This window comes from Natator depressus, chromosome 8 (assembly GCF_965152275.1).
Source record: "Natator depressus isolate rNatDep1 chromosome 8, rNatDep2.hap1, whole genome shotgun sequence".
Classification (NCBI taxonomy): domain Eukaryota; kingdom Metazoa; phylum Chordata; order Testudines; family Cheloniidae; genus Natator; species Natator depressus.
In genome coordinates this window covers 87,755,876-88,282,114 of record NC_134241.1, presented here as the reverse complement: position 1 = coordinate 88,282,114, position 526,239 = coordinate 87,755,876, and the positions used below count along the sequence as shown (strand labels likewise).

Genomic DNA, 526,239 nt, shown 5'->3' with positions numbered 1-526,239 from the left:
CCAGAATTTCATTATGGAAATATTGAATTCATTGATGTGAAATTTTCCAAACCTGCCTGGTTTCACAAGATGTAAGGCTTCTGAGCTCCAAAAAAGGCCAGGAATAAAACTGTGAATATTTCTGTATGAAATTTTATAAAATATTCTGTCATTTTCACTTACCACCTAGATGCTATGCAAGATGCTTGTGAAACTAGGTTCCTGAGCAACTTTTATAAAGCTCGTTTTTGGATATTGGTTTTTTTTTTTTTTTTTTTTTTTTGCATAGGAAATAGCATTTACCTTATTTTGGTGCTGTCATAAATATAAAGGGAAGGGTAACCACCTTTCTGGATACAGTGCTATAAAATCCCTCCTGACCAGAGGCAACATCCTGTTACCTGTAAAGGGTTAAGAAGCTCAGCTAACCTGGCTGGCACCTGACACAAAGGACCAATAAGGGAAAAAAATACTTTCAAATCTTGGGCAGGAAAAGGCTTTTGTTTGTGCTCTTTGTTTACGTGTTTGTTCTCTCTTGGGACTGAGAGAGGACGGACAGAAATCCATCTTCTCCAACCCATCCTAATCCAAGTCTCCAATATTGCAACCAGTATAGGTAAGCCAGGCAAGGCAGATTAGTTTATCTTTTGTTTTATGTGAATTTTCCCTGCGTTAAGAGGGAGGTTTATTCCTGTTTTCTGTAACTTTAAGGTTTTGCCCAGAGGGGGATCCTCCGTGTTTTGAATCTGAATACTCTGTAAAGTATTTTCCATCCTGATTTTACAGAGGTGATTCTTTTACCTTTTCTTTAATTAAAATTCTTGTTTTAAGAACCTGATTGATTTTTCTTTGTTCTTAAGATCCAAGGGTTTGGGTCTGTGTTCACCTGTACAAATTGGTAAGGATTATTATCAAGCCTTCCCCAGGAAAGGGAGTGTAGCGCTTGGGGGGATATTTTGGGGGAAGACATCTCCAAGTGGTCTCTTTCCCTGTTCTGTGTTTTAAAACGCTTGGTGGTGGCAGCATACTGTTTAAGGACAAGGCAAAGTTTGTACCTTGGAAGTTTTTAACTGAAGCTGGTAAGAATAAGCTTGGGGGGGTCTTTCATGCGGGTCCCCACATCTGTACCCTAGAGTTCAGACTGGGGAAGGAACCTTGACAGGTGCATATTGTTGAGCCTCAATCTTATTCCTGTAGAGGATTATATGGTTAATAGATTCGATAATACCTTTTCCTTTTAAACTCATGAGTAAATTTTACTTTTGACTTAGTTACAGCACCAGCTAAAAGGAACTTTATGTGGCCAGCAATGTTCCTTCTGTGCCACTGAACCATTCATGCGCATTTTCACTATAGTCTGAGTAAAGCATACATCAAGAAGGAAAATGTGAGGGAAAAACCAACTAGTCCATTGAAGACTGTTCTGTCTGGAGTTACTAATGCTGCTTATCCTCACTCATTCAATTATCTGCCTGTGCTCTCTCTTATATTCTCCAGTAGCTAATTCCAGGCAGGTAAGTGCATGATCTAGAGGCTTTTTGACTGGAATCAAGAAGCCTGGCTAATACACCAGTAATTTTTTTTTTTTTTTACATCATATAAAACTACATCATATTTGTTCTATATTCCTCTTCTTCCCCTCTCCCCCAATATTCCTCTCCTGTTTCCTTTTTAACTCAGGACCTCTTCTTCTGTTCAGAATGGACCACTATAGGGAGCACACATGGCCTATGAAGTATTGAGCACATTTGTACAAAACAGGAAAGTCTTGAATTACCGTATTCTGTTGCTGTAGCTTGGAAATCTATATGTGGCATGTGACTCATACGTTGGCCTCCAAGCAGAAAGGGAAGCATTAGGGGAAAGCCCTTCAGAAACTGGCCAAGTGCATAATTAGAAACAAGCAGTGGGAATTGGGATTTTAGATTCCTTTTCTGTATGGATCCAGATGTGGGTGTGGATCTGAATAGTTAGTGACCTCTTCTGCCATCTAACCCCATCAGTTTCCATGGAGTTAGAACAAAGATAAATCTGACCATGGTATCATCCGAACTTGCGTTGACATCATGACTTAAACAAAGCAGGCTATATCTTTCCAGCCCTAAATAGGGATGCCAGAGGATGGGAGGCAGATAGACAGATGGCCAAGGATCTGCAAAAGCAACACTACGCAACAGTTAAGCAAGGGTGTCAGGATGTGCTGCTCTTTCTAGTATTGAGCACAACAGTGATGACGCAGACTGACAGGTGTCTGGCAATGTGACTATAATGGACTGATGCAGAAAACTGAAAATGGAAAAGTATTCATAAGAGTCAGGGTGAAGGAATATAGAGGTAGCAAAAGGGACAGTGTGGACCAGGAAGTGCCGAGATCGCTTACAAGTGCAATGGAACAGGCAGAGAGAGAGTCTATTCCCCCAAAGGAATATTAGTAATCATCGTTTTAACATGCTTCCCCCCCCCCCCCAGAGAAAACCAAAGTTAGAACTAAACTGTTTACTCCCTGAAGCGTCTCCCAGCCCTGCCTGCTGCCTCCTGGGCAATTTAAAAGGGCTTGGGGGGGCCCCCCCAGCCGCCGCTACCACCGGCAGCACAGCAAGGCTAAGGCAGTTTCCTGCCCGCCCTTGCTCTGCGCCACTGCCGGAAGCAGCCGGCACATCCCTGCGGCCCTGGGAGGGGGTGTGTCTCTGTGTGCTGCCCCCGCCCCAAGCGCTGACTCTGCAGCTCTCATTGGCCAGGAACTGCGGCCCGTGGGAGCTGCAGGGGCGGTGCCTACAGGCAGCGGTGCGCAGAAACCCCCGACGCCCCTGTCTAGGAGACGCTGCCAGAGGGGCGTGCGGGTCACTTTCAGGAGCCACCCGAGGTAAGTGCCACACCCTCTCCCACACCCCAACCCCCTGCTCCAGCCCAAAGCCTGCCCCCCACACCCCCTCCCAGAGCCTGCCTCACTTCCTGCACCCCAGCCCAGAGCCCGCACCCAAACTCCCTCCCAGAGCCTTAGGCAGGTGTGGGGGGGGCAGGGCTTGGACCCGTTCTGGGCACCACCAAAAATTATACAAACCTGCCGCCCCGAGAACTAGGGGTCACCAAATAAAATTAATAGGCAGCAGGTTTAAAACAAACAAAAGGAATATTTTTTCCACACAATGCACAGGCAGTCTGTGAAACTTCTTGCTAGAGGATATTGTGAAGGCCAAGACTATTACAGGGTTCAAGAAAGAACTAGATAAGTTCATGGAGGATAGGTCAATCAATGGTTATTAGTCAGGATGGGCAGTGATGGTGTTCCTAGCCTCTGTTTGCCGGAAGCTGGGATGAGTGACAGAGGATGGATCTCTTGATAATTACCTGTTCTTTTCATTCCCTCTGGAGCACCTGGCATTGGCCACTGTCGGAAGACAGGATACTGGGCTAGATGGACCTTTGGTCTGACCCAGTGTGGCCGTTCTTATGTAGCCTATTGTAAAAGTAGGCAAATATCTAGATGAGTTGATGTACCCCCTGGAAGACCTCTGTGTATCCCCAAGCGTATGTGTGTACCTGTGGTTGAGAGCCACTGCTCTAAGGTTAGTCATTTAAAATAAAAGTAGCCCAAATGTATCTTAAATTGTAATGTGAGTAGTAAAAACCTTAGGGACAAAAATGTCAGTTTTTTGGATAATAGGTTTGCCTTTAAAACTGTGAAATACAAAGGTTCACATGGTAGATTGGTTTTCTGTATCTTGGAGGCACCGTAAATACAATCTGTGATGTAAATGTTACTATAGTAACTGGTATTTTTATTTAAAAGGCCAGTAAAAAGACACATGAAACCCATATAACTTGTTGATGTGTAAATTAAACTGCAAAGCCCACCAGAAAAGGACTTTTTTGCTCTACATTGTAGTCATGCTGCAGCTTCCTCGCATGCATGTATTATCCATACTGGCGTATCCAGCCCTTTCTTCCACCCCTGTTATCCATTTTTTTGAGTTGTACATCTCTAAGAAACGGTGCTTGTAGAGTGGGGGTGCTGGGAACCATTGAACCAAGCTGTAAACCCTGTATAGGATGGACACCGCTTCAAGCCAGGGGGTGCAGCAGCACCACTAGTTCCAGCACCTATGTTTCTGCAAAATGGTGAAATGGCCAGTGTTAAGGTCATGGTGACAGTGCTAGTCATCTGGGGCCAGGTTGTGCCCTGGTCCTATGCACCCGTGTGGGGGTGCAGAAAGGAACCAGGGTTCCTCCCACAGCTTGTGTCAGGGTTGCCCAGATCACTGCTCTGGGCATGTGGCGGAATGGGGAGGAGGGAGTGTAGGTGCTGTACTAGAGATGCTCTCCAACCATAGCTAGCTCGCCACATGGAGCAGGAGGGAATATATTGTACCGCATAAAGAAATGTCCTAAATTCCTCCCTTGCCTTCTATTGACCCAGCACAACAGGGGAGAACTGGCAGGCATTGCATCTCCTGAAGCACCAAGCATTCTGCTGCTTCCCCGCCCCCCGTGGTAGTGCAATATCATACCACCCCTTACTCAGTACAGTGTCTTAAACAGCACAGTCTAGCCCTCCATCTGTACGCATCTCTGCCCTGGAACTCTTGATCCTCTCAGCTTTCCGAAGGGAGGGCGGGCATTTCTATTCTGGCATCATGTGTGCATTGCATGCTTCTTTTTCTGTCATAACTTATGCAACTCTGCACATGTTTCAATGAGAACCTCCATCATGAGTTAAATAATACATTTGTGCTCAGGCCCTGCTATGTTGAAAACTTTTTCCAAGGATCTGTGAGTGTCAAGTGTTTGCCCAATAGACTGAGAAGAGCAGGTAAGTGCAAAATTTTTACTTTCCTTGTTGCTTCACTCTTGTATACCATTGTTACTTCTGTTGTGGAAGGTGCTGCTTCTCTAATTAGAAAATCAGTGAGCTGTCAGCATGTGACCAGGGAATTTTGGCTGAGAGGGAAGGAGACGTGGGAGGCAAACCATACAATACAACCAGGCTTTGTGTAGTGTATTTCCTGTAGTGTAAGTGACTGGAAGTGTCACAGGGTGAGCTGGGCTTTTAAGGGACCTGGGGGCAGGGCTCAGCCTCCCTTGTTGCCTACCTCCCCAAGTGATGGGAATGACACTAGAGTCAGATGGTGGGAGTATGTGACGGAGAACCAGGCCTGCTGTGAAATAGGAAAAGTAGCTTGAGTTCCTGAGTGAGGGATCAAAGAGAGTCTTTTTAGCACTCCGGTGGCAGGTCTGGGGAATGCATCCTGCCGGAAGCAGGAACCAGCTGGGAATGCTGGAGTTTGAGAGAAAAGGGTTATGGGTAAGAAACTCCAGTGAGGAGGACTGTGAGCCTGGAGGGTGGGCTCTATGGAAGAGGATGTCCTGATAAAGGACTGGAATGCTTTTGAGCCAAGAGGCCCATTTATAAACTGAATATTGATATTGAAGCTCATTTATAAACTGAAAAGGCAGACTGATCCCCAGGGAAGAGGGCTGGAAGGCTTTCAGTATTGTATGGTAATAAACCAGGCCCAAAAAGGGAATGGTATTAAGAACACCTGTAGTGTGAAGTGTCTTAACTCAGGAAGGAGAAACTGAAGCCATGGTAGAGTCTGAAACCATACTGGGTAAGGACACTCCCTGTACAGGTTAGTTGTAGAGAGCTAGAAATATTAGAAAAAGGAAGGAAAATGTAAGAGTTAGAGGCAAGAAATAAAAAAGATGTTTTTCCTCCAAGATGTGAAATCGGCTCAAAGATAACTGAAGATATTACATATAGCAAGGCTGGCCCAGGTGGCAGGAGCTACAGAGGAAAAAGCTCTTGGATCAGTAATGGCAAGAGTTTGTTATGGGGCAGAGAGACTCTGAGGGTCTGCACCCACTGGGAGGGAGAACAAGAGGCAACATGCACTGCAGAATGCTATGTTCTTGAAGGAGACTATGAGAAGTAAACAGATGAGTTACACACAGTCCTGTGTACAACTCAATGCTTGTGTTCTGATCTAGTGCAAAGAAAAATAAGTTTGACTCCACAGAAGTATAACTGAAGGATAATAAAGTGTGGATTGACTGTAATCCCTATTTCATGTCATGACCAGGACGTGTATTAAAGATTGCAAGGGCAAAATACCTAGTACCATTCACTTCCTTCAAGCTGAGTATAATCATACTATGCTAATGCCTACAGTCTGAGATCAGTGCCCCCATAGTGACAGGCACTGTGCACATGCACTGTAGGAGAAAATTCCTGCCCTGAAGAGATTGCAATCTAAACAGACAAGACAGAGGGAGGGAACATGATGCTTATATTATAGGCAAATAATTGAGATGCAGAAACTAATTATGACTTCCCCCAAGGTCACAGCAGGATGTCTGTGACAGAGCTAGGAACTCAGATATCCAGTCTCAATCTAGTGCTTTGCCCAAAAGACCATTTTCCCTCCGCATAATATAGTACACTATACATGCAATAATCCACAAAATTGTCTATTACATATACATTTATAAAGAAGCAAAAGATGTATATTCCGAGTTACCTTGTTTACAATAACTTTTCCAGACATTTAAAAATGTAATATGTTGACTAAAATTGCGACACTGACCTGTAAGTAATACCTTCTTCTTTTAATGATAAGATGTAACATCCGCTAGCAGGAGTGGGATGCATGCATCCAGAAGAGGCTATATGCTTAAATAAGAAATCCCAGGAGGCTGTCCGGTTTCTGCCTTTTTCGTTTCGTTAAACATATAATTACACATACGTTATAGATTAGTAAATAAGTATATTTTAGAAACTTGAAACTAGTTTACATGAGTACAACTGAAACTTGGTGGATTAGAAAACTAAACAACCTAGAGGCTTGATGCTGGCTATTGGCTTCAATTACTAAATTGTGAAGAAAGCCTGATGCAAAACTGGGAAATTACAGTAGTACATGAGTCAAACATATTACACTTGTATCATGAATAGTTATCTAATTCTATATTATCCTCTGAGATTCCTTATGGGTCTTGTATCATCACTTCATTACTTCATCACTTCATTACATCCTCTATACATATTTTCTTGCCTCAGAAGCTTTAAGGTGATATGGCAAGAGCAGCTTCTATTACAATGTGCATTTGTGTATGTATTTGTATCTGTCCTATTTATTTTTTCTCTGCACGTTGAAAATCTCATGTTTGGCTGCACGCAGTTCTATCTAGTGAACATCCCAAATATATAGCTGCATATAAATATCTTGGGGAGAATATTTCTTATATTACAGAGGCAGTTAGGTTTTTTTTTTTTTTTTTCCCCGAGTGGAGGTGGGGTTTTTTTTCATCAAGCTTTTAACAACACTCTGCTAGATATCTTTCTAACTGCACCCTCTGAGTTAGTGACTGTATTCAATGTGGAATAATAAGTCAACCTTGGGAAACTGGTATCATGCAGCCGTGTGTGAGGATACATATGCAGTTTCTTAAAACTAGTGAAAAGCCAGATAAGATGAAGGTTGGGGAAGGCAAAGGTTCTAGCAAAAGCTCTGTCCAACATTTCCTCACTGTTTCCTTATGCTCCCCCCGACTATCTGTATCCACCTGTTGTCTCTTGTATTGTACTTCATGTGTTTGGAGCAGGAACTGTTTGTATGGTGCCTGGAACAATGGGCTCCTAGTTCATGCCTGGGGCTCCTGGCACTACAATTATTATTAATTATTTGTATAAAGAGGCAGAGTGGAGATTGAGTAGATTTACCTCATTCAAGAAAATTCCTTGCTCAGTGCTAGAAGCAAGTGACTTTCAGTAATTCTTTACTCTTGACATGACAGTGAATGTACTTATTTTTTTTAAATGCTAGCTACAGCAGTAGCCTGCAGGGAAAGGCTAGGATGACTGTGTATTGAACCTGCAGGTTGCAATGGGATATATGCAGTTCCTTTTTACACCTCAGTTATACAAGGAACAGCATGTGTAACTTTACCCCACATTCTGCCAAAGAGAGGCTGTGATAAATAGTGATCTGGACCCCAAAATGTGGGGTTTTTTGTTTGTTTGCTTTTTGTAGGATTCCTGAGATGGAGGGCTGGAACATCAGGGGAAAAAAAAGAGTTTTATGTTTCATCACTGCCATATGACAGGGACATGAGCGATCGGGCTTAGTGGTCAGAGCAGGAGTCAGAGACCAGCTGCCAGAGCTGACGTCAAAGGTCAGGAATTGGAGTGGAAGGTCAGAGCCTGGCATGAGGTAAAGCAGGAACAGGGCTGCGAATAAGTTGGCCAGCACAGGAGCTATTGTAGCTATGAGCAAACATTTTGAGCTGCAGCTGCTGGGCTTAAGAGCCTGTTTGCTGACATTTCCAACCAATCAGGTGGTATAGCCAATTAGGTAGCCTCATAGGCCAGTTGTGCTCATTAGGTTACCTACAGAGTGGATCTACTGCAAGCCCTGATTCCTGACACAAGACCTGTGATTGGTCTAACTGCTAAACAATGGACCAACCATCACAGGGGCATTATCTTAGCTGGCCAGGCTGCCCAACTGGGAAAAAACAGAGTAGAAGGAAGACTTCACAGGTAGGCCTTGTAACAAAAAAGCATTGAGCGATATGATGATTGGGCTCAGGCACACACTGGGCAGGGGGAGGGGGCTTGGAGAAAAGGGAATTTTCCTGTGTGTGGCAGGGTGGGAGCAGAGAGGGGTGCATACTCTCTGGAAGGCAGAGACAGGACTAGGTCCCAAGAACTCCAGCGCTTGCTAAAAGAATAGAAGTGGGGCCTGTTCTGTTCCTGTAACTTGAGGAAAACCCATTTAACTTAGGCTATGTCTACACTTTGAGCTAGCACAAGTATGTCTGTTTGAACTGGGAATCACACACAGTGCTCTAACAAGGGTAGCCTCCCTGAGACAGCATGGGAAGTGGTGAGCAGCTACTTGCCCCATGGACATACCCATGGAGTCCAGGCAGGTTTGTACTCAAGGGGCAGTTAGCCTGTGCTGCCATTCACCACTGCCCAGTGGTGCTAGAACAATTTTTACAGTGGGGGTGCCGAGAGACATTGAACCAAACTGTACACCCTGTATAGGATGGAAACCACTTCAAGCCAGGGGGTGCGGCAGCCCCCAGCACCTCTAGTTCCAGCACCTATGCCACTGCTTTTACCTGAAATTGCGCCAGCTAGTAAGCTTAGGGAGGACTAATGACCCACCAGAGTTTGGCAGAAAGCAGCACGTTTATTATATTGATAGCTAAGCTCAAAAGAAGGGGGAGGGGAGTCACACTTGCATACTCCTGCTCCCAGGACAGGCCCAACACTGGAGATGTCAGGATCCTTCAAGGTAAGTGTCCCACAACGCAGCGATGGATGGTGTGATGAAGGTAAGTCTTCCCGAGGCACAATGGAATGCAACGTGGCGAACCACTGGCCAGGTGTCCAGGCGAAGGGCCTTCAGGGGAGGTACAAGCGTGTGAGTGCACTGCTGAGCACATGGCCCCTTCCCCTTTTAAGGACCTGCTCCTCATGACCTGCAACTAGAGATGACTTGGCCGCCTCTGGTTGGTCACACTCCACGTGGGCCAGTGTCCATGCATTGGGCATGTGATTGCTGCCTAATTAGAGTCCCAGACACCTTGTCTACCTGGGAGCTCTTCAGCTGTTCAACCAGCCCATTCATCTCACAAGCGTTCCAGGAAGGAGGAGGAGGGGGAAAGCCACTTCACAGGTATTCAGAGAGGGAGAGGAGACAAAAAGGGGGGGAAAGCGTAACAGGCCTTTTGAGCATACAGGTTATACATAGCACAGATCACTGCTGTTCCTACAACTGCTCACGCAACCAGGGCTACACTGCTATTTTTAGCATGCTGACTCAATGAAAGCTAGCACAAGTAAATCTACGCCAGGTGGGAATCACAGCCCTAGCTCCCAGTATAGCTGTAGCCTGAGTCTGTAGTGAAGCACAAGGTTAGATGAGCCTAAATGTGTGTGTGTTGGTGGTGGTTCATTTGAAATTTTAATTTTTTTTCCTAATGCTTTGTTCCATTTGCTAAATAAACCTACTTGCTTTAAGAAGGTTCTTTATACCTGTGTATAGCTCTGGTCACCAGCTCCCACAGGGAAGAATTGCTTGTGTTCCATTGGATCTCCACGGTAATAACCAGTTGGCACAGAGGGGGTGTTGTATCCAGATCCCAGTCTGAGTGGGAGAATTGTGAAATTCCACTCCAAAGCAGGTCGGGCAGGAGGCCTAGCATCTGATCAGATGCACTCAGAGAGACCAGAATAGAGACAAAGGTGCAAATAGCCCCCATAACCGTGACAAGGTCAGAAGTCATCAGCAGACAGCAGAGGAACTGCCTGGATTTTTTTTTCCCCCCTGGAAAATGGGTAGTAGACCTATCCTAGTATAAATAGGTTATGCTGACACTCTTAATGAGCCAGAAACTGTTGCCTACATGCAGCCTATTCTTTTTCAGTCTTGGAAAAAATGGGGCAATGTAAATTTCAGACCCCAAAATAAGATTAATAGAAATCTCAGTCAGTCCAAGAAATAGAACAACAGCATCCTGATCCTCATTGGGGCCCATAGATGCTATTGGAATACAAAGGTGTATATACAACTATGATGGTCATAACTATTGGATATGGGGAAGTGCACGAGATGTGGCCTACTAGGTCCCTGTCTCCTTGCCTCTCCACACCAGATGTGTGTGCATGCACACTCATGAGATTTGGGACCATGAATCTACTCGCCATGTCCCTTTCATAACCTTGACTTGCTTAGATTTCCCACCTCCACACTGAGCAGCACTAAATTGTTCTGGAGCTCTGTGCCATGCTGTGCAGAGGGGTCCTTAGTTTTCTTGTGCGGGCTCTCTACTTCCCCACACTCCAACCCAGCACAACTCCCCCCCCCGCAACTTCCCCACAACTCCAACACAGCAGGAATAGCATCATCAGGCAATGCTTTCTGCACCCTTTGTAGTTTGAGTGTTAATCCGTAATCCAGTCTAAAAGTCACAAGACACATGGATAGCAAATGTGGTGAGGCATGGATCTGAGAGAAAAAGGGCTGCCACTACAATATTGCCAACTCTTTTTTTGTGGTTTTGTTTTGTATTTTTGTTTCCTTTAAAGTCTCAGCTCCTGAGGCTCATCAACAGAAGTGGGTCCAATAAAAGAGATTACCTCACTCACCTTGTCTCTCTAATACCCTGGGACCAACACAGCTACACCAATATTGCATATCCCCTCAGGAGACATACATGTATAAGGTAGGGAAAAAAACACCTACCTATCTGGCTCAAAGGCTGAGGAAATATGGATTCATTTAGTAGTGGACAGAGGGGCTAGAGGTTCCTAAAGCTACACAATGGGATCGCCTTTCTAGAAGCACTCATTCGGCACCCACAACCCCAGCTGGAGTCTATGGGAGCTGTAGGTGCTCAGCACCTTTGAAAATGAGGCCCCTGATTTTGTTGTTTCATAGGTAATAGTTTTAGTTACCCAGATCTGATTTTGATCATGGTGTATATGTGAACTATAGGCCAGGGCAGCTTTCTTAAATTTTATTTTAAGAGTTTTGAATCCTTGAGCAGTAAAAATGAAGTAATCAATCACTAGCAGGCCCAATCCTGCTATCACTAAAGTAAAAGGTAAAACTTCCATTGACTTCAACAGGAACAGGACTGGACCAGCTCCTTGTAGAATTTGGAGAACTTATTTCAAAGCCTGTGTTGTTGAAATGTTTTTTCTCTTGGTACTGGCGTAATAAGTTTGAGAGTGAGTCAGGGTTTGAAGGTCCCTACTTTGCTGCTAGCATCTCTGTCGTTAGTAAACTGTGATTCATTCCTGTATACCTCCAGGGTGAATCACTGTCAATGAGGGGTAGACAGCTAATGATGAATGATTCTGTCCTAGAAGGTAAACAAATGTGCACTTGGATACCAGCAATTGTTTCTTAAGTTGAAAGTGATATTTTTCATTCTTCTTTAACAAAATGACTCAGATATCCTTCAGTATAGGTGCGGGGGAGAATCCTGCTCTCAGTTATGAGGCTGTAAATCTGGATTAGCTCAGCTGAAGTCAATGGAGTTACACTGGTGTCATTCTGGAGTAAGCAAGGGAAATAGCATTAAGCTATTAAACATTTGCCGCAAACAAAAACATTGTGGGTAAGGCATATGACATATTGGCTGTAAGAACCTGGCATGGTACAGTGAGCCAGTTAGAATGAGATGTTCTGCTAACAAACCAAATAACATGATTGGATTTTCTCATACAGTTTTCTACTCTTCATGCGTTCAATCTTGTAGTCTTTACTTGTTCCTTATTTAGGCACTACTTCCATTGAATCCAATGGAAGTGTTGTCTGAGCAGCAACAATAGTTTTAGGCTGAAAAAGTTATAGTATAATCATTGTATATAGTACACAACTTTCCATCTGAGGGTTTCAGAATGCTTTAAAATATTAGAAAGTAAAGCCACACAACACCCGTGTAGGTAACTAATTACCATCATTTTACAGTTGGTAAAACTGAGGCACAAAAGACCAAAATGGTGCCTATAATTAAAGATCTGGCAACTAGGGCCAGTATTTCCCAAGAAGTCCAGGAGAGTTAAGTGCCCAAGTTTCATTGACTGTCAGTGACAGTTGGGCACCTAACTCTCTTGGCCTCCTTGGAAAATCGCCACTCAAAACCCATATTTAAGCATTGAAGCAAGTGCTTGACTTGAAACCAGAGGTGCTGAGTGACCCCAATTTCCACTGCCTCCAAAAGAATTACTCTCATTGGTGTAAGCAAGAGGAGAATCAGCTCCATTGCATGACTCTGGTCAAACAGTGACTTCAGTGGGACTGCTCGTTTGCATAAAAGTTTGCAGGATCAGGGCCCCTGTGAGCTTAGAAAACTTTCCTGGGAAGCAACACAAGAACTTTGGGTGTTTTGGTTTAAAGTTGAGTTCACATTTGTTTAGGGCTACGTTCTTACCTATTTTGCCCAGTTGGAGCTCCCATTCGCTCTTTACTAATGGGACACATTGATACTCAAGGCTGAGACGTTTTCTCAGGGAGACTCTCAGCCCATGCCCACCTCCCCAGCAACAGTCAGTAAGGAAGATGGGGATCCTTGTACCCAATATTTTAGCCTCTCTTTTCCCCAGGATAAAGAGAGGAGGAAAATAGGAAAAGATCTTAAGAGGAGCTGTGGAAGAAACTATGGTTGATTCTTCTGTTCCTTTCCTTCATAGTTCTGTGGATGCTTGGGAGGAAGCTAGGTTTCTTCTCCTGTTTAAGGGGATCCTCCACTTCTCCCTTAGCTCCTATGTGAATAGGGATAAAAGAATCCTCTACCTGAGCTAGAAGTGCATCCAAGCCCGAACTCTATTCCTGTTTCTAACCGGAGGCCTACCCTACACCTGTGCCTGGATCTGAATACCACCACCTCAGCACCTCTCTGTTCAGAAGGCTCAAGGGCTGCTCCCAGTTTCCAACCTCCAGTGTCCGATGGCAGTGGACAATGACAGTGTCCAAGTGGGTTGAAAATTAAGGCAAACAAGTTTTCTGATTAATACTGTACATGTTTGTAGAATAGCATCTAAATATATTTCTCAACACTTTCAATGAGGTGTCAAAAACTCTAAGAATACCACTTCGCTAACGTAGCAGATCGGATGCTACAGCACAGATAACCTTTGACAATCAGGTTTACATTTTTCATTAGATCATTCTAAACTTTCCTCCTAAACCAAGTGATTAGCTTGTCCATATGTGTGGCTGTCTTTGGCCAGAATTTAATGGATTTTTTGAGCAAGGTGACAAGGAGCTTTAAGCCTGCTGCAGGCTAGGCTGTTGAGATGAATATCAAGTATATGAATTATAGAAAAGATTGGATTTCTTATAGGGAAGAAAAAACAAATTCCATTTTGTTGACGCTTTGTTATCTTAGCTCTGTACGTCCCATCAAGATTTACTTGTATAATCTACACACTAAATAGAATAAAATTCCTAGTCAAAAGCCACCACAGTGCATTTAATTTCACAGATATATCTGATAGATCCACTGTCCAAATTTGCAGATGATACAAAATTACTTGAGATAGTTAAGTCTAAAGCTAACTCTGAAAAGTTGCAAAGGGATGTCACAAAACTGGGTGGCTGGGCAACAAAAGGGCAGATGAAATTCAATGTTTAGTGCAAAGTAATCCACATCTGGAAAACACAATCCTAACTATGCATGCAAAATGTTAGGGTCTAAATTAGCTGTTACCACTCACGAAAGAGATCTTGGAGTCATCGTGGATAGTTCTCTGAAAACATTTGCTCAATGTTCAGCAGCAGTCAAAAAAGCTAATAGAATGTTAGAAACCATTAAGAAAGGCATAGAGAAGAAGACTGAAAAATATCATGCCACTGTATAAATCCCTGGTTCACCTATATCTTGAATATTGTGTGCAATTCAGGTTGCTCTATCTTAAAAAAAATACTAGAATTAGAAAAGGTACAGGGAACGATGATAAAAATTATTAAGGGGATAGCACAGCTTTCATATGAGGAGAGAGTAAAACAACTGGGATTGGTCAGCTGAGAAAAGAGACAACTAAGGGGGGTTATGATAGAGGCCTTTAAAATCATGAATAGTATGGAGAAAGTGAATAGGGAAGTGGTTATTTACCCCCTTACATAACACAAAAACTAGGATGGAAAAACCTGATGAAATCAATCGGCAACTGGTTTTAAACAAACAAAAGGAAGTACTTCTTCACACCGCTTACAGTGAACCTGTGGAACTCATTGTCAGGGGATGTTGCGAAGGCCAAACATATAACTAGGTTCAAAAAAGAATTAGATAAGTTCAAGGGGGAATAGGTCCACCAATGACTATTAGCCAGATGATCAGGGATGCAACCCCATGCTCTGGGTGTATCTAAGTCTCCAAGGTCCAGAAGCTGGGACTGGACGACCGAGGATGGCTCACTCAAAACTGTCCTGTTCTGTTCATTCCTTCTGAAACATCTGACACTGACCACTGTCAGAAGACAGGATACTGGGCTAAATGGACCATTGGTCTGATACAATATGTTCTTATCCAGTATATTTAAAAAAAAATCTTGCTCAGTTCTACTTTCTTCTGGTTAAAATAGGTGTATTTAGTTTGACTTTGCTCCAAAACAATCTTAGTCTGTGTTTGCATTTTCCCACAGTTGCAACTTGAGGCCATTTTATAATACCAAATAAAGACATGGGACTATGCACAGCCTCGAGGAATAATGGAAGATGAATCCCTCAAGAAAGGGCATGCATTTTTGGGCAGAACATGCCTAAACTCCTCCTGCGCTTTTTCTAATCTGCACTGGGGATTGCTGACAGCAACTCTGAGGGTTCATGAACATTTAAATAAATTAGTTCAACCCAATTATTTGTCATTACCTTCAACTCCAGAAATTATCTATCACAAACTGGGTGTCTGATCTTGCTCCCATTGTTAATGTGAAACCTTGATTAGCTGTACAGAATTAGGTGCCACAGACCGGGTACAAAAAACTTTTACAGCATCAAAACTATCTACTGAATTGAAATAGCCCACAGTAGGAAGTGCCCTTCTTTGAATTTATCATATAGTGAAAATGGATGTTCCAGGGGGATCCATTAGATGGCTTTAAAATCCCACCCAACATGAAGCAAAGTCATGCAGATGAACATTTCAGAACTAAACAGATTTTTTTTTTTTTAAATAGAATGTCTCATCCCCAGGTTGGAAGCCACTCATGCAATACAGGTAAACTTTAGAAAAAAATAATCTTCGAAGCAGTTTTTCACTGCACACTTGTGCAAAAGAAATATGTAGCTATTAAGTGATACAATAAATTAAATGCAGTTGTAAAACGGAACTAATGAGATTTGGAATTACACCTGCTACTGCAATAATAAGTTCAGACTGAAATCCCCTAGTATTGATGGTATCCAGTATCATATGCACAACATAATGATTTGAGATGAAGTACAGGTCTCTTCATGTGGAATTGCATTACCTGGCTTTCCTATGTACCCAACAACTTGAGCAGCGAGGGGGCGTAGAGATCATGCCTGGTGTATTTGTTGCACAAGGACTAGTAACAGCACAAGGCAGGATTTCCATTAGCAGAGCAGTTCAGGTCAGGGGTTCTCTTCATTGCTCCTTTCAGCAGGTGCCAATTTCTGTCTGGTCATGCTGCCTGTTTGCACCTGTTGCTGAGGGCAACATAAATCTGCACTGATTTGGGAGGCTAGAATTCCCCCTCAGTCTTAACCTCTCAAGGCCCTGGTTCGCAATGCACCTCAGAATGTTAGTTGGGCATATTTCCTCAAGTATTCTTGTGTGCCATGGAGTTAATCTAGCTGGGTGCTCAAATTGCACTCAAGGCTATTTGCAATCAGTTTTGTGGCAGTGGACAATGACTTAAATGGAATTATTCATGGTGAAAAATACTATTCAACATAAGTAAGGATGGTACAATCTGACACTGCATTTCTGCAACAAATATTACTACAGCATACCATAAACATAGTGTTTCGCTGAATATATAACTATATTCATACTGCTCTTCCTGAGGAGATCAGAGAGCACAACCAGTCTCTAACTTCTGCTGTTTAATTTTGTGCAGAGCTTAGATACAATGATAGACAGCCACGCTCTTCGATCTCCAAAGGGATTGGTGTAAAGTATGGGATTGTTTTTATGTCATCATTAAAAATATTATCAAGGTTAAATAGAATAAAGTGCTCTGTGACTTTGTTCTGTTAGTGAACCTTTGCTTAGAGCCAGATATTTCTTGTTCTTAATCCCTTGTAAAGTGTAAGCGCAGGCCATTGAAGTCTTCTCAATTGCCTTGCAATAACACTTGGAATCTGGTATTTCATAGTGAACATTCTTTGATGTGTCACGGTTTGAAAGGCTGCTTGAGGCTTTTTCTATTTTATCTAATCTTTCGAGAGAGAGAGTCCAAGACTGAACATGGAGGCTGAGGAAGATCTGGTAAAGATAAGACTCTCAGAAAATTTTTTTTATCTCAGTGTTACGTGGGGAATGATGCCATAGCTTTTCATATAAAAGTTTCAGACCTTCTTTTTTTATAATTTGCTTCCACTCTGTTTTTGGAAATATTATTACATTGTTTCATTCCCCCTGCCCTGTCCTTTTGTGAAAAGCTCTGGATTGTATTTTTACAACAATCTTAAATTCTTTGCTGTGCAACTGATGATCTATTAGTTAGACGTGGAGACTGGGAGCTAGGGGGACTTTCCCCAATAAGTTATGTTAAGGGAGGGGAATAAGTCTTAAAAATTTCTTTGACGTTTGACATATGATCAAGATAAAAATATTTAAGGGCATAACAGTACAGTGTATGATGGATGGCAAGATAAAGGTTTCAAAGAAAAGGTAATGGGAGATGGATGGAGTTTCATGTTTATAGAAAATACAATTCAAGTTATTTGGTTAAAATAATAACGTAAGGGGGGACTATAACAATAAAAACATATTAAATACTAGAATTCAAGAATACTTTTAAAATCTTTATTAAGTGAAGGTTGGTGACTATTTTAATGAGTAAAGAGTCCGATAACACTACTCTGTGTACATGGATCATGAACTATGGAAAGTCAATAAACAAATTAAAATCAGCCAGTGGGTTTGTTTATTTATACGACTGAAGTGGGCTTGTCCACGAGACACTGTGATATTATGTTCAAGCCCACTTACTCAGAAAAGATACACAAAGAAGAGGCTGTAAAATAGCTTGCATTAGGTGGACAAAATGTGCTTTCCCCTGGCACGCTGCTTTTTCTTTTCAACAAGATTACTTTTAAAAATAAAAGCAAAAATAATTAAGTAAACATTTTTCCACAGCTCACCTCTCAGATTTGCTTCTCTCTTTTTACTGCTTCTCCTAACAGTTGTTACGTTATGTTTATGCAGCGAAAAAGTACAAGAACAAGCAACATCAAACGTTAAAGCCTTATTACTTTGCTGTCCCAGGAATAATACATGTTGCTCTTCTAACAGTGATGAATCTTTTATTTAATTCTGGTGCTTTGATATTATTTTATTCATTACTTTTGATTTGTATTAAGGTAGTACCTACGATATGCTTAGTAGCTGCTTTGCATACACATAGACACAGTTCCTGGTCCAAAGAGCTCGCAATCCAAGAAGACAAGCAATAGGTAAACGAGATGAATAAATATACAATTTAAAAGGCTAACATATAACCCACTATTCCCAACCATACCTCTTACCCAAGAAATTAGCCAGATAAGAATGACTATATGTATTATGGGAGAAATGGATCTTGAGGAGGAATTTGAAGGAAAGGGTGGTTTTTTTGTAATATGATAGAGGTGACAGGAAGAAGGACTGAAGACAGATGTGAAAAGTGGACAACTGGGAGGTAAAGGCTGGTATCATTGACAGGAGGTGACATGATAACAGACAAGAGTGGATAAATAGAGGTGGCAGAGTTGTGAAAGACATATGGTGAGGACAAGAAGCATAAATATGATGTGGTGAAAAGGTGGGGTAGTGACTGGATTCAGAGAGAGAGGTGAGATGGAAAGAGTGATTGGCAAGGAAGGAACTTTAGCAGTAGTTGAGCAGATTCCAGATATTTTTCCATGGAAGTTGTGGAAAAGGTTTAATGTAATGGAAAAAATACATGTATAAGCACAAAGATCTCAAGTACAATTTCCATACAAGGCAGTGGCTTTAGTATTTGTCTCAATGAAAATTGCATTGTGTGATATCTGCCTACTGTAGTGTTTTTTTTTTTTTTTTTTTAATTTGCCTTCTGTGGGGTTTCTTTCACCTTCCTCTGAGACATCTGGTGCTGACCACTGTGGAAAATGAATACTGGACTAGATAGCCGTTGGGCCTGATCCAGTATGGCAATTCATATGTATGTTCTGATGATATATGGGTTACTAGAATAAATACCTATTTATAAAGGATAGGATACTATATGTAAAGACTACATCTTATGGGTAGAAAATAAGAGTTATGTTTGGGTTGTTTTGTATCTTCATTTACATATCAGAGCTGGGGTTACTAATTGAAGGTGACTTCTAAATATAGCTATATGGCATGTAATTTTGGTAAAGTACAGTGCTTCTACAGTGTATCATCATTCATTTTAGAACCAGGAACTATATATTGTATAATCTATAGTTTTTCTTCCCCTTTTACATTTCAGCAAAAGGTGTGGGCATTACAAATTAGAGCATTTGTAAAACTTACTATAACCCTTCAAGTTAAATCCATAGTTAAATTCAGTTCTGGGTACTGAATTTTCTCTTTGCTACCAGTGGGGTTTCACCAATTTGAAGCAGAGTTTTAACTAAAAAAGAAAAACAAATATATGGATCGTTTCCACAAATGTCTGAAATATTATAGCAAATGTTATTAGTTAAGAGGCATAAAAGGAGAGATGAAAAAAGTCACTCAGCACCCAGACAGCTCATGTAAATGAGTGTTCAAGAAATTCATGGGGAAAAAGTTATCTACATTTTTCAACCTAATGGCTCATTGGCTGAGTTACAGGCTAAGCATTACTCTTATTTTTAAAACATTATCTTGGTTTTTCTGTGGTCCAGAGATTAGTTCTAATGGGAAATCTGCTACAAGGATGTTCTGAAGGAACATCGAACCTGTTCTAGGCCCCAGATTGTACCTTCCTTAAGAGAAAGTAAATCCCAAACAACTTCTCTGAATGGTGAATTTAGAGCTATATTTAAAAAAAAAAAAAAAAAAAAAAAAACTTTGGGCCAGATTGTGATACTCTCCATCCCGCTGACTAGTCCCAAGAGTCTAACTGCAGTGAAGGGGTCTGCTTATAGAGTAAGATGGTACCCGATTCCTGTTGGATATCAGAGCCTGGCCCTTTTTGAATGTCTTTGAGTCTAAAAGTTACAGTGGCCCTTCAGTGAGGGGCATGCAAAAGTCATGAATTTAAATGTTCCATTTGCACATGAAAATGAAGATTTGGGTGAGCAAACCAGTAACAAATGTTGTACTTTATTAACTATGTACCCAATCTGGACATGAAAACAGGGGCACTTGAATGTGTCCTACTTGCAGGGTCACAGGCACAAATACTCCTGCAGACTACTTACACCCCAAAATATACCTTCTTCAATGAAAATAAGAAAATTCTGCCCAAATAGGTATTCAATAATAGCCCAAAACAGTAGGGGTGGAACCCTGGCTGCTTTAAAGAAACATGGCAAAACTTCCAGGATTTCATCCTACATTTTATGCTAGAGAGCATAATAATCATCTGAAATACGAATGTTAACTAATCAAATTTTTTTCCTTTTGTTGCACCTTCATGTAATCAGTGATCAATGCCTGTTACATACTTTCTACAAGTTGGGAATAACTTTTAACATTTTCATCACTTTTTTTAAAATAAGGTCATTTAGTGCCAAATTCTGATACCCCTACTCAGACTGAATAGTACCTAGCTCAATGAGTAGTCCTATTGGAGTGGATAGGTTATTTGTGGAATAAGATGCTATTTAACATGAGTAAAGGGATCTGAAGTATCTGAATGGCCCCTAAAAAGCGAATAATCTTTGTCCTTCTACTCACACAATAATAGGGATATTTACATTGTTATAATAATTTTAATTTTATTACTACTTTATCATTTTGTGAAAATATAAAGATCATCCAGGAAACACAAAGTAGTTTTAAATAGTAGGCAAACATTCCTCTTTTTAGTTCATTTCATCTTTTACATTAGTAATTGGATATTTGTGTATGCTGCCTGGTTAAAACCATTAACCAAAAACTTAAACAGAACATTAGTTTAATTCTTTACAAACGTTACTATGGAGTCAGACAGCACTGATTGTTCCCAGCAAATTCTCAATTTAGGTAAAACAGACCCACTTTGCGTAAGGAAAAAGATAAGTATTGTCAATACATGGTTAACACAGGGAAATACTGCAAATAAATAAATAAATCTATGAATGCTTACTCTTTTTTTTTTTTTTTTTTTTTTTAATGAATTCATTTTGGCCAAACTCATGTTGTGTGGCTTTTCTTGTCCCTCTTCCTTCCTGCCCAGTCAACCAGTCCGGCATTAATACCATGAATGTTTGAAGAAAGTGAATTTCAAAGATGAATACACAAACATTTGTGGAAGCTTCCCTGTGGAAGCATTTATGTGCTCATCTGACTGAGGAACAGGATCAATAGCATATGTCTTAACTGACCAGGCATTCTTAAGCAACTGCTTACATTTTAAATGTCAGTATTGATCACTCTGAGTACCTTTCCCACACCTGAAGAAGAGCTCGGTGTAGCTCAAAAGCTTCTCTCTTTCATCAACAGAAGTTGGTCCAATAAAAAATATTACCTCACCCACCTTGTCTCTCTAATGTCTTGGGACCATACTACACCTCAACAACTCTGAAAGTGTCTATTATTGGCAGTCAACTGTTTGTGATCAATCCTTAAGGAAAGAAATACAATATAAAAACAGAAACCCCCAAACCAAAAATATTACCTTCACTTCATTTATTTGAATTTAAATGTGATTTCTTCACAGATATTAAGTGGATTCTAACCTCAGCTAGATAAACTAAAACCCACAAGTCAGTGGCTCATAGATATTGGCGTTGGCTAGATGAAGTCAGAAAAAAAAATCAAAGCCTTTTGCTTTTGCAGTTTTGACATGAAACCTTTAAACTTGTCACTTTGAAGCAACTTTTAATTGTTTAAATGAAACTGAACATTAGTTTGAAATGAACAAAAAAAAAAGAGCAAAGCTCAAACTGAAAAGCTTAATTTTGGGTCAAACCAAATGTTTCATTTGATCCCAAACATTTTTTTCCCCTTCTATTTCTTCCCCCAGCATTGCCAGCAAGCTGAGAGATCAGTTATTTGCACAGCTCGAGCAAAGGCCTCTAGCCGCTCCCCCAATACCAATAAATAACACCAGTCTGTTAGCTCAGTGGCTGAGGTCTGGTGAAGATGGAGTTTGGGTTGGAAGGTGACATGCCAGTCCCAGGGAGCGGGATTTTGCTGTATTTAAAGGAGGCATTTAGCATCTCCCTTCTAAAACAAACGCGCCCTCATTCCCCCTTGAACAGAGCTGGCAAGGCCCTGACAGCTGCCCAGGGGGCGCTCGGAAGTGGGGTGGCACAGGGTTAAGGATGAGGTGCTTGTCTTCTGTCAGCCGGGCGGCGCACAGCCGAGGGGCCAGCCTGCCCGCGGCGGGGCTGGAGCCGTCAGGGGCAGGGCTGGGTGTGGCCCGAGCGCGGGCAGCCCGGGGACGCGGCTGGGTCTGAGCCTGAGGCGCACGGAGGCAGGGTTCGAAGGGGAGGCCGCAGCCCGCCCAGACGCCACGGGCAAGGGGACGCTGGCTGGGAGCAGCGTGCGCGCGGGGTCCCCGCAGCGGGCCGGGGCTCGGGGGGGGGTTCACGTCCCGGGTCACAGCCGAGCCGCAGCGGCTGAGCGCCACGTGATGCTCGCTCCAGCGCCTGGCCAGCGGCCGCTTCCGACAGCCCCGGCAGTGGGAGCTGCGGCGGCCGCTGCCCAGGTGGGGAGAAGAGAGCAGCCGCCGCCTGGCCCCGCGGGCAGCCTCCCTGCTCCTCCTCCGGGCGGCTGGACCCACGCCCCGCTGCGGAGCGTGCACTGAAGGCGCTTTGCCAGCTCGCTCCGCCCGGCAGCAGGCGGGGGGCTGGACGAGGCGTCCCAGGGAGAGATGGTCCCCGCAGGGTGACACGCGTGGAGAGTCCGGGCGGAGGAAGGGGCCGCCACAGCGGGGTGAGGCGCCCGCCCCCCCCAAAGTCCTGAGCTCGCCGCGAGCCCGGCTGAGTGCACTCGGAAAGGTACGTGCTGGCCCCCGCACCGGGACCGGGCTTGCTGCCCGCCCTGCAACGCGTTCAGCTCCTGGCGGCGGCCGCTGGGGGAGGGGGAGAGCGCGAGTCCCCCAAGGCAGCCGTGTCGTGGGGAGCCCCTTCGTTTGACGTAGGGTCTGCAGGGTGCTTCCCAGCCTGGGACGCTTCCCCTCCGCTGGACGGGAGCCAGGCGGGGGGGAAGCCCCCGCCGACGTATTCATGAAAACAAGCTTGCTGCCAGGATTTAGGACCCACTTAACTCCTCCATATTACAACAGAACAAATCCCCCTGCGAGTCCCGCTTTCTGAGATGGGTGACTTTTGTCCAGCTGTTGGACAGGCGTCGGGCACGAACTATGCAGGTGATAGACCGCTTCATGACAGACGGGACTCGTGAGAAGTGCAGCGAAGGGTCTGCCTTCTAGTTAACTCTGCATCTCTCTCCGAGAAGTCGGCAGCACTGTCTCTGTGGGGAAAGGGGGTCCGGGAGTTGGACACAGCCCTTTCAGCCAGGTGGTAGCGTGCCCAGCCTGCGACTGAAGCCAGCGTTGGGCTTGCTTAAAAATTCTAAGAACTATGATTACAAAAGAGTTGGAAAGTAATATTGTGTACTCTTTAGCCTGAAAATACCCTGGAAATAAAGCCAAGTTTGAACCCTGAGTTTACAATAGATACAGTATAATTTATGGGTAATACAGGTAAGGGTGGCTCTTGTTTATGGACAGGGTAGCTTCTATGTCTCTTTTTGGCACTACTGGAATATGTGTATATTCGTAGGAGTTGGAGCTAGGGATGCTGCTGCACCCCCGGCTTGAAGAGATTTCCGTTATATACAGTGTTTACAGTTTGGTTTAATTGCTCTCAGCATCCCCACTATAAAAATTGTTCCAGCACCCTGGTGTATAGTCTTAAAAACAATAATGATATATCATCAGTAGTATGTGATGGCTGTCCCCCAAATGGCCTTCAGCCCCAGTTTTCTTAGCAGCCAATTAATGAAATGATGTAAGAGGAAAACTGAACTGTGTTTTTATTTCTTTCACCAAATGTGAATGCGGCTTGCCTTGTTTTATCTTAATAGCAATGAAAAGTGCAGCTTGGTTTTTGTGGAACAAAGACATTCTGCATTGCATCTTCTTGACCAGCTTGCTATAGACTTTCTTTCATACTTTCTTAAAAGTTGGAGTGTGTAAAATGTTAACAAAACAGTCAGAGTCCACTTTGCTATTGAGTTTAATTCCACAAGGAACCAGACGTTTGCCAAGTAAGTGATGTGTTGAGTTCTCCTGGAATTAGTTCCAGCAACAGACGTTAGCCAAAGAGATACATTTGAAGTCTGAAGTTGGCGCATATATATATATATATATACACATATTAGTGACAAAGGTCCTCCTCTACCTTGGTAGGTCTTGCACTTTTTGGTGGATTTGCTTGCCTTGGAGCTTCATGGCAGCCCTTAGTGTGGCCGTTTTCGTGAACCCACAGTCCAGGTCAACTCCTCCTGTGTCTGACTAGGAGTTGAGAAGTTTGGGGGGCATCTGGGCCCACCCTTTACTCCCGGGTTCCAGCCCAGGGCCCTGTGGAATGCAGCTGTCTAGAATGCCTCCTGGAACAGCTGTGCAACAGCTACAACTCCCTGGGCTACTTCCCCACGGCCTCCTCCCAACACCTTCTTTATCCTCACCAAAGGACCTTCCTCCTGGTGTCTGATAATGCTTGTACTCCTCAGTCCTCCAACAGTATGCATTCTCACTCTCAGCTCCTAGTGCCTCTTGCTCCCAGCTGCTCACACACACACCACAAACTGAAGTGAGCTCCTTTTTAAACCCAGGTGCCCTGATTAGCCTGCCTTAATTGATTCTAGCAGCTTCTTGATTGGCTGCAGGTGTTCTAATCAGCCTGTCTGTCTTAATTGTCTCCAGAAGGTTCCTGATTGTTCTGGAACCTTCCTTGTTACCTTACCCAGGGAAAAGGGACCTACTTAATCTGGGGCTAATATAGCTGCCTTCTATTACTCTCCTGTAGCCATCTGGCCTGACCCTGTCATAATATATATAATATATAGGCTTAAAATACAAATCTATGAATAGATCCTATGATCTGATTTATTTTATTTTCTATTTACAATCTATTAGCCTATATTTTTGATTTTTTTTCTGAGTAACAATCTAAGGCAAAAGTAATGTGTTGCTAATATTGTAAAAACGACAGCCAATAAAATGACAGTTTTGAAATAATTTCAAAAGGGTATAAGTAGGACTTTGGAAATGAAAGTGAATAGGTCTGCATATTTACTTTTTTGTTTGCAGTGTTGTAGCTGTGTTGGTCCCAAGATACGAGAGAGACAAGGTGGGGGAAGTAATTAATATATTTTATTGAACCAGCTTCGGTTGGTGGAAGATAAAGATACAAGTTTTTCGAGCTTCACAGAGCTCTTCTTCAGGTCTTGAAAAAGTGACCAGAGTGTCACCAGCTAAATACAAGATGGAACAGATTGTTAAACATAAAGGGATAACACATGTTGGAGGAAACCACTTAAAATGAAGTGCGCAATTAACACCTCTGCAGTCATAGGAAAAAGGAGGATTAGTATGTTACAAATTGTTGTAATGAGCCATAGAATCAGTGCCTCTACTGAGACCTCGATTTTTAGTATCTAGCAGAGTTACGAATTTAAGTTCCTGTGTTGGTCTTTTGAAGGCATTGTGCTGATTTCCTTTGAGGACGAGGACTAATAGGTCAGATATGGAGTGATTTGCACTGTGAAAAGTGTCCACTGACGGGTGATAGGGTGTTTTGACTTTTGTCATGTTTCTGTGTGAGTTCATTCAAGAGCATAGTGATTTGTCTGGTTTCTCCTATATACTCTTGCTGTTGCAGTATTTGATACACTGGATTAGGTGGTACACCTGTTGTGGGACCCAGAGATTTTGCAAGGTGTTTGTGTGTGTGTGTGTGTGTGTGTGCGTGTGTGTGGGGAGGGGGGTAGTATTGATCATTGTAGCAGAAGAGATGTGTCCGCAGGGTTTGCATCTGTTGTTCTGGCAAGGTCTGGTGTCCCTATGAGTTCATGTGCCCTAGTATGTGGGGAGCATGCTTCTGATGATGAGCTTGGTGAGGTTGGGGGGTTGTTTGCAGGCCAGAAGAGGAGGTTTGGAAAAAAATTCAGGATAAGGCCCCCATCAAATATGGATTGCAATTGTTCGATCAGACCCCGTATGGGTTCCAGTGTGGGGTGGTAGGTGACAAGTAGGGGACTGTGATTAGTGGAGGGGTTCTTTTTCTGAATTTCTCTCAGGGCACTTGGATGGCCTGTTCCATGATGTTTTTTTGGTTTTTTTTGGTTCCTTAGTGTAATATGGCTAACTCTTCACTGCATCATGTGGGGCTTGCACATTACAAAAAAAAGGGTCAGAATCTGTACAGAAAGACCTTTCTTCTGTAAAAAATAGACTGTGATTATTTATAAACAAAAATACAAGAATATTTCTTTAGAAATACTGTAGCTTGGTCAGAAGTTACGCTGCTGGGAGTTACTATAAATGTGCCCAGGTTTTTTACATTTGTCAAAAATGCCTAAAGTTGTACATCTAAATGATTAATTTAGGCATCTCCATAAAGGTGACTTGATTTTTCAGTAGTGAATATCCACATCTCCCAGAAAGTCAATGGGAGTTATGCTCGCTCAGCATCTTAGAACAATCAGGCCATCTTTACTATGGTGCCCAAATTCATATTTAGACCCTTAATTGTAGGCACCCAAATTAGAAAATGTTTGTTCTTTATTATAGAGCTGTGCTGCTCCTCACCTGCTTTTTAGAGGTAACTGACTGCTAGGCCTGGTGTACACTAGGGGAGGGGATCGATCTAAGTTACGCAACTTCAGCTACGTGAATAATGTAGCTGAAGTTGACGTACTTAGCTCTACTTACCGTGGTGTCTTCACTACGGTAGGTTGACTGCTGACGCTCCCCCATTGATTCCGCCTATGCTTCTCGTTTCGGTGGAGTACCGGAGTCGACGGGAGAATGCTAGGCGGTCGATTTATCACGTCTTCACTAGACACGATAAATCGACCTCCGCTGGATCGATCGGTCCGGAGGTAAGCGTAGACATGCCCTTAGTTTGGGTTATAGGGAAGAGGAATGGAGGTAGTGCAGCTCTTTTAAGATATACACATTCAGTGCTGTTTGCTTATGTTAATCAGCCATTGAAGACATTTCTTAAAGAAGTTGTAACCTAAAAGTGGCCTGTCAAATCAATTACAGGAATTGGCCAGAGAGAGCACTTTACCTGATCCATGGACCTCTTTCTCCCGTAGTATTGATGGGAAAAGTAGGAAAGGACCCATATGTAGTTTAGAGATATACAATTAAAAATATCTGTAAGTATTCCAGTGAGAACTACAACTTATCCCTGTGGATTTTTTTTTAAACCTGTTTCTGCATTAGATAGTACGTCAGTCTTCCATGAAGACAGTTAGCATCTGTGGCTAGCATCTGTGGCAGAAGGCCACAGACTCTTTTCCCCCACCCGGTTCCTGTTTAATGTCCACGTCACCAGAAAACAAGTCTCAATGAACATGCAGTAGACCGTTCATTAATCTGTGAATCACTGACACTATAGGAGCCATTAGGGTCCATAATGACAAATCAGTACTTACCATGAAATTTAATCCACTAATTACTGGCAAACAAGTTATAAATAGCATTTATAATGAAAACACTGAAAAACCCTTAACTACCACGTGCAGCTATACAGGAAAGCTTCAAATGTCAAATACTTACAGCAGCTCTGCATAGAGGGAATAAAGTGAACGCATTCAATAGTGCAGAATTGAGTGCTGAAGGAAACATTTTGTGCCTACAAAGAACAACAGTTACAGTTTTTTCTAGTAGTACTTTAAAATAGCCAATATTTGGGAAACCTCGGTCACTTCAGTGAATTTGCATCATGAGCCTATGTAAACTATAGATTATAGAGAATATATTTAAGGCAGAGTAGGAAGTGCAAAAATTCTTTTATCAAATTTTGGCCTGGATTCCAAGGAGTGGAATGTTAAATGAGTTATGTGACAGCACTTTAGATGTTTAGGAAATGAGCCGGTGGTCTCAGTCTAGTTCCTAATAAATAGGTGGCCTCAGAGAACCCACTACCATGTTTAAGACTAGTCGGAGCTCTTGTTGGCAGTCTTGGAAGAGAGGCTAATTAAAGGGCTACCTAGCCTTCATGTTCATTCAATAGTTTCTTGAGGTTCAGAAATGAGGCACTTTGGTGAGGTGATGTGGGGATACTTGCTCTGTTGCTGACTATATAGTACCTAGTGTATGGAGAAATGAAGGACCTTGGTCTTTATGATTAAAATGTTGGCATAATCCATAAGAAAAACTTTCACTAAAAATCAGTTTCACCACTATTTTCCAAAGTATTTCATTTACTTAGAACGTTCTATACAAAAATGAACAAATCTAATAAAAATCCAGTGGTCTGATTTTCAGAGGTGCTGGCTGAGGACCCGCAGGTCTTGCTGAAGTCAACGGGAGCTGCATATACTCGGTGCCTTTGAAAATCAAGCCTGCTGCCTGTATGCATAAGCATTATTTCTAGGATGTTCTGTGTGGGGGTTTTTTTTGTTTTTTTGTTTTTGTCTATTTAATATTTAAAAACAGCTGTGGTAGAGTTTTTTTATTTTTGAAGGCGGGGCTGTGTGTGTGCTCACAATATTATGTTCCCATTTCCCATTTATTAGCAGCTGTTAGATTTTTTTTTTTTTTTTTGTAAGCAAATGAAAGAAAACTGAGAAAATTGAAACATGATCTTCAGGTAATTACGTTTCTGTGGGATCCACTCTCTGAGATTCTTGGGTCTTCTGAGCCCAGCTTGGTCAATCTTAATCCAGTTTAAATAAACCACTAGCAAAATAAAGCCCGGATCCTGAAGCTCTAACTCACATGTTTGGGTGAATCCCTGGCCCCGCTGAAGTCAGTGGGAGTTTTACCATTGACTTCAGCAGGGCCAGGATGTCACCCTTTGTCTTTGGATAGGTAAAAGTTGCAAAATAGGCCTTAAACTCCTAACCAGTCTGTCAAATTAACAATAACAGCTTAAGTAACTCAACACTATTTGTCACTTAATATTCTGACTGGCTGGACCTTTTTGATATCGCACCCCTTATTTTTAAATTGCATGTTTAATGTATAAAGAAAGTACATGTTTGCGTTACCAAGGCAGCTGGGGGACGGGAGAGAGAGAATCTAGAAGAAAAGTTAAAAGTTTTCAACTCACTTCATCTGCGAATTACCAAAGGCCCTGTAGGCAGGAGGGTGTAAACCACCAGCTGTTTCCAACTGCATTTCTGCTATAAAACTGATGGGTCTGGGTCTGGAATCCTTTCCCCTTCTAGTCATCCCAATGCATTGTGCAATAAAGGCCACCTTTGTAATTGCCTGTCTTAAGTTTCATCAGCCTCCCTCTTTCCATTCTCTTGTTTGTCATACTTGTCTCTAATCAAGGCAGGGGCTTTCACTTATGATTTGTTTTCACAGTGTGTAGGATGGTGGAGCCCTGACCCTATAGTGCTAGATGCTATTGCAATTAAAAAAAAATACCACTATTCGTGCATTGGGGTAGAATAGCTCGACACCTGCCCGGGATGTTAAGCTACAGGGATAGGCTACAGGAGACTTGTCTCCTTCCATTGCCATCACAACCAGCGCAGAAAGATAGCCAGCCTTCTTGTATTATCTCTTCCTGCACTGCATATGTGTACATACACTTACCTTAAGTGCTGTTATTGCATCTTGATAGATGGTGCTTGGATGGTAGCCCCTGGGTGATGTTAGGTTTGTAAACATTTTCTAAGCCCAGAACCTGATCTTAGAAAAGTTGATTATTCTGCCCATTTCTCTACTCTGGCAAGCCACAGAACATTGCACTTTATAAAGCCTGAGTACCAACTAATTTATTTGAACAGAGGCCAAGGCTGGAAAATTTCAGCTTGAAAAGTGACTGAAAAACAGGTGGCTAGAATAGAAATGCTTAAACCACCTTTGTGATAGTAGTCAGTAGTGTTCCTGCAGTATCTGGTGCAGCTTTGTCTCTTGGAGATCGTGACTTGTAGATTTGTCATTGCCATAGTGGTTTGACTTCCCCCTGCTCCTTCCCACCAACTAATTGTAGTTAGAATTATGTAAGAGACAATAAAAGATCCAGCTTCAAGTGTGTGGCATTAAAAATTACTCTTCATTTCCAAGTAAGGAAGTAACAAACCTGCTTATTTCAGAGTGCTTATATTTTGCTCCCTATTTTCTGTAACTGTTATTAGAATATTTGCATTTTCCCTTAACTCTTTTTAGTCGTCTTCGTTTTTTTAAAAAAAGTCATTGTTCACACTGGGGGGTGGGGGGAGTCACTAAACTCGGGGCCCAATCTAACACAACAGGAGCAGCAGCTGCTATCTTACCCTAAGCGTGCCCCTCTGTGGAATCCCACAGGGCTCAGTTCTGTCATCCTTTTTTGCTCAGCTCTTATACCAGAGCTCTGGAGAGGTTCAGTGAATCTGCAGATGACCCGTAGCTCTGTGTTTGCTTTACAAATGTGCACAGTACTGTTTCCTGGTTTCTGAATGTTATTGGAACTAGGATAAAAAGCAGCTGCCCAAACTAAATCCAAGTTAGATGGATGTGATGGTAGTAGGAAAAAGCAAGCACTTCAAGGATCTGACAGGAGCTGTGACTTCATTTTCTATCCAGGACATCTTAGCGGTGGTCATATTAGTACCTGGTCTCAAAGTTCTGTTTGATTAATCACTATGTCTGGTTACCCAGAATGGAAACAGTGACCAGAGATTCCTTTGTCATCTTCCTCTAACCAGACAAGTATGACTTTTTTTCTTGGTTATGGATCTAGTTGTGGGGATCACCGTCAACCTGCTTAGTGTTCTCCTTAGGTTGTACTGTGAAAGCAACATGGAAGCTGCATCTGATACATCAGCCTGTGGTCTATGTACTAAGAGGGACAAATGAGAGCACATATTTCACTGATGCTCCATGCTCTACTTTGAAGTAGCACCATGAGAATCTAATGCAAACCAGAGTAGTGGCACTGATTTTTAAGCCCTTTAATGGGATAGGGCCCAGATATCTGTGTGTGTCAGCCTCTTCTCTGTGGCAGCTATTGATGGGAACTCTGTGACTGACAGTCCTCAAGAGGAAACTCTAGGGACTTGGGTCAGGACCTGTTCTCTTGGCTGTGGAATTTCCTACCAGGAGATCAAGATGTGCCAGAGTCAAGATGAGATACTTTTATAGCACAATTGTGATAATATCTATAAGATATGGATAGTAACAATAATTATGTACTTCAGTGCAATATAAGTCTGATTTCCTGATACAACAAACACAGTATGTTTTCTGTGCTTCAGGGGCTGTTTTCTCACGCTGAGAAACAGCTGGCCTACTAACCACAAATTCCTGGTGCATGGTGAAAGAGGAACCCCTCCTTTCCCTTTTGTGATCCAGTTTCCACAGAAATATATAATTGTATATGTTAGTAGTAGTTATTATATCATGTAAAATATAACCCCCCCCATTTCTATCTGTTAGTAATATACTAGCTACAGCTCTTCCTCCAGACATGTCCAGAATTACCATAGAGTCTATGGTAATTCTGGACATGTCTGGAGGAAGAGCTGTAGCTGGTATATTACTTCAAGATTTCATGTCCACCTATTAGAGGATGGACTAGTGGAGGGAAAAGTACTGATAGATAAGTATTCTGTGTTAATATGACCCTACCTTAACTCTGCAGAACTATAGGGGAAATCCCACATCAGTCCCCAGAGTAAGCCCAGCTCAGCTGTTTATGGTTTGACAGATTAGAACAACACTACTAACCAGAAGGGAAAATCATTATCCTAAGTAGAGGCAGTGAAACACTAAATCTAAGAGATCTTGGGCTCTCTTCTTTGATCATTGGGATACAGCCCAAAATGTACCCTGGCCCTAGTAGGAAGAGTACTGGCACCAAAGCCTTAATGAAGGGAGATTATCCTGCTGAAGGGTTCTGAACCTACTGGACTGGAGTCTACTTCTTTTGGGAATTTGATATCAGTGAATCAATTGGACTAAACTTTTCTCAAGGTCAGTACATGATCAGATCTGGATGGCTGACAAAGCCAGTGACTCATTTGTATTTATAATTTAGGATTTTGAACTGAACACTTGTTGAAGATTGATTGTTGATTATACAGGATGTGTGTGTGTTTGTTGTCTCTTAAGTTTGTAACAGGAAGCCACGCAGTAGTGGGGGCTGCAGATAGTTTTATCGAGAAGCTCCACAGTGAGACCAAAGAAGACAGAAGCTAGCATTAGCAATAATACTGTTTTCTTTATTATAATAAAGTTCTTTTGTTCCACAGTGGATTTGATTTAAATCACTAGTCACAAAGACTCGATTTAATCATGGATTTCTACATAAAAGTGCATTCTTGTTGTTTGTTATAACCTTAATACATACTCTTCACAACTCAGAGATAGATGTAGTTTTCATTTTTAGAAGGTACACGCTATACATTTTTAAAGTGGTTTTTTTTTAAACTTTTCATATTTAGTTTTACAGCTATATCAGAAAATGAATGATTGTTTCGTTATTTCACTTACCAAAGGTAATTGAAGCAGATAGTTCACCTCCCAATGACTTCATAAATATCTCCAATTCAACAGGTTAATCATTAATATTTGGAGGATTTTCTTGCCATGTTGTATTAGGAGGAGAACATCACCAGACAGACATTTTAAATTGTTTTATTTAACTAAAACAACAACATTAAGTATTCTGGATTTTTTTCTTCAACAGCAAACATATAATATTTTAACAAAACAAGTATATGAATTTTTGAATTTTGAATTTAGTTAAACATTCAAGTTTTTTAAAACCTCCCCCTCCCTCCTGGAGCGTGCTAATGCTGCCAAACAACTGTTTGGCGGCAGCTGGGTGGGAAGCTCTGGGAGGTAGGCAGAGGAGTGGGGACGCGGCACGCTCGGGGGGGAGGAGGAGGTGGGGCGGGGGTTATGGGGAGCTTGGCTGCCGATGGGTGCAGATCATCCACTAATTTTTCCCCGTGGGTGCCCCAGCCCCAGAGCACCCATGGAGTCGGCGCCTATGCAGTCAAGTTGTGTGAGTCTTAAACTGAAAACCCAAGACACCTGTTGAACAATCCATATCTATGCAAATGTAGATACCTCGATCATAATTATAAATGTGTTTTGTAATTGGGTTTGAGTAGAATTTATGAGACTGCATGGTAAAAATCCCAAACTACATCTTATATAGGTACTAATCCATTATGTTTTAATTGGAGTATTTAGCTAAGTTCCACTGTTCAGATTACTACTTTGTGGGTGAAAATGGATTGCAGAAATCATGGTGCTCAAATGTGTGCTGTATTTTGGAAATTATTATCTCATAGTCATTTTAACTGTGGATTCACAATACCTTGAAGAGGAAGAACAGGAAATAAGCCCCACGTGAGTCAGAAAATGCATGAGGACTGAAGAGCGCTTCCTAATTGTAATGGTTAGAGATTGGCTGTTTGAAATTTAATCAGTACTCTAAGCAGTGTTACTTTTCTATTATGATGCTATCTGATCTGTCTTCCTTCCTGTAAAGGAGCAAACATTGATTTAAATAAAGTGCACAATATTTTTTAATTTAAGAATTACACAGACTCCTGGTGTTTTCAGGCAATATATTTTCATAAGTTCAGAAGTTTCAAAGAATACTCATTTAGAAGATGCCAAGATCCATGTAGAATAATAGACATGTACCTCTGAAATGGAAATGATCTCTTCTGTCCGTTCTTAATTTATTAAATTTTGGTTGTTTTTTAGATCCACTGTTCAGAACAAGATGTATTTGCATAAACTTTTGACTGTGTTTCTGCACTTGGGTAAGTTGCCTGAGACAATGATACTGAAACTGTTTGTTTAAAATAAAAATAAAAATTCTGTAGCCATTGATTTGACAAAGTAAAAGCTTGATCCTGCAAGATGCTGAATGCCCCCATTTCTCATGAAAATGTTGGATGCACAGTACCTTACAGACTGGACAATAACTTTCTGATGATAAAAAACCTGCAACTGTAATACAGTAAGTTAATGTAGTTAGTCAAGACAAGCTAGAACAGCTAGCATAACTAGCATTCATACAGGTTAGAATTTTATGGACAATACCAACAACTGAGGGTAAAATCCTGACTACTCTGAAATCGTAACAAAACTTATATTCACTTCAGTGAAGCCAGGATTTTACACAAAGTGTTTATTTTATTAGGTATGTTTTTGCGCTAAACCAGTCCCCCTGCTTCATATACAAAATTGTTGTAATGAGTGCTCAATTCATGGTAAATATAATAGTTCAAATATGAGTACTTCAGTTTTCCTTTCTAAAATAGAAGAAATAAACAGAGTAGATTAAATCAGACGTGCATAAATTTTGTCAGACACATTAATGTTGGTATATGCTGTAGAACAGACTTCACTTGATTTTTGTTTTATCTGTAATTTTTATTTATTTGGCAGAAGTTCCTCTAAATTTCCAAAGATGTTGATGAAAGGTAAAGCAGATATTTTAATCCAATGCACTAAGTTTCAAAATTGTATCTTTCAGATCTTTGCAGCAATTGGGGGTTTTCTTAGAATTTCTTCATGTCTTTATTCATTCAATATCAAATGGGTCACTACATTGTTGAGACTTAATTAATATAACCTAAAAATTCTCTGCATTTACAGAAGTATCTTTTAACAGAGCAACTGGAGTGCTCAGGGGACTTGCACTGGGAGACAGCCGTTTGTCTTTAGTCACTGTTATGTAGGTTTGTATGAGCAACAGCTTTCACTGTTGCTACTTGTGCTGTACCTGTTCTGTAAATAAATTCCTATATCAGTGGCAAGTGAATACTTTTAATGCAGCCTACTAATTTATAACAAAATATTATGTGTTTATTAAGGGATATAAAATATATAATCTCATGCTAAATAATATTATTACAATTTTATTGTAGCTTATTCATTTCATTTACATTTCATGAAAAAAATATTGTAATAATGGCAGGCACACTGATCTTATGGGATTTGGTTAGTTTGTCATGCGAGATCCTGCCGTGTGATTTGGCCTTCAAAATTAAGCTATGCATGTATAAAACAAACTGAAATCCCCTTTCAGTGCCAGCTGTAAAATGGGTAGCATATTAGCTATATGTCCTGTCCCCTAGGAGTCGTGTCCCTCATTTTGTTTTCACATCATGGATTAATATTCTGTTCAGTCAACTGAGTCTTCTACATGGAGCCAGGAAACCTAATGAAGCTGATGTTTAACAAGGCACAGACCCTGCCTTGTTAAACAAGAGAAAATACCATTGAGGGTTTTGCTGATGAGAAAATGTGTATATCCAAAGAAATTGAATGTCTCAGACACTGAGGTAATAACATGAGTTTACTTTTAATCATCTTAGAAACCTATTTTTCACTTTGCATTGGTTTACTATTCAGTTTATGTAAATATTTTAGCAAGCAGATTGTGCCTGTGAAGGCAAAAGACACAAATTCTCTCTCTTGTTACTGTGGGATCCATTTGCAAAACATTCAGTAAGAATGAATTTGTATGTAATAAACTGTTTAAAATATTCATATATTTTTCTAGGCATTACACTAAAACCAGGACACATACAAATCAATTACATGCATTTCAATAAGTAAAGCTATTTTAATTCAAAGAGGCCTATTTATCATTATCAGAAGTATTATTAGCCCACTTCAAGCTCTGATTTATGAACAGTAGCCATGTAGTGTAACAAGTGTGCTCTTACATTGTATAGGGTTTTATTTTCAAGGCATCTAAGTTTGATAGAAAATATCACCTTTTACTAGATCTCATTTTGTAGAAAATTCTTCTTTTGGGCTTATCTACCTAACTGGCCATGTATTAGTGTAAAACACATTAATTAATTAGTAGGGGTGCCAACTTTCTAATCACACAAAACTGAACACCCCTGCCCTGCCCCTTCCCTGAGGCCCCACCCCTGCCCCACCCCTTCTCTAAGGCCCTGCCCCCTGCTCACTCCACCCCGCCCCCTCCGTCACTCGCTTTTCATAGAATCATAGAATATCAGGGTTGGAAGGGACTTCAGGAGATCATCTAGTCCAACCCCCTGCTCAAAGCAGGACTGATCCCCAATTAAATCATCCCAGTCAGAGCTTTGTCAAGCCTGACCTTAAAAACTTCTAAGGAAGGAGATTCCACCACCTCCCTAGGTAACGCATTCCAGTGTTTCACCACCCTCCTAGTGAAAAAAGTTTTTCCTAATATCCAACCTAAATCTCCCCCACTGCAACTTGAGACCATTACTCCTTGTTCTGTCATCTGCTACCACTGAGAACAGTCTAGATGCATCCTCTTTGGAACCCCCTTTCAAGTAGTTGAAGGCAGCTATCAAATCCCCCCTCATTCTTCTCTTCCGTATACTAAACATCCCCAGTTCCCTCAGCCTCTCCTCAAAACTCATGTGTTCCAGTTCCCCAGTCATTTTTGTTGCCCTCCACTGGACTCTTTCCAATTTTTCCACATCCTTCTTGTAGTGTGGGGCCCAAAACTGGACACAGTACTCCAGATGAGGCCTCACCAGTGTCGAATAGAGGGGAACGATCACGTCCCTCGATCTGCTGGCAATGCCCCTACTTATACATCCCAAAATGCCATTGGCCTTCTCATATCCAGCTTCTCGTCCACTGTAACCCCTAGGTCCTTTTCTGCAGAACTGCTGCCTAGCCATTCGGTCCCTAGTCTGTAGCGGTGCATTGGATTCTTCCGTCCTAAGTGCAGGACCCCATCCTCACTCACTTTCACCGGGCTGGAGCAGAGAGTTGGGGTGAGGGCTCTGGCTGAGGATGCGGGCTCTGGGTGGGGCCAGAAATGAGGGGTTCAGGGTGCGGGAGGGGCCTCTGGTCTGGGACAGGGGGTTGGGGTGTGAGAAGGGGTGAGGGCTCTGGTTGGGGATAAGGGGTGTGAGATGCAGGAGGAGCTCCGGGCTGGGGCAGGGAGTTGGGGTTCAGGAGGGGATCCGGGGTGCGGGCTCAGGGAGGGAGTTTGGGTTCAGGAGGGGGAGCAGGGTTGGGGCCAAGGGGTTCGGAGTGTGGGAGGGTGTGTGAGGTGCAGGCTCCGGAAGGGAGGTTGGGTGTGGGAGGGGGCTGAGGACTGGGCCAACGGTTTGGGGTGCAGGCTCTGGGAGTGAGTTAGGGTGTCGGAGGGGGCTCAGGGCTGGGGCCGAGGAGTGCAGGATGGGGCTCAGGGCTGGGGCATGGAGTTTGGGTATGGGAGGGGATGCAGGCTCTGGCTGGGGGTGTGGGCTCTGGGGTGGGGCTGGGGATGAGGGGGTTTGGGATTCAGAAGGGGGTTGGGGTGCAGGGGGGTGGTCTGGGGTGCAGACTCGGGGAGGGAGTTTGGGTGCAGGAGTGGGGATTAGGGCTGGGACCGAGGGGTTCGGAGTGCAGGAGGGGGTGGGAGGTTGGGTGCAGGAGGGGGCTGAGGGCTGGGGCAGTTAGGGTGACCAGCTGTCCCGATTTCATAGGGATAGTCCCGATATTTGGGGCTTTTTCTTATATAGGTGCTTATTACCCCCGACCTCCTGTCCCGATTTTCCACACTCGCTATCTGGTCACCCTAGGGGCAGTGGGTTGGGGTGTGGGCTCTGGGAGGAAGTTAGAGTGCAGGAGGGGGTTCCAACCTGGGGCAGGGGGTTGGAGTGCGGGAGGGGGCTTGGATTGCAGGCTCCAGCCGGGCAGCGCTTACTTCAGGTGGCTTCTGTAAGCGGCTGGCATGTCCAGCTCCTAGGCGGAGGGGCCAGGGGGCTCTGTGCACTGCCCGTGCCCACAGGTGCTGCCCCCACAGCTCCCATTGGCTCCCAATGGGAGCTGCAGAGCTGATGCTCGGGGTGGAGGCAGCACACGGAGTCCCCGTGGCTACCCATGTGTCTAGGAGCTGGACATGCCACCACTTCCAGGAGCCGCTCAGAGCCAGGGCAGGCAGGGAGCCTGCTTTAGCCCCGCTGAGCTGCTGACCGGACTTTTAGTGGCCTGGTCAGTAATGCTGACCGGAGCCACTAGGGTCCCTTTTTGACCGGGTGTTCTGGTCGAAAACCAGATGCCTGGCAACCCTCTTAATTGGGGATTTAACAATTGTAAATAGTATCTTTCTGGTGTAACAACGCAAACAAAAGTATTGTAGAAGCATTTAAAAACTACTGCAATGTACTCTGTAACAATGAACAAAACCTATCAGATGCCTCTGATTGGGTGGGGAGGGAAGAAAAGACGAAGAAAAAATATGTTAAATGACTTGGCTCCATTGAACTCAATGGCAAAACTCCCAATGACTTCAGTGGGACCAAGATTTCACATATTATGAATAGAGCTTTTTATATTGTTGCTGTAAACAATAGGATTGGTTTTGCATGTCTTTAGAAAATGTTACTGTCAAGGCTGAATCCTCACTCTGGCACCTCGAGTGCAGGAAGTGGGGGCCCCGCAAGGATTTTAAAAATTAATACTAGCCGTTCCAGGCTTGTATTACACTCCCAAGGTTACAGTTTCTCTCTGACCTTGGCTTGGTAAACGCTGCCACCACCCAAATGCAAAAAAACCCTCTTTGAACCCAGGAAGGAGCACTTGGGAATTCCTCCCTGTGGGGTACCCTCAAGCCCTTTCACCCCCCTCTCCGGGGAAGAGCTGAGAAAGGAACCGAAGGAAATTAGCTGTGGCTACCAGCTAATCAAACAACAGGCACAAACCTCTTAGGACACCAAAAATCCAATCCTGTTCTTAAAAGAGGTAATTTTATTAAAAACAAAAAGGAAAAAAATACATTTGGAACTTAGGCTTTTTGCTAGATCTTAAAAGAAACAATTACAAAAATTAAGCACCCAAAATAGCTTTCTTGGGGGTTCAGCTTAAAGGTTACAAGCAAACAAAAGCATCTGGGGCTAGCACGGAGGAGATCCACAAGCCCTTAAAAATAAACAGAAATAAACCTGATTGCGTCCAGCTAAACATTCTGATCTACTTGCACATTTGGAGTTTCAGATAAGTAGTTCTAGGTATGAACTGATGATTTATGATCATACCTGGCTTAAAACTGTTTACAGCATTGCTGCTCTGTCCCTGCAGCCCAGAGAGACAAAGGGAAAGCTTTTTTTCCATTTTAAAAAGTTCTAACCTTCCCATTGGCTCTTTTGGTCAGGTGCCCACTCTCTTTTCTTTACCTGGGGACTTTTTTAACCCTTTACAGGTAAAGCAAGCCGCCACCAAGAGGGACTTTATAGCTAACTGGCTGGCTGGGTGTCCATAAAAGGGAGCCCCCCACCACTTTCTTTATCACAGTTACAAATAACATTTTTTATGCAATTTCTGTACTCACATAATACCCATTAGTGAGGAGGACAAAATATATCTTCATATATTATTATTTAACATCAAGCTTTTGAATATCCCGAAGTTGGGTGTATCCAGGTTGTAAAAATATAGAATATAGTTGCAAAATGTGTACCTGGGTTTGGATTTTAAGACCCAAGAGTTTCTGTATGCCCAGATCTGGGGCCAAATTCTCTGCTAAATTGGTGCAGCTCCTTTGACTTCAATCCCTGTTTAATATGTTTGATTCTAATTAATTTACACCAATTTAAGCCAGGAGAGCACTTTTCCCCCTCGAGTTCTTGTATTGGACTATCTTGGGTTTTTTAAAAAATGCAGTTATTTTGGAAAAAAGAGCAGGGTGACTTCAGTCAAGTATGAGGCATATGGATGAGTTCTGGAAGCCTAACTGAATAAAATAGTCTATACCAATTCAGAAGAGATTGGCACTTGGAGATTCTTGTCCAATATTTTTAATCACACTTGTTTCTTTAGAACGGCAGCTGCTCTGTTTTCATTGTTCCAAGTAGCGTAACTCATTGCCTTCATTATTTCTTTGTATTTCCAGATTTTATTCGAATGGCAGTTGCTCACTGTATGGTACATCAGATTCCAGCATCGAGCTTTATGTTGCCTTGCCCGTCACCGAATGAGACTTCTGTCATTCCTTTGACTGCTGGTGTTGTAGCGAGCAGTCCTGGGTTGCACGGAGAGCATGGAACTGCTGAAACCAACTCTCTGGTGCTGGTGGCTGAAGAGAGTTTCCTCTGTTGCCTTTGGAGTGAAACACACGCAAATTGTTCTTCGTACACAGCAGGCATGGAAACAAAGAAATTTACTTCCTCAGAAATAAGTAGCTTAACTCCTCAGCAAACAGGTAGGTTTGTAGTGTAATTATTTAAAGTGACTCAGTAATGGACATCACGTTTTCGTTGTTTTTCAAATATTTTCCTAATACTAGTATTTGTTTCCATTTGTGCCTGGATTATGCGGGGTACTGTACAAACATAAATGAAGGCAAAATTCCTGTCCTGGAGAGCTTGCCATGTAGAAAGGCAGACTAAAGGTAAGGGAAAGGGGTACAACATGCAAATAAGGAGGTAGAAGTGGTGAATCGCCATATCTTGATGATATAAATCCATTTTGTTAGCTATATAGGTAACTATCCTCGGTTGCGCCCTCCCCCTTACCTTTACCACTTATTAGTCAGCTAACTCCTTGTGAGCATCATGGTAGAATTAGGTCAGAGGAATGTTGGAAATTGTAAATAAGGATGTAGACATTTTTGATGGATTTTTAGCTTGAGAGAGCAAATCTTGTCCCCACCTCCATGTCCATGTTATCATCCACAGTGACTTTATCTTGCATCCTGTAATTTGAAATGTAGTTGGTTATTCCTCCTGCCCCTGGCACACAATGTACATGGTGGAGAAAAGGATCTTTGTGTGAAATCCTGGTCCTGTTGAAGGCAATGCCAAAAGTCCCATTGTCTTAAGTATGGTCAGGATTTTACCCTGTATTTCTAGCACTGCCTCATATGTCAGGTGGTCTTTTCAAGAAGTAATCCGAATAATTGTATTGTTTTATAATGCTGCATAGAGGTTGTGGTCATGAACTGTCGCAAAAAGATTAAAGAATATCAGAAACTTAACACACCCCATTCGCCTCCTACCCCCTCCACTAAAAATTGTCCCTAGTTACAAGTAAGAAAGTTTATTATTTAAACAAATTTGTGTGATTATAATTTACATTGATTTTTATGTCCAGGACTGTACATTCTCTATAGTAAGAGACTACCAGATCACTAAAACCCAGACTTGTAAAGGTATTTAGATGTTGCTGCATTAGGTGTTGGAGTTAGGAGCCTAAATATTTTTCCAAAGGGATTCAGGCACTTGGGAACCAACAGTCAATGGGATTTTGCCTGCTAAGTGACTAAAAACCCTTTAGAAAAAGAGATTTAGGCTCCTAAATCAGTTGGGTATTGCAATGCTGAATACAGCAACACACAAATATCTTTTTTAAAAATCTGGGACTAATGCCCCAATCTTGCAAACAGCGGTGATGTACTTACTCACATGAATAGCCCCAAACTCCAAAGGGCTGGTCACGTGAGCAATATAACACACATTCTTAAATGTTTGCCTGGTTGCAGCCCAAATGCAGATGAGAGAGTACGAGATTTTATTTCTTTGAAATTTCCTGTTCCTTTCAGTGCAGCATATGTGCTGATGCATAAGACTTACTGGTAAATTTTATTTTATTTCTTTAAATGTCTTTGGTTTCAATGTGATTCAGAAAATGTTTACCTTTTTAAATTTAGATTTAAGTTGGAACATTCAGTGTTGGACTAAAGGAGACCTGGAACTGTTTGTTTGTATCCTGAAATTGTCTAACAAGAAGTCTTACTTGAATGGAGAAGTTAAGATTAATCTTTCATATGTTCTGTAAGTAAAATATATCTGAAGCTTCCCATTTATGAGGATATCCTAAAACACCAGTAAAGGTCCTATGAGTGAGTTGTCTTACAGTAGTATTTGTGATCTGAAACACAGTGATAGCATTAGTCAGTACAAATGGATAAAATACTATATGCCCATTTGTTCTTATTTTTAGACCACATTTTGATAGGACTGTATGGAATTATCAGTCAGGAATATGTTCAGGGCTTGAATGGTTAACACAGGGTATTTCCTATCCTTTCTGTCCTTTTCTCATATTTATTAAACTGCTTATTTTATTTTAACTAGGTCAAAGGCTTCCTCAATCAATATGCAACCCATAATTTTTTAAGGTTGAATGCTTGATCTTAGTTCTGCCTGCTTGTGCTTTTGCCTCTTATCATATTCTCTCCTCAAGAAATTTATTCTTCTTTGTCATTTTAATACCATACCTAATATAAAAACTAGAATTTTTGATGCATCTTATAGAGTTAACCACTCTGTAGCGCTCTTACATACACAAAAGAAGTCACCACTGTTCCAAACATGCTTTTGAAGGGTAAAATATGTTCATCACCTAGAGCTTTAGTGTCTCTTTTTAATATGTTTAAACTAAATTTAATAAATCAGTGATTTAAAAGTGAATGTTAGATTACACTTCAAGAGCATGCTGATCTCTATAGGCTACTGCTGGATTGAGTGGCATACATCCCTTATGCACTTTTAAGTTTCTGCATTCCCTTTTCATGTAATATTTTCAGACAGCTAATACTCATGTAAGGAACGATGCTGGAAGGCCACCTGCTTCTGCTTCAGTTCTGCATAATACCTTGAGGTAGGGGAGTCTCCACTAACAATGATAGAAGAAGGATGGTCTTGTGGCTAATAGACTTGGACTCAGATCTTCTGAGTCCAGTTCCTTTCTCTACCACAGACTTCCTATGTGATGTTGGGCAAATCCTTTAATCTCTCTGTGCTTCAGTTCCCCATCTGTAAGATGGGGATAATAGTACTTCCTTCCCGCCCCTTGTTGTTGTATCTGTTTAGATTGTAAGTTCTTTGGTGTAGAGACTGTCTCTTATTACATCCTAGTGGGACACGACTCTTAATTGGGTCTCATATGGATCCTGTATTATAAATAATAAATAATAGATCAAACGGGATTTATAGACAATGGTCCCTGTTTAAAAAGTCAGCGCTGACCCACAGATACCAGTTACCACAGTTATTACTGTTCTGAACATAGGAAATAAATGGGATAACTGGTAGCAAATGTGGACTTCTAAATGGCAAACATTATAAGATAACCTAAAGCCAAAGTCTTAACAGGCTTCCATTTCTAGCATTCTCTATGCTTTCTGTGTCTGAAGTACCATTACATCTAAAAATAGTTCCCACTTTCATTCTTTTCCAACCAGGGCTCATCACTAAATAGAAAAATCTTAGCTGACCGGGATAGTTGAGTAGATTAGTCATGCCTACCCCCCAGGTTCAAATCCCAGCTGAGCTAAAAAGGCTTACCAAGGCAGATATGTTCAGAACTATACAATTCACTCTGTGCATTTTTCAAATAAGAGCTTAAAACAGGTTTCAGAGTAACAGCCGTGTTAGTCTGTATTCGCAAAAAGAAAAGGAGTACTTGTGGCACCTTAGAGACTAACCAATTTATTTGAGCATAAGCTTTCGTGAGCTACAGCTCACTTCATCGGATGCATTCAGTGTTCTTGATTCTGGACAGTGTTCTTGATTCTGCTGAGACTTCCTTCTTGGATTGCATTTACCCCGCAGTGCGGAGTGGGCTTTTCTTCACACGCAGAAGACAAAAGGCCAGCGCCCCTTCTAAGCAAAAACTCTTGTGTAACTTTGTAAAACATCAAAGACATGCGAGACAGGCTCCCCTGTTACACCGCTCGCTTAGTCATCCCCTTGAGTCCATCCCACCTGATTCGAGCCACTGGGACTGTAGCTCACGAAAGCTTATGCTCAAATAAATTGGTGAGTCTCTAAGGTGCCACAAGTACTCCTTTTCTTTTAGCTTAAAAACAGAGACCCTGGATGACTAAAGACCTCATGACACTCCCATCCCCTTTTTAAGAATAGAAGGTTTTCTCTGGTGTTCATGACTAAAATTTGGTCTCCTGCTGTAGCCATGTTGCATACTGTGTGCTGTTAGGCTCTCTTACCACCCACAGATGGGTGCGTTTCGGTGGTGGTGTATTCTAATAGTTTGTGAAGTATTTTGAGATCAGCCAGTAGTAGTATTCTACAGATAGACCATCTTATATCTTTGAGAAGAAATGTCCTATTTCTGTCAGTAATCGAGAGTTTTCTGCTAGCTGTGCCTCTCTGAAAAAATTCATCAGTGAAATGGACGCACAGGCACACCACCCTGAAAGAGGAGAGAAATAAACACCTCTTACACCTTGTTAGTGAAAGTGATGAGTCGTATAAGAGGTAGAAAATGAGGTGAGAAGAGCTGCAAAGACATCAAGCCACAGTGGGAGCAGGGGGACACATACTGGAGCACCCCAGAAAAACCAAGAGAGGTTCAGAAGGCTTCAAGTGCTTGATGAACTGATTTTTTTGGGGAGGCCAGCGGAATCTGCAGAAGAAACTCTCAAAGGGGCCAAGAAGACCTGACAGTCTGTGGGTTATCCTGTAGAGCTTTGAGAGAGGCTCGAAAGATGAGACTTCTGTTTTCTGTTTGTTCCCCTCTTAGTTTTGCAGAGTACAAAAGCATTTTGCATCCTTTTGCAGATCCATCCTGTAGTCCAGGAAAACATGGATTTTCTGATTTTGCAAGGATCTAAAGCAGAAATGGGCAAACTACAGCCCGCGGGACACATCGGCCCGTGGGACCGTCCTGCCTGGCCCCTGAGCGCCTGGCGAGGGAGGCTCGCCCCCGGCCCCTCCCCCACTGTCCCCCCTCCCCCATAGCTATGCTGCCATGTGGGTAGTGCGGCTTGCATCCGCCCACCTCCCAGGCTTTCCAACAAGCCTGTCCTGCCGCTCTGAGTGGCATGGTAAGGGGGCAGGGGTAGGGGAGGCAGGAGGTCCTTGGGTGCAGTCCTGGGGGGGGGGGAGAGGGGGCGGTCGGATGGGGCAGAGGTTCGGGAAGGGGGGTGGTCAGGAGACAGGGAGCAGGGGAGGTTGGATAGGGGGTGGGGTCCTGGGGGGGCAGTTAGGGATGGGGGTCCCGGGAGGGGGTGGTCAGGGGACAAGAAGTGTGTGTGTGGGGGTGGATGAGTCAGGGGGTAGGGGTGTGGATAGGGGTTGGGGCAGTTAGGGGACAAGGAGCAGGGGGGGTTAGATGGGTCAGGAGTTCTGAGTGGGGCAGTTAGAGGGCAGGAAGTGGGAGGAGGCAGATAAGGGGCGGGGGCCAGGCTGTTTGGGGAGGCACAGACTTCCTACCCGGCCGTCCATACCATTTTGCACCCCGATGTGCCCCTTGGGCCAAAAAGTTTGCCCACCCCTGATCGGAAGTTTTATTCCAATTTCTAGATGAAGCTCTTCCCTGCCCGGGAAATTTAGCAGTGTATTAACAACTGCCTTGAGCTGCACCATTACCCAAGGTTGAGGTCTCTGTAGGCTCTGCTCTCTTCAGTATCATTTTCTCTGGCACTTCAAAAAATTACTGTAATTGTTACCTTGAAAGAAACTTGTCAGCTTTCTACTCCAGATTCCCTAAATTGATTTACACATCTCCTCCAAATTATCGACTTACTGCTAATGCGGTCATTCTCCTCTCCAAAGACTATCTGTAGTATTTTTGTTATTGTTTTTACCATTATAGAGCAAACTTATTTAACATTCCTCATGTGGTGGTAGTATTTTTTTTCTCCCAGGAGTGAAGGTCAATTATAGTTTTCTTTAGCAAGGCCTGATGTTCCGAAGGAATAGCTGACTTGTTTATTTCATATTTTGGTAAGGGTAGCTTCCCCTGTTGACTCACTGATGCCTTTCACATGCAGGCCAGCATAGTTTGAAAACAGTCCCAGCTTTAAAAGTATGCTTTCATGGCATTTGTTTCTCTCTGGGAGGCCTCAATTCATGAACAAGTGCCAATATTCTCATATTTAGGCCATACACGCAATGAGAATAATGGCCTTGTTTTGTTATAGGCTCCTCAATGGTTCACATATGGTCTTTGACAGCTCAAGTGTTTCAGCATTTAAAAAAAGGATTTTTGATTCACCCACCCCCAAGTATGATAGGCTTGGTCTGACGTCGTCATGAACAGAAAGTGCTTCATGTTGTCCATTACAGAGCAGGTCTGAAGAATAGAGATCAGTCAAACAGGACTCTGAAAATATACTGCAGAAAAGATACTAGTATCGGGAGGGCTGCCAAGACGGAGATGAAGTCATTGTCAGAGAGCCATCTTACCTTTTATGGCATAACTTCCTTGGAAGGAGAGACCTATTTCATCCTGTAGCTTTCATAAAATCTTAAAAATGGAGGGCTGGAAGTGACCTTGAGAGGTCCTGTAGTCCAGCTACCCTGTGCTGAGACACGACCAAGAAAATCTAGACCAGGGGTGGCCAACCTGAGCCTGAGAAGGAACCAGAATTTACCAATGTACATTGCCACAGTAATACATCAGCAGCCCCCCATCAGCTCCCCCCCGCCTGCTCCCAGTGCCTCCCAACCACTGGCAGCCCCCTCGATCAGTGCCTCCCTGCACCTCCCGATCAGCTGTTCCGTGGCATGCAGGAAGCTCTGGGAGGGAGGCGAAGGAGGGAGGGCAAGGCAGGCTTAGGGGAGGAGTGGGGGAGGGCCTGTGGCAGAGCCAGGGGTTGAGCAGTGAGCACCCCCGGCACATTGGAAATTTGGCACCTGTAGCTTCAGCCCTGGAGTCCATGCCTATACACGGAGCCGCATATTAACTTCTGAAGAGCCGCATGTGGCTCTGGAGCCACAGATTGGCCACTCCTGACCTAGACTATCCCAGACAGGTGTTTGTCTAATTTGTTCTTGAAAACATCCAATCATAGGGATTCCACAGCCTCCCTTGGAAGCCTATTCTAGATTTTAACTATTTGTATAGTTAGAAATAGGGTGACCAGATATCCCAATTTTATAGGGACAGTCCCAATATTTGGGGCTTTTTCTTATATAGAGGCCTATTTACACCCCCCCCCCCATCCCGATTTTTCACACTTGCTTTCTGGTCACCCTAGTTAGAAAGGTTTTCCTTAATATCTAACCTAAGTCTCCCTTGCTGTGGATTGAGCCAGTTACTTCTTATGGATATGGGGAAATAATTTATCAACATCTGCTTTACATATTTGAAGAGTGTTATCAGGTTCCCCCTTAGTCATCTTTTGCCAAGACTAAACATGCTCAGTTTTTTAAAATTTTTCCTCAGAGGTCAGTTTTTCTAAACCTTTTATTATTTTTGTTGCTCTTCTCTGAACTTTCTGCAGTTGTTCACATCTTTCCTGAAGAGTGGCACCCAGAACTGGGCAAGGTGCTCCAGTTGAGGCCTCACTAGAGCTAAGTAGAAAGGGACAGTTATCTCCAGTGGTGAGCTGGAGCTGGTTTGCACCGGTTCGTGCGAACCGGTTGTTAAATTTTGAAGCTGGTTTAGAACTGGTTGTTAAAGGGGTTTGGCAAACTCCGGCCCTCGGGCCACATGCAGCCCACGGGACCGTCCTGTCCGTCCTGCCTGAGCTCTCGGCTGGGGAGGCTCCCCTGAGAATTTCTACTCACCCGGTGGCCCTGCGGTCCTTCGGCGGCACATCATTCACTCGCTTTGGGTCTTCGGTAGCACTTCGGTGGCGGGCCCTTCAGTGCTGCTGAAGACCCAGGGCGACTGAAGGAACCGGTTCTTCAGCTTCTAGCAGCTCATCACTGGTTATCTCCCATGTCTTACATATGACACTCCTTTCATTACGTCCCAGAATATTAGTCTTTTTTGCTACTGTATCACATTGTTGACTCATTCAATTTATGATCCACTGTAACTCCCAGATCCTCTTCTGCAGTGCTACCACCTTGCCAGTTATTCCCCATTTTGTAGTTGTGCTTTTGACTTTTCCTTCCTACGTGACGTACTTTGCACTTGTCTTTATCAAATTTAATCTTGTTGAATTCAGATCAATTCTCCAATTTGTCAAGGTTGTTTTGAATTCTAATCCTGTCTTCCAAAGTGCTGGCAATCTCTCCCGGTGCAGTGTCATCCACATATTTTGTAAGGCATTTTACTCTCTCCTGCACCATTATGCAAGTCATTCAGATTGTAAAGGGCTGAACCTTGCTTAGTCTCCCTCCAGGCTGCTCTTCTTCATCAGCAAGTAGGCAACACAGCACTTGGGTTGCTACTCTGCTGTTGGCTCCAGGCCATAGCTGTTCCTTGAACACTCTGAACATAAGAACGGCCATACTGGGTCAGACCAAAGGTCCATCTAGCCCAGTATTCTGTCTTCCGACAGTGACTAATATCAGGTGCTTCAGAGGGAATGAACAGAACAGGTAATCATCAAGTGATCCATCCTCTGTCACCCATTCCCAGCTTCTGGTTCTGAGATTGCACCAGCTAGTTTCTTTAATATCCTATGAAGAATTTCTTCAGGCTCTGCTGACTTGAATACATCTAATTTCTCTAAATGTTTTTTAATCTGTTCTTTTCCCTATTCTGGCTTGTGTTTTTCCTTTTTTAGTGGAGATTATAGCAAAATAGACATTAAACGCCTCTGCCTTCTTGATGCCATCTCTGGTTAGCTCTCCTTCCCTGCTAAGTAGTGGGTCTGTACTTTCCTTTCTCTTTCTCTTGCTCCTAATGTATTTATAGAACCTCTTCTTATTGCCTTTCCCCTGCTAGGTGGAACTCATTTTGTACCTTACACTTTCTGTTTTTGTCTGTACATGCTTGTGCTATTTTTTTTGTACTTGTCCTTATGAATTTGTCCATGTTTCCATTCTTTGTAGGATTATCTTTTGATTTTCAGGTAATTAAAGCACTCCGATAGAGCCATATAGCCTCTTACTATTCTTCCTATCTTTTCTTCACATCAGGATATAGTTTGCTATTGTGCCTTTAATATTGTCTCCTCAAGACACTGCCAGATCTCCTGAGCTCCTTTTCCCCTTGGATTTTCTTCCCATGGGATCTTACCTACTAGGTCTTTGTGAAAGTCTGCTTTTTTGAAGTTCGTTGTTCTTATTCTACTGCTCTGACTCTTTCCTTTTCCTTAGAATTCTGAAATAATCATTTCAAGGTCACTTTCACCCAAACTGCCATTAACTTTCAGATTCACAACCAATTTCTCTCTCTTGTTCAGCATCAGGTCTAAAATGGCTGCCCCCTTGGAAAACTAATACATAAAACTCAGTATGTTCACTTAGTTCTTGGAATGTACTGGAGAACAATTTTTTGTTTCAGAAGGTGGAGGAAATGTCCAATAGATATCTGAGTAATTAAAGTGTCCCCATTACAACCACATCTTGTGTTTTGGATATTTCTGTTCTAACAGTGCCTCATCCACCTTCCTCTCCTGATTTGGTGTTCTATAGTAGACCTTTAGCATGACATCACCCCTCGGGTTTTTTCCCCCTTTATTTTCAGCCAGGGACTTTCAACTGGTCTGCCTCTCACCTCCTTCTGAACAATATATATACTTGATGTATAAGGCAACAGCATATCCTTTTTTCCTAGCCTGTCTTTCCGGAGCATGACTAGGATATTTGTATAGAGATGTCAAATAAGTCAGAATTTAGCTTATGGCTAATACTGCCAGTTCTTCCTGTTTATTCCCATACTTATCGCATTTGTGTAGAGACATCACTCCTTCACCCTTGCTCCTAGGGCCCTGAATTCACGGCTGATATGCTCGAGGTCCTAGAAAGACATTTGTGGTGAACTGTATAACCCACCTATGCCTTTGTTATTCGTCACCAATGTGGCAATCCAATATTCGTGCCAATAAATAATAGTACTAGACAGTCATGCATTCTGTCTACAATTGAATGTATGCAGTGGTCCACTTCTAAAGTTTCTTTCATTTTAAAAGATACTTTCAGTTTCAGAGATATTTCCTAACTTAAAATAGGAATACTGCTGGAACTGCTGATATTGCTGAAAATGGAAGAAACCTTGGGGTGATTTCCTCTGTGTTACACTACTGTAAATTGCAGTTATTGAGGTTACATGAATGTAACATACAAGGGAGTGGAGAATTAGGTGTTTTAAGTGCAACTTGTGTGTGTGTGTATGTATGTATGTAAATGTATGTATTGAGGGTCTGTGTAGTAATGTGTACATTAGATATACTGACTGCCCTCTCAAGTTTATAAAATGGGTCATCTTGATGCCATTTCTTGAAAGGCAACTTTTACATATGCTTTAGGAAGTGTGATATAATGCCTGTCTGAATCAGGTACTAGTAAGAATTGAATGAGTTTTGACCTAAATTACAGTATGGCAGCATACATCTCCATTTGTATGCTGCACAAGACTTCACATCAACAGTAATATGTTGTACAGCTGCTATATTTCAATATGCCCTAAATATTACATATGTTTCCTTTAAAAAAAATTCTGAAAGCATAAATGTATTCTTCCATCACTGGAAAAATTGATCCAACTATTTTTGTTAAATAAACATCTTTATTTCTTGTTAGCAGTTCAAGTGCTATCCATTTAAAATTTTGCAAGGTTTTATTAAACCATATATTTTTTCAAAGATTTTTGTAATAAGACTATTTTCATTTGTATGCTAATCTCTAAAGGAAAGTATTCCAGCATGTGAAAAATTCATGAAAACAAATTTGGAGAGTTCAGCCAGAAGTAGTCTCTTGGGCTGTACTTCAGTTTAGAAAGAAACAAAACAGAATACTAAAGAGGGAGTTACTAAATACTTTCCACGAGCCAGTCCAAAGCAATAGTACTAGTGATGCTTGGGATTAAATGAGATTTGCTTTGCTAAGAAAAAGTCAAATTATCTAAGAAATAAACATGGTATGTCTTCAAAGTAAACAAAGCTTCATCATCTTGGAAGTAATCACTTAAAGTTAGATTTTTAGAGTACATTCTTTGTGCTGTGTATATACAATATTTATCAGTTACAATCATGTGTAGTTGATAAGTAATTTAGAAACATATCCTAAACCTGGACCAAATTCTGCAGCTTGTTGCGCACACAAAAATTCTGGTTTGGGCTGAATAACTTCAGGATATTGTATTATTATAACACTTAATGATACATTTTGGAAGGGATATAAAAACTCATGTTTCATGTTTAATCAGCATCTGACTATTAGGGATTGGGATGAGACCTTCATGAGTGACAGATTATCCTACATCTGCCAAATGAAGGGTTTCTTAAACCTTCCTCTGATGCAGCTGATTCTGGAAACTGTCAGAGACAAGATACTGGAGTAGATGGTCTGATCCAGTCTGGCAATTCTGATGTTGGATCAGGCCTCAGAAATATCTTTCATTCGGCTCCTTCTCTGCCCCCAAAGGTACAGCTGAAGAAAAAGCACACAGACTGATCTGTCTCTTGTACTTTGCTGTTTTCAGTACTGTTTCTACTGTTTAATCCAAAGAGGTCAATCTAATAGAATATGCAGAAGATTGTCCAGGACGTGATGCTTTTTAAATATTGATCTATTTTTTTTAATATAGATCAGAGTTGTCATTGGAAGACATGTCTACAGATTCTCTAAAAGGCAATTTCATGGTTACTCCCTGCGACTGCAATGGGTCTGACAAGTACGAATGTCATATATCTTCACTGAAACTCAACTACACTTATATTACATGGTTAAACATCATAAATGGGGTAACACTTCTTCAGTCACCTTTAATGTCAGTCAGACCCATAAATATTGGTAAGTTTTCAATTTATTGTACACCTTTTTTATAGAAAGCAGTAACAGGAAGTCCTCATTTTGGGACTAGTCAGTTTTTGCAAGGACTGCAGCTGCAGCTGTGTTAATTCTTCAGGGTAACTTCTGCAGGCTGATGTGTATCCCCTCCCAGTCTTCCTAGTCTTTGCCCTTCTTCAGTGCAAATCTAGGTGGAAGGAGGAACAATGTCTTGAGGTACCTGAGCATTCACTTTGAATGCAGGGAGGTAGATCAGTGTGTGGAGAACAATGGTCTGGTTCATAATTATTACCTAATTTTTTATAGAAAAATATATTTTTTGTTGTTTGCTTTAAAAATAAACCTGCAAATTCTCATCATCAGCATTTGCATGTACTCTCTTGCTCTCATTTTGACACTTCCATCATTAAAGATACAACTTGCGCATTTTTTAAAAGTGGAAGATTTATTTCTGCTATTTCACCAGCCCATCAGCTCAGTGAAATCAGATGACAGATACATTTGATGTTACTTTGTTGCCATCCAATCTGCATAATTAATGGTTGATAAATATACAGCTATTTGCTGAATAGTTGGGACTTTTTTAGCTATAATGAAAAACTGTTTGTATTTTCTTATTAATATTACTTTTTGGAAAGCAGAATTAAAAACCTTTTGGATGAAAACTTCCTCTTAGCTGCAAATGAAATTAGTATTTTTGGAGATGAGGTGATTATACTGATATTTCATTTTAATTTTGTCACAGGATCGATTTAAGTTTCACAGCTGCATCTGCCAGTATTAAAAGTGACCACAGATATAATTCATGCAATATGTTCTTAGCAATAAGTAAGGTCAGAAGGTCATTTTTGAAATGTATAATTTTTAATAATAATATGTTCTCCCATTAGTGATCTTGATAAAAGGAATAATGAGTTTTAAAATAAAAAGATGAATATTAGCTAGGCGAGTTGTTTGCTTTGCACACACAAGCCATAGCAACAGAATACATGGCAACAAAATAAGAAAACATTGTCTACCCATGCAACCACTTAGATTAAAATATGGTAATGTTCAGTCTTTTTAAAAGGGTGCTTCTGTACTACCATAAAAAAATTCTGTGATCAAAATTGCAGAATAAAGTTTTTAAAAGCAATGGACCACATCCTGAATCCTTTACTCTTGCCTGTCTCCCCTGAAGCTGGTCAAAGTGTGGACTGAATTAGAGCTGCCACAGACAGACTGAGAGATTTGGCCCTAACTATTTAGTTTACACTGACTCAAATATTGATACATTTGGGCTAGGTACTGATACTCTCACCAAAGCTGAGTAGTTCCTTACTCCTTGAATACTCCTATTGATTTCAGTGAGACCACTTGTAGCATAAGCAGGTTAGAAAATGACCCCCTTGTATTTAAGGACCCAAGTCTGTAGTCTGATGCATGTAGGTAGACTCCTGTATTTGACCAGAGCTCCATTAAAGTCAAAGAGGCTCCATGTGGGCTCAGGGGGTCTGCGCATGCAGATCAAATTGCAGGATGCAGTATTGCCTTTAAGATGGCCCTCTGAAGCACTGACTACAAAACTCAGAAGTTCCTCATTTTCAGGTTACAGACACCTGCTTGGCTGTTTACTCTAAACTGAAAAATACCATTTGTGGTGGGTTCCCCCTGATGTGCCACCTGAAACTGGGGTACCACTGAGCACGCCTGACCAACCAGCCTGTGTTCCCTTTACATTGTACTGCTGTGCAGCCTGCCAAGCCCTCCCCCAGGTGTCAAACTGCACTTGATTAGCACACATACAGGTAGGGACACACCCAGCTGCAGAAACACCCAGACACTGAAATCAGCTCTGCATGGGAAAGCTTAGCTAAGGAACTGCCCAATGTTCAAGTGTACCCCCACCCCCCCTGAGGGTTAACCCAAAATTATACTGTCTTGCGCTGCACAGAGATCTATACAGCGTAAGCTCATGAAATTCGCCCTCTCAATGTGAAGAGGAATATACACAGCTTTCTGCCCCAAGTATGCTTTCCATACACTGGTTTTAGACAAAACAAAAATAAATTTATTAACTACAAAAGAGAGATTTTAAGTTATAATAAGGGATAGCAAACAGATCAGAGCAGATTACCTAGCAAATAAAACAAACACGCAATCTGAGCTCAATATACTAAAGAAATTGGATATAAGTAGCAAATTCTCACCCTAAATGTTGTTTTAGGCAAATTGCAGAGATTCTTGAAAGCAAGCTGCTCTTGCTTGCAGCTTAAAACTCTAGATATTCCTTTCACAGGCTAGATAACCCTCTAGCCTGGGTTCAGCCCATCTCCCCTAGTTCATTCTTTTGTTTCTCAGGTGTTTCCAGCAGTCTTCTTTCTTGGGTGGAGAGTCAGTGAAGAACGAACCACGATTATGTCACTCTCCTGCCTTAAACAGCTTTTGTATATGGCTGGACCCCTTTGTTTCCCCGTTTGTTCCCCTGCCCGGTCAGTGGAAAAACACTGGTATTCCAAAATGGAGTTCAGTAGCAGGTGACTTGGTCATATGTCTCTGTAGGGCCATAACAGCCATAACTTGGAGGCTGTTAGTAGCGTCCTTTGGAAGGCTTCCCGGTGAGAAATTAGCATCTTCAAAGACCTATTGTTTTCCCTAATGGCCATTCCCAGCCAGTCATCGAGACTGATTGCATTCTCTCTAGTGGGCGTTCTCCAGGGGTAAACACATTTGTAATAGATGCATAGACTCCTAACTTCAGATACTAAAATGATACATGCATACAAGAAGGATAATCTTATTCAGTAAATTATAACCTTTCCAATGATATCTCACATGCCTTATCTTGCACAAAATACATCACAATTATGCCATACTCATATCATAATAATATTAACACAAAGAATATGGGGTGTAATGCTACACCATTTATTAAAGGTGTTTATCCTGAGTGAGAGAACCTCAATGTTTTCTTAACAAATGTGCCCGAAAAGACAGGCCAACCACAGTCGTCAGTGAACAGCGATAAATAAATTTACTCAGTACCTGGTAAAAGTAGAATCCAAGCTTCTTGATTTTTACCCAGCATGATTATTTATTATTCCTAAGTAGTTGTCCATTTCCTCCCTCTGAAATGTCCTCTTTATCTCAGTTAGAGTCCTGCAAAACCCTAATTTTCCTTCACCTCATTTCAGGTCTCCTACAAGGCCAAAATCCTAATAATAGTAAAATGGATGGGGCTACTTTACGAGCCAGCTCCCATTCAGCAAAACATTTGTGTGTGTCTGAGTGCTTTGTGGAATTGGGACCCTGGATAGCAAGAAGCTGATTCTGGTTTAAGGCAACTACTAGGCCAGGAGTGGCAGAACTTACTGACCCTCCGAGCCACATATGACAATCTTCAGAAATTCGAGAGCTGGGGCACGTCGTCTGGGGCTCATGGCTTCAGCCCTGATCCCCGAGACCCCCTCTCCCGGCTTCCAGAGGTGATGTGGAGGGAGTCATATGGGGTCATCTCTCCCCTAGATTTTTGCCAGGGTTTGCTGGCTCTGCTCGGTCACATGGTGCTGCGGGGTCCCCTCCCTCCATGGCAGCTGCTGGAGCTGGCAAGTTGGAAGCTGTGGTTGTGGGGTGAGGTGGCGGCAAACAGCTGGGAGCTGCAGGAACAGCCACTGTTTTTGCTGCTGCCTCTCGCCACAGAGCGAAAGCAGCGGCCCCTCCCTGCAGCTCCCAGCTGTTTTGCTGCTGCCTCTCCACTGGAGTGAACACCTGGGAGCTGCAGAGAGGGGCCACTGAGGGTAAGGGGGTGTGTGACTCAAGCTGTTGGAGGCCAAACCTTTAAATTGTGCCTCCCTTCCCCCCCCCCCAGCAGGCTCCAGTCATCTCTGCAACAACATGACCCAATAGTTAACTATGTTTGCTAAAATACTGCTTGCTATTCAGTTTTAAGAATAATTTAGGCTTCTGTTATTTGCTGTAAGTATATTTATATCAGAGTAGAGCATCTTCTAAAACATAAAGCTTAAGGACAAGACTTAAGAGAGAGGTCACTGATTGAATGGTGGTGAATACAAACATCGCGGCCAGCAAACCTTGACAGTAACTATAACAGATAAAGTAGAAGCTTGGTTTTAATATTTTTACAGTAAAGCCTGAACCTCCATTGAACCTGCGACTAGAAATGACAGACGAAGGACAGTTAAAGATCTGTTGGTTCAACCCAGTAATAACACCGTATCCGCTTCAGTATGAAGTGAAGTTTTCTGGGAATGCTACTCAAAATGCCTGGCAGGTGAGTGTACTTGTTCTATTATTATTATTTTATTTTTATTGAAGATGAAGTCATTCTAATGTTGTATTTAAGGAGAGTCTGCTGCAACTGTCTGTCTAGATTCTACAATGGCCATGATCTAATCACAACTTGAGGGAAGAATCCATCTCAGGGGCAGCTGTTAGTGCTCATTTCGCCAAACCTGCTTGGGTCAACAGCAGGCTTTGAATTCAGGATCTACAGCACTGAAATTGTTAGCCTCTGCTGAATGAGCAAAAGGACTAAGTTGCTTAGCTGGAAGCAGTATGTGTGTGTGTGTGTGTGTGTGTGTGTGTAGTATCTAGTTCTATTAATGAATCACTTTTCCCACTGCCACCATCTATTTAACAGCGCACAGCAAAATATTGTAGTTGTTTTCTGCAGGCGTATGTAACTTCTAACCTGCTTGATTTAGATGTGATAAAGTGGAATGCTTTTGAGCAGTCCTACTAACCCTCAAAATAAACAGCTTCTTTCCTTTGATTTCTCTCATTTTTCTGAAGTGGTGCAAAATGATAATGTTAATGGCTTCTGATATAATTTAACAGGTGGTTGAGATTGTCACAGAAACCTCCCTCATCATAGGCAATGTACTGGTTGGTTCTTCATATTTAGTTCAAGTACGGTGCAAGAGTCTTCATGGTCCAGGATTCTGGAGTGATTGGAGCACACCTTATAATTTAAATGCAGAAGGTATGTCCTCTACAATAATTTAAATAGCCATTGTTAGGACTGGAATAGATACTTCTGGCCTATTTTGTTTTGTGGAAATAAATGTGTGCATATATTATTTGATATGTATTACACATGGATAAAGTGTATATACTCTTTCTACTACAAAATCCTACAGCACATGTAGGCAACAAAGGTGCATAGTAAATGCTATAAATAGTGCACCAAAATTTGGCTACACCTAAAGGTTCCATTGTCATTATGCCAACCCAAAACAGTATTCAGAGGAGCCTCCCATTCTTCAGTGAGGAGCCTTTACTAAGTTTAAGTAATGCAATTTAAACTCACTTTTTTAGCAGATGGTATAAGTAAATCGGTTTCAGAACTGGCACAAACTTGCATGTAGAATTCAAAATTTCAAAAGTTTATTACACACACCAATTAGGCGAATAACTTGAGTTATGAAAGCACAGATTCCTGACATGTTGCATGGTAATGGCTCCTCTGAGGCCAATGAGATGGGTTGGGTCAAAGGGGGTTCCACTGAAAGAATATACCTTAATGCCTCTTATATTCTATTGTTAAAGTCTACCGTGAGAGAGAGAATTTATTTGGCAACTCATTATCCATTCATCTTGATTGCTCATTTATATTGACAGTGTTGCCAACTCCGAATGGTCAAAAATCATGAGTCAGCCTCACCAAAAATCATGAGATTGGCTTTAAAATCTTGAGATTATGTAAAAATAATAGATTTGGTGTTCTTTTTATTTGCCTCTGCTTTTTGAGCCTTTAGGATGCACTGAGGTTACATTTTGAAGCTTTCTCTGGAGCCAGAAGGGCCAGAAACTTTACTTATTCTTTAAGAATGAAGGCTGAAATCATCACATGTCCACTTGACTCCAGGAGCTGGGGTTTAAGGAAAACAATAATTATCATGAGACTTATGACAAAATCATGAGAATTAGCAACACTGTATTGTAAATTGTCCTGTATGGTCAGTCTGGGGATGCAGACAATTTTCTTGCATTGTGTTTCCCCTGTTCTTCCCCAGACGGGAGACCGGTGGCGGGGGGGCGGGGGGGGGGGGGAGAAAGGGGGTCTGAAACCCAGAAAATAAGCACTTGAATCAGATGGTTGTAGACAATGTTATTGTGTATACAAAACATGTCAAGTAAGGTCTTTTATGAAAGCTTGTAATGTCCTGAACTTGATAGTTATTAGGAGATTTATATACAGGTTCTGGTTCTGAATGCATGCATGTATATATGTGTCGCAAATTGTAATTGTAACTATATTAACTACAGCATCACCTCCCAGTAGTGTGGTGAGGCAATCTGGCAGGGCCAGGCCAGGTATTTACAGGAAACCGGCTCCAAGCACCTAGCATTGTCCAGCCAGGAAGCAACCATGGCAGACCATTAAAGTTAATGGAAAATATTGAAACAACTTGAAACTGAAAAGAAAATCCACATCTGGGAAAATCCTTTCTGTATAACCAGGAATTTCCATAGTCTGAGAACAAGGGGGAAAAATAACAAACCTGCAAATGCTGTTAAAAGGGAAGGTATTTGGCGTACAGGCTATCCAGAAATGGAGGGCTAGACTCTAAGTGGGGTGCTGTCTGTGAAGCACTGGATCCCCTCTAGGACAGAGGGCACACTGGGAAACTGTTCTGGGGCAATAGGTAACTTGTGTTTAGAAAAGGGAATTGAGCTAAAGTAAAAGGGTAAAGCCAGAGATTGCCACTTTGTTTTCTGTGTAACTTGTATGTGTTTGTTTTTCCTCACTATTTTATCTTTAAATCTATGATATTTGTATTAAATAAAGTTTTTGTTTACTTTTACCTCAAGCAGGTCTCTGTTCAACAGTGTGGAGTGTATGTGCCAAAGTGAACTGATAATTGGGGGCAAGTTTCACACCTTTGGGTGTGACGAACCAGAGGGGAAAAGTCTGTGTGTCTGGTAGTTAAGAACTCGGGGAGATAGATCTGCGAGGACTCGGGACCAGAAGGGATTGTTGAGGTCACCCTACGAGAATTAAGTAGGCTGGTGGAAGCCAGGGTGGGACCTAATCTTTGTCAGCTGGCTACTGGTGTCAAAATGCTCAGCCATAGCAGCATATCATTACGTTACAAAGCAGGGGGTGACAACACCTTAATGGGCTGGTGATCCCAAGAACATTATAGGGGTGTAGTCATTGCCGAAATTGCACCCCAATATCAGTGAACAGAGGTTCACGCTCCAACCACTTGCAATAACAGATTGTAATGGACTCAGAAACAAGGGAGCAAAGTACAAGTTTATTATTTTCTTCTGTTTATTTTGGGTTAAGAGAAATAGAACAAAGAAAGGGGGAAATGAGCCAGTTAGAATCCTTGGACACAATGGATAAAAAACATCTTGGGAGCTTATGTTAGAAATATGGTTTACCGCAGAAGGGGAAATCAGCGGAGGATCTGAAAACCTGACTCATGAAGTATTCTGAGCAGAAGGCGAGAGAGGACGCAGGGTTGGGAAACCAGCCAGACTTTATTTCCCTACAGGAGAGGGCCGCTCTGGTAGAGCTGACCAAATAACAGCTCTGCAGAGACAAGGAGGCGTATGAGCACCAGATGCAGATGGCAGAGCTCAGAATGCCAGAGAGGAAAGCCATCAAAGAGGCAGAGAAGCGGGCCCACCAGAGATGAATTAAGGCAATCCAGGCCACCCAGGCCAAAGAGGAGGCAGTGGAGTAGGCTCATTAGTGTGCTTTCCATGTGGACGCACGCTGGTCAAAGTGTTCTAAACTGGGTGCCTCAAATTAACCTGATTTTTCCAGAGGGAGTGGTCTTCAAAGAAAGTTGTCACCTTCTGATTATTAGGTCAGGTACTTAGCTACCTAATTCCATATTTATGCACCTAACTTTAGGCACTCACATTCAGAAACTTACACTGTACCTCTATACATGGGTGTGTGTGTGTGTGTACACATATATACCTTCAGAGAGATTATATGCACATATAAAAATACAAATATGTACAGTTCATGGAAAACACTGATAGATAAAAACAGTAGATAATTTCTCAATTTAATATTTTATTGTAGGGTATTAACTGTTTTAAACACATTTCACTGGCCAAAAATCATGTTGTGGTAAGCGTGATAACAACCTTAAAGAAAGTAATTTCTTCTCTGCAGGGAGCTCAAATTTGCCTAGTCTCCCAATGACTAATGTTAGCATTAACCAATGGAAGAACAGTAAAACCAGCAGGATAGTTGGTAGCAACAAAGAGGCTGCTTTGCATTCATGCAAGCACATTAACACTGGGAGTACAAAATGCTAAAATTAGGCAGTTATATTTTTATACAACTGATTAGCATTATACTCTGATCTGTATTTAATCGGAAAGTCTATGCTGATGACAAAGAGAGAGTGCTTTGCACCACTGTTCGAGAGACTGTATTTTGGGAGCATCTTGGTCCATTATGAGTGTAATTATTCCTTGAGATACTAAGGAGAATTGTTCAGTTGATGCATGTCTTCAGCCTATTATATGCTGTTTGCATGTAAGCATATATATAGGTCCAAATAGTTGAGTTGATGGATTTTTCAAAATAAACTTTAAAATATGGATCTTCTTACCATGATGTATGCATTTTTAACTGAGCGCACATGCACCTTTGTAGTGTGTGATTGTACAATATATTTTGTATGTGTTTTGCATGACTAGTGTTCTATAGATGGGCCTGTTCTATATTGCAAACTCTTGTCACAACACTGAAATTATTACTGTTTTTCTAAAGTTTGAAAGAACGCCTATTGACAGAGGCTTTTTATGTTCAAGTCAGCACACTGAAGTATAATGTCTAACTCTTCGTGCAGCTTGCATTTTACCAGCATTTCCTTTTCACTTGCCAACACAGTTGCCCATTCACTTGTACAACTGCACGTTTGTGTATGTAACGTAGGTGCACCCTCCTTAAAATGTACTCCCTGTGTAAGATTATACAGCATGTTATATGACCTTGCATTTGTTCCATTGCATTTATCCCCTCATGAGTAAGGATATTAAAGGTGAAAGTCCATGTAGATAAAAATGTTCAAATAGATACAAAGAATGATAAAATAAGAAGTCATGGGGTCTCTTCTTCTTCTGCTGTCCCTGTACCTTGCAACCCTCATTAAATTGTAAGAGTTGGACTCCTGTGTTTAGGAGCAAGATTTTGATAGCAATAAGCATTTCTGATTGTCGTATAAAATTTTGTAAAGCTCCCTTTTTGTGTGACGTTTCATATCTCTTAAAGTTTCTTTTGCTGTTTTTTTTTTCTTTTCCTGTAACAGATGTCATGTACTTCCCTCCTAAGATACTGACAAGTGTTGGTTCTAATGTTTCCTTTCATTGCCTCTATAATGACAAAAACAAGATGATTTTGTCCAAGAAGATTGTTTGGTGGCTGAATTTAGCAGAAGAAATCCCTGTGAGACAGTATACACTTGTGAATGATCGTGTTAGCAGAGTTACTCTTTTCAACTTGAATGCAACAAAACCTAGAGGAAAATTCTTCTATAATGCATTGTACTGTTGTAATCAAAACAGGGAATGTCATCATCGATATGCTGAATTATATGTAGTAGGTAAGATTCCGGATAACTTCACTTTTTTTTTTATAAACTTCAGTATACTTGATATTTTCAAGTCAGAACATTTCAGTTTATGATTCCAAAAAGCTTTTTCAGGCACCAATGATTTATAATGCATAGTTTTGTCTCCTTAAGTTTTATCTTTATTTGTATTAATATTTTTAATGTGTTTTAAATAGATGTCAATATCAATATCACATGTGAAACTGATGGGTACTTAACTAAAATGACTTGCAGATGGTCCGCAAACACAAATACATTGCTTGTGGGGAGTTCTTTACAGTTAAAATACTACAGGTGTGTATAGTTTTTAATGTATTATATTTGTTTGGAAACTGTTACTTTAGAAATATTAATGCAGTAATAGATGCTCAACAGAAGTGAATATAAAATCTGCTGAGCCATTGTGGATCAAACTTTCACCTGATCTTCCAGCTGGCTTCCAAAATGGAACCCATAGGTTCCTGCAAATCTCACATGTGTTCACAAATTAGGTCATAAGAGATCAAAGTACCCAGTATGGGGGTTGTATTTGCTCATTATTCAGCACCTGCAAAACTTTTGGACACAATTTTGGAGGCCAACTTTGAAAATGTGGACAAAACGTGTTAAAAACTAAAGCAGAAAATATAACTAAATAACTGCTGTGAGAATTTGGTTTGATTCCACTGGCAGCAGGGCTGAGTCCCGGCAGAGCAAACTAATATACCTTTTAAGCCTTCTGTTTTCTTTCAAACTCTGTTCCAGTTTTGCAATATAAATCCCCACCTTGCTTTGCCACAATGGATTTTGATTTGTATGGCTTTTCACAATGGGAAAATTTGCTTGAATCATAATTTGTGTGACCGAGACTAGTTGTTCATGTGTATTAAATTATACCCAACTTTCCACACATACATGGTGATTAAATATCTGACGGCAGAATTTGGCTCACTCCAAAAGAAAAAGATCTTGTTCAGATTGTTACTTTACAGTTTTAACAGCTTTAGTGGCTGGAGCAGTTTTCAGTTTGCTACTAATATTCATGGTCTAATTTTTCAGAAGGTTTGGCCTGGCCCTTGAATCTTATAGTTGAACTGGAAAGAACATGCAATCTTAGGACCAAATTTTGATCTCTGCTATGCCAGTGAAGATACTGGAATCTTCATAGATGTTCTCTGGTGTAACAAATTTGGTCTCTTGCTTAGAGACATTTAGTCAATAGAATTCAAATCCCTGCTGCAGAGCTGGGGAAGCGAGGTTCTGTTCAGACCCAGTTTTCCTCTTGTTCCTGCAGTTTCCCCCTTATTTCCTAATTCAAAACAATTCTGAGCGTCCACACTAGGTAGGACCTAAGAGGTGGGTTTCCTATTTGCAGAAGTGGAGATCATTTCACCACAGAAGTTAGAACAATGCTCCATATATCCTAAACCCTTTCCCCTACATCAGCTTCTCCAGCCACTGGTTCTTTTCTGCAGTCATGATTACTTTTTCCTGTCATCCCCTGGTACCAAATAATTTCAGAGAATGTCATTATGTTTTTGTCTCTTCCTTAGGTCCCCAGAGCCTTCATTTTTGTGTGTCCTTAGGACAGAGTAGAAATGCTACTAGGGGAAAAATCTGTGGTATAGTTGATGCACCATTCATACCTATGTGCCAGGAGCGCCCTATGAAAAGATCTCTCTCACATCTCATAATTTTAAACACAAAAGATTCCTATAACTGCGCTAGTACTTGGATAAATAAAATGGAAAAACAAAACCTCCCTGAGCAGAAATCATTGGATTTATTCCCTACTGGACTAGATCAGACATGTGAGAATCCTTTTGGCAAAGAAGCTTAAATCAGCATTTAAGGTCCAATCCTGCAAAGCCCAGATTCAGGAAAGCTTAAATGCTTTCTTGAATAGGGATGGATTTAACTGAATTGGGCCCCACAGTGTGAAGTGTGAGTGATTCCACTGAGCTCAACAGTATTTGTAGGATTGGACCATAAATACTAAGTGATAGGCACTATAGTGAAGCCTTTCATGGATGGAACAATAAACAGAACCCTTAGGATTTCATATGGAAACCTTTTCTAGGACTATATTGTGACTAGTTGATTCCTGGGCTAAATGTTGCCTTGACTACCTGCTAGAGCCACTTATGTTCGAATAAATACCTTTTCATGCTCTCCCCCTTTCCTTCCCTCATCTTTCCATGTTGGTCTCAAACATGTCTGATAAATTTGCTTGAGAGAAATGGTGTTTCCTAATATCTATAATCTCATTAGAGGTCAATGCATAGGTCAGGCATTGACACGAACGTGGTGTATAAGTGCATACCAGCTTTTTTGTTGGTTTGTTTTTGTTTTGATTCTATTCAAGTTTTATTTAAAAAAATCTAAATGAGAAGAAAACATTGTGTGAGAATAAAATAGAAAATAAATTTTTAAAAAACTGACTAATGGCAATATTTCCAGGTTCTTTAAAACAACAGACAACTTTATTTTCAACAGTTGCCTGCAACGTTGTGAACAAGAACACACAATGTAACTGGCCAGCAATAACCCAGAAACCTAAGTGAAATTGACGACTCTGTTTTCACTGCGCAAACTGAATGAAATGCCAGATTTAAGCAGCCACCATAAATATTTAAGAATAAACTTTGATTTGAAAAATTCCTTCTGTTTTAATAATCTAAGGTGGTGGTATTAGAAACACTGTGAAGATAATTTAATATATAGAAATGGCTATGTAGTGCTTATCAGTGTCCTTTTGGGGGTATACAAGGCCGTCCTCAAAATTGGAGTCTAAAGGTTAGAGTTAAACATGCTATATTTGCATCAATCCTGTTTTTTGCCAGAAGCATGAATCTGTTGTGCTAGTTTCTGTTTTCCTCACAATCGCTGATGCAATTAAAATGTTGCAAATAAAATCCCATTGTACACTCTAGTGTGATGCAATATTTTGCCCTTTCTCTGTTTGATGGGGCTGTTATTCCACCCTCCTCTACCAATCGGCACTGCCAACAAAAACAGCACACACCATCTAATAAAAATCGAGAATGATGGGGTAAATCTTTAGAGCAGAATGTAGCGATTTAATATGCGGTTGTTTTATTAACATTAACAGGAGAAATATAACTAAATGTACCTCTTAGGGTCCAATTAAATAACCAGTTACATCTCTCATGGATAGGTCAAAAAGCCTGAGCTCCACAGGCCTGGATGCAAATTCTAGTATCTTAGGGAAAATTTGAAAACATTCCTCTTTTCATTAGCCACAAAATGTCACTTTGAGCATTTTGCACCACCCCCACATCCAGTTCACACTTTGTGATTCATCTGAAGCTGATAGCTATGTATGCTTGTGGGCAGCCTGTTAGGATTTATTTTAACACCACCATACCGAGTAGATTTTTAAAGGGGATTTCATTCTCATGGAGCTCCAGCCATGTGTGTCCAGTTAGGCAGAATAACCCATCACACACCAATCTGCACTTTGGGAGTCAGACCCTCAGCAGGCACAAATCAGCATATGCTCATTGAAGTCAATGGAACTATATTCATTTGCACCAGCTGGGGATCTGAACCAGGATGTTTACCTCTAACACCTGCTCCTCAAGTTTTCTGCCATTAATGTGCCCGCTTCCTGGTTCTTTTCTTACGGCTTGTTTAACTTTTAAGCTAAACTAAACTAAGGCCACATTAATGCTGACTGAGAATGTCCATACGTGGGTTTAATGGAGTTTAACAAATCCACTTCAAATTCACACCTGTAGTTAATTTGGATAAACTTTTCTGTGTGTCCCCATGTAGACAAGCCCTTAGCTGTTTTCTCTTATTGCACTATGTCCCCAAGAGGTCTTGCAGGGGAAAGAGCTGGTTGTTTGGTTCCCACATCCCAACAGCCCCTCTGCTCCATTCCGCACTCCTTTTATGTATTGCAGGCCAAGGGAACAGGGGTCCAATAGAAGAAGTGGAGTGGACCTGGTGGATTGGATGATCAACACTTTTGCACCACAGGCAGGAGGGGAGGAAGGGACAGGAAGAGAAGAGATGGGAAGTACAGAAGAGGAGGGAAAGGAAAGGAATAGGATAAGAGACCTAAAAAGGAGTGAATGAGGGAAATACAGAGATGGAAGGAAGTGAAAGAGAATGGGAAATTTAGGACGGGTCTAGAGGAAGGGGAAATGGATAGAGAAGGAAAGGAAAAGGACATAACTAAGAAGGAAGGGAGGGGTAAATGCACAAGGGGTGTGGAAGAGAGAACCAATGAGAGAAAGTCTGTCAGACATTTCAGGTGTTAGTATTTCACTTTTTTGAGAGTCTTTAAGCCACCGTACAGCATCAGAAGGTTGAATAATATGGTCTAATGTACCTTATAACTGGCAATGGAGAGCCAAATTTTGATATTCTGTATTGTCCCAATGGCCATTCCAGTTAGTGCTTTTGCCGTGTCCCAAATTCACCTCCACATCCTTGATTGCCCTTCTAGAATAGGAGAACTTACTTCCCTTCCTACAATTGAACAGGTAATTGGGACATAGAAGGAAATCTACTGTATTAGTGTGTCTTACATAGTTGGTGTCAAATCAACAAGACAGTTGGCTATAGAAGGGCTCTAATGGGGCACAGAATTATGGGGTTGTATTCTGAAAAACGATAACTGAGTAAGCACTGACCACCACACTGGCAGGAGAAGCTCTCTCTCCCTTATTTTATTTCTTTATTTTAATGAATGTTCAGTTCTTCTAAAGTGCTGAATTGATAGCTCTGGAAACGGAAGTCCTCCATGTATCCAAAGAGACCTGGCTAGGGTGATTCATGCATTTGTGATCTCTGGGCTTTATTATCCCAACTCATTGTATCTAGGAGAGAAGCCACACCCCTGGGAAAAGCTCCCAGTGGCGCCAAATGCAGCAGCCTATCTGCTTAGCAATACTAGTCTCTGTGAACAGGTTGCTGCTCTCTGTACTGTCTCCCCATTCAACAGAGAGTCCAGGTCAAGGTGTTTTGTCCTGATAGCTAGGGCCCTACCAAATTCACCGTCCATTTTGGTCAATTTCGTGGTCATAGGATTTTTAAAATTGTAAATTTCATGATTTCAGCTATTTAAATCTGAAATTTCATGGTGGTGTAATTGTCGGGCTCCTGACCCAAAAAGGAGTTGGGGGCGTGGTCACGGTACTGTGACCCTTACTTCTGCACTGCTGTTTGCGGCGGCGCTGCCTTCAGAGCTGGAGAGAGGTGGCTAATGGCCAGGAGCCCAACTCTGAAGGCAGAGCTGCCATCAGCACCAGCGCAGAAGTAAGGCTGGCATGGTATGGTATGGCCACCCTTACTTTGGCACTGCTGCCTGCAGAGCTGGGCCCTCGGACAGCAGCCGCCACTCTCTGGCCACCCATCTGTGAGGGTGGCAGCAGCGCAGAAGTAAGGGTGACAGGGTACGGTATTGCCACCCTTATTTCTGGGGTGCTGCTCTCAGAGTTGGGTTCCCAGCAAGCAGCCACCGCGCTCCAACTGCCCAGCTCTGAAGGCAGCGTAGAAGTAATAGTGGCAATACTGTGACCCCCCCCTAAAATAACCTTGCGACCCCACCCCCCGCAGTACCCTTGTGGGTCAGGACCCCCAATTTGAGAAAAGCTGGTTTCCCCTGTGAAATCTGTATAGTATACGTTAAGAGTACACTAAAGACCTGATTTCATGGGGGGAGACCAGATTTCACGGTCCATGATGCGTTTTTCATGGCCAGGAATTTGGTAGGGCCTTATTGATAGTCAAAGCCCTCTATGCGATTGGCCCTAGCTTAGGGTTATTTAGGAGGTTGGTTCTTTATGATCATGACCTTCCACCAAAGCTACATTCCACTGGCCCAATGAAACTGTCATTCACTAGGGAGAGGCTCTTGAGTGCAGGCAACAGAACTGCCCCAGGTGCTGGAACTAGACAATGAAGTTCACTGTCACGGGAGGGATAAAGCCCAGGTACACACAGAACTAAATGTGCAAATCCTATTTTGACTCAACTTTACCTCAGTAATTTCATCACTTCCCCCGCCCTCTCCCAGCGCATGTGCACGCACACTCACCCTCCCCAGGAACTCACTATGCAATTTCTCCTGGAGGTTGGGAAGGAAGGAAGAAAGAGATTGTTCTTAGTGCTTCAGTTTTTAAATACATGGGAGGTGGTCGGATTCTACAGAAATGGTGGGAAGGGAGTCCTATCAATCTCTACATCAAGTTTAAAAAAAGTGTAAACTCTTAACACTACACTGCTAGCATTCTTAACTGTGCCCTGGAGGAAATACTTCTGGAACTCGGAAAGTAATTCATTATCCATGGGGCCTTTCAGGGCCTGATCCAAATCCCATTGACTTCAATGGAAGGACTCCTATTGACTTTAGTGAGCCTTGGATCAGGCCCAAACTCCTTTTCCTCTCTGCCGACACCACCCAAAAAGTTGCCAGTTAATGAGTGGCAAAATGTGTAGGTGATCAAGTGCTGTGAAAATCCCGTCTTCTAGGTCGTCAACTTATTTTACATTGGCCACAGCAACAGCCATAACTGCTTTCAGTCAGGCGTGGGCTAGGTTTGAAGTGGTAAACTCGAGAAAAAATCTTTGGTGTCTCATTACCATATTGCCTTGAGCCATGGAGTGCAATTTTAATTAAACCAAGCAAACCCTCAAACACTGAGTCAAGAATGATTATAACAGTTCTAATTTTGTAAGCACAGCTTGGACACCAAGAGGATAAAATATTTTCCCCTGTGTTTAATTGAAAGTATTATTTCCTTTTTATGTTTCAATGGTACTTTGAAAAGGATGATCCTCTACTGTAATTTTGGGGAGAGTAAGAGAAGTGTGCAGTTGATAAAGAAATGTTATTATGACTTTGGCTTAAAACATGGCATGTGAAGTTCAAGATTTCCAAGCAGTATTATTTCTAAGCCTCAGCATGACAGCATTTTCTTTACTTTTCTTTGGAGTTTTATTCATAACAGAAACAGCTCTTTGTTGAAAATTATTAATTGAATGTTTTCATGTCTTTTAAGGAGTAGTATCTATTGTTCTGACTTCCCAAGTATTCCTCCAAAGTCTGAGGCAAAAGAATGCCATTTACAGAGGAATCATTATTACGAGTGTACATTTCAGCCTATTTTTCTTTTATCTGGATATACCATGTGGATAGAGATAAAGCACCAACTAGGAACACTTGAATCCCCACCAACCTGTGTCATTCCAGCAGATGTGGGTATGTCAAAATATTTCTTTAATATCTTTTTTCTTCCAATAGTGGTCTTGGACAGCAATGTCTATATGCTGTAGGGGGAGCTGCAAGGTCCTGATTGTAAGACCACTGAAGTCAATGAGACCCTTTCCACTGACTTCAGTGGGCTTTGGATTAGGCCTTAACTTCGCACAATACATTTTCAGCTGAAAGAACCAGTTTTATGTGTTTATCAATTTGTGGCCATTGCAGACACATTTACAAGAAAGATTGGATTTAAAAAAAGGTTGTTAGTTTTTGTTTTTGTGGGTTTTTTTTTAATTCATGGCATGCAAAAAAGTGTATTTTCAATTATTAGTGGTATGGAAAGGAAGGAATCCTCTCCGACCTTACCTTGAAGTCCCTCCATAGCTCTGCCTCTCTCTCTGTGCTTGCTCTTATCTGATTGTGTTGTCCCGTGTCCTCTACTGTGCCAGTGATGTCTGTCTTGTTTGTCTGTTACTTTCTACCACAAATGTCTCTTACACTTTCTTCCATGCTGCCTTAAGCATGGAACTGCCTGCCTGAATTGGTCCATAAAGGTTATTGACTTCTTCTTCAAACCCTCCTCCAGACACACCTCTGCTCTGAGGTTTACAAGAAATTACCCAGGCACGGATGTCTATGTTTTATGGCTGCTCGGGGTAGCTGATGGCCTTTAAATAAATAAAAAGATAAAAATAAAAAAATACAAAGAAGATGAAGTTTAGCTGGAGCAACTAGGAATCACTGAGCAGTTGGCTATTACCTCTGTAACTGCAATTCTTATTTCCCCTTCCCTCCTTTTGTTTGTCAGACTCACCTGTCGCACCTTGTCTCAAATTACATTGAAAGCTTTTAGGGTCAGGGACTGTCTCTTACTGTGCTTGTAGAATGCCGTGCACAGTGGGACCAAAATCCTGACTGGGGCCTCTAGGTACAGTACAAAGGAAAACTAATAATGCTAACCTGAAAGAGAATTGATCACCTAGTTTCATTCACAGGCTGATGATGTTCACTGGACAGTGTTTCATCTGATGTATATTTCTAAACAGACCCCAACTAATATTTCAAGATTAGTACTAAGGAGAGGGAATAATTATACATCCACTTAGAAACCATGTGGCAAACTCATGTTGGAGTGACTTCAGGGACCATGGGTGAGTCGGGCCCCACGGATTTGAATGTTTGACTTTCACTCAAATGTTACAGGGTTCACATTTGCTTAGAAGAGGCTTTAAAAAAGGAGCAGAAATAGAAAAGAGGAGAGAGACTACTGAAAAAATAAACTATAAATATTAAAAGGAGTACTTGTGGCACCTTAGAGATTAGCATAAGCTTTCGTGAGCTACAGCTCACTTCATCAGATGAAGTGAGCTGTAGCTCACAAAAGCTGATGCTCAAATAAATTTGTTAGTCTCTAAGGTGCCACAAGTCCTCCTTTTCTTTTTGCGGATACAGACTAACACGGCTGCTACTCTGAAAACTATACACAGAGGCACTCATTCACCTCAGTATAGCTTTTGGGGGGAAATATGAATGTATCCCTGCATAGCACAGAGTTCCATTCAAACCTCAAACCTTTCCCCATCCCTAATTATGTGCTACCTACTCCTGTAACAATTGATCTATGCCTAAATACCTGTTGAAAAAATAGGGTTGTATTCCTGTTTTAATATCTATGCTGTGCATCTGTATATTTTCAGATCTTCTCTTAATTCTTTGCTATGAAGGTTAATAACACACGTGCTCCCAAAAAGGTTGCACTCCAAAGTGATACTGGGGAACTGAGCTTTTTGACAGTTCTGCTTTGGGGGCTCAAGTTTTGGCATGTGAGCAGAAACTGGTAGTGAAAACCGATGTTTTGTGATTGACTTCTTCCTGATTGCTCAGTCGGACTGACATAAGAACCATAAAGAGTCTGTGCCTTGAATTTCTTCTAGGCTTAAATTAAAAAAAACAAAACAGCAAATTAAAAACCCCCAAATGAATAAACGTTTCTGTGAAGGCCTTGTGCCCCATATTATTACCTTGAACATTTCATTGTATAGGTCCTAGACTCCCTGGTAGATTAGATTGTTGATCTAGCAAAACACTTAAACACATGTAACTTTAAGCACGTGTGTGTTCCCATTAAAGCCAATGGGACTCTTCATTTGCTCAAGTGCTTTTGCTATTTCAGGGCCTTACTAAGGTTTCTCCATAGCGCCTTTGCAGCAAGCGGTATCCCTTAAGTGGATTTTTTTGATACAGGTGTAGACTGCAGGTTCAACAAACTTTCTTCTGTAACATTAACAGAATACTTTGCTTAAACTTGTCTTGAGGCTACAGGCTAAACCAATGTCTGCTAGGAGTTTTCAGGAATGGTGCCTTGTAAAGTCTACAGAGAAGGTTTACAGTTTGGCCCAGGACTCACCTAGGTCTTAAGCCCCACGTAGGTTTTCCAAAGGACAAAAGAAAGAGTTTTGTTTGGGGCAAATTTGTGCTTCACAGAATTTCTGCCCAAATATTTTTCACACAGTATATGAAAGCAGAAATAGCATTTTCCCACCCAGCTCTAGTCAATATTTGAAACAAGCACTTCCCTCTTTTTTCCAACTAGACTGTTAAAGCACAGCAAGAATAGAACAGAGTAAAATATTATGGGATGGTCTACACTACAGCGGGGATCGATGCTCTGAGATCGATCCACTGGTGGTCGATTTAGCAGGTCTAGTAAAGACCCACCAAATTGACTGCAGATCGCTCTCCAGTCGACCCCTGTACTCTACCCCCAACAAGAAGAGTAAGGCAAGTCAATGGGAAATTTTCTTCCGTCGACCTCCCCGCGGTGTAGATCCACGGTAACTCGACCTAAGGTACGTCGACTCCAGCTACGTTATTGATGTAGCTGGAGTTGCGTAGCGTAGTTCGACTTACTGCGGTCATGTAAACATAGCCTCTGTTATGGGAGGAGAGGACCACATCCACGCAGATAGTAAGACTTCAGCATAAATTAAACCAAATCTTCCATTGCTAGCTAAAATTTAAATGGAGGGAACAATGACCAAAGGAATTGCCCAAGGAAAAACCCCAATACATTATGGCCATACCACTTCCCTAAGAGGTTTTGGGATGTAGAAATGTGTTTTAAGTTTTGCTTTTTGTCTTTGGTTTTCCCAAGCACTACAGAGACAACAAGTTAATGAATGATAGTACAGTGACAGTGTGGGCTAACAATGTGGTCATTTTTGGAGTTCACAAATAGTTTTGAGCATTCAAACATGTTTAAACGAGTGCAGTTCAAGGAGGTGGTCCTTTCTAGTTCAAAAACATAGTTCAGTCTTTTCATCCTGTTTTGACAAATGTGTTTGCAGATTCTGCTGAAGTTGGCGTTAGCGACACTGACATATTGTAATCCTGGCCTCCGATGCTCTTTCTCAGATACTTGTGTACCACTGCACATAGTGAAGTATGCAGGGCTGTGTTGGTCCTGTACGTGTACTGCCCGTACAATGTGCCAGAAGAATCTTGCACTTGCCAACACAGCGGCTGCAAGTTACTAAAGTAATCAGACATCAAGAATTATAACATTCAGAAATCAGTCGGAGAACATTTCAACCTTCCTGGTCACTCAGTTATAGACCTAAAAGTCACAATTCTTCAACAAAAAAACTTCAAAAACAGACTCCAGCGAGAAACTGCAGAACTTGAATTAATTTGCAGACTGGACACCGTTAAATTAGGCTTGAATAAGGACTGGGAGTGGATGGGTCATTACACAAAGTAAAAACTATTTCCCCATGCTAATTTCCCCCCTACTGTTACTCACACCTTCTTGTCAACTGTTTGAAATGGGCCATCCTGATTATCACTACAAAAGTTTTTTTCTTCTGCTGGTAATAGCCCACCTTAATTGATTAGTCTCGTTAGAGTTGGTATGGCAACATCCATTTTTTCATGTTCTCTGTGTATATATATATATATCTTCCTATTGTATTTTCCACTGCATGCATCTGATGAAGTGGGCTTTAGCCCACGAAAGCTTATGCTCAAATAAATTTGTTAGTCTCTAACATGCCACAAGTACTCCTCATTCTTTTTGCTGATACAGACTAACACGACTATCGCTCTAAAGTAATTTAAGTTCTTAGTAGGATCTAACAGATCAAATATCCATTAGCTTTCAGGCAGAGGAGAGTACTCTTAGGATACATACTGTACATTGAGGAGTGCTGGCAAATGAAGGCTTTCAGATATACTTGGCCTGAAGAGTTTTTAAAAGTCTGAGTTATACACTCATGTCATAAAAATAAAGGAAAGGGTAACCACCTTTCTGTATACGGTGCTATAAAATCCCTCCTGGCCAGAGGCAGAACCCTTTCACCTGTAAAGGGTTAAGAAGCTAAGATAACTTCGCTGGCACCTGACCAAAATGACCAATGAGGAGATAAGATACTGCCAAAGCTGGAGTGGGAAACAAAGGGTCTGTCTGTCTGTGTGATGCTTTTGCCGGGAACAGATCAGGAATGCAGCTCAGAAACTCTATTAAGTTAGTAAGTAATCTAGCTAGAAATGCGTTAGATTTCCTTTTGTTAAATGGCTGGTAAAATAAGCTGTGCTGAATGGAATGTATATTCCTGTTTTTGTGTCTTTTTGTAACTTAAGGTTTTGCCTAGAGGGATTCTCTATGTTTTGAATCTGATTACCGTGTAAGGTATTTACCATCTTGATTTTACGGAGGTGATTCTTTTACCTTTTCTTTAATTAAAATTCTTCTTTGAAGAAACTGGTTGCTTTTTCATTGTTCTTAAGATCCAAGGGTTTTGGTCTGTGTTCACCTGTACAAATTGGTGAGGATTTTTATCAAACCATCCGCAGGAAAGGGGATGTAGGGCTTGGGGGAATATTTTGGGGGAAGACGTCTCCAAGTGGGCTCTTTCCCTGTTCTTTGTTTAACACGCTTGGTGATGGCAGCATAGGGTTCGAGGACAAGGCAAAGTTTGTACCTTGGGGAAGTTTTTAACCTAAGCTGGTAAGAATAAGCTGAGGGGGTCTTTCATGCAGGTCCCCACATCTGTACCCTAGAGTTCAGAGTGAGGAAGGAACCTTGACATGGTGGCAGAGCGGTGGGATCATTTTGAGATTTTTTTGAGATCATTTTGAACCAGAAGCACAGCAGGATTTTAAAAGGTTTTGTAAAAGAGAATTGCAGCTGTAAATTCTGTTTCAGAGTAACAGCCGTGTTAGTCTGTATTCGTAAAAAGAAAAAAGAAAAGGAGTACTTGTGGCACCTTAGAGACTAACCAGTTTATTTGAGCATGAGCTTTCGTGAGCTACAGCTCACTTCATCGGATGCATAGTGGTGGGAGGAAGTTTTGTTTCATGGTCTCTGTGTGTATATAATGTCTTCTGCAGTTTCCACGATATGCTATGCATCCGATGAAGTGAGCTGTAGCTCACGAAAGCTCATGCTCAAATAAACTGGTTAGTCTCTAAGGTGCCACAAGTACTCCTTTTCTTTTTTCTTTTTTGTAAATTCTGTGTCTCTGCCTGGGGGACAGAGCAGCAGGCATAACAAAAGGGATCTTTCTTTCTGAGCTGGAGTTTTCTCTACCTAAAGGCAGGGTAATTAAACTCCTGCAAGGAAATTCACAAGTTTTTCACAGACCTGAAGAGGTTTTTTTTTTGTTAAGCTAAGAGCAGCTAGAGGGTTTTCTGTCTATTTGCCTGAAGACAGAGGTGTTAGTTTTTTTTTAAAGGATTTTTCTGTAGGCTGAGAATAGCTATCAGAGAACATAGGTATCACATTACAGCAGAGCAAAATTTTACAAGCCAGGTTTTTTGTTTTTGTTTTGTGGTTTTCTTTCTAACTCTTGGGTGTAAAGTTAGTTAAAAACAGAGAGGCTAGGATGACACAAACCAAGGCACAACACAAACTGGAGTTAACCAGACTGGAGGCAGCGAATGAGGCAGAAAAAGACCAGGAGGCTGCCCACAGGAGAGCTATGGAGGCAGCGAATGAGGCAGAAAAAGCCTAAGAGGCTGCCCACAGGAGAGCTATGGAGGCAAAGGAAAAAGAAATGGAGGCAAAGGAAAAAGAGTGGAAGCATTCCCTGGACATGGAGAAGGCAAAGGCTCAGCAGAATATACCAACAAACCCTAGCAATCCTTCTCCAGGTACTGCTTCCCATCCCAGAAAGTTCCCCACCTACAAGGCAGGCGATGATACTGAGGCCTTCTTAGAAAACTTCGAAAGGGCCTGCCTTGGGTACAGCATCTCTACAGACTAGTACATGGTAGAGCTGAGGCCTCAGCTCAGTGGACCCTTAGCAGAGGTGGCGGCTGAAATGCCTAAGGAACACATGAACAAGTATGAACTGTTTAAAACCCAGGCGAGAGTCAGAATGGGGCTAACACCCGAGCATTCCTGTCGGTGGTTCAGAACCCTAAGGTGGAAACCAGACGTGTCATTTACATGCCCACCACATTGTGTAACATTGGGATGCCTGGATATCAAGAGCAAGTGTTAAATCTCCAGAAGAGTTGCCCTTCCTAATGCAAATAGAGCAGTTCTCAGAGGGTGTTCCTGAGGAAATAGAAAGATACATCCTAGATGGGAAGCCCACAACTGTAATTGAGGCAGGGGAGATTGGAGCCAAATGGGTGGCGGTGGCAGAAAAGAAAAAAAACTAGTAGCAGTTGGGGCGAATATCAGAAGGGGCAACTGGAAACAAAACCCTATCACCGGGGGCAACCCAAGGCCCCACCTACATCCCAAGGAAAACCCCAGACACCTTATCGTCCCACCACACCATTCTCCAGCAACCCACCTCACCCCAGTGACCAGCCAACTGGGCGATGTTTTAAATGTAATGAGCTGGGTCACGTGAAGGCCAACTTCCCCAGGAATCCCAACAGATTGCACCGGGGACACACCAAAGGTCCTCAGGCCCAGATACTTCCCAGGTACCCTTAGAGTGAAGGGAAACTGTGAGAGTGGGCGGGAAGAAGGTTACAGCATGGAGGGACACTGGAGTGCAGGTGTCAGCTATCCATCAATCTTTAGTGGACCCCAACTTAATCAACCCAGAGGCCCACGTGATGATTCAATCCTTCAAGTCCAACTCTTTCAATTTGCCTACAGCCAAGTTACCTGTCCAGTACAAGGGCTGGACAGGAATGTGGACTTTTGCAGTCTATGATGATTACCCCATTCCCATGCTGCTGGGGGAAGACTTGGCCAACCAGGTAAAGCTGGCCAAGAGGGTGGGAATGATCACCCGCAGCCAGACTAAGCAAGCTTCCACACCTATCCCTGTTCCTGAGCCTTCCACCAGGGCCCCGTCTGTGTTACCAGAGACCCACATGGAGGTGGTGGAACCGGATCCTCTGCCAACAACTGCCAACTCTGCCAACAACTGCCAACACTCTGCCAACAACGGCAGTAGTGGATCCAGTCCCAGAGACCCAGCCCAAGCCAGTCCCTGAACTGAAACTGGCAAAGCAACCAGCACCAGAACCATTGCCAGCACTGAGTCCAGCGCTTGCAACCCCATCTACAGCTCCAACACCAGAGGGCACCACCGAGCTTGCACTGGCAGCAGCAGCAGATGACCCGACACAAGAGGCTCAGCCAGAGCCTGAAATACCCCATAGAGCACCAGCGCAGAGCGGTTCACCATCAACGGAAACAGCCCCATACCTGCATCGCTTCCAGAGGGACCAAGCCTAGGTCCACAATCCAATGAGGAACTGATGTCTCCAGCATCAAGGGAACAGTTCCAGACTGAACAGGAAGCAGATGAAAGCCTCCAGAAAGCTTGGATGGCGGCACGGAGCAGCCACCATCTCTCAGCTCTTCTAATCGATCCAGGTTTGTTGTAGAAAAAGGACTTTTATACAGGGAAACTCTTTCTGGTGGACACCAGGAAGACTGGCATCCTCAGAGACAGTTGGTAGTTACAACTGAGTACCGGGTAAAGCTATTAAGCTTAGCCCACGATCATCCTAGTGGCCATGCTGAGGTGAACAGAACCAAAGACCATTTGGGAAAGTCATAACTGGGAGGGAATGGGCAAAAATGTTTCTACCTATGTCCGGTCTTGTGAGGTGTGCCAAAGAGTGGGAAAATCCCAAGACCAGGTCAAAGCCCCTCTAAAGCCACTCTCCATCATTGAGGTTCCATTTCAGCGAGTAGCTGTGGATATTCTGGGTCCTTTTCTGAAAAAGACACCCAGAGGAAAGCAGTACATACTGACTTTCATGGATTTTGTCACCCGATGGCCAGAAGCAGTAGCTCTAAGCAACACTAGGGCTAAAAGTGTGTGTCAGGCACTAACGGACATTTTTGCCAGGGTAGGTTGGCCCTTCGACATCCTCACAGGTGCAGGAACTAATTTCCTGGCAGGAACTATGGAAAGCCTTTGGGAAGCTCATGGGGTGAATCACTTGATTGCCACCCCTTACCATCATCAAACAAATGGCCCGGTGCAGAAGTTTAATGGAACTTTGGGGGGCCATGATACGTAAACTCGTAAACGAGCACTCCAGTGATTGGGACCTAGTGTTGCAGCAGTTGGTCTTTGCCTACAGAGCTGTACTACATCCCAGTTTAGGGTTTTCACCATTTGAACTTGTATATGGCTGCGAGGTTAAGGTGCCATTACAGTCGGTGAAGCAGCAATGGGAGGGGTTTACACCTTCTCCAGGAACTAACATTCTGGACTTTGTAACCAACCTACAAAACATCCTCCGAACCTCTTTAGCCCTTGCTAGAGAAAACTTACAGGATGCTCAAAAAGAGCAAAAAGCCTGGTTTGATAAACATGCCAGAGAGCGTTCCTTCGAAGTAGGGGACCAGGTCATGGTCTTAAAGGCGCTCCAGGCCGATAAAATGGAAGCGTCGTGGGAAGGGCCATTCATGGTCCAAGAGCACCTGGGAGCTGTTAATTATCTCATGGCATTCCCCACCTCCAACCGAAAGCCTAAGGTGTACCATATTAATTCTCTAAAGCCCTTTTATTCCAGAGAATTAAAGGTTTGTCAGTTTACAGCCCAGGGAGGAGATAACGCTGAGTGGCCTGAAGGTGTCTACTACGAAGGGAAAAGTGCAGGTGGCATGGAAGAGGTGAACCTCTCCATGACCCTTGGGCATATGTAGCGACAGCAGATCAAGGAGCTGTGCACTAGCTATGCGCCGAAGTTCTCAGCCACCCCAAGACTGACTGAACAGGCATATCACTCCATTGACACAGGTAATGGTCACCCAATTAGAGCCCAACCTTACCGGGTGTCTCCTCAAGCTAAAACTGCTATAGAACGGGAGATCCAGGATATGCTACAGATGGGTGTAATCCACCCCTCTGGCAGTGCATGGGCATCTCCAGTGGTTCTAGTTCCCAAACCAGATGGGGAGATACGTTTTTGCGTGGACTACCATAAGCTAAATGCCGTAACTCGCCCAGACAACTATCCAATGCCATGCACAGATAAACTATTGGAGAAACTGGGACGGGCCCAGTTCATCTCTACCTTGGACTTAACCAAGGGGTACTGGCAGGTATCGCTAGATGAATCCACCAAGGAAAGGTCAGCCTTCACCACACATTTCGGGCTGTATGAATTTAATGTGCTCCCTTTTGGGCTGCGAAATGCACCCGCCACCTTCCAAAGACTTGTAGATGGTCTCCTAGCAGGACTGGGAGAATATGCAGTCGCCATATTTTCAGATTCCTGGGCAGAACACCTGGAACATCTACAAAAAGTCTTTGAGCGCATAATGGAGGCAGGACTAACTGTTAAGGCTAAGAAGTGTCAAATAGGCCTAAACAGAGTGACTTATCTTGGATACCAGGTGGGTCAAGGAACTATCAACCTCCTACAGGCCAAAGTGGATGCTATCCAAAAGTGGCGTGTCCCAAAGTCAAAGAAACAGGTCCAATCCTTCTTAGGTTTGGCTGGATATTACAGGCGATTTGTACCGCAATACAGCCAAATCGCCGCCCCACTGACAGACCTAACCAAAAAGAAACAGCCAAATGCAGTTCAGTGGACTGAAGAGTGCCAGAAGGCCTTTAACCAGCTTAAAGCGACACTCATTTCTGACCCTGTGCTAAGGGCCCCAGACTTTGACAAACCGTTCCTAGTAACTACAGATGCGTCCGAGCATGGTGTGGGAGCAGTTTTAATGCAGGAAGGACCGAATCAAGAATTCCATCCAGTCGTGTTTCTCAGCAAGAAGCTGTCTGAGAGGGAAAGCAACTGGTCAATCAGTGAAAAGGAATATTTTGCCATTGTCTACACTCTGGAAAAGCTACGCCCATACGTTTGGGGACGGCGTTTCCACCTGCAAACCGACCATGCTGTACTACAGTGGCTTCATACTGCCACAGGAAATAACAAAAAACTTATTCGGTGGGGTTTAGCTCTCCAAGATTTTGATTTGAACATACAACACATCTCAGGAGCTTCTAACAAAGTGGCTGATGCACTCTCCCATGAAAGTTTCCCAGAATCAACTGGTTAAAATCGTCCTTGAGATGTGGGAAATTTTGTTAGTCTTTATACAGTTGGTAGTATATTTAGAGGTGCATGTGTCTTATTAATTCTGTTTTCTCCTAGAGCTCCAGGAAGAAATCACAGCCTGTGTTTTCACCCTATCTGTGATTTGGGGGGGCGTGTCATAAAAATAAAGGGAAGGGTAACCACCTTTCTGTATACGGTGCTATAAAATCCCTCCTGGCCAGAGGCAGAACCCTTTCACTTGTAAAGGGTTAAGAAGCTAAGAGAACCTCGCTGGCACCTGACCAAAAAGACCAATGAGGAGACAAGATACTTTCAAAGCTGGAGTGGGGGGGGGGGGAACAAAGGGTCTGTCTGTCTGTGTGATGCTTTTGCCGGGAACAGATCAGGAATGCAGTCTCAGAAACTCTGTTAAGTTAGTAAGTAATCTAGCTAGAAATGCGTTAGATTTCCTTTTGTTAAATGGCTGGTAAAATAAGCTGTGCTGAATGGAATGTACATTGAGGAGTGCTGGCAAATGAAGGCTTTCAGATATACTTGGCCTGAAGAGTTTTTAAAAGTCTGAGTTATACACTCATCACTCTAAACACAGTAGAGATAAGATAAAGATAAAGTGCTCTGCACTGTACTGCTAACAAAGTGGTCATTCTAGTTCTCCTTACCCTTTTATTTTATTGCTTTTTAGTAGGGTTGCTCAAAGAACTTTGAACAAAACATTCTCTTGTTGTAAAATGGGGCTTCGTTGAAATCGAAATTTTCCATAGGAAAAGAGCAATTTTGGCAGAGGTTTCCATCTGGAAAATCAAAACATGTAATTTCAGGTTGACTCCATATTAGTTTCTCCTTCTGCCTGAGCCACTGCTGTGCGTCATGGGAGTTGTAATTCTGGGTTACTCATGCCCCCATTTTCCCCTTTGGCCCCCGGTCCCTAGCCCTACTTCATCTTCCATGATGCCCCTCCGCAAGCTCCCTGTAGTAGAGTCTCCAGGAGGCAGCCTGGCAGCTGAAATGGATGCAGACATCAATGCTGACTTGACCCCACGTGAAACGAAGATAAATCAAAATGAAATGTTTTGACATTTCCGAATTGAAATTTTTCTGAATTTTTCATTCTGTGGAAAAAGTTTTGATATATCAGCTTTTTGTCCTGATGTGGGGCAATATCTCAGGGACAGACATTCAATTTGTCAATTACAGTTGAGTTACATCTGTAGTGAATGAGTAAGCAAACCTGTATGGTGCACTAGACATTAAACTGAGAAGATTTTGATTTGGTAAGCCAGAGAAAATCTGGAATAACCCCTGATATCAGAGGAGAATTTGCATTGCTGTAGCTAAGATCACAATACAGTCCAATGTAGAGGAGAAAAATAGAATATTAGATATTTCAGAGTCTACATTTCAGTGGCTTTTTCTCTTCAATTTTCTAGTGAAGCCGTTTCCTCCCTCTAACGTTAAGGCAGAAATCACCAAGAATGTTGGGCTGCTGAATGTGAGCTGGACAAACCCAGCATTTTCGAACAGCGATCTTAAGTTTCAGATTCGGTACTCTGTGAACAGGGAAGAAATATTATGGGAGGTACTATTATACTTAATACAAAATAATGTTTTCATACTTGCAGTGTTTGTGCATGCAAAGTCCATGTCAATCAACCAATGTATGTTGAATTCATTCTATATGATAAAGTATTTTAGTTTGCAATAGAATTTATTTTCTGCGGCAAAATTATATTAGTGAGCTGTCTTTTTCATTGGACTCAGTGGCAGGAGGTCTGAATTTACCAGTTTGAGGAATTAAGATCTCAGTCAGATGCCTAGAAAACTGTGTGGTGTTCCTAATCTAAGTATTTTTAATTCTTTTGCAGATATTTGAGGTTTCAAATGCACCAACAAGATCAGCCATGATAAAGGTACTGGAACTTTGTGTTGTATATATTGTTCAGGTGCGCTGCAGTGGACTAGATGGATTAGGTTACTGGAGTGATTGGAGTAAACCAGCGTATACCATTGTACAGGATATCCAAGGTGCGTGTAGTTTGTAAATACACTCTGAAGATTATAGTTTTATGCATGTGTGAAATTGTTCTCCTTCTTAAAATGGATGTAATTTTGCAGCTCCCCTGAGAGGTCCTGAATTTTGGAGAGTTATTAATGAAGATCCCATAAAGAAGCAGAAAAATGTTACTTTAGTTTGGAAGGTATGAAGAATTGTATTTCAGCTTCTGTCTCTCACTGTCTCTGTTTCTCACTCATGATATGGATGATGCCACAGTTTGATGGCTTTGTGGGATGCATGATTCAAAAGTGTTGGTGGAGTTACTGGAGGTGGGCATAGAGCAAGCACGTGCGGTCCTGAATGACAGACTCAAACATTCATTATTCATGGTCCTTTTATAAGACAGTACAATTAGGACACAGCTTCATTAATTTTACCACCTCTCACTCAGCAGCACTGTCAGGTAGAAGAGGTTCCTAAAAAACATTGGTGGCAGTACTGCAATATAATCAGAATATAGTTCTTACCTCTTTTCCTCCCATATATTTCTCTCTTCTCCTTACTGCTTTCTGCAGTTGTCTCTCCCTCTCCCTTTTCCTTATACACTGAAGTCTTTTCTACCACAAGCTGGCAGAGCTGTTTTTCTTCCCTTTTCTCCAACTTAATAGGACAGAATCCTTCCCTCTGCTGTTGCTCTGGTTGCTCTGGATGGTTATAAGGTCAGTGACTCTCCGTTCACTCAGAGAGTCAGCAGCCATTTTCATTCAGCAGCAGGGCAGGATTCCAGATTTACAGTTCAACAGAACACTCACCAGTGACCCTGCTAACTGCCCTGGTTGTCACAACAGAGGTCCATCTTGGGTGAATAGGATCTGACCGTACCCTAAGCATAGTTACATGGGGCAATCAGTAGCACAGGCTGTATGGGGTTATTTGCTGCTCGTATTTGTTCATCACCCACACAGCATATAAAGTATACACATAATCCCCGCCTGTCAAAGCAAGCAAGTCCTTTTGTTCTGCTAAAGAACCACTGCATCACCAGCTCCTCTTCCCAACCTCCCAGCACCCAGGATAGGAAGGACAGTATTTTGGCCAGAGTGTAAAGCACTCACCATCCTTCCTGTCGAGACAAATCTTGCCACCTGGGCTGTACTGATTCGCAGCAGTTTGGAGGAATAGAAACTCCAATATTAGATGTATAAGTCAAATCATGATATCTTAAGACTTGACCAGGCAATACACAATAAAATATAATTGCAAAGATGTACCATTCATTTATTTTAAAAAGTTTTTTTTTTAAATATTGCACTTGAGTCTGATGCTTACATGTGCCAAAAACAAAGGCTTCAGCTGGCTACCTGCAGGTGTCAGGAAGGGATCCCCCAGTCCCTTCACCTCCACCCCCATGTATTCTGTAGTGATGTTTTTTGTTTCCTTCCTCCAAAGCATCTAGATGGCCACATGGAGATGGGACCATGGACAGGGTAGGCCAGTGCTCTGAGATGACACTGAGACTTCTCTCTTTCAAAGGCTTGGCTGGCTGGTTCTTGCTCATATGCTCACTGATCGCCATGTGTGGCATCAGGAGGGAATTTCCCCCAGGTCAGATTGGCAGGGACCTTGGGGATTTTCACCTTCCTCTGCAGCATGTGGGTTGCTTTCCGGAATTATCTGGGTACACCTCACTGCATAGTCATTTCCCTGCCATTGCAGGACCCTCGGGCATTATTGCATCTCAGTCCCTCTTATTCTCTGCCTTTGGCACACAATCTAGTCTCCTTTGGGCTTATTTTGGTTGTGAGGCCCTTCTGGCCTTAAACTCTATGATTTGGAGTCTTTAAAAACAGTGGATGCAAATTATATTGAAAGATGTTCGTCTCTATTTGCCAGATTCTCAGAAAAGGAGGCCAAGGTCTGTGTGCAGAATTGTTCCAGCAACTATAAACCATCCCCTGTACAATTGCTATGACTCTACGTGCAAACAGTGTAATTGCACATGCAAACGATTCGTTAGGTGACTGACTAACTACCCTTATTTGCACATGTAGTCATGGTAACTGTGCCTGCAGCCTCGCATGCATTATTGCATCTGGTCCTGAGTCTCTTTTACTGAAAATACTTCCCCAAATTAGGATCATGGCAATTCCTTCTGGCTCTGCATCCTTTAAAAATAATAAGATAAAACAATGAGTTACCAGAGCAAACTAAAGGTTTGCATTTCCTCAATCACACTTGTCTTAGGAGCTCTGGTAAGTAGAGATGTCAGGCTTCAGTGATTATGGAAAAACTTTAGCCTGTTTAAATGCACAGCAATATTTTAGGTATAAGAAAAGTAGTCTCCCTGATGGGTATTATTTAGGGTCCTGCTCTCTCAGAACTAGAAGGCTGCTCTCTACTGCGCAGTGAAAATCAAACCCCAGCAAGCTAAAATATACTGATATTTCCTGCAGCCATTGATGAAGAATTACTCATTATGCAGTGTGTGTGGATATATTGTAAAGCATCACACTTCAGAAAACATCACTTGGACTGAATATGTCACCAATGGCACTCCCTGTACATTTCCATGGACTGAGGATGCACACACCATTACAGTGCTAGCTGTTAACTCAATTGGAGCTTCCTCAATGAATTTTAATTTAACTCTGTCGCAGCAAATGAGCACAGGTAAGACTAACAGGTTAGTAATAACACTGATGCATTCAGAAGATGTTTAACATTAGGAATGCCTACCGTGCTTTTGACAGTTTTCTTTTAACAAAGAAATCTTTATTAAGAAGGAAAATGTACCTCTTATGATGACTTTCTCTGCTATAATAGGAATGAAAAGCCTGAAACTCCACATTTTTAACAGAACTGAAATTTTCCAATATTTAGTTTCAGCAACGCAAAAACATTCCCACTGTAGGAACATTTTTGGTGGTTCTGAAATGAAATATGCACCCCAAGATCCCTGGCTGCTCACCTGAGGGATGCTTGGATCCCTCGGCTACCAGCTGAGGAGCTGGGCAGCCCTGGCAGCCTGCTGTGTGAGTTGTGGGGGACCCAGAGAACTGGATAGCCTGGCAGCCTACCTGGTGGACTGCAGGGGAACTGGAGATCCCAGGAAATTGAGCAGCTTGATTGACATGCTCCAGCTTTCTGAGAACCCTCTGCAGATGAGCAGTGGGAAAACTAGGGAGCCAGGTGGGCTGGCAGGAAACGAGGCAGGCGGGCTCGCTGGCCAGCCTGCTTCTTCTGTCAAGACTTTTGATGAAATCAACGCCTTCCTGTGGAACATTTTGATTTCCATTGCCTCGGCATTTTCTGACAGCTCACTTATTCATTGGTTAGTCTCTAAGGTGCCACAAGTACTCCTTTTCTTTTTTTCACTTATTCATTATTGACTTTACACTTCATAGTAGCACCCTCTTTGTTGATTCACCCAGACTCTGCCTTGTTAGGTGGTAGTCTGTATTTTAAATGTCGTGGAAAGCATTACTGCAATCTGTAGGCAGAGCTGAAATTTTGTCAATTAGTAGTTAAATGCATGTGCTTTCTATGGGTCAAAGTCTGGCTAATGGTGTGCATGAACGTACCCCAGAAAGGCTGCAGCTAGCAGTAGGAGTGCAAGATGGAAATTGGCCACCTAGCTTCTTATCCCTGTTCCATAGAAGAGCGTAACACCACATGAGCCGTAGATTTATGCTCTGTTTTGCTAGCGACATTTTGATGGTTTTTAGCTATTACGGTATGTCTCAACTAAGGAGTGAAAGTTTGAAAGATCGAGGTAAGAACCAGGAATATTGCTCAAAACAGGAATATTGCTTAAGGAGAGAACACTGTGTGAAATGTGGTGGGCACACAACCCACAGATTTGATCTGTTTAACACCTGGAGCCAGATATTCAGGGCTTGTCTACAGGGTGGGCTAATATGCTCTACAGGGGTGCGATTTCTCAAGTGCACTAACGATTTTCACATTAATCGGTCCATATAGACGCTGCTGGCGTGCTTTAATGTAAGTGCTGTTTCAAACAGTACTACATTAAAACACACTAGGGTACCTTCTATATGTACTGTCAGAATCTGCATAGACCAATTAATGTGCAACATGTTGGTGTGCTTTAGAAATCACACCTTTGTAGAGCACATCACCCCACTGTGAAGATAAATCCTGTGCTAGTGTAAAACAATGTCACTTCATTGACTTAAGTGGAGATGCAAAAATAAACAACAAAGAACCTAAACCATGATAATCTTTTTCATCTCTATGTGGGATCTGAGATTTAGCATGTATAATCCAACTCTGATTTGATATAGCTGATCTCATTTTAATCATGCTTTTTTCTGTTTTATCAGTGAATATTGTGCAGTCACTCAGTGCTTATCCAGTAAACAGCAGTTGCGTAATTCTGACCTGGACACTTTCACCTCAAATGTATCTGATAACGTCTTTTTTTCTTGAATGGAAAAACCTTAATGAGAAAGAACAAATGAAATGGATAAGAGTTGCTCCAAATATTAGCAAATACTATATTTATGGTGAGTTTGTACTTGAAAATAAACACCCATGATATTTTTACCTGTGTTACACTGTGGTGAAAGGTTGCACTTTCTGGGTACATGAATCTAGCCTCTCTGCTGTATCCTTCTCTCTCTTTTTTTTGTAATGAAAGAATACTTTGAGTGTTAAAGATTGCTCTTAGCTGTACTGGATCTTACTTGTCAGTTGAGGATCAACTATAGAGTTAATGACCTGGGCTGATACAGGATTGCTGACTTGTCCTTATCGCTGTTAAAAACCCAGGCCCTGGTCCTGCATCACCTTGTGTCACGTGGGCATTGGTCCGCAAAGCCATACGCACCTTAGTCGCTGCACACAAAGGAACTGCAGACTCGTTGGTTCAGATCTGCACAAACCTCCATATAGTATATTCACTCTGGGCCTGACCCTCCTTTCATTTGCACCTGCTTTATGCTGATATATCTGCATTGATCTGAATGGAGTTGCTCCTGATTTACATCCATTTAAGGATCATCATTACCATATTGAACTTGGGGAAAAAGTATGCTTCATCTTTGTTACATCCTGTACATGTGTGGGTTTGTATTTGGTTGTGAGGAAGTGATAAAGAGGAAAGGTCAGTTATATATGTTATGCTAACACCAATATATGCTGAATGTATGTTAAATATAAATATTACATATATCTACTATTTATCCAGATTTTACTGTATGTGCTTTGGGGCTTTAATATTTATAATCTTTTCATCAAAAGCTAATAATTCCATAAGAAGAAATTGCTAATATATCCAAAATAGATTGTTGGGTCTACATTTGAATCCAAAATTTAAAGGATTAAACGAGAGAAAATAATTCTTCTTTTCCTGTGGGCTTCCCTTGAACCGCTGTTGCATGAGATCAAAGCCTCTCTAGAGGCTAGTATTTTATAGTCTTACTAAATTGGAATTTAAACTCAAAAGCCTGATTTCTTCCTTCCAGATCATTTTATTCTTATTGAGAAGTACCAGTTTAGCCTGTACCCAATATTCCCTGAAGGAGTAGGCAACCCCAAAACAACTGATGGATTCATCAAAGGTGACCAATATGATCTTAATTTTTTTTTTATTAAGCAGCAGCTGGTTAGTAAAAGTTCCCTTTGGATATGATATGGACTCTTGCTCATGTTTTTATGAGAAACATCAAGAAAACTGTTTTGAAAACACAGTGATTGAGATATAACTGACCCTAGTCGAGTTGATATAAATTGGCATAGCTTAGTTGAAGTCAGTGGAGTACCCCCACCAACTTCTCCTGGCACTGTCTCTACATTTTATTTAATATCATAATGCATTTCAAGTTTTGACCCACGTTTTCAAAAGGGTCAGTGTTCTGCAGGGGAGGGGCATATGTTGGGACAATCCCAAGGGGTTTCTGAGGTCCTATATTCCCATGGTTCTTCTGTGTATGGGCTACTCCCTTTATTTGCCTTAGTGATGATTCTGAGTAACAGGGGAACAACGGACAATCCCACAGAAACATGGGAGCCACTGAGTTTTTAGAGTAATTTCACGTCCTGTGTATTTGTACACACATCAGGGGTCCCTGGTGTGACACAGTACAATTTACTTAAGGGTGATACAATAAGCATATGTAACCTACTAATGTACAGCAAGTAATTTGTTTCTGATTTGTATGTATACTGATCGTTATCTAAACTGTTCTATTTATAGATATTTTAAATTGCAGTAAAGTTAGGACTGATGACTGGAGAAATATTGCAAATAGATTGAAACAGATTCCTTTCGTTTTCAGATAGGAGTGAAAAACAGAATGATGCAGGCATCTATGTGATTCTACCAATAGTTATTTCATCCTTCGTTTTGTTGCTTGGAACTTTGCTGATCTCGCAACAAAGGCATGTTGTTTATTTCCATATACGATTCCCTAAATGTGCTTATAAGAAGACACTGCAGCTTAAAAAGTGTGTGCCTATAGAAACATTCACACCTAGTTAACTTTTGGGACCATTTATATATTTGAGATGTACATTATCTGAAAGGCAGCATAGTCTAGTGCAGTGGTTCTCAAACGTATTTGATCGCGCCCCCACCTTCTTCATGTCTGTAGTCGTTTATACCCCCACACCATACAAGTACATATGCCGATAAAATAATCAACATGCAACTCTCACTAAATATTAAAAACTGTAAGGCATTGATTCAAACAGAGCCATTTAAGTATGGAGTAATGTCAATTTGAAGTGAGATAGTGCTTACTGGCATCACACTGTTGTTACTAGGATGATGGGTGCGCCTGTTTTTTGAAGCAGAGCAATTGCATGAATGAGCCAGTAACCCATTGTAATAAAAGCAAAAGCAAAACTGCGATCGTGGTCAATGCTTACAATTAAACGTGCACGCCACATCGTAGCAAACGGATTAACGTACAGATGGCAACGACTTTGTATACTTTTCCTATGCAAGCTTAACAGACATCCGTCGCAATGCACGGCGCCATCAAGAGTCAAAGGCACAGCACCATCTGCAGGCTGATATGTCTGGAGGAATCAGCCCCGCTAGTTATTCATTGCTCTGGGTAAAATGAGTGCAGCAAGCTTCCCCGCCCCGCAAAGCTTCTCATGCCCCCGCCCTCCCAAATACAACCCCCAATTTGAGAACCTCTGGTTTAGTGGATTGAACACAGCACTGGGAGCTAGACATTTCTGAATGTCCATGTTCAGTACCTTTGAAAATCAGGCCATTACCCTGTCTCTGCTTATGTCTTTGTGCTGCCATGATAGTGAGCAGTTCTATATTTCTGTCTTGAGCACTGCCATATACAATGTGCATAATCAGTACTAAACCAGTGCTTTGTCTAAACATTTCAGAATGAAGAAACTGTTCTGGGAGGATGTTCCAAACCCCAAGAACTGCTCCTGGGCACAAGGAGTTAATTTTCAGAAGGTATGGGTTTCCATAGTGATACGTTTTTTTAATATGGGTTTGTGTTTCACACACTTACATTCAGTTTAAAGTGTTAAACTGTTAAGAATTATCCAAATAATCAAACACAAGATCTTGAAGCCATGGAGAGTGGCAAAACACAGGAGTTTTCTTCAGCCGTAGAAAGCTGACATTGGATGTGGGCCAGAACCTCGGATCAAGACCTATTTTGAAATTCATGGGCAATCTTAGGGTATGTTTACACTGCACTGTAACCCTCAGTCTGTGGACCCAGTGTTTCCAAGCCTGTTCTTGAGCATCCACACTGCATTGTAAACTTGGGCTTAACAGTTGCTGGACCCAAGTCTCACAGCCATGCTAATGCATTCACACTGCATTATGCAGACCTTCTGACTCTGATCTGCAGCATGAGCTGCATCCACACTGCAAAAAAGATAGGGCTTGGACTCGAGTCAGAGCAGGACTTGGGCTCTGACCCACTCCTCCAGCAGCGTGCCAGGACACAGGTCCTGTATGTTTGCTGACCTGAGTCACACTGATTTTTGTGTGGGTGGAAGTGGGGGCTAGGACTCAAAGTTGAGTCAAAGTCCAGGCTTAGTGTTTAGTAGAGCTAAATCCTGCCACCAGATGATTCTTAGTTATATGACACCCTTTGAAGTCAGGGGGCGGGGAGGGCACATGTCCACACCCAGGGCCAAATTCTTTGCTGGTGCAAACTGGCTCAGCTACAGTTGACCTGTGCCAATTTACAGACTTAAATGAACGGGCACCAGTTCAAACCAGCTGAGAATTTGTCCCTCTGTTCCAGAATTTGACACTTATTGTGTAGTCATTGAGATAGTAACTTAAAAATTCAGGATTATTATTTCCTAAAGAAACTGCATCTAATGGACCATGACTGTTTGATTTTTTTCAGATATTTAATTTTCATTCCCAGTGAAGTTTCTTTTCTCATCTTTTATTTTATTTCATTTCATTTAAACAGAGAATGGACATTCTTTGAAGTCTAATCATGATCACTTCCTGCTGAACCATTGTGCCAGCTCCCAGACTTCATATACAGAATTGTTAGAAGATTTTTCTGTTTACATTCAGAAGACAGGAAACACAGATACAATACATGATGATTGATTTAAAGATAGTCCTGGAAATAGTTTTGTTCAAAACTTAAGATGCCCATGCAAAATCAGGAACAATTGCCACATTGCAGCTTAGAGCAGGGTTTGCTACACATGTCGGCAAAAATCTTGCTTTAAATCACATTTTTAATGACCTGTTTATTAAGGCTCTGATTTGCAGAGGGCTGAACACTTTCACCTCCTAGGCTTCAATAATAGATGAGAGTGCCCAGCACCTATGAGGCTGGAGCCATAGAAGCAGAAATATCAGAATGGTCTGAGATTCAGCTAGTTAAGTGCAAGACTTGCCCCATTATCATCTTAAAATAATTCTTTAACAGAGTTATTGGTTGTTTAGCCCAAGAACTAGCCTGATTCTGATGCTGAACAGCTTTGGGAATTTCCACTGACTTCAGGCATGTTGAGGATGTGCACAGCACTCCCATAAAGGTCAATGGGAGCTGATGACATGCATCTGAGTGCAGAATTTAGTCCAAAGAATTTGCAGAAATAATTCAGAGTGTTCATTGTGCCGCAGTTTTCTGTGACAAGCACCATTGTCCATGTTGTGTTGTGTAGACAGGTACTTCACTCACTATCATTTAAACACAAAGCTATTATCACAGCCACTTTAATAATAGTGTCTGACATTAGATGTGTGTGTGTGTGTGTGTGTACAAATCTGTTGTTACCCTTAATATGGCAACTTCTGCTTAGTATAATCTCCATTTAGCATCGTTTCCTGTTTATAGCTAACCTATTAAAGTCTTTTTTGTTTGAAGTGTTGCTGTATTGTTAGAATGCAAAGAATATCATTTAATATTAAACAAAGTTCATTGAAATATATAATATAGGGCCTGATCCAAAGCTCCCTGAAGTCAGTGAGACTTTTTCCATTAGCTCCATGGAGCGGTGGACTAGCATCACAGTGCTGCTATACTGACAAGGATGGCGAAAATGCCTTACAATTTTGAAAAGTATCAAATATGGCTGTAGGGCTTTGAACAAAGATTTGCATATTGCTGGAGGATGTGTGTGAGTGGGAGTAGCACAGAGACCTTTTATTTACTAGCTATATATAGAAAAGGAAACTTATCACCACCGCCCCAATAACTCACATGTTGGATCAGGGACTGTGGGCCTGATTCTCCTCCCACGCTGGTGTAAATCAGGAGTAAGTCCACATAACCCTTCTTTCTCTAGAGACAAGGATCACAGTCTACTGAGCCATTTTCATCATAAGCCAGTGAGGGAGGTGAGGAGAAGTTATCCTTCCTTGCACAGTCTCTGTTGTCTCCCAGTCTCAGTGATTAATTAGGGGCAAAGCAGGGGGGGAGCCCAGGCCCACCCCCTACTCCAGGCTCCCACCCAAGGACCCTAATAGTATCAGCTATGGTAGCTGACCTTTTAGAAACATGACATGTACAATTCCCTGGGCTACTTCCCCCACAGCAGCCCTCACTTCCTCAAGCTCCACTTCACCCTTACCTCAGGGCCTCCTTCCTTGTGCCTGATATGGTGTGTACTACTCAGCCTCTCCAACAGCACAACTTCCTCCCACAGCTCCTGACATGCACACCCACCTGACTGACTGAGAGGCTTTTAACTAGTTTCAGCCAGCCCCTGATTGGCTTCAGGTCCCAATCAACCTAGCATTCTCCCTGCCTTCTGGAAAGTTCTTAATTGGCCCCAGGTGTCTTAATTGACCTGGAGCAGCTGCCATTTCACTTATCCTGATACCAGGGATTTGTTTAGCCTGGAGCTAAAATATCTATGTCCCACTACTTTTCTATAGCCATTTGGCCTTGCCCCGTCACAATGTATTGTGCTGAATGGGAAATTGAAGGGTCATGTGACCTTTGACAGCATGTACTGCAATACAGTCTATATATTTAATGCATGCTTCCTTCGTATACTTTATTAATCTTAGTGAAAAATGGGCCACATGGGTATGTCTACAATGCAATAAAAGACTCATGGCATGGCTGAAGCTGACCCGGGTCAGCTCACTTGGGCTCGCAGGCCTTGGGCTGTGGGGCTAAAAATTGCAGTTTAGGCATTGGGCAAAGGCTGGAGCCCGGGCTCTGAAACCTTGTGATGCAGGGGTGTCTCGGAGCCCAGGATCCAGCCTGAGAGGGAGACTGTCTACACTGCAACTTTTAGCCCTGAAGACCAAGCCCTGTGAACCAGTCAATTCACCGGGCTCTGAGACTCGTTATTTTTATTGCAGTGTAGACGTACCCATACTGTCCTCAGATGAGCACCATTGTGTCTCTCTGATTCCATGTGCATCCAAGGCCAGGGTCTATACGCCTTTGAAAATAGAAGGAATTTATGGAGCTGGGGCCAGATTCTGCCCTCATTTATTTGAATGCAATTTCCAGTGGGAAAAACGAAGTGTAGAACTTGTACTGTAACTCTCATTAGCTTTGATACCCATTGCCTGGATAAAACTTCCACATATCAGCACTAGAAACCTCTAACATCCTTATGTCTGAAGCCAGGTGTAACTCTTATTTTCTTTTGGTACGTCTGTCAGAATGCAAGGTTAACTAGAGTCAATAATTGATTACTAATGTGTGTATTTGATATAGTATGTTCTGTGATTGATACTGCAAGGCTGTATTTATGGAGTATTAGTTTAACAAAATATTATCATTTTTAACCATTAATGCAGTACAGCATAGGATGGGTAAATCGTGCGTCTGTACTGTAATCTTGCAAAAATGTACACACGTGCTTAATGTTAAGATCATGGATGATCCCACTGATTTTCCAGTGAAATGACTCTTGTACTTAAGGATAAGGATGTGAATAAGTGTTTGCAGGATTGGGTCGTAGGGTCTAATCCTGCAGACCTTACTTATCCAAAGCTCCAAATGATTTCCAAGGGAGATATGGCTGAGTAATGACTATGGCACTATCCCTGAAAAGATTTATGCACATGTTTAACTTTGCATAGTGTGAGTAGTCCCATTGACCTCAGTGGGATTATTCCCAGTGTGTAAAGTTAAGCAGGACCTAAGGACTGCAGGATTGTGAGTGGAGCATATTTTGTAGTCTCCTTGTGTCTGGCAAATGAGTGTGAATTAAATTTTACTCTGTGCCACCTCAGGCCATGAGTATTCCCTTTTGGTTTCATAGAATTATGTTAACTGCTATAAAATATTTTGCACAAATCATACGACACACATGTTGAGAACATATTTTACAGCGATATTTACACATATTACTCTGTCATTATTTACATTATATTATAGTATTACATCTTTCTCAGGAGATTGTATATTCATTGTATTTATATATTCATCTAATATATTTTACTTAGTGATGTGTTTGATTCAGCAGAAAGTGACCTTTGCTAATTGAAATGTCTATTTTAAAAAGTGGTATTTGATCATTTAATTTTTGATATTTGATAAAATGTGATCGGCAGTATTCTTAATGTGATTCTGTAGAATTCATATCCAGAGTTATGCTTATGCTTCAGAGCATAAGTCAACCTTTAGTAATTGGTGGTCAGAAAGAAACGTGCTTGCCGAGAGGTCCACAGCTGCCTACTGTGGGATTTCTGCTCTGAAGTATCTTGTACTGGCCACTGCTGATGAGAGAATACTGAACTAAATGGACCATTGATCTGATTCATTACAACAGTTCCTACATTCCTACCTGGATTCATAGGTGATCTGCCTTAGGGAAGGATAAATTTCAGTAAGGGACATTCAATATGAATTAAAGACCTTGCTTGGTATATGCATTGTAGCAACTGTCTGCAGCTCATTTCAGTAATCAGTTTGCTAATTTTAAATGTCATATTCACAGTACTTTTGAAGTCCATGAGAGTTCTGAGCATGCAAGCACTGCAGAAGCTATCCCAAATCAGCATTTAGGCTACAATTCAGCAAGGTACCAAAGCAAGTGTTGACATTTAAATGTGTGAGTAGTTTAAAAACATGCTTAAATACCTTGCTAAATCAGGGCTTAAATGCTATGGTGATGGCTATTCTAGGTTAAACAAACACCCACGAGCCTAAGATAGATAAAATTGTACCATACCTTTTTATAATGTACAATAGCCTAAGCATTTTGAAATTTGAAATCATTACTTTGGAAGGTTTCCTGCTGTGATATAATATCTGTATGGTTTGTTAACATAAACACAATCTGTTGTTTTTAACTAATTATTTTTTTTTATTTGTCTTCATTAAACTCATCAGTGGGTATACACTTTAAAGTGAACTTTTCTTAGTAGTAAATAGGAAAGCCAGTTTCCTATTATCAATTTATACTGCGGTATATTTGAAATGTTTATATATATTTCACATCCTTTATGATGTAGGATAAGATGCATTTCCTTAAAATAAGTGTGTGTGTGTGTGTGTAAATTTCAAACACGCAGTCCTTACTCACAGGTGAAGAGCCTAAAAAAATTATTGGATGGCAGGATTTGACTCTAGATAGTATAATTGTAACAGGCAGGGTCATTTCAGTTGTGTGTAAATGATTTTGATTCATTTCTAATATGCCAAATTGTTCATGCAATTAAAATAAAATGCCAAAAAAATCCTGTAGCATATAAGGCTTTATCCTGCAAAGCACTAAAGTACTAGCTTCATTTTAAGGACATGAATAGTGCCATTGAAATTAATGGACTTTGCTGAATTAAGCCAGAATGCTCAGCACCTTCCAGGAGCAATCCTTCCCTGCACATATAACACACAGGCATGTGCTTGCTTTCTCTATCCCCAATTCCCCCCTTTGATACCCTGCCACATAGCAGACTTAAGTTTTGTTTGTTTTTCATCAGTGTACTTTTTATAAAGTTTTCATCTGTGGCTCTTAAGTACAGTAACTTCATATTGAAATAAAGCTATTAACTGATAGATGAGCATTAAAATATGTCTTTTCTTCTAGCCTGAAACTTTTGAGCATCTTTTTATCAAGCATCCTGAAGCAATATCATTTGGGCCTCTTCTTCTGGAGCCAGAAATAGTTTTGGAAGACATCAATGTTGCTAAAGCATTGAAAAGTGAAGACAAGCAAGATTTATTAGCAGTTGATTCAATGTTCACAAAGATTCAAGACTCTGAGCATGACTCGGCTTGTTCTAGCAGCCATTTCAGTAACAGCCTTTCTGAGAGTTCCCATGATGACAAAGTCAGTGAAGGAATTACGAGACAGTCCAATATTAAGTACGCTACAATTATCAGTAACTGCAAATCAAGTGGGCTTTGTGAACAGCAAAAGAATCTAAGTGGTTCATTTAATGGATGCTTCCTAGGTGAAGACTCCTTAGTTACTGATCCTTTCTCTAGGTCATGGGAGGTGGGAAATCAGGCATTTCTAATATTGCCTGATCAACATCCGAGCCAAGCCAGCAAAACGATATCCCTTTCTGTTGTTTCTTCTGAGGGCTTTTCAGAACCTTCAGACCACGATGACATTTTCAGTGATGGAGACAGTCCTGAGAGGAGCCTTTATTACTTAGGGCTAACATCAATTAAAAAAAATGAAAATGAAATTTTTTTAACAGAAAATTCTAGAGTGATGTGTCATCTTCACACAAATGGTTTATTCAAAGACATGGGGTTTCTTCAGGATACTACTTCTGATTTAAATCCCTTTATCAAAAATAGCCTTAAATATGAAAACTCTGTTAAAACCTTTGTACCATACATGCCACAATTTCAGGCAACCACCGTTAAACTACAAGAGACAACAGAGACCAAAACTTAAGTCATAACAGCATAGTCCCATATATCTACCTGATTGCTACTGTTAGTATTTTTTTTAGAAGGGTCAATATTTTCCCCACCCACCTCTGCCCTCAGGAAACTCTCAAGAATAGTGAACGTGTAATGCCCACATTTTGAAGTTGGATGCCTGCGCCTACATTTGACTGACATAAATCAGCACTTTGGCCCCACAGAATTCCACATAGTGGCCTAATTTAAAAACCTCAGATTAGGGCTTTCATTTCCTCGTTTTGTTGTTTCAAGTATTTGGTATTTAATTAGCTATTTGTGGTGCCTACTCTACATGTTTCTCTGACCATGTCCTGTTGCAAACACTCAAATGAGAAAGTTGGTCTTGAAAGGTCCTATGACAAGGATTCCAAAGGTGGCATTTTATTTAAACTTTTCTTTGTTAGGACAGGCCCTTGGCAGCTTTTTAGCAGTCCTGGACCACAGGTGATTCCGTCAAATGTGCATGGCTACCAAGCCCCTCCCCTTCTGGGAGAGGGGAGCCCATTGCAACTGAGGAACTGAGTGATGGCACTGAAGATGAAGTGCTTGCCCAACAGCACACACAATAGCAGGCCGCAGTCCCAGCACACAGTGCCAAAGGAGCCATCTGTCAACGGAACCACAACTCTCAGTAGAGGTAAGGATCCAGGCAGAGGCCAAACACCTCTGAAAAAGCTCTTTGAGAAGGCAGTGTTTTCTCTTTCCCAACTTCCACCTGCTGCAGCAGCAATGGGTTCAGGGTTATTGCAGGCCTAGGGCTGGAGTAGCCCATGCTTCCCCAGCTGGAGGCAGAAGATGAAAGCAGGCTGCATATAGGGAGCATGGCCTTCCTGATCTCTCCCCCTTGCACAAGCAGCTCTGTAGTGCCTAAAAGCAAAGATGGGAAAAGTCCCCTTGTGGACAGTTCTGCACAGCAATTGTCTGTCCCAAGTAGAAGTCACTTGTTCAGCTAACTGGTGTGGTAACAAGGGGCCAGGCTTTCATGGTGCATGGGAGCGCACACGTGTGCGCTGTAATGGCCTGAGGTGTCTTGCTGGCCAGTGTGGAAAATGTTTACGGCACAATGCAAACCCCCCAGAGCAGTCAAGCAAAAAAAAAAAAAGAAAAAGTGGATGGGGGAAGAATCAGTCTCCGAATACAAACAAAAGGCAGAGCAGCAGCTGTACAATGCGCCCAGGCAGCTAGCAGCTCGTGCAGCTGCCCTGCTTGCTCACCTCTAGAACTGGCCCTGTGTGTACGCACACCTGTCTGTACACACAGAGAGTATGTTCACCACTTAGGAGTGAAGCACCCATCCCATTTATATAGTGCATATAGTATAAGGAGAGCTCATCATCATCTCAGGCTGATGTGATGAGAGCTCCCTCTCCAGCTTAAATACCTTTATGTATTAAACAATGCTCCTATAGAAACCAGCGCGTCCGTTAATGAAACTCATTTGTGCTGGGTATCCTCATACACAAAGCCCCAGCATATTTATGACAGGTAACAGTGAGTATATGCTGTTTGTTTCGGTGGGGTCTACATTAAATTGAATATGTAAAAAAGAAGACCGAGCTGGTAGCAATGATTACTTTAAAGAAAAGTACTTGGCATCCTTCAAGTAAATCCTTGACAGTGAGACGTTTACCAATATAGGGGGCGGGTTCGGCCTAGCTTCCCCCACACTGTCCCTTTTAAATAAAAATGAAGGCATCTACCATTGGGAGTGAATAATTACAGGGAAATTATGCCTGTCAATCAAGGGAAAGTGCGTTAAGTAGAACAACAGTGTATAAAGCATTGCCAGAAATAAGAGACTGTATCAGTAGCTAGGGATGCGCATTTAGTGCAGTAAGATAACAGGAGTCAGACTTCTTGTGGAAGGCTTTATAGCCTCCCCGTTTTTGTGGGGTTTTGCCTCGGCAAAATAGTGCATCCGGAAATAAAATGGGCACATTTTTGGAGGCCCCTTTTGAAAATGAGGCTCTAGTAGTGAAGGTACCACAATAAAGTACCATTTTTTTCCAGTCCCATTTCATGAGACCCCATTATAGAAAAGCAATGTTAAGAAGCTACTGTGGTCAAATGGCAAACAGGTAATGATTGGGAGCAAAAGGGTCTTTCCTATATTTTTAATCCTACTGGGATTAAGATTCTCTGTGTGAGCTCAGGCAAGTCACTTCACCTCTTTATGCCTCAATGAACCCAGCTGATAAACTGGGTAAGAAGTAGGGTCTCGGAGAAAACCAGATGTTGTGTCTCACCTGAATTTTCTATGGTAAATTACAAAACAAAATAAAAATCCAAACCTATTCTTAAACCAAATATGTATTTTCTACTCTATAATGACTAATTATTTTTATATTGAGAATTTTTCAATTAATTATTTTGAAGAACTTCTAAACAGTATTCAAATATGTAAGGGTATTGAGTTTAGAAATTATTCCAAAATTTAATCTACCCAAAAGCAATGTAAGTGATTTAAAAAAACAACAACAAAAACTTTGAGCTGTGTAGTAGAACTTTATTTAACTAGGAACAATAGGAAATGCTATAGAGTAAAAGGGCTCTGAGCAAATTTTTTACATTTTCAAAGGTAACTACTGATTTTGGAGGTTTCCATTTCTAGGTGCCTGACATGACACCTTAAAGGGTTCTTACGTTCACAGGTTGGGGTGCTTTATGCTTTCTGAAAATCAAGTATCTCAGGTTGAGCACCCAAAATCACTAGTTACTTGAGAATTTAGGCAATCAAAGGCCTGTTGCAAAGTCCACTGAAGACAATGGAAAGACTGCTATTGACTGCAGTGGGCTTTTGGTCTTGCTCATTGACGTGCCATAAGGATTGACTCTTATATGTGGTGTTAGACACTGGAATTTAAAGATAACATGAGTAAAATAAATGAAAAGTTCTCACTAACATCCATGTAAATATATCAGTCACCAGCTGCCCAGTTAGACAACACATGAAAAATGAAATTCATCCCTTCCTGCACAAATATCTGACCACATGGAATGTGGAGAATTCTCCAAGGTCTGGGAAGGATGGCATTTCATCACTTGAGTGGCAAGCAGACCTAGGTGTTGCAATGCAGCCCTTCTGACTGCTATTCCTGCAAATCCTGTATCTTCCTTCATAGCTTCTGAAGGCCCCAGGCAGTGAAACCAGTATGGCTCTGCTATGCAGAGGGAGCCCTGCATGGGTTCTACTCGCACCCCAGAGTACGGTGGAGCCTAGCTCTGAGGGGACTCCCTCTGTGTACCTGTGCAGCAGGATTTGAGGATGGGGGAGGGGAGGAGCAGTCGCAGGACTGGCAGAGCCACAAGCCTTTTCTTCCTGTTAATCCAGGATGCTGAAATGTTCTGAACTGCTGCACCCTCAGCAGTGGATTAACTGCTACAGAGCAACTGTATCACCACTCCACGGCATGGGGGAGGGATCCTTTCCCACCCCAGGCCCAAAAGAATCCCCTGCCACAAGCCAGGCTTCTCTGACTTGGTGCTGGAGGCAGAAAGGATTCAGTTCATTATGAAGACTGAAATAACAGAAATTTGAAAAGATGGTGTGTCTCATTGAGTTTCATTTTGTTTTAAACTCTGGGTATTGTTCAGAATTTTCATATTACCAAAACTAGCTAGTGGCTTTTGAAGTAAACGAAGAGCTAACTGCAGTTTTGCAAATCCTGATGTTGATCACTGCTACAAGGCCCTGATCCAGCAAAAAGCTTAAGCACAGGTGAAGCTTTACAAATGTGAGTAATCCCATGGACTTCAAAGAGGCTAAAGGCTTTCCTGGATTGGAGCCTAAATCAAAAGGGATTCTCCTTCTGGTTCTGTGAACATGTGTATCATAGAACAAGCAAGTTGAGACTTCTACCACTGATCTTGTTTGGGTCAGTATGAAATAACATGACTAGGTGTCACTGCCATGAAAAGTTCCAGTGTGCAATCATCACATCTTCCGTATTGCCCTTCTCTCTACAGCCTCCTTAATTTCCCTCCCTGCAATGCCTCTAAACTCAGAACACTGTGCCTTACCATTTATACGTTGCTTGGCTAATCCTGCCACCCAATGGCCAGTGTGCTCAAATCGAAGTGCAGGCTTGGAAGCATTTGGGGGGCCTAATTTTTCAGAAGCGGAGAGCGCCCACAGCTCCAGTTAAAGTCAATAGGTGTTTCAAGTCCTTAGCGCCTCTGAAAATCCAGCCCTTAGCCTGGTGTGCCTATTTATGGTCCCAGCCATCTTCCCCCTACCCAACCATGCATAACAACTGGTCATCCTTTAAAAACTAATTGCTTCAGTATTTGCAGAATTCTGTACGACTAGTGAAAGGAATACTGCAAATTCTGAGAGTGCCTCTATTTAATTAAGGGGGGAAAGGCAGGCTTGTATGGGCAGCCACTGTACAATTTATACAATTTTTAATCCCTTATTTTGTGTGTTGCATATTTAATCTCTTTTTTTGCTAAAGCAACCTCAAACCACCTCTAAATTCCTATATTTTTGATAGCTCAAAAGCAACTCTTTCCCTGACCTTGTGGAGAAAGGCAGGAGAAATTTCTACCATCCCATTTTATTACATGGCATCTTCAGCGTCATCTGTATAAAACATTAAATCACACTCTTTATCTCTACACTCTTCTGTAAAAAGGCAACACCTGCATATCCTGGATCCACCATCTGCTCCCCTCTGTCTCTGTGCTCCTTTAATCCCCTGTAATTATTGCTAAGGTGAGCGGTGTGTGCCATTTCTTTCTTTGACAGTGAGGATTAAGAGTTGGCAGCGGTTATGTAATTCTTTTCTTGAAATTACTCTTAATGAGTCTCCTTCAATCTTTCCTCTTTCTGTTGTACTTTAACAGAAATTGGATATCTGTCATATCACCTCAGATAATTGTTTTTAAATTCACCCTTTCTACATTAACAACAGCCTGACGACATTTAACATGCCTGGGGTTGGCAATGTATTCATTTTAAGAGTGACCAAAATCATTAGTGTCTATTAATTAAAGGATAAACAAGTAGATTTTATGCATAAACAGATACAGTTACAAAGTAATTTTGGAAGGATGATTCACCACATTAGCTCAGACTTTAGAGAGCTGTAAAGGGAATGGCATAGAAATTCAATGGAGAGCCTACTGCTATTGTTTTCTTTGATGGTTTGTTTGTTTTTGCTTGATTCTCTGTGTTACACTCCGTACAGGAATTCTGGACCAGTTAGCTGAATGATCACACATACAGTCTGTGAATCGGCAACTGGTAAATCCATATATAGGTCAACTGTAAATTTCAAATAGCTATTTGTTCTTGATCTCAGGGTGGAAGTTTGGTCATCAGTGATTTGGGGCCAGATTCACCTCTGTAAGTGAGCACAACTCCACTGAACAATGGAATTGCACCTCCTTATGACAGTAGTGAATTTGGACCTTGATCTTCTAAGTGCACATCTGTTGGCCCATACTCTAAATGCTGCATTGAAATCATATTTGCAAGCATGTTTTGGGGGCAGCGGGGTTCTGGGTCTCATTTGCATGTGCAACAATGGAACTTAAATACCCTATAAATATACATATATTTTAACATGGGTTCAGCAGCTGGGATAGGGACATATAGGAAACTGAAATCCTGTATTGGTTGCATTGGGCCAAATCTCTTGCCATGATTAAGTTTAAGGAGTAGCTGAAGTAACACCACACAGACTAGTATAAAATGGCTCTGTATTGAGCCAACCATGGCCTAGTCCTTGAGGAGAAGTGGAGGGGATCATAGAATCCAGAAACGTAAGGCAGGAAGAGACCTCAAGAAGTCGAGTCCAGCCCTCTGAACTGAGGCAGGACCTAGTGAACTTAGACCATCCCTGACTGGTGTTTGTCAACCTATTCCTATAAACCTCCAATGACAGGGATTCCACAGCCTCCCTTTGAAGCCTATTCCAGTGCTTAATGACCCTTATAGTTAGCAAGTTTTTCCTACTATCTAACCTAAATCTCCCTTGCTTCAGATTAAGCCCCATTATTTCTTGTCCTAACTTCAATGGACATGGAGAACAACTGATCACCATCCTCTTCATAACAGCCCTTAACATATTTGAAGACTCTTATCACATCACCCATCAGTGGGAGGATGTGTCCCCACCCAGACGTGAGGGGCCATAAAACTGGCTGACATGGAAAATAGACAAAATACTCAAGCAAATATGTTTCCTACTCCATATTTCTCCTCCTGAGCAGAACTTCCTGGAGTCTGACCCCTCTTTCCTGCTAGCCTAGAGAAGTTACTGCAGGCCAAGGATAATAGGAAGATGGGGAGAAAGAGGTGGTCAGGAAGAGGGAGCCAGACATCATCCTGTGGGGAACTGGGTGAATGGAGCAGGGAAGGAGGGTGGCTGAGGGAAAGAGTTCTTCTCTTCTGTCTTCTTCAACTTGATAACCTTCATCTTCATCCACTGGATGATAGTATCCGTCAGTCACCATATATTGATCTTGGGTAAGTGGACTCCTGAACTCCACCTCAGTAAAGAGATGGCTTAGCCCTTAGGCAGCCATCTACATTCAGAAGTAAAAAAGAGTCCCCTCAGGATGGGTGGAAAAATCATGGCTGTGGAGCACAGGTGTGCTGCAGAGGTCCTGAGGGCACTATACCATAGATGGACCATAGGCTCTGACTTGGCCCAGAAAAAGTACAGCATGGGTACTGGCAGTAAAATACTTTCCTATCAATATACCTCACCTTTTGCTAAGAATTCAGATTTAAGTCCCTTCATTTGCCAATGCTGAGACTGCCAGTAAGATTGCAAATTCTGTAGAGTGATTTTTGTGGTATGGTTACTCATCCACCAGGAAAACATTTCCGTTTAAACTGCCTAGCAAGCAACTTTAGGAGGAACATATATGACTTCTGAAGTAAATAACTATAAATCCTAGAACTAAAGGCTTGCAAATTAATTTTGAATAGCATTCAAGAGTATAGACCAGTTATGTTAAAAATATATTAATTAATCAAATGTGGTGTTATCGCAGTTATGGGTCATTTGCCCTTCAAGGTTAGATGTGCATTTTATTTTTTTCTTGCAGTTGATGTTATAAGTAACAAGAATCGGTTAAAGTAACAGGAAATTGCTTTTTCATGTATTCTGTATATTTGTGGTTTATTAGTCTGTTCAGTTTGAGTCATTGTTTTGTCTAATTATCCTTAACTTTGAATGTATGCAATAGAATGTTGGGGGGGGGCGGTTCCTTGCCAAAGCTGTAAATTAAATTTTTATGTGGCTTTCACTTTTGGAATATTTTCAGTTATTTAAGTAATTATTTCTCGCTTCTCAGAATGTAACTTTAAACAGTGCTTTATAACAATAGCAGAGTAATTTTGTATTTATTTTTGTGAATAAAATGTTTATTGTTGAAGTTATATTTAAATACCTGTGTGCTTCCATATTTGTATGGTATCTCTGCTTAGCTTTTGGAACCAACAATTTCCAGGGGACAATCAAAGTATTCCATCCCATTTCCCTTTGGTGCTTGAGCACTGGTGGTATTATTTAAATGGAAGAGAAGAGCCTTTAGAATTTTACTTTCACAGCTTACACAACTCACTTAGCTTTGAAAAGGACAGAGGTCCTGTATTATATATAACACTACCAGAGTATAATCTAATCCAGTGGCTGTGGATCACTTCTTAATGTATCCTCTCATGGACACCCAATCTTGAATCCTGTACTTCTTCTGTGGTAGCTATACTGCTTGGTTATATAGAGAACGTCACTAGATGGCAGAATTAAGGAAATACAGTTTAAAGAAACAAAACAAAACCCTACCTTGCTTTATTACGATGGGTGAGGATGTTTGGTTACATCCTCTTATTTCATATCTTCTGCTTTTAATTTCCTTTAACTGGGTGCAGGGTTTTACCAAATCTGTCATTGCTTTCTACTCCAATCACTACTCCAATCTCTCCAAGTCATTTTGCGGCTTGGTCCTAGCCTCCACTGTGTTTGCTACCTTTCTAATTTTTGTGCCATCCACCAATTTGGTCAGGGATGCAGAGAGCTGCTTGAATTGGTTTGATTTACCTCAGTTGCTCAAAATATTTTCCACAAACCTTTTAAAGAGTCCTGAACAATGCTACATCTAGTAGGAAGCAGCACTAGGTGAAGACCAATGGGTGCTTTCCCCAAGTGAGAGAAGCACCTGGGAGTGCTCCATGAGTTAGCAGTGGTCGATGGACTGCAGTTTAAGAACTATGGCATAATCATATGCTCCCTGCAATGAAATCACCATATATTTTTCCATAGATGTAATATGAGACTCAGCACACATAGCTGCGGGATTATCAAAATGGGTTTGTTTGTGGCAACTGGGTAATATATTCTGCAATTCTTTAGTCCTTTAACCCCATACATAATTAGTCACCTCCCTAAAAGCTTAACTTAAATCAATACGTTTTGTTCTCAGTGATGCAGAGCTGAAGAAATTGGCCTCTTGCCCAACTGGCTGATTCAATAAGAAATGTGATGAAGTGAAGATGCACATTGAGAAATAGAAACATTCTTTTCTCTGGTTTCAGAGTAGCAGCCGTGTTAGTCTGTATTTGCAAAAAGAAAAGGAGGACTTGTGGCACCTTAGAGACTAGCAAATATATTTGAGCATAAGCTTTCGTGAGCTACAGCTCACTTCATCGGTTGCATCCTTATGCAGCTTATGGTCAAATAAATTGGTTAGCCTCTAAGGTGCCACAAGTCCTCCTTTTCTTTTTGTATTCTTTTCTCTGAGTTTCAGATGGAGAAAAGTCCAGAGTCAAGCAGAGGTGAGTACTCCAACATATGTCCATGTTTTATTCTCCAATAGTGCTAGTGGTCTTTATGTTCTGACCAAAAATGTTACCCCTCACTGTACAGGATTTTTCAAGTTATTCTTCACTCCTCCTTTTGACAGATTATCATATGGCTGCCATGTTTAGCCCACAGATGAAGTTAAAGTTAGAAATTCCTTTATAGAATGCTCAGGGCCAAATGGTGGCCGTCCTATGTGACACAGGGAACCCACTCTCACCTAGCAAACGACCAACGTTCTACGGCTCCCTGTCCTTAATCATGCCTAAAGGGCATGGCCAGATGAGGTGAGGAGTGGCCATGGCTCCACCCCTGCTCCTTTGGTAAACTGTGGAGGCCAATGCTATGGGGAGTATAGGCTGTACCTTTTTCAAAAGGTGTAGTACCTATTCTGAATATCCCCCTACAGCACCCTTGGAAACATTTTTTCGTGCTTTTGCATTATGTAGGCACTATGGTTCCAACCACCACTGCTCAGTTTTTCACCCCCTTGCCCCTCCAGTTGTGTCTCTGGCAAAACAAAAGCAGTATTTTTGTGGGGAAAAGCTTTGTATTTTTGCTTAAGCAACTTGCTAAGGTCACAGGGAATTAAGCCCACATGTCTTGATCCCCAGTCCCCTGATGTAAACAATATAAGAAAAGTATGTGGCTAAATACCTCTTTATGCATCTCTTTCCTGAGTATTACAATCAAATAAGACCTCTCTCCCTCAGGCAGGTTCCTGTATTCCTGTGGGTCCTTTTAAGAGCAGGCCAAGGTCCAAATACTGTTTTCAGTTCACATGTGCTACTCCACTGAAGTCAAAGAGGTTACGTGTGTGTATCTGAGAGCCAAACTTGGCCTCACATGTACAATACATGCAGTATTCCTTAGGCACCAAGGAGGTCTAAGCTGCTGGTGGCATGATAACTGTAATCAAGAGTAGGTTTGCTTTGCCTTTTTGGCATTTGTCTTTTCATTTTAAAGTTTATTATAAGTATTCTATTAATAGACATTACAAGGGTTTTTTAATGTAATCTAACAAACTCATTTTTTTGGACAACCACTGAGCTATTTTTTCCTTTTCTCACATAGTAACACAAGTATAGGAGTTTAGTGCAATTATACATAAACATGGCTAAACAAAATTACCCCTTGAGGTCTCATAATGGACTCTATGCATCCACTAAAGGGTCACTTAGGTGAACCTTGAACCTACACTCTTATTCATCTTGCCTTGTAACTGAAAACAAGCAGAAGACAGAATTCTACAGGAGAGAATTTTATAGCTCTAGTTAATCATTTTCTGACAAACTTCTCCTATGTGTGTTTTATTATATTGCCATCTAGTGGCTGCTTAATTCACTATGTAGTGCACACTGTTCTGTGTGAAAGAAGAAATCCCCCTAGAGACAGTGTACAGTAATGTATTTCACATTTTGCAAAGCCAACCGTTTCTTTTTGCTCATGAAGGGGAGGAGGACATTCTGTACACTCATCTTTCCTTCCAGGGCTGTGAATCTCCATGCAAAATTTGTGCACTGCTTAATTCAACCTTACTACTTGACTGCAGTTAAAGCAGGAATTACGCTGGTTACAGTGGTGAAAGTCCAGAGCGATTCCCTATCTGGCTGGCCCAGACTGCTGATCTCATTTATTCAGTGGAGTAATACTGGTCAAATGTGCTCAGTAGCTAATGATGCCCAGGGAAGCACACAACTAAGAGTGATTGTCATTGGGCTGAAATTTCATGTGCTAAGGAAATTATACACATCTTTATCCAATTCTTCATTTTTAAAGATATACACATTTTTGGAAGTTTAGGAAAGCCATTGTGTTCAAAGCAAAGAGGAAAGAAGACCAGGAGCCATACCAAACTTTAAAATGTTATTGTATAGAAAGTTTGCTATGGACAATGTTTCCCAAGTCTTTGGTTGTGGAGTAGGCAAACCCCCTCTTCCTGGGCCTCTCTCTAGTATAACCTTCAGCTCCAATTGAGGAGTATGTTAGCTGACTTCAGTGGGTATATGAACAGGGGCTGTCATCTGTGTGCCCAGCTGAGAGCAGTGGGAAGTGGAGGAGAGATGGGGGGGCCAAACCCACCTTTCTCCCTCCCTTACGTATGGGGGATGCTCCCAGGCCATCTTCCCACAGTGGAAGCTCATTCGCTTCACTCATTTGTGAGCAATGTCACTAGAGATGCTCCTCAGGCCTTTGCAGCTACGTGCCATTGGAATGGACAAGATGGTCTTATTAGTGTTTTCCATCTCTAACTTCTGCAGTCCATATATTTCCCTTGCAAATAAAGGTGAGTGGGATGAGATTACTTACCTGAAAGCTTGCACAGCAGCCAGGACTGATTAGCATCACCACATCCTTAGTGCAGATAGGTGGCACTGCACACAGGGGAGAGACTATGATGCTGAATATGAAAGCATGGACCCACAGGTTGTAAAGGGCTAAACTCCACTTAGTCTCCCTCCATGCTGCTCTTCTTCATCGGCAAGTTGGCAGCTCAGCCAGCGTGGGTTGCTACTGTGCTGTTGGCTCCAGGCCATAGCTACTCTTTGTGAACACTCTGGCTGGACTCATGAAATGCCGAGGGATGCTAAGGCTGCAGTGATTATTTCCGCTCTCTAACTCTGTATCCAGGCCTGCATGTGTGGAGCAAAGTGTCACGCTGAATGACTGTTTCAGTTACCTGGCCCCGCAGGGGAGCTTGTTCAGAGGAGACTATGGTATGGGAGAGACAGTTGCCTATGCATAAAGTCTGGGTGGTTATTGTGGGTTTGCTTCCCTCTGTGTTGCGCAGGGCAGTTCCGCATATAGGTGCATGTTTCTCTGTAGGACAGGAGAGGTAGACTAGGTAAAGTGATGAATTGCACCATCTTAGACACTCAGTGTAAATATTAAGTGTGTTACCTTTAGAGGGGTGCCCAGACAAGAACCCTGGCTTCTAGCACTCCTAAATGTGAGCAATGTTTGGACTTAAACCTCACAGATCAGACCTCCTGCTTAGTTGTCTCATCAATATACTATTGTTGTTGAAAACTCCATGAGTGGGTGCAGAAGAGTACTGGTCTGACCGTTCAGAGGACAAAAAGCACCTTGAGATCATGTTCTAAGAACAATTTCAAAGTCTCCCACTTATTTTGGTGAAAAAGCTGGACCATTTTTTGAGCACCCAGTCTCACGCTATATGAGTCATTTGTTTGTCATCCACTCCCATACACGGTACAATGGAAAAGGATTGGAATCTACACCGACCCAGCCTCCTCTGCATCAACTGCTGCTGTGTTCTCCCAGATTGGAAAACATCTCCTCAGAAAACCTTGATTGGCTTGACTCAGAAACCTGCTTTTAATTTCTACAGCAAATGGGGTGGGGTTTTGGGGGGGGGGCAGGAGGGAGAAATTTTGTGTGGGTGTGTGTGGGGCGGGGATGAGTAGAAATCCTCTGCTGGAAAAAGAAGAAAAATCAAGGTTAATACAAGATGATAGAGTGTCTCTAGGCTGAAAACTAGAAACCCAAAGCCAGTGAGATTGTTCCATGCTGCTAAATTGACCAGTACGGTTCTGTGGATGATGGTGACAAGACTAAATGCTGGATTTCCACCCCCCCTTCCATAGGACAAAATTGAAGAGCTAAAGAGATGATCAGTCAGTGAATGGAATCAAAAAAGACAGAAATTAATCAGTGGACAACCTCTTGATGTTGTTTACTTTGTGATGGTGGGTCAGTGTGTTCTATGCTGTTTGCCTCATGATAATCCCGCTATGCCATTGTGAGGCAAATGTTGTTAACCAAAGCCAGACCATTGTAATCTCATTATTTTGTGGCTGGCTGAATCCATCTAATGCAATTTCCTCCCTCCACCATCATGCTCTGTGCTAGCTAGGGAGAGTGTTTTCCTCTTCCCCTCTCTCTGCTGCCTGGAGGCAAGAGAGTCTCTTAGTCTCCCTTGTGCACATGCCTTATAAAACAGTCTTTAATTACATGATCACATACTATTTTTTCCGCAGGACCACAGGTTTATTCAGTGCACTGGGCAGATCTAGGGTGACCAGACAGCAAGTGTGAAAAATCAGGACCGGGGGTGGGGTGTAATAGGAGCCTCTATAAGAAAAAGACCCAAAAATCAGGACTGTCCCTATAAAATTGGGACATCTGGTCACCCTAGGCAGATCAGCTGTGGGGACAAATCAGGGTTGTGTAGGACCCCTACCTTGTTTGTTGAGGAAATTGGAAGGTTTGTACCTACTGTGGTACCTTGGAAACAGCAGGCCGAGGCCCAACCAAAGCTAAAGGCTTGCCCATTCAACTACAGAGGAGGAAGCACCAGGCCACAAATGACTACTCGGGACAATGAATGGGGAAGCCTATGAGGTTAATTGGCCAATTTTACCTGTTCAGACATTGTATGGGGTGGACACCCCAGCACAACCCCGATCCTTTAGGCCAGTAACCCTATCAAAGAAGGCAATTAGGATGGTTTGGCATGATTTGATCTTGACAAATCCATGCTGGCTATTACATATAATCCTATTATACCCTAGGTCATGGGTTCTCAAACTGGGGGTCGGGACCCCTTAGGGGGTCACGAGGTTATTACATGTGGGGGTTGTGAGCTGTCAGCCTCCACCCCAAGCCCCACTTTGCATCCAGCATTTATAATGGTGTTAAATATATTAAAAAGTGTTTTAAATTTATAACGGGGTCGCACTCAGAGGCTTGCTATGTGAAAGAGGTCACCAATACAAAAGTTTGAGAACCACTGCCCTAGGTGCTTACAAATTGATTGTTTAATAATCTGTTCTAGTATCTTTCTGAGTATCTAGTTTAGGCTGACTGGTCTATAATTCCTGGGTCCTCTTTGTTCCCCTTTTTAAAGACAGACATGTTGGCTGCCCTTCTCTAGTCCTCTAAGACCGCACCCGTCCTCCATGAGTTCTCAGATGTAATTGCTAATGATTCTGAGATTGCTTCAGCTAGGTCCTGAAGTACCCTAGGATGAATTTCATCAGGCCCTGCTGACCTAAATACCTCTGTCTTATCTAAATATACTTTAAAGAGCCTCATATTTTCTCCTTTTAGATCCCTTGTTTGGTGTAACTCATTTTGTGCCTTAGCCTCTCTTATTTTGTCCCTACATGGTTTTGCTTTACTTTTGTACTCCTCCTCCAATGTGTTCATGTTTCCACTGTTTGTAGCATTCCTTTTTGATTTTCAGATCATTAAAGAGCTCCTGATAGAGCCACTTTGGCCTCTTACTATTCTTCCTATCTTTCCTTCACATTGGGATAGTTTGCAGTTGTGCCTTTAATATTGTCTGCTTGAGAAAGCACCAACTCTCCTCCACTCCTTTATCCCCTGAGATATTCTTCCCAAGGGACCTTACCTACCACCTTGCTAAAGTCTGTTTTTCTGAAGTCCATTGCCCATATTCTTCTGCTCTCACTCCTTCCTTTCCTAAGAATCATGAAATACATCATTTCATGATCACTGTCACCCATACTGCCTTCCACCTTCAGATTTACTACCAATTCCTCTCTTTTGGTCTGATTCAAGTCCAAAATGGCTGTCCCCCTCCTTACTTCCTCCACTTTCTGAAACAAAAAGTTGTCCCCAATATATTCCAAGAACTTATTGAAAATGTTGTGTTTTGCCATATTACTTTTCCAACGGATGTCTGGGTAGTTAAAGTCCCCCATTACCACCTCTTCTGGTGTTTTGGATATTTCTGTTAGTTGTTCTAGAAATGCTTCGTCTTCCTGATTTGGTGGGGTACAGTAGACCCCTATCATGACATCACCTCTATTTTTTTTACCCCTTTTATCTTTACCCAGAGACTTTCATCTGGTGTGCCTCTCACCTCCTTCTGGATCTCTGAACAAGTGTATGTATCCTTGATGTATAATGCAACAGCACCTCCCTTTTTATCCTGCCTCTCCTTCCCAAACAAGCTATACACTGCTGCACTAATACTCCAATCATGAGACTTATCCAACCAAGTCTCTGTGATGCCAGGTAAGTCATAATTCAGCTTATTTACTAATACTTCCAGTTCTTCATGTTTATTCCCCATACTCATTGCACATTCCTCCACTGATTTCCCTCTTGTTGCTCCTATGACCGTATTGTAATTTTCCACATCCCCCTCAACATCTAGTACTGTGTTAAGGTCATCTCTTTTATGCTTACCTAACACTGAGCTTTTGTCACCTGCCCCCTTTGAACCTACTCTAAAGCCTGCTTCACTAGGTTGGCGATTCACTAGGTGCAAAGATGCTCTTCCCCTTCTTGGTCGGGTGGACCCATCTCTTCCCAGCAGATCTTCTTCTTGGAACCAGCATCCCATAGTCAAGGAAGCTGAAGGCCTTTTTTCTTTCAAGGTACTTTCTCTTTCTTTCAAGATACTGTACAATATTTTCCCAGAATCAAAGTACATGATGGCCAGCAGGTGGCATCATGGAATAGAAAAGAAATAAAGAAATAATGCTTCCTTGTTAAACTTGCAAACATTTTAGCTGGTTTATCTGTAACTTAAAGAATCACACACCTGATTTATTTCATTTCCAGGGCTAACTGCCCATAAGAATCAGACAAGAAAAGGCACAAGCTTAAGATACTTTTGTTAGGCAATTACAACTCCTTCCCTGAGAAATGGACTTTGAATTTCTGTTGCAAATAATAGTAAGATCTAGTCTACATGATTAAACCTCAGCGTTCTTAGTGATTAAATCAATGGTCCATGCACATCTATGTAACCAGGGCCAGTTTTAGCTGCAGGCAAGCAGGGCAGCCACCTGGGTGCCAATGTCCAGAGGGTGCCTGTGATGAAGCAGAGAAACTGCCAGCCAGCATACCAGGAGTTAAAGAAAGCCTTTGGGCCAGCTAGCCTCACTCCTCTATACCTGAAGCCAATCCCAGGTCTGGAGGAGGGATAAAAGAAGAGAGTCTGGCTCACTTCAGGGTTGATTGGTGGAGAGGCAGGAGCTAACTGTCTCCTTGCCTGAAGGGATGGAGCACTGGCCTGCTAGCCAGGGCAGCCACTTGGAAGTAAGCACTGGTTTCCTAGACAAGAGGGTCTGTGGAGGACCCCCCAGCATGGGAGGTACCTGACTGAGCAAGCCCCAGAGACATTAGGGGGCTTGCCCTCACCAGCTTGCGGCTGCCTCACCCAAGGGAGACTGGGACTGCAGCAAGGCGCTGTCTGAGGAAAGCAAGCTGCCTGGTAAATTGGACTAGAGGGGCTATGCCCCAAACTGAATGGACTGGTATGAAGTAGCCCAGGGCAGTGGATTCTGACTCCCTGCTGGGAGGGACACCAATCCCCCTGTTCACAGGTTGCCATACATAGGGCCAGGGCTGGGACCTGCTGGAGAGGGGCTGAGTATCTAGCAATCTAACCCCTAGACTGCCCAGCCACCGAAACCCTATTACAGTGCCACACCACTGTGCTGCTCTGTTCTGATGGGCTGGATGTTTTTGTTCCACTGATTGGCTGTGGGTTTGTTGGTTGCTTGGGGGGGCAGGAGGGGGTGGTGGTGCTGGCAAAAGTGTTTTCTGCCCTGGCTGGGAAAATGGCTAGGGCTGCTCCTGTACGTAACTCATTTTATTTAAGAAAAGTACTGCTCTTTACAAGACACACTGACAGTGTATGGCAAAAGATAAGCTACAAGACCCTAGAGCCTAACCAGTATGCTGATAAGAGAACAAATGTTGCTCTGAGTAAAACAAAGCAATAGTTACACTGATCACTGCTGTCAGAATCTTTTTTCAACATTTCTGAATAAGTGTTTTAAAGAAAAAGTAGCTTATCAAATAAAATGAAGACAAGGCAGAAAGGGGACAAATGAGAATTCTGCTAATTTTAGAATGGTTAATAACTGGTATTATTAATAATCATATTTATTATGTTTAATGCAGTGGTGCCTAGGAGACCCAGTCGTAGACCAGGACCCCACTGAGCTAGGTGCTGTACAAACACAGAACAAGACAGGTGGTCCCTGCTCCAAGGGACTTATGTTCTAAGTAAACTATTTCCCATTAGTTACATTAATTGCTTTAAAATTTAAAAACATCTTTTGATACTTTTGCTGTTTGTATTAATAGGAGTCTGAGTACTTAGGCCTAGGGCTAGAAGACCTAAACCTGAGTTTTGCTGTTCTGCTCCTGAACTCCAATCCAGGGACTCTTATGAACAAGGAGAACCTTGAAACACTCCATGGCTCTGATCCAAAAGTCAATGGAAATACTCTCCATGACTTCACTAGGCTTTCGAGCAGGCTCTATATGCATATTATGTTTTTAAAATATACAGTTCAAGAATGTACTTCTTGAATATTAAAAATATAGCTAAGTAAGTGGAACATTAGCTACTGATGCTTCAGTTTAAATGATTCCCATGACAGGACATCCTATTTAAACTGAGGACACTATTCCAATAAGATTTGGGAAAGGGAAACCCTCCTCAAATGGGAATTTCAGAAAGTATCCTCTGAGGATGAAAGGGAAAAATAATTTTCCATTCCTCTTTCTACTGGGCACGCGAAAGGGCGTTCATTTGGTGAAGTCTTGTAAGAACTGCATACTCACTGATGTGAGTGTCGATTGTTCCACTATACAATAATAAGAACATTTTGTTTACAGCACTTGGTCCATATGCTGGAAGCTATAGTTTTCAAAAACTCAGTTGCAGCATTGTTTCTCACAATAGAACTGCACATTATTTTGGACACATTCCCAGGGAGACCAAAATAATATGCAAAAATGTTTTTTTTTCAAGGTGAGTCCAAGTGGAAATATGTAACATGCTGGATAGTGGAAAATTGTTTGGTTTGGGCACGTGTCATTCTGTTAAGTCGCTTTTTTTAAGGATAATTAATTGTCTGTGTGAGACTCCAATTGATTACTACCCATCAAAAGCTTCTCATGTCATCAGGAAAGCAGGGAATAGGATTGAGAAACTCACTGGGAAATCTGAAAATCAGTTTTGACAGTTTATGGAATAATGCTGTCCCTGCTGGAATGGGGTGAACAGAAAAACAAGTGAGGAAGAGAAGAGGAGACAAAGGCTTTGTGGGCGACTTTAGTCGTGGCGAAAGATACAAAATGTCCAGCTTTGGAGAATGGGGTCCTGATTATCCATATAACAGGTATTACTTACATACTGGCAATTGCAAGGTTATCTAACTTCATTTTCAATGTGCCCATAATTGTAGCATCTTTCCCCTCAATTCTTAATAACAAAATGCACTATGTGGCTCTGCCCGATACTGGAGGGGTCACTTGTGAATGCAAATGAGCAGTTTGTTTTCTACATCTAGTTCATTTTCTGTACTTTTGGGTCCTATTTTTGAAAAATCTTAGTGGGAGTCTCTACCTGTGCATTGAACGAATTTGATCTTGAGTCAGACATGGAACCTCCTGATGCTACCGAGCTGCTTTTCAGAGGATAAACTCATTTAAAATTGAAACTGGCCATTTGTCAGTTTATGCACACTTGTGTGAAGAATGGATGTGACCAGAGAGCAAGTGTGGACCTACTGTTACTGTTGCCAAATCAAAGCTGGCAAGCTAACCGAGGGCCAGAAGAATACTGGCAATGAAATGGTTAGCTGGGCCTCTGCCTGCCTGATGAGGATATGTCAGGACAATGTTCTAGATACATGATGCTGTTCTTTACAGAATAGTTTGCAATCACTTTCATGAAAATGCTTACGGAAGAGATCCAGTTTATAGGTGACTGACTTTTTAATGATCTGAGCCTGGATTGTCCCCTCTCTTTTGGAATTAAGAGAACCCCTCTTGGGTGGTTCTCACCTGGAGATGTGGATTAGTGAGCAGCACTGCCACCTCTTCTTCTTTATTGTGCACATTCCCAGTTACCCAGTGTTAGCTCTTCCAGCTGGAATGCCAAGAAGGAGAGAATGTTCGTAAAATTGGGAGCTGGAGAAGAGAAGCCAGTCCTCATGGCACTCTCCCCTCCCACAGTGGATAACATGACTAAATTAATGTTGTGTTGGCGTTAATGGTGACATCACACCAACCTTCCTCTGGGAAGTGAAGATCTCACAGAACTCTGCGAGGTGAACTTGTTGAATTCCCACTGAAACAGTAAGATTTGGAGCTCTCAGATGCTCATTATTTTATCTGCATAGACATGACTTCATACAATTACCTCTAAATGTGGAGGAAATATTGTAGATTTTATTTTATTTTTTTGCTTGTGTTCCTGTTCTTCACATCATTAGGATTTTGAAATGTGCTTTCATACAGATACAAGCTGCATTTTATTTGCATGTCACAGTAATGTTGGGTTCCTTTTGACCTTTTTCTTATTGGCTGGATTTAAAAAATATATGTTGAATTAGAGGCTGTTCTGACCATGTTAAGTTGGAACAGTGCCCTCAAAACCATTTAGAGCTATCTTGCAGAAGCAGCTGCTCTGACAATGTTACATTAGCAGGGTTATAACTGCATTAGCCTTTACAGAGATCTAAATTCAATACATCTAAAGAGATATTTTAATGCAGATGCTTCTTTGAGACACTGCACATGGTGCTAGGCCAGGAGAACAAGAAAGTGAAAGTGACCAGAAACACAAAACCGTATTGGGTCACTGTCCATAATGGGTGAAATGCCCCAAGTATAAATGAAAGCATAATTTGACCTGCAATTTTTAATTTGACAGTGCAGCATTTAAAATTCTCTCTCTAGTAAAGATATGAACTAGATTATGCTTCCAATTACTCCATTACTGTCAGTCATAAAATAGCTGGACACATAGACTGTTCTAGCTGCACTTCACTGTACTAGTACTTAATCTAAGGGAAAACACTGGTGTTTAAGAGAGCAGAATGTTTTTGTTGCACAATGTTTTATGATGGCAAAACAAATACTTATGATTGGGCCTGAGACCCAAAATTCAGATTGTCATTTGAATCTGTTCTTTCCCACAGTTCAGGGGTGGTTGGGGAGTTGGTTGTGCTCATCTCTGTAAACAGCTGCTGTCTGTGTTTGAACTCTTTTTGTAATCATGTGTTTTTCTTCCTGAATTACTTATGTGATTCAGGACAAAGAGGAGTGGCTGCCTCCACACCTAATGCGGGCACTGCCCCTGAGCCTGTCCATTTCATCAGCCAATGCCTGACAATATGACCCTTCCTGAGAAGGGATATGCCCAGATTTCAGTATGCTTGGCTTGGGTGTTCAAATTCCTATCTGACAGTTTTACCATATTGCAACATTTTACAGTCATCAGATTGCCTATCCATTGCGCTCGTTGTCTATTATAAGGTACCTGTCTGAACCTCTGTAGTAAAGAACAATTATATACCCTCTTTCTGATAGGATCTAACATGAGTCAGGCTGAAAATTGGCAGGGTTTTTTTGGTTCTTTTCAAAATCTGCTTTACATTTTGTTGGCCGGTTATAGTGAGAGACAGACTTTTTTGCCAACACCTCCAACAAAACACTAGGCTTGGGTTTTAATAGGATACTTTCAGGGTATGTTTTACAGTGTTATTTTTTAAAATAGTTGATTGTGCCAAATTCATCTTTGGTGTAACTTCACTGAATAAATTAATTTGACCCATTGTTTACTGTAATCCTTTAGAAGCTTAATAATGAATTCCCTGTCCAAACAAAATTAAACCACATGAATGCAAGTTAAAGGCCCGATCCTGCAAACACATATGTATGTGAGTAACTTTATTCACTTAAGTATTTTACAGGCTTCAGGAGACTACTCATGTGAATAAAGCCATGCCTGTAGGCAAGTGTCTACCAGATTGGGCCATTCAATATCTTAAAAATAAGTTTAATAAGATATTGTCACACTAAAATTAATGCACTAAACCAATAAGTAAATATACCCTCTTTACCTATGTTACTAATAACAGACATCATCATTAAAAGAGAAAAACAATTAAAAATGTGTCTTACTTTTTTCACTATGAACATGAACCCAAACAAGAATATATTAGCAAATGTGTCACAACACCTTCAACTGTCCCAGTGACTATGCATTATGGATGTTGGGTTCTCTTTTGGCTGATCAATCCACTCCAAATAATGCTATGAGCTACTGATATATATATTTTTTTCATCGGCATAAGCTGGGTTTGTGTATTTTTACTCTCCCATTATGCTGTGTGAAACCACCTTGAAGCTGATGGGCATAAGTGACCCCCTTCATTTAGGACAAATGTAAAAAAATAATCAAGCTCCTTTATGGAATCAGGTAGCTGAAACAAAAGGAGCCACCACTCAAAACAGGGCAGGTTTGAGTAGAAACCTAATCACGTGGCCTAAAAGGTTTCTTTGGAGACTAATATAGCAAATATAAGGGGCTGTGGCTTTGATTGGTGAATCTGTGTGAGAAGAAGCAAAAATATAGAAGGACTAAAGAGTCCCCAGACACAGCTAGAGAAGCCCTGGGAGCATGACCCTGAGCAAAAAAGCTAGGGGGGAGAGAGCTTTTGGGCTGCATACTGGCAGAAAGAGGCTTGGAACTGTGAGCAAACAAACTATCTTGTGTTGTTGATTTGACCTGTGTTCAGGGAAACACCACTTTGTACATTTTTTTTGTAAATAAAGTTATTGCATCTCAGAAATACCCGACTCCATCAATTTCTCCTCCAAATGGAAACAACATGCTAGACCCTGAAAATTGAGTAACCTAGGTCAAAAAAGAATAACAATATTACTTAATCAACCTGGAATATGTAATATTAACCAGGACTGTGGAGTCCCTAATGGAGGATCACCTATACAAAATATGTAGCTTCAAAAGAACTCAACTGTATTATCACTGAGGGCAAAAATTAGTCTCTTAGGCCAAATTCTGCCCTAAATGATATCTGTGCAAGCCCAAAGTCTTAAATGGAGAGTGTAAATGAGGGATTTAGCCGTACTTTGAAGCAACATTAAATGCTATCTGTCTGTTTATATAAAACAATAATATTCAATGAAATTAAGTGGCATTTGCTAGATAACTGATGCATATTAAAATGAAATGTTTCCTAATGGATAAAGAAAGATGCCTTGAATGTCAGGGCATTGTTGTCTGTACATGTACTCGTTAATAATAATGTCAGTTCATATAAATTAAGATTAAATTGACTTATTTTGATCCTTTAGTAAAATATAGGGACCTGGTGCTCTGGCTCTTTTGTGAGAGAGAGATTAGACATATTGTTAAAACCAATTTTTTTTCACAAAATCCACCAACATCTAGCCAATAGACCAGCTTTTCCACCCACAGCTTTATAAACTGGGCTACAAGCTCACATACAGAGAACCAGCTCTTGGTTTTAGGCTACTAGCCAGCTGAGTTCCTCACCCCCATAGAGAGGATTAGCATAATTCACCAGCATCTTTCTCAACCAGTATGTCAGCTGTGACCCTGCTTACTCTTTGCCCCTCTCAGGGATTTTTATATTCATATTAAGCATGGATGAGGCAGTTTTCTGAATCTGATGGTCTTGTCAGCTAATGACACGAGGTAGCTGAGGGGCAGGCACTGAGAGTGTCAGCAAGAGTGCTCATGAGGAGAAGCTGTGCACAATGTAAACAATTACCAAACATTCTGGCTAAATGACAAAAATCTGTTCCTTTGTAAGTATGCTGCCTCTGAGAAACAGATCTGAGCCCTTGTCCCATTCTTCTCTGACCTATATCTAGCCTTTTTTGGGGAGGAATGGTCAGGTGATTGGATGATGGAATAGAGAGTATGGGGTAAAACTCCCACTGACTTCAGAGTGTGCGAGATCAACACCTTTGTACAAATTCAGTATTCTATTCTTGCTGCTGGCCTATAGGCTCCTGTAGAAAGAGAAGATGGGTGGAGGAGCAAGACAATATTTAAATCTTTAATAAAAAATCTTGCCACAAAAACAAATAAGTGTTGCCCCCACCATAAAGGTGCCTCCTAAACTAATGAACTATTAAAAAAAACCCAAACACTCAAATATTCCAAAATAGTGCATAAAATAAGCCAAAAAAATCACTCAACTCTCCTGTTGTTGATGCCTGTTTGTACTTTGAACATCACTTTGAAGCTTTCCTGGTATGAAAGCCCTGCTTAGAAACTGAAAAGTGTTTATTTAACAAACAGCCCAGTTGCATTAAAAAAAAATCAAACAGTGAAAAGTAGTGCAACCCCCCCCATAAAACAAAAAAACACTGGCATATTCAGTTGCTGCTGCTTTATTATTAATAATTTGTTTTATCCTAGTGCCTGGGAGCCTCAGTCATGGCCCAGGACCCCATTGTGCTAGGTGCCGTAAAACAGAACAAAAAGACAGCCCCGGCCCAAAGAGTTTATAAGCTAAATGTAAAACAAGAAACAACAAATGGATTATAGGCAGCCTGATGGTCTGTGTTGGTCAGCATGACAAGCAGTGGTGTCTGCACACCAGCAGCTTAACCATTGTCAAGTTATTGTAGGTATCACAGCAAAGGAGAGTTTGAAGGAGGATCATGCACTGGTTTTAGGGATGTTTATGGGGAGCTCCTTCCAAGTGGGAGGGGCAGCATAGGAGAAGCTACAAAGCTGCTTGTTTGACAATGTAACAAGTAAGCAATGGTGGCAATGGCATCATGGGCTAATCAGAGGCAGGAGCTGACCTTTTGACACTAAATGAAAGATGATAGGTAGGATGGGGAGAAGACAAGTAACTTATGTTTGATACAATAGAGAGGAAGCCAGTGGAAGGATACAAAGGGTATGTCTACACTACGGAATAAGGTCGAATTTATAGAAGTCGGTTTTTTAGAAATCGGTTTTATATATTCCAGTGTGTGTGTCCCCACAGAAGTGCATTAAGTGCATTAACTCGGCGGAGTGCTTCCACAGTACCGAGGCTAGAGTCGACTTCCAGAGCGTTGCACTGTGGGTAGCTATCCCACAGTTCCCGCAGTCTCCGCTGCCCATTGGAATTCTGGGTTGAGATCCCAATGCCTGATGGGGCTGAAACATTGTCGCGGGTGGTTCTGGGTACATATCGTCAGTCCCCCCTTCCCTCCCTCCCTCCCTCCGTGAAAGCAAGGGCAGACAATCATTTCGCGCCTTTTTTCCTGAGTTACCTGTGCGGACGCCATACCACCGCAAGCATGGAGCCCGCTCAGGTAACCGTCACCGTATGTCTCCTGGGTGCTGGCAGACGCGGTACGGCATTGCTACACAGTAGCAGCAACCCATTGCCTTCTGGCAGCAGACGGTACAGTACGACTGGTAGCCGTCCTCGTCATGTCCGAGGTGTTCCTGGTCGCCTGTGTGAGGTCGATCAGGAGCGCCTGGGCAGACATGGGTGCAGGGACTAAATTTTTAGTGACTTGACCAGGTCATTCTCTTTAGTCCGGCAGTCAGTCCTATTGAACCGTCTTATGGTGAGCAGGCAGGCAATATGGATTGCTAGCAGTCCTATTGCACCGTCTTCTGCCGAGCAGCCATGAGATGTGGATGGCATGCAGTCCTTCTGCACCGTCTGCTGCCAGCCAAAGATGTAAAAGATAGATGGAGTGGATCAAAACAAGAAATAGACCAGATTTGTTTTGTACTCATTTGCCTTCTCCCCTGTCTAGGGGACTCATTCCTCTAGGTCACACTGCAGTCACTCACAGAGAAGGTGCAGCGAGGTAGATCTAGCCATGTATCAATCAGAGGCCAGGCTAACCTCCTTGTTCCAATAAGAACAATAACTTAGGTGCACCACTTCTTATTGGAACCCTCCGTGAAGTCCTGCCTGAACTACTCCTTGATGTAAAGCCACCCCCTTTGTGGATTTTAGCCCCCTGAAGCCAACCCTGTAAGCCGTGTTGTCAGTCGCCCCTCCCTCCGTCAGAGCAACGGCAGACAATCATTCCGCGCCTTTTTTCTGTGCGGACGCCATACCAAGGCAAGCATGGAGTCCGCTCAGCTCACTTTGGCAATTAGGAGCACATTAAACACCACACGCATTATCCAGCAGTATATGCAGCACCAGAACCTGGCAAAGCGCTACCGGGCGAGGAGGCGACATCAGCGCGGTCACGTGAGTGATCAGGACATGGACACAGATTTCTCTGAAAGCATGGGCCCTGCCAATGCATGCATCATGGTGCTAATGGGGCAGGTTCATGCTGTGGAACGCCGATTCTGGGCTCGGGAAACAAGCACAGACTGGTGGGACCGCATAGTGTTGCAGGTCTGGGACGATTCCCAGTGGCTGCAAAACTTTCGCATGCATAAGGGCACTTTCATGGAACTTTGTGACTTGCTTTCCCCTGCCCTGAAGCGCATGAATACCAAGATGAGAGCAGCCCTCACAGTTGAGAAGCGAGTGGCGATAGCCCTGTGGAAGCTTGCAACGCCAGACAGCTACCGGTCAGTTGGGAATCAATTTGGAGTGGGCAAATCTACTGTGGGGGCTGCTGTGATGCAAGTAGCCCACGCAATCAAAGATCTGCTGATATCAAGGGTAGTGACCCTGGGAAATGTGCAGGTCATAGTGGATGGCTTTGCTGCAATGGGATTCCCTAACTGTGGTGGGGCCATAGACGGAACCCATATCCCTATCTTGGCACCGGAGCACCAAGCCGGCGAGTACATAAACCGCAAGGGGTACTTTTCAATAGTGCTGCAAGCTCTGGTGGATCACAAGGGACGTTTCACCAACATCAACGTGGGATGGCCGGGAAAGGTACATGACGCTCGCATCTTCAGGAACTCTGGTCTGTTTCAAAAGCTTCAAGAAGGGACTTTATTCCCAGACCAGAAAATAACTGTTGGTGATGTTGAAATGCCTATATGTATCCTTGGGGACCCAGCCTACCCCTTAATGCCATGGCTCATGAAGCCATACAGACACCGCGCAGCCAGACACCAGGGCGGTTAGAAGAGCACAGGAGGGCGCGGTACGCATCAGAGAGGCTTTGAAAACCAGTTTCATGACTGGCCAGGCTACGGTGTGAAAGTTCTGTTTGTTTCTCCTTGATGAAACCCCCCGCCCCTTGGTTCACTCTACTTCCCTGTAAGCTAACCACCCTCCCCTCCTCCCTTTGATCACCGCTTGCAGAGGCAATAAAGTCATTGTTGCTTCACATTCATGCATTCTTTATTCATTCATCACACAAATAGGGGGATGACTACCAAGGTAGCCCAGGAGGGGTGGTGGAGGAGGGAAGGAAAATGCCACACAGCACTTTAAAAGTTTACAACTTTAAAATTTATTGAATGACAGCCTTCTTGTTTTTGGGCAATCCTCTGTGGTGGAGTGGCTGGTTGGCCGGAGGCCCCCCCACCGCGTTCTTGGGCGTCTGGGTGTGGAGGCTATGGAACTTGGGGAGGAGGGCGGTTGGTTACACAGGGGCTGTAGTGGCAGTCTGTGCTCCAGCTGCCTTTGCTGCAGCTCAACCATACACTGCAGCATACTGGTTTGGTCCTCCAGCAGCCTCAGCATTGAATCCTGCCTCCTCTCATCACGCTGCCGCCACATTCGAGCTTCAGCCCTCTCTTCAGCCCGCCACTTACTCTCTTCAGCCCGCCACTTACTCTCTTCAGCCCGCCACCTCTCCTCCTGGTCATTTTGTGCTTTCCTGCAGTCTGACATTATTTGCCTCCACGCATTCGTCTGTGCTCTGTCAGTGTGGGAGGACAGCATGAGCTCGGAGAACATTTCATCTCGAGTGCGTTTTTTTTTCTTTCTAATCTTCGCTAGCCTCTGGGAAGGAGAAGATCCTGTGATCATTGAAACACATGCAGCTGGTGGAGAAAAGAAAAGGGACAGCGGTATTTAAAAAGACACATTTTATAAAACACTGGCTACACTCTTTCAGGGTAAACCTTGCTGTTAACATTACATACATAGCACATGTGCTTTCGTTACAAGGTCACATTTTGCCTCCCCCCACCGCATGGCTACCCCCTCAACCCTCCCCCCTCCCTGTGGCTAACAGCGGGGAACATTTCTGTTCAGCCGCAGGCAAACAGCCCAGCAGGAATGGGCACCTCTGAGTGTCCCCTGAAGAAAAGCACCCTATTTCAACCAGGTGACCATGGATTATATCTCACTCTCCTGAGGATAACACACGAACGGATGTTGCTTGAACGCCAGCAAACATACACTGCAATGCTTTGTTGTACAACGATTCCCGAGTACGTGTTACTGGCCTGGAGTGGTAAAGTGTCCTACCATGAAGGATGCAATAAGGCTGCCCTCCCCAGAAACCTTTTGCAAAGGCTTTGGGAGTATATCCAGGAGAGCCGCGAATGCCAGGGCAAAGTAATCCTTTCACATGCTTGCTTTTAAACCATGTATAGTATTTTAAAAGGTACACTCATCGGAGGTCCCTTCTCCGCCTGCTGGGTCCAGGAGGCAGCCTTGGGTGGGTTCAGGGGGTACTGGCTCCAGGTCCAGGGTGAGAAACAGTTCCTGGCTGTCGGGAAAACCGGTTTCTCCGCTTGCTTGCTGTGAGCTATCTACAACCTCGTCATCATCATCATCTTCTTCGTCCCCAAAACCTGCTTCCGTATTGCCTCCATCTCCATTGAAGGAGTCAAACAACACGGCTGGGGTAGTGGTGGGTGAACCCCCTAAAATGGCATGCAGCTCATCATAGAAGCGGCATGTTTGGGGCTCTGACCCGGAGCGGCCATTCGCCTCTCTGGTTTTCTGGTAGGCTTGCCTCAGCTCCTTCAGTTTCACGCGGCACTGCTTCGGGTCCCTGTTATGGCCTCTGTCCTTCATGCCCTGGGAGATTTTGACAAAGGTTTTGGCATTTCGAAAACTGGAACGGAGTTCTGATAGCACGGATTCCTCTCCCCATACAGCGATCAGATCCCGTACCTCCCGTTCGGTCCATGCTGGAGCTCTTTCGCGATTCTGAGACTCCATCATGGTCACCTGCAGCTTGCCACGCTGGCCAAACAGGAAATGAGTTTCAAAAGTTCGCAGTTCTTTTCCTGTCTACCTGGCCAGTGCATCTGAGTTGAGAGTGCTGTCCAGAGCGGTCAAAATGGAGCACTCTGGGATAGCTCCCGGAGGCCAATACTGTCGAATTGTGTCCACAGTACCCGAAATTCGACCCGGCAAGGCCGATTTAAGCGCTAATCCACTTGTCAGGGGTGGAGTAAGGAAATCGATTTTAAGAGCCCTTTAAGTCAAAATAAAGGGCTTCATCGTGTGGACGGGTGCAGGTTTACATCGATTTAATGCTGCTAAATTCGACCTAAAGTCCTAGTGTAGACCAGGGCAAAGAGAGGAGTGACCTGGTCAGAGCAATTGGCTAGGACAGTGGTTCTCAGCCGGGGTACATGTACCTTGGGGGCACACAGAGGTCTTCTGGGGGTACATCAACTCAGCTAGATATTTGCCTAGTTTTACAATAGGCTACCTAAAAACACTAGCAAAGTCAGTACAAAGTAAAATTTCATATAGATGATTTGTTTAATACTGCTCTATATTCTATACACTGAAATGCAAGTACAATATTTATATTCCAATTGATTTAATTTATGGTAAAAATGAGAAAGTAAGCAATTTTTCAGTAATCATGTACTGTGACACTTTTGTATTTTATGTCTGATTTTGTAAACAAGGAGTTTTTTAAGAGAGGTGAAACTGGGAGTACACAAGACAAATCAGACTCCTGAAAGGGGTACAAGATGTTTAGAGCCTGGATGAGCATTTTAACTGTGTGGCTGGATAGGACAGGCTGTATCTTAGAGATATTATGCAGAATTGGCAAGACTTAGACATAGCCTGGGTATGAGACTCAAGAGAAAGGTACGAGTCTAAGATGACCTCCACGTGATGAGCCTGAGTGACAGGCAGGATTGGGGTATTGCACATGTGAATGCATCTCTTTTCCTTAACCACACCACTTCTCCACTCCCATTCATGATCACATATAATCTCTGTGGCAAATACAGCCATTTGTATTCTTTCTTTTTATTTGCATTTCTGTTTAAATACACCCATATTTTAGGTATCAGATAACGCATCACCATAAATTTCAGTCACCAACAGAACTCCAATGGTGACATTCTGGCCTCATGGAAGTCAGTACCAAAACTTCCTTTGACTTCAACAGGGCCAGGATTTCACCCCAGATGTCCTTTGTTGGTCAATATTTCCAGGTTGCCCAGTTTCAAGTGAATTTCATTTTAAGTTTGTGGGTTCTTGCAGACCCCAAGCCCTGGGTTTCTGAAACTATGCAGACCAAAACTGGTAGATTCTGCGCTGCCATACAGAACAGCTGGGGTAACTATATCAAACTGCATTTCCTTTTTTAAAAAATTAATATACTCTCATGTATTCATTTTTATTAAAAACCAAGACCTCCATATGGTGCTGCTACCTTTGTGCAGCACGCAGCAGAGGCAAAACTATTATTCCTCGTTTGATGCTTGTTCCTGCTTAGTTAAAAACATCCTTATCTTCCTCTGACTCCTCATGTTCTCTCTGGGGGAAAAAAAATCCCAACAACTTTGCATAAATTAGAGGTGCCAATAGCTGAAATGAAACAACCAGCTTGTTTACCACTATAAAACTGAGCTCCCAGCAAAAGGAAAGTGCTTGTGTACGTTCAGCTCTTGCAAGGGTGGGGGTGGGGAAACAGCTGCCTTTTTTTAAAAAGTGTGACCTACCTTATTCTTTCTCCTTGAAAGCCCTGAAAATATGAACTGTTTCCTCTCCCTCCACCTACCCGACAAATATGCGGAAGCTGTTAACACTCTTGATTTTTCTAACTACTCCCACCTATTTTATGTCATAGCTTTCCTCTCCCAGTCAACTCCAGAAGTTCTCTCCATACCACGTATCTCTTTTCTAACTTACCCCAGTCTTTCTTTTATTTCTCCCGTCTACCCACACCACCATCCATGGGTCTGGAAATCTTACCAAATACCTATGAGAACAGAGGACTAAACCCATGAGGTCCAAATAGAGATGAATGATGAATGGGAGCCCCTTTTCAGAGGGAATGCCCAGGTGATACCAGTCAACACCACCGCTCCAAGACAGCTACCAGGGAAAGGGACAGAATTCCTAACAGGGGCTGTCCTATGTGCTACCACTTTTCACATCAGCTTCAGCTAGTAGGTGACTGATAAGTTTGAATTCTCCCACCTGACTGCTGGAATGGAGAAGGAACATTCTTTCTCTCTCCTCTCCCATCCCAGAGCCTCTTGGATGTTTTGAGGATGGTCGGACTGTTTGACAATTTCCCATCAAATTGGTTGATGGAAAATTGGGGTCTCAACTACATTAATTTTTTGATGAAAAATTATCTTCCCACAGAATTTTGATTTTTTTCATTGAAAAACCGAACACAGAATCACTGAAATATTTCAGCCAAAAACTGTCATCAGAATACCGAAATATTTTAATTGGGAAATGCTGCCATGGTGCGATATGGGAGTTGTAGTTCGGTTGCCTTCTGGCCCTATTCTCCTCTCTGGACTGGGCTAGCTGGCTGGACTACATCTCCTATAAACCATGGCTGTGGACTCCCATGATGCATCATCCCCACGGTCCAAGAGGGAAGACCAAGGAGCATCCTAGTCTGACCAGGAAGCCTGCCCTATAGAGGGGAATGGGAGTTTGAGCCATAGGACTACAACTCCCAAGAGGCACTGCAGCCTCACTTCCAAGTTAAAGTATGTTGTTGTTTGGCCAAAATATTTCTTTTCAAATTTCTTCCAAAAATTGAAATTTTCCACAACATCCCCCCCACTTCTCCATTTTTGACTAACTTTAGATGGTGGGGAATCTTCCATTCTTTACACACATCCCAGCCTCAAGGTGGCTGCAAGACATATGTGCACGCTAGTTTGAGTGTGGGGTTTCTCAGACACCAGATAGGGGTTTGTTGTTGTAGGGCTGCTCAGAAGAACTAAACCAATGACTATTTTAAAAATTACAATATATTTTAAAAAAGTATTATTTTAGTAAGTGTTCTGCAGTTTATTTAATAAAAATACAATTACATTTTATTATAAACCAAACTAAATTGCACTAGTCCAAATAAATGAACCCACTTGGTAGTGGAGCTGCCTTGAATGTTATGATCATACTTATTTGCATATTCACTTATATGAATGATTTGGAAATCCACAGCAGTTCTCCTAATTCATTAGTGAAAATGAAAAGATTCTGAGTTATTGCTTCTGACTGAACTTTTTGAGAGGATGTGAGGCATGTTCTGTATGTTACTAAAACAGATGTTTTAATATGTTTCTCTGAAATGGATGCTTTTAATAATACTTAAAGGTGTGTTGGGTGGGGTGGTGGGGGGGAGAGGATCACCCATCCCCTTGTCCCTTTCACCTTGCTGCACAGCCTAATTTGTATTTTATCACAGCCCCCAAAATCAAAGACAGCAGTTGTACTACTTCCTGTACTAAAGGTGGACAGTAAGTGTCATTCCCCTATCATGGGAGTATAGAGAGCATTTGCTGTATCCCATTTAACTGCACCATACTCCTATACATGGACTTCATCAACATATTTCAGCTGCACTGTGATGGATGGATATAGATGGGAGACCACATGCTCTCCACTGGCCTCCCTCCACTTCTTTCTTTCTTTTTCTCTCCTTTCTGTCCTTCCCCATTCATGCCATATGACTCCGTTGCCTTCCATTAATCCAGGGATTCTCAAACAGGGGGTCACGAGGTTATTACATGGGGGGTCATGAGGTGTCAGCCTCCACCCCAAACACTGCATCACCTCCAGCATTTAAAATAGTGCTAAATATTAATGTGTTTTTAATTTATAAGGGGAAGGGTCACAATCAGAGGTTTGCTGTGCGAAAGGGATCACCAGTCCAAAAGTTTGCAAACCCCTGCATTAACCTCACCTTTATTCAGCCTCTCACCCCAACCTCCTTTGGAGTGCCTGGGTGGGATAGGGGGCTAACAAGACCATTTGTCTGCCATGGGCTCTTTCTCCATCTTGAATTGAAGGAGGTCTGGCAGGAGAGAGGATTGTCTCTGCTTCTGTCTGCCTCTCCTCTTCCCTGGTGGTGAGGGGTCTCCTCCTTCCCCTCTCTCCATGGTGGGAAGGGGAATCTTGTAAGAGGAGAGACTGCAAGATGGAAGAGCCAAATAAAGTGGACACGTCTTTTCCCATGAAGTTCTGCTGCTCCTCCACCTACTGGTGGGAAGGTTGGGAGCCCAAGAAACTGCAGTCAGGAATCAGCTCCTCTACTGATCCCACCTCCAAGTCTCCAATGTGGTGCAAGCTCACTTCGTTAGCCAGTAAAGAGGGGGAGCCCTGGGGAGGTGAGTTGTCCCAACCCAGAGAGAGAGAAAAGCTCTTCCTTTTTTTTTTTTTAGCAGAGAAGTGGGGGCTGTTCTTTTACTCGTTTTCCCCATATTTTCAACACTGCTAATAATAACTTCATTCAAAAACCAAATTTTCTTTACTACTTTTCTGCTTTAATAGAAGACACATATAATCATTTCAGTGTTTTGACAGTGCTTTAATGTAATCCGTTGTTCTGTTCCATTCTGCACAGGTTCTTATACCATGCTCATCACCGTGGTATATCAGCTCCTTCCAGTAGTGCCTTAAACAACGTGACTAATATCTGTCATAAGTTTGTTCTCTTATCCTCTCCCCAGGGGAAGGAGTGTATGCGGTATGGTGCCTTGTTTTGGTAGTGGGCTTTTTAATATACATGTTGATATGTATTTACGGTAGAGAAAGCAAGGTCAAAGAAATGTGCCTTGCACTTGGAGCAGAAAGTGATGAGGCTTATGATGGTCCTTAGTTCCTGGGGGGAGTTCATTCCACATTCTCCAATTGGCCCCTGATAAAATACTGTCTCCTGCACAAGCTTTAACCTTATTATAGGGAGTTCCATTGAGCCAGAGAAGCAAAGTTGTTGACCACAGTCTTCATCCTGGAGCTTTAGAGAATCTTTTAGGTAACCTAGGCTCAGGCCCTAGAACACCTTGAGGAAAGACCTTGAACTCCATTTGATATTGTGTAGGAAGTCAGCATAAAGAGTGGAGGACATGTTTGATGCATTCACAGTAGCCATTGTTGCTGAGGAAATGTGTTGCAGTTTTTTATTCTAGTTGGAATTTCCTAAGGGCTGAAGGCTTCATGCCCAGGTATATCATATTGCAATAGTCCATCTGAAAGGTGACAAAGATGTGAATAACTGAGGCCAGGTCATCATCCACCAGGATGAGATGGAGATTCTTAGCAAGTGGCGATGGTAGAAACCGTTACTCATGGATGCTGGTATGTGCAAGCTTAGCATTGATGAGGAATCCAGGAGCATGCCTAAACTATGGACTGAACTCATCAATCATGGTGTGTTTCTTTGACCCAAAGAGACTGCACCATACCTGAGACCTCTTCAAATGCTGACCTCTGCCCACCAACATCACCTCTGTCTTCCTCAGATTCAACTTCGGCCAATTGTTCTTCATCCGTGAGCCGATCTTATCCAAACACTAGGCCATTTCGGTGGTAATGGTATGTGGTGAAGGATACGTATAGCTCTGTGTCCTTTGTTTATTGCTGGCACTTGAGTCTATGTTGTCTGACCAGTTCATCAAGTGGCTGCAAGTAGATGCTGGAAAGGACCAGAGAGAGAATGGATCCTTGTAAGACTCTACAAGTGTGGGGGAGTCTAGTGGTGGAGGTGCAGCAGTGGTGCAAGTAGAAATCATTTTTTGCTGGTACTGCACTCATGGGAGGGACACAAAGGGGGCCACGTGACCCTCCATGTGACTCCTCCACGCCCTACCCCCAGCCTGGGGTCCCCATCACCTCTGACACCCTACTTTGTATATACAAACATCAACATGCTTAACTGCTCACTTTCCCCCCTAAATATGTAGTATTCAGTCTGTTTATATGGAATATAGGAGTTGGGTGAAGAGTCATTTCAACATATATATGATTTATTAAAAGACAAATTTTAAATAGAACTGTATCCTAAACTGCTTTATGGTACTGTACCCAAACATTGCATTTCAATGGGGGATTCAACTTCCTTTATAGGAACAGACTCCTGAAACTCTTACCAGTACACAAAAGTGGTCCATAATCATGCAAATAGTACCATGGCCTTCAATGGGATTGATCAAATGATTAAGGGTTTACAGGATTAGGTTCCAAGTTTGTAAATTGTTCTGGATGAAACTGACAATGCCTGAGCTGTCAGATCAGTTTTCATTCAAATAAAGGTGGGCAGAAGTGTGATAAGTCTTAGCTCCGTTGCTAAATTGAGGAACATATTTTCAGCAAAGTTCTTGGCAGATTCCTGAGGCAGCTGGTTTAAGGCTATCAGTGTCAGGCATTATAATCTTCACTTATACAGTAGTTCTCTCACCCACAAAGCTGGAAAATGAGGCATTTGTTTTCTTTGTTTTGCTGCTCCAGTTCTAGTTAACAAAATGCATGTTAGACTAGTTTGGCTGCAAAGAAGAAATCTGTGTACACTGGGGACAACACCTGATTCCTGTCAGGCTGCAGAACTGGGCTGACATCAGAATCCAAACATCCTCTGGTCAGTGCAAGCAGAGGCATTCCTCTAATGATTTGGACTTGATGTGATGCAGTATGAATGTCATGGATAATTCAGACCAATGGGGAGAAACAGAATCAAAAACACTGTTGAAACACCTTTCGTCCCCCCCACACCCTCCTCTCTTGTGGACTCCTGACCAAGTAACAGCATAATACATATGTTAACAAACTTAAACAAAGCTTTTGTTTAAGTTTGTTAGCATATGTATTGTGCTGTTAAAGCCATTTAAAGAATGAATGCCCTCCCTAGCTGCGTTCTGGTCCTTTAAGGAGCAGAGCAGAGCACACCCCCACCCCACCCCCCTGCTGGAGTGGGGCCTAGCCCCAAGTCTTTCCGGTACCCCATAGCCACTAAAAATCTCTTGCTGGTACTGCGTATTGGAGGGTAATGCCCTACTTGCACTCCTGAGGTGCAGTTTCCCATCACTACTTATAGGGTGCCTCTCTCCAGGAATGATTCAAATCATTTTAGCACATTACTCTGGACCCCTGCCACCTCTTTCAAATGAGAGAGCAGTATTTTATAGTTGAGTGTCAAATGCTGCAGAGAGGTCCAGGAGGATGAGAATGGATGTCTGCCCTCTATCCACTGACAGAAGAAAATCATCCATCAATGCCAGTAATGCAGTTTTCGTTCCTGGTCCTGGCCCAACTCCAGACTATGCTGGGTCTAGAACACTAGCTTCAATTAATGAGCTTGTAGCTGTCCTTTTGCTAGTTTCTATGAGCTTTGTTAGCCCGTACATATATGTTAAGTGTAGTGTATACCATATTAATGTTGTGTAAAGCATGTGGCAAGTTATGCTAACTGAATTTGTGTTATGCTTTTCCTACAGTTCTGTTCATTTATGCCAAGATATATATCCCAGTTCTTTGCAACAGCAAATTCAACATTTTGCACAGGTGAATATAAAACCTGTCAGAGACAAGGTGCATTCATTCTTGTCCTGGTACAGACTGGGTGGTCCAAGTGGTTTGGAATGTGGAATCCAAACCAAAAGATAAGAAAGATACATCATGGAATAAAAAAAAAGGTAAAAAGCTGATGGGTGAATTTTAGCCTTGAGTGATGTGTAAACAGCCATATTATGAAAATGGCTAGTTTGAATGCATACTTCAGAGCATACCTTCTGTGTAAAAAGAAAAGGAGTACTTGTGGCACCTTAGAGACTAACCAATTTATTTGAGCATAAGCTTTTGTGAGCTACAGCTCACTTCATCGGATGCTACTCTGAAACCTTCTGTGTAAGGTGATCTGAATGCTGTGAGAAAACTGCTTCTAAGAAGGATTGGTAATGTATCAAGTCTTTCCTTTTGTACTGCTTTCTTTGACTAATAAAATTTGGCTATATTAGTTGGTCCCTCAAACATTCTTAATAACAAACCACAAGTGCACTCAAGCAATTGGCTATACTTTAGCTTGTTCAGGAATGGAAGGTTTGACACTGGGCGGTATCCTGATGTATCCAGGACAGGTTTCTTCAGTGTTGGTTCAACTCTTGCATGTTTAAAGGAGTAACATACACAAAGGAGGGGGGTGTATGGTTGAGAGAAAAGCTCTATATGCTCCCACATCCTTGCCTGAAGGAAGACGTCTTGTGTGTGTTTTTGTTTTCATCTGGACCATGCTAAAGACAGCTGCCCTGTGATTTCACCCCACCCTTTCCATTTGGGTTAGGCTGCAGGAAGCTGGCATTAGTACATTTTATTAGGACCTGTCTCAAAGGAATAGTGACCCCAAGCGTCAGAGGTGGGATGGCAGTCCCATTACAGCATCTTCCTTAGCCATAACCTGCAGAGCTGATTTATGCAGGGAATACCAGTAGAGAAACCAGGACCATGGGGAACAGAATGTTGATGGGGATCTGTGGGTTTAATTGTCACTGCCTAATATACACACTATGGGGAAGGCAACTCCTCCCAGATGAATCACTGCTCGCTCCCAGCGCCTCCCGCCCACCGGCAGCCCCACCGATTAGCACCTCTCTCTCCCTCCCTGCACCTCCTGATCAGCTGATTCGTGGTGTGCAGGAGGCTTTGGGGACGAGGGGGAGGATCAAGGGCATGGCAGGCTCAAGGGAGGGGATGGGAAGGGGTGGAGTGGGGGCAGGGCCTGTGGCAGAAGCAGGGGTTGAGCAGTGAGCACCCCCCAGCACATTGGAAAGTTGGCTGTAGCTCCAGCCCCAGAGTTAGTGCCTATACAAGGAGCCACAAATTCACTTCTGAAGAGCCGCATGTGGCTCCAGAGCTACAGGTTCGCCACCCCTGTGATCGGCTGTCTCCTTTTGCTCACACTAGTCTAATATTGGTGTAACTTCAATTAACTTACTCCTGATTTACACCAGTGTGAGAGGAAACTCAAGTTTGATACATGTACAAATATTTTGAAGTGGCAAACACCCAGGATAGAGCAGAGTTATTTAGGGTGGCACACAAAGGTGTAACTAGGATCAATGGAATGAAATTAAGTAAGGGAAAAAGCAGGCTAAAAACATTGACAGATGTCAGGAGTAATCTCCCAAGACAAGTGTCTTCCTTGGACTTTTAAAACGTCATTATATAGCACGAGAAAATGTATTGTAGGGATCAGACCTTCTCTGGCAGGGAGCTGAATAACCACTTCTAGGATCAGAGTATAAAATGCTTTTAAGCTGTTTTAAATGACATTATAGAATAATACTTTCCCATAGGCTGTCATTCTTCCAGACACCTGCATGAAAGATGTCCTAACAAAAAGATGATTATGTATCTGAAATTATCATCTGAATCATATGTGGAAATTAGTTTGACTTTTTCAAGAGGATAAATGCAACTTTTATTGATCAGTAGCAAGCAATATATTTTTCTTCTGGTAAAAAGTACTTTTAAAGTATTTTATGTAAATCTAGTTATTTAATTTGGGAATTTTACTTTTCCCCCTCTCTATGGCAACGTGGTTTAGGAACTTTTTTAGCAATATTGTTCTTATAGGTAGATCTTTATACAGTACCACCTAATCAGGAGATGGCTTTAACTACAGTGTAAATCTGAAGGATGGGGCTTTATGGGATAGTGTTTGAGTAAGAATTAACAAATAGCAGCCTTGTGTTCACCTTTCAGTGTACAAATATGGCATTATTGCTAACCATAAGTGTCAAAAAATCATAAATCTGCCTTCCCCCACCAAAAATCAATCAATCATGAGATTTAAAAACAAAACATTTTGAATTCTTTTTATTTGCCTTCTAGTTTTTGATCCTTTCAGATGGAGCTAGGTCATGTTTTCATGTCCTCAATGATGAAGATCAGGAACATACTTTTTTTTTAAAAATGAGAACTCAAATTCTCACATAATTACATTGCTGCAAGAGCTGGGGTCTTTAGAAAAATATCTCAAGAGTTGGTAACATTGTTCAGATGAACCCGAAAATCCTGCTTTTGGCAGAAAGACTACATGAAATGAGTCCTTCACTCTTCTCTGGATTGAATTTGGTCTGGTCAAGTAGCAAGGTGAGGGGAGTGATGCCAAACTTTTTGTCCAAGGTTGGATGTGAGAAGTTAAGCATTCATTAATTCATTTCAGTTTGGCTGGGCTATCCCACATCAATTTAGCAACATTCCACCCATACGACTTCTTTAGACTGACAATGAACCTATAGGAAATGGGTTTCCTAGTGGTAGCCCTGTTAGTCTGTATCAGCAAAAACAACGAGGAGTCCTTGTGGCACCTTAGAGACTAACAAATTTCTGTTAAAACATATAGCTGATTGGCAGTTTTAGTTCTTTACTTGGGTATTCTTCACTTCATATTCTACACTGCCATGTACAATAGAAGTGCTGTGTTAGTACTGCCAACCCCAAATGTTAAAAAACTATGAGTCAGCCCCAGAACAATGAGCTTTTAAAAATAAATTATGGGTCCTTTTTAGTTGTCATTTCTATTTTAACCACTTGGTGTACAGTGGGGATCAGATTTTTATGATTTTCTTTGCAATGGTGAGGCCTAGAAACTCTCTTAAAGATTAAAGCTGAGATTCCAACATACTGACCTGACTGCAGGAGTTAGGGCTTAAAAAAAACACCACCTAGAGACTTACAATAAAATCAGGAGAGTTGCACCACTGTAAACTACTGCTGTGCTTCACATGCAGGTGGCTGCATTTCAAAGTGGATGAAACAATTCCTGTGCATACTTTGTAGAGCCGCTTAAACGCTTTGGGATGCTACAGGAGGAAAGCTACCAACTAAAGAGGCTATTACGGGGTGGCCAACCTGAGCCTGAGAAGGAGCCAGAATTTACCAATGTAATTGCCAAAGAGCCAAGGTAATATGTCAGCAGTTCTCCTGCGCCACTCCCAGCGCCCCCCCCCCGATCAGCTGTTTTGTGGGGTGCAGGAGGCTCGGGGTGGGGGGTGAGGGCTTGGCAGGTTCAGGGGAAGGGGCTGGAAGGGTTGGAGTGGGGGCAGGCGTGTAGCACAGCCAGGGGTTGAGCAGTGAGCAACCCCCAGCACACTGGAAAGTTGGCACCTGTAGCTCCAGCCCCGGAGTCGGTGCCTATACAAGGAGCCGCATAGTCACTTCTGAAGAGCCGCAGGTGGCTCCGGAGCCACACGTTGGCCAAGCCTGGGCTATCACAATTTAACGGCCCCCTTATTTCTTTGGCCAGCCCCGGCCTAGAGAAGTGGGGCTAGCAGATGAGCATGAGGCTTCTCGCAGCAGGGCCTGCCCGCGTGGAGGAAGCATTGCGGTTGCGGTGGGGGGGTCAGGCTGTGTCCCCACCACAGCTCATGGGGCACCCTCCGCTGGCAGGAAACTACCAGGGGAGGAGCCCTCCCCACAGGGAGCAGGAGTGGGGGCTTTAAGGCAGGTGCAGGCCGACAGAGCGGCTCCAATCCCAGTCACTAGGGCAGCTCCTGCTTCCACTCTTACCCCGGCTCCCTGGGCGCCTCTTTCTTGCGTCTCCCCAGAAGCCGGGGTTCCCGAGCCGTTGTTTTCCACCGCCCCCACCAGCGGGCAGTTCCTTTTCCACTCCCTTCCCCCACCCCGCTTGCCCTGGGTGCCCCTCTAGCCCCCCCTCAGGGAATGGCGGCCCGCGGTGCGGCGGGAGCCCCAGCGCGGGGCCCGCCGGGGTGCTGGGCGGTTCAGGCTGGCGCGGCCTGGGCTGCCCGCGGCGCGCTGACAGGTGGCGGCCCTCAGACTCCCCGCGCAGGCGAAGCCGCCGCGCCATGCAAACGCTCCATTGTCATTGCCGGGGCTGGGCAGAGCTCCGCGTAGCGCCGACGAGCCGGGCGACTGCCTGGGCTCAGCCTCCACGCTCAGCCCCGGTGGGGAGCACGGAGAGCGCGCTCACTCCCCGCCCTCTCCCCGGAGAACAAAAGAGCCTCGCCCGGCGGCGGAAGAGGACGCCGGCGCCTTGGCCAAGGTAAGCGCTTCCCCACAGCTCGGGCGCCCGCTGGTCCGCGCTCCTCTCGTGCGCGGGCGGCTGGAGAGGGCGGCAGCCCGCCGAGCTGAGCTGCCCTGGTGCCCCTCTCCCTGCCCCAGCCTCTGTCAGCCGGGGAACGGCCGGAGCTGCCCTGGGGCTTTCTGCAAAGCGGGACCCAGGCAGGGAAAGAGAGACAAAGCCAGAGAGACAGGGTGCCCCAAAGAGCGACCAGGGCTAAAGGGAAATGTAGAGCTGCGCGAATGGCTTGAAATACAAATAGGGGTTGGTTGGATCCCACTATGCGGTATTGGAGAGGGGTATAGGGCAAGCAGGGACCTGCAGTACTTCCTAGCTGAGTATCTCCATCCATCCCAGGATGGTCCTGCCAAGACTGATAGTGTGAATACAGACACACCAAGAGGCACGTTGAGGAACTTTTAGAAGGAAGGGTGTCCCTCGCTCTCCTTACAATTGAGATGTTAAGAGTAGCCTGCCGGTGTCACTTGTTCTCAGAGCACAGGTGAGCCCAAGTAGCCTTTGTGATCGCCTCACGAATGTTTGTCCCCAAGAAACCCATTCCAAACCTTGCTGTAAAAAAGCAGCTTTGAAGCAAATGCATAAGTAGAGATGCAGGTGTGCATAATTGAGGGAGTTATTTTTAAAGGTAAGAGGAAGATGATTTAAATGATGTTAGTGGTGTTGCTTTTAAACTGTAGTTCAGAAGGAGGTGAAGTGGTTGAGAATTATGCTGCTTGTTTGAGTTAGGTTGTAAAATAAAAAGATGGTCACATTTTATATATTCTATATTCTGTGCTGTCTTAACAGATCTTCAGCGCATTTCTTGCCGGTTGGTTGATTTAGTTTCACAAGAAATCCTGGTTGTAATGGCTTACCCATTTATTTATTTCACTGGTTACAATAACTTTTGTGATCAGTTTTTTTGTGTTACTTTTTCCAGTTCTATTTGAAATTTATTTATTATAATTACAATGGAAAAATACATATTCTTTCAGTTTGTGTTTGTGTTGTGATTATTTTTTGTTTATTTCTTGATTTATCATTCTTTTTAATTTGTTGTTAATATGTACATAAGAAAATAGGAGTTGATGTGCTAGAGCGGGCCATTGGCCCATTTAGTCCAGTGTTCTGTTTTCTGCAGTACCTATGCTTAATGTCTGAAAAGAAGCCGAAACCCACTTATGATGCGTCTAGTCAATAATGCAATGTGATATTGAAGGATTGGAGCTGTAGCTCCAGTAACTTCTTGATCAAGCTAAATCTGTTTATAGCATTTTTGTGATACGTTTTTTCATTTGTTTTACTGCTGTACATCATATTCATTAACATATGGTTTGAGTCCATTTGTTTTCCTAAAGCTGCCGCTTTTCAGTTCAGTGCCATATGGGAGATGAGTTTAGGAGGGATTTGGGGATTTAACATTCCTGTGTTATGGAGAAGATACTTTAGGGGTGTATTTGTGTTAATAAGAGATGTATTTTAGTTCTGTGTGCAACAGGTACCTTCAGAACCATGAAGCATTAGTTACCATGATAGAAGAGAAGGTTGACATCTTGATGTGAAGGCTGAGGCATGATAAATCAGTCTAGATAGGCAACCAGACACTAAGATTCTTGTAATTAATTGCAACTACTGAAGGGACAAGTTGCTCTGTGTGCTGTACACCATCTGCTGCAATGTAAAATATTTCAAGAGGTCACCCGCACTGAAGAGAAATCCCTTTGCTGTAGTCACATTTTGTCTTAACTAGAGCTGTCATAATTTTGTTTCATTTTTCAAAATTTTTACTAACATGCAAGAAAAGCAGTAATACAGAATTAAGGTGTGAATTTTAGAGAATGTTGTCACTTTACTGCTGTCATTCAGTCAAGGTTAGTGTAGAGGGATTTGCATATCAAATTAGAATTGCACTTGTATGTCATGTTTTACATTCATAATGAAACAAAACATGCACTGCGCTGATTTGACACACTCTGATTTATTTTTTTTCCTCCACTGTCATCTCCAGATATGGTAGCTAAATTGTAAATAAGTGACTAGTTCATAATAAATCATCTCGATTGTAAACCCCTTCGGGTAGGGACAAAGCCTTCCTTTTGGTTTTTTTTTCTATAGCACCAAATATACTGTCTGGACTAAACAAGCCATTCATAGCAGTTACCTCCTTTTTTTCCCCTGGTCATCTTATCTATTTTAATGTGCCTATTACAGGAATATCCAAGCACATCTATTTCTTTTTTTATTCCCATCTATTTCTTTTTTAGATTTTGGTGAGCCATTCTAACAGAATCCTTTTTGTTTCTATCTTGCTTAGACTTAGGCCTGAATTGAAATACTGAATCCATTCTCCCTTAGGCTCTCTTGCCTCCCAAAGAACACACTGGGAGAGTTTGAATCCACTCCAGTTACAGAAATTGTAGCTCAGACTTTTGTCTTTAGTGGGCTTAACTAGCAGACTAAATCCACCTCCCCTTGAATTTTGATGACATTTGTAGCTTATGCTCATCTCTGACTTTCTGTACCTGATTATCAGACCACAGTCAGCAGTATCTGACCTCTTCTTTCTGTCTACACAGCAAAAACTCTCATCCAATTTTTTCTTGCAATGATTACTGCAACCTCCTTCTCTCTGGGCTCTCTAACACCAGTGTTTGTGCTCCGCTCCTGTTCTAACAATACAAAACTCAGCTACAAGGATCATCTTCCTAACCAGTTGATCTGATCGTGTCCAGGTCAACTTTGAATCTTTCTGCTGCTTTCCCCTCACCACCACAACAGATACCTACAAAGCACTACATAACTCTACTCTTCCCTGCTTATCTGACAGTTTCTTTTCATGTTGCTCCTCATCTCTGATGTGTCTCCAGTGATGCCAGTTTGTTTTCCAGTTTATTTTATTCTCTCTCAACCACCTTTGCACATTCTTTCATGCCACCACCCCTTATACATGGAACACCCTTCCCTACCCATTCAGCATTTAAATCCCTGATCAAGAGTCCTACTTCTCTACCAGGAAGCCTGTAATAAGTTAGCCAACAAATAATTGCCAGGTATACTTAGAAGTATGTAACACTGCAAAGTAAATGTTTGTAGGATTAGTGCTTAAATCAGTAAAGAGATATTGGGATAAGTAGGACAATGAAATGAATGTAGATTTAACAAAATGAAGTATATTGTAAACATTTATTTACCTAAATTATTAAATAACACCTTATATTACAAAAACAAAAGAATGTTAATCTAATTTATTTGTCATTATTAATGATGATTCCTTTTTTTGTATATCACTCAGTTTAGACAAATATAATTTTAGTGAGTTTGATAGTCACTTTCACTTTCAGTGTTTGGGGTGAGGCACTGCAGGGGAATAAGTTATGCGTTTATAATATGTTTTAATTGAATTAAACATTATGAAAATATTTCTATTGGTCTTATAAAGAATAATCTTTTGACCAAATTTAAGTTGACAATATCCCTTTAGCTCTGATCCCTATACACATGTGCAAAGATAGGATTTGATTCTCTGCTCTGTTACATCAATTTTATGGTGGTAAAACTCCCCTGACATTCCTTTACTCACAGGCTTTAAGTATATGATCGCATACTATTTCTCAAATTATGCAATAATGTGATAGAAACTCTTTTTGTTAGTGTTTTAGACAGAAGAAGAATAAATAAGAGGGCACTTGGTAAAAGTATACATAATGAATGGTATAGAGAAGGAGATCAGGAACTCCTTATTCCTCGTTTTTCATAATACAATATGACTATGACTATAACAGCATTTACTGTGTCCATGGATCCTGACTATACCCTTTTGTAACCCAGACCCATGTCAGACACTGGAACAAGGAAATAGAGATCTATTCCTTTCCAGTACTTCTGTATGTCATGCCTTTTATCTTAAGTAAAATGAATCTCTTACAACAATGGAGCAATTGAAGTAACCTGAATCTTAGTCCGCAAGAGAACTGGAGGAGGTGACTGCAGTGCTTTAAGTTTCCTAGAAACAAGTGGTGTTAAAGATAAATGGGAGAAGGCTAAATCCTTCACCATACTACATATGGCAGGCTGCAAAGCACTGAATGATTTACCGCAGTGCTACTCAAAGTGGTGGTCCGCGGACCAGTGCCGGTCCGCGAGCCATCGGCTGCTGGTCTGCGCGCACATTGGAAAAAAAAAATGGCCAGTCCCCCACATCAGATAGCTTGAGAAGCACTGATTTACAGTACATTTCAGTGGGAGAATGGGGAGTGCGAACTGTTAGGTGAAGTCACTCAAGAATACTTTGATTCAGGCAAGAATGTTGCTTGGGAAAGCCACATTTTCTTTAGAAGTAACCAGCAGGCCAACGAAAAGGACTTTAATTTAAACAGGAGTAAAAGGCAGATGAAGCTGAATGCAAATAGTTATGTAAAACTCCTATTCAGTGACCTTGGGTGTTAGAAAGATAGGGGCAATTGTACAAAAGGAAAATCCTTCAACCAATGAGGACTTAGAGATTCACTGGCATGTTAAAATAGCTAAGCAAATTCATGCCTGATTTGTCACAATTAAGTGTCTCCCTCCACCCCCGGATGCTTCTTGAGGACAACACAGAATGGCCTGAGATGAGGCATGAGAAAAGTTTCTGGAAATTTTAAAACAACAAACAAACAAAATCATAGATGCACCAGCACAGAAATATTTTACGATTGAACAATGACCGTAAAATCTCAGTCGCACAAGCTTAAATGCACTGACGGCTTTCCTTCTGTGAGATGGTCACCCAGTGAGGTATGCATCCAAAGCATTGACTAAACATAGCACATTGGAAAAAAAAATTCTGGCAATTGATTTTGATCGAGTGGTTTCATGAAGATATTTTTAGTCAGAAATTGGCTGAGAAAAACCGACCGTATACCACTGGAATAAATATTACCAAAAAGATTCTGATTATTGCAGAAGAAGCATAAGAACTTGTTAAATGTGAAAGATAGGTCTGTTAAGGAGCTTCTTGCAATAGGCATGCTTTCAAGAGTGCCTATAAATAGTGCAAACAGGCGCTTCAGGAAGAGAGGAATCTGAAGTAAATAACACTCAAGTATTATCCATTGCTGAAACTAAATTTTAGAAGCTCAAATGAGAAACAGAATGATCGAGAGCTCAAGAGAATAATCCTACATGGATGTTTAAAAGAAAAAGCAGAAATGTGGCATTATGTACAAAGAGAATCATGTCATCATAACACATGGCATGATTAGGAATACTAAGCATAATCCACAGTACCCATGTGTGTATTGAGAAGTATAAGAACAGAGCTCAAGATGATCTATTCTGGACAGGAATAAGGGCGGCCATGGGCGTGGGGAGGGAGGCATTCATGTGTGAAATCTTCAGTCAGTACAGGAATCACACTGCAAAAAGACCACTGAAATGGCATGAAATTCTTTGTTCATCTTTTTTGTCCAATGTTTCCCGGTTTCATTTCATTTTCTCATATAAGAATGTTTACCAATATCAGGGAGTGCCTCTCTCCTGGGGGACCTCAAGAAGAAAGCTGAAGACTCACTCCATTGTCCCCACCCTTGGAACCATGGAAGCTTCTGTTTTGGAGCTCGTTGGGGGGTTTAGAGAGATGTCTGAGAGCCGTGGAAGGCGGTAGAGCAGAAGACCAACTACCCATAGCATCATCCTCCCCTGCTAACCCTGAGAACTTTCATTAGGAACTCCTGTTAAGACCTCTTCCCAAGGATCTGTGTTACCATGGAGTTGGGAACAACAGGGCATCATATAGAAGGCAGTCCTCTATAGGGGCTTCTTTGCATTCACAGTTCTCATCCTTTCCTTCCCCACAGATTTCTGGGATCTCATAGGGTAGGAAGACCTCTTCCCCTTAGAAGTCCTAAAACCTTCTCCCATTTGAGGTGAAACTCTGTAAAAGTAAATATAGCTGAGGTGGTTTTTTTTTCCCCTGCTCCCTTTGTCCCCTTCCAGTCCAGTTTTTGGACTATTTTATTTATCTCCATTTTTAAATCAGAAGAAGCCTCTGAAATGAGAGTTTCTTGTCCCTGCTTCCTCACAGTGAATTCTGAGCATGTGATTCGGAAAGGCTAGTGGAACACCCCACCCCCCACCCCCCTCCAGCTACAGCTCATTAACGGAGGAGAAACGTTTGAAAGAAACCAGATCACTGCAGGTCTGATATTTCCCCAGAGCTATTTGAAGTCTCAGTAACCTTTTTCTTATTCTGTGTTTTCAATTTGCTGTTGGCATAAGCAGAATGTTTTGATATCCCTGAAAGCAGGCCGTAGAATCAAGTCTTTAATGGCATATGTTTTTGGCCTACTAAGGTTTCCCCTCAGTTGTGGCTGAAAGGAGTCAGTGTGTTGGTGATATTTTTATTCATTCATTTATGTATGTATTCATAAATTATTTATATTTTCGTTCGTTTATTTAAAGAATTCCTTTGGGTCCTGGGACAATTTTTTAGACAGTGTGTGGGTCACGACCCAAACAAATCAAATATTGGAATTGAACATTCCTGTAAAGCTTTTCTCACAACTATAAAAATGAGTCATCTAATGAAATTTAAAGGAAATTAAAAACTATTTAAAAATATTTGTTTACACAGTGCATACTTTCCCACTGGAACTTATGGACATGTACGCAGGATAAAACATTTTATTTTATTTCAGTGAATATAAACCATCTTGTTTCAGGCCATAGGAAAACCATTACCTGACTGGGGGGTAGGAAGAAACTTCCCTTATGGAGAAGTTCCCTAATTGTCTGTTATGGGATTTCTTGTATCTTCTGAAGAAGCATCTGATACTAATCACTATTTGTATTCATCACTGCAATTCCAGAGTTCTGCTACATGCAGCAAAAATTAAAAAATATTGGATAATTAAACAAACCATAATGTATGTTTAATTTTAATTTAGACTAACGTGGAGAGGTGTTTCGGTAAAAGAACAGATTTGGGCAGAAAACAAAATCCTACTTGCTTATAAATATAGCTTGCGAAGTCGTCTTCTTTTTTTTTTTTTTTAATCTTTTGCCATGAAAAGCACTGTATAAGTATTGTTCTGTCTTTGCCTGAGCGGTTATATTTAGAGCCTTGCAGCTTGTGCCTGTTCAGAGGAGAAATTGATGATAGAATCAGGTATTTCTTGGGTGCAGTCCTGTTTCTTTACTAAGAATGTTCACAAAGTCCTGTTTGCCTGAATACAGTAGGAATAAAAAACAGGAGACACTTTCCATGTTCAAAATTCTATGCTTCATTCTAGCCAGTACTCTGCCCAAAAGAAACTCTCTCTTGGCTTCCTCCCAAGGCCACGCTAACCAGGCTTTTCTCACTGTGCCCTGCTTTCAGGCTTCTCCCTTGGCTTTTGTGCTTCTCACACACACACACAATCCCTGTGTTTTCAGTCTGCCCCCAGGGAAAGCTCTTCTGCCCACATAGCTCTGCTTCTGATGAGCCTTGCACATGGCCGAGTCCCTTCAGTGGTATATTTTATTGTTTCAGCTATCTTTTTCCATAAAGGAGTTTAACTGCTTAATTTAGATCAATGTCTTGCCAACTCATAGCCACCTATGTCCAAGCCTAAACAACCCATTGCTGCTCTGCCCATCATCCTGATGTACTCCAGAATGATGACTCCCTCTATGACCCATCCCAGATATTGAATTGAATAATACAATCTTAACTATTTATATAGTATTTGTCTGTCAGGATATTTTATATCATTAGCCTAAATCTGATTTATTCCCATCCAAATCTTCTTGGAGTCTTTCTCTCCCTGCCCAGTTTTCTTTCAGCCAACTGGGAGGGACTTCTTTCAACAGCCCCTTGACAAGCGTCTGTTGTTTCTGTGAAGTTGCTGGCTTGGACAGCCTCTGCCCATTTTTGTTCTGATGATGAATTCATTACTTTCACAACTCACCCAGACTCTGCTCACACAGGTATAGCCTCTGTTTCTGGGGGAAGCCACATTTGAAGTCCTGTCCCATGATACTTCCCGTCCCATGATACTTCCTAAGATAGTCCTAATGGATAACGTTGGGTTTATTCCTGGAATTGAGCTGTATCCTATATTCTACTTCATTTATTTTGTAAGCACTGTATAGGTCTCCTACTCTTCTTTCTCATAAGATTGTGGAACCAGAATATATAAAACTGTAATTCAACCCATCCTAATGTTCAGAACAGACATGGCCAGCCACAAGAAAAGAAATCAACATGCTCTGCACCATGGAAATAAAGATGTTGAGGTGGTCAAATAGTTGGACACTCCAGGATAGGAAATGAAATGAGGTTATGAGGGACCTAATGCACGTTTCCCCAATTGAAGACAAGTTTGAGGGAGGCTAGGTTACAGTGATATGGACATGTCCAGTGGAGTCCTGAGAGTTATATTGTAGGATGGCCTTTGGAATGATCATGGATGGAAGATGCCCAAGCAGGCGGCCACAGACTCGATATATGGACTGGATATCAGTGGACCTTAGAGACACCAATTTGTACAACAACCAGGTGTAAAATCCTGTGTTTGGAAGAAGGCTATAAAAGTCGCCAAACCTGAATAGGGAAATGGAAAGAAAGAAGAGGGGGAGACCTCAAAGCAGATCTTTATTACTCCTATTTTTCCTTTGATGGAAAGTACCACAGCATGTAACTGTTATGGTTCCTGATCCTGAAGGTAAGACAACATGCTCACTGTAAACCAATTGTCTACAAATCATTCATCTCACCTGGGCCACATCCGTAACATATTTGTTGTTTAACTGCCCAGATCTAAACAAAAATTGTAGGGTTGAGCTGTGTACAGTAGAACTTCAGAGTTACGAACACCTCGGGAATGGAGGTTGTTTGTAACTCAGAACAAAACGTTATGGTTGTTCTTTCAAAAATTTGAAACTGAACATTGACTTGATACGGCTTTGAAACTTTGCTATGTAGAAGAAAAGAGCTGCTTTTAATTAGCTTAATTTAAATGAAACAAGCACAGAAACAGTTTCCTTATCTTGACAAATATTTTTGTAACTTTCTCTCTTGCTTTTTTTTTTTTTTTTTGGTAGTTTACATTTAACATAGTACTGTACTGTATTTACTTTTTTTGGTTTTGTTTTGTGTCTGCTGCTGCCTAGTTGTATACTTCTGGTTCCAAATGAGGTGTGTGGTTGACTGGTCAGTTTGTAACTCTGAGGTTCTACTGTACCTCCAAGCTTTGCCCCTTCAACTTGCTATCCTTTCCCCTCTATCTCCCTCCTCCCCCCAAACTGGGTGAAGAACTTTCACTGCACTCTTGTGATGCTCTGTCCTGGCCAACTTTATATTTATAACAGTTCTTCTATTGTGGCCATTTTTTTTTTAACAACACCAATGTTTAACAGAACTGCTTCCCTTAGTTTTTGCATTGTTGCCAATTTCTCTTGTTTTACAAAACCAGTGAACACTTTTTCTAACAATTCAAAACGGTCATGAACCAGATCAGAATCCCCTGTTCCAACATACGTACTAGGCTCAGAGCTGTACTTACAGGGCTCATGGTGATTAGCTCCTATCTTCCCCTGTAGCTGTTTTCTATTCTGGTGCACTGCTGCAGGAAAGATTCAAATTCCATAGCTCCTCTGAGGGCCTCTGTTCGCTGAATGTAATCTGGAAGTCCAAGTCCAGCTGTATAAATTGCTTCATTGCCAATTTATCATGGAGGTCCGCATTGCTATCTGGATATACCAGGTTCTTTGCCAGTTCAGTTGGGATCTCTCTTCCCTCTCCCGGCCCCCAGCTCTCAGCTGTGCCCTGGCCTGTTCAGATTGTTGGCTAGCTCCAAACTACTATCAAGGACTCGTACCAGGTCTGGATAATTCATTCTTTTTTTCTGTGGTAAGTTCTGCAGCACCATCAGAGCTGGTCCACCCAAGCTGGATGCTAGAAACTTGTCTTTCTGCTCATCTTCCCTGCCGTTTGCTTTGGGCTATGGTATTGAACTGAGCCAAATAAGTCTCCCAGGGAGTTTTTCCCTCAAAGATACTAGACTTTTGCATTGTTTGAGCTGTGACATCCTAGCCTCTCCCCTATGGGCTTCTGTGGGTAGACACGGTAGAAAACTGTCCTATGTGTTCAGTCTTACCCAACTCTTGTGGCTGTCCTAATTCCATATCCACTGTGGTCTTTGCCCCTTTAATTTTCTTCTGTAGCTGACTTTTTTTTATGGCCCTTAAGTCCTTGCTGCAACTAACCTCTATTAACAAGTTGCAAGTTGGCCAAAGCTTTCATGGCTTCCCCTGTTTTGTGGGAAACCTTCTGGTCCATGTCAGTCAGGTTGCTGTTCACCTTATTGTTTCATAAGTCCAGAATTGGCTTTCCAGTCTGCCTAGATGCTTTGTAGCTGCTACCCCAACAAAGATTTTTTTTTTATCTCCAACAAGAAGTGCCCAGGTCTTGTTTTAATTTTCTTTTCCCAATCTTTAATTTCTGGAAGTGTCTCTATTATTTGTTCCAGCTTTATTTCAAGGGAAATATCAGGTCACAGTTTGTCTGTGGAAACTCTATCCTATTACTAAACACCAGCCTTACCTCTTTTGGCCCAAGCAGTTATCCAAAATTTGGGGTCTTGAGGGCTCTTTCCATTATGAGGAGAAATTGATGTTTAAAAATCAGGTATGTCTTAGGTAAAATACTGTTTTGTTTACAAAGAATGTACACAAAGTCCTGTTTCCCTGAATACAGTGGGAACAAATAGGATTCTTGCTCATAATTCCCAACTTATTTGTAGCCCACACACATACACTCCCCCCCCCCCCCCCCACAGGGCCACGTTACCAGTGCTGTTCTTGTTGTCCCCGGCTTTCAGGCTGCTGTCTCTTGGATTTGTGCTGCGTTCCCTTCTGGCACACACACAGGCTCTATTTGTGATCAGCTCCCAAGGAAAACCACCCTGCCCCATAGTTCACCTTTTGATTGGCCTGGCATGTAGTTTGGTCCCTTAGGTGGTATTTACTATTGTTTCAGCTATCTATAAAGGAGCATAATTGCCCCTGACATTTATCCTGAATGAAGGGATGTCCATTGGCTTCAATGAGATGCAGATTAAAGAGAAGTCTGGGGGTAGCCACCAGCACCTTTTCAGCATAACCGTATAAGATATCACTATTAGTGTACTGGAGCTGGAATCTCTACATCATAGATAAGCTGTTTTGGGGCCAGGCAGTATCTTTGTCAAATCTGGGTCCTACTCTTCTTGCACTAGAGCCCCTGGACAACAATTCTGCAGAACTCTTGTTACTGCTTGTGTTTGAACCAATTGAGTTTTCTCTGGCTGTATTAAGAGCTGGAACAGTATGATTTTTAGGGCCGCTATGTATCTGGCTTCAGGAGGATTCCTTGGCAGAGGCAATGCAGGAGACAGCTATAAGGTTACTTCTGAAGGACCCCTTTAAAGTCCTGGATTAGGTGGCATGTCAGGGGCAGGGCTGGGGTCTGGTAGGGTATGTCAAGGGTGGAGCTGCGGTCCATAGTGCTGCAGTCTATAGGGCAGTTCAAGAAAGGCTGCCCTATAAAGTTACTCTGGTCCTGTGAGTTGTCTAAGTAATGCCCGGGGCCTCTCCAGCCCCCAGAGCAGCCCAGAATTGCAAAGGTGCTGTTGGGTGACAAATACTCCAATTTAGGTTTAAACAGTTTCTTGTATCCTTTATTTTGTATGTTTTAAGACATACAAAAATAGATCAGGCAAGAAAAGTAATTGATCAAGTTACATCTTCTGAGGACAAGATGACTTTTTTCAAATCTCTGGTCTGCTGTGTTGTTCTTCTCCATTTTCCTATTGTCAATCACCTATCTTTTATCCTCTGTTCTATAACTTTAAGCAGACTCCGTTACCTTATCAATGTACCTATTCCTCTGAACCCCTGACTATAAAACATTTCTATGCATAAATCACAATAAGTAACCTAAACAATACATTTTTGCTCATCCTGCTAAAAATTACTTCTGTTGTCTATTCTTTGCTATCAATCCCACTGGTTCCATCCAGTCGAATTTTATTTTATTGGTGTTTTTGTGGCCTTGGGTGTTTTCTTGTAAGTTTTTTGTCTTGGGGTTGCGGGACACCTGAAGTTAACAATTCCCTCATAACCCTCTCTGTTTCACCCTGCTATTTACACAGACTAAGGTTTTAGAAAGTAAGACATACAAACTAGGTTTCACACAATCTTGAAGCTATTTCTACTAGTTCTGAAATGCCGAGACACATACAAAAAGCAAAAACTCCTTTATATTCCCCCCCCCCCCAGTTTATATACTTGACTAACACAAATCATTACACAGTTGCTTAAAGCAACTTTAGTGCCCATCTCTCTCTGAGCTGCGAGTTCTGTGTTGTGCCTCTCACAGTAAGTCTACATGGGGATAAAAGACCCACGGCACAGCTGTAGGTGGCCCAGGTCAGCGGACTTGAGCTTGTGCGCTCAGGTTGCGGGACTGAAAAATTGCTGTGGAGATGTTCAGACTTGGGCTGGCACCCAAGCTCTGAGACCCTCCACCCTCACAGCATCCCAGAGCTTGGGTTCCAGTCTGAGCCCAAAGATCTACATGGCAGTTTTTCAGCCCTGGTGCCCGAGACCAGTGAGCCCAAGTCAGCTGACCCAGGCCAGCTGTGGGTTTTTTATCCCCATGTAGACATGTCCTCAGAGTCACAACATAGACTATCACCCCTATTATTTCCATTTAAATGTATATATGTTTGTATCTTTTTGGGGACCGTTTCCTGTTTTAGTCTATAGCTCCGCAGCACATGACAAATTCTCTTTCTTTAAGGCACACCTTCCACTTTATTACTGTCACCTAAAGGGATTTGCTGATGAAAGCTAATGAGGCTGAGGAGACCAGCCCTGTTTCTCCCACCCCACCCCCCCACAGATGCGTAGAGGGTATTGTATTTTGGGAGCAAACAAATGACCCAAATATTAATGCTCTTGAGAAATTCAGTCATATTGCAAGATATACCGTTTTTATTCTTTAAGGACTTTCTTGTGTGGTTGCAACTGTATTCTGAAAATCAGTGGAAGATTTAAAAAAAAGATGATATTGGTTGGAGTTGTATAACGAATGAATTTTGGAAAAACAGTACTTTGAGCCTTTGTGTTCAGCACAGATACTAGAAATTTGAAACAAATATTCTGAGTGACTTAATTTCTGTTGTCTCTAATTTTAGTGTTCATGAATACTGATGCTACTCAAGGATTATATTATAGTGCACATTTTTTTGCACACTAAGTATAAACAGTTCATTAGTAATGTTGTTCCTATCACTCTATTGATTTATGTTATCCTCAGTGGAAGTTTTTATCTTCTGTAGGAGGTTTATGGTGTCTTTTAGAATCAGATTTTTGGAATTTCTGCAAAGGAATGTCAAAGGAGCCCCCTCTATGCACCTGTGGAGACAAACATTTCTCTGAATGAAGTATGGCTGTGCCTCTGCTGCGCCAGGCTGTGGAAAGGAGGATCCAGACAGATAGTGTAGCATGCACTTAACATGCAAGTTGGGGTGGATGGGAAGAGATTTTTGTTGTAGGAAGTACAATCTCTCCATGGGCTCCTACAGGAACATGCTGTTTCCTGTGTGGGCTAGCAGCTGCAAGCCAGCCTTTTTAAAAGTAGGTAGCAGTGGGACAAATTTTTGAAAGAGACTTGTATCAAAATTCCATTGTGATTTTTGATTTTTAGTAACAAGTCAGTCACTTCAGGATTTTTAAAACCTGTATTCCAAACTGTTGAAACAATCGGCTTCTGCATTTAGGCACAAAATCCGTCCCAAAGGCCAAGTAACTCATTTGAGTCCTGGGAAATATTTGCATGAAGGTGGGATAGGGGAAGGAACCCTCCCTCTTTCTGTCAAGGCCCTGCAATAAGAGAAATAGACTGCTAGGATTGCTTTGGTGGCTTCTGCAAAGGAGGAACAACTGGAGTATCTTTACTGTAAAAGACATGCCGGCCAGTTAAGCTCATCCAGAGAAACCTGGAGCCCTGGTACATCATATTTGCTTCCCCTCTTTTTATTAGAATTTAGAAAAGTTCACTCCCTTATATACTCTGAGCTCTCAAATAGAAATGTGTGTGTTATCTCAGTGCATGGGGATTTATGTGGGTAACATTTTCATGTCTGAGTGAGATGTGACCGCAGATGCTTTTGAAAGGAGATGAGGGCTCAGGGCTTCAGTACAGTTGTCCCCTCTTCCTTCCCGCTCCCCAATCAGACCTGCCTGCTAGCTCTTCCAGGTGTAGTCCATGCAGAGCTGGCCATCATGTCTTTTGGCAAGGCGTGCACACACCCGGTACAGCCAGCCCTTGAGTTCTAAATCTTTTGTGGTCCACATCCCACGGAATTATATTGTGGCCTAACATATCCCATGATGCTTCTAGAGGTAAAGGATTAGAGGATTTGGATCACAGACTAATCATATGGGTTGTATATCTAACAATGGGGGAGGTTGGTGCTGCTGAGTCCCTCCTCTTCCTCTCTGTAGTGGAGGTCTCTTCCCATCACAACACTGCTTTTAGTCCCCTTCATTGGCTGGGAGCTAGTAGGTGTCTTTTTCCTCGTCCACCTAGTCCACCATATTGAGGAACCAGAACTTCCCTCTTCCTTGGTATGCAGCTATCAGGAAGGAAGCTGGCCTCTGGCTTCCCCCATCATCTTAGTGTGCTGTTGCCTCTGTCTCTGTGCTGCCGGATGGCATATCTCTGATCAGTGGCCTCACAGGAGAGAGAAAGAGAAGTGAGCTAGAGCTACTGCAGCTCTTCCGGGTCTGAGACTGATGATCTGTCCCTCCCTTGAGTTCCTTGCAATTTTACAAAGTGGAAGTTTGCCTGTCGGCAGTATTCTTGAGTCCTTCTTTACAATGCCTCTGGGAAATGCTGGCCTACCTGTATCCTGATTCTTCCTCCCCCACATGCTCCTAAGAGTTTTGCTTCTAGAGGCCCTTCCTGGCCCACAGATGAAAGGACAAGATTTTCTCCTGTAGGATTTGGCTCCAATCTCTTGTCCAGTTCTTACCCTATCCTTATGCAGGAAAAATTGCCATTGCAGTTAATATGCATTTTGCTCAACGAATGGAGGAGTAAAATATGTACCAAGAGCTCAGGATTTGACCTTTTAGTTTCTTATTGTCATAATTTCCCAGCAAGAAGATTAGAAACCATCATGAGTAAAATTTTGATTGTCCCAAATATTATTTAACTTATGTTGGGAAAATAATTAAGAGCATTCACATTAAATTTTGGGTGGAATGTTAGTTTCTGACCTCCTCCAGGACACTTGCAGAACCTCTGTATCGTTAATAACCTGTCTGGCCCTGCCAGACAAGTAGAACTCCTAATAATCGTAATTAGTCTTGTAGTCACATGCATTGAGGAGAGTTCTCCCTATTTAAAATGTCTTGACCAGGTTGCAGCTGAAATGAAGGTGTATGCTTCACCGATTCAATTATAGAAATCTTTGTTAGGATTTAGAAATGTTCACTCCCTTATACATTCAGCTCTCAAAGAATAGGAATGTGTGTGTTCTTATCTCCAGGCATGGGGATTTACGTGGGTAACGTTTTCATGTCGGTGAGAGTTGAGTGCAGATGCTTTTGAAAAGAGATGAGAACTAATCCCACAGTGTCCCCTCAAGAACATGATGATGTGAATTGACTAAACCAGAGGTAATTAATAACACGGGGAATAAATCCATTAAGTTGTTATAGCAACTGAGATGCTTGTATTTAAAATGCATGGGCTGCAAGCTTCAGTCAGCTCTGCCATGTGGAAGGGTACAAGTGAGCCTAAAGTAGGTGAGAGGCTCTGAAAACAGTGGAAGGGGGGACAGTGACAACACTGCATGCTCTTCCCTTGTCACCGCATCTCCTGCATATATGCCCAGGGAAGGTCGTCTTTATGAACATTGCATGGTTATGTTGCTCTACAAGTTCAGGAAAGACTTGTCAGGCTGGAGAGGGACAGGCCTGTGGACCAGCAGTTCGATGCACAATGTTTGCTATAAAACGAGTGGTTTTCCAGGTGGAAATCTGCAAAGAAATTAATGCTGCTCATTGCAGCACGTACTCCCACGCTGTGTCTTCTACCCGCCTTGGAGCTGGTGGGTAGAACTCAGTCAAGGTAAGCAGTAGTGGTAGCAGTCCCTCTGCCTGGCAGCTTTCTGAACAGATACCCCAGGATGTGCAGTGATGGAGCTATGGATTCTTGCACTCTAGGACAATAGGACCACATCCCCGGCATCCTCCTCCAGGCGGGAAGGAGCTGTTGAGATTTCTGTAGCTTTCAAACCACAGAACATTCAAGCTCTTTTTTTTTTCCCCCATCTTGTGTGTATTTTCAGAGGCACATGGTGGTTTTAGCTCTGTTTCCAGTTAAGAAAAAATTGATGCATAACTTTCTTCAACCAAGTTTCTTTTTAAAAGGGGTGTGTGTGTGTGTGCGTGCGCGCGCGCATTAGGAAGGCCCGGGGTTGGTTTTTATTTATTTTTTTTAAATTATGTACACACACACACAGAGTACTTTTTTGTTCATTGTATTTGTTGGATGTTGGTTAGCATTGCCATCTGGTAATTTTTGATTTGTAATTCTGGGTGCAGAATTTAGTCATTAACCTTTTGAAAGAGCGGTTTTGTGTGGTGGTTTTTGTGATATAGCTTCCACATTTGGAACAACTAAGCTACAATGAATCAGTTAGTACCACAGCAACGTGATATAAACCTTGGAGTAATAATTTACTATCCTCTTAGAATATTTTGACAGTGATTAACTGTTTGTTACATTTTGCTTGGCCGAAAGTATGAATTTTGAAAAGGTTTGTAACTTAATTTTATGTAAGAATTTGGTGATTTTGTTTTTTAAATTTTTAAACAAGTGAAAGTCTAATGGTACTAAAATTGTGCAAAGTGTGGACAATCATAGTATAAGCTCTTCAGAGTGCACTTTAAAACTCTGGCTTGATTATCAGCAGTCCTAGTCTTGTGCCATCTCTAGCTAAATTGCCAGGGTTGTGTAATATTCTCCCAATATAAACAAGTGTTCATTGTGAACAAAATTGAGACTATCCAGATACTTTAATTTGTTATCCAAATTTCACATTTCAACCATTAGCAATTAAAGGCTAGTATGATGACATGTTGCTCCATCTAGCCAACAGAAATGCTTATGACTCTCATGGAAAATAAGTCCATATACACTAATCTGCACAGAAAATATGGACGAGTGTACAACTGTGTTAAAGGCCACAAGGAAATTGTCTGAACATCTGTTACTGGTGCAAAGTGGAATTCTTTGACTAAAGTAGTGCCGGTAATGAATAAAATAAAGCGAGACACTGATGCCCAATTTTTTTTTCTGCATTACACTTATGTTGTAAGATTGAAGTTGTTGACATCTTCCTTTGGGTTTCCAGAGAGTAATCCTTTGTGGTAAAACCCAACTAGTTAATAAATATAATTGTTGCATCACTGAAACACACCTGCTGTTCAGCTTTTCACCAAGGTAATCATGAAAGGCAGGAATTCCAAAACATCTTCTCCTTATTGTCTTGTGGCATGTGATTTCCTATAGTGTCTGCAGAATGGTAATAGGACATATTTTCAGAATCTATATATGATACAATTGCGCGCGCGCTCTCTCTCTCTTTTTTTTTTTTTTTTTGACCTAACATTATCTTTTGACTCATTTTGACCTCTTTCTTGGTCAGTGGCAATTACATGCTTACATGTGGTCAATAGCAATTAGTTACATGAAGAATAAATGTAGTTGAATGTATTAGGAAAAATGTGGTGTTTGTATTTTAATGTACTGTGGAATTATCAGATTCTTGTTACTTCAAGGTTTCTAAATGTTTTGTTTCGAAGAGAGATTCCTTTCAGATATTCTTTTCCTTCTGAGGGTACCTGGGTCAGGCTTCCTTGGTGTATGCTTCCATAAGGAGTCCTGCTGTGATCTATGGATTATTTATATGTTGTTGTTTTTTGCACCCTGTGGCTGGTCGGTTCTTTTTTCCATAGTCTCCAATACAACATCATGTGTAGTCATTAAGAATTTAACTCTTTTACTTTATAAACATACAGACTTCAGAAAATATAGACCTAAATTTTCAAAAGTTACAAGTGATTTTAAGTGCCTCAATTTTAGAGGAGAGGGGTACAATTTTTAGAATATTTAGAAATTCCAATATGTTTTAGTACTGGCAGCATGAGACCTCCAGAATGTCACACAAATTGAAGTATCCCATTATCCTGCATCTTTTTTTCCTCCACATTGTAGGTAACTGCTTAAGGAGTCAGTCATTGGGTTCCCTAGTGTGATTTCGTGGTCCGTAGCAAACCCCAACTTGTGCCCATCTTGTGCTCTATCCATTAGGGCATTGATCTGTAAGCCTTCAAGATCATTTTCTTCAGTGTTAACAGGCAATGCCATTTTTGACATCGAGTGCCACTCTTCCCATTTTGCCCACTCAGTCCTTCCTAAATAGATTATAATAACCATTGATTTTAACATTACAATCAGGACAATCATCTCACTAGGCTTCAGTAATACTAACTAGATCAAATTTATGCTCATGGATGAGCAATTCCAGTTCCTCTGGTATGTTGCGCAGGCACCTAGCATTTGTGTATAGGCAACTAAACAATTTCTTCTCTTCAAGTCCTTTAGTTCTTTGATTAATTTTGTTCTCAACATCTTGATTTTGTGCTGAGTGCTCATAACTTCCCTGGTTTTATCCTCCTCTTTTGTTATTAGTTTACCTAGCTTGGTCCCGAGAAGATTGGGTCCCCCCTCCTACTTAAGTGGAGAACATCCAAACTATACAGCCCCCTAGAAGGTGGGACTGATGTTCCACAAAAGTAAAACCCTCCATCCTGCACCAGTTACCTAGCCAGTGGTTTACTTCCTGTCTGTCTCAGCTTGTGGGACAGGAAGAATCTTTGAGAAGATCACTTGGACATTTTTCTTCAGCATGCTTTGGAATTCCGTGAAGTCATCAACTATCTGTGAGAGATCCCGTGGCACCGTGTTATTAAAGCAGATATGTACCATCAGCAGTGCATCCTTTCACATCAACTTCAAAACCGTAAAGTGATGGCTCATGTCGTCTTTGCTCTGAGAAGGCAGCACACCATCTGCCCGACTTTTGCAGAATGTTCTTATGATTCTGCTGAGTATTGAATCCCCACAAGGATAGTCTGTTTTCCTTGGATGCTTGGAGAACTCTTTGTGGACAAGCTTGATTTTCTTATAGTTGGGTTGAGCTGCCATCCACAGGTGTACATCTCTCCATTTCTTTGGCTGGATCTTGAGAGGTATCTTCTTCAGTTTGCATGCTGAGGACCTGATATCTTTTGGAAACTACTAGTTGTATGAAATTCTTCCTTGGCCTTTTCTGTCTCATGGCCACCTTGTCTATCTCCAGGGTTGTAGGGTGTCACCTTGACCTCTTGCCTCTGGTCATTACGAACTGCCAGGCCTCCCCTCTGACTTCTTTATTGCTGGCTCCTTTCTTTCTTGAATTGGTGTTTCCTGAACCTGGCTGTCTAGGGACTCCTCAGCCTCTCTGATTCTCAGTAGCATCTCTTCTTGCCTCTCCAGTCCAAGAATTTTCTCCAGTATAGCCACCAACTTGCACTACATGCACAAGAAGTCCTCTCTGGCTTCAGGCAGGCCTATCCTTTGCCATTGTTTTGTGTGTATGTATTAGCTTGTAATTCAGTTAAAACAATCTACTGCCTGACATAGGGCTATTTATAGGTTCTTAAAATTATTTATATACGTTGCTTTCAGAAACTGAGGTCAAGATTTTCAAAACTGCATTTAGATGCACTGCTTCCATTAGTTTCAATGGGAGTTGTGTGGCTAAAGCCTCCAGTTGCTTTTAATCGTTATAAAAATTAGTGGGTTTGAGGATATTTCCATTCTACAAAGGGGTGTCTGAGTGTGTGTGGAGTGAGGAGAATGTTTCTATGGCAATTACAGTAATTGCTCAAGCATGCAATGAAGTAATAGTCCCCATACACAGATGACGTGGAACTTGAGAGTTTTGGAGAAGCCTGAGTGTACTCTCATTCTCTTCTTCCTTAGTTCCTATCCCCACACTTTTGATGCAGTGGACAGTGTTTCTATAATATGATGCATGCCTGGGCTTAATCTTGCATCTGTTGAAAACAATGGAAGCTTCCTCACTGACATATCATCGGCAAGATCAGGCCTCCTATGTGTAAAGGGTTACTTTTCTGTTGCATACCTGTGAGGCGCTCCAATTCCTTTACTTTTCCCTCCTTTTGAAATCTGGCATTTCAGTTGCCCAGAAGAAAATTCTACTTCCCTGCTCAGGCAAAGATACACATTCTTCTGTCTGAATGGCAGTGCATCAGAGAAACAAATGGAGAAGCCTTACAGAAATATTGTGCCACCTTTTGTAATTCATAGCATTTTGTAAGCTGATGTCTCCTGGGATAAAGAGATCACTTTGTTTCTGCCACATGCTGTTGTTTTGACTTTTCTGTATTGGAACAAGCCGTGCCGTATTTTCCCCCCAAAGGTAAGATAAGTATGAAGGATTACCATGGTGATGATAATTCCCTGACAACGGAGTTTCTGTACAAAAGGTACAGCTACTAGAACTTCAGCATTTGAGGCCAATATCAATCCCTCTAAAAAGTTAATTTTAAAATAATATATTTGTTTCATCATAACAAAGGTAAAGATGCTGCTTTTTTCTGTACCATCTTTAAATTTTAATAAAAAATCAATATTACTTGATCTGTCTCACTTTAGCAAAACCAAAGATCTTAGTTGACATAATATATGTATCTAATTATAGCTGGTGCAGGTAGCAATACCTATAGTTAAGATTGCCTGACACATCCCATTATAAGACCTTGTTTTCAATTGCTTTTATAACTTTGCCAGACTTCAGTCACTCAGGCTGAAGTTTCCATGCCAGGTGTCTTCCCAATGATGGAATTTTTTTTTTTTTTTTTTTTTAAATTTCAGCACGAGTGCTTTAGACATTTCTGAGAATGAGGTTAAGGAAAATACCTTGTTTTGCCCATGCTAAATGAAAATTCTTACAACCTTTTCACTGAGAAACTTTAGTATCTCCATGCTTTGGAGCAAATAATTGAAATTTGGCAGGGGGTTACCTTGGTGTCACAGATGTAGTTTTTGCCATCCCTCTAAAAATCTGAGTTCACTCATACTCAGTAGATTTATTGGAGTTAGACAGTTAAATTTGGTGAAGATTCTATCTGCACTGAGCATGCTCCAGTCTAGAGGGTAACAGGGCTAAGCAGGATTTTCCCAGCTATTGTTGTTCCTGGAAGATTGGGACAGCTGTGTCACTGGGGAGCTGAGAGCAAGGTTTCTCTCTCTCTCTACCTCTACTTCAACCTCAACCTGTGGTCTCAGTTTTCCCCTTGCTGACATGCATGCAGCAATGCGAAGATGGAGGAGACAACCAGATTGCAATGCAGATAGGTGAAGAGCCAGGTCTGGGTGGGCGGTGAAGGGGGAGACTGGGGCTGAGGAAATGAGGAGGGTGAGGACCTGGGACTGAGAAGAGAAAGCAAGGTACCAGGGTGAGGAGAGGCTAGCCAAGGACAAAACAGAGGAGTCAGTCTTGGTGGGGCAAGACCAGAAGGGTCTGTAACCAATAGAACATACTCCCCTGAGAACTTCGTATAGGATTCATATGTCTCAGCCTCCCTCTGCTGTCAGTAAACAGCTGTGAAATTCACTGCCATAATGTGCCGCCACTTCTTCTAGTGGCTAGCCCACACAGAGGATTACAACCCACTATTGCTGTCAATTACTTTGTTAGCTCAAGTAGGGTACTTTGGATCTGAAGGTTCTCACATGACTACTACCAACCATATGGTGCACCAGCAAAGATCCACCTGATGGAACCTGTATTTTTTTTTTTCATTTTACTCAGTTTTTTTTTTTTTTTTTTTTTTTTTGGCAGAAGTTGGGAGGTGTATAGTGAAGGAGGCAGGAGGCTGCCAGAAGATAAATGATTGTCTTTTTGGTTAAGGCAATTGAATGACCCCATGGAGGACTGGATTCTAACCCTGCCTCTGCCATAGAGATGCTGTATGATAAGCAAGTCATTTAAACCAAAATGTTCACAGCTTGTCATTAACTGGGCTCCTTATCCAATCTCCTCCCCTCCCATCTTTATCTTAGTGTCCTTTCCTAGTTCCAATGTCCTCTGAAGTCAGATTGTAAAGGCCAGAAGGGACCATTAGATCATCCAATCTATTAATCTATGAATCCTCTGCCACAGTCCCAGTTCCCAGTCTCCTTTTATCTAGCTCCTGGTACCAGTCTCCTTGCCCAGCATATATCAGAATCCCCGCAACCCCCGGTTCAGCTCCTGTGCCCTCTTAATTCAAATCAGAAAGTTTCCTCCTCCACACTGCCTGGACATTGAGAGAATAGGAAAGACAGCTTATGTCCCTTCTGTTTTGGTGCCTGGCCCCAGCATTTCCTGCAGCTGCCCAGAGCTTCAATTGCAGAGAAAGTTCTGTTCTGCTCTAGACTGGAACATATTTAACGCCAAAGAAATCTGTGGAGATTTTAGCTATGAAGCTCAGTCAAGTTTCTACTAAATATACGTGAACTGCAATTTTTCAAAGTCTTCTAACTTGGCCAAATTTGGCCAAGATTTTCACAGGGATGAGGGAAAGCACATCCCTGACATACAGGCCACCTCCCAACCATATTTCGAGTCTCTGCTCCAAAGTGTGCAGACACTAGAGCTTCTCAAAGAAAGTTGCAAAAACGATGTATCTTCACTAACCTTGTTCTCCAAAATAGCTGAACTGGCTGAAATTTAAAACAAACAAACAACAAAATAAAAAAATCCCGAGGCAGACATCTGGCAAATTTCAGACTTAATGGTTAATTTTTTACGAAGTTATAAGTAATGGGAAATGCTGAGCAACCTTAATAGATGGTTCTATCATCTCCGTCTATTATAACAGTTTTTGTTTTTTGAGAAAACTACAATGTTCCCATAAATATTTTTTGGTTGAAATGACAGATACTCTCATGCTTAAATCCACAGTAATGTAAGTCTGTCTTTTGTGTGTAGTAAATAAAATGTCAGAATTTGAAGGGAAGATATTTACTAGTACTAAGAAAAGCAGTAACACTGGTTTTGTGTAAAAAAGAGAGAACACGGTTCCTAAAGATTACACTTGCCTCATAATTACATGATCTTTCATTGGAGTCTGTCTGAGTAAGATGTGCTGGCTCAGATTCTGTCTAAAACTCTTGATATAATTTGGTCATTCAGAATAAAAAATGTAAGAATGTATTTGGAATTAAATGTTTTGATGGAGATGCTCTTTGCCCATGGCTAATTAAGAACATCTCCAATATTAAGAATGGCAGAAGCAGCCAGTTTAGTAAGGTTTTTTTTCCCCAATGAAAACAACATACAATTTTTATATTTGACTAAAGATTTCTTATTTTAATTACATTCTGTCACTGTTTTTCATTTTTCTGCTCTCTAGTACTGGGATTATTTTTTATTGACATTTAGACCCTGTGGCAGTATCATTGCAGCTGCTTTTAATTTCTGTATAACAGAGCTCTGGTGGTGGTGGTCATTGATCCAGCACTGTTTGCTGGCTTTTTAATGCAAGGTCACCTTAATTGCTTTTTGCTAGTTTCCTCTGTTTCTCTAATGATATGGGGTTTTAAGAAATAATCCCGTTCCTGTTGCACATTTGAAACAGAGAATCTCATATACGAAGTATGGTGGTTATGATTCACAACCTCAGGGGATAGTGTAGCATGCAAAATATTACTTTCTGGAAAGAAGCATGTTGTACAAGCTGGTTTCTTAGGCCTTAGTCCTGCAAGATGCTTGACACTTGCAAACCACCTGACTTTAAATGGGGCTTGGCACTGCTGTAAAAGTACCATGGGGAATCCTCCATTCTCTCCCCTTCCCTCTTTTCCCCTATGGCAGGTGCTGTATGTACCCCTCATTCCTTCTTCCCTGCCGTTTCCCCCTTCTCTACCGTGGCAGGGTCTCTTTGCGCTCCCTCCTTTTCCCACCTCTGTCACATGCCAGAGGCTCTGTATGCTTCTCATGGCCATCCTCCCCTATACCAGGGGGACTCGGTCAATTTAAATAGTCTTTGCATACGGATGAGATTGGAAGCATGGGTGGACAAAATTTAGGACTTGTTGATTTTATCAGTGGCCCTTTAGGAATAAACGGACTGCTTCATAGCAACAGGTTTATTAATATGGGATAATTAAGATAACTCAGGATTGTGATTTCAGCATTCTGCATCTACACAATAACATCTCACTTTAGTACTCCAAAACCCAAGTGAGAGATTGTACAGTTTAAATCTTGGCTACTGTAGATTCAGAAATTTCCCTTTTCCTACAGGAAAGGCAGAATCTTCTAATGAATCACTTATCCTGCTAGTGGGAGTATTATGTGAAATTCTCTGAGTCACGAGTTTTGAAATGGAGTTGAAGCCTCCTGACAACCATCATCTCAGACAGCTTGTAACTCCTTGATTTCAAATGGAAGACAGCTATATTTTTGAAACCTCAGACTGTGACTACTCCTTAAACCAATTGACAGACTATGAAGAGGGGTATGTTTTAAGAAGTTCTCTTTCCTGGCTTGATGTATTTATACTCATGTACTTTTCTCTTGGATACCCTTGCACAGCGGTGTGCATAGCTGGTTACCTACTTTTGGACAAGTCACTTAATATCTCTCTCTGCTTCAGTGTTCCCACTATAAAATGGAGCTAATTTGTAATGTGCTGTGGGTGAAAAGTGTCCTCAGCTTTTTGATACTATTTGGTGGTGATATATAGACAGATATTGAGCTGTGAGCTCAGAGCCCAAAGTGAAATGGCTGAGGAAACAATTTGCCCACCACTGAAATGCAGCTGCCTTTTGAATGGAAAACCATGTATATTTTCCAGTTTATACTGAGTAGTTTTGAATGCATGGTTGTGTAAAGTGATGTTGAGGATTAGGCCTACATCTGTGTTAATATCTACTTTGGTGTATCCATCTGTGACCCTGAAAAACAAATTCTGAGTGTTCTGTTAACAAAAGTGATGTGTCAGGCAGGCAGAGTTGTAGGGAAATGATCTTTAGTGAGCATAAACAGATTTATAGAGCCTTTAGATCATGGTCTGTCTGAGGTCATGGTGTACTTCTTAGCACTCAGTTTACAACCATCAGAGAAATGTAGGGCTAGAAGGGATCTCAAGAAGTCCTCAAGTCTAGCCCCCTGCACTATGGCTATGTCTACGCTAGAGAGCTTACAGTGGCACAGCCATACCAATGCAACTGCACTGCTGCAAGATCTCTTGTGTAGCCCCTTTATGCCAACGGGAGAGAGCTCTCCCGTCAACATAATTAATCCACACTCAATGAGTGGCGCCGGCTACGTCGGCAGGAGAAGCTCTCCCTCCAACATAGAGCTGTACACAGTAGCGCTTAGGTCAGTGTAATTTATGTCTCTCAGGGGAGTGGAATATTCACACCCCTGAGTGACATAAATTTTGCTGACATAAGTGGTAGTGCAGACATAGCCTGAGGCAGAACCAAGTAAACATAGACCATCCCTGACAGATATTTGTCCAGCCTGTTTTTTAAAAACTCCAGTCCCCCACCTGGAAGCCTATTCAGGAGCTTAACTGCTCTTCTATGTTGCTGATTAAGCCCATTACTTCGTGTCCTATCTTCAGTAGGCATGGAAAATGATTGATCACCGTCGTCTTTATAACGGTCCCTAAATATCTGAAGACTGTTGAGATACGGAGATATCCTTCCCTGAGTTTTCTTCCCCCCTCTTCTTGAGCACAAGACAGTATTTTGTCCTAAGGGCAACATGTAGTACCTTGTGTGTATGAAAACAGGATTGGTCAACTATAGACCTCTCGTTCCTGGTGAGCGGAGGCAATAGGTGAGTGATGAGATGAAGAGCAGGAGCTGTTTTGTCTTGAAACTGTGTGTTACTTGCCTTTCCTCTTCTTAGGTATATCTTACATCTTTTTCAAGTGGCCAGAAAGACAAAATACCAGGTCTCTCAGTCATCACTATTGAAGCAGTTTATTTAATTGGTCAATGGAACTGCTTCAGTACCAGGAAGTAAAAGCTATTTATCAGTCCATATCTCCATGGCATACACAGTTTTTGTATGCCTTGGACATAGAATCATAGAAGTGTAGGACTGGAAGGGACCTCAATAGGTCATCTAGTGCAGTCCCCTGGACTCAAGGCAGGACTACGGGGGAGGGATAGCTCAGTGGTTTGAGCATTGGCCTGCTAAACCCAGGGTTGCGAGTTCAATCCTTGCGGGGGCCATTTAGGGATCTGGGACAAAAATTGGGGATTGGTCCTGCTTTGAGCAGGAGGTTGGACTAGATGACCGCCTGAGGTCCCTTCCAACTCTGAGATTCTGTGTGTGTGTGTGTGTGTGACTAAGTAATAACTAGACCATCCCTGACAGGTGTTTGTCTAACCTGCTCTTAAAAACCTCCAATGATGGAGATTCCACAACCTCTGTAGGGAATTTGATGAGATCATAAGGCTCTGAGCATGAGCAAAGGCACTCTGACGTGGTATACCACCCTGCAGCTTCAATTAAAACTAGAATTATATTTTGCCATACCTAAATGAATGCCTTTCCTTGCCTTAATGTGCTTCTTGGTTTATTAGGTATAAGGAACAGTACCAAGAAAGCATCCTGGTGGTATAGCCCTTCCTGAAGCAAAACTGCTACTGATTTCTGTGGGAGTTTTGCCTGAATGCTAGGAATGTAGGATTGTGTCAAAAAACATTTTTAAGGGTACGTCCTTCCTTAGATTGAAAGGTTATCTGTGCTGACTTTACTAGCAGTGATGTTTTTGAGGGGTGTCCAAATTCTGAAAGTTATTTTAGTTTATAGCATTTCCCAAACTTTTTTGGCCACGGAACACTTTTTAGCCTGGTATATGTTTACAGAACACTTATAACTGAAACGTGTCGGAAAGGGGTAGACATCAACATGCTTGCGTGCCACGTTCTGTTTACGACATGATATTCAATACGAGATCTATCAATAACCGGAAAAAGAGTTTTATGTTCAATTATAGTCATTCAAAAAGAGTTGTAAACTATGCTTCAAATATACCAAATTTAAAATAAAAAAAAATTTAAAGACCCTTTTTTAAAAATTACGATTCTTTCACGGAACACCTATTCACATTGTGCGGCACACGAGTATTCCACAGAACACAGTTTGGGAAACGCTGGTTTATAGGAGTTTCTGTGGCACTAGTCACTATAATATCAGTGCGCTTTCGAACTGCTTTGGATTTGCTTCTTCCGCCTCTCATTCTGCAGCCCTTATACAGTAAAATTCCCATTGACTTCAGTGGGTGTCTTTCAGGTATAGTGACTCCAAGGATGTGCTCCAAAAGTAGTTTTTTTTCAGACACAAATTCCTGTGCATCTGCTCCAATTCTTGTGTCATATTTTTACCTTTTCTTTTTGCCAGTTTTTTTCCATGTAAAGGAACGTATTTTGTTTAAAGGAAGAAAAATTGGAAGTTTTAAGAACTCAGTTGTTATTGAACAAACATTTTGGAACTATGGTAATTTTAGGGGGTGCTCTTTCTTGGTAAATGTACGTCTGTTGTGCTGTCCTTCCACACAGGAATAGTACCTTGCTCTACAAATAGCTCTATTGTTTTAAAAAAAATACCATCTGAAAACAATGGGACTATAGTAGACTAAGATGCTACTCAGCCTTAGCAAGCCTGACAGCGTTGGGCCCAAAAATAACAGGACCGTTTGCTTGGGTATTTATTCAGGAGATTGGGTCCTCCCACGGTACAATAGAGAAAAATCCTGCCTAAACGGACAGAGTGCAAATACAACACTTTTGAAGACTTTAACAATGTCATTTTTTTTGTTTAAAAAAAATAGTTTGAACAAGTTTCTTCAAGTGAAAGATTTATCATTGGCTTGAGCCAAGGGCTACATGGGCTGGCATGGAGCACGCTTCCTCACACAGCTTGGCCAATGTACTTTAATCTTGTCTGACGTGGAACATTTGAGTTGTTCCAGTCCATGGTGTTATCTGCAGAGACTAGCCAGGCTTGCTGAATTATGCAATTACTTTTTTTGTGATGCTCACACATGTGGACTATGATGAGACTTCTAACAAACAAAGGCAGGCTATGAACTCGATGTATTTCCCATCCCACTGTTTTTTAAAAGTATTCCTAAATAAGCATAGTTTTTCCTTTTTAAACACATAATTGATAACAGTACTTTGCTCGCTGTATGCTTTTTGACTGCACATTGGAGAATGGGAAGCCTGTGCTAGTTAGTTGCACACAGAGGAAGAAAGGTATAAATTGCCCGTTTTAATAGTCTGCTTCTCTTTCCCAAGTAATTCTCTTGGAAATCTTGAACACAAGGGTATGTAAGACTATTAAACTGCATCCTTTGTGTTTGTCAAAACTGATTTTTTAAAAACATGATTTGCTTTTGACCATAATACTAGGTGATTTATTTTACAAATATAAGATTTAAAAAATAATTAACATATTGAAGAAAATGGAAAGTGTAGTTTTTTGTTTTTGTTTGGTGGTTTTTTGCAAGTTTCCTTCATCCAGATTATTTGTGTCTGTGCTTGACAGTCTCCTAGGTAAAACATGGTCATATTTTCCTACTGGTAATACTGGAAAAAAAATTGCTTATGTGTTTCATTGTAGCTCTGCAGAGAAGATTAAGCCTACTGACAGAAAGCAATGTAATATTATGTTCAAATTAGTATTGATTTTTCCCATCATAATTGAAGCAGATGAAGACCAATGACAGTATAATTGTACCTTCTTCTAGAGATCAAAGAGTTACAGGAATTCTGGGAATAGACTAACTTTGTTATTCTCAGTTTTAATAATTAGGTTGCCAGAGAAAAGATGAGTCTTTGCAATCCTGTTAACCTTTGTGAAATCACAGTAAGGAACCTCCTAATGGAAGTTAAGGCTGTGTGTTAACAAAGGATAATTTAACTAGTAATAATGTGAGCTGAGATGTTTCCCTTAAGTTCTGAATTTGGCTCTGCATTGTGGCCCACTGTTTGACAGGTTTTTTTTCTTAATATGTGTCCTGCTGTTTGTTTAAAACTCCATTTCGAAAGGAAGCATTGGATTAATCTACCAGTAGATGATGACAACTGTGTACAATTTTATTCCTTTGCACATATGCCTGACTGCTTGAAACAACAACTCTGGTGTATAGACTCTTAGGCTGTCAGTTATAATGCAGAAGTTTTAAAGCGAGCTTGAAAAAGGATATATCAAAACAGTCAGTACTCTAGTTTGACAATTGTGAAGTATCATTAACCCTCCTGCAATTCCCACAAGAGTTTATTACAGTAATATTAAAATCAAGCCAATGCCCAGAGTATCCTGCCATTTGTTTCTTTAGCTATAAGTACTTTTGGATGGGGACTGTCATTACGTTTGTCTTGAACAGTGCCACTGTCATTGATGGTAACCAAAATATAATAGTTTGTTGTTTTATTGTACGGATGCTTTCAGCCATGAAACATTATCATCATGGAATAACATTTTGGTTGACAAGAGGTGGATTTCGATGGAGCTGACTTTAACACAAACAGCAGAAGTGGTTGTAGATCTAATCAGAATGGGCAAAAGGGAATTGAAAGTGGCAATCAGTTTCTTCTGCACTTCAGACATTCAAAATAGGGATTAGTGGATTAGGAAATTCTTGCCCCCACATTTTCAAAGAATTTGTGTGCAGTTAGCTGGTCAAAGTCCTATGGAAGTCAATGACCGTGATACACCTAAAATCCCATGATACATCCCAGGGTTCAGTCCAGAAAAAACTAGGCAGGAATTAATGGCATTAATGGCAGGAAGATTTTTATGGTCTTTCTCAGCCCAGCAGTTGCTTTCTGTTTGGGTTAGCGAGGAGAGGAGATGTGTGATTGAATGAATCCACTGTACAAGACATTATCTTGTTTGTAACAATGTCAGACTGTTTGGCCACATTAATGAAATTAAGTTTTTTTTGTTAGGTTTTTGCCTTGATTACAAATCCCTTTTAAAAAAAACAACAACAATGTATCGTGTACCTTTGTACACTATTACAGCATTATTTGTTGCATATATATCTTTAAGTGTTATAGCATCTACAAATATGCATTGTCAATAAATTGATAGCATAGCAGCAATATTGCATATACTGATGCTATGCAGTGAGTGATCAGTGACTTCCATGCACTTAGTCACCTCCTAAGCAATCTGTTTGTTTTAAAGGGCTAAATATTTTCACCTTTTTAATTTAATTTATTTAAAATAAAATACAGAAACTCTAATGTATAAATAGCAATTGACACCTACACAATTAATCTTTGACCAATGTAAATGAGGCCATATTTGCATTTAGTGCCCTGTATAACTCCCCTTTCCTTCAATAGGAGTCACACCTTTGTGTCTGAGGGCAGAAATGGGCCCATAATTTTCACTTTTCGGACTGAAAATTACCCCCTTACTGTTATCTAGTTCACCGTCTGTGGCCTGATGATCATTAACAGAATTGGATGGTTTGAACGTGATCCCAGCTGACAAATGATATAATTACATCTATGTGATCGGATAATCTTCCTCATCCCAATCCTTTCCTTGGTAAAGCTTCACTATTAATTCTCTATTCAGGGTTCTGTTTTTTTTTATTTCTGATCATCTGCCCTAGCTTTTTGAACCAGTAAGCATGAGCAGTTTGTGCTAGGATCAGTATTGGTTCCTAACTGCATGACATGGTTCTTGGTTACTACTATTGGCAATTAAGGAAAGATCAGGTACTGCAGATTCTGCTATACTTTTCTAAACAGTTTTTCCTGCTTTCTGTGAAAGTTTGGGGATGGGATGAATTTAGGGTAGGAAAGCAGCCGGATGAACAGCCCTGATCACCAAAATCCTTTGTTAATCCACAGAACTAGTACAGCATGAGCAGCAAAAGTATAATCTTTCCTCTCCTGCTTCACCAGGGTGTTTCACATGCAAAGTCTCCCCCATATGGGTCACTAGCGGGCTTTGTACACTGAGTCAGTGCTAAGGCCTGTGAAATCCATGGTAATATAAGCAGTCAGGAGAGGTTTGATTCAGTGTCCTGGCTTTCAGCTCAGTGCATTTTCCTTGTAAAACGTTAGCTACTTTCACAGTACAGTGGAACAGGCAGCCTAACTCCTTTTTTTTTTTTTTTAAAAGGACACATCTTGCAAAATCTGGCCCACTTGAGAGGTCTGGCCCACTTAAACCAAAGAGGGTCATGAGTCACAAATTCAGGACACAGTTCCAAACTTCCTCAAAGTTCCGGAGTAACACCATCTGTTGCATTGTCCCAGGTGATCTGTAAAACATGCTGTCACCGTTCTGGGCTAGTTGCACCTCTCACCCTTCTGTGATCTCTCTCTCTGAGTGCACCCCTTCCAAGTTTTAGGACTCAAGCCTTCATCTCTCTGGGGTAGAATCCCGCAGTTCTCTAGCTACAGCCTTTCTGTATACCAGTTGTGATTGCTCAGCAGACCTGACTGGACTTGGCACCTGCAGTTCTTCCCTTCAGGAGCTGTGACCAGCAGTGAATACTGTGGTCATGAATAGCTTTCTTAAAACAAAGTATGATTTAATATTAACAGTAGGAACACAACGTAACAGGAGAAAAGGATTAAAACAACAAAAGGCATACACACACATCTATCATATCAAAAGTCTTTCCATTTTCCACATGGGAACTGTCAGAGGGTGGCTTGCTCCTTTAAGGGCTAGAGGCCTAGGGGCATCCAACCCTAGTGACTTAATAGGCTCAGGTGAATGCCCTGTAAGAGCAGTGGGAACCTGCAGGGGGAGGATGCTCAGGAAGTTGTGGAGGAAATGCAGAGAGCGAGAGTCTGAGGCTACTGTAGGGAAGAGCCTGAGAGTGGTGGAGTTGTTCCAGCTAGGAAGGGATTGGAGTTACCCACTAAAGCAGGGAAGGCCATGAGACACCAGGAGAATTTTGAGACAGTACCTCGGGGAGCAGCTGCTTTGCCCAGGTTAAGGCTGGGGAGAAGACTTTCTTGTGTTTATTTTGAGTTTTATGCCAATAAAACTGTACCCTAAGGTGGGGTATTACTGAACAGAGAAATCTTTTGTGAGTTAATGAGGAGCCTAAGGGGGGAAACTGAGGTAAGACATCTGCAGAGCAACCTCAGGCCACAAAGGGGTGTTTGGGAGGTGACTGGTCCAGTTACAGGGACCCTAGTCGGACTACCTTCCCAGATATCCCCAGCCTCTCAAGGTCTGAGAACAGTTTCTTCCCCTTAAGTATCTGAATTCTTGAGAGGATCTCTGTCTTTAAACTCTAGTAAGTTTCCCCCGCCCCCACCCCCATTCTCACCTGGATGAGGAAATTAATGGAGAAACCTGTTTAGGAAGTCTGGGGGTGTGGTGGATAAAGGGGAATAGCCAGGTCATCACAGCATTGTTCTTCATGTGTTCACCAGAGATGTAAATATCAGGAACCGCCCCCTTTTCCTGGGAGTGTTTTCTGACAAACCTGATTGTGAATTAACACAATATATGCATACAACAACAAACACAGTAACCTGATCAGCATACTGCACTCATAAATTATTACACTCTGAGCTAAACAAAAAGGGGCAAGCTGTGGTATGTGCTGTGTGAGGCTATGGATGCCCGTCCACTAACAGTAGAACTGTTTCAGAGTAGCAGCTGTGTTAGTCTGTATTCGCAAAAAGAAAAGGAGTATTTGTGGCACCTTAGAGACTAACAAATTTATTTAAGCATAAGTTTTTGTGAGCTACAGCTCACTTCATCGGATGCATCCGATGAAGTGAGCTGTAGCTCACAAAAACTTATGCTTAAATAAATTTGTTAGTCTCTAAGGTGCCACAAGTACTCCTTTTCTTTTAACAGTAGAACTGACAACCAAATTATTTTAATAGGCCACTGTACAAGAAAATTAGCAGACAATGAGTTCATCACTACAAACCTCTTGAATCAATGACACATATCTGAAAGTATCAGTATCCCATTACCCAAAGGGGACTGACCTATCTTTAATGCTGTAGCATTAAAATTTCATTTAGAATTGTATGTGTGATGATTGCAATAGTAATAGCTAAAACCTGATAAACTACAGAACACACATGTTGGATAAATTGAGGTGGAGTGTTAGGAAAAGAGAAAATTAAATAAGTCTATTATATAATGTTTTTGCGCACGTGTACGCACGTGCGCGTGCATACACACACTCAAAAACTATATAATAATGGCACCATAGACTGGCACAAAGCTTCACCCAGTGAAGAAAGACAAGCTCCCTTGCTTCTGCAAGGATCTTTCAATTTAGATACTGATTGAATCTTATGATCTAGGTAAGGTGAACACCATATTTTATATTATTTATAGATAATTTTAACACATTGCTTACTAACTCTTATTAGTACCAGTTAGCAGCTTAGGTAACCTCTGAGATAATTTGGTCTCTTTAGTTTAGAGTGTTATTGTAGGCAGCTTTGCTTCAGGTATTCTCTTTTACCCAGCATTAACTAGTCCACTGGGATAAATTCCTTTCTTCGGAAAATAGGAGAGCAAAATTATTCACCAACGGACAGGAACACATTCAAGTTTAATTAGCAAACTTGTACAGGTCAGATGTTTTGGTTTAATGGTGGATGTCATCTGATTAAAAATTAAGATAAGGTTATGATTAAGTTGTCAGAAATTAAGATAAGTCTCTTGTTTTCTTTAAAGTAATTATGAGGCCCAGGTGTTTGGATAACTAGCGTAAAAGCACTGGAACATAACTATCCAGATTTGTACCCAGATTCTAATGTATTCATCTAAAATGAAATCCACATCAAATGTAGGCTCTAAGTGTATAATATGCATTTGCAGTCTGGATATAATATACTTCATGTTTAAAAATGGGTAACGAATTAGCAAGAAAAGCGGGTTTAGATTTAACAGTACTCTTAGAGGATCACAAAAGTGATCCACTGGTGGAGTGGGACTCTTCCCTACAGTATGTTTTCTAGTGCTTTGTTCACTCTAGTTTTAAAGACTTATAGGAATCAGGGTTGCCTTAGGAGACTGTATCTTGGTCCTAAAGATCTTACTATCAAAGTTTTTTCCCTCCCAATATTTATCTAATTGTTTCTTTATCCCTTTAATATTTGTTGTTTTCTGCAGTCTCATCAGTTGGTCTAGAACTTTATGATGTTCCCAGAACTGAACATACAGGTGTAGTTGCACAAGAGTTATACATAGGGCTTGTCTTCATTAGCGCGCTAAATTGGCGCTGCTGCACTGACACCGTGGCATTGCTGTAGCGCATCTGGTGAAGACCATTATGTTGATGGGAGAGCACTCTCCCATTGATGTAATTACTCTACCTCAACAAGAGGCAGACGCTATGTCGGTGGCAGGAGAGTGTCTCCCCCTGATATAGCGCAGTGTAGACACCACTTTTAAGTTGATGATGTAAGGTATGTCGCTTGGGGGTGGTTTTTCACATTCCTGAGCGAAGTAACTTATATCTACTTAAGTGGTAGTGTAGACAAGCCCTATGAGAGACACTCATCGCCTTGGTGTGGGGCTTGATGCCTCTATGCGTGCAACCCAAAATGGGATGTATCATCTTTGCTCCCATATTACACTGCAAAGTCACGTCTAATTTTCTATCAGCTATCACTTTAGATCTCTTTCAGTATTACTGCTTTCCAAGTTTATCTCCTGTGACAAAGTTCCTGCTCTACCTTGGTTGGTCTTGCGCTTACTGGTGGATTTGCTCACCTTGGAGCTTCACGGCAGCCCTCAGCTTGGCCGTTTTTCTGAACCCACAGTCCGGGTCAACTCCTCCTGTGTCTGACCAGGAGTTGGGAGGATTTGGGGGGAACCCGGGCCTGCCCTCTACTCCGGGTTCCAGCCCAGGGCCCTGTGGAATGCAGCTGTCTAGAGTGCCTCCTGGAACAGCTGTGCGACAGCTACAACTCCCTGGGCTACTTCCCCATGGCCTCCTCCCAACACCTTCTTTATCCTCACCATAGGACCTTCCTCCTGGTGTCTGATAATGCTTGTACACTTCAGTCCTCCAACAGTTCACGTTCTCACTCCTAGTGCCTCTTCCTCCCAGCTCGTCACATGCACACCACAAACTGAAGTGAGCTCCTTTTTAAAACCCAGGTGCCCTGATTAGCCTTCCTTAATTGATTCTAACAGCTTCTTGATTGGCTGCAGGTGTTCTAATCAGCCTGTCTTAATTGTCTCCAGAAGGTTCCTGATTGTTCTGGAAACTTCCCTGTTGGGAGACGGGACCGTCCCTAGCTTGCTCCTCAGCTATCTGCTTTCTATTCTTTTCTAAAGCCCCCTGGCCTGGATTTTTCTTACTTTTGGACCTTGCATTAGTTCCCCCCCCGACCGGGCTGGACGCTTTGCTGATTTGGTTTGATTTTTTGCCGTTTTTTTTTTTTTGCTTTTTCCTTGATTGTTGATGCCATCTTGCAGCCAGCACCACCCCCCCCCCCCCTTGCCTGCTTTCGGGCGCAGCTATTTGTTTTAGCTGAACCCCGGAGGAGGGGGGGGAAGATTGCCGATTTTGCTATCCGGAGGGGGGAGTGAAAGCCCCCAGACCCAGCCGCTTTGCTGGCAACTCGGACTATCTCTACAACATTCTTAGCATGCCGGAAGCCTTGGAACACAGCCAACACGGCCGGAGAAGAAGGATTTCAGAAGACAGGAGAAATAATTTAAGAAGCTACGAATCATCGTGAAGGGGGCCGTAAGATTGAGTAATTTTTCGAATTCTACTCTCGTGGGGGGGAGTCTGACTGTGTTTTAATTGCATTTGTGGCAGCACAGGGGGTGTGGCAATAAGCTGCCTCCCTGATCCATTAGTGCCCCCCACCCCCCCCACCATTACTACAACTGTCACGGCCCCCCCGCCGCTTCGTCCCTGCTGGCAATCTGCCATCCGCCTTCGGATCCAGCTGTTTGCTTTGAACTTTGCCTTTCGGACCGGACATAACAGCCGACCAAACGAGACTCTTGGGACAAACGTGTGTGGGTTTGCACCCCCCCCCCCGGATTGCTTAGCCTGCCCCTATTATTGGATTCCCCCCCCCCTTGTCCACCCCATTTGGTATTTCCCCCCCCTCCCCCCTCCTGCAATTTAGTAGGGAGGAGTGGTTAATCTGCTTCCCCCCCCCCCTTCTCCTTCCGGTGTCTCCCCGTCCCTCCCTGCTTTCAATGGCGGGGAATGAGAGAGGCGAGGCCCCTTTCATAAATTTAGCTGTTTCTCCGCCACCGCCCCTGCTGAGGCACCGGCAGCAGGAGGTACCGGAGTGATTACTGCTGCTGCTACGCCCCCTGCCCCCTCAGGTTCTAGGAATCCCCTGCCAGCTGGCCGCAAAAGCCAGGGCGGGCAGAAAGGAAAGGACCCCGCCAAAACATCTGGGCCCTCCATGGCAGGGGCGGCCCCCACAGCCGTGGCCTCGTCATCGACCGCGGCGCCCATCCCCACAATTCCCTCCACCAGCTCTGCATATGTTCCCCCCCCCCCCCCGGCCCCCAGGACGTATGCTCGGGCGGTGGCAGGCTCCCCCCTGCCTGCCGCCTCGTCATCTCGCCCACCCACTGCCTCCGCTACCATCACCAGCAGTCGGGGCCCTTTTCCCACCTTGACCAGGAAGCACGGTGTCCGTTGCCTCCTGGTGCCCGCCTCGCCCCACGTGGAGGCATACGTGCTGGCGTTGGCGAAGGTGGTGGGACCCACGGCTATTGTGGCGGCCTCCAAGATGTATGGGAAGGTCGTTTTTTTTCTTAGCTACAGAGGCTGCCGCCCAAGAGGCGGTGGAGAGGGGCCTGGCGGTGGGGGGGGGTGTTTGTCCCCCTAGAGCCGCTAGAAGACCTGGGCGTTCACCTCGTCCTCACCTCCGTTCCCCACTTTTTACCCAATGCTGCCCTGTTACCTGCTCTCTCCGCCCTGGGGAAACTTACCTCTGTCATCAGCCCTCTCCCGTTGGGCTGCAAGGACCCCACCCTCCGTCACGTCCTTTCTTTCCGCCGGCAAGTGCAGCTTCTACCGCCGGCGGGGGTGCGTGACGGGGAGGCGCTCGAGGGGTCCTTCCTAGTCCCCTACCAGGGAGCCCGCTATCGGGTCTTTTACTCCACCGGAGAGGCCCGGTGCTACCTCTGCCGCTTGGCCGGGCATGTCCGCAGAGACTGCCCTTTGGCCCGGAGGGGAGGGGCACCTGAGACCCCCGAGACCCGGCGGGATATCGGCCCCGTTGTTGCTGACGCCCCTGGCTGCCCAGCACCTGAAACCAACCCTCCTCCTACTCAATCCATCGCTGCTCCCGCCCGGGCCCAGGAGACTTCTTCCCTACTACGCCCGGGCGAGCAAGGGAGTCCCACCCTTGCTATTACCACTTCAGCAGAGCCTATGGAGGAGGGTGCGACAAAGATATTATCGGGCATAGGAGAGGGCCCACCCCAAGGAGAACCCCCCCCCTCATGCTGCCTCACCGCTGCCCCCCTGAATCCCTGAACCATCGCCTCCGCCCCCCGACACGACCCCTGCTAACCAGCCCCCAGACGACGCTATGGAGGGCTGGAACCTAGTCCAGGGGAAATGGGCAAGCGGAAGGCTCGAGCTCCGCTGCATCCATCCGACGCGGAAGTCCCCTGGAAGACCAGGAAAGGAGGCACTGACATCGAGCCCTCCGCTACGACCACGAGTGAGGTCCATCCGCTGGTGTCGGGAGGGGAAGACAGACTGGCTTTGGAGGGCAGAACTCCCCCTCCACGGGAGACCCTCCCCTCCGAGACCCCTGAGGACGCCCCTTCTGCCCGGATACCATCCGAATCCCCCGCGAACCCTGAGGCGACCGCTGAGGCGGGCCCGAGAGGAGAGGCCCCCGGGGTAGCAGGCGTTGGCCTCTCCTCCGTGTACGCGGAGATTGAGGCCCTAGATTTGACCCCGGTCACCCAGGGAGAGGATGATCTACTCCCGGCTGGCCTCGGGCTGGGCAACCTCACCCCAGCCCCTCTTTCCCCATGCTCCCTCTCCCTGATTGCCTTCCCGGGCGAGCACCCTGCAGAAGGTGGTCCACCACCTGATGCCACGGCCGCCAAGACCATCGCGGAGCCAGCGCCAAGCATTACTGGGAGCCCCCTCCCTTACCCCTTAACCCTCGACTCTGCTCAGGAGGCACCTTCCTTCAGCTGCTTGCCTCCTGAATCTCAGAGCCTTACCTCTGCCCCTGCCCCCGCCCCTACCCCCACCCAGTTTACCCCCTCCTGCAATGCTCCTGCCGTCCCTGGGGTCGTTTTTTTCCCGCCTTTTGCAGATTCCCCCCAGGGAGCAGTCTTTGCACTTTCTAGTCGCGACCCATTAGGAGTTGCAATTTTTCCCCCGCCATCCCCTTCCACCCCAAGGCATGAAATGGATTTAATAACCCCAGCCTGTCAGACGCCCCGTCGGTGGTCCGCACCTTGCCTACCTGCCTTAACGGACCACGAGGCTGTATTAAGAGCCCCACCAGGGAATACCCCGGAAATCGTAACCCCACCCCCCCATGAGCTGCGGCATGCACTACGGAAGTTCTTAGAACACACCCGTGGCGCCCGCAATAGGGTACAGCTGGCTCTTCAGCTATGGGGGGACTTTGATCAAATTTTTCAGGCCACAAGGGCCCTTATAAAGGAGGGCAGAGGGCAAGGAAAGCACGGTGCTGCGGCCTACGAGTGGGCCTGCGGCTTCCGAAACGATCTTCTCATCCACGGGATGGGTCACGGGTTGCTGCGCAACCCGCCGGGGCCCACGAACACCCCCACCAATGAGAAACCCCCACCCCCCCAGCCCTCCGCATGATGCCTCTCATTATTGCAACCTTGAATACCAGGGGCTGTAGGATGGCTCTCCGCAGGTCCCAGGTGCTCTCTTACCTTCGGGAAGGGGGGTACTCTGTAGTTTTCCTGCAGGAGACCCATACGGACCCGACCGTCGAGGACAGGTGGCGGCTGGAGTGGGGGGACGGGGTCTACTTTAGCCACTTCACGACTTGGCAAGCTGGAGTGGCGACCCTGTTCTCCCCCACCCTACGGCCCGAGGTGCTAGGGGTCACTGAGGTCGTGCCGGGCCACCTGCTGCACCTTCGAGTCCGTATGGAGGGGCTCGTGGTTAACCTTGTTAATATCTATGCCCCACAAATGAGCCCAAAGCGGCCACAATTTTACCAGCGGGTGTCCGACTTTCTCGGCACCCTAGATTCGCACGAGTGCCTGGTCCTGGGAGGGGACTTTAACACCACCCTCGAGGAACAGGACCGCTCAGGCGCCGAGCCGAGCCCGGCTGCCGCGAATATTCTCCGGGGAATAGTTGAATATCACTCCCTAGTGGACGTCTGGCGTGACCATCACCCAGATGACACCTCCACGTTCACTTTTGTCTGGGTGGAGGCCCATCGGTCACACCACTCTCGGTTGGACCGTATTTATTTATCCCGTTTCCATCTTTCACAGGCCCACTCCTCCACCATTCGGCCGGCCCCTTTTTCCGACCATCATTTAGTTACTATAACGGTCTCCCTCTGTGCAGAGAGACTGGGGCCGGCCTATTGGCACTTTAATAATAGCCTGTTGGAGGACGAGAGCTTCGTGACGTCCTTCCGGGAGTTTTGGCTGGCCTGGCGAGAGCAGTGGCGTGCCTTTCCCTTGGTGCGGCGATGGTGGGATCTAGGAAAGGTACGTGCCAAGCTCTTCTGCCGTGACTACACTCGGGGCACCAGCCGACGGAGAAATGCGGCGATAGAGCAGTTGGAACGGGAGGTCTTGGAGCTGGAGAGGCGCCTGGCTGCCGACCCCGAGGACCCGTCCCTCTGCGGAGCGTGCCGGGAGAAGCGGGAGGAGCTTCGGGCCCTCGAGGACCACCAGGCCCGAGGTGCCTTCGTCCGGTCCCGCATCCGCCTCCTTCGGGAGATGGACCGCGGCTCCCGCTTCTTCTATGCCCTGGAGAAAACGAGGGGGGCCAAGAAGCACGTCACCTGCCTTCTAGCGGAAGACGGCACCCCCCTCACGGATCCGGAGGAGATGTGTGGGAGGGCCCGCGACTTCTACACAAGCCTTTTCTCCCCGGATCCGACCGATCCTGGCGCTTGCGGGGTGCTCTGGGAGGACCTCCCCACGGTCAGCGTGGGCGACCGAGACCGGCTAGAGCTGCCTCTCACCCTGGCCGAGTTCTCGGAAGCCCTCCGTCGCATGCCCACCAATAAATCTCCGGGCATGGATGGGCTGACCGTGGAGTTTTACCGCGCGTTCTGGGACATCCTCGGCCCAGACCTAGTCACTGTCTGGGCTGAGTCTATGCAGGGCGGGGTCCTCCCTCTGTCGTGCAGGCGAGCGGTGCTCGCCTTGTTGCCGAAGAAGGGGGACCTCCGCGATTTACGAAACTGGCGTCCCGTCTCACTCCTTAGCACGGATTACAAAATCGTAGCGAAAGCAATTTCGCTGCGGCTAGGGTCCGTGATGGCGGACGTGATCCACCCAGACGAGACCTATACTGTCCCAGGTCGCAGCATTTTTGACAACCTATTTCTAGTCCGAGACCTTTTGTAACTCGGGCGGAGAGATGGTCTGTCGTTCGCTCTCCTGTCCCTTGATCAGGAGAAGGCGTTCGATAGAGTAGACCATGGGTACCTCCTGAGCACTCTGCAGGCGTTTGGATTCGGACCTCAGTTTGTGAGTTTTCTCCGGGTGCTGTATGCCTCCGCGAAGTGTTTGGTTAGGCTCAACTGGACCCTGACCGAACCGGTCAGCTTCGGGCGAGGAGTGCGGCGGGGTGCCCCCTCTCGGGCCAGCTGTACACTCTGGCGATCGAGCCTTTCCTCTGTCTCCTCCGCAGGAGGTTGACAGGGTTGGTGCTGCGGGAGCCGGAGCTGTGACTGGTCCTGTCGGCGTACGCCGATGACGTACTCCTCATGGTCCAGGACCCGGGCGACTTGGCGCGAGTGGAGGTATGCCAGGCCATCTATTCGGCAGCCTCCTCCGCCCGAGTCAACTGGGTCAAGAGCTCTGGCTTGGCGGTGGGGGACTGGCGGCAGGTGAGCTCCCTCCCACCCGCGCTTCAGACCATCCGGTGGAGCGCGGGTCCACTGCTCTATCTCGGCGTTTACCTTTCCGCCATGCACCCTTCCCCGCCGGAGAACTGGCAAAATTTAGAGGGCGGGGTGATAGAGCAGATCCGGAAATGGACGAGGCTACTCCGATGTCTCTCCCTTCGAGGGAGAGCACTGGTGCTTAACCAACTAGTCCTGTCCATGCTCTGGTACCGGCTCAACACCCTGGCCCCAGCCCCGGGTTTCCTGACCCACCTCCGGAGATTGATTCTAGAGTTCTTTTGGTCAGGAACGCACTGGGCCCCTGTTGGAGTTCTTCATTTACCCCTGAAGGAAGGAAGGGCAGGGCCTGAAGTGTCTGTACACTCAGGTCCGCGTTTTCCGCCTCCAGGCCCTGCAGAGGCTCCTTTACAGTGCAGGTAGTTCGACGTGGAGCATATTGGCGCACGCCTTCCTGCGCCGCTTCCAAGGGCTCCAATACGACCGGCAGCTCTTTTATCTCTGTCCGAGAGGTTTTCCGCGAGACCTCTCCGGGCTGCCGGTCTTCTACCAGGACCTCCTCCGGACCTGGAAACTGTTTCTAACGACCAGGTCCGTGGCGGCCACCGTGGGAGCAGATCTCCTCACGGAGCCCCTGCTACACAACCCCCAACTCCGTGTGCAGATGGCGGAGTCCCGCTCGGTGCGCCAGAGGATAGTCCTGGCGGAAGTCACGAGGGTCGGAGACCTCCTGGACTACGACCGGAGAGACTGGCTGGATCCCCTGACACTCGCTCGGCACATGGGGCTCTCCAGCCCTCGTACCCCCCGGCGCGTACTTCAGGAGGTGAAGGCCGCCTTGACCCCCGCTGCTCGGGCTTATGTCAACCGAGCCTTGCGCGAGGGCGCACCCCACCCATCCTCTACCCCAGACCCATTGGGCCCCTACCCTGCCGATCCCGAGAAACCCCTCACCTTTTCACTGCAAGCCGGCTGCATGAACTGCAGCCGGTCAGTTTTCAATTTGCACCACGGAAATATTTATATACGCTCACGCTTCACACCCTTCACGCCCACACCCTGGTGTCCCACCCCGATACAAAGTGGCGGGACCTCCTGCCACCTTTGGAGGGTGAGCAACCTCAGTGGGCCAGCCTGTACTCCACCTTGGTCCCGAGGCCTGTCGGGGACATCAGTTGGCGGCTCCTTCACGGAGCTGTGAGCACGGGCGTGTTTTTGACACGGTTTACCCCCATCCCGGACACTTGCCCTTTTTGTAATGTGAGGGAAACCCTGGCGCATGTATATTTAGAGTGTGCCAGATTGCAGCCCCTTTTCCGGCTCCTCACAAATATTCTATTGCGCTTTTGGCTTTATTTCTCCCCTCACCTCTTTATCTATACACTCCCCATCCGTGGCCCCACAAAATCGCGGGATCTCCTGGTTAACCTCCTCCTAGCCCTAGCTAAAACAGCCATCTATAAAACCAGAGAGAGGAGGTTGGCCAATGAAGCGTCCTGCGACTGTAGGGCCGTTTTCCAATCCTCAGTACATTCACGTATCCGGGCGGAGTTCCTCTGGGCGGCGTCCAATGACTCCCTTGACGCCTTCGAGGAGCGGTGGGCACTGTCCGAGGTTCTCTGCTCGGTGACCCAGTCCGGTTCCCTCTGTCTGACCCTTTGATTGAGGGGAAGAGCGAGAGACCCCAGCCCCAGCCATTGCCTCTGTGGATACCATCATCATCGTCACCTAGAAGGGGTCCTATCACGCAAGGGTGTACGTCCCACCCCGCAGCCGTGCCCATCTTGTCAGGCACTCTCAGGAGAGGAATAATCGGTGACACTGGGTGTGGCGCTAGGTAACTCGAGGTGCTGGAAGACCACGAGTGTCGAGGAAGCCCCCCCGCTCTAGGCCACCAGGTAACTCAGGAGGGTGGAAGACCATGAGTGTCAAGGAAGCCCCCCCCGCTCTGGGCCCAGGCTAGCCTGAACACTTCTCCCTCCTGAAGGCTGCTGTTATACCTTCCTTTTGCTTTTGTTTTGTTGCATAGTTTTGTTTTTTTCTTTGGTGATTCTTTGTAAGTGTTATGCGAATAAAATTCTTTTCTGCTTAAAAAAAAAATTACTCTCCTATAGCCATGTGGCCCAACCCCGTCACACTCCCAATAATTGAATATCTTGGTTTCTGATTATTTTTCTCCTGTTATGTTAGCTTGCATTTTCCCAAATGAAATTTTGGTTATTGCTGTCCTTAATTCCCTGGTTTGTCTTTATTGCAAGAGAATTAGGACAACCCAGAAAAAATACAGACCAGCTGTTTTAACTTTAGTACCCAGAAAGATAACGGAGCAAATCATCAAGAAATCAATTTGCAAAAACACCTAGAAGATAATAAGGTGATAAGCAACAGTCAGTATGGATTTGTCAAGAACAAATCCTGTTAAACCAACCTAATAGCTTTCTTTGACAGAGTTACAAGCCTTGTGGAAGGGAGGAGGCGGTAGATGTGACATATCTTGACTTTAGTAATGCTTTGGATACTGTCTCACATGACCTTTTCATAAAAAAAAAAATAGGGAAAGACAGCCTAGATGGAGCTACTATAAGGTGGATGCATAACTAGTTGGAAAGGAACAATCAATTGCACACATACAAAATATGAAATGACTGCCTAGGAGGGAGTACTGTGGAAAGGGATCTGGGGGTTATAAAGGATCACAAGCTAAATATGAGTCAATAGTGTAACATTGTTGCCAAAAAAATCCCAGAATAACGTTTGCTTATCATTAGAAGTTTTGTAAGCAAGACATGAGAAGTATTTTCACTCTACTCTGCTCTGATAAGACTTCATCTGGAGTATTGTGTCCTGTTCTGGGCGCCACATTTCAGGAAAGATGTGGACAATTGGAGAAAGTCCAGTGGAGAGCACCAAAAATGATTAAAGGTCTAGAAAACATGACCTATGAGTGAAGATTGGGTTTGCTTAGTCCAGAGAAGATAAGACTGTGGGGGAGGCATAACAGTTTTCAAGTACGAAAAAGGTTGTTACAAGAAGGAGGGGGGAAAATTTGTTCTCTTTAACCTCTGAGGATAGGACAAGAAGCAATAGGTTTAAACTGCAGTAAGGAAGGTTTAGGTTGGACATTAGGAAAAACTTCCCAACTGTCAGGGTAGTTAAGCACTGGAACAAATTGCCAAAGGGGGTTATGGAATCTGTCATTGGAGGTTTTTAAGATCAGGTTAGGCCAAACACTTGTCAGGAATGGTCTAGTTGTTATTCAGTCCTGCCTTGTATGTAGGGGAACTGGACTAGATGACCTATTGGGGTTCCTTCCAGGCCTATGCTTCTATGATTCAAAACCTCTCCAGAGTCTTTGTCTTATTACTTTTGTCTTTAGTGATGTCTGGAGCTTGCACTCTTGATTTTTAAAAACATTTTATATATACGGATTATTTTTTTCAAATATATACAAGTGATTCAGGAAGATGGGTTCCAACCCAAATTCTGCAAAGAAATTAAATTAAGGGAACTTCAAGAGACTGTCTAAATTAGCAACCAGTTTAATAATTGTCCAAAGACCAAGATGGCTAGGATCCTTCCAAAGGAAATAACCATACAGAAGAGAATAAAAATCCTCACAGAAATATGGTTTTTAAAAAAGTGAGCGTTTGTGTTTGAGATTTCCCTATAGCAGATGAGATGGATGTCATCTGCTAACATTTCAGCTGCAGAGCCTTTTTCATGCTGTTGCAGTGATGTCTGTCTGACTCTCTCAGCTTATAAGAGGGGTTCTCAATTATAAGTGAAGGTTGTGTTTTTTTGGTTTTTAAGTATTTAAAAGTATCTCCCGGTGGGCCGGGAGAGAGAGTTAGCTCTTCTCTTCTTTTTTCTTTTTTTTTTTTTCTTTTTGTGATTTGATTATTTGTATAAGAAGGGTGTTAATCATCTTGTTGTTTTTTATAAAGAAATTCAAATAAAAATGTGACGTCTTTGGCTTTGCCTAGGAGGGATTCCATCAATTGCACAATCTGTTTAGAGGTTTTTTTTTTTTTTTTCACCCACTCCTTCCTTTCATTATTAGCTGTCTTGTTTACCCCTTTGCTGACATTTCAATCACTTCTCATTTTATCAGCACCGTACTGAAGCACTAGCCTTGCAGATAAGACAGGAGTTTTTCTTTTTTTTGACTGTAATGCCTGCTGCTAGCTGGAAATGAATGTGTTGTTGAGAGCTTTATATGACGTACCTTGCCTTTGTCACCTTGAGGAATGAGACACCTGGTGTGGCTCTTAACTGTGGGACATAATGTGCTCTAAAATGGGACATGGTATTAGCTTATAGTGGTCTTTCTTTTAAGTCACAACATGCTACAATGCTCTGTCAGTGGCCCTCTCAACAATTTAATTTCCATGGCAAAGACAGGGAGAAGTTGTGAGCAGATGGTACAGCAATTTGTTTTACTTTTTTTGTCAGTGGCATACAGAAGAGTTGGGTAAGGTATATGTGGTGGGTTTTGAAAGAAACTAAATGAGTAGCTTGAACTTCTTTTTTATTATAATGTAACACTGCTTGTAATAGAATTCAGGGATCTATATAGCGCAGCAATTTAGTTTTAGATCATATTTTCAATCTAAATATGTGGGAAATAAATCTACACAGACACATTTCTATTTTTATGCAGAATAGAAGCCTAATCTCTTACCTACTAGAATGATGGGGAGCCAAAAAGGAACCTAGATAAGTGACATCTCCACAGATTATCCCCCCACCCCTTGTGAAAGCTTTCATTCAGGCTGAGAAGGCTGTAGCTCGGTTCACTAAAATACCCATTAAATCTATATTTGTAGAAGCAGTTAACTCTGACAAATGTTCAGTGTTTCCCTTGGCATTGCTTGGAGATGCATATATCAGAATAAAATTGTTCTTACTTATTGCATTTTTCTGTAGAAAAGTCATTGAAGCAAATTCCCTAATTGTGTACACAGACTGATTTTTGCATAACCCTAGGCGAGGTCATTGGTATCGAGACTTTGCTAGAGGACCAGATTGTGATGCCAGAACCTCAGTTGCAAGGATGGGCATAAAGCATGGGTACAAGGCCAAAACTGGAGAGTGCTGGCTAGAAAGAATGCATGACTAGTGCAGGTGGAGGGTGTGCTGGTTTAGTGGTTTTGTAGACTGCGCGACCAGAGCAGCTTGTATCGGGCTTGAGTGGAAATATAAAGCTCTGTTCCCAGCAGAAATCCCATTTGACAATAACAGAAAGACTGTCTGCCCTCTGTGGAGGTAAATCGTCCTTGTGTTGCAGACAGCTTGTTTTGGCACAAGATGATGTAATTTACACCATCATCACTGCATTTGACTCACTATTTTATTGTGGCATCACAGGATGTTGTTAGGTTGTTAACGGGGTATGGAGCCTTTCATCTCTAGGCTGCTCATTTAAACCCTGCCCATCTCAGTCGTGACATTACAGTGCAGTTGAGAGGCAATTGTCAGAATGCTCCAATTTTTGCCATTTTGTCAACACTCGTTCCACAGCTCTAACCCATACTTCATCCTCATTTGTTTATGCTCAGCCTGTATCTTGTGGCCTTCTGTGCCTGTGCAGTACCTCTGCCCTCCTCCCTCTGCCCCCAGCTCTTAGGTGCCTTTTAAAAAGGTTATTTTGCTCTTCCCCTGTGCTGCTGCAGCAAAGAATATAGAACTAGTACCTTGCAGCGCTGTGTGATGGTGCTTGTGCTCTTACGGATGAGGATGTCTGGCATGGATCTGAGGGATTTGAATGTTTCGGCTGATGATGAAGGGTGTGTGTGTGTGTGTGTGTGTGTGTGTGTGTGTGATCTCTCTTTTACACACAAACACACACACACTAATTTTATTTATATATATATAAAACCCTGAAGAGGTGTGGGTGTGAGAGAGATGTCTGAATCCCTACGGGAATTAAAGCAACTGGAAGCATGTGTAGTGCTTGTGTCGCAGCTGGGACTGGTATCAGACCCAGTGACATTGCTGGCACCATATGTTAATGTTCTTTGCAGGGTGATCTACTCTAAAGGGAAAGGATATGCTGCAATGCTTTTCTCATAAAATGAGCAGCAGCTGCATGAGCATCCAGTCCTCGTAGCATGGTAGGGTAGCTTTCTAGTTCTCTCTGATCAAACACTTCTTGCTCGTTAACCCAAAGGGTTCTCCTTAGAACGAGCCTGATTTTTTCCTATGTATTATTTCTGTAAATGGTGTGGTGGTGGTGTAACCTAAATGGCATTTAATTTGAACACAGTTGTTACACTGTGTTAGAATTTCTATATCTGTCTCTGAACCAGGAAGGAATCTGTTTGAATTGTGAAGTAGTATCGTGCATTTTGAAATAGCCTGTGCATTTTGTCTGAACATGCATGATACTGAGCAAGTTACAAACACCTAATCCTCAGTGGTTTAATCTTAATTCATATGTGCATGACTTTGGTGGCCCCTGGCACACAGTTATGGCTTAATACTACATTCTTTTCATGTCTGAACTCCCCCTGACTTCAGTGTAGGATTGGAGCCTTCGTGTATTAAAGTTGAAAGGTATGGGTAGTACCTGAAAGCTTTCACCATCTGAGGGCTGTTTTGGTCTTGGTTAAATTCCTCTAAGAGTTGTCTTCACCATAAAAACCACCACCACAACTGGTACTACTTGACCCCTTTACAGGTAGTCTCAACAGAGAGGCCAGTTAATGATTTGTCCGTCAACTCTCCTCTCACCCCAGAGTTAATCTTTCCAAGCCAGGGTAGCCACACATTGACAGTGTGCAGAAGCTTGCACTGCAGCTGTATCTGTTCTGTGAAAAACACCGAGGGTTTTCCTTTTCAGAGCTGTCCCTCTGGCACCTTTTCATGAGCACTCAGTTCATAGTAAGGAAGAGTAAGGTTTTTAACATCTAGTGCCCTGGCCAGATTCCTCGGTGAGTGAATTACTATGTTCTGTCTTCCTCTGCAGTTTCATCTGGTTAGTTATTTTTCATTTCTTTTTCTAAACGCCGCTGTGTAGTGCTGCTGGCCCAAAGTGGCTGCAGTGTCTTACCCAAGAGAGGGCTACAGTATAGAAGTGGCTGAAGTTATGCATGCATGCATATATAATATTGAATAGAGCCTTTATATCTGTGAGTTACTGTATGAGTTTAAAATGTGAATACAAATATCTCCTTTTACTAGTTTTTGTAAGGGCCAGTTTACTCAAACATGGGATCTTCTGTGATAAACTTCTGAGTAAAGACTTGTTAAAAAACTAAGTAGGAACCACAGGATTTGGCCCTATATTTCTAAGATTGTTACTAGGGCTGTCAATCACAGTTAACTGAAGCGATTAACCAAAAAAAAATTAACTCGATTTAAAAAAAATTAATCGTGATTAATCACAGTTTTAATCACACTCTTAATAATAGAATACCAATTTAAATTTATTATAAAAATATTTGGATGTTTTCCTACATTTTCAAATATATTGATTTCAATTACAACACAGAATACAAAGTGTACAGTGCTCACTTTATATGATTACTTTTGATTACAAATATTTGCACTGTAAACAGGTAAACAAAAGAAATAGTATTTTTTCAATTCATCTCATACAAGTTCTGTAGTGCAATCTCTTTATTGTGAAAGTGCAACTTATAATTGTAGATTTGTATCTGTTACAGAAGTACAATCAAAAACAAAATAATGTAAAATTTCAGAGCCTACAAGTCCACTCAGTCCTACTTCTTGTTAAGCCAATCACTAAGACAAACAAGTTTGTTTACATTTATGGGCGATCATGCTGCCCACGTTTTATTTACCATGTCACCTGAAAGTGAGACCAGGCATTCGCATGGTACTGTTGTAGCCGGCATTGCAAGGCATTCCAGTATACTAAACATTTGTATGCCCCTTCTTGCTTCAGCCACCATTCCAGAGGATATGCTTCTATGCTGATGCTGCTTGTTTAAAAAAAAAAAAAAGTTAATTAAATTTGTGACTCAACTCCTTGGGGGAGAATTGTATGTCTCCTGCTCTGTGGTTTTACCCATATTCTGACATATATTTTGTGTTACGGCAGCCTCGGTTGACGTCCCAGCACATGTTGTTTGATTTAAGAACACTTTCACTACAGATTTGACAAAACGCAAAGAAGGAACCAATGTGAGATTTCTAAAGATAGCTACAGCACTCGACCCAAGGTTTAAGAATCTGAATTGCCTTCCAAAATCTGAGAGAGATGAGGTGTGGAAGAACCCAAACCACTAAAGAAAATCAACCTTCTGTTGGTGGCATCTGACTCAGATGATGAAAATGAATGTGCAGAACCCATTATCAGCATGGAATCGTGTCCTCCAGAAAGGTGGTTGAACCAAGAAGGGGCATACAAATGTTTAGTATACTGAAATACTTTGCAATGCCGGCTACAACAGTGCCATGCGAACGCCTGGTCTCACTTTCAGGTGACATTGTAAATAAGAAGCAGTCAGCATTATCTCCTGTAAATGTAAACAAACTTGTTTGACTTTGCGATTGGCTGAACAAGAAGTAGGACTGAGTGGACTTGTAGGTTCTGAAGTGTTACATTGTTTTGTTTTTGAATGTAGTTATGTAACAGTAAGGCATTTGATACGGTTCCACATGGGGAATTATTAGCTAAATTGGAAAAGATGGGGATCAATATGAAAATTGAAAGGTGGATAAGGAACTGGTTAAAGGGGAGACTACAACAGGTTACACTGAAAGGTGAACTGTCATGCTGGAAGGAGGTTACTCGTGGAGTTCCTCAGGGATCGGTTTTGGGACCAATCTTATTTAATCTTTTTATTACTGACCTTGGCACAAAAAGTGGGAATGTGCTAATAAAGTTTGCAGATGACACAAAGCTGGGAGGTATTGCCAATACAGAGAGGGACCGGGATATCATACAGGAAGATCTGGATGACCTTGTAAACTGGAATAATAGTAATAGAATGAAATTTAATAGTGAAAAGTGCAAGGTCATGCATTTAGGGATTAATAACAAGAATTTCTGCTATAAACTGGGGTCGCATCACTTGGAAGTAACTGAGGAGGAGAAGGACCTCGGAATATTGGTTGATCACAGGATGACTATGAGCTGCCAATGTGATATGGCTGTGAAAAAAGCTAATGCTGTCTTGGGATGCATCAGGCGAGATATTCCAGTAGAGATAATGAGGTGTTAGTACTGTTATACAAGGCACTGGTGAGACCTCATCTGGAATATTGTGTGCAGTTCTGGTGTCCCACGTTTAAAAAGGATGAATTCAAACTGGAACAGGTACAGAGAAGGGCCACTAGGATGATGCGAGGAATGGAATACTTGTGTTATGAAAGGAGACTCAGAGCTTGGCTTGTTTAGCCTAACTGAAAGAAGGCTGAGGGGAGATATGATTGCTCTCTTACAAATATATCAGAGGGATAAATAACCAGAGAGGGAGAGGAATTATTTAAGCTCAGTACCAATGTGGACACAAGAACAAATGGATATAAACTGGCCATCAGGAAGTTTAGACTTGAAATTAGACGAAGGTTTCTAACCAGCAGAGGAGTGAAGTTCTGGAACAGCCTTCCAAGGGGAGCAGTGAGGGCAAAAGACATATCTGGCTTCAAGACTAACTTGATAAGTTTATGGAGGGGATGATATGATGGGATAGCCTAATTTTGGCAATTAATTTGATCTTTGACTATTAGCAGTAGATATGCCCAAGGGGATGATGCCTATGATGGAATGTTGGATGGGGTGGGATCTGAGTTACTACAGAGAATACTTTCCTGGGTGTCTGGCTGGTGAGTCTTGCCCACATGTTCAGGGTTTAGCTGATCACCATATTTGGGATTGGGAAGGAATTTTCCTTCAGGGCAGATTGACGGAGGCCTGGGGGTTTTTCGCCTTCCTCTGCAGCGTGGGGCTTGGGTCACTTGGTGGATGATTCTCTGCACCTTGAAGTCTTTAAACCACGATTTGAAGACTTCAATAGCTCGGAGATAGGTTAGGGGTTTGTTACAGGAATGGGTGGGTGAGAGTCTGTGGCCTTTGTCGTTCAGGAGGTCAGACTAGACGATCATAATGGTCCAATCTGACCTTAAAGTCTATGATTCTAAGAACAGATACAAATCTACATTTATAAGTTGCACTTTCACAATAAAGAGATTGTACTACAGTACTTGTATGAGGTAAATTGAAAAATACTATTTCTTTTGGTTATCTTTTTTACAGTCCAAATATTTGTAATAAAAATAATCCTATAAAGTGAGCACTGTACACTTTGTATTCTGTGTTGTAATTGAAATCAATATATTTGAAAATGTAGAAAAACATCCAAAAATATTTAAATAAATGGTATTCTGTTATTGTTTAACAGTGCAATTAAAACTGTGATTAATAGTGATTATTTTTTAATCTTGTGATTTATCGTGATTAATTTTTTTAATTGTTTGACAGCCCTAGTTGTTACAAAGCTCATATTCCCAAACATTGAGAACACTGATTTTTTTAAAAAGAATTCTCAATACTAATTAAATTATTTTGCAAATGGAACGTTACGCTTTTATGTAATTACACACTTGGGCTCCTTGTGCTTGGACTTCTGCTGCAAAGCGCTTTATGAAAACACTCTGTTAGCTGTAAACTAGCTAACCATGTTATCAATCAACTACATAGCTTATTACTCAAGAATACAAAGGCTTCCCACTTTTTCTTGTAGGTTTACTGTCGGGGAGAAATTGGATTGAACAAAACTGGTTGGCACGAATAGGTGCATTTTTCATCTCTATAATGAAGAAAAGCAGAAGTGACATGACGGTTACAGCAAATGACGTAAGTTTAAAAAAGTCAAGGTTTATTTATTCCAGTATATTTTTTTTCAGAACAGAACAGCCTGGTTCTCCTTTCATATAGGTTGGCTTTACACTGGAATTGCTCCTAGAGTTACTGACTTCCTTGGATTCAGAGTAGCAGCCGTGTTAGTCTGTATCTGCAAAAAGAAAAGGAGTACTCGTGGCACCTTTAGAGACTAACAAATTTATTTTGAGCATAAGCTTTCGTGAGCTACAGCTCACTTCATCGGATGCATGCACTCCTAAATTATGGCAGTGTAAATGAGAGGAAAGTAAGGTCCATTGATTAAAAAATCATCATGTAAACTCTTTCCCATTGCTAATGCAGAGTGTGTGCTTGAACATTATACTTCATTAAACTGTAAGAGAGAGATGGACCTGAGCCCAACCACAAACTTTGAGGAAGATCTGATCTGGATCCACACTTTGTGGATTTGCTGTAATTATATATTTATAAGCATTTTTACAACACTTAAGACTGTGGTTTCTTAACACCCCATGTGCTGATGTGTTAATCCATCACTCCTCTTGCCACACTAATCCTTTATTAATTAAATTCCAGTTCCTATTCTCAGGAGAAATGCATCAATTTGTAATGATGGCAATGATAATCACAGCAGTAATTGCTTTGTTTGTTACAGCTTGGGATCTTTAAAAATGGAAAATAATCTTCTCCCAGAATATATGTAACAATGTTACATTTTCAGTATCACGCCAGCACTTTTAATACCATCAGCAGCCATTCTTTAATATTCTCCTAATGTAGTGTGTTTGGGTTTGTGTGTATGTGTTATATATAATGGTTCATTAGCATTGTCCTTGAGACAGCCAATTCTCCAGTAAATATTAATTGGAAAGGGTAATTTTAATATGTGTTTATTCTCTCTCTTTATAAAAAAGAGAGAGAATAAACACATATTAAAATTACCCTTTCCAATTATATATATTAAAATGACCCTCTCTGAAGATAGTATCTGTTGGGACAATGCAAATAAGGTACAGAACCTTTCACCTGTAGGTCACCAGTTTGAATCAATGGATAAATGTTTCCATATAATGAATGTTTGGTAACCCCTTATATAAGATGAGTTTGATAGGTTTCAGTTCCTGGTCCCGCATCACAAATTCTCCATCATGCTATATAGCTCTGCACTAATTGGCAACTCATTAAAGAGGCCAAGAACTGTATGGATCTTGGTGACTGAACTGCCTCTGCCATGCACAAAAGAATCTCCCTCTCCACTCTACATCAGAGGTGAAGCAAAGGAATTGACAGAGGAGTGTGTCTGGAGCCTGCCCTTCAGTGGCTCTGTCAAGTCTTGTCAAGCCCAATGCCTTTTGTCAGGTAACTTCACCTGTATTCCTCCCTCTGTGGTTTAGTCCAGGAATGCCCAATCAGGACTCCCGCCATCACTTGTCTCTAGGCAGGGACCCTTGTCCCACTCCCCTCTGACAGGGGGTTTTGAAACCAGTGTGGTCAATTCTGGTCAATTCTGTGTCTTGCTTTCTCTCCGAGGGATAGGAACAGTGTATCGCCAGCATTTACAAGTTATCACAGCACTTTCTAAGCAAGCACTGTTATTCTTAATGTGAAAGCTTTACAGAGAAAATGTATTAAAACAATAAAGAGATTTAAACACCCAGTAAACATACGAGGAGTCACCCATCAGTCTTATGGGGCCCTAGTAGGCCTAAGTCTTTCCAACCCTTCTGCAAGAGTTGTGGGGGGTCCTCTTGGACAAAAGATGCTGTCTATTTGCTGGATCATCAAGAAAGACTTTGTCCCTAACAGTAGTGGAGTCAGATACCATACTGTGTCCTCCTGCCGTACCTGGTCCATTTCAAAAGCATGTACAGCCTCTTCTTAAAGCGAGGAAATAATATGGAGTCTGTGCCATCCAGCAGACAGGTACATGGGGTCTGGCTCCACCTACTAGATTATGTTTTGCTGGTGCAGTTTTTCTGTATTGAGCTGAAGTTGATGATCCTTCTCACTCATGCTGTTGCTGCTTCTCCTGATTTGTATTCTCTTGCTCCTAAGCTGCAAGCATCTGGGCTTCCAGGTGCAATCTTTCCCTCTGCAGACACAGATTCTCTTGCTCTAACTGTCCATGATCCCAGTTGCAGTGGTGTATTTGATCTGGATGGAGCATGGCTGTTGCATATGCCAGCCTCTTCCCGGTTTCCATCCCGCTCAAGATTTCCCCTGCCTGCTGGACTCTCTGCCAATGGCTGGATGTTGCCTGGGATCCTGGACCATCCTTCGTTTTCTGGTCCTCAGAGTAGAGCTGGTCAATGAGCTGTGCCTTTGAGCTCTTCAGTGTTGAGCTGTTTTTTCAGCATATCTCAGCCATTTGCCTTTTTTTCAGCTTTTCATAACTCATTTTCTTTTCACTATACCTTCTCCTCAAAAAACCTGAGATTTTTCACTGTGCTTTTCCCTTCTACAGTACTTGCTGTCACTGTTTTTGGCACTTTGACAGTTCACCACTGTCCTAGATCATACACACCGACACCATATAAGTCACAGTTTCAGGGTGGACTGCATCTTTGACCCACCTGCCTGGTCTTCCTTGAGGGCACCTGCTTAAAGCTTAAGCTTCTCAGCCATCACTTGTCTTGGGACGGAGATCCATGTCTTTTCTCCCTTCAGACTGGGTTTAGGCTTGCACCTCACTGTGATATCCCAGCAGGTATGACCAGAGTTCAGCACCAGGGGTTTACTCTTTCTCTAGTGGCTAGAACAGTGTACACCAGCTACCAACCAACCTTTACAAAGCTACATTTATTTGTAGGAAAAAAACATTACAGAGAAAACATATATGAATTAAATAACCTACATACATGCTAAAAGCTTACCAGAGGTCACCCTCAACCCTGACATAGGGCTCTAGTAGGTGTCGGTCTTTCAAACCCAACAACTGGGTTTTCCCCATTGGTCCCAAGTTCATGTCAGTTTTTAGATCAGGAACCAGACCCCCACGGCACAGTTCAGCTATTTCTTCATACAGCCTGGGCCTTTGATCTCCAGTCTCCTGGAGCAAGTTACACAAGTGAGTGGCCCTTTCCTGAGGGCATAGTTTCAAAAGGCTGGGTTCTTGCATAACTGTGGTTGTGTAATTTGCATTAACCCTCTCAAGTGGATTTCCTGGGGAATCCCTGAACACTTATTATCCCAAGAGTCCATGCTTGTCTGGCACATTTCAACATAGTTGTTTGAGTTTCTTACACTTCCCAGGTCTCTCATCTATCAATTCACCGCACCCAGAACAGAAGTGGGTATTAGCAAGGGTCGCTGTCTGGCACCCTCAGGGGACCCACTGATTTAATTCCTGGACAAAGCATCAGTGACTGAGTTTGTATTCCCTTTAACATAAATTACTTCCACATCATAATCTTGGAGTACGAGGCTCCATCTTAGCAACTTGACATTCATCTGTTTCATTTGATGCAACCAGGTGAATAGTGAGTGGTCTGTATATACAGTGAAGTGTTGTCCAAAAAGATAAGGCTGAAATTTGCTGAGGGCCCATACCACTGCAAAATATTCTTTTTCAACTGTTGTGTAGTTTTGCACTCGGGGAAGTGATTTCTTGCTAAGATTCATTGGGATGTGGCTTCCCTTTTCTTATAATTTGCATTAGCCCAGTCCCAAGGCCTGTATCAGAGGTGTTTTGTAAAAACCATAAATGGTTTGTCAAAGACTGGGCTTATCAGAACTGGGTCTTGGGCTTCCTACAGTTCACAGACAAAGGTAAGGCTGCCCTGATTCCACGTTCCCATCATAGAGGAACCCTTTCAGAGAGTTGCTATGGACATTGTGTGGCCCCTTAGCAAAGTTACCCGGAGAAGGAAAAAGTATATTCTGGTAGTAATAGGTTGTGTCCCGCTATCCAGAGCAGTAGCTCTGAGGCAGACAAGGTGGCTGACACTTTGCTAAAAATATTTAACTGGGTGGGTTTTCCCCATGAGGTTTGGACTGATCAGAGTCAAACTTTGTCTGCCCTACATAAAGGGCTATGGGAGAAATGTGAGGTTCAACACTTCTGGTCATCTCCCTACCAGCCCAGACTAACAGGCTGGTTGAGAGATTTAATGGAATCCTTGAAATGATGTTGAAAATGTTTGTGGATCAACACGTCAGTGATTGGGATAAATGTTTACCTTACCTGTTGTTTGACCGTTGGGAGATTCCCCAGCAAACCCACTTAACTTACTGTCCCAAAAGTCCATGTCTCACTGGTACATTTCAGTATAGTCATTTGAACTCCTTATGCTTACCAGGTCTTACATCTGTCTCACCTTTCACCAGCACTAAATCCACACATCTCTTTTTAAGCTGAAGTTTATGGTTCTGTAGAGAACTGACCAGAAAATGGAATTCTATTCTCACAAAAAAAATCACATTCTTTGAAACTTTTTAAATCCCTTGTGGGGGCAAAAAATCAAAACCACAAAATATTTTCACAGGAAGGGATTTCCAGAAAACTTCCATTTTGGAAGAATCAAAACAGAATTCTTGTGTTCGCTGGCTCTTGAATGGGCTCATTGGCTCTGCAGGAGTCTGGAGAAGCAGGTAGCTGGGGAGTTGGGCAGCCAGGAGCTAGCTGTCCAGGGAGTCAGCCAGGCACGAAGCCACCGAGTAGCTTGGGGAGAGTGGCCAGCTAGAGAGTGGACCACCAGGGTAGCTTGGTAAGGCAGTCGAGTGAGGAGCAGACCAGTCTGGTGAGCCTGGCAGCCCACCAGGTGAGGACCAGGAGAGCCCAGTCTGCCAGCTTGGTGCACTGCTGGGAAGCAAGCAGGGAAGCGTGTCTGGCTGCCAGAAAACTGGGGACCCTCAGGAGCCATGGATTCCAGGAGACCACCTGCCTGCCCAGTTTCCATCAAAATTTTCATCCAGCTATAGCAGGGGTGGCCAACCTGAGCCTGAGAAGGAGCCAGAATTTACCAATGTACATTGCCAAAGAGCCACAGTAATACATCAGCAGCCCCCTGTCAGCTCTGACCGCCCCCCCCCCCCGCTCCCAGTGCCTGGCAGCCCGGCCGATCAGCGCCTCCCCCTCCCTCCCTGCACCTCCCGATCAGCTGTTTTGTGGCATGCTGGAGGCTCGGGGGGGAGGGAGTGGGAGGAGCGACGGCAGTGCGGGCTTGGGGGCGGGAAGGGATGGAGTGGGGCAGGGCCTGCGGCAGAGCCAGGGGTTGAGCAGTGAGCACCCCCCCCCCCCCCCCGACACATTGGAAAGTTGGCGCCTGTAGCTCCAGCCCCGGAGTCGGTACCTATACAAGGAGCTGCGTATTAATTTCTGAAGAGCTGCATGTGGCTCCAGAGCCACAGGTTGACTACCCCTGAGCTATAGGCATTTGCAAATCTCTCATTTAAATTATCATATGCAAAACTGTATAAAACTAGGCAGTTATAAAAAGATGAATGTAGAAATCTAACTTTAGCTGCCCATTTAAAAATGAAATCTTGGCCATTTTGCTCTATTGTATTGAGCTAAATACATTTTATAAAATGGGAATTCCATCTTAAATGTACACCCAACAATGAACCTTTATGGTTTGTAGAAGGAAGAATCTATCTGTTTAGGTGACTTTTGCAGGATAAATTAACTGAGGCTTGATGTAAAGTTGGGGAATTTAAATTTGTCTTTGTCGGGGAGAAAGGTATGATATTTCTGCAGGGTTTTTTTTAAATTTTTAGAATATTCTCAACTAAGCTATTAATTTATGTGGTCTAAATTCCCCAACTTTACATCAAGGCTCAGTATTATTCATGTGAGTGAGGGTTTCAGGCTCCAGGACCTACATGCCTGTTACTTGTATTTGTCCAAAGTACAATTGACAAATGTCAAAAGGCAAGGCTGTATCAATAAAACAACCCTAAGAAGTTAATCTTTCTTATATTAACTTTTCTCCACAGAGGGACGAACATTTGATCCAATCTATCTAAGCCGAACTTCATAGTCAAATACAAGTTGTAGATGTATTTTAATCCTATCCTACAAAGAAATTAACAGAAATAATATTTTAAATTCTCCTATCTTTATCCATGCGAATGCCATTCCTTAATCTGTTAGGAGTCCCATTGAGTTCAGATGGACTACTTGTGGAGTAAAGTACTACTCAAGGTAAAGATGACCCAAGAATCTGACCCAGGTGTTTGAGAACATGAATAGGTTTAAACTTCTAGTTTTTAAAATATGACCTGAAACAAGCAGCAAGTGGCATTGGCTGAGATTGGTCATTTCATTTTTATCTTGCATTTGACTTTGTTTTCTGAAATGGCTCCTAATTTATCAGTATAGTCAAGAAGTGCTGGGGTGATGGTGCCTGGATTGCTCAGATATAACCACATATTGCCTGCATTGCATACGTAACTAATTTACATTCTTGCTGTAACATTTCTATTCAGTGTAACAGTTGGTTCTACCCTATTTTAGCTGCACCTTTTCTCTGTGTTAGCAAGATAATTCTGAAACAAAATCTGAATCCTTCACATGCCATCAGAGGTCAGTTAGGGCATTAACAACTCCAATTCCATAAAAAGCTTCCAGGCAGCCTCTTGTAGGGATGTCTTGTGGTTACCCATCAGTGAGACTCATTGTCTGTGATAAGATCAGTGAATTGTTCTTGGTTTTGTTTTTTAAATTTATACTGTTAGGGGAGAGAGTGGTGTGTATCTAGGGCCTTACCAAGTTCCATGAAAAATGGGTCATGGACCGTGAAATCTCTTCCTCCCCCCGGTGAAATCTTTTGTGTGCTTTTACCCTATACTATACAGATTTCATGGGCGAGACCAGTGTTTCTCAATTTAGGGGTCCTGACCCAAAAGGGAGTGGGGTGTGTGTGTGTGTGTGTGTGTGAGAGAGAGAGAGAGAAAAAAGGTTGGGGGGGTGGTCGGGTCACAGTATTGCCACCCTTACTTCTGCACTGCCTTCAGAGCTGGGTGGCTGGAGACTGGCTGTAATTGGCCGGGAGCCCAGATTTGAAGGCAGAACCACTGCCAGCAACAGTGCAGAAGTAAGAGTGGCAATACCATACCAGGCCATCCTTATTTCTGTGTTGCTGCTGGTGGCGGCTCTGCCTTCAGAGCTGGGCTCTTGGCCAGCCACCGCCGCTCTCCAGCGGCCCAGCTCCAAAGGCACCGCTGCCGCCAGCAGCAGTGCAAAAGTAAGGGTAGCAGTACTGAAACCTTGTGACACCCCTACAACTTCGTTTTGTGTTAGGACCCCTAAAATTACACCACTGTGAATTTTCAGATTTAAATAGCTGAAATCATGAAATTTATGATTTTTAAAATCCTATGACCATGAAAATGACCAAAATAGATTGTGAATTTGGTAGGGCCCTATGTATAACTGTACCAACACTTGTTTCTTTGGCATCTTATAAAAGGCCCATCTTTCTTTCACACACTGTCAAACTTGCAGTCTAAGAGCTGCCAGCATTATGAAGCTATCTCTTAGGAATAATATATTGAATTTGAAGGACCACTAACTTTGAGTGCAAGTTTTGAAGGGTGCATAACTGGATGAGTAGGATATTGGAGTATCACTTTCTAAAACAAGTGATACAGGTTCAAAACTTTTAAATAGATAGTTAACCCTCTTGGAGTCTACTCGATTTAAAATGTGTTGTATTGTCCTTCAGAAATAGTGCACTGGCAACCATCATCAGTGCTCCTAAAGGAATTAGCCAGGATGGGATCTGTTGCATCCTGGGACCAATATGTTCATAGTAGATATTATGAGGTGATGAGTCATTCTTCGACTACAGCCTGAATAAGCCTCATGTGGGGTTGAGTTATTCCTGCATTGTACTCCAGCCAATCCACAAGCCTGGGGCTGGTCTGGTGACTCTCAGAGCAGATATATAAGCTTCACAGGAGAAACTTCTGCTTATTCTGCTCAGTGTCACTTCATGGCTTGGAACTCTGCTCTGCCTGATAGTGGTGACAGATTCCACTGGCCTCAGCCTGCTCCAGCCCCGCTCTTGCTCTAGTCTTGTCTCTGGTCCTGCTCCAGCCTTGTTCTGGGCCCAGCCTAGCTCCCAGCCCTACTGTTGTCTTCTTCTAGCCCTGCTTTTGACTCCTGGTTCCAGCTCCAACCCTTGGTTCTGACCACTGGGCATGACCACGGCTGCTCCAGTCACTAGACATAACCTTCCTTGCCTTGGTTTTGACAGATATAGCACTTAACAAACGGACTGTCAAATTCTGCACCAATTTCATCTCTTGGTGTAGCACTCTGTAAAGCACATTGCACTCCTCTAATCTCTAAGAGTGAGGGTATTGAGGTCCACATCTGAAACAAATTGTCAAAATATCCTGGGTTGTTGCAGATCAGGGGTGGGAGAAGCTGTCATGGCTATGGCTACTCTGATTTTTCTAATGGTAGCTGGAAATTCAACTATATTGTTATTTTGAGTAACAAAAGGCAGGTCTGCACCTTCAGATGAAGGTGCCGGTATAACCAATGCCATATTTCTAGGTTGCCTCAACATTGCTCCAGCCTTATGCAGTTTGAGAATCACCCTGTTTTCTCTCATCCTTACCCCCATCTGAACCAGACACTGGTTAAGACAATTGACTCCACTGGATGTTTGATAAAATGAAGGCATAGAGCATCCTGAAAACACCACAGACAATGTCTCCTCACTAAGTCTCAGCGGCCCTATCTAGATGTTAAATAAGAGGAGAGAGAAGATGGACCCAACATGAAAGTACACTCCGGGAGGAAGATCAATTGCCCAATAACAACCTTCTGAGAGCAAGAATTGAACAGTCAAGAAAGGCATGTTAAGAGCACTCTGTGATTAGTATAAGCTAGAGTGCCTGGCAGGCTACAGTTACCATGAGCATTGGTCACGTGCACTGCTTTATAGAATCTTAAGAAGCTGATCATGCAGAAAATTAGATACTGGAAGAGATGTCTGGAAACTTTGAGATGGGGTTTTGTGTATGGTGGCAGATACTATCGATATGCCTTCGGTAAAGCAATTCCTTCATTAAAACAATTCACATTTTTGGACCGGTGTGATTATGTGATTGCCTTTCACTTTAGATGTGAAGATTTCACAGAACAATTAGCTACCCAGACTTTGTTCATAGTGCATGTCTTTGCCTTCTGAACTGGTAATTGAAAAATCTTAGTGGAACGTAATGGCATGATGAAAAGGGAGCCTCTTGCAGGCCAAGTACCATCAGTTTCTGCACACAGGGGAATAGCATCATCTGACTTGTTTTCCTCAAAGTTTATAAGAAGTAGAGATGGATGTGAACCAAAGTCATAGCTCTAAATACTCCTAAACATTGGAAAGGTTCAAAATTTGAACATATTTTCCATGTTTTGCAGTTGGTTCCATTTATGATATATTGAATCAAAACCTCAGATCAGGATGCCCTGGAACTTTTGAGGTGTTCCAGATTTTGAGCCAGATCTGAACTGTAAGATTCAGGCTGATCTCTAATACAGAAGTACTTCTGGCTCGGCTGTGGGAGGAATGGGAGCTAGCTTCCAGGACTTGGTGATGTTTTGGAATAAAACCAGTAAAAGTTGAGAACAATACTACTTGCCTGATCAGACACTTTCTCTTTAGGGCTGTCCACTTAAGATACCTCAGCTGGGAATTTGTCCCAAGTAGTAGATCTTGGATGATTCAGACTATATCATAGCACGAACTCTGTGGTCTCTATCTTCACCAGTTGGTATGAATAGGGCAAAACCTGATGAGCTGTGATGATTCACAGAAAAGGGAGGCAATTCATGAATTTGTGGTGTGTGAGAAAGGAGTGGTATTTTGCATGAATGCTGACTGTACTATTCAGAGGAAAAGTTTAAATTTTGAAAGTTTGCCATGTGATGTGGACTATTCAGCTGAGGATCATTCCTGCTCAACTTCAGCCTGTGGAACTGGAGGATTGATTCCAATTTGTAAATATTATGAAATTCACAGCTGTGAAGTTGCAAATGGTCACAAAACTTTATAATATGGCAGTAGTAAAATTTCTCCAGAAGCTAAGAATAAAGATTTATTTTGTGAGTAGTTCAACTCCCCCAAGTACTAAACATTTATGACAGTAAATTAATTGCTGATATTCTTTCTTTGTGAAAAAAATGTATTTGCATAACTTCAATGACTTTTCTTTCTTTTTCAGATTGCTAAAGATTACTTAGAATGTGGCCTGAGTAAGTCTTATAGTACATCTAGTAATATGCTCGGCATAGATCTCTGGAGAGGAAGAAGGTGTTGCTCATGTAATTTGCAGTTACCACCATTGTCCCACAGACAAAGTGAAAGAGCTAAGACACCTGACAGAGACATCCTTTCTAGACCAACAACTTTGCCTTTGCTGACTCCACCAAGTATTGCCATCACCACTTACCAGGACAGGTAAATTGTTTCAGATTCTTAAAATTCTGTTTTTTTTTTGTTTTTTTTTTTTTAACAAGCCCTGAAGATGTTACTCTATAAATGGGAGAGGGAGGGATATAGTGGTTAAAATACTAAAGTCAACATTTACCAACCAGTACCACGTTATGGTATCGCAGGTAGATTAGGAAATAACTGCAGTACAACAGTGTGGAATTTTGAATTTGTAGTGGTGAACGCTGTAAGAAGTTAACTGATGAAATTACTAACTTATATTACACTCTGTGGTCTGAACAAATATAAAAAATTTCCTTTGGTTAAAATTTAGAGGATTAGTTTAAAAATGCTTATAAATATGTAAGTGCAAAATTGTCTGATGTGTGTTAGAAATGACCTACAGAAGTTATTCATGGAAGCAGTAGGATCTTTCTGTTTTTGAGGTATCTTAAGAGACTTTGAAATCCAACATTAGTGAACTTGTCAATGGAACATAAAATTAAAGTCACCCTTAGTCAAAGCCTCTTATCTTTATAGCTTCCTGTCTATTTTTTTAACTTACTTTATAATGCAAGTTTCTATTTCTTCCCATATGCTCAGTATGATGTGATTTAGAATCTAGTCATGTGATGGGAAGTTGTGTGTGGGGGATATCACTCTGGAAATAGGTATGCCAGTTATAAATTAATGCTTTATTACTTGTGTAACTAACAAAATCTCTGTTGGGAGGTAGATATCAAACTAAGTAGGTGTCTCTACTTAGCTAGAGCCAGGCTTGAGATTTAAAGGATGTGCTCTAACTCCTTGGTAAGGTGGAGGAACAATGTATGAGAATATCCCAGGATAGCTGTCAAAGCCGCACATGAAGGAGGATTATGATGTCAAGTCTCATAGCTGCTCCCTAATAGTATTCAGGAAAGGAAGGCTGACCATTGGAGGTGTCCATAATGAGCTAGATAGACATACTAGAGATGTGTGGGGAGTCTGAGTCAGTCATGAAATTGATTAGTTTTTGAGTTAGTTTTGGGTCTAAGGAGCCAGCTGAGTTGCTTGCATTCAGATTTATTTGTGACCTCTGTTTACCTTCTGTTTTCCTTTTTTTGTTTTTTATATTGCTCATTTACCCACTGAGTTCCAGTCTGGTGGAGTACCATATACCCTGCGATATTCACATAGTGTTACTAATTTTTAAAATCTAACTTAAAACATAGATGGGTTAGAAATGTTGATGCTGTCTGATGAAAACTGTTGGCCTACTCTGGAGTGTATGTTATAGCTTTCAGGTTTGCAAAAGTGTGAGTCAAGAAGGATTATAGAATCTAAGCCTTCACATGGAGCTGCAGGGGATGTTTCTCTGCTGTACCTTACAAATTGAACTATCAATGATTCATCTACCCATTATTGCATCTCCACTTCCATTATAAAGCCCTCTTTTCACATGCTTGTACTTTCTCAAAAATGTTTGTCAAACTCTCTATACTTGGTCTCAGCCAAAGGATGAAGGTTGTTAATTTTCCAACCACCACACTATATACACATTAAATATTTTGTTGTCAAATGCAAAGTCTCTGGGTCTTGTGGAAGATCCTCAAAGGCAACACTGAAAATGTAAATATCTTATAGGTTTTGATAAATCTTATGTTGATAAACCAATGATTTACTCGGTAGAAATATAAAAGAATAAATCCCAGCACTGTGTGCTTTACAAATTTATTTGAAAGGCAATGAAACCACAGGCATAACTTCCCATGATTCTTAATGCAGTCTGCTGTAGCACCTCATATCTCCTTTATCCTACCTCCTTTCATCTGTACAACTTATTACTCTAGGAAAGAGGAAATATAATTTGATTTCATGGCATATACATTCTATGTTGTCTAGTACTTGAAGCCTTTTCAATGTAGGGTCAGAGTAAGATGCATAAAACATACTGGATCAAACTCAGGCTCTGCCATTAGTAGGTGGAACTCACATAGAAGTCAATGGGATGTTGCACCTTATGTCAGGGCTGAATTTCACCCATTCAGTTTAAATAAGAGTGGGCCAAAAAAAGATTACTAGTGCTACGACAACCAGAGTGATAAGTACCTGGAGCGAAATAATGGTGCCTGTCTGTCACATTCTTCTCATATAAGTTTTGTTGTCTTAACTGAGTTCACTAACATACTGCATTAGCGTATGCCTTTGAATATAATCACTTTTAACGTTGTTGTGTGTTTTCTTATTAAAATTCAGAGCAACACATTTTCTGGAACAGTGCAATGCAGCCTTTTGTTTTCAAAATTTTAAGTAAGTTTTAACTAGTAAGGAACAACCCTTGCAGTTACAGGTGGTGTTACTAATTATGTTTAATAATTTGTCACCTAGCAGAGTGTTCTAAGTTCTATAGAAATATAAAAAACACAATCACTGCCCTAAAGAGCTTGTAATCTAAAAAAGAAAAATGAAGAATGGCAGAATGGGTACAAAATACAAGCAAAATGGTCAAGCTCATGGTTAAGGCTGCAATTTTGGCATGGAAACTTTTAGTAGATTTCACAGCAGAGGTGCAGAGATGAAATAAGTTGCAGAGAAAGGTCACCAAATAACATCGTTCTTGCTACATCAGCATGCGCATGAGTATAGTGGGGGTGCTGTAAGGTGAGTTTGAGGGGCAGCAGTTGGAGAATGAGCATGCCCAGCTCCCTGCTCCGGGCGATGCAGCCTGTAACATGGGGTCGCAGTGTCACTCAGATTTGGCCCATCCGCCCCTCTGCATCCATCTGCAGACGGGTGGATGGACCAAACCTGAGTGGTGTTGCAACGTAGTGCACAGGGTCTCAGCTGTTAGATGAGGAAGAAAATACCCTGCATTAAACTTAGAGATGGAATCATAAAATATTAAGGTTGGAAGGGACCTCATGAGGTCATCTAGTCCAGTGGTTCTCAAAGCTGGTCTGCCGCTTGTTCAGGGAAAGCCCCTAGCGGGCTGGACCGGTTTGTTTACCTGCTGCGTCTGCAGGTTCGGCCGATTGCGGCTCCCACGGGCCGCGGTTCACTGCTCCAGGCCAATGGGGGCTGTGGGAAGGGTGGCCATCACGTCCCTTGGCCTGTGCTGCTTCTCGCAGCCCGCATAGGTCCTTTTCTGCAGAAGCTGATCTCTGGATCATAACTTTTTCAGCGTTCAGGTGTGTTTTGGATCCAGGGTTTCGAGTCAGCACATTGTAGATTTTGAGCTCCAGCTGTAGAGTTCACATTTGGATCTGAACTTTCTCAAAGTGTGAATCTGGGTTTAAACTTCATAAAGTTCAAAGTTGTTCACAACTGGAGTTTCAATTTGGGTTCATCTCTGATAATCATATTTAGAGCACTTTCTAAGCATGCTCAGTGTGGTTACCCAACATCTTTCCTCAAAGCCCAATTACCATTCTGAACATGGAGTTACTCTCCAAACTGAGGTGTGGTAGTACAGGAGCAATACAGAATGGAATTGGGTGTTCAAGGGATTTTTGCTCAAGAATTGCAGTTGATTAACAACTGGACAAAATTACTAGAAACCAGGTTTCTGATTTCAGATGGATTGAGCCTGTTGACTGTGAAGGTGTTGATTTCCCCTTTCTGAGCATTTTTAGATTGTCCATTATGATACATTTATAACAACTTATAACGTTGTTTGAAAGAGAGAATGGGGAGACTATTCATGTTTGTTGTTTTTAAGAATGAATTAATCTTGGGCTCAGAGCACTGTTAATAGATGATTTAAGACCAAGAAAAATATAAAGAATTATCATTAGTTCATGATCAGTTCTCTTTACAACACAAGGGGGCGTTGCTGCACCTTTCTTCTAATACAGTAAAATTGATGCATGTGCTTTATATGTGTGGTATCACAAGATCTGCTTTTCTTCTAAAACGATAAGCCTATAGAAAAAGTTAGTAATTAGCATTGACATGCCAATAATTTAAAAAAAAAGTCTCTTCCAATAGGTGACTGAAAAATCGTTGCTTCTTATTTCTAACTTGTATTTTAAATACCCGTGTAGAGTCCTGAGAGAAATCTTGGTGCTGCTGCATTAAATGTTAATGTTCATGATTCAGAACCCTGATTCCCAACAAGCAACTTTTGTTTCAGGAGAACCTTTCCTCCCCTCACCTTTTTAGAGCTAGGCCCCAGCTTTATGTATAATGACAGGTTTGATGTTCACATTTTTTTTTTCCATTTTCTGACTGGGTTCTAGTCATTGGGGTTCTGTTAGTAGCTCTGCAGCCTTGATTGCCTCACATAGAATAGTGTGGAGTCAAACTTAGTCCCAGTGTAAAATGTCTCCGGCTTCCATTGAGCCCTAGCCCTTCAGAGAGCTTTAGTGAAAATTCAGACGCCATAGTCAGAAATTCAAAATTCAGCCCTTCCTCTGCACAAATGTTTTCACAATGTTAAGTCTAGGGGTCTAATAAGTCTAAGTTGTGGGGGGTCTCAGTCCTACGAGGTAGGAAAGAAGCAATCTTTCTCTTTGAGGAAATTCTCAAACTTGAGTTCACAGTCTGGTTCAATGACTGGAACAAGGCAGCTCAGTTTCTAGGAGACTGGATGTGTGACAGGAGGAGTGTTTTATCAGTCCACATCTTCCATTTGTCAGGGATGGCTAATCCAGTTCATATCCTGTGAAATATTATGATTATGGGCCCATAGACTCCAGAAATTGTTTGCCAAGATTATTCACTGAATTTAGCTTCAGTACTCAAACATCTTTTGTGTCTTCACAATCCTCAAAACAATAAGGTGGGAAGATTTGTTATGACTTACTCAATATGGTTAGAGTTACCTTTACACAATAGTAAGTTGGTTTGATGCTGTGGCAAAAGGAGTTTATGAAATGGAGGACTCAAAATGAAACTCTGCGTAGAAATGTAAACATAGAGGACCTTGGTCAAAGGACTCGTGTGGGTTTGCTGTAGATGATAGTTAAAGGCAATGGATGGATAGAGTACATGCTCTTTTGTCTGGATTAGGTCTAGTAGGGGACCTGGCATCAAGGACATTGAGTATAGTAAAACCTATTTGAGGTTGCAGAGTAATTGGACAAATAGAGGGTAAATGTCTGAACTAACCTGTGGTTAGTATTGAGAATGCTGAATTCTGTGGACTTCAGGACTAGTACTTTAGATTAAGGATTTTCTCAGATAAAAAATAAGAATGGCCATACTGGATAAGACCAATGATCTATCTAGCCCTTTATCCTGTCTTCCGACAGTGGCCAATACCAGGTGCTTCAGATGGAATGAACAGAACAGGCACTTGTTGAGTGATCCATCCCCTGTCATCCACTCCCAGCTTCCGGCAGTGAGAGGCTAGGGACACCGAGAGCATGGGGTTACATCCCTGACCGTCTTAGCTAATAGCCATTGTTGGACCTGTCCTCCATGAACTTATCTAGTTCTTTTTTGAACCCCGTTATAGTTTTGGCCTTCACAACATCCCATGGCAATGAGGTTCACAGGTTGACTGTATATTATGTGAAGAAATATTTCCTTCTGTTTCTTTTAAACTTGCTGCCTATTAATTCCATTGGATGATTCCTGGTTCTTGTGTTATGTGAAGGAGTAAATAACGCTCTCTTATTCATTTTCTCCACACCGTAAAATATACATTTCAGGCAGGGGACAGGAACAGATAGGGTATATCTCCACTGGAGAGTTACTTGGGCTCTTACTTTTGGGTTGCCTCTACTACCTCTCTTGTCCACACATGCAAAAACCTCTCACCTGGGTTTAGTGGTGCTTTGAACCGGCGCTGGCTGGCTCACCTTATTATTATTTAGTTATTGGCTAAAGCCCAAGTGAAGCTTTAATTCAGACTGGTAACCTGCCCATTTTGCAGTCAGGGTGTCCACTAAATCACCTTTCCGCTGATAATCCTCCTGTGCCTTCCGACAATTTCTCCTGTGAGCCCAGAGGGACAGACAAGGTCCCCACAATTCACTAGAAAAGAATCCTATAGCCCCTCAGCTTAACACAGCACAAACAACCATCAATATGTCCCCAGAAGTCCTGGTGCAGCAACAGTGAGGACACAGAAAACTTGGGTATAGCTTTTACAGTGTGGCTGCTCACACCAGGGCACCTGTCACCCAAGTTAATTCTGCAGTGAAGACATACCCATCAGTGTGCTGAAAGCAAGTGTGCGACACCAAGGATCAGTGTGTGCTTGGCACACCTATTCGCTTTAATGAGGTGTCTGATTGTCTTTGAATCAAAGACTGCCCTGATTACACCTTTCTGCATAGTGTTGGAATATGCAGGAGAAGGTGGAAGTAGGGATTAATGATGATCCATAAAGCGGCGGGGAGAGGAGTTTTTATAGGTAGGTTTTGGAAAGGCTGATTAACAGTGAGATGGAGTTTGCAAAGGAGGTTTGTACCATTTTGTGGGGCAAAGCATGTAGGCAAAGAAAAACCAAAATAATAGAGCCAGTTGAGGAAACTGATCAAAGGAGCAGTACAATTAAAGTGACACAATCAAATAATTTTGGACTCAGATTTAGAAAGAAATAGTCCAAAGAATAAATAGAGGGTATTTCTTATCTATGCTGCCAGTACAAATATTTAAAGATCCATTTTACTTAAAACAGTTCTTACTAGGTGAGTGTATAGACTTGCACATTGGAGACATTTTGCAGAGTAGACAAATCAATAAGACCTGTTCAGAAACTGCTATACCTGGATATTGTGTAATCCATATCTGTACTTGTAAAAACAACAAGAAAGTTATGGGATAGCTCATTATTAGGTGGTGGGCTTATGACACGAAAGGTGAGTCAGTCAGTCTTAATAAAGATGTTTTCACTTCATTTTCTTATTATTCATTGTAACTAGTCATATTTTTTGTAGTGACTGTTAAGTTATGACAAATATCTTCCTGGTGATTTCATAGGCATGATAGTTCACTTTTGGTGCTAATGCATATACTTCATTGCTCTGATTATCTAGCATGTTATCTGTCTGTTTATAAAAACATTTGTAAGATGTCAGTCACTCTAGTATCTAGGCAACAACTATAGAAACTCACACAAAATTCCAGAAAGGACTTTGTTCTCTACACCTAGATCAGCCTCTGGTTTTGGTGGAGGCAGAACCCAGGGTCAAAGGACTGCATTGAACAGAAGGCTGAAGGTCTTTGGTTGTCTGATTTTTTTGTTTTGTTTTTGTTTTTTCCCCTCTCTTTTAATTTGATTAGAGGTCTGGGTAACTTAACCCTAGGGGAAAACCCTGGTTGAGTGTTATCTGTATTTTGTTTCTACAGAGCCATTTCATCGGTTTACACACTGTACTTAATGGGTTTGGGGTTTGTTTTTTTTTTGCGCTTTTTCTTCCATGAGAAGTGCTGCATCTCCTTTACACTATCATCGCTAAAGCCATTGTGAAAAGATGGGTCTTGCACTTTTCCTTGCACTCTTAAATTTTGCTCATTCTGATCTCCTTTTGCAAAGTATTTCAGAGTTTAGGGTTCTATGTTGAGTCTCACACTGTTCACCAGAATAGCTAAAAGAGAGCAAGATGACAAATATCCCTGTCTAATGTACTGACTTTTAAACTGAAAGGTTGTTAGGGAGTTTGTATATAGTATTGTAATGCATTTGTTAGTGTGCCAAGAAGAATTTAGTAGAAGTATTTGGATGTCACACCTAGGATATATAACTTTTTTCACTGTCTGGTAGTGGGTAGTTATCTAAGTGTGCTAACTTTAAGGGAGAGTAATGGGTAGGCTGAAATGATTCACAAGAACGTAATTCCAGTAAGGGGTTCTGAAGACATCCAAAGCCATGAGAATAAATCCGTGGCTAAAGAAAAGCAAATTTGTCTCCATGTGCTTGAAAATCTCAGCACAGTTCCAAGAACACTTCATGACTGAAATGATATGGATTTGAATGCTGAGACAGAAAGTAGTTGATCTAAGCAACTGCAGTACCTGACAATCCCAACAGGACGCCAACAAACCAAGTAGAATTCAGTGAGGGTTAATCCTGCTATATCTGATTAAGCTTTAGCAGGGATTTTAAAGTTGCCATGCATTTTATAGGACACTCTGCATTATTTACTGCACTCTTACGGGCTCTCACATGTTGACAGAGATTACAGCAGCTTTAGTATCTTTTTTTACTTTCCAAGTTTTTTTCTCATTGTTGGTTACCTGAATTGTCTTAATCTGCTTCTGTCATGACTGAAATTATACAATAGTCAATCTGCAATGTTGAGATTTTTGGCGTGGTGTAGCTCATGATGACCTATCATGGAGGTCTGTCTGTAGCCGAAATGTCAATATAGCTTTGTCAACACTGTAATTTATAAAAAAGGGTAAATTTTTATGGGAGGAGAAGGGAACAAAAGGACTGAATTGATAATTTTTAAAGTTTTTATTTTCTGCCATATTCTTTCTTGGGTTACCCTAAATTTTAGTTCCAGTATGTGTACAAAGCCCAGAATAACTACACAAAGTTGCCTTGTCATTGCTTGCCCTGTTATTGCACCAGGAGTTATACTTATTTAATATTCCCCAATACCATCTTTAACGTGTTTTATTAACATCCGTGGTTTTATGACATGAACCGTAAACAATTAACAGACAATGACTGAAAGGCAATAAAGTCAAGAAAAACTCAGCTATTTGCAAACAAAATAATATGTATATGCAGATTCTAAGGTAATATACACATGAAACTGTGTGCACAAATCATGAATGGAGTACTCAGGGGTTAGATCTTCAAACTCCCTTCTAACTTTAAAAGCCTTTTAGGCAATACATGCATAAATTTTGTCCATATTTCATAAGAGTTGTTAAATTATCTTCAGATGTCCTCGTCTATTTTTCATAACTGAAACTGCAGTAATAAATCAAGGCAAGATGAAAGAGCAAGGAGGGAAAGAATAATCTTTCCATCTTCAGTCAAAACAGCCAAAATTATTCTTTTACTCTGTAGTTTGAGACTATCTGCCTAGTTAGATTTGACATAGGGCCTGATTCTGATCTTACAACAGTTTTACACTGGTATAATTCAGTTTACTTTAGTAAAGTACCAGAGTAAATGAGCAGAGAATCAGGCCCATATAAGTGGAGTTGTGTTAATATTATCAAGTTGAGTATATATATTGGACCAATAACATGTAACATTTCGGCTGTACTTTAGGCCCATCCCAAAGCACATGAATATAATAGTCTATTATGAGCATATTTCTGAGAAGAGATCATGCTATTAGCATTAAATGTAATATAGACTGAATATATTTGGTGGGATAAAGATTCCGTAAAGCTATTTAAACTGTAATTCAAAAAGGTCTGTTGAAATACATATGGCATTAACGGCCCAATCCTGTTCAATCCTCAGTTGCTTCATGGAGTTGAAGGAAAACCACTTCAGTGGGAGTTGATGGGTTTCAGCAGTTCACTGGATTGAATTCCTACTTGAGCCAGTGATTCTTGCCATTCCTTATCAGTCAAAGAAAGCTGCAAATTTCTTATCAGGATTTAAAGCTCTTTTGAACTTTCTGGTTTTATACAGGCTTTTACCAAAATCTTAATGAATTGGCAAAATTAAGTGGTGCTCTGTGTGTCTGAATGCTATTGTTACTCATCCAGCAATGACACTTTCTCCTGCTTCGGTCACTCTGAAGCTTCTAACTTGTATTGCACATAACTTACTGTTTGCTGTCATCAGCTGCAGAACAATTTAAAGTATTACAAGCAATGGATTTCTTGACACTGCAAATGGCATTCAGGTTTATCAATGTATTTTTTCCTTGTAATCCTGTATTCCTGGTACACTGCAAATTCCCACTGACTTCAGTGGGCATTTGGGATGAAGATGGAATATAGGATCAGACCTTTAACGTATTGTCTCTGGATCTTGACCTCCATTGCTTGTAATACTTTAAATTGTTCTCCAGCTGATGACAGCAGACAGTAAGTTATGTGTGTCAGTAAAATGAGCCAATAGGATGTTGGATGGCAGAGACTAGTAAGACCACACATTCAGGAGAATACTGCATTCAGTTCTAGACACCTCCATGCCAGCAAGAAACTGATAAATTAGAATTCATTCCTGGGTGGATGGAGGAAGCTAAAATTACAAAGAGGCTGGAGGTATTGATCTGTGAAGAAAGATTAAAGGGCCTAATTATATATAGCCAGTCTGGAGAACTAAGCAGGAGGTGTGTGTCGATCATAACGGTGTACAAATAGTTGAAGAGGAGAAGAATTGTTTATGGAAGTATAAAGCTATAACTAGGACTAATGGTATAAAATAAAGATCAGAAAAATGTATGCTGACTTTTTGGGGGAAATGTTTCTAATGGTTCTAGCTGTTTAAACTGGAATAACCTCCTGGCGAAATGGTGGACGTCCCACTGTTTAGATCATTTCAAACTGAACTGTACAAGACTAGAGAATATATTTCAGAGAATAATCTTATAATGGCTGGGGGAATAGGCTAGTTGATCTAATAGGTCCTCTGATATTATGGTGATAGATGCCACAAAAAAACAACAACAACAAAAATTATTTTTGAATGTCTGATTTTTATCGATGTATTTACAGCATTTAAAATATGTAAATGTAAATACCTATAGACTTTACGTAAAGTCTAGTTTTTTCTTGTAATTATGATATCATTAGCTGCTGTAGAGCTTTAATTTGTCTGTACATAAGACTTCTAATAACACAAGTTCAATCATTCTGATTAAATACAGATCTTGTACTTCAAAAGCCTGTGCTGCAGTTCTTTGGGGCATGCACTCATCTTAAAAAAGGAGGTCAAGTATACTCTTTATAACATCTAATGCACTCTATGGGGAAAATGGTTTTTAATTACAATGCACTCTTTCTGAACAATATAAATGATAGTTTAGCTTTGAAAAGAGAATTACTATGATTACCACAAGTCTCCTTGACAACAAGCTAGATGTAGAGAATATTGAATTGTTTTAGAACGGGATACAGACTAAAAGGGTTTCATCTGTGCAGTGATTGCTTTGTTCTTTTGTGGAAATCATTCTGAAATACTATCTAACACATTGAGAGACTGCTCTATCTGAGCATTGAAGTTAATAGGAGTTGCAATAGGTCAGATCCCCTCAGGATCAGGCTGTTTGATTTTTCTTTTGCTAGACCCTCCAGTAAAGATCACTAGATGTTTTCATTCCCTCCTACTAACCTGGTAGATGAATACAATGAACTATGAAAATATGAAGACAAAATTTTAAAGGACTCTTTGCATTTATTTATTAAAAGGAAGGATTCAGGTGTTCTCTTAGGCTTATTTTCTGTTTCTAGTTAGCTTACCATGGTGAACTGCAAGAGCAAATATACTATATGAAGGCTGAAGATGTAATAGTTATGACACAGTCCCTATATGGTCTACTCTTTTACAGACCGTTTTTTTTCTGTGGGAAACAGGACCAAAGCTCTCAGAGGTAGAGAACTATTTGGATTTGATATCTCCAGACATGAAATGAGCAACTAGTCCTGGTGAGAGGGGCTGTCTAGCTTGAGAAGAGGGGAAAAAATCTTCATTTTTTTGTCATTTCAGGAGCAACATTTTTTTTAACACTTAAAAAGGTGTGAAGAGGTGGGAGGAGGAAATATGTATTAGCTAACTTGGAGATTTTTTTTCTCTTTGTTCCAGTTTCTCTACCCTCTTGAAGGAAAAGTTGTCAAGTTTCCTAAAATATGCACAAAAGAATTACAAGATGTGTTTAATTTAAATAAGAACAGAATTCTACCCATTTCTCCCTCACCGTTAAATGTTTTTACTAAAAAATTCTTCCTGTCTTCACTTGGGCAAAACTCCTATTAACTTCAGTGGGGTTTTAGCCTAAGTAAAGATGAGGTAAGGGGTCAGTGGCAGAGGCATAATTAAAACTCTAGACCTCCTGACTCTCAAACCCGTGCTCATTTCTCCAGATCACAGTGCCTGACTACCATAGGAGCTGAACTTCCACAGCTCCCATTGACTTCAGTTACAGTTGTAAATCCTAAACACTTCTAAAAATCAGGCCCAGTGTCGCTCTCTCTGGATATGCAACTAATGAGCCACTAACTGTGTAATCCTATCACCCAAAGTTTGGGTTTAAGTGTCTTTGTGCACATGATATAGGAAGACTGCTGAGAGCCAAGAACCCTTTAATGCCAACTGGGTTACATGAAAGTCCTGATTCTGGTATGTACATTTTGCTTCACCAAAGAATGCCATGTAAGGTCTTAAATGAAAGCCAGGGTCATGCTGGTCATTTAAAATAGTTAGAAATATATGTACGAGTACTATGTAAGGAGTTATGTGTATATAAACTGAAAATGTGTTTAAAGTCTGTATCAAGGCAGAGTTGACAAACAGACTTTCTGTCTGACAAGGAATGTTTATTCACATGTCTCTCTCTGTCGAGATGTAAATTAAGTGTTGTAAGCTAACATAATAGGTCTCCCATCACCCTTCTAAACTGATGCAGATGAAGGATTATAAGAATTGCAGAAAAGAACTAACAGTTAGGGAAACAGAGAGGGGGAAGAGAACATTATCTTGAAATACACTTGAAAGATTTGCTGGACTATATTTGGGGAACAAAGAAGACATCCTCTTGTTCTACACCTAGGAAGTAAACAGGCAATGCCATCATGTGCCAGCAATGCCCCTCTGCCATGTACATTGGCCAAACTGGACAGTCTCTACGTAAAAGAATAAATGGACACAAATCAGACGTCAAGTATTATAACATTCAAAAACCAGTTGGAGAACACTTCAATCTCTTTGGTCACTCGATTACAGACCTAAAAGTGGCAATTCTTCAACAAAAAAACTTCAAAAACAGACTCCAACGAGAGACTGCTGAACTGGAATTAATTTGCAAACTGGATACAATTAATTTAGGCTTGAATAAAGACTGGGAGTGGATATATCGTTACACAAAGTAAAACTCTTTCCCCTTGTTTATTTCCCCTCCTACTGTTCCTCAGACGTTCTTGTCAACTGCTGGAAATGGCCCACCTTGATTATCACTACAAAAGTGCTCCCCACACCCTGCTCTCCTGCTGGTAATAGCTCACCTTAAGTGATCACTCTGGTTACAGTGTGTATGGTAACACCCATTGTTTCATGTTCTCTGTATATATAAAATCTCCCCACTTTATTTTCCACGCATGCATCCGATGAAGTGAGCTGTAGCTCACGAAAGCTTATGCTCAAATAAATTTGTTAGTCTCTAAGGTGCCACAAGTACTCCTTTTCTTTTTGCGGATACAGACTAACATGGCTTCTACTCTGAAACCTGTCACAGTCCTGGGTATCTTGAGAACCTGCCTTTCTCTTCTTACAGTTCTCTATCTTATTCTTTACCCACCTTCCAACTTGTAGAGCAAATGAGTCAGGGGGCCATACAGATCACAGCCTCACTAGCTACACAATCCTGATTCATTCCTTGGGCACTGAATGAAGGATGGGGAATGGTGATTTGTAATGCCTCTGTCATGGGTAAGCTGTACTTTTGACCCCTTTCTGTGCCTCTCGAGTGCACCCCTCAGGTGACAGGCCTGGTATCCTGCCCCTCACTCTTGGTGAGGCATGTAGTTCTACCACTCTTAAACTGGATCTTTGGGCTGCAGCCCCTTGTTTTCAGTTGATAATCAAACAGGCCCAACTAGGTTTGACCCCTGTCAGCCCTTTTCCTCTGGGTACCAGTGAGCTGATTAAAGTGATTCAGAAGCAGCTTCTTGAAAACAAAGCAGAATTTATTCATTCATTCAAAGCTCTATATAGCACACAGAGTAAAAGGTTAAAACAGAGTCTCATATGCATATTTCGTCTCATCTGCACCTGAATCTTTCCTAGCAAGAATTTGTAAGTTTCTCTCACCTCCATCTCTGGGCTGGCACGCTGTCTCTTTCTTTCTGTGCTCCACTGTCAGCATGCTGACAACTCACTCAACCCTTCCTGCCAAAGCAAGCATCTTCAAGGTTTCAGTATACCCTTTGATCCTAGGTTTTGGTCCAGAAGAATATGCTTGGGAGAGTAACTGGACTCAGGCAGGGGGTATTCCTCTATTAATAGTTTCTCCATTGTTTTGCACCTCCCATTTCCTTTGGGGCTCTGGCTGAGGGTACAAGAAGACATATATCCCTAGAGGGAGGGAGTGTGAATTCATTCACATGTACATTATATGCCCCTCTGTGTCTGCCATCACACGGTTAGCCTGCTGCACCAGTGGGGAGGTGTCCCAGCCTCCCTCTGGTTAGGCTGCCAGAAAGTTAATCTGCTGTTGCACAGCATCAATTTCCAGACAATTGGCCACTGGGCAGTTTACCCAGGTCTGTCCTGGCCCTTGGCAGGTATAGCCCCTCAGGGGCAGCTTGGAGCAATAGCTCCCTGCTGCTTGGGTTTTCTCATTTCCCTTCCCTGGTGAGCACCCTTATGTCCCTTCGTCTGAGTCTCAGGCTTAGGCCTTGGGCTTTTTCTCAGAATCAGCCTCACTATCAACAAGCTCATCTGCCTGTGATACACAGATCTTGGGCTTCTGATCTTTTATCCACATTCTCAGACATGGGGACACACCTCATACAATTTTTCTGAACCAATGAGTTCATACAAAACATCTAGGTTAGTGATCCCCGGATCTTTTCCCCCATCTGGTTTGCCACCTCCATATTCACTGCATCTTTGTGCTTTTGCACCCCACCCCCCAAATCTTTTCGTGCAAGCCCCAGACATCAATTTAAGGAGCAGAGCTTTCTTATTCCCCAGATCTGCTCAGTGCATTTGGCTGTATGTCTCCCTGGCTTTTGCCCTAGTAAGGGGTCAGAACATTGAGCTGCTTTGCGTGGGGTGGGGGGGATGGGACACCTGATTTAAATCACAACCCTTCTCAAAGGTAATGGGGTAGGCATCAATATCCTCTGACACCTTAAATGGGGGCAACAATCTAGCATCTGTGCACCCAGCAGAATTGGCATTTAGTTTACTGGGTCATTAGGCCTTTTGTTCCTCAATTTCTCAACCTCATGCTTGTGTTCATCTGTCCAAATCAGCAAGCATCTCTCTTTCAAACTGAAGTTTCTCCATTTCCAGCTGCAGTTTTTGCCACTCCAACTCTTGACTTGAGGAAACCAGCCTGAATAGGGTCCGATTGCTGCTCCACCTGCTGCGAACTCTCCAGTTGTGGTCTACACCTGCCCCTGGGAACCTGGCCTCCTCAAATTCCTCCAGACCTGCTGGGTCTCACTGGCCTCTGTGTCCATCATCCTGTGGTCCCTTTTGTGGTGATTTGGTGGGTCCTCTTGAGTCCTTACCCTGTGCTGGGATACCATTCCTTCTCTGATTGTCAGCAAACAGCAGCTCAACCAGCTCTGAATTTTTAAGCTTTTTTGGGTCTATTCCACTTTCTTTGCAAATCTCCTTTAATCACTTTTTAGGGAGCTGTATACAACTCATTTTCTTTACCTGTCCTTTCCGTCTCTCTTCCCCAAAAGAACATAAACCACTTTCCCTCTTGCTTTACTTTTGGCAATACTTGTCTTTGCTGCTGTCACTTACTGCAAATCACACTGTCATGGTTACAAGATATACTTTAGACCTATTCAGTCCTTCTTGAGTGCACCCATCAGGTGTCACAAGTCTGTGCGGTTCTATGCTGAGTGAGTTGTAGGAAGCCAGGCCAGTCACCTGAGAGGTGCATTTGAGAGGAACTAAAAGACGTTTAAAGCACAGCTTACCCTTGAACCATAACAACCTGAAAAATTTAATGGGACAAGCAAAAGACACATTCTTGACCCCAGAGCTTTTCTTCTGCTGAATTTCAAAGGCATGCTGCAAACAAAGGTAGTATTGTAGCTTCTCATAAAAAGATCACAAGGAATCATTTATAATGAAAAGTGTTAGACAACCTAAGTATAAGGGTGACTGCTAGCTCACCCTATAAACAGTAATTATATATCTATAGAGAAGCTTCTAGGAGTTAACTGTATACTATCTGAGAGTTGTCATTAAAGTCTTTTTTGTAAACTAAAAATATACAGAAGTGTTTTGATTGCCTATATTTAGCCTTCATGTGTTGCTATCACAATTTTTAAAGCCTTTGGATCTTTTACTTGGCTGGAATATTTTCTTGTTTTATGATGACTGTAAGCCTATTGTGATACACCAAGGCCAGCTGGGTACAGCAGAGTAGTAAAAGGCAGATATACTGGCCACTGGATAAACAGTTTTCTGTTCCCTGACTGACCAGAGCAGGGGCTGCTCCAGTCTAGGATGGACACACGACTCCAAAAAGCCTGCAAAGGGTCAGTTGAAGCTGTTAGGCTAATGAGAACACCTGACTTCAATTAACCTGCAAAGAGTCAGGTGAGGCTGTTAAGCTAATGTGAACATCTGACTCTAATTGAGGCCCATCTGATACTATAAAAGGCTCACTCCAGTCAGGTTGAGGAGAGCTAGAGGAGAGGAAGTGCATCTGAAGGGCTGGGTAATGAAGACACCCTCAAACCACTGGAAAGGGAGCCCTAAGGTAAGGGTGAAGAAGGCATTAAGAGAAAGAAGCGGGGGAGCTGTGGGGAAGTGGCCCAGGGAAATGTAGCAACTCTGGCAGTGAAAGGTCGGCTGCCAACAGCTGCTGCCATTAGGGTCCCTGGGCCGGAACCTAGAGGGTGTAGAGGGTGGGCCTGGATTCCCCTCAACCCGCCACTACAGAAACATCTCCTGGGAGGGGAAGAGAGGCCCCTGTCAGGAGTGTTCTTGAATAAGACCGTAGGGACAACAGAGACTGTGGGAGTTCTCTCACCAACCTCCTTGCTGGCTTATGATGAAAAGGGCAGTAGACTGTACCCTGGCCCTAGAGAAAGAAGGGCTATGTGGAGGGTTACAGTGAGCCTCTGAGGCTAGCATAAACTGCCTGGAAGCATGGGACCCATGGGGACAAGATCAGAGCTCTGCCACACTATATAGAATAATTATGGTTTATAATGGCTGTATAGATCATTATAGAATAATTCTAAATCAATCTATTGTTTGCATTAACCATCAGTTGTTCAGGATTCTTAAATTGCTGTTTGATATACAGTATATTTTATACTTGCTCTTGGAATTTTATATGTTCTTGGTTTGTTTTTGTTTGCGTATTATAATATAAATCTGCTTATTTGTCCAACAGTAGTAGAACCTCTTTTCCTTTTGTGTGTGTGTTCCAAGCAGAGCCCATCAAATTTACTGAAAATGATCCTGAAGTTTGGTATTGTAAGATTTGCCTGAAAACAGTGAAGGCTGAACACAGAGGTGGCTGCAGGCACACAAAGGAAAGAAGTTTTAATGATTCAATTAAAGCTGTATGTCTCCAGCGAAATGGAAATGGGACAGCTTGAACTGTATCTAGAACTGGAAGAGATGCGTCAGCACCAATTAGCAAAAAGAAAATGAACCTACTGAAAAATCCTAACGTTCATATTTCATCCTCACAGCCTTCTAAAATAGAGAATATAGCAAATGCAGGTAAGCTGAATCAGAGAAGAATTTGAAACAACTAAAAATTAAGTTGAAACCATTTGCTAAGGATAACAGATTTAATCTGAGCATTTTTTTGGTAGTTACATAATCACAAGAGAATTTTTCTTTTTTACGTGGCGCTTGAATCAAAGCAGCTTTCTTCTAGTGGCTAAGCTGGGTTAACCATAGAGTACATTGCTATTCAATATATTATGTACACAAACACACACCAACACAAAACGTTAAAAGAACATTATTAAGGATGAAAAGTCAAGCATTCAAGTTAGGAAACAACAGAATTAAGGTTGCCTATGCAACATTAATTTGGTTCCCTTGTGCATATGCATTATGATTCAATCTTTCATTACGTGATCATTTATTATGTTTCCCACAGGCCTCCTGTCTCATTCGGTGCACAGCATGAAGTTGCTTTGGGGATAAATCGGGTTGTGTAGTGAAGGAGACAGGTGTCCTGCTTCATTTGTTGCATAAGTTAGAAGGTGTATAGTGAATGAGGTAGGGGACTGCAGGAAGAGAAAGGAAGGTCTCCAGGTTAATGTTGTTGAATGCTGCCCTAGAAAACTGGATTCTGTCCCAGCCTCTGCCACAGAGTTCCTATGTGCAATAACCCCTCATCTCAAAGGGATATTGGGAAAATAAATTCATGAATGTTTGTGATGCACTATGATATGGTAGTGATGAGCCTGTGGGGAAATTAATAATTCTGTCTTCAGAGCAGGGTTTAATTGTGTGCCATAAATAAGGCATTGGGCCACACATTTAATGACCAGTAGAAAGCAATACTATTATTATACATTTATTATTTGCATTACCGAAACACTTAGGAGCCACAGTTATGGACCAGGACCCCATTGTGCTAGGAGCTATATAGATCACCAAGATTGCCCCTACCCAGGAGAGCCGACATAAACAAGTATAAAACAAGAGATGATAGATGGATACAGACTGACTTACTGGAAGAGATCAAGGAACCAGTGAGATCAAGGAACCATCAGCAGGATGGGCAGTAGTTTCATGGAATCCTAGAACTGGAAGGGACCTTGAGAGGTCATCTAGTCCAGTCCTCTACATTCAAGGCAGGACTAAGTATTATCTAGACCATCCCTTACAGGTGTTTATCCAGCCTGCTCTTAAAAATCCCCAATGATGGAGATTCCACAACCTCCCTAGGCAATTTATTCTGGTGCTTAACCACTCTGACAGTTTTTCCTAATGTCCAACCTAACCGCCCTTGCTGCAATTTAAGCCCATTGCTTCTTGTCCTATCCTCAGAGGTTAAGAAGAATAATTCTTCCTCCTCCTCCTCCTTGTAACAACCTTTTATATACTTGAAAACAGTTATCATATCCCCTCTCAGTCTTCTCTTCTCCAGACTAACCAAACCCAATTTTTTCAATCTTCCCTCATAGGTCGTGTTTTCTAGACCTTTAATCATTTTTATTGCTCTTCTCTGGACTTTCTTCAATTTGTCCACATCTTTCCTGAAATGTGGTGCCCAGAACTGGACACAATACTCCAGCTGAGGCCTAATAAGTGTGGAGTAGAGCGGAAGAATTACTTCTCGTGTCTTGCTTACAATACTCCTGCTAATACATCCCAGAATGATGTTTGCTTTTATTGCAACAGCGTTACGCTGTTGACTCGTATTTAGCTTGTGATCCACTGTGACCACCAGATCCCTTTTTGCAGTACTCCTTCCTAGGCAGTCATTTCCCATTTTGTATGTGTGCAGCTGATTGTTCCTTCCTAAGTGGAGTACTTTGCATTTGTCCTTATTGAATTTCATCCTATTTACTTCACACTATTTCTCCAGTTTGTCCAGATCATTTTGAATTTTATTCCTATCCTCCATAGCACTTGCAACCCTTCCCAGCTTGGTATCATCTTCAAACTTTATAAGTGTACTCTCCATCAATGATTTAGATAATGGCATAAAGATATTGAACAGAACCGGACCCAGAACCGATTCCTGCAGCACCCCACTCATTATGCCCTTCCAGCATGACTGTGAACCACTGATAACTACTCTCTGGGAATGATTTTCCAACCAGTTTTGCACCCACCTTATAGTAGCTCCATCTAGGTTGTATTTCCCTAATTTGTTGGAGAAGGTCATGCAAGATCGTATCAAAAGCCTTACAAAGTCAAGATATACCACATCTACAGCTTCCCCGCTATCAGCTTTCTCTGACAGGGTAACAAGCCTTGTTATCAGGTTGGTTTGACATGATTTGTTCTTGACAAATCCATGCTGACTGTTACTTATCACCTTATTATCTTCTAGGTATTTGCAAATAGATTGCTTAATTATTTGCTCCTGTACCTGGAAAGATAATGAAGTTAAGCTGACTGGTCTGTAATTCCCTGGGTTGTCCTTATTTCCTTTTTATAGATGGGCACTATATTTGCCCTTTTCCGGTCTTCTGGAATGTCTCCCGTCTTCAATGACTTTTTTCAAAGATAATTGCTAATGGCTCAGATATCTCCTCAGTCAGCTCCTTGAGTATTATAGGATGCATTTCATCAGGCCCTAGTGATTTGAAGACCTATAACTTGTCTCAGTAATTTTTGACTTGTTCTTTCTCTATTTTAAACTTTTTTTGATCCTACCTCATTTTCACTGGCATTCACTATGTTAGACGTCCAGTTGCCACCAACCTTCTTTGTTTCAGTTTTCACCAAGAAGTCATTAAGTACATCTGCCATTTCCACATTTTCTGTTATTGTCTTTCCCCACTCATTGAGTAATGGGCTTACTCTGTCCTTGGTCTTCCTCTTGCTTCTAATGTATTTGTAGAATATTTTCTTTTATGTCCCTAGCTAGTTTGATCTTGTTTTGTGCACAGGCTTTTCTAACTTTGTCCTTACATACTTGTGTTATTTGTTTATATTCATCCTTTGTAATTTGACTGAGTTTCCACTTTTTGTAGGACTCTTTTGAGGTTTTTGATCACTGAAGATCTCCTGGTTAAGCCAGGGTTGTTTCTTGCCATACTTCCTATCTTTCCTATGCAGTGGGATAGTTTGCTCTTGTGCCCTTAATAATGTCTCTTTGAAAAACTGCCAACTGTCTTCAATTGTTTTTCCCCTTAGACTTGCTACATGGCAAAAGAGAGATTTGAAGAAGGATAATGAATTACTTTTGCGGATGTTGATGGGGAACTTCTTCCAGGAGTGAGCGGCAGCATAAGAGGAAGCATGAATGTGCTTGATTGAAAATTTAAGAAGTGAGCAACGGAGGCTGGCAACATGGACTGATCAGAGGTGATAGGTAGGGTGGGGATGGGTCATGAAGAGCCTAGAAAGTTAAGGTAGGGCTGCAAACAGAGGGATGGTGTGGTCAAAGCAACGGGCTAGGAAGATGATCTTTGCAGCTGTATTCTGAATGACATGAGTGGGCAGGATGGCATTTGCCAAGGCCAGAAAAAAATGATGATGAGAACATAGATGAGAATTTTGAAAATATTTAATAGCAAGCTGTTCATTAAGTGAGCACCATCTATTCTGTGCACTAAATGAGGCAGGGGTTCTCTGGAAAAAATAGTGTTTCATAATACATACACACAAAGGGTTCCACAGGCAGCCTTAATTTTGGCATTTCCTGAATCAGTTTCCTCCTACACGCTGCCTGAGTGCCAACAGGGGGCAGTTACTGGGAACACAGGATTGAGAGAGAGGTGCACAGCCTCACCCTGGCACAGAGCAGCTGCGAGCAGCCATTCCAGGGACAATGTGTCTTCGCCCCTTTAGCCCTCAGCTGGAGGGAACAAGCACAGTTGTTCTGTGTGGGTGCTGCTTACACAGTGCAGTCACTTACAGTATCTGTAAGAGGATGGAGCATGTGCAGTCCAGGACCTGCTCTGTGTATGCTCTGTGGGGATGGTGCAGGCAGAGTCTGGTCAGCACTAGGAGCTGTGAGAGTCTTGAGTATGCTCATCAGGGGCAGAATCCTCAGTAATTTTAGCTGTTAAACTTTAGCAAATGTCTACTAAGCATGTGCAAACTGCAATTTTTCAAATTTGGTCAAATTGGGATGGATTTTTACAAGGATGGCAAAAAGGCACATCTCTGACACAAAGGCTATTCCGCTGCCAGATTTCAGGTTTGTGCTCCAAAGTATCCGGTTGCTAGAACTTTCCAACAAAAAAGATCACCAGATTTTTTTTTAACATTGAAAAACATTTTTTCCCCGGCCCCATTCCCAGAAATGGCTGAACCATTTTGGCTGAAATTAAACAAAAAACCAGCCTGAGGCAGATACCCAGTATGGAACATTTTGAGCTCCAATGTTTAAAGTTTAGTAAAGTTTAAGTAACTGAAAATAGGGCCTTATAATGGGAAGTGTCAGACAACCTAATAATAGGCTACCAGACCAGCTACAATTTTGTGTTGAATTATGAATTGTGGCCCAGCTTGTGCTGCTGTGAAAGGGAGGACAGTGGTTGGAAAGTACTCCTTTGGTGGGTAGTCATATCATGTGTAGTAGAGAAGGAAAAGATGTAGCCTGCACAGAACTGCTACCCTTGTCTCCCCCAAACTCCTACATTGGTGGGCAGGAGGTGGTAGAGAATGGTAGAGTCTTGGCTCCACCCATCTAACATGGTCACTACCACCCCAGGGACTGACGATACACTTGCATCGGGTCTATATCTGGAACAGGATACTTTCCGCCTCAGAGCAAACGGGAGCCTAGAAAGCGGATTCTGACTCAAATTCATAATCTGCCCTGTGCTCCAGGGACAGCACAACAATGTGTTGACCCTTAGTTAAAGACTCATGACAAAGCCAAGATTTACACCTTTTCATAGGCAACAAACACTTTACACATGTGCTTATATTCTAGATCTAAATACACGTTATTTCTGAGTTGCAAAGAGAATACTGTAGTGAAAAATATATGTAATTAAATGGACATAATGAACTTAAAATTTAGCCCAAAATATGTATATTTGGAAAGTGTTCTATAAAAAAACTAACACAATAAAATTTTGACTATGCATTGAAGAAGACATTGTTTATAAACAAATAACTATGTACCTGCAGTGTTTGAAACCCAAACATTACAGAATTGAGAATCTGAAAATGAAACAGATTTCATTGATTTTTCATTTTCTAAACCGAGAGAAATGCAAAAAGTAAACAGAGCCTGTGGTGGGATTACAATTCTTATGATGCGGTCACTTTTAATAGTTTTAGCTGATGTCACCAACATAGGTAAATAAAGGTCTGTTTATAACTTGCACCATTTAAGTTGCTCCTAAAATCTTCTCAAGGATGAGAGGTGCCTCAAGGAGGAGGCTGTATTAACTTTTGGACTGATTTTTTTTTCCACTCTTTGTTTGCCAGTATTTGGGTATATTGCACAAACACCAAAATACTGAGAGAGACACTATTCTTAGCGCAGTTCCATACTGGAGATTTCCAAGACCCAAGATATTTGGCTTTGCTTCTTGGAACCAGATTTCAGAATATTTTAAGATTCACCCATTGCTAGTTACTATTGACTTAAATTGGAATTTTCTCTGAGTAAGTCATGCCCCATGGTCCAACTTCTGTTCCAGTTGTAATTTATAATTACAAAGGGTAGGGATAGTAGAAGAGTGTATGAATGATTTGATGAAGTGGATGCTTGAATCAGTTGTATGTGATTATCCTTTATCAATTAGGATATATTTTTATCCTGCTTATGTTTAGTGTTGGGTTTATAACATGTCATTTTCTCTCTATTTATAAAAAAAGTAGATATTGAAATGTATTTAAAATTCATATTTAAGTGTTTAGTATTGCTATAATTTTTACCAGAAGATTATACATATACCACACTAGCTGCAGCCAGTTTGACTGGGTAATATAATAGTGGCTGCAATAACTGAACCTTTTATATCTAGTATGCTGGTTCAAAACTACCCCGAATTAGTAGTGAACAAATTTTCTATTGTATGGCTGTTTAGAGACAGCCAGAATCGGTGATCAGTAATGAATCAGTGGTCTCAGTTCAATTCTCGGGGATCAGAGTCCCTATCATAGAAGCTACCATTGCAACTGGCACTAATTACAAACCTGATTGGCCATCTAAGTGCAGACACCAAAAAATTGATAGAATTGCATCCTGGGTTACAGGTGAGAGACAGAAAGACCAGTCTGGGCAATAGCTTTTGGGGGTTTTGTTGGTCCTCTCTCTCTGAAGCTGCTTCTCAAACTCTGCATGTATGAAATGTGTAATATTGCAAAACATTCTTATATGTTGCATTGGAATCTCAGTCTCAGAAGTGATCACATGGGTTTTTGTCTGTGAAGAGTAAATTTGCTTATTGGTCTCTGTAATAGAGCCCTCAGAGGGCCAGGTGGTGTAATGGGCAGTACACCCAGTATTGCCTCTGAGCAGGAAGGCCTTTCAATCAAGTTCCTCACCCAAGGATAAGTTTAGCTTCAACTCGGGTTTGCAGTGTCCTTGTCCTCTATCAGAGGGGAAATGGCACTGGAATGTGGCTTATGACCCTGCTGCAGCAGGAGAAATTGTTAGGGGAGCTTGGGCCCTCCCATTCCACCAGGTTCTGACCCAGGGCACTGTGGGAGTCAACAATATGTGGTACCCTAGGGTGCCCTCAGAGTGACCCTCCTTGGATCACTTCCTACCGTCCATCTCTTCCCATGTCTTCAGTTCCACTATAAGATAACAAAAGAAAAAGAAAAGCCCCAACTGGGCTCAAGCACACACTCCTATTTCTCACATGGCGGTGTCTTCAGCACCCTTGTCCAGGAGCTCTCAGGGTAGGTCTGTCTTCCTGCCCCTGACTGAGCTGAGTTACTCTCTTTTAAGCTTCCTCTCTAATTGGATCATGCTCTGCAGGTTGGAAGGGGTGGGGCTACCTGGGCCCAGTATTGTCCTGTAACTCCTTTGGACCCAGTGTGGAGTTTGTCACAATCTCATTAATAGAATATACATTTTTAGTTCTGTATTCTTAAGCAGCCCATATCACAGCCTGACAACTATGATTACCCTCAATGAATAACAGAGCAGGCTGTTAAAAAGTCTTTAAGAAATATTCTAAAGCAAATAGAGTCAAACTTGCTGAGGAAATTCCCAGCATGAATAGAGTGAATACTTCATGCCTTATATACCAGTTTTTTTTAAAAAAGAAAAAAAAACCCCACACATTTATTTCTATACAAGGTTGCTGCTACCAGAAGAAAACATTCTGAATGCCTGTAAGAAAAAAATGACAACTTGGTAGCTTTTATAGCATCATTAAAAACTTATTTTCCTGTGTAATCTGGGTACTAAAAATTGCAGAATGTAGAAAAAATGTGGCTACCTATCTCTGTCACCTGTCACCATGGTATCAAAATATATTGCCGGGGTGGCCAAACTGGGGCTTGCGAGCCATATGCGGCTCTTTTACCATTAAAGTGCAGCTCATGGAGCCCCCTCGCACGTCCCCCATTCTCCACCTGCCAGACTTGGGGGGAGCTTGGGACTCCTGCCTTGCAGTGGGGTGGTGGTGTAGAGCCTTCTGCCCAGCAGGGAGTGAGGTCTTGGGGCTTCTTCCCAGCGGGGCGAGGGGTCTTGGGGCTTCATCAGGAGCGGGGCTGAAGCCCCGAGCCCTGGCAGGCATGCCCTAGCTCTTGAACGTCTGAAGATTGTCATATGCGGCTCAGAGGGTCAGTAAGTTTGGCCATCTCTGATATATACTGCATAATTTGTAACAATAAATGGACCATGGTTACCATTACTTTTCTGTGACTTCACCTGTATTCTGAACTTGGGTAGTTTTTATAGGAACACCTACAACCAGTGTTCTCTTTAAGAGATCTAAACTTCAGGCTGGCCACATTAAGGTGGTAACTGTTATCAACATGTAGCGTAGCATCCATACAAGTGAATAGTGTTGATGCGTCTTTTGTTGAGGTAGAGTCATTTATCTCTGGCTAGTATGAACCAAGTCTTCCATGTTCTCTTGGTCTCACTAGGAGGATGGGGCATTTCTGAAGAGACAAAATATACAGAATACAAAATGCTGTAACACAAATGATGCTCGTGTCTCTGAAAGGGGAAAAGCCAAAAATTAAGCCAAATTTCTTGGTATAGACAGTTTAAACAGTCTATACCAAGAAAACTGAATATACTGTGATTAAATACCAAGAGTTCAGAACTACCACTGCTTAGAAGCTGGATAAATCTTGTTCAACCGGCAGTAAACAATTACATTTGGATAATTTTACCAGAATATTTGAGATAAATTCAAGGACAATCTTTTCCAATAGCTTCTTGCTGCTGCTTTCTTTTTACACTTTGTCCCCCAGCTCTTTTTATTCTGCAAACCAAATTGTTGCTGTGTGTTGTGTTATGACCATTTATAACACCCCACAGTGGTCCCTTTTGATAGCTTTTGCAAAAAGTAGTTGTATTTGTCCAGTCATTTGATGTGGGAGTAGAGCTATTGACTGTATAATTTTAAACCAATAAATTAAAATCAAAATTTTATCTTTCATCTTGTGCTAGTGGATATTGCAGTGAATTGTAAATAGTATGAGAAATTCAAACAGATTTTTCTATCGTTTTAGCGTGGCGAATCGGTCTTGCTAATGCTAAACCACACCACAGTGTATACATGCATTTAATAGTCAGAGATGTATTGCAGCTTCTTTTTAACCACCACTGGGAAATTTTCAGTAAAAAGTAAGCAAAGCCCTCAGACGTGTTGCAAATTTTTTAATGGCACTCTTCAGAGGCCACCTTCCAGAAGCTCTAGGCTGTGAAGCAGCAGATGTTGCAAACAAGCAGAAGGAGGAGAGTGTCAGATTTTTTTTTCTTTAGCAGAATGAAAAAAGAAAACTGAAACAGTCTGTTCAAAAATTATTTCCATTTCCTAGTCCAAAAGACTGTTTGTTGGACATTGTTCAGAGTTCCATAAAAGAGCACACTATTGAGAGCTCTTTTTGTTGTCTACTGAGTCAGAGCTCTTTCTGGCTTATTCGAAATAACACCTTTGCTATTACAATTTTATTATTTTTATACACTGGGGTTACATATGATTTAGGACGTCATTTACTATGCTGCAGTATGCCTTTTCCTTTACCATACTGTAGTAATGAATGGTTGAGCACCTGCATCTTGAGTCTGACACAATTCCTGTTGTTCAGGCCTAATATAAATAAAACAAGCGTTTCAAGAAAAAATAGTTGTTGGGGTGGGGGAGATGGGAAAGAACAAATTATTTAGTAAAAATATATATAGGGTGATTTTAAAAAACCCACAAAACACTAAATATTTTTGATTGACTCATTTCTAGTTTGAAAATAAGGGCTTATTTTTTTGTCAGATTTGCTGCTTTTTCAGACAGAGCTAATGGCAAAATCAAGAGTAGAACAGAAAGAATTAACATCCTTGAATTCAAACGGGAGACTGACTGTGTTCCTGCTAAATATTTTGCCAACAGTACTTATCAGTGGAATGCATTCAGCATGTCACTTGGGCCTTCTTGAAAGGGGATATTATTTTTAAATTTCTACAGGGAATCCATTATCTTCCTTAAAATAATTTTCATTTGTTGGTCTGTATTTCATAGGAGCACTACAAAACTAGCATTGATGGTATTTAAAGTACAGTTCTCCCCTGAAAAGTGACTGTATATCAATGTGAAGTTTAATATGTATTATGTCTTAGTGGTTTCCACATCACAATTGCTCAGTTTACAAATTAAAAGATGGTGGTTTTTCTCACTGCCAGTTCTGGAGAATCAAATTAGCTTCTTTCTTTCGCCAAATCACTATTTATTAATAAAGGTTCTGGAGATGATCTCCCCTCTGTGACACCTGTGCAACCCTACTGTCATCACTGTGTTTGCACAAGTAAATAACCAGAACCGCGTAAACCCCTCCGTTGATGCTGCATTAGAGGGAATGGAATCAAGCTTTCTCTCCCTTATAACCAAAGTCTTCCCAGAGCTAACATGAGTAAAAAGCAGTTGGGACTTACATTGAGAGCAAGCACATATTACTCTGCACACACATGGGGAGCTTATCTGTTGAGCAAAAATGTGTCATTTCCACAGTAATTCTTTTCAAGGTAGAACTGTATTTTAATAATCACTATATTACCTAAAAATAAGACTTTTAAAATTCTCAAGTTAAGGGTATTGGAAAGGGCAGTAATTTTTACTTTTCAAATAAAATGTTAAAATCTGATATTTAAACGGACTCCTTTATTATAAAATGAAGTTTTGTCTTTTTTTTAATCACTAGTCAGCGGGTGGAGATGGATGGCAGGAGAGAGATCACTTGATCACTACCTGTTAGGTTCACTCCCTCTGGGGCACCTGGCATTGGCCACTGTCGATAGACAGGGTACTGGGCTGGATGGACCTTTGGTCTGACCCAGTATGGCCGTTCTTATGCAGTACCAGCAATCTGCATTTCTTTTGAAATACCCCTCTAGTGAATTCGTTGACAGGTTAGCATTATCTTTTGGGACTCAGAGTATGTCTTGTGAAGAAAATATAGTTTTCCAGCATCTGTTACATGAACAGTTTTTTCTTACTTTTTTATTTTCTATGGGGTTGACTCATCCTTGCTAATGTCTCTGTGTGGAACAATGATCAAAGTGACAGAGTGAGGAGCTTCCTAATTATTTTGATCTAAATGGGTTTTCACAAAGTATTCCTTTTGGAAGAAGCACCCAATTACTCTGACACTGGCAGAAAGCATTGTAAAGAGAGTCAGCCAACTACCTTTCCTCTCTCACAGCATACACATCTTTCCACTTTTGTGCACTGGACTGTTTTTTTTATTTTATCCTAATACCAGGGCTTAAAAATGTATAAATAATAGAATCTTTAGCAGGAAAAAGTGTTAATTGAAAATATAACCCATCCTTGTTGGCAGTTGTGGATAGTCTCAAAGTTCGGAGGTTTAGTTTAGAAAAACTACTTAAGTCCGCTGATTCCGCTACTTAAGTCTCTGATTCAATAGGTACGGTATTTGTCATCCTCTTAGTTTTTGCCTCTCTCGCTTAGCTTCTGTAGACTCGTTCTGGGGCTCCTTACTATGATTCCAGCGTTTCATGTGTAGATATGAGCAAGTTTAGTAGAAGTTGCTCTTAAAGGTTTTGTTCCAGGTTGTTGGCTGTATATATTAACCACTTTCTGGGTTAATGAGCTTTTTCAGCCAGGCTTCAGTGTTCTTTGTTCAATTGTCCAAGAATCTCTTATTGTTGTGGTCAGGAAAAAACTCAGGCTGTTAGTTATTTCAAATTTCCATTATTGGAAACACCAGGTTCTAGGTAAGTTTGGCCAATAGCTATACCTGAGAAAGCCGGGCTCTCCACCTCAAGAAGCACCTCATGGAAGTCGCCATGAGGCCTCAGTCCAACCCACGCCAGGGAACCCCGTGTGTATATGGGCCTGAGCAAGCCAGGAGTGCACCTCTGGCTACAGAGATTGAGTCTGGCTCTGGTGGTACTGCCGCTATGGACCCCATGACAGGGCCTAGATGGCAGGCAAGGAGGCATGTGCATAAGCATGCAGTAAGTCTTCCTCCAAACCAAAGAAGGACAATGTTCCTTCCATGAGTTCCAGCCACAGAGAGACTGAGCATTTCAGCAGATCCCCTGGTACTGAGCACTGACACCTGTCTGCCCTCAAGGTCTTCCTCCCTTAAGACAAGGGATCTGTCAGTTTTGGGGCAGTCCTCTGCTCCGACACTGGCTCCAGCTATGGAACAGATATTGTTAACACTGGGGCGATCGGAGAAATCACCAGAACCACATGAGCGGTTCATCGTAGAGAACCGAGTTCTCCATGGCTTCCTCTGCAAACTGCACTGGGGAGGTCTGATTCCTATCCAGGACTTGGTGAAATCAGGTCACGCTTCGACTCATCTGCCTGTGGTTTGTGTTTCCACCGGCTCTGATGGTACCACCATCAGAACTGGGATCTGAGTTCTCGTCATTGGAGGATTACAATGGAGCACAAAGGCCACCCATTCCCTACCACCACTATGAGTACTCTAAAGGACTGCTACCAGTGTGGGAGTACCCTCCTCTCCAGCAGCAGGGAAGTCATTGGTTGCCCTCTCCATGGGGCCTCCACAACATCTGCCGGATCCATCTTGCTGCCTTTATCAGGGATCCTGGCCCCAGTACCCACCCTTGGAACCTGCCCATTCAGCCAGGGAGGCTTCGCCCCTATCGCTGCTTAGGGCGTGCTGAACTGGTTGTGGAGGACAAACCAATGAGTCCAGGTGTGACAATACCGCCGGAGCAAGAGCATTTCCCATCATCCTCTCCAGATGCTGCAGTAACTTCAGCCTCCCCCTCACCTCCAGATGACTTTCGGCAATTCAAGAACTCCTGCAAAGGGTGGTGGATGAACTTCATATTCCACTAGAGGAAGTACAAGACAAGCTCCTGGACATCCTTTATTCCTTGGTACCGAGCAGCATTGCTCTACCAATCAATGATGCCATTCTCCAGCCAGTCCAAATGTGGAGGCAGAGAAGAGAGACTACGTACCAGCTAAGTGGTTGGAGTTCCTTTTCTCACCCCGCCCCCCTAATTTCCTTGTGGTGTAAGCAGCAACAGAGAACAATCCAGGCAGCAACACTCATGCACCAACCTGACAGATAAGGAGGGCAGATGCTTAGACATTTTGGGACACAGGGTCTTCTCTTCAACAAGCCTCTAATTTCAAACTACCAGGCCTTGTTAGCCAAATATGACTTCCTTAACTATAGTAAATTATAGGACTTTACTGAAAAGCTGCCTCAGCTAGATTGAGTATGTTTCCAATATATCCTGGAGGAAGACAAGTTGGTGGCTAGAATGGCTCTACATTCAGCCATGGATGCTACAGATACCTCATCACACTCTTTGGCCACATGCATCCTCATACAGAGGGATTATGGTTGCACTCATCTGGTTTCCCCAGAGAGGTGCAGAATGCCATTGAGGACCTTCCATTTGATGAGTTATGCCTGTTTAATCAGAAGACCAACAATTCCCTCCACTATGTCAAGGATTCCAGATTCAGACTTCGATCACTGGGTATTGATACACCTGCAGACAAGCAGAAGTTCTGTCACTTACACAGAGATTCAGGACTCCCCAGTTCTTCCACCAGAGTCCATACAAACCTACTCGTAAGCTCCAGAAGCCCCAGTGATCTGGCTCCCTGTGTCTGCCTTCGCAATCTTCATCATCTCACATTCAAACCTCTCAGAAACGATATTTGAGTGCCGCTAGAGTGCTGTCAACCACCATGGAAATGCAACCAACCCACCTCCTTTGGGGGTCATCTTACCAGCCTGGAGCGCAATAACAATGGACAAGTGGGTCCTGTATGTCATCCACTATTGCTATACAATTGAGTTCCCCACTCTACCTCTATCCATGTCCCCCGCCTCCATCCCTTTTCAGGGACCACTCTCATGATAATATCCTGGCCCTAGAAGTAGACTTCTTACCACAAAGGGGAGCTATAGAATAAGTTCCTCTGAACTATCAGGGCACAAGGTTCTATTTGATTTACTTCCTGGTACCCAAGAAGAAGGGAGGGTGGAGGCCAATCCTGGAGATCCATTGCCTCAACCACTTTATCCACAAGCCCAAGTTTTGTATGGTCACCTTAGCAGCCATCATACTGTCTCTAGAAAAAGACATGTGGTTTACAGCTCTCAATATGCAGGACACTGATTTTTACATAGACATCCATCCAACCCACAAAAGATTCTTGTGGTTCACTGTGGGCCATCAGCATTTTCAGTACAGGGTCCTACCATTTGGACTCTTCACTGCTCCTTGGGACTTTTCCAAAGTTTTCTCTGTCATAGCAGCCCACCTCCATCGCTTCCCCAATCTTGGTGGCTGGCTTCTAGTAGCACAATCCAGAGACAGAGCTGGAATCTTGACTTCCATGTTGCTCAGACTCCTTTCATCCCTGGAAGTCAGCTTCAATGTTGAAAAATCAACTTTGATTCTCTCTCAGTTCCTAGACTTCATAGGGGCCTCCATCAACTTGGTCACAAGCTTACCTATCAAGGGACAGGTTCCAGGCTCTGCAGGAACTCATCACCCGGTAGTCAACAGTTCATCTGCCCCAGTCAGGACTTCCTTATCTCTCCTTGGCCACATGGCAGCCCGCACATAGGTGGGCCACTTTCAGACATATGTAGGGCAGCTACGGTTTGGTGCAGGACTCTGTGACGGATGCCTCATTTGACACGACTGCCCTCCATTCAACTGTCCCATCCAAGGTACTGGTTGTTAATCACTGTATTACCCTCAGTGGAATACAATAGGGATCATCACTCTAAGAAGAGGAGGTTACTTACCTGTAACTGGAAGTTCTTTGAGATGTGTGGTCCCTATCTGTATTCCGCTTCCCACCCTCCTTCCCCTCTGCTGTGGATCTGTTTGATTTGCAGTGGAGAAGGAACTAGAGAAGCAGTCAGTCTTCCCCACCCTTCATCACCTCGGACGAAACCATGAGGCGAAGAGTGCATGCACAGACCAACAGATGCTACTACTTCCAAATTATCCAGCTTCGGATGCGTGGCGCACATGAGTAAAATCTCAGTGGAATACAGATAGGGTCAACACATCTCGAAGAACCTCCAGTTACAGGTAAGTAACCTCCTCATATTTATCTATTCTGTGCTGCATGGTTTTCTTTCTTGCAGTGTGTTCTGAGCTGTTGTATAATCCCCACTCTTTCTTTCTGCTTTTATATATTCTTATTAAAGGATGAAATATTAATTCTTCAAACTCTAAAATAAATGAGTTTTTAGTGTTACTATCTCCATAGGTTGTTTTGCCTCATCATGTGTTAGAGAATATCCCTGAAATTTTGCTTTGAACTCCAGATTAAGCATTTGCATGAATTTTATTAATCGGTTGGAATAATTCTTAGCGTTTTTTTTTGTCTTTTATCTGTAAATGCCGGCAAAGTAAAGAGTAATGTAACAGCTGATTAACACCTGATGATGTTCTGAAAGGATTAAATGTTTCCCTTTATTTCACTGGGGTGAGAGTCTAGAAACATAGTATCTCATTATCCCCTCTTTTAGAAGGGGAGCAGACAGGTCTTTTCTACCTTTGTGCAGGTGGAAAGGGAAATAGAATAGCAGCAATTGAGGTAAGCTCTCTACTGTATTTCTGCTTTCTGGTCCATTCCAACTATGTGGAGAGTGCCAGCAGCTTTTAGGCCTGAAGGAGAACTGTACTGAAGAGAGAGATTTAGTGATTTTTGGAGGTTCCTGCCCCTCCTCCTTTTGAGTTTATAACTCTTCATGTTGTACACCTTTCCCCAACTTAAACCACAATGCTAATACTGGAAGAAAAGGTCTTAGGTCTGTATGCATCACAGTGAACATTACATCAGCGTTAACCAAACAATGTTATGTTATTGATGATATTGCCAAGAAATAGAAATGAAGGCAAACAGCAGCAGTGATATAGTGGACTAAAGGTTGGGAGACCTGGGTCCTTCTCCCAGCTTGGCCATTGACTTGCTGTGAGACCTTGGGCAAGTCACTTAACTTCTGTTTCAATTTCCCCATCAGAAAAATGAAGCTAAATAAGACTTACCCACTTTTGTAAAATGCTTTGAGATCTATGGATGAAAAGAGCTATGTAAGACCCTGAGGTTAGGATGGTGTGTTCTGTAATTGATATGTTAGCAGCTGTATTCAACTTCTATTGAGAGGCCAGAATACTTCCACCTAGTCTGGCTTGATATGGGCTATCTTTCCCTTCTTCACTTTTCACATAATCTAGGAAATAACTTTTTTTCCTATTTAAAGGGCCATCTTCTCCTACTTAAATATGGAGGATGTTCTTAGCTATTCCCCAGCCATTAGCATTCCATTCCAACTACCAACAACTCTAATTTACAGGAAGACAAGATAATCTTCCCTCTAAACTCCTTGCCTGGAATCTGTTGCCTTTTATATGTAAAAGTTGGCCCCATGTACACCTAAAGGCAAGACAAACCAAAATGCAGTGTGAATAAGCACAACATGCCCAGAAATCCTAATACTACCATCCCACCCATTTTTTGCCTACCACCTTTCCAGAGTAACAACTCCTCCTCCTCTCCCTCCCTCCCAGTGCCTCCTGCACGTCACAGAAGAGGTGTTCAGCTGCGTGCAAGAGGCGCTGGGAGGGAGGGAGAGGAGTGGGGATTGGTGTTCCCCAGGTAGGGGGTGGAAAGAGGCAGGGAAGAGGTGGGGTGGGGTGGGCTTGGGGCCTCGAGCTGAGAGGGTGGCTTGGGGGGGTCCGTGAAAATGTTTAAATCAAAATGGGGTCCCAGTTTCCTAAAGTTTGAGAACTGCTGCACTAGATAATACTTAGTCCTGTCTCAGTGCAGGGGACTGGACTAGATGACTTATCAAGATCCCTTTCAGTTCTATATTTCTATGATTCTATTCTATCATTAAATTTCACAATACTAGCTCATCTTAAAAAAATCCATAAGGAACATTCTTTCTTTAAAATAAAAGTTCTGATTTAAATTAATTTCCTCCTGCTCCAGTGGAATTGACAGATTTCTCAACCATCAGCATTAGCCATCTCCTTTCAGTCACCCTTTGCTGACCATCTCAGTGCTCTTAGTTCTGTTTCAGATATGTGAGCTCTCACTGCCATAAAGGTTTTTGTTTTGCTCCTACTCGGCCATTGTAGTCCTCCATAATAGCAGTGAGAACTGCTGCACAGCATGCTACTCCAACTATAGGATGCACATTCTTGCAGATTTTACCAAAGTTTCAGGTAATAATGAGTAGCTTTTGTTGTTGTTGTTGTGTTTTCTTGCTAGGTTGCCACTTGCATTTTTTCCCTTCCCCACCTTTCCCTTTTGCAAATTATGTGCTCATGCTAGCATTGGTTTGATTCAGAAAAGTCATCGTCAGGGACCCTTTGGATGTGTACAGAGGCTGCTTGGGAGCACACAGATTAGCATGTTACACTGTAACTGTGTTAGAACCCTCTTCAAAATTTCATGAAAATCTGACACATGCACAGTATAAAGAAGGGCTGAATAGAGTCCAGTTGTCAAAACAATATTGAGCCAATAAGCATGTCATGGGTGGAGCTACTGCAGTGTGGGTTACACAAATAATTCTGAATGAAGATCTTTTTTATGTTGGGCCTGAATGAACCAGGTTGCACTGTTTTGTAATATGTTTGTAAACAGCTTTATTTTCTTAAAATACTAGATTTGTCTGCATATACTTTCTTGATGAAGTATTTTATTAAAAGGATTGATCGGGAGGAAGTTCTTATGAATTTTTCATGAGCTGGTATGTTCAGCTGAATGAATTCAGTGAGTGTCAGTGTATAGCTTGCAGACAAGGCACATCCACAAGGAGGCTACTGACACAGAAAGCACTTTGGCGCATTTTCAGAGGGAAAGCTGGGCTGATAAAGCTCTGTCTGATAAAGCACTGACTTATTCTTCGATTTAGGCTGCTGCTGTTTTAGGTAGCTTTTCCATTCGGGACTCAGCCTTGTGAATGGCAGGGCTAGGCTTTGCCAATCTATCAGCATTTGAATCTGAAGCAATGTCTCTGTGATATGTTTTTTGAATGGTGAAAGCTAACACAACATCCAAGCTATGACAGCAAAAGATTCTTCTAGGGAACTTGCTGCTCCAGAGTCAGATATCTACATAAAGACTTTCAAAGAACAAATGCATTTAGAACTTGAGCTTCCCAAACTGCCAGGGAACAGACCCACGTCTCCAAAAATTTCACCTCGCAGCTCTCCAAGGAACTCTCCATGCTTTTTCAGAAAGTTGCTGGTGAATAAAAGCATCCGTCAACGCCGTCGCTTCACAGTGGCGCATACATGGTAAGATCTGTTTGATATCTATTTGTCTTTACAAGCCAGTGCGTGTGCGGCTATATTTTTAACGCTGAAAAATAAGCTGAGATCCATTCATAATACTTGCTGCAAGTGTGAAATGAACAGAACAGAGGGCAGCTGAAATACGTACAATGCAGTGCCTGTACAATTGTCATTCAGCTTCTGTTCTCCAGAATACGTACAGCTTATAATGCATGCATCTGTAGTTAATCTTCATTGAATAAAACAGGCACCCAGGAACTTTCATAGACATATTGTAGGCAAAGCATGTGGATTTCTTTCAGAGGAATCTTTGAAATGCTTTTTCTTTCTATATCAACTCTGATTGCAGGTAACAGTAGAACATAGACTGGGTCGTTTTTGCTATGCTACTGTCAGGCTTAAATGCTGGTAAAGGCTACAACTTTACTGAGTGGCTTTTGACTATTTTTGTTTGGTAAAAATGTTGTGCCTTCTTTCAGCCTCCTTTTTTAAAAGAAGGTTGTAGCTAAGATTCATATGTTTTAAATTGATCATTTTTGGGCAGTCAGCAATTTGCATGCTGTTACAGTTGATTTTGAGCTGAAGCTTATTACCACTTGGTGAAAATATAAAGGGAATTGCTGTATTAAGCCAGGTAAATGAAGTCATAAAGGATTAACAAAAGAAAGAGTGGCTCAAATTTCGAGTGGTTCATATTTTCTCTCCTAAATTCATTGTGTGTGGTTTATGGATACAGAACTTTTTTTATATAAACCTACTGTAGTCGACTACTAGAGCCAAATCTCCAAACTTTTAATAACATGCATGTTTGTATAACACACTCGCACACAGCCACATTCATTAACTTCCCTTTCTATGAACTGAATCAGAGAAGGAAAGAGAGCACGAGGGAACCCCATATATATTTGTGAGCAGAGATTTTAATATACCAAAAAATAATTTACCCTTTGTATGTTTCTCCTTTCATAATGTAGAATGTTGTTCTTAAAATAGTGTGTTTGAGTTGTGTTGGAAAAAGGTCAAAGCTGCATTTAAGCAAGAACTTTCTGAAATGAAGCACTAAACCTCCTTTGCCTTAGATATTTGTTTATGGCAAATTAGCAGCTGTAACAGTCGTTCTGGCTCTAGATCTGTGAGAAACTTTTAAGAAAAAACACTGATCATACATACAGGAATACGAGAATACCAAATTTATTATAGAATTTTTTTTTATGAACTTGTAACATAGCCTTTTATTCTAATTCATAGTTCGGGAATGGTGCATCTCTTTTTATAAAGAATATTATGGCACCCAAAGTGGTATAATAACTTTAGTATGGCCTTGAGCTTCATTTAGCCCTTTAATTGGTTACTAGCCAGTAGTGTCTAGGTCTGTATACATGAATTCCCTTGAATGTCTGTTATATCTTCTCATCAGGGGAACAATGGGATGTTAATTTCTCAATACATGCTGATGTGGGGTGTGGTGGAGGGGGAGAACATATACTGTGAAGAGTGGTACTTCTGTGGGTGTTTTGGGGGTGTAATCAGATTAAGCTCATGGTTAGACATATGTAAGGTTTAATTAAACCTTACATATTTAATCATAATATATTTTTAAAATATGGACAGATGGAAATTAAGTGTCTTCATTTGTCCGTATGTGTTGGGGTTTTTCTTATTCCAGATATTTTTTTAAAAAGTAACCATACTTGTTGAATTTTGTGAGGTTTTTACAATGTAATGGTGATGAACATATAATATAAATTTTTCCCCTCATATACTAAGTTTAATATTAGAAATACAAGAAAACCATCTATCTCAAGAATGTAATGTATTTTAGGTTTTGAACATATATGTATGTGTAACACACCCCACCACCCCTAGCAAACAGTACATACTCTCAATTTTATTGAGCAGATTACAAAATGAAAGGAAACAACTGAAATTAAAGTGAACTATTTAATTTTTAGATAACTTTTTTCTGAAATTATATTGGAATTTTTATGCAATTGTGTAACATATACTTGCCAAATAGGGTACTTTTGGTTTGTATATCTTGTTTGCTTTCTTTGTTTAGAATAAATTTCTTCCGCTTCCTCCCCTCCCCCCGAAGATCCGGAAGATCAGTATACAGGGAAGATCAATATATACAGCATTAAATATCTTGTAACCTATATATTTCATAGTAGAAGGTCTAAAAATAATTTTATTCTCTAAGTACCTGATTCTGCCATCCTTATTCACACTGAGCAGTATTGTTGATGTCAGTGGCACTACTGCTGGAGTAAAGCCCTTTTCAGCATGTGAGGGTGGCAGAATTGGGCCCTCCTTGTACAAAAAAATACAAAAGATACTCTCTCTAGCACACATTGCTGTTTCTAACAGAGTTTTATTTAAATATTTGTCCTCAAGACTTTTTAAATAGTTCTTTAATAATATTTATATGACCTGGGTCACTTCCCCTATCTCTTAATGCATAATCCCCAGCTGTGCTGTGATGAGCCTTACCTTTTTAATGAACGGAAATGAACTGATTTTTCTAACGTGTTTTTGCAATTTTCTCCCTCATTTTGGCTAATATTTTTATTTCTTTCTGTTTACTTTACATTTTAATGTCATAGAGTGCAGGGGCCATATTATCTGAAAGCACAGTGGAGCTTTAGATATTTTTGAGACGTCCATCTTTCTTTTAGATCAAATATGTACTAAATGAAGAAAATACAATGTGAGAGATAAATAAAGTGTATTGAGAAATGTATACTTTAATTTTTTTCTGTCAGATGGAGGATCCTTCCAGAGGTGAATATACCATAACTGAAATGAAAATATTTCTTTATATTTTAAAAACTATACCCTATGGTAAATTATAAATCATATGCTGTCCTTAATTTTTGAAAATACAGCCTGTTTTGATTACAAAATAATTTCCAGTTCTGGAATTTAACAAGTTAATTAGTATGGTACGATAAAGTGATAGCATTTGAATTTGTTCCAAGCCTAGTGAACAACTACTGATCTTTCTAATTACCTGAAGTCGTACAACCTACTGTAGGCATATCAAAGCTTGCGGCGTATGTCACATGTTGCCTTGCTAAATGAGCATTGTCTACACTGGTGAAACCAAATAGTAAAGACTTGTCTAGATGCAACCCACTAGAACTGAAATGTTGCTTTAAAAGCTCAACTCTGATGGACTGATTATGGCTGAGGATAACCGGCAGTTCTCATAAAATTGTTTCTGTAGTCAACTAAAAAGCCTCAAGTAGTTATAGGCTGCCCACTAGTTATAGGTTGACTTTCAAGTGTTTTTTTTTAAACGTTTTGTGATTTTTTTTTTTGATTTTTTTTTTTTTTTAAGGTCTGACTCATGATGTCTGAACCTTTTGAGGTTGGCAATACTGTTATCCTACCAAAACTTCTCTGAGGTAGGGCAGTACTGCTATCTCCATTTTAGAGAAGGGGAACTGAGGCACTGGGAAGCTACATGGGTTACCCATGGTCACACAGGAAGTCTATAACAAAGTGGGGAATTGAGCCTAGGTCTCCTGAGTCCCAGGCCAGTCCCCTAATCATTGGACCATCCCTTCTCCCAACCTATTGTATCCCATTAAGTCCAAGAGAGCGCCACCTAAAACCACAGGAAATGGTACTTATTCTATAATCAGGTGCCTCAAAATATTTTGCTGGTGTGTCTCTTTGTGATGCAGCGAAAAGAGGGCAAGAAGAAAGCAAGATCAATTTTCATTTTGATTTCTGTTGCATGGACAGTGGCCATGTTAGAACCCGTGACCAAGGTTCACTTACCACTCATGAAGATAGTCATTGCTTTTGTTGGAGGAGCCTCATTATTGGGCAAGCTATCTGCACTTGTATAAAACCATTTTTTTAAAAAAAATCCCCTCTTTGAGGAGGCTGTAGTTAAAACAACATTGGTCTGGTCTACACTACAGACCTATATCAATGTAACTATGTTGCTCAGGGGTATGAAAAATCCACACCCTTAAGCGGCAGAGTTATACCGACTTAACCCCTGTGTAGACAGAACTGTGTTGGTGGGAGGGCTTTGTCAACATAGCTACTGCCTCTTGGGGAGGTGGATTAACTCTTCTGATGGGAAAGCTCTCTCCTGTCGGCATGGGGCGTCTTCATTAAAGAGCTACAGTGATGCAGCTGCAGCGGTGCCAGTGTAGCTGTGCCCATTATAAAAACAACTTGGTTGCTGATACCTTACCCCTAAGAAGTCGAGTATGCTGGGGATGCAAATTTCCCCCTCCATCAGCCTCTCCTTCCTGATACCATGGCATGGGCCCTCAATCCCCACAAAGCTTCAGTGGAGAAGCTTTCATGGGATTCCAGGGAGTGGTGGATGATGCTAGAGGGAGAAGTTGCCTGATTGTTTCGAAGCTTCTGGAGTAGGGAATATCTGCCATTATATTGACCCCTCCCTTTGCCGAGGAGAAAATTGGGACCTATGACTTCTGTTCTTGAGACGATACTGGACTAGTATCTCAGCATAACTTGTCTCCCTGAAGCTCCAATACATTATGGCTTTAGGCTGTTGTTTCAAGCTTGCTATACAACAGTAGTAGAATATTGCCTCAGTTCTTTTAACTGCTGAACACCAAACTTGTTTGTTAGCTCCATGTAGTCTGGTCCATATACCTGTTTGCATTCTTCAGGGAGCAGCTGGCTGCTTCTTAGGATTTTTTCAATCAAACTGGAGCGAGTGAGGAAGCTGCTGTTGCTTCATCATTCGACTTTTCCCATTTCTCCTCTGAACTTTGGCTGACATGCAGGCATACTGCAGTGTTAAAGTCTCTATTGAGACAAGAAAAACAGAGTGAGGGGGTGGAAAGATAATATTGTGTCAAAATTAAGAGGAGGAGGGTATATGGCATACTATATATTCTTCATTCATGCCTCATAAATTCTAAGGCCAGAAGGGACCACTGTGATCATCTAGTTTAACCTCCTGTATAACAACATAACATAACAAGCCTTCCTTGAATTAATTCCTGTTTGAACTGGAGCATATCTTTTAGAAAAACATTCAGCCTTGACTTAAAAATTGCCGAGGATGTAGAATCCACCATAATCCCTGATAAATTGTTCCTGTGGTTAATTACCATAACTGTTAATGTGCACCTTATTTCCAGTCTGAATTTGTCTAGCTTCAAATTCCAGCCATTGGATCATGTTACACCTTTCTCTGCAAGATTTAAGAGCCCATTATCAGACTTTTGTTCCAGGTAGTTACAGATTGTGATCAAGTCACCCATGAACCTTCTCTTGGATAAGATAACTAGATTAGATCCTTGAGTTTTTCATTATAAGGCTTGTTTTCCAATCCTTTAACCATTCTCGTGGATCTTCTGTGTACCCATTCCATTTGATCAACATCCTTCCTGAACTGAGGGCATCATACAATATCCCAGCAGTGGTCACGCAAGTGACAAATACAGAAGTAATATAACTGTTCCCTGTTTATCCATCTAAGGTGTCACATTGGAAGCTCCTGTTTAGCTGATTACCCACCATGACCTCCAAGTCCTTTTCAGAGTCACTGCTTCACAGAATAGAATCCTCCATTCTGTAAATATGGCCTGCATTCTTTGTTCCTTGATGTATGAGTTCACATTTCACCACACTGAAACACACATTGTTTCCTTGTGCCCAGATTACCAAGTTACGCAGATCACTGTGTATCAGAGACTTGTCTGCTTCATTATTCATCAGTCCCACAGTATTTATATCATCTGCAAATTTTATCAGGGATGATTTTATGTTTTTCTCCAGGTCACTGATGAAAATATTCAAGTGCAGGGTAAAGAACTGATCCCTGAGGGACTCTACTAGAAACACACTTTCAATGAAGATTCCCTATGAATAGTTACATTTTGAGAGTAGTCAGTGAGCCGTTTTTTAATCCATTTCATGTGTGCCATGTTAATTTTGTATCATTCTAGTTTTTTAATTGAAATGTCATGCCATACCAAGTCAGTTGCCTTTCAGAAGTCTATATTCCCTCACACATCTATCAGGAAGAATTTCTGGAACAAAGACTACTTAAATAAATTGCAAGTCCCTAAGGGCATGAAGGTAGGAAGATGATTTCCCTCCCCCCTTCCTCTTCAGTAGCTCTGGTTTTAAGGGTCTATAAACAAGAAAAAATTAGCAGAAATGGGGATGGCAGTAAATCCCGAAACCCATTTTTTCCCTGTTTCTTAAGAATAAATTTCCTAAGAACCCTACCTATATCAATGGGGGCCTGAAGGGAGAGATTTCCCCCTGTCCCCAGTCACTTAAAGCGGGTAAAACACCCTGTCACAATTGAAGCAGAATATTTGCAAGTGTAAACGCTTTGCAAAGTATTTTACAGCTATTAAAGAGATGAAGTGCAGAGCATGGAGCTCTGGTGTTCGTGATTTTGATGGGCATAAATATTTCTCTGAAGTACACAAAGAGGGATCTATTCTTGCAAAAAAGCACAGGGATTTAAGGATGTATTTTGCACTACTTAGGTATCTCCTCCTCCCCAAGCTAATGAAAGAGTGGAATTCACTGGAAAAAATCTAAATTTGAAAACTAAATTATTAATAGATGAGGATTGATAACAATACATGACACGTCTTAAAGGGCCTTTCATCTGAGGACCTCAATTTGGTTTTAAAAATTCATTAATTAAGCTTCAGCTCATCCCTGTGAGGCATGTATGGTGGGTGCATTTAAAACACTCCTTCCAGTCCTAGGGATATTAGTGGTTCTAGAGGCATTCCCCATTTTAAGTACAGAGAATATTGCTGGAATTTATATCTCTAAATCAGAACAAACCTTTTAAGTGTGCAATAAATATTACCACTTTTACAGAGTTGTAAATAGAGACACAAAGATTAAGTGATTTACTGTGGACGCATATTGACACAGTAGCTGAGCTGTTTTGAGAACCCCTGAGTTCTGACTTCCAGTTGTATATTTAACCATTTAGACAACATGAAAAATGGTTTCTTAAAGAATTTTTTGATTTTATTTGAAAGGTATTACTGACTAAGCAGGGGCATGGGCAGGAATTTAAATTTGCCCACTTTTGGAGGGGCACGTTAAACACCCTCACTATAACGACTCCATGGGGATCCAAGCCATTTGGCCGTTATAGCCATTATAGCAAAAGGTGGGGGGCAGCTCTGCTAGCTCCAAGGCTGTGGCATGGACAGATTGATTCTCCAGCCCTGGGGCTCTGGTGGTGGCAGAAAGATTCTCCAGCTTGCGGCCGTGGCCAGCACTGACAGAGAGCGAGTTCCTCTGGCCCCATGGCCATGGTGGGGAGAGACCGCGAGCTCCTCCAGCTCTGGGGCCGGAGGAGCTCTGTGACCCCGCCGATTATTGGGAAGGGGCTGTGCCCTTGCTTGCGCTCGCCCCTCCCCCATTGTGCATGCCTCTGTGACCGAGGAACAGTTGAAATTAAATAAAATGCTTACACTATGTCACCAACTATTGTGTATGCTGGCCACAGAATTATATATGGTGTCTCTCTCCAGTAAATATACAGTTTTTCTCATCCATTTGAGTTGCCAGTACAGACTGATAAAGTGCAGTGAATCTGTCACCATAATTTATGCAGTGTAGATTAGCTTTCAATGCAAATCTGTAATTGTCAATTCTCTGCTCCCTTTTTTGTACTTAATCTTTGTGAATTTTTTCATTTTTTGCGTGTCTGAGTCACAGCAATTAACGCTGTAAACCATTGTCTTTGATATACCTGTGTTTCTTTAAAGTATCTTGTGATACTGGATGTGAAGGATGTTATATGAAACTGAATGGCTTTGTATTGTCTTGTCTGTAGAAACAGACGTAAATTTTTCCCTGTTGGAGTACTCTGATAATTTGTGATATAGTTGCAGCTCACGAACCAATACAGCACAATATAATTCTATAATTATTAGGTATGAGGGTGTTGCAATAATCAAGAGGAGAGGGATTAAGGATGTGGATAGTGATTTCTGCAGAGGTGAATTGAGGCAGTGTCATGCACAGACAATGCTGCAGCGATGTTGATAGGCAGATTTGCAAACATGGGAGAATTGAAGGAGGAGGGGATTTCAGAGTCAGATATAATAACACCAAGATTACAGTCAAACTGAAGTTCAGTGTGGAGGAGTACATGAATGGTGTGTTGTTGGTTATGAAATGTGAATCAGTTCCTTGCACAGTTCAGTATGAGCCTGTTCCTGGTATGATATTATTTGAATAAGTGTTGGGAATCATTGTCCAGAGTGAAGATGTGGAGCCATAGTATGTATTACATGTTATAATACATTCCTTGCCCTTATATACTCCTTTCTGCCCTACAGAAAATACAGTGTTCTGTTAGTCAACAGATAATATTGCTTAAAGTGTGTGGGTTTCTGTATTGATATAATGTGAGAATATAGCCATTATTAAATAATTGGAGTCAATATTTGGTATGGAATTAGCGGTAGATAATTCTGCACTACAGAAATCATTGCCCATACATATAGTAAAGTCTATATGGAGTCTGGTGTGGCAGGCGGTGAAAGTATCTTTGGGGAAAATATTGTCTTTTTATATCTGCCCACATTTAATTTGTTAATATGAAATATTTTTCTTTATTTTGCGGCAAAAATATGTATACATTGAATTTCCTCTTTCACTCATCTGATCAGATACAATTCCCTACCTCTTCCCAATGAAAGAAAAAACATTTTTAACTTGCTCAAGCTGTTTTGATCTCTCAATATTAAAAATAGTTTATTGCTGTGGGGTGTAGGAGGTTTTAAATAATACATGAATATGCTGTGGGGGGAAACAGTGAATTTCTGTTGCTTGGTTTATTATAGTAAAGGAATTAACCTCTCTCATGCTGAACAATGTACTAGCCTCTTATGGTAAGTGCACTTGTATACTGTGGTGTGACTTAGTTGAGACAATTAGGTGTTTCATGCCAGAAGCTGTACAATTGAGGAGGATGAATATAAAGAAGAGACTTGGCCATGAGGCTACAATTATTGGCTTTATGGAGAGCTGGAAACATAGCTAATGACTGGGAAAACAAGAGGGAAGTGTAGGGGAAGATAAGGCAGCTGTGATGGGCAAGTGCAGAGCCAAGTTTGGCATTCTATAGGGAGGGATGAGAGAGGAGAAAAAGAAGTGGGAGGGGATGGTGTGAAGGAGACATCTTGAGGGATAAGAGATGGACAGCAGGAGTCATATTTTGGTCTATGATTTGAATGAAGCAGGAGCTAGGAGAGGAGGTGGGGATTGAGAAGGAGACTGGAACAAGGAGAGCATGCGCTACATAGAATCAAGCTGCCTACATAGAGCAGTGGGTCCAGTGTCACAGTGTTCATCCTGCTGCTCTTTCTCTAAGCTAGTGAGTTCAAGCTTAACATGGATGGACATTCCTACTGCAGCAGCCTCTGTGGCAAATTTTTAATAATATGAAAGCAAAACTTGTGCACAGCAGCTAATCGAGTTAACTGTGTGGGCAATTTTATCAGTTTGCCCTGAGTCCAACTGTATTCATGTGGAAGAGTAGAGTTCTATATGGACATCTAGTACAGTAACTCCTCACTTAACATTGTAGTTATGTTCCTGAAAAATGCGACTCTAAGTGAAACGATGTTAAGCGAATCCAATTTCCCCATAAGAATGAATGTAAATAAGGGGGGTTAGGTTCCAGGGAAATTTTATTTTTTTTTGCCGTACAGTACGGTACTATAGTTGGGAGGTGCCCCCACCTTACCCCACACAGGCACAGCCCACTGGCACTGGAGACAATGAGTCAGGCAAGGAGACTGAAGGTGCTGTAGGCTAGGAGAAGCACGTTTTGCAGCAGCAGTGGCAGCTTCCCCTACTCTGCAAGCACCAGGGGCGGGGGGCTCAACCCTCGACCCGTCCACTCCACCCCTCCCCCAAACCTCCACCCTTAATCCACCTCTTCGTCCCCCCCCTTTACTCCGCACGCCGTGTCCTCGCTCCTCCTGCCCGCGGCAATCATCTGGCTTGCGGCATTCAGGAGGCAGGAGGGAGTGGGGAGGAGTGAGGACACGGCACGCAGGCTCCCCCTTCCCTGTCTCCTAAACGACGCAAACCAGCTGATTGCTGGGGGAGGGGGACGGGGAGGGAGGCGTGCAGCATCCTCGCTCCTCCCTCCCTCCCTCCCTCCTGCCCGTGGCAATCAGCTGGCTTGCGGCGTTCGGGGGCAGGAGGGAGGGGGGAGGAGCTAGTACTCGGCGCGCAGCCTCCCCCCTTCCTCCCCTGCGTCCTGCCTGCGGCAGTCAGCTGGTTTGTGGAGTTCAGGAGACAGGGAGGGAGGGGGAGCCTGCGCACCGAGTCCTCGCTCCTCCCCCCTCCCTCCTGAATGCTGCAAGCCAGCTGATCGCTGCAGGCAGGGGGAGGAGGGGGAAGGCACTGATTCACGGGGTCTGCAGGCGGGAGGCGCTGTGCGGGGGGGGCATAGGGGAACTGATATGGGGGCTGCCAGCTGTGGACAAAGCAGGCAGCCAAATGACATTATAACGAAGCATTGCACAACTTTAAATGGAGCATGTTCTGTAATGAGCGGGGATGTAAGATCGAAACAACGTTAAGCGAGAGGATGTTAAGTGGGGGGTTACTGTGTATGTCCAGTGTGTGTCATTCAGCTCTCACTATGATATTAATTTCTTGTCATGCGATTGTATAACCTGTATGGCACATCATGATGTGGTTCTTGGGAACGAATGTTTTTATTCTTACGGAAACATGTAGTGCATGTGTGTTTGTATACATATATACATAATCTTTAATTTATTCCATCACATATTTTGTCTTGGTTGTAAAACCAACTTGTGCAGTAACCTCTTAGACCACAGTTTGATTTCTAACCTAGCCAGCAGACTAGATCTTGGAAGTGAGAAGTAGACACACTATATATTTTGAAATCATAGCTTCTGAGGGGGAAACATTTGTGGAAAAATCCATATCTCTGTGACGGGGATCCCCCCGGGGTGCAGTCTGGGACTGTGGGAGTGCTGTGCCCCCTGAACTTTCTTCAGCCTTGGCTGTCTCTCACAATGCCTTGCTAGTGACCAACAGCAAACCCCTCCAGGTGCTGCTATAGGTGCCAACTTCCCCTCTTCCCAGTGGGTGCTCAACCCCGCCCCTGCACCGCCCTCACACCCCTCCTCCCACCCCCATTCTGCCCCTGCCCCGCCTCTTCTCCGCCTCCTCCCCTGAGCGCGCCACATCCCCACTCCTCTCCCTCCCTCCTGGAAAGCCCTAAGAGCCGCCAAACAACTGTTGGGGGGGGAGGGGCTGGAAGCGCTGGGAGGGAGGGGGAGGAGCGGGGATGCGGTGTGCTCGGGTGGGGGGAGAAGGAGGCGAGGAGGTGGGAGCTTGTCTATCAGTGGGTGCGGAAACCCGCTAATTTTTCCCTGTGGGTTCTCCAGCCCTGGAGCACCCATGGAGTTGGTGCCTATGGGTGCTGCTATCACTCGGCACAACAGCATGTGGAGCCCCACACCCAGCTGGATTGCATGAATGCTCCCAGAGCCACTCATGAAAGGCACACAGAGAAAGGCACCAGCTGAATCCCCCTCTACCCCCCAGCACTGTACCCCAGTAATATACTGTCTTGCACTGCTCAAGATGGTCAGTGCAAATTTATTAATTGGTTCACCACTTCAGCAGTGGAAAGTGGACATACACTAGCCTTTGTCAAACCTGAGGAGATTTTCCCCACACTTCATACAAACTCACTGGTAAAGATAAACAATTAAACAAATGTATTGACTTTCAAAGGTAGGTTTTAAGTGATAGGCAACAAGTCAGAGTTAGTTACCAAAAGAAACAAAATATAAACACGCAGTCTAAACTCTCAACCTCTTTAGACTGGGCAACAACTAGATTCAGCAGTTTTTGCCCAGAATCCATGGTGTAAAAAGCAGTCTGACAGTTCTCTCTGTGTATCTCACTGGTAACTGATGCAACCACCACCACCACTACCAAAATGTCAGAATGCCTATAGAAATTTGTTCTTGGACAAAGGGTGGCTGGATCAAGCTGAACCCAAGCAAGACTGAGGTGTACTGGTCAGCAAGGTGAAACACGCTGAAGAATTGGCCAAGACATGAGCTGTGATGCACCATTTAAAGTGGGATGGGGGGCATAGATTTGCCTACTCCTGCCTGAGCATCCTCTTCCCTTCCTAGTTCCCCCCACATCAGCAGCCTGACTCCCTCCCCTGCTCCCCCAGACCATAAGCCCCCTACACCTACTACCTCTAAATTTTATAAGTGGCATGGTGACCTGTGTGTGGGGTTGCAGTACCACTCAGGTTTGGCTCAGCGGTCCCTCCATCATGACAGAGGGATGGCCATGCCAAATTTGAGTATGTGGCATGGTGACTTGGCATATGGGGTTGCAGCTCCACTCAGATTCGGCCTAGCTGAAAAATAGTTGGGCCATGACCCAGGTGGCTCCCCCAGCTCCGCTGCCTATGGGCCAATACATTGTCTCCACCACCCACTGATGGTGTACTGCCCCGATTGTCAAAGTTATGTGAAGCCTTGGATGACCATAGAATCATAGAATATCGGGGTTGGAAGGGACCTCAGGAGGTCATCTAGTCCAACCCCCTGCTCAAAGCAGGACCAATCCCCAATTAAATCATCCCAGCCAGGGCTTTGTCAAGCCTGACCTTAAAAACTTCTAAGGAAGGAGATTCTACCACCTCCCTAGGTAACGCATTCCAGTGTTTCACCACCCTCCTAGTGAAAAAGTTTTCTCTAATATCCAACCTAAACCTCCCCCACTGCAACTTGAGACCATTACTCCTTGTCCTGTCCTGTTCTACCACTGAGAATAGTCTAGAACCATCCTCTCTGGAACCACCTCTCAGGTAGTTGAAAGCAGCTATCAAATCCCCCCTCATTCTTCTCTTCTGCAGACTAAACAATCCCAGTTCCCTCAGCCTCTCCTCATAAGTCATGTGTTCCAGACCCCTAATCATTTTTGTTGCCCTTCGCTGGACTCTCTCCAGTTTATCCACATCCTTCTTGTAGTGTGGGGCCCAAAACTGGACACAGTACTCCAGATGAGGCCTCACCAATGTCGAATAGAGGGGAACGATCACGTCCCTCGATCTGCTTGCTATGCCCCTACTTATACATCCCAAAATGCCATTGGCCTTCTTGGCAACAAGGGCACACTGCTGACTCATATCCAGCTTCTCGTCCACTGTCACCCCTAGGTCCTTTTCCGCAGAACTGCTGCCTAGCCATTCGGTCCCTAGTCTGTAGCTGTGCATTGGGTTCTTCTGTCCTAAGTGCAGGACCCTGCACTTATCCTTATTGAACCTCATCAGATTTCTTTTGGCCCAATCCTCCAATTTGTCTAGGTCCCTCTGTATCCTATCCCTGCCCTCCAGCGTATCTACCACTCCTCCCAGTTTAGTATCATCCGCAAATTTGCTGAGACTGCAATCCACACCATCCTCCAGATCATTTATGAAGATATTGAACAAAACCGGCCCCAGGACTGACCCCTAGGGCACTCCACTTGATACCGGCTGCCAACTAGACATGGAGCCATTGATCGCTACCTGTTGAGCCCGACAATCTAGCCAACTTTCTACCCACCTTATAGTGCATTCATCCAGCCCATACTTCTTTAACTTGCTGACAAGAATACTGTGGGAGACCGTGTCAAAAGCTTTGCTAAAGTCAAGAAACAATACATCCACTGCTTATTTACACACAAGACCAGGTAGCATCACTTTCCAAAAATGACTCTTTTCACCTCCAACTTACTAGGAAATTTGGGTTTTCTACCCAGATGAGGACTGAGGACATGGCCGTGCGTCAGTCATATCTAGGATGGATTATTGTAACTCCTTACATATGGACCTGAATGTGAAGACAATGCACAGGCTCCACCTGGTACGGAAGCCTTCTCTATGGCTTAGGCTGCTGTGAGAACATTAAGCCAGTCAACTTCTGCTGACAGTAAAAGGCTATGGTCCTAATTTTCAAAGCAATTCATGGAGCAAGCCCCTACATGAAAGACTGAATTTTGATCTGTGAATCGTGACTCCTCCAGGACAGTGCTGATTACAAAGCATGTGAGAGCTGGGATCGAAGTATTTTTGGTCAAGGGGATCCAGCTGTGGAACAATCTTCCAGATGAGATCAGGTGAATCCAGAGTCTGACTATCTTTATGAAATGTTGTAGAACCTCTTTCTTTGGGAAAGCCTATCCACCATAAGTGGATGAAACATGCTTTTTTATTTCCCCCCTGAAAACCACCCCTCCATTTACAAGCAGAGTTTTAACCCTAAAAATGGAGAGGTACCAGAGGCTCCATGAAATCTGCCAGGAACTTTGCGACTGTTTTTATGTGGCTTTCGTTCAGATACTACAGTGATGGGCTGGAGTATAAAACCCTAAGACTGATGGAAATTGTTGGTGTCTAGGGGATATGAAGACCTTCAGGGTAGAAGGCTCTGGCTAAGCCCTCTCCTTGTTGCTGGGGTGTCCCTGCTGCTCTCACATTCTTGCTCCAGTGACTAGTGGTTCTACTTTGCTTCCACCAGCCCACGTGGAGCAGATTGTGTGCAGAACACTTATCTTTCCCTTCTAGTACTCTAAAAGGCACAGCATGGACATCACTTTTCTGAATGGTTAGCATTTGTTATTCCAAGTCTAGATGAGTAAAATCCACTACATTTTAGTTATCTTGGCATATACCGTTCTGTAGTATTCCCTCTACCCAAAACATCCAGTGGCACCACTATCAGAGGATATACTAATTGCAGCTGTCAGTGGAACAGAAACAGAAGCATTACCCACAAGCATGAGTAGACTGAGCTAACACAGTGCTTCATAGTGTGTGTGTGTGTGTGTGTGTGTGTGTGTGTGTGATAAAATCAAGCTGTTCTTATACACTACAGATGGAGGCAGCCTCTTTGTTGCTGAATACCATGTTTGTTGTTTATCAGGTATTAAGATTTAAATAGTTTTCATAAATGGCTGAATAATTGGGAATCCCTGGGCCCATATTTCAAATTCATACTCAAGTACATGATCTGCCAAGACCTTCCTACACACTGATATATGGGTGATTATTCAAAGAGATTTCCAGCTCATAAACCTTACTGTATCCCATCACACAATAGATATACTGCAGGGTGGGAAGTCTGCCTTTATATATACAGAAAACAGGATAAGTTTTAACAGCCTATGTGAAGGGAAATAATAAAGCTGTATTTTCATAGTATGCAGGCACTCATATGTTCTTTAGCTATTCATTTCTACAGTATCTATGTTCTATTGGCCTAAATTTTCAGAAGTGCTAGTGTCATGGTTACAGGGCTAGCCTATCCTCCTCCTTATCTCTGAGTACATCGCTCCAACGTCAGGTGTGTGTTGGGTAAAAGCACAGCTGGGTGCATCACATTGGATGAGGCTAAGGTTACCGGACACCGATGTCCAGCCTGGACCTTTTTCCTGTCTACCTTTACTGGGACAAAATGCTTCGTGGATATCCCCTCTGCATCCGTAATCACCACTTTTATCTGCGGCCCTGGTGGGGCAGTGTCTTGATGCCCCTCTGGCTGGACTGCCAGTATAGCCTGCTGTGGTGCATTGCCAGCCTCCTGCTCCATGGACCCTGGAAAGTTTGACCACTTGTGCCCGGTCCCCTTAAAACACCTCTGTTCATTGGATTCTCTTGTTCCAATGGTTAACTACTCATTAAAAATGTACACCTTATTTCCAGTCTGAATTTGTCTAGCTTCAACTTCCAGCCACTGGATCATGTTATACCTTTCTCTGCTGCATTGAAGAGCCCATTATTAAATATTTGTTCCCCGTATAGCTATTTATAGACTGCAATCAAGTTACCCCTTAACTTTCTCTTTGTTTAAGCTAAGTAGCTTGAGATGTTTGACCCACTGAAGGTGCTGAATGCTGCTGAATGGTAGGCAGTAAATGTCATTTCTTTTTGCTTTAAAAGACAAAAATAACCAGTGATGAGCAATGTCCTTCCAAAAAGGAAGCCACTCAATATATATTTACAAGGCAGAGATAACACACATTTGTGTGTAAATAAGAATACTTTGAAAATCAGAGATATTGTATAAATACATATAATCTTACTGTTTGACATGAGAGTGAGGAAGTAGCAAGAAGGAAAGGACAAGATGGTAAGTGAATGATTATTTAAAAGTGGAATAATTGAATGTGCTACACCAGAGTACTAAACCACCCCACCACCTACTGTGAACAATTTGATACCTCAAAATATGTTCTCTCCCCGATAACTTCATACAAATAGACCTTCCTAAAATCTTTAGGAAGACCCTAGCCCTGCCCCACATGCAAAGTATAAAACAAAACTTGCATTACACTGATAATCCATGAAAACTGCCCTCATAAGGAGAGGCAGCTTAGGTCTAAGTGCCATGTTATCGCAGTATTACCTTGTATCCAAGAAAGTAACCCATTGTACTTTTCTGTACCCTCAGAATAAACTGAGGTTACAGTATGCTGGATGTGGCACTATGTAGCTATTATCATTTGACTTATAATTTGATTCAGTTTTTACTTTGTAATGAAAGAAATGTTATCAGTGCATTTTCACTAAATCAGTTACTGGAATGTGTTAAATAAGATGTATTTTTATTTTCCATCTGTCAGTAAAGTACATATAAATCTAGTCTGATGGTGTCTAGAAACTACTGAAAAGTTTCTGTGAGGATGATGGGGGATTTTGGTTATTAGCTGATTGTATTTTTACTTTGATGAAACTCTGCGGTCATTACTCAAACTGGAAAGCAAGGACTGAATTAAAAAAAAGGTGTAAGAATTTCAGCATTTTGCCCTCCAGAACAGAACTATCGACAGTAGTATGTTTTATTACTATTTAAGTGTATTTGTATTGTTTAGGCTTCACATAATATTAATTATTAACAATATTCCACAATGTCTATGTAAGAATCATTTGTAGTACTTTGACTCAAAAAGGCCTCCAGGTGAGTTTGTGAAATGGATTTGTATTTTATGGTTGGATAAGATAACTTAGAATGTATTCAAAGGGTTTAAATTAATTCATGGTAAGACACAAAGTGCATCTTGGAAACATGATGAATTAAGGTCCTGACTCTATTTATCTCAGTAGTAACAGATGTGAGAATAATCACAAATGGGGAATATGAAGTATGTAATTAAAAAAAAAAATCTGGGTTAGCACACTCTTTATCAGAATACTCCTAATCTAGCAATGCAGTTTTCCATTAAATTGCATAAACTAACATCCTCCCACTAAATAGTCCAAAATATTATATTTTTATTATATTATAAAAGATATATGTTTAAACTAATTCTCCAGTATTCCAGTCTGGATTACTGAATGGTAAAAAAAAAAAAAGTCTTTATCGCATTGGTTTCTTAGTGCTTGGATTAGTATCTGCTTTAAAATTAACCAGAATGGCAGCTATGTATACATATAATCCCAAAAAAAGAAAAGGAGGACTTGTGGCACCTTAGAGACTAACCAATTTATTTGAGCATGAGCTTTCGTGAGCTACAGCTCACTTCATCGGATGCATCCGATGAAGTGAGCTGTAGCTCACGAAAGCTCATGCTCAAATAAATTGGTTAGTCTCTAAGGTGCCACAAGTCCTCCTTTTCTTTTTGCGAATACAGACTAACACGGCTGCTACTCTGAAACCTGACATATAATCCCAAACCACTAATATTAGTAAATGTGAATTATCTGGCACGGTGATCCATTGTTCATATGGGAAATAATGGTTCTTGCTGCAATTTCACTTCTAAACATGGCCCACGTTCCCATGCTAATAATACATACACTGAGATTTGACTTCTTATCTGTAAGTGGAGATTAATAACACACACCTCCTTTTCTTCAACTGAAGAAACACTGTCTCCAAGCTGCCTGACTGCCTTTCTGAGAACGGCACCTGGCTGAAGCTGTATTCAGAGGTGCCGACTTTTTAAAGTGCTGGGGGATTGTTGACCCCTGGCTCTGCCCCAAGCCCTGCCCCCACTCCACCCCTGCTCCACCTCTTCCCCTCCTCTTCCTGCCCGTTCCGCCCCCTCTCCCGAGTGTGCTGCATCCTCACTCCTCCCCCTTCCACTAGAGCCTCCCGCATGCTACAAAACAGCTGATTGCGGCAGGCTGGAGGCATGGGGAGGGCGGGGAAGGCGCTGATCCTCAGGCCGCAAGCGGGCAGGAGGCACTGGGAGTGGGGGGAAGCTGATGGGGGGCTGATGGTGGGTACTTAGCACCCACAATTTTTTCCCCATGGGTGCTCCAGCGCCTATGACTGAAGTGACATAAGACCGAAGTATTGCTAATGTGAAGTGGGAAATACCTTGATGAACTCTTTTCCTTGATATCGGTCTCTTTTGTCAAAGTCATCATGTTGTCATATAGGGCCTCTTAGTCTCTGTACTGTATTTGTACACAAGTAGCTACAGCAACAACAACAAAATATCTGCAGTTGGCCAGAAGATTGCATCCATTCATTCCTGTTGAATGCAGACCTTGTCATAGTAGTACAGAACTCAATGAAGAATTAAAAAAGGGTAATATAAAGAATGCCAATCACCATGGGTTTTTTGAAAACAGATTCTGGCAGACTAACTTGCTGTATGTTTTTGATGAGATTTGGTTTGGTTGATTAAAGGTTGGTTAGCAAGTTTGGCTGATAAAGATAATAGTGTTGATGTAGTATACTTTCACTTCATTAGAGCATTTGACTTAATACCACAGAACATTCTGAAGAAACTAGAACATTACCAGACACATTAAATGGATTATAAACTGGTCAACTGACTGGTCTGAAAATGTATTTGTGAACAGAATCATCAGCAAGCAAATGGGTTAGTAGTGGGGGTCCTACAGGGGTCAGTTCCTGGGCCTACATGGCTATTTAAAATCATCACTGATAGAGTTTGCAGGTGACACAGAATGATCTGCATCTCTTGGTAACCTGGTTGAAAGCAAACAACATGTGTTTTAATATGGCCAAAGCGAAATCAGATCAAAATGTTGTGGAGAGGATGGGGAACTCTTTTCTGGGAAGCAGTGATTCTGAAAAAGACTTGGGTCACGATGGATAATTAGCTGACCACGAGCTCCTAGTGTGACGCTATGCCAAGGGCTGGTGTGATCCTTGTATGCATAACCAGGAGAATATCAAATAGAAGTAAATAAGTTATATTACCTCTGTACTTGGCACTGTTGTGACCACTACTGGAATATTGTGTCCAGTTCTGCTGTCCTTTAATTCAAGAAAGATTCTGATAAATTGGAGAGGGTTCAGAGAAGAGCCACGAGAGTGATTAAAGGATTAGAAAATGTGCCTTATAGTCATAGGCTCAAGGAGCTCAGTGTACATAGCGTAACAAAAAGAAGGCGACTTGATCGAAAGTCTATAAGTATCTACACAAGGAATAAAAGTTTGATAATGGGCTCTTCAGTCTAGCAGATAAAAGTATAACAAGAACAATGGCTGGAAGTTGAAACTAGACAAATTCAGACTGCAAATAAGATACACATTTTCAACAGTTAAGGAAATTAACCATGGGAACAACTTACCAAAGGTTGTGGTGGATTCTCCATCACTGGCAATTGTTAAATCAACAATATATTTTTCTCAAAGATATGCTCTAGTTCAAACAGTAATTAATTCAGATAAGCCCTATCACCTGTGTTGTACAGGAGGTCAGACTAGATGACCACAGTAGTCCCTTCAGGCCGTAAATCTATGATCCACACATATGTAACATCTAGGATAGATTATTGCAATTCTTTTCATCTAGAAAGGAAACCTCATGTCCCTACAGGAAGCCTCTGCTTGTTTAGAATACAGTGGATTGGCTGCTCACCAACACAGGTCACTGGAAACTTATTACTCCAATACACCACACTCTGGATTGGCTCTCCATTGAATAGAGATTCCAGTTCAAAGCTACTGTTCAGATGGAACTGGTGCTGGCTACCTGAGAAACCCTCTCTCCCTTTGTGATTAGGGCCTGCCATGACAGCTGCATTCCACTAGAACATTACTTTCAACCAGTAGTGGGAAGGTTGTGGCCTTGGAAAGAGAATCTCACAGGAGGCAGCCCAAGAATGTGGGACTCTCTGCCAGAAGAAATAAAAATGACTACTAACCTTGCAATATTCAGAGTCAAATGTAAGACCTAGCTCCTCTCCCAAGCTCTCACAATAGTACTCTCATTCTCACAGACTAATCTATTTAAGTAACAATGTTTTTAAGCTCATTTGATGTTTTATGCATGACAACATAGGGAGCTTAAGTAAAACGTGGTTACATTTTTACAAAATATATCATGACCTATTTAAATTTTAATAGGTTAAGTGATGCAGTAAACAAATCATGTGGGCCAAGATTTTGAAAAGCAGGAACCTAGCGCTAGGCTCCTACCGCCATATTTAGGTGCCTTAGAATGACAAGACTTTTTCAAAAATACTAACTACTCAACAGCTCCCACTGAAGTAAATAGGAATTAGGGCACTCAGCACTTTTGTTCTATAGCACTTGTGGCAACCATAAGAAATTGATGGAATAGTGTATTTAATAGTTGAAGAAGAATATTTTACATTTTTAAAGTAAACATGTTCCCATAAGAAAAATAATGGTTAATTCCAAATTTATCTTGATAAGTAAATGTATAGAACAAGTACCTTGTGAAGGCAAAAGAAAAGTATATGCCAATTTTTTCAGTGCAATAAAAGCATTTTCTATAGAATAAATACCACAGTTTCCTTCATTCTGATGTACTGTGAAGGAAACTGATTTCCTGGTGAATGAATAATTGATCATCATAAATGAGTGGCAGAAGTAATTGTCAAATCCAAACGTATCCTTTTGTAAGCTGGATAGTTTTGGCTAATAGTGATACAAACTTGAAATGGCATTGCTTGAGGCAAATAATATACTGTATAATTTATTTGATTTTTGAAAAGATAACAAGTTGAGTTATACTATTGGTTTCAGTAATGTTCTCAGTTTAAGAAACCAGAAGATAAGAAACAAAAACCCAAGTTATTAAACCTATGTGCTAATATAGTATACCTTCAAGTCAAAGTTTTTAATGACCTGCAGGAACCTTATGGAAAACCTTGAAAAACTTCATATTTACTTTTAATTTATATTTTAATATTCCTAAAATTTAATATTTTTGTTAGATTTACAAATGTTGTGGATTTTTGGTTCAGTAGTGAATTCCAGTCTTTGATTCAGTTTCTAATGCATAATTCAGAAGCACTGTGGCATAGACTGAAAGCTGGCTGAAGGACCTTTAAAGAGTTACGATAAACAGCAAAGGTTAAATACACATAGGTTAGCTATGCAACAACTAAAGAGGGAGGGGCTATGATAAGAGTAAATTCGAGAACGATGTTTATAAATTGGATGGGGTTTAGAGGAGAGTCAGGAGGATGAATAAAGGATTAGAAAACATGCCTTACAGTGACAGACTTGAGGAGCTCAATCTATTTAGCATAACTAAGAGAAGGTGAAGGGGTGACTTGATTGCAGTCTATAAGTACCTACATGGGAAATGTGACAGGGTCGGGCCAGATGGCTATAGGAGAGTAATAGAAGGCAGATATATTAGCCCCAGGCTAAGTAGGTCCCTTTTCCCTGGGTAAGGGAACAGGGAAGGTTCCAGAACAATCAGGAACCTTCTGGAGACAATTAAGACTGGCTGCAGGTGTTCTAATCAGCCTATCAAGAAGCTGCTAGAATCAATTAAGGCAGGCTAATCAGGGCACCTGGGTTTTAAAAAGGAGCTCACTTCAGTTTGTGGTGTGCGTGTGACGAGCTGGGAGCAAGGGGCACTAGGAGCTGAGAGTGAGAACGTGGACTGTTGGAGGACTGAGGTGTACAAGCATTATCAGACACCAGGAAGAAGGTCCTATGGTGAGAATAAAGAAGGTGTTGGGAGGAGGCCATGGGGAAGTAGCCCAGGGAGTTATAGCTGTCGCACAGCTGTTCCAGGAGGCACTTTAGACAGCTGCATTCCACAGGGCCCTGGGCTGGAACCTGGAGTAGAGGGCAGGCCCGGGTTCCCCCCAAATCCTCCCAACTCCTGGTCAGACACAGGAGGAGTCGACCTGGACTGTAGGTTCAGAAAAACGGCCAAGCTGAGGACTGCCGTGAAGCTCCAAGGCGAGCAAATCTGCCAATAAGCGCAAGACCCACCAAGGTAGAGCAGGAACTTTGTCACAGGAACAAATATTTGATAATGGGATCTTTAATCTAGCAAAGAAAGGTATAACTCTGTCCAATGGCTGGAAGTTGAAGACAGACAAATATTTAATAGCGAAGATAATTAGACATTGGGACAGTTTACCAAAGGTCATGGGGGATTCTCCATCACTGGCAATTTTAAATCAAGATTGGCTGTTTTTTAAGGAATTATTTTGGAAAAGTTCACTGGCCTGTGTTGTGCAGGAGGTCAGAGTAGGGCCCTGAGTCTACTTCGCAGAGTGAGGAGGTAGCTAACACCAAGGAAGGGAGCCGAGCCATCATTGGTCCCTTCTGGTCTTGGCATCTGTGAATCTAAGGTAACCCAGCCCTGAGGCATGGCATAAGCCTTCTCCCTGTTAACTGCTGGCTGGAGAAGTTTATCCCCTCTCACCTCAGGGGTATGAGTCCTGAATTATGTATCTTGGCACCTGGCACCTCCACCTAAGAGGCTCATCTTAGAGCCTAGAACACCAGGGTTACTGTTTTTTGGAAAAATGTTCACTGCCAAATAATATACTAGGCGTGTAGTCCAATATACAAGGAATACAATAAATTATTACAGTCCCCAAAAGTAGCAATACAACAGGGGGAACTTTATTAGGTACAGGTAACAAAGGATGAGGGATAAGGAAAGAGAATTGGAGGAACTAGAATAATAAAATAGCAACAATACCTTAAACCCTCTGCCTCCCAACATTTACAACAGGCCCAAGCCACACAGCTTCCTCCCAGCACATGCCTAGGTAGATAGTGAGTTGAGACTCAGTTCTTTACTGGGTGATGCAGCACTGTAATTGCTGGCTATTGTAAAACTCACAGGTATAATCAACAGACATGGGATTTCTCTGGCTACAATGCTAATCTCTCTGCTTCAATCCTACAACAGCCAAAAGTAAAACAAAATCCTTTTCTCTTAGTTCTACCTTGTGTTTGGTGCTGTAGTAGCTATTTCTATCTCTCCCCTGGACTCTAGGCAATCTGGGAAACTTAGTCCTGAGCCTCTGTAGCTATTTCTGCTGTAGGCCAAGGGTGAGTCCCCTAGAGGGGGACAGTAGTATGTCAGGAACAACCAACTCCGGAGGGGGATACCCTATGAAAGAGTTTAAATATCTTCTGAAGAGTGTCAACTGCCACTTGGAAAAGGGAATAATTTAGCATGATCTGATGATCTCCCAACAGAAATGGGAGAAGCCTCTGCCTGGCACGTTCATAATTAGATTGTATAAAACACTAGTAAGTGTACACAAGGAAACCCTGTTGCACCAACATGGAGATGGACAATGAGATCTTCATATCTAGATTCTATAATTCTGTGAACTAGCTTTGCTGCATTATCTGATATATTTACAATGTTATATGTTTGCATGCCACTTCACAGAAATGGGGAGAGGGTAACCTTTCTTTTCCTGATATGGTTGCAGCCTAAATTTACAGAACTAATAAAAATGATGACCACAGATAATAAAGGGAAAGAGATGGTAGGGAAAATGTTACCAATGAATAAGGTGGGGAAACAAATGTGTCTGAATCTTGAAAGAACAGATTTTTACATTTGTGAGTTAGGTGAGATGAAATAGACTGCAGTAGAGCAGAGGTCAGATGTTGGAAGCTGATTGAGATAAATGGGTTTTTAAGGATCTCATAATTTCTGCTCATCTGAAAATCATCTTCTTGTCGCAGAGTATCTTTACAGACAGGGGAGCAATATGGCATCCCCATTCATTCCTGTCCATGGCTTGTTCCTCCATTAAGCCCAGCCTGGTCATGTCCCTGTGTATGATGATCTTCCATCTAGTTGGTGGTCATCCTCTAGGTCTGACTGACCTTGGTTGGGTTTGCATTATTTTCTTTCGTATCCTATCATCTGTTTGTCTTCTATAGTATCCCTACCATCATAATCTTTTCAATTGCAGCCAAATCCATATCTTAATTTCTCATCCTACTCTCCTTTTTCGTTTGTCTTAAAATCATTCCACTTTTCATCTACCATCTTCTGAAAAACTCTCCTCTCTACTTCCTCCAGTCTTTGATGTCTGTTTCATTTAGTGCATTTGCTTCGAGACCATAGAGCAATACTTTTAATACACTGTTTTGAAAAAATTTCACTTTGGTACCACACGTGATGTTTTTATCAGTCCATATCTATTTTTCACTTCATCCTTGATGGAGCCATCTGCAAGGATCAGTTTTCCTACATACACATAAGATTTTACTTGTTCTACAACTTCATCCCTGAGGCATTTCAACATTCTATCTATTGTTGCTTTTGCAAGATGCAGCCACTTTGTCTTGGCATCTACTGTCAAGTCGACTACACCAATTTCCCAGGTAGCAAAGAGTATCGTAAATAATTCACACGTGTCTACCACATTGTCATCTACATAAAGTTAAAGACCTTAACTGTAGATCATCAGTGTCACACCCTCTACCTCATCTACTAACATCCTGTTTAAGAACATGATGAAAAACGAGGGTGATTACATGCCCTCTTGTCTTATAGCAGACGTTGACTTAAACTCATTGCCTATTTTCCCACCAATTCTTATGGCCATACAAGAGTCTTTGTACCTAACTTTTATGCTTCAGAAATAGACAGTATAACAGATGAGCTGCTAAAAGTGCCATCAAAGCATTAGGAAAAATATATAAGAAGGTATGGGAGCAAAAAGAGGTACTGGATGACTGTTGTACAAGTTCTGAAGAAAGGAGATCCTTCCGATCCAAATAATTATAAGATATAAGCTTATTTGTACTGGGGGAAAATCATGATGAAAGTATTTGTCAGCAGATTAAAGCCAGTTTTAGAAGAAATAGTAGATGAAAAACAGTGCAGCTTCAGACCAGGCTGAAGAAGCATTGAACATATATTCACGCTTCAATAGCTGATGGGGGAAAAAACCACAAATGGTGATTAAAGATGTTTGCTGTTTTTGACTTCACTAAGGTATTTGATTCAGTTTAGAGGGAAAGCATAATAGAATGTGGTAAACTCATATGGAGTTCCAGATAAGATAAGATATTTTCATAATTGTAGTTATCAGTTAATCTGCTCGCTTTGCCTACTCCTCACATAAGGGCTTGATCTTGTAAGATGTAGAGCAATTTTTAGGAGATGTTTAGCGTGCTCAACTCCCACCAACTTCAAAATATAATCCTTAATTTAGGACACAATATTTTCTAAGGCAGATAAATGTAGTGGTACTTTTTCCCAAGTTTTCTGAGGGCCTTTAGTCTTGTTATATCTCTACAGAATGCAGGTACTATGGTTTTTGAAACATAAGTAATTAAAAGCTTTCTAAAAATGTAGAGGTTAAACCTTAATTCTTTTTGGGAAAAATTATTGGTATTACTATGAATGTGGTGGGGGTGGGGTGTGGGATAGAGATTTCACTTTTCCAGTTAATGTTAACTAATGTTTGATGTGGCCTTAAGTTGAACAATGACCTTTTTTTAGCATGAGGTAAAAATATTATCCTTAGTCAGCTTTTGTTTAGCTGACAAGTACTTTTGAAGTGTTGGACCATAGTGTTCTTATCAGAGATTGACATGACAGTGCAGAGATTGAAAACATACAGTATTTTTGTGCTGGCGTATTTTAATGTGAACATATTAAAATAATGCCTTTCTAATATTAGATATGGTATATCTTTATACTGGGTTTGCTGTTCAACATTTTCAGAAATGATCTCTGCCTTGTTTAAGAATCAAATGTTCATTTTACAAATATTTGTAGCTCAAAATAGTGTATTTTTCTTAGTCTTTCCCAGTGGAAATTTTCCAAATTAACTTTTGGTTTAAAGCAGCGGGCTTTAAGTTTAAAATAATGAACCTACTCCAAATGAGAGTAAATAAAAACAAACTTTTTGTCCTCCTTTCAACATAAACCAGTTTAAACCTTTTATATATATACTTATAACGTATAAACTGATACTCTACATATGGCATCGTGGCACTATGCTGGGAAAATCTGCAGATTCCAACATGCCAATAGACATGTCTACTGGAAGGGAGAATGGAGCAGAAAAATTACACAATTTTAGCTTCGTCAATGGAACTAGGAATGTCCAACAAACTCTGATAGCTTGATGTTGAAATGAGGTTGACTACTCTGCAGACAACTTTTTTTTTCCAGACAAATCTGTTTCAAATAATTTTATGCAGTTGTGTGTTTTTGTGGTACAATTCTCTTCCATAATATGTGTTTCTCTCATGGTATAGATATATTCTTATGATAATCTGGTCTTTCATATTGTCTGTTGAATTCGTTAGGTCTAGAAACCTGAAAACTGTAATTCTGAGGATAAGTTAGAAACATTGACCTTTGCGGTCTGGGTCAGTTGAGATGAATTTGATCTAGTGTATATTCATCTAATGAAAAGGAAATTGTCGTGATATCCTTTGTTCCAGTATTTCCTGTATAGAATAATTTACCAGAAAGGGCAAATAAATTAAAAATAATGCTACTGACTATACATTTTTATTAAATTTTGTTAATGTTGAATTAATTGCTGACAGTGATTATACAGTTACATCAGGATTGTACCATCATTTAAATCAACCATTGTTACATTACTTTGCGTACACAGGAGACCCTTCCAAATTCCATAAAGGTCACTGCTGTTAATCATTTCAAGAAAGACAATAAGATATGCTAGTAATGGCTCAGTTGAAAGGAATAACCAAGGTTAAGAGCTTATTAGTACTTAATGACTATAGTCACCAGATAACAGAGAGCACATTGAAGGGAAGCTTGTACTGCACAATTAAAATGAAAGACTTGGCTAAGAGAATGTTTGCGGTTTTAAGCTATTTTTTCAGCTTTAATGTTATCAAGAAGTTAGACTGCACATACTGTTCTGCTAAACCTGTTGTGGGATATTGTTTGTTTTTTAGTGTTTGCTTACAGCCAAAATGTCAAAATTAGTGATGACGTTCGGGTACCTCAAACTTTGTCCAGTTTGAGACGTGTTGCGTCTGATTTGGAGAAGTGCTTTGCATGTGCAGCTCTCATTGACTTCAGTTTGAGTTACTGGTGCTCCAGACTTCTGAGACTCAGGCCATCTCAAGTTCGTCACTCCAAATCTGTAACCAATTGTGAAAATTTTGGCCTTAATAGACTATGTTATCAGCTATATTTATAATTTTACCAGTGCAGTATGAGATGAAATTCATCTTGGCAATATTTCATCTACAGGAGAGAAAGCTAATAAGGATAAAAAAGAATCCATTAGTATATCAATTTATAATTTGTAGGAATCTATCCAACATTCCATAACAACCTTTCCTACACAAAGATTATTGCACAATGCTATATAGAATGAAACAGAATTTCTTTGTTGCAAAATTGCTAACATTTATTAATGCATTGGCAGGTCTCACAGCAACAAGATTTAATTTTTAGATTCAATTATTAAGATTGATAAAGTTATGGTGGTTTGTTTTGAAGCATTTTTATGCCTGAAGTCTCTTTAGAGTAATTGGAAAAACAATGATTTTTTAGGTTAATCCACTGACCTTCTGTACAAATAGAGAATAAATGATTACATACTATCTAATTAAATATTAAGCAAAAGTTGCTTGTTTAGCCTATACCACTAAATACCACTATATGTGAGCCTACAAATCCTTACTCTGGCAAAGTGTCTTTGACTTCACTGGGTGTCTTGGCTGATTAAAGATGGTAGGATTTGGCTTACTAGTAAAGTATTTGCACTCAATCACCTCTTTCTGCATCTGAGTTTGTAACTGTATTTTGTGTGTGCACATTGGGCCCACACTAGGTGACTTCCACAGTGTTTTGGAGGGATTTATTCAATGCAGTAGATACACAATATTTACAAGAGAACTTCCTCACAAGATCACAGATGTTAGTTATGGAAGAAACCTATCAGATCACCTAGTCCACTATCCTGCCAATGCAAGATTGTTCCCTGCAGTATAATTGCTAGTGCTGTGTCCTACCCGGTTTTAAATGTTGTAACTGATGGAGCTTGTGCCACTTGAGAGATTATACCAGTCTAGTAGAAGATTTCACTGTTGGCCCCTCAATTTCATCCCATTATTACTAGTTATGCAGTCTTTTTCCTAAAATACCATCCTAAAATGGGTTTTCTTCCCTGGTGTTTGCACATTGAAATAACTGTTGACAGTTATATCTGTGTTAGTCATCCTTGAACCATGTTATAGCTATATCTCATTATTTTAATTTTTCTTGATAAATTAATCCCTCTGGGCCTGTAATCATTGCTGTTGATTTCCTTTGAAATCCCTCCAGTTTGTTTACAGTACATAACTGTCAATGTATCAGAACTCACTTTGTCTTTCTAGATCTGGAAAGTCTGTAGCATACTAATTTTTATTGATAAATAGGGGAATTTCTAACGCTGTAAACACATGGTCTCAAAGATTCAAATTTTGGATGAATATCCTACTGTTCTTGCATCTTTGAGCCTAATGCTTTTTCCTGTAGACAATTCATTTACTTAAAGCTTTAATCAGATGCAGCATCTGTTTTTCATTCCTGCTTTTACCAATTTTATAGCTTAGCTGAAATTGTTCAAGTGACTTAGCCATATGTTTGGGTCTCGGTATCACAGTCCTACTCAGGCAAATCATTGACTTCATAGTTCTCATCTTGTGTTTATTGCTTTTTTTTATGATTGTTCCTTCTAGAATAGTTTTGGGCATCTCCTCGGATATTCTTTGCCTTGCTGGCTGACTTGTTCAGGGTTTTTTAAAAAAACATTTTCTTCTTCTTTGAGATGATCCTTTTTTTGAACTGCTGGGGTTGAGCTGTAATGATTGGTTTGACATGTTTGGACCTCCTGCTGCTATACCAGGATTTACTTTATATGCAGAAGAAAGTAATCTCTAGGTTATTGAGGCTGGGTTTTTTGAGGTTAGGCTAACAGTTTTCCTTGCGGAATATATTTATTACTTGTAAGGAAATTGCTGGTCGCTATATGAGACATTGGGTATCCGGGTAGTGGTTCTACTTGGCCTTCCCTCTTGTCTTTTGATTTATAGCAACAAAAGTCATTCTGTGCAGGAGACGATCTACGTAAGCAAAGAATGTGTTACCCAGCTCAACATTTTCCTCATGATAACCTACCAGCTTTTCTCCTTGTAGCTCTAGGCTCCTTCCATGACATACGTCATGCTTGTGCCAGCCTTTTGCTGTGAGAAGAAAGCATACCTAGGGAAATATGTACTGGATTTCATCCTAACCGAGGACATCTTTTACATGATACTCCCAGTTTGGTGTATGCTACCCAGATTCTGAGAGTTTTAAATCTGCTCCTACCTTGGGACATGACTTAATATCACATTGTGTTACCCAGCCATGAAAAGAGCACTCATTTTCATGCTTCAATAGTTCAGTCCAGCGTTTCCCAAAGTGAGGTGCATATTTCTGAGATAAAGGAATGGCAGCATTCATGGAATTCTCTGGTGAAAACACTGTAATGTTGCAACATATTACATACCAAAATAGTCAACATCTGATTTGTGCTGGTTAGCTTTGGGTGGACACAAAAGTCAGTTGATATTATTTCTGTTCAGTGGTGAGATGAGAGTAACCCTTAAATCAGGTTTCCAATGTGAATGGTCATGTTACAAGTTCTAAAATCAGTTTTTAGGAATATTTGTAAACATTTGCTTAAAACTGGCTGTTTCTGCACTCATTCCTGCCAGGAAACTTATCTGGAGTATATGTGGAAAGTAAATACAAAAATGAGGTTAACACACACAAAGATAATTAATTTTTTTTTATTCAGAACAAATATTTGAGGGGAAATTTGTAACTTTAAAAAAAAAATGATCTGGGTTATTTTAATTTGTTTAGCAAGAGGTAGTTTCCTAGAAGATTTTCAGCAATGTTCTATTTTGTGAGGCTCTCACACCAATATGTCTTGGGGACAGTTTTCGAAATTGGCACAGACCCACACAATATTTTCATGATTTTAAAAATTAGACTATGTACAATATTTTTATGGTATAAGCTAAAGATAAATCTTATACAATTCAATTTTAAAATATTTTCATTTGCCTAGCTGAAATAGAGAAGTAGACACGTTTGTTTTGAATTGTGGCATCTGTTGAACAGCGTAAAATGTGAATGAAGAAGACTTACTTCTGCACTAGCCTGTGCACTTAGATATATGTGCATGCATAAACTCATTCAGTTCCCCTCTACATCGGTTGGAGTGCACTCATATCAGACATACCTTTAAAACGGAACATAATCTTCTGCCTATACTCTTCTAGTTATTCCCTGGGAACATATTGGGAAGTCATGGACAGAGGGATTCTGACCTCTGAACATGGATGATGGTGAGATGAGTTAGATAGGAAAGGACTCCTTCACAAATGTTTTCCATTAAACATGGCAAGGCACATGGTACCCTCCTCTATTATTTGCAGAGGGAGCAATGTGAGGCAGACAGACTTCAAATTTAGAGATGTGTGCCTGAGCAACAGCTCGGTGGCATGCTTCTTTAGAGATGACAAATGTCTCACCACTTCGTTAATGGTTTTGTGGGTTAAAGCAAGGGCAGAGGCTACTTTCCAAGACATGGTCTCTTGTGTAACTAACATATTTAACAGAAGTAGAAATCTTCTTAATACATCAGCAGTAACTTCCTCTGTCCTGGGTCCCCGTGGAGGGGTGGTGGGTTCACCTTTCAAATTAGAACAGAAAGTGGAGAGTTTTGAGGTGGTGCTCAGATCCTATGGGAGTTTGTTCCAGAACCTTGAGCTGGCCTCTGAAAGATCTGTCTCCTGCACAAGATGAGCTTTGCCCATGGATTCTTTGCCCATTTGCATTAAGTATTATTTAAATGCTACCCACTATGCATGTGGGTCATGGTTTATTAAATAAAATGTAGAGGTTTCGTGGGAAGCAAATGTATTTGGTGGGTTGGCCTACTGCTGAAATTTCATCAGAAAACAAAAAGGCACATATGGTGGAATATCTCTTTGGCACAACCACAGTTAGCATTCCCCACAAGCCTCCTCCAAAAATTAAATAACTATAAATTTCAGGGAATGCTGCAGGGAGTGTGGATATAGTCTTCTGGAGACTTTCTGTGCTTGATAGCTATGCTTTTCACTTAAAAAAATCTTTGTATCTACTGACTGACTGAAGCCATTTCTACTGACAATGAGGAAAAGCTGCTTATAAAATATTTGACCCTTTGCATCTTATTGGTAGGCTTAAATATACCCTGTAAAGGTTGGGCCTTTAAGGCTTCACCTGGTGTGCAATATAATTGCATTTATCAATCAGCTGAGGAATAGCCTCTCTTCCTGTTAAAATGTTGGCGGGATTGCCTGAATACACAGAGCAGAATCAGCTTCTGATTTCACTGTATGCTGGTTGGGATGGGTAAAATTTAGGATTCTACTCAGATAAAGTGGACATATGGAATGCCTGATCCTGTCTTCTCTGGCTTCTGAAGAAGGAGAAATAAAATAATTGCATATGACACATCAGAATCATTGCCACAGAGGCTGGGAGAGTCCATAAGCAAAGACTCATGAAGGATTTATTATTAAATTAAGTCCTTGGTGATTTTTTTTTTCTTCTGAATAGCACAACTATTCAGCCTACTTATATGAATTGCAGTGCTACTGAACAGGCAATCATAATACCATGTGTTCATTCTGAAGTATATTTACATGCTAAAATGATCTAGAACGCAAACTGTAATTTATAATCAATAGGTATCTTCTTTTCAAGATTAACTCATTAAATTAAATATAGAATACTTTATATCCATGAAACCAGTTATTTAATCTCCTCTCAGTTCTGTATATTGACATTAACATTTGCAGAATGCTTTACAGAAAAGCCTGTATTTTTGTTGAAAAGCCTAGTTGCTTTGATATTGAACTATTGATATTAGTGCAACAGAATAGGTAGATGATCTTGCCTACAGTGTTGGGAGCATATTGTTTTGTGCACTGTAATCTATTAAAGTAACTGTTTTCTTGCTCTGTGAAGTACATATCCCCTTTTTGTCTGGGAGAGCAATATTTCTGCTTGTAATTCCTGTGTCAAGGAAGGTGAGTATGACCCTGGAGAGAACTGGGTAAGCAACTGGGGAGGCTAACAAATTGTCTGTATTTTTCATAGATTCATAGTTTACAAGGCCAAAAGGGACAATTGTGATCATCTGGCCTGACCTCCTGTATCACACAGACTGTAGAACTTTCCCCAAATAATTCCTAGAGCATATCTGTTAAAAAACCATCCAATCTTGATTTAAAAATTGCCAGTGATGGAGAATCCACCATGACCTTTGGTAAATTGTTCAAATGGTTAATTACTCCCACTGTTAAAAATTTCCATCTTATTTCCAGTTTGAATTTGTCGAGCTTCACCTTTCAGCCCTTGGATAGTGATATATCTTTCCCTGGTAGCTGAAGAGCCCCTTATCCAATATTTGATCCCCATGTAGGTACTGAAAGACTGTAATAAAGTCATCCCATAACCTTCTCTTTGTTAAGCTAAATAATTTGAGCTCCTTGCATTTATCACTATAATGCATGTTTTCAAATCCTTTAATCACTCTTGTGGCTCTTCTCTGAACCCTCTTCAATTTACGAACATCCTTCTTGAATTGTGGACACCAGAATTGGATGCAGTAGTCCAGCAACAGTTCCACTAGTGTCAAATACAGAAGTAAAACAACCTCTCTACGCCTATTCAGGATTCCCTTGTTTATGGATCCAAGGATTGCATTAGCCCTTTTGGCCACAGTGTTGCAGTAGGAGCTCATGTTTGCTGATTATTCACCGTGACCATCCAATCTTTTTCAGTCACTGCTTCTCTGGATAGAGTCCCCCATCCTGGAAGTATGGGTTACATTCTTTATTCCTAGATGTATAAGTTTACATTTAGCTGTCTTAAAATACATACTGTTTTCTTGTGCATAGTTTACGAAGCAACCCAGATCACACTATACCAGTGACCTGTCCTCTTCATTATTTACCATTTACCATTTCCCCTTGTGGATGCCCAAGTAGGCATGGAATCTTTTTATAATTTTGACTATAAAAATGTGCTACAAATTTAAGTGCTCTTAAAGGAGTAATGAGAGAGATTTGGTTGAAGATGTGGGTTTTTTTTTTTTTTAATCTAAGCATATATAATGGCAGTAAATCAAAGGGCTGACTGCATTTTTACCAACTTTACAAGAGGGTGTGAGGTGGGTTAGATTCAATAGCAGTGTCCAACTAGTAGGCACATATCAAGTAATTCCTTTAAATTAATATTTGTGGATTACGTTGAATATGATGCTAAATATTAATAATTGTGAGGAGACCAACATTTAATTTGTTTTATTTAACTAAAACAACAACATCATCATTATGTATTCTTGATTTTTTCTTCAACAGCAAACACATAATATTTTAACAAAACAAGCATATGAATTTTTGAATTTAGTTAAACATTCAAGTTTTTTAAAACCAGGTTTGTTTTTGTTAAAATTGTTTTTAACTAAAATAGTTAAATGAAATATTTAAAAAAAAACCCCGAAATTAAATAGACTATGTCAGCCAGGTCAACATGAGAAACTTAAAATATTGGCCTCTGCAGCTAACTCAGTCATCTTCACCTTCATTTCCCTGTTTGTTCATAATCTGGAAAAGAAAAACAAGCTTTCCTGCTTTTTCAGGTCCCAAACGATTTCTCAATTTGGAATGAATTAGTCCAAAGGAAGAAAATATTCTTTCTACACAGGCAGAAGAAGCTACTGCTGTTAAAAGTGATAGTATCACTTCAACAGTCTCTGGGTGACTTCCACCAGTTCTTTAAAACATCATCAGCAAACATATATTTCTTGAATGGTTCACCCTTAGCTCTGAAGTTTATTATAATTGGCATTATGGAGGGATGATTGCTGGATGTCCATGTCATAGCTAACTCCTCTTCTTCAGCCATTAAGGTTTGACCCTGGTACCGAGTATTGAAAATATTTGAAAGAAAATGAGCTGGAGACAGTGCTTGTCCCATTCGTTTTTTAATGCTTGTAATTTAACTCTGTCATTGCATATTTCTCTTTTTAAGATCTTACTTAGTTCCTTCTAAATTTCAACAGCGTCAGCAATAAAACAGCTATTTCCCTGCATTTTGTTCAAGGCTACAGAAATAGGCTTCAGGGTACTCAGCATGTCTTCAACTTTTCTCTTAAACCCAATGTTGAGAACGTTGGCTGTGGCAGTGCCATCTATTTTTTCATGATTTTGTTTACAAATTGTCATCAGATTAGACCAGTTCTTGATACAGTGCTCAAAACAGTCCACTACCGAGTTCCATCGCATGTCTTGTGGGAGAGTTAGCTTCGATCCGCCCACTTTTTTCAGAGCAGCTGCTGCAAAGTGGTTGTTACAGAAGTATTTTGCAATTTTAACAACATTAGCCTTTATTTCTGGAACACTGAAGTCTTTGGCTAGGAGGTGCATGAAATGAGCACTGCAACCATATGTTATTAGCTTGGGATTCTCTTCACTCTCTTCTAAATAATTTCTTCTCATCTTGGATACATTTGCAGCATTGTCTGTGACCAAGCTGCGTACTAGACATCTGAATTTTTTTCACAGTTTGTTATAGCTTTTGCTGCTGCTACTTGTAAGTATTCTGCTGTGTGTGCATTTCCTGATGTATCAATTATTTCTGTAAGGAAAACATTCCCTTCTTCTGTTGTCACACAAGCACATACAACAGGATCATTATGGACATTGCTCCACCCATCAAGACTCAGGTTAACAATTTTACCCTCTAGACTTTTTACACACTGCTCAATTTCTCTTTCATATACTTTATCCAGCAATTTGCCTGTGACATCTGCTCTGTTGGGTGGACTGTATCTTGGTCTTAATGACTGAACCATGTTAATGAAGTGTGGGCTCTCAATCATACGGAAAGAAGAGTTTGTTGCATGAACCCCCTTGGTCCTGTCACCTGATGTGCTTAAATTACCTCTGAGCCCATTTTCCCTGCCAGCTTGAGACTTCCAGAACCCTGCCTTGTTGAGCCAGAGGCGCTAGCCTGCTGCAACGCAGATCCAGGGTCCAGGCCATGCCCCCAAAGCTGCAGGCTTTAAGTGAAAATAGCTCTGCAGGTTACCTGACTCCGACACCCTGCTCCCAATGGGATCCAAACCCCAAATAAATCAGTTTTTCTCTGCATAAAGCTTATACAGGGTAAACTCATAAATTGTCCATCCTCTATAACACTGATAGAGAGATATGCACAGCTGTTTGCTCCGCCAGGTATTAATCATTTACTCTGAGTTCATTAATAAACAAAAGTGATTGTATTAAGTATAAAAAGTAGGATTTAAGTGGTTTCAAGTAATAACAGACAGAACAAAGTAAGTCACCAAGAAAAATAAAGTAAAAACATGCAAGACTAAGCCTAATACTTTAAGAAACTGATTACGTGTAATATCTCACCCTCAGAGATGTTCCAATAAGCTTCTTTCACAGACTAGACTCATTCTTAGTCTGGGCCCAATCCTTTCCCCTAGTACAGTCCTTGTTAGTTTCAGCAGGCATCTTGGTGGTCAGCAGGGGCTTTCTCATGGCTGGCCCCGTTTGTCCTGCTCCACCCCCTTTATAGCTTTGGCACAAGGCAGGAATCTTTTGTCTCTCTGGGTCCACACCTCTCTTTCTAAATGGAAAAGTACCAGATTTAAGATGGATTTCATTATCAGGTGACATGGTCACATGTCACTGTAAGACCCCAGGCTCCATTCTTCCTGGGCTGGCCCACACGTACACAGGAAGGTGGGCAAGTAAACAGAGCCATTTACAGCTCATTGATTCTGAAGCACCCTTAATAGCTTCCACTTAATACGTTTACATCAGTAATACAAGTTTATATCTTATTCTCCTAACTTCAGACATAGAAATAATACATGCAAACAAATAGGATGAACATACTCAGTAGATTATAAACTTTTGAAATGATACCTTACAAGAGACTGTTTGCATAAGGCATATTCCAGTTACATCATATTCACATTCATAAACATAAAGCATATGGCGGGGTGGTCAACCTGTGGCTCCGGAGCCACATTTGGCTCTTCAGAGGTTAATATGCGGCTCCTTGCATAGGTGCTGACTCCGGAGCTGGAGCTACAGACACCAACTTTCCAATGTGCCGGGGGTGCTCGCTACTCAACCCCCTGCTCTGCCTCAGACCCTGCCCCCACTCCGCCCCTTCCCCTGAACGTGCTGTACCCCTCTCTCCCCACCAGAGCCTCCTGCACGTGCAAAACAGCTGATCACAGCGGGTGGGAGGCATGGGGGGGGGAGGGAGAGGCCCTGGGGGGGGGAGCTAATGGGGGGCTGCTGACGTATTACTGTGGCTCTTCGGCAATGTACATTGGTAAAGTCTGGCTCCTTCTCAGGCTCAGGTTGGCCACCCCTGGCATATGGAGTGCAATGTCACAGACCATATCCTGTTCTAAATGACTAAACCATGTTAATGAAGTGTGGATTGTCAATCATATGGAATGGAGAGTTTGTTGCATAAACAAACTGGACAATTTTTTCATCATTTACTTCTTTTTGTCATCTGGTTCTTATCACAAACTTATCTATGGTTGTTTCTGGATGAAGGAGATTTTTTTTTTCTTTTTGCTACAGGTGATATACTGTGGCTATGTGACATACATGATGTGACTGAAACACTATCATTGGCAGATAACTCTGAAACTATGGAAAATGATGGTGATCTCGAAGATGGATAGTCTTCAGAATCCTGTATGTTGAGGATGGATTCTCTTAAACAAAATAAGTCAATGCTGTTATTGAATTATTATTACCATACTGTTCCCATAGAGTAACAACTATATTTTTTGCTCAAACATGAGAATTCAAGAATAGTTCAGAGGGAAGTCAGGCAGGAAGGAAGTATGAAGGAAGAAGTATGAAATAAAAACATTTACCAACCTGAAGATCCTGCATGTTCAGACATGTTCCTTTCATCATCTTCAAGACAGCTTCCTCCTAAGAAGGAACACTTCTCATGATGTTGTTTCACTTAGGCAACCAGGCCTTGCATTTCTTTGTTGTACTGTTTGCATTTTGCACGCATGTCTGTCTTTCCCACAGGTAGAGGAACTTCATTAAAATATTCCCAAACTGGGTTTCTTTTGCGGCCTGCTGCCATGATAGGTTTTCCCTTCTAGTGAGAGAATGGTATGGTAGATCTCAAATCAATGAAGGCTACGCTCAGAAAGACCTTAAGACTTCTGGAATATGCTGCTCAAACAGTTTCACTTTTGTTTCTACTGGCTGTCCCTCCCTTCTCACATTTATCTCCAGACTTCTTCTTCTTGTCCAGATCTATTGTACCGCCAACAATCTTCTATTCATTGAACTTTTTGAAACTTTGCACTTTTAGAGAGAGGTAAGGGATTGACTCTTGTGTAAACAAATTTGCAGAGGGACAATAGGGTTGATGTCTGATATATTATTTATTTTAAAACATTCTAGCTGTTAACTAGCATGTTATTTCTGGAGACACAAATCCACAGTTTGAGAACTGCAAAACTAAGCATCTCTGAAGGTATCTTCTAGACTGAGCACTGAGTCCCATTGGGAAGATAGAAAGATTAACCTAAATAATCTATACAGAAGCCCCTGGGACCCATAAAATTGAGTCCCTAATCCATGAACTATTGGAACACATTTACAAAACTTTTTTTAAACATTACATGAAGGTATTGTCTCATATTATAGAATTAGAATTTATAATCCCTATTCCATGATGAGATATCTTTGAGCTGTAATGTATCTTAATTAAAGCTACCTTTACTTAGGTTTTTTTCCTCAGAAAGCATTTTATCAAAAAATCCAATTTAAATTTAAAAAATCTTATTTTTTTTAAAAATCCATTGATTTTTTTTTTATCCACCCTACATAACAAGAACCAATGGCTGGAAGCTGAAGCCAGACAAATTCAAAATGGAAATAAAGCACACATTTTTAACAGTGAGGGTGGATAACCCTTAGAACAAACTACCAAGGGAAATGGTAGATTCTCCATCTTTTGATGTCATCAGATCACTGTCTTTCTGGCAGCTATGCTGTGATAAATAAAGTGGTCGGGTAGCTCCCTTTGATGGACAGCCATCCAGCCAGTTAGCTGTAAAATCCCTCTTGATAGCTGTTCTCTGCTTGCTTTACCTGTAAAGGGTTAACAAGCCCACAGGTAAAAGAAAAGGAGTGGTTACCTGACCAAAAGAGCCAGTGGGAAGGCTAGAACTTTTAAAATTGGGAAAGAAACTTTCCCTTTGTCTGGGCTTTAGGGACACAGATGCTATAAACAGCAATGCTGTGTAAAGTTTGAACCAGGTATGCAAAAGTATTTTCCGTACCTAGAAGAAATAATTTGGATAAGGAACATTTAGTTAGATGCTATCAGGTTTATTTCTTATTTTGGCTTGTGAATCTCCTCTGTGCTAACCCCAGATGCTTTTGTTTGCTTGTAACCTTTAAGCTGAACTCCCAAGAAAGCTATTTGGAGTGATTAATTTTTTGTATTTGTTTCTTTTAAGATCTAGCAAAAACCCTAAGTTCCAGATGTATTTTTTCCCTTTTTGTTTTTAATAACATTTACCTTTTTTAAGAACAGGATTGGATATTTGGTGTCCTAAGAGGTTTGTGCATGTTGTTTGATTAGCTGGTAGCAACAGCTAATTTCCTTCGGTTCCTTTCTCAGCTCTTCCCCGGAGAGGGGGTGAAAGGGCGTGAGGGAGGAATTCCCAAGTGCTCCCCTTCCTGGGTTCAAAGGTTTTTTTGGGGGGGGGGGGGGTTGCATTTGGGTGGTGGCAGCGTTTACCAAGCCAAGGTCAGAGAAAAGCTGTAACCGTGGGAGTTTAATACAAGCCTGGAGTGGCAAGTATTAATTTTTAAAATCCTTGTGGGCCCCCACTTCCTGCACTCGAGGTGCCAGAGTGGAGATTCATCCTTGATATATGCTTTATCCAAACACAAGTTATTGGCTCCATATAGGGGTAAGGGGGTGAAATTTAACAGCCTGTGATATACATGAGGTCAGATTAGATAATCTAACAGTCCCTTCTGGCCTTCAACTCTATGAAACTGTGAGTGAACTTGAACAAATGAAATAGTAATAATTAAGATAATCGTCTGCAGCAATAGGAGCGATAGAATTCTGGCCTGGTCTTTGGTGCAGCCAGAGCATTCCGGAATCTCACTTGTGCACTCGCCACAGTCACAGTAGCAATGATGAAGAAGTTAAAAGGGAATAACCTACCATACTGATTTTACAGAGGTGATTCCTTTACTTCTATTTACTTCTATTTCTATTAAAAGTCTTCTTGTAAGAAAACTGAATGCTTTTTCATTGTTCTCAGATCCAAGGGTTTGGGTCTGGGTTTGGGTCACCTATGCAAATTGGTGAGGATTTTTACCAAACCTTTCCCAGGAAGTGGGGTGCAAGCGTTGGGAGGATTTTGGGGGGAAAGACGTGTCCAAACTACGTTTCCCAGTAAACCCAGTTAGAGTTTGGTGGTGGCAGTGGATATTCCAAGGACAAAGGATAAAATTAATTTGTACCTTGGGGAAGTTTTGACCTAAGCTGGTAAAAGTAAGCTTAGGAGGTTTTCATGCAGGTCCCCACATCTGTACCCTAGAGTTCAGAGTGGGGGAGGAACCTTGACAATATAAAAAAGCAGCTGAATACAAACCTTGTTTAGCTATATGAGAACAAAAGAAATGAGAGACAAACAGACACGTATCTGGTAACTGCCACTGTTAGTAGTAAATATGCTCTTCCTCACCCCTCCTTTTCCTCACTCTCCCCTCCCCGATAACTTAAAGTTAGTGACTCAGATGTCTATATAACTCACAAAGGCAGCATGTACTTTGTCAAAAGAAGTTGGCTGGTGTACAATGCTGTGAAAATGGGGGAACGTTCCATCCTTATTACTTCTTTTCTCCCTGTCCTTTTTCCTAAGAGTCTCTAAACTATTGGTCCCACTACCATTCTTGCAGTTGCCTATGTTCAGTGCTTCCATTGCAGCAGGTTCTTGTTTGTTGTAATTAAAATAAATCTCTCTCTGTGTAGGGGCAAGTTAGCTTGCAATCACAGTTGCATCTAGTGCACTAAACTCAAGCTAAGTGTAGACACTGCTTTTTGGGCAGATTGATGTACAGTTACATGTATGCTAGCACAGGCCACAAATTCCACCTTAGTTGCCAGTTCAGTAGCACTCCAGTGTTGTCAGATGTGACATAGGCATCATGAGATAACCTTCCACATTCTATGTTGTCATTGCCCATGCAGTTTCATTTTGCTGTGGTGCACCATGCATGAATCCAAAATCCTCCAAGTTTCCCAAATGGACTCTTTGTTAATTGTTGCTGTCAAATTCATTGTTGAAGCTGAGACCACCACTACCTCTCTATACTAACTGCAGTGTGCTATGAACTAGACTTCACAACACTCCACCCATGATGTCAGTCCATCTTCCCCAGTTGAGACCTAGTTCCTTTCCAATGGAAGGAAGTGTCCATGTTATTTCTGAACTGTAGGTCCAAGAACATGGAAAGAATGAAGAGATGAGCATGTTTGATGAGAATGTGCAAGTCACTTTGCAATATCTACCATAAATCAATGATAGTGAAAAAACTGTCTTCTGCCTTAATGGTTTTCCATAAGTGTGTTTTGGGTTTTTTTGTTTTTTTAATTCTGCAGACAGATAAGTGGGCTGACTTGGTTTGATCTTCATGGTTCATCATTTTGATTGCATTCTCAAGTAGCAACAAGAGAATGACTGATTCAGACCAACGTCCCCAGTGAAAGCCCTGTTTTGTACCATGAAATGTTTGGATTGCTGTGTTGTAATCATACAACCACTTCCAGCATGTGCCAAGTAAAATTCTACTGTCACCACCTTCAACTGGAGACAGGGAAAACCGTCTGCACATACAGTTCTTTGAGGAGATTATATGCCAAGTAGGAGCAGTTAGTGCCCATAGATTTTATGGGGTCATGAACATTCTCTCTGCAATTCCCCTGACCCATTTTCCTCAGGAACTTCCTCACCAGTAAATTCAAGCAGTTTGCGAAACAGGGTATGTGAACAAACCTTTCATCATGCATCACATTGTCTCTCTGTGCTCCCATCCCATGAACCTGCGGGAGAAGGACAGGAGCTGGTCAGCTTCACATCTGCCACTGCCTCCAAGATCTGTGGAAAACATACAATGGTATTTGGTAATTGATTCTATAATATCAACATTTTATCATCTGGGTCAGCAAGAGTCAGGAGAGGCGAGGGTGAGTGAATTGCCGCTGTAGATTTACAAAAGAGTGGAGCCATTTAGTGACGCTTAGAAGCCTTTTATGTATAATTGCATAGTCACGAATATGTGTACATAGGGTTGGCCACACAACTGAGCAACATAGTTGCTTCCATATATTAGTAAATGTACAATATGCCATTATTAAAGAAATATTACACAATTATCTGGTTTTGTACCTTTGTATAAGAATAATGAGCTGCTGCAGAAAGCAAAAGTATATATTTGGATCTTAACATGCGTTTGCAAAAGGAAAATAAATTGGTAACTGAGTATTTAATCCCTTAAATGACATCCAGTTTGTTTATATAATAGGATTTAATTCTGGACTAAATACATTGTAGTGCAGCCCTATCTAGTGTTCTTGTAAAGAGGTGAGTTTCCATAACATACCTCATATAAAGTGAATAGGCAAAGTACCTTGCAAAACTCTGACACTAACTGTTTAATGAAACAATTCTATTATATATTGGACATGTCTAAAGTTGACACTGAAATATAACACTATATTTTCCACAGAAATTTTTCACCAAGTATATGTGGTTTGCTTTTCCTATTTCCACTCTGGTGGATAATTCCAGTTAGTTGCCTCTCTCTCTGAAGCTTGTTACAATTCACCTCTGAGCAGTTAGATAAACATATTGTTTTGATAACAGTGAATATACAGTGAGAGAGGTTTATTGATATGCATTCCGATTCTGTTAAGATTTTTATTTTTAGTGTAGAATGCAAATACCTTTTGACAGTTATTTGTCATTGTTTCAAATGGGTTCATAAATGATTAATCATGGACTTGTGTGGAATATGGTACAATCCTGGCCCCACTGAAGTCAATGGCAAAACTCCATTGACCTCAGTGGGGCCAGGATATCATCCATAGTCTCCTTTATGGTTATCACTAAAGTACATATCTCCTTTATTATAATTCCTTCCTTGAGTTTCTTTTTCTTTTTGAATTATGACATTGACTAAAGGGTGACTCTGTAAGGCACACTTTATAGAGGGTTAATTATACTGATATGGAAGTAACTTACTCCAAATGTTCTGGACATGTGTGTATATATATAATCTACCTACATTTTAAAATAATATAGCATTGCATCTCCTAATAAGTTTTTCATTTGTTTATGTTGCACTGTGCTACCCTACTGAAGACCTATATAAATGTATTCCCTTAGGTATCAGCTGGATTAATAGATTTCTTGTCTGTTTGTTTGTTTTTCCTCTTGCACAGCACATTGTGCCCAATTCAAACCATCCTTTTTATCATTTACAGTTACATTTTATGTATTTTATTATGAACACAGTTGTCATTTACTCTTATATTAATGGCTGTTTTGTTTCGTCTGACACTATGAATGTTTCTTTCCTAAGATTTTGTTCTGTAAATTAAGCCACAGTTTTTCAATAAAAAATTAAAACTTAATTTCTAATAATTAAATATTTTATAAATGTTACCTATTGTAAAATATTTATAATTCCTCCTAACTTTAAATACTCTTCCCACACTCCTATATCCCATTTACATTAATGGGATGTACAAACACCTAGGGAAGTATAGGCTCTTAAATGGAGGACCACATCAAAGGAGTATAGGAAGCAGAGGCTATCGAGTTGTAGGTGCTCCTTACAATGTATTGTTTGATAGGATGTTATGTAAAGAAATACGTGTGAGGTTTTGGGTGCCTTTTGCAAGTTGCAGAATGCAATCAAATCGCACAGAAGTCAATGAAAGTTGAAGGAGCTCAGCACCTGACCAGATCAGGTCATTACCAAGAAAGCAATAATAAAGCATCAAGGACAGTGTATCACAAGATTGGGTTTAATTGGTTTTGGTTATTGTAGTTTAATAATGTACTCATAAATGTTCTTTAATTGCTCATTCATGGGACCTGACAAAAAGTGAGTGTTTTTGTAATTAAGGGGTAGTATAATTGTAACCATTACAATGTGGGTGGCAGTCACTGAAGGAAGGATTTTGCCGAATAAAATGATCTCTTATTTGGTGTCACTGTATATTTTGTAAAAACAATAATGATGTGCTAAAAATGGGTGACCCTACTATTGTGCTCTGCCATTAAATCTTTGATTCATGAACAGAGACCCTTATTTTGGAAGGGGTGTGAGCCCCACACAGGTGAGCAAAGGGTTAACATAACAGAAGTCTGAGAGCTCAGTTAGCCCACCTTGCTGCACCTGAAGTCTGTTAGCTGATCGAGCTGTGGAGGTGCTGGGCCTTCTTCATAAAGGAAGGAAGTAAAAGCTACTGGGGAGGTCCTGGAAAGGGATCCAGGGAAGAGATGTCCAGGAGAAAAAGGGTTAGTGTTCCCTCACTCCTGGAAAGAAACTATGGAGAAGCTGTAGGAGAAAAGTTACCGCTGGTGGTAGGCCTTGGGAAAGGGGCAAATGTTCCAGTGCGGTAGCCCTGGATTTGGTGTTCCGGAACAGGCAGTTGGGGAGATCACAGTGAAACTAAATTTTGTTTGGGGGTTTTGTCATTCTGTCGGGGAAAGCCAGGGAACCTGCTGCTCTGAGAGAAGAGTGGGACTGCAGGGGAGCGGACCCTGTTTGTATGGGACATTGATACCCCAGAAGGGTTGAGACTTTAAAATGACCTGGATGGAGGGCTAAGTCATGAGAAGAAGCAGACCACTGCAGGGCCAAAGCATTTGTCAGCAAAGGGTGCTAGATGAGGAGAGTCTTCTATGCCCAGCCATGATGTTTAGTACCAGAGTTGAAGCCACTCTTTTATAGGATAATGTTGTGGGTAGGCTGTTATCGCAACTGGAACATGGAAAGTGGAAATCTGGAAGGGTTTCAGTGTCATTGAGACAGGGATGAAGGGGTGTGAGGCAGGACAGGAAGCTGCAAGATTGCAGAGGACTCTGGCCAGAGCAAGAAATTGATGGGAGTGTGATCAGGTGAGAACAGATGTGGTTGCAGAAAATGGGTTTTGATAAGCTTTTCCTCGTTCTTTGCCTATATGTACTAAATCAAACACCAATACACATGCAGAAAGGGGTATTTATAGATGTTACACTTTTATATGGAACACTCTCAGGTGATTTGTATATGATCCACTCCAAGAAAATTCCATGCGTAAGCGGGAGAATACATTTTAGAAAACACTAAATGGCAGAGGCTGGTGAGGGGAAACAATGCCCACCAATAAAAATGTTGCAGATCCTTCTTCAGTGTCACCTCACACTTTTACACCTGTTGAATAAATTTGGGCATTTCATTCTTGCACAAAATTCAACAGCAGAAGATTGTGATGAGATTGTTTAAGTAACTTCTAATGGCCTCAGTTTCATGTAGACTTTTCCCATGGAGTGGCATCTTACTCTGCGTAAAGGTGGCAAAATTTTGCCCTGAGATAGATTTTATTGTAAATACTAATATTGTAAACGTGTATGTATTGAAAAACATCTAAATGATGTGGCTAGAATGTCTTTTTCTCCTTAATGGAATATTGCAGGGGTGGCCAAACTTACTGACCCTCAGAGCTGCATATGATTAATCTTCAGACATTCAGGAGCCGGGCACACCGGCCAGGGCTCAGGGCTTTTGAAGCCCTGAGTCCCCTGGCAGGTGCCCCCCAAGGGGCTGAAGCCCCTAGACCCACCATCCCCCTGCAGGGCAGAACCCCCGAGTCCCCCACCCCACCCCTGCCGGTCTGATAGGTGGAGAATGGCGGGGTGGGGCAGGTTCTGCGAGCCACATTTTAACTGTAAAAGAGCTGTAGAAGAAAAGAACTGTAAAAGAAGAGGATGAGAATAAAACTTAAGAAAATAACATTTAGGGAAACAAAGTATAAGAAATCTTGGAATCTTTGTCAAGTACTCTAATACCCTGTGTGATGGATGATATTAAATACAGCTGATAGTTTTATTGAGCAGAAGGCCAGAAATGCATGAGCGCCCGAACCTGCATGGATAAGTACAATTGGCCAAATTCTTCATTGGTGGAAACTGTTATTTCAGTGGGGTTACATCAGCAGAGGTTTTGGCCCCACAAATTATTAGGAGCCCTATTGAGAACAATTTCAGTGTTAGGGTTGGACTTTAAACCAATTTTGAAATTTAACAACTAGATAATTATCAGCAAGAGATGAGAGGGTCTCTCTGCCTGGGATTGTGTCTCCTCCCTGCAATTCAGGCAAAGTGTCCTTCCCTATTCCTTCTGTCTGTTCCTCCCCTGGGCTAGGCACAGGGTTTTTTGGGGTGCATGCTTTCCCACTGCAGGTTACCACATTAAGAAATTTAGACACAGATATATCATTTATAACCAAAATGTCTGCTGGAATACCATCCCAGATTCCCACTTTCAAATCATATTTCGCTCCCTTCCACTTCTCGATTGTCCTGGATTTCAAGGAAGCCCTAAGAAGCTTTATAATTACTGGAAAATTATGAGACATTTGAAAATATGCTGAATTGGGTAAAAGTCCAGAAAAATGTGATTTGGTACTTTGTACTGTCTGCCTCAAGGACATCAAGTTCTGTTAGCTGCCTAAAGTTGCCTAAAATGCAAAGAGAAGTAGTGTAAAAACACAGTGGGAAGAGAGTTAGGCAAATTAAAGCAATAATAAAACATCTACTATTTACCTGACATGCCGAAGAATCAGTAAGGATGTCTTCTAAGACTAGTGTTTTGAAATGTTTTCTACTGATCAAAAAAGAAAAACTGGCCTAACTTTGCCCTGTGCAATAATATTTGAAAAATAATTTAGTTCTCAAGCATGTTGGTGCTATGTCAAATGTGATAACTGGATTGACTGATGTAATTTCAGTCGTAAAGTGCTTCCATTGAGCCAATAAAATGCAACATTTGATTTTCATGGTTGTCAGTTTCTCATTATTCTAAGAATAATGGTGGAGCAAAATGATAGTCTGATAATGGGAGGCGACTATCGTGTCAAGAAAATGTCTGAAATTCCAGAATTTAATTAATGTCTTCTGCTGTAAAAGACATGAGGTAGGAGTGATCAACTACGAAAAAACTCTCATCTGAAAATAGATAATAGGGTAATAGTATTTGGAATATATAGCAAAGGAAGAACAAGATTCTAAGAGATAATGAAATGTTAAGAAAAAGAGCTGTATGCTCAACAAAATCCGTGAAAGACTGACCACAAAAATCCTCAAATCGAGGGTGACCTATAGGTAATACACAGGAGAACATTTTTGAACGTCCAAAAATATTATATATATTAAAAAAATACAAACATAAGCAGATACTTCATTTATCAGTATTTTTTCAATATATGGAATTTCTGAGTAAGGTCTGCCTAATCGTGCTCTAAATTTTGTATCCAACTATTAAGTCGGGTAATAACTCGGCAAGATAACAAACAAATTACTTCACAATTGTAATGGGAAAAAATAGCCAACACAACATGTTTGAGTGATGCCTTTCACAGTATATTTCAAAGTGTTCTCCAAAAGTTTACAAAGATAGCTGAGTTCTGATGTTGCAGGGAATGTCCTTTGCAAGTTCCTTGGTGCATGAAGTGAGGACATAGAAGAATTACTAAATAATGAGCTTAGGTAATAGAAAAAGTTATTAGAAACTAGGAAACATATTGAGCTAGAATATCCTTCATAAATGCTGTGTAGCTTTCTCAACAGAACCATAATCAAGCAATTTATGATTTGATGTAAGAGAAATTCATTTAAAAAAGCATTTAAAAAAACCCGATATGGCATAGGTATGATTAATTTAAAAAGATAATTGCTAGTATAGTTTTAATAGCTTCTAGTCAAATTATTTAATAAATGTATATCTGAGATAAAGGATCCAACCTAAGAGTCTTCTCCATTAATGAACAGGAATGGGAAGTTAGTGAAGAGGCTGATGTAGTTGAGAGGGTGAATATGTTCCCTGACTCCTTAGTTACCAAAGAATTCAAAGGATATGCTCCTGGGAACTGAAGATATAATATACTGTAGGGGCAAGGTTGTTATACCAATAAAATAAAAACCAGCAGGATCTTATTAAAGGGGAAAAGGCAAAATACCACATTTATTGTGAATACAGAGAGAATCATAGTAAGCAGTTAGTTATAGCTATAACATTCCATTCAATATCATATTTATTCACACATTCATTCATACAAACACACACACAGGTTCTGCAAGGTTGTTATCATAGTTACCAGCCTTAGAGTTGCTCATGCCAAGCCACTGGCCAGGTGGCCTGGACATGAGGAGGGAGCAGGGCCTTGTCAGATGCACATCTGATGCTCCTGGAAGTTGGTTTGCACAATCAGACCCCAAAGTTCTCACTTTCTAGAGTCCATTTTTATAGGAATTTCTTCCTATGCCAGTCTATGGGAATTGCTTCATCATGCTGTTGCTGAATCAATCAGCAGATAGCACATTCCTGACGGCTCCGTGCTGCCAGATGTTATGTTGTTCTTTGGTTCTCCCATTCTTGAGGCTGTTGGGTGGATTCCAGTCTGCCCTCCGGGGGTCCTCTGGTTATTTCCACTTGACGCCTTCTTCATCCGATGGACACTGGATTCTTAGGCTGGCACCTCCCTGATCATTCAGTTATTATCCACACCAAGCGTCCATCCACATACATCCTCTATCTCTATTTTAATCACACTTGTTAACAAAGCAAGATGAATACAACAAAAGGGCGGGGAGTCTCTGGTTGCTGTTTCTTTTGTTACAGAGTATTGCTTTGAGTCTCTCTCTGTGTGAGTAGTTGTTATTACAAAGAATTGCCTTGAGAACAGACTCTGTCTTAGAATGTACTAACGCAATTAGCAGCTTGCAAGTTTCACACATAGAGGGAGAGAAACAGTACCAAAAACCAAGAGACCTCTTAATTAGTAATACCCTGGAATTTAAACTATGGGGAATCAAACTCATTTGTGATTTTAATACAGAACTTCTTTAATGTGATCCAACAAGGTGGGTTGCAATGGTAAGAGTCTCTGAGCTGAATTGTGCCCTCAGTTGTGCATCCTCAGCTCCCGTTGTTCTCAGTGGAAGTTGTGTGTTCATATCTAAGGCAGAATTTGTGCCTGACTCTGGCACTTTACCACAGCATAGTCAGGATATGGACCTAAGTACCAGATGTGTTTTTATTCCAGAATTCTGTAAGGGAGAAATAAGAAATCCTGTTACGATTCTTGTTTTAGTTTGTGTATAGATTCTGAGAATTACCAGGAAGCTAATAAATGGCTACTAATTAAATACTAAATACTAAATAAATGGCTAATAAAGGGCAATTCCTTGGACCAAATCCTTAGTCCTCATCCACCCCACTTACACAAAAGCACTTTTCTAACTCTATTATCTAGGGGTCTTCTACAGACTGAGAGACCTTACATAAGATAAAAGAGGCTCTAGTGCAGACTGTTTATCACTCAATTTTGTGAGTTACCAAGTAAAAGTATAAGTTATAGGGGAGGTTAGACTGTGCTTTCCATTTAACTTTGTCAATCTTACAAGCTTCAGAATTTGAACGTTACAGCATAATATTTAGTACCTGCATAGTAGTTTCACCTGCCATACATTTCATGGACATAAAGCAAACTGATTAGAACACTCTTGGAGAGAGGGAAGGTGGGAAGTGGTGTTTTCCCATTTTTTACAAGCTGGTCAATTAAGGCACAGAAGTTGTTTATTTGTGAAAAATCTCAGAGGGATATAGTAGCTACGTCAGAACTTGAGAAATCGTGGCTTTCAGTTCTGTGTTTGCAGCAATAAACCCTGGCTCTTTCAAATGTCTGAAATAATAATAGTTTCAGAAGTGTCTTCTTTGTTACCAAATCACCGATTTATAGAAATGTGCTTCCGTACTTGTACTGTATAGATGGTCTAAGAATTACAAATAAATGAAAGAGACATGCCCACCAACACACCAGCGCCTGAGTCTCTATTCACCCCAGTGTCACGCTGGTATAATGCCAGAGACTTCAGTGGGGTTACTTCTAGTTTATATTGGTTTAAGTGAGTGGAGTCTAAAATTAGGCCTAATACAAACAAATTAAATTCCTTTAACATGGGGACCACATCAAGAGTGTGAGGGAGAATGAAGCTACAGTTATATCAGAGGATGGAACCATTCTCTTTTGGGAATAATAATGTATGTGCTTATAAAAATAAACTCCTACAGAATAAAGGTTATATTTATGGGATGAAAATCAGTGTTCTTTAAACCACTTCTTATGCTGAGACTATTTTCAGTGATTTTTATCTATATTCTTATACCGTTTTTGCCTCCTTATAAATTGAAATTACAAATTATGTTTGCAATGGCAAAACATCATCAGATTAAAACAGTCTAACAAAAAGTGAAAAAGAAAAGAAATATTCTTTGTGTTATACTTGGGAAAAACTCTTTTTAGAATGGCCAGCACACTTTTTGGTAATAAATATTGCTATTGAATGGTTTAGAGCTACTGTCTCTTTTTGGTCTGAATTTACCTTTTTGTTCTGTAGCATTATATTAATAATAGTTTGCCCTTCTCTAGTGCCTTATGTTTGAGGATCTCTAAGTGCTTTACAAGCATTTATTAGTTAAGCTTCCCAACTTTCCTGTGAGGTAGGAATGATCCTCACTTTACAGGGCCAGGGGGGAAGAGGGGAAATGATGATGGCTCAGCTGTTCAAAGTGATCTATTATATCAGTGGGGAGAGACACGAGGCTTTATGCAGCATTGTTGTAACCATGACACTAATGACATCATCAAATGAAAATAGCACTTGGAACATTTGTGAAACAAAGCTGAAGCAGCTCTGCTTCTCTGTGTGATGGTCCTTTGCAAAATACTGTGGGAAGGAAATGCATACTGTTAATTTACATATATGTTAATAATCCACTTTAAAATGCTTACTGTTTAAAATAAAATAGGATTTTTAGATTGCAAACCAATCCACAGACTCCAGATGCAATTTTCATTTTTCCAAAAGGGAGTGTCTTTTAGCAATATAGAAGTATTTTGCATTGCAGGCATGCATAGACTTTTCACATTGCTGACTTCTGCTTGTATATAATTCCAAATAGGGGGTGAGGTGTGAGGAGGTGAGAAATAGGTTTCTTTTCAGCATTTCTTGTGAGTGGCAACTCTGCTGATTCAACAGCCTTTGGTTTTATTTGTTCCCAGCTTCAACTGAATAAAACTGATGAAAAACAGCGCTGACTCTGTTGTAATGTAGAAACATTTATGCATTAGAAATATCATTAAAGTGATTTTCACTGTCCCCATAGAACAGAGAGCGAGCTTGTAAATAAACAAAGAAACGGAGGCAGTAGAAATAAAGCAGGCTGAAGGTAAAATAGGAAAGGGGTGAAATAATGTCAGAAAAGAGTGAAATGGATGAGAAAAGACAAACGAGAAGGGAGAACTGGAATGGGAGGGACAGGTTGAAAAGAGACAAAACAAGACAGGAGAGAAGAGATTAAGTCATGGATTGGGCATAGGCTGCAACCATGTTTGGCTGATTTGATCAACATCTATGGTTCCCTCTTTCTTCGTTGCTTGTTTGAACTTTTAATGTTTCGGTCAAGATTTAATTAAGGACCTCCCTTGAGAAAGGGGCTAGAATGGAGGCATCTATCCCAGAAACAGCTTCAGAAGGCACAGTGCCTGTCTGAGTTTTCCTGCCAAGCTAGGAAAGCATACCTGTAGTGCAATACTTGGAGAGCAAACCCTGGATTTCCCTCTATGGACAATTCCCTTTGTTGGCCAAGGCAGAATAGACGATGGGACCGTGATCCCGCTCCCTCCACCCTGCCACTTTTGAGATGGCTTACGTGCCTAGAAAGAAGTACAGAATTTGCAGTTGTTGCTGGCATTTGAGCAAAGGGCTCTCACACACATCACTTGTGCACTGGTATAAGATTCTGTCATCATATGACACTAAGAATCAGATTTGTTGTTGCTGTTTGTTTTTAAAGCAACAATGCGAGTCGTGTCATTTCTGTTGAAAATTTGCCCTAGAATGGTACAAACAAGGAAGGATTATAGGAGAGTCCTGATGATATTTGTAATGCAAGCAAAATAAACTTTTCTTTTATATGTACTGAAGTTTGTGTAGGAAGTTGCATGCAGCAAAGCATGAGAAAGGAATGTAAACAGTATGTTTAGAAAGAGGGGCTTTGTATACTTAAGCCTGACATTACCTCTCTAAAGATTTGCAAAAGGCTGTAACTCTTTTGCACGCCACATTTTTTCCCCATGAAATGCAAGATTCATTGATGATTTAGAAAATGAATGAAGAGAAAGATTAATGACTAGTTTGGACTTTTGACCTCCTGTTTGAAAAGTATGAATTGTCTGAATTCATAGATCAATTTTATTCATAGAACTCTTTCCTGCATATAATAAATTGTCATATAGTAAAACTGATTTTAAGGTTTTTGGTTTGTTTGGGGGTTGTTGGGTTTTTTTTGGCTGTGATGAGGGTTAAAAATGAGATACAAGTTTGTGGACAGGTTATAGAATTATCTATGGCTTTTGGAAAAAAACAATCTTGCAGAAGTTAGAGTTTACTTGACTTTTGGGAACAGAGTCAATCAAAAGTATTATAGAAGAATTTAAAATAGTTTTCTGGAGATGTGTGGGCTTTTGGAGCACCGAAACTGAACATATTTTACATTAAACGAAGAAGTTCTAAGTAATGGTTGGCATGGCTGGTTATAAGTTAAAGGAGCAATATGGATTTTCTTTCATCAGGCATGCAATAAGAAAACAACAAATCAAGATAATGCTATGTATTGCTATACAGTAGTTTGGACTTTTAGAGTCGTCTAAACCAAATATGTTACTTGGCACAAGGCTTTCCTCATTCATTCAAGGATCCTAGCCACATCAACAGCCATCCAAGCCACTACCAAGATCTCAAAGTACTTTCATTGAATGGTATGTGTGACTCATCTTCATCTCTAGCTTATTCATTCTTAATAATGAAACACTCTCCAAGTGAGAGGTGGATGAAAATTTCTGGGGGCTGCCTTTACCAGCAAAAGGACCTGAGTCAAAAGAACTAGAGTCAGTTCTGCTGTGGGTCAGTTGGTGAAAGCAGCTTAAACTTGAGTCAAAAAGCTCATCTCTGAATTTAAGGCAGCACTAAGCCTGAGTCATCACGGGAAAAATCAGAGGCACTACCAGTGCTCCTGTACTGTTTCTTGGATGAAAGACACCTCTGCCCATAAATTGGGTTTCTGGTAACCACTAATCATTTTTCCATCCCTCACCTTCTGTGCTGCTAAATCCTCAAGCTTTCATTCAGAGAAAACCATAAGTGTCAGATAGTTCTTCCCTAAAAACTAGGAGGAAAGGATAAGAGAAGACTGGAAGAATGAACTCAGAAAACAGCTTATTGAGAGAGGCAAAATAAATGATTGTTTATCAGTTCTGGCGCATAGGTTGGCTTACTGTGCACTGACAGCTGCATTTCACGTACCTTTCCACTTAATTTTGGGCAGAGAGATTTTTGTTTTTGCATTTGTGTTTTCTGCAGTGCTAGCTTATATTTTCTCACATGCCATATCTATCCTGGTAGGTGAATCAGAAATATAAGCTACAGCATCTGCAATATCAAATTGAAACAGGAAGTAAGCAGTCAGAGTACTTCAGAGACAGAGGACAAAGAAGAAAATGAGCCATAGCCGATGGCTCACAAGTTCAGAGGCAATAGGAGATTGCAAAGGAAAATGATGTAGATGCCTCATTGAGACTCACCTAAAAACCTGAAAGAGCAGGACATGATGCATGTCATCCTGGCTGAAACACTTTGAGCAGTGAAGCACAGTCCCACCATTCTTAGGTCTCAGAGTAGCAGCTGTGTTAGTCTGTATTCGCAAAAAGAAAAGGAGTACTTCTGGCACTTTAGAGACTAACAAATTTATTTGAGCATAAGCTTTCGTGAGCTACAGCTCACTTCATCGGATGCATTCAGTGGAAAATACAGTGGGGAGATTTATATACATAGAGAACATGAAACAATGGGTGTTACCAGAAGAGTACCCAGAAGTCACCTACTACAGGACAGGTCCCACAAAGAAAATTACAGAACGCCACTAGCCGTCACCTTCAGCCCCCAACTAAAACCTCTCCAACGCATCATCAGGGATCTAGAACCTATCCTGAAGGACGACCCATCACTCTCACAGATCTTGGGAGACAGGCCAGTCCTTGCTTACAGACAGCCCCCCAATCTGAAGCAAATACTTACCAGCAGCCACACACCACCCAACAGAACCACTAACCCAGGAACCTATCCTTGCAACAAAGCCCGTTGCCAACTGTGTCCACATATCTATTCAGGGGACACCATCATAGGGCCTAATCACATCAGCCACACTATCAGAGGCTCGTTCACCTGCACATCTACCAATGTGATAGATGCCATCATGTGCCAGCAATGCCCCTCTGCCATGTACATTGGTCAAACTGGACAGTTTCTACGTAAAAGAATAAATGGACACAAATCAGACGTCAAGAATTAGAACATTCAAAAACCAGTTGGAGAACACTTCAATCTCTTTGGTCACTCGATTACAGACCTAAAAGTGGCAATTCTTCAACAAAAAAAACTTCAAAAACAGACTGAGAGACTGCTGAATTGGAATTAATTTGCAAACTGGATACAATTAACTTAGGCTTGAATAGAGACTGGGAGTGGATGGGTCATTACACAAAGTAAAACTATTTCCCCATGTTCATTCCCCCACCCCCGCAACCCCCACTATTCTTCAGACGTTCTTGTCAACTGCTGGAAATGGCCCACCTTGATTATCACTACAAAAGGTTTCCCCCCCCCACCCCCGCTCTCCTGCTGGTAATAGCTCACCTTAAGTGATCACTCTCCTTACAGTGTGTATGGTAACACCCATTGTTTCATGTTCTCTATGTATATAAATCTCCCCACTGTATTTTCCGATGAAGTGAGCTGTAGCTCACGAAAGCTTATGCTCAAATAAATTTGTTAGTCTCTAAGGTGCCACAAGTACTCCTTTTCATTGTTAGGTCTGTTGTTCAAGGACTATACGACTCTAGAGCGCAGCCTGTGGGAAAAGCTCTTAGAAAATAATCTGATACTTGTCATGTTATTAAATATAATTTAAAAAAATGTATTTTAATATTGACTGGCAAGCATCAGTGAAGACCGCAAGAGAGGCTAGAGAAGAATAGCAGGCTCTTCTACATACAGTATAGTCCCTCTTACAGTGCAGGCACCTTTGTCTGTCCTTGCAAGGCCCTGTCATTTGCAAAGAGGCCTATATTGATGAAGTTTAAAGCGAAATGGCAAAATTTCCTCATTGGCAAATTAGTGTGGAAATATTAATATGTAATTGCATGCATGTTTTTGTTCTTTAAACTCTCACCTTCATTTAACCTGATGCATGGGTCTTAGCATGATGTGTGTATCATGTATGTCCTTTTTTCATGAAAAGTGCTATTCAGGTTAAATATAGTTTAAATAAAACTAAATAAATAGAAAAATTAAATATAATCCAACATGATTGCCAGTGATATGCTACAAGTGTGCTTTACACTATTCCATCTGCCATCTAGGAGGAAGAAAAGAAAAGTAGTTCTGTACCTTGTTAATGAGAACTTTAAGTAGGCAAGTTCAAGTATTTCAAATTAAATTTTAAAAATATCATTTTGGGCTGCAAAGGGACAGTTAATTCTTTACACTGTGTATTTGGGCTCCTTAGCAAGAATGCAAACAGATGATCTCTGTCATTGAACCCAAATAACACTTCAGTACCAAGTGTAGAATGTAGCCTATTCAGATAGGTGGCATCAAGTACTATGTACATCTAGGGATTTTCAGTCTCATAAATGGAGTTTTCCAGGAAATCTTCATTCTTAAATGAACAGCTAAAATAAAATGTAAAAAAATATAGAATTTGTTGTATGTTGGTTAAACTGTAATGTGATTGCATAAACATCTAGAAATAGAACAGGTTACCAACATACTTCAAAAATCGTACAGTATGATTGTTTGAAACACATTCCTTAGTCGAATGAAGTGCAATTGTGTTATATTGAAGTATACAATATTTGTATTATAGTTAAACAGACCCCACTGCATACACTTATTCAGTGTTGTAATCATGCCTTGGCCCACCAAATCAGTGCCAGACGGTAGCTCAACAAGTCCATTACCTCTTACGATGCCAGATCAGATACAATGGAGCTACTCCTCTCCACCTTCATCTCCTTCCCTTCCCCCCCAGCCCCCGCCCCCCGACCTCCCCCCGACCCCCCCCAGCCATGCTTTTTGGTAGCTGAATGCTAACACTGATAGTATTCAGATATATTTGGATTTTGGGGCCAGGTCCTCAGCTTGGGTAAATTAATGTAGTTACACTGACTTCAATGGCGGTACTTCAATTTGCACCAGCAGAGGATGTGGTTCCATATCTCCTCATCTTCTAGTGGCAGCATCGTAGCCTAGGACCATTCGTTATGTGTACAAATCATTCTTACCAGAGAGCAAAACATATATCGCCACAGTGCGAAAAAGTCTCATTTCTCACCTAAGAAATGCAACTTTAATTATACAAGCTTACAGTTCTCTGACTCCCTCTCTCCTTGATCTGATGCAGTCACAATATTGAGCTTTTAGCTAAATCTTTTGTGGGTTTTAATGCCTTTTAAATATAATTTTCATTTTAAAAACAGATTAAGCAGAAATCTTCTAAGTTTTCTTTAGTGTGAAATTATACAAGTGAAAGACAAACACATGTTTATCTAATCCTACGGTACAGAGGGTGCTGTTAAAAAAAATAAATATTTAGGACCTAAGTCTGCCGTCACTAAAGTTAATGAAACAACTCCCTCTAACTTCAATGGGAGCACGATCAAACCTCTAGGAGGGCACAGTATAAATACCTTAGTGCATTATACATTCTAAAGATAGGAAATACCATGGTGAAGTCAATGCTGTGGTATGGTGTTTCTTTTCTTGTTAATGGTGCTCTCTGTAACCTTTTGTGACTGTCAGCTTTTTGTTTGTTTATTTTTAATTGAATACTCCTACATTCTGATCAACAGATATTCAGGAAACTGTGCTTAACTATTTTATTAAAATTTCTAAACTATTTAAATGACATTTTAAAGAGCTGTAACATAAATAATTCAAGTTCTAAAATTTGTTTTACTAAATATGTTCTCACTGATTGCTTCAAACATGCTGCTACTTGTGATGTGTATGTACTTTCATTTTCTATTTTCTTAATTTTTTCTTCAACTTTAAAAAATAAATTTGTGCGATGTGTCAAATTGCAGCTTTGGGTCCCAATTATTTCCTCATTTACAGCTGCATAAATCAGGACCAACTCCCACTGAAGTCAATGGAGTTATACTGGTGCAAAACTAGGGTCAGCCAGAGGATAACTGGGCCTATGTAGTGTGAAGTACGAAGGTACAATACGGCCATTAGCAGTGCAAGCTTTTCCACGCTGATCTGCCAAGGAGCTCCAACTTTGAGTTGAAAAGGACTCTGTCTCAAGGGTGATAAAAGTTATTCTCCAGGCCTATTCAGTTTTTTAGCTGTGCTGAAAATTCCAACAAATCCAGTTAGTGCCTTTTGTGGTGTGCAGTATTGTGTGATGTGGACTCTTGCCCATTAAAGACTTGATTTAAAACATAAAATGAGTTTGATGGTTTAAATCAAACCACCTTAAAGAAGCTAGACATTAGATAATGTCATGCTGGATTATTTCAATAAATGGTCAGTTTGTCCTGGTGGACAAACCCTGGGTTGAGTCTGCAACATGTACTCTGAGCTAGTGCTGCCTGGAGGACAACAATTCTGTTTTGCTGCATCTTCTGAGGTTTCAGAATTGATTTTTGTTCCGCATGTTCTGCATTGCAACATGCTTTAACCAGCTCTACTCTAAATCTTTATTTGCATTGGCGACAGATTAATACATTATAGAAGGTGAAAGCCCTCAAGGCGTCATGTTTTCTACAGACCAGATCTGGCAAATACTTATGTATTTGGGTAACTTTATTCAGCTGAGTGGTCCTTTAGAAACTTACATACTTAACTGTTTGCAGGATCAGGCCCTACAATTTAACCCTTTTTCTGGGTCTCCTAACAAGTTGGTTACTCTATATTTTAAACATGCCAAGGACCACGTTTTCTTGTCTCTTGTACAGAGTCATATCCACTATAGGCTCATAACCCAACATACTCTTTCAGTTAGAGTCAGATTTGGCATGATTTTGAATATACTTCATCTTTTGAACATCCTTTTCCAACAAATGTTTTGCTTTCTTTAAGATGCACAGTGTTTATTTTAGCCTAAAATTAGAGAAGAAAGCTGGAGTCTTATTAATGAAAATATTGCAGTCTACACCATGTCTACGCTATGAGCAAGGAGTAGGATTTCCCTGCTCAAGTATACGTATTCGTGATAGCTTGATGAGAGCTAGTGAGTGTCTAAATAGCAGTGCAGCCCTGGTAGTGTAGGCAGTGGCAGCTGAGGAATGCTGAATACAAACCTGCGGGAAAATAGTGGGTATGTACTTGACACACCTCAGCCGTGGCCTCTGTTGCTGCTGCTGCCTATACTACTGCAGATACTGTACTATTTATGCCCATGTTAGTTCTCATCAGGTTACTGCCAGTATGTGTACAGGAGGAGGAGAATCACCCTCCCCCCCACCCCGCATACAGGGTAGACATAGTCTGAAACACTTGTATTGCATTTTTAGAAGATGGTCTCTGGAAAAATAGTCCATAAAAATGTTCAGTATCTTAGTCACTGAAACAATTTATGTCCCTGCCCTCTTTTTTTTTTGTTGGCCTGAATGTTGCATTCCGCACATTGCAATAAGAGTTTGAAAGGGGCAGCATTTACAGCAACCTATATAGGAAACAAAAGTTGGCTGATGTATTAGACTTGACAGTGTCTTGCTTCAGGAGTTGTGTGGTAACTTTATTGTTAAAATAGGTGAAGTGTTATTAAAGCAGTATTAGCCTTTTCTAACCCCTCAGGTTTTTCACCCTTTAATTTTTACTTGGCTTTACTTCCTTACACATTAATGTTCACCAGCATCAACATTTGTTAAAGAACAAGTGAGCAGACTTTCACAGACACTGTCAGTGCAGATTAAAGTAAATGGGCTGGAAGGTTCATTGTAGAATGGGTACAGAGGAATCTTGATTTTTACCAACACCAGTCGTATGAATGACCAGTCATACGAACCATTTTTCCTGACAGAAACCCCCTCCCATGTGTTTAAAAAAAAAAAAAGTGATGTTGCTGAGGAACAAGTTGACATCCCTTCACATTCCAATGCCTTCAATGCATTGGAAATCACATTGCAGTGGTTTTAAGCACAGGAAGAAAGTAATGTGGTGCACCATACTGTGACTTTTGCACCATACCTACCGTTTTTTGGGATGTTCAATTTTATGAACTTTTTTATTTTTATGAGCTCAATCATTAATTATTTCTTAAAATAGGGGTTCTACTGTAGTGGTAACTCTCCCTCCAAAGACTGGATGTTGTGGATGGAATTTTAAAACTTTTCTATTTGACACACCCAGCTGAAAGGGTTTGAAATTTTGGTCATAATGCATATCTTTGGCCTCTACAAACCTGAATATAAAATGAACCCAGTTCCAGTGTCCTTGTTTTGCTTGCCTTTAAACCTACTTATTTTTCAACATGTTAAGTAGCTTCCTAAAAGGAGATGAACAGAAGCTCTCAACTTGCCCACATAGGCTGCTTGATTTGCACATAAGATAGTAAAGCAGCTGTGCAGTCAGTCAAATTCATCCTGCTGTTACCCTTTTGAATTCCATGGGGTAACACCAGAGACTGTTCAGGCCAACTCTTTGTAAAATGGCCTGCTTTTATGAAAGACTATTATTATTTATAATCTAGAGGTGCTAAGGTTAAATTTGATGGAGACTTTAAACCTCTAGGATAGTTTTGTGCATAGGCGGCGACTTATATGGGCCCGTGGTGCCCGTGCTCCGCCAATATTTAGGAACATGGGCCCGGCTCCACCAGTGTTTGGGCTTACCACGCTTTGGGGGGCCCCGTGCTTCAGGGCAGCCTGGGAGGTTAGTGGGGGGCCTGACACCGGCAGCAGTGAGCAACCCGGCCCCAGCCTGCTCCGCCCCATCTCGCCGGCTCCAGGCGTCGCTTGGGGAAGGGGGTGGAAGCCAGAAAAGGGCTGGGAGGGTGGGGGTTTGTGGGAAGGGGAGGGGACAGAGCAGGGGCAGGCTGGGGCCAGGTTGCTCGCTGCTGCTGGCTCCAGGCCCCCTGCTAACTCCCCAGGCTGCCCTGAACCCTGCATCCTCCTGAAGCATGGAGCACCCCAAAGTGCAGGGCCCAGGGCAATTGCCCCAGTCCATCCTATGGTCAGGATGGCTCTGCCTGGGCCTCGTGTCCCCTGCAAAGTGCGGGGCCTAGGGTGGTTGCCCTGGTCCGTCCTATGGACAGGACGTCTCTGCTTGGACCCGTTCTGGGCACCACCAAAAATTATACAAACCTGACGCCCATGGTTATGTGAGATATGTAATCTGGAATATTTAAGTGCACAAGTAAGTAACAGTCTTCCCTACCCTTCCCCCCACCCACTGAGTGGGGTCCTTCATCTCCCTTTGGAGTTGTAGGGATACAACTCTTAGTATCAAGTCCCTTTGGCCATCCCCTGCTAGCAATGGAAGATGGAACTTCCTTCAGAGCCTTTCAGTATTGAAACCAGCAAAAGCTAACAAAGGTAAATGTCCAGCTGTAACTCCACACTTAAGCTACCCGGTTGTGCTTGTGTAAATACAGAAGTCTCTGAACGACTGAATAACTTTGTATAGCTGATGAAGCTTAGGCATTAAGCTCAAACAGGTGAGAGAACCCAAATTTTTTGGCTTTTTTGATTGGAAAATAAATGATTGTTTTCTGACTTTATGGAGAGTTCTGTCCAGCTCAGATTTTCAGAAGTACCATATGTCTATTAAAATGTGTTCCCGATGAAAGTGTTGAGAGAATCCCACCTATGTCATGGGAACAGCACTTACATAAGTCTCTTTTTGCTCCGCTATAATCAAGTACATAATCAACATCATTAATTTTCACACTAGTTAAAAGGAAAAGCTAACATAAATTGTTAAAATGTTTCTGACTGTGAGGAAGCTCTTTCCTTAAATATTCCAAGCAATTTTTAAATCCTCTCTATCACAGCTAGTTGCTAATTGCTAATCTTTATATTGATCAAACTCATTTTACTTGTTAGCTGAGCCATCCTGCTCTGCAATTTAGCTTTGTGGCTATGTCATTTTCAAAGTGTCAGTTCTGTCTTCACAAAAGGGTCACAAAAGTACAATAATCCAGTCTTGAATTTTTTAAAAACCCTGAATTAAGTTCAATTCTGTTTCAAAACTTTAATAAGAGAAAAGACTAGAACAGACTCTTAACTAAAGGAAAAATGTTTGATAGCCCTTACTGCCATTATACTGATACTGAACTCATAGCAGATGACTATTAGAGTGAGCTTTGTATTGTCATTTTATTTTTCTGTTCATTTCCTGTTATTAAAACATCTGAATTGTCATTTATTTCTAGAATGACAAAGATAATGGGGTCAGTCCCGATTTTTTAATATACATCACAGGGTGAAATCCAATCCATCTGCATAAAACCTGAATAATCAGGGTATATATATGTGGGTAGAGTATGGAGTGGTTGAAGATGTAAAAACCTTTCTCCCCCTCCACTCCCACCTGTGCTTAGTAAGTGGTGCCGCTCCATAGCTTCTTCCCATCCCTTCAGCAGCTGCTATTTCAACCTTTAAAATGTAATAGCAGCTGCTGCTCTTCATGCCATGGGCTTCTAAATGCACCCCACCCTAGGCTTTCCCCCATGTGGGCCAATGTGGAGCTGGTGTAGAGAGCTCTTCTGCTGTTTATAAAGGGGTGGAGGCACCCCTGCACTGCAACACTGCCTGTGGTGTGTCTCTGCAGAGTATAACTGTTCCAAAGAGCTTTGTGCTATTCTTGCATGCCACAGGAAATCCATTCATGAAAGTGCAGTAGTTGATTTTTCACAGATTGCTATATATTCGTGCATATGATTGAACCAAGCACTGGGCAGAATTGATTTTGCAGCTTTAACCTCAAATTCTATTTTAAAGTTCAGCAAGGCTGATGCAGCACAAAGTGTTGACTTTGTATTGTTAGGGGGAAATTGTTCTGCTTTTATATGTGCTAACAATTTCTGTGGGTTTTCTAGTTCTTATTTTTGCTTGTATACATTCTTTCTATACTAAAAAAGGGGGGAGGCATTAATGTAGTTGAAATTTCCATGGAAACAATTACCATAAAGTATTGATCGACTAGGATAGATTAGTAAACACAGGACGATAGAGGTTGTCTCCATGGAAACACGGACATTTAGAGAAATGCAGTTTAAAATACCTATTGTTTCTTTTTCCTCATTAAAACTTCAGGGGTAGTTTTAAAATTATTTTGTACTCCTCTACAGTTTAATTTTTTTAAAGATACTATTGTTGCTAATGTCATTTTTACATTTTCTTTCTATCATCAGAAAATATTCTAAAAATAGATGGAGAGAGGGAATTACAGGGAAATTACATCATGTGAGCAATTCTATTTTTTCAATTTCAAATTTAAGTACCTGCAATTTTGTAGATAATCTTAATTTAACAATAGGACAAAACAATAGTAGTTTTTACTTTTAACAATTAATGTAGAGTATAGATTAAACATGTCATAACTTGCTGTCGTTTGCACTGAGTTATACCTAGAGTAATCATTCATTAACGTTTTGTAATGTTATCTATTGATCATCCTAGAACTTGCTGTCAAACTTAAATAAACATTTTGTATCCAGCCCTGTACATCTGCGTTAATTCTGATTTTAAAATATTTTTTGCCACACAGAAACATAACCTACCCGTTTAATAACATAAGCTGTTCACTTTCCTCTGTAATTGCTTGCAGTGGTTTAGGAATACTTGCATTTTAGTTTTGGCAGTAAGATACATTCTTAGAATTTTTTTAGCATGGTCTTTAGCATGAAGACCTTGTCTGATGTTTAGTAAGGGCTGAATATGGATGAGTTTTTCTAATGTAAAGATGGATGGTTGAACATCCTCAAGATATATACCAAGCTTTTTAAGTAGCTGCAGATTTCTTAGTACTTTTAAAAATATCTTGTACTAGAAGGAGTTGTGAATATAATAGTAATTGTTTTAAATGTTTATTAGTTACTGGAGTCTCCAATACATGTTCATGTATCTGAACCAACAGACATTTCATTAAGCTGCATTCTGGATTTTTTTTAATACTTGCCAGTGAAGTAATTTTTTAGCTGAATTTTTAGTGCCATGTTGATCTCCATTGTTAATTTACTGTGCATAGAATTTTTGCTGATAATAGCCCTGCACTAGTTGTTCTGCTGCATGGGTATTGCACAGCGATCCTGGGCTATTAATGTAACCAGGGTTGATTTGATTTAAATCACAATTTAAATCATGATTTAAATCACTAGTCAGGAAGACTCGATTTAATCATGGATTTCTACATAAAAGTGCATTCTTGTTGATTGTCATAATCTTAATCCATATTCTTCACAACTCAGAGATAGATGTAGGTTTCATTTTTAGAAGGTACACACTATACATTTTTAAGTGATTTATTTAGAAAACTTTTCAGATTAGTTTTACAGCTATATCAGAAAATTAATGATTGTTTGGATATTTCATTTACCAAAGGTAATTGAAGCATGAAGTCATTGGGAGGTGAACTATCTCCAATTCAACAGGTCAATCATTAATATTTGGAGGATTTTCTTGCCGTGCTATATTAGGAGGAGACCATCACCAGACAGGCATTTAAATTGTTATGTATTCTGGATTTTTTTCCTCAACAGCAAACATATAATATTTTAACAAATCAAGCATATGAATTTTTGAATTTAGTTAAACATTCAAGTTTTTTAAAATCAGATTTGTTTTTGTTAAAATTGTTTTTAACTAAAATAGTTAAATGAAATATTTTTAAAAAAATGAAATTGACTATGCCAACCAGGTCAACATGAGAAACTTAAAATATTGGCTTCTGCAGCTAACTCTGTCGTCTTCACCTTCATTTCCCTTTTTGTTCATAATCTGGAAAAGAAAAACAAGCTTTCCTGCTTTTTCAGGTCCCAAATGATTTCTCAATTTGGAATGGATTAGTCCAAAGGAAGAAAATATTCTTTCTACACAGGCAGAAGAAGCTACTGCTATTAAAAGTGAGAGTATCACTTCAACAGTCTCTGAATCCAAGTGCTTAAGTGACTTCCACCAGTTCACTGGTGTGACTTTCTTTAAAACATCAGCAACCATTTTTGAATGGTTCACCCTTAGCTCTGAAGTTTATTATAGTTGGCATTATGGAGGGATGGTTGCTGGATGTCCATGTCATAGCCAACTCCTTTTCTGCAGCCTTTAAGGTTTGACCCTGGTACTGAGTATTGAGAATATTTGCAAGAAAATGAGCTGGAGATAGTGCTTGTCCCATTTGTTTTTTAAATGTGTGTAATTTAACTCTGTCGTTGCATATGTCTCTTTTTAAGATCTCACTTAGTTCCTTCCAAATTTCAACAGCATCAGCAATAAAACAGCTATTTCCCTGCATTTTGTTCAAGGCTACAGAAATAGGCTTCAGGGTACTCAGCATGTCTTCAACTTTTCTCTTAAACCCAATGTTGGCTGTGGCAGTGCCATCTATTTTTTCACCATTTTGTTTACAAACTGTCATCAGATTAGACCAATTCTTGATACAGTGCTCAAAACAGTCTACTACCGAGTTCCATCGCATGTCTTGTGGGAGAGTTAGCTTGGTTCCTCCCACTTTTTTCAGAGCAGCTGCTGCAAAGTGGTTGTTACGGAAGTATTTTGCAATTTCAACAACATGAGCCTTTATTTCTGAAACACTGAAGTCTTTGGCTAGGAGGTGCATGAAATGAGTACTGCAACCATATGTTGTTAGCTTGGGACTCTCTCCTAAATAATTTCTTCTCATCTTGAATACATTTGCAGCATTGTCTGTGACCAAGCTGCATTCGAGACATTTGAATTTTTTTCTGTTTGTTATAGCTTTTACTGCTACTTCTTGTAAGTATTCTGCTGTGTGTGCCTTTCCTGATGTATCAGTTGTTTCTGTAAGGAAGACATTCCCTTCTTCTGTTGTCACACAAGCACATACAACAGGATCATTGTGGACATTGCTCCACTCATCAAGACTCAGGTTAACAATTTTACCCTTTAGACCTTTTGCACACTGCTCAATTTCTCTTTCATACACTTTATCCAGCAATTTGCCTGCGACATATGCTTTGTTGGGTGGACTGTATCTTGGTCTTAATGACTGAACCATGTTAATGAAGTGTGGGTTCTCAATCATACGGAAAGAAGAGTTTGTTGCATGAACAAACCGGGCAATTTTTTCATCAGTTACCTCTTTTTATAATCTGCTGGTTCTTATCACAAATTTATCTATGGTTGTTTCTGGATGATGGAGATTTTTTTTCTTTTTGCTACAGGTTATAATCTGTGGCTATGTGACCTATATGATGTGACTGAAACACTGTCAATGGTAGATAACTCTGAAACTATAGAAAATGATGGTGATCTCGAAGATGGATGGTTTTCAGAATCCTGTATGTTGAGGATGGATTCTCCTAAACAAAATAAGTCAGTGCAGTTATTGAATAACTATTACCATACTGCTCATTTAGTATAACTCATTGCATTCACTGACACTCAGTACTACTTTAAAGATGACATTGTAAAAGGATGATCTGCCTATTTCAGCTATTCATTTTTTTTATCACAACTGCATCTAAAATGATAGTACCATAGAGTAACAACTATATTTTTTGCTCAAACATGAGAATTCAAGAACAGTCCAGAAGGAAGACAGGCAGTCCTTAAAAAAGAAGTATGAAATCAAAAAGTTTACCAACCTGAAGAGCCTGCATGTTCAGACATGTTCCTTTCATCATTTTCAAGGCAGCTTCCTCCTGAGAGGGAACACTTCTCATAATGTTGTTTCACTTAGGCAACCAGGCCTTGCATTTCTTTGTTGGACTGTTTGCATTTTGCATGTATGTCTGTCTTTCTCACAGGTAGAGGAACTTCATTAAAATATTCCCAAACTGGGTTTTACGGCCTGCTGCCATTATAGGTTTTCCCTTCTAGTGAGAGAATGGTATAGTAGATCTCAAATCAATGAAGGCTACACTCAGAAAGACCTCAAGACTTCTGGAATATGCTGCTTAAACAGTTTCACTTTTGTTTCTACTGGCTGTCCCTCCCTTCTCACATTTATCTCCAGACTTCTTCTCCTTGTCCAGATCTATTCTACCGCCAACAATCTTCTATTCATTGAACTTTTTGAAACTTTGCACTTTTAGAGAGAGGTAAGGGATTGACTCTTGTGTACACAAATTTGCAGAGGGACAATAGGGTTGATGTCTGTTGTTTCTCACCTCGATATATTATTTATTTATTTTAAAACATTCTAGCTGTTAACAAGCATGTTATTTCTGGAGGGAGGCTAATATCTCACACGGGTATTAATTTGTAATGTTGTGAAAACACTTGAAGATAAAATGATAAAATGTGCTATTATTAAAAAGTGTTTTAGGTAACTTTTCACTTTATAAGTAACTCTGCTTTAGTTGAGACTTAATGTAACTAATATATTAGAGCCAAAATATGTAGATGTGTTCATTCATTTGATGTGCCTTAATTTTCGGGGGGACCAGCTGGACAAACTCTGTATCTGATCTTCAGGAGAGCGGAGTACATAGAAAGGAGAGTAAAGCTATATCCATCCACCCACCCTTCCATCTTCTCTTTAGATGTGGGTTTCATGATTTTTTAATTTTTTTTCATGTGTGTCTGTCTGATTTGCACAGTCTCTGTGTTTAATTAAAAGCTCTTTGAAGCAGGGACTTTCTCTTTCTGTAGGTTTGTCTTTCTTTTTCTGTAGTGTACAGCACCATGTACATGGACAGCTTCCAGTAAGTGTTGACTAAACAGTAACAGTATTGCAGGTCAGGCTTGTTCTGCAAAGCTTGCAGGGAATCTGTTTTCATTAATCAGTGGTATTAAATTCTCTTTTTTATAAACACCCTATTCACTCACAAAATATAAGAAAAGGGTTTGCTACACAGGCCCTTTTGTGAAAAGAGTGATCCAACACTGAATTTCTTCTGTGCACAATAATAGCTGTAAGTTTTTTTTAGTGTAACTTTAGCGCCCTCGTGGCCAAGATGCAGTCTGCTCTGCAGGCAGCTCTGGCCAAGAGACGGTGCGTGCAGGAATGCAGCAGGAAAAATTCCTTCCATCCCAGGGGCACCTGTTCCAAACCCCACAGAGTGAACACACATCCCCCCCGGAAAAGTACAATGGATATAACAAAGGGATAAATTTATTTACAGAGGGATGAGAGGAGAAAAACAACAAGGGAAAATGTAGGGGGAGCAGTAGAACAGGGTTGCATCCAAACCAAGGCCCCACAGGCCCAGTCGTAGCACAGTCTGAAAGGGCAGACACTGAGCAATGGGTCTGCACACAGAGCTCTGGAGTCCTGAGCAAAGTTCCAGTCCAGTGCTATGTCTTGGGTGCTCCTGGTCGTCTTTGGCGCCAGTGCACTTTCCCCAACAAACCCCTCCGGTGCCCTCTTCTGCCTCTCTCTGCAAAGCCACACAGAGTGACAACCTCCCCACTTAACTAACTGGCAGCCTCCCTCCTTAGTCCCAATGCAGAGTCACAAGCCCCAGTACTCACAGCCCCATGCAGCTCTGGGGAGCAGTGATACTGGGTCCAGCTCCGGCCTGTCATTCTTGGGCGATTCCTCCCTGGCACAGTGCTCCTCCTGGCTCCTGTCCTGGGGTGTCCCCGATCGGCCACCCTGTCCTTCCCAGGCTTCAGGGAGGTTCTCTCTCCTTTAAAAGTGTCATAGAATATCAGAGTTGGAAGGGACCTCAGGAGGTCATCTAGTCCAACCCCCTGCTCAAAGCAGGACCAGTCCCCAATTTTTGCCCCATATCCCTAAATGGCCCCCTCAAGGATTGAACTCACAACCCTGGGTTTAGCAGACCAATGTTCAAACCCCTTCACTTTGTCCAGGGCCTCCGGGCTGCAGCCCTTCTCCCCCTGGGCTCCACAGCCACACCCACAAGTTTCCCTCCTTTCTCTCACTGCTCCCCCTCCCCAATAGGAAAAAGATTTAAAGGGGCCATGCTCTCTAAACCCCAAGGGGTTACACACTCTCCCTCCCCGAAAAGAAATAATCCTTGATGTCCCCATCAAGGTGGGCAACTCTACACCCTGGATCCCCAGCAGGAGACCCAGGGCCCCCATTCGTCAGGAGCATTTCCATTATCCATCCCACACGACTGCGAGGGGTGGAACAGGTTTCCCATGAGGCAACTCGCCCCTTGTGGCACCCCAGAGATCTGTAGGTCACTGGGTTCCCCTAAACGATAATACGTCAGCACAACACCTGAGCTTCCCTTCCCTAGAGGAACGTCTAGGCTGGCTGTTGGGTATTGGGTGAGGTGACACCACCGAACACAGAGGCAAGATGATGAGTCCTTGAGTCATGAATTCGAGGGCATCTGGGTGTAAAGTGGCTGTTTGCGGTACAGGGTTCTCATCATGTTCTTGGGAGGTCCCCACACCGTCAGACAGTGGGGCCTCGGAAGTGCTCAGGGTGGGTTCTTCCCCTTCATCATCTCTTTGTGTGACATCTAGAGGATCCATTAGGGTTGGGGCATTCCAAACTGGATGATTGCCAAACCCCATTTCATCCTCACTCTCCAAGGAGCTGGGCGTTTGCAGAGGACAGGTATATTTACGTTGTTGGGACTGTGTCTGACTCACGGGGCTGGGAGGCTCAGAATCTGTGGAAACATCCTTTGGGGGAACAATATTTGTCCTACAGGTAACAGATGATTCCGGTGGAGAGTTCTGGTTGGGCCATGACTGCCCTCAGGACATATATGAAACACTGGTAGATCTCCAAGTTTCTTCTCTATAATGTATGGGTGTGACTCCCAACGATCTGCAATTTTGTGTTTTCCCTGTAGTCCGAGATTTCGGGCCAAAACTCGGTCACCAACCTGAATCTCCTGTTGCCTCACTCGCTGATCATATTGGGTTTTATTCTTTTGATTCTGGTGACCAGCTGCTTGCATTGCTATCCGATATGCCTACTTCAGTTGATCTCTTTAGGCGAGTCACATACCCCAAGTATGTTTCTGGGAGCGCCCCATCTGAAGACACTCCAAACAGAGATCGACCGGCAACTGGGCTTCTCGACCAAACATTAACACGTATGGTGTGAACCCAGTTGCATCATGTCGAGTGCAGTTATAGGCATGTACCAAATGCCCCACGTGCTGGCTCCAGTATTTTTTCTGCTGAGGCTCCAGAGTTCCCAGCATGTTCAGTAGTATGCAGTTGAATCGTTCTGGCAGTAGATCCCCTTGTGGATGATAAGGGGTGGTGTGTGATTTCTTGATCCACATGATCTTACAAAGTTCTTTTATTAACCGACTTTCAAAATCCTGTCCCTGATCAGAGCGTAGTCTGGCGGGCAACCCATAGTGCACAAAGAACTGTTCCCACAGGATTTTGGCAACCATGGAAGCTTTTTGATCTTTGGTGGGTTAAGCCTGGGCATAACGAGTAAAATGGTCAGTGACCACCAAGATATTTGCAGTACCCTGGCGGTCAGGCTCTAATGATAGAAAGTCCATAAAGACAAGCTCCATGGGTGCAGAATTTGTGATGCTGACAGGAGGGGCCGCCTGCTTAGGCAGAGTCTTTTGTTGGATACCTCTGGTGCAGGTGCGAACATAGTGGATGATGTCCCGCCCCATCCGGGGCCAATAGAATCTTGCCTTAACTAGGGCCTCCAATCGCTCGACTCCCAAATGCCCCTTTCGATCGTGGCAGGCCCCTAACACACCTCGCCGGTACTTCTGCGGTAGCACCAATTGCTTTGGGTGAGGCCTCTGGGGATGCTTCTGCCCTTGATAAAGTTGTCCATCCCGAACCAATAGGCAGTCCCATTCTTTCAGCAAAAGGGCCTTCTCTGGGTGACTTGGTCAAATAGCCTTGGGGTCCTTTCCCCTTTCCAATGCATAAAGGATGTCCTTCATCTGTGGATCAGCTCGCTGGGCATGCTCCACCTCTCAATCCTTTACCTGAGGGTCCTGTACTCTAGTAAAATTTGAGTAGACTATGGGTATGGCTTCTGGTGGTGCACCCAGACAGTCAATTGTTCGTCCTCCATTGGCTGTAGATTTTTCCTCCACAATGGATACCCGTTGGCATAAAGCTCTCGATTCAGGAGTCCCCACATTTATCTGATCATTGGGTGATAAATCCTTAGAGTGAGGCTGCCGAGACAAAGCAGCTGCATCCATGTTTGTTCGACTGGGTCGATACTGCAGAGTGAAATCATAGGCAGAAAGTGCCGGTAACCACCGGTGCCCTGCTACGGATAATTTTGCTGTTGTCTTGATGTATGTCAAAGGATTATTATTGGTTTTTACTTGGCCCCATAGAGGTAGTCATGGAACCTTTCTGTGATGGCCCATTTCAATGCCAGGAACTCCACTTTGATGAGCGGGGTAGTTTTTCTCAGGTGGTGTGAGACCTTGACTTGCAAATGCTACTGGTTGGAGTTTGCCCTCACGCTCTTGATAAAGGACAGCACCTAAACCGGTGTAGCTTGCGTTGACATGAAGTTCATATGGCTGGGTGGGATAGCGTACACCAAAACAGGTGCTTGAGTGAGCTATTGAATGATTTTACAGAACGCTTCTTCACACTCAGCAGTCCACCGCTTTCCAAAAGGTGCACCCACATTAAAGTATTGATGCTGAGGTGGGTTCCCCTTTTTATTATTTGTGTGTGGGGGGGTATCCCTGGGTGAGCTCTGTGAGTGCATGTACGATGTGCAAAAAATTCTTTATGAGCCTGCAGTAATAGCCACAGAATCCCAGAAACGACTGTAATTCCTTGAGAGTCGTGGGCCTTGGCCAGGTGGTTACCGCCTTCACCTTCTCTGAGTCTGAAGCTATACCATCTGCAGACACTGTGTCCCACACACGCATGGATGTCTGGCAGAAGATGCACTTGTCTAAGGATAACTTGAGGCCAGCCTGTTCCAAAATATCCAGGACTTTGCACAGCTGAGTCTCGTGTTCTTCTAAAGTGCGCCCGAACACTTCAATGTCATCCAAGTACACCAGACACTCTAACAGGTGCATGTCCCCTACCACCCACTGCATGAGTCGTTGAAACGTGGCTGGGGCTCCAGATACTCCCTGAGTCATCTGATTAAATTGGTAAAACCCTAAGGGGCAGATGAAAGCTGTCTTCTCCCGGTCCTCTGGTGCCATGAGCACTTGATAGTATCCACTGTGTAAGTCAAAGACAGAGAACCAGCAGCTACCATTCAGACTATCCAAGGCTTCATCCACCCAGGGCATTGTGTATTGGTCAGGGATCGTTCACCGGTTCAGAGTGCAATAGTCAACGCACATGCGGACCTTTCCACTTTTCTTTCTTACTGCAACGATCAGCGACATGTAGGGGCTCCTGGATTCCTCAATGATACCTGCTTGAACCAGTTCCTGTAGGTGCTGCCTCGCATCTTCAATATCAGTGGGGGCTAATCGTCTTGACCTCTCTCGAAAAGGCCAACCATCCTGCATTTGGATATGGTGCGCCACATCATGCACACACCCAACATCCCACTCGTGCATAGAGAAAACAGCCTTCCTCTTGACTAACTTCTCACACAGGCAGTCCTTCCACTCAGCAGGAATGGGGGAATCCCCAAACTGGAAACTATCCCTCCCAAAAGGTCTAGCTTTGTTCTCCTCTTGGGATTGGGGGCCCCTCGCTCGCTGGTATGCTGCTTTACATAAAGCGTGCATTGGCAGCTCCTGCAGATAGTTGTTCCCTGCCATTTCACGGCATTTCCACGCCAGTCTCTGGAACAGGTTTGCATTTGTCCCTAGGATTAAAGGTACATACTCTCTTCCCTTTGGATCTGGACAGACCAGTGCCAATGTTTCTATTTCCTGGTTTACCCCCACAATGTTCTTTAGAAACTGGACAATTAACAGGATATATCCCAGATAGGGGGCAGGAGTCACAGCCAATTCCTCAGATTGTCAGTCCAGACAAGGGGACGCAAGGGTACATGCTGCAGGTGTTCTTGGTAGTAAGATTCATAAAGTATAGTGACCTGTGATCCGCTGTCCAGCAATGCCTCACACAATCGTCCTTCTATATGAACGGGTACTGTAGCCTGGGGGCCTACCAGCCCATCTGGGTAACCCCTGTTTGTGTTTTTTTCTGGGGAGCCTTGGGATTTCAGGGTCTTGGGTTGTCTTGTGAAAGGTCATGATTTATTGCAATCCTGTGATACTTTGCATAAATCACAAGGCGGGGGGGGGGTGTAACCAAGTGCAACAGCTAGTATGAACAATGGAAAATGGAAGGGCTAATGTTAAATAACAAGGTTCAGTCATGAAAAGTGTCCAGTATGCAAAATTTGCAGTGGCAAGCAAGATCTCTTTCAAGGAGAAAAAATTACTAGTGGTAAATTTTGCCTTAAGATGTAGAGAAGTGGAAAACCCTCTTCAGCTGTGCATTCATTGCGTTTGATTTCTCTGTAAACCAGGCTCAAAGTTGTATTAAAACATTTTTCTGCCATCCACTAACTGCCCTGCTATAAACAAAGCTTCAAGGTTTACTATGCTAACTGTGTGAATTATTGGTGTTTGATTGTAGATGTTGCACTGGTGTTTATATAAATGAAGAATGGCTGTTGATTATTGTAGTGAGCCCACAACATTTAGCCTTTACCCCTATTCTTTAAACTACACCAAACAACCTTAAGGACTCACAAGTGTTTATATTTTGCTGCCAGTTGCTTGCTATTAAAAGCTAAACACAAACATTTTTCCGCTTATAAATGCATCTTCATTGAATGGTCTGTGTTATGTCAGATCCACTGTACTTTAGATACTGGGCTTTTGAAAACACATTATCTTATGAAATCAAAATACAGCTTTTCCAAGACAAAATAATCCAGGTATTTTAAAAGTTCTTGTCCATGGAAATGTTCCTCAGTTTACAGAATGGATTTGACAACCATTATGTATATTGCATAAAACATTATGGCATGAATAGATTAAAGTTTTCAGGGAAGATTTTCTTTTTTCCTACTGTATGTTAGTTAGATATTGATGAAATGCATTCTGTTGATGAGGAATTATGTGCTTCCTGTGGGAAAAGTATGTATTGATACCGGAACTGCTAGATGTTTTAGATAAGCCGTTTGTCTTAATATTTGGTTTATTCAGCTAGTGAGCTGTACACTGTCAGGCTCAGTATATGCTACACATATCTTCCATGAAAATTCTTGTTTGCAGTGTTGTAACCATGTTGGTCCCAGGATAATAGGTGGGTGAGGCAATATCTTTTATTGGACCAACTTCTGTTGGTGAGAGAGAAGTTTTTGATTTTACAAAGAAAACTTGTCTTTCCCCAACAGAAATTGGTGCAATAATAGAAATTTCTTCACTCTCCTTGTCTCATGAAAATTCTTGAAACTTTCAGGTAAGAAAGCTTATTGGTAAGTGTAGTATGCAGGCATGAATGTTTGAACCTAGAAAAGGATTTGATTTAAACCAATCTGTACTCCTTGAAGGATATGTTAGATGAATTTATATGCCCAGAATCTTGAATTTCTTTTGTAACCTTTCAAAGATAAATATCTTATTTTCTGAATGGGAGTGTGTTTTCTAGCAACAGCAGTATTTATCAGCTGTCTGTTTAATTTTCATAGGGTCAGCCATCACCATAGCATCTGAGTGACTTCTTTCTAAAAGAACTAAAAACAAAAATATTTCTGTCTTCCAGCCTTTCTGGCAGAAACAAGCTTAAAATTATTGTTGGGATTTTTTTTAAAATGTGTGAAATGCTAATGTAGTGGAGAGGGTAATTGTGGGAAAACTAAATTGAAGAGCTGGTTTTCATTAATTTCTGAATGAGGAGATTCTTATGTCATCTGGCAGCATGTTCCATGATCTTGGTCTCCCCCATTTTAAAGTTTCATCTTCTGCCAGTACAAGTCTTGTCCTTTGTCAACTTCTGCAAATGAGCTGAAGCTGTTGGGTGAGGTCATGGAAGCAGATGAAATCTCTCATGTGGCTAGGGCTGACGTCATGCAGGGCTTTTGAAAAATTGGTACAGCAATCGTAGTTCACAAAAATTAACTGATTTTCCAAGTGTATTGAAACTGTATTTCAACACTTAGAGTGCTCATACTGCCTCTATTATTGCCCTGTGATCTCTATCCTACTGCATGTTATGATTGACAGTGTGTGAACTAGGGAGACGTGTAGGCTTCTTAATCCTTTGTTTGTATAAAAAAATTAAAATTAAATGTTGTATGATTAAAAAGTGGGTTGGCTCAGTTATGTCGCAGAACAAGGAAGGAGGCTTCTCAGTTTTTGGGATACTGTCCTTGTATCCCAGGATCAGGACATTTCAAGAGGTGTGTTATTCCAATGAGGACAAAGTGATTGTTGTTCAGGATCTCCTGTTCAGTCAAGAAGGCCTTCATGAAAACAGAATTTGGTTTTGTGGTTGCTCAAGCACCAAAATATAGAGTGTGCACAATCTGTCCTTCATGGGCCACTGACTGTCAGTACTTCTGTCACTGCCTGTTCGGCTGTCCAAAGCGATCTTCAGATTGATTCTCGGATACATATAACTAGGGCCCTACCAAATTCACGGCCATGAAAAATGTGTCTCAGACCGTGAAATCTGGTCTTTTAGCTGCGTTTACCCTATACTATACAGATTTTACAGGGGAGACCAATGTTTCTCAAATTGGGGGTCCTACACAAAAGGGAGTTGCAGGGGGGATCACAAAGTTATTTTGGGGGCAGTCACAGTATTGCCACCCTCACCTCTGCGCTGCCTTTGGAGCTGGGTGGCTGGAGAGCAGCAACTGTTAACTGGGCGCCCAGCTCTGGAGGCAGAGCCCCCGCCAGCAACAGCGGAGAGGGAAGGATGGCATGGTATTGTATGGCCACCCTTACTTCTGTGCTGCTGCCTTCAGAGCTGGGTGGCCAGAGAGTGGTGGCTCCTGACTGAGGGCCCAGCTCCGCAGGCAGCAGTGCAGAAGTAAGGGTGGCCATACCATACCGTGCCATCCTTCCTTCTGCGCTGCTGCTGGCGGGGGCTCTGCCTTCAGAGCTGGGCTCCTGGCCAGCAGCCACCGCTCTCCAGCTGCCCAGCTCTGAAGGCAGCACTGCCGCCAGCAGCAGCGCAGAAGGAAGGGTAGCAGTACCACAAGGCCCGCAACAATAACTTTGTGACACCTCCCCTACAACTCCCTTTTGGGTCAGGACCCCTACAATTACAACACTGTGAAATTTCAGATTTAAATAGCTGAAATTATGAAATTTACTGTTTTTAAAATCCTGTGACCGTGAAATTGACCACAATGATGAATTTGATAGGGCACGTACCGATACCTGTCCAGTGCTCCAGGTAAAGGAAATGGCTTTGGACTTTGTCTCCCTCTCTGGGGGCAGTTTCATACCCTGAGAGCTGGGTCACAGAATTTTCCCCACATCTTTATTTCCTCCACCCCTTTAGGGAATTTCCCAACTCCTGGCCCTTTCCCCTGCTCTGTAGAAGTTCCTCTAGCATAGGAAAGGACCTGTTCTGAGCCTGGGGTACTATTGGGGAAGGGTGATCAGCAGCAGCGAGAAATATGGGGAGGGAGAGAGAAGGAGCCATTGCCCTTAGCTCAGGGGAGGAGAGGAGCCACTGGTCCCTGACTGTTGGCAAGGAGACTCTTCTCAAAGCCCCTTGTTCCGTGGCAGCTGTGCAAAAAGGTGCAAAGCAGGGGAGAGGGAGAAGGCAAGGGTCCTGATTTGTTTGTGTCCAATGAAATATGAGATCCCTCCCCAGTTCCTCCCACTCTAGCCTGGATCTTTATGGTGTCAGCTAGGTGTCAAGTCTATGGCTGGGCAACCTAGCTGATATCCTATACACTCTAAATATATGGGGGTGGGAAATAGAATAGCTCACCCTACTTCCTATTGAGGATCCCTGTTTCCTTAGGAGATTAAGGCACCTCCTTAGTTGCCCATGGATGTAGGGTTACCCACCTTTTAAATGCAACCCCACCCCACCCCACCCACACATGGCAAGTCTGCCACAACCCCAACCACAAGGCAACTCTGCAACCCCCCTTCAACAACCACTTACAGTATCTAGAGAGAAAACATATATAGATAAGATTGATAACATGACATGTCTCCTCACTCTCGTGACTCAAACCCTCTCTCACACATGTGCGGTGCACTTGTGTGTTGGTGGGCAGACAGCTGCTGCATTGGGAACACTGCAGCATCTTTAGCTGGAAACAAACTTTGAACATTAGATGTCCCAGTGTACTGTCATGATAGTGCAAATCTTTAGACCCATGTAAAAAACAAACAAACCAGCAGATTAAATAATTTTTCTGGCAACTGGCAAATCCTTAAAAAACCCAGCCAGGCTGGTCAAAAACCAGCCAGGTGGTAACTCTAATGGGAAGGCACCTGAAATCAGGAGCCTCTCAGGGAAAGCCAGAGACATAAGAGTGCTACCTTCCATTTTCTTCCAGACTAGCTACATGTTACTCACATCAGCCACCTGGCCAGAATATTTCTGTAATATCAAGCTCCTTTGAACCCAGTTTCAGGTTGTGCTCAGATTTACCATGCTAAATCTCCATTGTAGGTTTTGATATGATATCTGGCTTGAGATACAGTACAGAAATAGTTTGGATCACAGCTAATAAGATAAATGTCCCTTTAATTACAACATCAAAGATTCACTTGGAAAGAGTTTCTTTAGAGGTAGATTTTAATAGTTAAATATTCTTTAAAGGCTGCTTTCTCTTCTATGCAACTGTACTCTATTTCCTGCATTTCATGAACATGGTGATTTCCTCTCTCTTTCCTGCCCCCAGTCCCAACTCCACTTTTTAATTAAATGTAGGTTTCAGTCAAGAGCGGTCTTACTGACAGATGCTTTGTTTCACTTTCAGGTCTAGATTGCTTATTATGTTTACTTCCCAATTACTTCTGGTAACTTGTACACACAAGTACAACATTAAGCCTATTTGCACAATCACACCAGCATTCACTTTCTGCGATTTATCTTTTAGCAGTCAGATTCCCTGAACACAAGGCATTGTACACAAGGAACTGCATTAAGCACTTCCCCAATGTAAGTTTCACTGCTCCCAGTCTTCAGCACTGCAAAATAAATCTCTGATAAGGTGAAGCAAAAGGGAAATAGAAAACTAGGAAAAGTGGCATTTAAGTGAAAGGGTACTGTCCTTATCAACTGTAAATTAATGGCAAACATTCAGATTTTAGATAACATTGTATTCTACTCCTTTCAAGCTTATGTTCATGCAAGCTCTGTACCATATTAAATGTTAAAAATTCCCTTTCCAGTGTGCATAAACATTGATTCACAGATAGGTGCAAAACTTCTCCAACTCTTGTTTTCTGTTACAGAATTAATGACTGTTCACTGATAAGACAAAACAAATTAAAAATTCCCCAAGTTATGAAAACACTTCCTTTAGTCTATGAATGCAATGTCTTAGCAAAATACAGTGACTTAACCAATGAATGCAGACAATACAACTCTCCCAGAAAATGTTTTGTAGCTTCCTCTTTTGTCAAAACAACCCTCGCCAGGTTAGGAGTAGCATTTCAGATTGCCATCTTGGTCACAATGTCAAGCAGTTTAAAGTCAGTGAGTTCTTCCGGTGTCCTGGAAAGTTTTACTATTACTAGTGGCAGTGTAGCTGCAGGTGTCTGCTGCTACCTAGAATGTTAGTGGTTTCTGCAATATTGAACGCTCTCTGAATATGTAGGGAGGGATCTGTGTGTCGCGGGATATCACTAAAATATTTCCATAGTTTCCCATCTTTGAAGGTTATGGATATCTGATCAGGTCTGTTATTACCCTGGTACGAGATACTCACTCACTTCAGTTTCTGGGTATGACTTCATTGTTTCTTGCAGACAGAGAATTGGTTCACTGAAACAATCGGCATTAAATGTCTGTTTTCCAAAATTAAAATCTTTCACCCATGCTTGGCTTTTCTCTCACAGAAGTGGCTTTCTTAGCAGATGTAACAAATCTGAGGAGTGAATTCAGACAGGTGGGTATTTTTTGTTTTGTTTTCCTCAAATTTCCTTTCTCTGTGGTTCACATGTCCTCCTCGGCCTTCTTCCAGGCAGTTTTCTTTCCTTCAGTTTCTAATCTTAAGGAATCTCAGTGTTGCATACTGTTTGTGGCTGTGATGTGTTGCTGTGCTCCAGGTTCCATCTTAGTACCAGCCCTTCAGACTCCAGCCTGCAGAGTTGCAAGCAGGCACTTGTGGGGAGAGAGGCAGGCTCCAGTGGCTACTGGATTCCCATTCAGGGCAGGGGTAGCTTAACCTCCATCTCTCTCTCTCTCTTCGTTGATCACGGCAGGTGCAGCTTGTGTGGGGAAGGAATGGTTTGCAAGGGCTATGTGGTGCATCCCCCCTTTTACAGTAAAAGGCACTTCTGGAGATACACAAGCAGGTCAACTGCTGCAGTTGTGTCAATACTGGGGATGTTCGAAGAGCTTAAAATGCTAACAAGTAATTTTGGGTTAAGTTGTAAACAACTTTTTGCTGCTTTCCCCCTCAAATGTAACCAATTTCTCTCCAGTTAACACAACACTCAGGAGATGACTGGCCTAAATTTTTTGGAGTGGGTTTGTGAGATGACTATTTGGGGATACACCCCAAACTTAACTGACTTGTTTACATTAAAGCTGTGTGTGATGGGAACTTAAGCTACCCCAGCCTTCTGCTGCAGCGGTACCATTCAGCAGTATGTTCCTTTCGCATCTTGAATCAGCTTACATTGGCATGGTGCAGGCTTCTGCCAGCAGACCTAGGTACGGGATGGACGCACAGGTTAGAGTTCACCTATCCAGCTTACAGAGAGGCTGCACAATAAAAATATATCCTGTCTCCTCAGGGGCTAAATGTTCATTGGAAGCTTATTCTTGGCCATTGCATTACACCTAGGACTTCATAGAGCTGCTGTTCCCTCATGCTCAAAAGTACTTCAATGTTCTAAATTCTCTCTCTCTCTCTCTCTCACACACACTCACACTCACACTCACACTCACACGTCAGTTGTTTATTAATAGAGCCACAATCTACTGTCTTCCATCTGATCATAATTATTCTATAAATAGAACACCTATTGTAACCTGTTAAAGTATTTTAAATCCATTTTGATAGTTCAGCATGCAATCTGAAGTACTTTCTGTAGAATGTAACTAAGCAGATAGACTAGGAAGCCAAAAACCAAGCAGTTCATCCCGATGAGAGGTTCATATTATTAGCTCATAAAACAGTATGTCACTCCTGCTATTATGCTGTGAGTCTTTTACAATGTGTGTTTAAATACATTTTGAACATAGGCCATTACAATATGACATGTGGGAAGAAGTACTGCAGGAAATGGAATAGAAAGGCAAGTATGAAGTGGTCCTCAAATAAAGTAGGATGAAAATACAAGGCTCCTTTCTACTCTTAATTGTATATGATACAAGAAGAATTTTTCGATACTTTTCTTTGAGGGTGAAATTTGCGCCAGTTTATTTTGTGATTGCAAAATGAACTGTGATTCAAATCTGAGTAATAATACCTCTAATAATCTGATTTACATCCACCTTTTCAAGGAGATAATTACAAGTTCAGAGATGTGCAACTGCAATTCAGTTGTGATTAAAAAAAATGTTGCGGGTACAAATTGTACGTACACACACACACACACACACACACACACACAATGCTGCCCCTTTTAAGAACTTGATTCTTCTCAGTCCCATCCATGTCAGCCTTCACAGTGGCATGCCCCCCCTCTCCATGACAACTGGAGGCAAGCCAGTAGAGCATGGGCTCAGGACCACCCCTGAGGGAGAACTCTCCAGAATTCCCTGCCTCCAAGCAGCACACACAGCAAGCTCCAGCTTTCCCTTGGTTGCAGAGCTTTCACAGGATTTTTAAGTAAATGTCTGTTTCTTCATTCATTTTGCAGCTCTTCTCCTCACCCAATAAACTGAAAAGTTATTTTGGCTTTCTGAGGAGAGTTTGAAGGATAGCACCTCTCCTAGCCACCCCTCAGCTCCTAGCTGGCATGTGGGCAAGGTTCACACAGAGACAGAGGCCTCAGTGAAACTAGCTCACAACTGCTGTGTGAATGAGTTCCACCTGAGAGAGTTGAGCAGACTGTATGGAAGCTCCGTTCACAGAGACCGGGCTAGCATCAGTGGCATGGAATCGAGGTAAATTTTTCAAAGCCCCTCTGCCTCTCCTGCAAGCATAGGATCCATAGCTTGCCAAGCAAGCAGGAAAATTTTACTGAAGAATCCAGAATTTTGGGGCAAGGCAAAGACCCTCTATAGCAACCCAGAGGAAGAAATTCCTGCTTCTAGACCAGCAAGTAGGCATTCTCCATGTTGAGAGGGTTCAGAAGGTGGCAAAGCATCCCCTCTTCCCACAAACTTTTATCTGGAAGGCCTGCGCTTCCATGAAAGGTGCCAGCTTCCGTGATCCTTCTGATATCACTGAGTAATTTATCCCAGTGGCTCTAGCTCACTCCTTGTTCTGTGTGATTGGTCCCCCCTCGGCCTGGACCAAGTAGCTGGGAGCATGCAATGGAGTGTTCCCTAGAGGATGGACCTACCTCCTCTTCCCTCCCAGATTTCAGAGATTGCACAGGAGATCATAAAATGGCTACTGTTTTTCTTCGGAGACATGAAAGTTACATGTCCACAGACTGTCCTTTCAGTATCCCAAGTAATGTATTCTTCCCCTCAGTGTCCCTCCTCCATTCTCTTAGGGGTTTGGCCCAGGAACTGATGAGGAATACTGCTTACAATCAGTTAGTAAAGGAACAGCTTGAAGTCTTGAAAACTCTCATGAGAGAGTCTACCCTCTAATCATCTAAAGAGAAGGAGAAATTCCTAAAGATGGGACTTGGAGCAAGATACTTAGACTCTCAACTGAGCTTCCCAGATTTAAGCATGAATGAGGGTTTAACATCACAAGTGCTTATGCTTTTAGAAAATGTAATGCAAATAAATAAATAAAAACAATAAGATTGCAAGCTGAAGAAGAGCTATGTAATTCCTCCTCACTTGGGTTATGAGGGTATGACTAAAGTCAAGTGTGAATTCCCTATCAACACCTACTTATACCTAAGCAGTAAAAGGTCCTCATTACTCTGACTGAAGTTGACCCCTTGTAGCATCCTTTGTAAAGAGCAGCCATACCAGTGGAAGGAGTGTTCCTCCCAGACCACAGACATGAGAATAAGAGAATCACTTTGGCTAAACTTGGGTACAGCGCCTCAGGCGTGAGGGTATTGGCTGAAGTTTCTTACTGTGAAGACCTGTGCTTGACTGGGAGGCCATTGTGAGTGTGCATAGAAAATTAAAGCTACATCCCTTCCTCCCCTGCCCTCAACCCCCCCCCCCCCCGCAAAACAAAACAAAACACCACTACATAAAATCTGCTGTAAACATTAGATTTTCCAGATAGCTTTTTCAGGACTGATGCTTCACCTGACTCTGATTTGCTGACTCAAAACCTTCAAAGATGTGTCCCAGGGGCAGCTGCAGTGTCATTTGAAAATGCTGGAATTGCAAGCTAACATCTTCCAGAGTAGCAGCCGTGTTTAGTCTGTATTCGCAAAAAGAAAAGGAGTACTTGTGGCACCTTAGAGACTAACAAATTTATTTGAGCGTAAGCTTTCGTGAGCTACAGCTCACTTCATCGGATGCTAACATCTGTTATCCTTCCAAATATTTTGTTGGTAAGATCTTTGGAGAGCATAGAGGCAAATTAGTCACTGAGGCTTTAGACAAGGAAATAAGTCCCTCTTTCCTTCCAGTAAGAAAATCTTCAAAATACCTTATCTAAGCAGGTGTTTACCTTGAAGCCTCTGGAAGGATTCCAGAGTAGAGAGTACTTATTAAAAAGAGATTAGTCTTACCTTTCGTGTGAGTTGCAAGATCAAGGCTGGGATTATCTGGAAAACTGTCCAACCTCAAAAACTTTTCTTGTTTTTTGGATTTCCCAAGTCTGGGCACATCCATATCATGAGGGGTGCTTCCAGGTGTACCCCCATCTGGGAGGGAACTACTTCAGAAAATGGGTGCTTAAAATAAGCAGGGAAAGGTATTCAGTAGAACTCACTCATTGTCTCAAGAAAAAAGTTTATCCTTTTCTCATAGTAAACTGAAATAAACCAACACTATCAATAAGACCCTTTGTAGCATCAGTTGCTGAAGGATACAACAGTCCATCTCCTGTTCATTGGAACAATAGAATGAGTTCTGTGAAGAGAGTTATTTAGGAAACAGTAAAAGAGACAATGGCATGCAACCCATTTTAGAACTTAGGTGTTTCAACGAGTCCGTAATGGGATCAATATTCCAAGCGGAAACACTGAACTCTATCATTACAGCATTTTTCCCCAAAATTTCAGAATATAAAAATAAATCCTTGGGACATCTACCGAAGACATGATTGGAGAGAGTCAGCCAGACATACTTTAACTTTTGCTACAGCAAGGAGAAGTTTCAGTACAGAGTACTTCCTCTTTGGACACACAACTTCTACATGGGTATTCACAAATGCCATATCATCCATCTCTCCCTGCAAGTGAAAGGGATACATGTCTAGCCTGGTCTGGACAGTCTTCTTGTTATATTATGCATGGCTCAGCAGCCATTGCTGAAACCCTTCAATGAGCAAGTTGAAGAACCAATTACAGGCATCACAAAATTTCACCATACGTTACAGATTGTAAAGCACTTGGAGGTCTACTGATTAAAAACACTATATAAGAAAGAGCTAGGTATTTGTTATATTTGTATTACCATAGTGCCTAGGAGGCCCCCAGTCATGGACTGAGACTCCATTGTACTAGACACTGTACGAACTACAACATTGGGAATAACTGGCTAGGCAGTACTACCACTGAAAAGAATCTGGGTGTTCTAGTGGATCACAAGTGGAATATGAGCCAACCAGATAATGAGGTTGCAAAAGAGGCTAATATCATTCTGGAGCATATCACAGGAGTGTCAAATGTCAGACCCGGAAGGTAATTTTCTTGAGTCCTCAGCTGCAGTATTGTGTCCAGTTTAGGGTGCAATATTTTCAGAAAGATGTGGTCAGATTGGAGAGAGTGAAGAAAAGAGCAACAAAATTAATAAAAGAATTTATTAACTCTAACCTATGAGAAAAGGTTAAAACACTTGGTATGTTTAGTCTTGAGAAAAGACGACTTTGGGGGATCTGATAACTGTCTTCAAATATGTTAACGGCTGGTATAAAGACAATGGTGATCAATTGTTCTTCATATCCACCGAGGGTAGGAGAAGTAGTATTGGGATTAATCTGCAGCAAGGGAGGTTTAGGTTAGATATTAGGAAAAACTTTCTAACTATAAGGATAGTTAAGCAATGGAATAGGCTTCTGAGAGATGTTGAGGAATTCCCACTGTTGGAGGTTTTCAAGAAAAAGTTGGACAAATTCCTATCAGGAATGGTTTAGGTATACTTGGTCCTGTCTCACAGCAGGGAGCTGGATTGTGGGCATGTCTACACTTACCTCTGAAGCAATCGATCCAGTGGGGGTCGATTTATCGCGTCTAGTGAAGACACAATAAATCGACCACCAAGTGCTCTCCCGTCGACTACAGTACTCCACCAGAGTGAGAAGCACAGGCAGAGTCAGTGGGGGAGCATCAGAAGTCGACCTACCACAGTGAAGACACCACGGTAAGTAGCCCCAAGTACGTCAACTTCAGCTACGCTATTTTCGTAGCTGAAGTTGCGTAACTTAGAACGACTTAGCTTGCACCTACCCCCACCCCAGTATCGACGAGGCCTATACAATCTTTTGAAATCTCTTCCAGCATTGCATTTCTATGATTCTATGACTGTATTTTGTGGGGATCAAGGCCAACACATCTTGGAAAGACAGGGCAGCAACTGTAGGCATATTGAACTCTTGGAAACACATAGAATTCTTAAATCATAGAATATCAGGGTTGGAAGGGACCTCAGGAGGTCATCTAGTCCAACCCCCTGCTCAAAGCAGGACCAATCCTCAATTATTGGCCTGATCCCTAAATGGCCCCCTGAAGGATTGAACTCACAACCCTGGGTTTAGCAGGCCAATGCTCAAACCGCTGAGCACATGATTCTCTGTCATCACTGGTACATAATAGATTAGAAAGAACCACCACTCTTATCATACCTCTTCCATTATGGAGTTCCTGTCATGATCTTGCTGCGTGTGCTAAAGCCACCTTTCAGTTCCACAGTAGGTAGGACCCTCCATGTCCGACCGTGTGACCCATCCTCATAGGCCTGCATTATGTCCAGGGCTTTTTCTGGTTATTTCTCACTTGTTAGTAGTTTGAAAGACAGGAGGGTGCTTCTCCATGTTAAGAGATGAAAGCGAGCTTGTTATGAATCAGAGGTGGAATTAATATCTGAGGAGCTGGTAAATTTGTATTAGGAAGAGGCAGAATAATGTAGTTTGGAGGAAAAGGGACATCAATTTTATAGCAGAGTGACACAATGGGAATAAAATACTTTAGAGCCAGATTCTCTCTTCAGATACTTGTGCAATGCTCCTGTTGGCTTCAAGACAGTTGTTGCATGTGCATATCTGAAGGCAGAATTTGTCCTTAAAATACAGATACTAAATACAATGATATAGTTCTGAAGGAGAATATCTGATCATGTTTTAATTGAAGAAAGAGTCAGGAATGCTTTGAGAAGAGAAGGTGCTAGTATAGTTCAGCATGAAGCAAGAAAAATAAAATCACAATGTTTAAAATGGAGCCTTAGAATGTGAGATACAATACTTCGAAAGAGAAATCAGTTGATGAAATAAGGAGGGAAACTCAAACAATATGACATGGTCTATCCAGAAGAAAGAACAAATAGTGTTTCTGTGAACGACACAGAAGATTTTCCATAGTAGGATACATAATTACATTGGGCTGACAGGTTAGCTAATATTAAAAGTCATGTTTCAGCATCTGGCTCAGAAAGCAAGATGTTCTGACTGCTAGTTTGTGCAGCTGTCAATATGGATAATGAGCTCAGCCCACACTCCTTTATTGGTTTATCTGTTCATTTGTTTTGTGTCTTTGTAGTCCCAAAACGAGGGTAAAGCCTTGAATAACAGTCAGATAACGAAAATTGTGTCCACCCTAATAAGAAATAGATTTAATGATGATAATGTTAGTAAGTCTTCCATACAGGGAAATTACAACCTAATCTGTTACACGATGTTAGAAGTGTTGATGTATCAGATCTTGGGGAATTGGCCTGGGGGAGAACAGTCAGTAATTACAGCTACTATCTTATCATCTTTCTCTTCAGTGTGTGTTTCAACAAAATTCTGAATATAGGAGCGAAGAAATTAGAAATTGAAAAACCTATTAGGTAGTCAATTCCTTGCTGTTACTGAAGTTTTATTTATTAATTATCATTTATTAATTAACTCTTTTACACTCAGATATACAGCTCTAGACTTGCTATTAGTCTGGCAGGCATCTCATAGGACTTGTCTACACAGTGCAGCAAAGCACTCTGGAAGGGTACAATTTGTAGAGCACTGTAATGTGTAGCCTGATAACTGTCCCATGTAGACCCAGCTGTGTGTTCAAAAAGGTACCTAGGTATGCAAACTAGGTATCTGTTAGACCACACCAGCAGTGTCAACGTGGGGCAGTTAGAGCTCAACACTTTAGAGCACTCTACATATCACACCCCTCTAGAGTGCTTTGCCATACCATGTAGACAAGTCTAGATTCTAGTTGTATGTGTATGTTGATGTGCCCATATATCATGTTGTCTTAGTGGTTGATTTTCATGTGGCATCTGTCACTGAAGCAAAAGGATGTAAGTGTGATGCATGTCTGGCGTCAACCAGGTTATATCCTCCCACAAGGTAGTACTGTATTAGCATAGTGAAGATGGATGGCTTGAGACGAACACAAGTCAGGTGTGTGGTGTTCCTTCCACTTCACTGATAAACTTATGACATACATGGCATTCCTAATAGGAAACTGTCATCCTGTGGATGGAATCTGGAATGCTGTGGTGTTATGTTACACATGTTAATAACAATGGTTAAGATTTCTCTCCTCAGTTGCTCTTTCCAGAGGTCTGTGCAATGGCTGCTGTCTTGGCCGATACTTGAGGGACCTCCAGAGCCAAAAGCATGAGCTGCTACATCTTGAGCTTGGGGGAGCTGTGTAACACTCTACTATCCTCCGTGGATTAGTCACAGTGGGGAACCTGTAACACACCCTCACCAGTAGATTATCTGCATTGATAAATGTGATTGTGAATTATTTCATGCTAAAAATCTAAGACTTAATATTTTCAAGGTTGGTAATAGGAATATACAAACATGTCTACGTAGTTTAACATGAGATGTGGGAGCAGCATTACAAATCAATTTTATCCCTTTGTGTCCTTTTTTTTGCTCTTCTTTTTTTGATCTGGTGGCAGGTTGCTATATAGCTAGCTCTTGTATCTCTCTTTCCTCCACCCCAGGGTTAGGCAAGGTTTTTAATCATCACTTTTTTATGAGAAGTGTTCTATGATCCCTGATAACCTCAAGAAATATCTTTATTGCATTTTCTTGTATTTTGGTCATTGATGTAGAAGAGAGTACCTACCTCTTTGTCTCCTACCCATACTACAGTACTTCAAGTTTACAAAGCACTTCAGAGATTGGTATGTCTCAATCTCTTCTTTGTCACATTGGCTGCTGGACATTCTTCTCTGTGTATAGACTGTGCTTTGCACCATCAATTTCCCTTTCTAATTATGATCTTTGATTCTGTGCTTAGGGAAAGTCTTGCCTTAATTTTCCCTGTTTCACTTTGGGGAGAGAGTCTGTTAGCATGACTGTTCTGTTGAGGACCTGTGATTGTTTAGCTTGTTGCTATTTGTTTAGTTGATCTTCCCATTAACTTGTTTCTTGGTGATATAGGTGTGGATATTTTGGGTTCTGGAGCTGTATTGTTTAATCCACTGGTCAGGAGATTAGAATTGTTGAGCCCAGAGAATGCTAATGTATATGAATGGATATTGCTTTCATTTGGATTTTATTTTTGATCCTCTGCTGCTTTGCTACTTCGGTTGCGATTATGCTGGAAGATGAATACTTTTTTCTGTATGTTGGGGGAATCAGCCCAATTCTCAGCATCTATTGTTTCTGGACTTGTGGGGCACAAGGAGAATTAGTTTGCAAAGCTGCAAATGCACAGTTTCTAGTGGGGTTTGATCCCAATTGGTGTAATCAGGTGTTAAAGTTGGCCCCCAGACTTCACCCACATATAGTAGAATGAATTGAAATGTACCATCAATTACATTTTTCATAATCTGCCAGGCATAGTTCATGAGAGTGTCTACAATCAGTACTGTGTTCTGGATTGCTAATGGCTACTTTGTGATATTAGTAGATCTGTCATGTAGATGTATGCCTCTTAGAGATTCACAGAGGTCAAAACAACTGAGAAGTCATTTCTGCTCCTTCTGATTCACCATTAGTGTAAAGAAAGATTTTGATTTATAGTATTGATGCTGCTTACCTTAAATTAGGTTACAGCAGAGGTGCAACTAATAAGGTTATATCTGCATTCCCATTATAAACCAGTTTTTCAAAACTACTAAATTTACATATTATCTTTTTAAAAAAATTAACTCTGCTCTGAAACTCAGCATACAGAGATGTAACCTATTAGCAATTCTAACAAGATCTGACAATTTGAAATTTTAGGCTGTGGAAAAGTTGTCATGTTTGAGTAATTCAGTGGACTTTTTTATTCCATCTCAAATTGTTTAATCTTATATGAAAAATTGTTATCCTGTGTTCCAGTTTAGAGAGCGAACTAGAGAGCCATAAAATAGGCTTCAGAAAGTCTCTGTGAATATGTAGTTAGAATAGTGTACCACACTTCTACGTCATTAAGCCTCCATTTCAATCCCGCAAGTATTAAGAAGCCTCCCAAAGGCTTTATTCATGGTAAAATCCCTTAAGGATGATTACGTCAATTACAATTTCTGTTTAAATGAAATATTTCTTTTTCTTGGATTTTTTGTTTAAAAAAAGAACACCGAAATATCCATTTTGTAACACCAAACTGACAAAACCCAGGAAATTAAGGATGACACTGCACAGCATATACACAATTGTTTATAAAACCTCCCTGCACCTACACACTTTATATCTGCCTTCAAGACTTGGTTGTCATTTTAAAATCTAAAATGAAAACATTTCTTTACTGACAGTTTGTAGATCTTTTTAATGTTTTCATTTAATGCTGTGAGTCATTATGATTGGTGAATGGTATATACAAGATCTTGATGTGTATTATATAGCTCAGGTAAAATAAATTATCTAAAAGGAAACTGCTTTTGTATACAAATCTCAATCTGGCAATATAAAGGTAAGTAATGCGATGAAATTCCTGTAGCAGGTAGAGTATGACGCATGCAATGTGACAGTAAAACTTAATTATACTCTTTGGATGGTTTGTTTCAATTTTTAGAAATATTTAAATGTTTCCTTTTTGTTGATTGGAATGCTCAACAAATTGAGGAAAAATCTGTCTGCACTGATTCTGTTTTCATCTATTTTATTTTGAAGACCATGTCAAAAATAGAGTGGAAGATTATGCTAATTTTCAGATAGGAAATACAACAAGCAATGAATAAGAATGATCCAGCTGTGATGTTTGGGGGTTAAATCCAATTGACAGTCACATGTGTGTTAATTATTTTCAGGAAAATTTGATACCCTGTTGTGCTAGGTCTTGACTTCTAAGAAAATAGAATCCTTTTCAATTATACCTCATACAGAAACTGAGAATAAGTAGGTATGGTGCATGGTGACCACTTGAGTCATGAGGTCCTAAAGTTTTTGCTTAATTTTGGCCAATTTTACCCCTTCTCACATAATTTATATATAAAAATGTGTTACTTATAAAAATATGCGTGAGCGCACACACACAAAACAAAACAACCCTTGACGCCTGTTGAGTACTTAAACAGATCTGTATTTCTTACAAAATGCATCAGACCTTATTTATTTAAATAAGCATTTGGATAGATATGGTATTTTATTTTGACTCTCAGGTTTTGGTTCATTGTACTAAAACTATAGAAAGTAATTTTCATAAATTTTCATCTGCTTTGAGATTTCCCTCCCCCAATTCCCATCAATCTTTTTCAGCTTCTTCCTAATAACATCACTTCCTTTCTTTTTTGCTGTTCTTGCTGTTTCTTACAAAAAGTCTAAGAACATAACTATTTTACGTTCCCAAAAGTGACCCTTACCTTCTTTGGCAAGATCTGACAATTTACTAGTAGGTTTTGTGATCTTCTAAAACTATTAGTAAACAAATTACCCAGACCACTTCATACCATTTAAACCCATACCCTTGCAAAGGCAAGCTGGGTTTCTGGTATTGCTCTTCATTCAGCTGATATTAGCCGTTTTTAAGTTAGTGAGGTGGAGATTCATAAAGAATGTATTCTTGTTCAGGAAACTATTGTATTTAAAGAGCCAGATTCTAGCCCACGGCTGCACAGTGATGGGTATGGACGGGGTTGTTGCCACAAAGAGGAGTGGTTGAAGGTGGAACTGGGACTTTCATTGTCTGACTTTTCACCTCCTTTTCTGAATTGTTCACTTCTCAGGTGTGGTAGCATTCCATGTTGAGGGGAGAGTTGTTAGTGTTGAAAGTTCATGAAAATGATTGGTAGATAGATCTAGATTTTGAGGTTTAGACTCCATTGAAAAAAACAACAGTAGGCAATGAATAATTTATTAGCACATCTTAACATGTACCCAGTTCTTAAAACTGTCAGTGACTTCAAAGTACCATCCAGGTGACTAAAGCTCTATCTCAACTGGGATATCGCTGTTGGTCGCAGTTACTGGCACCAGGCTGTGCTAATTCCAGCATTAACCAGCATACATATTTGACTTGTACATACACATTTTGTAAGCAGGGCTACCAATTAATAGCTTTTACATATTTTAGAGAATGCTCTGTTCTCCTGTGGAAGAATTAAAATGTTTTTTACCACCAGAATTTCTCATATATATGAATTACAGACTGGAAGGATACGTTTATCTGTATCCTTCTGTAGGTTTGGTGTTATGATTTCAATTTATTGCATAGTTCCGTGTTATATTCCAATTAGTCAAACCCACAAGTGATTATACCTACCCAGTAATTTATGGTGGTCGTTTTGGAGGAATGGCTTGCTCCTATTTTCACTCAAATTCTGCCCTGTTTCTGATATACTTAGTATTTATTTATACAATGCTGCAAAGTGTGGTGTGTGCTATACAAGAGCAAATAAAAAGATATGATGTGATCTCTGCTCCAAAGAGTCTGAGGCCAGCCATTTCACTGACACTAATTGTGTATGTAAAGTTACACTCAGACATAAGCGTTTCCAGGATTGAGGCCTAATTTCAGCAGTGTCAGTAAGTGACGATAGCAAACTGTATGAAAGCATGGGGAAAAGAAGAACAATTACAGGATAGGGGCAACGGTTCCCCTGCACTGCAGGGCCCGTCTTTGCAGATCCTGGCAGTAGAATTTGTGTGCATTGCAAATCTGCTAAGCTAAACTGATTCTAAACTATTCCTTTGTGTATATTACAGCAAAACTCAAAGGAATGTTTTAGTTCATATTATAAATGAAAATCTTTTATTAGAGAATTACAATGGAAGAGTGCCACGAAAATGACCTATCAGCAATGAGTAGATCATTCAACTAGCAAACCTTTAGGCAAATGTAGGTGAATTTGTGCAACAATTACAATCCATACATAAAAAGAAAAGGAGTACTTGTGGCACCTTAGAGACTAACAAATTTATTTGAGCATAAGCTTTCGTGAGCTACAGCCCCCTCAATAAATACTAATATTTCCAGTTGCAAGTCCCTGAATGTCAACACTAGACATTTTTTTACAAACTTATCACCTAAGGAGCAGAAGGAAGAGTTGAGAGCTGGAGAAAAAGAAGAATATAATGTGTGATATTAGGAGATAAAGGATGGAAGACCTAGAAATAGGTCCCTACTATAATATTCTGCCTCCTAGCTCTAATTGACTTTATTCCGTTTCATATGTTTCAACCAGTTGTCTGCTAGTTGTAAAACCTTCAGCTGGCAATTAAAGAGTCAATCAAGGTAAATACTGTAGTCAAAAATTTCATTAACTAATCTTTCATACCTAATCTATTCAGTAACAGTTTACTGGGGTTTCTTTATCCAAGGCAATTCCATGGTTTCCTAGCAACCTCATTTCTTGGGAATTTTTGGGTTAAATATACTAATGCATTTTCATTTCTATATGCAAGTTAAAATCCAGGAAGCAAAAGCATAGTAAAGGATAACTCCTATATAAAGAACCAAGGTGAAAATATCTTAAATAGGTAAAGATTAAATTACTATTTAAAAACCCTATTAAAAGCACATTCAAAATTAAAACGATTCAAAACCTAATAAAAGCAAATATTTTACCTATGTAGCTAACATCTACTTTGATAATTAATACAGAAATAACTTTAAAAATCTAATTTATTTTCACCATTTATTTTATTTGCTAGCCATTTTCATTTCAGTCAGTTTGCACAGTGAGGGAAGACTGTTTCCAAAGAAGGTTTACAATGTAATTTTCTGACTCTTGCAGTACTGTTGCTTTGCAAATGAAAGAGGGTAATATTTAACCCAGAACAGAACTGTTGTCATTGGAGTTAAAAAACAACAACCTGGAAACATTTTGATTGATCTCAGATTTTCAAATCTTGTTTGAAGTTGTCATATGGGCTAATAGTAAAGATATCAGAATCTTGTGACAGGGTTTCAGAGTAGCAGCCGTGTAAGTCTGTATTCGCAAAAAGAAAAGGAGTACTTTTTAGAGACTAACAAATTTATTTGATCATAAGCTTTCGTGAGCTACAGCTCACTTCATTGGATGAAGTGAGCTGTAGCTCATGAAAGCTTATGCTCAAATAAATTTGTTAGTCTCTAAAGAATCTTGTGATATCTTTCAATACTTTCATCAAGCTATCACCCATTAAGAGGATGCAGGGATATTTTGTGTGTTGGTTCCCAGCAATAAATGACTTCTAAGAATCTTCTAACATTTGTACACTGGCGCTGATCCAGCTGAAAAACACCTTTTGTGGCTCATGGCTATGGCATTTTATATGGGGCCATGATCTATGCTGCCAGAAACCATTTGTAATTCAGATAAGACAGAGTATACCTCATGCCTCCAGCTGATGGCCACTACTTTTTCATCCCAATTAACATATATGGCCATCAGGCTCCTGAGAGTGAGTTAGTATTCTTGGTTGCATCCCTTATGTCATAATAAAGGAGTTGGTGTGTGTCGTGTTTACTAAGAAAGTATGGGCCTTTAGTTCAAAGCAGATTCTCCCTCGCTTAAAGGTATATGTCAGATTCAAGCAGTACAATAAATAGAGGGGTCCTGACCTGAAATATTTTTTCTCTCTTTCATTAAATACAGTAGATTCCGCTCAAAGGCAACCTGGATGTTAACAACTTCTGGTTAATAGCAACGTTTTGTAGAAATGAATCCTGTCCTGTTGACTTGAATGTTAATGGGAGTCAGGTATTTGCAAAGGTATGCCACTTACAAACATTGTTTGGGTGAAAGACCACAGCTCTACGCCAGTTTGTGGGGCTGCAGCCCAAGAAGGAATGCTGAGTTGATTTAGACTCAAATGTAGAGTGTGGGTACAGGATATACCACACATCCAAAGTTACACAGCAAACCTTTTCTTTTATACACACTTGCACATTACATTGCACTTACTATACAATACATTACATGTTTTGGGATTGGCATGGTCACTTTGCAGAAACCAATCCCTGTACATCATGCTCTGTCCAAGCACTATCCATACATTACTTACTCTTTACCTCATCTTACATTCCAGGCTTATCTTATTCATTGTTATCTTGTCCATTGTAAGTGGTTCCCTGGGTGTTCCTCCTTATCTTCCCTAGTACAGACATTGTTTCCAGTTGCTGGTGCATTTACGTATCTTAGCACAAACACTCAGTTTTTAGCCTGTGGACCTAGTTACTGCCCTAATCCTGTCTTCCAAGAAATGAGGTCTCCCCCATGTTTAATTACTCATGTTAAGTCAGGCCTACATTTCATTGCTTTATATATACAAATTTGTTTTATTTGTATTTTATTGTTTTGGTTTTTAAAATTTGTATTATTTAGTAATACATTTTAAAGATTATAGTGGTGGTAATTATTCAAATTCTTATAAATACTGCGCTTAAAGTATGAACCAGGGGTGCAAGCTTACTTATTTTTATATAGCCCACCAGGGTGTAATTTTATATTATAAGCTTGCTTTGCTTTTAAAGCATTTTTTGTTAATTTTTTCTTTGCTTTTAAAAAAAACTAGTATAAAGTATATTTATTACCACAGGAAATTTAGGCAGAATTAAGTGAAACAGAATATAGGCCAATTAAAATAACATTTCCTGATCCAAACCACAAGTGGGTTTTTTAGCCACCACACAATACTTACTATTACTAGCATATGCAGTGTTAGTGTCATTAGCAAGACTGCATATTACCAGCATAGGCATTTTTTACTTTACCAGAGTTCTAGCATTTCAACCATACTGTGCAATTTGGAGACTGTTCCCCCAGAGTGAACCCGAGTGCCAGCAGCTTTGTCTGTAAGACATTATACTTGCACATGTAAGTGTCCTACAGATGCAAAGAGCAGTGCAAGTCTGGGGCTTTTCAGACCTCGCATTGTTTTGCAACAGAATTTGAGGAGGGTGGATTGCAGTAGTTTTACATTTAACTTCATGGTATTGGACCCTTGTTAACTTTCAGTGAAGCTCAGCTGATTGCGAGAGCTCCAGGGCCCCTGATTGCCTCCAGATTCCTGTCCTCTGGTTCCCTTGCCTGAACCTGACCTCCTGGTATCCCGACTTGGCTTGACTCTTGGTAACTGACTCTTGATCCCTGTCTTCCATTTTATCTCTCAATTCTGATCGCCTGGTGTTCCAGCCCAGCCTGATTACTGCCAATGGACTCCTGGCCTCTGGGGACCAAGCCACCCACACTCTTGCCCTGACAAAAATACATTGGTGAAAAAGTTTTAAATGCTAGAAATCCTGATTATAATTTTTATCTGTTACTGTTGATTCTTCTTCTTTGTATGGCTAGAAACAGTACTGTTCGATGTCCAAGTCTATGTTGGCAATCCAGCTCATTGCTTTAGGTGACATGGAGCAAATGTCAGAGGATACCACCAGTATATGATCTTTTGGAACATTGATTGATGAGACATTCTGTAGTGTGAAGTCTGTTTCTGCAGTCAGAAATAGGATTGTGTCCCAGTCCCCATTTGCCATGTGGTATGTGAATGCAATTCAAAGTGGACCATATTTTTCATGGGAGTGAACCACCACCGGATTCTTTGGTTGGGTCCTTGGTGAGAATGGTATCCTTCCACCTTGCTCGCTGTTGACCTATGTGAGAGAACCCTGAGTCTTCGAGCTCTTGCACTACAAGCTAAAAAGGTTGTGAGTCAGAATGTCAATATATGAATTAGGTGTTCAAGTACTGGAAGATCCTTTTTCTCTCTAATATAATGGGACTCTCGAAGGAGTCGCCTGTCACAGTGAGTTTGGGGTGGGTAAATGTGTGCCAGTATAGGAAGCCATGGTTATGGCATTGATTTTATTGTGGCTGTAATGATCCGTGTGGCAATGTGAAATTGACGATTGACAACTGATGTGTGGGAACTGTGTGTCCAGATGGGTGAGCAGTATTCTGCAGTAGAGTAGACAATGGCCAGTGAAAAGAGCTGTAGAGTTTTTGAAGTGGCTGCCTAACCAATTCCTGAAAGTTTATGCAGGAGATTTACCCACACCTTTGTGTCATGGATATTTTTCAGGTGCTGGTGGTATGTGAGGCTTCAGTCTAATGTCACACAAACTTATTTTGGAGGGGGATAGTGTCACGTCTGCTGGTGACAGAAATCCATGTGCTATTTTGCGCTAGCCTTTTGCTTGAGATTGAATGCTGACATGACAGTCTCAATGAGGTTTGGTTTTAGCTACCAATATAAGAAAAATACTTCCATGGTTTTAAGATTTTTGGTTAGGGTTTGTTCTATGCTAGGTAAGTCCCATGCCTGTGTAGTCACAGCAATGTCATCAGCATAGGCAAATTTCCGTGGTGGTGGTGATTGAGGAAGGCCACCAGTGTAAATATTAAACAAGATCAGTGCTAGGACTGATCCCTATGGGATGCCATATTTAAGAGTGCATGGTCTCTTGACCTGGTCACCAAGATTGATAAGAACTTCTCAGAAGAATTTTATGTACATATGTTTGTATCTGTTGATTACATATCATACATGGGGAGTAAATATTTGTAAGAATCTCACTTACCTAGATTCCTTTACATTGATGTAAGCTAAAATTTTCGGAACTGCCCAAGTCTCATTTTGAAAAGAAACTTAAGACATATTTAGCCTATCTAATTGACAGTTTACTGTTCGTTTCTCCTTTGTTCCGTTCTGTTTTTGTCTTGCTGTACTATTTTTAACATTAAGCTTCTTTAAATGATACTCATTTATTTTTTCCCTCTTTCCAGTTCTTTTTCTACACTTTTTTCTTTTAAATGTGTATGCTTGGCTTTAGACTAGCAATGTGAATCACAAATATGAAGATTATCAGCATTCGATTATGTAATGCAATATCATGCACAGTGAAGGAATTTATTTTAAATAATAATTATACAATGTATTCATTCACAAAATTAAATGTACATCCTGACAATTTTCTTTCCTTGGGCCTGCCATATATTCTGAAAGTTCATTGGTGTGCACGGAGGATGGAATGCTGGTTTTATCAAAGACTTTTCCTGCTTGGTCATTAACATTATTTCAGTGTGTATTTATTGTGAGTTTGTTTTTCCTTGGCTTTGTTTTGAATTAAGGGAAGAAAGACATCTCTGAAGGAAGATTACAAAATGCACATTATTACCTGAAAGACTCTTTGATAAGTCCTGTAGCAGCAATGAAGCAGTGTATTTTTATGTGCAAGATCCATCTCTGTAGGAAATTACAGGAGGCAATATATTGGAGTACAGATTTCTTTGTTTCCAGGCGGAATCCCACAGAATGTCACGAGTCTCTTCCTGCCAGCAAATTCACAGTTCAGTGGCCTCCATTGTATGCATTTAGGTAGATCTTTTAGAACATGTTTTATTTGCCTAATACACTAAGAACACCCACACAGAAGTCATTCTGGATTACTTGGTAAACACTGTATATATTCAAAATGTTTAGACTACATATTATTAACCTGATAGGTTGCAATGGCTTATTTTCAGTCATTCTGCTATGTTGAATATATAATTAATTTTAAAACATTACAAGTAGTAAATAAAGGAGACATGTATGGAGTACATCAGTATTTGATCTCACATCAGCCTTTAGTAGGATTGTTTTACTTAATGGCAGTATGATGTAAAAAAATGTGCCTAGTGTTCATTTCATTTCCTGATTTAACGGAATACCATTTGTATGTGTTTATATAGAGAACGACAGTGGGCATGGAAATCAGTCTTGCTCCCTTGAATGCCAATGGGAGTTTTGCCATGGAATTCGATGGGAGTAGTATTAGTTCCTAATTGTACATTACAATTTATTTAAAAAAAAAATACCGAGTAACCCCACAAATTTCATTTCCAAAACATAGTTGAATTCTTGTGTATGTCTGAAGTGCATATGCTATTGACTGACAGCTTTTTGATAGTCGTTGTCCGTAAAGAGTAGACAAGTGTCCACATCACAAAACCCACCACTACAGTCAACAAACACTGTTTGGTGTTGATTTCAGCACAGAAGCCAAGGGCTGAATGACCCTCTCAATCCTAAATGTTGTCCTTCCAGGGCAGAGTTGAGGCATTAGAGGTAAGGTACTGTGGGTGCATTGCCATTGACTTGGCTGAAAAAGAGAGAACTTTAGTAGGAAAAGTAGAAAGCATTAGTCAAAGCTTGTCAATCAGTCCCCGTTCACTAGCATTAAAAACATTTAAAGCACTGTGGGCCTGAAAGCTAACTTGCCAAATGTGATGACTCAGGAGTGAGCTGCACCTGTGGACGCTTCCTCAATCTCTGCTGTGGGCACTGCCTCCAAGTGACAGGCCTCTACCTGAACTCTGTGGTTCACCCGTCTTCAGACCAAACCACAAGGCTTCAATACCGCCTATTCCTACCATCCTCCCACTGATACAGAGTGAGGTCCTTGCAGTCCCTCATGAGGGCATCCTTGGGGAGAGGTTCTGCCACCTTCACCTTCATCTCTTTCTGCGTAGAACCCGACAGTCCTACAATTCTTAAACTGGATCCTGGCATGGCAGCCGCTCAGTTTCCAACTGTGTTACCATGACAGGCCCAAGGACAATTGGTACATACAAGACACTCCTCGTCAGGTGCCTGTGACTGGCAGCTGATTAAAGTGACTTTAAACAGCTTTTCTCAAACAGATGTATTGTCTGTTTGCCCAAAGGTATACAGCAAGCAGGGAGAAAGGGTTAACCTCACAAAAGGCTCACATGCCTGGGCTTGCCTGCAGCTCATAACCTCTCTCAAAGCTTAGGTGATCCTGCCTAGCCATTGCCTTCGTTCCACAGCCCTGCTGCATGCTCTACCTATATCAGTATCACTCCCAAGAAGCTGCCCCCAGCCCCTCCTCCTTTTCCTCTAGACAGGGGTTTTTAACTGCTTAATGTTCTTTTTTGTCTTGGAAAAATAGGCATTTCACCCTTCTGGTGACAGGCAGGTAGGGATTTTCCAAGGTCTAGCTCACCCGTTGTTTCTCTTAAGAACCTATGGTACTCTCTTTCAAGATACCTTCTTTCTGTCATTCTTATGTTTCCTGCTTGCTCCTCCTGAACAGCCTCCTTTGGGCTAACTCTGTGCAATTAGCTAGAATAATTATCAAGCAGGTAAACCAAGGCACATATGTTCCTACAAAATAATACAGATTTCTCCCTTGTTCCGCACTCCAAGTTAAAGACCAGAATTATTATTTTTATGGCTAAACTACCAGTATAAGCTCCTGAAGGTTAGGCAATGGAATTTGCAGTTCAGGGTTTTCTAGACTAGCATGAATACATCATAATAATATTGCATTTGTTTTCTATTAATATATTTGAGATTAAAACTCCCAAGGGCACTGATTCTTGGCTTTGTCTGAAGAATGGACGGGTGTGAAAACGTGTGTTCTCTTCCTGATCCTGTGCCAGCCTGGTTCTATGGCTTAAGTTAGAGCATCCAGAGGCTTCATATCATCTTTGTTCTCTAATTGCTTTATTTAGTGAGAAATGATAGATGTGAAAAGTTTGTATGAGCCATTGAGGGTTTGCACAGATCTACTTCATTCTATAAAATAATGTGGCCTACGTATATACTGATTTGGCAGAGAGAAAGTGTGTCGCAGTCAACAGAAATGACTTTCCAGAGGCTTGTCAACTGTAATCTGACTTCTTTTTTTTTTTTTTTTTAAGTATTGCTCCAGTATACTGTACACTTGCTCAGGCTAAACCAACTGTTCATGCTTATATTAGCAGCACACTCATGAAAAATAAATATGATAGACCACAAACCAGCACTCAGTTTTAATGAGTTTCTTGTTTAGAATATTACAGTGCCATGGATTGGAAAAGCAGAGCTCACAGTAAACTTTAAGGATGTTGATGAGAAGTCATGAATATTGCATTTATTTTCAATAGTGATTTCGTGCCATGAGTAGTCCTGCCATTTTTCTGTGAGTTACTGTTACTTTTCACTGAAGAAAGATATATTTGTGGGTTCCCAAAATATCAGTGATCTGTCTGCTTTCATTTTACATTGATCATGGTGTGTGGCTTCCAATCTCGCATGGGAATGAATAGTCTAAACTTGAAAGAAAATTATCCAATAACAAAATATATTCTAAGTCTTCACAAAATGAGAACTATAAAATTAATGGTGAAAGAGACTACAGCAGATCTAATTATCCCAGGAGCATATTTGCCCAATACAATTTACAATAGTATTTTCAGGGTTTCTTTCCCCCACATGTACCTTTGTGTTTCAGTTACATCTGAGTCTGCTAATTCTTTAGTGATGATAATTTATGAATGTCTAACAGATGTGGATGAGTCATATACAGTGTGGCTTCAGGACAGTGGTCATATCATCAAAGATGATACGGTCACATGCGGCCAGCTTGTTAGTACCGTAATACCTTTGTGAATTATGCCACTGGATCCTTGCATGATTCATGTTTGCTAGGCAAGGTGGAACCAGCATTTAGTCTGTGGAGAGAGGAAAGTATAAGCATCCCTTGTTTACAACATTATTTTTGCATTTTTATTTAGCATGATGGCTCAGATCTCAGAGAACAGCTGCACTGGCCTTCCCAGCCATGGCTTGGTCTCATTTGTAAACTGAAGAGGCAGGTGAAAAACATTGAATTGGCTTTGTGCCCTGTCAATTTAAAGAGAGCCCCTTGTGGCAAAGGACATAGGTCAAATACATACATATATGAAAGGAAACCACTTAAATACCTGGAAGTGTCATATATATGATATGACGTGATTTTTCATAGTTTCTGCTTTACCTCACCAGTGCTACTAATACCTTTCTTTATGAAAGATTTTTTTTTACTTATCTGAGATTTAATAGGATTGCCTTAGGTTTTCATTGATTTCTCCCCCTCCCCCCCCCATTGGATATTCATTCTACTCTGTGTGGCAGACATCTAGATGAGTAATTTTTATCCAAATAGAACATTTTTGCAACATGCATAAACCTGAAAACTGCATCAGTGCACAACTCCAGATGCCCTGTGTTTTAACTCTGTGTTTAATTTTTTAAAGCTTATTATAAATGTGCAATTGTCATGGTTGTTTAGCTCTTATTTTCTCTCATAACCTGCAATGTACAGTTTATATTACTTTGCAGTAATGAAAAATAATTGTAATTATGAAAAGTAGATTCTAATTAAAGCAAGAGCAATAGATCTGGTACTACTGCTCTAAGCTGTAATTCTCTCCTATTACATGACTTTCGTACTTTTGATATTAATGAATGAAATCTGTCTGAGTGCTAAACTCCAATAAATGAATGTCACAGACTTAAAATAATAACATGAAATGTTATATTTTATTATAGGCTTCTGTCTAAGTACCTTTACTAAATTTAAATTAAAATAATCTGTGCTTTTCAGTGCTACTGAAGTGTGACTATGCCCAATTACCTTTTAGTCTTCATGGTCTATATGATGAGGTGTTCACCCCACACTTGCCCTGAAAGGGTTAAGGCATCTTGAGAAAGGGGCTAATTAACCCAATAGGCCACAGCTGAGAGGAATCAAGTGGCTAAGCAATTCCTTGACTGAGGGAGGGAGCCCAGCTGGGGAAGAAGGAGCTGGTCATGGTCTATTGCCCAGATCACTAGACAGGGAGTCAGTGACCTGGATTCTGTTTCCAGCTCTGCCATTATTGTTTGTGTGATTTTAGGCAAGTTACTTAACTTCTTTGTGCCTCAGTTTCCTCACTTCTAAATGGAGTTACAGTGGTTCTCCACCTTTAAGTGTCTTGAATCTTTAGATTAAAGGGCTCCAAAATGATAGGTGAGGTTTTCAAAAATGCTTAAGGGAGTTAGACACTCCGTTTACACGGACTTCCAGTAGGAGTTGGGCACCTTTATCTCTTAGATGCTTTTAAAATCGCACCCACTATGTAAGACTTAATGGTGGGATTTTCAAAGGATTTAAGGAACCTCAAGTCCTCCTGACTTTTTCAGGAGGACTTATTGCCCCTAAGGGAGTCAGGCACCCAACTTCTATTTAAATTCAATGGGGGTTAAGTGCCTACCTCCCTTAGGCCCCTTTGAAAATGCCGGCCTGTGATCCTAAGTCACTTAGTCACTTTTAAAAATTCTACCCTAAAACACTGGAGAGACAAGGTGGGTGAGGTAATATCTTTTATTGGTACAACTTCTGTTGGTGAAAGAGACAAGCTTTTGCGCTACACTGCTCTTCTGCAGGTCATCTTCAGCTCTGTATAGCTCAAAAGCTCATCTCTCTCACCACCAGAAGCTGCTCCAGTAAAAGATATTTCCTCACCCACCTTGTGTCTCTAATATGAATGTTAAAAAGCACAGGCTGACTCTGGGGGTGAGGTTTTCCAAAGTAGCTAAGGGAGTTAGGAGCACAAGGCCCATTCAAAGTCAGTAAGACTTCTGCTCCTAACTTCCTTAAATGCTTTGGAAAATCCCATTCTACACCAACAGATTCAAATAGCAATTTAAAACCAACCACATAGTGGTCCATAAGGTACCATCGTATTTCCCTACACTTAGACTAGGGGATACATACAATACTACAGGCAGGGAGGTGCACTACCTGTTGGTAAATTGACTTTTAAATCGTGGCCAAGATGGCTGATGAATGCAAGGTGTAGAGTATGTTCAATAGGGACACAGCCCTGATTCATTATAGCACGTGAGCATTAGCTGAATAGGGATGGATTTATAAACACATGCCGAAGTGCTTTGCTGAATTGGGGCCACCGTGGCTGATGGTTCCCAGAGCAATGTTCACAAGTGTCTGAGCTTTCCTACGGGAAGGCCTTCAGCTGTGGAATTCCATTCTGCCAGAAGCCAGGGGCAGCTAGTGTCTTAACACCTTTAGGGCTCAGGTGTAATATCGCTCTGTTTGCACAAACCTTTCTGCAACGAAGGTGGCTGCTGCAGCATAGGCTTGGCAAAATTACTCCCAAAGATCAAGAACAAGAATAACTCCCACTTGAAAATGTTACATAACTAAGGGAGAGGTAAGGATTTGATCATTTGTAACAGAAACAATGCTTTCTTAGTATATAGCAGGCCCCAGATTCTCTGATGCTGGGTGCATTGGAGGGGTCTCGTTTAAATATTTACTGTCAGTACACGAGGTTCTGCTAAGGTTAGTCAGGTCTTTTTAGCCTTCACTAACACATCCCAAATGTTGCTGGTAGATAGAGCTTTGTTACTATTAGTCATTTATGGGATGATGTTCATAGTAAAAGCAATCCCAGCTCTTACCGAAATCAATGGAAGCTGCTCATGCTCAGCTTCTTTTGAAAATTAGGCCATTAATCTTTAACTGAAAATGAAAAGTTGGCAGAAGCACAAGACAGTACTAGCCACAGTAAGTCATTTGTTTCAGTTTTGAAGTCTGCATGGGGGGAAAGGCAGAATAAATAAATACTTGAAAAAAATACATTTTAAACCATTTGTTGTTAATAATAATAAAAAAAAAGTAGGTGAATTATTCATGTAAGGCTGAAATTCCATTGAGGGGTGACTGTGAGATTAATAAAGCAGTCAAGCTTGCTAATGTCATTAGAAACCCCTCCCCCTTCTCTGGAATTACCGCCATGTACAATTAGATGAACATTAATCTATATGTTACTATTTTCATTAGCAAAAATGATCTTTAACATATTTGTTTCTGTGGCACTACAGGTTCTATTAATTGGACTGAATTTCCAGGTAATGTCAAGAACAAGAAAAATTTCTCTGTTGCTCTACAAATAAAAATGTGTTCCATTTGGTCAAGAAACCTTTTCAGGTCATTTTTAACTAAAGAACCACGTAGAGTAGGTTGACATAGCCCAGGAACACTTCCCACATAATGCAATTAAAGATCGAGCCAAATGTTCAGATTCTGGTGTAATTTGGTGTATTATAAATATTACAGACAAGGGCTATTTGCATACTTCAAGTCCAGGTTCAGTTTCTGAACACCCTTATATTTGTGGATGTTCAGATTTGGGGGTTTGATACAGGGCCATTTCTCATTGAAATCACGCATTTCAGAAAGAAACTGGCCTTATTTTTGATAATGATTTTGTAAAATTACACAATATTAAAGACCATTAAACTTGCTAATATTTACCTATTTTTTTCTTTTAAGAGGTTTACTGACCAGTGTCTTAGTTATCACTTCTCTCTGCCCTTCCTTGCATCCTGACCTGGAGCAAGAGAATTTACCACTGTCATGTGCAGCTGTGGACAGGTGTAGAGAATGAACCCTGGGAAAAGAACCTTCTTAAATAAATGCCAATACCATAACTGAAATCTGCACAGAGATACTGGTGGGGGACTATGCCCTTCAGCTCTCCGAACTTTGGGACCTTTGCTTGCTGTATGTTTTAGTAGTGTATTTCTTCTGTGAATGTGTATTGGGATGTCCCTGGTGGTGCAAGTAGGGTGGTATGGTCTGGTACGCTGTACCAATAAGCTATTTATAACCGGCACGGCGTACTGGAAAGACACAGGAGGAACAGAACATGGGGCAGCCTGATGCAGGCAGCTCCTCCGGTGCGACTGAACCGCCCCCAGCCCTTCCACGCAGGAGCTGCTGGTGTGGGGGCACCCGGTGACCTCATGCTCTGCTCCTTTGACCGCTGCGGTTCCCAGGGCAGGTTTCAGACACGCTGGCAACCGAGCCCCACACTAGCAGCTCCTCTGGCATGGCTGTACCGCCCCCAGCCCTGTCCTCCGGCGGGGCTGCTGTACAGACCCTAGACAGGACTCAGGAGACGCAGCTGCGTGGAAGGGTTGGGGGCAGTACAGCCATGCTGAAGGAGCTGCCGTTGTGGGGCTCAATTGCCAGCGTGTCTGAAAAAAATATTCACTGTTGTCAGAGGGAACTGGTTTGAAGCTCTTCTGCTGGCAAATCCCGAAGCAGGTGCGACTCTGTGAGCCGGCTATTGTTGCAGAAACAAAGCCCTCCTCTTCTCTTAGTGCCGTGTCCACCCACTGGGAGTGCTCTCTCCGCCCCTCTCCTTCCCCCCAGTAACATGGGATGGATCATGGGGAGTGGAGGGGGAGAGCGTGGGGCCCTGGGCTGGGAGGCAGGGCAGTGGCACGTGGGGGTCATGTAGGGAGGTCACATGTGTCTCCTGCATGTCCCCCTTTAGCCGGTGCAGCGTACTGGTGAGAAATGAATTCTACTTGCACCACTGGATGTCCCCAGCCCAGAAGCCCTCCACCTCAGTGAGACAGCTTTTCACCACCTTTGCTTTTCTTCTTCAGGCCTTTTGCTCTGTTTTAACCTACCCAGTATCTCCCAACGATCACCATTGCTTTCTGAAATGAAACACCGGACAATGACACTGTTATATGTAGGTTCCTCCCTTTGTGTTTCTTTCATTTAAACGAGGCCTGTTCACGCTCTTCCTTTCTCTTATGCAAAGTGACTCTCTTATTTTTATATAAAGACTTTCTAGTGCTATAAATCAGGTTTTGTGCCACTGGCTCTGATTTGTGGGCTGTCCAGTAACGTTTTCATGCAAATTGACTGGTTTATTCTGGCATCAGTGCATAAGTGAAACACCCATTTATGTTAATAGTAATGCTCCTGTATCTCCAGGAGCATGTAACTCAATATACGCTCGTGGTTAGAGTAGGAAAAATGAGGAGGTTGAGCTTTCCATTACTCAAAGCAAAATACTTTTCACATCACCTGTTTCCTCATATGTATCCTCTGTGACAACTAGTGCAGGTTTGTATCTCTGCAAATAGTTTGCCTCTTCGTAAGTTATAGAACTCTATTCAATTATTATTTCTAAGAAACTCTTTTAGTGCTGAATGGATGTGGGTGTGGTACTAGGGCTCAATCCAATTCCTGCTTAGGTCAATGGGAGTGTTTTCATTGACATCAGCGGGGGCTAGATTGGGTCTTTAATGAGGCATTCCTTTTAGGTGGGAGAAAAGTGGGTTGTTTCCCATCATGTTCAGGAGACTGGATCCACAATGTGCATTTTGTTATTACAGTCATTTTCAGGGGGGAGAGAGAGAAATGAGAATTTAATGTTGAATCATCTCTTTTGGGAAAAGTAGTGGCATATGGTGCCATTAATTTGCATTTGTAATTTGTATTGCTGGTTGGTCATTTTGCATTCTCCTCTCCTGTCACTAAGATTGAACATGGGGGCAGGGGGACAGGTAATGGCCAAACAATCATACTTTGACATTTGGAAAGGTCACCATTTTTTAGTAAACTACTATATCTTATTAGATACACAGGAGGCATTAAGATTCTGATATCTCATTCTTATGACATGGATTGTAACAAGAACAGAAGATGGCACTTTATGAATTCCTTTATGTGATGATTATAAATTGTATTAGCATAATTAATCCTTGTTGCCATTTTAAGGGGTCTATTTCCTGTGGCTGAAAATGCTTCTCATGCAGAAATCCTTACAGCCACCTCTGGAGACGGGCAATGGCAAATCCTCTCCCTCACGCTCCCCGGCCAGATCTGAACCAATTGGGAGCATGGCTTCACCCTCTCAGGTGAAGAGGCAGGAAGTCCAACTGTCTCCATGCAGAGACTTTCACAAGGGTAAAGGGTCTCCTGCGAGATCCTTACCCTCAGTGCTGACAGCGCCAAAGGCAGGTGCCTCCAACCCTCCCAGCACCTCAGCCATGGCTCCCGCGGAGCGCAGAGGCAGAGACCGAACTTCCTGTGCCGGGAAGGTCGCCTCGGCACTGGTCCCCTCGGCACCGAAAATAGACCCAGTGCCGATAGCACGCTCTGCCCCGGTGCCGACAAGATAGCAGCAGCAGACCTCCCGCAGGGCGCCTACAAGCGACCCGCGGCACTGGGAAAAGCCAAACAGAAGTCCTCATGCGCTTCTGAGCACAGATCTCGCTCAGCGGAATTACAGCCCAGGGAGCAGCAACAACAGTTCCTCAGTCAGGACGACCTCTCAGTGGCAGCTGAGCCTAACTTTCCACTCCTGGACACACAGTGCTCACTCTTTGACCAGCTGCTCTCCCCGCCTGACCTGGCTACCTTTACTGACAGCGAGCCTGATATACAGCAGCAGGTGGAGTTCTCCCCACCTGCCTCTCCTCCACCAGAACCTTTTTTGCACCTCAGGCCACGGCTCACAATCGCCAGTCTCAGTTTCCCTACTTCCCTACAAAGTTCGCTCTTCTCATAAATGAAGCACTCCTAGAACCAGCAGACGCTCTGTGGCAGACCCCAGCCTCTATCTTATCGACTTGCAAAAAGGCTGAATGTAAATATTACGTTCCTGCTAAGGACGTAGACTTCTTATTCTCTTGTCATGGATGCAGCGATACATGGGACGAAACAGCCGCACTACTGGCCCACCCCGCAAGTCAAGGACCTCAAATGCCTTGAGCTCTTGGGACGCAAGGTTTATACCTCCTCCACTCTGCAATTCAGAATTGCAAACTATTCCGCCCTACTTGCAAGCTACAACTTCGATAACTATAATAAACTCTTTGATTTTACCTCTCATATCCCAGAGGACAGGAGAGCAGACTTCACGTCAGTCCTCGTTGAGGGCCAATTGGTCTCCAGAATGGCCCTACAAGCATCTCTAGACATGGTGGACACAGCAGCCCACACTACCGCAAATGCAGTGGTTATGCACAGATCTTCCTGGCTCTCTGCATCCGGTATCCCCAAGACCTGCAGATCAAAGTGGAGGACCTCCCCTTTGATAAAGATAAACTCTTTTCCAAGAAAACCAGCAAAGTCCTTCACACCATGAAAGACTCTAGAGCGACCCTGCATACCCTGGGCATTTACCCATCTCTTCCCAGGAGACAATGGTATAAACCTTATCAGAGGCCATGCACACAACAGTATCACCTGCCTCAGCCCAGATCATACAATATTCCCAGGAATCGCGCTAGACCTCCTAGGCGCAGACAAAACCAAGTACAAACAGCTACCTTCCACTCATAGGGAAATAAACAACAATTTTGAAGCGTTGGTCGAGGGTCTGCACAACCACGCCGTAACTCCACTGCCTATTTGCCCATTTGGCCACTGCCTCCAGGTTTTCCACCATGCCTGGCAGGAGATTACACAGGACCCTTGGGTCCTGGAAATAGTTCAGTCCGGTTACTCCATCCCTTTTATATCCTACCCTCCTATCCTTCCCCGTCCCTCTTCAGGGACCCCTTTCACGAGCACCTACTTCGCATAGATGTGGCTTATCTTCTACAGGTAGGTGCAATGAACCTGTGCCAACACAACATTGAGGAAAAGGGTTCTACTCCCACTACTTTCTGTCCCAGAAAAAGACCAGGGGCTGGAGGCCTATACTAGACCTATGCTGACTGGACAAATTCATAAGGGTACAGAAATTCAAGATGATCACACTGGACACAATAATACCTGCGCTGGAGCAAGGGGACTGGTTCACAGCCCTCGACCTACAGGATGCCTATTTTCACATATCCATTCATCCAGCCCACAGACGCTTCCTACAATTCACACTCGGACACAGCCATTTTCAATACAGGGTACTCCCTTTCGAACTCTCCACAGCACTGAGAGTATTCTCCAAGACCCTAGCCGTAGTTGTGGCCCACCTCCACAGACACGGGATTTTATACTTTTTCCCATGTAGACGATTGCCTCATCAAAGGCAACTCATATAACGAGACGCTACAAGCTACCCATTTCGCCATCTCCTTCTTCCACAGCTTAGGCCTGCAAATAAACGTCCAAAAATCCACCCTGACACCTACACAGCAGATTGAATTCATTGGAGCTCACCTGGACTCCATTTGAACCAGAGCCTCATTCCCACACAACAGATTCCTTGCTATCACACATCTCATACGCATGCTCTCTGTTCATCCCAGGATACAGACAAGACTTTGCCTACAGCTCCTTGGCCACATGGCAGCCACCACCTTCGTGGTCAAGTACTCCATGCTGCACATGAGATGTCTTCAGGTTTGGCTCAATTCCAACTATAAACCCAGCAGGCACAGCCTCTGTATGCCGCTGACTCCTCCAGCGAACATACTAGCTTCCCTACAATGGTGGTCAAGACCAGAGAACCACTGCATGGGTGTTCCCTTCCAGCAATGATCCCTGACGCTCATGCTCACCACGGATGCTTCCCTGATCGGTTGGGGAGCGCATCTGGGGGAACACACGGCACAAGGCCGCGGGTCCATGCTAGAGACGTGTCTACACATAAATCTCCTAGAGCTCAGAGCAGTGAGACAAGCCTGCCTTCACTTTCTTCCCCTCATAAAGAACAAGTCTATCCAGGTCCTAACGAACAATATAGCATGTATGTTTCACATCAACAGACGGGGGGAGCACGATCACACTCCCCTGCATGGAGGCCATCTGGTTGTGGAATTGGTGCATACAACACCATATACAAATTACTGCTTCTTACCTACCCAGCTGTCACAACACTACTGCCGACGCACTCAGCAGACACTTCTCCACAGAACATGAATGGGAATTGCACCCCACGATACTACAACAGCTCTTCTCCCACTCGGGCACCTCATCGATAGACCTCTTTGCCACAACCCAGAATCGCAAATGCCACCTATTTTGCTCCAGAGCGGGATTCGGGACTGCATCCCTAGGAGATGCATTCCTCATCCCATGGAACAACTCTCTCATGTACACCTTTCCACCGATCCCTCTGATACGCAGGGTTCTACGCAAGATCAGAGACGACAAGGGTCAGGTCATACTTATTACCCCGGCTTGGCCGAGACAGACATCCTTACCTGCTCCATATGTCCACCCGTCCTCCACGGACTCTCCCCAGCAGACCAGATCTGCTTTCTCAGGACAACGGGCAGATTTTTCACCGTCAGCTCCAGAAACTCCACTTGACAGTGTGGTTCCTTCATGGTTCCAGACCCACGAACTAGTCTGTTCCGAGCAAGTCCGGTATGTCCTTCTGCATAGCAGAAAAGACTCCACTCGCAAAACTCACCTGCAGAAGTGGAAGTGCTTCTCCCTGTGGTGCTCACATAAACACTTACACCCCATATTGTGACCCTCCCTAACATCCTAGACTACCTTTTGAAACTAAAACAGGATGGACTCTCGCTCAGCTCCATCAGAATACACCTCATGGCCCTCACCACCTTCCATGATTTGTTAGATGGCTATTCACTCTTTGCCCACCCCACTATAAAACGCTTTCTCACGGGCCTACAAAATCTCTACCCTGAGATTCATCCATCGGCAGCTGCATGGAATCTCAATCTTGTTCTTCGCCGTCTTATGAAACCTCCATTCGAGCCCTTAGCTACCTCATCTCTTCTTCATGTCCACGAAGGTAGTTTTCTTGGTTGCTATAACATCAGCAAGGAGAATAGGGGAAATAAGCGCCCTGATGGCCTACCCTCCCTACACAACCTTTTCTAAAGACAAAGTTACCGTGCGACCACACCCTAAATTTCTCCCTAAGGTGGTGTCCACCTTAACCAACCAATATATTTACCTACATTCTATCCCAAACCTCATGAGACTCTGCATGAGGCAACTCTGCATACCCTTGATGTCAGATGAGCAATTGCCTTCCATTTAGACAGGACTAAACCATTTCATAAATTCTCGCGACTATTTGTCTCCTCTACCGAGAGATCGAAGGGTGTGGCTATCTCTAAACCACGCCTTTCCAAGTGGATCTCTGACTACATCAGATCCTGTTACCACACTCAGAATGCTCAATCGCCTGAAGGCATCAGAACTCATTCTACTCGAGCTATGTCAATATCCGTTGCCTTCCTCCATAATGTACCTAATTCCTGATATCTCTAAGGTGGCCACGTGGTCATCTAAACACACATTTACCAAACACTGTGCTATCGTGCAGGATACCACGGCAGACACCATAGTAAGCCATACAGTACTGTCTACAGTACTCACTGCCGCAACTCCAAAGTCCCACCAGCCATAGTGGGTATTGCTTCACATTCACCTGGAGTGGAGCACCCACAGGGACAGCACTTGAAAAAGAAGACAAAGTTACTCACCTTGCAGTAACTGAGGTTCTTCGAGTGTCCCTGTGGGTCCTCCACTCCCCGCCCGCCTCCCCTCTACTTTGGAGTACTATTCTGGCTTCTCCACGGTAGAGAAGGAACTGAGGGGACTGCAGGACCCGCGCACTCAGGCAGACTCTAACGAGACCGTGAGACAGCAGCTGAATGCGTGCGTCCCGAACAAGCACTGTTACCGAAGATCTCCGATCAATGGCGCCAGGACGCACTGTCACCTGGAGTGGAGCACCCACAGGGGGACACATCTCGAAGAACCTCAGTTACTGCAAGGTGAGTAACTTTCTTTTCTCTGGTCAGAAGACTGTGACTCTGATTCAGCAAAACACTTAAGCACGTGTTTTTAACTTTAAGGGCACGTGTAATTTAATCCTTATTCAGCAAAGCACTTCAGTGTGCTTAAATTCCATTGACTTGTCCATTCTTTGACTGTGATGCTTAAGTGCAAAAGATGGGACTTTTGAAAGCACCTAAGTCCTTTAGGTGCTAATAAATCTTACACCCTAAATCTTCTAACATTTTGCATTTGTATAATAGGTCCAAGCTCAGTGGGTTTAAACTCTTCCTATTACAGTCCCAGGAGGAGATACTATCAGGGAAATTGCTAAGCAAACAGATAATTTTATTCCATTATTACAGTGGGCTAGATCTGTACAGCCAGTTGTGCCTCTGTTGCCTTCCCCTTCAGTCTAGGAGTCCCACTATCAGGGGCAGTTCATCACTTGCAACAGCTGAATGGTCTCCATAGTGTTCTGCCTTGGCTGTCTATTTAGTATTCACCAGAAGATCTAGTTTAGTTTAGTTTGCAACCAGCAGGTCTGATTTGGGGAGTGAGGCTGTTGAAGATTCAAATGGGGAATAGGGGTAGAATATCGCTGTCTCCTGTCACTTACCTTTGGCTCATTTATTTGATTCAGCTACAAAATGTCATTACATTTTCTTTTATTTAAAATAGTTTGTTATAATTTTGTTTCAATAATAAATCAATGTACATTTTAATCAAAAAGACATGATGGGAGTACAATAAATTTTACCATTCCAAAATATTTACACAAGGGAAAAGAAAATTTGTCAGAAGCAAGTCCACTAATCACCAGAGGGTGAAAAAGACAGCCTAAACATCACTAACCATTTCCCATCCAGGAAATCATTTTTCCTTTATGGTAATACATCTCATCCACACTTTACTTAAATCACAAATAAACAATTAACCACCGATATGTATACTCCTTATGGAAAAGCTCAGTATAATGTAATAGAAAATGATAACCTTTTTATAGATTTGACACTGTTCTAAAGAACTAAGAAATAATTATTCATAATCAGGCAGGATAGAATTAACCTATACATGTTCAACCAGACCATAAAAATCCTCCTCATTAAGCAAATTCTCGCACTCAGTAGTTTTATTTATATTTTTTAATGATTGATCTTGGTTTCTCTTCTTGATTTTTGCCACCAGTACCATTACATCCTCTTGCTCCATGTCCTGTATTGTGATTCCTAATTCCTTTGGTTTCTGATACACACATGCTGGATCAAAATCTTTATTTACAATTTAGCAATTTTATTACATATCCGACACAAAGGTGTTGCAGCCTCCTGACAGTTTTTCTTAATTGGTACATGATTAACTGAAAAGATCGCTCCCAAGAAACCTGCACCAATTAAAATCCATGGCAAACATTCTTTGGGCCTGATTAAGCTATTTGACTGGTGTGAATTAAGAATAACTCCACTGATCACTGGAGTCACTGTGGTACAAAACTGGTGAAAGTGAGAAGAATCAGACCCTTTGACTTCACTGGAAGGAGTACTTGGGTGAAATCCTGACTGCACTGTCGCCAATGGGAGTTTTGCCATTGATTTCAATGGGAACAGGATTTAACCCCTGGTCTCTACGGGTATGTCTACACTGCAGGTAGATACCCAAAGCTGGCCCATGCAACTGGGGCTTGGGATAAGGGGCTGTTTAACTGCAGTGTATACATTTAGGGTCTGGCTGGAGCCCGGGCTCTAGGATCCTGCAAGGTGGCATGGGCCAGCCACAGTGGGCTAATTGCCATGTACACATAACCTTAACTGCTAAATTATCAATTAATTTAGCAAGGTTTTGCAGTGAACATTTGAATTATGTGAAAGAAAAATCTGTTTCAAAGGTGACTGAGTTTAGAACAAAATAAAATCAAACACGCATGAGTATTCATGTTAATGCAATCGTATACTTATATTTTGATCTCTTAGCCTGATGCAACCAGACCAGAGTTCCTTGACATTTATATGAGATAATCACAGATGGGCAAGCCCAAAACAAGTTTGGATTTGAAAATGGATGAAACTAAGGCTCTTATTCAACATTTTGAGCATAATTAGTAAATCTGCATTGTTATATTGTTCAGTTTAGCAACACTATGCAAAACAATAGGCTTACTTTTCTGTAAACAGAATTGGTTAAATGTAGATATAATTGACTTATAAGTTCTTACTTTGATTTCACAATAAAATACACATTAGAACCTGAGATTTCTGTAGTAAGGATAAGGAAAATGAGATTTGGTGGTATCAGAATGTATTTTTCTCTTTGCTTTCCATGTTGCAAAATGTTGTTAGTTTATTGAGGATATTCACAGCAGATCATAGATGGCATGCTTCAGTTTTCTGAAGTCTTCTAAATGAATAAATGTTACTTCGTACATCTCATATTCCTTTATCACTTTGCCTTTATTTTTCATTTAAGGACTTTTTCCTCCTGGTTAACAACATAGCCAAGTCCAACCATATTATTTTAATGGGTCAGGTAATGATATTGCTGTGGTTGGTAGAAGAGATTTATTGTTTTAATTCATCTGAAGGTTTATTATTGCAATAATTGAGCTAAGTGCATTTTCATTGTGTACTATTGCTAATAAAATTGTTGTGCTTTAACATCATGGTGGCTTAAAATAGCTAGACCTTGGGCCTAATTACAGAGTTTTCTTTTGCTTAAGAGTCTGATCAAGGAAGGTTGAAAGGGTTTGTTTCCAAGGAAACAAATGCACTGCACTTTCATTGCATAAAATGCTTCCTGTAAGACAATTCCATAAGCAGGCTCCAGGGAGAGAGAGTGTCATAACTAAACTGTGGTGTTTGGAGCATTTTCTAAAAACATTTGGTTTTGTGTTTCCCTGAAACGATGGTAGTATACTTGCATAACAACTATTTGTGCATTATTATTTTTTAAAAAGCAACAGTTAGATGATTACTAATTATGGGATCTTAAAACTCATCGCCCTGCCTGGAAGATGTTTCTTTTGTTTATTATATTAAAAATACAGTGTTGCCTTGCCTGCGTGTGCATATGTACATACAGCTGATGTAAACATGTTTGAAGGAATGTGCAATGTTATAAGTGTATTTGTATGTTATACGTGTACTTCTCAGGGTACCCAGGACTGTGAGTCACTGTGTTACCCCAGCTTCCAGCAAGAGAGAGATTTTGTTTTGTTTTTTTGGTGATAGCTGGATTTCAGCTCCCTGACACTGCCAAGCCTTCAGTTGCTCAAGCACTTTCCTCTGGGCTTATGCCAGCCCTAATCCCCTTGCAGGTTAACACTAGGTGCACCCCAGTCTCCAAGTTCCAAACTCCTGTCACTGGACATTCATAGTAATTAACAGGTAAGCTGCCCCCAAACACACAGTGTATATACAGTTTGATTCATACAAATCAGGATCAGCTCTGTTAACTCAACACGATAATGTAATCTACTTATAGTGAAAACAAATATAAATTTATTAATAAAGATTAAGATTTGAGAGAGAGAGAGCAAGGATAAGGAGAACAATAGGTTACATGTAAAGCAAAAGGCATAACACACTTCATAGAGTCCAAGCTTAACTTTTAATAGGCTACAATTCTTGTCTAAAGCAAATTCTCACCTAAAGCAATCTCCCAGCATCACTAGCCCACATAGCCAGGATCCAGTGTTCATGAACGCACAAAGCTCAGTGAAGGGTAAACAAGGTGTCCTATAAAAGGCTGCTAATAGGGAGCTGGGAAGAAAGGACAAAGACAGGCTGAGCCAGGGGAGGGAAAGCCACATTGCAGTGGGGCTAGCTCCTGTGGTGGGTCCCTGGAGCAAGGGGCTAGGGCCTCAGGGACGCAGCCCCTCTAGGAGGAGAGCAGAGCCAGCCAAGGCTAGGAAGCTTTCAGGAGCTGGAGTGCAAGAGAGTCCTAGGAGGAGTGGCCCTGAAGCCTGTCGGCAAGGATTCAATTAAGACTGTGTTCTGTTTGTTAACTTCTGTGGAAATAAACCTCCTTGACTGTGATTGGGTGTGGCAGTGCATGCTTTGGAGCTGGGGAGAAGCAATGGCTCTGGTGATATGGTGTTTTAGGTGCAATGACTTTGTAAGGCCTGGTAGGAGTTGCTGACACAGAGTAGTGGACCCATTGCCAGATATCACCAGTGCTCCTCTGTGTCACTGTATTATATCATCCTAAACCATTGAAGATAGCCTATTGCACTCATCTACCATTTTTATTATGCTCCCAGCTTCTACATTTTGCCTTTATTTGCCATAAAAGTGTGTCAGGTGGGGTAACTTTTCCAGCATGGTTTTAGAAGCAATGTTTTTGAGCATTCCTTGGTACTGCTACTGATCTCTGTAACAGTGTGCTCTTTGCACATACTGTGTGCTCTGTTGTGAAATTGATGAGAGGTGTGAAATGAGTAACTGGAGTGCTAAGAATGTGGACAGGGAATGACACATTTTGGGTGTGTTGTTTTTTCTTTTGAAACCCTGGATTATCAGATTAGGCTGCAGTTTTATTTTGGCAGGAGAGGGAGACAAAGATATGATCAGGAATTTATAGTGAATTGGCCAAATCTAACTGGGATAAGATTCAGTTTAGATAAACTCAAGGTAATGCACTTAAAGAAAAGTAGCAACTTGCAAAAGTTTATTTTTAAGGCAGGGGAAATACTTCTTAAGAGCCTATTTGCCCTGTAGTTCAGAAACTATATTGCTTAGAGAGCAGGGTCTGTCTGTGATTGTAGATAGAAAGTTAAATGTATGCACTCAGTGTGGTGCTGCAACAAAAGACTATTCTGGGATGTATTTACAGACCTTTTGTGTGTAGGTCCGGGAAAAGAATAAAACATCCCCCCAAAAAATCAATATACGGCAACAAAAATGATGAAAGGATTCGATGTTATGATAGATAATCTTACAACCCAAAGGAAGATCCCATGCTGCTTCACAAGCTACTGTACTTGCAGCACCTCTGAGACAGAAGACATTGCAGTGCAGCCTAAGTATGGGCAGGAGGGATATTTTGGCCATGGATATAGGGGCAAACTGCTGTACTTATGAAAAATGCCACAGAATCTTTAGTGTCCACACAGAGCAAGCAGCTGTTCATTTTTAAGATCTCAGCTAAAGACATACACACACACACACAGAGGGAAATTAACAGTTTCCTCTGATGAGGAGAGGAGAAGGGAATTCACAGTTTAGAAGTAGGCAACATGCTGGAGAAAGGTTATTCACAGTGGCCAGTAGTTGTAAAATGAGTAGTAAGGACCTGAAAAGAAAAATGTAGGTTATACATTGAATAAATATGCTTTTAACAGTGAGGGCAGTTAGGCAATAGAACAAGAGATGGAGGGTTGTGCATAAGGCACTCTTCTGAGAGGTGTTCAAGAATAGATAAACACTGGAGGGAGAAGGGAGACTTGCACAGGAAAATCCTTCTTCCTCACTAGAGCCGGGACTAGGCGTGATCTAATGTGTCTCTTTCAGCCCTCTCGTCTAGGATTCTAGAAAACCCCTTACATTTGTCTGTCTTTCAGATTCTGCTATTGAATAGTCAGTGATAAGAACTCTGGTCTTTGTTGTAACAAATCGCTACTGAAACCAATGGATACTGACCCATCCTCATCACCCTGACCCATGTCTTAGGACTGGGGCTAGGAAATAAAGCACACTCTCTTGCCAGCAGTTCTGTGTCTCATCTTTATTACACTACACTCTTGCTGTAGATTAATAAGCATATATCATTAAATACATTTTAACAGTGTTGCTGATCGTTTTTTAAATAAAATTAATTTACAAGAACAAAATGTGCAAAACAGAAATGTGCTTTCAGGATATAGCTTTTCCAGACTTTATAATAGATGTACATATTTTTTTAATTTGGTAAAGTTTGCAACATATCAAAAATATTTCCCAGTTTTCCTCCAAAGTATTTGCCAAGCAAAACTCAGAAGTTTCACCCAACTGAGACAGTGAAACTTTGTGTTGTGGGGTTTGTTTGGGTTTTTTTTTAAGTCTACTGTAATTGGGGATTAGAGGATTGATTGGAGGATCAGGGATTGTTGCTACTGGTGTTTAGATTCTGTGGTGACAGGCACTAGGTTGGGGTGGGCAAACGTTTTGGCCCGAGGGCCATACTGGGGTTGCGAAACGGTATGGAAGGTTGGGTAAGGAAGGCTGTGCCTTCACAAACAGCCTGGTCCCCGCCCCCTATCCACCCCCTCCCACTTCCCACCCCCTGACTGCTCCCCTCAAAACCCCCAACCCATCCAACCCCCCCTGCTCCTTGTCCCCTGACCACCCCCTCCTGGGGCCCCCCCACCCCTAACTGCCCCCCCCGGGACCCCACCCTCTATCCAACCCTCCCTGTCCCCTGACTGCCCCGAGCCCTATCCACACCCCTGCCCCCTGACAGGCCCCCCCAGGACCCCTGATACATCCAACCCCCTACTCCTTGTCCCCGACCACCCCCTCCCAGGACCCCACCCCCATCCAACCCCTCCACTCCCTGTCTCCTGACCGCCCCGAACCTGCGCCCCATCCAACTGCTCCCTGTCCCCTGACTGCCCCCCCGGGATCTCCCTGTCCCATTATCCAACCCTCCGCCCCATTACCATGCCGCTCAGAGTGGCAGGACAGGCTTATTGGAAAGCCTGGGAGGTGGGTGGGTACAAGCCGCGCTTCCTGTGCGGCAGTGTGGCTGCGGTGGAGGGGCGATAGGGGGCTAGCCTCCCCTGCCGGGAGTTCAGGGGCCGGGCAGGACGGTCCCACGGGCCGGATGTGGCCCGCGGGCCATAGTTTGCCCACCTCTGCACTAGGTGAAAGCCCAAGGCTTCTTCTAGACTGAGAATTATACACTGCTCCACTGGTACTAGCAATGACAAGTTAACTAGAGTTAACTGGGCACAGATTTTTGGTACCACTGCATTGTCAAAACCTCTTCAGTTTACATATAAACAACAAAGTGGTAAAAATGCCAGTAACCTGTTTCTACTGGTGGTTATGCCTTTCTCAGCGGAACTGCTCTGGTGCTAATACAGCAGTGGGAGACTTCCCCAACTTGCTAGTGGAGACAAGCCCTTATATCCCTGTGTTAATTGTTCTCTGATTTAGAACCAACCCAATCTTGCAATCTGATCTCTAAGACAGATCTATGGGCCCACGGAGAGTGTATACATGTTTCTAGTGAGCACATTTTTAAATTTAAACATTACTTTTAAGGTTTCCTAGAATGCCTTTAAAAGATTGAAATGCTCTCTATAAGTAAGTTGGTAAAATATGGTTACTTTAAAACTTCTCACTAGAGCCATAAAACCTTTATTACAGTTTTTCAGAAAGTTGCTTTTCTTCATAACTAATTGGCAGTATCTTCTTCTATTATGTGTATGTGATTCTTAATACCTGCTTTCATTAATCATTCTGTCTGCAGTACACAGTTTCTAAGGAAAGGTTCAAACAGAAGGTTCAAACAGCAGAACTGTACAACTGTCAGATCAAAATACAGTATAAAGAAAAATAAACATTGCATTAAAATATAAAGTAGTGGCTGAGATTATAAAAGATTTTTACCAAGACCCTGTCTATTGGGTCACATCAGAGAACAGATTAAATAGTGACAGAGAATAAAAATGTGAGAACAAAAATGAAATGTGAAGGATATATATGAAAATGCAAAGAATGGCACCATTAGAATGGCACTATAACAATTAGATACAGTGCTCCTGCCAGCTAATTCCTAAGTTATTATCTTCAAAAACCCTAGAGTTTTCAGGTGCCTAAGTAGTCCCTGGAATCATGGTTAAAGTTTCCTCACCCCACCCCATCCCACCCCACCCTCCCCCCAAAAAATCTGAAATGGCGCCCTGGGTGAGCCAGGAGGGCCATGGGCTCTGGCAAGATGCAGGCCCCATGTGACAGCGCGAAGCCCGCCTTCAGCCACATGCCAAGCATCAGGCACCACAAGCCACACCAGCAGCGCAGAAAGGTGCAATACACCATATACCATGCCACTCTTCTGCACTGCTGCTGCTGGTGGTGGCATTGCCTTCAGAGCTGGGTGCCCGGCCAGCACCTGTCAGTATCAGGCCACCCTGCCAGTTCTTAATTTGTGCCAGGGCTGAGCTCTAGCCTCTGGCATCTCTTTCAATACAAATTAAACACTGGGGGAGGCAGCGGGGCCCAGAGGTGATGGGGAGGCGGGAAGCCCAGTGAGCCCATGGGGGCCAGGAGTGATGGGGGGCACCAAAATACAAGTTCACCCAGGGTGCCATTTTCCCTAAGGTCAGCCCTGATGTAATGTGTGCCATGTTATTTTTATATCTTTCTAGTTTTTAATCAAAATGTCATGCGGTATCAAATCAAAATCTTACAGATGTCTAAGTGTATCATTTCAGCACTTCTATTATCTTTATCAACAAAACTAATAATGTCATTAAAAAAAAGATATCAAGTTAGTTTGACGAGGATCTCATTTCCATAAACCCATGTTGATTTACATTAATTACATTACCCTCCTTTAGTTCTTTATTAAGTGAGTTCCGCACTGGCTGCTCCATTTTCTTGCTCAGGATCAGTGTCAGACTGACAGACCTATAATTACCTGTCATACTGTTTACGCTTTTTAAAAATTGGCACTGCATAGCTTTTTTCCAGACTTCTGGAACTTTCCCGGTGTTCTAAGACTTACTGAAAATGAACTTAATGGTCCAGCGAACTCCTCAGACAGCTCTTTTAAAACTCTTGCATTCAAGTTATCCAGACCTTCTGATTTAAAAATATCTAACTTTAGTAGCTTCTGTTTAACATTCTCCAGTGATGATAATGGAATACAAAGAGTGTTATCGCCATATGATGAGACTATATAATATTTTCCCCCATTACAAAACAATGTTTGTTGAACATTTCTGCCTTTCTTGCATTATTATTGATAATTCTACCATTTCCAACTAGTAATGAACCAATACCATTGTCAGGATTCTTTCTGAAATCAGTGAGATTTACATGCATGATGGTCTGGTAAAATGATCGATCCCATTGTTTGTAACTGAACTAAATTATAGCATCCAGAGTGAATAAAGCTCAAGGAAACACTTCAGCAGAGTCTGAATGAAGAAAACTAGACACAAAAATATGTTTAGTGCAGATAATGATGCTGAGATAATGCAACTGACACTGAGTTCACAGTATTTGGAAACTTCCCTTCAAGCATGGGATCAGATTGAAAAAATGCAGTTCACTCCCTGCCTATTTGTGTTTTTTAGCCATTGTACCAGATTTAATAAATTTAGAAAAAATTAAGAAATATTTTCAGCCACCTATATTTGTCTTCAGATGAAATTTAGAGCCAGATGTGGGGAAGGTTGGGGAAGGGAGAAGTAAAGGAGTAATTTAGTCATCTTGGATGCTGGCTACTCTCCTTTTTGCTCTTCTCAGGAAATAGCTCCATAAGTACTGCATTCACAAATTGTCATCTACTTGTATTAATACAAAAAGCCATAATGTAAAAATGTCAGTTCTTGAGTCAAGTAGATATAAAAGCCAATGCTCTTGAGGACGGCAGCTTAAAGATGCTAGGAAAAAAAGAAAGTGTTGAGGGTTATGCGTCGTATTTCTATGGGCTGTGTTAAAGTGGCAGTGGCTTTTTTTCTTTACATAAATTGCACTTACACCACAGAGTAATTGAAAGCCACAGAAGCACAGTGTTCAAGACTACATTACTGTTCCTGGTTCTGGCCGTTGTGCCTATTGGTGATCAAAAATGCAAGGGAAGTTGTTATGCAGCATAAAAATTACAACGCCAACCTTTGCAAAATTGCGTGCCTAAAATTAGTCTATTCAAAGCTGCATAGAGGCATCTTAAATAAGTGGCCTGATTAAAGTTGATGGGACCTTGTGGATATTCAGCATCCCTAGATATCATGTCATTTATTTAGGTACCTAAATATAAAACAAACTTTAGGCACCTGGGTTTGAAAACTTTGGCTTAAATTTTAGGGCCAAATCTGGTGGTACCATCTTGAGAACCACTCTGGTAGAGGGGGATAGTTCAGGTGAATGCCACATGCCAGCTGTTGTAGGGACTGGGAAGCATCACAGTAGATGATGGATAGCCTAACTGCTCTTACCTAATTACTCTAGCGTTTCTCCTCTCTAACTGCATATCGTTTTTATGGAAATACTCCAAAAATATAAGGAATCGTAGGTTAAAAAGTATTACTAGTACTGGATTTTTTTTTGTGAGTTATTTGATTTAACCACATCCAGAAAGCAGCAATCAATGTTTCTTTAGAAAAGGACGAAGTTTATAATACCTGCATCTCAAAAATCTGAAGGATAGAGAGCTAATAAATATCATTTCATGCTGAAAACTCATTTTGAAATATTCGTGGTAGTTTCCCCTTCGATCAGATGAATGGTTGTTATGATTGGTTTAGTCACTTAGAATACCGCAGTGGAAACTACACATCCCCTGCAGCATCTCTTACAAAAATTGCTTTGTGAAAGCTTTGAGATTTTTGAAGTATCCAAAAGGAAACATACAGTTAAATATCCCTAGAGAGGCAATAAAAATGTGGAACAAAATATAATCCAGATGGAAACCTGCTCAGTGCGTGTATAGTTTTTACATACAGTACATTGATAACTTGAATATTTTGGTTTTCTGTTACCAAGAATGTGCATGAAAGAGATTTCATCATATATACTGTTGACATAAAATATATAAAAACTCTCTCATAATTAATAGTAAGCCAAATCAATATTAAGACATGTAGAAGATGGTCACAAAGAGCATAGCTCTCTCTTCTGAAATATCCATAAACCAGCTCTTATCATAGATTCATTATGTTACTTCCTGTTGGAAGCCTCACAACTGTGTTCTTTGCAGGGTTAGAGACGGGTACAGTTTTGGTTCGTTTTTCTTTTTTCTGACAGTTTCACATGCTTCTTGTACATCATATTCTTGACTATACGCCAGCTATTCATAACAGTCAAAATTAAATCGCAGAGGTTTCACCTGCCCTGACATGTACCGCTAACGTTTCCTGTTTGCTTTCTGGATTAACATTTCTGCTTTCTGTATCATCTTAAATCTGCTGTGAAGGCAAGAGAGAGAGTTGGCTGTCATACTCTGTGATGGGTTGGTGAGCAATGGTTTCCCTATGACATTAACCCAAATGTTTGCAGTACCATGACACAAACTGAATAATCCATCCTGTAGGAAAGAGTCCTTTATCTAAGACTGGTGATGTTACATTTTCTCCTATCTTTATTTCTACATTGTTTCCGAACAATTGTAGTTCAGCCCTTTCTCATGTTTTTTGTAACCTATACAATCAAAACATGTAATAGGCTTCTTTCTGTAATATAGTAGTAGCCACTGGCCAGCCCTCCTTAAAAGAAAACGTTTCTAATTTAAATGCTGTATTACTGGGATTCAGTACAATAAAATAACTGAATCCTGCATTTGATCCATGCGGGGTTTCTTTTGACTCCAGTAATCAGGTGCATGCATCCTAAGAATATGCCCCTACATTTATAATATAAGCCAATTTATAATGCATGCTAATAGACAAAAACCCTCTTAAAATGACTCTACGTTTTCTGTGCCAAATGTCTGGTACTTAATGGCGTTTTGTAAAAAAATGGCATTCTAATTGGATTCAGGGGAACATGAGCACACAAGTGAATGTCCCCAGGTCATCCTGCTTCCTTGCCTGCATTCATCTTAATGAATTCTGACATAATACAGGAAAAAGAGGTGACACTTTTAATTGATATGCCATAATACTGTCGCAGTATTTATTTTGTTATAGCACTATCCTAGTCTATAATACGATCATATTTGTTTTTAATGCTCAATATAAAAGCATGTAATAACACATGGAAAATACATATGAGCCATAATTCATATAATTAAAATCAGTTTTCCCCACAAATGTGTTATGTATTGGAATTTTGGCTTAAGGTCAATCATGAATTTTATTAAGGATGAAAGTAAATATGAGGCTAGAGGAGCCACTTCCTTGAGGATAATAACTATATTATGGGGTTGCTGTTGTAATTTCATAGGTAAACTTGAATTGAGTTTTGCGCTTAAAGGGATTTGACATCTTTGTGTATGAAAAATCCAGTGCATCCTCATCAAAGTTATACACTTAGTCTGATAATAGTATAATATATATACTACATATTGTATAGAATAGACTTTATCATTTACAAGTAAATCTGGTATTTAGTGTAGGAGTTATGTCATCTCTGCCTCTTGTGGTGCTAGACTTGAGAACAGCCATTGTGCCCAGCTTTTGTGCAGAAGTGGGAAGAATGGTGTAGTCTCCTTGCACACCCTCACAGGACTGGGCACAACTGTAAAGTACTTTGTGATCCATCTGAAGGTCAGGTCACCATTACAAATTGGGAAATCATTTTTGTTTTGTGGTTTTGAATGTTGTTTTTACTGAGAAAGCAAAATTCAGGAGCAGCTTTAATGTAAATGCTAAGTGAAAAGCTACTGTGTGCAGTACGCTTGGGTCTGTTATAGCTGGCCTAATTTTAATTCTGCCCATTTGAAAATTGTTTTATTTAGGGGAGCATAAACTCACTTTGCACAGGTGTAAATGACTTTGCCAGGTGCAAGGCAGTGGAAAAGCAAACCCTGAATATTCTACCTGACGGTTAAATGAAGAGCCATCTGCATTGGCAAGAGACAGCAGTGCAGCCTATCCCTAATGAATACATACCTGTAATTATGCTTGCTGGCTGCTACAGTCCAACACTCACTTTCTTTATCTTAGACATGAATTCCTCAGGGATCCTCCTGTATATGCAACACAGTTTATTCTGTACCAAATCTAATTTCTTTTCAGAGTAGATACTTTCATGGCACACTAATTACTTGCAGGTTTCAAGCAGGTGAAGTATATTTTGTTTGTGGAAAAGCAATTTCAAAATTCTAAAAAAATAGACTCATCATGGAATTTATATTTGACTCAAATGCAAAGCTTATTCTAAATTGATGTATTCTATGTTCTGATAATTTAAAACATTTTAAAAATCAGTGATATTTTAGATACAGCCTTTTTAATATTTAATGGAACATTTTAGTGTTATAATGTGTCAACCTGTAATGTAATGTACTTAGAACTGTTTAGTCAGTCTTATGTGCACACTGTTTTGGGGGAAGAGCATTTGAATTGCAAATCACTATTTTTGCATTATTAATCAGTTTGACCAGTCATAATGAATGAATGAAAGGAGCCTGCATGGATGAGTAGTTCATTTGGTCCACAGGCAATCTCATCCTTTTCCAAATCAATACATGCCATTGTACTCCACAAACCAGCCTTTGTTTGTTGCCTATAACAAAGAACCATGTTAACATTTGCAAAGGGGACAATAACACTTGGCAGAATATCCACTGAAATATCCAGGAGCAGCATTATGTTGCTTATGAATGATCTGATCTAGAATTTAGTATATTTTAATTTGTGGCACAGCTGGACAGATCTAAAACCATGAAAGTCATTCAGATTATTACCTGGTATGTCTGAATAATATCTTGATCATTCTAATGTTAAAACCAGATAGGAAAACACAAGTATTTCTCTATAAATCCTCATTATGTTTTCTTTTTAAAATATATATGTGCTTTTGAGGCACCTCAAGGTGTTCAGCCAATCACATCACTCAATCAGCTGAGCATTCCATGACGGCCTTGCAAAACTGAGCTCATCCACTTGCATAGGGCAAGAAACCTGGTTTGATCAGCAATTAAAATACCATTAATTTTTTTAAATTTTCATCAACATGCTAAAGGGTTGAAGAATGCTTGTGTGAACACCTGTATTGGTAAAATATTAGGATGGTATTTTTACAATGCAGTTCTTCTGCCTCTTTTCCAAAAGGAGTGTAGCCTTCAAATAGATGGCTGTGGACTATTCATAATCATTCAGAGGTGGGGAAAATTTGTTGACGTTTTGATTAACAAATTTAAAAGAGTGCTCTCTGTTTATGTTAATTGGGATGTTCAGTGACTTCTCTCTTGTTGTAAAAGTGGAGTCGTAGTCTTAGGTAGGGTAAGACTGAACTTTGCCTTTTCCTCGTGCTCCTTTTTTTGGTTTTGAAAATCTGTAAGTGGGTGCTTATATAAGTTGTGCATCTGGTTTATTATACAATATCAAATCACTTTGTCAGAATAATCTTTTCTATACATTTTCAAGGAACCCAGTGTTGTGGTGTCTTGGCCCCAATCTGGTGGTAGCTGGCGGGTTTAATAGCATGCACCCAACTAAAAGGATATTTGAAAAACTATTATAAATCCGCATGCTCATGTTCCACTTCTTCAACCGATGCAGAATGTAACATTTCAAAAAGGCAGGCTGGATCATGGTCTACACTATTGTTCTATCTAGGGTCTGTAAAGAATCCACATACTTCTTTCACATCACAGTCTTTGCTGCTGGGTTAGGCTCTCCGAGGCTGAAGAGGCCCTGTAGAAACTTATCACAGGACATATTTGCCAAGGCTTTCTACTGGCTCAAAATCTACTCTTTCCACTTTTTCTAGAGCTGCAGTAGCCACTTAATTCTGTCTCTGATAGTGAAACTGTTAAAATGGTGCCTGTGGCATCCAGGAAACCAAGTGAAGAAAAAACCAAAAAGTTTTTTAAACTTAGGGTATGTCTACAACAAAATTATGTTGACCTAAGTTACATCCACATATAGCCACAACAGTAATTAAATTGCTTTTATGTGTCAACACTACACTCCTTGTGTTGGCAGTGCTCATCCTCACTACCTGCATTTGCATCGATGCAGAGAGCAGTACACTGTGGGTAGCTAGCCCACTGTGCAACTTGCCACCGTCTAGCGCTGGGTGTTTTGGGAACAGTTTGCAATGCCTCGTGGGGGCAAATGAGTTGTGCAGGCGTGACTGGGAACATGATTTCACCACCCCATAATGCAGTTTTCTCCTTTCCATAATTTTTATCTGCATCCCATAATGTTTTGCGCCTCTTTTCAAAAGCCCCACAAACCCACTCATCGACCATCTCTGCATGGATCCTGCATAACTCTGCACTATTGTGATCAGCGTTGCAAGCACAGGGCACTTGATCCTGCAGTATTTGCAGAGCTGCCAGAAGAGCCGTGGGGAACATGACAATTCCGGGGAGGCTAGCTTGCTGTGGGACCTAGAAAGAAACAATTCAAAGTTGTTGGTGGCATTCACAGAGCAGCTGCAGACCATGGAGCTCTGGTTCTCGGCCCAAGAAACAAGCACTGACTGGTGGGACTGCATCGTTATACAGGTATGGGATGATGAACAGTGGCTGCAGAACTTCCAGATGTGCAAGTTCATGTTCCTAGATCTGTGTGCAGACCGTGCCCCAGCCCACCAGCACAGGGACACCAAAATGAGATCTGAACTGACATTGGAGAAGTGAGTGGTGATCGCTGTGTGGAAGCTTGAAATACCAGATTGCTACCAATCAGTCAGGAATCAATTTGGAGGTGGGAAATCCACGTTGGGGGTTGCTGTGATGCAAGTGCACAGGTCCATTCATTGTGTCTGGACGCTCAAAGGACTCTGACTCTGGGCAATGTGCAGGACATAGTGGATGGTTTTGCAGCATTGGAGTTCCTGAACTGCAGTGGGGTGATAGATGGCACACTTATTTCTATTTTGGCACCAGAGTACATCAACAGAAAGGGCTACTATTCTATGGTATTGCGAGCACTGGTGGATCACCAGGGACATTTTACCAACATCAACATGTGCTGGTCAGGGAAGGTGCATGACGCACGCATCTTTAGGAACACAGAGCTGTTCAGGAAGCTGCAAGCAGGAACTTTCTTTCCAGACCAAAGGATTACTATTGCATATGTTGAAATGCCAATAGAGATGCAGCCTGACTATCCCTTATTCCTGTGGCTCATGAAGCCATACACCGGCCACCTTGACAGCAGCAAAGAGCACTTCAACTACAGGCTCAGCAGGTGCAGAATGACAGTTGAATGCCTTTGGCCACTTGAAAGGCTGTTGGTGCTGTCTACTCATGAGATTAGTCTTCAGTGAAAAAAATCCAAATGGTTATAGCTGTCTGCTGTGTTATTCATAATATCTGTTAAGTAAAGGGGGAAAAGTTTCCACATTAGTGGAGGGTGGGAGTAGAGGTGGAGCAGCTGTCTGCTGATTTTCAGCAGCCAGATACCAGAGCTATAAGAAGAGCTCAACCCGGAGCTATTCAGCTCAGGGAGCCTTTGAAAGACCATTTTAACAATGAGCCACAGTAGTGTGTATTGCTTTAGTGTGCTCTGCCTGGCATTGCTTTTTTTGCACCCAGGTATGAACCTTGTAATGAGTGCTGTGTGTGTAGTATTATAACATTGCAAATGCACCTATTGCTATTATCTGTGAGTGATGTCAGCCCCAGCCAGCATATGTTGTCAACTGATAAATATGAATTAAGTTTCCATAAATAGACTTTTTTCCAAACCCATGCAAACAGACATATTTATAACTGAATGAAACTTTATAAATACAGGGGAAAGAACTTTTGAAGGGGAAAGAACAGTCACTTCTATTTCACAAACACATACACCAACCGTGTCACTCACAGGTCAGTGTATGTGCAGCTGTGATTGCCTGTAGTCTCCCTGGGTGGATTGGTAGGGGTAGTGCAGCGTCCCCAGATGCCACATGGAATGTGGGACTGGGGGTAGGGTGTAGGGAGGTCCCAGAATGCAGTTCTCTATGGGCTGCGGAGGGAGGCGAGCATGGGATTGTTGAACCTGAAGGTCAACAAGAGTCTCCAGCACCGTCTGTTTGCCGCTTGAGAAGTGTTTCCATCTCCTGCTGCTTGTCTCTCTCCTTTTCCAGTGTCTTTCTCCTCTCCACTGTACCCCTGTCCATGAGGGTGATCCTCCAAGCCCTGTGCTCAGTTTCCGAAGCAGAAGAGACTTGCCAGATCTCTTGGAACATGTCATCCTGCATCCTCTTCCTTCTCCTTCTTATCTAGCTGAGCCGCTCCATGTTTCCATCAGCAAAAGATCCGATGCATGGAGGTACTATTGTGAGTGTATTCACAAGATAAATGGAAACTAGGTGTACAGAACTCATTCCCCTTGACCTACACGTGGCCTGCAGTTGTGGGAATTGGGTATTGTGGGCATGGGAAAGTGTCCTACCACTGTGGAAGAAATAAGGCAGCCCTCCCCATAAACTTTTGGCGGAGGATTGCAGACTACCTTCAGGAAAGTTTCTTCGAGATCTCTATGGAGGATTCATGGGACATACCAGTGCACATAAACAAACTGTTCTTTGCAGAGCTCCTTCTGCCTAACTGTATCGGGGAATGAGAAGCAGATAGCAACTCTACCTCTGTTGGTTGTTTCACTACCTCTTCTAGCATAAGTAAAAAAAAGAATAAATCAACAGATGTGCACCTGAAATTTCAAAGCAAACTGCATAGTTACCAGAGGTGCCTTCCCCTGCATCAGGCTCACCTGAGCTGGATTGTAGGGACTGGCTGGACTGTCCAGGAGTCAAAAACAGGTCCTGGCTTGGTGTGCCATTGCATCCCCTCCGGTTACCTGTCCCCCATACTCCTCCTCCTCTTCCTCCTTGTCACTGTTCATGGTGGGGGCCTGTGACTGCTGCTCCCCCAAAGTATCTCTGGCGCTCTTGGGGGTGGGATCTCCGCCAAGGATGACATGCAGCTCTTTGTAAAAGCGGCAGGTCTGTGGCTCCACACAAGAGGAACTGTTAGCCTCCCTTTCCTTCTGATACACCTACTGCAGCTCCTTGGCTTTCACACGCCAACTGTGGGTCTCTCTTGTAGCCCTTCTCCTCCATGTCCTGCTCCATGTCTGCTCATAGGTATTAACATTTCTATGGCTGCTCTGGAGCTGTGCCAGCTCAGCCTCTTCTCCCCACAGACCCAGAAGATCCAGTATCTCCTGTGTACTCCAAGCAGGGGCGTGTCTGCAGTGCGTAGCCAGCATGGTCAGTTGGGCTCTTGCTAGGTGTGCTGGAGAGTTGGTAGGTGAGCTCTCTATGCAGGAAATTTCAAAAATTTGCTGGGCTTTGAAGGGGAGGGGTGTGTACTTGGCCACCGGGCAGCAGAATTCAAAACCGTGACCAGAGCGGTCATGGTGGGGCATTGTGGGACACCTCCTGGAGGCCACTAAAACCAACATAAGTAATGCAGTGTCTACACTGGCACTAAGTGCTGTGCCTCTTGCAGAGGTGAAGTTAAGTCAGTGTTGCGGCTAAAACATTTTAGTGTAGATGCTTACAGAGTTAGGTTGACGTAAGTTGCCTTATGTCAACCTAACTCTGTAGTGTAGACCAGGGCTTACAATGGCAGGGGAAGGAGGGGGAAAAATGGCAGGGGAAGGAGGGGGAAATAGTTGAACAAGAAGTATGTTAAAAGTTAAAATATGCTGAAAATTACATTTTTGATACAATTTTGGGGCCATTCTTCACAAATTGTGGAGCCTTTCATCTTATTCTTTAGTGCAGAATAATTATTCATCTGTCTGAGAAGCTATAGGAGAAAAAACAAAGAGAAAAGGCTCATTCTGCCTGCCCATCCACTGCCACATTCTTTACACTGATCTACACCAAGCTCAGGCAGCTTGAGTAAGGAAAGACTGGAAATACGAACTGACAAACCTATCAAAATGAGGGCAAATAGAAAACACAGAATCAAAGCTAGGTGAGAGAGGAAAGAATCAATGACACATGAAAACCACCAATCACCAAATTAAAAGTGTTTTCTAAAACTGTCCTGACAGGAACCTGGCGGATAATAAACAGAGATCTCATGACTAGAGAGTCAGATGAGATCTAAGGTGCCAAAAAAAATGCTCCTATATACCTTTATGGGAAAACTTTCTTCCCTTTTTTTTTCTTTCCAGAATTTAAATATTAATCACCTATCTAAATTTTACTGAACATGCCTCTTAGATCCTGATGCTATAGCACTAGAGAAGAGGTGGTACAATAATAACTACTCAGTCAGGCATTCAAGATCGTCTCTCTTAATTTCATGGTTGTTGCAAGCAGCTTTAAAAAAAAAAATTAGTCAATCAGAATCTCACTTGTTGTTCTTTCCTGATACAAGCCTAGTCATTCAGGGTTGCAGGCAGGAGCTCAACAATATCAAAAGAGCTTTCGTTCAAGGGACCACAGAGACATTTCTCCTTTTTCCAGCCTGTTGAGTGTGCCATCAACACAATCATTTTGGTGTTTTAACTCAGCAAACTGAATCCTACAGAAAAGCAAGCAGGACAAAAATCATCTCGTGAATCTAGACAGTGATAATGATGCGGACATTTGAAAAACCTAAAAAAAAATGGTAATCTTTTTTTAATTGAGCTACTCTGAGAAATTCTGAGCATCTCTCATTTGCTGGTCAATTAAACTTAGACCAGGTTATGTGCTTACAACACAGTCTTTGTACCTGTATTCTATTTTGGTTAATGGTGAGTTTGGTTTATTATACCAAACTAGTTATATAGTACAATCCCTAGTGTGGACACAGTTATACCACTATAAAAATGTCTTCTACCAGCTTACTCTGCTTCTTTTACAGAAATAGTTACATTGGTATCAATCACTTTTTTTTACCAGTATCATTGCATCCACACTAGAGGGTTGTATCACTTTAACTATATCACCACAATATAGTGATATATAAAACAGCTGAAAATAACTGCACAATGATGCTTTTGCTTATTATCCTTGATTTATTTCTCTCAAGGATTGTAAGGCAAAATGAAGGAAATAAGATGGCATGACAGAATCCATGAGCAGCAATAAAAGGAATTTATCGGGAGGCATTACCTAGGGGGGTGACGGAATCTCCTTTCTTTGAGGTTTTTAAGGTCAGGCTTGACAAAGGATGGGATGATTTAGTTGGGGATTGGTCCTGCTTTGAGCAGGGGGTTGAATTAGATGACCTCCTGAGGTCCCTTCCAACCCTGGTATTCTATGATTCTATGAATCTTTGAACTAAGACATTTCAAAAAAATCTGAAATCGTTTTAGAGAGAAGCTTTCAGCCCTAAGCCAGCTTACATTTCTACTACATGCATGCCCCCATTTTGAAAATCCAAACCATCTTTGTGTTTGACAATATGGTACTTGGATGCACTGCTTTGTTGGCTACATGTAGAAATAGTTATTATGCACCCACAAGTTGTGCAAATAATTGTCCAAGCAACGTAAGCTTGCAAAATGTGAGGCTAGGGTTGAAAATGTGGTCCTGTGTGTACACACATTTTTTCATTTGTGTAGGTATTAGGCTTCTGTCTCAGGGTGAGTGGCCCTTTAAGGGATGATGGATCCACCCTCACCTGTATCTCACTTAGCACAACTTCACATATGGAGAAACTAAGCAAAGTCACATGATGGGGGCAGGTCATGTGACTGAAATCAGGCCTTCTGAAGCAGAGATAAAAACAAAAGCCTCTGAAGAACCATGGAGGAAGAGAGACAACAGACAGCTGGGAGAGGAGCCTGGCAAGGGCAAACTTTCTTGCAGCCCAGCCTGAGAAGGACAGCTGTGGCCTCCCTTAACCAAAGGAACTGAGTGTCCTACAAGGGTGATTTGGAAGCCTAAGCGGGGATGGCCTTGGGCCGAAGAACCAAAGGAGACGGTATTGTATAAAGAAAGGTGGCATGACTTGAAGTACTCCAGGCTATGAATAAGCTGCTGGGAGAACCAAGAGGGGACTTGGTGCATGGTGCAGACAGGGCCATACTGTGGCAGAAAGGGGCATGCTTTGGGATGACACCCTGTCACATCTTCAAAATCTTTCTAAAGATGGTAACCATCGTGTTATCTTTTCTTAATAAACAGTTGCACATAAAACAATCTACCTTCTCTCTTGTCGTTTAAAATGATTGGAAGTGTTTTAGAAGTAACAAGCCCCTTCTTAAAAAAGGTATAGTAATAGAGGTGCACAAAATCAACTGGTTTAGTGGCAAAGTATTGGAGTATTGATTACCTCTCCACCTCCATATGTAAACCTGGTTCTTCATGGAATTTATTGCATTATCAGTAATCATGGAACTTCACAAATATTCAATATCTATGCTTATATAAAGTGATTTCTAATGGAACTTTACAAATATTGAATACCTACACTTATATAAAGTGACTTACTGATTTTAAGTGTCCAACAGTGCAAACAGGTATAGATTAATGCTTCAAGTTAACACTTAAATAGTTCTTCAAATCAGCATTTTCTTTTCTCAGTTTCTAATCTTTGGTTGCAAAATATTTTAGTCCCTCAAGTCATGACTTAGACTGGAAATAATATTACATGCTAACTCTTTAAGTGTTTGAAATTCTATTTAAAATCCTAATTAATAAAATGTGAGAAGTAGCACCATTCCATGACAGTTCAGTACTTAAATGTACAGGCATGACTGGCCATCACCAGTTTCAGATGTCAGCCGATGGAAGACATTCCCCCAGCCGCAGTATGTGACTCATTATTAAATGCCACTAGCTGCTCAGCTGATGGCTGAAGTTGTTTCAGTCACTTTCATGCTGTTTGCCCATTGATGGACTGCCCACATTCTTTTGTACAGTTCGAGAACATTTCCTTTTGAATCGCCTTTGATTCTGATGAATTGTAAGACCATTTGTAAATCACCGGCCCCCTGCAAATGTTTCCTTACAATCCAATCCCGCTTGAGTTGAGCTGACCTTGAAATTCCTTAGTTATTTTTGAAATTGGGAGCAAAAAGTATAGACATCATTCCAATAAACAGAAAAAAGTCCTAATGTCCTATCTTGTTTCATGCACCGACTTTTTTGCCAGCAGAAGAAAGTTTGTGTAGTACACGCCAACCTAATTAAAGAAACCTCACACAAAGGAACTTGTACATTCTGAATGTTTGGGGTGGTGAGGAGGAAGACCCATTTTGAAGAGTCTAGTGCCACAAAACTGGTAGCGTTCAAGATTCTTCCAGAAGTAATTCTGTTCATTCTAATTGATTCCCCTTTTCTTAGTATGTGAAAATCCACAATGGGATCTTTGTCCCAGTTTCAAATGACAAGCATTAAGACCAATGAAGCAGAAACTGTTTGGCCATCATCCATGTTACAATTCAGAAAAACTGCACCTGTATTCTCCTTCTGTGGTCCACTAAGGCACCCACTCTCCAGCTCCCCAGCCATCATCTGTCTTGGGCAGAGACATATGTCTCATTCCCTCCTAACATGGGTATTTCCAGACTGTACAATTCCCTGCCTACATGGTAAATTCCCAGCAAGTCAGACTGCCTAAGCAGGCCTGCTTTACTTTTCTCCCCAGAGGGCTATAAACTGTGTACTTAACCATAGTTATAAGGTACCACATGGATTTTCCTAAGCAAGCACATTCATTCTTAAGGTGAAAGCATTACAGAGAAAACATGAAAACAATAATAATTTTAAAAAAATCTACAGGCATGCTAGTAAGCTTACCAGAGATCACTCCAACTCCATCAAGTGCTCTGGTAGGAGTCAGTCCTTCAAACTCCACACAGGTTGTTGGGTTTTTTTGTGGTTACAAGTTAATAATCTCCTTTGCTCAGATCAAGCAAACCCATGAGTCTTTATACAGTCTGGGCCTCTGACCTTGTCCTTATGCAACAGGTGATCAGCAGACAAAGGTACTCTCCTCAAAGCAAAAGGCTGAATTCTTGCATAACCGGAGGGAGTATATTTGCATACACCTCCTCTAATTGTTTCAAATAGACCTCTGAAGCTCATAGCACGTCCCAGATTTGCTTTAGTTGTGTCTCCACCCAGGGATTTTACATACAATCCTGCAATAATACATATAATTTACATTTTTAACACAAAGAACTAAAATGCATGCACTAATTCAGTAAGATTTAACTTAGCTCCAGTAAGGTTTGTCCATGATATTGCCATATCTGCCACACTCCATTTCAAAAACATTACCATTGGTGTTGCATTTTAGTAGCACTGGAGGCCATGGCCCACTATGCTACTGCCCTATGCAGCAAGTGCATGTGCAATGGTTCAGATCAAAGAATCATAGAATATCAGGGTTGGAAGGAACTTCAGGAGGTCATCTAGTCCAACCCTCTGCTCAAAGCAAGACCAATCCCCAACTAAATCATCTACTACCTGGCCCAGCCTCCATGCTGCTGCTGCTGTATTGATGTAGAGCTGTAATCCATTAGTGCACAGGGAATGCTGAGTCTGCCTACGCAGCTTCTTTGTGCCAGTTCTCCCCAGACATGGGGGAATTATGTTGTTTCTGATGTTTTTAGCAACAGGAATTAGCTGTAAGGCTGGTAATGTTCCATTTTACATTCAAAAATGAGAATCACTAGAGCCCATACTTTTCACACACAATTGCACCAGTGGGCAAACTTGCTCAAGGGCTAGTGTATTATGAATGCTCTCGTAAGCAATACACCCCACCAACTGAAGTAAAATATCCATAGAAAAGGGCACTGAAGATCCCCATTTCCAAATACAGCTGCACCCTGGGATAACAGGGATAAAACAAAGACAGCATCTGTGATTGTACATCCTGTCTATTGATGATAATGCAGTTTTGTAACTGAGCTGTTCCTTTTACCTCCCCTGTAATCTCTAGTGATGAAAATAACTTTATAATCTAACCTGGGCTTTCTTCTTTGTTGCGGTTTGTGTGTGTCATTCAAGAAATTTGATCCCATGTGTTAGGTGTCCTTTCAACATGCGCTGAAAGGCTAAACAACGTAAAACTGGTCAAACAGGAGGTACTACAGCTACAAACAAATGTGAAGTATAGAGAGACTCTGAGCAGCGTGGAGCTTAGTTTTTAAATCATTCATCGGAGAACTTTTTGATTGGATTGTGAACCTGGTGAATAGACATTGAATAGAACATGAAGAGGATAAACAGGATTCTAAAATAGGGATGTTTCTTGTGTTTGGAAAATGGTTTCCTATTTTTTGTTTCATTATCATGGGAAGGGAATATACAAATGAAAGCAGGAAACTGCAGTCGAGGTTTCGTCAGGAATATGTATTTTTTCTCTGTTATAAATGAAGAAATATGGGAGTCTGTAGAGGATATTCCAAATGCACCCTTACATTTTGATTGCCAAGTCATTTGCATTCATATATAAAGTGACATCCACCCTGAAATGGGAGTTGGCATGTAATCACAAAGAATAAAAACTCCTTGAAATAACTAAGTGCCAGCCATGAAACTAAAAGAAGAAAGAAATTTGGAATATATGAAAAATGTACTGAATAAATTCTGAAGAGTGGAAGAGAAATATCTTGGAAGATGTTAAATATAAATTATTTTCCTAATCGGCGTCATTCATGGATATGGTAGGTATTTATTTGTCTTTGTCCAGAACAATGCACTGCACCTTCTGCTGGGGAAAAGAGCTAGAAGGATATTTAATTTACATAGAGTAGAAATGAAATGAAGAACATTGATAAAGAAATATGTTCCTAAAGTTGCATAATTTTAACTGAGCTATTTCTAATATTTTCTTTTACTCCACAGATTCTTGCTCTTTATGATTCTAGCACTGTTGGCAACCCTAAACCTGTTACAAGTTTTGATAGCTATTTTGGGAGTGCAAGGAATGCAAAATTGTACCCTCTGTTCATTTTTATTATACTAAGTCATCATGTCATGAATAAATCACTGACGATGCATTAAAGTCTAAATATATAAGAGTAAGTGATCTTTTTCTTGTATTTGTTAAGGCTTACTTGACGATCAAGGAAATGTTTTTTGCTAAAAAAAAATATTCACTTGTATGAAATTAATTCTTGGATTTAAAATTGTACTAAGTCACTAAAGTAAATATTTTTTACTTAAGCATAATTCCTTAGTTTTATCTCTGGAACTTTCCAAGCCACCCCTGTTCTGTCAACTAATGTTATATTTTTAACAGATACGCAGCTGCTGCTGTTGCTGTTCTAAAACAGATCATATTAGGGCAATGGTGGAAGTTTCATCAGGTTGTGTCATTTATTATTAATTTTTAAAAGCCATACAAATTTTTTAAAATAATGTCTTATAGCATATAATAGAGCTTTATATTCATTTCTATTGCATTATAATGTGCTGTTTATTTTTAGTTTTAGACAAAAACACAATTTTGCTGTTCACGTATGAAGTACCAGTGTACTTTAAAAATTTAAGTAGTAATAGTACTCCTTTTTATTGTAATTATAGTGTTGATAACACTTAACTCATTGCTTTTGGCTAATACTGAGCAAACATCTAAGGATTAGATATTTCTTTTGCTCTGAATAAAAATCAGGGTTATAGTTCCAGAAGTGTACACAACACTTTACAAACGTAAAGGTATGTTTCCTATTTCAGAGCTTAGAGTCTAAGATAATCAAGGTACATGGTGAGCAATATTTCAGGGAAGGGAGAATGAGGAGAGGTTATTGCTGAGGAAGAGGAAGGAAAAATACATACTGAAAGAGGTAGGAGTATGGAAAAAATTGAGGCAATAGAGAGGATGCTTAGTGTAAAAAATTGGGACACAATTGTAAGTATATGGGAAGCATTATAGTGAAGAACAACCTATACATATGTAGAAAGGAATAGAGGAAAGGAGGGTCTGATCCTGCAAAGTACTTTGAGGTGCTGAGTGACTTCAACTCCCAGTAACATTGCAGGAGATCAGGCCCCAAAATGCTAAATAGGATTTTCTTAATTTTATACGAACATCATCATCACCTAGTTATTAGCTGGAATAAACATAAGGACTATCAATCATCCATCCTCGTGCAAGAGTTCATAAATTGATCATTAGCTGAGGTTAAAAGGAATATTCTTCCATGGTGTATCCTGATACAGTCAGATACACTGTGAAGGTTCTGTGTCTTGCACTGAAGCATTTGGAATTGGCCACTTTCAGAGACTAGGTGGATGAATGAGCCATTCTGATATGGCATTAATGGTTTTACTAAGGCCATTGCTTTGGCAAAATATTACATGCCCATCATGCATGAGAATGGTTACAGGACATGATTCATTACATTGCTAACCAATAGGACCACTGAAAGTCCCAAAAAAGAGAGAGAGGAAGGTGAAACTTTATTTGAATATGGCTTTTTACCAAATTGAACAGGACCACATTTTTTCCTTAAATGGCTATGTAAGCTTATTTTAGTTAGGGTGACCAGACAGCAAGTGTAAAAAATCGGGACAGGGGATGGGGAGAGGGGGATAGTAGGCACCTATATAAGACAAAGCCCCAAATATCGGGACTGTCCCTATAAAATCAGCTCATCTGGTCACCCTAATTTTAGTGCTGAGAAACCTCTAGTCCAGATCTGGATTGCTGAGGGTCTCTGTACTTACAACACCATTTGTATGTTTTAATCTGAAAATACCACTTTTAGCCTCTGCATTTTGTATCGTACAGAATCAGCTGGCTGCCTGAAGACAGACTCAACTGCTTAAATGGTCTTTTGCTTGCTCACAAATTGGCCAGATGCTTTCAGTGGCACAGGAACCATATAATTTTGGTGTTAGCTGTACAACTGAAATAACTAACTGTTGTGCAAGAGGTCCTTTACCTTTTGGCAGACACACTGACAGACACACTAGTAGCAAAGGTCTCTTTATACTAACTTACTTTAAATTTCTGCACACATGATAATGGCAGAAAGGGATTCAAATTGTATGGTCTCCAGATATGTGTTCTTTAATATCCCAGCTGGAGCTTGGCAAACACAATGAGACCACAGGAAGCATCAGAATGTATGTAATATGAGCATACAGCCTGTAGACTTTCTGTGTGAAGGCAAGTTCATGCTGCACAGTAACACCAGGGGACATGGTCAGTCACAAGGAAGCGAATGTGACGGATCTCATGAAAGAAGCTGTGTATTACACTGAGATTTAAGTGACAAGCCAAAGGATAGTAACTCTGAGCAATCATGAGGCAAAGATAAACGAGAGATCACGTGGCTCTTATCCATCAAGTGACAGGTGTTGGTGCCCGGGTTAGCAGAACACATGTAGACATAAGTCAGAATTATTTGAGTGGTTTCCCTTTGGATTTATTGGGATGGGGGAAGTTAGTTTGATTTAGGGAGTTCCCATTACATGAAAATCACAGTTCTCTTAGGATATTAACATCCGCCAATATTGAAGTATTCAACAAGATTCCCTATTAAGATCTGACACCTTTATGGCATTCATGCAGAATGAAGGGGCCAAAAAACTATTTCAGATTACCAGAAAAGTATTCCCCTGATGTAGGACAACTCCTTGTTGGTGGAGATGTACTAAAGCCAGATTTTGTGCCAGCAAAAAGAGGAGTGTTTTGGGGAGCAATGGGGCAGGAAGGGTCATGACAAAACAAAGAGCTGCTTTACCAATCCTCAACTGGCCTAAGGTTAAGTAAGAACCCTAAACTAGCAGCATATCTTAGAGCAGCCCCGCTCTAAGCATTGTTGGGGCAGGAGCTTGTACAGGCAGGCCATTAGGATCAGAGAGTCACAATGGCCTCTGACATTCCCCACCTATTATCCTACACAAAATAGAGCATGAGAGAATCTGTCCCATTGTCATCAGTACCCATCCGCACATCATTACATATTGATATTTGGGAGGGGGGCATCTTTCATAATTGATCCTGGGGGCAAAAGATGTAACTCTGTATTCTGTGTTAATCTGTAGGGGCGTTTCCAACCCGTACTCTGACGTCTCTGGAAGTGATGCAGAGACTTTCAGCTCCTGAATGGCACTTGCCTTGTGTGACAATTGAGCAGCAGAAACTCCTGATGAAACTCTGAAAAGAAGCATAAAGCTATAAACTTGTTTAATCCTTGCTTGCGGCTGATGGAGAACAGAGAGGAGCTAAGCACCTGCAGCTCTCATTGATTTCTGTGGGAGTTGCAGGTGCTCCTTGCAATTTTGAAAATCAGTCCCCAAATGTAAGATTGTTTATCCTAGTAGTGATAAACACAGGATGTAAAATGAAAAAAAAAATGGCCTACTCATGAAATTAACTCTCTTTACAGCCAAAGCTATTGAATATGAGGATGGAACTTTTTGCACAAAATAGCGCTGTAAATACAATGCCTTTTGTCATTTAAAATATATATATCTAACATTGAAAATATTAAAAGTATCATTTTGATGCTTATTTGCTTATAATTAATCTTTCTATCAAACCATCTCCCTGGAAGCACCCAATGAACATTCTGCAGTTAGAAGCAGGCAGTCTGCTTTAGTTAACAGCTTTTCATTAGCATCACTTGCTCTGTTTTTGATGAAATTATAATAACTCAGCGATTAAAAAATGACCTTTTCAGAGTTTTGCATTGCAAGGTCTCAACCTGCATGCTATTTTTTTACTACATTTGGTTTATGTTTTAGTTTATGGGACAGCAAAAATAATTGAAGCTTTGTGGTTTGCAGTCATCTTTTATGCTCCTGCAGAGTAATTCAAAAAGAACCTTGTTTTAAAAAGTAAAATTGTGCTGGTCATTCCTCCATAATGGAGACTGATTATGCTATTTTTGGTTTATAAAAAGCCCTATGCATTTAGGCTCTGATCCTGCAAAGATTTAGAGATTACTTGAGTAATTTTACTTGAATATCTAAACCTTTGTAGGGTCAAGTGCTTAAAATGGTTTGGCAATAGGGAATTGGAAACTGCATACTTCTATAACCTTCACTGTTTATTTAGTCTTATGGATCCTGGTACATGAATCCATTGTGACAATGTCTTTGATTATTACTTAATTATAGATTGGGCATAATTTGTTTGTGGAGCTAACATCTCAGGCATAACAGGAGTTACTGAGGACATTCTAGGAAAACACTTATGAGTCAGATACATTAGTATGCAAACTCATTCTCTGGCCCAGACATGGAAACCAAGTACTCTCACCTGTGCAGATTATTCATGTTCCTAGCAGTGTGGTGCTGTTAGCAGTTGTCCAAAGTATGGCCATCCAAAACAATAATGTTCTTTTACACTGGTGCCATTATGGGCAGTTTTAAAGTAGGTCTGAAAGTATTTCATACACACCAGTCACTTTGTGTTATCCCTATAGATAAATACTGTATTATTAGTTCCATTATTCAGACTAGAAAAATGAGGTATGGGTCCGTTAGGACTTGCCTGTGGCCACACGGAATTTTGTGGCAGCGCCAGGAAGAGAACTTGAGTGTCTTGAATCACAATCACTTGCTTTACTCAAAAATCTATCATTCCTCACATTAATTAGACACAGCAGTGAGAGTTAATTATAAAATCTCTTATAGCTCTATATTTTCTTGCTTTTGTGGGTTTGAGACCGAGCATTAGAAATACTTTAATATAACATTTAAGTAATCTTAGTTCATTGTTTAATTTCTTGTATAAAGGTGTCCTGTTTCTACTATAAATAGGAGATAATTTCAGCTAAGAAATCATTTTTACACATAGAGAATGTTTGACAGACATAATGCAGGAGTCTGTAGGCACAGTTTAGAAATGAAAAGCCAAATATCTTTCATATGCTCATATATGGCTTTAAAAAGAACAAAGAATGCATTGCTGAAGTATGTTTTCAGTGAAACTAATGCCATGAGTTAAAATATGGTTCTTTAGCAATAAAATGTTTGTGATTTAGCTGGGTCTGACCATTGTTTTTAAAAGAAAAGCATATATTTCCTTTTGCTGTTTGAAAAGCTTGTACTGTGTTGTACTGATAGATGATATCTGGTTGCATTTCCTTTCTGATTGGATGGTATTTGAGAAGTTGTTCTTTCAAAGAAGTGGAAAATAGTTACAACATTTGAGGTTTTATCAAGTATGTCAGCAATTTATGTAATTCTGGCAATTAGTTTGTTTAATTAGTGATCTTAATTTTGATAACTTGGAAATACTGTTTCACATTTATCTTGTATTGGGCATTCATTCCGAAAGAAAAAGCTTTCTGATCTTAGGGTACTTTTTCACTGCTTAGAAAGAATATCTTTTCTAATCAAAAAATATGTTGTGTACAGCTGATACGGAATTTCTGTTGGTGCAGAGCTACATCAGATGTTCTTAAAACAGCTTTTCCTTCTCATATTTACTTTCATTGATCTTCTCTTCCCCTTTGTTCAGTTCAAATGGAACCATCTGTCTGGCTTGCCTGATTGTGGTACAAAGCTGCCTTTTCAGGGGTGGGTGAGGTTGATTAAAATCTAATAGATTTTCAGTCCTTCAGTTTATGCGTGCTGTAGTAGCCTTCCTAACAGCTGTTGTCAGTGCCACCATTTCACACACGCTCGTACACAGGTTTGGTCATTGGATCCATGTATGTGCAAAGTACAACACACTGGATGCTCAGCCTGCACCATAAATCACCCTTCACATTACTGGAGATGGAACCCCCATTGAGTGGAGCTCTGTAGAACACAAAGATGAGGACCCCTTTCCACATCTGTCAGTCAGTCTCTCTCACACACACACTCACGCATGTTCATGCATTAGACCACACCGTTCAGTTAATTTTTGGTTGCTATTTCCCTGTGGGGAAAAAGGGACAGGATTTTCCCCATAGGGTACAATTGTGGTCCAAGATCTGCACTGCAGACTTCTCTATTCTGGAGAGCTTATGCCAACAACCTTCACTCTAAACTGGTGATCTGCCCAGAATCTCCTGTCATATGAAAAGTTTGTCACCAAATCCATACTGCATATCCTTTGTGTTTTGATGGTGGAGCTTCAAAATTGCGTATGGTTTGCCCCAAAGTAGGTATTCAGTCAAATATGTACGTGGTTTGTATGCTTAAATTTGAAACGGATGAATTTAGAGTTTAAACTGCAGCCAGTTTGATGTGGAACAACTTATTCTTGAGAATCTATAGATTCTGTATGTAACCAAGAGGGAACTATCTGCATAAAATTATTTATCAAGTCTTTAGCTTCTTATTAATTCAGTAATTGTTAACCTGTTCCTGCACTCCTTATTCCCAGACCTGATTTAGGCAAAACTCCAATTGATTTCATTTGGTTTTGGTGGGCATTCTGCTAAAGAATGAAGGGTCAGCCCTCTCTGTCTGAGTTTGTACAATTATGACTCCAAACTTCACAACCAGCTCTTCTGATTTTTCTGTGACAGTGCTGGGAAATACATCAGATCATCATGGCTCATTTCTGTTACGAAATGCTGAGTGACCTTTCGTTGTTTTTCCCTTTGGCAGTCAGTAAATCATATGCAATTACATTTCGTGGACTGTAGGAGCAGGTTGCAGTTGGGTGTGCAGACTGAGAGTGCGTTCCACAATTGACGGAGAAAATATGGATTAATTTCAGATAATTTTTCTGTGAAGGTTGATTACTAGTTCCCACACTTGGCACTTAGAAACTAGAAAGATGATAGGGACCCATAGGTGGGACTTCAGGTCATATACAAGTTAAACACTGGCCCAGTTTGACAGACTGCAGTTCAGATTTTCCTCAGAATGCTTTTATTGGGACTACCAGTGGAGGGCCCGCAAGCCTCTAGTCTGTGAGCTAATAGCAGGCTGCATTACTCCTGTGGGGCATGCTGTTGATTTCTGGTTTTATACTCCTGTCATCACCGCACTACATGAGCACCTTACAGGATTGAGAGATTATTTTTAATCGGACTACAGAGGAAGGGAGGACAATTGTGTTTCTCAGTGTGTTCCTTCCCCACATGGTTTTCCTCCTGCAGCTGTTGCAATGTCACAAGGACCTGACCCTTCCACCAGGTTTCCATTTTCACAAAGGAATGTAGCTGATAATCCTCCCATGGAAAGATCCCCAAACCAAAAGGGTGTCTGCTTGATATGCCATAAATGCCACTGCCCTGAGAATGTGCAGCTATCTACTGATACTTTGGGACTCTACGTATGAATCTTCATACAGGCGGACTGAGATTCTTAGGTTCCCAAGCAAAAAGCCTTCCCACACCTTATACAGCCCTGAAAGGTCTGTTCACAATAGCAGTCACTGCACTCTTGGAAACAGGGTGTTGAAGGGTCCAGGAAAGGGGGAGAGACCTGAGCACCCCTTCTTCCACTGGCCCACATAGCAGAGCCAGTGCAAATAAACCTGCTCTTTCCTAAGTGAATGGAGCAGATTGCACCTCCCCCTGTGTGCAAGGAGTAGCTCTAGAGCAATTATGCCTCTCAGAAACACGCTCCCTGGTGCCGCTGCCACTTCACATACAGGGCTGTGGAATTTAAGCTACAATCTAGCCTTTCGGGTTTAAACTACCTTACGTAATCTTTCCTAACCTTAATACCCATGATCATAAAAGCAGGTTTAGTATGTAATACAGCAAAGCATTTGTTAGAATTCTCTGTCTGTGCTAAACCTAAGTATTGGAAAATCAGGAAATACGCTGTAACAATTCAAAACAAATGACAGGACAAGAAGAGTCTTTTTTCTTTAAGAACTAATGGTCTCATAATTTCATTTCTTGATTTTTGTTTTATATTTGACAAGCAAAAGATTATAGAATTGCACCATTTCTCTGTGAATTGACGTGTACGTATTTTTTGAAAAGAGAAATGTTCAAGCTAGAGAAAGATGTTTTTAAAAAGCTAATGGACATTTTGCTTTACTGGATTTATATTAAGAGCTATAGAAAAATATATAGATGTATATCTTTTCTGTAGAGCAATGGTAAAACATTTAATAAATTTTAGTACTTAAGCATTTTATTTTTGACGCCAAGAAAATGAAGCTTCCAGATTGTAGTAAACAGCGTTTATACTTAAATACTTTAATAAATTACCCTTTGCAGTTTTCATAATGTTGTTTTTATTGTTGATTGTACTGAACAAAATATTCCTAAAGTAAGCTGAACAGTGCTTTTAATTGCAGCTTTCCCCATTTTGAATGATAAAACACCACTGTTCTGGTGCACTGCCAGGAGTGCTTGATTGATAATATCTGTCTCAGATGTCACCCTGAGAGAAAAGAATAAAACCTCAGTAGATTCGGTGCAATGCAGCTGTCTAGCTCAGCTCTAATTTCTCTGGCCCACTGACGTCATTGGGAGGTTTCAAACCAGTCCAGTGTGTCTAGTAAACTTGCACATAAATGAAATGAAGAACAGAAAGACAGAGATTCCTAATTCAATCTTCAGAGCAAGCTGAGGATCTTTTTCTCTGTACTATGCTTGGCATCCCTCTCCTCATGTTCTGCTCTTATTAAAAATATTAAAATATCTTTTTTTCTACCCAAAAAGTGGGGAAATGCATTTAACAAAATGCAAGTGTTGGAAAACAATTATAAAGCTGTCAAACAGTAGCTTTATGGTGAAAGGTCCACATTTCTAAAACTTCTCAGACCTGTCCCAGGTCTTCGTAGAAGCTGGAGTTTGTGTGTGTTTTAGCTATCATGTCATAATGGTATCAACTCGTAGAGACGAATCATCTGTAGCTTATTCACAACAATAGAGATTGCATCCTTTTCTCTTGGAAAACTTTGTGTTTAGTTCAATTTTAATGCGTTTCATACTATAATTACTTTAAAAAAAACCAACCAGGGTATTTCCCAAGGATTATCTGTAATTCTTTCAATAATAACTGTAGAAAGGATAAAAACACACACACACAGGCTAGAGAGAGAGCTGCAAAAACAAAAGAACCTGATTTTTCCTTATACAGTGTATATATGGACCAAATGACACTCTCTGCCTGAAATGCTTGTAATGAACAATTTCAAGGTGCCATAATGCAACATTTTAATAACATTACTGGATGTTTATACAAACCAACTATGGCCTTTTTAAGATTTGTTGATACTGAAATGATTTATATTAATTAGTAAAGCTAGAATGGCACTAGCTCATTATAAGCTTGTATTACTGAGACATAGCTAAAAAATACATAAATTCAGATAAACTATTTACCTGAATGCGCCTAGATTAACTGTTTTTGTGGTTATTGGGTTTTTTTGTTTCTTGTACAAATACTTTAGAATACAATGTTCTGACAATGAAATGTGATAATTTGGATGTATAATACAACATGAAAACAAACATAGCAATCTGTATTCTTACCATAGATGTTGGTGTACGTGGTTCTGTATACATTATGAGCCTCAAGACATAAGAACATACTATAACAAAACTAAAGATGACTCACTATAAATTGAAGGATGATCAGGAAGTTAGGGCATGGCTCTCGTCTTGCTCACACTAGTCATAGGCCATGCCTACACTACACAGTGCTGTAGCTATGCTGCGGTGAGCCCATAGTATATACACAGACTACAGTGACAGAAGGGTTTTTCCATTGCTGTAGGAACTCCACCTCCCCACTAGGTTGGCTAGGTTTGTCAACCTAGCTGCACCTAACCAGGGGTTAGGTTGGCATAGCTACAGTGCTCAGGGGTGCTGGGTTTGATTGATAATGTCTGTCTTGGATGTCACCCTGAGAGAAAAGAATAAAACCTCAGTACACTTGGTGCAATGCAGCCGTCTATCTTAGCTTTAATTTCTCTGGCCCATCTGGATTTTTCACATCCTGAGCACTGTAGCTGAGTCACCCTACTTTTAAGTGTACATCAGGCCGTAATCTGAAATAATTCCATTGTAGTCCAAGTCTCACCAGAGCAAATCTGATGGGAGTGGGAGTTAAATCACATCCACAGTATTGTCAGTGCTTAATTTGAAGCCCAGGCACCTCTAGGTTTGGCAGTTCATAGCCCCGGCACCTCTAGGCTTGCTGTGTCGGTTATGAAAGAAAAAAAAATCTCTATTTATTTTTTGCTCTGAAATGTGTTTTTCTTAAAATTCTCAACCCAGTACTATCCATTGGGGCCATTACCAGGGGCAGCTGGCCAGGGTGCAAAGTCAGGGGGCGGAAAAATGGGGCAGATGGAAAAAATAGTGGTGGGGGAAGAGCCCTGCAGTGGGACTGGGATCGTGCTGGTCCCATTACCATACCAGAAGCCACCCTTACTTCTATGCTGCTGCTGGCGATGGCACTGTCTTCAGAGCTGGCCATTCGGCCAGCCACTGCTACTCTCCGGCTGCCCAGCTCTGAAGGCAAATTTGCCACCAGCAGCAGCACAGAAGTAAGGGCGGCAATACCATATCATGCCACCCTTACTTCTGCGCTGCGGCTAGCGGCGGCACTGCCTTCAGAGCTGGGCACCCAGATGATTCAGAGAAGCCAGTGACACAAGAAGCAGAGAGAAGGAAGATAGCCATATTTGGAGACTATTTGATTAACTTTTCTGGAGAAGTGAAGCACAAGGCTGTATCCTGTACTGCCTCTCTCAAGCACTGCAGGATTAGGGTAAGGGAAAAACTTAATTTTTTTTTTTTAAAGTTTTTGGTTAGTCCATACTGAAATATAATTTGTTGATTTCTATTAACAATGCTTCTTAATAATATAGAAAACAAAGTGAACATAGTTAACTACTTTTATTGATTATTGATTTATTTAAAAGTTGTTACTGTGATATACCATAGCCCTGGTTGTAAGTATGAGTACAATATAATACTACAGTTACGGTTATTTCAGCTGAACAGACAATGCCTGTGTGTTTGGGGTGGGGAGGAGTGTTACAGGAGGTCAGGGAACGAAGGAGGTGGGAGAAAAATATTCTGTAATAACACTGGAGAGAAAGAGCAAAGGTGGATAGCTCTGTAGCTAGAGAATTTATTCAGACTCTTTTTATTTATTTTTTCTGTAGTTGCTTTTAATTTATTTTTCTCCACAAACTACTTTGTATACGATGTAGAATATGTAGTTGTAAACATCTAACACTAGTGCGTACAGTAGGCTACTCTTTCAAATAGACTTGTTTTGACTGAACGTGAAATGGTATTATTATCATTGATAATTGGTATTGACAGTAATTGGTAATGACAATAACGCTGCCGCACATTGAAAGTCATAAGTTTAACATTTAAAATTAAATCATTGGCTGAGCCCCAGCATCTCTTTCATTACAAATTTAGCACTGAATATTGTACTTCCAAATTGTGGCGGAGAAATGTTAACGATATATTGTTTACTTTAAAACACGTTACTGGAAAGCTTATTCAAGATAGAAATAAATACATTGTTTAACAGTGTTCTCCTTGTTTAAAATCTTATATCATACTGTATGTACTATGTTAACCAATACACACCACGACGAAGTGGGTGACAACTTTTTATGGTAGAGTATTTTGTTTAAATTGTAAGGGCCAAATTCCAGCCTGGCCATTGCACTGATGGGGAGCACATGCACTGCCTACCTGGTGTGTCCTGTGTCATAAGAATAATGCCTGCCAGGGCACACTATTCCATGGGGAGGGTCATGGCATTTTGCTGTGGAAGTCACTTTGCTGCAGGAGCAACAGAGTGGGTGGAAAGGTGCCACACTGAGTGGGTGTGGATTACACCAGCATCAAATGCATCATTTACACTAGTTGCCTTAGAGGTTTGGACACACTCCGTAACCTCTGTACATTGGCTTTAAGGGGCACCTTACCTGCTTTTAGCAGGGCCGAATTTGTTTTTATATTTAGTCCTGGTGTAAGCAGGCATCCTTTGAAATCAATTAGCTGGACACAGCTCCACGCTTCATTGGGCTATGAAAGCATCCAGTGGGTATGGGAGTGGCTCCTCATACACTTGGCCCATTAGCAGGCAGGATGAACCCTGATGGAATTGGATTGTTAGCTATATTTAAATACTGCACAGCATTGCAGAATTGCAAAGCACAAACTAGAATGGGAGGTCTTCAATAACTCATTATTGAAATTCTTAATATTTTAAGAACAATAATTCTGGAAGCATTAGGAGGCTTTTTTAATTAACAGTTAAAGTTTGACAAAGTTTTATTAGGTTTCAGAGTAGCAGTAGTTTTATTACGTTTCAGAGTAGTTAGTCTGTATTCGCAAAAAGAAAAGGAGTACTTGTGGCACCTTAGAGACTAAAAAATTTATTTGAGCATAAGCTTTCGTGAGCTACGGCTCACTTCATCGAATGCATTCAGTGGAAAATACAGTGGGGAGATTTATATACAATAGAGAACATGAAACAATGGGTGTTACCATACACACTGTAACCAGGGTGATCACTTAAGGTGAGCTGTTACCAGCAGGAGAGCGGGGCGGGGGGGAGATGAAACTTTTTGTAGTGATAATCAAGGTGGGCCATTTCCAGCAGTTGCCAAGAACGTCTGAGGAACAGTGGGGGGGGGGTGGGGGGGAGATAAACATGGGGAAATAGTTTTACTTTGTGTAATGACCTATCCACTCCCAGTCTTTATTTAAGCCTACTGTAATGGTGTCCAGTTTGCAAATTAATTCCAATTCAGCAGTCTCTCGTTGGAGTCTGTTTTTGAAGTTTTTTTGTTGAAGTATTACCACTTTTAGGCCTGTAATCGAGTGACCAAAGAGATTGAAGTGTTCTCCAACTGGTTTTTGAATGTTATAATTCTTGACGTCTGATTTGTGTTCATTTATTCTTTTACGTAGAGATTGTCCAGTTTGACCAATGTACATGGCAGCGGGGCATTGCTGGCACATGATGGCATATATCACATTGGTAGATGTTTTATTAGGAACTGAACACAAGGTTTTTTAATGGAAAGTGTTGAGCAACCTTATCTATAGGTGTCACACCTGCACTGCCTTTAATTAAAAAAAATTTCTACCAACCAGTGTATTTTTTTCAACCAATGTATTTAAAACACCACTAATGCATTGTTTTATTCACTATAACAGATAGCAGCAGAGATTCCTTTATGGACTGGGAAAATTCAAGTTTTTGGTAAAACCTCCTAGTTATTAACCTCTGAAAAAAGAGATTTATAAAGCAAATCCTGACAGAGCTTTAAGAACTATACATCCGCATTACAAAACAGACAATACTAAAATACATGGCTACATAGAAGCCATCAGTTCCTGGAAAATGTAAAGCCCCTTGCAGTTCCCTGAGATTTTGCTAGTTTGCAGAGTCCAACAATCTCCTTTACAGTGCATTTTCTTGGATGATAGGCTTCTTCATAGTTTGCAGAAACTGCATGATTGTTCTGAAGTTCACAATATGTATTGTATATATTAGGGCTGTCAAGCTATTAAAAAAATTAATCATGATCAGTCGCTCAATTAAACAATAGAATACCATTTATTTAAATATTTTGGATGTGTTCTACATTTTCAAATATATTGATTTAAATTACAACACAGAATACAAAGTGTACAGTGCTCACTTTATTTTTGATTACAAGTATTTGCACTGTACAAAAACAAAAGAAATAGTATTTTTCAATTCAGCTAATACAAATACTATAATGCAATCTCTTTATCATGAAAGTTGAACTTACAAATGTAGAATTATATCCCAAAAAAACCTGAATCCAAAAATAAAACAAGGTAAAATTTTAAAGCCTCCGAGTCCACTCAGTCCTACTTCTTGTTCAGCCAATTGCTCAGACAAACAAGTTTGTTTACATTTACAGGAATTAATGCTGCCCACCTCTTGTTTACAATGTCACCTGACAGTACAAACAGGTGTCGGTATGGCATTGTTATAGCCAGTGTCGCAAGATATTTACATTCCAGATGCGCTAAAGATGCATATGTCCCTTCATGCTTCAACCACCATTCCAGTAGACATGCGTCCATGCCGATGACAGGTTCTGTTGGATAACCATCCAAAGCAGTGCGGACCGACATATGATCTTTTTCATTATCGAGTCGGATGCTACCAGCAGAAGGTTGATTTCCCTTTTTGTTGTTTGGGTTCTGTAGTTTCCGCATTGGAGTGTTGCTCTTTAAAACTTCTGAAAGGATGCGCCACACCTCGTCCCTCCTGTAAATGCAAACAAACTTGTTTGTCTTAGCAATTGGCTGAACAAGAAGTAGGACTGAGTGGTCTTGTAGTCTCTGAAGTTTTACATTATTTTGTTTTTGAGAGCAGCTATGTAACAAAAAAATCTACATTTGTAAATTGCACTTTCACAACAAAGAGATTGCACTACACTACTTGTATGAGGGGAATTGAAAAATACTGTTTATTTTGTTTATCATGTTTACAGTGCAAATATTTGTAATAAAAATATTCAATTTTATTTAAATTATAACACAGAGCACAATATATGTGAAAATGTAGAAAACATCCAAAGTAGTTAATAAATTTCAATTGCTATTCTGTTGTTTAACAGTGCGATTAAAACTGCGATTAATCACGATTAATTTTTTTAATTGAGATTTTTTTGAGTTAATCGCATGAGTTAACTGCAATTAATTGACAGCCCTAGTATATATTAAACTACATAAAAATTATTGTAAAAGAACATTAAGGTTGCAAAGTCAAGCACCTAATAGTTCAGAAATGCCAGACTTAATTTTGCCCTTATGGGCATATGTATTATGATAGTCTTTAATTACATATTCACATACTATTTTTACACAGAACCCCTTCCTCATTCAGTGAACAGGACAGCTCCTAGAACCCCCTCTTCCACGTCTCTCCTCACGTCTCTGCATTCTATGTCAGGTGGCTTCCTTCTTCTCCTCAGGGCCAGCATTGGGAGTACTGGGAGGACAAGCGAGAGATGGCCTCCTAGCTGTTAGTTCTGGAGCCTCACCCACAGCAGAAATTGCAGGGAGAGTTCTGAGCAGTCCATGCAACCCTGGATTGGTTCATGCTCGCTCTGGGTGGATGGTGCACATAGAGTTCAGTCACATATAGGAGCTGTGATGGGATGGAGTATGCCCAGTATAGATGGAAACCTGGTGAATTTAGCAGCCAAACGCTAGCAACTCTCTAATGAGCATGTGCAAATTATGATTTTTATTAAAGGCCATGCATCCAAAGAAGTGAGCTGTAGCTCACAAAAGCTTATGCTCAGATAAATTGGTTAGTCTCTAAGGTGCCACAAATACTCCTTTTCTTTTTAAGATGAGAAAGGGAATTAAATTCATTACTCAAAAATGGCAAGTCCTTTTTAAAAAGTGTATTTTACAAGAGGTTGCACAATGAAAAAGTAAAATCTGAGCATGTAAGAGAATACTTTTGATAATATGAACATATATAAGTCAACTAGATGATATATCCTGGGATATTTGAGAATCAGCTAACAGGCCTAGTTTACTACAGATAATTATTTTTGAAAGTCTTGGAGAGCTAGGGAGAAAGTAGAAAGTGGAAGAAAAGCAAATAGAGGGCTGATTTTTTTTAAAGTGAAAGTGGTCCTGTTAGATTAATGTATATCATTAGTAACGCGGTATTACTCTGTATTACTACTCTGAAACTGTATTAAGAGAACATTTGCCATATAGGCCCAAATGTGAAGTCCCTACCTAGGCACAGAAATCCCTTTGGCTTCAATGAGAGTTTTGCATTAGTAAGGAACTCAAGGCTTGGTCCATAGCAGAGAGTAGAACTATGAACAAACAGTAGCACACTCGATTTCTTTTTTTATATATAAAGCCACAGAAGTAGCGGAGGAAGTGAACATGCAGGTGATATATATTTGGAGTTTAGTAAAGCATGAAATCTGACTTCAAAAGTTCAAATTGGCTTTGATGGGGAGGCACTATCATGTGGCTGAAAAGCTGTTCAAATTAGCTGGCTAATGCTCCAAGATTTTAACGATCCAGCAAGCTCCTCAGCCAGCTCTTTAAAAACTCTTGGTTGAAAGTTATCTGGACCTACTGATTTTAAAATGTCTCACTTTATAAGCTGCTGTTTAACATCCTCCTGAGAAACTAGTGGAATGGAAAGCGTATTGTTCTCATCATATAATCAGACTGTTTTTTCCTCTCAAATACTGAACAAAAATATTGACTAAACAACTCTGCCTTTTCCACATTGTTATTGATAATTCTACCATTTCCATCAAGAAATGTACCATTTCTGTTGTTAGGATTCTTTTTTGTTCCTAACATACTCAAAAAACTCCTTCTTATTGTCCTTCACTCTGCTGGCCGTAGATTATTCTTTCTGTCCCTTTGTTCTCCTTATCTGTTTTCTACAATTCCTAGCTTCTAATTTATATTCATTAATATTAACTTCCCTTTTCTTCTGTTTGTTACATTTATATTTTATAGCTGCCTTCACTTCCACTCGAAAAAAGGTAGTTTTCTCAATTGTGGCTTTCTGGGCATCTAGTAAAGTGTTCTTAAATAACTCAACTATCATTCACATTTTTTGGATTAAATTCTTCCTCCCAGCTTAGCTGGCACATAATTGTTTTCAGCTTTGTGAAATTGGGCCTTTTAAAGTACAAAGTATATATGGTATTGATCGGGACTTTATTCTGTTTGCAAAGTATAAGTGTGATCAAGGAGTGATCACTTATGCCTAAAATACCGTTAATTTTTAGTTCTTTGATCAGTTTTTCTTTATCTGTTAAGACAGATTCTAATATGGAATTTCCCTGTGTTGGATGAAACACCATTTGAGTTAGGAAATTGTCATCTGTAATATTTACAAATTACAATTTTGTCGTACTGGAAGCATGAGACCTTCTGAATATGTCACTCGAACTGAAGTTCCCCATGATCTCATAGCATTTTTCCCTGCACATTTTAGATAATTGCCTCAGGAGCACCTTGGATGATTGGAAGATGATTAAAGAGATGAGTACTCATAACAGAGAATGCTCAACTGCCAGCCCGCTCCCTGGGTTTTAAAAAAAAAAAAGTTCATGGAGGATAAATCCATCAATAGCTATTAACTAAGATGGTCAATGATGCAACCCCATGTTCTGGATGTGTCTAAACCTCTGACTGCCAGAAGCTGGGACTGGATAACAGTGGATGGGGTCACTTGATAAATTGTCCTGTTCCGTTCACTCCCTCTGAAGCATCTGGCACTTGCCATTGTCAGAAGACAGGGTACTGAGCTAGATGGACCATCGATCTCACCCACTATAGCCATTCTTATGTTTTGTTCTCCCTTTTAAATTGAGGGGGATCCAGCTCAAGCACCTCTACTGATCACAACTTTGGTGGTAAAACAATTAGGAGTCCAGTGGCACCTTAAAGACTAACAGATTTATTCGGGCATAAGCTTTCATGGGTAAAAAACACCCACTTCTTCAGATGCATGTGCATTTGAAGAACTGGGGTTTTTACCCATGAAAGCTTATGCCCGAATAGATCTGCTAGTCTTTAAGGTGCCACCGGACTCGTCGTTGTTTTTGTGGATACAGACTAACACAGCTACCCCTCTGAACTTTGGCAGTGTGGTATCAGGAGAGAGAGAGTATTTCAAGTTGGAAGTTCCCAAATCATTTATGGCTTTATAGGTTAAAACTAATCCCTGAAATTCAATCAGGAAACTAGCAGGAAGCAAGTACAAATCATGGAACATCTAATCTGGCAGCTAAGTCATTTGAAGCCATTTAGAAACGTGGTGCCAAAGTCTACATATAAGGCTGTAATTCCATTGCCCAAAGGACATAGGCAGATGATATCTAGAAAAAGGGTTTGGCTTCAGAGATAGCAAATGGTACCACCACAGCTGCTCATGTTGCACAGAGGATTGTTGTTACTAGCTAAAATATCCTCATAGGCCCAGTAAACAGTTTCAGTCCATTAGGGACTGAATTACTGGCAGACAAGACAATGAAACAAAGCCAGTTGCCTGCTACCATGAGAACATTTAAGTGGGTTTCTGCTTAAAAATAAAGGGTGCATAGCTGGATACGCCTTAAGTTAACTCACTGGTCTATGTTTTCTACCAAGATCATCTCTGTAATGAAGAAAATTGTCAGTGTACCAAGAGATAATGTAATGAGGACATTTTTTTGAACAATATCAGAGAGAATGGAAATATTTTATAGCTGACGGTACCTCTAAAGTGGTTAAAATGAGAAATGCAAAAGGCAAATTTCCTGAGGCTGAAAGATGCAATGAATCATTTTATGTTCATTTAGTACTGACATTTTGCACAAAAATTCACATGAACACAACTTTCACAGCTACCGTTTTAATCAAAATATTATCTTGTAGGTGTTTGTCTCTGTCTGAGGGGTTGGAGCAAATGCGGTTGTATCGTAGAGGTTTGCAAATTGGATACAATTAACATAGGCTTGAATAGAGACTGGGAGTGGTTGAGTCAGTATACAAAGTAAAACTATTTCCCCTTGTTTATTCCTCCCACCCCCCCACCCCCCACCATTCCTCAGACGTTCTTGTTAACTCCTGGAAATGTGCTGGAAATGGCCCACCTTGATTATCACTTCAAAAGGTTTTCTCTCCCCCCACCCCACTCTCCTGCTGGTAATAGCTCATCTTAAGTGATCACTCTCCTTACAATGTGTATGATAAACACCCATTTTTTCATGGTCTGTGTGTATATAAATCTCCTCACTGTATTTTCCACTTTATGCATCCGATGAAGTGAGCTGTAGCTCACGAAAGCTTATGCTCTAATAAATTGGTTAGTCTCTAAGGTGCCACAAGTCCTCCTTTTCTTTTTAATCAAAATATGGTAGATCTCAGCCACACAAGTAATACTTTGAGAGAAGGAAGTGGAACCAGTGAGAAGCGCATGTGCCTGCAGTTGTCTCAGTTTGAATGTGTTGTCTGTTGGTGCGCTCATTGTTGGTCTATGTAACTAGCAATGGGAGAGACTGAATCTTAGCTTTTCAGCAACATTCAAGGAGTTCAAATGGAATTTTCATTGTCGGAAAGACAAGCAACTGTTTAATTTTTGAGGAAACCCTTGTTTTCTTGTCAAATAACCAAATTGGATTTTTGGCCACCCATGGACAAACAATCAGAAACCTTTTTTTTTGTTTTTTTAAACCTGCCTGCCTGCCATAAGTTTTGGCAGGTGACTATGGTAAGGCCTGGATATTTTGAACAGATAATTAGAAAAGAAATGTCTCTCTTCTGGGTGCTTTACATACAGAGAGCTAGTCTGAAATATTTCCATTTCCACTGCCACCTCATGAAGGCAAGACACAGAGATCTAGAGGGGAAAAGCAAATAAACTGCACTGTATTAATAATTACCATTCAAACATTAAGATAGTATCCAGTAATATATACCTTGTATATATTTCATTACACTCCACTAGACCTTCGAGCTAACAGAACATTGGGAATCATCAAGAAAGGGACAGATATTAAGACAGAGAATATTATATTACATCTATATAAATCATGCTATGCCCACATCTTGAATACTGCATACACAGGTGTGGTCGCCCCATCTCAAAAAAGATATATTGGAATTGGAAGAGTTTCAGGAAAGGGCAACAAAAATTACTACTAAGGGGGGATATGATTGAGGTCTATAAAATCATGACTGGTGTGGAGGAAGTAAATAAGAAAGTGTTATTTAATCTTTCTCATAATACAAGAATTAGGGGTCACCAAATGAAATTAATAGGCAGCAGGTTTAAAACAAACAAAAGGAAGTATTTCTTCACACAACGTACAGTCAACCTGTGAAATTCCTTGCCAGAGTTGTGAAGGCCAAGACTATAACAGGTTAAAAAAAGAACTAGATAAATTTGTGGAGGATAGGTCCATCAATAGCTATTAACCAGGAGGGCAGGGATGGTGTCCCTAGCCTTGGTTTTGCCAGAAGCTGTGAATGGGCAACAGGGGATGGCTCACTTGATGATTACCTGTTCTGTTCATTCCCTCTGGGGCACCTGGCATTGGCCACTGTTGGAAGACAGGATACTGGGCTAGATGGACCTTTGGTCTGATCCAGTATGGCCATTCTTATGTTCTTATGTTCAGACTCTTGCCCAACACAAACAGGGAAGAATTCAAGCTGTGGTTCCCAGATGTTTTTTCCCCATGCAAAGAAATGGGCTGCCCTCTCCGACGGACCTCTCTCATTTTGCTTTATAACTGAGATCTCTCTCTCTCTCTCTCTCTCTTTCTGAGATAAGCAGACTAAACAAAACATGTATCGTAATCTGTTACTTTTAAGTGAACTAGAGTCAGCAGTACACATATTTTGCAAGACTTCATGTATTCTATTGAGTGGTCAATTCTTCACTTTTAAAGTCAAAGGGAATTTTTATATCGACTTGAATAGGAGCAGGATCATGCAATGTTTCCTTCAACCTCTTATGAAGTTTCCTTGGGCTCTAGGACTGTATGTCTTCATCTGCCACTAAAAACTGGACTAGAATGCCTGTGTTTGTTGCCCACATTCCTTGGGCTGGAGCAGTGAACCACGGCCAGTGGGAGCCACGATCGGCCGAACCTGCGGATGCGGCAGGTAAACAAACTGGCCCGGCCCGCCAGGGGCTTTCCCTGCACAAGCAGTGGAACAAGTTTAGGAACCACTGCCTTAGAGGCATACTTCTAAGTCCATCTTTTTTCTCAGGTATTTGGGGAGGGGAAGAAATTTAGTGGGATTGATGATTAATATTGTTATTAACTGAGACTAGTTTTTTGTGGTGTTTGGACAGTTCATCAAGATTATTGTGAGCTTTTTATTTTTGCATTAAATATTGCTTATTTTCAAGTTTTATAAAGTATACAGAGCTTAAAAAACAATAAAACAAAAATTAAAAAATCAGCCTCTTATTTAATGCTCAACGGCAAGTTATGGGGAGGTGTTTAGTAAGTAGCTGATAGTTTCATTGCATTTGTTTTTACTTAATCTCTTTATTAATGATTTGTAAAATGGGACAAGCAGTATATAATTAAATTTAGAGATTATACTAAATTAGGAAGTGTGTACAAAAGCCACTAAGGGCAGAGAAATAGAGGCAGGAAATAAAATGAGATTTAACTTGGAAAAACTCGACTAGGTTATCATGGGGAGAAAATCTAAAAAGACACAGAGTTTTTCAATGGAAGGGAACTGTTTAAAATCAGTAATGGTGAAAAGCAACTAGGAGAGTGAGTGAGTAGATCTGAGATTAGATTTGTGTTTGCAAAGATACAGTGGGGGTTTTTTTGGTTTGGTTTGGAGTTTTCCTAGGTAGTGGGGAGAGAAGAGAGATGCGGCTTCAAGCCAATATAATTTTGGTCTGCAGAAGAATGAGAATGATTTAACAGAATAAGGAGAGCATAGTCCTCCTCCACATAAAACAAGTGGAACTACATCTACTGTTAGAATATTGTGTCATAGTGGACATCTCAGTATCAGAAGGTACATACAAAATGGACAGAGTTCAGAGGGGAGGAAATGAGTAAAGGACTTGTGGGACTGAATTGTGAAGAAAGATGAAAAATCCAATTATTTAATGTTAAGTAACAGTAATTTCTAAAGGGTGTAAACATTAAGCAGGGATGATGCAAATGGCTGCTATAACTAGTGTGGTAGAATAATCTCCCAAGGAAAGTAATGAAAACTCAATGGCTTGAGTTATTAATGGTTACACTGTAAAAAGCACTGGAGAATATTCCATGGGAAGAATGGTACATTGACAAGGGGTGAACATATGACAAGAGGCTTTTCCATGTCTGGTATTCTCTATTGTATTTTATAACATGTGAGGGAATTCTTCAGCCACAGAATCAATTTCATAATTCCTCATGTTCTCCTCAGCAGAGAATATTTCAGAAGGGATGGAAAAGAATCTACGTACACTTAGATTTGGGAGTGAGCACAAGAATATAGACGAGGCAAGATATTTGAAAATTAAGCTGTGGAGTTTGAGAGAATGAATGCCTTTCTTACTTCAGCATTTTCATCATCTCACTGTAGCTCAACCATGGACTTGTCTCGCTTAAGGTTTGTAAAGCTTTTTATTGATCACTGAAAATTAAAAATAAAACACAACAAACCACATTGTCCATGGCACAGAGGATTGAGAGAAAAACTCACCGATTTCATGCCGTCAGATCTTTGTTTGATCAATTGTTAGTGACTCAAAACAGATTTACAGGAAGTTTTTTTGTGAGATGGTCTAATAGTAGGTGGGGTCCCCAACTGTCCTAACTTTTCCCTTCCATGCTACTTCACTCTAAATTCTGGCCATTTGTTACGAGATGTAAGACCGTAAGTGCTATTGTTTGTTTTTATATTCTTCTATATTAGGTGACACACATGCTTTTTCAATAGAAGTTTTCTTTCCTTTTGCTTTTGGCAAACATTACCAGGTATCAACCATTCTTTTCCACTTGTTTTTATAAAAATGTCTTTTCTAATGGCTGGATGTTTTAGATACTGTATATGGGAGATTTCATTCTTAATGTTTATAAAGCTGTAAGGACCCAATATAAAATTGCTACCTATAGATCATACCAATATGGTCACTACATACTGTGATAAAGTTCCTCCTCTGCCTTGGTGGGTCCTGTGCTTATTGGCGGATTTGCTTGCCTCAGAGGTTCACAGCAGCCCTCAGTTTGGCCACTTTCGTGGCTCAAATCTGCTGTTCACTCAGTTAGCCTCATCACTGGCCAGCATGGGGAAAAGGAAGAAGAACAATCCCCGCAGTCTCTGCTGATCCACCTAGTGGGTCGGGGAACAGGCCAGAGACCTTCCCCTCTGGTGGAACCCACAGTCCAGGTCAACTCCTCTGGTATCAAGTAGGGAGATGGAGGAATGGGGGGAATCCGGGCCCACCCTCTACTCCGGGTTCCAGCCCAGGGCCCTGTGGATTGCAGCTGTCTACAGTGGTTCCTGTAACAGCTGTGTGGCAGCTACAGCTCCCTGGGCTACTTCCCCATGGCGTCCTCCCAACACCTTCTTTATTCTCACCACAGGACCTTCCTTCTGATGTCTGATAATGCTTGTACTTCCCAGTCTTCTAGTAGTACGCCTTCTCACTCTCAGCTTCTTGCTCCCAGCTCCTCGCACGCACACCACAAACTGAAGTGAGCTCCTTTTTAAACCCAGGTGCCCTGATTAGCCTGCCTGTCTTAACTGATTCTGGCAGCTTCTTGATTGGCTGCAAGTGTTCTAATCAGCCTGTCTGCCTTAATTTTTTCCAGAAAGTTCCTGATTGTTCTGGAACCTTCCCTGTTACCTTACCCAGGGAAAGGGGACCTACTTAATATATATACTTAATATATCTGCCTTCTATCACTTTCCTGTAGTTGCGGGACCTCCTGGTCAACCTCCTCCTGGCCCTGGCTAAAATGGCCATCTATAAAACCAGGGTGAGGAGGTTGGCTGATGGAGTCTCCTGTGACTGTGGGGCCTATTTCTGATCCTCCGTTTGTTCATGTATCCGGGCAGAGTTCCTCTGGGCGTCGTCCACTGACTCCCTTGACGCCTTTGAGGAGCAGTGGGCACTGTCCGGGGTTCTCTGCTTGGTGTCCCTGTCCGGTTCCCTTCGTTTGACCCTTTGATCACACTCCTGTCCCTGTTATTTCATTAGTTGTCCCCCGTACTCATTTGATGTCCAGGTCCTGTGGATGCCCCTCTTAGGCTGGGGGGGGGATCCTTTAGCAGTGACACTTCCCAGATCCCAACAGGATCATTCTCCTGTAGCCATCTGTCCTGACCCTGTCACAATACATATGCCAGTTTTGTCTGGCAGAGGGGAGATGTCTTCTTTTTTGGAATCTCTAAATTTCACTATTTTTAAGTAAAATGTTTAATTGCTGTATTTTTAAGTAGCTACACATATGACTCATATGAACCCTAAGAACCAAAACCTGTTTCATGTAGTGGTAAATCCAGCATGGTTAATTTCTTATGCAATGCATAAGGTAGTATGACTGTTCTGGGATATGGTCCCAGTAGCAGCGGTGAGTCATTGACTGCAGCAGAAGTAATGATATGAGAATCTATTTATTACTGCTTTGCTAAGCATCTCGCAGTGAGTTCATCTAGAAATTATATAATTATTCCTTCTGGATGATTTTTCTTATTGGTTTGTAATTACAAAATATTCTCAGAACACTTTTGTATCTTAAAATTAAGTCTTCGGAGTTGTATGAAGAACTGTGAAATTAAATCTTATCTTGTTTATATTCCATTGTACTTCATTTTACCAATTAATAATATAGCTTTCTAGATGTTGAAACATGACCTTCACTTTTCCTGGAGAACCATTTCTGCATCATCCACTAGTTAAATTCATTTGTAAATGAATCTTTGAGCTGTATCATCCTTTCCTGCAGAAGAATCTAAAGGAGGGGACAAGTTCCTTGGGGAAACTCCACACAGGAGTCCTAGCTTCTTGTCCCTGGGAGGGAACACTTCACAAAGCTTTAACGAAGGCATCTTGACCCTCTTAATGCCTGGCTGTCCCAACATTAATGAGGAAATCCACCAGCTTTTATGGCGTGTATGCTGCTGCCCGAGCCATCCTTACTTGTATTTATTTTCATAAACATGCATTCCTTTACTTGCAACTCTCTGGTATTAGTAATAGAAGCAGAAGCGTAATAATAGCACAACACCAATACATGTCTTTAAAACAAGACATTGACTAGATGACTTAACTGTTCCCAGTAACTTTTACTTAAAGTGAAATTTTGGTTGTCTTTTCCAATCCTATTTCAAAGGCATGGAACACTTGCAAAGACTTGCCACAGTTGCTAGTACAGCCCAGAAACATTAGGTCAGTAGGTCTGCTGTGTCCTTACATGGGGCGGTGTTCTGTGGACCTGTGGAATTTACCCTGCAAATACCCCTCCGCCGTTCTGTGGAGAGAGCCATGACCAAGCTTACTGTTAGTTTCAAGGGATTCCTGTATATTCAGCCGTTTTCTAATATTTGTCTAGATAAATGATTGTGTCGTTGCCAGATGTTTGGAATATTCATTTAAGCAAATAATACAGCATAATGAATCCTGTAGAAGTCAATGCAACGGAGACTATAGAACAGCGGTTCCCAAACTCTTTGCCTGCATGACCTCATTTTTAGATTTACTGCTTTGCTTCCTGCGACCCCAGTCAGCCTGAAGGATGCCACTTTGTAAAGCAAAATGGCATCTTCTGCTCATGGGACCATGACCCCATCCGCTGATGGTTGCAACCCATAGTTTGGGAACAGCTGCTGTAGTCTTCTGTATGCCCTTTCCTCTTCCCAACTCTCCTGTACAGCAGAAACAGTATTGTCCTATGTCTTGGGTCTATTGCTCTCACAGTGAGACACTGGATTTGCCTTGTGTTAACCTGTAGAATGTATGGATTAGCACAGGGAATTCAGTTTGGCTGTGTAAATATGATAGCATGTTAACATATCCTGAACAACAGCATGGCAGGTACAAAGAAACTCCTCTTTAATTTACAATGGAAATATGTATATGTCCCTTAACTGTCTGTAGATTTGAAAAAAGTGAAAAATTGGCCTATTAAATTTCAGCTTGCATGCCCAGAGTGCTGAACTGTTCACTCTCACTGAGAAGCTCTCCTCTTGTAGCTCTTTCTAGGAAGTTAGATTTTTACTCTCCATGTTTGGGGGAGGAGGGAAGCAATTTAATTATATTCTCCTAACACATCAACATGTGCTGTGTTTGAGAATTTTATAATATTCAGGAAATGGGAGTTAGCGGGTTGTTTAGAAAGAGCTACATTCAGTATTTATTTTTCAGTTACATAATGTAATAATTACCCTATTGATATTTATACAGAATTTTGCTGTAATATTTACTATATATAACAGTTTTTGTCAATTCTGTTTTGTTTTTATCATTTCATTACTGCAGAAACAATGACCAGATATGAGTAGGGAAATCTTGATTTATAGTTGTACAGCATTATAGGAGCTTGTTGTTTTCCTAAGAGCTGTAATTCTTGTTCTGTTTGAGTAAAAGTGTTTGTGGTTAAGAAATTTCTTTGCTAAGCCTTCTTTTCCTTGCAATACCGCCACATTTTCCCTGAAAAGTGTAACTAGAAAACTAGAGCTCCCACAGCTAGGTGGACTCTGCAGGGAAAACATGTCTAAGGACCTGTGGGGTTGTTGTTAAGGAGAAAGGGTATGTATCTGGATGGCTAAGGGACACTTCTGATATAAAAGGCCGTCACAACTGGTTCCAGTCCTGTTCTCTGGAGGGGACACCAGTCTGTCATGAGCGGATCCAACTGCTGAAACCCACCTGCCTCATAGCTCCCCTGTGTCTGGGCAGTGACTTGTCACTGTTCCTAGCTCTGGCTCTGTAGCACACTCCCTGGTACAGACCTCAGTCTGATACCCTTCTTGGGCAGTAGGACCCATTGGCTACCACGACCCTGGAACTAGTTCCTGAGCCATCCTAAGCTCCCCATTAATGAGTATAAGTTCAGACTGAATTTTACCTTATTTAAAGGCTTCAGGGTTTAGCTCACTGAAAGCACAATAATTAATTATTCTAATATCTTTTAGAGGTATTGATTCAAACTAAAATATGGAGTGGATATTTATATTGTTGTGTATTATGTGAGAAACAAATTAAGTAGTACTCTATAGACTATATATAGTATACTATACTCTATAACTCCCTGAGGCTGGTAGACAGATAACACATAGTTCTTCTCTCCCCATGACTGACTGGTTTCTTGGACATCATCCAATTTTAGGCACATAAACACATTTGCAGAAAGGTTTACTGACCTGAAAGACCACAGTCTTTGGTTTACTTATTTAAAAGAGGAAGAGGAAGAGAGAGAACCTCATCTGCCTTCAGATGGAGTTCAACAGCAGTATAGAAAATGGGGAGGAAAGTTTGAAAAACTAAATTTAGATTCAGCTGCTCTGCTCTTTTCTGCCCCGGTGCTCAATGTAGCAGAACTGGCACTGAGTGTGTTGACCCTGTTTTGTGGCTCTGTAAAGCTGTGGGGATGGGGGCAGCACCTCATGCCCCTCTGAACATACTGTGAGTTGGGGAAGCAGTAAATCGCCCTACATTTTTGCTGGTCTAATGCTGTAATTGGGTGTGACTTTAAAATGAGTTAAAATAATTAGCTAAAAGTAGCATGGCACTTGAGGATTTTCTGATGTTGTCTAAAGAGTTAAACTCCCACATTTTCAGTTGAACTACGGGAATAAGGTGAATGTCTGGCTTATATAATTATCAGTCTGGAAATTTCTACCTAAAAATATATATTTATTTTCAAAATCACACAGTTGTGGTATTTGCATGTACTGTTGGAACAAATAGATGTGTGTTACTCAGGACACTAGATCTTGCTCAGCGTCACTCAATACATGTTTTTGTAAATTAATACAGTAGTACAGTGCGGTACTATTTATTTCTTGAGTGCCTCCCACTTCGTCACTTATAAGTGCATGCTGGATACTAGTGCTGGAGAGCCACCTACTGGCCTGGCTTTGAGTAACACTGTGTGACCAGTTAGTTAAACGTTCCACAGTCTCCACTGTCTGTGAAATCACGGGTCCCTTCCCTCTCCCCCCCCCCCCCACCTTTAAATAGTTAATTAGTTTGCATTACTTTCTGGTTTTGCAGTATTTAATGTACTTACACATTTTTCAGTGTGCTCTTCTTTGGATCAGTTATGGACTGTTATGACCTTTACCAGTTCCTGTTCTCAATATTACAAATGCAGTTTAAAAAGAATATACCAGCATACTAAATTCTTCTGTTAGACTGAAAGTGCAGCTTTTGTTATGATGACTGTATTTCTTAGACTGCATTGGGTGGATTGGTTTTGTGTAGTGGCTACGTATCTATGAGACCTTCACTCTGAAACTTTAGCTACTTCATTTTTCCTAAAGCGAACATGTATTTGTGCTGTGTTTCTCTATTGTGTGATATTTCCAGGCTGAGACTGCCTTCTTGATCGATTACTGTTTTAGGGAGTCATTAGTGTGGGTCTGTAATGTATTTTGTTCTGTTATCCTGGGTCTTTATTTCTTTGGAATGGTACTGCTTCTGACTGATAGTGAGTGATTTTAAGTCTCAGTGATTTCAGTAGGTTATCTTTGAGACATGAAACAGAGCTGATCAGAAATTGCTAATTAAATAACATTGGTGGTGTAACAAGCCTGGAAGCAGGTTTCTGAGAGATTTGCAGGTCTGCAGAAAATAACAAAGAAATAGGAAATGATATTTTGAATGCCAACAGCATGCACTCTACTTAGACATCAGGAAACATAGCATCTTCACCAAGAGGCTTAAAAATCTAATATAGACACAGACAAGGCAGTTCAGACATACTGTGTGTGGCGAGGTGCCAATATGAGTTGGAGGCAGTGTAGCAGTCTGGCAGAGACCCTTTTGAAAGGTTTTATGGGAAGGAATGTGGTTTGAGGTGGGATTTGAACTTCGTCACCCAAGAACATGAAGACTGTTGCAACCATAAAGGGTGGCATGAAGGATGTCTCAAACGCAGAACAAGAATACAAAGGGAGAGGACAGTTAGGAAGCTTGGAACAAGCAATGGGAGCCAATGAGGAGTAGGAAAAAATGAGAGCAGAGAGGTAAACAGGAGCAGTTTCATGCATACGCTATGGAGGCTGACCTGTCCAGAGCATAAGGAAAGGAAAATTATTTTAGGAGTCTCCTTTCCTACAGAATGGAGGGGAGATGCAAGGAGGCCAGAAAGGAGGATAAAGCTGTAGTCAAAGCAAGAGTTGTCTATATAGATAAGGTTGGTAGTGGAAGGGATGGGGAGGAAAGGAGAGACTTTCAGGGCTATTGGTAGAGGAAAAACCAACATGACTTGCACCCAAGAGTAGGAGAAGACGGAGAGAGAGAGAGAGAGAGTTCAGAATTGTTTGACATCGAAACGGCAAGCCTATAAGAGGGATAGTAATTGTTGAAGGTGGTGGACAAACTAAGTTAATTTTTATTGAAATTGTCCTTGAAGTGATGACGTAAGATTCAGATATTATAAGGATAATCTGAGAATGGAAAGAGTAGGAGAGATGGAGAAAGAGCTGGGGGGCATTAGCCTGGCAATGGAAGCTGAAAGTATGGGAATGGATAAAGCCACCAAGGGATAGAGCACAGAAAAAAGAGACAAATGGAGCCTCTTATATTTTAAAAATATTTTAGGTGATCATCTAATGTTATGATATTTACAATATCAGATGCTTTTTAGCTGTTGGAATACCACGTTCAACTAATTAATTAGTGGATTTAGCCTTCATTTGCTTAATGCACTGGCTATGGACTTAGGAAACCTCGGTTGTATCCCCAGCTCTGTAACTGGCCTACTGGATGAACTTGGGCAAGTCACTTCAGTTTTTTATGCCTCAGTTTCTCCAGCTGTAAAATGGGGACAGTGATACCTCATTTTTAAAGCACTTTGAGAGCTACTGAAGAAAAGCACTATTTAAGAGCTAAGTGGTGGTGTTACTATTTTAAAGTACTGTGCCTTAAATAGGATTAAGCTGGGGTGAATTTGCCTCAGTATTTTGTCAGAGGCAAAAAGGTACTTTTATCATTGTAGATAGTCCATACCCATCAGCAATTTAAACCTTACAAGAGCTGTAAGCCAGGTACTGGATCTCATTGTTGGGATGCTGATCACTAATTTACGCAAACTACATGAAGTATGCTGCAAAATTTTCATCTTAACTCTTCATTAAAACAATGATCATTCAGATGATAGACTCTAATCCTCCTGTCCTGTATTTCCTTCTTTCTCCCATTTATTTCTTTTATAATTTAATAGGGAGTTTTCCTCTTACCAGTTCAGGCCTCATATCCCAACCCAGAATTGTTTGTGTTTAATTCAAAATGTAGGAAACATTTTCAAAAACTTACCTTTTAATGTCAAAATGTCAGAACACTTGTTTAAAAACCATATGAACTTCCCTGTTGTTTTTGCTTTGTTTTGCTTTTAAAAGCAATGGGTCCTGTGCCGGACATAGAGGTGGTTCCTTAGTGCTCCCTTGTACTAAACCCACCACTTCTGTTAAGCACTGAAGTCAGGAAGCCATTTGCAATGTTACAACTTTATTAAACCTATGCATTTATGAACAATACCCTATTCTTATATGGCAGGCAATGGCATGCTTTTTATGTACTGTCTGCATACATACATGTGTACAGATGTGCTATTTATATAGAACTTCTGTAACAGCTTTGTTGACAAGTGACACTGCCACAGACATCTTGCTCTGGATCTGCCATGTACAGTGTCTCCAGCGCATCCCCCAATCCTACACCCAATGTTTCCACTCCCAGGGCTTCCTTCATCTTACCGAAGGGAAATCTCAGATAACTGGTTAGCCAGCTTTTTGGCTGTATTTGTGCAACTGGAGCAGCAGACAGGAGCTAGAGAGGGGCCAAAATCTAGAAGCTAATATCTCTCTGAATCCTAACACCCTTCCTCACAAAAGCTTGTGAATATGGGGTGATAGGGCACCACTTCCAGTGGGAATACATGTATTTAAGCAAGAGTTTCCTCATAAATACCAGCAGTGCAATCCTAGACCCATTTAAGTCAACTCCCAACTCTTCAGTAGGACTAGGAGTTCACCCCTGGATTTTCAGGAATTAAAGGTCCTTCATACATTAGTGTGAACAAAATCCAGTCACACAAACGTTCACAGACATGGTTACAGATGTGGCTGGCCAGATCAAATGACGATTCAGAAATTCACAAACCTACCTGTAACTTGTTTTCTACTGTTCACTTAGCTCTGGTGATAGTGAAAGAAACGTAACTCCAAATGAGTTTAATATAGTAAATGTACAGTTGTAGTTTATTAATCACATGGGGTTAATATCATTAGTTGCTATACTATAAATGCTGGCTTTTTAGAACACAATGCATTCAGTACAAGTGCAGAATCAGGTATAAAGAACAAGCAAGGTATTTTCTGCTAAACAAAGGGCCAGATTCTGCCACCCTTACATCAAGTAATATTAATGTGTAAATGCTCTCATTGATTTCAGTAGGACTACTTCTGTATTAAGCCACTATTCAACATGAATAAGAATCAGGCCTTTAATCAAAAAGAACTATAAAATGATCCATGAAATCATGTCATGTACCTAAACTATTATTTATGTAAAGTGCCTTTCCACACTGATTGAAAAGATATTAATAGGGACATTTGGGAGATGAGGAGCAGTTAAATCTCTCTGAAATACAATGGAGTAGATTATTTTTGTGTGTAAAAATGAACAAAAATACCCAGTGAAATCAGCAGTCTAAATATAGGCTCAAGACATTCTATAGTTCATTTGTTGAGGGGAGTGCCATAAGCTAAGGGAATAGAGAAGTGTATATATTTATGTAAAGTCCAATAACTGGGTCAAATACTTACTTTATGAATTAAACAAAATGGCTTAATGAAGTAGTTAGTGCAAAAACATTCCACATGTCTGTTGTTTGTCTTCAGTCCTTGTGGCTGGACTGAAAGATATTTTAAAAACTTACCATGGACAGTCTATAAGTTGTATGAGACAAAGCCCATCTCTCCATACAGTTCAGCTTAGCCGATAAAGTGGAAAAATCTGTGGTCTCTGTAACTATTGTAAATTGTCATTTCATTCCTCTGTCTCCTATCTGTCTGACAGCAGGCCAGCACAGATATTTGCCTTATATTTGATGCCCTTCACACACACTGTCTCAGCCAGTCAGAATTACAATAGCGCAAACAGGTTTGGTGTTAGGATTGCTGTCTTTTTCTAAAAGGTAGAATACTCTGTGTAATGAAGTATCAACAGTTGTTTTTTTTAAGTCCAAGATGAAATAAACTATGGTTATGGACAGGTTACCTACAAACATGGAGTACTTTCCTTCCCCTGTGAGAGAGAAGCACTTTCAACTAGTGGTTGGAATATGAGACTGGGAATCAGAAGATTTGTATTCTCTTCTAGTTTCTGATATGGACTCACTATGAGGCTTTGGGCAACTAACTTGACCTGTAAGATGATCTGTGAGCTGTCCTGAGCTCCGTCTATGAAAAGTGTTTTATGAGATTAAAGTATTATTTTCATTACCATCTGTAACTGAGTCGAGTCTTTGGTTACTCTCGCACTGTGGACCACATGGTACCAATCGTTCAGATCGTAAAAGGAAAAGCCACTGATATCTACAAAGGAAAGCATCAGCAACAGGCTCCATCATTCAGAATGCTCTCTGAAGTGCACACACAGCAGTCCATCAGTGGATAAATGAAGCTCCCTTTTATGGACACCCAACCAGCCAGTTAGCTGTAAAATCCCTCTTGGTAGCTGTTCTCTGCTTGCTTTACCGCAGGTAAAGAAAATGAAGTGGGCACCTGACCAAAAGAGCCAATGGGAAGGTAGAACTTTTTAAAATTGTGAAAGAAACTTTTCCCTCTGCCTGTCTCTGGGCTGTAGGGACACGGATCAGCAATGCTGTAAGCAGAAATGCTGTGTAAGGTTTGAACCAGGTATGAAAAAGTATCTTCCATACCTAGAAGAAATTATTTGGATAGGGAATGTTTAGTTAGACACTACCAGGTTTATTTCTTATTTTGGCTTGTGGATCTCCTCTGTGCTAACCCCTGATGCTTTTGTTTGCTTGTAACCTTTAAGCTGAACCCCCAAGAAAGCTATTTTGGGTGCTTAATTTTTTTAATTGTTTCTTTTAAGATCTAGCAAAAAACCTAAATTACAGATGTAATTTTCCCTTTTTGTTTTTAATAAAATTTACCTTTTTTAAGAACAGGATTGGATTTTTGGTGTCCTAAAAGGTTTGTGCATGTTGTTTGATTAGCTGGTAGCCACAGCTAATTTCCTTTGTTTCCTTTCTCAGCTCTTCCCCGGAGAGGGGGGTGAAAGGGCTTGAGGGTACCCCACAGGGAGGAATTCCCAAGTGCTCCTTCCTGGGTTCAAAGAGGGTTTTTTGCATTTGGATGGTGGCAGTGTTTACCAAGCCAAGGTCAGAGAGAAGCTGTAACCTTGGGAGGGTAATACAAGCCTCAAATGGCAAGTATTAATTTTTAAAATCCTTGCAGGCCCCCACTTCCTGCACTCGGAGTGACAGAGTGGGGATTCAGCCTTGACACCGTCAGAGGGAATAGTTACCAAAAAGACCGAGAGGCCTGGTTTACATAACAAAATGTTACTGTGCTTGAATGTGATAGCAAAAACTGACCCAATGCTGAACAGAACTTGGCAGTCATTGTAGACCTGGACAAATTGTGTTCAGCATTGTGGGTGCTAACATGAGTGTGCACAATAGTGTTTGAGAATAATACCATTTTTGTAGAGCCAACCATTCCAGAAACTTGTGGAAGTGCTATCAGAAGGATGGGAGTATATATGGCAAGACTGTTTTTACCTCATGCCCTGCATAACATGGGTCACAGAATGGTGTTACAGTCCCACTGAATTGCTAATGCTGAGCATTTTAAATAGAAAAACATTATTTAAATTGGCTCATCCAGGGAATCGAGCTGCTTCCTTCAAAGGAGCAGTTCATGATGTTGAAAGCATCAGCATGTTTAAGAACAGATTTGGTTTTGATTAGCTGTAAATCAAAAGAGCAGGTTAAGAAAATAGTGTAGCTGGAGAGCACTGTGCAGATAATGATAGAAAATATGAGAAGAGCTGTGTGAACCCTGTGTATAATGAGTGAATGTTAGGACTGGCAAGATTTTTTTTTTAGACTTAATCTTATTCTTTTCTTTTGGCTCAGCACCCTGGTGCCCAGCACCCTTCAAGATTTCTCCAAAAGAGAATTTGATTTTCAATTATTATATCCAGTAGGCAAGGTATTCTTCCTTCTCCTCATGCTGCCAGTTATTGCTGATATCAAAGGGGTAGGCACAAATGGAAACATTTTATTGGCGATTGTAATCTTTCTGCCAGGAGCAGATTACGTGATACATTTTGGAAGGAAAGTGCAGTACGGTCTATAGCACCGGGCAAGCAATGCAATTGCTTCACTTTAGCATGAGACACCATACTTTTTATAGCTTATCAGTAACTTGGGTTTTGTGCAGCAATAGATGAGAAAGGAGAGAACAATGTTTTTTATGTTAAAGACAACCCTTCACATAGTTCACTTGTATTGCTGCTTTTGCTAGGAAAGGATTGCTTGGCTGTCACACGCATCTGCATTTAAAAACTGTTGTTATAAGAATAGAGGGGGCATTTGAGATTTCCAACTGTGTCCTCCATTCTCTGGAGACTAGTGGAAATAAACCATTGTGAGATGACAAAACAGCCAGACCACATGAGATGCGCAGCTTAGGAAGGTTACAACTGATGGATTTAATAGAGTATGAAATAGGGAAGCAGAAACTCAGTATTTATTTTTAGTGTATTGTAGGGTAATGTTTTTGAGGTATTTATCTATCTAAAATTCATACAGTGTAGTTTAAAAGATTTAAAAGATTACATTAATATATTTAGTATTTTCTCAGGTCTCGTCTCTGCCAGGAGAATCACAAATCCATCTTTCTAATTTAGACTTGGGCAAGCACTTTCACTGCCATGTCATCTGCTCTGCAGTAAAAACTTCTGCACCCTGTCTACCCTAAAGCATAGGCTGTTGGTAACACTGATGCAGCTATACCAGGGCTTCAGATGGCTACAAATGTCTTAGTGTAACTGTCCTCATGGCAGAAAATGTTAAAAGCAAATCGTGCAGGAACAACTGCTCTCTGATTTAATACATCTACCTGCTACTGAATGAATGTGTGGGAACAGGGTGAAGTAACAGTTCAACTGCTGAATGTGTTAACAGCTGAGATTTAAGGCAGTAATTACATCTGATGTTGAACAAGCAGGTAGCACAATGTCTTCTTCATAGTAAACAGTTATGATGAGAAGGACTATCTTAATTTTGACAAGAAGACAATTGAAAAGGAAAAAAACCAGTGGTTCAAAATGAGGACTGTGTACAAAACTTCAAAAACTAACTATACTTATATTGAATAGATGTGTTCTGCTGTGGAGGGAAGTGAAACCAGTTAAACTGTTATTTTAAAGTGATATGTGAACAGAGCTATGAGAGCTGATTCAGCTTCTCATAGGTCTCACACCCTCAGATGATCATACAGATACAGTGATGATCATACAGATACAGTATGTAAGTCGAGAGAGCAGAAGTCATAGCAAGAATCTCGCAAACCAAGCACTACGGCTGGAGCTCAGTGACGTCAAGGGGAGTTTTGCATGCTGTGCCAGGAGAATATCTTAGTGCGGGGTGGCACTCATTTCCCAGTTAATATTATTTTTGCCTTTGAAATACGTTAGAGCTAGGCCTGAGTTACAAAGGTTAGTTCCATTTCCCATAGATCAAGGGTGTTTTGGATCCGGATTCAAGTCAATTTCCAGTCATAATTTAAACACGTTGCAGCCCTGGAATCATTCTACATGGTGAGTAGGGCAGAGCTCCACTTGGTGATGGACAGTTCTGGTTCTATTATCTCCATAATCTCTCCCCTCCTGTTACCCGGGGTTCTTTCAACCCAAAGTTCTTGGTAACTTTTACTCTGTGCGAGGTGGTGTCAGGAAATAAATCAGGGGAGACATGGACGTCCGACCGATAGATGGCTGGCACAAACAGGACAACACAAGAGTGCTTTCACTTAAAGCTAAATTTTACTTAATCTCAAGCACTTACACACGTCTGCAAAAGGTTAGTAAAACACCTCCAACCCTTGATAATTACCACAGCTGAGTGTGGCTCTCGAGTGGCACAGCAGCAGGCTTCCAGTGGCCAAATCTTCCATCTGCAGGTGGGGACTGCAAGATGTATCCAGAGGGAGAGTCCAAAAAGAGTCCAACTACCTCAAACTTCTTCCCCTTATTTATACATTAGTAATAGAATGACATATCCCTTAAAGAAAACTTAAGTAAGTAGTTTCAATAGTCAAGCAAGAAGTCCCTTCTGATTATCGATTAACCAGGTGTGGGTTTTTCCAGAGTTTGCAGCCTAGAGGCCCCAATAGACATTCCTGGGGCACATCCTGCTCTTCAAAAATGCATGTATCAGCCACTTCAACACAATTCTTATCAGGAAGGACGTGGGGTCAAGCTGCCCTTTCTGCGGCACCCAAAAGTCACCCCCTCCCCCTTCCCCGCTCCTGCCTTGGTCAAACTGAGAGTGCTGAATGGCCAATTTACAGCCTGCTGCCTTGGCTGCTTTTAGCAATAAGCCACAGTGGTTTCAGGCACTTTCCTGGTATGCCAAAGTCTCCCCATACACTCCCTCCCCCACACCCCAAACGCCATGGAAATGGAGAACTCTGCGTTAAGAATACTGAACCTGTGTATTCAGAGAAAATAAATTCAGGTAAACATCCATTTCTCTTTATAATTCATGCAGAGGTTTAATAACATGTTTCACAGTAGATGACAGTTTACATTTACAAATACTAGTAAATAAGGCAGGATTTTCCATGTCATACAATTATCCAATGGAAATCAAGCATAGCACTAATGAAGAGTACTGTGGCCACCTTGAAGGATTAAGCATGAGATTTTGTCCTATTGTTTAGTGGATGCCATACACTAGGGAGAAGGAATAAGTCTTTTGAACTGGTCAGAGTAGCAGCTAAATGCAGGGAGGCTGTGTCTGATGGGGGGCAGTATTGGAGAAGGGCAGAAAAATAAGTCTAGTATTTGAGGTGCATAGGGAACAGAGAGGAGAACAAATGGGTGGCGGTAAGGAGACAGTGCTAAAGGAGAAGCAAATCCAGGGAGCATGTTGAAGATGAGGGAGGTTATTTTGCTGGAATCTAAATTCAGGCTCTCAGACTGCTTGGTGATGAGGGCAGTATAAAAGACTCGCTCGGCGGATAGATGGGATAGCATATCCAGCTTTGTGGACAATGTTGTAACATCTAATTTCTCATTGTAGGTAAAAGGGGAAATTCTCCCTTCTGTGCCAAGTAGGCCCAGAAGCTGGAGAGTAGCGGGAATGGCAAAGAGGGAGTGGGGATGGGTAGAGATAGAGCTACTTCATTGCTTCTATGGCAGCCTTAGGGCTGCAGTCATTTCTGCATGGGTTGAACCTCCTCTTTTCCCCCAAACAGAGACACTCGTCCTGTGAAGTGCTGAATGACTAAGGGACCCACCTAGTCACAGATTCACAGACACCCCCAAATGCCCCACCAGGCATGTACATTAAACTCCTGCAGTGCTGAGCACCACAACACAACCTCAGTGCAGATCTCTTGTGTGGATTTCGCTAATCTCATCCCCTCCCTCCTTGTATCCAGGGGCAGTCATGACCAGGAGGGGAAGGGTGAAGTTAGCCCAAAAATGAATAATTGTTACCTTTACTCAATCTCTGGGTATTAGACATTTTAGGTTAAAGGGTTATTTTATGTGAAGTCTCAAGAGGCAGCTTTACAGGGTCAGATCCTGAGATCACTGAGCACCCACAATTCCCATTGATTTTAATTGGGTGTTGATAGTGCTCAGCATCTTTCAGGAACTGTCCTATAGTGATCAACACTGATTTGTCTTGTATAACATAATATGTCCAGGACAGGCACTCTGAGTCTGTCTTCTCTGTCGTGTTTTATGTAGTGATATGATAAACATTATATTGGATCTTAGTGATGATGAAAGAATGTCTGGTTTTAAGTACACTTGTTTACAGATTTAAAAAGGCCATTCAGAAAAAATAACAAGCTGTTCTAATAATGTGAAACGGGTGCACAAAATTAGATAGCATCTAGAAGAGGCCATTAATGTAAAGCGCTGAAGATGGAAGTAACTGCATTTGCCAAGGACCCTTTAGGAAAGCACGCTTAATGAATCTGAAAATCTAACCAGAATATTAGTTGCTGTCTTGTGGGGAAGAGATTTTGGTCACTGTAAGATGAGCTTTATCATTAGCAACGTCTGTTAGAATCACCTGAAATTGCACTGCAGGGAGCAATGATGGCACCATACCAGCTACGGAAATTTTTATTTTTCACTGGAGTGTGTTAAATGGCCAAAAAAAGGACCCTTGGATGTGTTTGTGGAACTCAGAACAGAATGCAGTTTATCTGTTATGTAGGATTGATTCTCTTCTCAGGATAAATGGTTTTGTCACATGAGCAAAAAATGTATAAAAACTGCCTTGTTGATGTCTTAATTTTATATATTTTTATTCTACATCTTGAGACGGTATGAAGATTATAATGAGACCAAGAAGAGGCACAGCAACCACAGGATATGCAATCAGAATTCAAATGCAATTCAGAATGTTAGACCAAATCTCTCCTTTTTTCGGAAATTAAAGTGAGACCCTGCCATGGACTTCAATCAGACCTGAAAATAGAAATATAATTAGCATGTTGGTAGGACACACCCAGGGTCTGATGAAGAAATTAGATTAGGAACTCTGTGTATGCATTCCAGATTCAGTCTCTTCCTCAGGCTATGAGGAGATATATATATTTGTTATTCCCATAGAAAGATTTGTGACAAATCCTGTTCTAAGGAGAAAATCTAGGAACTAGCATTCTGTTTGGGTAGACCGTATGCTGATCCTAGCTTCTTAATGAGGCTTTGATCCCTAAGCTCTTTAGCACCCATCAACCCTTAACCGGGGGCAGGACTATTCAGGAAGACCAGGGCTTTAAAAAGCCCACTCCTAAGGGACCAGAGGAGCTAGCAAAAAGGAGCAGCTAACGGGAGTTTTGCAAGGGAGTTTAGAGGAGCTGTCTCAGGGGGGGCTAGATACACTTAATATTCCTTAAACTTAAAGCCAAAAACACCCCCTGATAAAAACAAAACAACAACAAAGAAACGAGCTTCAGGAGTAAAAAGAGAATGCAGGCAGAAGTTCAGCAACAGAGTTGGGGCTACCCAGTTTATTGCACCCAATGCAGCATGTTTGATTACCTGCCCTATGGGCAGGTGGCGTATGTGTGCGTCGGAGCAAGGAACTCCTGGCCCTCAGAGACAATGTACGGGTTTTGGAGACCAGAGTGGCTGAACGGGAGGAGCTAAGGGAAACAGAGCGGTACATAGATGAGACTTTCCAGGACACAGTAGAACAGTCCCACCCCCAGTCTCACACCCTCTGTGCTTCTGAGGAGGATGAAAGTCTCAGGGAAGGAGAACATCCAACTGGAGCAGAGGGAAACAATCCCATAGTTGGGACCCTCCTTCCAGATGATGATGTGGTATCCTCTCGCACTGAGAATACCTCTCTGGTGGAGAGAACTCCTGTTATTAGGAAGAGACAGGTGTTAATAATGGGCAATTCGATCATTAGAAACGTAGATAGCTGGGTTTGCAATGACCGGGAGAACCACGTGGTGATTTGCCTGCTTGGTGTGAAGGTTGCGGATGTCTCAAGACATCCAGATAGACTTTTATGTGCAGTGCTGGAGAGGAGACGGTGGTCACGGGTACCAGTGACATAGGGAAGGATAGGAGAGAGGTCCTGGAAGCCAAATTTAGGCTGTTAGGTAAGACATTGAAGTCCAGGACCTCCATGGTAGCATTCTCTGAAATACTTCCAGTTCCACGCGCAGGGCCAGTGAGAGAGGCAGAACTGCAGGGTCTCAATTCGTAGATGAAACGATGGTGTAGGGAGGAGGGGTTTAGACTTATTAGGAACTGGGAAAACTTTTGGGAAAGGAGGAACCTATACAGGAAGGATGGGCTCCACCTAAACCAAAATGGAACCAGATTGCTGGCACTTAAAATTAAAAAGGTCACAGAGCAATTTTTAAACTAAGGGCTTGGGAAAAGCTGACAGGTGCAGAGGAGCATGTGATTCAGACAGAGACATCCCTTAGGTGAGGAGGTTCTATTAATGGAGATTTTCTATGTCCTAGTAATGAGGAGAGGATGGAAGATGATAAAATACAGGTAGAATCTGATGAGAAACAGTCAAATGAAAAGAAGTCCCATTCAATTACATCATGTAATGGCAGACAGCTAAAAAGTGACAAGTTTTTGAAGTGCTTATATACCAATGCTAGAAGTCTAAATAATAAGGTGGGTGAACTAGAGTGCCTTGTATTAAATGAGAATATTGATATAATAGGCCTCATAGAAACTTGGTGGAACAAGGATAATCAATGGGACACAGTAATACCGGGGTACAAAATATATCTGAAAGACAGAGCAGGTCGTGCTGGTGGGGAAGCGGCACTATATGTGAAAGAAAGCATAGAATCAAATGAAGTAAAAATCTTAAATGAATCAAACTGTACTATAGACTCTCTATGGATAGTAATTCCATGCTATAATAATAATATAGCAGTAGAGATATATTACCGACCACCTGACCAAGATGGTGATAGTGACTGTGAAATACTCAGAGAGATTAGAGAGACTATTAAAATAAAAAACTAAATAATAATGGGGGATTTCAGCTATCCCCATGTTGACTGGGTACAAGTCACCTCAGGATGACAGGATGCAGAGATAAAGTTTCTTGACACCTTAAATGACTGCTGCTTGGAGCAGCTAGTTCTGGAATCCACCAGAGGAGAGGCAATTCTTGATTTAGTCCTAAGTGGAACACGGGATCTGGTCCAAGAGGTGAATATAGCTGGACCGCTTGGTAATATTGACCATAATATAATTACATTTAACATCCCTGTGGCAGGGAAAACACCACAGCAGCCCAACACTGTAGCATTTAATTTCAGAAAGGGGAGCAACAAAAAAAATGAGGAGGTTAGTTAAACAGAAATTAAAAGTTACAGCGCCAAAAGTCAAATCCTTGCAAGCTGCATGGAAAATTTTAAAGACACCATAATAGAGGCTCAACTTAAATGTATATGTAGGGTGACCAGATGTCCCAATTTTATAGGGACAGTCCTGATATTTGGGGCTTTGTCTTAAACAGGCGCTTATTATCCCCCCCCATCCCCTGTCCTGATTTTTCACACTTGCTGTCTGGTCACCCTATGTATACCCCAAATTAAAAAACATAGTAAGAGAACCAATAAAGTGCCACTGTGTCTAAACAACAAAGTAAAAGAAGCAGCGAGAGGCAAAAAGGCATCCTTTAAAATGTGGAAGTTAAATCCTAGTGAGGAAAATAGAAAGGAGCTCTGGCAAATGAAGTGTAAAAATATAATTTAGGAAGGCCAAAAAAGACTTTGAAGAAAAGCTAGCCAAAGACTCAAAAAGTAATAGCAAAAAAAATTGTAAGTACATCAGAAGCAGGAAGCCTGCTAAATAACCAGTGGGGCCACTGGACGATCGAGATGCTAAAGGAGCACTCAAGGACAATAAGGCCATTGCAGAGAAACTAAATTAATTCTTTGCATTAGGGCTGTCAAGTGATTAAAAAAATGAATCGCGATTAATCACACTGTTAATAATAGAATACCATTTATTTAAATTTTTGGATTTTTTTACATTTTCAAATATATTGATCTCAATTATAACATGGAATACAAAGTGTACAGTGCTAACTTTATATTTATTTTTTATTACAAATATTTGCACTGTAAAAAACAAAAGAAATAGTATTTTTTTTCAATTCACCCAATACAAGTACTGTAGTGCAATCTCTTTATCATGAAAGTTGAACTTACAAATGTAAAATTATGTACAAAAAACGCCTGCATTCAAAAATAAAACAATGTAAAACTTTAGAGCCTACAAGTCCACTCAGTCCTACTTCTTGTTCAGCCAATTGCTCAGAGAAACAAGTTTGTTTACATTTGCAGGAGATAATGCTGTCCGCTTCTTGTTCCCAGTGTCACCTGAAAGTGAGAACAGGTGTTCTCATGGCACTGTTGTAGCTGCCACTGCAAAATATTAACATGACAGATGCGCTAAAGATTCATATGTCCCTTCATGCTTCAACCACCATTCCAGAGGACATTCCATGCTGATGATGGGTTCTGCTCGATAACAATCCAAAGCAGTGCAAACAGATGCATGTTCATTTTCATCATCTGGGTCAGATGCCACCAGCAGAAGGCTGATTTTCTTTTTTGGTGGTTGTAATTGTGTTGTAATTAAAATCAATATATTTGATTTTCTGTGTTGTAATTGAAATCAATATATTTGAAAATGTAGAAGAACATCCAATAATATTTAATAAATTTCAATTGGTATTCTATTGTTTAACAATGCAATTAAAACTGCGATTAATCGCAATTAATTGTTTAATCGTGATTAATTTTTTGAGTTAATCATGTGAGTTAACTGCGATTAATTGACAGCTCTACTTTGCATTGGTCTTCACGGCTGAGGATGTGAGGGAGATTCCCAAACCTGAGCCATTCTTCTTAGATGACAAATCTGAGGAACTGTCCCAGATTGAGGTGTCATTAGAGGAGGTTTTGGAACAAACTGATAAACTAAACAGTAAAAAGTCATCAGGACCAGATGGTATTCACCCAAGAGTTCTGAAGGAATTTAAATGTGAAATTGTAGAACTACTAACTGTAGTCTGTAACCTATCATTTAAATCAGCTTCTGTACCAAATGACTGGAAAATCGCTACTGTGACACCAATTTTTAAAAAGGGCTCCAGAGGTGATCCCGGCAATTACAGGCTGGTAAGCCTGACTTCAGTACCGAGCAAACTGGTTGAAACTATAGTAAAGAACAAAATTGTCAGACACATAGATGAACATAATTTGTTGGGGAAGAGTCAACATGGTTTTTGTAAAGGGAAATCATGCCTCACCAATCTACTAGAATCCACTGAAGGGGGTCAACAAGCGCGTCTCTAAAGGGGAACCAGTGGATATAGTGTACTTAGATTTTCAGAAAGCCTTTGACAAGGTCCCTCACCAAAGGCTCTTAAACAAGGTAAGCTGTCATGGGATAAGGGGGAAGGTCCTCTCATGGATTGGTAGCTGGTTAAAAGATAGGACACAAAGGGTAGGAATAAATGATCAGTTTTCAAGGGTCTGTACTGGGACGAGTCCTATTCACCATATTCATAAATGATCTGGAAAAAGGGGTAAACAGTGAGGTGGCAAAATTTGCAGATGATACAAAACTACTCAAGATAGCTAAGTCCAAGGCAGACTGCGAAGAGCTACAAAAGGATCTCTCAAAACTGGGTGACTGCACAACAAAGTGGCAGATGCATTTACCAACACTGAATTTCAAAGTAATGCACATTGGAAAACATAATCCCAACTATACGTATAAAATGATGGGGTCTAAATTAGCTATTACCACGAAGGAAAGATCTTGGAGTCATTATGGATAGTTCTCTGAAAACATGTGCAGCAACCGTCCAAAAAGCAAACAATGTTATGAATCATTAAGAATGTTGGGAACCATTAGGAGAGGGATAGATAATAAGACAGAAAATATCATATTGCCTCTATATAAATCCATGGTACACTCAAATCTTGATTACTGCGTGCAGATGTAGTCACTGCATCTCAAAAATGGTAGATTGGAATTGGAAAAAGTTCAGAAAAGGGCAACAAAAATGATTAGGGGTATGGAACAGCAGCCGTATGAGGAGAGATTAATAAGACTGGGACTTTTCAGCTTGGAAAAGAGACGACTAAGGGGGAATATGATAGAGGTCTATAAAATCATGACTGGTGTGGAGGAAGTAAATAAGAAAGTGTTATTTAATCTTTCTCATAACACAAGAACTAGGGGTCACCAAATGAAATTAATAGGCAGCAGGTTTAAAAGAAACAAAAGGAAGTATTTCTTCACACAATGCACAGTCATCCTGTGGAACTCTTTGCCAGAGGATGTTGTGAAGGCCAAGACTATGACAGGGTTCAGAAAAGAACTAGATAAATTCATGGAAGATAGGTCCCATCAATGGCTATTAGCCAGGATGCGCAGGGATGGTGTCCCTAACCTCTGTTTGCCAGAATCTGGGAATGGGAGACAGGGAGTGGCTCACTTCATGATTACCTGTTCTGTTCATTCCCTCTGGGGCACCTGGCATTGGCCACTGTCGAAAGACAGGATACTAGGCTAGATGGACCTTTGGTCTGACCCAGTATGGCCGTTCTTATGGAGTGTTGCATCTCTGCAGGGATCACATGAAAGAGACTGTGGAGTCGTTCTGCAGCCACTCTGAGTCAGTTACTTCTGCCCAATGGTCTTTGCTGCCTCAAGGTGACCTTGAGGGAGGGCAGGAGGATCTACTGAGCCATGGATCCTCTCACCCCTCCCACCTAATAGAGCAGACCCTCCTCATTCCAAACCCTGTGCAATAGGAAACACACCAGTCCTTCTCCCCAGGAAATCTCTTTGGCTATGAAGGTACTAATTGGATTTGCCCCCTAAATTTGAATTCAGTGGGGTTTCACCATGTAAAAGAGCAGGGAGGGCGGGATGGCTAGCTCAGTGGTTTGAGCCTTGGCCTGCTAAACCCAGGGTTCTGAGTTCAATCCTTGAGGGGGCCATTTAGGGATCTGGGGCAAAAATTGGGGATTGGTCCTGCTTTGAGCAGGGGGTTGGACTAGATGACCTCCTGAGGTCCCTTCCAACCCTGATATTCTATGAAGAGCAGAATGTGGGAAAACTGTGGGTTTGTTTTTTATTAAGTCTGTGTATTTTCCAGCATGGTGCGTAGGACTTAGTTGTATTTTACATTCAAGTGGAATTTCTCTTGGCATTTCATTGTGTTATTCCTCTGTTTATTAATTTGTTGCAGTAACAGTTTTTGCATCCGTGACTGAAACAAGTGCCTCAATCAGCAGGTGTCTAAGCAAGTTACTGCTAACTTGTGCCATCTACTGGCTGTCTCTGTTGTTGCACTATCAGAGGCTCGTTCACCAGCACATCTACCAATGTGATATGTGCCAGCAATGCCCCTCTTCCATGTACATTGGCCAAACTGGACAGTCTCTACGCAAAAGAATAAATGGACACAAATCAGACGTCAAGAATTATAACATTCAAAAACCAGTCGGAGAACACTCCAATCTCCCTGGTCATTTGATTACAGACCTAAAAGTGGCAATACTAGAACAAAAAAACTTGAAAAACAGACTCCAGCGAGAAACTCCTGAATTGAAATTAATTTGCAAACTGGACACCATTAAATTAGGCTTGAATAAAGACTGGGAGTGGATGGGTCATTACACAAGGTAAAACTATTTCCCCATGCTTATTTTTCCCCCTACTGTTACACCTTCTTGTCAACTGTTGGACACAGGCCATCCTGATTATTACTACAAATGGTGTTTTTTCTTCTGCTGATAATAGCTCACCTTAACTGATCATTCTCGTTATAGTGGGTATGGCAACACCCATTTTTTCATGTTCTCTGTGTATATATCTATCTATCTTCTTACTGTATTTTCCACTGCACGCATCCAATGAAGTGGGTTTCAGCCCACAAAAGCTTATGCTCAAATACATTTGTTAGTCTCTAAGGTGCCACAAGTACTCCTTGTTCTTTTTCTGTTCTGTTTATTATGGTTTTATTAGGGCTTGAAATGCAGAAGGACTGAGGAAGAATGCAGTTCCCCTTGTTAAAATAAATTATGTTACTAAATACAAACATAAGGCAAAAGGCTTCCCTAGTTCTATTATTATTACTTTGTTATTATTATTATTTATTATTACAAAATATTCTCATTTATATTAGAGAAATATCTTGAATAATATAATAATAAAGTAATAATAATAATAATAACAATACCTAGCTTTTTATATAGCATTTTTCATCCATAGAAGAATACAAGATCCCTTTTAATTCTGTGTTCCCTGCATACCTAACATTCCCCGTGACTCCTGGGAGTTTCCTTAATAAGATAGAGTAAATATGAAGGGCTTGAATGTACCTAATGGTACAGCCACATTGGCCCAGAGGGAGCGCAAGCAGACATACTGTCTTCTCCCAGGACTCTCTGGCATTGCAGAAGTAACGCACACACTGCTTTTGGGGTTTACTACTCCAGTGTGGCCAGCCAGCTCCTTGGGTTGGTGCAGGGCCGTCCGTACCCAGATGCAAAGTATGCAGCTGCGTAAGGCACCAGAAAATTTGGGGCACCACATTTCCTGGTGCCCTGCACAGCTGCGTACTGCTCCAGCCCCAGCCCTCCTCTGCCCCAGCCCCACCCCACCCCACCCCACCTCCTCCCGCCCCTGGCCCCTTCCCCGCCTGAGTCCCACCTCTTCCTACCATGCTCCGCCCCAGCCCCGCCCCCACTCCCCTGAGGAGTGTAGCAGGGCCGGGCCTGCACTCACCGGCGGTGGGAAGTGAAGCGGCCCGGCCTCAGCCGCGCCGCCGGTGAGTGCTGGGGGCGGTTCCCCCCCATCCTCCAAGCCAGACCCCCCCCACCCTCCCTGCAGAGGCCTGCCCCCTTCCCCCCCCCCCTGCGGGTGGGCTGCGTAGGGCCCCAGAATAGCTAAGGATGACCCTGGGTTGGTATATAGGGGAGCTGTGCCATTGCCTCCTCTATATTCCATCTTACTCTTTTTGTGGGATTCATGCCCTCCCACGACAGTAGGCACAGAGCACCCCCCGTGCTCCCTCAGATACAGAGGCTGCAATTCTGCCTGGCTCTTATGCAGGTGTGGGGTGAGAAGGGGTTTCTCCCTCCCCACTGTGGATCCATGTAGTGGCCAGGATTTGGCCCTGATGGAACAGCAGTTCACAGGATATGGTAAAATTCTTCTCTTTTTCTGGTTTCTAGTCTGAATATGTCCTTAGTTTCGTTTTCATGTCAGTCTTACTCTTTGCTGACTAGCGGTGTGCATGGAGTTTCCCTTTTGATCTGTTGTTTTGTTTCTGTTGTTGTTCAATGATCTTTGGAATGAACTCAACCCAACTAATGTCTGGTTGATGATTCATGCCTGTTCCTGAATTGCACAGATGTGTCTGTTTCTTTAAAAATAAAAAGGCCTCAGGGATTATGTAAAAGGCCATTTGTCTCAATAAGTCTTTCTACAGTAGGAATCTACTCTAACCTTTTTAATAGGCCAGCAATTCAGTCTTTGCTTTTCTATTATTTTCTTGCACATAGACTTCGTAGTTTACACAAGTCAATCGTTAACAAACACCTATTTTACCATAGATTATAAAGCCAGAAGGGTCCCGGTGATCATCTAAAGTGACCACCTGTGTAAAACCAAAAGCCATAGGACTTTTCTGAATTAATTCCTGTTTGAACAAGAGCAGATATTTTAGAAAAAATCCAATCTTGATTTAAAAATTTCCAGTGATGGAGAATCCACCATAATTCTTGGTAAATTGTTCCAGTGTTTAATTACCCCCACTGTTAAAAATGTGCAGCTTATTTCTAATGTGACTTTGGCTAGCTTCAACTTCCAGCTACTAGATCTTGTTATATTTTTGTCTGCTAGATTGAAGAGCCCTCTATGATCAAATTTTACAATTAGGGTATGTGTGTCTTTTAGCTAGATGTCTGTAAATACCATTGTTATTTAGCTGAGCTTTTTCTGTTGATTTTCTGTGCACAAATAAGGATATGTACTGAGTCATTCATAAAAGAAAACACTGATATCTATTCAGCTATATATCATTTTGTAGATGTACTTAAGCCATTGTTAAGAGCCATAATATAGCATAGTGATTATAGGAATCTCCTTCATTGCATACTGTATAAACTAGTGCTCTGAATTTGGGTTTCATAGGAATCATAGAATATCAGGGTTGGAAGGGACCTCAGAAGGTCATCTAGTCCAACCCCCTGCTCAAAGCAGGACCAACCCCAACTAAATCATCCCAGCCAGGGCTTTGTCAAGCCTGACCTTAAAAAATTCTAAGGAAGGAGATTCCACCACCTCCCTAGGTAACACATTCCAGTGCTTCACCACCCTCCTAGTGAAAAATTTTTTCCTAATATCCAACCTAAACCTCCCCCACTGCAACTTGAGACCATTACTCCTTGTTCTGTCATCTGCTACCACTGAGAACAGTCTAGATCCATCCTCTTTGGTCTAGATCCATCCTAGATCCACCCCCTTTCAGGTAGTTGAAAGCAGCTATCAAATCCCCCCTCATTCTTCTCTTCCACGGACTAAACAATCCCAGTTCCCTCAACCTCTCCTCATAAGTCATGTGTTCCAGTCCCCTAATCATTTTTGTTGCCCTCCGCTGGACTCTTTCCAATTTTTCCACATCCTTCTTGTAGTGTGGGGACCAAAACTGGACACAGTACTCCAGATGAGGCCTCACCAATGTCGAATAGAGGGGAACAATCACGTCCCTTGATCTGCTGGCAATGCCCCTACATATACATCCCGAAATGCCATTGGCCTTCTTGGCAACAAGGGCACACTGTTGACACATATCCAGCTTCTTGTCCACTGTAACCCCTAGGTCCTTTTCTGCAGAACTGCTGCCGAGCCATTCGGTCCCTAGTCTGTAGCGGTTCATGGGATTCTTCTGTCCTAAGGGCAGGACTCTGCACTTGTCCTTGTTGAACCTCATCAGATTTCTTTTGGCCCAATCCTCTAATTTGTCTAGGTCCCTCTGTATCCTATCCCTACCCTCCAGTGTATCTATCTCTCCTCCCAGTTTAGTGTCATCTGCAAACTTGCTGAGGGTGCAATCCACACCATCCTCCAGATCATTTATGAAGATATTGAACAAAACCGGCCCCAGGACCGACCCCTGGGGCACTCCACTTGATACCAGCTGCCAACTAGACATGGAGCCATTGATCACTACCCGTTGAGCCCGACAATCTAGCCAACTTTCTATCTACCTTATAGTCCATTCATCCAGCCCATACTTCTTTAACTTGCTGGCAAGAATACTGTGGGAGACCATGTCAAAAGCTTTGCTAAAGTCAAGGAACAAGACATCCACTGATTTCCCCTCATCCACAGAGCCAGTTATCTCGTCATAGAAGGCAATTAGATTAGTCAGGCATGACTTGCCCTTAGTGAATCCATGCTGACTGTTCCTGATCACTTTCCTTTCCTCTAAGTGCTTCAGAATTGATTCCTTGAGGACCTGCTCCATGATTTTTCCAGGGACTGAGGTGAGGCTGACTGGCCTGTAGTTCCCAGGATCCTCCTCCTTCCATTTTTTAAAGATGGGCACTACCATTAGCCTTTTTCCAATCATCCGGACTTCCCCGGATCACCATGAGTTTTCAAAGATAATGGCCAATGGCTCTGCAATCACATCCGCCAACTTCTTTAGCACTCTCGGATGCAGCGCATCCGGCCCCATGGACTTGTGCTCGTCCAGCTTTTCTAAATAGTCCCGAACCACTTCTTTCTCCACAGAGGGCTGGTCACCTCCTCCCCATGCTGTGCTGCCCAGTGCAGTAGTCTGGGAGCTGACCTTGTTCGTGAAGACAGAGGCAAAAAAAGCATTGAGTACATTAGCTTTTTCCACATCCTCTGTCACTAGGTTGCCTCCATCATTCAGTAAGGGGCCCACACTTTCCTTGACTTTCTTCTTGTTGCTAACATACCTGAAGAAACCCTTCTTGTTACTCTTAACATCTCTTGCTAGTTGCAACTCCAAGTGTGATTTGGCCTTCCTGATTTCACTTCTGCATGCCCGAGCAATATTTTTATACTCTTCCCTGGTCATTTGTCCAATCTTCCACTTCTTGTAAACTTCTTTTTTGTGTTTAAGATCAGCAAGGATTTCACTGTTAAGTCAAGCTGGTCGCCTGCCATATTTACTATTCTTTCTACACATCGGGATGGTTTGTCCCTGTAACCTCAATAAGGATTCTTTAAAATACAGTCAACTCTCCTGGACTCCTTTCCCCCTCATGTTATTCTCCCAGGGGATCCTGCCCATCAGTTCCCTGAGGGAGTCAAAGTCTGCTTTTCTGAAGTCCAGGGTCTGTATTCTGCTGCTCTCCTTTCTTCCCTGTGTCAGGATCCTCAACTCGACCATCTCATGGTCACTGCCTCCCAGGTTCCCATCCACTTTAGCTTCCCCTACTAATTCTTCCCGGTTAGTGAGCAGCAAGTCAAGAAGAGCTCTGCCCCTAGTTGGTTCCTCCACACTTGCACCAGGAAATTGTCCCCTACGCTTTCCAAAAACTTCCTGGATTGTCTGTGCACTGCTGTATTGCTCTCCCAGCAGATATCAGGGTGATTGAAGTCTCCCATGAGAACCAGGGCCTGCGATCTAGTAACTTCCGTGAGTTGCCAGAAGAAAGCCTCGTCCACCTCATCCCCCTGGTCCTGTGGTCTATATCAGACTCCCACCACGACATCACTCTTGTTGCTCACGCTTCTAAATTTAATCCAGAGACTCTCAGGTTTTTCTGCAGTTTTCATATTTGAGCTCTGAGTAGGAACCTTAACCACGTCACATATCTTAATATTGTTCTTTGCTTTTATCATTTTCATGGGGTTTTGTAATGCCTTAAGGAGTCATTTACTTGCCAGAATAAATCTTGAGCTAAATAACTTGTTGTGTATCCAGCTTCGAGGAACTGAAAGGCCAGAAGAAGATCTGGTCTTGTATTTTTCCAGCCCAATATGTGGTTTCTAGAAGCATTAAAACTCTGAAAAATCTGAACTCAAGTACAAATGTACATAATGGTACATTTATGTTTCACCTGCCCAGTTCTCCATGCACAATGTGTTGCTACTGGCACTTTATCAGTTGTTCTTTTATGAATAAATACATGGTATTTGGTATATTAAATAAACAGTTCTTAAAAATGTTTCTGGCACGAATTGCCACATTAGAGTAGGCAGCATATACTTCTGATGCTTTGGCTGTTACTGCAGTTTCAAGACGAGTTGCTGTAGTCACACCCTATTCTGTTAGATAACAGTTTGAGGGTAACATTTTGACTCATTGCTTGTCAAGAACAAGAATTCTGATTTTAATCTATGAGAGGCTGAAGTGTTTGTGCAAAAAGTAACACTAAGTATATGCTTGGTGCCTGGTGTTTGGAAGGGGACAATAGTATGTGTCACCACAGTAACCCTCTATGCCTTTGCTCAGCTGTTAGAATGATATGAATATCATAACGATTAGAAAAAGGCCCAAGTCACAAAGTTCAGATCTAAAGCAGACTTCCAGATCTGAATCTGGCTTGCCTAAAAGCTTGAGGATGCTTGTAACTATAGTTTTTGTTCAGCCCATAATGGAAATAGGGCAGGAGCAATTTTGGGGGAAGGGTGTTGAGATCCAGAATGTTTTGGTTGATCCTGATCATCCTGTCTGTAATAACAGTTCATTTCTGTACTGTAAGATTCTCATTCTCTCTCTGCAAGACCTGTCAAGTAACCTGGCTTGCATTGGGATTTCTTTGCATAGCCATCTGCTTAAAAAAAAAAAATTCCCTACAGTTCATAAGGGTGATACTTCCAAATGCATAACTTAGCTCACAAGGAGAGAAAATATTAAAACCATAGTCACTGATTTTCTTCAAAAAGCCTTTTTTTTTTTTTAACCCTCAGGTCCCTTAGGCATCTGTAGCGTTGCTGTCTTTCTTGCATACTTCACCAACCTTCCTGTGTCATATCTCAGCAATGCCTCTCCTCATTTGCTGGAAGTTAAGGTTGCTTTCAGGCGTAATTCAAACCCTCCGGACAAAGGAAATAACATGTTTAATAAAACCTTAAAGTAAGAAGGGAAGAGAAGTCTCCTGTGTTCCTTGCCACCTAATGCACTCACAGCCTATAAGGGTTACACGTCCAACTTCAACAGACACGAAAAGAAATACACACCCTAAACTTCATCCAACTCACACACTAATGTACAACCATAACAGTGACTTCATGTCCTGTTGTATAACAGATTGGCACATCTGATCAGCCTTCCTGTGTAGTAGCTCAGCAATGCCTCGCTTACTATTTATTTATTTTTACAGATGTCAAGAGCATGTTGTCCATTTTACAAGACAAATAGATAAATGAGCTCCCCACCCAAAAGAACTTACAATCCATCATTAGACAGGACAAGTCTAGGCAGCAGCCAGCTGGAAGGGAAGGAGGAAGAAGACCGGGATTACAGTAAGGAAATCCTCCGGGTACTCAGTTTAGGCAAGTCCACATCATGGTGGTTAAAATAAACGTTCTGGATTTTTTAAAACAATTATTATTATTATTATTGTTTACTCACTTCCTGAATGAGGAGAGGGTAGTGGCTTAGTGGACCAGATTGGCCTACAATTATTCTGTCTACAATATTGTAGTTTACAATTGGAGATTTCACTTTTTTAGTTTAAATTGAACACCAGTTATAAAACACTGATCAAACGTCTCAAGAATCAGTTTTATGAAATAAATACTGAAGAACCAGAAAGAGGCAAGGTTCTTTTTATAGAATCCATACCCCCTTTTCATGAACTATGGGATCAGTTACATATGCCCATTATTACTTCCGATCCATGATTCCTGTTTCAGTTGTGCATAGCAGTGATGTTGTGAGCACTTGAGTTTTCTGTGGTTACATGCCATATGGGAATACAAACAAGAAATTAGATGGCTCCACAAAGGTGTTATACACAAACTTCAAAATAAATATGTGTATTTCATTGCTAATGGAACAACTGATGTCTACTCAAATTTCTCAGTCACACTTTAAATAAACCGTTAGAAAAGAATGATCTAGGAAGTTGCAGGACACTAACGTAGCCAAAACAAACACTGCAAAAAGATAAAAGTATAGACCCAAACCTGACACCCGCATGAATAAACAGTAAAGTTACTCTATCTCAAATCATAGTCACAGCAGGGCCGGCTCCAGGCACCAGTGTTCCAAGCAGGTGCTTGGGGCGGCAGTCAGAAAGGGGCGGCAGAGTTTCCGCTGCAGTGGCATATCGGCGGCAGCTTCTCCGTTCCTCCGTCCGTGGTGGCAATTCGGCGGCAACAGTTTTTTTCACTGCTTGGGGCTGCAAAAACGGTAGAGTCGGCCCTGAGTCACAGCCATTGATTTCAATGGAACTATTTGCATTTAAGGGGAACACAATTTAGCCCTGTATAATAACAAACAGGCTTTGACATAAACCTAAAAAAGCAAGAAAATACAGACTGAATTTATCCTCAATTCATTTTGGTTTTGCTTGGATATTGCAGCACATATGGTATTTACATCAGTCAGACTGGTTCCAAAAACCCAACCAAAACTGGCCAGCCTGCTTATTTTGGGAGTTTATGAGGGGTGTCTCCTACTAAAATGTCCAAAGTGACTTCAACCACATGCTTCAACAGCCAAGTTATAAACCCGTAAGAAAGTGGGTGTGCATGGAAATGGTGACAGAAGATTTTAAATAAAAAACAAGCTCCATTTTGCTCAACCTAGCAGTTTGAAAGTGGATGAGCTAAAGAAGTATTTCTCACAATGGTTAAGCTGTGAAATGTATTTGAAAGTACAGGCCACAATCTTCAAACTTGGTTGCCTGAAATTAGGCTCCTAAATAAGTGACCTGACTTCCAGAATTGTTGAGGATGCGTAACTTTGACTGCTGTCAGTGGTTGGCTGCAGTGCGGATTACAGTTGCTGAGCTGAGCTGCATGCATTCTAAAGAGAATTATTACACTGCATATGGATAGCATAGTTTTCCAAGTCCTTCACCATCTTTGTACCTTCAAATGAGTATGGTGAGATTGGTATTCAGCTACTTCAGGCTTTCCTGGTACATATTCCCTAACAGTAAGCTTTGTACCATTCTGAAGTCAACTATTTTATGTGCATCTGTGTTAAGCCTTGAAAACTGTCTGTTAGCTCATATCTCATACTAGACACGGCTATAAAAGCTGGGCCTGGACTAGCTTGTTCAGTAATTCTGTTCGAGGATGTCAGCTGGATTGTGTGCATTTCATCTACATTATTGCATGTTAACATTATGAGGATCGTCACTGGGGCTCAGCTAATTGGGATTAGTAAAAGGGAGTTGACCGGTATCACAAGTGTAACGCTGGAGAGAGGGTCGAGGAAAACCATGGAGCCTGGAGGAGTAATCTGTATGTGTGCTGAGTGGATTACAAGTATGTTGAGCTCAGCAAAATTCAGACTGGAGGAAGAGAAAATATGTACAGTGCGAGAAGGAGCTGTAAGGTAAATATGCTAACTTAGAGCAAAATCCTGCCCTATATCAGCAAAAGTGTATTTGTGAGTGAAATTGAGGGCTGGAGCAAAGCAGCCATTTAGAGAGTTCAGGAGCCATTCTGCTGATGCAGGGCAGAGTGTATTCCTGTGCCCTCTTCCTTTCTTTAATACATCTGTGCAGGAGAGGGCAGGCCTCGCCACAGGTTGAAACCCCCCAAAATAAATGTAAAACTCTGCCTCCTATATTTGAAGCTCTGCACCATACCAGGGTAATTTAAAAAGTTTTATGCTATGCTCTGAAAATACATATCCGCAAATGTGCATGAAACAATGTGTGTTTTGTTCATAGCTTTGATGTGGAAAATGGCCCGTCATCAGGTCGCAGCCCGTTGGACCCCCAGGCCAGTAGTTCTTCAGGACTTGTATTGCATACCACTTTTCCAGGCCACAGCCAGCGCCGGGAGTCATTTCTTTACAGATCAGACAGTGACTATGACTTATCACCAAAGACTATGTCCAGGAACTCATCTCTTCCAAGTGAACAGTGAGTATGAATCTAATTTACATCATTCATCATAATAATGAGACCAAGCACTTTACGAACATCTCTGTAATCCTCTTAATACCCCAAAGAGGTAATTATGTATTTTATAGAGGGAGAACCTGAGGCAAAGTGGTTTTTATTAAACAACACAGGCCAGATCAGGAGTTCATGACCCCCAGCTATGTGCTCACAAGACTCAATGTTTTAGCCTATTAAATAAATTTTTCCCAGCTAGTATAAGAGCATTGCAAATCAATGTTCTGAAATAGCATTGTTGTTTACTTGTTACTTGTATGAAAATTGGTTCTTTTTTAATAGATGAGGTTTATTGTTATTTTCAGACAAATTACCTTACCTTATATTTCACTTTATACCTTATAAATCACTTACCTTATATTTCAAATATATTCTTATGTTTTTATATGATATTTTGGTTTTTTTGTAATGTATGGTTAATATAATACAGTGAAGACCATGTTAGCAAACATGTATAGATGGATGGATAGACAGGATTGGTACAAAATATGTCATGTAGATTAAATAGATTTACTTGATTTGCAGTGCTTTAGTTTAAAGTGCACATTTTAACATTTTTCTGTTGCCTTTTTCTTGGTGGCTTGGTAGAAGACCACATGTCACTGGAGAAACTGGCCTCATTAGACACACCTTTCCATGCTTTAAATGAAGGCAGGTAACCAAACCTATGTGCCAGTAATTATATTCCAGGAACTGAATACCTCTTAATGGGCAAAGGCCTCAATATTCATAACGTTATACGGAGGGAAAAAATTGAGATAATTTTTCAAATGAATTTAATTCTGGGGAAAGGTGCCAGAAATTGAAGATTCTTTCTATAGATCAGATCGAGCATGAGGCTGCTGCAGTCCCGGTTTCCCCATGCAGCTCTGTTCATGTTCCCATGACCAGCAGGAACTGTCTCAAGGCAGCTCAGCTACTGGAGGGTAGTTCATTCTTCATGTCTAATCAGTTTTTAGTCTCGCTACAGAGACTACCAAGGCTATGCCAACTAGTGCCAACCGTGAGGGCAGGTTTTATGATAGAACTCCTGTTTGAGACCGTGAACTCATTTCATGGGTCAGTTAAGTAGCCACCCAATGGTGATTATTGAAGACGAGATTGGATCTGCTGACCTTGCACACAGTGTCTATATCCAAGTACCAGTTGGCATTAATTTATAAAATAGGTGGTGGTTTCATAAGAAATAGACTCATAATTAGAAACGGGGGGCAGTAAATAGATGAAGTATAATGGATTATAGTGTGTTTTTGTTTTTCATGAGTGTGAAGGATCTCTCAGACTTCTGTAGCATTTTAATGGAAGCTTACAGGATTTGTATAAGTATTTCTAAAGGACCTTGTAGAGTACCATAGTAATTACTGGTGGAGGGGATATATAAACCTTAGACACAAAAGTTTCAAAATTAATTAAAGGTATTGGGGCTTTATTTCATTTCTAAATATTAACTTATTGCCTATTTTAGAGCAGAAATTAAGCCCTGTACAGTCCTGAAAAATTGGTATTAATGCACACACAGGAAATTATGTATAAATGCCATGACCTCAGAAAATAAGAACGTTGGATATATGTGGTGTTATCAGGAACATGTATAAATTCAAAATTTCAGGCATGGGCTCTTAATGTGAGAGCAAATAAATTTACAAATTAAGAACAGCACTTATTCTCCATTAAGTTCAAAAGCTGTCTTTTTTTCTCTAAAAACAAAGTTAAAAAGATTATTATATATTATATGAATTATAAATATTTTATAGTGTAGTAGAAATCTAAAAGTTAGGAAGATGGTCCAGCTATCATGAGAAATACCTACCAAAAATCTCTAGCTATAGTTAGCATTTAGCAAATATTAACATAAGAGACTGTAACATCTCTAAATTATGTAAATAATATATTATAAGCTAATAATATGTTTTACATTTGACAAAAAATATAATTATCTGCGGAAGCAAAAGGATTTATTGTAATGGCTAAGGTCAATCAATGCAAATCTGCATACTAAAGTATGTGTACTATAAAAAGCTTGGTATGATATGTACTCAACTGGATAAAATGCTCAGTACATATTTAGTTGATTATAAATACAAATACATAATATTTACCAAAACCCCCCACCAAAGATAGTAATGCATTTTGCACAGTACATATTCTCTAATCTTCCATGATGAAAATCTACAGACTAGAAACAATGTTTAAATAACATTAAAGGCTGTGACACAAATCAACAAAAGCCAGGAAATTCAAAGATGACCTTTACTCAGACCGTTATGCTTTTTTTTCCATCACAGTATGAGTGAGCCACCTTAACCTTGAATTTCCTGGCTTTTATTGCCTTGTGTTACCAAAACTGAGCAGTTTTTCCAGCTTCAGTTGTTTTTTGTCTGTGAACATGCACAGTAACTAGGGGACATTTCCATTAGGAGCAAGCTTTTATGTAATTTAAAGAAACAGTACGTGTAGTAAAGATTTATTTTTGAATAGTGGGGCTATTTGAGAAAATATTGCATTGTAAAATACTCTTTTTCCCATTTGAAATTAAACTGTGTTTGATATAAATATTTATATTTGCTCATAAATGTTAAGGAGCCAGTTTTTAGTTCCAGCCTTGAGTTTTGCTTACACAAATCAGGCAGTTGAATACCCAGTTTCCCAATTTGAATATGCATATATTGTGTTTGTGTGCACTGAATGGGTGCCCACCCACTTTAGTAGATGCATCCATTTGCTAGCAAGCAAAAGTTGCAGCACTAAATAAAAGGCTAGTATAATGCTTGGTTTGGCTGTCTGTATATTAATGATTACATTCTGTGCAGAATTTTTACATCATACAATTTGATGAGTATGTGTATGTACTGTACTAAAATACTGATAATTATTCTCTGACATACAATGATTCACACTTTTTTTTTCATTTATTTTAGACATGGAGATGACCTGATTGTTACACCTTTTGCGCAGGTAAATTTCAAATAGTCTCTTTGTTTAGACTATAATATCATAGATAAATTGAATAGAATAGAAAGCTGTCCTTCATCATCTATGCTCCTATATTAATACATATATTGAAAACGTGCATGTTTGTAAAATATTATATGTTTTTGTTTACTTTAGGTCCTGGCAAGTTTACGAAGTGTGAGAAATAACTTTACGTTATTGACAAATTTGCATGGAACATCAAACAAGTAAGCTTTCTGCTTTTAATTAAATTCATTTTTAAGTACAATATCTACATCTTGGGCCAGATTTTCAATCTGAATTCAATCCAGCTTCCCTTTGTTCAGGCACAGGTTACCACCTGCTAAGAACTGTCTGTAGTTTTGTCCATGGGATGAACTTCAAGAAAAATATTCATATTTAGATCATAACCTCTTTGGTTCGGGACTGTCTATTACTCTTTGTTTGCCTGGTGCAGGGAGACCCAAATTCTTGGTTGGTCCCCAGGCATTACTGTAATAAACATAATTACTACTACTACTATGTCTAACTACTACTATTTGTGCTTGTTATTCAGTGCATATGCAAAAATGAAGATTAGTGCTGGAAAACTGGCCCATTGTGAGAGTATCTAATGCAGAGGCATGAGTACGTTTTAACATTTAGAAAATTACCCGTTAGCTCATTTGTATGGTACTTCAAACCTTAGCAACTAGATGGCGAACTTCACTGTAATTCATGTCAAATAAAGTTGTACAAATATAAATCTCAGGATGAGAAAATTACTGGCAGTACATTTGGGGGTATATTTTATTATGGCATTTACATTTCTTAGTATTGATTGTATGTGAATATTGGTATTTGAAAACCAGAAAATTTGATTATATTTAATGGTGAACGAAATGCAGAGTTCTCCTATCTGGTACAGATAAGTCTCTAAAGTTGGAATGCAAATAGAAAGCTTATCAGCACCTTTGGAAGTCTTGTTCCTCTTCTTTGTTTCCCAGCCTTGGCCATTCCTTCTCCATCTGTTCTTGCCCATCAGTTGGCTCCTTCCCTTTTATTTTCATTTCTTCCCCTTTCCCCAACCTGCCTGCTGCCATCACTGCCTCTCTTCATCTGAAAACAATGCACTGGCTCTCAGGTGACTGAGCTGAATGGAGCAGCTGGAGCTGATGGCCCTTTTGTGTGTGTGGAGACAGAGAACAGCCTTGGAACAAAGCAGCCCAGGAGCCACTGCTGCTTTAAGAGGGAGAAGAAGGGATTCAGGAGCGGAGCAGCCCAAACAATATTAACTGTCCGTTCCAGTAGGGAAGCAGGGGGAAGGCAGAAAAGCCCGGGTACTGCTGCTCTTTGGTAAGGCTGGAGCGAGGGCACAGAGTGGCTGAAGATAGAGCAGTTCCCAGGAAGGAGACAGGTGGGACGTCATCCTGTGCTGAGCCTAGAAAGATATCCCAGTAAGCCTGCAGAGCCTAATTTTTTTATTATTAGTAGTAGTAGTATTAAGCTTCTGCCTGCAGTTTCCAGCAGCAACAGCAGAGAGCACCAGTGTGATTCTTCCAGCACAGGGGACTGTTTTTCTCTCCCCATCCTACCTTGGACCTATCCATAATTTAATGCTGCCCCTGGAAAGGGCTTGGTCTTTGAGAGGAGTGGGAGGTCTATACAGTGAGGGGCCTGAGCTCCGACCTGCATTCTAAGCTATCATAGGCTGAACCCAGGCCCTCTTCTCCTTTCCTTTTTCCCTGCCCAGGAGGCAAAGAACAAGCCTTTTCCCAGAATGCCAGCCTCGAGGAGGAGGAGGAGAAAAAGCTCCTGGCCTCAAGGAGAGTGGGAGAGAAGAACCCGCTGGTTCCTGGTGGGCAGAATCTCCCGAGAGAGAGGGGCTGGATGTAATTGGGTACAGAGGGGAATGCTGAGTGGTGGTGAGCAATTGTAAAGGGGCAAATGATGGACTTGAGTGATTTGTTGGAAAGTCTGGGGAGCAAGAGGAAGTGATGCTGCACACTAGTGTCTTCAGAAAGAGAGAACCATGCACTGGAAAGTGCTCCTGGGACTGACTTCTGATCCCACTTACTCTCTGTCCTTGGCTGAGCTAACTCTTCATCTGTCTGCAGTGCTGCCCCTAACTCAGTAACCTTATCTGGCATGATAAACAGGAAAAAAGATTAACTAGGAGGGGAGGAAGAAATAATATTTATAAACTATCATTTTAAAAAGATGAGTTATCATCCAGATTCCCACTCTGGATTTCCCAGCCTTTTGTCAGGAGCACAGTGTGCTGTTTCAGACCCCGACCCATTAGTCACATTTGACTAATCTGTAATACTGACCAGTATCATTTTCAGTCATTTATTAAAGAAACTGCTCCTCTAGTTCTTTATGTACACGCGCACATACACACGAGCTAGAGAGGCAGTTTCATTAGTAGATGACTGAAAACAAGATATAATATGAGATGGAAAATATATTTGCAAGTAAAATCCAGAGTAGTACATACAATAAACTTAATTTTAAATCTAAAGTGCTCAGCATGTTAATTTTCATTTTAAGATTTTTTTTTGATGTGGAGTAGAAAGCATTGGAACCAAGTAAAATGTTCTTTTAACCCCCTTGTCCTGAACATTTTCCATCTTGCTTAGCCTTTTATATTGCCCCAGTCATAGTGATCATTTGTTTCTGTGTTCTGCTTTGAAATAGCCACTTCATATGAAGTCACCATTAATATCACTTCTGGGTTAGCCAGGGGTATCGTTGAAAAGTACTATCTGGTAGGTCCTTGGAATTTCGCTCTTGAAATTGTCTGTTTTAGGTGACATCTATTAAGGTTCCCTAACATTTTCTGACACAGCATCCCACTTTCATTTGCATATAGCTTTGAAAACTTTAATCTTGCAGAGTAAAATTTCCCATGCTTTAAGTTTGCCTCTGTTGTATTTTTATTATTATTATTATTATTATTATTACTATTATTATTTATTATTTAAAGTTTTAAACAATTCAGCCATTTTCAAGAGGTGGGATAGTTAAAAATTGATAGTTCTGGTTAGGTTTTTAAAAATGGTTTCAGATCATTTTTTGAACACCTGTAGAATCTCAAAGGTTTGGAGTCGCAATCTGCAGTTCAGCAGGGGTGGCAACCTTGAAGTCGGAGAGGTGTCTTTCCTTGTTTCTGTGAATATAATCCCAGATTGGTCTGATTTATAAACCATGGAAAATCATCATTTGCACAGCTAAAGTAGAACTTATTCACTTAAAACATTATATATCAAACATTCCAAATTTCTTCCCAGGACCTGTGTACTTTCTGCATTGTGTCCAAACAACTGCACAGAACGGGACATAGGCAGAATGCATCCAGACCCTGCTCCTCCCCATCAAAATATCCTTTGGCTAAGAGGGAGGAACACTGGGCTCGTGCAATTTTATATCCGGGATGAGTTAGTATTATAGAGCTGTAGGTCCATTTTTCAGCAAACTTAGGTGGTTTGCCTTTTCACCACTAGGTTGTGATAGAAGCCAGGATGAAAATAACATGGAGTTTTGCTGGTTACATGGGGAAGCAGAATTATGACGATTTTGCAGGGATGGTGACTGTGCCTTTAATTAAAAGGAATTTACCCCTTTTCAAAGAGGGTTGTGATTTGGGGCCAGATTTTCCAATGAATTTAGGAGTCAGATTTTCAAGTGCTCAGCACAGACAGTTGGGGGCAGATTTTCAAAATAATTTAGCATCCAACATGCTCCCCAAAATGCTGAACTCTTCTGAGAATCTAGTTACATATTTAAATTTCCCACATGGGAGGTGAACTCTTGAAAATCTGACTGTTTTGTGGTGCTGAGCCCTTTTGGAAATTCTGGTTGTAGGGATTATTTTGGTCCCCCCTTGCCTCTGGAATACTAGGTGACATTGGCTAAAAATGACTTTTTCCATGTATGCTTAGGAAAAAGATTGCACCATTTCGCTCTAATGTGAACCTTGCCAGGTCATCTAGCTCTTCGTGACCTCCAGAGTTACCTAGATCTTTGTGACCTGCAGACTGGATTACAGTAATGTGCCCTACTTGAGGAGCATGAAGCTAGAACTGTAGCTGAATGAAGCAGCTCACTTGGGGTTTTAGCTTCAGGGAGCGCGTTACACTAGTGCTCCAAAGACATCACTGACTCCTTATTTGCTTTCAGGTGGAGTTTAAGGTGTGGAAAGTGATCTTTAAAGCCATATAAGGCTTGTATTTCCCAAGAGACAGATCTTGATTCAGGAGTTCAGTGTCCCCATTTGTTGGAGAGAACCCAAGTTTGCTGACCTTCAGGGCATTTCTGAGCTAGCGGGATGATTGTGGCAAAGGTAGTGAGGGTTGATGGTCCTGATCTTTTTGTAGCTAATTGGTGTATGTTCTGTTCATAATTTATGTATGTGTAGCTGGGAGGCATGAGATGTGTGGATTTTTAAAACTAAAAAGAGAGAGATTCCAAATTGTTCATCAACCACTAATTTCACTTTGTAGTGTTTTGGGATTCTAGTGAGCATGAAAGGTATTTCATACCTAAAGAAGAAGGCAACCCACATTTATACAGTATTATCATTACAAACAACGTTTTATTCCTTATTCCTCCACAGGAGGTCTCCAGCAGCAAGTCAGCCGCCAGTCTCCAGAGTTAGCCTGCAAGGTATGAATGTGATTTGTAATCACTTGAAAGTTTCAGTGTAAACTGTACGTCCCTTGTTATATATCATACTGTTAAAACTGTGATCTCTTATTTTATAAGATAACTTGCCTGATTCTCCTCTCTCACTGATGTAAATTAGGTATACGTAATCAGGCCCATATTTATATATATGTATATTTTTGTTCTTATTTTTACCCTTTATGTGCAAGAAGAACATTGTAATTTTGGGCGGTCAGCCACAGAAGCAGAAGGTAATTAATTTGTTATCGTTAGGATTCCCTATTCTGTATAGGCCTGGACAGGCCCTGTTTGACAAAACTTAAACAGGTTCAGACATAGCTATATTTTTGACATTTGTTTTAATTTCAGTTTGTTTCCACTGGAACTGCATAAGAGCTAAAATCAAAAGTTAAATCCTGAAGACCTTTTTCAGGCAAAATTTCTATTGTCTTCATTAGGATGTTCTGGAGTGTTTAAAAAAGAATCTTTTATTCAGTGACAAAGAGAGAGAGTGCATGCCAGTGGATTGAATTAATTCTTATTGAAACACATGTAGTTTATTGTCCAAATTACCTCAAAGCAGTGTTCAGGCTTAGAGAATATTATAGAAGTTTCATGGACACAATGATTCATGACTGTTGAAGATGGATGCCCCATTTGCTGCTGTTGTAGGTAATTGTTATTGAACACTGCACCTTCTTGCTACAGAGTAATAGTCCCTATATTAGCAAAAGGTTTCATTTAGCCGTTACTGTCAAGGCTGACCCTACGCTGTTTGCTGCTCTGTGTGTTCACCTCCCTTTCCCCACCCTCCACTAATCCATCTCTTGAATCCCACTCCAAGTTTTATAGGGTTATTTAACATTTTCCGATTAATATTTCTCTGATTGTGGTTTTAGATTCACTTTTTCCCCTTTATGTATGTATGATCCTTCTTTTCCTTCACTCTGTCTTGGTGAATCTTTTCCTCCTTTTTGTCTTCCTGTTTTCCTCAGAAAAATTTCTCTTAGTGTATACTTTTCCATTATTGCAATTCCCTCTGTCCATCCCACTTTCCCCAGGTTTTGTTTTTACCAGTCTCTCTGCCTGCCTCTCTCTCTCTCTCTCTCCTTCCCCGTCAGCGCCTCCTTTCTTTTTTTCACTTTCCAAATATTCCTATTATATACCTTAACTGCTCCCCTCCACTTGTACCCCATCACTCAGACTTGTGCACACATGCTTCGTCCTGCTCAGAGACCAGCGCAGAGGGGTTCGGGGTCCTCTGTGGTCTTGGAGGGAAATAATATTAAGACAAGTCTCCAGGAGGAGTGCACCAATCAGGGCTCAGCTGAGCTCACACTGCTGGGATTAGTCTTAGTCCACACAGAGCAAAGTGAGTCCTAATCAGTAGTTCAGCACCTGTTCTACCACAGTCTCTGCTGGGGTTGGGGGCAGATGGGAGAGGAGTGTGCAGTGGCTGCTTTGGGGCAAAAGAGGAGCAGCAAAGGGAGGCAGAGGGTGAGAGTAAGCCTTGTGGGTGACAGGAGAGCAAGGGGACATAGGTGAAGAAGCAGGGAGAGGGATCAGCTGCTGGGGTGTGGGAGGCAGAAGGAGGAAGCTGCATCTTAAAGGGGATTTGTTTATTTTTGCCAGGTTTGTTTGTTGTCTATCCCCCCTCCAGTCCCCTTCTTGTCAACCTAAGCAGCAGCATGGTGCACATGTTCGCAGCATATGAAGCTTTATTTCCTACCAATAAACAGATGTGGATGTAAAACTATTCATTCATAATATTTTATCTTCTCATTTTCAGTAATTATGCGCAAGGAGTGACTACTAACGGGTGATTTTCGTATTGGGTGCAATTCAGTGGCGGCTGGATTAATAGCTAACATAGTCATTTGATTTTTCCTAATATAATCCATATTTTGTGGTATATAAATATTTATTATATTTGAGACTTTTCTGGTAGGTTAGTCAAAAAATAACTAACGCCTCTAATGCGAAAGCCTCTAATGCAGTGTTCACATATGATCTTAAACTCCTTCTCATTTGCTCACTGTTATATTCACAGCATTCAGATAGGATTAAGAGGAACACAATTCACCACTTTTATCTGTAAATTATGGTTTTAGTAGGACTTTTGTCTCATATTCCTTATGAGAAAGTCCTATGCAATTTAATAGAGAATGATAACCTTACCATAGAATTTTTTTATACCACTTATAGAATCTTACAGCAAGGAGATCATTCTCTGTTCAATTCTGTACATATTTAGAGTAATTTCTATAGACCCCTATTTCTGCATTTACAGAGAAATTATATGGATTTGCACTGTTGCCAACTCTTGAGATTTTATCATGAGCCTCATGTTATTTGGCATTTTGCTGAAAGCCCCAGATTTTTATGAATCTTTCTGTTCGGGGTTTTTGGTTTTTTTTCCTGGCCCTCATGGTTCTGGAGAAAAGCATGAAAACATGAACACTAAAAACTCAAAAACCAGAAGACAAATGAAAAGAGCCCCAACATTTATTTTTAAACCTCTCTCATGATTTTTGAATGCTTGGGGTTGATAATACAGATATTACGACATTTATCTTACATTCAGATAACTTATGCTAGACATAAAAGCATATCTTGGTATTTATCCATGATATGAAGGCGACGTGCGTTTTATCATCAGTACGTGGAATTTATTTTTATCTTCGTATTACAAAAGGGCAGTGAAGGAAAATTGTGCCTCATTTTAGTGTTTCCTTAATTTTGAAGCAGGTGGGCAAGTACGGCCGAATCCAGCGATCACTGAAGTCAGTGAGTCTCATCATGAACTTCATGATAAGCTAGCTTTGGATGAGACCCTCAAATTAAATATAAGGCATATTCTAGTATAGTTTAAGTAAAACATAATGATTGTGGGTACATTTAGGAAATATTTTTGAGCTCCAGATGGGAAATGATGTGATTACCCACAGGTACGTGCTGGCTGCCACTTCCCGCAGCTCCCATTGGCCAGGAACGGCGAACTGCAGTCACTGGGAGCTGTGGGGAGCCATGCCTGCAGACGGTCAGCGTAAACAAAATGTCTTGAGGCCTTCTATCGGATTACCCTGATGGGCCGCGTGCCGAAGGTTACCGACCCCTGGTGTAGCAGAATGCTTAGAGCTCTTAGCTAATTTCAATTTCAGGTGATTTTGCCAAAGAATTTACTGAAGTACTGTAGTTTTGTTCAAATATCACTTAGGGCTTAGGCAATCCCTTTGTGAACAGAGTAGAATATCAAATCCTATAGATTGAAGATCATAGAATAATAGAAGATTAGGGTTGGAAGAGATCTTAGTAGGTCATCTAGTCCAACCCCAGGCTCAAAGCAGGACCAACCCCAGCTAAATCATCCCAGCCAGGGCTTTGTCAAGCCAGGCCTTAAAAACCTCCATGGATGGAGATTCCACCACTTCCCTAGGAACCCATTCCAGTGCTTCACCACCCTCCTAGTGAAATAGTTTTTCCTAGTATCCAACCTAGACCTCCCCCACTGCAGCTTGAGACCATTGCTCCTTGTTCTGTCAACTGCCACCACTGAGAACAGCCGAGCTCCATCCTCTTTGGAACCTCCCTTCAGGCAGCTGAAGGCTGCTGTCAAATCCCCCCTCACTCTTCTCTTCTGCAGACTAAATAAGCCCAATTCCCGCAGCCTCTCCTCATAAGTCATGTGCCCCAGTCCCCTAATCATTTTTGTTGCCTTCCGCTGGACTCTCTCCAATTTGTCCACATCCTTTCTGTAGTGGGGGGACCAAAACTGGACACAATACTCCTGATGTGGCTTCACCAGTGCTGAATAGAGGCGAATAATCACTTCCTTCGATCTGCTGGCAATGCTCCTACTAATGCAGCCCAATATGCTGTTAGCCTTCTTGGCAGCAAGGACACACTGTTGACTCATATCCAGCTTCTCATCCACTGTAATCCCCAGGTCCTTTTCTGCAGAACTGCCGCTTGGCCAGTCGGTCCTCAGCCTGTAGCAGTGCATGGGATTCTTCTATCATAAGTGCAGGACTCTGCACTTGACCTTGTTGAACCTCATCAGATTTCTTTTGGCCCAATCCTCCAATTTTTCTAGGTCACTCTGGACCCTATCCCAGCATATCTACCTCTCCCCCCAGCTTAGTGTTATCTGCGAACTTTCTGAGGGTGCAATCTATCCCATCATCCAGATCATTAATAAAGATGTTGAACAAAACCGGCCCCAGGACAGACCCTGTGACACTCTGCTTGATACTGTCTGCCAACTTAGACACCGAGCCATTGATCACTACCCATTAAGCCTGACGATCTATCCAGCTTTCTATCCACCTTGTCGTCCATTCATCCAATCCATACTTTTTTAACTTGCTGGCAAGAATACTGTGGGTGACCATATCAAAAGCTTTGCTAAAGTCAAGGTATATCATGTCCACTACTTTCCCCATATCCAAAGAGCCAGATGTCCCCACTTCTACTGTCAGAAGGTCCCAGCATCAACGTGATGAGAATGGACAACAGCACTGACACACAGAAGGAAGTCTCAGAGGTCGCTATTCCTACCTACATGCCTCCAGCTTTCATCCAGACCACACCACACGATCCATTGTCTACAGCCAAGCTCTACGATATAACCGCATTTGCTCCAACCCCTCAGACAGAGAAAAACATCTACAAGATCTCTATCAAGCATTTTTACAACTATAATACCCACCTGCTGAAGTGAAGAAACAGATTGACAGAGCCAGAAGAGTACCCAGAAGTCACCTACTACAGGACAGGCCCAATAAAGAAAATAACAGAACGACACTAGCCATCACCTTCAGCCCCCAACTAAAACCTCTCCAATGCATCATCAAGGATCTACAACCTATCCTGAAGGACAACCCATCACTCTCACAGATCTTGGGAGACAGGTCAGTCCTTGCTTACAGACAGCCCCCCAACCTGAAGCAAATACTCACCAGCAACCACATACCGCACAACAGAACCACTAACCCAGGAACCTATCCTTGCAACAAAGCCCATTGCCAACTATGTCCACATATTTATTCAGGGGACACCATCATAGGGCCTCATCACATCAGCCACGCTATCAGAGGCTCGTTCACCTGCACATCTACCAATGTGATATATGCCATCATGTGCCAGCAATGCCCCTCTGCCATATACATTGGTCAAACTGGACAGTCTCTACGTAAAAGAATAAATGGACACAAATCAGACATCAAGAATTATAACATTCAAAAACCAGTTGGAGAACACTTCAATCTCTTTGGTCACTTGATTACAGACCAAAAAGTTGCAATTCTTCAACAAAAAAACTTCGAAAACAGACTCCAACAAGAGACTGCTGAATTGGAATTAATTTGCAAACTGGATACAATTAACTTAGGCTTGAATAGAGACTGGGAGTGGATGGGTCATTACACAAAGTAAAACTATTTCCCCATGTTTATTCCCCCCTCTCCTCCCCACCACTGTTCCTCAGACGTTCTTGTCAATTGCTGGAAATGGCCCACCTTGACTATCACTACAAAAGGTTTCCTCTCCCCCCCCATCCCCCGCTCTCCTGCTGGTAATAGCTCACCTTAAGTGATCACTCTCTTGTTACAGTGTGTATGGTAACACCCATTGTTTCATGTTCTCTATGTATATAAATCTCCCCACTGTATTTTCCACTGAATGCATCCGATAAAGTGAGCTGTAGCTCACAAAAGCTTATGCTCAAATAAATTTGTTAGTATCTAAGGTGCCACAAGTACTCCTTTTTTTTTTAGTCAAAAAGTGTAATTTAAAGTACAAGGTTTAGAGAGAGGGGGATTATTCCTCCTGTCAGATGGATCATGGATTAGAATGGCACCCAGAGGATTTATTGTCCATGTTTCCCATGTAAACTCTATGGGTTGAATCCTAGCCCTGCTGAAGTCAAGTGGAGTTTTGCCATTGACTTCAGTGGGGCCAGGATTTAATCCCATGTTGCTTAGTGCTTATGCCATCGGTTTTACCAACTTTACCCTATCTGTCCACCCCAGGGGTGAAAGTAAGTCAAGTGACTTAACGGTACGCTGGGGCCAGCTCTGGCCCCCGGAAGGGGTGGGGCCTAGGGCGGAAGGGGTGGGGCTGAGGGGGTCAGAGCCAGCCCCAACCCACCCTGTAAGGTAAGTGCCCCCCCTTCTCCTCATCCTCCTCCGCCCTTCCCCCACTGGGGTAGCAGCAGCAGCCCGGGGCTCTGGGGGCTATTGAAAGAGCCCGGGGCTCCCCTGCTTCTACTGCCCTGGTCCTTTAATTAGCCGCCGGAGCCCTGGGGAAGTGGCGGGGCTCCAGCGGCTATTTAAAGGACCAAGGCAGCTAAAGTCCCTGACTTTTAAATAGCCCCTGGAGCTCCCACTACCCCAGGGCTCTGGGGGCTATTTAAAGGGCCTGCGGCTCCCCTGCTTCTACTGCCCAGCCCTTTAAATAGCCCCCGGAGCCCTGGAGTAGCAGTGGTGGGGCTCCGGCGGCTATTTAAAGGGCCGAGGCGGTAGAAGCAGGGGAGCCCCAGGCCCTTTAAATAGCTGCCAGAGCCCCAGAGCCGCTACGGGGGCTCTGGAAGCAATTTAAAGGGCCTGGGGCTCCAGCCACTGCTGGGAGCCCCAGGCCCTTTAAATTGCCCCCTGGGGACAGGGCTGGCTTTAGGATTTTTGCTGCCCCAAGCAAAAAAAATTTTGGCCGCCCCCACTTTTTTTTGTGCCCCCCACCTGCCCCTGGCTCCCCCCCCAACTTCACCCCTCCCCAACCCCTTCCCCAAATCCCGGGCCCCGCCTCCTCCCCGGGCATGCCGCATTTCCCCCCGCCCTAGGTGACCTCCACTCCGCCTGCTCCCGTGAACATGCCTCCACTCCGCTTCTCCCCCCTCCCTCTCAGGCGAGGGAGAGGCAGCACGTTCAGGGGAGCAGGTGGAGCGGAAGTGAGCGAGGGTGTGTGGGGGAGGCGCAGGAAGTAACAGGGGGGTAGAGGAACCGCTCCCCGCCCCAGCTCCCCTCCGCTCCACCACCGCCACCTCCCCCGAGCGCACCGCCACTCGGCTTCTCCTTCCTCCCTGCCAGGCTTGCCGCGCGAAACAGTGTTTCGTGCGCCGCCAGCCTGGGAGCAAGGGGGGAGAAGCGGAGCGGCGGCATGCTCAGGGGAGCAGGCGGAGGCGGAGCAGAGGGGAGCTGGGGCGGCGGGGGCACATTTCTAGGGGCGGCATGGCCGGCGCCAGAATGCCACCCCAAGAAATGTGCCACCCCAAGCACCTGCTTATTTTGCTGGTGACTAGAGTCAGCCCTGCCTGGGGAAGCCGGGCTGCCCCAGTACAGTGCACCGGCTCTTGCTGGTACACCGTACCGGCTTACTTTCATCTCTGGTCCACCCCCCCAATCAGATAAGTGAAGTGAAGATAGACTAGAGATTAGGTAAGTAAATTAAATAGTATTTTTAGGGCACCATTCTTGAGTAGGAAGACTTCACCAGATTTTATTTGGTTTCCATGCCAGTGTAACATCAACAGACCCCAGTCGTCGGTGGGCATGATTGAACCTGGGACCTCTGTAGCTAAATACACAAGCCTTTGCTGCATGAGCTAAAAGCTATATCGCAGTTAGCTCAGGCTGTAGCGCAGACTCATTACTCTCTCTCTCTCTCTAAGTGGTCTCAGTGCCACTAGATAGGACAGAACATCTCACCCAGAAGGTGTGTGGGTTACACCAGGACTTTGTACCCCATATAAAGATGTCCAATCATACATTCTGGTTTTAAGCTATGAGAGACAGAAAGAGTAGACTCATAAAAAAAATAATTTTCATTTTGTTAGTCCCCAAAGACCTATGTGGAATTGTCTACATGAAGTCATCCAAGTCAAACAGGTTGACCAGGTACAGAAACTGGTTCTGTAATATTTCATTGGCTTTTGTGAATGGAAGGACACAGAGTAGTTGGCAAGACTTCTCCCAAATACACCCCTTCCTATTAATTTCATAATACTAATCCAGTGTTATCCAAACTAAATGACGTTTCAGAGTCTCCGTCTTCCCTCCCTCTGTCCTTCTCTATGACCATCTGATAGTCCCCTCTTTTCCTCAACTTCTCCAGAACCATTCTTCTTCCCATAAGCCCCAGTTCCTTCCCATCCTGTGACACTCCCTCATTGCTTCAGGCTCAAACCTCTGATAGATCTGCCCCACCTCCCAATCCGGTGCAACTCTTAACTTTGATGATCCAGTTTCTTAGTTATGCTCTCTGTGTTAAGTGCACCCACTAATCAATGTGGTCCAGTGTCCATAGCCATAATACATAATTCCACACCATCTAATCTTTGGTCAAGAGCTCATCTTTATCATCATAGGACTGGGATTCTGAGGGGCTGCTTATGCTACTTTAGCCACAGTTGATTTTTGTGGTAAATTGTGCCCTGGACTTGTAGCTTCCCTGTGCCTAAAGTGGAAATAAGTGTAAGGGAATGGCACTGGAGTGGAGAATGTTGACTAACAAATGCTCACGTGCTTTTGTCAGAGATATGCCTAACTAACAGGGGCAGAATAGGGTGTCCAGAATGTCCTTTATCCTACATGAATGTACGAATATCACATAACCCAAGACCAGCCTGAATTCTGATCTCATTTAACTGGTGCACTGAAAGTGACCAGCAGTTAGTATTCCCACCATGCCACTGATGGCTACTATAAAGCCCACATCCTACCTGAAGTTTGCATTGATTATTGCCTCACAATACCCACCCACATGTACTGTTACATACTGTAACTCTTTTAACTCTAGGGGGAAATCTAATGCCCGCTGGATATTAAGGTTCTTTATTTTTCCAGAGTGGTCTCACCTTTTGCCTGAATAGGGCTGTAATTTGAAAGGTATGAAAGGGAGAAGAGAGTTCCCTATCTGAACACTTCTGATGAAGTTCCAGCTGTATTTCCTGTGTCTCCTGAAAGTTTCACAGAGGGAAGCTGTAAAGCATTCTGCCTGCATTTAGCCTGTGCTGGATCCTTAAAGACAAAAAATGTCATTTTAAATCAAAATTTGTTTATTTTGAAGGTTAGGTGTTTATTATAGATCTGCCATTGTCATACTTTGGTTCATGGATTCAGCACCATCAATTGACGTCAGTATGAACATCTCACATTTATTTCCTTTTGTCATTAGCAGCGTGTTTTATATCCTGTTATGAAAAGTACAAAATGCATGGTTTAAAGCAAACTAGCATAAATTAATGAAATTGTCCTTGAGCTGTGGGGGGAAGAGAGATTACATTCAACATTTAAACTGGACATAACATGCCAGTTGTTGCTAAACTGGAAGTTTACAGGATTTGGCAATTGTTTAAAATAAAGGATCAAATTCATCCCTGGAGTGTTCCCATGGAAATGCACCAAGGTTGATTTTGGCCTAGTGTGGAATGAATAAACTATAACAAATTATGCCATTTATTTTTTATCTTTGTTTTTCTCTAGACCGTGAAAAGCCTAGCCACAGCTTGTACACGACAAACCACTAAAATGCTGATAGTGATGTCACTGTCAATTTCAGACTTTTCTTAACATTTTAACCACAATCAAAAGAAAGAGCAACACATAGTGCACATCCTGTGTTTTGTCCTTGGTATCAGCTTAAGCAAATCTGGCAGATTTTTCCAGTTATTTGGTTATAAATACAGATATAGAACCAAACAGAATTTTTTTATGAATTAAATAAAAATTTTAAAAATTAAATGTGTGACTGTATCAGAAACAACAAGAGCAACCCCAAATCCGTCATTGGCACAGTTATTTCACAATTAGAAATGAGAACAGTTTAAGGCAACAAACCTTCTGTGCAATACATATTAACACAAGCAGTACCCAATTGCATTTTTTAATGATGTAGAGGCATGTTAATGTGATCTCAACTGCATTCTGTAAATTCACTTTTTTACAATTATCTTATTTCCAATGTTAAAACTACCTAATTTGTTGGTGTGATTTATTACCCAGGTGTGGCAAAGTTGCTTCTGCACCACACTGTCTCCTCCCCCACTCCAAGTGTTTGCATGTGGCATGCAACAGCTGTGCCTCAGTTTCCCAATGTGGCCTTTGGCCTCTTTCAGCCATTGACATGACCTGGCCCTCTGAACAAACCAGGTAATGGAGTCCAGCACTATTCAAGGTTTCAAAGTCCTCCACTTAAAGTCAGACAGAAAATAGCAAAACAACTGAATTTTCAGCCCACCTGAACTCAGCTGGTAGTCTTCTTCTTTGCAGGCTAGCTCCAGCTTCAGACCATCCTAACAATGACGCAGGCTTGTTGGTTTCACTCCCACTGCTCAAGGGTGACACACTCTCCCTCTACTCAGGGTTTCAGGTAGGATACAGTCCCTGATTGGCCCCTATCACCAGCTCAGGTCTCAGCTTCCCAGGCTTCTCTCAGCCCAAGGGAAAGCTCCCAGGTACCTCTCACCTGGGTCTCTTCCTGGTCCCTCTTCCAGCCCCTCCCTGCCAGGGTTTGATCACCTATTTGCCTGACACCACTCCGGGTGCAGCTTGGTAGCTTAACTGGCTTCTTAAGCCATTTTAACTCTTTTGTCGCTGTGTGCAGTTATACACCCCGTTACAATGCGTATTTTGGGTTCACTGTTCTTTCCTTCATACGCTACAAAGAAAGTAGTGGACAGATCTTCAAAGGTCCAAATCAGCGGGGAGATGAAAAGTTGCCAGCTTTTCTAAGTACAGAAGCAGATATGGGGAAGGACTAAAACTTTTTACACACATTTAAATGTGAGGAATATATCTGTTCACTTAACAGTAAACTGACAGGTGATTTTGGATATTACCACATAGTGGCCACTGAGGACTAGATTGTGCCCTGCTCCTGCTTGGCTGAGCAGGGGGAAGATGCAAGGACTTAGATCCCTTGTGTTTGGATCAGATACAGCCCTGGTCTCCATGGTCAGGGGAATAGGAGTTACGATTTTTAATAGACGTATATATTGCCATAGTGCCCAGAGGCTCGGCTCCCTGCTAGCCACCAAGGGGTGCACACCATCACAAAGGGGCAGGGAGAAGGCAGGGCCATGGCTAGATGCACAGGGGGAGCACTAGTCTAACCTAAAGGTGTTATCGTTGTCCCACCTCTTATTCTCCTTTATCTTCATCCTCTAGCTCCTTTCCCTCAGCCTTCAAGCATTCTGTTGTTTTCCTTATATTCCAGCCTCACAGACAGCCATTCCATCACATTCAGCTACAAGCTCCTTCCCTGTGCTGTGTACTCAATTTACCTCTACTTCCTCTCCCCCAACTCTTTTGTTCTTCTCCAGTTCATTTCTCTCTCTCTCTCATATAAAGGACGACGAAGCTCACTAAGGTCCCTAATCATCGCTCCTTCCATGCATTGGATACAGTGAATGATTGCCTTCTTCATTAGTGCCTCTCCCTTCGAGGCTGCCATGACTGTGTTCTTCTGGTTCTTCTCCTACCCTGCTGGACTCCAACTAATTAAATACTGATCACTGACTGGTGATCTGTCACCGCCACCTTTCCAGCCTCGCAGCCTCATACCTCTTCCACCTCCATCCATCTTTCTTTTCCACCACTGACTGGTTCCCCACTGTTCATATCACTTCATTGGTTTCCACATTAAACTTAAGCTCCTTGTTCTCCCTTCACAGCTCGGTGCTGCTCCGCCCTCACCTACATCTTTGTTCTTGTTGCCGTCTCAGATCCTCTGTTCCTCCCAATACTTTCTCATAATTACTCCCTTTGTGTCCTGTTCACTCGCTGCTTCATGTTTTTTTCCAGTCCACACCCTACACTTGTGTAACGTTAGCGCCCACGTGGCCAAGATGGAGTCTGCTCTGCAGGCAGCTCTGGCCAAGAGACGGCGCGCGCAGGAACTCAGCAGGAAAAATCCCTTCCACCCCTGGGGCACCTGTTCCAAACTCCCCAGAGTGAACACACACCCCCACCGGAAAAGTACAATGCATATAAGAAAGGGAAATATTTATTTACAGAGGAATGAGAGGAGGAAAACAACAAGGGGAGATATAGGGGCAGCGGTAAAACAGGGTTGCATCCAAACCAAGGCCCCACAGGCCCAGTGGTAGCACAGTCTGAAAGGGCAGACACTGAGCAATGGGTCTGCACACAGAGTTCAGGAGTCCTGAGCAAAGTTCCAGTCTGATGGTGAGTCTTGGGTGCTCCTGGTCCTCTTCGGCGCCAGTAAACTTTCCCCAACAAACCCCTCTGGTGCCCTCTTCTGCTACTCTCTGCAAAGGCACACAGAGCGACAACCTCCCCACTTAACTAGCTAGCAGCCTCCCTCCTTATTCCCAGTGCAGAGTCACAAGCCCCAGTATTCACAGCCCTATGCAGCTCTGGGGAGCAGTGATACTGTGTCCAGCTCTGGCCTGTCCTTCTCGGGTGATTCCTCCCTGGCACAGTGCTCCTCCTGGCTCCTCTCCTGGGGTGTCCCCGATAGGCCGGCCTGTCCTTCCCAGGCTTCAGGCAGGTTCTCTGCTGCTTCACTTTGCGAGGGCCTCTTGCTGCAGCCCTTCTCTCTGGAACTCCAGAGCCACACCTTGGAGTTTCCCTCCTTTCTTTCACCGCTCCTCCTCCCCCCTTAGGAAAAAGATTTAAAGGGGCCATGCTCTCTGAACCCCAAAGGGGTTACACTTGGAAGAGCCTTCCTCTTCTTCCTTCATGTCCCTTCATAACATCCGTGTTTTTCACTTAGCTTTCCACTATCCAGTTCCTCTCCAAAACTGCCTGATCTGAATTTTCTGCCAGATTTTTGAATCATTCACGTTGTATTTGTCTGAATTAGTGTAAGCTCCTCATGGCAGGGACCTGACATCTTATATGTGTGTAAAGGATGGTGTATATCTATGGAACACCATAAATAATAAAAGGAGTCTGCTGTTGCTGATGATGGGAGAAGTATCTTGTGTGTCAGTAACAGTGAAACTGTAAAAGAGGAAGCCTCTCCTAGATAAGCAGTGAGGAAGGGGTATTATGTTTGACCTGTAAGATCAATGCCCCGGCAAATAATCTGAGCAATTTTTGCATGATGGACTATTTTATAGAATATTGCTTTAAATATGTCCAACATGGCTAGCAGGAACACAGCATAATACTAAGGGTCAAACAATGTCGTGTATCTCCTGGGGCTATCAGAGGTTTGCACAAACTTTTCCTGACAGCAAGCAACCTAGTACCCCCTAGGTGTTTACAACTCTGAATAATTATGGTATTTCCAAACAATTAATTATATACCTAGCAATATAATACACTTGACTGTTATGCTTTGCAACATTAGCCTTCAGGGGCTGTAGCATTGTGTGATATGTCGTACACAGGCTTTTCAAGTCTCGTAGGATTAAAGTGGTGTTAAAATTCCACTCTTGGGGGTGGGAGTGAAAGATTGGTATTTTTCCTTGCCTGTTCCATTGACTCGGTTTTCCTGAACATCTGCACGTTTGTCTGCACTTCTAACATGCCTTTACATGAACATTAAACTTGTAATAGTTCGTTTTTGACGTGGGTATAAAATATACCCAGATTCATGCGTGAACATTTAAATAGAAAGTAAATGAATGACGAGCTAATTCTTAAACTTGCACTGAAAAGAGTCCATCTGTCTATAGCTGTTAGTAATAACTATGGATCAGAGTAAGCTCCTAGTTACGCACCGTTGTAAATCTGGAGTTGTTCATTTGAAGCCAGTACTGTTACTCCAGATTTACACTGCTGAAAGAGCAGAATCTGGCTATGTGCACAATAAAACATTTGGTATGAAATTCTGCAGTCCTGATTCGGTCTCCACAATATTGAGTGCTGCCACAATAAAGGCTGCAAGATGTGGCCCTTTGGCTTTAAAACAGATCATTCAAGTCTAGCAAATACAATACATTGTAATTCTAACCAATATTTGCACAGGGCTAGTATCTCCATTGCACCAAATATCTAAGTAATGTGCTCTTAAAAAAGTAACTAATTATGAATAATGAAATCAGCCTTGCTACAACGATAATGGATTTTGTGACGCACTAGAAGTCCCTTCAAACCTGAATAATTCTTTCAAAATAATATAGTGGTTCTTTTAAAATGAGTTTCTAATTTTAAAAGACACACAGTAAAAATTTTAAAGTTTAGTAGAAAGGAGCCACGTATAAGCAAACATTCAATTTTGCATCAGAAATTCAATACAGATAATTTTACAGACATGAAATTGGGTAATGTCTAAACTGTTGAAACAATAAACCAGTTCTGATATTGCCAGAAATTAAACATTTGTTCAACATTAAACTTTAAAAGTTATCTGCATGGAAAAAGAAAATAATTTACTAACATTCAAAAGATACTGCTAACATTTTAGTCTTCATTTCCTGTTCTTCAAGTGTAATCCGTTCCCAGAAAGAATCCATTTCACATGTTCATATGCCCTAGAAACACACCTCCCCCTGAAAGTTGGAATCATGCATCTTAGTAAGTATTTCAGTTATGCTATTGACGTCAATGCAGTCATTAAGTAGATTGCTGGCCCTCCCATCAATAAACATGTGCCAAGAACCTAGAGGCAGACACGTTTTAAAAGAAGAACATCAGGTTTTCTTTTAGCAGTTAGGAAGAATAAGGGGAAAATTTCTCTTAAAGGTTTCCATGCTTCACCGTACTTTTTCTCTCTCTTTTTAAAATTTCATTTGCTTATTTTCTGCTAAGATAAGTTGCTGCATTTACTAAGATATGGTTGTTCTGTTACTATGTACATAAACTCTAAATGAGACCAAAGAGTAGTTTCTTGTGATGAACTCCAGTTGAAAAATGACACCCATGTTACGTCTCACAGTTAGATTTATTTCTATATCAAGTAACATAAGATATTCAGGCAAACCTTTTTAGCCTTTGACTCCAGAAGTTCTTCAAGGATTGATTTCATGACATCTATTTCAAAAAATAGCCTTCATTTCTCCTCTCACTGGCCCTGTAGATATACAAACTAATCATGATTCCATAGCAACTGATAAAAACGGTTTTCCCCTCAGCCACACCTGTGGGGTGTTATATTAGACATTTCACACGTGTTCCTCCCATCATGCAGTCTGTCATTCCATCAAGTCCGACTGCCATCTATGGCAGTTGGGCAGCTATCAGTGATGTCAGAGGGACTCCCCGAGCATAGTCAAGGAGTCATTCTGTAATTCTAATGCAGGGTGGGCTCTTCCCAGTCTGACTGACTCATTCATTATCAGAACAGGGAGATGAGTACATCCTAGAGCTGACCCCTATCTACTCTAGAGGCATAGTTCCAGGATATACAGCTCTCCTCAACTTTTATCAGGAATAGATCTGACAGTCAGACAAGGACTGTAAAGGGGCTATGAGCTGAAAAATTAGTTCTAGATGGCACCCTCAGACAGATGGAGGAAGTAATCTTCCCTTTGGCAGGATAACCAGGTATGTTACAAACAAGACACTAATGCATTTTGAAGAGCATCTCAGATACTGAAGCACCATTTTCTCGATCTTGGCACTTTGTGATCAGCTCCACCCTATTACTTAGCTCACTGCTGCATCAAGGCAACCCTCAGTTCTAAAAAGGGCTTCCCTCCTGTTGCTGATTTCCCACTGAATCATCCAGCCAGGTGAAAGCCAGTGTTTGCAGCTTGCGTGGCCTTTTACAGTGTGGGCGTGAGAGGGGGGTGTAAGATATTCATAGTGATATACTTTCATTACATCACCTTTTTTCACTCTGTATTCTTTAAACACACAGGGCCAACACGGAGGTTCTTACACTGTTTTTGTACGTCCCTTACTCAGGAAACACTCATTTTGGACTGTGTAAAAACTGTTTAAGGAGCTCAGGATCTGGATGTTAGTGAGAACCCGAGTAATAAAATTTGTGTGTCTTGTGCTGTGCTGGAGAATAGTAACTGCTTTATGGGAGGGAGGGACTTGCATAGTACAGCCATTAAATTTACTTTTTGTAGAATTGGGTCCTTACTGTTCTGACATATACGTGAACCACAGAAAAAAAATCTTCTAACTAATAGAGTAACTTATTTTTTAAGGTTTCAGAGTAGCAGCCGAGTTAGTCTGTATTCGCAAAAAGAAAAGGAGTACTATACAGACTAACATGGCTGCTACTCTGAAACCTGTCATTATGCAAGGCACTGCATTTAGCCGTATGGAGTAAAAAAAAAAAAAAAAATTAATTGGTTAGTCTCTAAGGTGCCACTAGTACTCCTTTTCTTTTATTTTTTAAGATGAGGGGAGCATCTTATGCATGCCTCAGTGAAGAATGTTGGATCCCTCATGGTCCTACTGGCTTAACCTCTTTCAGACTCCATGTCATGATGCTTTTCTAGCTGATGAGAACTGAAATGGACTCCTAACAGACCATATGCATTATCAGTTCATTTCTACATCAGATACGAGGGTCACTGCCAAGTGATATTAGGTTCTCCTACCTCCCCTGCGATTGAGCTCACTGCTATAGCAGTGTGTCCCGGCCACAGCTAGCACAGGGAGTAAAAGACGGTGACTATTAGCAGTGAATCTTTCCCAGGGACATGTGACGCACTAATCCCAGGACCAAAAGCCTGTCCTTAGATAGTCCTAATGTTGTTAATTTTGTCCTCATACATTTATTCAAAATATAAGCTGCGGTAATGAAGCATTTTAAAATGTAATTAAATCTTACATGGTATTGTGACTGCCTATCGTGGGCCAAACTGTGCAGTCCTTACTCAGCAACTTTATTCAAGTTTATCGGGGTCAATGGGAGTGTTGTCTGAGTAAGTACTGTAGGGTTAGACCCAGGTGGTAAAATCCTGGCCCCACTGAAGTGAGTGGGGGTTTTGCTGTTGCCTTCAGTAGGGTCAGGATCTCATCCAGAGTATTTAATTCTTCAGATCCAAATGTTTGTTGTTTCATAATAACTATTACAAAGCTTAAAACAATATTTTTATTAATGCATATGCTAAACAGAGTTAATAGAAAGAGCAAATAGTTGATCATATGCTTTTGTTCCCCTTTTTATTTGCCACAATTCCAGCCATTGTAACTGACCTGAAGAAGAGCCCTGGACAGCACAAAATCTCGTCTCTTTCACCAACAGAAGTTGGTCCAATAACAGATATTACCTCACCCACCTTGTCTCAGCCATTGCAACATGCATTTTAGTCTCACTGTCCAAGCCCCAAAATAATGAAAAGAGGAATCATATGTTAACTGCCTCCAGTCATCCAGGAATACTAAGATTTAATTACCAGTATCCTCATCTCATGAGATTAAAAGAATTGTATTGCTAAAAATTGAATATGCCATTGTGTTGCTGTTAAAGAAATGTTAAACTTGATAGATAACCATTCTCTTTATCTTAACATCACAAGTTGTATTTACAAATGACTAAGAACTTCACAATTAGGGTGCTTTTTTAGTTCTTCTTCCATTATAGAAGCTATTGTTAATTAATTCTATTTATAAGAAAGTGTATGTGTTCAATTTGTTTAATTGGAAAAATCAATACGTTTATAAAATCGAATTTTATTAAATAATGTTATTTAAATTATTTAATTATTAAAATAATAAAATACATAATAAAATCAATAAAATAAAATGATTAATTTAATGATTTAATAATTAACTATTAAATAAACATTTAGACAATATGTTAAGTGCCTGCTTGTTTGGGGAGGAGATAATGATAATTTTGGAACCTAAAAAATAGAGCAGAAACACTGTATGTGCCAGGTAGTGATGTTTTTTGTGCATACTACTGTATATATTTCCACTGAGGTTAGTGGCAATACTCCCATTGTCATCTGCAGTGGGAGCAGGATCTGATCGTCTGATGAACAATCATTTATTATTATTGCTATTATATTATTATGAATTCATTTATTTGCATTGTGGTTGTGCTAGGAGACCCTGTCATGGATCATAACTGTATTGTGCTAGGTGCTGTGCAGTTATTTATACATTTAAATATAATAATGTTTTTAAAAGCCTGTGCTATTATCCTCTAACACAAAATAAATAATACAATAAAATCCCAACAGCAAAAATAATCATTTCAAACAGGAAGTCATCCAGCCATTTACAAACTTTCCTTTACCTCATCTTCAGCCCTCTCCAATCCCCCCATCAAGCAAATGTCTTTTGCAGTGTACCCAGAAGGGTGCCAAATTCAGTCTGTTTTGGACCAAAGGGGGACAAGTTCCAGAGTCCCGGAGCCGTCACAGAGCACACCCTTACCAAACACCCCATCTCCTTTAATAATGAATTGGGTCCAGCTCGGGAATCTATGCTGACCACATCTGTGGCAGTATGTGACTATTTTTCAAACCATGTTTAGGAAAGTTTTCACGGTCTTTTCACTGACATCAAAATGCTTTTTAAAACTCACATTTTATAACTGACCTATTTTGGTGCTGACTAGTGCACAATTATTTTTGCATGAGGCCAGGCCACTTAGAGTTGTTCTGGTGGCTGCTCCCTCTACAAAACTATTGTAGAATTCTGTTGTCTTTAAAAACCTTTCAGTGCACTGTTTCCCCTCCTCCTAGTCCCCCCCACCCCATCTTTTTTTTAAAGCAGTCTCTTGTGAAATGAATTGAAATTGTAATGCCGCAGGGTGTATCTATGGAGCAGGACACTTAAATTAAATTAGCAGTGTTTGTATTATACTGAAATATCTGGGAAGAACGTTGTCTAACTATTTACCCCTCTTGGACTCTTCCAAACCTGAGCTGAGTGTGTCATGAGGCTGAGCCAATGAGGGGAAATTTCAAATAAATATTCTGAACTTGATGATGCATTAGTTGACCTGGTGCTCCAGAGACTATCAATAATAGAGCATGCTAGTGTTTGACAGTTTTGAGATATTTCCCCACTTTTCTTCTCAAAAACAGAACTTACAGAGAGAAATCCAGGTACAAGTTTCCAGGTCTAATTGGAGCATTTTGTGTGTCAGCATTAATACTTTATAAAATATGATCTAGGTCCAGATCCAAGTCAAAGGCATATGATCCTGAGGCAGGGCTCCACTCTAATTCAAGCCTTTTGGACACGATATTTCCATTACTTAAACTCAACAAACTTTTAGCACTCCCTGAAACTCCTATACATAAGTAGCTAGTTAGAGCTAAAGAACTACCAGTCATGCCTTACGGCCTCAGGCATGGAACAAAAATCAAAACAGGGTAGAATATAATTACATCACAACTTAGCAGAAATCGCTCATTCTAAGGCTAGCTTAGGTAGCCCATCCGGTGTGGTCAACTTCATATGTTGGCAAAAAAGTCCATTATCACGAACTTCTTTAAAAGGAAAACTTACATGCAGCTCAGAATCAAAGATTTCACAGAGATGACATAAATAAAGGGCTGAGACCACGTCAGTTGCTAAAACCAGATGTTTTTGTTGTTCTTTTAAATTTAAAGAAATGTGAAAGGTGTCCAACTGACATCTGGGATTTCAGCAGTGCTTAATTTTTGCTTGGGTTGAGTCCTGGCACCTCTAGGCTTAGCAGTTCATAGCCCCAGCACCTCTCGGCTTCATCAGTTATGAAAATAAAAAATTGCTTGAGTCTCAGCACCTAATTGCTTGAGCGCCAGCACCTCTTTCATTACAAATTAAGCACTGGACTCAGCCCTCATTAGCAATTTACACCGAGAGCAACAATGCAGTCATCCTACAGTAGGCTTTAATCTCAGTAATAGGGACCATTTAATCTCTGACATCTCTTCTCAGATTGCCAACAAAGATGCTAATCATAATGCTGTGGTTTAGAGTTGGTTGGAAAATTTAGACCAAAAAATGGGGATTTTGTTTTCTGCCTAAAAGTGATTTCTTTTATCAGACCAGTGCTAATATTTTTTTGTGATGGGGATGTCTCTTTAGTGCGAACAGGACAGATGATCAACTCATTCCACACAGCCACAGAGAAGCAACTATATGGTAACAACTTTCAATCACCAGCAACTTGGGCTGGATTTATAGCCAAGGTGTAGTTCATTACCAGTCCCCTGACTCTTTAGTTTTCTCCTTCTCCAAAACAGGCTTAAATCCTGCATACGTTCAATCAGATGAATAATCTTCAATCGTATGAATAGACACATTGGCTACAGTGGGACTACTCAGAAAAGTTAAAGGCTTGCAGGCATGGGCAGCAGGTACCATAGGCTGGGTGCCTCCCCAAACAGCCAGGCATGGCCCCACCCACACTCCACCCGCAGGCCCCCCCTCTTGCTTCCCGCCCACTCTGCGGCATGCACTGCCCACCATCTTGACACTCCGGGGCAGGAGCCACGCTGCCTGCCCTTCCAGTGCTGGGGGGGAGCCTGGGGCAGGAGCCGGTGGCCATGGTGAGGGGGCTCCAGCAGGGGGGAGTGTGCAGAAGGGGCAGGGCATCAGGTGGAAAGGGCAGGCGGCTAACCTCTCCCAGCCTGTGGTTCACGCGCCGCCCATGCTTGCAGGATTGAGCCTTTATAAATTTTAGTTTATGCTTGGCACAGTTGAGGAGATTGGGAAGGGAAGTTGGCTTTAAGGCGCCAGTCTAATTCTCCCTTCCTGGGTCATCATGGGGACTGAAATGGCTCTCAGTAACTTAAAAGCTTAGCAACTTAGAGCGTAAAGCTGCTCCAAGTTATGCCAGCCTCAGCAGGCCTATACCAGCTCCATGCCACCCGGGGTTTCCTATGTGCGGTATAATCCTCAACTCCTCTTTAGGGACTCTTTTTGGCTGCTTTGCACAAACTCAACAATACACAGCAGCCAGATCCAGACCAAGGACTCAGCCCATAGTCTTGAAGGTAGCATTGGCACAGGTTATTAAACCTGAAGGTTTGAGTTCTGTTAGTTAAAAGCTATTCAATTCAAGAAAAATTACCTGGAATCAGAAGAAAATATGGTTTTGTTTGGTGTTTCTATACCGTATCAATTTCCCTTTATCTCTAGCTGTGCATTTTAAGAAAGCTCATGGTAAACTACTCCCCACGTGACACTGGGTAACCATTTATTTCATTCCTTGCTGCTGAATGTACCTGGTACTTGCATGTGGTGCAAAATGTGTTCCAACTATACTCTGTATTCCAAGTACATCGCTCATAAAATGCTACCATTCCAGTGTGTGATGACCATGTTTAAAAGGGTCACCAGCTTGCTGCTGCACAGACGTGGCACTGGAGATCAGCACGTGAAAGAGCTAACATGGAATATTCAAAGCTGTCAAAACAAAGTGCCACTTTAAATTAACTGCCCTCTTCCGCCCCACCTTTTCTTTGTGATTTACTCCATGATTTTAAACAGGTTGTTTTACAAAACCCTTGTGAACACATGAGTAAACACAACTTGTGAGTCACAACCACACTCATTAATAAACCAGAATCACTGGCCAGGACAGGTTAATAAAGATAATTAATGCAATGAAAATGGCAGCGCTGTTTTCAGTGGTAGTGGGTTGGAGGTTTTTTTTAAGTCACTGCCTGACAGTGAGGGGCAGTTGTCTTCTGTAAATGTTTACAGTGTTGTAGTATTATTGATATGCAACAAAAATGAATATAGAGAGAGCTCTCAAATGCCATCATAAAGCTATCAGAGTGATGTCAGTATTATAGCTTAACATGCAAGACTTTTGGTTCTTGTATACAAAGCATGACAGCTCATTCCTTTTCATTAAAATAAGATTTTTTAAATTACCTGTGCTTTTCTAATTATCCCTACATCCATTTCTGCTTCTGCTCTGTGACTAGCATGTGCTATACAGCAAGAGATAGCCAGACTACAGAAGTGACCCGTACCTGCTGATAGTAGGGAGTGGGTGGGGGTGGGGGAGTGCAGGGTGAGGGCAGCAGCTTCAGCAGATGTCACAGAGCATGCTCAGTATAAGCCAAGCAGCAACTTGCGGCAGGGGGAGGGGAAGCGTGAGGCTGTGTGCTGCTCTCCCCTCCCCTCCTCCCCCCCGCATGTGTCACCTCTTCAGGATGCCATTTAATACTACACCAGAGTTGATAGGGGTTACTTAGAAAGTATCACTTGAAAACCAAATATGTCAAATAAGTCACCTCTGCAATGTGCTGGATACTTGATTGCCTCTGTTAGGACCCTAAGTGAACGCTTCTCTGGAATTTCATCGACAAGGTAATATTCATATTAGTTCACTTTAAAAGGCTGTAAAAGAACAAGAAATTCAAATCAGGTGAATCTTTTATTACCCTTTGAGTACATGGAGTCCTCTATTCGAAGAAAACAGATTAAAATTCCAAACTAAATCTTTTTTTTTAAACTTCTGTATTTAAAGGTAATGCTTTTAAGAAATTGTATTTAGCCTTGAAAACAGCTGTGATATTTTATAATTAAATATAATTTGAACAGACAGGCATGATGGCTGAAAGCAGAATGCATCACAATGCGAGATATGTGGGCCCCAATCTTGCCAACACTTTCTACTGGGTTAGTGCTTACTAACATGAAAGGTGTCCTTCAGAAGGACCCTACATTTAAGGCTGACTTTGGGGATTGCTTACTCAGTGTTTCTCAAGAACCGGTCCATGGACCAGCGCCATTCTCTGAGATCTCCCTGATACAGTTTAGGAAAGCAGCAAGCCGGTCCCTGCTATCAAAAAGGTTGAGAAACACTGTCTTACATGATGCTTGCAAAAGTAGGGGGCATTGTGAAACTGATGCTGTCCACTTCCATAGTAAAGATGTACATCCTATCACACACAAGGATTTTGTAGAGAAAATAGATATCCTGATTAAGAGTGAGTAGAAGAATCATACATATACAGAACACTAAAATATCTTTTTTGTTAGCCATAGCTCATAGATCCTCACATTTCACCCAGATCATTCTTTGGCAGAAATCTCAGCTGAGCTAATGAGCTACTTCCAATCAGTTTCCTCTTACAATCCTTTCATGATCTATTTTCTTAATTTTCATATTCAAAGACTTCAGGTAAATTAGACTAAGATGAAATGTTGGGTAGATTTTTCAAAAGCACTTAAAATAATTAGGAGCCTAAGTCGTATTTTCAAAATGAGGCACTTTACTCTTAGGCACATTTGAAAATGTGACCCATAATCTATGTAGTTAAGGTGGCTCAGGTAAATTGGACTGGTCTCCAAAAACTCATTTGACACATACACTTACTTCATTATGAAATGTCCTCCCATAAAATTCATTTTTTACTCTGAGTTCCTCCTAAAAGGGTCATTCACTTTATTGTCAGAGCAGTACTCTGGACTTCTATTAGAATGTAAATAGAGACATTTTCAGTAGTCTTTTTGTGATTAATGCAGGAATCCTTGTGGACAATGAAGAACTGAGCCTGATCAGTGAAATGATAACATGCCGAATCATCTATTTGTTTTCTGAGAAAAAGTTAGATCTGAACAATCTTTCCTTTTCATTCAACAGGCCAAGATTAGGCTCTGTCCTCTCTTGCTATTTCTGCTTCTCCCTATCCACTTCCTAAGATATTTCTAGTATGCAGGCAAATCCCACTCCCTGATTCCTCTATGATATCACTGCTAAGTGACATCTGACAAAATGTTTTCTGCATTTTGTTACTTCCATTTGGCACCATCCAAGTACTGTCACTTTCCCTTCTGATGTGTTTTGGCCATAATATATTGTTTGCTGTGTTTGGCTGCAAGGTGGAAAGAGGCCATAGCAGTTAAAAATGAAGTGGTGCTTCCATTCTAAAACCCTTATTTTCAGTACTTTATAACTTTCTTATACAGTTATCATTTGAGATTAAATGTTTCATACTTGGCCTTGGCCCAGAAATGACTTCCTCTGGGAAGTTTCATAAACATTCATTCGGCTGCCTGAGTTCTCAGAGCATGGATTTAAAAAAAACCCAGAAGAAAAGGCTTTCAGGTAAGAAATTCTTTGGATCAAAAAGGAGAGGTTAGAGAGCACTTATTTTTTATTGTGTACGTTAAAAATAATACAACACACTGGTGATTGCTATAAATTTATGTATTAAAATACCCTGTTATATATGCAAGAGATAATGTGACTTTGCTTTGGGAAGGTCTGAATGTCTTCATTCTAGGATATTTAAAATCTCACTGTTTTATTACTTAGCTCTTTGTTTTTTGCATGTGTACATTTGTGTGTGTGTCTGAAACACACACACACACACACACACACACTATAATAGCACATGTTTAATAATGAACATAATTAGATTAGTTTGCAAAGTTTCGTTTTGGACCCTGTGTTCTTGCTAGCTACTCCCTTCCAAAATGTATTCCAGGCTTGTCTCAACTGAGAAGCGATTTTAATATAATTTATTTTATTTGGCAAAGTTAGAAATATGTTTTAACAATTTCAAAAATACCTAAGGCTAAAACCCATTTTCCTTGTGTAAAAAAATTGCTTTTTTTTTTTTTTTTTTGCATAACCTTTGATACTTGGTATGCAAATAGAGCTCCTTTTGGAGAATATGTGTGATCAAATTAGGTGGAGAGTAATATCGTTCTAGATGAGTGAAAAGTCACTATGAAACATGGTCTGTGGCCATGTACTAAAACACCTATGAAGCTTCTTTTCCTCTGGATATATTCTTGCCAGCTTCATAGGAATTGTAAGATGTTCTTCTCAGTGTGATGAGGGGGCAATATGTATGAGTGAGACTGTAAATGTCTCATTGAAACATGCAGAAAAATTTTCCATGCCAAACAAAAACAAGATCAGAGAGGGCACAGAGAGCTCCTCGTACCCATTCCCTCCTGCCTCACTTGCACAGGGGCAGCTATAATGTAGCTGCAGGTGTGAGGAGCGTAATGGATGGGAACATCTAATGCTACTGGCAGTATTACTGGGCTCAAATAAAATCTGATTGGGAGGCGTGAGGATGGGGTCACCTCCTTATGCCACAGGGTTGCTCAAGGCGGTTGCACTGGTTACACCCGTTCTATAGTGCTTGTGTGTGGGCCTCCTCCCCTTCCCTAGCACATCCTAGTTCATCCTTGTAAGAGGCATACTTGATCCATTGCATTAAACTAAAAAACTACAGACAATTTTGGGCATGAAAATCCTATGGAGCCTGTGATTATAGGGTGTCTCCACACTATTGATTACATTCCACCATGTTGTCATTAAAAATGTCAATTAAATGTATGCTTTTCAAGCTGTCACTGCAGTGTAAACAGGTGAGTTGCTGCCCTGACTACACAATTTCTTTGGAAACTGTATCCAACTGAAGAAAAGCAGCCAAATTATGATTTTTTTTTTAGTTGTTTTTTTGTCCTCCTCACCCCCGATTTGCCTGAATCAGTTGTTAACTGAGCTTCTGCCATAGTGCATTAACCCCAGTGGATGCAAACTTGAACATCTACCTGGAACTCTTAATACTAACATTATTAAATATGGATAGTCACTATATTTACTTGAAGTAGAAAAATGGAAATTAAATGTAAAGTCTATTACATTGCTCTTTTTTTTTTTAAAGGCAAGAAAAAACAAGATTATTGCAGCAGCATTAACTTGACCATGCCACTTTAATATTTTTACAGTTACTATTTAACGACACATATTAATATATTAATCAACTTACTGAGATGTTCTGTGCAATATAGCCATGGGAACATGCTAACTTTTGCATTTACTGGCTAAAGACAATTTTAACTCTGTATTAACTTAGTGCTTTGCATTTTCTTATAGGTAGATAGTACAACTGAGTGGGCATGCACACACATATATCCTTTGTGTGCGCTTGTGCATACATACATATAGAAGGAAAAGTGTACATACCGCATATAACTGTGACCGCAGTGTCGCCAGCTTTCATGGTATTTGGTAGCTCTCTTAGAGCTCCAGCTTCTAGAGGCATGTGATTCTGTGAAAATATCAGTTATTTTTTAAAGTATGTTTCTAGCCCACGTGGTTGAGGATAAAAGCTTGAAAATGTGACCCATGTGTACCCTAAAGACTGAAAAGCAGAAGGTAAATAAAAAGAACCAAGCATATTCTTTTTATAAAAAATCTTGTGACTTTTTTGGGGCCTGACTCTGGAATGTTTGGGGTTGGCAACCCTGCGATCCATGCAAAACACGGGTTCATTCCATCTTTTTAATGAATCCTTACAGTCATTCTCAGGCCCCTTTTATTTTGCATTTTGTGAACATTCAAAACAATCCATAGAGTAATTTTATTTTAAAAAGCATTTATTGGCTCAGTTAGAACTACTACTTCTACATTCAAGGATATAGCGTTCAGTGCAGGGAGAGTCCATAAAACACAATCAGAGGCTCAAGTCATTAAATAAATTATTCGCTGTGAATTATTCACTCAGCATTGTCTAGTATGAATATGTAAACATAGACACACTCTGTAAACACACACCCATATCCACTGCGGAAGGCAAAGAGTAAATTATTGATATTCCACTTCAGTCCCTGTTCTATCAAGTTTGGGCATGTCATTTGGTGATAAACCGGTTTCAGTGCATGTGCTACGCACTCACTAAGGCCTTGTCTACACTGACAAGTTTCTGCGCATAAAGCAGATTTCTGCGCTGTAACTCCTGAGGTGTACACACTGCCAAGCCACTTAGTCCGCAGAAACTGCGCAGTTGCAGCATTGTAAAAAAACCCACCCCGACGAGAGGCGTAGAGCTTTCTGCGCTGGGGCTGCAGTGCTGCGGTGCCAGTGTAGACACCCTGGTCGATTACAGCGCTGCGATTGGCCTCCAGGAAGTGTCCCACAATGCCTGTTCTTGCCTCTCTGGTCATCGGTTTGAATTCTACTGTCCTGCCCTCAGGTGACCAACCGTGAGCTCCATGCCTTAAATTTCTTGGGAATTTTGAAAGTCCCCTTCCTGTTTGCTCGGTGACACATGCAGTGGTCTCAGCACATCTTTCCAGGTGACCAGGCCTGGTCCATGTATCAGGTGATCCCCCGCTTGGAGCAATGCCGAGCTGCTGGACTTCATCAGCATTTGGGAAGAGGAGGCTGTCCAGTCCCAGCTGCGCTCCAGCCATAGGAATTATGATACCTACAGACAGATTTCATGATATATGACAGAAAGGAGCATGACTGGGACACACTGCAGTGCAGGGTCAAAGTGAAGGAGCTGTAGAACGCCCGCCACAAGGCGCAAGAGGCAAACCACCACTCCGGTGCTGCGCCCACAAGCTGCCTGTTCTACAAAGAGCTCGGTGGCGACCCTACCTCCACTGCATAGGCCACTGTGGATACTGTGGTGGCTTGCGTGCCCATCAAGAGTGGACCAACCCAGGAGGAGGAAATCTTGGACAAGGATGTGGAGGGGGAGGGGGACCCAGAGGCAGAGGATGACTCGGAGGTCAGAGATGCATGCAGCCAGGAGCTCTTCTCGACCCCAGAGGAGGCTAGCCAGTTACAGCTCTTGGAGCTTGGCGAAGCGCAAACAGGAGAGGAGGCTTTGCTTTTGGGAATTGCTGAAGCGAGTTGTTGGGGGCAGGAGAGTTGCAGAAAGCAGGCTTGTGTCTGTATGATGCGCATACCACCAAATGCCTAGTCTGAGTGGCGGAACAGGGTGTTGATTGACTCCCTCTCTTGAATCTACCTCAGAGATCTCCATGAAACTCTCATGGAGAATACTGGGCAGTCCGCTGCCTCAGGTTCTTTGACAGAGCTGCTTTGTTTCTTGCCCCATTAAGGATAACTTTCCTGCGCCACTCTGCTGCACGGGGAGACGGGGGACCATTGCTGCACAAAGGTGAGCTGCATAAGGGCCAGGGTGGAAGCCGTAGTGTTGGAGAAGACCCTCCCTTGATTCCCTGTTTACCCTCAGCAGCGAGATATCTTCCATAATGAACACAGCTTGTGGAAAATGTGAGGACAGTAATGATTATAAGCCCTCTCCCCATGAGCCACGTGCCTAGTGTGCAGTACCATCCTGGAACACTGATTTTTCCTTACCCCTACGGTTATTCACCATTTTGGGGGTCTTGTGGCTCATGTGTCCTTGCCTGCAATCAGCCAGTTAGCGACAGGCATGTGAATAGTGGCTGTGTTTTAAATCACTGAATCAGTGGTCTGTGTGTTGCAAACAATACTGCTTCTGTAAAATGTTGCATTTTGGCTTCACAGATATGACCTTGGGAGCCCAGGCTCCCTCTTTGTTATTGCCAGCTGAATGGCTGCGCAGAATTAGAAAGAGGCCATGAAGAACTAAAGAGGACTTTCTGCATGATGTCATGATGACTCCGCAGCCAAAAAACAAGAATTGAAGGAGTGGTGGGACAGCGAGAAGAGGGACCGAAAAGAGAACGTGGCTCACCAGAACAAAGCCACAGAGCGGCTCTTAAATATTATGGAGCACCAAGCGGACATGCTCCAGGTACTGCGAGCACTGGAAACCAAGCAGGTCTGCACCCGCCCTCCCCTGCAGCCGCTGTCGCAAAACTGTTTCCGACGTGCCCCCCAAGGCACCGCCAACGCACTCTTATCAACCTCCTGGCTCCAGTCTGTACCCATTGCATTCCACTCTTGCTCTGGCTTGTCACAATCCAGCCTTGCAGACTCCCAGTACCCACTGTACTCAACACCCATCCCTCTGCAGTTTGACCCTGCTGAAGTACAGTACCCGCTGCACTGTACTCCAAAGGAGAAGGTTGGATATGATACCTGGACATACACAAATCTTTAACCGTCCTGGGACCCCACCTCGTCCTGGAAGCCTCCCTTCCCCCACCCCCCTCAGTGCTGATGTGTTTTTTTTGTTTGTCTGTCTGTCTCTGGTTGTTGTTTTTTAATAAAGGAATTGTTTTGGTTTGAAAGCAATCTTTATTCCATTCACTGACAGCAAACAGAGCCCTGCAAAGCAACAGGCAGTTTTCTTAAACCTGCATAGTGAATCATCTGCACCAATCACGATCACCTCCTAGCATTATAAGCACTGCGCTCCTGAGCACAGAAATAAATATTAGTGGTTTTCAGCTTAAAATTGCTGCCTCAAGGCATCCCTAATCCTCATGGCCCTATGCTGCACCCCTCTAATAGCCCCTGGCTGTTCAAATGCAGGCTCCAGGTGCTGAGCCTCAGCGGTCCAGCCCTGAGTGAAGCTTTCACCCTTCCCTTCACAAATATTATGGAGTGTACAGCACACGGCTATAAGCATAGGATTATTGTCATCGGCCAGGTCCAGCCTCCCATATAGGCAGCGCCAGTGGGCCTTTAAATGGCCAAAAGCACATTCAACAGTCATTCTGCACTTGCTGAGCCTGTTGTTGAACTGATCCTTGCTGCTGTCAAGGTGCCCTGTGTAGGACTTCATAAGCCACGGCATTAAGGGGTAGGCAGGGTCTCCCAGGATCACAATGGGCATTTCGACTTCCCCTACGGTGATCTTCTGGTCCGGGAAGAAGCTTCCTGAACAGGCCAGTGTTCCGAAAGATGCGTGCGTCATGCACCTTTCCGGACCAGCCTGGGTTAATGTCCTTGAAATGCCCACGGTGATCCACAAGCGCTTGGAGAGCCATAGAGAAATACCACTTCCAATTAATGTACTCGGTGACTAGGTGGTCTGGTGCCAAAATTGAAATATATGTGCCATCTGTTGCCCCTCCGCAGTTAGGGAAGCCCATTTGTGCAAAGCCAGCCACAATGTCATGCACGTTGCCCAGAGTCACGGTCTTTCGGAGCAGCATGCGATTAATGGCCCTGCACACTTCCATCAACACAAGTCCAACGGTCAGCTTTCCCACTCTGAACTGGTTAGTGACCGATCGGTAGCAGTCTGGAGTAGCCAGCTTCCACAGTGCAATCGCCACGCACTTCTCCAATGGCAGGGCAGCTCTCATTCTCGTGTCCTTGCGCCGCAGGGCTAGGACGAGCTCATCACACAGTCCCATGAATGTGGCTTTCCTCATGCGAAAGTTCAGCAGCCATTGCTCATCATTCCAGACATGCATGACAATGTGATCCGACCACTCAGTGCTTGTTTCCCGAGCCCAAAAGCAGTGTTCCAGTGTGGTCAGCACCTCTGTGAATGCCACAAGCAATCTTGTGTTGTAGCTACTACACGTGTTGAGATCAATGTCGAACTGCTCTTGCCTTTGTATTTTAAGGAATAACTCCACTGCCACTTGTGACACGTTAGTGAAAGCGAGCAGCATATTGGTCAACAGTGCGGGATTCATTCCTGCAGACCAAAGTGCACAGTACATAAACTGTTGAAAGATGGCGCCAAATGCAGATGGAAGCACAGGGATTGCTGGGATGCGAAGTAATGCATCACGGGGCATTGGGACAGGACCCAGGATGCCCCATGAACGCCTCCGCCTTCCCACAACTCTTAGCGGCAGAAGAGGAAGAGATGCTCTGTGCGATAGCTGCCCAGAGTGCACCACTGCAAGTGCCGCAAGTGTGAACACGCTATTACGCAGGCAGCCGACAGTGAGAACACACAACAGCTGTTTCCCTTCAGCGTTCTCTGAGCGGCGCTGTAACTGCCAGCACTGTAACTCTGCCATTGTAGACATACTCTTAGGGTTTACAAGGCTGTGTCAACACAGCCTTGTCGCTAAAAGTCAGCATGTGTAAACACTCTGTCGGTATTTTGTCGGCACTTTTGCTGACAAAATACTTCCAGCCCCGCAAGCGGTGTTAGCTTTGTCGGCAGGAGAGCACTCCTGCCAACAAAGCTGTGTTCACATTGCCTCTTGCGTTGGCAAAACTTTTGTCTTTCACAGGGAGGAGCTTTTTTAAGTACCCATGAAAGACAAAAGTTTTGTCGACAACGTCATAGTGTAGACAAGCCCTTAGAAAGACAAGGTAACTTTTTGAGAATGATGCTAGACATTGAGTGGTAATTCTTACTGAACAAAGTAATGGGTGTCTCTTTATTAAAGGAAGGTAAATAAACTGTGATTCAGTTTCCTTTGTTGAAAGTGAAAGAAGGGTGTTTCATATGCGGGTATTTGGATTTAAGTTTAATTAACTGTTAAACTAAACCCTGCCCTCATGTCAGGTAGCTTAAGCCACCCTTTTCCTTTCCAAATCACATGTCTAAGATGCACCCTGACTTGAATGTAAATAGAGCTTAGCTGAATCATAGTGTTGTCAGCAAATGACATCTGGGTGGATCCAGGTGATGGATTAGGTTTTTGTAATTCAGATTCAACATGAAACCATTTTTTTCTGGGTGTGAGGGTGTGGGTGTGTATGTCCAACCTACAGCTGCTAAGCATGGTTTAGCATGATTTTTAACTGTAGTGTAGCCAAGGAACAAATGTTAATTCCTAGTTGTGTTTAACCCTAGGGAATGCTGCACATTTAAAAAAAATACTTAGCAAATGTAATGTAGTGCAGCCAAAGCTTAATTCATGATATTCAGTACTCCACTAAGGGTCTTCCAGTCACTAGTGTGAATTAGCACCCATTCTGCAGGGTGTATTGTTCATACTTTAAATACATTGTTGCTACTATGTATGATATGTTAGATTTGGAGGGTCAGGTAAACTTCATGTTTGATGATGAAGCTGGAAGAGAGAAGTAAAATTTGCCTTCTTTCTGAGTCTATGTTGTATTTTTTAGAAGTTTGATGAAGTTCTGTACCTAAAAGAATATTTTAATGGTTAGTTAGTGACTGGCTCTGCACCCAAGTCTCAGGTTTTAAATCAGACACTTGCATCTGTCTGGGTGCAGGCATGTGCACAAAGTGCTCTGGGGAAAATACAGCTTGAGAGTAGCTCTCGTTCTGGATAGTTTGTGGAATCAACTACCTTCCCATTTGGAGCTTTGAAGAGTGATGGTGGGTTCTGGCGTCTGCTCTGGAAGGTAGTTTCAGGTGAGTACATACAGGATAGTAGCCCCAGAATAAAAGCTGGAGGAACCTTAGCAGCATAAGATCATCTGAGTTTTGGACTAGGGAGAGCCTGTGGAAGAGGGGATCTCCACCACAAAAATCAAGAATGTTTTAATATGGGTGCTCCTTTGTGTATGTCTTCAGATAATCACAGTATATGGAAATAGAAGAGACTTAGGTCATTAATTGTCTGATGCAAAGTCCACTGAGGTTAAGACTCCTATTGACTTCAATGGGCTAGAGCCTAATTATTAAGTCTGGCCTAATTATTATTATTCTGGCCAATATAGGATTGTACCCTATATTATATTTACTCCTCTTTGTCCAGTCTAATTTTCTATGTTACAAGTGTTGGAGTTTGTACCACTTTTTTAGGACTTTGCTTAGCAAACAAATGGAGCTCACTTTCACGAGATCTTTAATTATTCAGGTTTTTTAGAAACATAAAGGCAATAAGATCTATGGACAGATATTAAAAAGATCAGATTAGACATCAGACCTTCTTAGGGATTGCAGTGAACAAAATTTTGTTTTAAATTCAAAATAAAACGTTAGTTTTTATGCCTGAATTGCTGTTGTACATATGCAGATTGGACTATTTAACAAATAACATGCAGAAATACATATGTAAGAAGGACTGTCAAAAACTTTGAAGTGATTTATATTATAAATAACTAAAATTTATTGCATCTAGGATGTAATTAATAATAACTACCCAGAAAATGTAATACGGGCACAGTATACAATTTACTATTCATTGGCAGAAAGGATATACTGCAAATGGCATTACAGATTGCAGTGTCCACATTATTAAATCTCCAAGTTGGAAAATTGTTCTCTCAGTGTTTCTAACACAAACCAACTTTGACATTTAAAAAGAATTTTACATATTTTATTAAAATTGTGAATACTGGCCTCTTTGGATGGAGACAAATAACTGGGTACATGTTTGTAACTACAATTATATGTGCCTAAAATTAAGGTGTGAGACTACAATCCTGTAAAGGTGTCTGCTTTTCATTTTGCAGAATTAGCAGGCTCAATCTGGGATGTAGATGTCTAATAGCCCTATATTGATTGAGTCTGCAAATGCTTGCGCCCACAATTTTGCATCTTCAAAACTGGAGGTCAATCTCATAACAAGACACTTGGTCAGAAAGTAACCATTAACAATATCAGACTCTGAAAGCCTATTTGGTTGGTACACTGAACACTTAGTTATTGGGGGCCAAGTTGGACTATTAATTTCCCATGATTGTGGTATTTTAATGCTGCTGGTAAGAAGAAAATGGAAGCCTTTGAGAGGTGGTGCTGGTGAAGACTCTTGTGTATCTCCAAGACAGAAAAGAAGATGAATGTTTATATTAGAAATGCTATTAGAGAGAAGCAGACCCTGCTGTAGGAAATAAACAGGAGTAAACTACTATACTTTGGTCACATCAGACATAGAGATGGGAATAACTTCCAGGAAGTTATAGTGGAAGGAATGGTGGCAGGGGATGACCAGTGAGGGCATGAATAGACTGTGTACGACAAATTATTGGGCGGTCAGCTGCTGAGTGCTCAAAGTCAGTGATGGAGCTAGAAGGCTTCTGAACATTTTGTTCTAATGTCATAAATATTCAGACCAGAATAAATAGATTTTACTGACTTATGCTGTACTATGCAGAAGTGAGAGCAGCACCCTCTCTCCATGCCACTTTAGTGGCTTGCCTGAGCCCCAGTGAAGCAACTATTCTCCCCTTCCACTTTCAGCTAGAACCAGGGAGTCCAAGAAAATGCAAAGGAATATATTAAAAATTTAACCAGATTAACTTCAATAACAACAACAAAATCTCTTTGAGTGAAGTTTTATATCTGAGTGACATCTCAGATCATTTCTTAATTTGGACCTACCCCTGCTTCTGTTCAAGTCAATGGCATGGAGTAGGAATTGGGACCCTTTCCGTGAACTGTTTTACTCGTCCATAGGGAAAACCACATCGGCAACAGACCGTTTTTATCCAAAAACTTTTTAAAATGTAAACAGTTGAAAAGTCCCAAGGCCACTTTCACAACCAGGTCTCATGCTGAGAAAATTGTGATGGGGCCAAGTCACTAGGCTAGATATGAAGTCATAGGCTGCAGGGCCAGTTGGGGGCCACCCGGGCCATGGCCTGACCACTTTTTGGTCAGGCCAAACCTGAGTGGTGCTGTCACCGTATGTGTCAGGTCCCAAAGCCACTCATTCAAATTTGGCCTGGCTGCTCCTCCGTCATGATGGAAGATGGGTGAGGCCAAACCTGAGCGGTGCTGCAACCCTGCTCACTCACAGAAATTTGGAGAATTTGGTAGGTGTAAGGGGCTCATGGTCCCAGAGAGTCAGGCTGCGGTGTGGGGTGGGGAGCATCTGAGGGGGGAAGAGGAAGGAAAGGCTGGGAGGTCAAATCTAGCCCTTGGGTGACGGTAATCTTCTACAAATGAATTTTTAAGTTCCTTTATAGAACTCAGAGACACTGTACATTTTATTCTTACTATACATTTAGATGGAGGAGAACGAGCTGATGGTTTTCAACAAAGAATGTAATTGTTTCAAGTTACATTTGTCAAAATGATTTTGTTGCTAATATTTTTGAAAAGTGGCTTCCACAGAAATGTCCTGGTTTAACCTGTGACCAACCCTGTATACAGCCCCGGAAAGTAAAGGGTGCTTGCAGATATTAAATGAGCAAATGAAGTTTTTTCTTGTTTAAACAAGTATGGTTTTTTTCATAGCCATAAACAAGGAGTGAGGCAACACTGCGTGAACAAACTGACATTAATGGGACATAGTGAAAATATCAGGACTATGTTCCTGAAAATATGCTGAGTGTATTGGTAGGGTAGCACAGATTTCAGCTTGTAGAATTAGAAGGAGAGTGGCATTAAGGCTATTTTAAAGGCTTCTGGGGGGCATCCTTTGCCTGTGAACATTTGTTGTTAAGGTGCTCCCAACACGTGGTTTGTTTCAAAGCCATCAAATTGCTTATCAGGCATAGTTTTATGAGCAAACGGCAGGGATTGCTACCAGTATTGAGAGAAGAGGTGAATTCTGTCAGATTGGGAAATCATCCCCCCCCAACCCTCCCTGAATTGTAACAAAGAGCTCCCAAGAACTCCTTCCAACACATCACCGAGTTTCAGTAAGAAGTGACATATCATCCACAGCCATGCTGTATCAAACTAAAAATAGGAAGAAAAACAGCAACACACCTTTTTATTCCATTAAAACACATTGGAGTGGGAGAACTTTTTTTTAAAAGGCCAAGTGAAAAAAATGAGACATTTTGCTTTTTTAAACAAATAGGGACTTGGTAGGTCTGTCATCTGATTGGACTGACAGCAAAGCCACTTTCGTAACGAAAACGTCACCATAAACGTTAGCACAGTGCTCGAGAAGGTGGAAAGTGTTACATAAATGCTCAATATTCTTAGAAATAGAATTACAAAGGATTCTTTTTAGATATTGGTATTAATTAGCTTTTAATATATTTGGAAAATGATTAAACGTACAGCACTGGAAAAAAATTATGGAAACATCAGCTGTAGTGTGGAAATAATCTTACTGGCAAGAACTTGATTATGCAACATGGTGATCCAAATATAAACTGTGAAATGTGATACAGCTCAAGACACATGGTACAATATTCCACAAGATTATATCCAAAAATTGTACAACTGCCTCAATAAGTGAATTAGTATATTACGCTGTACAGCAGGGGTGTCAAAATCATTTGGAGGAGAAGGCTGGATTTCAGGTTTAATCATGGTCTCTGAGACACGATACAAAGATAGAGCTTCATACTCACCTCAATCAACAGCAGAGCTCCCACTGATGTTAGTGGGAGGTTTGCAGAGAGAATAAGGGGAGAACACAGCCTTCATGTAGTAACTCAACATCTGTATTTAGATCCTCATTGTCACATTGGGGGCTTGGCTACACTTGCGAGTTAGAGTGCATTAAAGCAGCCCCGGGCGCCCTAGCTCACTACCCGTCCACACTGGCAAGGCATGTAGAGCGCTCTGACTCCACGGCTAGAGTGCTCCTTGTACTCCACCTCGGCGAGAATATTAACGCTTGCTGCGTCTTGGCTGAAACCTCGAGGCGTCTGTGTGAATGAGGTGTTGCATTGCTGTGCTCTGATCGGCCTCCGGAAGCGTCATTTCTGACAGTCGGCTGCTTATCTGCTCAGAGACAAAGCAACCATTAGTGTGGAATGCTGTGTGTGTGTGTGAGAGAGAGAGAGAGAGAGAGAGGTGGGGGTGGGGGTCTGCTCTGTCTGAACTTACAAGACAACATGCTGACATGCTCTCAGCCCCCCAAAAACCCACTCTCTCCCCCCACAAAACACAAGACACTCCCTGTCACACCCCACCCTCCCCATTTGAAAAGCACGTTGCAGTTACTTGCATGCTGGGATAGCTGCCCATAATGCACTGCTCCCAATGCCACTGCAAGTGCCGCAAATGTGGCCACGCCAGTGCGCTTGAAGCTGTCAGTGTGGACACATTGCAGCGCTTTCCCTACTGCGCTCTACGAAGGCTGGTTTAACTCCAAGCACTCTACATCTGCAAGTGTAGCCATGCCCTGAGTATCACTCAATGAGAACATCTGCTCCCCCTTATTGCACTGCTGTTTCAGCCTTTTGTTTCTCCTCCTTCCCCCTTTTCCTCTCTCTTTTGCCCCCCTTTCTTGTCTTGTGTGTCTCCTCTGTTCCTCCTGTCAAGGTTCCTCCACCACTCTGAACTCTAGGGTACAGATGTGGGGACCTCCATGAAAACCTCCTAAGCTTACTTTTACCAGCTTAGATTAAAACTTCCCCAAGGTACAAATTAATTTTATCCTTTGTCCTTGGAATAACCACTGCCACCACCAAACTCTAACTGGGTTTACTGGGAAACGTAGTTTGGACACGTCTTTCCCCCCAAAATCCTCCCAACCCTTGCACCCCACTTCCTGGAAAAGGTTTGGTAAAAATCCTCACCAATTTGCATAGGTGACCACAGACCCAAACCCTTGGATCTGAGAACAATGAAAAAGCATTCAGTTTTCTTACAAGAAGACTTTTAATAGAAATAGAAATGTATTTATGTATTTGCGTGCCCCATAATCAGATCCAGGCCATGGGCCATATGTTTGACACCCCTGCTAAATAGCCAAGTTCCCCCTTTAATTCCCCATACAAAATTATATTGGCCCTTCTTTTTGTATGTATTCTCAATTCACATTACATATTTATCTGGTATGTGAACCTGTTGTGTCCTTGCTCTCCACTCAACGTTAAGAATATGGAGAAACCACATTGGTACAGTTGGATTCCTAATAACTAAATAATAACTTTATTAACTATATGCAAATATAGAAGACCTAGCTACTTATATCTGTTTTGGCAGAGTTCTGATGTCTTCTGCAACAGAAGACAGGGAGGCCCGCTAGAAGGCTCCCAAACCATTTAAAGGGATATTACCCAACTCCTACACATGGCAGATAGATTCTGACAAATGTCATTTTGTCTGAAGAGTACAATTTAGTGTGTGAGATGAAGATGCTTTATAGTTTGTTTTCAGTACAACGTGTTTAAAACATTAGATTAGCAGAGTGCATCTGATTTGAAGAAGTCAACCATTTGGGATGGTTCTTTGAGATTGTCCAGAAGTATACTTCCTAAAAGTAGAGGTGGCGGAACAGACAAAACAAGGTTCAGATAAAACAATCATTTTAATCTGTCGCTAACTCTTATTTATTATTTAGCTCCAACAGTATACTTAGAACAGAGAGGAAGATATGGTCCCTGCACCGAGTCTCAAAATAGATAGATAATATAGTCCAGACATCAGATGAAAAGAGGGGGAAAATGAAAATGTCTAATATTCCTTTAAAAAAATATTTAATCTAATCTGGGACTATAAATGCTACTGCCCATTAATCGTATTGTGTGGATATTGTATAGTGCCCCTCTAGAGCAGAGTTAAGGTTTCGGTGCCCTGCTTGTGCATTACCATACTTTAACATATTTTCATTGCCTTTCCATTTAACCTTAACTCTGAATTTCCTGAGTTTTTTATACTTTTTATTTTAATAATAGCAGAATCCCTGTAATGTTTTACCCTTAAATTACTGATACTTACTCAACATGAACTCCAGTGTAACAAAGTTTTTATCTTGGAATTCTGTTGGTTATATGAAAAATATCATATAGAACAAGAAACAACAAACTCATGAGAATGTCACCACAGGATATTTGTAACAATTTAAATATGTGTAGTATCAACCTGAATTTTATTATTAATTACTATTATTATTATTAACTTTTAGCTTCAGCTTCTGGCTGATTTGCCATAGTCTCTGGAGTAATGCAGAGTGGTTAGAGCTACACTCAGGTGGCTTCCTGGGCACCTTCCCTGATGGCTGCTTGGATGAATTCTTAATGGGAACAATAGGAGGCACTGGCCATTTTGAAAGAGGGCATTGTAACTGAGAGGACAGTTGCCTCAGTCCCACTGAGCACAATAGATGATAGCAACCTTTTTCAAAGAAGACAGAGAGGGTTTTAATTCTCTGTAGATCATGAGCCATTGGCCTCTGCTATAGAAGACAATTTCACTTATGAAGACTAATAGCAAAAAATCGTCATTAATCCTTAAAAAAAAATCTTTCAAGTGTAGCTAATACATAAGATTTCAGCAAGTTATAACTATATGGGAAGTTAGAAGAGTCCATATTCTTAAGATCATTTGGGACAAAAGAATGGTGCAATACAAGGTGCTAAATTTCTTAAAGAATCCATTTTTCAATTAATTTTAACTCTTTAAACTCTTTAAATTCTCAGAAATCCACTCTGTGCTCAGAGCGAGTGCTATAGGATGCATTGTTGTCTTCATACCTAACAAAGCTGTTAAATCTCTGCTCTAAAATGCAAACTCTTAACTATGTAACTGCAACTAGTGCTTCCCTAATACATTTGGCAGTGATCTGAATAAAACAGTGAACAGTGAGGTGGCAGACTTGCAGAAAACGCAAGGTTATTTAGATTAGTCCAGACTAGGGGACCCTGAGGAACTTAAGAAACACCTGGCAAAGCTAACCGGTAACGTAACACAATATCAGCCCAAATTCCTTGTAATAAATTCATCTTGTTGGGTAGCACTTTCTGAGGCAAAAGACCTGGACATAATAATGGGCCGAGCAACAGAATTATCTTCACAATCTGCAGCTGTTTCAAAAAAGCAAATAATATTAGGCTGTATGAAGAAAGAGAATAAGATAAGAGCACTATTTTCTGTGCTTTAGAAAACTAAGCACACTTTCTGCTGGATTGGGTACTAAATAGTCTGTAAAAAAAATAAGATTTTACATACTATGGTACTTAATTAGACCTCTCTATTTATTTATTGACAAATATTGTATGCTTGTCTATCTAAATGGCTAGTGTTTTAGTCAGACTTAAAAAAAAATTGGCAACTTTAACACATCATTTAGGAATTCAGGTTCTGCTGTATTTATTGCCCCTTAACTGTTTTCCTTACAAGCGTCGTTAGTAATGATATAATAGTCATATTTTTAATTTGGATAGCACCCTTCAGCCTGAAGGATCCCAGAATGCTTCACAAATTATATACATTCAGCACAGCTGAAATGCAGCCAACTTGAGGGTGGAGGACAGCAACCAATGAATCGGCATATAGTACCCTGCACGCAACAGAAGGATAATTTTGCACAACAATGCTATTATGAACAGAGCATGAGATCGTCCATGTTCATATAGAGTGGACAGAGTTTCAATTTTCTGGCTCATGCAACTACATGAAACTCAATTTACCTTAAAACGTGATGGACATGGGTGGATCCTTTTGTGGTCCCAGGGAGAATGGGTACTGCAGTCCTGAAGTTTAGAATTCTGTTCTGTATAGGTTCTTACACTGCCCTGGGGTTCTTACACAACTTTCTTGGGGATGAAATCTTAAAAGGAAAATAGAAATTAAATTACAGTGGCAGGTAGAAGTAGACTGGATCCAAACACCTATGAACTTTGGCAAGTCTGGATCTGAACTTGAAGGCTTCCTATATTTAAATTTGCCAAGCCAAAACTCTGTGTAACAACCTCTCTCCCCATGACACAATAGAAATAGAACCTAGCACCATGTCCACCACATGATCACCTCACACTTAGCCAGGTCATTGCAACCAGATCCCAATACGCCCACATTCTGGTGAAGTTTGACTTGAACTGAGTTATATGAGCTAAGTCCATTGTAGGGACATTTGAAGGCTGCTGGAACAATGATAGGGCATGTAAAACAAAAGCAGATTCAGTTTTTGTTTTAGTTATTACGTAAGAATATTCAACTTTCCAAACTTCGTTTTTTAAATTTTTTTTATTTAATTATTCTTAGAAAGGTATAAGATATTATAAGTAGGTGGGATATAGAAGCATTCTGACGCTATATATTTGAGTAGGCCATGATTCCACCTCCTGCTCAGAAAACTGAAGTTAGGCTGTAAATTATAGTGATATTTATAGATAATTGCCCTTAGTAATAATGAATTCCTATTAAGCGTATCTGACTGGGCTTTTTGTGCATCTGCTCTTAAAATCACTTTGTTCTCCTTGTTGAGTTTATTAATAAATAGAAACTTGTTCACTTAGAGGACTGACTGGCTAAGCAGCAGTTCTGCAGAAAAGTATCTAGGGGTTACAGTGGACGAGAAGCTGGATATGAGTCAACAGTGTGACCTGTTGCCAAGAAGGCTAATGGCATTTTGGGCTGCATAAGTTGGAGCATTGCCAGCAGATCAAGGGACGTGATCATTCCCCTCTATTCGGCATTGATGAGGCCTCATCTGGAGTACTGTGTCCAGTTTTGGTCCCCAAACTACAAGAAGGATGCGGAAAAACTGGAAAGAGTCCAGCGGAGGGCAACAAAAATTATTAGGGGGCTGAAGCACATGACTCATGAGGAAAGGCTGAGGGAACTGGGCTTGTTTAGTCTGCAGAAGTGAAGAGTGAGGGGGGATTTGACAGCAGCCTTCAACTACCTGAAGGGGGGTTCCAAAGAGGATGGAGCTCGGCTGTCCTCAGTAGTGGAAGATGACAGAACAAGGAGCAATGGTCTCAAGTTGCAGTGGGGGAGGTTTAGGTTGGATATTAGGAAAAAACTATTTCACTAGGAGGGTGGTGAAGCACTGGAATGGGTTACCTAGTGGGTTGGTGGAATCTCCATCCTTGGTGGTTTTTAAGGCCCGGCTTGACAAAGCCCTGGCTGGAATGATTTAGTTGGTGTTGGTCCTACTTTGAGCAGGGGGTTGGACTAGATGACCTCCTGAGGTCCCTTCCAACCCCAATCTTCTATGATTCTAGAGGGAATTTGAGACAATTTTTTTTTTCATTTAGAGGAAACTTGAAGCCTTTCACTAAAATTGTTTTACTTATCTACTCATTGATAGGGAGTCTGCAGGTTGGGGAGGAAAGTTCACTGAAGTTCTACTCTTGTATGTTGTAGCTAGTTCCAAATACTTTTTTGACTTGAATGTCACAGAAGTGTGCGAGAGGAGGTTACTCCCAGTAGATTTGTAGCTCTGTAAGTATAAAAAAGAAATTGAGTATTAGCTCTTCTTTAAACCAAACTGTATTTTATTTTATTGGAAGTAGGACTAGAAGGGACTGTGTCACACAATCGTTGCTTTAAAGTATTTCTTGCTCAGTGAGAAATTATTCTTCTGTAGTGTTTTTCTTCTATTGAGCTTTGAGTGGTTGAACATATATAGCATATGCATTTATTAATATATTTCAAATAGACAGTGGACATGGTTGATAAGGAAGTGGATTTACCCATGTGGAGTGGTAGGCAGATACGTATGTACAAAAGAGACTTTGGAATTCCATGGGACTACTTGCTAATAAGAGGGCAGCAAATTAAGTCAGTGGGCAAGATTCGGATTTCTTGGCCAGTACTATTGAGCTGTGCAGTAGCTTCCCTATGCAGCCTCATGGTCATATCACCCGTTTCCATCCCAGTCTCCATTCCTTCCTATTGTTTCACACTCATTTACTGCATGATTCTTCAAATTAGATTGTAATCTCTTCAGGGCAGGGACCATCTGTTACTGTGTGTGCCAAACCCAGCACAACAGGGGTGCTGGGCACCACCACAGCACAAATAATAATAATTTAAAAAGTAACAATAATTTGTACAGGTGTAAATCTGGAGTAACTGCACTGACTTCACTGGTGTAAGTGAGATCGTGTTGGACTATTGTATAGCTAATTCAAAGTCCTGTGGAGTTCTTCTGTTCACTTCAGTGTGCTCTGAATCAGGCCCTGTGTGCAGTATCTGTAGAACCAGAAGCTAGTGGAAACTTATGTCACACCCCAGCAGTGAGTGAGTTATCTGGTGTGGCCCTCTAGATCAGTTCTCCTTTCAGCACATCCACAGCGTCCAGCACAGAATGGTAAAAGTTGCACCCACAGGGCTGAATAGGGCCTATAGCAGGGGTGGGCAAACTTTTTGGTCCAAGGCCCACATCTAGGAATAGAAATTGTATGGCGGGCCATGAATGCTCACAAAATTGGGGTTGGGTGTGGGAGGGGGTGAAGGCTCTGGTGTGGGCTCTGAGGTGGGGCCAGAAATGAGTTCAAGGTGTGGGAGGGAGCTCCGGGCTGGGGCGAGGGGGTGGGGTGAAAGGGGAAGGCTCCAGCTGGGGGTGCAGGCTCTGGAGTGGGGCTGGGGATGAGGAGTTTGGGGTGTAGGAGGGTGCTCTGGGTGGGGACCAAGGGGTTTGGAGGGTAGGAGGGGGATTAGGGCTGGGGCAGGGGGTTGGGGTGCAGGAAGGGTTGCAGGCTCCAGCTGGGGGTGCAGTCTCTGGGGTGGGACTGAGGATGAGGGGTTTGGGGTGCAGGAGGATGCTGCAAGCTAGGATCGAGGGGTTTGGAGGGGGATCAGGGCTGGGGCACGGGGTTGGGGCATGGGGAGAGGCTCAGGGGTGCAGGCTCCGGGCAGCACTTACCTCAAGCAGCTCCCGGAAGCAGCGGCATGGCCTCGCTCCAGCTCCTATGCATAGGGGAAGCCAGGGGGCTCCGCTCTTCACGCTGCCCCCTCCCCAAGCGGCTCCCGGCCAATTGGAGCTGTGGGAGTGGCGCTTGGGGAGGGGACAGTGTGCAGAGCAGACCCGCTGGCTGTCCCTACGCGTAGGAGCTGGAGCAGAGCCATGTCGCTACTTCCTGGAGCCGTGTGGAGCGGCCACTGACCCAGCTCCCCAGCAGGAGCTCAAGGGCTGGATTAAACTGGTTGGTGGGCCGTAGTTGCCCACCCCTGGCCTATAGTGTGTGTATAGGTTTCAGAGTAACAGCCGTGTTAGTCTGTATTCGCAAAAAGAAAAGGAGTACTTGTGGCACCTTAGAGACTAACCAATTTATTTGAGCATGAGCTTTCGTGAGCTACAGCTCACTTCATCGGATGCATACTGTGGAAACTGCAGAAGACATTATATACACAGAGACCATGAAACAATACCTCCTCCCACCCCACTCTCCTGCTGGTAATAGCTTATCTAAAGTGATCACTTTAGATCACTTATCACTTTAGATAAGCTATTACCAGCAGGAGAGTGGGGTGGGAGGAGGTATTGTTTCATGGTCTCTGTGTATATAATGTCTTCTGCAGTTTCCACAGTATGCATCCGATGAAGTGAGCTGTAGCTCACGAAAGCTCATGCTCAAATAAATTGGTTAGTCTCTAAGGTGCCACAAGTACTCCTTTTCTAGTGTGTGTATAGTTTTCTAAGTCAGTAGAAGTCTAGAGTTCTATTAACTCTATTAGGATTGCAGTTTCCTTTAACTTGTATCATTTAAAATCCTGACTCCTTGAACTGAGGAAGATACGTATTGGTGGGGGTCCTTTATGATAGGTAGTTATATTTAAAGGGTTTGAAGTTATTTTTACGAGCCATGGTGAAGTCTGTAAACCTTTATTTTTATCTTGAGAGCTGCTTAGCAATTCTTCCAGGAGATTTATGCTTTTCTAGTTGAAACACTTACAAATTGAGAGGAATACAATGTTAGCAAAAGCAGAGACAGCTCATTTCTGGTTTCATCTGAGAATCCAGTTCATAATTTCCCTATGATCTTGGCTGAGACCAAAGGGAAGTTTTAACTTTGTTTAGTAAAAGAAGAGAAGCATCGTTCCCTTTAACCAATAAAGTCAGTCACTCATCCAGTACTCCCATAAAGTTTCTGTCTGATTGTATCCTTATCTGAGGGCTCTCATGTAGCACCCAACTGAAAAAACTGTACTCCTAACCTTGTTTGGGGCAGTGCTACCTCGTGGAAAAGTTACTCAAAGATCACACACGTATACCCTCAGTGCTTGCATTACCTAAATAAAGATTTACTGCCAATTACTGGTTTCTTTTTCATTTTACTTGAAAAGAGCGCAGCTTGTTTCTTCTGAGAAAAAGTAACTGAAGCAAATCACTTGCTTACAACTCACTTAATGAGATTTTAAATTTTTTGTAAACTGTCATCACTTTAGACAAGAAACGCTGTGATGAGTAATGCTTAGGAGGAGGGGAAAAAAAGACTCGCTTACAAGGAACTGCTTTTATTACCGTGCAGTCTTAATCCACATACATGCAGATGAGTCTGTCAGAGAGCATTCCTCCCACACCCCCCTTTTAGAGGAAGTTTGTTGATGTATTACCGACATCTCATCTTCAAAGCCAAAAAAAAAAAAGACAGCCATTCACAGGAAGGACGTACGTTGATTTGTTCTCCTCCTGGAGCGTGGAGCAGAAGTACCCAGACCGCATGATGAAGGAGCATTGTACCACCTACAGTAGTGCTGCGTCCAGCTGTGTCAGTGACTCCACCATGGAAAGTCTGCAGCCACTCAAGCCTAACTACATGTCTGTGTGTTTATTTGCAGAAGAATCTTATCAAAAATTAGCAATGGAAACGCTGGAAGAATTAGACTGGTGTTTAGATCAACTTGAAACCATTCAGACCTACCGATCAGTCAGTGAGATGGCATCTAACAAGGTAAGCGATGGGATAACTTCTTCCTAAAATGTCAAAGGCTGAAAATAACAAGAATAAGTGCTGTAATGTAAGATGAAAAAGTGGTGCTGTATGTGATTGTGTCCACCAGCAGACAAGCATGCACAGTGCAATATCTGACAAAGTTCATTTAAACACTGTTGGTCCTTTTTCCTAATACTTTATGTTAAGGATGTGAACTTTAAATGCTTTGAACTATCTGTATCCTTATGCTATTGCAAGAATTAAACTGCAAATGGTAAACGGTAGCATAAATTCTCAAGCAGAATACATTTACACTGTGAAATTAATCCTTGATTTGGTGATATGTTCCAGTGGACCTTATGTACATTTTTATACAGGTAGAAGTAGTAAATACAAATGTTATTTACAAAGTAATTTATAAGTTGGAGAAAATTTGTCATAGAAAAGCAGAACCAGGAAAACATTTTGCATTCCGTAGATTCAGAATTATAATATGTTACAATGTAGTAAAACCACATCATTACAATGATATTTATCTATCAGAAAATTTACAAGGTGTCAATTACAGCTGTTCTCCGTGGAAAAAATACTACCACAGGCACCCAGTGAAAAGTGTGTAACTGTAACAAATGATCAGGTTGGGGAAATTAACTTGGCTTTTCAATAATAATGGCAAACTCTAAATATTATGGGATAATGTTTTACTGCAACTGTCTCTTTCTCGAAGCATTTGGTTTGTGTTTTTAATATTATGGTATGAGTTGACAGCATTTTATATTCAGTACATGGTTAGGGTGCAGTACCATAACACTGGGACATATGTAAGAGTGTTTTCATTAAAGGGCTGCTTTGGGGCGGGGGAAGAGATGCAGGAGAATCTGAGTTTTCATACAAGGAGTAAAAATATGCTAAAATCATTTGAAAAGAAAAATCCCAAACTAAACTTTATGCAGAATGTAGGCGGGGGGAAGGTTCAGAAGAAAAATACAGAAAAGATATAAAGGGAAAAAATACAGCAGAATCCCTGAATACCCCTCAAAATAATCCTTTAAAACCACCACTCCCTCCAGCCCTGAGCTTCTGCTTCCAGCCTCCAACCTTCCCAGATAGAGAGAACTACTCTGTGAGCAAATGTGATTCTATTAAGAACCCATCAAAGTCAGTCCTTAATTGGCCAGAGTGGTTATTGTTGATTGACACAAGGCACTCCCTGGGGCTATAGGCACCACCTCTGCAATGCTCCTAGCCATTGCCCAAATGAGCACTTGACTGGCATCTGAGCAGATCTCCTGCTGAGGGCAGTGCAAAATGCTTTTGCACCCGGCAGCACAGTCTAAGTGCACAAGATCTCAAAGTCACAAGTATTGCTGCTCCAGATTCAATATTTTATGCTCATGCTTTTTTGCAATATTTACACCCATCAACCTGATGAAGCAAATCCATGTGGTTTCTGAAATGTGTGTGCTCTATCTCTTACAAAGATATTAGACATCGTGTGTTACCTTCATACCTTTGCATTAGCCCTCATGATTAGACCCAGTTTTACGTTTGTGCCACACAAATCCAGGGTTATTCTTCTTTTCCTAACTGGAAATAAATTACGCCAGAAATGCTGAATCAAAAATTGAGGTTCTATGGAATATGTTAAAGAAATTAATCACAGGTCATTTCAAACTTCCTTCTGCTCCACTAGTTCTTACTACAGCATGCCAGGGCATAGAAAGTAATAGAAGTTTTAACAGGGTTAGCTTGCAAGAAAAGAATATAATTTTTATCAGCTTGCTTGAGAAACAGATCTAACCATTAGCAAGGCTTTAGCCTGCTAAGAAAATAGGGCCTCACACATGGGGCAGAACTATCCCGGATTTTGACATTTTTTTCCCACATTTGGACTCTTACAGGTGAAAAGCTCTGATTAAGTAATTCAGCCATTGTGTAATTGTTAAAAATTATGATTTTACTATGTGCAATGTTAGTGTTCATTGGTTAGATTCAACTTTCTTTAAACTTGGCTCATTCATATATTTGAACTAAAATGTGTTTGTATGTGTTCTGGTCAGATTCCAAGAGTCATTTCCAGCTATGAAAGAATTACATGAAATGGTTTGAAGCTTATTCTTTTTTTCCTTGCCATGGTAACAAACATCTAAACGAGTTGGTGATAGATGTCTCTTGATCTTGTGCGATCATGGCAAACAGTTTTTCATGGCACACTAAAATTATTTCAAGTGTGCTGTGCAGTCTGAAAACAGTTCAACTGGAAGTAAACCTGAAAGACTGTTTAGAAACAATCAGAAAATTTTACAACAAATTAATGAACATTTTTAATCTCTTAAAGTATCTGAGTAGACTGTCTTGCTTGAATCAAAAGCTTTTAAGTAGGGCATTGGTAAGCAACAAAACAGTGAGGTGTTTTGAAAACAGGATGCTTAGGCTCCACATTATTAAAGAAGAACGGAAAGAGAAACAGTATAGAGAGGAAGAAAGCAAATAGACTCAACACGATCCCAAGTGCAAGAACAGTATAAACAGTGACCTATCTTCCTGACCTCTGCTATTGCTGAGTTCCTGGCCCTGTGCCACTAAAGCCAAACTACGTCATTTGAGAATGATAGTAGGCATGGCACAGCTGTTGCAAGTGTGACTCGAATTTCCTGTCTCCTTCCTGACAGACGTAGTTTTAAAAGTACAGAGTTGCAACAACAGCAGACAGAGAGGGAGGATCTCTGAATACATGTTTGCAGTGTGATTTTCAGAGCTCTTGTACAAAAAGCATTTTCTGGGGAGGAAAGCACAGCATCCTGGTCATAAAGAGTTGGCACATGGGTCTGCCAACAATGTAAATTAATTACTCAAGGAAACTGAGGGCCCGATCCTGCTAGGTGCTAACCACCCTCAGCTTTTATTGAGGCTGCAAAGCACAGGCTTGAGCCCAGCATAGAACCATTACAGGCAAGCTCTGTCTTCTGAGTACACTCTCACTAGGTAAAGACTTTACCGCAGTCTTTACCGGGGCACTTAATCCTGACCTCCAAATACTCCAGACCCCTTGCTATTCCATACCAAAGCCTCCGGGAAGCAGACTACCTATCATGCCAAACATAGTGGCGGTTTTGGGAAATGGGAAATCTGATTTTTTTTTTTTAGAAATGATTAACATTCCAAAATTAGAAAGAGAGCAACACTGAAGAAAACGACCACATATCTATTCCACATTGCCTTAGTCATTGCCCCCGAGCACTGGCCTCATTCCCTATGGATTCCCTAAACTAAGCATCTAGGAATGTACGGAATACTGCAAAGATGGAGTTAATTATTTATGTAAAATACTAACAAGACAGTTCTATCGTTTCAGCTTTGAGTGAAATAAAGCTAAATTACCCTTAGTGGTCTGTAGATATTAAACGTTAATATGTATTGTACATTTTTACATTCTTTTAAGATATGACTATCATTCTGCATTTAGTGGCCTATCCAGTTCACTGCCTAGGCAGATACTGAGTCGTCTCTGGAGGTTTGTGAGTCATGGGCCTCCTGATATAGCAGTCCCCTAATGTTGCATGTGGCATTATGCAGCTGTCTACAGACTCATCTTTCACAGAGGCAGAATCACAGGCCCCGAGAGCATTTGGGCTCTACGGAGCAAGGTTGGTAGACACAGGCTCGGTGCATCCCCAAATCATAAAGCGTGGGGTAAATAATTCCCCAACTGACCAACGATCTGTCCTCTAGTTCTCCAAGTCCCACCTTGATGGTTTTCTAAGGCCTTAAGGTCATAGAAGCTAGGGCTGGAAAAGACCTTTTACATCACAGAGACTATCCACTTATAAGTGCAGGATCCCCTGAAATGCACAGCAGTTTATGAAGCCAGTATTCCGAGCCTCTGTACCCAGACTGTGCAACTTGCAGTTGATAGATGATAAAGGCTGGCTGGAAAGTAAAATCTGTTTCACCAAAAAAGGTTTTGACAACTGATTCTGTTCCTTCCAGATTTTTTCCCAAAAAAGTGAGAGTGCACGAGACTACCCCAGAATAGCTAAGTTACGCTCCAGGGATCAGAGGAGAGAGACCTGAACCTCAGTCTCCCACGCCCTGGACAAGAGTCTTAACCACCAGGCTTTAGACTGTCCACTGTCTCAATCTATCCTATTAGAGCTCCGCTTTGTCTAAATAAATAGTCTCTGGGCCAGAGAAAGACTTCCTGACTCTATAGCACCTGGATGTGGGAGATCCATGTTCAAGTCCCTGCTTTGAATCAGGCAGAGCACCTTCTCTGTTGGTTTTGGGAAGGTTCTTCAGGCCCAGGATGGAATTTCTGGTCAAAATCCGTGAGCGCCCCAGCGCAGAATAGCCATTCGCCTGGTGGTTAGGGGTTCACATGTGGGAGACCGAGTTTCCAGTCCCTAGTCTGAACCAGGGAGAGCAGGGACTTGAGCCTGTCTACCACACCCAGGTGATTGAATTGCCCTAACCACTTGGATATTGGCTATCCTCACCCTGCTCTAGGCCAGAAATTCCACCCTGAACCTGAGAAACCTTCCCAATGAAAGTATTGCTGGAACCAATATGTTTCCATGAAAAGTTTCCATTTTGACAACTTGGCATTTTCCAACAAAAAACATGTCATCCAAAAGTTCCCAGTGAGCTGTATGAATAATGTAATTCATTATCTGCAGAAACATTTTGAATTTTGTATATACGTACTTTGGTAACATCACAGAGTCTTCCTTGTTGACACATCAGCTTTGAAACTTTGTTATGCCTGTAATGTGATGGAAATTAAGGGAGCCTTAACACTGACAATACGGCTCAGTGCTGCTAGAAGAACTGTAATATAACTCCTTGCAATTTGTCTCACCTGGATTTAGAAATGTCAGCTGTTAAAGAAGTCTCCAGGAGAAGTGGGCGTAAAGAGCAGAATTAAATCATGCAGGCAGATAATAATTTTGACCATCACTTTATACATATGTATTTGCTAGTGAGACAGCTCACCAAACCACTGTCTTTGTTATTTTGCAAGAGCCCCTGGCATAAACATGACTCTTCCACTTCACCACTATTTCAAAGGGTGTTCCAATCAAACAAAACAAAACAAAAAGAGAGAGGGAGGGAGACCAGCAAGCCCACACCTAACTATAAGGAGACAGTGGCTAAATAAATCTGAGGACAGTAATGTAAACTCTGGCAGTCCACATCAAGCAGTTTAACATTGCTCAGGGCAGCATGCCAAGGGTCTATGTGCCTTGCTGCACAGCTTCCACATTTGCATTTGTTTTGTGAGTCTGCCAGCACTCAATCTTGCCCACTTCGTACGTGATGTTTCCCTTAACTGGTGCCAAACTGTTTAGTCTTTTGGTTACTTTACTGTAACTTCCTTTGTTTAATATGCTTTAAAATAGCCAATTGGCTTACAAAGAAAGGCTTGTAAAGTTAACCAACAGTTAGCAAGACAAAGAGACTTCCATGTCTTTTGTTTTTATAAGCAGAGTTAAGTAGGTATGATTCATGGAATTCCGCACATCAGTTCCTGATGGGTTGTTTGGTATTCCCTTCTATCAGCTGCAGCTGTTCATTACGGAAACAAAGACAGTAACTAAGCGTTTGGGAGAACTCATGAAGTGCAAGTTAGCTGATCTTCAACAGCCATTAGAAGGGTACTGTATTTATAATTAAAGATATAAAATGCATTCTGAAATGCATGGCGCCCTTGTAAAGTATGATGCAAACATACCCTAGTGCTGTTAGGTGATTCTAGAATTTACAATTTTTGGAATTAGCTTGAGTTGTTAAATCATTATGCTTGATGCAAAATGTGATAGAGGCTGTTTATACCTGAGGGTGGGGGCTATTCATCTGATGTATGTTTGAACTTCAGTCCTCTTATTCAGGTTTAGAAAGAATGCCTTCATCTAGTACAGGAAAATAGGCATTACATTTTCTGAAGATAGTAGTGCAAATTGCAAACATTATATCTGAGATCTAGCTTTTGAACAGTCCCAAGATTTGGGAGTATTGGAGCCAGGATTTTAGTGCAGCCAGAATAGGGCTGGGACTAGAACTGGTTAGGAATTTTTCAACAAAACTTTTTTTGTCAGAAATGCTGATTTGTCAAAATGGATTTTTTCCCCCACGGGAATGGATAATTTTCAATGATTTTTTTCAACTAAAAAAAGTTTTGAAATTGTGGAAACAAAATATTTTGACATTTTCAAAAGAAAAAAATCTGGTTTTCTGGTTCATAACAAGTTTTCATTTAAAAATTAAGCTACTTAGAGTTTAAAAAAATGGTCAAAACCAAAACAAAACATTTAAAAAATTATTGAAACAAAACTGCAGTTGACCCAAACCTGTGTGTGTGTGTGTGTGTGCGCAAAAATCATTACCTACCTAGCAGGAGTCTGATTTGTCTTGCATACCTCAAGTTTCACCTCACTTAAAAACTACTTGCTTACAAAATCACACATAAAAATACAGAAGTGTCACAGCATGCTATTACTGAAAAATTGCCTACTATCTCATTTTTAGCATACAATTATAAATCAATTGGAATATAAATTGTACTTACATTTCAGTGTATAATATATAGAGCAGTATAAACAAGTCATTGTCTGTATGAAATTTTAGTTTGTACTGACTTCCCTAGTGCTTTTTATGTAGCCTGTTGTAAAACTAGACAAATATCTTGATGAAAGACCTACATACCCCCAGGGCTACATGTACTCCTGGTTGAGAACCACTGGTCTAGACCCTCTCAGAGTTCAGGGATGTTCAAGGGGATTGGGTCTGACCTGTCTCTTGTTTACACTACATAGAGAAGAACTAGTCACAGAATTCAGATCATTATTAGATATGTACTATGAAAATAGACTGTCATCAGTTTTAACAATCTACTTCACCACTCCATACCCAGGGTCAGATTAAGGCATGGGATTTAGGGGCTGCAGCCCAGGGCCCCGGCTCAAGGGGGGCCCCGCAAAATAAATCACAGGCAGTGATCTCCAGGCCTCCAAAAGGGGCGTTCAGGCAGACTGCCTGCATGCCGTGGCCCCATGCCACTCCCAGAAGCAGCTGGCAGCTGGCACATCTCTGCGGCCCCGGTGGGAAGGGAGGCGGTTCCGCACGCTGCCCCCGCCCCAGCACGGTCCTCCCAGCTCCCATTGGCTGGAAACCGGACAATGGGAGCTATGGGGGTGGCACGTGTGGGCAGTGCACGGAGACACGCTGTCCCCCTCCCCACAAGAGGTCGCAGAGATGTGCTAGGAGCCAGCCGCTTCTGGGAGCAGCGTGGGGCTATGGCTGGCAGGCAGGCAGCCTGCCTGAGCCCTGCTGTGCTGCTGGCTGGGAGCGTAGTAAGCACCTCCCAGCCGGAGCCTACACCTCGCACCCCCTCCTGCACCCCAATCCCCTGCTCCAACCCCCTCCTGCACCAAACTCCCTCCCAGGAAAAAAAACTTGTATACAGGGGCCCCACAAAATCTAATAGCCCCGGGGGCCCACCGGAGAGTTAATCCAGCCTGTCCATACCCTGAAATCCTCTTCCCTTGCTCCTTTGTTCTCTGAAATGAATAATTATAATCAAAATTGATTATTCTGCCTCACAAATACAGTGTTAACAGTCTAGAGGAACAGTTGTACTTATTTAATACTCCGTATGTAAGTTTGACAATCTGATGCTTTAGCCTTGCCAGCACTAAAGCCTAGCCAGTTTCCAAATAACATCCTCAATCCCCAGAAGACCTCCTTTGTTGGTATGACTCCCCACTGTCTCCAACACAGGCCAGTGCCCATTAGGCATCATCTAACCTTTTAAAAAAAAATCTGGCTTTTGTGGTGGTTTGATCCTTTGTGGTGGCTTGACCATTTTGAACTTCTTCATTCTCAGACATTTCAGTCATGCTGTTTTAGGGTGTGGCTTAAGTAAATAATTGCTCAAGGGCAGGTTCAAAAAGTGAATAATTATTTGAGGGCAGGGCTAAAAAGTGAATAATTGTTAAAAGACGAGAGGGCTTGCCTGAATGGGAATGAAGTGAGGTAACTGGACATGAATAGTATCAATAAGGATTTGTGTAATTTCTGAGAGCAAAATCTTTGATTTTGGGGGCGCTGTGATTGGTAGTACTTTTGCCTTTAGAAAAGGAGGGATCTTTGGAGAAGTTCAGTTCCTGGTCCAACTTGGGCCCAACTCTAAGCCCTGATTCTGATCTCACAACAATTTTATACAGTGTAAGTCAATTGGCTTCAATGGAGGTACTCCTGACTTGCCCAATATGTGTGAGAGAGACAGGCCCCTCTAAACTCTTCATCAAAACTGCCATTTCAGTTTGCCTGTGTAAAATCAGCAAGACAGTGATAACGCTCAGAAAAATGAGGGGGAAAAGAAGCAAAATGAACATTTTAAAAAAGAGAGAAACGTTCGGGAAACTTAATAGTATTTAGGGATTTGTTCTTTGTTTCAAGTAGGAATCTTTGAACAATATTCTTCCTCTCCGTCTGTCTCCCTCTCCAGTTCGTGGTAATGTTGATACTCTTTCTGGTATCGTGTACTTTTTGTGACTCTTTGTTTGAGCTTATTGTGCAGCCAAATATGGAATTTAGCAGTGTTAGGAGTTTCGTTCTTCATCACATTCACAAACACACCACTAATCAATGCCAACTCTTCACACGTGTTCTGTCCTTTGGGTTCCCTTCTCACATGGAAGTCCCAAGCTAGCTCTCAGTAGGGCATACATGAATCATAGTGCTGTTGGGTTATCAGAAGGAAAATGGAGACGGTTTGTGAGGCATGCTCAAATAGAATGCCTTAGAGAGAGACTGCTCTGACTAGAGGGCCTCTGCTGTATAGTTAAAAAAAACAAACAAACTTATTGCTGTTGTAGCACAGCTGGGAAAACACTGCACACACACAAATATTCCGCAAATTATTTGCCTGTGTTAGAATGATTTTTCATTACAATGTATTTACATTCATTAGTACATTCCATATGTTTTTAGATGGCAGTATTAGGTGCATTTTCATGTTGGGAGGACCAGCTGCCACTGTTTTTCATACAGCATTTTAAGAGATACAAAGCCGCGTCTTACTGGACTCTATTTACACTTTATGCTTCATCTTATAAAGCAAACAGACTTTTGCTGTTTAAGAGTTGCCAGAGTTTTTCTCATTATGCACATCTAGGAAAAGCCATTTCAGGGTTCAGAATTATTTTAATTTCCCAGAGCTAGTTTTCCTACCTTGTGAAAGCCCTGTGAAGTTGCTTAAATAAAGACTGCAGGATATGAATCACAGATTTCAATTTAATTTAAATTCTAGGTATATACATTAAACAACAGTAGCTTTCTCACTCTCACACTCCCTTTGTTAAATGATAAACACATTTACCTCTCGGTCTTCTGTCTAAAGATGTAGGATCCAACTGAGGCAAAATCACCTAAAAGATAAGTGCCAGTTTTCCCCAGTCCGGCTCTTGGGAGTGACTTTGGAGAAAAGCTTTAAGCTCCTTCCTGTCTAAATGCATTGTTTAATGAGAGAACGAAAAGAGCCATGAAGCCTGAATACATACGTTAATTGGCAGCTGTGGGAAGCAAGAACACTCTGGCTATCAAGCATTAAGACCCCAACTATATTCCATTTTCACTGCTGCAGGTTTAGGGATTAAAGGTCCTCAGATTTGAGAGCAGTGCAGTGTGGGAGGCGGGGAATTCACTAGTATGCACCATCCTCTCCACATGGGCAGCTTCATAAATAGCTAATGAAGAGCGGGAGTGATGATTTGGTTTGTGGTTTCTATCGTGGGCTCTTTCTACTAAACTGGTCAGCTTCCTTTGGCACCAGTGGCTTTGTCAATGTGCTTGCATAGGTATGACTGATCAAAGATTTTGGTATAAGACCTTCCGCCTTCTGGAGCATTGGTTTCTCTCCAGACCATAGATATTGTAAGTTGTATCAGGCCTTTCTTTAATTAAGACATTTTATGCCTGTAGTCTGCTTGCTTTAGTCATCTAATTATATTTTGCTGTTGCTTCCTGTCATTCAGTTCAGACTGGTACTGATCTTTCTTTTTTTTTCCTGATCTTTGTTTTTCATTTTCTGAGCCAAGCTTCTAGTTAATTTCAGAAAACATTTTACACCTGTGGAACTCTCTTAAAATGCCTTTGGAAAGCAAGCTGTTTAGTCTGTAGTAGAAAAATGCACTTTTCCCACTTAAAATTTTAATCTAAACTTATCACATTGAAGTTAGATTAGACAACTTTAATTAATTCCCTCCAAATTGCTGTTAATTTTTGGCCTAATCTTGTTGCCACTGAAGTCAGGGTGAATTTTGCTATTCACTTCAATGGGTGCAGGATCATGCTTTTGGTTAGAACACATGACTATGTCAAATATGTTCTTATAAAACACCCATTCTACTGAGAAATGCTCAGTTGTGTTCTGTGTTACCTTTTACATGGTAGGAAGCACTCACCACGGATGGATACTATAGATAACACAATAGATAGTAATCTTCATTTGAGCTATCATGAGGGATTCTTGTTGGACTCTTGTCTTGCTGAGAAATCAGGCTTTAGTAGATTTTGGCAGATAAATAATTTTGGCGTCAGACATCCTGTCAAAGGTTTTTGTGGTAAGTTAGTAAGGCAGGTAACTAATATAAAGCACTAAGCTAACAGGCTGAAGCAAGCTCTGGTTGTTTATATTCATTGTCCCGAAACAAGTGTTTTTACAGATAGGGAAGGGCAAAATGATTCAGATGAAACAGAAACTGACCCGGACATCCACCCAAATAAAACTGAAGTTTATAATCAAACAACCTGTTGTGCTATATTAACATTGTGTTTTATCTGTACAAATATTCAGTGTATTCTTTCTAATGATACACAGCATGCAATTATAAATCTTATCGATGCTTTTGCTTTTATGCTAATAAAAAGAAATGCTAATATTCCAACAAAAATCCTATATGATACCAATCAGCTATGAAAGCACTGACAGAATGCATCTGCCATTTGTATTCATAGGCAGTAGATGTTTTATAGGACTTGTCTTCAACTGGAGGAAGCCTTTAAGCAGATTTAGCCCTGCAGGAATGGCATGTACTTTCTTAATGTGCCAGCAGACTCTCATGCATGTGCACCTTATAAACACATGACACATTTATTTTCAGGGAAGTCAAAATGGTGGTTTCGCCATGACCTTTCTTTTTTCTTCAACATCAGTTGATAGGGGTTTTTTTTGTTAGACCCACCCAATTCTCAGGAGGTGAGTAACATGAGCCCCATGCCTAGCATGTGAATAGGGAAATTCAGACTCTCTTCTAAGCAATGGTAATTCACTATGCAAGATCTTGTTCTAGCCCTGTTATTATACATTTGCATATTTCAGCTTTCAATTGTCTGGAAATGATCCAGAAACTTGCTTTCTTTCTTCAAGGCAGGTTCTGATTCTTGCAGTGTTCCAGCTTTTTTATTATGGGTTTGCATATTTTCATTTTCAATTTTCTGGAATGAGCTAGAAACACACACACTTCATGGTTCTGATTCTTGAAGGGGGACAGCAAATTTTACCAGTAAAACATTAACATTAGTCTATCTAGATCAGAGTGATTGATTACTTTAAGGGAGGAAATGCTTAACTGATTTATGGCAACTTTTTCTTTAGGAATTGTGCTTTGAATTTATTATGGATTTTTAAATCATCATAATAAAATTGTGTAGACAAGTCTGCCATGAAATAATTCTTTTTTAAGTAGTTGCTTGAATGAAAAAACACCCCCTCTGAGTGCTGCAAGTTTCAGCACTGTAAAGTGGTAGTGCAGACAGTGCACCAGTGCTGGAGAAGTGAAGTTCTCCTACACAGCCTTTCCAGAGCCTGCGCCCCTTGGGCTTTTGGACTGGTACACTTGCATAAAGATTTCCCTAGGGCAGTTTCCAACCTGTCCTTAAAGGAAAGGAAACCACACACCTATATTGTAGAAGCAATATGTCAGCATTAACAGGGCTTGGAATGAAGCAAAGATTTGCATTTTAGATAGTGAAACATCTTTACTTTTCCTTTATCTGTGAAAATAACATCTGAGAGTATTAAATGAATTATAGCGAAAAGAATTACCAACAACAACAAAGACTCTGATAAGAAACTGGGGCTCAAATGCCCCAGTGAATACTTCAAAAGTGGTTCCAGTATCAATCAAGGAACGATTTAATGTCTGGCTGAGCTAATTTGGTTGAAATTACTTTTCTAGTCATTACAAGAAAACTCCAAACAACCTGATTGCTTTTTCTCATCACTGTCCAGATGTTTTCAGAACACTGTTGTTCGGAAGATCAGGTATTCTTCATGTTTGTTTGGGGTCCGTAGGTTTTTCTTCATTATTTTACTTCTATTAAAATAACATGTATTCCTTTTTTAAACTCTACCCTTGAATTGCACGATCTGCTGATCAGGCATGGGATATGGAAAAGGGAGACCCAAGTTCTATTCCTGACACTGACTCCCTGTGTGACCATGGCCATGTCACTTAACCTCACCATGGCTCAGTTCCCATCTGTAAAATGGGGATGATAATGCCTTCCTCTCTAAAATATATAGAGATGATCAGATGAAAGGCACTGTATAAATGCAAAGTATTGTTATTATTGATTACAGGGATGCAGCATTAACTCTAAATTCATTCACTAGTTCTTTGAAATGTGTACCATGCTGTACAAAACATGCAGTACACAAAACCATTGGCATTTTCTCATTGCTTGTGTACATTCTGTTGGTTTTACCCTTTGCTGTCAGATTGGTTTAGCTAAGAAGCCACTGTAGAGATTTTAACATAACATCATTCCTTGATCTGTGCAGAGGGAGCAACATGCATTCTCCCTTTTGGTACTACACACAAATGGCATACAGTAGAATCTCTCTGGAACATTTGACATCAAGTGAAGCTCAAGAAAAATCCAGAGTCCTAGAAAACAAACAGTTTATATATGTAGTAATTGCTTCTAAGTGTTATTTAATGTCCTCCTCATGCCTCACCGGGCTGTACATTTTTAACAATGTCACATTATTGAGGAAATTCTGTGAATAAATTCATATTCCAGCTGTGTTCAGACAGTATACATGAGTAATCCCCTGTGTGTAACGAGGATGATAATTGTCATGGCTGGACTTGATCATGGTAATGCTTTTAGCAGTGTTACAGTACTGCTCACCAGTCATGTAAAGGTGCTGATTATAAGCCTGAAGAAGACTGTGGAATTTGCTCACTTAAAGCTGAGTGAACAGAGGAAAGGCATGGTTTTGTTGTTAAAGTTCAGAGATTAGAGTCAAAAGATCTGGGTTCGATCCCCTCTCTACTATAGACATCCTGTGTGACCTTAGGCAAGTCCTTTAATCATTTTGTGCCTCAGCTCCCATCTGCAAAATGGGGATGATAATACCTAGTACTTTTCTACATTATGGTTGCTGTGGTGCTAGGCTACATTTTTTAATGTCTACATAGCGCTTTAAGCTCCTTAGCTGTAATACACAATTCTGGATATGTACAAACTACTATCAAATCCAGTTGACACAACTTTGTTTGAAAATCATTTTTACAATCACCTGATTGTGGTGGTTCGTTTGTATAGACAAAGGCCCTGGTCCAGTAAAATCCTTCAAAACATGCTTAACTTGACGCTTGAAGTCTATGCGACTACTTCCATGCTTAAAGCTAAGCATGTGCTGAAATGCTTTGCTGGATTATGGCCAATGTGAATATGTAGTTTTCAAGCACTGAGATAGTCAGAACTCGTCTCTTTTATGAGAGCTTTACTTTTCCTTGTGATTACACAGATAGGCGTGTGTGCATTAATTCCTTATTTTTCTGTTTATAATTATTAAAAAAAAACAAGTTTTGGCTTGGTAGTTCCTTGATTTTGGATCAAGAGACATTAACCTCGCTCAGCTGACATGAATCTTAAATGAGCTTTAGTAATTGAAAGTAATTCCCCAGCATGCCCACAGCCCTGGGATTCCTGACCTTCACATCAAGCATCATTCACACCTTCCCCTTGCCGGGATCTTATGACATATTCCTGAGTGAACTGATCATGTGCCAGAGACCGGTGACACTATCACACCACATAAAGTTGCCTAAAGCCATGTGACAGTATCCCTGCCTCCAGTCACTTTTAAAGTGAAAAATACACACGTTTCTTGCTAACAGGCATTTTCAGACACTGTGGTCTGAAGGTGTTGATCTGTTTCTCTCCATAAGCAGGCTGTGGGTGGTAGCCAGTTAGCTGATCTATCTTCAGTGCTTTTACTTTCACTTCTAGCCCACCCAATTGTTGATGATTCTTGCTATACTCTGATTAATGGGTTCCTTGGTGCTATTCATTCGCCATGGGGAATAGGATTTGGACATTTGCAGGAATGGTGGTCTGTCTAAACCAACTATGGAGGAACCATCTGACCTTCAGTAGTTAAACTGGTCTAACGTTTTATGAACTAACCCATTACTGTCTGGAGAACACATTGGTACAGGTGGACAGATTGTCTAGAGGTAAACATAAAGATAAAGAGATGGTGAGGATAAGGAGTCCAACCAAATAATGCCTAAACTCCTACCATGCTGGCATTACGTGGTAAAAGGGAAGTGGCACCAGTTACTCAGCTTTTGGACATGAGTAACTGAAAAATATTAAAAACAGATTTCATACTTTTATTTGCTCAAGTCTTAATCATTTGGAACAGGGGTTATTTGTGTGCAAGGGATGGAGAGAAGCTTTGTGAGCAGGTTCTGACCTATGGGTGGGTGCAAAGCCCAAGCTTTGGTGTGCAGACTTTGTATGTGTGTGTGCAGGAAGTACAGGGAGTTAGTGGAATAATAGGTGGAAGTTTCCTGTATTAAAAGAGAAAGAGGGAAACCTGTGATGTGTGCCAGGCAGAGTTGCGATAAACATGGGAGACATCCTGATTCCAAACTATCCCTAGAGATCTCTGTCAGCAGCCCGAAGCTGTTCATTCTCCCTTCCATACCTCAATCCATCACACTGGCATTTCAGCCTGGGAGGGGCTTCTGTGATCTAGAGGCCTCTTGTGGCTCCTGGTTTGGCAGCATTTTGTAGACTGCACTGATTAAAATGGAGTCTCCACTCTGGACTTTCCACAAGAGGCCTTTACATAACTGCTCAAAAAATGTTTTTTATTGAACCAACTTCTGTTGGTGAGAGAGACAAGCTTTACACAGAGCTCTCCTTCAGGTCAGAGCTCTGTGTAAGCTCACAAGCTTGTCTCTCTCACCAACAGAAGTTGGTCCAGTAAAAGATATTACCTCACCCACCTTGCCTCTCTAATATCTTGGGACTGACATGGCTAGAATACCACTGCAATCAAAAATGTTTTGTTTTTTATTACCAAGTTTCAGTGGGATAGGCCTGCAGGGCACCAAAACCTATTGCAAGACCTCCTTATATGTGCTACTTGATAGTTCTGCTGAGTAGTACCCAGAAAATAGGCATATTATGACAAAGTCATTCAGTTTATTTAAGTATATTTCTGTGTGATGAAAGAACGATACTTTATATTTCACTAAATCCATCAGGGACATAAATATAGCCATTGTAAGCAGTTGGAAATTCTTATTTAATGAGTTGTTCACCAAAAACACAGTCTAGCAGTCTAGAGGTGGATGTTTGAAAACAGTTACCTGGAAAAGCAGTTGTTGTGATTCTTTGGGCTTGTAAATGTCACACAAAATAGTATGATTGCTCATGATTCTTTTTTTAAAGCCAGTGTTTTAAAACTTTTTACAAACTAGTTTTCGTTTTCCTTAAAGCAGTGTTAGAATTCTCAAACAGTATTAGAATTCTTGCAGCAAGGCTATTCCTGATGCTTCATTACAATCTGAAGGGAAGCCTCACAGTAAAGGAAGGAGATTATCATGTGGTACTGTTGCCACGTTACTGTGATATTCTTTTTCGCTGTACTTGAGTGCTTGTATATGGTGGGGGCAGAGGGTTACATTACAGCAGTAGGCTTTCCCTTTATGTATGTCCCCGAACACACTTGGAGAAAGTCATATGACATCATCCCAGTCAGCACTGATAACATTTATTCAAAGCAGTCAGAGAACAGAGATAATTTCAAACCTAAAATTTCACTTTTATTTTAGGAATCCTGTCTGGATGATGTGTGACATCATACAGACAATAGACAACAATAAAATCCTAAAGCAGTATGAATATCTATAGTCACTAGTGATTTCTTATTCTGATTTACATCACATACACAGTAAATAGTGGTTTTCCTATGATTTCTCACTGACAGAACAAATTGTTTTCTAATAATTTAATTGCATTGCAACCTTAAATGTCAATGAAAATTCTGATTAAATCTATAAAATGGGATTGTGAATGCATTCATGTAGCAATTCAAAAGCAATTGATTGAAATTTTAAATTGTGCTTTGTAGACACACATTATAGGTTAAGGTCACTGATGTGCTTATGGTTGTAACAGAGGTAAAATGTATAGATATTGATAATTTATCATCTGAAAACATTCCCAGTTCCCTTTATCTCGCTAGAGATCTGAAATGTGAATCAAAATCAGGGTTACTATGGAAGGAGTTAGCAATTCTGTTTTAAAAAAAATCTCAGTGTGAACATTTTCATTGAAAATCATCTGTCTCTGAAATGATGAGGATTTTAAAACATATGCGGAGACTGAGAAGAGGAGGCTGCTGCCTACTTTTGACTTATTTAAATATGCACAGGGCTTCCTCCATTTTAATCTTCTTTTTGAAAAACATGGCTGTATTGCTATAGCTGGCAAACCCCTCAAAAAACAACCGTCATTTCTTCCCTGCATAGCGCAGCTGAGCCAGACTAATCTGGAGTGGGGACCCCCTTCAGCCGGCTAAGCAGCCAGGACTATTCATAATTCATAAGTGCTTCAAGCCATCTAGCTGAATGCAGTTCTTGCTTCTTCGTGCAATCCCTGATTTTATTATTCTGTTCTGCCAGCAAATAAACCCACATACAGCTTGTCTGCAAAGATTGACTGCAAAGCTTGACTTTGTCTTGGAGTAGCAAATGCCATGTTTTTTCAAATCTTCTGGCTTTTATGAATATTAAGCTTTTTATTGACTGGAAAACTGGGACATCCTTGTTCTTGTGGAATTCCTCTACCTGACCTGTGAATTCTTCATAAGGGATTTGTTGATTCTGTTGTGGAGTTTTCCAAAATGCCTGAAGCAAACTATTTGTTATCTGTATCTTGGGGTTACATCAAGGTGGGTTAAGAATCTTGATATATTACAGATCTAGGATATAAAATACATAAAGCATATCCTATTTAAGTTATTTATATACACTGTGTAGTAAGAGGTAACATACTGTAAATGCAACATACGTACATGTAATGTTTTTTTTTTCCTTTTGATAATTCACTTCAGAGGACAGAATAATATTGCTCTAAAAATAGTTTAATTTGAAAATTAGGAATATCATTTTGTGCATATTAGGATGAAAAGATGTTTATAACCTGCAGTGTAATATACTATATCCAAGCATACATGTTTTCTTCTTTAAATTTACAATATATTTTTCCTCTGTCATGCATTCCTAATGTATACAATTGCCTTTATTTTGCAAATATATAGCAAAACAGAGCAAATTTATATGTAAAATTTAGGCAGGATGTGGAATTGAAAACCAGTAGAGGACTTCAATTTTTGAGAGAAATTGCGTAAAACATAGCCTTCTCCTTCATCAGAAAAACCTGATGTGCACATTCTGTTAGAAATTCATTATTGTCAGTTTAATATGACAGTAAGAAACTGCCAGTTCTGACGGTGCTGAATATTAGCTAAATTCAACCATATGGTGCTAACTATGTTCTAAATATCTACAGTTTATTTTTCAATATCTTGTTTATGGATTTGCATGTAATAAAGTTACAGTTAAATTAATGTAGAATGGCATTCAGAAAAATGACGGCTTTTTATTTATTTATTTTATTTCAACAGTTCAAAAGAATGCTAAACCGGGAGCTGACACACCTCTCAGAGATGAGCCGATCCGGGAACCAAGTGTCTGAATACATTTCAAACACTTTCCTCGGTAAGACATTTCACACCAAGCTTTCATATCCCACAGGAATAGGATTTCATGGAAAATAAATTAGCCACTAGCCTATACTTGTGTCCATTCTTTAAAATCGTTATCCTGTACAAAACATTGCTGAAATGTTTTCTTTTTGGGTAAGTGGCCTAGATTTCAAAGATATAATGGGGGAAAATAGAACAATTCTTGGATAAGTATTTCCTCAAAATAAATAATTTCCTCTAAATCTAACAAAATGCTTCTGTTTTCAAAATGATTTCACAAACCTACTGTTAGCGGCATTATGCATGGTTTTCTTTTGACCTTATGTAAAGGACAAGGTCACACACATATTGCTGAATACTTCCCTTCTTTGCACGTCTTTTGTCATATAATTGCATAATTGCCCTCTCAGACAGTAAACAGCCTTGTCTTAGTCATTTTCTATTCCACTGTTTATATATTTATGAATTTACCACTGCTAATTCTGATCCTGAAAACGTTTACACCCAAGAATAACTTTTCTCACATTTGTAGTTCTGTTGAAACTGTTGGGTTATGGACATGAATCAGGTGTTTAAAGGGTTGGGCCCTATGTGATTGCATTATATTTGTTATACGACATGTAATTTGCCGTAAATGCTTCACATTCAGTTTTAGAATTTCTAAGTATTCTTAAAGAGGACAAGTTCAGCAAAATACCGATGCAACACTTAAGTCCCACTTAAGCCCTTAACACTAAGTGGTGCATTAGACCTTATATGGAACCTCTGTATTGGAGTGAAGACACACACAAATATTCCTGGCCAGATATTGTAAAACAATTCCCTATGTCAGTTAAACGCTTACACTTGGATCAAGGTACGGCATTATTTTGGACATAGCACATCGTTATTAATAATCAGTATAATTGTTTGTAGCTCCCTTATGGAAATCTGTTGGCTCTGTTTTATCAAGCTGCCTCGTCAGGACACCCAGAATATTAAATAGTGCCAAAAGTAGAGCAGGACTAGGTAGCTGAAATCCAACAATGTGCTGCATTATAGTGGGCTCATTTTCATCAGTGGCATTTACAGATTCTTCCTGATGGATTTTTTGCAAGTGAGAATCTTACTGCTCATCATTCTTTGTCACTAGGAGAGAACACAAATATTCCCATGGAACACAACTCCAGAAGATGTCTTGCTACTTATTCTATAATGGTGATATTCATTCCGGTCCGCAAGGGAACGTAGGGGCCACCAAACAACTTAAGCCCTGCATCAGTGGTGTATGTGGAGCAGAGGGCCGTGTGTACTGGGGAGAATTATAGGTTGATTGTTCATTTTAAAAATAAATAAATAAAGCTTTTACATTTTTTAAATTAGCAAAAAAAGGGATCTAGGTGTGTCCTTAGATTTCTAGATGAACCGTACTTCTAGGATAGGGATTGCTTGTTAATGTCTGCCAAAAAAAGAAAACACTGCTTCTTTGCTTCCCTGAATTAAACAGGAGAACGGTTTTGTAATGTTCAGAATGCTCAAAGGAACAAATATGGCTATGAACAGCTCATGATATGAATAAGGTGCATGATATATCGTAGCCTTGATTAGCCAGAGGGCCAAATTCACTGTTGGCTCAAGCAGGTGCTGTAGAGTAAGTCCTCTGGGGAGTGTAGAGATGCCACATTCGCTCTGCCTTTCTTTAGGTGAAATTTGCCTCTAATGGCCCAGTCCTGAAGCCCTTATTTAGTCAATGGGCATTCTGCCAGAGTAAGGGCAGCAGGTTTTGGATCCATATCGATGACCAAACGGGGGGGCTGGGAGGGGTGTATTCCTACCCCTATTTTGGCCCTCTCTAGATGAATTTACAACAACCCAAAATGGTTTTTCACTATATGCCATCCTCTGCAGTGACAAACTGTATAGCTGCTCCCTTTCTTTCTCATCTCATCAGAGAATTATAGCCACGTGGAACTGCAACATCTGTTTCTGTGCCATTTGTGTACTACAGAAGTTCTAAATATAGACCTACAATATAGAATGTGATTTTTTTTTAAGTAATTTATTTTCAACTTCAGCATGAATCCAATTCCAAATGAGAGTGTTTCTTTTTTGTGAGTGGTAATTATAGGATTAGTGATAACAGTTAATGACAGGCTTTCATACAGTAAACATTAAGGGCCCAACCCTGCACCATTGGAATACTCACGTGAGAGAGTTGCAGGGCCAGACCCTGATTTTGTATTTGCTTTCTAGAAATGTGATTCTCATCTCAGATACTTGGACTTCTCCTGCAGCATATTTTACAGCTTTTGAGTAGTAGCTAATTTTACGAGCAATATATACTCATAGACTGCCTTTAAGAACACATGGAACAGACACTCTGGGGGAACAAATGGCTAAACCTTTGGTGGCTGACCACAGAGTCATAGAGGAGATGACAGTCACTTGCTCAGGTGATCACATGTTCTGGATGGTTTAAAGGGGACCACAAGTAGGACTGATGGAAAACAATAAAAACTCGGTGGGAGAGGGAATTATAACAGTGCTCAGAAACCGTAATATGTGGTGTTGAAGGTAGAGAATATCTGTCTGCACCTTTTTTATATTTTAAAATCAATGAACTAGTTACAATACTGGCCTGTTAAGTGGCAGGTACTCCAGTGTAAGTACTCTAAATCAAGGTAAAAAATATACATACTTAAACTCAAGTAGAATATTTTCATAAGTAGTAATATTTTGTGGTGGCCACTTAGCAACATGAGTATACTATACGTAGCTAGATCACTAACCTTAAAACGTTTTACTGTTAAGAACAGGTTTTTATTTTTATTGTTTCTTGATCTCCATCATTATTCTGTATCAGCAAATTCGACCTGTCAGAAGGATTTTTCTCAAAATTCACAAAATTCATGAGTTTAGTTATTTTATCAAGTAACAAGGTTTTGTTTAGGATCTTCATTTTGCCCTGCCTTAGCACTCAACCATTGCTAAGGAGATTGTATATAGGAAAGTCCTTCTGTTGGTCCAGTGCCTACTCGCAAGGGAAACACCCACTGATGCCAAATCAGCAGTCATTGTGAATAATGTCTTTCTTCTTAATTGCAATGTTGCAGACACAGTAATAGTTCTGATTACACAGATCTTTAATTAAGCAAAGGAAAGCACAGCTAATGCCTTAGCTCCTTTAGAGATGATCAGATCTGCAAAAGTGCAACGGGATTATAATCTATTTCACCAGTGCAGGAAAACTGCGCCCTACAAAAGCCATGTGCCATTCTTTCTCCATTTTAATCCAATAAATAAATTATTTGTGTTACCTTAAATGAAAGGCGATAACTAATGATGTAAATAGATTTATTTATTAAAACAAATCAAAGCAGGCCAAATTCTCTCCCCAGTTACGTGTGCTCAACTCCCATTGAAGTCAATAATAGTTCTACACATATCTGAGGACATAAATTAGTTCAGTGCACTGTATGACACTTTGTTCATTTTTAATGATTGGAATTAATCTAAAGGGTGAACATTGTATTATACAAACACTATTAGGCTATTGCCCAAATTAAGCAAAGTTGGTGTCAGCAGGCATAAAGGATAACTGCATGGTGTACTGTGCCCCAGCAAAGCCCAAAGGGAAGATTCATCACAATGGAGGGCAGACAGTGATTATCTTGCTGTCCTGAACTAGGTTTAGCTCAGGAGGGGCCGTCTTTAAAATACACTAGGCCTCTGGGGTGAATCTGTGTGTGGAACTACTAAATCAGCCTAGATTTTTACTACCCTGGGCACATCCTTCTTTCACATTCAGTGGCAGCTCCACTCACAAGAGGAGAGAGTCAGCTGTTCCTGACAGCCTGCTAGTCTCATCAGGGGCCAAATTCTCTTCTGGTGTAACTACCCTGACACTAGTAAAGTTACAACAACAGTGAATTTGACCCCCTCTTCCTAGGATCACTAACATCCTTTACAGCAGCATAAGATCTTAGATCAGCATTTGTGCTACGAGTGGATTTAGACCTGAGTGTATCAGCCTTTCATGATTAATGATTACTATGTTAAAGACACTGGTAATGAGCAATAACGTCTTAATTTACAATAATCATTGCTTGCTTGAATGTAGTATTTCAAATTCAATGTGATTTTTAATGGTTTATTAAAATACTCTTTTAAATAGGAGTGATTGTAAAGTAGGTTACAAGGTTCTAAAATTATCGTGTGCATAAAATTAAAACTTAATGGAGCACCTCCAAATGGTTGATTTTAAAGTGAAAGTTTGCTGTGTCCTGATTCTGTGTAGTTGAATCATTTCACCTTTTTTCTTTCACAGACAAACAAAATGATGTGGAGATTCCCTCTCCCACACAGAAAGACAGAGAGAAGAAGAAAAAACAGCAGCTCATGACACAGATCAGTGGAGTGAAAAAATTAATGCATAGTTCAAGCTTAAACAACACCAGCATTTCACGGTTTGGGGTGAAAACAGAAAAGGAAGACCATCTGGCCAAGGTGTGCATGATTCCTATACATAAACGTCCTTGCAGTTATATCATTCTGGATCTTCGCTGAAGCTGGAAAGAGAGAGAAGATGGTGGTGTTTACTAGCTTTAGCATTAAAATGGGAGCCAGGTCTTATGGGTTCTTGTCTCATCTGTTTGAACTAGTAGAGCGAGTCACTTATCCTAGCCTGACAGCCTCTTTTGTAAAATGGGAATAAATATTACCTACCTGACAAGAGTATTGTGAGTCTTAATTAATGTTTTCAATGGGAGTTGAATCAGGCCCCAAAAGCATATTTTTAGCTGTGTATAGGCCTTTGAAATTTAATCAGAATAGTTTAAAAGATCAGAAAGAGGAAGGTGTGACTAAGTAGTTCTGAACCGTAAAGTCTTAAGTATCGGGGGTAGCCGTGTTAGTCTGTATCCACAAAAACAACGAGGAGTCCGGTGGCACCTTAAAGACTAAGATCTGAAGAAGTGGGTTTTTTACCCACGAAAGCTTATGCCCAAATAAATCTGTTAGTCTTTAAGGTGCCACCAGACTCCTCGTTGTTTTTGTAAAGTCTTAGGCATTGGTGAACACAGCTCAGCCATGTCTACCATTGGCCACTTTGCCTTTGTCTTCTTGCTGGAGTTTCCTGCGGCTACAGGAGACATAGCTCTGAAAATAATTCTCTAATGACTCAATGCAGTGTGTTCTCCACTGAACAGTGGTTTGACATAGAATCTTCAGTGTTACTCTACATTTCATGTACTTTGATAATTACCGGTTAATATTAATTATCATCTTATTAAACTTTCAGAAAATACTGAAGGGTTGATTAAACTGATAGATATGATAGTGGTACATGCTCCCATGTGCATTTTTAAAGTATTTTAACTATTCTCTTTTATTGTTTTTGTTTTTCTATAGGAGTTGGAGGATCTAAATAAATGGGGTCTTAACATATTTAATGTTGCAAGATATTCACACAGCAGGCCCCTCACCTGTATTATGTATGCCATATTTCAGGTTAGAGATTCTACATGCATTTGTTATTCTTTTACAACACTTGTATGGTTTCTGATTGTTTTCTGGTTTGTTAACTCCTAAAATATGTGTATGAGGAGACCTTTGGTTGCATGATTAAGATGTATTCTTTTCACATTTATTAAACAGGAGCGAGATCTACTAAAAACATTCAAAATCTCATCTGACACCTTTGTAACTTACATGATGACTTTGGAAGACCACTACCATTCCGATGTAGCCTACCATAACAGCCTACATGCTGCTGATGTTGCCCAGTCGACACACGTTCTTCTTTCTACGCCTGCATTAGATGTAAGTTGTTCTGCTTTTAACAAAGTGATCTGTATTGGGGCATTGAAGTAATTTGGCTGGATAATTCTAAAGCAGTAAAGCAGGATATCTGAATGGATATTTCAATGTATAGATCCTCTGTGTGAATTAATTGAAGCTATATGCAGTATTGGTGGCCCTGAAACCTAACTGCTGGAAGGCAACAGAGGGCATGAATGACTGAAGTGTGTAATCTTGAGCTAACCAGTGGGCTAGTGGTTGTGCATTCCAGCGCCATACAAGGTTCAGAGCGTCTATTCCATGTCTTGTCCTTACTTCTGGTTTGTAGATGAGATTCTGTCCACTCTCAACTCCGCAAAATCTATTATTGGAGTTTTGTTCACAGACTCAGGATTTCACTTTAAGATCGTTAAAATGCATAGCAGAACACTTAAACTGATGCATTCTGCTTCAGCATCAATCCATATTGCAAAAGTAGTATACCATACTGCTTTTTCTGAGGGCTTAGTTTACTTAGGGCAAAGATACTTTAAATAATTTTCAGTAACAAGTGCACATACTGTTTGAAGGGCTTTCTTCTGACTAGAAACATTTGGCTCATGGAAGGCTAAATCTTAAAAACAAGGACAATTAGTTTTGACAATTTGCCGTGCAAACCACTCAGAGCTTATAGTTCAAAGGCTGTGGTCACATGCTCATATTGTTCATTTTTTCCTAGGCTGTCTTCACAGATTTGGAAATCCTTGCAGCAATTTTTGCAGCTGCAATTCATGATGTGGATCACCCTGGTGTCTCCAACCAATTTCTTATTAATACAAGTAAGTCTTGTTTTAAATACAGTAGTACCTCACTAATCTGCAAATATAATACACCCTTTCCCTTGGTCAGCAAAGATTTAGTAGCAGAGTAAGGTCTCAAATTACTTCTTTAAGACTGTGTTACTGTCGTGCAATATTCTGCAGTAGACTACTAGCACACCATGAAACTGGGCAATAATTAAACTGTTGTCAAAATAAAAAAACAAGTGAACTTTGTGATGTGGTCTCTTTGTGACATAAATTGTGTTTATTTTCCTAGTACTAATTCACAGTGAGTCTTCCAGTCATTAGTGTGAACTTGGACAGTTCTTTTATAACTAATATGAGACAAATAAATAATACATAATATTTTATTTTATATTTTTATTGTTGTTGTGGATGATGATAAAGCCAAAGATTAGTGTTTGTGGTTCATAGTCGACTTTGTAACATGCTAAATACATGTGTTAGTTCCAAGACAACTGTATGGCTCCATTTTGGAAAGTTTCTTTGCATGTTTCGTGCTTTCTATTGTTAGTTACAAAAAAAAATCAGTTTTTTTTCTCTCATCTCAAGCTAGTTACCAATTAAACTGAATAATAATGAGTTTATTTGAGTATTTGTAGATGAGTGTTAATATTAGAATACCACACGCTATTTGGCTCTGATGACACAAAAAGAAAACCAGTAGAACACAGCATGCCTAGTTTCTAATAATTTATTTAAATGATTCTAAAGACTTAATGCACAACAGAAGGATTTCCTGTTTGAAATCCTGCATTATGCTTACTAATTTCTTTCACACTTCTTTGCTAGATTCTGAACTAGCTCTGATGTACAATGATGAATCTGTCTTGGAAAACCACCATCTTGCTGTGGGTTTCAAACTGCTGCAAGAAGAACACTGTGATATCTTCCAGAACCTTTCGAAGAAACAGCGTCAGACTCTCAGGAAAATGGTGATAGATATGGTAAGAATTCTACCCTTACTGTACTCTGGCTATCCCTACTGCTGTTCTTAAAGAGAAAACTCGTCTTTTTGCACTGCTGCATTTACTTCAGAAGGGTTTCTTCTTTTATAAAGGTGTTGGCAACAGATATGTCCAAACATATGAGCCTTTTGGCAGATCTAAAGACTATGGTGGAAACTAAGAAAGTGACAAGTTCAGGAGTTCTCCTTTTGGATAACTATACAGATCGTATACAGGTATGTGATTGCAATTTTCCTTTAGATTTTTGCCATTTTGCACAGTTTATTCTTTGTTGAAGAAACCATGCTGCATAGTTTTACTCTGGGTATAGTCTTGGCATTTGTTGCAAAGTTCAGTGCTAACTTTTTTAGGAATCATTCAAAGCTTGTAGGACCCATATTGCTACTGTTCAATACCATGGAGAGCAGCAAAGAGGTACAGGAAGGCCCTAGGATGGATTTAGGCCCTGCAATATTCTCTCATTCTCTCTTTCGCTGAAGTTGTTCCGTTGTGTATCCGAGAGATCTGCCCCAGAATATCCCAATGCATAGAAAAACCCACAGCACTGAGTCTCAGGTCATGTCTGCACTACGAAATTAGGTCGAATTTGTAGAAGTCGGTTTTGTAGAAAGCGTTTTTATACAGTCGATTGTGTGTGTCCCCACACAAACGGCTCTAAGTGCATGTAGTCGGCGGAGTGTGTCCACAGGACTGAAGCAACCGTCGACTTCCGGAGCATTGCACTGTGGGTGGCTATCCCACAGTTCCCACAGTCTCTGCCGCCCATTTGAATTCTGGGTAGAAATCCCAGTGCCTGGTGGGGCTAAAACATCGTCGCGGGTGGTTCTGGGTACATATCATCAGGTCCCCCCTTCCCTCCCTCCTTCCATGAAAGCAAGGGCAGACAATTGTTTTGCGCCTTTTTTCTTGAGTTACCTGTGCAGACGCCATACCACGGCAAGCATGGAGCCCGCTCAGCTAACCATCACCGTATGTCTCCTGGGTGCTGGCAGACGTGGTACTGCATTGCTACACAGCAGCAGTTTATTGCCTTTTGGCAGCAGACAGTGCACTATGACTGGTAGCCATCGTCGACGTAGTCCTGGGTGCTCTTTTAACCAACCTCGATGAGGTCAGAGGTGCCTGGGCAAACATAGGAGTGACTCAGCCAGGTCATTTCCCTTTTAAGTTTCGTCTCATGGTGATTGAGTCCTACCGGCAGTGCACTGTCTTTTAATCAGCAGCCAGCAGAAGATGATGGCCAGCAGTCATACTGCACCGTCTTCTGCCGAGCCCCCAGGAGATGATGACGGCTAGCGGTCATACTGCACAGTCTTCTGCCGAGCACCCAGGAGATGACGATGGCTAGCGGTCGTACTGCACAGTCTGCTGCCAGCAAGATGTATAAAGATAGATGAAGTGGCTCAAAACCAGAAATAGACCAGATTTGTTTTGTATTCATTTTCTCCTCCCTCCCTCTGTGAAATCAACGTCTGCTAAACCCCCAGTTTTGAGTTCTATCCTTGAGGTTTTGAGTTCTATCCTTGAGGGGGCCATTCTGTTTCTCGCAAAGCCACCCTCTTGGTTGATTTTAATTCCGTGTAAGCCAACCCTGTAAGCCATGTCGTCAGTCACCCCTCCCTCCGTCAGGGCAACAGCAGACAGTCGTTCCGCGCCTTTTTTCTGTGCAGACGCCATACCACGGCAAGCATGGAGCCCGCTCAGATCACTTTGCCAATTAGGAGCACATTAAACACCACACGCATTATCCAGCAGTATATGCAGCACCAGAACCTGGCAAAGCGAAACCGGGCGAGTAGGCGATGTCAGCGGGGTGATGAGAGTGATGAGTACATGGACACAGACTTCTCTCAAAGCATGGGCCCTGGCAATGTGGGCATCCTGGTGCTAATGGGGCAGGCTCATGTAGTGGAACGCTGATTCTGGGCTCGGGAAACAAGCACAGATTGGTGGGACCGCATAGTGTTGCAGGTCTGGGACGATTCCCAGTGGCTGCGAAACTTTCACATGCGTAAGGGCACTCTCATGGAACTTTGTGACTTGCTTTCCCCTGCCCTGAGGTGCAAGAATACCAAGATGAGAGCAGCCCTCACAGTTGAGAAGCGAGTGGCAATAGCCCTGTGGAAGCTTGCAACGCCAGACAGCTACCAGTCAGTCGGGAATCAATTTGGAGTGGACAAATCTATTGTGGGGGCTGCTGTGATGCAAGTAGCCAATGCAATCAAAGATCTGCTGATATCAAGGGTAGTGACCCTGGGAAATGTGCAGGTCATAATGGATGGCTTTGCTGCAATGGGATTCCCTAACTGTGGTGGGGCCATAGATGGAACCCATATCCCTATCTTGGCACTGGAGCACCAACCCGGTGAGTACATAAACCACAAGGGGTACTTTTCAATAGTCCTGCAAGCACTGGTGGATCACAAGGGACATTTCACCAACATCAACATGGGATGGCCGGGAAAGGTACATGACGCTCGCATCTTCAGGAACTCTGATCTGTTTCAAAAGCTGCAGGAAGGGACTTTATTCCCAGACCAGATGGGATGTTGGGGGTGTTGAAATGCCTATAGTTATCCTTGGGGACCCAGCCTACCCCTTAATGCCATGGCTCATGAAGCCATACACAGGCAGCCTGGACAGTAGTCAGGAGCTGTTCAACTACAGGCTGAGCAAGTGCAGAATGGTGGTAGAATGTGCATTTGTCATTTAAAAGCGTGCTGGGGCAGTTTACTGACTCAGTTAGACCTCAGCGAAATCAGTATTCCCACTGTTATTACTGCTTGCTGTGCACTCCACAATATCTGTGAGAGTAAGGGGGAGACATTTATGGCGGGGTGGGAGGTTGAGGCAAATCGCCTGGCTGCTGGTTACGCGCAGCCAGACACCAGGGCAGTTAGAAGAGCACAGGAGGGCGTGGTACGCATCAGAGAAGCTTTGAAAACCAGTTTCATGACTGGCCAGGCTACGGTGTGAAAGTTCTGTTTGTTTCTCCTTGATGAAACCCCCCGCCCCTTGGTTCACTCTACTTCCCTGTAAGCTAACCACCCTGCCCTCCTCCCTTCAATCACCGCTTGCAGAGGCAATAAAGTCATTGTTGCTTCACATTCATGCATTCTTTATTAATTCATCACAAAAATAGGGGGATAACTACCAAGGTAGCCCTGGAGGGGTAGTGGAGGAGAGAAGCATCAGGAGGGGTGGTGGAGGAGGGAAGGAGAAGGCCACACAGCACTTTAAAAGTTTAAAACTTTAAAACTTCTGCCAGCCTTCTGTTGCTTGGGCAATCCTCTGGGGTGGAGTGGCTGGGTGGCCAGAGGCCCCCCCACCGCGTTCTTGGGTGTCTGGGTGAGGAGGCTATGGAACTTGGGGAGGAGGGCGGTTGATTACACAGGGGCTGTAGTGGCAGTCTGTGCTCCTGCTGCCTTTCCTGCAGCTCAACTATACGCTGGAGCATATTAGTTTGATCCTCCAGCAGCCTCAGCATTGAATCCTGCCTCCTCTCATCATGCTGCCGCCACCTTTCAGCTTCAGCCCTCTCTTCAGCCCGCCACTTACTCTCTTCAGCCCGCAAGCTCTCCTCCCGGTCATTTTGTGCTTTTCTGCACTCTGACATTGTCTGCCTCCACGCATTCGTCTGTGCTCTGTCAGTGTGGGAGGACAGCATGAGCTCAGAGAACATTTCATCGCAAGTGCGGTTTTTTTCACCTTCTAATCTTTGCTAGCCTCTGGAAAGGAGAAGATCCTGTGATCCTTGAAACACATGCAGCTGGTGGAGGAAAAAAAGGGACAGTGGTATTTAAAAAGACACATTTTATAGAACAATGGGTACACTCTTTCACGGTAAACCTTGCTGTTAACATTACATACATAGCACATGTGCTTTCGTTCCAAGGTCGCATTTTGCCTCCCCCCAGCGCGTGGCTAGCCCTTCTCCCCTCCCCCCTCCCCGTGGCTAACAGCGGGGAACATTTCTGTTCAGCCACAGGCAAACAGCCCAGCAGGAACGGGCACCTCTGAATGTCCCCTTAAGAAAAGCACCCTATTTCAGCAAGGTGACCGTGAATGATATCACTCTCCTGAGGATAAAACAGAGAGATAAAGAACGGATGTTGTTTGAACGCCAGCAAATATACACTGCAATGCTTTGTTCTACAATGATTCCCGAGTATGTGCTACTGGCCTGGAGTGGTAAAGTGTCTTACCATGGTGGATGGAATAAGGCGGCCCTACCCAGAAACCTTTTTCAAAGGCTTTGGGAGTATATCCAGGAGAGCCGCGAATGCCAGGGCAAATTAATCATTAAACATGCTTGCTTTTAAACCATGTATAGTATTTTAAAAGGCACACTCACCAGAGGTCCCTTCTCCGCCTGGCGGGTCCGGGAGGCAGCCTTGGGTGGGTTCGGGGGGTACTGGCTCCAGGTCCAGGGTGAGAAACAGTTCCTGGCTGTCGGGAAACCGGTTTCTCCACTTGCTTGCTGTGAGCTGTCTACAACCTCATCATCATCATCATCTTATTCGTCCCCAAAACCTGCTTCCGTGTTGCCTCCATCTCCATTGAAGGAGTCAAACAACATGGCTGGGGTAGTGGTGGCTGAACCCCCTAAAATGGCATGCAGCTCATAGAAGCGGCATGTTTGGGGCTCTGACCCGGAGCGGCCGTTCGCCTCTCTGGTTTTCTGGTAGGCTTGCCTCAGTTCCTTCAGTTTCACGCGGCACTGCTTCGGGTCCCTGTTATGGCCTCTGTCCTTCATGCCCTGGGAGATCTTGACAAATGTTTTGGCATTTCGAAAACTGGAAGGTAGTTCTGATAGCACGGATTCCTCTCCCCATACAGCGATCAGATCCCGTACCTCCCGTTCGGTCCATGCTGGAGCTCTTTCGCGATTCTGAGACTCCATCATGGTCACCTCTGCTGATGAGCTCTGCAAGGTCACCTCTGCTGATGGTCACCTGCAGCTTGCCACGCTGGCCAAACAGGAAATTGAAATTCAGAAGTTCGCGGGCCTTTCCCTGTCTACCTGGCCAGTGCATCTGAGTTGAGAGTGCTGTCCAGAGCGGTCACAATGGAGCACTCTGGGATAGCTCCCGGAGGCCAATACTGTCTAATTGTGTCCACAGTACCCCAAATTCGACCCAGCAAGGCCTATTTCAGCGCTAACCCCCTTGTCGGGGGTGGAGTAAGGAAATCGATTTTAAGAGCCCTTTAAGTCGAAAAAAAGGGCTTCGTCGTGTGGATGGGTGCAGGGTTAAATCGATTTAACGCTGCTAAATTGACGTCAACTTCTAGTGTAGACCAGGGCTCAGAGTATTGAGAAAGGGGCTTACTCTCTCAGAGGCAGGGAAAGCACCCCATTCCTCCCTCGACTTTGGTGGCAGACATTTAACAACAGGCTTACAAAAAAACCTCCCACCTTATCACTGGTTTAACATAAAGATCACAATTCATTTTTTTAAAAGCTGTTAATCTGGAGAGAGAAGTTGCTGTAAAATATAGAACACTCCATTTCTCTGTAAATCCATTTGTCCACAGTTAATCAAAACCATTTTGTTTGTGTATAAGGGATGTTATTCAGTTAATAGAGCTGGGCTATTTAGCTATAAAAGCCTCAATTTAGAGAAGAAATTATGAATGGTGGGAAGCACCTGCATTCAAGAACAGACCTATGTGATGGCATACTGCAACTGCACCCTATATATCCATCGAGTTAGCTGATTTGGCACACAATGCCCCTTGTGCTTCCACAAAAACCCTGACAACTAATCTCTAGTGTAATTTGGAAGAAATTTTTGAGAAGTTATTTTTTCATAGGATGTTGCATAATCAAAGATTTTTGTGATTAAAATGTTCTCGATTAAACAAACAGGTATGGTCCAAAATTTTCTTTTATTACACTTGATTTTATGAGTTTTCTCATTAATATAATTTCAGGTTCTCCGAAATATGGTACATTGTGCAGATTTGAGTAATCCCACAAAATCCCTGGAATTATATCGGCAGTGGACAGACAGAATCATGGAGGAATTTTTCCAGCAGGGAGACAAAGAACGAGAGAGAGGAATGGAAATTAGTCCAATGTGTGACAAACACACAGCCTCAGTGGAGAAATCACAGGTAATTTACATCGGGGTACATTTTATTTGTTTCAGTTTGTAGTTTTAAAATTGAATGGGCCAAATTCATCCCTGATGTAACTTTGGTTTCATCAGTGGAGTTATACCAGGGATGAGTTTGGTCCAAATGTTTTTTCCATTGATTTTGATATGTTTATTAATGACGTGGCATCCTCTTGCTGCATTTAATATGCTCAAGGGTCATCTGCCTTTTCACTTATAATGACAGGTTTTTTTCAGTGGAATAGGTAAATAACCAAAGATTCAGAAGTTTGATTCTGATAAACCCCAAATACCTGAATGTCTTTGAAGCTTTTATGGATTTACGTGACCATTCTAGGTGTTCTCTTCCCCGCTTCGCTTTGCCTCATGTTCAAATGCAGACTCAACCTTCTCTTTTTGTGTTTCTACTTCCAGAAGCAATTGGGAATCTATATGATCCCCCTGGCTGGGAAGGTGTGATTCAGATTCCCCCGCCTACTATTCTTCTGTCATCCTTCACAACATCCTTCTCCTTGGTCCTCAATGAGTCCCTCCAAAATTGGTCAATATCCTGCCAAGTCACCAAAGTTTTGGCAGTCTCTGTTTAGTGGCTAGTCTCTTTACTTTTTGCACAGTCTACGGACTTCCTTAGTCAGGATCCACTCCAGAATGCTTTGGGAAAGATCCGTAGACAACAGCCAACCTAGTGCGGACTGTCAGACCTGTGGAAACCCACAGGTTTTCAGGCTATAATCTTAAGGGCCCTTTGGAAGGCATGGAAGGAGGAGTTTGGGGAGGCAGGGCAGTATTTATCTAAATCAATACAAATATTTTAAAAGGAGTTGGCTCCTTTGAAGACTGGAATATTTCTTACTTCGTGAGAACTAATTGGCACATCCCTTGTTCTCATTCATAGATTTTAAGGTTAGAAGGCACCATTAGATCATGCAGTGTGTTCTGTATAACACAAGCCATAGAATTTAACCCAGTCATCCCAATGTTGAACCCAATAACTTGTGTTTGACTAAAGCACATTCTGCTCTTTAGATAGTGGTGCCTCAGTTGCTTATTTAATTGGCTTGAACAAGACATTGTCAAGGATTTGTGGGCCCAAATAATTAATAAAGTTGATCATTATTATTTCTAAATGTCCTCCTGTGCTAAACCATGTAGTTTCAACATTATTCACATTGCCATTGAAAAAAAATCTTGGCTCATTTGTTAGCCCAACAACAATCTACGACCCCAGTTTGGCAGGGAAATGTCCACGTGCCCCATGAGTCAGTGTTGAAGCGTTTTTCTGCTCCATCTTCTCACTTCAGAGAGATTTTAAAACATGGATTGTGGTGGTTCAGGGAGATTGGGAATTGAACAGAATGGAGACCATTTGAACAAGAAAAAAAATGCATCAACAGAGAGAGAGGCATTTATATTTTGAAGTTAAAAGGGCCTAAAATAGAAAGAATGGCAAATACAAATATATTTAAAATTCTCAAATATACTAAATAGGGTCCTTTTAAATCTAGTAAATATTCTTTTCAGAAACAGGCAAAACAAAGTGTGATCATTTGCTTGGTTGTTTGAGATGCTTGTTTAGACAAACAATTAACTGTTTGCTTCGTTTAAAAGTTGCAACATCTGTGACCATTAGTCCTTTTGTGAATATTGGGAGCTTTTATGACGTAAGTGAACGCCACTATCCAGTCACTACAGCACTGGAGTTTTTTCACTTTAAAAGTGCCTCCAAACGTTTGCAGCAGGAAGTTTTCATCACCTTTTTGTTTAAGCTGCCGCAACAGTCTGTTACAATTGAATTATAATGGATCTATTGACATCCTGTTGTGTCTGAAGGAGGCATATGCGATTTCCAAAGCAAACATCTGCATGTTGAGTCTGGCCCCTTAGAGAGCCATTTTCCTGCTGCATAGAAATACTGTCCAGCAGTGCGCGGAGTCAAGTGACACATTCTGCCAAGATGGAAGAATTTCAATCCTCTTTATGGCCATTCAGTTTTCTCCATCCTGTACGTCCTGTTTGTCAGACAGTTAAAAAGTGAGCCAATGCAGAGCCTGTTTGCCAATAGTCTGAAGGACTCACAGACCCAACCTGGACCATCATTATTTCCATCAATGACACATCCATCTGTACCACAGGAGGCCTGCATACATATTATACCAACACTGGGATCAAGGGATTATTTTTTGTCGTGGGTCCTTCATTTTGTTTTGCACACTCTTAACAAAGAAAAAAGAAAGTTGTAGTAGACTGCATCCAAACAGAAAAACGGCAGCTACCTCTGCAGCAGAAAGGAGAGACATCTCTCTATTTAAAGGTGCAGAGCAGAGAAAACAAGTCATCACAAACACAAGCTACATGCAGTAATAAGATATCATTAAAGGTCAAACTTAAGTCCATAAAAGCAATAACGTTCAGAATTCGGACTGAAAGTCAATCTAAGAACGCTGGCTTTTTCACAGCTGCCAGCCACATGAATGCTCAAGGGGAATTGCACTGCAATTGCCATAAAAAAAATCAATATTGTCATTTCAGGTACCTCTGTATGGTAACAGTTGAGAGGTGACATTTAAATAGCAACTACATCTTCTTTCTCCCAAAGATTAACTCAGATTGAGTTTTGCCTTAGTATTGCACCAGAACGCGGGGGGCCGGGGGTTTGGAGTCAGCCAAAGATAACAGCAAGCCTATTGATAATCACATGTTCATTATGGGATGGCATAACGGTAGCCTTATCTCTGAATGTCCACGTGACTGTTGTTTTTAATTAAACCTCCACTCAAGGCCTGATGTTAAAAAAGGCCTTAAGCCAACTTTCATTTTTGTAGGTACAGTTTTGCACAGGCATGATGGGTGCATATGGTGCCATTTAGACACTGGGTTTGGAGGCCCAGTCTGATGCAGTTATTTGCAGGCAAAACAAAAGGCTGCTTCTCAGAATCAGGTCCTTAGTGGTGCTGAATATTTTCTGAAAAAATGCATCAGTCATTTGTAATGTGTATGTAATATTTTGTTTCTCAGGTTGGATTCATTGATTACATCGTCCATCCACTTTGGGAGACCTGGGCAGACCTAGTGCAGCCTGACGCACAAGACATCCTGGATACTTTAGAAGACAATAGGAACTGGTACCAGAGTATGATACCTCAGAGTCCCTCCCCTCCCCTTGATGAACGGAATAGAGACTGTCAGGGTCTAATGGAGAAGTTCCAGTTTGAACTGACTCTTGAAGAGGAGGATTCAGATGGACCTGAAAAGGAGAGCGAGAGTATCCACTATTTCAGCAATACAAAGACACTATGTGTGATTGACCCAGACAAGAGGGAATCACAAGAAGAGGCTAATATAGAAATTGTGACAGAAGATATGTCACCTGTTGATACATAATGTACTGTATGTAGGTGAACTTTAAACACTTAATGAGCATGCAAGCTGTCTTGTAGGACTAGCCTGCGATCTAGGTCTTAGGCCTGTGTCTAACATTGGCTAAAAGATCTTCCCAGCTACTTGAGATTGGAGTCAAGGTTAAAGATCGTGTATGGAATGATTGCTCAGGAAATTAACAGATGATTTACATTCTAGTTTAAGCCTTGTCATCTTAAAACATTGTGTTGTTCCAGAGTCAGCTTGAATTGTTACTGAACTGGTTGAAAGTGAACGACATAGAACTGAGAGATTTTATACTGTTAAGGTTTTGGGATTTATACCAGTTAGACTGATAGAAACTACTGAATAGTAACTCTACATATAAAACCTGTCCACCTAACCACCTGTCTGCGGACCTGTGTGCCTTTTTTGTAAACTTTCACGTCTTTTCAAGAGCCTATTAAATACACAAAGTTTAGTATAAAACTCTCCACAACGTGTTTCAAAATTGGTGGATACTTTTTTGATTCTTCCTGTTAAAAGAAAGTCTTCCTTCTCTCATAGGCAATATCTGTCACTTTATTGCGGTTAATCATTTTTACAGGCTAAACAGAAGGGGTACCCCCAATTTTGCATTTCTGCACCTTTAATAGTCTCATTAAATCTCCAGCTGATCTTTCAAAGTCATTTCATGCCATTGCACATCTTTCCTGTTTGCTTGCTGTGCACAACCGTATTTTTTCCTCAGTGGGGTTTACTTTTGTTGTGCACAGGATAAAGGATAGCTCTGTTTTTCTAGCACAATGCAGTACATATACAATTAAGTGTAATAAGGCAGTGTGTGATGTGCGTTCTCCCTTTGGCAGTTTCTTTGCTCAGTGGAAGTTGCACGTTCGGATCTTTGTGTTTCTCTCACCTGTAGTTCATGTTTCCTAGGTTTAGTTCCATCATCCTTCTCCTGCACTGCCTTGAGCTCTAACACGTCCATTACTGTTTATAACAGTGTATTTATTACTGACTGTATATAATGTAATGTTTTGTAAGTTATTAATTTATATAAATTAACATTGCCTGTCAACGGTGGTGTTAATTGTGTAGAAAACTCTGGATAAGAGTTGCCTTTTTTTCTTGTAACCTTTTGTATTGCATAAAATAGAAGAACCTGAACATAGCGTAAGAGACATACGGAACCCATAGAGGGCATTCAGGTGGCATTGACTCACAGGAGTTTCATTTTCATGATGAGTTAAGAAGAGTTGTATCTTATGACTGGGAATGGGGGCAATAGCATGAGCTGTTTAAACTACTGAAATGCTGAAAAAGAAACCCCCTGTGAATGCTGCCAACTATTAAATGTCATGTTCCAGTATATGAACAACCCAATGTGAATTTCTATGACAAAATGTGAACTGATGTAATAATTGTGCTGTGAAGCTTCTTCTGAGAAAGCTTGTTAGGCATCATTAATGGTGTCAATCTCAGTTTGTAAAATATATTTCAAGCTTTCGGTCCAACTTGTGACTAAATAGTTGATGAGATTAGCACAGTTGTGCATGATCAATGGGTTTGTATGTCTGTTGAACACTGCATTGTTCCAGGTGGTTATTTTATTGTTTTCAGAAGTTTCACACAATGTATGTTATAGTATTATATATTGTGTTCAGATGCATTCTTAAGAGATTTTTATATGAAGTGAATAAATGAAAGCATGACCTAGGCTGGGGCTCTTCTGGCTGTTTATTTTTATCAACAACTTTGTATGTGAGATCACTAAGCAGCATCAAAATGTAACAGCCTACCCTGGGAGTAGGCGAACACATGATCACTGACCAGCTCCCATGGTAAAATAAAAACGAGGCCTCCACGCTTAACAGCTTTCTACAGCCAGAAAACAAAGCAACACTTGCATAGCCAGAATCTGTAAGCACAAGGAGGCCAGTCTTCCACGTATTCAGAGCCTCAGGACAAGAGTCCAGCACTCAGAGACCTGCTTCTTCCTTATTCACCTTTAACCTTCCTGATGGTGAAAATCATCAGTGCTGTGATCAGTCCTTCTAGGCTCTTCCATGGCTTGGTTCTGTTGCAATTCCTGCAGTGTGGGCAGACACTTGTTAAGAGAGGCTTCTAACCTTTTCTCTGTCTTAGTAACAATGACAGGGTGCCTGCGCACACCATCCAGGGCCACAAACCAAAGCCAATTCTGTTCAGGTTTCAGAATCTGGTTCATGAGTCTTAGAGTAACAGTTTTCCGATGCCCAAGCATTCTAAAATCACAGGTCAGGGGCCCAAAAGCTTATGCGATTGGCTTAAAAATCATGAGATTTACCAAAAATAATGTGGGGGTCCTTTTGTGTCTTCTGGATTTTAAGCCATTAAGGTTCATGCTGGTCACATTTTTCTCTGCAATCATGACAGCTAGAAATTTACTGTGACAGGGTCAGGGCAGATGGCTACAGGAGAGTGATCCTATTGGATCTGCTAAAGGATCCCCCCCCCCCCGCCCAGCCTAAGAGGGGAATCCACAGGACCTGGACACCAAATAAGTACGGGGGACAACTAATGAAATAACAGGGACAGGAGTGTGGTCAAAGGGTCAAATGAAGGGAACCAAATGGGGACACCAAGCAGAGAACCCCGGACAGCGCCCACTGCTCCTCAAAGGCGTCAAGGGAGTCAGTGGACGCCGCCCAGAGGAACTCTGCCCGGATACGTGAATGGATGGAGGATCGGAAATAGGCCTCACAGTCACAGGAGACTCCATTGGCCAACCTCCTCACCCTGATTTTATAGATGGCCATTTTAGCGAGGGCCAGGAGGAGGTTGACCAGGAGGTCCCGCGACTACAGGAAAGTGATAGAAGGCAGATATATTAGCCCCAGGTTAAGTGGGTCCCTTTTCCCTGGGTAAGGTAACAGGGAAGGTTCCAGAACAATCAGGAACTTTCTGGAAACAAGGCAGACCGGCTGATTAGAACACCTGCAGCCAATCAAGAAGCTGCCAGAATCAATTAAGACAGGCAGGCTAATCAGGGCACCTGGGTTTAAAAAGGAGCTCACTTCAGTTTGTGGTGTGTGCGCGAGGAGCTGGGAGCAAGAGGAGCAAGAAGCTGAGAGTGAGAAGGCATACTACTGGAAGACTGAGAAGTACAAGCATTACCAGACATCAGGAGGAAGGTCCTGTGGTGAGAATAAAGAAGGTGTTGGGAGGAGGCCATGGGGAAGTAGCCCAGGGAGTTGTAGCTGTCACGCAGCTGTTACAGGAGCCACTGTAGACAGCTGCAATCCACAGGGCCCTGGGCTGGAACCCAGAGTAGAGGGCGGGTCCGGGTTTCCCCCATCCCTCCATCCCCCCCAACTCCCTACTTGATACCAGAGGAGTTGACCTGGACTGTGGGTTCTACCAGAGGGGAAGGTCTCTGGCCTGTTCCCCGATCCACTAGGTGGATCAGCAGAAACTGAAGAATTGTTCTTCTTCCTTTTCCCCATGCTGGCCAGCGATGAGGCTAACTGAGTGAACGGCAGATCTGAGCCACGAAAGTGGCCAAACTGAGGGCTGCTGTGAACCTCTGAGGCAAGCAAATCCACCAATAAGCGCAGGACCCACCTAGGCAGAGGAGGAACTTTGTCACAATTACTTTTTTTTCTTTTTAAATAAAAGCTGAGAATCTCTCATAACCAATTGATTACGGGTGCCAAGGTTTTAAGAACACCCCCAAATATTGCAAGACTTTCTATAAAATTATAAGAGTTGACAATAGTGTATTGATCAACCAAATTAGACATACAACCCAGTTCTTCCAGACAGCGATGATAAGGCACATCTCGTTCTAGTTCTTTAACTGGGCACTAGATGGCATGACTAGGGACATTACAAGCTAAATACCAATTTACAATGAATACCAATATTCTCCCTGAATTTTCTTCCAGACTCCTCCCCCTACTACCTGTCATGTATTGAACTGTAAAGCTTTTTGCTTTTTTGGATAGTCACTCACTGCAGACACATCACGTGCAGATATTGGAAAGTGAGTAGGAGCTACTGTAACTGTGAGTACAAAGTACTGCACTGAACAGTGAACTCTTTCCAACTGAAATGGCTTCAGACAGGCCTCATTAGGACTTAAGGTCATGTGACTATGTGGAAGGACTTCGTGAGTTCTTTGAGTACAAAATAGCATCTGAAAACTTTCTTAACCAGTGGGAAAAAACTGTATTTTCTCATGGCCTTAATAGCTCAGGAGGCCAATCAATACAAGAAACTTTCTTTAGAAAAAATATCAACTTTCAGGTGAGAATATGCATGAGGAAACAAACAACAAAAGCCACTGCTCCCTTGACTGCAGCTTCCAGGCAGGAGATGGAAGTGGGCCATGGGGGGAACCTAGCACCCCCTCCCCCACTATGGAAATTTTGTGGGGGAGGCTCTGTTTCCTCCCCACCCCACCCCCAGTGTCTTGGGAGGCAAATACTGAGTAGGACCCAGCTAGGTTCTGTCCCTACACGGATGTGAGGGGGCTGAGTGGAGTCTAGTGTGGGACTGGAGGAGGGGCTGTGGTGGCACAGTGCACAAGATAAGGCCAGCCACAGGAGAGCAGGTAGGACTCCCTGACCCCACCCAGTCCTGCCTTCCAGCCACCGTGGATCCCCTGGGAACACCTGGGCCAGGGGAGGGACAGGAGAAGTGCACCAGCCGCCAGGGGATGGGAGAGAGCACTGGCACCTGGGTGGGGGGCAAGGTGATGTTGGCACAGAGGGTGCCCGGTGGGAGGCAGGACACTGGGCACCAGCCTCCAAAGAATTGCCATAGGAACAGCAGCAGGAACTCCTGAGGTGCACCTTTCCAGCCTGGAGCTGGCTGCCCCACCACCTCCTCCCCAGTATCAGTAGCTCCCCTCACTGCCCTGCCTATCCTTCCACCACCCCACTCCCCCCCCCACACACACCCATTTCACAGGGAGTTCCCTGTGGCGCACCTCCTCCCCACTCGCACTTCACCTAACACGGCCCCTTGGCCTTGCCATGTGGCACTGGCTCTCTCATTCAGTATTAAACCAATGTCTCATTCAGTGTTAACCCAGCAAGGGTTAAGCACTCTGTGCTGCTAGACAGGCACCAGTTAATGAGGCTCCCCCATGCATGTTTTGTAAGTGTAGAGGGTGGGTTAGCGCCTCCCCATCCCCATCCCCTGGCATTATTCCAATCAAGCAATTCTATCATCTCCCTGAATGTCTCCTGTAGGTTCATCAGAAGAAGTTCTTCACATGCTGTGTGCAATGTTCCTGTGTGCTGCTAAACAGCTGTATGCAGGTTAGTTGTAGCCATGTCGATCCCAGGATAGTAGCGAGACAAGGTGGGTGAGGCACTATCTTTTATTGGACCAGCTTCTGTTGGTGAGCGGGCCAAGCTTTCGAGCCACACAGGGCCTGGCTACACTACAACTAGACACCCACAGCTGGCCCGTGCCAGCCAACTTGGGCTCACGCTGCAGGGCGGGTTCATTGCTTTGAAGACTTCCAGGCTTGGGCTGCAACCTGGGTTCTAGGATCCTGCAACTTGGGTGGGTGTGGGTCCCAGAGCTCAGGCCCAACCCCGAGCCCAGACGTCTACGCAGTAATGAAACAGCCTCTCAGCCCGAGCCCTGCGAGCCTGAGGCCTTGTCTACACTACCGTTTTGTCAACGGAACAGTGGAGGTGTAGACACTGAAATGGTCCTCCCACTGATGCAACACACCTGCTATGCTGACATAATAACACCACCTCAGTGAGAGGCGGAAGGCTTATGTCGGTGTAGTTAGGACGCACAGTGTCTGTGTAGCTACCGCATTCCTTACATCGGCTGTGGGCTGTCATTCTTGTCAATTTCATGGCTCACCACAGGGAGAATGGAGCCAGGAAGAGTAAAGCTGAGGAGGAGAGGCCTGGCAGGGGTTGCAGTGAAAAAGCTGAGGGGAGAGAATATCCAGTCAGCACTCTGGCCCCCATGGAGTGTCTGACTGCCCCTGCTGGGGCTGCTTGTGTATCTGCACCTGCCAGAATGAGCGTTTCTGTGGGGATGGCTATAAGTTCTTTCTTCTCAGGGGAGGGAGAAGAAAGAACTTATAGAAGAAAGAACTGTGTCTCTTCCCTGAAGATTCCAGCCATCTTCTCTGGATTGTAGCACATTGGCCCTTACTTGGCAGACCCCTGAGGATGAACAAGTAGCCGACCAGCCCCAGAAGCCAGCAGGAGGGAGAGAAGCGGCCATTGTAGGCGCCACAGAAGACTCCTGTGGGTAAGTTAGAAGCTGGGTCCTGGCGGGGGGGGGGGGGGCAGCAGCACATGGAGGGTGGGGGAGCATCAGCCATCTCAGGAGATGGGATTGCAGGAGCCTTCACCCCACACCCTGGCCTTCCAGGAGTGAGGGCAGAAGGGGATGCAAAGCCATCTGGATGCCGTTGTTTCCCAGCTCCAAGATCAAAGCCCTGAGCACTGCCAGACCCAAAGCAGGATCTGCAACGCCATCGTCTATGTAGGACTGGCAAGTCTGAAATAGCCACTGTTTATATAGGACCCAAAACCTGCCCTTTCTTCAGTACCCACAAAGACTCCCTGGCAACGAAACCAGTGTTGGTCCCCTGCATAGAGAGGACGCTGTGATTCTGGGGCCACATAAGAGGTGCCCATCCTCAGTCCAGTGAATAGCTCAACCATCTGGTGGGGGCCCTGTTCAGTGTTCACCTATGCCAGTGTTCAGGACGTGGGTGGGGTCAGACCAGTTGCTGCCATCCACCACAGCGGTGAGTAACAGCCTACAGTGGCCCCACAGCCTGGGAAAGGGATTCCTCCTCCCCCATCCCGCACAGTGCAGTATTTTCACAGTGCTGACTGGCTGCACTTGACCCCTGGTTCATCTAGTTTAAAGCAACAGCACAAGCTAACAAACAAACCCTATTCTCAGAGTGGCCCGGATGTCACAGAACATGCCAATACACAAAGAAGGAAGCCAATAAAGCCAAGCCCTGCTGATTTGTTTCCAATAAAAACTCATCTCGGCTGACCAGATAGCAAGTACGAAAAATTGGGACGGGGTGGAGGTGGGGCGGGGGCGGGGGTAATAGGAGCCTATATAAGAAAAAGCCCCAAATATTGGGACTGTCCCTATAAAATCGGGACATCTGGTCACCCTAAACTCATCACAGTGTGGAGAGCAGTTGCTGGGACCACCAATTAGTTGTTAGGCTCCAAGGAAGAGGAGGAAGGGTGGGAGGAAGAGATCAACAGTGAACAGGACCAAAAACCAATAAACAAAATAGTTGAGAACGCTCATCAGGGGTCTCTTTACATTTCCACACAGGATGAGAATGGCAATGAAAGTAGAAATCTCTTTCATCCCTAAATCCGTTCCAAAAGTTAGACCTACATGAGGCAGCCGGTTCCCTTCCCAGTTACAGCTTTAGTAGACAAAAATGCCTTAATTTAGATTTTAATTAAAAGAAGATCTATTTCAGCATTGTTTTTGCATGTTCTTTGCTGTGGTAAAGCCTAAATGTACTTTATTTGTTAATTATTATTCCTGGCTGTAGAAATACTGTTACATCAGAGTGTGGCTGGAGAAAGGCTTGTGTGCTGCATATTAATTTCTGATAGCCCAGCCCCATGGCCAAAGCATGGAGGAATGGGCTATGTAGCTGGTGTAGAAGGCTGAGTTGCCTACTCTTACCGGACAGCTTTCTTTTCTATTATTTCAGTTAGTCAACAGAGGTGTTTGTGCCTGTGATCTTTGCAAGCTGGATAAGCCCATGTCAGTTAACTGAAATGTTTGTGGTGTACCAAGGAAAAGGAAGTGCTGGAATAGTCACCCTTACAGCACGCAACATTGCTAAAGACAACCGGATGACAGGGAGGCTCACAGCTATTCTTTGAACTGGGACATCATGAGTTCAAAACACATGCCTATTAAGAACACAATTATTAATGGTGTCTGTTGAGAGCTGTGAATGTGGCAGGTTCATCTTCTCTCACAGGAAGAAAATACTTTGGAGTCTTTTACAAGGACTGAATGTCTATGATTAGCTGAAAATGATGGCTTTTAGGCTAGGCTCAGTTCCAGGCTATTTTATTTCCTGTTATATAGAAAACTCTCCTGTCAAGACACTAAACTGCACCCTTAGCTCCATAAACAATATACTCTTAGAGCTGACTTTCATTGCTGTCTCTCCGGAGTGATATTTAACTTCTTAACTCAGACTTTCCTTTGAGTGACTATGCACTTATGCTTTCCACAGCAGATCTATGTGCACCCAAAGCACTCAAATTTGGAGACTTTTGCCAGCAGTACTCCTAGGTGGCACATGCCCCCAGGTCTCTTCACGCACCCAGCCAAGGGCATAGAAGGCATGTGTGTGTGGCCTCCCTCTCAGTTCCTTCTCATCACCTGTGGAGAGAATTGAAGCATCCTGTAGCTTTAGCTTTGGGTTACCAGCTTTCAAAACAATTTTACTGTAAATAGTTATATATATAGTTACTTCTATTGTATAAGTTAATGTAGTTGGTTATTGCTTGTTTAGGAAAAAACAGGTGGAATGAAAAAAGTCACCAGGATTCGAGCAGTGGGCTACATGCAAGGCCATTTCTCCCCTCTCAAATAGGCATAAAAGCTGTTAGATCTGCCTTGGTGAGGGACATTTGAGAGACACATGAGCTATTAGAACTGTTTCCACTACAAGGACTAAAATAGAGGGATTTCCTCCTCAAAGTCCATGAGATGAAGATGTCAGAGTTTCTCTTCCAAACTGGACCCCAACCATGAAATAACGGACTCCAAGTTGAGGTGTGTCCCACCCGCTACCAAAGATCCCAAACACAAGTCTGCAGAAAAACACCACTCTTTGATTTCCGCCATGGCCTCCTTGAAGGGTTCCAAGCATTCTGACACCGACAAGTGCTCAAAATCTCAGTTTTCACCTTACAAAAAGGCTTCCAATAAGTCCTCCGGTATCAGTTCAAGGCATCATAAGCATAGGCTCTCACTTGCTGTGTGAGGCAACGCCGTCAACTCTGGCTCCTTCGGAGCTGTCAAGACTGGTGTCTCACCTTTACCACTACATCTTCTTCCATGCTGCTGATTTGGACCCTATCAGCACCGCCAGGTCTCCTAGTTGAACGCTTACCTGGCTCGGTCCCATCAATTCCGCAGGCCTTCCTATCTGTAAGGGATTGTCTGTGTCTCCCCTTCCCAGCCTCTCCAGTGTTACAACCGGCTCCAGTTAGGGCAGCTCTGGTGTCTTTGCCGCTGCCAGCACCATCAGCACAGATGGCACCTTGGGCACAATCAGCACCGTTGGTGAAGTCAGTGCCACCAGCAAACCCAGCACCTTCACCAGCATCGGCCTACGTAGTACCCTCTCTCCAGCCCACTATGTGCTGGCACTGTCAGCACCGTCAGCCCTCCTGGCACCGGTCACCTGCTTGATGTTCCAGCCACCTCATCCTTTGGCTGCGCGGGTGTCTCACATGCCCAGACCACCATGAACCCCAGCAATGCCTGCCCCTCCCTTTTCTGAAGAAACCTGTGTTTCTTCTTCAGACTCTGAAAGGGAGGAACCTGTATCACCTAGAAGGTCTTTTAGATCATGTTAGAGACCTTGTACCATGTAGGGTTACCCGACCTATGGACCAGTACTGGTTTTCTTAAAGAGCGGCATCAGTATGGCGTCTAGGACATTGCAGTTTCTCCTGTCACCTTACTGGTCTTGGGTTGCTCCGAGTGATTCTAAACCTCCATCATAGTCTAAGAGGAGGTCGCCCCTCCAGTACAGGAAATCTCTGGTCAGGCTCCTGCTACCATCCATCCAATGGAGAAAGGAGAAATAATGGAGGCATGCCTAGATGTTCCCCCTATATCTCATCTTCTTCTCCAGATGAAGCCATTACTCCAGAGTTGAAGCCTTCCCTCTCCCCACTCCCCCAGGGACTTCAAGGTCTTTCAGGACCTGATGAAGAGAGTGGTTACTTCCTCAGGAGTGCAGGCTGAGCTTGTGTAAGAAAACCCATGCAGCCTGCTTGATATTTTACAGACCACTGCCCCAGGAAGGGTTGCCCTTCTGATTAAAGAAGACTTGTTGGAGCTAGCAAAAACCCTCTGGTAGATCCTGGCCTTTAAACCACCTACCGCAAAATGGGTGGACAGATGTTATCAAATCCATCAGCAGGACTTTGATTACTTTTTTAACCCATCCAGTTCCAGATTCACGGCTGCTAATGAGCACTCTTGACAGTCCCATCCTAAAGACTAGGCATTCAAGAGACTGGATTCATATGACCAGAAGGTTTATTCTACCACTACTCTTCAAATGAGAATGCCCAACTATCCAGCTCTCTTGTCTAAATATACTTCTATTAATTTGTCTTAAATTTCTAAATTTGCTGACAAGTTTCCAGAAGAATACCGGGAAGAGTTCCTGGCTCTGGTTTCAGAAGGATGCCTCACAGCCCGAACATCCCCCTTGAACATGGCCTTATGGTCTATGGCACCTACCATCTCCATGGGGTGCTCTTCCTGGTTTCAGGCCTCTGGCATTCAAAGGGAGATGCAAAATACAATTGGGGATTTGCCCTTTGAAAGCTCTTAGCTACTTTCCAAAAAAACTGACTATGCAAGCTGCACCCCGAAAGATTCCCATGCAACACTTCATTCTCTAGGAGTTTACACCCAGTGACAAAGAGGAAACAGTTTAGATCTCACCTTTATTAGAGATCAGCCTTCCCACAAAAGTCACAGGATTCCACAAAGAGAAGGTCTAGACCTCCTTGACATTGCCAGCCGGCTTCATCTACAGCAGGCCTTTCTTGCCAGATATCTTCAGGTTCCAAGTAGTCGTTCTGACGGCTTCATCAAGGCCTGCCACTGTCTATATCTCCTTGATGCAGAAGATGCCTATCTCTCTTTTGGGGTGCTTGGAAAGACATTGGGTGCTTAGCACAGTAAAAGAGGGATATGTTTCCCCATTCACCTCCCTTCCTTTTCCCAACCCACCTTTACTATTCAGGGAGCCACCTCACGAGACTCCATTGCTTCAAGAAGTATGGTCTCTTCTGGAAGTGCAAGCAATTGAGGGGGTTCTTTACCAACACAGAGTGAAAGGCTTCTGTTCCTGGTACCCAAGAAATCTGGTGGCCTTCATTCCAATCTAGATCTAAGAAAGTTGAACCACTTTGGCAAGAAAATCAGATTCAGGATGGTCACCCTCAATTCCAGTATCGCTTCCCTGGAGACTGGAGATTGATATGTTCCCCTCAGTTTGCTGGATGTGTATTTCCATGTTGCTATCCATCTGGGACAAAGGAAGTACCTTCGGTTCATAGCAGGGGTGACAACCTGCTTCCCCTCCCCCGGTGAATAACTGCCACACATACACAGATGTACCTGGTGAGTCTTTATCTGGTATCTTTGCTGCCATCATCAAGTATTTACTCCTTCTCTCATTTAGACTTAGAGTTAAAAGGTTTCAGTCTTTTCTCCCCAAGAATTGGAAACCCAGAGATAGATGCTAGCATGTGATAATTATTATGTAGCCCTACTTCAAGAAGTGGCAGTTAGGTGTCTAAATAACTTAGTAGCACAAATCTATGTGTCCCTCAAGGATCACATAAGAACTCCCACAAGGAATTGCTTCAGGCTACTGGGTCATATGGTGGCCTGCACATATCTGTGTACCCTTGGAATGATGCAGTCTTGGATCAGCTCAGTCTATTGCCACCAAATTCACCATTTGTACTAATTAGGGCTGCCAAGGAATTAAAAAAATTAATAACAATAATAGAATACCATTAAACAAAATTAAACAATAATAGAATACCATTTATTTAAATATTTTGGGATGTTTTCTACATTTTCAAATATATTGATTTCAATTACAACACAAAAAGAAAAGGAGTACTTGTGGCACCTTAGAGACTAACCAATTTATTTGAGCATAAGCTTTCGTGAGCTACAGCTCACTTCATCGGATGCATACTGTGGAAACTGCAGAAGACATTATATACACAGAGACCATGAAACAATACCTCCTCCCACCCCACTCTCCTGCTGGTAATAGCTTATCTAAAGTGATCATCAAGTTGGGCCATTTCCAGCACAAATCCAGGTTTTCTCGCCCTCTGCCCCCCCCCCCACAAACTCACTCTCCTGCTGGTAATAGCCCATCCAAAGTGACCACTCTCTTCACAATGTGTATGATAATCAAGGTGGGCCATTTCCTGCACAAATTCAGGTTCTCTCACCCCCTCACCCCCCTCCAAAAACCACACACACAAACTCACTCTCCTGCTGGTAATAGCCTATCCAAAGTGACCACTGTCCCTACAACGTGCATGAAAATCAAGGTGGGCCATTTCCAGCACAAATCCAGGTTTTCTCACCCCCCCACCCCCATACACACACAGACTCACTCTCCTGCTGGTAATCGCCTGTCTAAAGTGACCACTCTCCTTACAAGGGAGAAAAAAAAAGGGGGGGGGTGAGAAAACCTGGATTTGTGCTGGAAATGGCCCACCTTGATTTTCATGCACGTTGTAGGGACAGTGGTCACTTTGGATAGGCTATTACCAGCAGGAGAGTGAGTTTGTGTGTGTGGTTTTTGGAGGGGGGTGAGGGGGTGAGAGAACCTGAATTTGTGCAGGAAATGGCCCACCTTGATTATCATACACATTGTGAAGAGAGTGGTCACTTTGGATGGGCTATTACCAGCAGGAGAGTGAGTTTGTGTGGGGGGGGGCAGAGGGCGAGAAAACCTGGATTTGTGCTGGAAATGGCCCAACTTGATGATCACTTTAGATAAGCTATTACCAGCAGGAGAGTGGGGTGGGAGGAGGTATTGTTTCATGGTCTCTGTGCATATAATGTCTTCTGCAGTTTCCACAGTATGCATCCGATGAAATGAGCTGTAGCTCACGAAAGCTCATGCTCAAATAAATTGGTTAGTCTCTAAGGTGCCACAAGTACTCCTTTTCTTTTTGCGAATACAGACTAACACGGCTGTTACTCTGAAACCTGTAATTACAACACAGAATACAAAGTGTACAGTGCTCACTTAATTTTTGATTACAAGTATTTGCATTGTAAAAAACAAAAGAAATAGTATTTTCAATTCACCTAATGCAAGTACTGTAGTACAATCTCTTTGTCATGAAAGTTGAACATAAAAATGTAGATTTATGTACAAAAATTACTGCATTCAAATATAAAACACTGTAAAATTTTAAAGCCCGCAAGTCCACTCAGTCCTACCTCTTGTTCAGCCAGTCACTCAGATAAACAAGTTTGTTTACATTTGCAGGAGATACTGCTGCCTGCTTCTTGTTTACAATGTCACCTGAAAGTGAGAACTGGCATTCCCATGGCACTGTTGTAGCCGACATCGCAAGATATTTACTTGCCAGATGCGCTAAAGATTTATATGTCCCTTCATGCTTCAACCACCATTCCAGGGGACATGCGTCCATGCTGATGACGGGGTCTGCTCGATAAAAATCCAAAGCAGTGCAGACTGACATTCATTTTCATTATATGAGTTCATGTTCATTTTCATTATATGAGTCAGATGCCACCAGCAGAAGGTTGATTTTCTTTTTTGGTGGTTCGGATTCTGTAGTTTCCGAATCGGAGTGTTGCTCTTTTAAGATTTCTGAAAGCTTGCTCCACACCTTCAGATTTTGGAAAGCAGTTCAGATTCTTAAACCTTGGGTCGAGTGCTGTAGCTAGCTTTAGAAATATCACATTGGTACCTTCTTTGCATTTTGTGAAATCTGCTGTGAAAGTGTTCTTAAAATGAACAACATGTGCTGGGTCATCATCTGAGACTGCTATAACATGAAATATATGGCAGAATGCAGGTAAATCACAGAGCAGGAGACATACAATTCTCCCACAAGAAGTTCAGTCTCAAATTTAATGAACACATTATTTTTTTAACAAGCATCAGTGCTGGGTCATCATCTGAGACTGCTATAACATGAAATATATGGCAGAATGCGGGTAAATCACAGAGCAGGAGACATACAATTCTCCCACAAGAAGTTCAGTCTCAAATTTAATGAACACATTTATTTTTTTAACAAGCATCATCAGCATGGAAGCATGTCCTCTGGAATGGTGACCGACGCATGAAGGGGAATACGAATGTTTAGCATATCTGGCACGTAAATACCTTGCAGTGCCAACAACCGAAATGCTATGCAAATGCCTGTTCTCACTTTCTGGTGACAATGTAAGTAAGAAGAGGGCAGCATTATATCCTGTAAATGTAAACAAAGTTGTTTGTCTTAGCGATTGGCTGAACAAGAAGTAGGACTTAGTGGACTTGTAGGCTCTGAAGTTTTACATTGTTTTGTTTTTGAGTGCATTTATGTAACAAAAAAATCCACATTTGTAAGTTGCACTTTCAACGGGGCTTTCGTCTCCCCAAGAAGCACAGTTACACATACATGTGTTTGAGCTGTAAGTTGATTTTCTGTGCAAGCCAACAGTTTCCACCTCACATCTGAGGCAAGATTCCAGGTCGTCACTGACACCATCACAACAGTGTTTTATGTCAACAAGCAAGCGTGCACCAGGTCAAACAGGGTGTGCCAGGAGGCAGTCAAGTTATGGAATTTCTGCATTCGGACCTCCAGAGCACTCAGGGTGTCTCACTTTCTGGGAGTTCAAAATACTCAGATGGACAATCTGAGTAGCTCTTTCACCTCAAACCATGAATGCTCACTCCGCTCAGACATCCTGGCTATGGTTTTTTGTATCCTGACAGAATAGGAAATATCCCCAGTTTTGCTCTAGGGCAGGTACAGCTCTACATCAATTTTGGACACATTCTTCCTTCCCTGGGGCAAGGTCTTACTGTATGCTCACCTGCCAGCACCCCTAATTCTGAGGGTCATTCTCAGACTAAAGCAAGATCAGGGCAAAATGATCCTGATAGCTCCAGCCTGGCCAAGACAACTGTGGTATTCTGATCTCCTCCAGCTATCCTCCAGGGAGCCTCTGCTTCTACCATTAATCAAGGACTTGAACACACAGAATCACGGGAATGTGTTGCATCCAAATCTTCATATGCTGCATCTCACATGTGGTTCATCAGTGATTAGATGCGAAAGAAGTGCATTGCTTGGTGGAAGTCCAGGATATCCTCATTAATAGCAGTAAGCCTTTTACCAGGGCTACTTACTTGAGTGAATGGAAACATTTTTCTATCTGTGCAGGTTCCCAGAATCTGTCACCAACATACATGCTGATTCAAGAAAATGTAGACTATATCTTGCACCTCAAGCGATCTGATCTATCCCTTAGATCCTTAGAGTTCATTTGACCAGAATTTCAGCATTTGATTCTAAAATTGAACTGTATTCACTAATCCTTTCATGACTAGATTCCTCAAAGGTGTAGATAGATCATTCTCTCTTGTTTGAGACCCAGTGCCCACTTGGGACTTAAACTTTGGTGTTGTCTGCTCTTATGGGTCCCCTATTCAAGCCCTTAGCATCTTGTTTGCTCCTGCATGTATCACTGAAGGTTGCCTTCCTGGTGGCCATCAGCTCAGCCAGGGGAGTGGAAGAATTGGTTCTACCATACACTGTCTTTTATACAAAGTTCAACATAGGCCTCATTCTAAGATGGCGGTTTCCAATTTCCACTTTAGTCATGCTCACAAGGGTGAACAAAAGCTGCACACCTTAGATGTGCATCAAGCTTTGGCTTTTTACCAAGATAGGGCAAAAACTTTCCAGGTCTCTACCCCGTTGTTAGTTTCTTATGCAGAATAGATGATGAGAGGTCACCCAATTATGACTCAGAGAGTCTCGAATTGGATTACCTGTTGCATCACAATGTCTTAAGCTGCTATGGGCAGCTGAAAAGTGGACAGCACACTCTAGCAGAGCTCATGCAACCTCAGTAGCATTTGAAGGGGCAGGTCCCTATTGTACACCTTTGCAGAACAAAGATATGGTTATCTGTCCACCTGTTGACTGGTCACTAGGTTCTTATCACTGCATCAAGAGAAGATGCAAAGGTGGAAGAAACAGTCTTGGAGTCCCTCTTCCAATGAGAATTTGAGCCCCAGCACCTTGGATAACAGCTTGAGAGTCACCTACAATGTAATTGACTCGAAGAAGAAAAAATGGATACTCACTTTTTCATAACTTTTGTTCTTCGAGATGTTACATGTACCCATTGCACAATCTGCCCTCCTTCCCCAATGCATCAGCGTGTACCAGCAGCTTTCCAATGTGAAGGAACTGAAGGAGGAATGGGCTGGCTCTGCCCTTTATACCCTTGGTACTGAGCATGAGGAGCAAGGCAAGGTGGGGCCAACCCTATGAATACTGCTAGGGAAACTTCTCCAGGGCTGGTTCTTGATTTTTGAACTTCAGGTTGGCAATTCAAGGGCAGTATGTATCTTTTCTTCCCTCCATGAAGGAGAAGTGGCAGCATCACTAACAGCAGTGTAAATCTTGAGCAGTCTTTTTGCTCCTTGAGCAACAAGGATTGATATTATGTGCAGAGCTAGAATAGGGCACCAGCGGGCAGGAGAGGGAGTGGAGGTTTCATGGTCCCATCTCCCACTTTTGTTTGTACCCACATTGGGTCTGACAAAATCTGACCCTTCGAACCTAGTGTTTTCCCTTGTTATGGTTATTTATTCCACACAGTGCTCTCTAGGATTAACCTTTAATCCTTGCTGTTGTTCTGGTCTGTCCCCAGCTGGCTCCAACTCAA

General features: G+C 41.7%; 2 protein-coding genes across 6 annotated transcripts; both read left to right on the top strand.

Annotated features, from left to right (window-relative positions):
- The first annotated feature begins 33,713 nt into the window (after window positions 1–33,713).
- LEPR (leptin receptor) lies at window positions 33,714–95,334 on the top strand. Its single transcript, XM_074961581.1, has 18 exons — window positions 33,714–33,768; window positions 39,849–40,157; window positions 41,604–41,727; window positions 51,350–51,555; window positions 55,677–55,822; window positions 56,389–56,533; window positions 60,837–61,130; window positions 61,316–61,433; window positions 68,153–68,352; window positions 80,280–80,428; window positions 80,715–80,874; window positions 80,965–81,047; window positions 83,299–83,515; window positions 85,189–85,371; window positions 86,332–86,427; window positions 87,145–87,247; window positions 88,220–88,295; window positions 94,328–95,334. Exons 1-18 carry the CDS (start codon window positions 33,729–33,731, stop codon window positions 95,147–95,149), a joined length of 3,471 nt encoding a protein of 1,156 aa, XP_074817682.1. The 5' UTR covers window positions 33,714–33,728; the 3' UTR covers window positions 95,150–95,334.
- A 39,370-nt stretch (window positions 95,335–134,704) lies between these two features.
- PDE4B (phosphodiesterase 4B) lies at window positions 134,705–511,201 on the top strand. 5 transcript variants are annotated; one of them, XM_074961577.1, is made up of 17 exons: window positions 134,705–134,891; window positions 186,837–186,949; window positions 197,129–197,364; window positions 421,701–421,895; window positions 424,850–424,886; window positions 425,040–425,110; window positions 429,481–429,530; window positions 474,271–474,383; window positions 492,364–492,457; window positions 496,751–496,929; window positions 497,833–497,931; window positions 498,079–498,243; window positions 498,941–499,040; window positions 499,836–499,990; window positions 500,104–500,226; window positions 505,946–506,128; window positions 509,146–511,201. In XM_074961577.1, exons 2-17 carry the CDS (start codon window positions 186,908–186,910, stop codon window positions 509,509–509,511), a joined length of 2,208 nt encoding a protein of 735 aa, XP_074817678.1. In that variant the 5' UTR covers window positions 134,705–134,891; window positions 186,837–186,907; the 3' UTR covers window positions 509,512–511,201. The 5 variants fall into 5 exon arrangements, with proteins under 5 accessions (XP_074817678.1, XP_074817679.1, XP_074817677.1 ...); XM_074961578.1 differs by lacking the exon at window positions 134,705–134,891 and adding an exon at window positions 135,184–135,411; XM_074961576.1 differs by lacking the exon at window positions 134,705–134,891 and adding an exon at window positions 135,504–135,555.
- Window positions 511,202–526,239: the final 15,038 nt, after the last annotated feature.

Coding starts and splice junctions, on each gene's coding strand:
- LEPR (XM_074961581.1), top strand. CDS start 33,729: ATGTATTTGCATAAACTTTTGACTGTGTTTCTGCACTTGG. Junction 33,769..39,848: donor GACTGTGTTTCTGCACTTGG/GTAAGTTGCCTG, acceptor TTGTATTTCCAG/ATTTTATTCGAATGGCAGTT. Junction 80,429..80,714: donor GGGAAGAAATATTATGGGAG/GTACTATTATAC, acceptor ATTCTTTTGCAG/ATATTTGAGGTTTCAAATGC.
- PDE4B (XM_074961576.1), top strand. CDS start 135,519: ATGCAGGTGTGCATAATTGAGGGAGTTATTTTTAAAG. Junction 186,950..197,128: donor TGACGGTTACAGCAAATGAC/GTAAGTTTAAAA, acceptor TTTCTTTTTCAG/ATTGCTAAAGATTACTTAGA. Junction 421,896..424,849: donor TCATCTCTTCCAAGTGAACA/GTGAGTATGAAT, acceptor CATTTATTTTAG/ACATGGAGATGACCTGATTG.